Source organism: Bombus vancouverensis, chromosome 9, assembly GCF_051014615.1.
Source record: "Bombus vancouverensis nearcticus chromosome 9, iyBomVanc1_principal, whole genome shotgun sequence".
NCBI classification, from domain to species: Eukaryota; Metazoa; Arthropoda; class Insecta; order Hymenoptera; family Apidae; genus Bombus; species Bombus vancouverensis.
Genome location: NC_134919.1, coordinates 16,167,879 through 16,709,834, shown reverse-complemented (window position 1 = coordinate 16,709,834; position 541,956 = coordinate 16,167,879). Strand labels below are relative to the sequence as shown.

Here is a 541,956-nt window from a genome sequence, read left to right as displayed (position 1 = left end):
TGGACGAGCTTAATGCATCTCAGAATTTTTATAAATAGAATTCATGTAATTAGATGCTTCTATTTAAGCGTTTATCTCTTTTCCTAGAGAGACGAGTTTTCAAAGAAACGATCTGCAAGTACATATATTTTAATAATAAATTACAAGCTCCGTTAATAACACCCTGTTTATCATGTTAAGACGTAGGCCATTAATGTATCTTGCACTCTAATGGTCATAGCTCGAAATAAAGTTTCACGTTTAACGGGGAACGGTACCAGGTGCAAACTAGCGACTTTAACGAGTCTCTGCACTACGATAAAGCTCGAAAAGTTGCTTTCTTCTCTTTATGGCTTAATTTACAATTGCTTTATTATACCGGGTGGTACGCATTGGATGAAAGCCATTAATTTTCCCAGTAATTCTTGTATAAGTAGTTCCTTAATAAAGAAAAGAGTTTAAAAACAATGTATGCATAACAATCGTACTGCAATATTAGAGACTCTTCAGTTAATAAATACAATCCATGATTTGATCGATTTGAAATTAACAATAGCATAATATTATAATATTAATATTAGTATAATAATAATATATACGCAATTAACAGTGGTATAAAATATGAATTAAAATTGGATAAATCAGGTATTGTCTTTTAAATTTGAAGAAAACAATGACAGTGCAATAGACCCTCGTTCAAGTCCGTTTTGTCAGCGTTCGTCGTTTTTTTTTTACGGTTCTCGGTATCCTGAAATCGTACTATAATTTTGCACGCAGTGTCGCATCATCTGATAATTAAATGATTGGTGGCATCAGAGTCCATTCGTTACACACGCGATGCATTAAGACAGTAATCAGAAATAGAAGGAGCTAGATATTGCTCGATGCGGAAGCGAATAAGTATAGTAGAGCAGTAATAACAAGAAATTTGATAATGTTCTATCATTAAACAAACAGCTCGTGATAATTACAAGATTATATCCATTGATCGTTGGTTTGTGGATATTTGTATATTTACACAAAATAGTGCAAAGGTATGTAAAATATACACTATCCGTATATAAAAGATATACATTTTTTCTAAATTTTGAAACGTGACACTCGTTATAACATTTAGTGAGTGAAACGAATTTCTGCCTAGATTTTTTCAAGCGTATTTATAAAAATATTTATATAATTTATTTTTATTTATATAAGTTATAATAAATAACACTCAACGGCTCATGAGAAAGGTTCTATTAAAAATATCGTAGGATTTCATTTCATATTTATCATCTGGTTAATATTAGACCGTTGCATAAACTTCTAATTTCCATTGATAAAACAAATACCTGTTTGCAGACTTTAACTATGCAGCAGGAGTTGTTTTCGTGTTTCTGCAATTTTGAATATAGTATGAATCTCATTTACATTTTTACGAATAAAAGTGTTTGTTCGAATTCCATGACTATTTCGTTTTAAGGAGTCATCCTATAAATATCTTATTTTTCAAAACAGAGGTGAAAATTTGTACATTTATTTTTTTTTTTTTTTAACAAAAATGTATTACTTCGTTTCGCAAACAACTCGACACTTTGGCTTATAAGCGATACAATATATCTCTTACACCATGCTTATCGACTCATTACCAATATAATTGCAGTGTTCTATAAAAAGTCGAAAGCGATCTAATTCTACCGTAATAATCGTATTTAGTCCTTGCAAAACCAAAAATACTAAAATCTTCCTCCGCAACTTCTCCGCCATTCACCCTCCGTAGACTTTCTAATCGAATCATTCGTTCATCTTTCTATAATATTTTACCAAATGTCCTACTGGACAAATTGTAAAATGTAAATAAATAAAAAAAAAAATTCGTTCATCTTCATGGTCCAACATCCCAGATCTACTGTCATCAAAATCGGCATGTACCCGTATAATTCGTCATCGTGGTTCGAGAAGTATATCGCAGCAAAGCAAAAGTGCTAGAAGGTAAACAAGCGTAGAAATTATTCCGATAGCGGTTCTGAGAATGCCTATGCAGACCATCGATCGCGAAAGCCAGCCGGCACGCCAGAGATGCCGATGTAGTGACAGAAAAGTCGAAGCTAGATCAGCCTCCTCCGATAGAACAACGTTACCTGTGTAGCTGGTGTTCAACAAAAGAAGAGCGGATTTACGCGTTCTCCGGAATTCGCGACACCGATCGTTACTTCGTTGCACTTGTGTGTATCATAGGCCAGGCGTAGCGCGCTGCTTCTCGCCTCTCACGTGTTGGCGCGTTTTAATGACATGCAATTTTGCAACGTAGCTCTCTGCCTGGAGTCCTTGGCGCTGGAAACTATATAAACGGACCGCTTATAATTGGCTAGGCTAGCTGGGAGATTTTTAACCAAAGTACGCCATGTCGTTCCACACCGTTCGTGCAGTTGTCATCGCGTTATGCGCTATCGCTATCGTCGCTGGGGATTATCAGCTCCGTAAGTTCACGTTTAGGATCGTTCTATTAATCTTCTGATCATATTCAGAATTCTCACTCACTTCTGGTTCATTGTTTATTTTCGTATTCGGTTGTTTGCGTATTATGGTTGTTTGAGGTAGTCAGGATTTCTGCGGAAGCGCGAGTGAAAGACACCGAAGTAAGTTGGGCTTCAAGACGCTTTATTTTCTCTGTTAGCTCTTTTTCCGTTGGGGTGGTAAGTTAGAGTTTCGAGCTTCCTCTTCGGAAGATTGATGACGGCCCTAGTAAAAGCGCGAGAGTGGTAATGATGGGTTGTAGGGGTAAGTTTTCCTTCTCCGAAAGCTTTTATTCTATTTGATTATACCGTATTCCTTGATTATACCGTAAAGTTTCCTTGCTAGTTAAATCGTATTCGCAATTATTACTATAGTTCTTTCTAACGCTAATTAAGAGCTAATTAAAATAAACTTCATTCGAGTGGACAAAACTTCCCAGTCCAAAATTTACGTAGGAAGAAATTATCATAGGAAAATTGTTATAATTTTGGGATTGGACGGTGTAATATCTCGGTGTAATGTATCATTGCAATATAAATTTACATAAATTGGATGTAAAATCGTAATTATTCGCGATAATCGACGCGCGAAATAGGTTTGTTTTTACCTCGAATTACAAGTAAAAGTTTCCTTTGTTTGTTCCGTAGAACTAGTGAGTTAGAAAGTTAACGTGGGTCGTTTCAGCGTGTTAGTTAGTTGAATTTTAGCGATATCTGAAAACTGCCGTTCACTGTGTTTATTCGTTTTCCCTTATGAATCGCGGAATAACACGAATGGTTTTTCGTTTAACGAGTACTAATGTCATATTAATTAGGCAACTATGGTTACAAATGACCATGATACGTAAGTTTAACTCACGAAATAAAATTTTATTATAGAGCATTGTACTAAGGAGGAGATGCTTTAAATATTTGCTTATAATCGTTGAAATTTTCTCTCTCAAGATATCCCTAGTGTAAATGTTATTTTTCCAGAAAGACGATTGCAAAATAATTTTATCTTTTTGCTTAAACACTTGGAATAATAAATTAGTAATAAAAATTTGACAAATGGTCGAACGTTTTACGTCTCATTAAAAGAATGTTTCGATAGTTACAAAAATCTCTGGCATAATATTTAACAAATTAAACACGAGCGATTCTTTTTTATTTTAAAGTTAATTTGAAATATATTACGTATCTCAATTATTTGGAAATTACATATGTCGAAAATTGTTTCTCATTATTGCGTTTAATTTATTTTCAAGTCTTTTCTATCGATGAGTAATTTGTATTTATTTTATTCCTCAGCTGCAACCGTGAAAACCTGCAAAAGAGATTCCGATGACTTTTCATCTTGTTTGAGGCTAGCCATACAAGAAGCATGGCCCACGTTCGTTTCAGGTAATATAATTATCTCTAGCTTACATCTCTGTCATTTTCACGAAGGTAGATCAATTGATAAATTTATTCATCGAGTTGTTTTCATACGCGTCACAATCCAATAATTACGAGTACTTTTTTGCTTAAACTTATCTCGAATTCGTCCTTGCAACGATTGATTTTTCCATTTCTTTCTTGGATCGCATTAAAGCGAGAAGGATTACATAACGCTGCGTAATTTCAAAGACTACGTTAGGCTTTTTACCGAATATAATACCATTAAGATAATAGAGGTTGATTCGTTTAATTTTTTATTCACGAGTTACGATTAATTTTTGCAAACTTCGCAACAGGATTGCCAGAGTTCGACATACCCGTTTTGGATCCTTATTACACCGAGTCTCATTCCATGGAATTCGAAAATGGCCAGCAGGGTGGAAAAATGCTTGCCACGGACATTCGAACATACGGTCTTGCCAAAGCACGTTTCTTATCTGTGAAACCGGAGATGGTAGACGATCTCTTCCGCTTGGAAATCGACGTTGAGATACCAAAGATTTTAATCGATGGCAACTACAAAGCCGAAGGTTACCTGGCATCTTTTAGAGTGGGTGGAAAAGGTATACTAATTAATACAACAGACTTTAATATCTTCTTTGGATTTTACGATATAAAGGCAGAATTACGCTGTTTCACGCGACTATTTCGTTACTATTTCTTACAGCGTAACAAGACAATAGGATTTAAAATAATTCGTACCACGTTTCTCATATTTGCATCTAACAGGTTTCTTCAACATTAGCATGGAGGACCTCAGAGTCACATGGGACATCTCCGGTCACGTAGTAAACGATATATGGGTTGTGGAACACTTCAAACTATCGCCTACAGTTGGAGATATGAAGATCTGGTTCAGTGATCTCTTCAATGGAAACAACGAACTGAGTAAGTACATTAGACCATCGTTATTAATAATTATAGCGAATAAATTGATTTGTTACGTTAAATAAAAATACTGTGGAAAATAATGTGGATGACACGATCATTATACGATTGCGACAAAAAAGCACGATTACTAATAGAACTAAGTACCATGGTAGGTACAATTTGCTGTTTACTTAAGGTAACTGCCTTAAATCGACAGGAACTTTCATTAGTTGAACGACGTTGTCTCGACATTCCATCATTGCATAATGTTACGTTGCCATAAGTACATGTACACCGGGACTCGAGTTTCAAGAGAATCCTGTGCCGCTTAATTAGCATAGAATCGCTATATCTTGCTGTTATTTACTGCTTATCCTAGTACTTTTGCCTCTGCGGACTTCATTCGCTTTTTCTTACGATATCGTCGGGTTGTTACGTGACCGTCGACTTTGGATGAGCATCGAATGTACAGCTTTGTGTCTCGCTGTAGCGCACATATTTACGTTATTACATCGTTGTTTAATCTTTTATGTCGAGGTAGTAAGGGCGTGTTGGGTGTTATTAAAGTACTCCGGTGTTTAACTTCGACGATGTTTATTTCGATTTCGAATGCGCGTCATTTTAGATCGTAACATGACGCACATCGAGCTCGAGCGATGACCATACAGAATTTTTTTTTTTTATTTAGTTGTTTACATTCACAATTTGTCCGATTTGGACATTTGGTAGAATGATACAGAATTGACACAGACTTGATACAGAATCGATACAAACTCGGTACGAATTAGCTGTGACTATCTGTCCGATTGACTAACCGTACTGATTGACTACCAACGACTACCGTCAGCTACCGTCAACGACAATGAATGACTATGATGGATAGTCCCTAGCTTTCCCTCGTTTTCCCTTTTATAAGGTCTCCTCGGAAGAGAGAGTTTTTTCCGAGGTGGGAATGGAAAGCAATAAAACGATAAATTTTCTTTTCGAAGGCCCATGGGTTTTTTAGTAAATCCCAGGATTTATACTTTTACGACGTCCTGTCGTCGGACGTTGTTTCACGGGCCATGTGGCCAACACATGTACTTCAATTCTGGATCTTTCTCTACGGCCACGAGCCGCTACAGTGTATTGGATTACGATGTAATTGTTTAAATAATTTTGTATTTTCTCAAAACAATGAGATTCTTGTTTTGGTAGCGAATGGAATTTATGCGGCAGTTTAGTGCGATTTATTCATTCGATGATGATGTCACGTAAAGTTGGTACTTGGGTGGTAGTAAGAAGGCTGAGTCGTAACCCAACTACTTATTTTCCTTTATAAAACTTTATTATAAATGTTAACACTTACAAAATAACACCGAACCGGAGAATAGGGGATATTTGTAACTAGAAGAGGAACAAGAACTGCTCGAGCTGGGTGAAGTCTCGGTTTATATACGTTTTGGTTTTAGAATGTTGAGGGTCTGGGTGTAGGTTATGATGTGGAAAAGTGTTCGAAGGTCGGGGCTTATATCCTATCTCTGATGTGGACTAAGGTGCGTCATAGCCTTGGTGTATGCTATGATGATAAGGTGGTGATGTGTCCAAAAGTGTCCGAAGGTCGGAGGTCGATGTCTTATCACTGATGTAGATTGAGATGTGATTGATGTCACAATGGCATGTTAATGGCTGTGTCAAGTAACTACATTTATATTTAACGTTTGTCGTTTGACAATGACTGTTGATTAATTTTCTTCTTCAGAGAATAGCCTTTAGCCTCTTTGTCTATGTAATTGTTGTAGATTTATCAGCATGAAAGTTAGCTTCTAATTGCTTCTTATAAAATGATTATAATGTATAAATCGATACAATATTCTATTCTTCAAAAGAGTCATTTTTTTTTTATTTATTAAAATTTACAATCAATTCTCGCATTGAGAATTTTCAGTAATTTTTTCTGGCCTGGCGCAGTGACATGGCTAATTATTTATAATAAGTTAATACTTATTATAGATAAGTATAATTTATAAGTAAGTATTGTAAATAAGTAAATATTGCTTAATTTAGATAACTAATTGAATCTAGCGTTTAGGTCTAGCGGGTAGTGCCTCTTCAGCCAGCGGATCTGGTCCGACGTATCGAGTAGTCCGGTAATTAGGGGGTTTCGATGTTTGTTGACTCTTTTGCTATATCTGTCGCTATAGTTTGCTATTTCCTCTTTGACTGTTGGTATCTCGAGGTCGCGATGTATTAGTTCGTTGGTGACATACCAGGGTGCATTTATAATGGATCTTAGCGTTTTCGATTGGAAGCATTGAAGTATTTTAATGTTGGAATTACTTGCTGTTCCCCATAGTTGGATTCCGTAGGTCCAGACAGCTAAAAGAGTCATGACAAGATTTGACTATCTTCAGTTTCTATTTAAGCAATCGCTAAATAAAATAAGGCATTTAGAACAATTCCTATAAGAACTTTAACAAGGCTCCAATAATACGATTTTTATAAGTTCGACAAAGAAGATACATTACAAAGCATATCTTTCTGTGCACTTTTTTGATTCCGAATTTTTCTTAGTTATTATTTTGATTACGAATAACAAAATAAACAATTCTGTTTTCAGACCGAGCTGCTCTCGTCTTCATCAACGAATACTGGCCTCTAATATACCGAGCAATATTGCCAAAATTGACAGAATCTTGGGACACGTATCTGACCGAATTCACCAATCGTTTCTTCTCGAAGATACCTTTCTCAACTGTGTTTCCTTGAGTCACGTCAGAACTATAGCAATAAAATAATTGTAAAAAAAAGGAAAAGGCATAGATCTAAGAAGGAAGAAAGAAATTTGAAGAAAATTGAAGAATGGAACCTGGATAGATTTTTCGATGGAGTTAAACGTGGATTGAAATGGGAGAAAGGGACGCAGAACTGATTGAATTATATAAACGACGTAAGACGAATAATTTTATGGACATTTTGTAAGATTTATTTGATACACAAATTGTATGGGTTTCGAGGATCCTTTTTTAATTACCGAAGACACAGCTGCTAACAAAGCGGTGATTATACACATGGATTGTTAACTAGTGTTGTTATTGGATGAAGCATCATGTAAGATATAAATAAACGCGATGTCGAGTGTTAATCGAGGTAACTTTAATTCGACAATTCCTGATCATTTCGGTTTGATGAATTAATTTAATTCGACTAATTTAATCAATCAGGATAAGTAGGCAGATGCCTGGTAGAAAGTTATAAACAGATTACAGAGTGTCAAGGCTGATCGTACACGTTCGTAAAAAGTTAAGAGTAAATTAAAAAAATACACAAAAATATCTTTACAAAAGTTGTTTGCTATTCTGGAATTGTTACAATACTTCACAGACCTATGTTAAACAATTTTTATTTATTCAATTTGTCGAGCATGGCAAACCGTTAATTCTTTTGTTTTTTCGACATCTCTCGTATAATGAATTATTTAATCACTCATCGCTGGATTAAGCGATCAAAATTCAAATACAGGTGCAAGATACCGTAATCACAAAATTAATTAGAAAAAAAAAGCGAAGAGCATAGGTACGTTCGAGTCGATATATTTGCACAGATTCTTGTAAACATCCGTCTACGTATTTTTAAAATGCAAAGTACATGTAAATTATAGAGAAACGTATTCACAATGTTGTAAGCATAGAAATCTTGTAATACAAAACGATTGTACTTTGAAAAACGATTCTCCTCCTGTCATTTTTATTGCATGAGTGATCATTGCGTACAATATTATCGGGTCAAGGGTAAATAGTTGATAAAAAACAAACCTACGCTTTTATAAATATATACAATATACATATATTTTGTTGCCTTCTCTACAATAAATTCAACCTTATACTATCAGTTGCACTGAAACGAATTACACTAAACGTCGTAACAATACTGTTCCTTGTTTATCTTGTTCTACTCGAAGTTATTAACCCGAAGTTATTATTAAGTTACTCGTTACTGTATCGTAACCCTCGGTGAAACGCACTAATCTGGACTATTTGTCGTTTTCTTAGATTTTTTTTTTTTTTTTGTTTCTTAATCGTATCTTTCCTTTTTCCGAGAAAAAATGCGAAATTCAAGGCAGTAGGAAAACTTCGACTGGCACGTGACGTAACAATTGATTAACGATTCCAGCGAAGAGTACGGACAGCTTCCTTTTCAACTGCGGCTCCATCACTTTTAAAACTTCCTGTCCGTTTTCGCGGAGGAACAGGTTGGTTGCCTCGGCTGTAATCATAGTCAAATTTGTACAAATTATACTTTTAGTCATCGGTTGTTAGCGACATGACGTAGCATTCTGCTAGTAGTGTTCTAGGTAAAGTTTTACAATTGTTATCCGTCTAGGAGATGTTCTTAGAAATCGTTGTATCAAAATTTAATTCAAGTTACTTTAGAAACTCACGGAAATGGATATGATTAAGTAGTATGGAAGACTAAGAGCTAACGATATAAGAGGAACAAAAATATAAATATTATATTTATAAAACTATTCTATTTTCAACGAGACACTTACTAAGGATTCGATTGTTATTAAAAATCTTTCGGACCCTCATATTCACATTCTTCACTTCCAGAACAACGTCAAGGTTATCCACGTTAAGGTACGTTTTTCCATCCTTTTCTTTCGTCGAAACGGTGCCTTTGACCAGAGCTCTGACATCGTCAAACCGAGCGTGGAACGTTCCATTGCCACTGGCTGGTAAGATAATTAACACTCCTGAACTGACATATTAAACCAAAATAAATGACAATATCGCTGAAAGTTGAAAGTTAAAAGAAATTTTTTTGTTTGTTTCTATTTCGTTGAACATTTTAATGTAAATTGTTAATATTCCATTTCGTCTTTTCTTACGTACAATTGCCATACCATGTTTTATGTATGAACGTAAGAAGAAGTTAATAAAGTAAACGGTTAGAGAGCAGAATCTAAATAGAGCAGAAGCGTTTGCAGATCGTGAACCTGGAATAATGCGCGTCCAAAATGAGGGCTGGCATTCGTACAATGGCTTCGAAGGGTGAGCCGAGTTTGATGTCTTCCACGGTATAGTTGCTCGCTCCCTTTACGAACAGTTCACGCAGTTGAACCTTGTAACCGTTTGTACCACCTGTCAGGGAGAGAGTCAGCTCGTCCATCTGTCAGAATACGCGGAGTCGTAGCAGATACGTGGGATAACCAGTAGTAAACGGGTGAATATTAACATTTACTAAATTCCCTGTCATATTTTAATTTTCATTGCTGTAAGTCGAAAGCCATGACCATGAGAATTTATATCCCTTTGATCTCTGATTCCAGTTGTATTAGATTGGCATGAAAAGTCTGTAGATCAATTGTCCCTGGACATTTTTAACATCTTTTTTCCATACATTTCTAAGTATCTTAACGTAATTGATTAAAATGAGAAAATGTAAATATTAGGTTGCCCCAATAGTTTCTTTCGTTTCATAAGCGAAATAATAGATGTACAATATTTTTTATTTTATATCATTTTATGGATTTATGCACGATCCCTTTTGTGGCAATAGAATAAAATGGATCAAACATAATTCAATAAAATAACAAAAAACAAAAAATGTTGTGTATGGACTACCTCCTTAGAAACTTTTGGGGCAACCTAATATTTACATCAGACATGCAAATTTTCTCACTTTAATCAATCACGTTAAGATGTTTAGAAATGTATGGAAAAAGATTTGAAAATGTCCAGAGAGAATTAATCGATACGCAATTGATAACAAAATATCAAAATTTTCTAATATTAATCGTCAGACGGTGCTGCATAGTTCTCTTGCGTTAGGTTTCAATGTTTCCCAATGCATCGATAATATTAGTATAAAGATCGAAAATTCGTTATTTTTTACTATACTATTATAATCCCAAGCATACGAGAGATTTTTAATTAAATTGTTGAGTTTCTCAATTGTATTATACTTCTCGTTCGTAGGTTCTTTCAAACTGCAAAATTCACGATTTTAACCTGTTACTTGAATTGCAAACAGCGATCAAAATTACAAGTGGTATAATTTAACAAAAAACGACTATTCTAATGACACATTTGCATGGAAATTTGGCTGGACGTGACGTTGCTAATAAAATTTGAAATACTTATTGGAACCAAACGAAGGATCACTGTGCGCGATTCTGTTAACGAAACAGGAAACATTAACTTTTAATGTATCAGGAGACTATTGAAAGCGGTGAGAACTTACGCGAAATGGTTCGACGGAAGGCAGCTCAATTTCCGGTATTCCGACACTCAAATACGGTCTCAAATGGTGTAACGCATCGATCAAACATGTTTTCAGCTTTGGATCGCTTCTCGAACACTGTTTCACGTATTCGGCTGTAAATAAAGAGAAATTCATTAAACCATTAAATCGACGAGTTATAAGAAATATTTTATGTGCGAATAAATAGTTTTCTTGAAATTGCTGATAGAAAGTTTTAACGAGTTGTGGCAATTGAACGAACGCAAAAAGAAAGAGGATTAAAACGAAAAAATTAGAAAAACTCGTTGAATCGATAATTATAATCAGAGAATGAAAGGGAAATTAACAATTCGCGATCAAAGACGGTAACAAGCGGAAACGCCGTGTCTTTTACACGAAAAGATAGTTGCCAGGCAACTTGTTAGTTTCAACCGCACATTGTGAAATTCAAATGAAATTTCTGAGGGATATTCGCACGAGTGACCTCTTTACTTCGCGTAGTGCATTTATGTAACGTTTACTTCTATCGCTCTAGCCTCGGCAAAAATCTACAACCACCTACTCGTAGCTAGAAAAGTAGAAATTCCTATCTAAAACGGTAAGGCCACCGTCGTCACAGTTATCGATCATGCACGCATTTCTGTAACATTTAACTCCACTATTATGAATAAAACATCAGTATCCACCTACCTTTATGTAAAAAGAAATAAAAAATTAAAAAATAGGAATTTCTACGTAAAAAAGAAAAACAAGGGAAAAGGTCCATCCTCGTCGACAATTTAACTGCATTTATGCAACATATACATTACTTCCACCATTCTAGAACCAAACAAAAATCGACCTATTCGTTTTCTACCTTAAAGAAAGAACAGAGAATCAGCTCCATCCTCGTCGATATCCTAAATTAAAAAAACTAAAGTTCCTGAAAGTGATCAACCTGCCGTCGATTCGTCGCCGATACGATTAGCAAAACCGACCAAAATTGATCAAGAATGTAATTGAAAGAAATCTCCGATGCACCGTATCGCATCTACCTTATCGGACTTTCACTCGGTTTTCTACAAATTTGGCTCTAAACCTTCAGCTCGCTTGAATCGGCAAGCAAACCCATTGTCGTGCAAGAGGTCTAGCAGTCGAAAAACCTCAATTACTCACGATTCGAGTCGATGGAGAGAGTGGTGACACCAGTTACGACTAGTAGAAAACACAACGTCACGATGTTCATTGTGCTCATCCTGACAGCTTCTTTCAACGCGAGTTTCAAAGAGGAAAAAGGTTTTCAACGTCGTTAAAGAGCTTTCGTGGGCTCGGTCGTTCGGCAAAGAGGATTCACCAGGTATAGAAGCTGCTGACAGACACCGACACTTTCGACGAGCGAACTGAAAATCCCGGGTCCTGGTCAAACGGCACCGCTAGACTTCTACCGACTATGCAAGAGGGCATTGACAGATCGTAACTGCACTCGGATACTTTCACTGCTGTGCAACATGCACCTGCGCCTTCTTCGTCTGGGAAGAGAGACGAGTCTCTAGGCTAGGCCATGTTAGACCTAGTCGAAAGTATATACCCCAGATACTCTTCGATCTTTTCCAATCTTGCCGCGCTCTCAGCAGGACTGGAAAGTTGCTTCGCGAAATGCTCCAACTACGTCCTGTTCACGCGTCTCTATTTTTATACCAATGGCGCTTGATATTGATTTTTTCCCCTTTTTTTAAGCTTTCCCTCGTCTCAACTCGTTTACGTAGGAGGATACTCTGGGATTTCTTGCAATATTAAATTATTGTTTGACGATGTTTGTTGTTTGCAGAGTTTCGCGAAATTTTTATTTATTTTACAAATGTGAGAAGAACAAAACTCTTTAGGCGTCATTTTTATTATCGATTCGGACGTAGCTGATATTAAGGTTAAAACAGAAACATTCGATTATCGGCCAATTTACTTTTGTTTTATCCTCAATTTAGTTAGTTAGTTTAGTAGTTTAATTTAGTTTTGTCTCGCGTGCCTTTTCTACGGACGAGTACTTAATTTTCAAATTTAAAATCGATCGTGGTCGATCCTCGTATTATCAAAATTATTTCTTTGCATGATTTTACCATTGTATAAGCTTTTGTCTTAAGGTAACAAGAAAAGAGAAGCTAACATAACGAACTCACTTTACAATTAGTTATTAATGGAAATCGCGGATTTCTAAATGCAATGCAGGTATTTGATATAGAAGATGATACAACGGAATGAAAGATTGATTGTTATAATATGACGTTCCTGATAATGCTGGCAGACAATTTGCATTAATTTGTAATCATGCTTGTTGTATTTTGTAATCAGATTCTCGGTAGACTGAACGCTCGGTATGGATTCATATAAGAACGTATATTTACCTTCGATTTCGCTCCTGTTTTGATGTGCAATGAATGCGAAGAGATGTACATGTTGAACGAACGAAAAGTAACGTTTTAGCGAAAGCTAGAAATTGTTATTCAAATTATTTTTATCGCAAGTCCAAAGTCATATACTTTGTCTTATAAAGTTTGAACAATTTTTCACACGTACGACGTCGAATTATCCGTGAACGTTCGTGGTCAGGTTTTACTCGATTGTATGCATGGTGGTCTTCAGGAAGGTGCAAGGAAAATTCAAAATCGTTTAACATTAAATAATTCGATTAAAGGCGACTTTTTAAAAAGAAAACACTTCTTTAAATAAAAATGAACTATTTCATTTTCTGTAAAAGAATTCTCAAGTTCAAAACCGTCCATATCATTGCAGTATCTTCATATTCGCTCTTGAGACTGTTCCATCACGTCTAATAAAAGAAACTTTCTTTTTCTTTTTGAATTTACGAAATCCGAATTTGTATCAAACTGATACAAATAAAATTGAAAATTATAATGGATATCGCAAAGTAAGTTGCAACAAATGCTACAAATAATATACCTAACGCTGCGGTGCGTATATTCAGTCTTTAGAGTTATACTTCGAAGGCGATAGTCTCACATTTATTTAATTTCGAAAATAGGATCCTTTTTAAGTCGGTTATTTTCGAAATTTTGTTGCTACATCTCGTATAACGCGGATACATTATGTAAGGAACTTTCGCTTACTAAAGAGCTTACGTATTTTCTCACGTATGATACAAAAGGAGTCGCGATTAATTAAAAATCAAGTTAGTTTGCAATCTCTACATCATCCGTACATTCACGCGTTAGTAGACTCAATATTATTCGCGTCTATCCGTTCTTTCTATTTGATTCCGTTCTCACTATTTATCCGCCGTTTCTCGCACCTATTTCTTCGTTCTAATCTCTCATTAATACTTATTCGTTCTAATCTCTCGCTTTCTATTTATACATACCGAATATTTCACAATGCTAATACCGGTTACTTCGGTAATATCGTTTATCGTTTGTAGGAGTAACGGTATTTAACGTTATATTTTACATTTTATAACGTTACCTTAAATAAAATATTTTCTTAACGAAAATTGAAAATAACGTAAAGATCATTCGCGCGTTATTAACATCTATCGATAAAGGAAAGTGACTAGTTTCCCTGGAGTCGTGTTAGTAACGTTTTATTATGAATGCAAAACAGATTTGAAATCTTGGAGAACATTTTTACAATACTTAACGGGCAGTCCAGAAACGTTCAAACTTTATTTAGAAAATTTTCATTTCACGCAGATGTTTTGCCACAAATCGTTACTCTTGCGTGTCACACGTTAACAGCACTTAACATTTACCACGAGCTCCATTGAATCTTGTTTCGATCAAGTGTCCCTATATATATTTATCTATGTATACGTTCTTTTCACTTTCAAATCGAACTTCTTTCAAAATGAAGCATAGTTCGTGAAACGTTGTATAAATCGACGACTTCGCCACTAGAAGTTTAATAAGAAGACAATTTTAGTCTTAGATATCAAAGATGTCTTACGTTAGCTAGCAGCCTGTTTACAAAACAACTCCTTCTTCGTCGCTAGATCTAATTCTCTCCATTTACGCCATCGTTCAAGGATGTTGAAAATCCTTCAGAAAATTGTGATTGTACCAGTCATGTCACCATCCACGAACAAAAAAATACACGTTCGCTAGATTGCGAGAAAATAGAGCAGCAGAAAGTACAGTGTAAAATATTCCACCGTGGAAGATCGTTCAATTTTTTATTACTTGGTGTCGTTGATAAATGCGAACTGTGCCAGTTCTCGACGCTGGATTGTGTAGGATCGACCGAAAATCTTAGTACAAAAACCCAATACAGTTAACCTTTCTCTCAGATGTATGGTCGAGAGTGAAAGCGTAAGCATCGTTCGCGTTGCTCGGAATTACATTTTTCGTGCGTTTGGTCGCGAACGCGTTGCACCAGCAACACGTTATCGATCGTTGAGATGTCATCGCCGATCCAGATTTTCGTCATATTCATCTCCTTGTTTTGTGCATCATCGATAAGTGCAGACTTTGGTAAGCGAATGGCATTTCAAAGTTGAATTTCTTCCATCCAGACATTTTCGTTTTCTCGAAGCTGGAATCGAAACAGTGCTGTTATTGGTATTGGTATGATACGCGGATTCGATGGACCGAAGGATCGATTGGTGATTAGAATCGATCGTATCGCTAGGAATAATTGGAAGAATTAATTGCAGATTGGTTCGATAGTAGCAGTAGCTTTAATTTTTTTCGGTAGTTTATCGTCTTCCTTTTGGGATTACAAGAGTTTCGTTTCTTGCACGATGGTTCTTTATATATGGAATATTGTTGCTTATTTGGCTGAGTAGTATTTTGCTGGTTTTTCTCTTATGAGTAGAGAAAAGAAAAGGAAATGATATTCATGTTTCTGCCAGTGCGAGTAAAATTACGTTGGCCAAGATCGTACAGGCAAAGTGTAAAATCGTAAATGCAGTTTTCGCAATTCTTCATTGTTATTTGCTCGCGATGTTCGTTGTTTCTCTTTACGGGTTTTCACGTAACATCTTGACGAGTTACGCGAGAGAAGGTTTCGAAAAATGCCTCGTTAAAATATTACCACGATATTGAATAACACGACTTTCACCATGGGCCAACCTATTATTATCATCAATGCTTCCATTAAAGTAATAACAAGATTATAAAGTAAAGATAATAAGAACAAAATATTAATGTATTTAGCGAATCGATAAGAAAGTTTATTGCGATTAAACAATGAGTAATTGATTAAACTAATAACAGTGCGAGTTTTATGGACGAAAACTAAGGCGTCCTCAGGCGATCGATAATATCCTCGATATTTCAAGGTTCTCGATGAAAATGTGGTTTATCAATAAATATTGACAATACATATTGATCCTTTTAGCCGACAATCTCGAAATAATGACAATATACAGAGTGGTTGGTAAACATTTTTTTTTTAATTTATTTATCAAAATTACAATCAATTCTCGCGTTGAGAATTTTCAGTAATTTTTCTGGCGTGGCGCGGTGACATGGCTGATTATTTATAATAAGTTAATACTTATTATAGATAAGTATAATAACATTTTTTTTTAATTCTTTTTTCTAATTTTTCTATCGAGACAACGATCTACAGTGAGATCCGTTATAACGTACCGCGCGCGTACCGAACGAAAATTCAAAGTCGATTTTCTCGAAAACAAAGCCTCGAACGAAAAATTGTTATTCTATATTTTCGACTTCTTTTTTCGCGTAGAATCACCCCCTTTCCGCTTGTACCACCAGTTACCAACCACCCTGTATATTGATAGGGCCCTAAGGAATGCAATGAAGCGTAAGCGATGCGAGTGAAATTTTCTCAAATGATTCGGAACAATTGTAAGGAAATTGGGGTGAACGGATGGTCTGTTGCGAAAGAGGAAAACAGCATTTGATATATATTATAATTTCTTTGTGGTATTCGAAGAATAATAAAGCGTACGGAGTGTTTCGATCTATTTTCACGTTGTTTAGAAGAGAATTGCTATTTTTCAGAAGAAATAGAAAAGTATCGGAGAGTACAGCCGATTAATACCTATTTTACAATTATAATACTAATTATTTACATCTGTCACTAACATGTTTCTAAATGGTAATTTCGTATTCTCTCAACAGTAATGCCCCCTCCCCCCATCTTGTTGCGTTACTGTTTTTTATTGAAATAATAATTAGAATATTGCACGATATTGATACCACGATAACACTTTATATCTGCTTTTTTTTTCTTCTAATTTTCATAATTGCATGTTGCATCAAACACGTTCAAACACGTTGAAACTATTACGAACTAGATTACTGTATACTTAAAATGGTAACATAATTCTATGGTTTTCATGTTTCCAATTTATCTTCTCCTTTTTAGTTCAGGTAATCTAAAACGCCGTATCTAGCTTCATATTTCTTTTCTTTTTTTTTTTTTCTATTAAGAATTCGAAATCCTACGCGAGGTTTATTTCAGCTGTGCAAGTTTTAATGGATTTCTTCAATTACAGCGTCCTAACAGTACTTTCTTCTTTTAGAGGACTATTTCAAGAATTGTCATCCAAATGTGCCAGGATTCGATGGATGCATACGAGAAGCGTTAAATGCGGTTCGACCTTACTTCAAAACTGGCCTTCCCCAATACAATGTAGTCACCTTTGATCCACTTTTCGCCAAAGAAGTATCAGCGTCACGCGGAAATGACAAATTAGGCTTTACCTTAACGCTAAGGAACGTTACCGAGAGTGGATGGACTAACAGTAAAGTGACGAAATTCGTCAGTGACATACCGAATTACAAGGTAAGCAAAGATGCCTAAGCACTAAAGTCAAGTAGTAGAAAGCATAGTAGTTCCAACTTTCCCTTTTTCGAAATGTTTCCAACATAAGATCTTTATCTTTCTTATTGCAATGGTCTTTAAAGACTCGAAGGCAATCTATCAGCGCTGCTACAGCTGCGAACTAATAAAAATACACACTGGCCGTCTGTAAATCGTTGCAACGAAATTTCAAAGTTTCTGAAAATCGGTTCAAAGTGCGTCTCAACGCGATTCCTCTCTTACAGCGTCGAAACTGTCTATCTCTTTCGTAATACAAACGATAGATACTAACGTAACAATCGCAAAGAGAAAGACGAAGATTTACTGCGATACTAGTTACTAGTAACTATTAATTAAAAAATGATATTAATTTTTAGATAGTGTACACTCAGAGTTTCCCAGCAAAATTCCTGTCAGGTTGGTATGAGTTTAAAGGGACAGCACTAGGCTCCAGTATAAACAATAAGGGAAAATTCACGTTGGATCTTTGTAAGACAGAGTTTCGATATTACCTTTTTATCTGCGAACGATTTCAGAGTAATTTAACATGCACGAAAAATATAAAATTATCTCGTCTGTCTTGTTCTTAGATGATTACTTTCAAACGACCGTCGTTACCAGAAAACCAGGACAAAAGATTCGAGTCGATGTGGATGTACAACAGATCGGGGATTTGAAGCTTCATATCACAAATTTGCTATCCGGTCATAAAATACTCGAGAATATTCTCGATAAAATAATAAATGGCTCGTGGCAGCCAGGATTTGTGCTTACCAGACGTATAATCAACGAACTCGTTTCGAAAGGGTACACGGAGATTTTTGACGGCTCTTTTCGTAATTTTCCTTTCGACAAAATCATCAAACCGAGACCTACGAGATAACTCTGCGAGGGTTGTGTCACGATTCTTTGTTTAATTCTTTTGTAAAATGTAACTTTCGAGAGATAAAGACGGTTGTGATATCGAAGTTGTAACTTTTTAATTTTGGCTCGTTTAATACGAAGAATAGAAATTTATCTAAGTAGCTTCCAAATTATTTTCTTTCTGTTCTATATGTGCTCTATACTGTTCTATGTGTTGGTAAAAATAGTTCATTATGCAGTTTACGTTATCTATTTTTATTTCAAAACTACTTCGCGACTTATGACGCATTTGAACTTTAGATCGAAAAAATTATATTTTACACGAGACTTTTATAAAGAATCATACGTGTTTACAGATTTCGATATAATTTTATTGAAGAAGCTGGTGAATACTTTTGGGCATCACTTGGTACTTCGTATTTTTGGATATTTTGTATTTTTGGTCGACACTTTGGTATTTGCCAGAAATATTTCTTTATCGTTTGATTTTATTTTATACACGTTTTGTAAGAAATAGGAAAGGGGGAAATGATAAAACATAAGTGAAAAAGAAGGATACGAATCTCATGTGTGAGGCAAAAGAAAGATAATTACAAATCAGCTAGATTCTTTTTAATTCGGAGAATATCGATTACTTATACAAGTGAGATCGATAAGAAGAGATGTGTTTATTATGTAAAAAGCGAGATTCTAATTAGAAGACTGCAAATTCTCTGGACTAAACTAAACGTGGAGAGACATTTTTTCATTTTCTTGAAGAAAGTCTTCATACAAAATGAATCACGAATGACATACTTACACGTTCCGATAAAAAACCAGGATACGGAAATTATAGGTTTCCGTAAACGTTTGATACGTAGAAAATAGCGATTTTAAGAGAAGTAGAAAGGGCTGATTGAATTTTTAAAAGCAAACACAAATTTATAGTTATTTCCTGGTTGTCTCTTACGTATTTTTAGTTACTCCACCTGCTGATCTTTTGTCAGACAATTTTGCAACAGATAATGCAATTAATTCTAGTTATTCCTCTTTTTCAAGTGTTTTTATTTTCTTCGCGGTCTAATGCAAATATTCAGACCTGTTAGTTTCATACGAACGAGAAACTGAATTTTCATCTCTTTATTGGCTATTCATCGAATGAAAAATCCCATCGGTCGATACATCTATTCTACTCGTAACTTCTATTCTTCGATCGTATCTATCGACATGTCCATTGAGTAAGACCACACAATTGGCTTTTTACGATAGCAAATTACGATTCAAGGATTATTCAAGAGCTTCTCGGAAATCGCGAATCTTCTCTTCTTCCGTTCGTACTAACGAACGTAACGAAGCGAACACGAGACTTTCTTCCTCTGTCAGGATAGCTGTTCGCCTTGAGAGGCTGACGGTCTCTGACCTCGCATTCTCATGGTGCGTCGACTCTCATCGGACACTGTCGATAATTTGCGTTAAAAGGAAGACATTAGGTAACAGAGGTACCGACTTTGAAAATGCCCCTGCGAAACGTCGTTGTCTTTTTTTGTAACGAAAAATAAATGGACCATCTTGTGCGGTTTCTATCGAACGATCTTCGTGGATTAAAGTTGAATCGTTCTTTAATTCGACGATATGTTTGGAATTGGAAAAACTTGATTTTTTAAAAAACGAAACATTCGATGTAATTTTGTTATTCTTCGTTCTCCTCTTATTTCCAGCCATAGAAATCTCACTGGTTATCTATTTGTAGAATTAATTACGAGTAATTTTACTCTACTCTCAAATTTTCGATTCTTATAGGGGTAGAAGGTACGATAGTCAGGGAAACGCGATTAAACTTCGGAAAAATATCGCTGCTAAAGTATCGCTTCTAAAAGATATCGATGTTTCTAATACGATTTTATTACGAATCGTTAACCTTAAGATTTCAAATATTTTAGATTCGTGCGTTTGCGTATAATGTAACACCGTACGAAAGCATTACGGTTAATAACGCTCGATCATGATCGATTCCTATCGTGAGCACGAGTTACGGTGCTTATTAACGGTGCTTAACATTCTTCGCTAAACGCGCCAACTTCTCTGACGTCTACCATTCACATCCGCTTACTTTCATCGTACCTTGATCAAACTTTTATCGTTCGTTATAATAAATGTGTTCCGTATATATTAGTAATATATAAATGTGTTCGGTGTTTTAACGTATGTTAAACAAATATTGTTGGTTATATTGTATTTTAATAAAGTTATGTTATATTTTTCAAGTTGAAGCTATTTTTAAAACGAATTATTCCTTCGCAGACGATCAGAAACTTTACTATCATAGTTCTCGAAACGATAACAATCTTCCAGAGAATTAATTTCTGTAAATTAATTTCTTTCTGTAGAAAATTGCCATTTACTTCGAAGATCAGCAAGCTTCTCAAGGGAAGATTAGTTCATTGACAAACCGTGTTTCCAAGATACTTTGTTATCTATTTTGTTAAGCCATATACCTAGTTGTAACTAGAAATTCGTAAGAATCTCGACAATGTCGGTGATTAGCGCCACTTTTCGTATATCAGTTCGTCTCTATCGTTTTCCACGGGTAGAAGAAAGTCGCGACTATGGAAACTGTGAGAAAGTTAGCCACTAAAATAATTAACACGTATCGTGCTCTGTATCGATCGCGTCGATGCAATGCTTTCAGAGAAGAAAGAAGGAGGAAAGTACGAATTTATGAGAATTGTTTCTTCGGAGACCAGCTTGCGCTTTCTAACGCCATCACGAGAAACGCTGTAAACATCGACCTCTATACAACGTAACGATCCTGAACGAAATTAATCCTGAAGAAGACGAAATCTTTTTACCAGCTTTTATTTTCCATGTATCGATATACGACATTCGCGGCTATAATAATTTTGTAAAATAAGGATCGTTTGCAATTACAATTTTTCTTTTTAAATAACATCGAAATAAATTCGAACGGAATAAATATATTAATACGATACTAATTTATAATATACGCTTAATATTGTAATGCATTTGGATACTTTGCTTTGCAGAAGAAAACGCTATATCTATGCTAATTTAATTTCTCTAACGGATAATTTTTCGTATTACAATTAATTTCTAAATAACCGTAAATAGTTTAGAAAAAGCATTGTACAAATTAAAAAAATTGTAGGTTTAAAAATTCTAGTCCGCGATCTAATCGTCGAAGCCTAACGGTTGCATCTTTATACGCGCGTTGAAGTCACCAGCGGTGCTATCGTTTACCGGCGGCGCTGTTTTACCGACGTCGACTTTCGACTGTGTCATTTCTGAACTCTTTCAAAAACTTCTGTACCATTGCGTTAAGTCTGTTCGCTGTTTTACGCGCATTGAAAAATACATTATTGTATCGGTATCAATATCGGTATACAAATATCAATATAGTAAAATAAACGAACACCACGTTAAATACAAGAATATTCTGTTACATACTAATAGAAAATAACATGTTACGATATGCAATGCTAAAGCACTTGACCTATGCTTGTCCTAATATAATTTCGTCGATTTTCTTTACCTTTTGTTTCGTCGATTTTCTTTAGCTTTCGTTTCGTCGAGTTAATCGATTTGCTTATCTATAACTATGCTACTACGAAGCCCGTGTAACGCAATGTTTTCGGAACTTAATTCACAAACAACTCGTCAGTGCTTAATTTCGACATCGAAGAAAGTCCTTCAAAAGGGAGGTGCTCGATCCATCGTTGGATTCTGTTTTGTTCTTCGTGTACAAGCGTCGAAGGCAAAGCGGGGGCAATGTCAAGGTGCTATAAGGCTTGGCGCATCCCTGACCGTCGGTCATTCCACGCGGAGAAATTCGATCGACACGGAGAAGGTTCGGGGAACGTCGACATACAGGAGCCAACGATCTGAAACCGAAGACAACGATGAAGAGCATCTTGTTGGTGTGCGCGTGTTCGTTGCTGATCGGCGTACAGGCCATCGGTAGATACAGAGGATTAGAGTTTTTAGAACCTTGCTCCAGCAGGGACTACAATATCGAGAGTTGCCTCGCTAGGTCAGCCAATGCTCTCACCGAACACTTCCGGCATGGTAAGAAATTATTTGCGTTAAACTTTTTGGCCAAGTTTAGTGGAATAATTAATTTAACCTAGATTAACGTCTGATTTTTAATATTGTTAATATTTATCATCCGCGTGTATTTAGGTTTTTAACGGAATATATCGATTAAACGTTTGTTAGCAGAAATCTTAAAATAGATAGGAAAATTATACTTGTTGAGTATCCTTCGGATTGTAAATTTTTAGCGAAAGCAGGATTTTGAAAAAGTTACGCGTGTTTTACACTTTTTAGTGTTGCTACAGAGACTACCTCGGGAAGAGTGCCGGGATCAAAATCCTCTTCTAACGGTACCTATCTTGTAGAAACTCTCATGGGAATATCGATATTCTACTACGCATAATTACGTAATTGCGGAATTAACGTAACTCTAGAACTAAACTGTAAAGTTTAATCGTTAAACAAATGTTTAGTTTAATTATCTTCAGACATTTTACCTGTTATTTAGTAAGTCGATAATCGTCTACACGTTTTACGATTTATTTCGATTTATTCCGTTTTATTTATTGTTACTTAAACATACACTAACCTCGTATACGTCGAGTTCTTGCTTAATACGTATAAGACTTTAAAAGGTACAATGATCGCTTACGTAAAGGTATCTTACTTTTTCCAAATGTATCAAAATAATTTCTCCGATATTTATAAATATATTTGCAAATAAACAATTGTTCTCTCCTACCCTTAACAAACTCTTTTCTGAAAATATGAAAAAACACGTTCTCCGATAAAATTTTATTTCGATCGTTTCATTCAACTCTAAATTTCGTTCGTATCTGGAATCTGTGACTTTTCTCTCGATCATTCGCCGCAAGACACCTGATAGATCGCAGTGACCAAGTTGCATTACACACTTGCCCGAGATCCGTAGACCCATTTTCTAAAAGTAGGATTCGCGTGTCATGCGGTGAAAAATACGGAAGTCGAAAGTCGGGAATTACAGATTGCGGGAGCACGTGGTATCGTTGAGAACGAGTGAAAAAAAGAAACATCGAGCGCCAAAGAAGCAGGTTATAACGGTGTATTCGAATGGTCACCCAGTGTCCTACATTCCACTAGAACTACGCGTTGCAGTACGATGGAATAGGCTCGGTTTACTCGAGAACATTGAATAAAACATCGCAGGAATTTTTAACATCGAAGCGTTCATCTTTATCTGACATTTATAAGAATTTTTTTCTTGCTATTCTTGATAAATGATATAACAATAAACAAACGTAGACAGAGCTGCAATCGATCGATTAATCTTTTTCCTCCTTTCGCTGTTCCTTTTAATTATAAGCACAAAATTCACGTTCATTCACATCTGCAACACGTGAAATGGAAAAAAGATATCTTTTATATCTCTCTAAATATAAATCAAAACACATCAATTTTCTCGAGTATTTTCAACCATCCCAAAATTTTCTTTCGCATCGTTCGATATTTAAACGATATTTAAATTTCCTAATTTCGACGATAACCAAAGAAAACACGAAATTAACTTCAAACTGCCTGATACAGATCGAACGTGTTAATTTAGCGATTATCGAACCTCAGGTTTACCGCAATTGGGCTATCCAGAGGTGGAACCCATTATCCTTGACGAACTCCATATCGCACTTGGTGGGGGACCGGATGGCTACAGGGCTCAGTTTAAGAACATTACAGCAAGAGGAGTTTCTACGTTACGAGTGACTGGTTTGAGGGCCAGATTATCGGAAGACGAGGTGCAGCTGCAATTAGCCCTCAGCATTCCGAAAATCAGAGCTGCTGCCAAGTACAGGTCTAGCGGTACCTTGCTGTTGGTGAAAGCCAGCGGTGCTGGTGACTATTGGGGTGAATATGGTAAGGAACGATAGTTATTTTTAACGTAATTGTCAATGGAGAATGTAGTGGTAATCTGTGATATTTACTGATTATTAACGTGGTAATAAAGTGTACAGGATGGTTGGTAACTGGTGGTACAATCGAAAAGGGGGTGATTCTACGCGAAAAAAGAAGTCGAAAATGTAGAATACAAATTTTTCGTTCGAGGCTTCGTTTTCGAGAAAATCGACTTTGAATTTGCGCTCGGTACGCGTGCATTTTATCGCGTCTCGTTATAACGGATCTCACTGTAGATCGTTGTCTCGATGGAAAAATTAAAAAAAAAAGGAATTAAACAAAATTTTTTATTCTATATTTTCGACCTCTTTTTTCACGTAGAATCACCCCCTTTTCGTTTGTACCACCAGTTACCAACCACCCTGTATATTGATATAGCAAATATCAGTGTCAGGGCCGGCGTGCCCGTTTGCGGGGCCTGAATACACATTCAAATCCTACACTTAAATTTTACAACGAGCAATTACTTATTTACGAATGCTGTTACGTATTATATATTTTTTATAAGCAGTTTTTTAAACAAATCCGAATAATATTTTTTCGCATGCTTAATTCGCTTTCAAGGGACAAAAACTTCAATGTAAGTAGACAATTTGTAATCGTGTATGACTTTTGCAAAAAACCATTGATGTAGTTTAATTTCCCCAAAATAGTACATTTCTCTGAAAATGCCTGGATCTTTTTATCTAAAGTAGAATCCAGAATACGAGGACTTTATGGAGTTACACTAAACTGTCATGATTTTTGTCACTCCTTTAAACTGAATCGTCGCTACTAAAAAAATGTCTTGCATCTGTTAATGGTATCGTCATCCTGTAAAAAGTTAATCAAAATCGGTGTTTTTTAATTGCGCTGCCTCTCAAAACGCGGGGCCGGGTTCCGGCAAACGCGTTGAACCTGCCTTGCGCCGGCCCTGATCGCTGTAGTTAAGACGAATCGTAAAGATTGCCAACACTTTTGCTTTGCCGATAGTCGAATTATCGTAAAGAATTGCAATATCAGAAATTTGCAACCGTATAGATGGTAAATTTTCCTGTATTCTACGTAAGATTGAATTTCGATTGCTGGGTTAAATAACGTTAATCTAATTATCGAAATGTTAAATTTGCCTATCGTACCAACATTGGTAAACTATCGAACGTTACAATTGCAAGAGCCGTAGAATACTACGATGAACCGTAGAATAGATACTTCGAGTGAAATGATTCGAGTTCAAATGGGTTACTCATGAGATAAAGTATCAATTAGATGGCTGCGAGTAGAAGCGGGTTGTGACGGTGAGCAATTATAATTGAAGAGATAAATAAACAGCGATGGTGGAACATCGTGGGCTAAGTGAAAAGGTAAAAGTCACTAGCGTCCTCAACTTTCACCATCGACGTAATGGAAATTTGTTTTCAGCTGATTTTTATGTTCCGTACCGCAGGCAATACTGTGCCGAATTCGCAACAATGTCTATTTAATTATAGAAACGATAATTTTAACGATAACATTGTTCCATATTAACAGAAAAAATTTTTAGAAAAGATTTTCTTTTGCTAAAAATTATCTTCCAGTGCCGGAAGATTGAGTAGCAATGAAGTATCTGTAATGAATTGGAAAAGTACATAAACACTGATGTTAAAGATTCTTCATTTGCGTAATACAACACCCGTTTTTAGAAGAGAAAACAAAAGGCTGGTATTCTTTTACTCGGAAAAATTAATTCACATAAGAATTTAAAAATTCTTTCAAAAATTCGGCATACGTAAGATACAAATATGAATAATACAATAATCCTATAGTCGATTTATTTATTTATACAACAAAATTATTCAGAATTGTATACATACACAGAGTGGTTGGTAACTGATGGTACACGCGGAAAGGGGGTGATTCTACGCGAAAAAAGAAGTCGAAAATATAGAATACAAATTTTTCGTTCGAGGCTTTGTTTTCGAGAAAATCGACTTTGAATTTTCGGTCGGTACGCGTGCACTTTATCGCGTCTCGTTATAACGCATCTCACTGTAGATCGTTGTCTCGATTGACGTTATTTTTTTAATTTTTTAAATTTTTATTCTATATTTTCGACTTCTTTTTTCGCGTAGAATCACCCCCTCTCCGCTTGTACCACCAATTACCAACCACTCTGTGTATACATTTTTAATTTATCATACATTCGTTCATTTCAAAGTATTGAGAGATAGTTTTCAATGAAAATATGGTAATAAATTGTTGAAAAAGTGTGAAAAATATAAGTTCTTTTCGTTTAATGCGACACAAAATGTTTACCTAAAGAAACGTAAAAAGATATGGACAATGTGTGCATCGTGAGAGACACTGAGCTTATCTTCGCGCGAATGGTAACGTTGACCTCTAATTAATTCGCCTTGTAGAATGCAACCAGTTTGGTATAATTGCACTTTGCTGTTTGCAACGCAGAGCGCAAACCTCTTGGTCAATGTGCAGATCTTCAAACATAAATTTTTGCTATTGGTAGGGAAATAGTATAATTTTCGCAGGATTTATAAGCGTATAAATTCTGTGATTAATGGAAAAAAATTGCTTAGAATTCTACCTGTCAAGTATATAAAAAAAAAGATCTACTTAGATTTAAAAGCAAATCTTTTTATGATTACAGAAGGTGTAAAGGCAAAAGTATTCATCCGGGCGAAGCCATTCGCTGCTCAAGGTCGCAATTATTTAAGGTTGCAGCAACTTAAAATGGACTTTAGCGTGCAGAATATTAAGATGGGCGTCGAAAATGTTCGTGACAGCAACGCCATTATTCGTAAGTTTTTTTCTACAGAATTAATGGATTAAATCACGCAAATGTATGCACTAATCTTAACTAAGATTTAACTGTTCAAAATGTAATTTAATTCGGTAAAAACTACGTTTCAAATTTGATCGACCTTTGATCGAATAGATTATAGCGTTGCCAATTTTGTAAAAAGGGTGACGAATATATCGATAGAGATCTTTACAGTCAGTTTGCTAGAAGAACGACATACGCGTATTAAGCGTACATATCTATGTATATTTAAAAGATTCTTGATTTTCTCAAAAATTCATTCTAAGAGCGAACTCTTCCAACAACAGAGTCGTCTTACTTGATAGAATTATGATATTTAAAATAAGAAAAACGTTAGAAGTAAAACATTATTTTATTTCTTTGTTTAACTACTAAGCGAGACTGTTACGTAAACGGCAAAAGCGGAGAATCTTCTTCACCACCAAATGATATAATTATTAGTAATTTACTTTAAGTTTATCTTAGTCTTTCTAATGGTGTGTTCTTCTTCTACAAATCAACTGAATATCTATCTAAGCAATCAGTTTTTGATGGAAATCAACGAGTAAATTGCTGTATGTATAACATGCTGTATGTACATGTAAACATTCATGAAAATCGTGGTATTATGCGTATAAGCTTACATAAAATCTTGGTTCTATCGGATGTGAGCGTTAAAGTCGATCTCAAACAATCTTAATTACCGTGTTTAATCATGTTTAATAAGAGTTTTTCTTTCTCTATGTTATTTCAGTGGCAGCATTAAATCTCTTCATTAACACCAACAGCCAAGAATTGTTAAAAGAGATGAAACCTGATCTAAGGAGGAAATTAGTTCAGGTAATGACAAGCTTCGTTGAGAGGATCTTTGCTCAGGTACCGTACGATGCGTGGATCATCGATTGAATCGATTAAAATTGCATCATATCTGTCGATAGTCACTTAAGGAAAAAGGATCACCAAATATCTTGCGACGCATCGATTAAAAAATAAGAAGTTTATGCATACGAAAGATACAACGACGAAAATGTTATCTTTATGTTCTTTTCTTTTTTAGAAGATTTTTTTGTCCACTAGGAAACGGATGAAATGGGCAGCAAAATTGAGTTTTATAAATATTTATTAATTTGTATATAATTTGTATTTAAATTTGTATTTTGTTAAAATCGACGACTGAGAATCACAATGTTGAAAGCCAGTCTATTGCTAATTTTCATAAGATAGTGTCCTGCATTTATTATTATAAAGCAGCTGTATTGTGGTGTAAAACGTACCGTGGCTGAGATTAAAGTTATACAGTTAATTTTTACAGTTTTTTATTAAACATAAGATTAAATTAGTCGAGCTGCGATAATTTCGAATCTTGAAGTAATTCGAACTTAAGGTATTTCAACCTGATAAGCTTACTTTCGCATTATTTATGTCACTTATACGAATGTAAAATGTTGTAGACATTATGTAAGTGTATGTATGATAGTTCTAAGGAATGGATGATTTGCAATAACAATTTAAATGCCATCGAATTGGACTAATCACGTTATGTTATGTATTCGCGTGTTCATCGATTGCATTGTTACGATTTATGACTAACTGAAGAATGAGAATGACGGAAGCTGAATTATCGTTTAATATTCTTATCGTGCCAGTAAATTGGCATTCGTAACGATCGCAGCTTTCTCCGTTTTCATTTTTTAGTTTATAACGTGTGCTTCACACAATATATTTTTGTATACCTTGCTTCATGTTATACGTTTCGCGTTATCATTCGTTTTATATTCTCCCATGTGTTTTGACTATTTCGTTTCTACCGAATTCTATAATGAGCTTTCAAATCTATTTTAGACTGAAAAACAGATCGAACGACGTTATTAATACGAAGCTAGAAACAGTTTATTTTCTGGTATTTAAGAATTATGATGCAATGGTCGTTACATATGTATGTATGATTGCAAATAACACGTGTAAAATGAATCGAAATTGCAATCGCTAATTACATATTAAAATAGGAATTTCCACGAAGGAAAATCCTATGATTTATGAATTATTCACTATACGTGTACACGTTTCGTATTTAGAACGTATACAATCTTAAAATCCTCTCAGTACGTCGACGAATAGAATATTAGAGAGAAGAAGGCAGTTTGAAGAAATAATCGTTTGTAACATTACGGCAAACTTACACATTTAATACGAGAAGGCATCGTTCACTTTTGTCACACACGTTTGTTAACGAAATAAGCGAAAAGTCATCATTTTTCAAACTCAAACGGATGAATCCACAGCGTCTGCGAAAGGTATTTGCGCGTCGTTGTGTTTATTATGATATTTACGTACTAATTAATTATATCCAGGTATATGGAATTTCGTATTATTTGGTAAAACTTTCATACGGGTGCAAAAATGTAATATTACGAAAACGAAATGTAAAACCCGATGAAAAGTGCATCATTGAGAAGCAAAGGTGCGCGTAATTATTTTTCGTAGCTACTATACGTACAAAATTTAATAGCCTTAAATATAGAATCGGAAAATGTTTTCCAAGTTAACGTTTTAAATTCTAAAATTGTATATAGTCGATATTTAACTCGTGCTATTTCCATTTACATGATATTTCACGCATTTGTAATATTTACAATCCATTTAACTAAGCTAATTATATTGTATTAACAATTCATGATATTTGAATAGAAATTTAATGCAACACACGGTAAAAGATAAATGACAACTATTACGCTGCTTGCTTCACTAAATTTAATAATTTCTTCAATGAAACGTCTCGTTACAAGCGTGTCTATTTGTCATCTTGCAATTTATCAATTTCAATGAACGAGTGTCGTGACTTTTAATAGAGTTCGTGGAAACTATACAAAATAGAAGAAACGAGAAGAATAATTAATGATTTCGACGTTTGCGACGTTCCGAAGTTCCGGAGCCTTTCGTGAAGATGATTATGCACGCCCGTCATTGTTCCTCGGATGGCAGACGAGAAAAATTAATGAAATTACCAATATGATTGGTCACATGATCTAATTAATATCGAATCATGCGCACGAAATGACAAAATAAACTTACAATGCGATCGGTTGATCGTTAATTTCACTGTTTTTCCTTTCCATGTCTTCTCTTATAATATGAAATATAATATTTGTACGTTGTACAAGGATAGAAGATATTCTCTTCTTGTAATAAAAACCGTATCACTTTTGCAACGTATCACGTCTGCAAAGAACGGAGAAAGGTGAAAAATAATATTTGTTAATTTTTAATCGTAAATGACATTGTTCGTCGCTGAAACAACTCGTTACCTTCAGATCATTTTTTCGGTCTTGTCCAGAAGAAAAATTAAACTTCCGATTTTTTTAACTCGTTCCAATGTAGTAAACAGAGAAAGTACCAAACCAGATATGATTGTTAATTACACGACATAAAATATATATAAAATATACATAGGTATATATATCGCACGCAAGAATTATTCAGGTTATAACAGATAAGATGCAGGAAAATTTGTATTCTTAATCTAAGATGTTGTAGTATTCCTCGATTAATCATAAAATAATTATTTACATGCATAAAAGTACTATAGTTGTAAGAATATTTTCACGTGTAAATTAATACACACACAAATACATGTAAATAATATTTCTGCCAACGTTTATAAAAAAGGTAATCAATAATTCATGTTTTTAAAGAAGCAGATAAAGACACTGGTACTCCTTGAGTTTATGTTCTTATTGTGGTTTAACTCGAACAACACGATTCGAAGGTGGCAATTTTTATAACGCAATCCTACAATTAACGAGAAAGTATTCGTTTTCGGCATTTGCTTTTGGATATGATAATGGAAAGAAACACGAATGAAATTAAACAGTAGGGGACACGAAACTTTTTTTCTCTCAATATCGACCATTTATTTCTTATTTTTCAACAGTAATTTTCTTTATGATCATTTTGATATTTCCATGACATTTTGCTGAAATTTTTTCTGAAGGAATGCTCGATACATTGATTCATATTTATACGTAAGCTTGTTATTATTTATGTGTAATATTATATAAGAAGCGTTAAAACATATCCAGAGAAATAAGTTCGTTATTTTTAATAATCTAAATTATAATATAATTGAAATAAATTATCGTTACATAAAATACCGTTTTTGAGAGTTTTGTTCTTTGGAGTAAATAACGTTAGATTACAACTAATGGAGAATCGTTTATCTTTGCTGAAATTTTATAACTCGTTATAGTAAATAGTTAAAAATAGGCGTCCTTGCCAAAACTGTATTACATTTAATTATATTTCACAAACGTTTATAGAATTCGGCAAGAAATTTTAATGAAATTTGACAAACTCCATTTCGATTCTATTTTTCAAATTGTCAATTAATTCTTTCAACGTTAAACCGTTTACTCATAAATAGTCCAATTAGGATGTATTAGATTTATTTGTTTTCTTCTTTAACTCTTCTACACCACTAATGGCATGTTTAAAGCAATGGATTTATTTTTTTTTACAATCTCTTTTTCTTTTAAAAATCGCTATTCACTTCTGAGAGAAACCTGTTTTTGCTAATTATTCACAAATACGAATTCAAGCAAGCTGGCAACCTATCTTGTTATTCATATTTAATTTGGCGAAGAGTCTCAAGTGAAATTTTACTTCTAAATAGGTTTTCGGGATTAAATTTTAATTTGGTAAATGAAATGTTTTTTAAATGATTGCTTATCTATAGGGGACAGTATGTTTTTACGTTCAAGCAAAATTTCATTAAAAATTCCTAAATCAAGCAAATCTAAATACGAAGATATTCTCTTCTTATTTAAATCTCTGTCGGTCGTTTATATGCAGCGTGATGAAGAGATCCTAATAACGGAGCATTGTTTCCCTTTCGTCGCTCCATAGCGTTGATTTCATCGAACAGATACGCTCTCGAAGAATCAAAATGGACAAATCATCTCTATGACGCGTTTCAATGTGGCGGACGCGCTAAAAAGCACGACTACGCTACCTCGATCTACTAATATTCTAAATGCGTATTGTCTTTCCTCTAGCAACGACTGCTGGTCGTTGCCTGTTTTCCAAGAAAGGGACGCGGACAAACGAAAAACCGGCCAACCGGCTCGTGATACTCGACGACGTCGTCGAAGGACAGGGTCAAAATACTATTTCTACCTTGATACATCACGTGCATATGCTTCCCTGCGAACATTTGCTTCTTTTCGAGCACGTTCACTCCACGTGTACGCACGTTTTTCGTAAAAATCATTCCAATTATACGCGATACAGTAAATTTGCGAGGTTTCTTTCTTCCGTGGCGAAGGATGGCTATTTTTATCCTATCCTCTCTCTCTCTCTCTCTTTCTCTTTTTACTTTTCTTTACGAGGTCATTTCGTATTTCCGCATAATCAGAATTTTGTTCCTATGTAGAATAAAATGCACGAATATATAATTAAAAATTATTTACGAAAATATCAAATTATCTTGTAGGATAGATACGAGATATGAGTAAATATATAGTTTTGTATTGTAATCCTACATTTATGCAAGAATTGATAATGTTTATATCGTAAGTGGATTTTCTGATGTCGGCATAATGCACGGTGATCGGTAGATCGTGTATCTTTATGTATATTTATGGGAAATGTAATGCTACAACATTTATGGGCAATATATAGATATCTGATGTACAAAATAAATAAAAATGTAAAAAATATTCAAAACACAGTCGTCCTTGTAATATATTCAGTAGTTAAAAAAGAAATATATCTGCGGAAATATCCTTGTTCGTAAAAATATGCATTTGCATAAACGACCGCAGTCTAATGATCGGAAATGTAACTTTTATAAATGTAAAAAGACGTATGAATAAGCATGTGCAATTATTCGGTATACATCAGGCATTGTATACTTGAGCTAATAATAACGTTTTTCGCGTAGGAACACGAAAGCGTAATTGATCGTATTTTTATAGAAATTGATACATAATTTCATTCTCTTCTTCTCTTCGGTATCGTATCTTCGTAAACCTTTAATTTTGATAAACGGTTTTCTTAAATTTCCTTAATACAGTCGCACGTGGTGAAATCGTAAAAGGATACAACGTAACATAGCACCGTGATCAGAAAGTAAAATTATAAAAATATCGAATGAAACACACGAAATGGTAGTATGGTTTTAGTCTGTGATAGCAGCAATAGAAAGAAATAAAGCTAATAGACTTTTGTTGTAATTGTAAAAAAAATAAGGGAACCACCAAATTATTAGAGCCACAGCGTGATGATAAGAAAATAACGCGCATGTAAAAGATCATTTTTCTAACGATCTTGCCAAACGTATGTTTACAATCTGCAAAAACAACAAAAACTAGGCACGACTAGATTTTCATTTGAAAATTAGTGTGAAATCATCATTTAATGCAAGTGGCTTTAACAACAATATGATCATCCTACTGCATATGGATATTGGTATTAAGCAATTAAACAGTGCAAGATGACGATTAACCACCTACTTATTCAATGTTTTTATTGAAATAGTAGCGAATTGCGTCGCAGGCGAGATAGTTTATCAGTTTTTATGATGGAAATTGAAAAACATTGTAGGTGATGATGACAAGACAGAAAAAATCTTGGATAGGAGAAAAAGTTTTCCTTAGGTGTCGTTGCATTTTTCAGGAATGAGTCAACACGAGCCAACAGTTTTGTTTCTTTTTGTATTGCATAATGATGGAAATTAATCGAAAAAATATGAAGATGTATGGTTAACTCGTTGTAAGGAAGATCTATGGAAACATCATTATACGAATGAAAATGTGAATTGAAAATCTTATGAATAAAACAGAAATTTTAAATGTTCGTTGGCGAACACGAAGGTGAACAACTATAGATGAAATTAACAACGAGATGGAAGCAAAGTAAAGTATTATCATTATTATGCTCAGATTTTGAAAGGTTGTAGATTTTTTTTATAATCGTTTAAACCATATTCTGCATTAATTTCAACGACTGATCCATTCGATTAAATGTTTCTTGTAATTTGTACGATACTCGAAATAAAATTCTTGTACTCGACACGCCAAAGTAAAATGAAAAAGTCAAATTTAAAAACGTATGTATTAGAAATTCAAGCATTAGAGCACTCTAGGATCCATTAGATCTTGGAATTTCCTCTTAGACACTGCTTGTACATCTCGAACGAATCTTCTAATACATCAGTGTAATAGAATTCCATTTACTTAAAAGTCAACGAAGGACAAATAATTTATGTAACTAAGGTTCACTGACTTCCCCCGCAATCTATCGTTTCTCGCTGAAATAATACAATTTCATGTTCGGATAAGCGAATTCGCTCAACAGGAAGTTCATTATCGATCACGTAGTGGCGTAGTAGCTACAAGACATAATAACGTGGAAACGCAACATCATTGGGAAACGGAAATGAAATAATTTACAAACTATAAAAACAGAATAGATTTCCGTGATTAAAAAAATAAAGCTAGTCTGTCATACTTGCATAATGTAGGGTAAATGTTTCGTAATTCGTAAATCTCCGATAAACATTGAAATAGTTTGGTCGAGAACGAATTATAATTGGAAATTTCAAGAATTTTATGAATTTTTTCTTTCGTCGTTATTATATAATATTATTATAGTTATATCACGTGTATATTATTACAATACGCGTGTGTTATTTCATATGTAATAAATAACGTAGATAAACTAACAAAAATTGCAAATAAATCGCGTTAATACGACACTGACCTTTAACGGATTAAAGTTCGTCCGAGTAATTAATGGAAAGATAAATTGAGTTGTAGAATGTATAGCTCGCATGAATATGCACATTTTAACGTGTATAAGATAAAAAATATCGCAACACACGCCTTGTCAAGATCACATGTTGAGAATTCGTAATGTCCTCCAGCACGTTGATCTGGATGCTCTAGAGCAAGTATCATCGACGAATAACAGCAGAGAGGGGAGAAAGGTAGAACTATAAGGACTTGAGGCTGACCTCCGCGTTATTCACTTGTAGACCGACGATCTGATCATTCGTGGGTGACTAAACAGCCCTGCTCTTTCATTCGCGATCGTTCTCATTCGAGATTCTCCGTTACAACGATCGAGATATACTTTTATATTTATTTTAACTCTTTAACAAAATTTTCTTCGACCCAAGAAATTAATCTTTAAGAAGAAGAAATGAAGACAATCGTGCTAGCCGGATTGATCGTGGCGATTTTTGGCGTTACTTTCGCGCACGAACTACGTAAGTGACACTTTGCAATTTTTATTCTTTCGATCAATCTCTTTTAATTTTATCGCTTAGGTTTTCATTTATAGTTCGGCTACTGGTCCAATTTTACGTGCAACGTAGCACGAATTTTGGTGATTTATAGTCGAAGGTTTATGATCTTCGATGATTTATCGATTTACGATATTTTTGGAATACACCGTGGATTTTGGAATATTTTCATACGTGATATTTTAACGTGCGATCGATAAGTTTTTAAAACGAGTCTGAAATTTTATTCTACAAGAAAATTCGTTTACGTGACTATTGTAGTTTTGTAGGAAACTGTTAAACGAAAATGTGTCGTATCGTCTGGAGCAACGAATTGAAACACGCGCGTAATTTTGACGTTTAATTTGATTTGCCAAATTATAGATATGTGTGCACGATAATTTTATCGTTTGCGAGAATTTTATAAAACGACAAAGCTGTCATTTAAAAATTAACGTGGTGGTATTATCAAATCTCATTTCCTATTTAAGAAGTTACCTTACTTTTAGATTCAGTGTAGTTTTCAAATTATAAGTCAGATAGGGAAGATTATTTTAAATCGTAATTAGTCATTGGGTGCACGTAGTCGATGAATCACATAATTAATTTTAATGTATGTATGTACACCTACTACGTACGCATTTCAATGGACATTCTAATCTTAATAATTTAGCCGAGTATGTGAGCAATATAATACAAGAAATAGCTGCATTTTTCTCGAAAGTGAGATGCATAGGAACCGTATTTACAAAAAAAATTGTATTATTGATTTTCAAGTCTTTTTAATTGTATATTTTCATATTTGAAAACATATTTGTTTTTTATCTATTCTATATTTTCTACAATTTTTAATACATGCAACACGTTAAATCACATAAGTTACTTATGATCAATCAGTTTTCTTCTTTTTTTTTTTTTATTTATTTATTTATTAAAATTACAATCAATTCTCGCGTTGAGAATAATCAGTTTTCTAAAACGAAAAGTTTCTATTAATCTTTGTCACAGGTAATTTACATTGATTGTGTTTAGTCATTAATTTGTTACAAAGTACCACAAGGTAAACCTGACAAGAATTCATACATTTGTAAGTTGTAATTAGCATCGTCATGTTGCTTTTTGAAAATTTCAGAAGATAAATAATAACTTATCTCGAGTTTGTATTTGCATTACAGAAAGAGCAACTGGACGTATGATTTAATTCTATGAAAACGATATAAATATTGAATATTAATTAACTTTCTAGTAATTGAATCCAAAGAAATTGTATTCCAGCAATTTTTATCGATTTAGAAGAATATTAAAGACATTTTTGAAATTTTTCGTAAAATTGCTTTTTCTCCGATTTATCGTTCACAATTGTAAATTAAACGTAAAATAAAAATTATTTATTGCTAGCTATGTTTTCGGGATTACTGAGATTTTAAATGATTATATTTCTTCGTAGTCTTCTTTTTTATCTTTTCGTTTTATTCTTTCAGCTGACATTTGTTTGTTAACATATTCTACTTACTGTCGCATTTCACGCTCCATGTTCGATGTAATTTACATATTTATGGAAAAACGTTACTATTGAATTTATCTTCGATTAAATAAAAATCATTTAAATTTTAATTTCCATTCTACCATTTTGTAGCAAGAAGAAGAAGAAGAAACATTTTAAAATGAAAAATTACAGTCGACATTTAGATTTAATCATCGATTTAGATGTTTCGTCATTGATATTGATTTCGTGATTAAATAATAATTAATACTTGTTTGTTAAATTGCATGCAGCCGATTTCATTCACGTTTGCAAGAAGAACGATCCGAACTTGGCCGATTGCATAAAAGCAAGTGTGAATAGCCTTAAACCCAAATTGAAGACTGGAGTACCAGAATATAAAATACCATCTTTGGAACCATTGGAATTGGACGAATTGGTAGGCACGTCAGGAGGGAACATCAAATTGATGCTGAAGAATGTCACCGTTCATGGCGCCAGTAACTTCACGTTATTGAAGATGAAGTAAGTAGCAAAATCAATAAGAAAAGAAACTTTTCATAATTTGTAATATCTGAAAGATTCAAAGTGGAAGAAAATTGAAAAATTACGATTTATTCCTCTTAATCCAACCAGTTACATATTTGAAGTTAGAATTATTTCGACGAGATTAAATAGTGAAGTTCTTCGTGTTGTTTGCAGTTCGCGTGGTATGAATGTTCACGCGATAACTTTTCTGGAAATTCAAGATTATATTATATCGTTCAAAGATCTATCAATTGCCATAATTACAACATTTCCCATCTTGATAATATCTTTGTTGCTTTATTCTCGATCTCACTGAATCCCGCAATTACAAGATGTTTCGATAAACCGAAGCGGCTGAGAATATATCCGATCGTAAACTATTTATGTTTCTAGTCAATATACAATGGTCATTAGATTCTAAATTGTTGTAAGAATACGATGATACGTCCTAACAAGTCTGATATTTCACGCTTAAAGAGAGATACATTATATTTTGCTGTGATATTTTTAAATACTTTTAACAACTAGATCGTATGATATGCATTTAAATACGCAAATATACAGGGTGGTTGGTAACTGGTGGTACAAGCGGAAAGGGGGTGATTTTACGCGAAAAAAGAAGTCGAAAATATAGAATAACAATTTTTCGTTCGAGGCTTTGTTTTCGAGAAAATCGACTTTGAATTTTCGCTCGGTACGCGTGCACTTTATCGCTTCTCGTTATAACGGATCTCACTGTAGATCGTTGTCTCGATGGAAAAATTTTTATTCTATATTTTCGACTTCTTTTTTCGCGTAGAATCACCCTCTTTCCGCTTCTACCACCAATTACCAACCACCCTGTATAAGTTTTGTACGAGAAGAATTTCTATTTAAGCTTCGGTTCTTTCCCTGTGTTTGTAAAAATATAAAAATATTCACAGTATAGGCATTGTTGATACACGTATTTTAAAAAAATTAGAATTAAAGAAAATTCCATAAGTAAAGATATTACTAGCGAATTTTTATCGACGAATTTTCCACTTTTACAGTTGTAACGCGTTACGTCGTTTATTATAAAATTTAATGCGCTACGAATTATGTAAATGCGACTGATTTATGATATGATTATGTTTGCGTAATAGAAAGTCGATAGGATCAGGGAAAATGTCAGATTCGAGCATCATTGTTGTGTCTGAGTTGTAATCTTGATTACGAACGATGTGTCTATATAACAGTGAAAGAATCGTTGTGTCTAGACGCCATAACGTGTCGTTGATTCATCAATCATCAGTTTTTATCATAGCATGGCATTCATGTTCGAGAAGTGACAAGATCACGATTATTTAAAATTTTAAATAATTAAAATAATTCACTTTAGCTTTTGTACCTCTGCGTCGTAAAGATGAAGTTATTAATATTTCAAGTATTCAGTAAATTTCACAAGTATCAAGTATCGTATATAATAGAATTTTGACTGTGAATTAAAATTGCTAGAAACTTGCTATGTTTCCCTTTACTATAGACTGTACAAAGTTTGTTTATTACGAAAATAATGATGTTGTTGCAAAATTCGATTTACCTACTGTCAGTACTGTAAGTTAATTATTCGAGACGAATTTCAGTGAATATGAAGGAAGATTGCGTAGCAGGTTTCATAAAACAAACTTGGCTTCCGTCATTATGTCAAATTAACCGGGTAATGACACATGTTATGAACTCGGCGATGAACGACCTGCCTTGAAATGACATTCGGAAATGACGACGTCGTATAGCGTAGCAGTTAAGTATGTTCGCGAAGACGAACTTGGACTCGAGGAGAAACGAATTAATTTCAAATGTTCCAGAGAATTCGGATAATCGGAAACTTAAAAAATTCCATTCTTTGGTATCGGGATTATCTAATTTATCGTAATTTTTTAAAAATATAGAAGAATGAATTATAATGAATTATACGCAGTAAAAATTCGAAAAACGCGTGGCAAATTGTACAAACCGAGGAAACTGGTTAATTGGGATTCGATGAACAGATTGCAGGGCCCTTTTACACTTTGACAAGTACCAGTAATTTTCACTGGTAAACTCATTATATTATTCTTTTAGTTATCTTCGCGAAAGTCATTATATCATTGCGGAAAAAAGATATAACATAAAGTAGGAATTTTCAAATAAAACTGTAAAACCAGCCAATTTGACTGGTGTGGTATTTTTAGTGTTAGCATCTAGCGATCGATCCGGAATTTTCCCGATAACCGATATCATCATATCGAATGATAGGCGGTAAAAATTTGAAAAACGCGTGGCAAGTTGTTGAAAACGAGGAAACTGATTAAATGAGGTTCGATAAACACATTGTAGGAACCTTTTACACTTTGACAAGTACCAGTAATTTTCACTGGTATTTGTATAAGTAGTCTTGATACAAAATTAGTTTCAGTTTGAATACATAAAAAACAAAATAAAATTCATTATATTATTCTTTTAGTTATCGTTGCGAAAGTCGTTACATCATTGCGGAAAAAAGATATAACATAAAGTAGGAATTTTCAAATAAAATTGTAAAACCGATCAATTTGACTGGTATGGTAGTTCTAGTATTAATCATCTTTCACATTTTTTATATTTCCCCTTTTTCTGGTTTATATCTTTTTCGACGTTTCGTCTCATACTTCGTTATTTATCGTCCTTAAGTCTTGAAAATCAGATGCAATTCATTGGTGATGATTGATTCCCGACGGGGTGACTCATAAACGAATAAATAAAACAACAGTAAGAGATCCTCTCTTTGTATTCCGCATATGCGCGAGTGACCGTGACACGAACTGCTGTGACTCTAGTTGGAAATAATTTATATGGCGAACGTGACAGGTGAATTGCAAAAAGGGATGGAAACCGTATGTTTGGAAACGATGAATGTCAGTGACGTGTAATTTATTAATCAAACGATTCTCCTTGTTTCTATCAATCAGAATCGTTTCTATTTTAACTAAAAGTTCTTTACGAGCATAGGAAATTATATAAAATTATAAAAGGAAATATTCTTCGATCGCCACGAGATTTTCATACATTTTATCCTGAGAATATCGGAATAGATCGAGATATACTGCACCGTAACGTATATTTTCGCATAATATACAGGGTGTTTAGTAACTGGTGGTACAAGCGGAAAAAGGGGGGGGGGGGATTCTACGCGAAAAAAGAAGTCGAAAATATAGAATAAAAATTAAAAATTTAAAAAAATAACGTCAATCGAGACAACGATCTACAGTGAGATCCGTTATAACGAGACGCGATAAAGTGCACGCGTACCGACCGAAAATTCAAAGTTGATTTTCTCGAAAACAAAGCCTCGAACGAAAAATTGTTATTCTATATTTTCGACTTCTTTTTTCGCGTAGAATCGCCCCCTTTCCGCTTGTACCATCAGTTACCAACCACCCTGTATATACCGTATCCGCGTATCTTTTTCAATCTGGCTCATCGGAGTCCACGTTGACGTTCAACGCTTTAAAATTTTAAGAAATTCTTGTATTCTTTCAATCCTTCATACACTCAATTTTCCGCAGAGCCAATTTGGACACCCTAAACTTCGTAGTCGAGCTAGACCTTCCAAATCTTTCTATCGAAGGAAATTACGACGTGGATGGACGAGTAATCCTTCTTCAGATTCGAGGAAGCGGACCGATGACTGGCGATTTTACAAATTGCAAGGCGCTGGTGAAACTGCAGATGCAGGTGTCAAAAAGAAGCGACGGTGAAAATTATCTGAAACTGACCGAACTTAAGACCAGAATCTCGGTAGGAGGTGGTAAACTGAATCTGCGAAATCTGTTCGGCGGTGATCCAGTTCTTGGCGAAGCTGTTAACACCGCCATCAACAGCAACTTCGACTCCTTTATGAAAGAGATAAAGCCATCTATCGAGAGCGCTATTTCCAACACGTTCACAGGGATTACAAACGGTATCCTGGAAGAGTTTACTTACGAGATGCTTTTCCCAGAATCGTAAAAACGTACCAAAAAATATCGTAAATCAATGATCGAGCACTGACCACAGTGAGATGATCTATGTCATTTTTAAAGAAATTCATTGAAGTATGTTAGTAAACGACAAAGAAGATTTCTTAGTATTCTTAAATCTGGAATTATGATTTTGCTTTCGAATTATGTTGGCGAGATTGCAGGAGATTATTGTACTTATTCGTTTGAAAGATGAAAAAATGCGAGTGTCGGGTACATTACGGATTTTTGTGCATTTTATGGGAAATTGAAAAATGTAAAAATATGCATAGAATACATGTAATACGGCAAATATATGAAATATCCAAATAGTATATGTACATAAGTAGTTTATAACGTGTGGATGGAACAAATTTCTGCATAAATTCTATTTTTTTTTGTTTTTTTTTTTAGTGTAAATGCATCAATACTCGCAGTCTGGTGACGAAATATATAAGACGAACTTATACTTTTTCGCTACCGTTCGTAATAATCGCGTTAATATGTTAGTTTCTTTCATTGAGTTTTCTATCTTCCGTTTGCAATTATTATTGCGGTATCGTTTGTATTTTCTTTCTTAATTAATTTAAAAATACATTTGTAATATTGTAATTCTTCAGTTGCCATCTTCGATGTTTTGTGATTATTGCAATACTTTGCGATGAATTTTGAAAAAAAAAATAGTTATCTGTATAATGCTTAAGGGGGCAATGCGTGAGTCAAATAAAGAAATTAATTTTACATCACGTTTACAGTTACATCTGTTTTTGGTTAATTACATAGAACGATATTAATACAAGAAATTGGTAAGATAATAAACAAAAGTATAAAATGATTTTATGCAATTTATTATCACAATAAACAATTGTATCAAATATCTTCAGAAATGCGTATTTTTTACTAATAAGCGTGTAGGGTACATTTTTTACAGAATATCGTAGAACGTTTAACAAGGAGATAATTTCAATAAAATACATAAAAAGAAAATTAATTACAAGCATAACGAAGATGTGATTTAAATCACTCACATAGTTGACAATTTTTTAATGCGCGAAATTTATGTTATTTCAGTCGCTCTAAAGATGTTGACAAATTTGTCATCGATAAACGCCGTGACTAATATATGGTTAAAAAAATATTCGAATAACGAACGGTTTATTTCATGGGAAACGTAACTCAACCGCTTATTTCGTTCCAACAGCTATTTCCTTTTATTTCACAGGGATTTTCGCAGCGATCTCTTAACGATCTCGTTTACTCCCGATCGGGGAAAAGTTCGTCGTAAGAGAAATGCTTGCAGATCTTGTTAGATATTTCTAGGCATCTCTGGGAAATGGCTTTCTCCAAATGAGGTCTGGTCATTTCCAATATTTCCCGATTATTGTGGCCAACCGCCTGTTTGAACGCATCTTGCAGAGTTTTGTCGAAATTTTCCGGCTCGTATTTGATGGTATAATCCTTGACGTTCAAGTGCGTGGTCATCGACGAGAAGTAGACATACTGTTTTCCAGCGTGTTCGACCAGGTTGTACAACAATTTTATCTTTACGTTTACGTCATCTGTAAAGCGAGTTTGTAATTATCGTTACGGAAAAATGTTTCAGTTGCGGTTTTGACGGTGAACGTGAGGCGAGGGGAATGGCTAGAGCGGATCGATAACAGTCGATTTCTTCCGATCTTTTCTCGAAAGAATCGTATCTAAGCAATTATAAACCGACTTTGTAAAAATGGGCGAGCGTTGCGAAATTCGAAGGTTCGTATTTCTTAAACAAATTCGAAATCAATAAAATATCGATTCAAACTCTGGCTAATTTCACATGGACTGTAGCATATTTCATCTCTAAGTGGCCCGTTTGGCATGGAGCAACCCTCTTGAAATTTATATAGCGCATACAATATGCGTACAGAATTTTTCTATGACAAGTATCCAAATATGTAGTTTCTCGAGCCAATGTACCCGTATCCATAATTTTATAAGTTCAACTTCACTTTGGCTTACACCAAATTTGTAGCTGTTTCTTACAACACGTTACAAGTTTTTACGAATAGAATCCAGAAATACTTCTTTTAACGCGCGGATATTGTTATTTTGAAAATGACGTATATACAAAGTTCGTACGTATTCTACAGTTTACTTGAATTATACTCGTATAATAATATGCCTTATGACTCGTGCGCATCGCCAGGAGTCAAGGACCGAACGAATTAATATTTTCTAAATATAAAAAAATTACATAACGATACGATGAAACGTACGTATAATTCTTTAACTTACTTGTGGTAAAGGTGAGAGGTCCTCTTCCATTTATAGGGATCAAGATCTTAGCGCTAATATTGTAATTGCCATCTATTTTAGCTTCATCCAAATTCAGATCGATGTCTACTTGGCGCTTCTCGAGATCTAAGTGCAGACTATTTATATGATACGTCAATAAGCCAGTGAGTGTTACGTCGGATCCAATGGCCTTAAAGTTTTCGACGTCAATAAGTGTCATGTCCCCGATTGCCATTGGGTCTGTTCGTGGAACATCCAACTCTGGTATACCAGCGGCCAGTTTCTTGGCTATACCAGCCACGCTCTTGATGACGCAGTCATCGAGATTCGGATTTTTAATGCCGCAAATATGTATGTAAGGAGCTGCAAAGATGGTTATCAGATTTATCAATATTTATCTTTCAATCTTATTCTTCGAAACATCAGTTACGATTATATTCTAGTGTTTTTGTGATATCGGGCCCTGAATCTTCTTATTTCGATCTTTGCAAGATTTTATATTCTTTTATACTGTTAAACAGAGAAAAAAGAAGAAACGAAAAATGAGAAGTGACAAAAGGAAAAGGAAATAATCAGAGTCACCGTTGGCACGTGATATTAGAGCGTAAGAGGAAATGGAAATCCTGGGAACACTCGATGTCCGTAGAACCTGAGCGATTGGAAGCAAGATAGTTGGCCAGGTAAATATTGGGCTGGTAACTAAGTGATTGCGGATTTTGTCATTAGGTGGTATTGATAAAATCCGCAATTACTTAGTTGCCAACTCAATAATAAGAAAATAAGTTAGTTGATAAGGTAACTTAAGGATACTGTAAGGCATTTTGTAAAGGACACGGAAATCCCTCAAATCCGTTAAGGGGAAAGAGCAGTAAAAGAAAATTATTATTCTTAATCCTTTTCTTGTAAGGTATATTTTCCGTAGAATTATATATTTATTTCTGTGAAGAAAGTGGTTGGGTCGATAATTAAAAATTTATCATCCTGCTACTTGAAATTTCTTATTACGTATTTTTATTCTTCTGAAGTTTAAAGTATACGAGTTCGTTCGCAATTTTTTGGCAATTTGATATTTTTTATTTCTAATCTTCTTTGTTTTCTCCTAATTCATTTTCCCTAATATTTTATCATAAAGACGAATAGAAAAATCAAAATACTTTATGCAGGACAGGAAGGAGGAGAAACATAGATTTCCAGGAACACACGCGTTTACTTTTTTTTTTTTGCAAGGAAATTAATTTTAAATGTTGTACAAATGCAGAATGATTAGCAATTCCAAGTCGATTACGTAAAGTACTCTGATAATTAGTCTATTTGGATAGATATTCCTCATTCTTTACTTTTTCTTAAGAATATTTTTCAATAGACTACCGTTCTTCTTAAAAATTCAACACATCATATATAAAATTGTTATTCGTTTATAGGTGTTACTGACCGATTAAATAACGATCCCTCTAGGGTATGTTTCTGCTGGCACGAACGATTATTTTATTTCCTGTTTTTCAGATTTTTAGTTTTTATTTTCACATTTACGACTAAGACGATAGCTACGTATAATAGCTTATTTATGTTATATATTCAATTCAATAAGGAAAATTTTATTCTTCGTAAAGAGATGAAAGGAGATAAAAGAGATGTAGATATTTCAAATTCTAGACCGATACGTTTGATGCATTCCTTTTTCTTTATATTTATATCTTATATTTAAGTTATTACATCTACTTACATATGTCGGTGTTCTATTTTCATGCAATGAATTTAATTGTGAAATACATCATTTAATATACAGTGTATAATGTAATGTACAAATTGCGTAAAATATTCTCACTTTAATGCTACTTTTCAGTCGACTAGATCATCTTAGATAAGTTAAGTTAACATACAATTTCGTGAAATGTTTTCACCTACGCAAATAAATATTCAACACTCAACGTTTAACATATTTTACCAATCTGTTGTAAACTGTAATTCTTTAAATTCTATGCGCAATCGGATTTGCGAGCTTCCTGGTTTTCGACAGCATTGATAGTAATTGTATGGCATGCAAAGTTTTCTTCTGTGTTACGATGCACAGCCTTCATGTCGTCCATGATATTTATTCATTTATGGATATCCTCGACATATCCGTGTATTAATCATCTATAACCGCTTAATTAAAATATCAGTATGAAAAAGCCTTTTCCTCATTTTTTTATTTATCTTTATTTTATGTCCTGTTACATGATTCTGATTCATTAGCTCTATCGATACGATGCGTTTAAGTCACGATAAAATGATATCTTCTAAATCGTATCTATCCGTATTATGCACTTGAAATTGTATTTTGATAAACGTTGCTTGTATTTTCGTTGGATTCATGGTTGTATTTGTTACAGTGGAATTATATTTGTTTTACCGTTGAATTGACTAAAATAATTCACAGTAAAGAATATTAAATTTGGAGGAAGTTACAACGTGTTTGTCTATTATTTTAGCAACGCTTCAAAGTGTCTGTTTCGCGTTGCAGTGCGAGTTTTCAGTGTCAATATTTAACGTAAAATTATACTTAGTGTACGTATATATATTTCTATATATTGTGACATTTGATACTTTATTCTGCATTACGTCTTATTACACATTTATCGAATATTCGATAAACACTAATGCAGGATTATAGATTTTATCAAAGATTAATCACAATATCAAAGAGTAAATTAAATATTAAAGGCTTTCTCAAGTTTTACTATTTTTTCTACTAATTGGTTTACCGGAAAATGAAGGACGAGAAGAGATCTGAAACAACTCCCAAACTAACTAACTCTAAAATAACAAATAAGCGAATTTTTCACCGATATTAATTGGTAAACTGTAGTTTAATTAACTGCTATGATTTTTACAATAATATTTATACAATCTATATTTGTCTGTTTATTTAAATTAACGTTTGCCTTCTCGGAATACATGAATTCTGCTTGATCTATACGAATATTCTATACAATTAATATTTAGTAATATAATAATATAATACACAATATAATTTATATATGTAAATTAATTAACACACCACATATGTAAGTAACTGACGTTTTATTTTCAACTTTCAGCTATCCTATTCTTTTCCCTTCTTTCAACTTTCTGATCACCATAATTTTCTAAATCTTATGTCTAAAAATCTAGAATCTTATTTATAAGTATAAATTTTTATTTTAAAGAAATCTAAAATATTATTTAACAAGCTTTCAAGTGTATAAGAAGTTTAAGTGAGATATATTGTTTTATTAAAAAAAAAAAAACGAAAAAATCATATCGAACTTGAAATTTACTTACGAACTTCAGCTGCCACAAATCCAACAACAATCGTCAGAAAGAGAAGCGACCTGGACAACATTCTTTCGTTCTGTCAGATTCAATATTAAGAGCGGAAATAATCACAGATCTCCGTTTTTCTGCAGAAATCGGAACTGATCTTCGGCCGTCTGCCAACCTCTTATATATACTCTCAGGGTATGCTGAATCGACAACGGTTCTGAATCATCAAAGTCCACGACAGTCGTGATTACAAAAAAACATAGGAAGAGTCTTCCCCCACTGAGTTTGTTTTATCAATTAGTCCGTTTCAATTTAGAATTTTAATGAGTATAATAAATATTTATGTAATTGATATTTCACGCTATTCCTCTTTTTTCCATCTTGTTTTTCTTCTTTGTTCCATGTGTTTACGCGTAAGTACTATTTAATATAATATTTATATAATTGATATTTCGACTCACGTTATTCCTTTCTTTTTTCCATCTTGTTTCTCTTCTTTGTTCCATCTGTTCGCGTGTAAGTGCTAGATTTATTTTGTTGTTATCGTAATATTACAATATTTTTGTTCCGAGACGACGGAATAGGAAATATTTGACAGATTTTTAGGTATATCATTTTTACAAAGAAGAACAAGGAATTAAATTATCATTGTTATTGAACTTATCTTTCATTGAACTATGATATGGTTATGGTTATTATAAGAGGGGAGGAAATATAAAAGAACGTGGGAAAGCGTATGGTTTGTAGCCAGAAGTACTTCTCGATTCACAGACCAAGAATTATGACTTGTTTTTTTAATCGTACACTAGTACAGAAAGCATAATTATTTTTTAAGTACTTTAAGTACTGTATTTAGTACTCTTTCTTTCCTACTTTTTTTGTAAGAAAAGTTTCTTATCGTTATTCTCGCGATAAAAAAGTGAAAAACTACAAGCGAGTAGGGTGAAATGGATTGGTAGTTGTCAGACGATCCTCGGATCTTTTGCAACATAATATTTTATTTTAAGAAATAACGTCTCTTGATTTAATCATTATCCTAATTTTACACCTTCAGTTTCATATTCATTTTCTAAATTTATTTCTTTGAAACTTATTATTAATATGTTTTATTCATGCTGAACAAACATGTTTATTTTCAGACATTTCGCAAGATACGGGAGATACGATATTTTATGAAATGTATGATATTTATCATACATTCGCGTATAAGCAAAGAAACAACATTTTCTTTTCCATTGATCCACGAGACAATTTCCCAATTATTCTTTTACTATAATTCTACTTTAATACGTTAATCACTTCTTTGTATTATTTATACAGTGGAGAGGGAAGGAAGAGGAACGGAAGGAACTTTTTGAAACCATGAAAATAGCCGCGAAGCTGGGCATAATCGTCGCAGACGATACGATAAGGAACAAAGAGATCGCTTGAAAATCTACGTAGTATTTGGTTGGCAACCAAATGATCGCGGATTTTGTTTTGTAAATTGTGTTGTAATTGTAAATAAGATACTATATCTGGTACTAGTTAAATTCACGCACATACAAATTATATTCAAACTGAGTAAACTATGCGCATAACTAATTCCCGTCATAAATCGATGATTTGTTGTAATCTCTTAATAAATCTCAAGAGTTGATTCTTCCTCTAGTAAAAACACGAAAACATCGCGAAGAGGATACTCGATGAGAAACTCAAACTTGTTTCTTAAATTCATCAACTTAAGAACAAAAAGAAAAGGGAAAGAAGGGAGGAAAACGAGAAAGGTAGAGAAACAGCTAATAAAATCCCTGATCGGGTTGCAACATTATTCCACGAACGTGGTACGATGATTAAGATCACGCTTCGAGGTAAGTGACCGGGTTTACTCGCATATTTTGTCACGGATCGCGGAATTTAGGGCCAGTACCGCGGCGATCGCTTTTGCAACTTTCGCCGTCGCTTAACGATCCTCGTAAAAACCGCAGAAATCGCCAGGACCGACTGTTCCTCCCTTCTTTCATCCCCTTCCTTCGCCGCTGCACGAATACACTAATTTGCAATGGTGGAAGAACATCGAACTCACACGATCTCAGTGGATCGTTCTCTTGGAACAATCGTTTTTTTACGTGACCACTTTGTCGTTTCGATCGATTAGCATAGCTATTAACGATTGGTTGGTAGTAAAACTGAATATTTACTTGGTTGGTGGTACTGAATACTTACTTGGAATCGCGATTAGTATTCAAACGTCGACAACTCGAAGATAATTGCATGTGTACGTCATTGATGGAAACGTGTCTGGTTCGATTAAAGCTGATCGTTGGTTCTGACAATAAAAAAAAAAAATGTATTAAAAATTATGAGAATCCTTCGATTTTTTGTTCGGGAAACTAGGCTTACGGGTTTTGCTGAAGTTAAATGTGTACGTCATTGATGGAAACGTTCGATTAAAGCTGATCGTTGGTTCTGACAATAAAAAAAGAAGAAATGTATTAAAAATTATGAGAATCGTTCGATTTTTTGTTCGGGAAACTAGGCTTACGGGTTTTGCTGAAGTTAAATTGAATTTTTTTTTGGTTTCGGGATTTTTGATAAATCAGAAGCTAAAATTAGATGAAATCGAACGGCGAATTCCTTTTAAGAGGAGAAAAAGAGCTAAAATACTACGAACTAACTACCCGCATAACTCTTATTGTCCTACACGCAAAAATTGTTATTAACCGAGCGATATGTGGCAAAATATATCCTAAATCAATGGCAATATCTGTGGACGACAACGGTAGGGCTTTCTGGTTCACGTAACAATTTTGGACATTGTTCGATTTGTTATGCAAAAAGTAACAGGCTGTTGTAACGATTGTTAATTGTTATGCCCTTGGTACTATGTATTACTGTTATTGCAACCCCGTGCAATTTAAAAAACGTGATATCAATTTAAATAATCTGATAATACGCACAAGAAATTCATTTAATATAATAATTAATAATATACAATAATTGGAAATTTGCAATTGTGTTTCTTCCAATGACACAGAAGACAAGTTAATCCCTCCCTCTTAAGGGATTTTTGATAGTTAATGGCATGGTAATGGTGTTAATAAATAAAGATTGTTTTTATTTTATGAAAAGCGTAAAATGAGTCATTTTTTCAGAATACTTTTATTAATATGGTATTTCCTCTTCTGCCAAAGACTAAAAAATTAATGTACGTGGTACTAATAGTTCGAGTATTATCTACAATTCAACATGTGACGAGTTAATCCTCACGCGTTTTGCAATTACAATTATCTTCAAGTATCTTTATGTTTATTATAAATTTTCTATCTCTAACGTGGGCCATAGAATTATTCAAATCTCGCGTCCCCGTAAATCATGCCCGTTCCTCCTTTCACCCGTTTACTCTTCCATTTCTTTATTAATTTATTAGATCCCTGGATGTAGCAAGGAGCTACAAAAAACTACATAATCAAGTAACCTAAATGAAAGCGTGACGTAACGTTTACCGTGATTTACAACTGTTTACAAGTTTTTACTCGGTTCGTCAATTTCTCTCGCACAACATTCCTAGTTCTTGCAATAAATGCGTATACACTTGCAACTGTACATTCTTCACGTTATAATTCTCGTGTCTGTTATTACACAATGAATTCTTAAGGTAAAGTTAAACGTTTCATACGTCTCTCTGCGTTCAGAATCATTTGTATCGCAAATTTGTTATTCTTATTTTGATAGTATTTCTTCCCCATTCAGTAATAACTTCTTCTTTGATTAACGTACCCCATATGGAATATAATTTTTTTTATTTACACGTGTTTTTAGTACCATTTTCGATTACAAGCATCAACAACCCTTTCCAAACAAACTACGATCACAGAACCTTAAGAATTCCGTAAATTCTCTCAATTTCAACTTCTCCTTCTACGAAGGTTTCGAGCTGCTAATTTCTACGTTTCTTAATTTAATATCTTTCCTCGATGTTCTTTTACTTCAAATCTCCCAAAACGTTTCAATTTTTTCGTCTCTCAAACGCTCCAAACTATCTACACTTAAAAACTCCATTCTCCTGAATGGAGAATGGAGAATGGAAAACTCTTCATTCTCTTGAAATTATCTATGCCTAGCCATCCTTCAAAAATTCCAAATCCGCCTTTGGCTATTAAAACCCGAAAATCATCCCAACCGCACGAACCGTAAACCGTTGAAACACTTGAAACGTGCCTGCCCTAAAAGTCTCCCATTTTCACTCTGCCCTAATTTCCCTCGAGAATTCTAAATCTTCTTTGATTATTAAAATACCAAGTAACAAATAAAATACGAATTATTAAATTACGAAAATCTGGCGAAACAATGTTTCGTCAAGAGAATCGTCTTGTCCGAACGATCCACCGCCCCTTGACTCTCCACCCTTCTACCGTAACCACCACCTACCTAACTCTTTGAACTTTTAATCTTCCTCTAAACTGCTCCAACGTGTTCACTGCGGCGCGGTTTTCAAATTCGAAGGAAGCAAAATTAGGAAACGCGGATAAACAACTAGTGGCAACCCGTTCGTCGCGATAGTTGCCGCGTTCCGTCAAACAGGAAAGTCGAGTGCGCAGCCCGCTTGTTCGGTAGCGGCGAACGAGAAAGTTCTGGAAAGCCGCGACAGCGAACGCGTTAAAGAGATAGAACTCGAGCATCGAGCGAGTCGTGAAAATCGCGAAGAAAGACGGATGGATGGAGGCAACAGGCGATTCGACGGTGTGCAACACCGTTCTCCAGAAGTTAGCATCGGTGTGGCGCGAGCCACGGGGCTGGACCAATGACCGACAAGTGGCACGAGGTAATCAGCATGCTTAATGCGATAAGGCAATCCCTGCAGTCCTGTCCGGGGATCGTGGCTTTACATATCATCCCCGTCTTTCGATCGGTTAGACGCCAGAGAACCTGCTGACCGGCCGTGATGTACGCTCTTCTTGTGCGCCTTTGGTACGACCAATTTGTCTTCTTTCTCCTTCTTAGTTTCTTTCGGTTACGGATTCAAAATTAACTTAAGCCACTAAGGATCGATCTTTAACTGTAATCGCGTTTAACCGGTTAAAGGGAATTTTGGCTGCTTGTGTTACGTCGCAATTGTTACGGTTGTATTATCGTATTACACGATCGAGGGTCGATGGGCGCGTTATTTTTTCTCTATTTTCTTGATTTTAATTTTTTTAATTTTATTAGCCGATCGTGAGTAAAAGTTTCCAGTGAAATATGTGTTCAGTGAGAGTTTGCGAATGTGCGGTTAGGGGAGATAAGTGCGTACTGTTAACGGGGTGTCTTTGAAAGCTTGAAGATTATATTATTGTATCGTACTATAGTTATCGAAGAATATGAGGATCTTGTTGATAGATTCGAACGTTGAGATATCAAAGTGGAAACATTTATAAAGGAATATTCGAAATCTACCATGATATTCTTTATTTTATAAATATATATTATATAAATATTTTATTTGTTTAAAAAGGGAAATATCCGCATCGATGTACTGGAAAATTTTATGAACGAGGCGACACTTTGCGAGCACTTGGGGAAATAGACGACTTATATAAGTAGAATTTCAAACCCACAAGGCAAAATTTTATTGAAATTAATGTAGATTCGTAATTATATATTGAACTTGATCCGGACGATAATCATAGCGCGAAAAAAGTGGTCGTCATTCATCAAATACTCGTGCAGACTGATTTTATTCTCGATTTTATTTTACAAGCAGCTAAGGATATTTCTTAACATTTCGAGGTGTTACGTTTTCTTCGTGCGAGTTAGATGGATGTGATATTTTTCATCAAATCAAACAAATAATTATTTATTCGTGTCTTCTAGCTTTGATCTTCTGAATTTATCGATGTCGTGAAACGATAGAAACATGTACATTACGCGTGATAAAGTGCATGAGAAACCGTGGAAAGTTTAAAAGTAAAAAGTTGTGGACATAAGAAATGTTTCTTTAATGACTAACTCTCGACGAAAATTTGCAAGATCGTAAAACGCGGAAGACATAAAGTTACACAAACCGCGGGTCGAGTATGTTGTGGTTTGGAAATGCTACACAGTGATGCAATACTAGTCTCGGTTCAAGCCAAGCAGCAGCTATTCCCTTTCTGTTTCAATCGATCATTTAATGATGTACTACACGCTTTCCAGTTGATGGATTATCTTTCAAATAAATGTTTGTAACTGACGTGTTTTCAGACGATTACTTACGAAAATATCTGATACATTACTATAGCAAATTATTTTGAATTGTATAGTTGAAATACAATGTTTCGTTAATCATAGTAATTACAGATGTGTTTAAGGCGTCTTTGTGCAAGGTATATAAGACAACCTTGGCATCGTTCGTTTAAAGAATCTTACCAGCATACAGTTTCTTCATGAAGCGTACACTTACGATTTACGAGCTAATCTCTGATTCGATAGAGTCCTTTATTCAAGTTCGATGTAAATAAATGTGACAAGTTAATTCAGTAGTTCGTAGTTCGTAGTTTATTTATGAAGAAGTCTTAAATAAAAAATATATAAAGATGGTTTTATTTAAGGTTAGGTTAGTTAAGGCTAGTTATTTAAGGTTAGTTTTATTTTAGGTTAGGTTATATTTATAAATAAAACCATATATATATATAGCTATATTCGTTTAAAAGTCAAACAATTTGTATAATATAAAATAATCACCTTTTACGCTACTTTTTCTTCTCTTTCGATATCTTTGCCCTAAATAAAGCACCATTCGTACTTCTCGCTTAAACGAAGAAAATTAGATCGATAAAGGTAAAGTACCGAGATTCTATAGTCTTTTGTTACAAAAACATGGAATGAAACTAGAGATGTACTTTACGATGCAATAAAATAGCAATTAATATTTTTCTATTTTTTTCAGCTTAACAGCGACTCTGTTCTCCGCAGTCCTTGCTGTTTTGCGTGAGTATTTCCATAACAAAAGCATATAAAATCAGAAACGAAGGATTGCAAAATTGAAAATAGAAAAATCTTAAAAATTAAAATTAAAAGGAAAATTCCGAAACGATCTCTACTAAGAAATTCTATCCACTTCGAATCACTGTTCCAAGTAAAAGGAAATTTCGCACAAATCGCGCATCGAACGATCGGTCATCCGCGAGTTTCAAAGGAATTAATCTCCTTTCACCAGTCCTTATCCTAATTTTTGTGTCTTGCTTAATGCCAACGAGATCTTCTCGAGAATGTGTTGATAGGTATTAAGGATCGATTGCAAAATTTCAGTAGTGGCTCTCCATGAAAGACAGAAGTGAGTACACATGTAGCGTGCATTTTAAACGCGTTTCGACATCTATCGTGCCGCTTTCGGTTTTTTAAAACAGGACTGCATCTACGACATTGAACTCGATTAACAACAAGAAACAAGATCGCCGATTTGGTTCGTTTCGACGATCTCTCTCTTGAAATCTCTGGTCGATTAAGAATTCATCCCCTTGAACCTTTAACAAAAAACGATATTTCTGTAGTAAATTGGGTGAAATAGAAGATAGAATTTCGTAGTAGAAGATACGCCGAAGACAATAACGAAAATAATAGTTAAAGGTGATATTGAACAAGCGACGGAACGAAGATCTTCTTGCGTTGTATAGTGGATTTCGTAATTAAGTAGATACAAATAGATATTGTGGAATAAAACCTTACACTTTTTATTTAAAAACGTTAGCTATATGAATTGGCAATCCTTGTTATAAGTGTAGTAACTTTTTTATCATTTGTACGTATTGGACTTTGAAATTGTTAAAGAGATCGAAGATAATAAATATTTCCTTGTATTATTCCTTTTCATAGAACAAGTAACGTGAAATTGATCTGAATAATAAAATTAGAATTTAGAACGATACAGTTGATATAACGTGATAAATAAGTGGAATCGTATTGACGAGGCAATCTTATATTTTCTATTTCCATCAATGATGAATCAAACAAATCACAATGCAGGTTCTATTTTTCTTTGTATCCCTAAGAATTTAAATTTGCTTAAACGCGCATGATCTAATTGTTAATAATCACGCTAGCAAAATAGCAAATATTATGCAGATTCCAATCTCGTGCACAAAGTAACACAATTTTCGCTAAAACGACATTGTCAATTCCTGTTCCAAGTGATCCATAATGATTCCCTCTTCATTTCTGATTTTTAATTCCAGATCTCCAATTCTTAATCTTTGATTCTTGATTTCTAATTGCCTAACTTAGTCAACCTTTCAACTTCTTCGACCAAAATACGCATTTGTACAAAATTGCGCGATGCATTTCTCCGTATTACTTTGACCGTTCGAATCGCACGAGACGATTTCAACGCGTCAACAATTAATCCAGCTTGAGCAATCGTTCAATTTCAGCGTCTTACATAAAGCCGTGCAAGAAGAGCGATCCAGATATCAACAAATGCATCACCAGGTCCATCGATCAGCTTCGTGATAAATTATCAGTTGGGATACCAGAACTCGGTGCACCAGCCATCGAACCCCTAAACCTCAAACAAATTCATCTGTCTCGAGGACCAGTCGGAGCGAGGCTCGACGTCAATCTCACGGATTTGCGGGTAAATTTGTAGAACGGAACGCGATCATTTGCATAGATCGATGTTACTTGCTTGATCCTCTCTTTTCTTTTCTTTGTTATAATTTGTTCTTTTTTTTTACATTGATAATCGAAAATTAGGTGTTTGGTCCATCTTCGTTCAATATCCGGGACCTTAAAGCTGACGTAGAGAACGTAGTCTTCACCTTCAAGGTGAATTTCGATAAGTTGAGCTTTCAAGGGAAGTACCAGATCGACGCAAGGCTGCTTTTGCTGAAATTGACAGGGCAGGGTGATATCACTGGATCTTTCAGTAATTAAATTTCTTTATTTCATTTCTAAATTCTATCTACCGTTGATTTGATTGATTTCTATTCCAAAGCCAATTACGATTCGGACGTCGTCCTACGAGCACGCAAAGTGCACAGAGATAACGACGTCTATCTTAATTTTGAGAAGATGAAGATGAAGATCAAAATCGGCAAGGCACATTTAAATCTCAGTAATTTGTTTGGCGGCGATACTGTTCTTGGTAAGCCAATTGTTAGCTTAACTATATATTCCCATCAGTAAACTACATTGGTAATTTTTCTTAATTGCTTTTGTAGTATCCTAATTATTTCTCAGATCCTCGTAACGGTGAATAATTATTATTCGATCGTGAATTATGAATTGCATTAATACGTTTTCGAGGTGTTAATCGCATTTTTCGTTCGATCAGCCGCTACCACCCACGAGTTGTTAAACAACAACAACGCTCTATTTCTGGACGAAATCACACCGGTGCTGGAAACATCGCTGGCAACACTTTTCACGGACGTGACCAATAAAATCACAAAGACTTTCACCTACAAAGAACTATTTCCGGACGATTAAACTGTTTAAATCGTTAAGATTCGGTTTCGATAATCTTGTAAAAATTTGTACAGCTACTTTTGTTATCTTTTATTGTCAATGTATATTCATACGGGCATACATTTGCATACGTCGTATATTTTATAAACGAATAAAAGAACACATTTCGACAGTATTATCTTGTTAAAGAATTATCAACGAATAATTGGAAAATAAAATAAATATATAACATTTGGAAAAGCATTTAGGCGTGCTTTTAAAATTTATTATTAAATGTTACTGTAAAATCAAGGTAAGGTATATTCAGCTTAGGATTTATTATAACACTTATTAGGCTTATTACAAAAGTTTTCGATCAACGAACGACAAACAAGAAACCAGACAGAAAATGCGTCAACATGATACGTAGTTGCAACAAATGATTTTACAACGAAGTTATGAAATTGTGTAATTACGTTCTAACATGTCAAACGATTTGTAGAAAAGTAGGCGAATAATTTCAAATGTACAAAGGAATGTCCAATTGTAACGAAACATTTTGCCCCATGAATAATAAAATTTTATCAAAAGATCGCAAAATAATTTGCTTTAACAATTACACCTGAAAATTAATAACAAGCGTATAATATTCGATATCTATATGAAAGTACACATTTATAGTATATACAAACAGATTCTATGTTGTTTCATTGTAATCGTATTTTATAACAAATAACGACGAATTAATTAAGATTTTACAATAACAAAAATAACGTATATTCAGTTATTTAAAGTATAATGTTCAAAATTAAAAATATCTTTCTCCTTTTTGGTTGTTTAAAAATGCTATTTTCGATCTAGGCTATGACGACAACAAACTACCATTCGTTACTTGCTATAGTTAATCACATCAAGCTATATCTAATATGCAGTATAAAAACGATCTAAGTACGTACTTACAATTTAAAAAATTCTCTGTTTTTCACGTTTCCTGTCGGACCTGATTTTCCATATCGAAATCGACAATTTTGTTCGTGATATTCCAGAACGTTGCAAAAATGTTCATTAAACCAGAAAGAAACGTTTATAGGACTTAAGAAATTATGCAGTATATGCGTGCTAATATTTATAATATCGGAAAGATTATTATTAGAAAAAAGAAACTCTAGTATTTAAGTTACATCTAGACAAATAACTTTGCTCAGTGAATATGCTTTCAAATATTTATAAGATTATTAACAAAGAAAATGTGCAAATGCGTTCAAGTATAAAATTACAATACCTTGCAAAATACAAATGCTTGCTACTTGACATAATCTGACACCAAGCATTTGACATTTTACAACACCTTTCGCGTGTATTAAATACAATTGATAATTTAATTTGCCAAACGTGTATCATTTGAAATTGATAATTTCGAGTTGAATAATATTCATATTTCGATGAATATGAATTATTGGATTGTTCATAGTCGACGAGACAGGAGACGCGTTAAACGCACTCTACCATTACTTATGGGATCGCCTAACGTAGCGAACGTGGACTAGGGAAGTAATTCCTCTTTTGTGAGAGCCCCTAATGCTCTGGCGGCCAATGCTCTGCTAACAGTCGCGGCTGTGTCCTCGATAATCGGGCTGGCGATATCCAGGACTAAGCGTGGATTCGAGTTGAAAAAGGTGGCCGCTGCGTCAGCTGAAAAGACGAAATTGCAGCGAAAGGTGAGAAAAAGAAGGGAATGAGGGAAGATCGAAGAACGAAGGGGAAGTTGAACAAAAGCCTCGCAGATTGTGGTTGCCGGAGCAGATTTAAAGTTATCGAGCCAAAGAAAAGGAAGTATTTCATACTATTGAATTTCGATTGTTAGGAAGAATGTTATTATGTCTGTTTAACGGGAAATTTATGCAGAATTCACAATTGGCTTTTGTATTTGTATTTTCGTTTAAGCGATCATTCAAATTATCTTTAAGAAATATGGACAGATTTGGTATTACAGCGGTAGACGATTTTTTAAAAGAATGAAATTGCCTAGCGAATTAATCTCTTTTAACGAATTAAGCTCACCTTCCCTTCGTTTTTCGATTCGAGACGAAAGTTAAGTTACAGATTAAGCAGATAGTTACCAGCTACAGTGTGACTAGGGGGTGCTTTTAGTCTGATGTTTCCGTCTCCTACGCGAATCTTTGTCACCAGCTTATCGATCTCGATCCTTTGTATTCCGTTCTTATCGGTGACTTCTTTGCCTTGAGCGGTTACTTGCGCTTCCGTGCTAGCTGTAGCAATAAATCAATTCGATAGTACGAGAGGCGGAAATATTTAGATACTTAGATTCAGATACTCACTGAAGTTTCCTTTGAAACTACCAGCTCCATTCAATGGAAGTAACAGCAATCTTCCTTGTACATCGTAATCTCCGTTCACATGGACATGGGGCAGCTGAACTTTGAGACGAACCGACAGATCATTCGGATTGGCCTTCAAATCGCTAATAACGAAATTCGTTGCGCCGTACACGCGAATCTGGCTCATGTTCGCCTTGATCTTCAGCGAATCCAGGTTTCTATCCACCGTTAACGATGGTAGGAATAGAGGATCTAAGGCTGGCAACTTCAAAGACGGGATTCCCTTGGCCAGGTACGGCGTTATAGCGTTCAATTGCTGCACCACGCATCTGTCGTATTGCGGCAGGTCGAGCGCTCGTGGACAAGACTGCACACCAGGTGCTGCAAAGCAGATGTAATAGTGTAATTTTGGCCACGACGAAAAGTGAAACGTTTCTTCGCAATAGATGATATCGATGGAAGGTTTCTGAACGAAAGAATCTGGATTTTTTAAATATGGACGCTGTTACAGGGCATCCAAGTCTTTTCGTAGACGATAATTTGGCAGTTGATAATAATAGCAAATTGACAAGTTATAAATTATGTGCTTCTCCTTAACGATTTTATCATTTTTCGTTGAATAGGACAATCAGATAATTTTTGAAATGTGTAGGAAATTTGTTTACAAAAATATGTCATTTGTTTCGTTATGAAAAATATTCGAATTGCGTAAGGGAATCTGCTAAAGATCTCTTCTTTCTTGGAAATTAAATATTTGTGAACATGGATAGCGAAGTAAGAAAATGTTTGTTTTATATCATTACTTAGGAATTCAAATGATGTGCGTTTATCATATAAAACGTTTAATTAACAATTTCTTTAGATGCAATATGAAAACGTTTGCAGAAGAATGCGTCTAACCGGCGTGACATAGCAAAACTTCCTTTTACGTTGCGAAAGGGGTCCTGACATTCCAATCGGTGAAAAGCAACGACTCGCGTGTTTGTAGAACCTATAATTATTTTAGCTGGACGCAGCTTAAGCAATTTAAATGACCTACTTTCCTACCAGCTAACCAACGCAAACGCTTATTTTAATATCCAAGACGAATTCGATTGACCTCACTCATTGAACGATTAATCGAAAACACTGCGAACATTGTTATAAGTAACACGTTAAAAAAGCAAACGAAATTCTGCTTAACGTGCACCTATGTAAACGAAAATCGCATTAGACTCTAAGCCTCGCTACAATAAATAATATACATACATTATTAAACAGTTCAGTATCTATGTAATTATTTTTCATCTATTATTTCAGTTTCCGTGATATTTCCCATAAACTTTTTACCATACCGATAATAGTCGTCTATTATTAAACGTAACAAACAAAAAGAGAGAGATTAGAAATAATTGCTCCTACCAGATATAAATCGGTTTTGAAAAATGATCGCGTCTTTTTATAATTTTTATTCTACAAATTTTCTTTTGTCCACCACCAGATATAAATCGATTTTGCAGAATGATCGCGTCTTTTTATATTTCTTATTCTACAAATTTCCTTTTGTCCACCACCAGATATAAATCGGCGTTGCAAAATGATCGCGTCTTTTTATAATTTTTATTCTACAAATTTCCTTTCGTCTACCACCAGATATAAATTGGCGTTGCAAAATGATCGCGTCTTTTTATATTTTTTATTCTACAAATTTCCTTTCGTCCACCACCAGATATAAATCGATTTTGCAGAATGATCGCGTCTTTTTATAATTTTTATTCTACAAATTTTCTTTTGTCCACCAGCAGACATAAATCGGCGTTGCAAAATGATCGCGTCTTTTTATATTTTTTATTCTACAAATTTCCTTTCGTCTACCACCAGATATAAATTGATTGTGCAAAATGATCGCGTCTTTTTATATTTTTTATTCTACAAATTTCCTTTCGTCAACCACCAGATATAAATCGATTTTGCAAAATGATCGTGTCTTTTTATATTTCTCATTCTACAAATTTCCTTTTGTCCACCACCAGATATAAATCGATTTTGCAAAATGATCGCGTCTTTTTATATTTCTCATTCTACAAATTTTCTTTTGTCTACCACCAGATATAAATCGACTTTGCAAAATGATCGCGTCTTTTTATACTTTTTTTTTTCTATAAATTTCCTTTTGTCCATCACCAGATATAAATCGATTTTGCAAAATGATCGCGTCTTTTTATACTTTTTATTCTATAAATTTCCTTTTGTCCACCACTGTACGAACAATATATGCAACGTACTGCGTGAAGAGTTTACGAACAACGTGCAAACCTTGGGCGACTGAACGATCAACGATGGTTGATGACCAAAGAGTCACGGTGAGCGTCTTTTTGCCAGTTGCTGCAGGCCAGGCTTAAAATCGAAAGTAAATAGACGTTCTGTAGAAAGTGAAATTACGTTGGCGAGCGTCCATGCTCTTTCTACGACCGTAAAGGCGAATTCTCAATGCTGAAGAGTCCGAAGGCAGGAGAGAAGAAAACACACGCGTTCGAGAAAGGATCGATCGATACAGGGGATCAACGGGATAGGCGCGGCGCCGCGTTGTTACTGATTGATAGATCGCCCATAGCTAGAAAGAGCGGACCGTTGTGGACGATTGATCGTTCTTCGAGAATGTCCTTACAACCTGCAGCCGGTCCGTTCGACCCGAATTTCTAAACGACCGATAAAAAGAGTTCCATCGTAAAACTCGAAGCATGAAGTTGAGAGTGAAACGAGGTGACAATAACGTTGATTGGGGCTAAGGGTTGGTTTAACAGTAGAATTATCGTTCCTTCATGCGTATCCCACCCTATTGCGCGTGATTACAACTCGAGAGATTCGTACAACAAAATTTGAGAAATATGTACAGTGACTTGCGAAAGTATTTTAATGCTTGGTAGAAAAAGTATTTTATGAAAATATTATATTTTGCCTTTTGTTTCTATTTTCTTATATTTTAACATTTAGCTCCCTTCTTATCTTTTTATTTTTATTTTCTATAAAACGTCGAATAAGGATCGTCTGAGATTTCGTATGTAAAATAATTTAATATTTTGGAATATTTTGATGACATTATTTTCAACCTTCCCCCTGTAGGAAATTTTTCGCGTTTCGTTTGGATATCCGCTACGTTGCTTCCTTGTTTCGCCAACGTTTTCTATTTTTATCGAGCAACAAAATGCATATACGCTCGAAAGTAAAAGACATTCGAAGAACAAAGTTTGATTTTGTTCTTTGAGCAATTTCCTTCGTCATGGTCGATTACATTCACGTCGAAAACCAGAACCGTCCAACACGTTCGTTACGTCACGCAACGTCATTTTACACGACGCACCTTTAACAGATGTTTACAGGTGTCAAGTTATAGCTACACAACATCGAAAGTTCTTCGAACGATAAATTTTTTAAATATCGCATCTCGCTCGTTCCATCTTTTTTCCCAAACGTCGTACGTATCTTATTGTTTTTTTTTCTTCATTTTATCGAAGCAATAAGAATTTAGCTACGTTACATCGTAAATAAAAAGGATTTAGTGGGGTAACTTTTTCAGGAACGTTTTAACACTGTTGGTAGAAGAAATTTTGTCTTATAAGTTTTACACTTTAGATCCGTAGTAATTAAACTAAAGACAGATTTACCAAAAGGCTTTGTAAAATATGTACTTACGTTTATAACATTTAAACTGACAATATACTTGTAAAATAAAAGTGGTACAAAAATACTTGAAGTACTTTAACCATACTACTTGACTACTTTATTAAACTACGTATTTCGTGTTGCGACATAAACTACTCTAAGCAGGATATTCTCCTAAAGACGAACAATCTTAAATTATTTTATTTCTCAAAATGCTTGATATTCTTGTAAGATTCCCAGAAAATCCTCAAACTATGAAAAGTTAATTTTATTATGTACGTAAATACCTATCAATAACGAAGTCGAACCATGACAATAGTTACCATATTAGGAATCAATTTTCATTATTATCGTCCTTGAAACGTTTCTATACACGAGTCGTGGATAATCGTGTGCCCGTATCAACGTTTCAACACTGAGAAAGATCAGATCAACGTAGTAAAGGTATCATTGACGTTTCAGTTTACTCAGCCAGGACATGGCAAACGTTCTTCTTGGATGCAAGTTGTGTTAAACATCTTTCAAGTAACAGCTACGAAGTATCGCGACGTTTGGAATCAAGTAGCGTCTATTACGTTGCATTAGTAATTACCAAACCGCGGTTTTTTATCCATCTGTGCGAAATTCGAAGATGCGAAACTGTATAGAACGTTCATAATATGCACGAAATGCTCCTTAGAACATCCAGTGGATGAAACATGTCATCGTTTCCCAAGATACAACGACGTTTGAACAAAACCAGATGCAAATGTTACTTCAAGTCCGTAACAGGATTCAGAGGCGCGAAGATGAAAATGGTACTCACGTAGTTCGGAAAAGGCAGCTCCGGTCCAGCTGGCAATCAGGAACAATCCGATCAACAACGTCATCCTGTCGCTGGCCGGTGTCAGGAGGACGTGATTTATCTCCACCGATTGAAATTAGCGAGAGCGATATTGAAAATGCGTGCGATGGCCCGCGTTGCCTGGGTATATATCAACTAACGCCACTTTCTCCGACTGTATGCCGCCCCACTCGCCGTAATGGTGAATTTATCACGGTAGAATGCCTTCTTTTAACTCAGTCAGGGCCGTAGCCATGCACACCGTATTCCATTTGATAGAATTCGCGGTGCTTCTACGCGGAATCGCGCGAAGGTAGGTCAGGATTAGACGCAGAAGGTAACGACGAGGTAACGTGGGATTTTTCATTGTTTTCGCTCGATACCCTGTATATTTTCTTCTTCTTCGGCGAGAAAAATTAATAAGATGTTTCTCTATTTTTACTCGATAAAGTATATTCAGTGTTAATCTAGGTCTTGTTTTGTTTATTCTTTCAGCGGTGAATTTTTTAGTATTTTCTTTCCACTTCTGTTCGTCAGAATAGTAGATATGAATGTTTACTATATCCGTTTAATAAAATATTTTGAATATCTTTATCTTTCCTTCAGATTGTATACTACCATTTATTATCATTAATTAATTTTATTTATTATTATTAATTGTTCTGGCAGAGTTTTTGGTATTTAGGCATTCCTGTTCCTTTTTATTTACTTGGTCCCTTTCCTATGTTTCTATTACCGTAATATCGTAATTTGCGAGACCGTAATGGCAAGCTTTTAGTTTTTAATCCCGTGCTAAAAACATGGCGAGTGTTATCTTCTACTTCTCTCTAATCTTTCTTAGAAGAGTAAATTTCGTACAATATCTCTGATAAATAAAATCAATCGTTAACGATATAACCCTAATATTGAATTCAATTTTGTCAATTCAATTTTATCTTTATGTAAATAAAAAGCAACTTCCGTTCTCAAGTTTATCGTATCGCATTGTATGTTAAAAAAATAATATGGATTCAAGCTAATTGGATAATCTGCGCTTTGTCCATGTTATTTTCCTTCGTTGCATGCATTTGCATTTGTAATTGGCTATTATGTCAGATACGTGCAAAGAAAATAAAAGTCGGGCCATTGAAATTCGTGCAGTCGGACTTTGGTGAGGGTGTTCGAAGGATGTTCTCGCGAGCAGAGTGCTCGAGCGAATTTTTAACGTATTATACCGAATCGATTGATCGATTGATCTTATCAAGGTTCCTTATAATCAAAAAATTGCAAATAATTTTTGCAAATAGCATAATGAACACAATTGCCGAGTAACTCCGTAAATCAAATATTTATATATCGAATTGAATGTGTAACTAAAAGGATTTTGTTTGTGATTTGAATTAATCAGGGTTAATCGTTTAATGATAGATTTTAATTTCGATCTACCATTGTTGAAAGATTCAATAGCGAATGAAAAAATTAATTGGTACGTCGAGAATGAATTATATGATTAACGCACGTTGCACAATTGTCACAAGCTTCCCTGTGGTCAACTTTTGGAAAGTAAAACTCATTAATTATTTAAAGGACTTGTCATGTTTAGGCTATAAATTCCAAAGTAATCGATTTTACATTTATATAATATCATGCTTACGATAATACAGTCGAATCGAATGTAGAAAGTAGTAATGTCTCGCGCTAAAAATCGTCGAATTACTCTCGGTTAATAATTTACCTGTGTAAAACATGCTAAGTATATAGTAAGTAATATATAGTAAGCAGGCGATATACGTTTATAATATATTCGTAGAGAGAAGAAACATACCGACTTGACAGATATTTTTAATTGATATTCATAGCACAAAGGAGTGTTTACTGTAAGCCAGTTTGTGTAAATTTTGTTAAAATAAGTGGGACATAGTTGAAAAAATTGAAAATATAAGAAACTTAATCCTTTTCTGTAAGGGAAATTTAAGAAATTATATTCTGTTTATAAAAATACTGATTTGTCTAGTTATAAAGAACGTATTCTGTATGTTTAAAAATTAATTTCTGCTATCTATAAACAAACACGTTTGTCCATAAATAAATGTAGGTAATCATAAAGTGATTGGAAAGAAAAATTCTCTGATAACAATCCTCTGATAGAATAAAATGGATAAAATAATAGCAAGTAAAATTCTCACTAAATTATAATCCATCAAACACCGGAATTCTAATTTGAATGTTTTTTGCATCAAGTAATTTCTTCCGTCAATTACGGTTTCCTTTAGCGGCATCCTCCCATCGCAATAATTTCTCTCGCAACTGGCCAAGAGTCGCGATAATAATTCTCCTTGCAATGATTCGTCGTTAATCTAACAATCGTTGCGTCCTTGTCGCAAATTCCGCCTAATATTTCGTGTAATAATTCGTAATTTCGAAAGAGTAGGATAAAAGATAATAGTTCGAGCAAACGATTGTTCGAGAAAGATGTTATCGTTGGGTGTGAAACGATGGAAAAATTTCGAGTGCTTTCCTAAGCTTTTGCAATAGTTGGCACGCAAACCCTTGCCACATTTAGGTCAGAAATATCGTGAATCACTTTATGCGATGTTTTGCAGAAAGTTCCAGACGTAAAACTATTAATTATCTTTTTCTGTTAATGCTAATCGTGAAGTGACGCAAACCTTCTGTGTTTCGGATTGTTGAAACAGAATTTCCTTCTTTTTCAGACGCGATGGAATACTTCGGCGTTGAAAGTTTCCTAACTATTTTTTTCATCCGTTCTATCGAAAATATATCGTATAAATTTGACATTATTTTAACGATGTGTTTATTCCCTTTGTAATAAATTTCCTTCGCCAATATGTAACGTTGTTCGAAGGAGAAATTATTATTTTAAAAAATATAGTTTCATGTCTGGCATAAAATAAAATCAACAGACTGACAGATAGAAATAGATTGTAACGAACAATTTACAGGCTGTGAAAAACATATTAAACTTATTGCCTAGATAAATCTTTTTATTTCACATCTTAAATCTCCAATACGTTAGAAGATTCTTACATATCAATATGTGTATACATATATACTATAATATTAGTACATTTATGTATTCTTATGCATGAATTATTTCTACAATTATTATATGCATTTTGTTAAGAGTATATATTTCTATTTCGTGATATAAATTCTACATTTCCTTTACTTTATCATTATTATCGTTATTATACATAACGGTGTAACCATTTTCCATAATTCAGTTCTAACTTTATAGCATATTCTCCATATAAATATTATCTATATTAATGGTATTAACCCTTCCATCCTGGAAAATAGCTCTTAGATGTATATTGCACAATCTAAGTTAAATCGTTGTGCGATCAATAAATGCAGGGGCCACTGTCTTGGTACGCGTTACATTTAATTCATTCTTTTTTACATCGTTCGTGTTCCATTGTTCAAATACCTAACGATCTAACGATCTACATCTCCGTATAACGCATAATTGCTATGGTCGACCAATGGTCGACACGGTTTTGACCAGCGATCAAAAAGAGAAGAAAAGTTTGAAAAAATTTAACACGTATAACGCGTGCCACGTTCTAATGCAATTACTTCTCTCTCGAAAGGAAACCATTTCCAAGTCCTTGAATATTATATTTCCATTTTAACGCTAAAACTACGAAACTAAGGAGAAACGACTAATTCGTGATCTTCAGAAATTTTATAAATTTGCTACGGTGCGTCTTTTGAAGATTCCAACGATAATTTAATTTTTTATATACTACTGGTATTTTACTCTTTATATTATCAAGCGTCACGCTAGTGTTTCTTGCGTTAAAAGGTCGAAAAACGTAGCCATCTTTTCTTTCGATTTACAGCATTGCAAAAATCAATAGCTAATCGATATTACTTCGCGTTATTCAACTATGCGTCATAATGAAAGCGTCGAAACATTATTTACCACCTACCATACCCTAATTACGTGTAATAATTCTCAGCAACGACATTCTAATGTTCTGCTAAAAATGATATTGATATTCTAAAGCTAACAGCATAACACTAAAACCGATGTTTCCATCGATATCTAATTCTAAGGAAAATTACGAAATGCAGAGCAACGATAAGATTGCACGATCGATTAAAAAACGAAAAGCGTAAAGAAAAATCGCTGCAGCCTCCAGATTTTATGAAATTTCTACACGTTTCACAACTACTTTCCCCGAGTCGATGAACGTTATTGCAACTCGCTGAATTTCCCAAATGCGATTATGTAAAATCCGACGGATCCCAACTGGTTTGGCGATGGTGCCGCGTATGGTGTAAACGGCACGTAACGTTCGGGAACCCGTTTGCAAATCGCGCCACTGCAATCATACGGTGACACAACTCGGGGAACGTGATCGGCTACGCAGAGGAGTTTCCGGTTTCTGCGGCTAAAGGTCGTGAGATAACGCGTGTACCGGATCGTTTCCATATTGAACGAGCTGACAGTTTTATTTTTTAGCAACGAAGGGACAAATGATTTAGCAGTCTAAGTACAAATTCTACAAACTAAGCTAGATTGACTTGTGGTATATAAATTGTAAGGTATTTCTAATACGTATGTAATGTAAAACATGTGTGTAATAAATATATGTATAAACTTGAATATAACGTTAAAACACGAGCTACGTTGTAGAAGATAAAATAGAATATAACGTTACCAATAAATTAATCGGTTCTGTAACTATGAACAGAAACAAATAAATAAGTAAATAAATAGAAGCATGCATTTTACTGATTAATATTTCAAACGATTATTTAAGAAACCTAACGTTGAAGGAAATGAAAATATTTGCCTAAGCGAAGTCTAAAAATCTTTCGGTAATTCAATGTTAAAAATTCATAGGAAATTCCTTAAACCTGTGCTATCTTTTTGAACCTGTGTGTGCTTTTTCTATTTTCTTTTTTTTTTTTTTTTTGTTTTTGATGCAATCATCTTGAAACAATTGTTTTGAGCATTATGCGTCAACGTACTTTATACGATATAAACCTGTGAGAATTGCAAAAGTCCAATCGAACGGTAGAATGTCCTCGACGCCACTTTAATTGACCGGAAGGTTTTTGTACATCCTATAAATCATCGCGTCCGCCGTTTTGTCGTTGAGGGCCTTGGTAGCCAGGTCATCGGCAAGCATGGCGGCTACCGCTTCTGCAGCCATCAAACCTATGGTCGAAAGTCAATCGTGAATCTATGATTAAGCGAGTTAATACGTTGGATGTCGCGCATGGATGGTCATGGGGTGCATTAAGACGTCCACTGAAAGTGGACACACTTTTACTTCGCTCGATCGATGTCAATACACCCAACTACTTTTACTTTCTTCCATTGTTTCCTAGTAACGTGCGCGAACGTGCATTTCTTTCGATAGCGAGCGAAATAATGCATCGCGACAACGGAATTAGTGAAATCGATTAGTTTTCGTGGAATAATTGATCCATAATAATTATGAAAATGTTTGTCGAATATTTATACAAGCTATTTTTTATGCATTTATGGGAGATTTAATGATATAGCCCATAGAAAGCACATGATATGGGAAACTATATAAAATATCTAAATTAAAGTGTTGATCGTAATATCTAAAGTGTGCAACAAATTCGTCTTTAGGTTTCTTACGTATATGTCGATCTGTTTTCTCTAAGACTACTAATTTGCATAATTGTCCACAGGCTACGTACGAAAGATTATGAGGATATTTTTAATAATTAGACGCGAAGATGTTTGTGAATTTGTGAATTTATGGAAATTTAAAGATTTGTTAATTGTTAAAAAGAATCCAATGAACGTATTTTCGCGTTGATTCTTTTCAAAGGAAACGTTTTTCTTTCGATGATTCTCATATTTTATGTAATTACACGCATGCCTGCCACGTTCCACGATTTTAACATGCAGCATACATCATCGATCGTCGATATTCAACCGCAACTTTTTAAATCCATTCACGTCGCTTTTCTCTATAAAATTCCACATTTTCCGGCGTTTTTCACGTCGCCTGCTAATTAAGGAAGAATACCGGTTCTATGACGTAACGAGGACAAATGAAAAGCTTTTACATAATGTCCCGTAATTGCTTTGTTCCCACCGTTTGCCACTTACAGACGAAATAAATATTTCCTCAAGTACGTAATATGTCATTGTTGTTAACTCCATCTTTGATCTAATAATCATTTTTAATCAATAATTTGTGGCAATAATTTTTTAACGACCAATTTTATTTCTACTTTTGCATTATACAGGGTGGTTGGTAACTGGTGGTACAAGCGGAAAGGGGGTGATTCTACGCGAAAAAAGAAGTCGAAAATGTAGAATAAAGATTTTTTTTTAATTTTCTTTAATTTTTTTAAAAATCTACAGTGAGATTCGTTATAACGAGACGTGCACGCGTACCGAGCGAAAATTCAAAGTCGATTTTTTCGAAAACAAAGCCTCGAACGAAAAATTTTTATTCTATATTTTCGACTTCTTTTTTCGCGTAGAATCACCCCCTTTCCGCTTGTACCAGTTACCAACCACCCTGTATATTCACTTCGAGTTGAAATTTTATTTGTAACGCGTTATGTTTTCGTGGCTGTTTTAGACATAGCTTTTTACCGCTTTGAAAGATTAAAATCTCCTTTCAAAGAAATACTATATTTAGTATGACATGTTAATATATATATTGTGTGAGTCAGATTTAATTAGAAGAGTCAATGATTAGAGAATATATATAAATAACACAAAAAACTCACTGTGACTTAGAATGGACTTTACCGGTCCCTCTTCGTTCATTCCTTGAAGAGAGACATTTTGCTTCCTGGAATTCAATTTGCTTCTTGCTGCACGAACAATTAACGCATCCTGTCCACTGGCTTTTTTCAATTCGATCGTGAAGTCGCCAACAACATCGGCTGCATTCGTTCAAATCAACAAATATTATTTTAAAAATATCGACTAACTTTTATAATTATTCTTCTCTGTTTAGAATAGTTCTTTTAATTCTTTCTCGATCTTTAACCTTATTGTCATTCTCTTTGTAACAATAAATTTCCTATCATAAAACTTTTCTTTTCGCGACAAAATTTCCATCATAAGTAAAAATATTACGCACTAGGAGAAAGTAACAATCAAGAACCAACACTTTTTTCCCGCAGCCAATAAACTTGACACAAAGAACACACTCACTGAAGTTGCCATTCAGCTGTCCGTTTCCTCTCACTAGTTCCTGGCCAACTTTACCCATCAGATGATAATCGGATTTCACGCGAAGCAGGGGAATTCTGATTTTCATAATGACGTGCATAACATCATCCTTGGAAATCGGTAGAAAAGAAATTGAAAGATAATTAGAAACCTTACCGAGAATAATAATAAATAGAATAATAAATAGAATAACAGAATTCGGTAGAATAATAATACAGATTAATTATTTAAAATAAGAAAGGAGAAAAGTGACCATGTCGATTTGAAAATCCGTGAGAAATTCTTCTCAAGTTCTAACGAACGACAAAAAAAAAAAAAAAATAAAAAAAGAAAAAAGGAAAATAACTCCATAACTAAAACAAGTAGAGATACCAATTGCACACTAAGAAGAACATAGTGCGTACTTACATCGGTATCATTGCCTCTATGAGCGCGCTTGTATCTAGCCCCTTGAGCAAGTTTCTCTTCCCCAGGATTCTTTCGATCCATTCCACCATAATGATAGACCAATTGCATCCCTTCTTCGAAGTATCCTTGCTTCTCCTGATAGTTTTTCGCGTATCTAGACAAACCATCCAATCTCTTCGCCTCTATGGCCGCCTTAACCGCGTCGTTCCTCTTCGTCAAGGATTCTCCCTCGGTACAGTTGCGACTAATAACCCGTTTATTCTCGAGGATATCCTGTTTACATCGGTTAACTACTTTACCGCAGCTTAGCAACAAGATGAAGGTATATATATACAGCAATATCTATTTATAATAGTAAATTGCTATTATGGTGTTTACGAATAACGAGGTTGACGTTAAATTGTTGGTTCGAGTACCTGCTAATTTTCTGATGATTAAATGCTGACTCTGACAAAGGTACGCATTATTGCCTCTTTCTAAAGTTTTTTCGATCAGCTTCCCGGAAAGAAAATTTTAGGATTTCACGGAGTTTAAAAGTTTGTCTGGCGGTTTATTTCAGAAATTTTGTTGTTCTTAACATTTTAAGAATTTGTAGGATTTTTCAAAATGCTCTGCAAATTACATTCGAGAGTTTCTCGATACCGTTTCTAAGATTTCCCGCGCAACTTTTAAAAATTTCCATACAATGTTTCTAAAAAAATTATTATACGTTTTCATAGATTTCTGGCTGGATTTTTAACGTATTAAAAAAATTCGTTTCATCGTGATGGTAATTTTACTTATTTACAAGATGTTGGTCCTAACATAATCGCAAGAAAAATAATTCTACAATTCTATCTACTATCTCAAATTAACGTATCTGCGACAGTAGGTTCACACGTATCTTCGAACGCTGCTATTTAATGTAGAATTGTTATACTATCTCTCTGCCTAATCGCATTAGTATAGCGGCGTACTATTTATTAAACACCAGGAAGTTATAGAAAAATGAATGTTATCCCTTTTTATTTTACTTTCTAGCGGAAACTCGCAACATCAAAAGCAGGAAGAGGAGTCGATTAACTTACAGGAAACACGTAGGAAAATTGTTATCATCGACTTTTCTACGAAATTAGCAAATCAAACATCTCCTCTTCGAAAGAACATTACAAAAATCTTCGTTCCCTCAACGGGTAAAATCATTTTGTTACCTTTGAAGCATCCTTCGTACCAAACACTCTTGCATCCCCCTTAGATTGCATTCTGTCGTTCCCAAAACGTCTCACGCCGCCATTACGGTTCTCATCTGCGTAAACTATATCGATATAACCTGGTTGTTCCTCTAGACGTTTCGATTCTCTGCCATACGCCTGTTCTCTGCTAATCTGTCCAGGAACAAACCTCTGACCAGTCACCGTACTCTCCACGTTCTCCGATGCCGAAGTCTCAACATCCTCGTGACGTTCCTCGGTTCTTCCCCTGGCAAAATTCTCTCTTCTATAACTCTGTCTGCCGTGTTCTTTGTTCCGACCATCGTAAGCACCCGATCTGGATCTATCGTAATCCTGTTTCTGCTCAGAATTCTTCGAGTTGAAACCAGAATTGATTGCGCTCATCGCGTAAATCATTTGAACGTCCGAAGGATACCTCAAGTTCTCTATAATTCGACTGGTGTCCGATTTTGAGAGAACCTTTGCGTCTTCCATGCTGTAAGTCCCAAATCCAGATTCTCGATGCAGTTTGTGATTATTCTGAGGGCGATCAGTCGCTGGTTCCTTCATCTTCTCCGCTTGAATCTTCATCAAGAAGGGATCGTATTGTCTGAGTCTTTCGAAACGACTCTCTTGCTCCCTGGCACTAGCCACGAACTTGTTCTCTTGATTAGTGGCAGAGACAATAGCCTCGAAGCTTTCGTTTTGTTCCTTAGGTTCCTTGATCAATGTATGGAATCTGTATCTGATGGAGTCCAGATCTCTCAGGTCGCTGTAGCTCACGTAGCCAGCTTCTAGCTCGCTGAGGTTCGATTTCAATCGGCCTCGAGCTATGTGGATGCTGTCCAGTGTGGATTCGTTTAGTCCAGTGATCTCCACGTTCCGAAGAATTATTCTATAGCTGGTATTTCCTTCGGATTGATCCACTTTGATTACCGGCACCTTTAGTGGATCTAGCTTGCCAGCTTTAGAGAATCCTCCTGATAAAAGCTTCGTCCACAGTTGTTGAGACATCTCTAGCAAGGACCCCTGACAGTTCGCCAGGGTCAGCAGACCCAGAGCAAGGAATATGACAGCTACAACCTTCGTCATCGCGTGTATTTATTTCTTGAACCCTTGCTCGCTACCGTAGATTCAGTTCTTTAGCGCTCGAGTACTTCTAAGTATCTTTAAATACTATTTTTGAAATATCTCGATCGAATATTTCGAAATAGCTGTTCAGAAGTAAAGAATCTTCAAAGGAAGTGCACCAAAGTATCATAGGTGTTTTATATTATAACATTTCTAAGTGTTACGATTGAACGTTTAGAATCTCATTGCTGAAGAATCAGAAGTCTTCGGACAAGTTTCTATTCCACGCTTTTCATCTCCCAGACGTAGATAGGCTTAAACACCAAGAGAACAACGATGGCAACCACGATGAAGACCAGAAGGAAGCAGAAGAGGGCGGCGCACATCAACACTTTGGCACCTGGACCGATGATTCGTTCTTCTTCCAGGCTGTTCTCGATTAATCCAAGACTAATGTCGAGTCGACAAGATCCTTCACGATCATTACTATCACTGGTTAGTGTCGTTCGACGTTTGTCCCTAAGGCGTGTGCTCGTGCAAAAGCGGCGATCGCGAGTGGATGATGCGTTTTATACAGCATCGTGGAAGGGCATCGGATCTGGGCCATGGACCACTCTGATTCTTCTGATACTCGTTAACTAGGCGTTCTTTCTAGTTGTCTATACAACTTCTTTTCTTTCTTCCTCTAGCGACTTGAACATCGCGTTTCGCCCTCGATGCGACGTAATAGGGGGCAAGGTCCTTCCCCGACCTTAAGTGGAAGACATTATGGCCGCAAATAGCGCACCACCGGAGTTGTTCGCTGTTGCGTAATAGCTTGTTCTTAAATGTACATCGCAGTATGTGGTAGCTGCGACATGACGCTTAATGGGGAGCGTAGTTGTGCTTTGTTCGATGATTCGGTGGGAAGGTTGGGAAAAATGTGGGGGGAAAATGGGGAGGTGCGACGAACTTGGTTTTTGGGTGAAGGTGAGGCTAAGTTTTATTATAAAAATATCGTTGAAGGTTTCCTTCGGATTTTTTATTTAGATTCGAACATGCTGATCCATTTTCATGTGTTTTGTTACGCCTCGATGAAAATTTGTTAGATTTAGGTATTTTTACGTGCCCGATGTAACAATCGTATTATTATCACAAAGAAATAATGGTCAAATAAAAATGTATCTTATTATTTCAAGTCGGTGTAAAAGCTTGGTATTTTGATGGAAAATTCATATCCGATTAAAAACACTCTCAAGGGAACGTTCGTTAGGAAGATTCGAAACAATATCTTTCAGTTTCTCGAGTCAATGAATTAATTTGCGAGGAAATTCCTTCACGAAGGAATGACAAGTGCGATAAAATTGACGCAAGACAAATATCGGAACATTAAATTGCGTAACCCGTAAAAGGAACTGCAGGTGTAATAGAAATGACGATGTCAGCGGATTGGCAATCAATAACACGTTGGCAATTTTCGATGGCACAAAATTATTTCGCGATCGAACACCGTCGTGACAACAACAATGCGGTTCTACGGATTTTTCTTAATACTTTTGGTGACAAGTCGCTCGTCGATTTCTTTACTTGTTCCAGAAATCCGTGAGTACCCTATTTTTCTCGTAAATGTCGCTACACGATTTCTACTGTATCTTCTTTTTTTTCATTCTATCTAAACGCAATATTTGAAATAATATTTACATTATTTGACTGAAACTACATATTGTCTAAGATTAATCCAGTGTAATTTTATTCGACGAAGCAATTTATAGGAATATTTTAAATGAAAATGAAATATTTGCTTGTTAAATATTTCGCTGCTATATGACACAACGACATATTGTCAGGATAGATTCTTAAAACACCCGGTATGCAGACGTTATCATTGCAAACTGGAACACTAGCATTTAATTCACGATGAATCGTATAGAAAATCATGCGATCTAATTGTACAAAGAATTCAGGTCTAACTTGAATTCTGGACGAGATCGAAGGCTAATAAACAGCGAACATAATACTTGGATTTTTCTTCTAACGAAGTGAAAACACCTACTTTATTTATAATCGATGAAAATGAAATGTTTCATGCGAATTTTTATATAAAGTATAATTCGTATCGTTTCTTTTTCGGACATTTTATACGAGTAACGGATAAGAACGAAGTATTTAACGAATAAGACATCGAATTTTATTTTTCATTTTGAATCAACGAAATAAAACAATGTGCTTCCTTTTTAGCATCGTTCTTGAAGATATGTCATCAAAGTGATCCATTCCTCGACGATTGTATAATGCAAAGTGTCGTTTCCTTGAAACCGTATTTAAAAAATGGAATAACAGCTCTTGGGATTCCAACGTGTGAACCGCTTCGCTTAGAAGAAATCCAAATTGACCAAAGTTCCGGGCCAATCTATATTCACGCGAGGTATAACAACGTGTCCATTTATGGTGGCACTAACTTCGTACCTAAGAGTATCAGGTATGTCCTTGAATTTCAATCAATATCTCTATGTATTTTTCTTCCTTTCTATAACTCACACGTCGCTCGAAATACGTACAATATATTGGGTTGGCATCTAAGTGATTTTGTCAATTTCACCTATTGATAAAATCCGCAATCGCTTAATTGCCAATACAATGGTTTGCAATTCCTTGTATATCGATTTGTCGGGCTTTGATCATTCGTCGGTGAACTTTGTATATTCCGAACTATTTAATCGTAATAATTTTCGTCGTATCTTTCGTCTGTACTGTATCATACCTGGATTAATGAAAAACTAACGAACCATGCGTCGCTAATCCTCTAGGAAATTAAAAGAACAAAAAATAATAATAAATATATATATGTAATGATAATAAAAATAAACCATTTTCTTAAAAAATGATCTTAGGTATTTAGATTAACTCTACGAATAATATCTTTTTACCAGCTTCGACTTAGACAAAAATGTAGTACACCTGGAACTCTACATTCCACGACTGGAAATGGTAGCGAATTACATCATGGATGGTAGAATTATAATGCTACCAATCACAGGAAATGGTATCGGATACGGAAACTTCACAGACATCGATGCCATTGTCGCTCTACAGTTGGAACGTTATCGTAACGAGAGAACAGGGTTGATTCATCAGAAGGTGGAGGACATTTATGTCGATTTTGAGATCGGCCATGCCACTGTACGCTTAGATAATTTGTTCAACGGCGACGAAACGCTTTCAGCCGCCATGAATCTTTTCTTGAACGAGAACTGGAGCACGGTGATAACGGAGATAAGGCCGAAATTGGAGGAGACCGTTGCCATGTTGGTCACGAATTTCACGAATACGATTTTCTCGGTGTTTCCGGAGGATGTATTATTGCCACCTTGAAGTAAAATATTATATATTTTTTTTCTCTCCTGTAAACGCGTTAACGCGATGTATCGATTGATTTTGTAAGTTTTTCTAAATTTTTATATCTTGTTTTTAAATACTGTTTTCGAAGTTGTTATAAAATTACAAATTGCAGTTATTTCTATTTTCTCTTAAAAATTTCTAAACATTTTTTCAAGATGGTTTCCAGATTTCTTTCAACGCTTCTCTAATTATTTGAAAATACGTAATTAGTATTCGATAATTAATTTTACAGTTTCCTACAACTCACGAGCCTAAACGAAGATAACCGCACGACGAGTGTGTAAATCGTAGAACAGCATTGTAGGCGCTAATAAAAGTCCTCGCTCAGTTTTATACCGAAAGTAAATCGTTATATCATATTCCTTGTATTCTTATTAGAACTCTATAATAAATAGGAAATAAAACTATCTAGTTTCCAGATTATAAATTTTCTTACTTCGAAACTTCAGTTTTTTAAAATATATTAACAGTAGATTCTCAAATGGTGTCAAAAAATAAAAGCAATCACACGTGTACAATATTATTTTAGTACACGATAAATAAGACTTGGATGTTGATATTTTTGATTAATTTACGATTGAATTTTATAACAATATAAGTTCAGTTAACTTATATTTGTTATTTCAGGAATTTAAATAGATTCATATGCATGGTTTTATAAATATGAACAAGGCTCTTTGTTTAAATAATGTTTTACCCGCAGCAGATTCGAATTACGAATCAAGGGTCGTAAGGTTCTTGCTGCTCAACTATTGTCGTGAAGTAATGATACTATTGCGAAAGACGCTACGAAGAAATTAAAGACTGAGAAATCAACGGGTCTGTTGATGTAATTTTAGGTCAGCTAATCGGTTGCTTTTAAAAATTATTAATTTACGAGACATTTATATTATCCTGTTTCCTTTCAGCGTCAATCATTGCCATTGGTATTACCGAAAAGATCCTAACTGCGCGAATGATTATGTGCGTGAAAACTGTTTTTGTTGCTGCAATGTTCCAATGCATTTGCTTCGTTTTCTTTGCTTGAAATAAGAAATTATTTAAAAGATTCAGAGATCAGAAAATTAAGAAAAACAATGTTTTATAAAACTTTTATTTTATTTAATAAAGTTTACAAAATATTGATTTTTCCAAGCAGTCCACAAGAATGAGTAATTTCCTTTGCAATTATGTACCGGTGTCGCAAGAAAATAGCCTTTAAAAGCCTTTCGTTCATCTTCGCGAAAGTATGTATAGTCACGTTCAAGCCAATGTACCTCAGCCGACTACAACGTAACGCATTCGTAAATGATTCCCGGTGGGAGTTTGCATATATTCCGAAACACCTTCGCAATTCTTATAATACGTTTGACATTTTCAATAATCGATGTGCGATGGTACTGCGAAACAATGGTCGAAACAATTTCATGAATATCACAGGATATAGTGTACTCGTTATCGCAATTGTACAGTTGAATAATTGTTACGAGATCTGTTTGCATTTAATTTAATTATTGGTGATAGATAATTGATACTCCTGTCTTCTTGTCTATGATAATTTTCTGTCGAATTTGAAATTTGTAATTTTTCTTCTATTTTATAATTTGTAATTTCTGTTGAAATTTGTAATTTTTTATTATTACCATTGCTCGTTTTGTTACAAGTTTTAATCTGTCGCTTATATCACATACACTTAGAAACTTTAGAAAAATTATTATGAAGATTTTCCATATCCTTCTCAATGTTCCTTATTTCCAATTGCGGAACTGCTCTTTCATTTCTAAAGTATTTATGTACATTTATAAGAATCTCGTATTACAAAGCATTGATGTCGACATTTGGTTTCTTACGAGTTACAAATTGGGCAACAGCGACAAGTTCTTTCGGAATTTCTTCAAACACCGTGAAACATCCGAAAGTTTCAAGGTGCCTAAGCGACTAGTTGGATCATTAAAACCAGAATAGGTTCGTGAAATATTTACTCATATAACGCCTATGTCTTCCTTTGTTAAAAGTAGAGAATTCAAGGAACTAAATCATCGTTATTTTGTTTCTGATATTGAAAAGAAAAAATATTATTTTCTTAATATTTTTATACCAAAGATATTTGCTTGAAAATGTATCTAAATAATTTAAATTATCTAAACTAACGAAAATCGATAATTAATTTAATGAATTAAATAAAAGACCGTGTTCACTAGTGGGGTATTTAGAAATATAATAACTAAATTCTTCCAATTTTTCAAGCAAAATCTTACATTTTCTAGCGGTAAGTATATGCATTTAAGGCAGATTCGTAAAGTAAAAAATTAAGTTATTTCTTTGTAACATCTCTATCTACGCGATTTAATTAAATTTAATTAAAGATCATACGTGAAATATGAATTTCTGATCGTGAACTTTTGAAAATAAATTGCAGACTTGGGTATATATTTATTCTATCAGATTGAAAGAAGTCTTGCAAAATGTAGCTTTCTTCGTTGCTTATTTCCGAGTAATTTGTCAAGCATGCAGTGCACGATCTCTATCAAGGACCAATTCGAAAAGACAATGCCGCATTATACATTCATGGCCAGCTATGCAACGAACATCGTGACTTACTATTATCAGCCATTAATACTTCTCGCCAGAGGCTTAAAATAAACTAGCAATTTTTACATAATACTTTCAACCATTAAATTCCTGTTTCTTCTCTAATTTTGTCCCAATCGATTTACTCTTATTACATATAATTCATATTCAAGCACTTTCTGTTCAATCACTCCGGGAGTAAAATTAGTTCGACGGATTAAAATTTAGTTAAATTTAATCTTATCGCATTCTGCCTAATTTAATCGATGCTAAGCGAGGAAATAAAGACGATTTTATTAAATTTTATTAAAAAGAATTACGCGTCGAAGATATTGTGATTTATGGAAATAATATTTATCGATATGAATGAAAAGAAAATTTGTAAATAACCGGTTTAAGAATAACAACGGTTGAGAAGCACCTCATAGAGAATTCCAATGTTCGTCGTCCTTGCGATCTCGAAAAAAACAGACGATGATGAATGTTTCCCAATAAAATTTCGCTTGCCACAACCTCGATCCCTCTCCTATAAAAGCCAACCTAAACGTTTCATTTATTACACAATATTTCACGCACCGAACAATTATTCGCACGAACATCTATTTTTCCTTTAATTTCGACGATTCTCCAAAACTGACTTTCGTCATTTATGAAAATACAGAAGACAATGGCGCGGAACAAAATGAGCGAAATTACAAAGAAGAGCACGAGCAAGCGAAACAAGGTGGTTTCGCAATGAGCATTCTCCATCTGCTTGAATTAATATCATTAAAATACTCGTAATAGGTCGTCCGGATGATGTAGAGCTCTCGCAATGATCCAACGAAGCGCGATTGCGCAAATTATACCGTTCGTTTGGCAGTGCATAGGTATACGCTTTTTTGGGTCCGACTGTTATGTTTCCTCGACACCATATTGCGTAACGTTAGACTCCTAAAATTAAATGTCGTCTATAACAGGTAAATTCGATGAGAAAATTGCACGGTCTCGATAATTCTAATATAACGAGGGTTCTAGATCTACCTACGGTTTATCGAACCACATAAGCGTGTAATAATAGACTTGTGACAGAAATGCGTGACAGTGAATTGCAGACACGTTTCTTTATTATTCACGGTATGGCAATAGCGTTGTTAGTTGTATGACAGACGAATATTATGACTTTTTAAATAACGTGACAGGATAATTAATTTAAATTGAAAATATGTTATAGACATGGTATTCGTTGATATTCAGTCGGCGTTAATTGTTATTTTAACCTATGAAACAATGCTGTAATTAATTCTATTTCATTAACGATATTTCAATTACCAACCAGGTAAAGGTAAAATATTGTTTTACTTCGGCTAACATATGAAATGGAAATAAAAGGAATGCGAAAACACGGAAGCATCCGATGAATTATTTTTCAATTTTCGTCAGAAACTTATTTTTCCAGCTGCGAGATAAAAAGTATGGATTACACCTGTGAGAAACAAAAAGCAGAGTCGAATACGATGGCGTTTACAGCCGAACAGAAGTCAGAGTAGGGGAACCCTCGCATATAAGACAGAATACGAAGAGAACGCGTGTTTAGTTTACGAGAATCGATCCATTCAGCTACCACCCTGATCCCTCGCTTCCATTCACCATTTTTCTTTATACATCTCGTGTTGCTTTCGAAAGAAGATTAAAAGATCCCCGAATTATCGAAAATTAAAAGAAAGAAACAAATTGATTAAAAGAACAGTGAATCGGTGTACCGGAACGGTTGATAAAACTTACAAAGTGTATTCGTCGACAAATTAAAAAGGGACCATCGACTGTTGGATACTTAAAATAGAATTTCTAAGTTGCACCTTAACGTTCGAAGTTGGTGGAAAAATTTAGAAATATTTCAAAACACGTACAACGTCCAGGACCGATTAAAAATCTACCAAGGGACCTCGATCGAGGTCGAAGTTCTCCGGAATGTTACAACAGCGAGGGATACTCTGTGTGGTGATATTTGCACTGTTCTCTGGAGAACTCGTGTCCTCTGACAAGGAGCAAAACAATCCTGTGCCGAATGAGCCGAACTTCGAGATACGTAAGCCTCTTTAGTGCCTCTTTTACGCTACGGTGGAACTTTGTTTATGCAAACTCCATTTACCGAGGATGTACGCGAATTTAACGAAATCTTCGTTGAATCTGCTCGTTTGAATGTGCGTTCCTACGATATAAACGAAAAGTCACAAGTGCCTGGAGGATCAGTGAATTTCCATTATATAAACTGCAATTCGAATAAATAGAATTCTAGCGCAATTTTGTGAGACGCACGTGTCTCGATCATTTTCTTATCAAGTCCGTAAAGTAATCTGCCAACGAAATTCATTTTTTGACATAATTTAACGGTGACAATCGGTCGATAAAATAATTAATTGGCAACTAAAAGTCAACGACTGACGTTCGAGAGTTAATGAAACAAATGTCGTTATGCAACCACTTTCCACGATATTACGATGACTCAAGAGTCGACTCTTATTCAGACGAACGTTGGATAATAATTAGAGGGTGTTGGAAATTCCGGGATTCTATGGAAGGTGACAAGCGTCGTTCTCGATTAGCTGGCAGTTTCGTTTAACAAGAGCGTACGTAACTGGCGTAGAATGAAGTTAAATCACGTTACGAACGAGTAATTATTACTCGTATTTTCCTTTTACGACCATTGAGCGTATCTACCTTTCTCTTTCCACGCGGACGGCAATTGTGGGAAACGATTATATCGCGAAAGCGTATTGCATCGCACGCGTTTCCCTTTGTTATCAAATCCTTTCGTTTTCTCGAGGAATCGAGGCTTCTGTGCGACGCTTTGACCGTGTCGGTTGTCCGATTATTTTCATTTCCTCTTGGATGTTTATTGGAGACAGCTTAAATTAGAGAATTTCGTTGTGAGGATTTAAAGCGAGATTGAAGAAACGCGTAGGTAGTATAGGTGTACGTGTGTGAAAATTACTACGTAAGTTTGACTGACAATGAGTTGATTGTTCGATTATTTAACGTTTCGTTAGTTCGAGAATAAAATTGCAGATTTTGACGAGATTTTTAACGAAACTGAACAATTCTGACTAACTTTGCCATGCGATTATTTATTTTCTCTATAGAAAATTCTGCTTAAAACTGTAATCGAGGAACTGTAATTTTCACGTAGAATTTTGGACGAGTCCATCGTTTATTGCTCGTTGAGGAAATTTCTTTTGAAAATCAAATCGAAGAATTGCGAGATCTGTTGTAGAATTCTAATCGATTGGGATTAGGTTTGTGTTCGATTATTTTCGTTTCTTTTCGAAGACTTGTCTTCACTCTGGTATTAGAGATTCTTATCGCGATAAGAAACATAAGACGAACGAATACCTACAAATTGAATCGGACATTTTTCTTGACATATTCCTGGCATGATACTTTCTCTTTCTACGTAGGTAGAGCACAAGGAAATTGCACATTAGTTGTGGAATGCTAGCGAATTTTCTAGTTGCGTCGTTACATCGAACGAAGGTCGAGCTTTCAAACTCGTTTCGAAAACCACGGACGCTTCATCATCGATGAATTTACGACGCCAATTCACAGTACGTTGTTCAATGTATTCGTTTGAAGAACTGCTGGACTATTGCGGTGTTTCGTTTGATTCTTTCGAGCAAACAAAAACGCATGTTCATTAAATCAACGAAAAATCAATTCCGTTAACCATTTGATCCCACGAAATCACTCGGCGATATTAAAATTTTTGTGGCAACTGTCACGCAACGACCCAAAACCGTCAATCGCCGAAAATTCATAATGGCAAAAATTCCAAAAGCTCCTCTTCGTCCTGAACCGAACTCTGTGAAAAATTCGATCGCACGAAACTGAGGAAAAGCCTCGGTCTCTACCCTCCAACCCCTCTCACGGTCCTCAAGAATGACCTGTTGTCGTTAAACGCAACATCGTCGTTCTACTTCGATAAGAATTACAATTTAAAATTCCTGGATCGTACAGAGGCCAGTTGGACCGGCCAAGCGAACGTTCAAAAACGTCAAAGGTATCGTTGGTCAGCGCGTCCGACGTAATGGTAGCGAGCATGGCGTAACGGCTCTCGATGGCGTGGCGAAGGTTATGTCAGAGATTGCGTAACGGGTCCGTGGATCGACGGTAATCGGCCGGAGAAAGTGGCAACGCGGTCGACGCTTACGTAGAGTCGGTCTTACGATGGCGTATCCTCGATCAACCGCTTACACGCTCGTCTTCGCGCGAGTCCGACCCTTGCTGCGATTCCTCGAGAGTGAAAGCCTATACACGCAACCGGGACGGTGCATCGAACGGTCCAGATCGTTTCTTTGGTCGTGGACCTTGTATGGCACGTTGTTGATGAGCGTGGTTTTGAATATGGTTGGCGGTTTTGTCGATTTTCGCTGTTCGCCAAAAAGGTGACGTTTGATCGTCTAGTTTTGCAGAGTTTCGTATGGTCGACATATACGTACGTATAGATATTTTGGATAGAGTATGAATTTAGATCCGAGTGTTCTTAGTCGACGTAGCAAACAATTGTTGAAATATTAGCTTTCCTATGTTCGTGATAAAATTCACAGGTGCGATGCTAAGGTAACGTAATAATTTATGGGAAGTTTTAGTATAAATTAATCTTGGTATTTATCGGTTGTATTACTCGAAGGTAATTAATATATGCACGTTGTACCACAGTATCGATGATACCCTACTATTGCATTCACGACGCTGTATATTATTAGGTCGTCCGATAAGTTTCTTTCGTTTCACAGACTTGCTTTCACGTTTGTGCGAAGGTGCACTGTTGTAAAAAACACGTTTGCGAAAGAAAGACACTTTTCGAACAACCTAATATTTCAGCGTATTTCCAGGCAACTTCGTTTGAACTATTAACACATTCAATGTTATACCAGCGCGCATGGATTTTAGCTCAAACATGTTGATACATTCGCAAATACCGAAACTGACTTATCTCCATTTACATTTAATTCCACTGTTTAAAATTGGTTAAAACTTCAGGATGGACGATGGACGAACAACGTTGCGTCGAAAGTGACATAAAGAACGTAACAGGATTAAAGTATTCCATAAAATTCCAAATGTTACAACATCGGGCCATTGCGCGTTATTCTCGACCATTACAGCAATACGTCAAGCGAATTTAACGCAAGAACCGATGCGTTTGTATTTAATGGCATAAATTTCTAGCCAGTATGAAGCATTTTATGATTTAACGATTATTCAACGAGTAAACGAATTGTTCTCGAGCCAAATGAGAATAAAAGTAAGAAAACTAGTAAATTTCAGTATAAACGTTAAGCTTGTCAGCTCTTTGTATCCTTTTGTAACGTATAGCGTAAAAAAAAAATAGAGAAAACCAAGCGTCGTAAATTTTCTCCACTGACGTAACGTACAATCATTGTGATTGGTTCTCATTCGATGCTTTTAAGAATTTGTTGGCATAAACGCAGTTCCTACGTTAGAGGAAAATAAATAGTGCTATATATTCAAGCAAATTGTTCGATGACGAAACGAGGGAAAATTCCAATATAAAAAGACGTTTTTAAACGAAGTTATTATTATTTAACTCCTTATAATGCTACGTATTAGGTTGCGCGACAAGTTTCTTTCGTTTTATGAGGAAATAATAGACGCACAACGTTTTTTCTCTTATATCATTTTGTTCTGTTGAGATAAACACCGCGACGTTTCACAGACTTACTTTCACGTTTGTATGAAGGTGCATTGTTGTAAAATACACGTTTGCGAAAGAAAGACACTTTCCGGACAACCTAATAATTTCAAAGTTATACATATTCAAGTACCTATACCTTATAAATTTTATCTCTTTGGTTGATATTGTAACGTCGTACTCTACCATTGCGTCATTGCTTCAATATTAGTGCGTAGAAATTAATATTCTACAAGTTCTCCATTACGCATAGAAAATTTGCATTTATTTATCGATAAAAATCAATTTTGGGAACCTTTAAGGAATTCTCTGAGCGTCGAATTGAATTGTATGTCAAGATCGATCGACCATTGGTGCTTTGCATTTCTATCAGGAAAAAGCACATGGTTAGCGTCATTTGTAAACTAAATAACGAAAAAGATAAGAAAATGTCTACGAATTTTCAGGATAGACGCAAAATTGAAACGATGAAAAGTTTGAAATATTTAATTTAATTCGCGTACACTTCGTCGATTATCTTTTCCATCAACATGAATTTCGAAAACAAACAGAAAGTCCTTCGAGCGTTAAACAAAGAGCTTCGTAATTAAATTAAAAGCCTCGAAACGCAAAAGCCAAGCTAAACTCTTTAAAAAGCATAGATAATCGTTAAATAATTATAAAATGCCTGATAATCGCTCGGCGAATAATTAACTAGCAAATTGGCTCGCTAGAAAAATTAGGTTCGTTTACCGGGAAGATCGGAAGTGAGAGTGGTTGCATAAAGGTACCGGAAGTAGGAAGACACGCGATAACTTAACAACCGAAGTTAGGATCGCGTGACTGAAAATTTCACGGGTCTGCCGTCGTGTAAAAATAATTGTTCAATTTTCTGAATCTATTCTTCCAAAATTTGTCCTTTTCCACAGCCGAGTACATATTACCGTGCAGTAGGTCAGATCCGAAGATAGACGTATGCTTTCAGAAAACTTTGAACCATCTGCAGCCGTATTTACTTAAGGGTAAGTTGAAGATTTAGTTTCGAGACTGAATTTTTTGTGTTGAATCGGAGCGAGTATTACCATTGCACATCGAAGTGAATCGACTCTTTCAGAAATTAAAAGTACGCTATCGAATTGCATTAGAGCGAAGGTGTGTTGTGTAATAGATTTCTGAACATCGGTTTAATCGCTACGTATAATATTTTAGTATTTATATAACCTGTGATTAATAAGCGCATGTAATTTGAAATTCTTATATAAACTAGCGGCCTTTCCATCACTTTGAAAGCTTGCCTTATTCGCGTCCTTATTCCCAAATATCACTTCGTCTACCGCTCGTACTAAAACGCTAATCGAATAGAAGCTCCGTTATACCTTTTTACAGACAAACGGAATTGCGAATATAATATATGCATAAAGAGAGAGAAAGAGAGAGAGAGAGAGAGAATTAATTATTTTCATTACACAGAATTCCACTTTCTTAGGTATTCCTGATCTGGATTTACCTCCGATCGAACCACTGATCATCCCGGAATTAGGAATGGAGAACGGCCAAGGAGCCGTTCGTATTAAAGCGCTGTTCTCTAACATCACTGTCATAGGAGCGGGAAATTATACAATTTCGAAAACACGAATCGACATACAGACATATAGGCTTGATCTTCATTTGGCATTCCCAAAGATCGAACTCGAAGGCCGCTACGAAGTGGTAGGAAACGTGCTGCTCTTCCCAATTCAAAGTCATGGGGAATTTTGGGCACTTTTTGGTGAGTCGGTTACATTTCTAAAACTCTGTTCGAAAGTTTTCGAAAATTCTCTACGTAAGTTCTATTAAACACACACACACACACATATTTATATCCCCGTAAAATATCCGCAAAATATTTTTTTCTCCCGTATATCCTTGGAGGACAAAGTTTGAAAAATCTGGTTCTCGGATAATCCTACAAAAATCCAGGGAAATGTGTTTTCCAGGCGACGTTCAAGCCATCGCTCGTGTCCAAGGAGCAGAGGTGATCCGCGATGGGATTCGTTACTTGGAAGTGGCACGAATGCTGATCGATTTCAGCCTGGGTCGAGCACGATTCCGCGTGGTCGATCAGTTAAACGGTGACAACGTGATCGGTCAGGCGATGAATCAGTTCCTGAACCAGAACGCGAAGGAAATCATCGAAGAAATGAGACCAGCCGCCAGTGCCAGCATCGCCAAACACTTTAAGAATTTCCTTGGCAAAGCCTTGACCAAGATCCCGTTGAAAGTTTGGCTTCGTGACACGTAGTTTCTTCAGATCGTTCCTTTCTATGAACGTTATCGAAGAAAGTCGCGCTTTTTCCTTATTTTCAAGCGCGATTTGAACGTGGAACAGACGAACCGTGTTGCACGTGAAACAGAAGAATGATTGAAAATCGAAGATGGATTTCGCTGGACTAAATTCGTATGTATCGTGCATTTCTGTGCATTTTATCGTCGATGGTAGGTAAAGAAGATTAATAGAGAGAAATTTTTTGTAGGAATTATCGAGTTGTGAATACTGTTGTTGTTCGGTTAGTGTTAGGGTGGAACTTTGATTGCTTGAACCGTAGTTGAAGGATAATTTATTCCAAATGCATCGTAGTGTATAGAATACAGAAGAAATTTACAAGTCATCGTCGTAATTTTGATTCGTTTATTTTGATCAGTTTAATATTCTCATTACCGTTTACTTTCCTTTATTTTTCTTTTTTTTTCGAAGTTTTAAGTATTTTTTCAGGTACTTTCAACCTTTTATCGCTTTTTCGTGAAATTTTTTAATTTTCTGTTCAAACAATCTTTGTCACACCGTATTACTTTCTGCTGCTTTTAACAAGGAAGTAAACTTATAGCGTAATATACTTATCGTTAATTTCAATATGCAATGATCTCTCGCTTAACTTTTGCGTTGTCTTATTTCCTGCTTTATATAGAGAAAGGAAAATAAATGAACTTTATCAGCGTGTTTGGATCAATAATTTATCACGCGACTGACTAAGACATTGTAGATAAGTTGTCAAAGACGAGTCACGAGATTTCAAGATAGTTCAATTTTCTGTGTACATTGTATAATAATAGCTGCCGGTTTTCTGACAGTTTCTTGTTTACAAAGCTATATTATGAAAATAAGTTGACTGTATTCGTCGCGTCTTAGTTATATGGAAATATTTGTAAATCGTATATTTTCATCGTGACTGTCGCGTTTACGTTTATGGAATATATTATACTTGGTTTATATACACGTTAATACATCCTACGAACGAAACTTCTTCTAGAGTTTCAATACACTAGCTAACCAGAATTTCCTTTCCGTACGTTCCACAAATCGATCGAGAGGGTAATTTTTGATCGAACGACCAATCAAATGTTCATAATAATAATCATCTCCAAACTTCTTCTATAGGTTCGTACACCAACCAATCATATTCATTTTCTAAAAGTTTCTTAAATTAATAAGACAACAAGTTTCTCCGCGTATCGCACTTACATAGAAATCAAGACAAAAATCGTCAAAGGCTTCGCTAATTCCATTTCCTCTATCCGTACGTTTAACTAGTATTTTGTTACAAAAAATAATGAATCATCGTTGTCGTCGCTGTATCACATAAATCATATTCCCTTAGAATTCTCGCAAATCTTCGATAAAAAAAAGAAAAGCTAAAAAACTCCCTTATTGCGTCCAGGAATGATCGCCTAAGAAAAAAGGAAGAAAATTCCTTCGTACGTCGACCAACGATCTATTAGCACGATCATGAAGCAATTGAAACAAGAAACGAAACGTAGAGGTTGTTTAATATTGGCTGATAATGGAAATTAGAATCGTGGTAGGCTGGTAGAATGCGTATCGTTCGACCTCTGACCCTGCTTCGTTCTCCCTCTTTGTCTCTTCTGTTGCTTGCCAAAGATTGTCTTGTTGAAAAGTAGCTGGTTCCTTGGATAGTCGAGTCACAAGCGTTTCGAGATCAAACCGGGAACGAACTGTTACACGTTCGCGTACGCTCGTCGTTTGCAACGACAAATCGGTGATAAGGGTGGGCCGAACGATCAACGGTCAGTCGAAGACCGATCGATTCCGACGTTGGTGGTTGCTGATGCAACGCGACGAACACGATTTGTAACGCGCGAATCGTCGAGGCGGAGGATCGTGAAAGCCGTTGGTGTTGTCTTTCGAAGGAAGTTGTTGGGAAAGGAAGGCCAAGATGATGGCTCAATTCACCAAGAGGCAATGGCTCACACTGATCGTCATCAGCATCGCCGATTTCGCGAACGCGATCTGTGTATCGCTACAGGCGCCGTTCTATCCGCAGGAGGTGAGTAAAAAGACAGTAGGAAATCGAGGGAATTTCTACTTTCGTTCGAGTGGAACACGCGTGAACACAGATGTTGACCATTGTAGTTTAGTATTGTTTGTAAACAATTTGTTTGGACGCCATTTTTAAGTAAATCAAACGCATTCGTGAGTCAAAGTCAACCTTGTCGACCTTATTATCAGCGAACGAATTGAAAATAATTGTTCTTTCGAGTTAGCAATTAGTTTCTTCTTACAAAATGTTATTGCTAACCTTTTTTCAATTTGTATCGTTATTGTCAATTGATAGAACAAATAATGAAACATTGTAGCGTACAGTTATTGAAATTATATTGCGCTTACGAGGTTACTCGAGTTTGTGCAAGATATTAAATTACGATCAATGAGTCCTGGCGAAACGATAACACCACGATCACGTTCGATGCTATTCGTGGAAGGAAGAATGCTGTGATAAATGAAAATTATCATTACAACGATGGAATGTAAATTCGTTCAACTTGTTGAGGAGCAACCTAAAACTCCCTAAAATGTTTCGCAGCTATCGAATCTGTTTTATCAAACTGTGTCGACAGAGGCGTATCGGATAGTGGAGAAACACATTTGAAAATATGCGTCAAGAAAACGCTGTAAAGATGCGAACAAGGAAAAGAAATTTTGCATACGTTGATAAGTTGTTTTGTGATCGAAAGAACGTTTTCCATAATAATCACCGCTTATCGATCCGTCTGGCTAAGGGTTAAATATCGTTGCTCGAGTACGAGTTATCAATTTACGTGGTTCATTAAGAAACATAATCGCTATCCACGCGACGCTTGCTGAAAAATCTGCAATAATTCTGCACACAAGAATCACGTTGTCGCGAAACATTCAGAGACATAGTGCAAAAAAAAAAATGAAAAATATCGTCGTTTCTTACCGAGATTTTTTACCTATGTATTTCGTTGTTTATGCAGAATTGTCTTAATTAATCGCATAAAAATAGAGAAATACGAACTACGAGGATAGTCCTTCAGAATTCTCGATCGTTTATCCGACGGTACAAAACTTCAGTGAAGAAATTATCCTGATAATACGCGAAGTTTGCTCGATCCGATTCAAGCGTTTGAGGGAAATTAATCTCATCGTCAGTGACAGGCTAACATAAATCGGGACGCAATTACCAATTAACGCAGCATGCATGATCTGTCGAGTCATTAATTTACTCAGTTGCGTTTGAAAAATGCGAAGAAATAATTCCAGTTTTTGACATCGATGTTTATTCGATGAATTTTTATTATGATAATATTGTCTGAGCGTTTAATCATCGTTTAACAAAATTGCAATGTCCATTGAAATAATTTTGCGCGTACGATTCATGGAGACCGTACAAATTGTGTAACGTAGACGTAAAAATGTCTCGTTGTGGCGTCGTTTACGTCAGTCAGATTTGAAAGTTTATCTATACTACAATTTTTTTCTTAATATTTATAAATAAATCTGTAACCCTGCTGGAAAACAAGTAATCTTTCTTTCATAAAGAGGAACGATGGTTTAACTCTCGTAAATTATACTACATTCTTCGTATGCTTGATAAAAAAGATTGTAAGGGAAATATGCAAAATAACAAATTGGCTGGAATATAGCGGACGTGGAAGTTTCTCTTTTGCTACACGGAAATTGTAATGTTATCTAAATTATTGAAATTGTTTTTTGAGGCCATTGGTCTATTAAAATTGTATCGTCGACAATTAAAATGTTGCAAAAAAAAAAAATACTGTATTTTGATACACCATATAATCCCGTAACTATTAACTTTAAATGGCTACGATTCTATTCGAAAATAATATTAATTAAGAAAGATTGAAATATCACGAATTATTCAATTTTACAAACTTAAATACAAGAGCTTCCTTTGGTGTCCAAATATTAATTTCAAGTACTCTTTAATCTGAGGTTTACGCTCCAAACTCAACTTGACTTAACAAAATGAGACTCTTCGATATCAAAAATAAACAAAATATTAAGAAAATCCTGACGAAACTGGCCACGATCATTGCTGATGCTTACGTGATGTTACTTTTCCTAAATTCCTCCACGTATCTCGTCATTTTTTGTTTATATGTTGTAAAATTAAAGAAAATACAAATTTTAGATGTGAAAGTTCAAGAGATATGACGCGAATTAAAATGTTGCCTTTGATAATCACCGATAACATAAAATCCACGATTTATCTCTTAACTTGGTTGCTTCTTGGTTGAATATTATTCCAAGTATAGAATTAAATCATACAGATACAGTAATTCAACGGTTATAAAAAGGAATTTATTTTTGTTCTCTGTTTTCAATGATTCAAACTGAATAGCGGCAAATGTAATTTTTGAAAAGGTAGAACAGCAACTTCCCAGTATGTAAATTGAAATGTATCATCCGATAAACGAATTGTGCGATGCACAAGTGTATCGCGCTATAATCTCAGAAATACAAAACGTAGATGCCTCGTCGGATAAACGTTTCAATCTCTTTAACTAGAGATGTTAATGACATTTTCTGATAATAAACTAATGTACGAAATTTTGTATTGCTCTTGATTTTCTGCTTAGAAATTTCCATTTTACGCAAGTCGAACAAAGCTATCGTCTATTCTCATTTTCTTCTTTGAAATCAATGAATCACCTTTATACGTTTATATAACGCTAATTAGAGGAAATAATTTCGAACCGGCTTAAGAAATTTCGAAGATTAAAACGTTGAATCTGATATTAAGAAATTTCACAAGATTAAGACGTAGAAATTGTTTAAATTAAAATCTTCGTAGGTGATGTAAGATAGTTTGAAGTAACAAGAAGTAACTGTAAAAAGGATTTTCGCGATGAAACATGCGAAGCTTACGTGTAAATGATAATTCTGGAACGATAATCGGTCGTGCCACAAATAAATTAACCATGAGTTAGACGCTGCTAATTATGGAATACTGAAATAACAGTTTCGATTATTTTTTCGATGATTCACATCTCAGACAGGGCGAGAGTTATCGATGACGCATACTCGTGTACTAAGCGTTTTATGTACGATTCTAGATTGAAATTATCGCAAAGATCGAAATGTTACGCACCAAAGAATAGAACAGAATGTTGCGTTTCCTACGAAACTATCCTAATTTATTTTCTAATTGTATTTGTAGAAAAAAAAAATTTTTTTAACGAACTTTCTTTTCCATCTTTCGCATCTTAGGAACTGATTAAGTCGTAAAAATTTGTTTATCGAGTAAAATCCTACTTTCGTTTTATTACTTTGGTAAACATACTTGCTTATATGAAGATACATCGTAAACTTCGGCGTATTACAATGATGTGACTTTTGCATAGTTAACGTAAATATTTACTTGTCCGTTTTTCCAGATTTCTAGTCTTGTATCGATCTCTCAACTACTTTTCCAGTCCTTTTTTAAACGACATTTACCTACTGAAAAATGATCTTAGATCGAATATTCCGATACCATAAAAGGTAGAAAAAGTAATTTATAAATATTAAAAGGAAAATTGTAACTCTTTTTTAATTAAATAATTTGTAGGCTAAAAAGTTACACTATTATATGTAATATATATAACGTATATCTTCCTGCCACGTATCTTTGTAATTATGCTATCCTCTATAAGTAAGAATTACTTCTCTTTGTTATCTCTTGTTATTGTTAGAGTTCTATTTTAGAATACACTGTACTCATAATGAAGGGAGATAATTCATGTTTTGATCTCTATTCCAGATTTTCAGGAAGTCTTCATTATAGTATTACCACATATGTGCGCATAATCCCACTGTACGTGTACTAAACACTTTGATTAGAATACAATCGTATGTACACAGCACAGCACGTGCAGATTCTAATTATCTCTTGCGAAGATATTAGAGAAATATGAATGGTAATTTAGATACAAGGAAGTAATTAACAACGAGCTTCGTTTTAATGACGATTAAAACATAGATACAAATGAATACAAGTTAATTCTGTCTCTAACGCTGAAGATGTTTCGCGCGTTTATAGGAATTTTATTAAAGGAGAAAATAAAATAACATTTTGCAAGTGCGCCGTTGCCTTAAGGATAAAGTTAAGGAATTGGGAAAAGTAAATTTATGAAATGGGTAAATAACATTGAAATAGAAAAATATTTATTTATAAACGTAATTTTCAACTTACAAAAGCAATATCCTTTACACAATTTCCTGTCTACGTTTCTAAATCAAACCAAGGATCTGACGCATCCTAATCACGTTATTTACTCCTGTAACGCGAAATACACGATTCTTGTCGATCAACGAGTTTTTTTTCATTGTCAGAACCTCCTATCACAACGATTAACACTCTGCGAACGAAGATTTCACGAATGAAAGAGCAACAGGGCAACGTACACGCGTTTAAAAATTAACTTTGATCAGTTTCATCGACTGATCCACCGTTTTTGCGACTTAGTAGGTATAATTTGTCTGTGGTAGACAAGACACCGTGTAATATGATTACATGCGTATAACAGACGATTATTCGTCGAAATGGAGCACAAACATTCGACTAAAAGTCAAACGGATCAATCCAAGCATGAAGTTTCATCAGCTTTCGTAGCCATAGCGAAATTCTCCTCGTAAGTTTCATTGAATACTGTTCCTTATCTCATTCCGATTAATTTAATAGCTACATCATCTAGAGTACAAATTTATTTAGGCTAATCATCCAAATGTACTTAAATATACTCTAAATTTGTTAATCTTAACTTCGAAGCATAAAGATTATATGTTTTTTCTGAATATTTTATCAAGCTATATTTAGGTAAAGATGATTTTGATTTGAGAAGATGTCGAAAAAGTGTAACACAAAATCGTACACGTTATATATAACTTTGAAATGTTATACACATATAATACTTTGAGATTTATTCGAATAATTTAGACTTTATTATTTTTCGAGAAACTTGGAAGCTTTTCCTGGCATTCGACCATCTCAAAATTTCCAAGTCTTCGTACGATTCGTAATTTTCATTTTCTATCTTCGTGAAAAATATAGAATTTCTTGTAAAAGTTATCATTTCGAATCAAACATCAGCGACAACGAGCCTACTGTTAAAAATCCAATGACAGAAGATTTCCTTGCTTTCTGAAATCGTTTCCTATCCACGTTCGTGATTCTCTGCTGTTGTGAAGTGTCTAAAGTTTATCGGCATTTATCATGGCCAGCGTTAATTGCAGTCGAACGCGTGATAATGCGACGAAATGCGTAGCAATAACACGGAATCGTCTAACATTTCGTATTCCTTCGCGTAAAATCGAAAATTTGTATGAAAAATTGCACGCGTTTATTATACTTTGATCGATCGTAATTCATCATTTTCTTATCTGTTCATTTGCAGGCTGAGAAAAAAGGAGCATCCCCGTCAGAATATGGATTGGTCTTTGGAATTTTCGAGTTCATCGTCTTTATCATCAGCCCCGTTTATGGACAATACGTGAGTAAAATAATTATTACACCATAATTTTGTATTGATCCTTGGATAATATTTATAACAGTTAATTATTATACACCAACATATATAACAAATCTTCATTCTATTATATTTACAATTTTAGAATTTACTCTTCAAATATACTACTTTCTTTATGATGAAATCTTCTTCTTTTATTAGTTGGTGACAGAAAGTTTAGTCGAATTTTTGCGAATTTTTTAGAAATTTTACACTGATTTCATTTTTGCTATGTCAAAGAGAAAGAAACTAGATATATATATAGATTATACTTATAGTTGAAAAAGCATATTCAAAATGTATATGTGTATAAGAGAGACGTTGGTTCAAAAAATTGACAAGGACTGAAAAAAGAACAATTGAGCGAGCAATTCTGTTTCCTTCAAATCCTAAAGTTTTAAAGATGTAGGAAGATACGAGACCCTAAACGACGACAGCTTCGTATACTTAGATGTCGGAGATTGCCTACTTTTAGGCGGTCACTTTTATCAGCGTTGTTTTTCCCCTTACTCTGACGAAATACCCGGACGATCACGTTCATGGGTCTAAATAAAGCTATTAAATTGAAATAAACGAAGGAAAGAAACCGTCTAAAATTAATCAATCGTTTAATATATATGGTACACACAGCAAATGTCCTTCCTCCTTATCGTATTTACGGAGAAAAAGTCCCTTTTTCAATAAAAGGATATCTTTATCGGTAAGAAAGAAAAGAATAACGCGATCAAAAGGTCTGAACGATAAAATATCGCCCGTCGGCTACCAAAACGCTTGCACCATAGCTATTCGTATTTCTACTCGTAACAAATCTATTTTTCGCTTTGAACTATGCTTAGTTCAATGTTGAAACCAGAGAAACGCGTAACTACTCATTTATGATTTGTTTTGACGAACAAGAAAACCAAGTTTTAGAATTCTAAATGTAGAGATATAATTTTAGACTTTTGTTATTCATCGGGTTTTCTATTTTTACGATTTAAAAGGAAGTTAGAGAAAATGGATTTTACTTACATTACCTACACACTAGAATATTCGTCCAACTTTTTGTCTACTTTTATCTACTTTTCCTCAAGTACTTCAACGTTGATTGCATTCACTGCCATTCACGTGCTTAGTTACATCGAATCGGACCAAAACTATTGTTCAACGGCGGCATCCTGACGACAGGAACCTGCGCCATCTTCTTCGGTCTACTGGACAAGGTGAACGGCCATTATCCCTTTATAGTCCTTTCGTTCGTGATTAGAATCGTCGAGGCTATAGGAAATGCGGCGTTTCTCACCGCCAGCTTCGCCATTATCGCCAAGGAATTCCCGGATAGCGTCGCTACCACCTTTGCCAGCTTGGAGACATTTTTTGGCCTGGGTCTCATTGTCGGGCCAACTGTTGGCGGTGCCCTTTATCAGGTAGACCAATGCGCTTCCAAATATTTTTGTATCGATCTACTGTTTTTCTTGAAATCCATTAAGGGTAGTACGTTGTGAATTATTCGAAGATGTTTGATCCTTTTTCCTCGGCATGATCGAGGTTAATGGCCTTAAGTAACATCTAGCGGTTCTAATTTAAAATAATGAACCTTTTACGATTTACTCGGAGAAAAAAGTGGAGCATACAGAACTTGTTTGTATGTTAGGATGTTAGACACTCTCTGTTTCGATATTTTGTTTTGTTTAAAGAATGAGTACCATTGTAACGACTAACTGAATATCAGAATTTTCTCTTAATCGAAAAATTTAATAAATTTAATAGAATACACATGAATTATTAAATTGGATAATTAAAAATCGATATATGAATAAAGGGTATGTAATCTTTTTGTCAATATTTTCAATACAGGTCGGTGGATATACGACGCCATTTGTTGTCTTAGGATCAGCCCTCTTTACGACTGCAGTTATGACCATTTTTATTCTACCGGTTCACCCTAACAGCAGCGAAGCAACTCAAAGTACAGTGGGTAAGGTTTTAACAATAAATTATTATACAAGAAAAAATATCAGAGATGCAGATAAATATTGTGAATTTAAAATATTTTTACAGGCGTGACGAAGGCGTTGAGAATTCCAGGCGTACTGATCGCCACATCATCCATAATCGCGACGAGCATGAGCATAGGATTTTTGCAAGCTACCCTTGAGCCACATTTAAGGCAATTTAACCTAAGCCCTATCGTGCTGGGCTTAATGTTTGTCATCAACGGTGGCACTTATGCCATTACCGCTCCTGCGTGGGGTTGGCTCTGCGATAAGCATTCACATCCAAAAGTAACTATCGAAATGTTGCACTAATTATTCATTAACCACCCTACTAATACTACTAGATCTTCACTAATTTAAATTCCTCGTATTTCACGATTTTCTACGTCAACTTATCTCATTCGTAGTTTTCAATCCTATGTGATTTAATTTCAATTTGAATTAAATTTCCAGGTGGCCACCGTAGCTGGATGCATTCTCGTGGTCGTAGGATTTTGTTTAGTAGGTCCAGCACCTTTCATACCGTGTTCGACTACGCTTTGGATGACAATTTGTGGTCTGGTAGTTCACGGCTTAGGCATGGCTGCACAGCTGGTTGCCAGTTTCACGGATGCATTGAGGACATCGATGTACGTTAACATAACAAATTATTAATTCTCTATCTAGTCTGCTTGCGTTTAGATATATTTATAGCTATTTTTAATAATGGACATTAACCCTACATAGCTGAACTCTTTCTTATGCGTAAAGAACCACGATTAAAGTTCTGCGTTTAGAATGAATTTTAGAATACGCAAGTTTAAAAATGTAAACTCAAGTGCTTGCAGCCTTGAAATTGAAAAGGGAGTTGCGAAAAATAAATTGAGATTAGTAAAAAGTGTTAGAATCGACAAATTAGTGATGAGTTACGTGTATTAAGATTTGTAGTTCAAGTTTTTAGCACTGAACAGAAATTATAACTACTTCATTGTGGCTTGACTACTGAAAATAATGTTTGTAATGTTTAGACAATACGGATTTTCAAATAATCTGGAGACCTACGGCCTAATCAGTGGACTATGGACCAGCACGTTTGCTCTTGGAGCATTTATTGGTCCGAGCGTAGCAGGAATTTTATTGGACAATATTGGATTTCGAAATGCTACTATGTTCATCGTGTTTCTTCACATGCTTGTGGTAAGATATCGTTTCTCTAATGGCAACGATTAAATTTAAACCCTTCCTCTCTAGTAATAAAGATTAAATTTAAAACTCCCCCTAGCGACAAAAATTAATTTTGCAGTTTCTTAATCATTCGATAACGATCTCTCAAAGCTGAATTTTAATATCAATATTTGAGATCCTTGTGAAAAAAAAGTTCCAAATTCATCAAAATAATCGCACCAATCAAATTCCCATCAAATTCAACACTTAACGACACGTTCCAAGAAATTCTAAAGACACCCGATTGTTATACAGTCGGACCTTCATTACGATGTTGCGAACACAGAGCAGATTTCTGAGAAATAGGTGCCAGATGAAAAAGATAAAAATTGCGCGGCCTTGCCGGCCGGATTTACACTCTAAAAGGAAGAATGTGAACGAAAGTCGTAGAAAACGATTTCACTAGGTAGAATGATTTAGAATGACGCATCATTCGAAAGAGTGTGCGTCTTTTCCCAAAGCGAACACATCTTAAAGATTTAAAGGCCAATTCCATTCTCTTGAAAATCAAAATATAGTATCTTAATACATCATGCATATCTTAATTAGCAATCGTAATCCTTACAGATTAAATATACAATTATATTCTGGAATATTTTTAACGTGTTCTCACTGTCTTATTCGATACGTTCCTTCCTTAAATTCGAAGGCAGAGATCACAGGTTTTATTTACCTATTATAAAAGATGGTCGCGATTCAAGAAAGGATAGAAAACATTGCCTTACAACGATCTTCAGATCGATTCTAAATAAAAATTCTCGGATTATCTTTCAGGGCGTGATGGCGGCGGTGTTCTTAAGCGTCTGCACACAAAGCCATAAACAATACACAGAGATCAGCGCGACGGAACACTTAAGGATACCGTTGACGGACAGCGAACGCTCGCGGAGCGGAAGTCATCGTCATGTTCGCGGTCAGGGAGTGCCGATCGATAGGCCCAGCGGCATGAACTCCCTGATCGTGTGCAACAGTTATTCGAACAGAGCCGGTGCTTGGTCCCGAGCATCGTACAGCGGCCGTTATTCCCATAGTTATGGTTCGATCGAGACGAAAAGGTATCTAGAGTTGACCACGTGATGGCTGCAGCCATTCAATGTGACACACGGATAGGAAAATCTCGGATAGGGTCGTGCCCGGCAGTATTGTCAAGCTTCGTGAGCCTAACTTTGGGAAAACCTCTTCGGTCGTATTTACGAGGGTAGAAAGATTTATAGCGGGGTACGTTTTGATTCTTTCGTTGCGTAGCAGATAGTAACTAACGAGTAAAAATGGTAAAAAAGAAACGCAAGGTTATCGATGCCGAGGAAGAAAATTATTGAAAAATGTTTGAATTGAAATAATTTTATACATTACCGGTCGAAACTTTGAAACTGATATGAGTTTTGCTATTTTAGAATACTTTTTGATAAAAATTGTACGCGGTAGAAATGGGTTCACGGTGTGAAATATAATTCTTATTTATTTAACTTGTGTTTATATGATAAATACATCGAATAGGATTAATTTGCTTAGTAAAAACTTTTTACTATTCTTATGCGAGTGAAACTGTCTTACGAATCTATCTAACTCGATTATTAAGTAATCTAAAAGAATTTATCGTCACAACGAAAGAGTCAAAAACATTTTTATCGAAGGATCGAATTTAGGATATGTCGTTTCTTCATGGGAAAGTAAAGAAAAAGAAAAAATAAACGCGCTTCTGCCTTCCGTCACTCGTCTCCAATTGAAGAAATGGCAGATTTGAAGGGATACGAGGGTTACTAAAGGCTCAGATTTAGCCTCAAATGTCTCAAACAGTATTCTCAGGATGCAGATGCAGAACACATTTCTACGCTTTAAGTGTCAAGTGTAATCGATCGAGAACAGCTATTTTTAACGAATGAAACATTTTGAAAGGAAGTGAAATCACTTATATTTCACTGATAAATAAATCAATAGATTAGAAAATAATTATTTTCCTAACAAAGAATTTAATTTTTATCATCGTTAATGGACTTTTACTTGCAGTTAATAAGAGGCACGACCCTAAAACGGAAATCTCATGTACAAACAAAATCTTTTTGATAAAGAACAGCTTAATATCGACGAAAGTTTGTTGCTATCGAATTTTCGTCGCATCAAAATCATCAAAGACAAATTACGAAAGGATTGTACTTACATGCACTAGCGCATAATTTTAATTGTTATCGCTATCAATGTACTTCGTCGATGATATCTTTTCGGTTATGTTAGATATCATAGAATAATTATATTTCAACGTATCTTTAATAAAAACAACATTTTTATTTAATATTCTCTGGTATCGCTGTAATTGATGAATCCTCTACTTAACATAAAACGTTGAGTTTCATAAAAAGTAGCCGTTCACGCAACTCGAGTCGTGACTTACATCCAACATAGATTTTCACTCTCGATCGCGAGTAACGTGTCGCGTTTTCTACATACCCTTAAAATTCCAAGGCATTTGCGCATTCGCGACACACCCACGCACGTATGTGAATTCTTTTGGAACAATAGCGATCCTGGTCTGACGCCGCTTGCGCGACGCTGCGTGCACGTGCATGTGCAACGACACCCATGGAAATCGATAGTTTCTCTGTCGATGATTCACCTCACCGGCACTGGTCATCCAGAGTTCCAAGTAAAACTAGTTCCCTGTTCTCGTCTTATTTTACTTTTACAACTAAATTGAAAACTTATTACAAGATATAGATAATGCTTTACAAAACGATATTGTTACGTAATCAGTTACATTAAACAGCGTTTCCTTGCTATCGAATATATTTATAGAAGTCAAACTATTTTGTGTTTCATTCTATTGAATAATATACTCTCGGTACAGTGATACATTTCCAAATATAACTTCATAGACAGACATTTCTTTTAGCCAGGTTTTAAGCCACTTCTACATTTTTAAACCACTTACATAATGATGTTACCTTGCTCGATGACTACCAACCTTTGATGTATATCTACATGATGTTACATATCTGTGGTATACAGATTTTTTTTTATTTGGTAGAATTTTACAATCAATTCTCATTGAGAATTATAAGTAAATTATTCTGGCGTGTTACTACAACTTGGATAATAAGTGTTTATCGTATGTTTGATTCTAGTTGAATCTAATGCTTAAATCTAAAGGGTAATGTCCTTTTAGTCTGCGGATCTGATCCGTCGTGTCAAGTAATTGGCTCACTAATGGGTTTTGGTGGATGTTAACTCTTATGTTATATCTGTTACTGAATTTGGATATTTCTTCTTTAACTGTAGGTATCTTAATTATATACAGATGATTACAATTAAATCGACACGGCGAAAAAGAAAGTAATGTTTCTACCTAATAATAGAAATCGATATTAATTTTCTCAAAAACGACCAAAACTAATTTTCTTCTTCTAATCTAACTTTGACAGGTTTGATAGCTTTGTTTCAAGTATCGACAGGATACATACGATTCTTGATCGACAGTAATTTTATCCAATGTTCAAAGTCTACTGTACTGGATCCACTCTGCTATTATCGAAGCGTGTGCACCGGTAGTTTCTGATTTAAGACGACAGCGAACGCGTCGCGTCCCGCTACTTCCGGTTCGACGTCCGATAACTCGATCGTAAATTTCGCCAGCGAGTCACCCCCGCGCGAATTCGCAGCTCGTAAAGCAACACGTACGCGTGTTATAATCGTGACTGTATTGCCTGCTATGTATTCCACTCGGTTCTGTTTTGTTCTCTTCCATTTGCCGGTGTGCATCGACTTGCCCGGAAATTACTCTGTTCTCCGCGTGACGCGGCATTTCTCCCGAGGCACGTGCGAATTTATTCCGCCATTAAATATTGCAGACGCTCGTTGAATCGTGTGTCACGATTCTGTCACCGATCTGTCACCAAGTTCTATCCAAGTTTAGTCTGGTAAACTGCTCTACCACGTTAGGAGATAAACGTGGAAGTAATAAATGTGGAGGTGATAAGCGATGAACGCTGAGAGATTGATAAGACGAGAAAGGAATGTCAAAGAAAACGGTAGATACAAATTAGAAAAGACGAATTAACAGACGCGAACAGAAGGAGGGTTTGAAGACGATGGACGCTACACGAGGCGATCGTAATTATTTTTTCAACACACAAACGAGCACGAAAGCGAACCGAAGGTACGAAAGGAAGAGGAGTGAATTATTAACGTACGGTGAGGTCAACGATGTGCATCCAACTGTCCGTTGATGCAGCTTAGTCCCTTTTCCTCTCGGTTTCTTCTCCTTTCCCCTCGCCTTTTTCAACGAACAAATGCGAAATTCTTCCAGATAGAACGTATCGTCTAGGAATCGAGGAAGAAGCAGCACGGTCGAGGGCACAGCTACTGAGATAATCATCTGATCGATGATTCTTTTTTCTCTTTCCTTTGTTTGCACATTTGTAACCACACGGTTTCCTCGACTTTGATATTTATTATATCATTGGCGTTAAGAATGTCAGAATTTCCTCCAATCGATACTACTCTCGTGTAAATGCTCTTCTAATACACCTCTTTATAACTTCGAAACCTTTTTCACATCTTACAAACAATTGCTAAAATATAATCTATTTTACTATTATACTTTTATTTTAATTGCCTATTTATGTAGTTTATATTTCTATCATTCGCGTATTAGCATAATGAATTCGTTAGCCAAGCACGATTAAAGTTAATGGTAGCGACTTTATGTAATCAGACGTTACACGCTGTCCAACAGTGAAATAATTACGTAAGCATCGACAAAATGTTTCGAAAATTTATAACGACGATCATGAGCTCGCGTATGCGGGGAAAGCTAGCGACAAAAGTACGAATTTATTGTTCCATTATGTCCAATATATATCTTCCAATTATGTCTGAAAATATATTACTATTACGCTTAACCACGTAATTACCGGGCGGACGCAAACGAAACGTAATGGGCCGTACGATTAACTTGCGTAATGCGAAGAAAAATTTGCAAAAAAGTGAATGATTTACGCAAACTATGTAACAGTTCTGAGTTTTTCTTGGAACAACGATCGTAGAACATTTCCATGTTACCGTTTAATTCCTTATTCATCGACTTTTTATTTAGAATGAAAAACAAAAGTGGCGCCGCATAAGAGAAAATTGCTGGCAGAATTCAACACCGAGGAGTATGTTTGTCTCTGCTCAGTGAATTGGAACTTTTATGAGAACTGTTCAAAAGATTTATTATAGTGGAGATTACACCGAGTATTGGGTGTTTTAATCGCATTAAAAACCGCTTTATGATTTATATTATTTTACTGAAATTAAGGAATAATCTTGACGATAACTTCTCATACGATGATCGTATCGATTCTTCGTAGCAACATTTTCATTAAAATATCGAAGAATCAAGTTCTTCAAGACCCGAGAAACTAGAAATCATAAACAAGCGGAAGAGATCATTCATACGCCAATGCGGCGCCAGGATTAGGCGAACGAGAATACCCACAGGTGAATAGTGTTCAAGATGAAAAGGAACAGGTTCACGAAGGGGGTTGGCCGGTAATCCTGTACGTCTTCGATAATAATTTTGAGTGCTCCGGAGATTATTATACACTGTACACTGTACTAGTTTCAAGGGACACTTCCAAATTACACCTCGAGATAATAAATTATGAAAGGAAAACGTAATAAAATCGCTGCCAGGATGTCTCGATGTCGTGATGTATAGAATATCGTATAAAAAAAGAGCGGAAATAATTACATAAGACATTGCAAGGATAGTAATTGAACTTCAAAATTACATAGTAATTTCGAGTAAACATATTTCAATATACTTCATTATGTAAACAATATATTTGTTTTTACGTTAAGTCGCATCTGATTCATAATAGATAATTTGTTAGAAGATTGTGCAATAGATAATATTCATATATTCAGCTTAATTGCACTTTATATATGTAAACTGCCACTTTAGAAACAAATTGTAGCATATGGAAGTTGAATTGAATCTCTATCGACGCTCTAACCTTTTGAAAGATACGAACACATATGAGAAAACCTAATACATATTCCTTCGATTCAAGCGCTATTTCAAAAAATACAAAACTGTAATATACGAGCATTACACTTTTCAGAGATTTCAAAATATGTTCCAAGTATTCTCTATCCCGTTTAATATCTGCAACTATACTCTAGATAAAAACGACCGAGAGATAAGAAACTCCTTTTAGCTTTGATGAATTCGTTCCTAAAAGAATTAAACCCTCGGAACAATAGAAATAAATGAAATAAAATAAATAAAGAACCACGAATAAAATTAGACCAAAGGAACATGAATCGTGAAATCCACCTTCTGCAATTTCCCAAAAAATTCAAATAAATTCCACAGCTTGCACCATCGCAATTCGCTGAATTCAACGTAGAAACCCTGCTTATTGAAAAAAAAATCCCTTCTTACGCCACTGTAATAAACACCGGCTGAATCGGGTGTCAGATGAGGTGCTGCCACCTGAGCAGGAAAATCCGCAGGTGGACGAATCGGGTGTGCATGGGACGTCGTGAAAACAAGCAGGTCCACGTAAGAGGGTTGCCGGTTGGTTCCCCCACCATGAGACCCAATTCACCATGGTGGGGGTTTCTCGACGCATGCGCACGGTGTCCTGGGTCCTGTGACCGAGAGCAGCGGCCAGTTCGGGGGCCCAAAGTCTGTTTCCATCGCGAGGGAAGGCCTCGGATCGCGCTCGTCTCGTCAGCGTCCGGTCAGTCCGTGTTTTCCCGCGTTTCTTTCGTCACGTCGCGATTTTTCACCCCGAAATTGGTCGTCGTAAACTGCTCGCGCGAGTGTACACGTGATCCAAAGGATATCAGAGAGAGACACTCACGGTGAAACTTGTTCAATACGTTTCAAAGGATCCAGAAACGATCGTTGTGTTTACCAGTGTGCCAAGTGTCATGGGGATCTAGGAACGCCGGCGAGGGTGAGTCTGTTCGCGCTACTGGAAATTTTGCGTTCTACGATAAATTCTCGGATACTCTGCAATTGAGATTGAGAATGTTTAACGAGTGATCGATATTGGTGATCGTTGATTTTATTGGAACAGGAAGACGTGTGTTTTTCTGTCATGTTGAAGGTAGATCCTTTGAGAAAAATCAGTCGTGGTACAAGTTGGTCGATGTATGTACATATATGCATTAATTATAGGGATGTTCGTATCAGATAGTAGGCTGAGAGTAGGTGTTGCCGTTATGCTCGTAACAGCAGGCACCCTACGGAAACGAGTTAAGGTCTAGGAATTAATTTCATTGAGTTCCCTGCTGCAAATGAGTTGCGCTGTAACAAAGAAAGTGGCTGGCAGGAGCACTGACCGGTTATTCGAATGCACGATACGGTGATAAAGTCGACGATCTTTCGCTTCTAAACGCCCTTTGTTCAGTCTGTGTTGCATAAAAATGCAAAGTGCGTTAGATCGAACAGACTATATAGAGACGTAGAAGTCTCTTTACACGGAATGATTATAGCGTGGCTAAAAATAGACAGTCTCGTGTCATGGAAAATCTTAATTAGGGTCGTAATGTCAAACCAAACGATGCGAGTTACTGTTGCGATTAGTATTTATAAGAAAATCGGAAAGCTGTTGGAGACAATTTTCTCTCTCGCGATAGTTTTAATGGTACTTCAAATCTAATAATTATCTGCATAATTACACTACGTGGTCTGATAATCGTAAGTTCCATTTAATTAGTTGTTATAGTAGGATTTTAAAAAGATCCTAACCATAAAAATTAATATCACGAAGCTCGTAAACTTAAATAATTAAAGAACATTTTTTTAAAGCAATACATAGGAATGTAACAAAAATAGGAGATGTTCTTAAACGTTACTATTTCCCCAGTAATTTAATTTAAGACGAAGGTCTATAAAATTTACTTTCAAGCTTACCGGGCGTCATCATCTGGCCTTAAATAACTGCTTATAAACCTCTCCAATGATCAACGATCCAAGACGACTCTTACTACTTCCTTAAGATTCTCAAGGACACTTGAAGTAGAATTTCAAGATATAGAACAGATGCCGAAGATCATTTCAATTACATTTCAAGATTGTTTCATTGATCTTTCCAACGTTAATGAACAAGTTCAATGACTAGTCTTTTTAAATTGATCAATGAAATTGTCCGTATTGTTCGATAAACAGCTATGACGAAGTTACGGCTTTGCATGGGTTAGGCAGACGATCGGAGGATCGGTTAGGACATTTGAAATTGTGATTCCAGGCGTGTCCGGGAAGGGGAGGTTAGGCCGAACGGACGGACGTGCTCCTTTCTACGTGCGCGTCTGTACAGATGGAGTCATGCTAGGCTAATACGCCGAACGAATGCGTCGCGGCTAGATGGTGGAATCTTAAGTGTCTTCTAAGTGTTCTGAGATCTCTTTCGTAGGATAAAGAACCCAACAGTGCATAGACTTTAGAGAAATTATCGTATGTGTGCCATGGCTAGGGGAAGCAATTACCGGAATCGGATGCTTATATCTTCTTATACTTTCTTCGATTCGCTTCATTTGTTCGAATGGGTAGAATTTTTGGACGGCGGAAACATTTACGTAATTTTCTCGTTTTGAACTGGAGAGCGTGTATATGAAATTTTTAGAGATATTTGCGAAAGTTGTATAATACTTGAACCTGTTGAATTCTTTGAGCTATTTCCGATTCAATCGCATGTTTCTATGGCTAAAATGTTTCTTTAAATTTGAAGATAAAACAGAGGAATCGTTATTGATACGTGTAATCTCACGTAATCTCTGCATAGAACGTTCTCAAAACGTTAATAGTTTTTATCTGCCGAAACAGGAGTGAGATCGAGGCTTAAAAAATTCGAGAAATACAACGCGGTTAATGACGTTGCCAATTTCCTTAGAGAAGTTTCAGTGGATTTTAGGCTAATTTAGAAAAAGCTTTTCTTGGCTATTGACAGTTATACCCATTAAGTAGAGTCTACATCGATGGCAATTAGCGGGAAATCAAGATTTTCTTAAATATTGGTAATTATCTGCTTGTAAATGAATCCCAGGTACGGCGTAATTCGTTGAAAATTAAGATTTTCTTGGCTATGGTAATTATCTGTCAGAGTGAGTTGTAAGTTGTTGCTCAGTTTCTACATTATCTTTATATATCCCTATGTACAGATCTACGTGTATAGTAGATACGCGCAGTAAATTTAACTTGAATATCTTATCAGAAGGAAAGGATAATTTTCACATGGAATTGGTCGACGAGATGAATTTAAATATTCCACTTCTATAAAAGATAGGAAATATATCTTATCGTATTTGGTATCTGTGATCTTCGTAATACAGGAATCAATCAAAAATTGATCCATCTTGTCTCACTGCATGTTCCAACCACCCACTGAATATCCGTCGCACTATATCACGAGGCGATCCTGCAGAAACAAAAATTTCCTCGCCATTCACGCCGACACCATTATTCATCAATCGTGTTCCTGGCGAAATTTCGCCAGGCTTTGGACTCGAGGCCGGTCCGTGGCTCGCTCAATCGTTTCCATGTGTTTTGCATATGAGATCGAAAGTGTATACGTGGTGCACACGGAACGTGGGGAAACGCTTTGTCGTATTGGTGGCGTGCACGTGTGTGTAGAGTAGCCATGAAATGCAGTCGAACCGGCTGTAGAAGACGCGTGCACCAGGCAGAGCTGTGAGCTTCGTGGGTCCAGTGTTCACGGGACACGCTGGTTGCGGATTTTTTAAAGATCTTCCTTGTTACGGATCGGAAACGGGGGTTCGAACGTAAATAAAAGATCCGCGGTTCGCCTTGATGTCTGAAATTCCATCGACCTCCACGTTAACTCGCGCGCGCGAGTTTCACATGGTGAAAAGGCTTTCGTCGAATTCATTAGGAAAAGGAAATACCCTGACGAATCTGTGGTTTGCTCACGATGTTTGCGCTTCTCCTTCTTTTCCGTTTATTCCAAGCCTTTTTAATTATTCTTCTTGGTTCCTTGAAAATGATTTTGACTCTTAAAGAAATGTCATTGAAGCAGCTTCTCGTCTTAAAAATAACCACTGTTTCCAACAAAATCTCTCGTTCGACCGATTTCTCAACTTTTCAACGAATTCTACCTCTAACGAAACACTACCGAACCAATTCTTCGAATAAAAGCTAAAAGTTTCGAACGATTCGCTTTACACACATACGTAAGACGGCTGTCTTTATGCGTTGTTTTGTAGTACGGTCGAAACGCCACGAAGCAGCAAAGAAAACGAGAAGAGAAGAGAGTGAAAAGAAAGAAAGAAAGAAAGAAGAGAACGAACCGACTAAGAAAGGCGACGTAGAAAAGTCGTTGCACTGCGAACAGCTCAAGATCCATGATGCTGCGCCACGCGGCGAACAATGGACTCTGACGTCACTTCGAGGCTACACCTGCGGCGCTACACTTGTATGTGCAACGAGCCACCGACAAACCACCCCGCGGTGCGTGCTCCGATTCACAGCGGCCTGTTCGATTTCAAAACGGCCACCGGATCGAAAATAGCTGGCTACGTGCGTATGTGCCTTGCCACGGTTATGCTTCGCTGTTTATCGAACACCGCGAGTAATACGAGCTCCGTTCTTGCCTCGAAGGAGAAAACGAGACTCGATCTCACAATCCTAGAACGTTACGATCGGTCTCTCGAGATGTTAGAAACGAAGATTTTAATTGTACGTAGATTTTTTAACGGTGTAAGCGGAGAATTCAATTTTAGGTCTTTTTGATATGAGAAGTTGAAATTCTAATTACCTAAAAAGGTACTCGAACGTTAATTTTCACAAATACAATACGAATAATTCTTCAACGGGAACTGTAAATGGAAAATGTACGAAGAAACCCTTCGTATTTGCTTGTTTTCTTTCCTCGAAAATAAGCATCCATTATATCGATCCAGAACGATTTACGGTACACTTTTGCAAGTGAAGCAATCAAACTTCATTTCGTCCGTTACGTTGGCTAAAAGAGTGAACCGACTTTCGTCCGTACGCTAACGAGGAAAATCATTTCTGTGGGGACTTTCATAACGATGAAACGATTTCAACGAATATAATGATCGGTCACAATCGTGGCTCGTACCGTTCGATTATGTAAAAGTTCGTATAAAGACCGTGTCGAATTGTGATCTGTGCGCCACGAAACGTGTTCCATACGCAATACTATTTACGTAAGCACGCACATACGACGATCAATCGCAAAAGGAACATTTATTAACATCGATGCATCTGTAAATGGAAAGCGCCATCATCCAAACGCGTTGCACGTAATGTTTTATAATAAACGTTATCACGTTTGTTATGTCATGAGATAGTCGGTTGACGTGAATTATTTGTAACTACGATAAACGTTTATTTTTCGTTAGAGATATTTCTAGTTACAAATGATTACGGATAAATTGTAATTTAAAATAAACGATTTTCATTTATTTTATGTAATATATGCACATATATATGCATTTATAATTTCGACAATTATGTTGAGGGTATTCGATGTATAAACAGAGAAAACACGTGGATAAATTGTAAGGCAGAAAATATATTTAAATAGAAGTGTAATTATAAGTAAGAATACAATTTGAGCTGGTCCAGATCCGCACGCTAGCTATGTTACCCAATAACTGAAAATCCCGAAGTCAACGTCGCCTGTCTACCGTTTACGGTTTGTCTTCGTCGCAGTCTTTTGTCTACACGCTGTCGATGACTTCAGTGCTTGAGAAAACTAAAAAGACCAGATGTAGAGTTTTCTTAGAAGTGATGACCACTTCAACAGATTCGATAAACATCTCATTTTTTCTTTCATTTTTCACTCGAAAGACGTACATTTTTTAGTAATTTCAATCTCCTGTTCTTACAAATACTTTTTAGAAGTAGAACAGAGAATATTTTTCAGCTATTTTAATTTAAAAAGTTTAGTCTAATTTAATCTTGAAATTGTTTAAACGACCGCAATTTCTGAATCGCGCGATATTATATTTTCAACCAGGACAGGTATCTGATCTTTCGAGCTTCTTGGATACGTTCAATCCGCATTCTTCATCCTGTTCGGTATGCTGTTCGTATCCTGTTCGACAATACGCAAGTAATCAAACCGATAAACGTTTAGTCATTTATAACGCGTTACTTTATCTCGCAATTATGGCTGATTCGCATGATTTTCCTTTGAAAAAGGCAGTAAAAAGGCCCGAGCGAATAACGAAGGGCTTTCAAGTAAGACACGAATCGATTCATTGTAGTTCTAAAATATTCATCAACGATCATATGTTTTCACGTGTGTGGAGAAATATCCAACGATCGAGTAAGAAGACTTTCATTTAATCTCCGATCTCGAATTCTGAAATTTTTCATTATTAATTTTGTATTGATTATTTTTAATCGATAATTTGATAGATTCATTCAAATATCGATAATATCATAATTATCTAAATACATAATTTGATACATTCAAAGTTGAGATATTCTCTATCGTTAAAAAATGTTATCCAGAACATCTTCGACCCGACAAACACGAAATGTTTTTCTGCTATTTCACAGGGAGATCCACTCAATCGGTTTCATTTTACACGTAAACCGTTGAACTCGAAAGATCGTCCTCCTTTTCTGAAAAGAGATCTTATCCGACTCGAGTTTAAGACGTCCTCTTTTTATCAAATTCTACGCAAACAACTTTTTAAAGTCAAAACGATTCCTACGTAGAAAGAAACGTCGATCCAAACGATAGATGAGCGAAGACGGTCCGAAACGTACGATCACATTTTTCGCGTATCGTTGTAGGACACGACGTTTTTCGTACGTATCGATCGAGTAAGGGGAGACTTTCACCATTTAAAATTCGTCCGGCTGGCAGAGGCGAGTCATCGTTCAGCCAGTTCCACCGACCGGATCGAGAAGGAGGCCTCGCTAAATACCTTATTACTTTTGAATTAACATATCGGTACCAAGGTAACAGGACTTCTTCGAGAGCTCGGTCGCGGATTCTTCGGCGATCGTTGGACCGGCAGGAGCCGCTATTTTTTGGGTCACCAGAGAGATTCCCCTTGTTTGACGTTTACACTTTCAACACGTTGATCGCCACGTGAATTTTAGGTACATGTACATTTTGCCCTGCGAGCAAATCCAATAAATCGAAATATGCTGCAGCGTAACATTTAACTTGTGCACTCTTTTTCACGCAAAGTTACCTAAACTATTATCGAACCATCGTTGAAAATTTTTTACACGCAACAATTTCACTGTTTGAGAATATCTTCACGCGTCGTTTCATTCTGTCGTTTAACGAAATAAACGACGCGTTTGAAATGAAGTCGAAATGAAATCCACTTGAAATCGCACGAGTAAGACAAGCGATCGCTGTCAAGTCAGTGACGGAGAAAAGGTACGCGGCTGAAAAGAAATCCGCGGAAATCGGGACGAGTCGAATTGAGAACACGCGTTCCAAGAATACTCGGACACCTTCGGTATCATTAGAACAAACTGTTGTCTTCGTAGATTTAACTCGTCTCTATTGATCAGTTACCTTACTACGGTGGGAAATTATACCTGTTGTTAATATTTCAAACTTTTGCATAAATTTCAGTGTGAAATCGTAAACGATATCCAAAGAATGGAAATTCGAAGCGATTAGATCGTGCGATATTTTCGCTAAATATTTTCAGAAAATAAAGATATTAGGGAAGATGTAAAAACCTGATGCTAGGGTTAAACTTTAATTCTGAAATATTAGATATTCTCTCGATTACAGAAAAATAACAGCGGCCTGTCGAACTCACTTTCATCGAAGACACGCTAAATGGACTGAAAGAAAAATCTTGTTCCATTCCATTGTCTCATCGAGACAATGAAAAAAAAACCGGCTCGTCGAAACGAGACAAGGATAGAACGATACGCAGAAACGAATATCCATCGCGCATCACGAAACGAAACGGCAATTACCATAGTCGGATAGGGGAGACACTAAGCTGAAAAACGGCGAGTCGTACTCGAAAGTAACCAGCTGCGTTGATAGAAACTCAAATGAAAGCTGCTAAGTGAGTAATCAAGCAACAGGAGGATTTCTTCTGTCCATCCATGGGGCGCAACAGGTTTTTCTCCCGCCTAGAAATCCCCCAGTCACGAGGTCTATTCGTGATCGATCCTTTTAGTCGTGATATTCGAGAAGACAAGGGAAACGTTCGTTTAGTTATATTGTCTATTATGAATAATTTTAAATTTTACACAGATGCCGCGTATGGAGGCTTTGCAACATATATGACAATTTACGCTCGAGAACGTTCGTTCTTTCGAAGAAGAAACGTTCGAGGATTCAGTATGATTATATTCGATGAGTTTTATCGCTTTAATTTATTTGGCAATATCGTTGAAATTGTTTAGCGTAACGAATAATCGTTTCGTTCGTATAACTTTCAATTAAATTCATTCGTAGAATTTTTCCCAAATATTTCAACTCGTACTCAAACGGTTCGACCACGTAAAGCCACAAGAACAGGTTGTGAAAGGCCGAAGGATCTCATTCCACAACCGCGACCTCCGATAACTATACAGTATAAGCAACTAGACCAGCGGACAATCGTTGTCCTCGAACGGTTCAATTAGACGAAGAGACAGTTAGGTTGCGTTGTCGGTTGATTACGATTGCATCAACATCTTCCTGTCTGTACGCGTTGTGGTGCTCTCGTTTCCATCTGGTTCCGTGACGTTCCAGTTTCCGTGGAAACGGTAATCGTTGTTCGACGCGAGGGGTGTCAGGAAGAAGACGAGAAGAAAGAAGAAAAACAAAGGGAAACGTCCTTGACGATACCGTTAGGGCAAAAAAAGGTTGATCAAGTCGCGTTCACACTTGCCACGAGTCGAAATCGGAATGTTAATGGCGGCGTTTCAGCTTCCTGTTGAGTTAGCGCTTCTAAGGAATCGTGTTTTCCGCATTCAAATCGAACGATGTAAACATAAATGGAAAAACAAACGAATAATTATATAAAACATCGGCGGTAATAAAATTTTGCCATTAAATTGATTATCGCCAATTGATCTGTACGATTCGAACATCTAATAATCACGTTTTACGTTAATATTAATCTCTTTGACGAGATAATTACCATACAATTGTCAACATTTTCAAGAGTTAACGAAACCATCAATAAGAAGCACGACACAAAAGCACGATCCCTGAGATAACATAGAACATAATTACGTGGTTTAAGTAACGAAATTATCATTAAGAGTAATTGAACAATGAAAGATACTTAGCAAGTAATGAACGTTTAATCGCCAAGGAAAAGTGATCACTGAATTTCGCTGCAAATTACTTCTGATTAATTAGAATCTGATAAGTATACCGCCAACTACGACTCTCGTCTCTAATTATACTAATCATTGAGTGACTTCCAACTCTCTCATTTCCTTCCTCTCTTAATTTTACCTGTTTGCTTGTCTAACGATCAAGAATGTCGTTGATTGTCCGATTAATCGTATCTAACCGGATCGTACGAATCGTTTGATCGAACAACACGAAGAAATTGACCTCGATGATGTCATGGAAACTACGTAGAGAAAGATGTTCAGCTTTCCTCGCGATAATACGCGACTGTTTCTGATTAATCGACGATTTCTTGTTCTCGTATCCTTCTTCTGGCATCAATGTCGCCGTACATGATCGAACGTTTCATACGAGAAAAAGCTAATGAAATACGAGGAAAGTATAAAAATTTAGTCGTGAAATATCTACCTTATCTATTTGAAATATCTACTCTGTGAAAAATTTACCTATGTTCTACCAAACGAAAGAGAATAAAGCTGATCGAATGAATTAAATTAACCTTTCCATAGTGGAATTGTCGCGGTTACATCGATGTAGCCGTCCTTGATGATGCAGCCGAGATTCCATTAAAGGTTGAGCCGAGCTTTCTCCGAGCATAAGTCATTCCGAATTCCTGGCAATCGCGAACGAGCACGGTAACCACAACTCGAAAGTGCATTCGAATTCCTGCTTTTCCCCTTGCACGCGAAAATTATCGAGAATTTTCCTTTTACCACATAAACTGTTTCTGTTTCTTTTTCTAACGAAGAAAGTTTCGCTTTTACGTATACAGTTCCCAGGATGATTAAAATCGATCGAACTTCGTAGTTGCTTTCATGCAGAGTTACTTTCGATTATTTATTTCCTGTATTATTCATAAAAGAGAATAAAGATATCGGATAGGATACGTAAAATAATACGTTTTACGAAGCATCGATAGGTATAAGAAATTTACCATTGCGGATAATTGGCGTGAAATTTAATGGTGTAGTATTTTTAGTTGCTTTATTATCTACCCGGTGACTCTGTGTTTTTATGTGTAAATCATTTTTCTGTGGGTGAACGCCGATGGTAGGAAATAATACAACTCATTATTGTTGCAAAAGAAGTTTATTAAGAAATGATTAATAAGCTAGTTAACGCCAAATTTATGAAGCGTCAAACAGCAGGCGTTGCAGAGTTATAAACGGGTCACTTTGGTTTTGTCTAACACGCGATATTATCATTTTTCCCTGGCTTCATTTTTTAATTCCATTCCACCTCTTTAACGTTATATCGCGATATGTATATTTTCCATATTTTATTTTATTTATTTATCACGATGTCGCTACGCGATTCTGAAACTAGTACCGCAGAAAGCAATCTATTTAACTTTCAATTTTCAAATTAATGCAAAATACTGCGACTGTTGGAGGATTAACTTAAGAAAACGAAATTTATATCTGTTGTTGGTATAATAATTGACTTATATAAATAATTGGTCAATTTATGGGCAAAATGATAGTTATTTATTATCGTTCATTTACGTAACGGTTACGATGTTATAATTTATATATATTTTTCTTGTCACTTATTATACGGACAATCCATCACGGCTGTCTTCCTACTTTCAAAATATCTTTCTATTTTTAATTCGCGTAACTGTAATTGCCCGCATGTTCTTATTCCCCTAACAGGTCAACCGTTGATGACGGAAGTTCAACAAACGTGCACGACGCACCTAGTTATTTCGATTGTATAACCTACTCTCGTCTTTCGCGACCACCTCTCGTGCAGGCATTCAAGATCGTTCCACATATTCCCACAGGAATTCCCTCGAAATGCCATTCTTTCCTTTACAATACGTTATCACAGAAGAGACCTCGATTATAGTACCAAACCAGCCTATTCTACCCTCTTGAGGAACGCCGGATAACCAAACTGCTTTCCCAGCGATAAAACCAACGTTCCATTGCTTTCAACTCTTTACAACAGCCGACCGATATTCATCCTGGCGGGATTACCCGGATTGCTAATCTCCTTCGACGTTGGTAGATAAAATTTTATATATAGAATCCGCGTAAGAAACAGCGAACATCCTAAACGTATCGAGTACAAGGATTCGCCACTTCCAAAGAAGCTGACGCGCAAAGTCCATAGACCGCCGTACCTTCCAGGCGGATCCAATTCATAGAAATCATGGTCGAAGGTGATCTTTCGCGTCTGGAACTTTTTAGTCTCTCGAATCTTGGCGCGATCTCTCCTCTTTCTCTCGACCAACGGCTCGAGCAACGTGGACAAGAGGTCCATTGTCGGATCGGCTGAGATCGTATTGTCAGTCGTGGGGAACTGAATTCTCTGGCCAGTGGAACGAAACTGTAACGCCAGCTCGGTTGTTGGACCGCATGCCTACAGCCGATCGGACATTGGCAGCATGCAAGTGAAAGTGTCGCCCGGGTCCCATTCTCTGTACGCTGAAACGCGCACGGTTCGCGTGTACACACGCCTGCCTGTTGCTAGAAATCCGCCATGCCTGTCTCTGTTGCCATAGCGAACTAGTCGAGCACTATGATACCATCCTGTATTCCTGTTCCTGTTCTCGCGTTCCGCCCGGTATCGCGTGTCCATATGCAACCATGGTGAGAAAAGTGGACCCGGCTCGACGAAAAGGTGTTGATCTTCTCCCATAAAAGCGGTCGGGTTCGATGCACCGATGGTGTACGTGTGCTGCTTTAACCCCGTAACGTACATGCAATTTTCTCCAGCCAACCAGTTGAAAATGCACAATTTTATTCTTAACGAAATTATTTTTTGGTTAAATAATACATCAATAATAAAGAATAATGCAATACCGTAGCTTGCGTTTTCAATAGAATGGAACGCAAGCTATGAAGTGAAAGAAAGCAAGTGTTTCTATAAATACGGAAACGCTATCGTTTGTTACTACAAAGAATGGTTCGCTGCTCCTATGCGCACGTTAAAAGATTAGGTAGCTTGTTGCAGGGATATTAGAGGTAGTGTATGATTTTCGAGAATGCGATAGAAAGGATAAGAAGGTTTTGTAGGATCATAGGGCTTCTTGGGCGAGGTTTTGTTTCTTCGTTTTAGGGAGCGATTTTGGTTAGATGGAATTATTGGGCGGTAGTGTAATTTTAGATCCATACTTCAGGTACGGTTCATACTTAATTTCATGGCTATTGAATATCGCGAAGGAATCCGGAGAACAGTAAAGAACAAAATTACTAGTATTCGGAATTTCGTATCGTCCCCTGCGTTAGGATGATCGATTCGTTGAAATGATCGTGTTCAAACTCGGACAATATGTTACACTAATCTATAGCAATTTCACCTCCAACTCCGTTTCACAATCTCTCCTTTCGCAATATCCATCGTATGACCACACGGTCGTACGAACCAGTTCCAGATCAACGTTTGCTTGTTCCGTCGAATACGAAAGTATTAGGATAGCTGAACGATAACGGAAGTAAAATTACTCGTACTGAAGAAGGCGCAAAATTAATTCTCTCGATCAGCGTTATACCCTACAAAGTTTGTGGAAGTAAGAGGAGAAGGGCGGCGATTCGAAAGCCTGTTCGACATCGAGTCATAAATTCTGAACGATCGCTTTCCATAATAGTAGCGCAGTTTTGCTGATCTTAGATGAATATGGCGGTAATGATAAATGATCCAATCCGAATTGCATTAAATTACTTTCTATCGAGGAAAAAATATTTTTCTTCTTATATTTGGATTTGTAGTAATTGGCAAACTACGGATGTTCGTGCATCTACGAGAAATTGGAAAATACAGAAAATGCGCGTGATACGACGTAAAAATATATAAAATATCCAAGCTACGATGTTCTTTTGTAATATTCGCTAGAGGCGGTAATTTTCTATCCAGATAATTTCCATTTTTTTTTTTAACGATTCGTACAAATACGAATTTGCATAATTATCTACGGTCTAGTAATTAGAAATGAAAGATATGCCGTATAAATAGCGTGGTTATCTTGCTAAATAAATGGAAATTTCTTTCACCGAAGGTTTCTTCGTCGAATTCTAACGTAGAAACTGGTTCAAAAAAAAAAAAAAGAAAGAAAAAAAAAAATAAAGAACAAACGTTAAGGAAGTCGGAAATCAGTGATTCGAGTGGCAGATTTAATTCCAGACGCGACCGATGCAACTCGAATCGAATTCCAAGTGTAATCCACTTAAGAAACACCCTGCGAGACGACGTTCTCCGAGCGATTTACAGAATATGCAAGCGGCATAACGCCTACAACCGTGCTGGATTGCACGCTCACGGACGGCCTTGAAAATTGCGAAACCGCTCGAAGCGGAAACCGAAAGCGCAACCTCGAGGCTCCATAGAACGGTTTCTAAACTCTCGGCGTCGTGAGCGACTCCCTGTCTCCTACGAACGTGTTGCACTCGTCTGTTTCGTTAGGAACTATTTTATTACGACAAAAGGACGTGCAAAACGGTTAACGATCTTCGATCTGGAAGAAATAATTGGATGAGCCGGTATTATTAACGTGCAAACGTAATACTCGTGAGAGCTATTGTTTTATGTTGAGACCGGATCCCGATGGCTATTTCAGATTCTTATAATAGACTACATACGAGGTTACTGCATCGATTGATGCGGTTGCGTACAGGGCCGTATGCATTTTAGATCTTTTTCAAATTAAATTGGGAATAAAGTATCGGATTGTCCGCAATATTTGTAACGTGAGTAGCAGCAACGAAGGAAAAAAAGGAAAAATGATTAGTTCAACGATAAAAATAGTAATAGGCATGTGGAGAAGAAGTAACAAACTATGAAGACTATGAAAATGTGAAAGCACAAAAAATAAATAAATACACGACCAGCAGATTACAAAGCTATTCTCGAATGTGAACGTCCTTCGAATTCCTAGGATAATCTCAGGAAAATTGAACCAGATCACAAAGATTAGATAATGTTACTGTTATGTACGAGAATAATTATTGTAAATCAAGGCAGTGCACTCCGATGGAACGGTGCCAAGAATCTCGACACGCAGTTATAATGGAAAATTCATTGGTCGAGAGAGGAAAAGAACGAAGCTGGATCTCAGATGCGAATAGCCGATAGGAAGACAAATTGTTTCCACGTGAATCAGCCATGAATCCAATGTGGACATATGGAATCCAGTCGTGTGTAGTGCGTGTGTAAACTCTGGCACACCATTTGCAATATTCCAATACGTTTCGTTCGTAGCGTAAAATAATATATAATAATATTATCTCAATCGTGCGAAAGGTTCCAGTTTTGATTTATCTATAAAGTTGCTGGAAACTTGGTCGCAGCCAGCGTCAAGTATAGTTTCGTATTGGCGAGCAAAAGTTAGCTATCGAACTCGAGGAAGCCTTCGTTATTCATGAAGCTAGGTCGCCTTGTGCGGGCACGACGATTAATTAACACCGGTGATTACTAATTAGAGAGCACACTGTGTGCGAGATGGCGTTTAATATTAACAATGCTAACGATTCCCAACGACTCGTACACATTTAAATACAAAATCCTCTTCTGTTCGTTAAACACAAACGAATCGAACGTGAAAAACAAATTTATGCGGTACACTGGAACATTCGCCTATTATTCTCGATGGTTGAAATTCTATGGAAAAACCATGCTCGATTCATTGAGCTTATGGTCGCTACCATTCGTAATCGAGATGGTCATGAATATTGAGTAGATAACAGGGAATTGTTTCTCGCGTGCACGCGCGTTTTAATTTCGTTTCATTTATTTATGAGCTAACTGTGTTTCGTAATAGTTTATTAGCTGAATTCGTGTATTTTGTGTTTTATATTGCCCCCGTATTTGGTAGAAATTAATTATTCTGTATAGAAATTGTTTGAGATAATATCGCGAAAATATTAATTGGGAAATTTAGATAGTAGCGCTACAAATGACGAAATTTTCTGACGATTATAGTTACGACGATATCAATTACGATTACATTTATATCAGTTACGATTTGATTTTCTCTACCAGAAACAATTTTCTTTGTCAAATCGATAAACTTTCTTCTAATAAGACTTTTTTTTATTATTATTATTTAATTTGTACTTTAGAATTTGTCCAGCTGGACATTCGGTAAATTTTTCCAACTTAATTGCTAAATAACACGTGGATGGCTACTCCCAGCGGGATACCATCTTCGAGTTTGACTATTTTATTTCTTTAGTGAGGTCAGCGGAATGTTTTCTTTTTAGTCTTCTTTCTATGAGAGTAATAAGACTTGGACAGCGTAATTACAAAGAATTTACGTACAAGTACAGGTTTAAAGAAAATTCCATTACTTAGAAACGGATTTCATTACATAGAAACAGATTTCATTAGTGAATGAAGGCGTAGCGGCGATTTCAAGGCCGCTTTCACCTTCCTCAACGAAATACCATATTTTTCTACCCTCTGGTTAATGAAGAGTCGATTCAAGGTCATTAAGTAAAAGGCACTTAACAGTTCACGGTTCTTACCAACTGCACGAGGAAAATGTGACGAAGTACTGTTACACATGAATCAAACATGTTAATGGAATAGCTTCGACCGAGCCTACGGAGAATATCTGATAAATTATAAAATGGGAAGATAATTACCTAGAAGATAAATAATACTGCAATGGCAATGAACGTTTCACTCATTCGCAAACCGATTGTAAGTTTGTTTAATCGAACGTGTAACGCGATCTTTCTTTCGGACGACATTTGTGGAAGCTCGTTAATTGATACAACAAAACCACGATACACTCAACAAGGAATCTCGTAGAAAGATAGTTGAAATCTCTAGAACATTTTGTCTTAGGACACTAGAATGTCCAACAGTTAATAAACGATAAATTACGAGAGAAAGATAGCTCGACAGCTGCAATTTTTTAATTTCTACAACCGATAAATCATTAACTAAATAATTTCTCTTTATTATACCCACTTCCTTGTGAACGTACAATTGCCAAATGTATGTCACGTTTATTGATCAACGAACCTTAACCGCGTACCTATCGACATTCTGTAAGTACAAAATTAGATAGTTCAGACAGTTTTAATCCATCGTAAACTGAAATTCGCTTGACATTTTGTAGCTGTTCCGTTTTATTGTCCGCGTGTTGGCCAAGCCATTGAATTAGTCACGTTCGTTTTTAAAATACCCCTCTGTGTTCATCGGTGGTCGACTTTGGTCTAGCAGAGAGAAAGGTCAGTTCCAAGAACCGTAAATTCTATACCTAATACCAGAATCCCGAAATATATCGGTTACATAGTTTGGGAATCGCCCTAACACGTACCCTACTTCTCGTTATTGCCATGTGCTCGCCACCACAGTCTGCTTACGGTGTCACGTGTTTCTTCTACCGTGACGACGTCTTAATTTCTGGCAGGACCCTACTTTGGAGTTAGTTGGAGAAATTAAATGTTGACAGACGAAACGAGCGCTTTTTTCTTAAACGACTGTAGAAAGATACAGTTTATTTATTAGAAGTTTCCTTTGGATATATCGAAAGATGATAAGTATCGACCAACGCCGCCAGATAGAAACGCAGATTGTGATCCATCGGTGAGTCACGCGCCGGTTTAAACGAGTTAAATATCAATGCCTGTTTGTTATGAAAAGGCCGCTAGAAATGGTTAATATTTAATCGATACTGTCAAAAAAGAAAGCTTATTAAAGAACCCTATCCTTTAGCTTTTTACTCAAAATCCAGCCTGACATGTTTAACTTCTAAATAAGATCAGAATAATCTCTATGTTTCTCCTATCGCTTTCCCTATAATTATCCCTTTCAAAGTACTAAGTATCCCTGGCATCGAGGTCTTTGTTAAGTTTCACGCTAATCTTCTACGGTATTGGCATGGTAACTGTCCGTATTATCACAGAACTACCGCGATTGTATGTGGTACGCCGGTTACATAACCCTGGCATTCGTGCGATGAAAACGAAGGAAACGATGAACCGCGGCGCGGGAGAAGAAGTTAATTGAAAATGGCAAAGTACGTTCGTTCGGATTGATCGCGAGGCAGCAGGTTACGAGCCGTTTCTCATACGTCAACGAACTTCCATCGTTCATAACTTAACGGTAAATTATTAGTCCTTCGTTTCTAAAGAAGAACGAAGCGAACTGCTTGCTCTGCCGGAACAGAAGCGTGGCTAACAATAAGAAAGGTGCAGGATATTTCACGCGTCGTCATGCTACACAAAGAGCTGGAAAGATGATTAGATAAAGGAATGCGGACTATTTCTGGATTGATTGTTTCTGATGGATCGAACGCAAAACAGTATTATGCGTAATAGAAGCATGATCGTCGAGAAATTTATTACAAACGAATATTATAAATAAAAAGAAAAATCAACTTAACCACGACATTTACTTCCATTCTTCTCTAACAAATAACGTTTATTCCTTTAGATAGAATATGCTTTTTTCAACCGACTCTCTCTTTCTCACGCATGAACGACCTTTCAGTGGCATTTCCACGACATTTTTCCGTGCATATTTCGCGCGTGCACTATCCAACGACGCAAGAATGTTGCATCGACGGCTATGAACGAACGCGGAAGCGTTTTCTGGAAAGTACGTCGAATCGTGTAGCGGTGTGACGAACGGTGCTCGCGTTCAATCATCGCCGGGGCAACAGGCCGCAAGAAAGATAATTCCTCGATTAGGAATCGACCGTTTGTCTCGTGTTACCTCGACCGTGAAATGGCAATTTTCAAGGCTACCATGGGTGTTCCAGTCCCGATGATACGTTCCTGGGCAAAAAGAACCCTCATGTAAATTATGTGTCGTTCGCTTGCGGTATACCTCGAGGAACGTTGATCTCTTAATATCGACGTTGATGCACCAACAGATACAGATTTATGATGGAAAAACATGGTGGAAACGTCGTTGTTCAAATTGGTTTTTCGAACCGATGGTATACGAGAGATTCTGGAAAATTTTATAACGCGACAACTCGAAAGAAGAAGGCAACGCACATGTTTTCTTTCGGTGCCTGTGTATATATTAGAGCGTGTATATGCGCTCGAATATAGTAGATTTACGACGAGATCGCAGAGAATATACAATGGAAACGTTATTATTAAAAGCGATCTTTTTTTAACACGACGCATACGTAAAAGGTTCCAGAGAGAGTTGTACAAAGTGTCAACTTGAAAGCGTCGCGACGAAGATGATGTAAAAAATGTTTCTAACGCGCTTGAAGCGTGTAAATTCGTAAAAAAACGCCGGTATGAAAATTGTTCCTTTTTTAAACGTAATGGTATCAAGCAGCTCAAAAGAGTTTCGTTACGTTTTAATTTTTAAAACCGTCACGTCGGAGACGACGTAAAAACCGTTTTCTTTTTCTTTTTTAAACGATCGGAGCGTGTAACGTGGGAACGAAAGAGTAGAAACGCGAAAGAGTCTTTACGAGTCGCTGGCTCTTCTCATTTTGCGAGAGATGAGAATAAGACGAGAACTGAATAAAGAGAGATTCTCTGTTGCGCTTAAAATATGGACTTCTCGGCGTAATTGAAGATTGTCTTTTGCATAAAACAAGCGAGAAAACGTTAGAATTAACAGTTATAACGTGTATCGTTCGTTTCAATGGATTTACCGCTTGGATCGCAACGACGATCACTTTCAAAACATTTTTCTTATTTCTTTTCGATGTTTCTTCTCGTTTTGACATTTTTATGGAATCTAAATGCGAAATGAAATTCGAAATTTTTGACGGGTTCGCATATAGAATAACGAAATGACGATTTTAAATGGCAGACGTAGTTTAAGGAGGCTTAACGAGTCGGCAGAATTTCAACGAAGCGTAATTGAACAGGAAGACTACGTTTAATTATGCCGAATATTTATCAGCTTGACGTCACAGTCGACGATATCTCTTCGCGAGTTTAGAATTATCTAAAATTAAAAATTATAAGTTGAAAAATTTGTTGTATGTTCCCGCGTAGCTATTCTCATTATTCAAACACATTTGCAATCGATAGAACGTTTAGAGCTATGCTTAACAGCTCCTATGCATTTTAAATAAGAAATCTAATGCTTTCACTATTCGAATTCCTATAGGCAAGTACCTAATGCGATTCTGAATTTCCAATTACCAGTTACGTTTCATAGAACATCGGTAAAATACAAATATATAGCCGAATGTTGAGAAACAACGGTGATATTTTTGTAATTCTTAAAAAGAATAAAATTTTTAGGACGATATAAACGTATTATTATTAAGTTTTACAATTAGTTGCAACAAATTTTTGTCACATCATTGGGTCGTAGCCTGACGCGAATATAAAATTCTGACTAACAGCTGTTCCGATATTTATGAATATTGATAAACCTTTCTCGTGAGAATTTTTTCGAAACTTCAGTAATGTGATAGGACTCTGTTCGATTAATAAGCGAAGGCGGCATTACACCTTCATCCTGAATGAAATCGAAAACGATCGTCAAGAGCCCCGCCTATCTAGCATTCGCGCGCTAGACTCGTCCAACATGTAGCAAGGTCGTTTTGTCTTTTCCTCTCTCTCTCTGCTTTAGTCAGTGTGCACTTTCATTTCGAGGCAAACCGTCGGTGTCTTTCGCGACCGTTTATGGCTATTAAATTAAATTCCACGTCCGTCAGCCAGTTGGAGTCGTAGCCGGTCGAACTGCAGAATGCAGAATGCACGTACGAAAGCGTATGCGCGCCTGGCCATTAGTCAAGTTTTATCGGAATCGCGGCTAAACTACTGTCCAGACCTCGGAAGAGAAATTCTCGGCTGTTTCGCGCGACCAGCGCGCGTTCACTTTACGTTCAGAAGCTTTATTAGGTTGTCCAAAAAGTTTCTTTCGTTTCATAAGGTGATAATAGATGAACAACAATTTCTGTTTTATACTGTTTTATTGGATTAGGTACGATCCACTTCGTTCTATTTCTATTATTACGTTCGTGCGTAATTCAATAAACTAATATAAAAGAAAAAACATTGTGCGTGTATTATTTCCTTATAAAACGAAAGAAACTTTTCAGACAACCTAATATTTTGGCTCGATAATAATTCGAACGATGGCAATCCTCTGGGATTCTGAACCGGTATCATCGGGCGATGAAATATTACAAGTTATCGATGCTAATAAATTTTCTTACACGAAAGTAGGAAGTTCGGGAATAAAGCGAGATAAAATTTCACGAGATTCGCAGATTACGAGTTACAAGTCGAACGATCGTTCTATTTAACTTAAAATTGTAAAATTGTAGAAGCTGTTTGCACGACGGAAGTTTGTAATCTACAACTTATCGTCGGTGAATTATTATTGCTAATATTAGTTAGTATAGTCTGTAATTTGTGACTGACCAATTATTACGGAGAAAGAAAGGATAGAAAATATGGGACATAAATCGGAAGAATTTATGACTTCTTTGAACAGGTTTTGGTGGCCTGTTTGAATGGAGTAGCCATGGTCGAGCATTTGGACTTTCACAAGTCGAATAATTTCATACTCGTTGCGTGATCGATTTCGCCAATATTATCTCCGAACTTTCAATAGAATGTTTTTCGTTGTCCAAACTATTCATATACAGCTTCTAAGAAACTTCAAACTTTTCCAGCTTTTTACCATCGAACGTAATATACCGCTTTCGACTGCTATTTTACGCGTTTTAATAATATTCCTGTATTATATTAAAGATGAACAAAAGTGTCCTCGTATTTATAAGCGGCAATGTAAGTATATTTCCAGAAGAGAAGGGAATCGAACTTGGAATTGCATAGCTTATCGCAATGTTGTGACGTACAGTTGTGATTTCTCGTTGAATTATTTATTACGAAAGTTTATAGCCGCGTGTAGCGAATCTAAGGACCCAAAGTCGATTGCGCTGCATAGTTTTTTATGCAATATGCTCGCGTATTTGATATCGATCTAATTATTATTCCCATACACGCGGAAAACGCAGTATTTCTTTCGATCAACGGTGAAAGTCGTATTGTTACGAAATTTGGTCGATACGTTTGCGCAAATGAGTTTGATATTCGGAAACTGACAGGCGATAGATGGACGAAAGACTATAGAAAGGTGAGGTCGAATCCTTCGCTAGGTTAGCAATATTCGTGTTCACTCTCATTGATTCGTATCGGTTAAGTTGTTTTCTAGTTGAGCTATCAATCAAATTTCAATAAGAAAATGGATACGTTTAAACTGACATAAATGTTACGCACGAAAGAAACAACCATTTTCCGTAATTCTTATTAAATAATAATTCTACAAATAATAATTTTTGTTATCATAGACCACGGATAATGTGGTCTTCAAATCTGCAATTTGATTAACAATAAATTTTGATGTATCTTTTTATAACAACGAGAAAGGTTTACATTTATCTATCTTATATGTATGCGGTGCATCTAATGTTTTAGTATCGAATAGGTTACAAAATTCTAGACTTTAAATGTATTTCTAGAGGAACTATAGCAAGTGGTAGTTTCATCACTGCATAGTGCATATAGTGTATGATTCGGTGACAAATAGAGCTTAAATTCTAGCCGCAGTATGTTCCATCTACACTCAAACACACGCAGGACATATTTACATATCCGCTGTATCATACTGTCCGACGACGAATGGTTCTTAGATTCCAGATACGGTATACCTCTTGGGACACTCCGATGTACAATTTCTGTACATCCCTGATGCATATTGTGGAATCTAAAGATCTATGTACTTCTAAAAGTATTACACAAAGGAAAAGTATAAAAGAAATGTAAAAGGAGAACGAATAGAAATGTAAAGCGGTCGAAACCTACACGCATTAATAACAAGACAAACTTCCAATCAACTAGTACATTTATATGACATTGTATAAAATTAAATCTACCTTCAAAACTGTTTAAAGGAGAACGATCGCCCTAGAAATATCTCTATCTCTACCTATTTATCAAACAGCCCAAAGACATCTCGAGAGAAACGTACACATCTTAATGACAAAAAGATCGGAAGCAAGTGGTATTATATGTTTGAAAAACCACACCTGGTACATGACGCTTGCATATTTACTCCGCATATTACGCACCGCCATGTTATGGACGAACACGAACGCATACAAACGGGTACCCACGCGTGTTCCTGAAGCATGCAAGGGAGATCTTTGACGTGTGTGGGTTGGCAAGGCCCCTGGAGGCTGTACAACGAGCTACCGGCACTGCGAGTCTACCTGTCCCACTTTCTAATCAAACTGATCCAGCCTGGTCCAGCTTGCTCGGTTTCTGTCTACAGATCGGATGTTCTTTCGAATATCTCCCTTGGCTAAAGACTACCGAACCGCTCCAATTCTATCAGCGAATCGTATTTCCAGCTGTTTACGCTTTCCGTGTGAGAATATTCGATAAAGCGTATATTCTTGAAAGAAAGAAACGATCGGTTAAAGCGAACGCGAATCAAGTTGGAAATGTACTTGAGGTGGGACTTTGATAACTTCGTGTCGATATCAATCTGCTCGGTAATTTGCTACTTTAAAGGCATCCTTTGAACGAAGATTCTCCGGATATATAAATTTCCGGGTGATTACGAAGAATCAGACTCACCAAGATAGATATTAGTCATTGGGATTCCTTCATGAAACAACAATTCTTATTCCTTCCGTCATGCAAGTACATACGACTGGCAGAATCATAGCAAAAGGAAACTAGCTGACTAGATTGGAATTCCCAATAAAAAGGATGGATTGTATCCTGATAATTAATTGGTGCGTAACCAACGGTTTCAAGAAACGAACGAATTACATACAAATTGCATTAGAAAATAAAAAATTTCTTGAAATAGACGCAACGTGTTTTTCTCGAATCGTTGAACAGGATATCTCTGATCGATGTAACTAATTGCCCATTTAAGTATAACTTCTTCGCATGCTGCTTCTTTATTGCAGCGGCAAACTGGGAAAATATGTTTAACAGCAAACGCAAAACATCCTCTGTGAAAAAGATCGTCCGTTATGAATTTTGTTTAAGCACGAGCGAAACGTAGGTAGCCACTTGGAATCGTCGGAACGGTGATTTACTTGCAGACAGGGAAAGAATTATTTTACAATTAATCTTTATTCTCGATTCGACTGATGATTTTCAGGAATGTTAAAAACGGTTCCTTATTCTTTATTTGCGATTAGAAGGTAAGTTTTTATGCACTTTAATGAATTAATTTAGAATTAACGACGGTGTATCTTATAACGAATTCCAGTATGAAATTTCCTATTGTGTAAGTATTTGTAATTTTGTCGCAGAAATTTAGAACACGGAAATTAACAAACGCAAGCATTTAAACATTTAGACATTCGAGAATCGAGGAATTTCAAAATTTAAAGATTCGATAAGTCAATAATTTGGAGGTTCAGAAGTATTACACAAATTCAAGCGTTTAAAAATTTAGGAACTGGAGAAATAAACATTTTGGAACTAAGAAAATAAGGACAGTTAAAAGTTAAAACTCCATAAACTAAAAATCTGCAAACTTTTACTAAACATTGACAATATGGTCAAAGTACGGTCGATATGCATGCGTTCCGACACGCCACAGCTCATAATTCTTTCCAAGGAGAAAGGAATTGGTTAACTAAACTCGCTTTCCATGTACAATGCTGACGATTTAATTAAAATTATAAACTATCGCAACTCGTTGACTTCCTGTGTACTTTACGAACACCTTTCGCGAGTTGTTAATTTTTAACTAAAAACCCATTACAACGAATCCTTGAAATAATCTACTACACCAGTTAAAAACAGATGGAGGCTGATAAGTGAGCAGTTTGAAAATAATTTCGCTTATAGACCACTATTTCCTACTAAACAGTAATTTATCTCTCAAGCACAATTAATCGAGATATTCTTGAAGATCTTTTATGACTTTAAATTAATCGTTTCACTTCGTTATGATTAATACGAAGATAACGGATATTAAATGGACAAAATGTTCTTTGAAAATTTAAATTGAAGACATTACATTTATCGGAAGAATCTTTCCCACTGCTAATACATTCAAGATAATTAAGATATGTATTTTTTAATTTGCTCGCGGTATTACAAATTATGCACGGCTACTGAAATATCTTAAGCCGTTCGTGCCTATTTTTATCGCTCCGTGTTTCCTCGTCGATTGGCATTTCTGATTAGCGAAGAAGAATGTTTATCTTTGTACATGTGTCTCGATAGTTTTCGCTCTTCGTTTCGAAAGGTTTGAATGTTTAAAATATTGACAGGATGGATCTACGAATGCCACTTCCATCAGCGAAAAGATTATCTGCCCGGAGAGGAAAAGAATTTTGCTAAAAACAAAATAAGAACTCGTTTAAAAGAAAAATCGGAGATAGGGTTCGAGTACCGAGCCCAAAACGATCGAAGAACTTTAATGGCGAAAAATTGGCCGCAAATTAGCGTCATTTTGATATCGTGACATCGGTGTGCGTGTGCAACGAACCTAACAGAACCTAACGAAATAATGAGTATGCGCATAATTATTGATTTCAGTGAAGCAGCGAGGCTGATTCCATCAAAGAATTCAACCTTCATTACACTTAGCCACGCACATCGCTTCGAAAGTAACGCGAACAGTGTTGCAATTAGAAACGTAATTTGAAAGGGAAACTGCTATTTTGAAAACTAAAACGACACTACGAATGAGATCCCTTCGCCTCTGCATACCACTCTATGTTAAATTCGAACATTTCTATTCGCTCGAGATCGCGATACTAACATAACGGCCAAGGTAAGGGAAAATAAAGCTGTGATTCAACTTTTGACGAAGATACGAAGTTTACAAATTTCTATATTTTACAGAAAAAGTTTGATTTGGCATAATAGTTTCGTTTATCGTTGCGTAATCAATAGACCGAGGTAATTCGTCCCTAGAATTACGAACACTAATAACGATGATATTATTAATAATATATTTGGAAACGTCCATTTGTATATTAAATGTCGATTCGATAGCTGGTGTCTTTAATTGAGAAACGACCGGTTGCTACGGTAAATAACCAGGTTCGGTGATTTACTTCAGCGTTGATTCGCTATTTCCAGGATTCTAGATGAACAGAGTTACATAATTGTCCCGGCAAAGATATTTAACAACTTGGCCATTTGCGATAGCCGACAATAATAAAGAACAAGTTCTGTTACCAAGCGCCATATCGGCGCAGGTTGTTCGGAACTTTTCCCTTGGCAAATATAGTTCTACTCTAGACGCGTGTGCATAACCGGCCGGAATGCGAATACCTTTTTTCTTTTTTCATTCTTTTTTATTCCATCGCAAAACGACCAACATGCCGGTGTTTTATTTATACGCTCGAAAGGCTACGCACGTCCATGCTTATGAGCAGCGTATATTGTTCATGCGTGACATGTAGGTAGACACCGACGTAGATATGTAAAAATTCAGGGCGATCATGCGTAACAATGATTCAATGTGATTTCTACCACCGTACGGATGTAAATAACGAAGATGCAGGAAATTCTATTCTCGTCCATTCCATTTCAATATATAAAATTACCCTTCTCATTAAAATTAGAGCGTAACACTCGAGAAAAAGTTGATCGTTTTAACGTGCAATTAAACGAAGGAATTTTAACGTATAATTTCATAAACTACCAGAGTATTTTAGAGTAGGCGTATGAAACGGTGCCTCGATCACTTCCTACCGCGATAACGTAACGTATCATTGTTCTTTGTCGGATCCATGGTATTCGCGCGTCAACGTTCTTCGGAGACTTCAACGCGTGGTAGACGAGTAACCAGTGATTTCAATGACGAGTTCATTACAGACCGCGACAATAGATTTTCAACGTTGTTTAACACGACGAGGAAGCTCCCATTTTTCACAACTCCAAGACATATTTATTCTCTTATTTTTGATAAAATTTGTTTCACTTCTCATATTTATTTTTTAATGAGCGTTGCAAACACAAGTATGTACAATATTTGTATAGACAAAGAACATATAATCAGAGTACTTTTCACATACATTTTGTTTGTTTTACTCTATCCCCCGAACAATCGAGTGAGCGGAAGTTGCTTAATCCGATCTGAACGAACAATCGGAAATATTGTATCATACTTTATGATCAACTAACATCGCGTAAATTTTGACATTGTTTATAAGGAAATTTCATTTCTGCTTTTACTAACCAAGTTATCCACGCTGCAGTTCATTAACGCTTCGTTGTAAATTTATCCTGCAATTTAAAAGAAATTTCACCTGGACATCGCCTGCCATTGAATGCTGCGTTCAGTGTGCCATCGGTGACCCACGATACTTTCCACAAGCAAAACTTTCATCGTATGAACTCAATTTGAATTCTCCTATCCAACAGCGGAATGTAATAAAGTAAACAAAATATAACGATATAAATCATACATTATAACACAACTTCCCTAATTCTGAAGTCTTAGTCATTTTCTAGAAATATCTTACAATAACGATATTCTCATCAATAGTATTTTATAAATTCTAATGATAAATATTTTATATAATGTTCAATAACGTCTATTCAGAAGTTATAATTTTAATTTCACGCTTATCTATCTATTTATAACATGTCGATACAAAGACGTTTTCATCGCTATATACGTGGATCATTAGACGTTTCCAGAAACATTCGAAAACTATCGAGGATTTAACGCAGCTGCTAATCGAAGACAAGATTTGAACCGACTGACGAGTAAAGGCGATAGACTCGACTAGAGAGAAAAGAATGTCGCTCGATGTAAATTAATCGTTCATCCATGAAGTTTACCTTGTTGATGCTGGTTTATAGATACGTAATTACGAGCAAAAGTGACCTCGTAAATTCGGATTATTTCTAGTTCGATGTTGTCGTATGCTAATTCGAAGGAGAGATTGCAATTCTGTTAGTAGACTCGATTGAATGTCATGATAGTTCGAGCTACTTTTACTCTTTGTTTGCCATTAAATTTGTCGAACGTGTATCGAGTTAGTTAAACAGGTTGCTTTTGCGTTTTATTAAATTATTTATTTAAACTTATATATCAACAATACGTCATAGAGTGATCCTATATGTTAATGTATAGAAATTTTCTGTTTTAGAATATACGAAAAATTAAGTAGCTATCGAAGCTGATGCAAATTTGATATTTGTCGCAATATCGGATAAGGGTTATTGAAATTTATTGTTGCAAAATTATTGTTGAAAATGACAACGTGAGTTCGTGCTCGCCACCCATATGCAGATGCGTTAGTTATAAGAAATAGTAACTAGAGGATGATCTTAGTTACAATCGATGGATTTAATCGATAGGCTTAAGATGCCTTTTTGTTTTTATCCCTAGTTTTTGTAAGCGCGTGCAATAAAGGTTTTTTTGGCTCAGAACGGTATGATGGATTTATCCATTCAATAAAATAATAACTATTCTGATCTTACCTCTGAGTATAGAAATAACAACAATTATCATTTGCCATTTACTACGCATAGATATTTTTAACAGCCTTTGTGTGAATGATTTATAATCTCGGTACTCGTAGAAATCGAAGCTAAGATAATGGAATAGATAAATATTTCTTAATTTCGATTCATCACACATCGATCACTCTGAGACTCACCTCTATTCGTGTCACTCACTTTCAGTCAGCCACGATTCCCGCTTGCAGCACACGCACGGGATTTTCTCAACTTCTAAAACGAAGCAATCGTTCTTTTTAAAATTTCTTTCATTCATAAAAGAATATTTTTTAGTAAGTAATTTTTATTAAGATACATAAAATAACGATGTATAATACTGTAGTAATGTAGAGGTTTTAAAAAATGATATTATTTAAAATTATTGATACAAAACGAAATTGGTTTTTTTGTTTATGCTATATCATATTAATGATCTACGTTTTAATGATAAAATATTCAAGGCTGAAATCAAGTTTATCGCTATCGATAGTTCAACGTTGTTAACTCGACTCATAAAACCGGAACTTCGAGTCCTTGCATCTATCTGTTGACTGTTAGACTTGACCATGCTACGATATGTGTCATTTTATAAGAATATACATATACAAATATACATATATATACAAATATATATATATACTCGGAATATTAAAGTTCAATAGCATGTTACTTTGCTGTAAAAATAATGTAGATTAATTATAGATTGGAGTAAATTATTGCTTGAATAACCTGATTTAATATGTTTTGCGAAGGAGAAGAACTTATTTTATTCTCATTCTATAATTAACAGCCTGTACTACTCTATAGTAATTTATAATTTAAAATGAAAATATACGATATTATAATATTGTTGCCTCGGGAAAATTTGCCGCGAGACCTGTTTTTATTTACACGGTGTTACTTTAACAGCGTATAACACAAGTAAGTAGATAATACAATGCGCATCCACACTCGTCGGTGGTTGGACAGCGCCTCTCTTTTTAAATATTCGCGGACGTTGATAAAATGCATGATAACTTCATATCGTCGTAACAATATGTTGGAAAATTTTCTATTTTTCTACAATATGTCGCTGCTGTTCGTTTATAGGCACGATTTGATTACGTCATTGAGGCGAAACTTTATACTGATCCGTCCTCTTGCAAACCAGATGATACAGATTATTCGAGTATTATTACATCGGACGTATCCAACTGCGTTTTACGAAAAACATATTTGTATTGAAAGAACGAAAAATAATTGCATCGGAGTACTTAGTTGGAGCTTCAATTCTGTGCTTTTCTTCGTTTTCTATAATTTCATACGTGCCAGATTCTAGGCATCGATTAAAACCAAAATATCTACTTGAAATTTTAATCAAAATTAGGTCCTATTTTCTACGATGACAGCCCCAAGCAACAATAATGCTGCTTCGATCACGAGCACGATATTAATTCTGAAATTGCTAAACGGTACCAAACATCTGGTAGATTAAAGTTCCCCAGAAAATGAACCGCGATCTCGGTCAGAGAGCAATTCCATTGCACAGAGACAGGTACACGAGCACGTTGCGTGGGTGTACGTATTGTCTCGCGAGGAATGTAGAAAGTAAAGTATCTTGGGTAACACAAGACCCCTTCCTTCTTTGTAGAAGCAAGAGTATAGGTTGTCGAGTGGCGAGGATGCGCCTTGCAGAGTCCAACACTATCATCATCATCATCATCATCATCATCCAGGCTGTCGACCGGCTTCGTGCGGTAGAAAGGTCATTCGGAACGGCTGACTGCGAGCACAGCCGGTGCATTCATTAGAAAACAACATTTACTTAGGCTAATTCCAAATTTTCTTACGTTTATTATGAAAATTTTGAGAAATGTTGTATTTTTTTGTGAGAGAGTCACGTGTATGCGTGAGAGAGAGAGAGAGAGAGAGAGAGAGAGAAGTGGTTTTTGATGTAGGAAGTGGAAGAAATGTCAGAGGGCAAAATCGAATAATTTTATGATCGCTGTTCTTTGTAGATTAATGTTACGAAAGTGTCTGTATATCAGATACGGATACTTTCGTTTAACAATCCATTGTAAAAATTAGTCTGAAACCTGAGCGTGTCTAGAAATTAAATTTCGACATTTTTCTAACAATTCCAGTTTGCCAGTTAAAAATAAAACTAGAGCCAAAGGATAATCATTGGCTAACATTGAAGACGATCCAACAGTAGACGACTTGTTTTATTTAAAGACTTCAACATACATGCTTTAACAAAAATAAAATCAAAATGGCGAAACGTAATTTGCAAGTCTATAATTAACTGGAATTCACGGAGAAAACAGATTCAACTGAAAATTAAATTTCAACAATGTAGTATCAGTGTCTTGGACATAAATATACCTATAGTTCGAAGGAACTTATTATTTAAAATTAGAAACGACCCAACAGTGGATATCGTAAAATATTTGAAGAAAATCAAAGATTTAATTTCACTTTAATACAAATAATTTGGAGACGACATATATATCCAAATTGCAAAATGTAATACTCTCGTTGAATTAATAATATACCACAGAATGTACTATAGACGAAATAAATTTCAAGTAGAAAATATAAAATTAGTCGGTGATTTTGAGGAAGATCGGATCGATGCGCTGTAAAGTAAACCTCTGACATTTAGGAAATCCTAGAGAGCACCGTTGCACAATACATGCATCGACAAGCGCATAGAATGTTACTCTGTCTTTTGTGGCACGTGTAATTTATGCGTGCGCAGACTAGTTTTTAACACGTTCTTTCTTTTTCCAAAGTTTCACTCGTAGCCAAACTTCCATGGCACTGTGCATCGAATCTATTAGAATGACTGTTATTTACAAGCTTTCACCGCTTTTACTTTCCTCCTATGCATCGAAATCGTCGATTAAAAATCGATATTCTTACCATCGTGAAATTATATTCAACCATCAATCGAATATGCTAAAACTTTTTTACTACGTTATATTACATTAGAATTCTGCGCTTCATCAGGCTGTCAATCTTTTCCCAAAATTTATATGAAAAATGTAGCCTCTCTCTTTCTCTGTCTCTCTGTCTCTCTCAAATAATTATCTCGACAGCCAATTTGAAACCGGTAGAACACCTTTTAGAGACCTTGGCTATCCCCGAATCTTTTATTTCGATTTTATTCCTAGACTGCGTATATTTATGCAAATATATATTTGTATGAACACAACTAAAGAAATAGAATCTATGGAGAGATTCGCTTCATCCATTAAATATCATGGTAAGTATTATACTTTGGATATTCGATCAAAGATCGAAAATAATAAATTTTTGAGGAAATAAAATTCGGAAATTTGTCAAATTTGACCAATCGTAATTTTTTTATTCCTCGTTTTCTCCTTTTAAGCTCTGGAGTCTCTCTGGCTTCGCTTATTAGGCTGTATGTTTTTACACGTTTAAATTTCTGATAATTACATAAAAGTCCGCATCCATTGTCGAATAATACGATATCGCAACAACGAATAATAAATAAATAGTTACAAATATAAAGAAAAGTAGGGAAAGAGTGGGCAATTATAAACGTTCGTTGTTTAAACGGTGGAAAATTGCATTTAAAAGTTAATTACCGGTTGGTCTAGGCAGCTCGTTAAGCAATGATTACCGTGCAGTCGCGTGTAATTAAAAAGCACGACTGTTGGCACACTTTTGACGCACACCTCGAAAAATAGCCAGTTTTTCATTGTTATCCTCGTTCGAGGGTAACGTACAATAGGGTGGTTATGTTATCGGGAACCATGAAATTGAACGGTTACGACGGTTGTAATTAAGCATACAATAGTTTGTAACCGGTCGTTCGTTTGCCTTTCAGACACTATGAAATTTTGCGCTTGAACAATGCCAGTAATTATGGATTCCTAGGGATTTTCTTCCTGCGTTTATCCGTCTGAGATCGGTTAAACTGACGAACAGCTTTGATATTATCTTTCGAGAGGATATCGTGGTTTATAATTTTAGGATCGAACGATTATTTTTGATAAATATATTTTCACTGATTGGTTACCAGGTATTTTATCAACGGAGAAATTGTCGAACGATGATATTATTTTATAGAAATTTCTACAAAGATAAATTTAATATTCACAAACGCCTAATAATATAACTTTTTATTTTGTCACTTCGCTTTCACTCTCTATGTAGCGGTGATATTTACCATGCAAAATTAAATACGTTCGAATCTACCGATCGCTGTTGACCCAGTCACCGTACTTCACAGTCCGTATTCCAAGGATAAAAAAATCGCTACGATCGTATCAAAATGGCGCGAGTGACGGGGAGCACCGGTTCCGGCTGTTTTCTCACTGTCCAGATTCCTTCGAAATCAGTAGAACGTTGCAGGCGCCTGAAACAACCGTCTAAAACAAAATCTTCTTGGAATCGTTTCCAATCTCCGAGGAACGTTTTGCACGCGGCTTGTACCAAAAGACGGATCGTGTAATTGCGTGTGAAACGATCGTAGGAACTCGCATGGAAGTAAAGGAACTTGGAACGGTGGGCGTGCGGCCAGGAAAAGGGTGGATAGTTACAGTCGCGTTTCAACGTTTCTCTAATGGTCATTCTCTACGGTACTGGCTTTGTCTAATAATACCGACGCTGGTGTATAGATTCACGTAAGATAATATCCTCTTCTCGAATGACGAGAATTCCACCCGAGGAAAACTCGTCGAGATCACGGAATCCGCTGTAATGAAACGTTCGCTTCGCCAAGCCGGAATCGCGCTCGCTTTCCTCTCACTTTGCTTCCTATTCTTTTTTCTCTTTCGTTTACATACAGTGACCGACACGAATATTTCGACGATTACTATATAAAATCTTTCGTGCGTACTCTGCCGATCATAATCTTCAAATTCTCCATTCGCGATCTTCATCCTCCGGTTACTTCTGACTGTTCGTGAAAAAAAAGTCAGCTGACAGACAGTAATTATGTCAAAACTAATATTGTACTTTTAACGTGTTTACTTCGGTAATATTTCTGAAATTTCGAAAAACTTGTTACCAAACGTCGGAAAATTCTGCCATTGCCGTAATAACAAGCCATCGTTATTTTAACAATTATCGCTATTAAATTTCCAGACAAAAGGCTGGTTTCACGAAAATATCTCGTTTTAGTAGTTTCACTCATCTGCATGCCAGTTTCTTTCGTTTCACTTGCGATGAAGTCCAGGCTCGTACATAGATCGTTCGCATTCGAGTAATTATTAGCAGTCGATCGACTCGCGATCTTTCAGGTACGTCGAGATCTCAGTTTCTCTCTTTGCCTCGGGCGTACTCGCACGCGAGACAATACGGCCCAGCATTTTTGCACGCGCGTGCTTGTGCGACGCTCGAACGCCTTCGCGCTTTCTTTCGTCGCGCTCCTCGTTACGTCATTGCTCGTCGCTTAACATCGCTAGGATTCCTCTTCTATGAGGCGTGTCTCCTATTCACTCGCCATTTACAACGTCGACCGTAAAAAAAAAAAGAAGGAAAAGTAGGATGAATATTTTAAGAATTCGCTAGGAGAATGCGAAGGTTTCAAAGGAATTATTAGATATTAAAAACTTATTGATATAATCAAGATAAGAAATTTAAGTAACCTACGATCTAAAAAAAAAAAAAAAAAAAGAGATAAAAAAAGCTAATATGAAAGAGTTCCTGAAATACGTTCGATATTCGTAATTATTCGATAATAACTACGAAACAAAAGATTGTGCGAATGTATAACAATTAGAATTACCAAAAGAAACGATCATAATGGAAACGAACTGGTTTCTAAAGGAAACCATTATCCTCGACTAACGATTTCCAAGTTCCAGAAACGGTTTCGAGATTCGTCGTTAAAGGACATTCTCCGAGTGGACATTGATTACAATTTACGAGGTTCGCCTGCTGATAATGTTTCGCTCTGGCGAGTCCGAAGACTTTCACCTTGATCGTAATCGACAGGAAACCTTGCGCAACATTTCTGCATTATCTATGCATACCAACCGTCCGATCAAAAACGAAATTCAACCACGCTCTATTAGCACACCCTCTCTGTCTGCTGTACGATAGAGTTCGGTATTTTTCACGCGTCGATCGTTCGCGGAAATTCGGCGCGTTTCGACAGGCGATCGCTCGTGCGTGCAGCGAATTCACGAATAGTTACGTCGATTCGTTTTCTTCTTATTTCATTCGTGTTTTGTAGTTTGCCAGATTCGAATACAACGTACACACACACATATCTATATATCTATATATACAACAGTATCGAGAGATTCGAAAGAATCACATTCTCCATCAACGACATAACCTACCTAACCGACCGAAATAACAAACCAAGATTTCGATTTCTCTTTTCACAAGCTTCTTCCATCAGAAACTCACAAAACATATCCAGCTGTGGGACTTGGCCGGACCTCTAACCCGTGGAATCGTGATCCGCGATTACGTTACCAATTACGATGAGCCGGCAGTTAAATGGAAAACGGCGACCAAACCAGTGGGATTATGTCACTTGAGAAGAGCGGAGCTTTGGCGAAGTCGACCTGGGTGGACGCTGAACGCGAGCTCTCCGAGGAGAGGACTCCACTCTGGCCCCGGGGTGAATCAGTCCTTTGTGCTTGCCTCTCTCAGGGTCAACCGCTTTCGGTGCAGTATATGCCTGCAACGTTTACACGTACACGCGCGAACACGACCGTCCGTCTGACCGTAGTATATAGGGTGTCCCGTAAGTTCTAATCAAAATTTCTACCCCTCAGAGGTGAAGAAATTTCAATTTAAATTCTTGCCACTGGAAGATTTAATTCATCGAAATGCCTATCTACGAGACATAACAGAGTTGCGATTTTACTCGAGTAATCGGTGAATTTTAAATTTCGCCGTGTATATGGTACTTCGTGCTCGGTAACGTTGATCCTACGCTTTCTTCTGTGTCTCGCCACTTTCGATATCGTTTTTTAAGTTCCGAGGCGGAACTCGAACCTTTCGTCGGAGGATGAAAAAGATATATATATTATATTCCGAAGAACCTTTATGTATCTTCCAGCTAAAGATACTATCACCTGAGATTGAGTGAGTAATTTAACGAAAATAAAATAGCAATGTAACTTTTTAGGCTTGTGCTGTGTACTGGGTTGTCCGAAAAGTATCTTTCTATCGCAAACGTGGTTTCTACAACAGCGCACCTTCGTACAAACGTGAAAGCAAGTCTGTGAAATGTCGCGGAGTTTATCTCAACAGAACAAAATAGATCGAACGTAATTCGACAAAATAATATAAAACAAAAAACGTTGTGCGTCTATTGTTTCCTCATAAAACGAAAGAAACTTCTCGGACAACCTAATACATCCTAGTGGCAAGGATTTTTCATCCTTCCCTTATCGCCGGAAGAAGTACCAGCGTCGTAGCACTTTTTTCGCTCAACACAAAGGGCTTCTGCGTTGTTGGATTAAATTTGATCCAGACTACACGAAATAGCTAACAGCAAACCATTATACTGTAGAATTTTCAGCTGCAGTTATATAGCTTCTCTTTAAAGATGGCAGGGTAATATGTACTTTTTTGTAAGTGTAGCTTAAATCAATTGTATGAGTTTCTTTCTTAGATTGGTTTGTATCAAATTATGAGGTTTAATTCTTGGTGATTTTCAAATTGTCATAATGAAAGGGTTCCCGACAGAGACAAAGATCGTGCCGCTCGAGAGCGGCTTTTTAGGAGCCGTAACTTATTCTGCTCCCTTTTTTGTCTCGAGCCTTTTCGTTGGCGCGACGTTTCAGCAAAATCGAGGGAAAAAAAAGACCAGAGGAGACCGTGACTCTCGCTAAAGGGCGCTGGGAGGTTCGCAGGAAACGAAACAGTGGCGAAGGAGGAATACCGAGAGCTTAGACGAGGGACCGATACGGTGTATTCTTAAAAATATCGCAAATTTTCAAATTACAATTTTTAGTTCGGGCTACAAGGAATTCCAAATTTTCTGCTTGAAAATTTTTATTTCAAATTGTTTTGTTTCAAATCTTCCATTCAAAATTGAAAGTCGTTTAATATTCCCGAATGAAACGTAAAAAGCGAAAGACATATTTGATACGGGAAGAAAAAAATGTAATTCGACCTTGAAACAAGATTTTACTTTTACCACAAAAAGTCTCTCGGTCTTCTTGCAACGAAAAGACGAGATTATACAAATTATAAGAAATCGTGGAAAGATAAATCCTATTGAAAAACGAAGTCGTCTAGAAGATAAGGATATGTAGAGTGTAAGACGCAAGAAACGTGTGGACAGGATGTCTCACGGTTCTCACGTCCGTCTCGTTCATCTTGCGCGAAGTTTTGAAAATTGCTTCACCACTGACGTCATCACACCGGACTGACGTTAGCGTCTGCAAGCATTTGGCGTGTTTCTTGCGCGGATGCAATTTGATGCACTTTAACCCTTTGCGACCAGAATTTTCTTTGATTATGGGAAAAAGGAATCACAATTCGAAAAGAAATCAGAAAACAGTTGCTCTCGTAAGGAACGAACTATTGAAATCAAAACTCGCGATCGTTTTAACTGGTTAGGATTGTAAGTATACTTAATAGTTTTCTTAATTTTATATTATGAAATATATATTTGATATATATATATATATATGAAATTCACAATGTGTTACACTCTGATTATTTACAATATTTTAATCTCAGGTAAAAGTGTATCCTAATTATTCGTTCGTCTAAGATCTATTTCTGTTACATAATTCTAAAGTCATCAATTAAGACAATTACACGTGCACTGATTACCATATTGCAATTACTACCAAACATCTAGAATATTTTTGCATAATATCGTTATAATTATGCGAATACAAAGAACTTGAACATAATTCCCGAAGCAAACCTAACCTCAAGTGGTCTTATCCCTTAACGATTCCCTCTTCTAACGCGATGGCTGATAAACAAGCGCCTGTCCGTAGTTAGAAAGTCCTATCCGCCGCGATCGCAATATATATATAGAGAAGAAAAGAATTATAGGATTTAATTAAACAGCAGTACAGACACCGTGACCATTATATGACGGTGTAATTGGTATCACGTCCAGGTTGATAGGAGCAGCAGTTGCGAGCCTGCGATAATAATAAACGCGATTCTACGATCCGCCTAAGGCCACCTAGCGATAACTCGAAAACACGTTGATCGATGTTGTATATATAAAATTAAAAATTAAACAAAAAGAGAGAAACAATTGAATATTAATGGAACGATAAAAAGTGTTTCTCTCAACCATGTAACCGTAGGCCGCGTCGATAAAATAGGAAGTTAACAAGTAAACAGAACGGCGGATGATATTACAGAATGTTTCTCTTTTAATTGAAAAGTTTAATCGTAAGATCGATGCATCGAGTAACTGAAACGCTTGTGAATCTGAAAAATTTCGGTCACTGTAGTTCGTTGTTTATTGAATTTAGTGAATTTTCAAGTAACAACTTAAATAGACGACCGCATTAATGAATGGCGTATAAAGTGGAAAATAGACGAGCGAACAATCGGAGAATGATGAATAATGCTGGAGAATATATTGTTTTTAATTGAAAGTTGAAAGGAATTTATTGTAAGATTTAACATTTTCAATCGCATTGAGCAATCGAAACGCAACGAACGTGGAAAATTCGGTCTCTTTCTTTCATCGACTGTACATTGAATTTCGTCAGCAAAAAAGATCGGATCGACTTACGCCCAGTTTCTCCGACGATAAATTACACACCACAATCCGAAATCGGTCATCGAGAAGCTGCTTACTCAACGAAGAGACGGAAACTACGAAATGCGTTTCCGATATCGATTACAATGCTCGTTGAAAGGCAGCGATTTTTCTGCGTGAAGTGACATGGCAGATTATTTTTTAAGAGAATTTAACAGCGAACAAAAAAGATTTCGCTATTAAAATATTTAAATTAAAAAAATTGTATAGCATATTATCTATTTGATATTATGCAAATTGCAGAATATTATTTGGTATATTATAATATAAATAATCGTATATCATAAATTTTAAGATACTTGATTAATATTAATAGCTATGCTTTAGCGAACACGTGAGTCAACAGTTTTTAATGATACTAGTTAAAAGATTGTATCACCTTGACATAAAAAGAGAAATTAATTGAAATCAAAACAGAAATCTCATTACAACTCGAAAATAAAATAAATAATTTACCACTGGCTCTGTACGTTTTCCAGCAACTGCACTTCATTCTCCATCTTTCAAAACGGAACACTCTACATCACTGCCATTCCCTAATGGATTTCCTTATGTAACTCGATTTCTTTCTATGCATCATCAGCAGATCCGAAAAAAATCAACTCAATCAGATGAAACAGACATTTTTCACATATAACGCAGCATCAATCTTCTTCTTCGACCGTACCTTAACTAAAACAGTCTGACAATGCTACAATAAAATCTCCAAACTCTTTTAGATACAAAGGTCAAGAAACGTTTTAACTACTATACACGATGGAGCAGTGATCATAATAATAACCGGGCAGAAGGTGATTCCACGTGAAGAAATAAATAAAAAAAAGTGGAATAAAATTCTTCCGTTCAAGGTCTCATTTTCAAGAAAACAAAGTTTAAACCTGTCTAACTACGAACTGGTTTGGTACATACCTCCATGCGCATGATACATTTTCGAATTTATTTTTCTCGAAAATAGGACCATCTTACGAAAACGTAGTATATTAAATTTTTTACTTATTTTCATATTGATAATTTTTTACTCTTGTTCATCGGTCCGGAATTTGCCAAATTGAAGTTTGCTCGTCAAATCTGCAAGGTCGAGCTTTCAGAATACGGAACCTCGGATGAAACAAACGTTACATCGAACCTTTTTCTTATATTTTCACGTGGAATCACCCTCTGCCCGATTGTTCCACGATTACGATCCCATCCTGTATAAGCAAAAAAACTTGTTCTTCAAGTCTTTTGTTTTACGCGTTTGACAATTAAGAAGTAAAAACAAATTTGCTATCATTTTGCAGAGTACTTATATTTACGATATAACGTTGACAATGCAGATTCTCGTCAAGTATGAAATATAAATGGTCCAAAATTTGCTGTACTCGACTATTCTCGTCTTTCAACGGCATTCTTATTTCTTGAAATTTTTCTATTTTACAGAATCGAGACGCATGAGAGTCGATACCGGGTGATCGTGATCACCTGAGGGCCCAGCAGTTTTCGGCGAGGCATATCACGAGATGGCGGACGATGGTATAGATAATCCGGCGTTCGCCAACGAGGATGATTGCGCGACCGATTTGAAACAGGACAATGACCAACATCAAGTGACCTTGGACCAGGATCACAAGACGGAGGACGGTCCTGTGGAGAATGGGCATCATCGGACGCAATTTGTGTCGCAGCAATACGTGGAGGCCGGAAGGACCAGCCCTGATTCACATTACAGAACCGAGACAAAGATCGAGCTGCCCGACAGCAACGACAAGACCGTCGTCGAGCCGAAGATGAACGGCGTTCATGGGAATGGAAATAACAATGACGCTAGTTTCTTGAATAACAGCGCGACCAGCGTGCAGATCAATGGTAAGTTTCTTATTAATAATTGTTAATTGTTCCCAGATTTCCTTACATGTTAATTTACTAATAATATTAGCGAACAGATTTTTATATTTGTACAATTGCATCGTTGAGTATATCTTAAAACTTCGATTGGATCGAGGTTCGGTATGAAACGTTTTAATGTGAAATGTTAGAATTTCATTATTATCTGAAACCTACTGAAAAACAAACTCGATACTTCATCCAATTCACACGGAAAAACTAATCGACGATGAAAAGCCTGCTAAACGATCGTTGCCACGGTTCGTTCAATTCCATTTTCTTTTTTTATCCACTTCTGCAACATGTTTCAAGAGAGATCGTTTAAGAAGCAACAAAACGAGAGAAGGGAAAAGAACGAAAAAGGTGCGGACTTTACGTAAGCGGAGACCGCAGGCTCTACGTCCAACACGGAGAAAATTCTTCGCGACAAAAAGCGAACACGTGGCGACCTGCGTTGCATTTTTCCTCTCGTTTTGCACGCAGAAAGAGCCGCGTGCAATCCCCGTGACGCAAAGCGTAACCGCGATCGACCGCTTTTCTACGACCAAGTTCTGTCCACGATTAGGAAAACGATCGTTCGAGAATCACATAAATTTCATTTACATGCGTTCGATGAATAAAACATTAGCTGGAAGTGAACGATGAGACATAGATAACAATTGTTAGACTGCAACTTAGTCGCTTCGATTGAACCAGAATTATTTATTCTAAGCACGAAATTTTACATTTTAAGACTAGAATTATTTAATACGATTGCAGTAAGTTGATTAATTGAATTTCTTTACGAAAGTTTGAACGTATCGTCTCTGCAATTTATTACGTTTAAGTTATTCTAAGTCTATTGAACGAATTAAGAAATTTGGATTTTATTCCTCAAGTAAAATTCAACGTTAAAATGATACATATAATGATCAGTATGATATGAATGGAATATTAGGCCGAGCAAAAAGTTCTCTGACTGTCTTTGAGAAAATTTGTAATCTCACGTGTAAGTATAAAAAATACTTTATTGTATAATAAATGGAATATTCTTTAGTAATTTCTATTTGAAGGACGTATAATTCATATAAAAATAAATCAGTTGTTGGGAATTTTGTAATATCTGTAGAAAATGATAAAATTTTTCTTTATCAGATCGAATAGCAATATCTATTTCAAGTTTCAAACATGCATGAAACTTGAAAGCAAAGAAGAACGTTATAGAAATGGTGGTCGCTGTTACTGAAATTTGCGTTGATCGCTCGATTTTACCAGATATGATCAGGACGAGCCGAACTTTCGATCGTTAATTACTACCACCACCACCACCACCACCAACAATACGGACAGTTCTCGAAGAAAAAGTTGTTCGAGGTCGGTGAAACGCAGAAAGTATATGAAAGGTCTCCTACATAATTGCTAAAGCTTGTAAAATACGTAAAATAATTGTAAAAAATGTACATTTACGTTTGAGACAATGGGTCCCTAAATCGTTTGTTAAAAATGGCTCGATAAAGTAGCATGGCAAACAAAGGAATTGTTATCTGTGATGAAAATCTTCCAAACATTGTCATAGATTTAGAACCTTCTCGAATTAACTTTCACTCGATAAATGAATTATTGTATTCTATGTAATATTTGTCTTGAAACGTGAAACAAGCCGCTAAAACCAACTTTTCCATTATATAATTGTTAGCATAAAAAGTTAAAGGATATGTCAACTATTCCCAGGATATGTCAATTATTTTCCGCCCATGCAACATACTTTCTTTGCTACGCAAAGTTATGATCGAAGGACGTTACTCAATAAAAGTATATTGACTTTTGAACTACGTCCGAGTAAACATGTAATTAACCAACTTCTTTCTCTATAAACAACGACTTTGCAGCACGCGAGGTTCCGCCCCATAAATAAATACTTTAATACCACGTGTAATTTCCACACCTGTAAATTACATAACCCCGAAGGCATTATAACGCATGCATGTGATTGAGTATAAGTTTGAGATCACTATACTCTCAGTTGTACTAAAAAAAAAAAAAAAAAAAGAAGAAATCTATTTGAAAAATGACTGATAGCCATGAATGTGTAATATATTATTACTTATTAATTACATAAAATAATGTCTAGTTAGGTTACATAAATGATACTTCATGCCTTGGAACTGTGACTTAACGATCATTTTATAACACCATTAAATAATGGTTAATAGCTCTTAAATACTAAAGTTCCACAAATCTAATAATGAAACGGGGTTTTCCGGTCTTTTTCACCGATTTTTCCCTGATATATGAGGAAGAGTAGAATATTTACATGGATAAAGGCTCGCTTTTTTTGTTGCATTAGAATATATTTCTTCACTTTGAATTCTTTGGTACACCTGAACACCTTGAAATTTGACAAGTCACCGATTGAAATTTCTTTCAATGAAAATTCGACGCTGATCTCAATTTCTACAATCGACATTTTAATAATTTCCTATTATCGATAGACACTGGAAAAAAGGAGCAAATCGAAGCCGTAAACTTGGAACTGGTCTCGATGAGGCCTTACGCGGGCAACAATCTACAGACAAAGGGTCAAGAGGCTTGCGAGGTGCCAGCTGATCCCTACGAAGAGTACTTCGTTCCAGTAAACGAGCATCGAAAGTACATCAGGTAACGAACGGCTGAAAAATATTCTTCTACTCTCTGTGTTCTCTTCCTGGCTACTGTTTAACATTCGATCGTGTTCACCAGTCCGGGGCGTTGCGAGATCGCTCGATTTTTTTAACGAAGAAATATGATAAACGAATATCAAGAAGATTGAGCAGAATAGAATAACCAAGCGGATGCATTAATTTTTTTTGAAAATAATCCTCTAGTTCGCATAAACATGAAACCTGATTTCGTTGGCATTTTAATATTCATCTCGTGTCTTTTACGCGTCCTCCATTTCTCCGTCTGCCACACACGTTAATGTATTACTAGATTTTACGCGTTTACAGTGGAATCTAAATTAAGCAAGCCCGAATTTAAAGCGTTTCGGAAACAAGCTCCTCAAATAAGAATTTACAAAGCTCGTTAATGTTTCAACAATCGAGAAGTAGCACCATTAATTTTCCGTATTGATAAATACCAATAGAATTAAACAATTAGTATTCTCGTAATTAGTAAAATACACGATAGAACAAACCATAAACAGAAATCGATAATTATTTTAATATTGCACAATTCATTCCAAATAAAAAAATGATTCAAATAATTGCGAATATATAGTAATAAAGAAAATGCAAATTAAAATGAAACAAAAATATTGCGGATACTGGCGGAGCGAACAAAGGTCCTCGGATGTTGCGGATTACATTCACCGATGAAGGAGTTTGCGAAACGAACGTGTCACAATGTTTCATAGCAGAACGCAGGAGTGACCGTCTTTCGTCAGAAATAGAACTATGCATTGACCACGAATTATTTTATACTCCATTATGAATAATTTTTATTCCGATTACCTTAGTGATAACAACAATGATAATAATTTTTGGCGATGTTCCCATGGCGGCAACAAAAATAAAAAGATTTACGTTATAAGAAGGCAACCACAAAACTATTCACAGTATAACGAAACATCAAATATTTCCGTCTCTGTGTCTGACACCAAGACCATTTTGCGCGATTAAAGTAACGTTATTAATGAAATATTGCAAGTTATCGATATTGGTACATTTTCTTGTATATGCAACAAATTTTGATAATGAAAGAAATAAAATTTTACAAATTCCGGGTTGTATAATTATCCTATACGACGTAAAATTGTAAAATTATGAGAAAGAATGTGAAATACAAGAAATTTTTACGCCAAAGATATAAATGTTTCTTAAATTGTTCATTCTGAATTCTTCGTCATTTTATTACACAATTTTTTAAACAATATTTTGGTCTGCAAGAACTGAGTAGTGTTGCGTAGTTGTTCCTTTCTTTCTTTGTTTTTTATTGCTTGCTTCTCGTTTGAGATTAGCGTCGAGATGATTTAAAAAGCATATGCATTTCAAAGATCTTTTTAGAAAAAGTTACAACAAGTTGATTTATGCTGTTTGCCCGTTTAGCACGGTCATATGAAATACCTTCGCGAGGCTACAAGTTATATGCGAATGTTATCAACTTGCTAGAAGAGCAAGTAGTGTGTTCGTAAGAGAGAAGTGCACGGAGAAATAGTTGGAACATTATTTTTCGTACGGAGCATATACGAACAATGTTTATTAATTGTGATTTTCATAAATAACTTTTCACTTTTGATAGTCTTTCTATCATCTTCCTTTCTCATAATGCATTGCATCATTAGAGATGAATGAACCAGAATCAATATAAAAATGATACAAATCCGAGATAAAAGCATTATGTAGGATATCTAATTTATCTTGAGGAAAAATAGTACAAATACTTTTGTTTATAATAGCGATAACATCTAATGTTATAGTAATAACATCTAATACAAATTTTTGTCACTTATATCACTCCCCCTGTGACGTTCTCAAATATGAATATCAAATCTCACAGTATCACTTATGCAAAATCGCAGCTCACAAAACCCGATAAAAGGACAAAAACCAAAGATGGAATTTCTCTTACAACAATACCTTCGCCCATTAATGCACATCAAAATTAATCAAAATTTCTGTCAATAAATCAGGGTTAACGATAAAAGATGATGAAAGATATAGAGAAACAAAGTCTTCGAACCTGCATCTGATCGCACAAACCATGAAACAGAGTACATGCTCCATGCGAGATCGTTCGCCTAGCGGCCTAGCGTAACGTTAGAGCCACAGCATTCAGCTTCACCGCCGCTGACCGCGAGGTTACAGCTCACACGAAACAAACACATACATATATACACAGATACAGGCACACAGAGACATACGTACATATACGTATAACATAGAGGCCAGCAGCAAGCTGAGTAGAGAGTTAGAGACGGTGTTTTCTGTTGTCACGATACCTAGCAGGGGTCCCGAGGCCGAGGTTGAAACAACCGTGGCTGGAGTACGTTTTGATTTGGGCCCCGGCGTCGGCCGTGAGGGACTCAGCCTGAGAGACCCTGCCGCCGGACTGGTCGACTATTCCCACTGGCTGACAGCCCTCAGGTACATTGAAGGATGCTTACGAGGATGAGGAACGGGGCAGAGAGAAGCTGCTGATCGATGAACGAAATGGTGGATGCGCACGATTCGCGAACTAACCCGCTTACACCCCTGCTACTCGCCCTATTTTTCTTGTATTTTTCCCTTTTTTTAATCAACGATAGCAATGGCTGAGCCTGACGATACATGTATATGTATAAGCGACAGAATGCCACAAGCAATTCACAAATTTCCACCTTGCAAAATGCACCGGGATGATATACTAGAAAACAGCTACGATGGATAGGCTGAAGAATGTCAGTCTGTTATACTTTTCTTTCTTTTCTTTTTTTTTTTGTATGCCTGTGACAGGTGCTTCAGGATTCACGAATCTTGTAATTGCTACACATAGCATCATCATCATCATCATCATCATCATCATCATCATCATCATCATCATCAAAGAGTCGATACACTCTAATAGACATTTATTCGCAAAGAAACGATTACAACACTACCTCAGAAGCAGACTCCCCACGCGTGGACACTGACCGCTAATATTCGATCGTCGCGATAAAACGGACTTCGATTGATTCGAAAACCGAAAATGATTTTTGAATCAAAGTTTAAGAGTCGAGAGGGTTGAAAGAACACGATGGATTATGGGTATGGAAGAACTTTAGTTCCGGAATAAAGATTAGATGATCGCGATGAGTCATTTAGAATATGGTGTCTGTTCGTCTAGGGAAGCTTCTAATACCATGGTCGCTGAAGAAGGTCTCGGAACACTGACAAGCACAGTGCTGTATAAAATACGCTTCTTTTGGGTCTAGGATGGGGGTGAATTGATAAAGTTCGTAACTATTGTTGTTAACTATGGGTGAAACTGTGTTACAGAGGCGAGAAACTTTATGTAACGAAGGACAAGAGATCAAGGAGTTCGTACTGGAGAAGGATGGCTTGCTGGGGATGTGGACTGATGGTTCTACTGGTAGCGGTCATCATTGCCATTTTGGCCGCAAGTAAGAGTCTTTTGAAGCATATAGTTTCTCTAAACTCTTTTAAATTATTCATTTTTGAAGATGCGAAATGTAATATATAGTTAGAAAAATTTTTTTAAGTTTTGAAATCCTACATAACTAAATAAAGGATTGATTCTGCCCTAGCTGGAGTGATCCTAACGCAAGAAGCATCAGAACCCTTGGAAAATCTCCAGCAAACCAATTCCCGGCAATTTGGTGACGTACGAACCGCAGGAAGTCAAGAGTACGTGAAAGATCCGCCATCGAGTCCGCCACCTGCGACTTCAAGCTTCCCACCCTGGCCAACTACCGATGAAACCATTTACAACACCGTTCCAAGTGCCTTAGACGGTATATTAAAACTAGACGACTTCCATTGGGACAATGATTTCAGCAATCCAAAGTCGAGAGTGTACAGACAAGTCAGTTCAGAGATAGAAGAAAATTTGAGGAATATGTTACAACAGCCCCCAAACAATACAACAGTCATCAAGGTATACGACATAAACAGGGATGGTGAAGTGAGGTTTAGGATAAGCTATCCGTCACGTTCAATGCCCGAAGAAATGCAACAGCTGATCGAGCAAACGCTACAGAAGAGTGGCAACATAATTGGACAATATCATTTGAATAGTTTAAGAGTGAATAAATTGGTTGATCAGTGTCAGAGTGGAAATCTCCAGTGTTCAGAAAGGTGCGAATACGATTACTCTAAAGGTCTGTTTGTTTGCTCCTGTGGAGTTGGAAAGGTATTGGACAGTGATGAAAAGAACTGCATTGATGAAAATGATTTGAGTAATGTAGAAATGGATGATGAGATACCGGAATCTAATACGGAAGTGGTGCACGATTATGTTCAGGGAAGGAGTAGAGGCCCTGGTACTGTATTTGAACCTAGAAGGCCTGATAATTGGGATCATTTGGACTTCACTACCGAGTCAACGCATAATAGACATGCCTCACCGCAAGGTAATGAACATGAGTTTCATGTACAACCACATGATTCTTCGCCGGGACCAGAGCCTACACAGATGACTACGACAGAACAGAATCGTGAGTTTAATGGGGAATCTGATCCAATAAACTGGATGCATGATCATTCATCACATGGTCACTCGACTCCTGACCATTCAACACATGATCAATCAAATCATGATCATTCAGCACATGAGCATTCGGAATACGATTATTCTACTCATGATCATTCAGCACATGACCACTCGATACATGACCAATCAGAAGATGACCATTCGATGCGCGAATATTCGAGTGAGTACCCTACCGAACCAAAAATTGAACCAGAATCTAGTTCTAAACCGGAACCATCTGTAGAACCAGAACCTTCTGCGGAACCAGAACCTTCTGCGGAACCAGAACCTTCTGCGGAACCAGAACCATCTGCGGAACCTGAACCTTCTGCGGAACCTGAACCTTCTGCGGAACCAGAACCTTCTGCGGAACCAGAACCTTCTGCGGAACCAGAACCTTCTGCGGAACCAGAACCTTCTGCGGAACCAGAACCTTCTGCGGAACCAGAACCATCTGCGGAACCAGAACCTTCTGCGGAACCTGAACCTTCTGCGGAACCAGAACCTTCTGCGGAACCAGAACCTTCTGCGGAACCAGAACCTTCTGCGGAACCAGAACCTTCTGCGGAACCAGAACCTTCTGCGGAACCAGAACCTTCTGCGGAACCAGAACCTTCTGCGGAACCAGAACCTTCTGCGGAACCAGAACCTTCTGCGGAACCAGAACCTTCTGCGGAACCAGAACCTTCTGCGGAACCAGAACCTTCTGCGGAACCAGAACCTTCTGCGGAACCTGAACCTTCTACGGAACCTGAACCTTCTGCGGAACCTGAACCATCTGCTGAGCCTGAACCTTCTGCTGAGCTAAAGCCAAATGTTGAACCCGAATTTCCTGTTGAGCCAGAGCCTTCTACAGAGCCAGAACCATCTGCAGAGCCAGAGCCTTCTGTACAGCCAGAATCTACCTCCCAACCAGAATCTCCTGCAGAAGCAGAGCCTTCTTCTCAATCAGGGTCTCCTGCAGAACCAAAGTTTTCTTCTGAATCAGAGTCTTCTACGGAACCAATGCCTTCTTCTCAATCAGAGTCTCCTGCAGAAGCAGAACTTCCTTCTCAATCAGAGCCTCCTACAAAGCCAGAGCCTGCTGCAGAGCCAGAGTCCTCTTCCCAACCAGAGCCTGCTGCAGAGTCAGAGCCCTCTTCTCAACCAGAACCTTCTGCAGAACCAGAGCCCTCTTCTCAACCAGAACTTTCTGCAGAACCAGTTCTTTCTTCTGAACCAGAGTCTCCTGCGGTGACAGAATCTACTTCTCAAACAGAACCTCCCACTAAACCAAAGTCTACAACTAAATTAGAAGTAAACAATATGGAATCTCCTAACACAGAAACTATGGCCAATATTGAACCAGAGTCTTCTGCTGAATCCAAACCTTCAATTGAAGTGGAATCTTCCCTTAAACATCAGTCATCAGCTGAAGCAGAATCTTCAACTGAAGTAACACCAATTGCTGAACCAAACCCTACTAATGACTCAGAATCGTCAACAAAATCTGCAGTAACTGAACATCCTGTATTATCTTCTCAGCCAGATTTTACTGCCAGACCTGAAAAACTTGGAACTGAGACTGCTATAGAACATGAATCACCAATTTCATCATCCACAGAACCCGAATTTCCCGTCGATGAAAAGTCTCATCAAAATGTACCTATTATAGAACATTCTACCGAAATACAAAACACAATGAGGCCAATAGAGTCCGCAGAAGAAACTCCTGGTAAAACAGAATCCTCTACTGAATCTGCGACTATGAATAAAATGTCTGTTGAAACAATTACCGAATCAACTTACACTGAATTACCTAGTATGACGAAGGAAGCAGAATCTCCAGTTGAATTTTCGACTACAATATCTATGATCGAGAAAGAAATGGTAAATACTTTTACACCTAACGCTCCTATAAATATAGGGTCAGAAACTACAATATCAATGATGCCTGAAGTGACCACATTGCCAAGTAATGAGAAATCTGTCGATGAAATAGCAAGTAATGATACACCCTTACCAGTGATACCTTTGATGCCTGATACCGAAGAGGCTGTAATGTCAAATCATTCCGAGGATCACTTCGAATCAACTGTTACGACAATGGATACGACAATGGTGAAGGATGATAATAAAGATAAAATAACAACAATGACCTCTATTAAGATGGATATAGAAGAAACAGCGAAGGTTGAACACGGCACTGAGACTAACATGTCACAGGATGAAGCAACTGAAGCTACTACAATGAATATAAGTAAGGAGGAGTCTGAAATTATGAACTCTTCGTCCGAATCTAATTCCGTCTCCCTGTCTAGCACACAGTCCTCAGTTTCTGAGGAATTCACTCTAAAACCTGAAACGACTCCTCTTGTAGTAGATAACAAATTAGAAAACGTTACTGAAATAAATACCATCGTAGAGAACAGTACTACAGAAGCAAGTAACGAAGTACCTAAATCAATATTATCTGGCGAATCTTCAGTTGTGCCAGAATCACTTATGCATGAAACCAACGAAACTAACATCATTGAGCACATGCCAACGACTGTCTTTCCTAAATTACCAAAAAATTTTGGTCACAATGTAGAACCTTTGTTAGAACCTCTTAAAAACAATACAGGAGAGGAACACATTATGTTAATTCCAAAAACTGAATATACAGCAGAAATACATGATCCTCATGCGATAATTCCTCAACTAATTCCTGAACAAAGCGTCCAATCTTCTAATACATCCTCAAGCGGTGTTCCTGAAGGTTCAATTGTAGAAAATAAAATTCAATCTTCTACAGAAGCTATTCAAACAGTTCTACACCGTTCCACGATTCATCCTGAACAGAATGTAGTTTCTTCAGGCGATCCCCTTCGTTATGAAGACAATTTAGATCATTCAACCAATCATCCTCTGCATCCAGCAATGTTCCCTGAAAATGCAATCGAACAAACTACAGAGAAATTTGATCCAGCTTATGATAAACACGTAGATGATATGTCTCCCTTCTTGCCAGATATTCAAAAGGAAAAAGAAGTGAAGAAAGCCCCCAGATTGGATAAAGATGAGCAGGATGTACCCAATCCTTTCGAAGGACACGTCGAAGATGTTGTTACTTACAAATCCACAGAACAAAGTATGAATGACACTAACGTGAAGGATTCTCTGAATGATGTTCACGTAGAAACACATGATGTCAAAATACCTGAAGAACAGGAAAAGGAAAAGAATAGTGTGAAAAATGTGATGACTGGAAATGAAGTGGGTCGTGGTTTCAAGAGTGATGGTTTGGACGTTGTTGAAATTAATAACACGGAGTCTGGAATTCAAAATGGACTACATAATTATGATATTAATAAGCCAACTGAGGATGAAGAGTATGCTATAAATGAGAAGGAGAGTAGAGAAGGTTCCGAGGAAGATGAAGAGGCGTTAAGAGTAATACCATTGGAGGAACAGTTCAAGGAAACTGAAACCGCTGTGAATAATGCAGATAAGAATAAATCAGGAACCACAACAGAATCTAACGTAGTTACCACTATTCCAACGGAAGAAAACGAAAAACAATCAAAAGATTCTATGAATAATGTTACTGCTTCTGAGAAACCTGAAGAAAACGCAGTAGAAGATCAATATAACGATATAAACGATGATACTTTGTCTAAAGGGTATCAACAGGATGACTCGGATATACGAGGGAAAGTTAAGGATGAATCTGATAGATTAGTAACAAATGATGACGAGAAATCGTCCAAGATGACAGATATACCTTACACAAACGATAACATGAACGTTACAACGAATGATACCGAAAGTGTCCCAGATAACCATACAGAGGATGCTAAATTAACCACGCAAATACCAGTGTTACCATTGGAGATACAGCAAGAAATGTCTACAACTGAAAAAATCGAAAGCACAACTGTAACTGAAGAGAATCCTCGAAAAGACAATAATACAGAACATGAGAATAGCGTTCAGGTTAGTATGGAGGATACCACGACAGTTCAGGTACCGACAACTCACATGATGCCATTAGAAACCAAAACCACTGCTCAGGTACCAATATTGCCAGAAGAACTGCAAACTACTGAAAGTGACGTATTGTTAACCACCTCCACAATGAAGCCAGACGCTGAAGTGAAAACTAGTGATTTAGAAAATGTACGTTCTAATAATATGGAAGTTGAACAGACGGACTCTTCAAAACCCAATACTGATGAGATGAATAATAATTCGGCTGAAGATTTGGTAACTAGTGGTGATGAAAAAGTGAATGTTCAGAATGGCACTGCAGTCGATCTGATGACCAGTGCAGTGGAACATGTAAACAACACAAGTATTAATAACACATTGTTAGAACCAAATATTTCAGTACTAGATAATACAAGTGAGGAAAATGTGACTACAATGAACGTAGAGAAAAATATGCAGAAGAATTTAACAGAAGATTCAACGGAAGTACATAAACAGACGTCTGAGAGTTCCAGTACGACAGAGGATATTAGACCAGTTACCGAGATATTGGAAGATGACACCGAACCTATAGGATTCGATTATAAAATACATTTTATCACCACTACACCTAAGACTATGTTACCCAACTTGGATGCGGACGAATTGTCGGAAGAAAGCTTAAGAGTGATTCCATTGGAGAAGAGTTTGGAAGTGAAGAAGAAGTCAGTGGACAAGAAAGTTATTGATAAATACAAACACAAGAAAGAGAAGGAATTAAACTTGGAAGAGGACGAGGGTGAAAATATATCAACAGAGATTCCAGAATCGGCTACGGTATTCTCTACTGAAATACCACAAATATTTGCTGAAAAGGAAAAAGCTCAAGAAGAGAACCATACTGCGACTAATACAGACATCCACGTAGAAGAAAATTCTGCACCTGTTCCACAATTGAAGATCATCGAAACGACCAGCGGATCAAACCAAATAAATGTACAAACGTCCGAAACCTCTTCTAATGAAAAAGAGAGTCTGAATGACAAAACAAGCATAACAGTCCCAGACAGTTCAAAGAAGTATCCTAGCTTCATACCGGTTTCGGAGAAGATAGAAGAGCCAGAACCGGTTACAGAGCCATTCGTAGTTCTCCGAAACTTCAATTTCCATCGATCAGGCGTAGATTTTACAACAGAAAATCCAGTCATCAATGGACCATCTAACGAAGGCCATACAGCTATAGAACCAGGACAAGTGATTGAAATAAATGGAGAACCGAACCAGACAGGTTCACAGTCTTCAGTATTTCCTTCGAATCAATCGTCAATAGTGTCGACTGCACAGGAAGCAAATCACGTTGCGAAAGAGAGCATCGACACGACAGTTCCACCGTCCACGCAAACTAAATTACCGGATGCAGTTGTGGAAAGTACTAGCCATATCGATGTTTCTTTCCTCAATATCCCTCCAAGTACTGTTTTCTCGAAATGTACAACTGGCCAGTTCCAATGTGTCAATGGAACATCCAGGGATGGCGCATACTGCGTGAAACTATCAGCGAAATGCGACTCTGAGAATGATTGTTCCGATGGTTCGGATGAATTAAATTGTAAGGAGGAAGGTTGTCCAGGAAACTTTCAGTGCGCAAGCGGTCAATGTCTAAAGCGAGACCTGGTGTGCAATAAAATTGTCGACTGTGATGATGGAAGTGATGAAAAGAATTGCGAAGAATGGAAGTGTCAATTCGATGAATTTAGATGTCCCAGTGGTAAGTTTTTGGAATGTATACTATCAGTCATAAATACACTGTGTGTACTCGAATGAAGTACTGAAACGCTACGACTTCATAACTAGAAAATAAAAGTAATGGAAAACACACAATTTATGCTAAATATCAATAACTATCTTAATACTTGTGGACCGTGATATTTTTATATGAAGGATCATTAAATGCAAATTAGAAGGACAATTATCGGTGGAAAAAAGTGAAAGGAAAAACTTGGTATAATATACGATCGACTTAATGGCTTCTCGTTTAATATTCAATACAGGTTTTGTAATAATTTGAACGAAGAATGTTCTAATATCGGACGAGATGTTTCTTTCCTAGCACGGGTTATCGGTGTCACTAGTTATCATTCGAGCAAATTGCTTCATCTTTTAGAGTATTTGGAACTACCGGATGCTTCTCGAAATTGTAAAAATAGATTGAAAGAAGCTCTGTCTGTTCTGTAATAAATTGTGGCTATTTGTTTTATCTACTCGACTGACAACCCATTTAATTTGTTTCGCAAGTATCGTGTTTACTCTGAGATATATTTTTAAATCTACGGTAGACTAATCTAGGACAAAAGTTGTTCTTATTTAATGTAGGATCAAATTCATCGTCAATTTCACCTTCAAAATTAATTTGTCATTTTTATTCCTGAATTATATAGAACTTGACATTAAGTTGAATCATCAAAAAATAACAAATAAATAATAATACAATAATAATAATACAACAGAACACGAATTTTTTACAACTTATGTAGTATCGTAAATATAATAATTAGTTTATTAATAACAAATGGATTAAACAGAAAACAATGGTTATTCAACATGAACTAATCGTAACAATGTATTATAATTAATTAACAACTCTCGTCAACACAGATTCAACTCTCTTTCGACAACGCTAACAACACTATCTCGACAATGCAATCCGCACTCTCTGGCTTCTCAACTCATACTGCCGTTAATTCGTTTATATCCCTTAGCAACCCTTTGTCTTTTGTCTTAGCCTCGTATCTTTTGTTTAAACCCCATCATGCACATGCTCGGCAACCGCTTGTTTATAATTCGCACGACACCCCCCCCCCAGGCCCCTCGTCCACGATACTACACTTATATTATAATTATTTCTAATTTTAGGAAGATGCATCCCAGGCATCTGGCAATGCGATGGTCGACCAGACTGCGAGGATCACCGAGATGAATACAATTGTGCCGAAAGTTGTGGAAACGACGAGTATCTTTGCCCAACAGAAAAATGGTGCATACCATTAACGTGGCACTGCAACGGGATTAGAGAATGTGCTAATGGAGAGGACGAAAAATTATGCGATTGCGCTCTTGATCAGTTCAAGTGTCAAACAGGCGGATGTGTGCCTGAAAATCAAGTCTGTGATGGGATAGAACATTGTCCTGATCATTCTGACGAATGGAACTGTTTAATGACAAATATGACTATGGAGAAAAAGTCATCAGATGGACAAGGAGAAGATAACATCGAGAATAGTGGTGTTCAGGAATTTGGTGGAAGTTCTTTATTAAAAATAAGGTAAAAAAAATGTTGAAATTGAAATTACAAATCTTGGATTAAAAATCGAATAATCAAAAAAAAAAAAAATCCGAAGAATTTTTAATTGAGACTGGAATTCATTACTTTCTTGTTGAGAAAGTATAGAAATGGCATAGTGATCTTTTTAATATTCTAACGTATTTTATTCCGTTTCAATATTAGAAGTAATCTGTTGTAGCCGAACAAGACCAGATCAGCTCCTCTCTTCACGTTTCAAACCATTCCATTCATAAAGTATATCTAGCCTTATCAAATATCAGTGTTTAACTAACTCCAAGGGCAGTCTGTGAATTTTTAATCTACCGCTATCGACAAGTAAAACATTTAGCTTAATGAAATCTCATTTCACAATTCTATTCCAAGGCTTAATTCAATAATTTTAAATTTAATTAGATTTCTAATCATCTGATTAAACAAATAATATTTATCCATCTGTATCAGTTAAACTTAAAAAGCTATTATTGTTAATTAAATTAAGAAAATTTCTAATCATCTGATTAAACAAATAATATTTATCCATCTGTATCAGTTGAACTTAAGAAGCTATTATTGTTAATTAAATTAAGAAAATAACAAATCAAGTAGGACGTTGTATTTTTCCAGACAATACAACGATGAGTATCGTCTTGTGTGCTCCGACGGATGGAGCGAAGAATTTAGCAACTCTTACTGCCGATCTCTAGGATTTGCTGGTTCTGAGAGCACAGAGCTCCAGACATGGGATAAAATCCAGAAGATACTCAGACTAAAGTTGAATCCTAACCATCGTGCGCCATTAGTCACAAATTTGGAACAAGTGGAATTCTGCATCTCCGACAAGGTCGTGCAGATATCTTGCCAAGAATTTTCTTGCGGTTCTGACTATGGCGAAGGACCAACTGCCAGATTGGTTGGCGGAACACCAGCCAGCGAAGGACAATGGTCCAGCGTGGCCTTGCTAAAGGAACCTAAACACGGTGCTGCTTGCACGGCAAGCATATTGGGACCTATGCATGTGCTTGCCAGTTATTCCTGTATTCACAGGTAAATCATTCGATTAAGAAATTCATAATCTAAAAAAAAAAAGAAAACAAAAATTCAAGGAAATCATTTCTTTTTTATTGTCAACTCTAGCAATAATAATAATAAGTCTTTTCGAATAATTTGATATAACAGATTTTTCAATTTTTAAAAGTATAAATTGAAGATTTGGAAAATTTACAGTTAATTCCATTAACTGTTATTTCGAAGATTTCTTGCTTCAATGGTTTAACAGAAAGTGGATTAAATACAGAATTTTTCTCCGAAGATGGACTAGATTATCGATCCGAATTCGAATGTCGAACGGAATTTAATTACAAAGATATATTTTTTATTTTGTTTAGATATAAGCAAAGTAGTGGGTGGCAACTTTTCACCGGTGAAAACCTATTAAAAGCACATCCCGTGAGGAACATCATTCCCTACCCGCAAGTGAAATACAATCAATTTTTATACAACAATGATATCGCGTTAGTTGAGCTCGAGAAGCCTCTAACTTTCTCAAGGAACGTTAGCGCCGTTTGTCTTCCGAAACATCCTATTCAAGTTCGTATTACGAATATTTGGTATCAAGAATATATTTGAAAATATAGATAAAGTGTTTAAAATATATGTGCATTTTTTATTAATTTTAGCCGAGACAGATATGCGTCATGGCAGGATGGGGATTCTCTGCGAATGGCGAAGTGGATTTACAAAAATATTTGAACTTCCTACCATTGCCAACGTTAGACTCTGAGAAGTGCAATGCAACTAGCCATTATGCAGGGTTCATCACAAAGGACAATATATGTGCTGGATTTACTGATACGAATAAAGGACCTTGCTACGTAAGATTTCTAACTTTCTCATATTAAAAAGAGTGTAACGAAAATAACAATATCTATCAGCCTATGAAGTTTCTTTTAAATTATTAACCCAAGTGTCTTGTACTTTCCTAATTTGCATTTTCTAACTCTATCTTTCAACAAACTGAATAATTCATTTATATTGATATCTATATTCTTATTTTGTTTTTCTCTCAGAACGACGAAGGAGCACCTCTAATGTGTGAAACTGGCGGAGGATCGGTCAGATGGGAAATTCAAGGGCTACTGAGTCACCATAGCAGATGTTCGAGAGGTCATCCGGCAATTTACTCTAGCGTGGAACCAGCATTATCTTGGTTACGAAACTCCGTACCCGCTTTGCAAACGCAAAGTTAAAGTGCTATAAACGTGATTACGTTCTTTTCACGAGGATGCGCGAGCATTAGATGAATTTTAATTTGATTTAAAACGAATCGACGACAACGATACACTGGAACGAACGAACAGTAGAAACGAAATAAAGAAATTCATTGGAAGGGGAACTATCCGGTAGAATGTCGAAGTTCCTGTTAAAATTCACGAGACATAAAAACTATGTACTTAATTTGTATCCGTCTGTATTTTCCAAACGGTATGTTCCTATTTAAATGCAAAGAACGCGTTCAACAGATAATAATACAATCGCGGCCATAATTGATTCTACATGAGAAAAAAGTGTTCTGAATCGTGATCTTTTTTCCTGTCTCTATAATACCGATTAATAGGTAGTGCAATATTCCGTGGCGAGTTTTTGCGCTATATATAAGAAATAAAATTTATGACGGAGGTACATATAATTGGCGATACATGATATTTACAATTAAGACGTTTGTAAATACTGTATAAAGTGACTGTTTAATATGCTTAACATTGTAAGAGATTTTTTTACAAGTTAGCGAAATAGGTCTCCTAAGAATGCTGTTCTATACATATGAAAAGATGTGGAACGTTTAATACACTCGTTTACTCTGCTGAATAATCAACAGGTTTCATGTAACAACTATTTCTAATGGATTCTTGCTGACATACACTTTGCAGTTTATTATGTCAGAGAGATATTAACAAAGGTCTAGTGTTACTAATTAGTGTAATGTCCATCCTCTTATTAGATTCAAAAGAGTAACAGCAATATTTATTGGAAACGAGAGACCATCAGATAAATACACCCAGTTATTCAATCAACAGTTTGTCTCAGAGATCCTAAAGAAGGATTCCTGAAATGAACGACGGTATAGGTTAAGAAATAGATAGGGTTATATAAATGTATATAATATATAAGTGTTTTAATAAAATACATTGTTATGAAGAGATACAATAATAAAATATGTTTATGTATGCATAGTCATTGATGAATGCGTAAGTATTTTTACATGCTAAGATAAAAATAAATGTATTTTAAATGAATACAAAGCTGTTTTATTTTAAATATAAATAATTTTATTCGTGAAATAATAAATAACAATTTTTCTTATGAATTATTTATGCAATCCTTTCTTAATCTAATTGTTTTTTGGGTATTTTTGCTATTTCAGCTGCTGTCACAATAGCATCTATAGTAATCAATGATTTTGAAATACTAGTTATCACTTCATTGTACTTGGAAAAAACTTCATTTATATGATTATTTAATCCTTGAGTATCTTCATATAATTTAAGATATGATAGATTCAAATCGTTGAGTTTATTTGTCAATTCTGGAACATTTTTTAAACGATCAGTTTCTAACACGGGCACTAGTTCTTGCACCTGTTTCAACATTTCATAATTTTGCTTGATTTCTGGTGCCATTGCTAGTAACAATTGAACTTTAGCCTCTATTGGTATTTCAGAACTTTCAATTATCGGATCTAGATAATTATTTAATTCTGGTAATCGTTTTATCATTAGATTTGCTTTTTCTCGTCCCGACATTGCAGATGAGATCAGCGTATTCACATGTAAAATATTATCGACTACGGGATTCTCCAATGAAATATCATTAGTTTCATTTTTCTTTGCAAGTCCATATATCTGTTTTTCTAATTCCATAACCCTATCCTCGAGCAACTCGATGGTTGTCATTCTAAATGTCAAACAAAAAATCATTATGAATTGCTTATGCATATATTTCCATTAATGATCTATGAATTAATAAATAAATACAAGGTTAACATAATGGACTATAAATTTCTAAAAAATACTTATCTGTATGTGTCTTGTCAGAAAAATAGAAAGAATAAAATAGAATCAAGAGTGAAACTTTGTACTCATAACTATTTTCATTGTATTTTTAGCTATAATAATTAATATATAAGCAACAATTAAATCGAATATTGCTTCAGATATTTATTAACACGTCACCAACGTACAACTTCCTAATTAATTTAAAAAAGTTTGCAATAAATATTATAAATTTATATAACAAAATACTTACTTGTAAAAATTTAAGAGTTCCAAAAATATAACCAATTTACACAACAAACTTGTATGATGTGACAGTAACTCAAGATAGAAATTTTGACAGATGAAATTAGGTTATAACAGATTATAGGCTAAGTATGTAAGTATATACTCGACTACAATCTGAAGTGATGCAATATGTAGTCGCTTCCATTTGTATTGCAACTTACTTCACAGTGATCGAAAAAAGGCGCTAAGCTGATGTATTGATAATTTTGAATTTTTATGTAATTAAACCCTATTAACCTCATTACCGTCTAATATTATTTAAACATAATAAACGATCAAATGTATATTATAGCTTTCATATAAATAATATATACAACGCCCAAATTTCTTTAAAATCAAACATCGATATGATCATCTCACCGCGCAGATACCAACAATTTCTTACAAATAAATTCGGATAAAAACTATCATACATTCAATATGTAAAGAATAAAACGTACATATATCTTAATTTTCCCTATAGAAAGGAGATATTCATAAAAAAAACAATCATAATCATTAACGTTTCCGAAAATGACCATTCATAGCACGCAGCTGTGAAACTTACCCGAAACCCTCGATGCAAAAAGACAAAAGATATTGCTTTAAATAGATGCACGGTGGTAGAGTGCATAAGTATGCGTATATAGGTGGCTGCAGCCGTGTACACTCGGTAAGTTCGCACTTTTAAATAAACTCACGATCTCCCCTCTTCACTTAGAGAAACTGTTACAGACGAATACCAGACAATGTCCATAAGAGAATCGCGGCGGGGCGACGCGACGATTGTATGACGAAGGCGCGTGGTAGGGATACGGAGTATCTGTCATGGCCGACGTTCTCTGGGAGAGTAGTTTTGGTCAGGCCGCATCGGCGAGCGGTACGCGGTGTGTTTAGTGGTGAAAAAAAACATGGGGCGCGATAATGGGCAGACGGTCAAGCGAAGAAGGCGTTAGCGTACTCTCGGTCCTGGTAAAGGACGATTTATGCGAGAGGTCCGCGACGATGGAGTCACGAGCACGGAGGACTCGGTTACGTAGCGTTGTAGGGATATGTTTGTTTCTCGCGCTCACGGGCATCATTTATCTCGGCTACTTCTGCCCCGATCACGTCTGTGCTCTCACGAGCCGCGAGATCAAGGAGTCCGTGAGATTGTCCGAGGGTCTGTCCGCTGGTCCCGGCTCCGGTTTGTCTTCCGTTTCCGTCGAATTCGACAAAAATGGCCTGCTCTCGGTACATCCTGCCTTTAGATTGCAGAGTATTCAAGGGAGCCTTGGTTACGACGATGTGTTTACCAATGATACCTTTCAGTTTGACATCAACGGTCACGATGTCATCGTTTTCTTGCACATTCAGAAAACTGGTAAGTTGGGTTTGCATTGTTGTTTAATTCATCTCTTTTTTTTGTCTTAGCTGTCCATGTGTGTCAGTCCTCCCCATTTTATTTTTGTTGAATGCAGTTTATGAAAAAAGTGTAATTAATATTTTTATGACAATAAAATTTTGTTATATGTAAAAATATTTATTTCTGTCAAGATATAAATTTCTTTTTCCATGACTGTTATGTTTATTTATATGTTTAACAAAGTTTGATTATCTGCAAATTTGCTGATAACAGAAAAATTGGATACAATTACATAGACCAGCTACTGCAGAGATTATAGACTGCATAAACATATTTTTGATTGATTTTTCACTTTTCTTCGGACTAATCCTATGGTAACCAATCCTATGGCTTAATAAAAACAATGCAACATCCCTTCTGACCATTGTACAACTGAATCTTTGCATTATTCATTAGACACTGTGAAACCTTCAAGCTGTATCTTAGAAGGAGAAAGAACAATTCAGGGATGTTGCCCTGTTTAATATGCTATGCATGCATATCTGTGTTTCCTTTTTGTTTTCCATGTGCATACCTCCCATAAGCTTCTCTTTATCAACATACAGAATAATAGAATATGCATGTCATGAACGTTTGTTTAAATTATTAATATATATATATATATATATATAAAGTAATAAGAGTACTAAGAAAGTTAAAATATTTGAAAATTATATTTGTTAATTTTTTAATGTTTCTTTATGTTACAGGAGGTACATTGTTTGGAAAACATTTAGTTAGAGATTTAGATCTGCAAAGACCATGTTCTTGTCAAAGAAGACGCAAGCGTTGTTTTTGTTTCCGTCCAAATCGCAATGAAAATTGGCTTTTTTCACGATATTCTACCGGTTGGAAGTGTGGTCTACATGCTGACTGGACAGAATTGACTAGCTGTGTTGATACAGAATTAAATAAAATTGAAGGGGATGGCATAAAACGTAGATACTTTTATATAACTATAATAAGGGATCCTGTTGCACGGTATCTGTCTGAGTTTAGACACGTACAAAGGGGTGCAACATGGAGAGGAGCTCGTCATTGGTGTGGAGGAACTCAAGCAAATATACCACAGTGTTATCCTGGATCTAGTTGGCAAGGGGTATCTTTGGAACAGGTAATATTATATTTATTGATTTTATTGATATTTGGTAATCTGTAAGCATTTTATATATTAGTATTCTTATGAATTCATCATAGTGATCTCTTTCATAAGTAAAACATTAAGTATGTTATCTGAAAGGCTTTCACATTTAGAAACACATTAAGATAAAGTATTTCTCCTTATCTTTATTTTTCTTTCTCTAAATAGATACAATTTTTCCTTCTTGTATAGATATGTTCTCTGCTATAAAAGCAGTAATTATTTCATTGATATAATATTGTAAAACATAAGAATTTATTTACATTGGTTCTGGATAATAAATATCATAAACATAAAAAAGCTATATAATGATAATAGGACAAAATTTTATTTAAAATTTAAACCTTTTTGACAACATTTATGTAGTTTATGGCGTGTCCATATAATTTGGCAAGTAACCGTCAAACAAGAATGTTGGCTGATCTATCAATTGTTGGTTGTTACAATTCTACGCTCAGCAGCTTGGAGAGAGATCGTCTCATGTTGGCTAGTGCTAAGCACAATTTGCAATTCATGCCTTTCTTCATGTTGACTGAATACCAGAAAGTAAGAACTAATTTTTTTGTTAATAATTAAATGCATGTTCATATATGTTGTACTGCCTGTATGTTTATATATTCTAGCATTGCCATTTTGTTAGTACTGTAATAATCTTTATAAATATCGCTAAGAAATTATTTTTAATTTTAGTTGTCATTTTGCAATATAAGAAAATTTAAACCAATCTATTGATTAAAATTTTTTTAATATTTTATTGTATCATATTAACACTTATTTTATTGTTTTTAATTTATTCGTAAATTTTTGTTTGTCAACTATTTAAATTTTGGAAGTTATTATTTTGGCTACTAAGTTGCTTGGACCGCCTGTATTAATAAGACATTTTCTGTTTTACCTAACAATTATCTCTTGGAAAGTAGCTCTTAATGTAAATATTTATCTTACCTACCCGTACATGGACGATAAATATGCTTGTAAATATTCCACGCTTTTAACGTTCCGGTCTTAAAAAGATCTTTCCTCATTTAAAATGCATGTTGACGAAAATTATATTTTTACATCATTGTTATTTAATGCATCTAACATATTCATAATATTTGATAAAAAAAAGTAATAGAAAGTATAAAAAGTAAAAAAAAAAAAAGAAAAAGTATAGAAAGATTCTGAAAATCGACTTAATACGAAAAATACGAAACGAAGCGATTATGTAAGTTCTGCTTTATGTAAGTTAATACGTTTTTACCACTGTTTGTACTATCAAACTCTGATCTTCTAATACGTCGTAGTTCATAAATTGTCACGCTATTGATAACTTAATGCTAACTAATATGTATGCATTTTATTAAAACGCATTTAAATTGCATTAGATTATTACGCTACTACTTAATAGGAGAAAATTGTATGTCACAGATTTTTGCTTATCATACAAAAAGAATAATGTTTTATTAAAAAAAAAAACATTTAAAAATGTTTTATTTGTATATGCTTCCTTTAACAAAAAAATTAAAAATTAGTACAACTGCTAAACTACGCGAAAATCTTTAAAATCCTCTTTAATTTTTTAAACTTAGTTATTCCAATGTATATATATTTCTAGAAATGACTTTTGAAAAAGTTAAAAAATTTAAAAGAAATTATTATCGATTTGCTTTTATACGAGTTGAAATTTTCAATTTCCTCGCGAAATTTGCGCGCTATATAAAAAATTCATTTAGTCGATTTGCATTTTATACGTTTATCTACGTGCGTACATGTTATAAAATTAACTTAAAACTGAATAGGTGGGACAGTATTCCTTTGAAGAAACATTCGGAATGAGATTTGCCGTTGCGTTTGAACAACATAACGCGACGTTAAGCGCTGCCACAATGGCTACCCTAAGCACGGAGCAGTTAGATGCTGTGCGTAGATTAAACAGACTGGATCTAGAACTGTATGATTTCGCAAAAAATCTTGCGTTCCAAAGGTTCAAACGACTTAGAGATCGCGATCCATACTTCGTACAACGATTTCAACACCTTGGAGAATTACCTTCTAGGCAAAGTGCAACGGAATTCAATTGGGATTCTGTCATAGAAGATACTACAGATGTTGAATGATATGTAAGTATGTTACTGATAGATAATATCGATGCTTTGCATTCATGGCCGAGCGAGAAAAATGTTGCTCTGAATCTGAGTATCTCAGGGAATCATCCTTGAAAGAAAAAAGAAATTTTACATAGAATTATTATATGCGGCGGTGATCTGCATAGAACTTACCAAAAGTGTTTATAGAAAATAATGTGGATAAGACCAAAGAGAGCCCAGAGAGGATCTTGGAATAAATCCTTGGAATCCTCTTTCGGTAGCTATATATGAAATGAAATATATAATCACACAAATTTTATGATTTATATAATGTTCATAATTTTTTTTAAAGAGTTCTTCCATTTAATGCAATTTTTGCTTAAAATATATCACATTTAAACTTTGACTTTGTTAATGTTTTTACTTCGTATAAGATAAAAGCTTGCAAACAGATTTTTTTAATGTGTATTACGAAGTCAATTCTAGGGAAAAGATACTATAATTATTTCTTGAATGCATACTTACTACTTACATGAAAAAATCTAATAGGATTAGGAAAAAATGTTAACTTTAATATGTTTTGCAAAAATATAAATGTCTAGTATTTCATATGATACTCAATATTTTATATGTATCTGTTTTAATATTCTTCAAAAGTGATAAAAATTAGTTCTATAATTTAGTAATAAAAATTGAAGCCGTGAATTCCAAAATAGCACCAGTCTATCAATCAATATTTCGAGAAAATCAATCTTCTTTTGTTTATTTTTCTTAATTCATTATCGATTTTGTTGATTTTTTGTTGCAAGTATCAATTGTACGTACATTTTCATTATATATATGTATATATATATATATATCTCTTTTTTAATCGTTATTAAATAATCATGTTCTTTGTAAGAAGTTTCGTAAAACCGTAAACTTGTGCTGTTTTGGAAATTATCGAGTAATTTATTATTGTACTTTCAGCCAACTTATTAAAAAAATGGTATTTAACAAAAAAACATGTTTATTCACCGACCCAAATTTTACAGCATGAGTCATCATTCTAGATTTCTCAGTGAATCTATATTTCTGTAATAAGTTTTCGAAGCATGTGCGATGATTTGAGTTCACCGGCTGGCACTCTGCAAGTTTTAATGACATCTTATCTTTATAAGCATTCTGCGCGCTAAAAGTTGAAACTGGTGTTTTCTTTAAATTAGAATAACTGCGTGATTAGTTGCTCATCGATATGTCGTCGTTGAAAATTGTCGTGCAGGATGGCATATTTTCATTGTTTAAAAATGTTATTAGACAGATTTGAGTAAACTAAAAACAATTATGTCAATGACTCATATAATGTCAAACAGTGGACTTATGCTGCTTTGGAATTCATGGCTTCAATTACTAATATGAATTGATACATAATCTTCTTGCTTTATTTTTTCGTTTCTACGATTAAATTTACTTTCAACACATACCGTATATGATGTAAATTCTACAATAGTGGTATCTTTAATCGTTATTCTATAGCAAATTAAAAGTATCATTTAAGAAATGTAATTATGCCTGCTTCTGTTTAAAAAGAATTAAAAAAAAATGAAATATTTCTTGCTTTAAAATTACATCTGAGGTTATAAATTAGATTACGATCGATATTCCTAATTAACACGTGAAAGAGATAATAAAAGTGACATAATATACAGCATGTATAAAAATCTCTATTTATAGCGGTTTTCAATGGAAGGATAAATATTACAAATTAATTTTGTAAATATATCTAAAAGTCTATATTTTTTAATAGAATCATTTGCAGTGTTATTTGAATAAAGTGGTAATAGGATTAATAAAAGCGATTTATATAGCTTAAGTGATAAACTGTTCGTGTGAATGTTGGAATGAATGATCATTGGATAAACGTGTTTAATATTAGATGCTGATTATTTGTCAGTGTAACTGTTCACAAAGATCATGTTGTTTTAGCACACATTCCTTTCAGTTAAATTGTTTTAATTTGTTACTTACATGCAAACATTGAAAGAGTCGTATTTACAGCTTAATCAATCTTTCGTTCAAAGGTAATAATTATTGCATTACAAAATTAAGTAAATCGCGTTAAGTTGAAAAGATCATGTACTTGTTTAATGTGTTAGAATCACACGTGCAATAAGACTCAATGGGTTACCATTATAAATATTTCATCCAGTCATCAAATAAATGTAATATATTCTATGTACATTAGATATATTTAGATAACTAGCATTAAATCATTACGAAGCAAGATGCAAAAGCTCTCTTTAGCAGCGTATTCGTCGATTACGTAAGTGATCCACGAACGTTTCCAAACTTCTTCAGCGATTAATAGAAATGCGTGGCACACGTAAACTTTCACAAATGTTCAGAAACGTTCGTGAGCGTTGCTGATGTCGTCGTATAATTACATTTCAAATGAAATTCGTTATCATTTGTGTCTAGTGCAAAAAAAGAGAACATCATCGACGAAAAATGTTCACGGATGTTGTTGTTGTTCGTTAGCATTTATGTGGACCAGTGTTCATCATAAATGCTATGTAATATAATGCTTATGTAATATCTCCAAATGCTCACAAACATTTATGAACATTGTATGCGTCCGGTGAATACGTGGGTTTTAACGTGTACCATTAGTCTTCTGTATGATTACCACGTTTATATTGTAAGTTGAATCATAAAATGAGTGCCATGAGTGATATAAAACAAATGGATCTGTTCTTTTAGCTTTGCTATTAGAAATGATTTATATTAACTGGAAAAGTATATCGTCTTTTCTAACGTTCTTAAATTTCAGGCTTTCTATGGCCTATGTTAAATGTGTTTCTTTTTTGTTGACTTGTGGTTGATAGTAGTATCAATTTAATTTTTGACAAAACGAAGTATAATGTTTTTGGAGTATTATTTAAAAGTGTAGACAAGAATTAATTTGGTACTATTATCATTCAGACGTAAACAACTTATGGGCAATCTATTTATAAATATATATATAATATTAAGTATGTAATATGATTAACGATAATGATCATTTAAAAGTAACGTTAAGGACCAAAGATTTAATAAGTTTTTACAAAAATGCAGAGAGCTTGTTAAAAGCAATTGTAAAAAGGAAACTTTTATATGTTCTTAAACAGAGTGATCATTATAATTGCAATAAGTGAAAAGATGTATTTCAAGATCTTTCCACTTGATATATAGGTACAATAATATAATTAGAAGGTATCTACTTGGATGAAAACACAAATGATTGTTTAAGCAACTGATGCACAGGAACAGATTTTTAGCAATATATCGCTATTTTCGCATACTTGCCTTCGCTATACGCTAACATCTTTGAAATAATTTAGAAATGATCGAACTTAAATTACACAGGGTGTGCAGTATTTTAAAATTAACATCACACATTTAGGAACGTCGTGTATATTATTTTATCGAATCTTTTAAGTTTCACTAATTACATGTATCTCTGTCATTTTTTCATCGTGTTAGTATGTTTATCTCATTACGTGTGCAACAGGATGCTTGTGACTATAACATTTATGGGGTTGATAGTTACTTGCATTATCAGCATTGTAAAAATGAACTCATACTCGTCAGATTAGCGTGAATGAAAGGCTAGCTTTAATATGTAATATGAAATTTTTAGCATGAATTTAAGTTGTAATAAAAAAAAAAGAATAATGAGGACAAAAATCCATGACAGTAGCCTAATAAAGCAAAATATAGGCCTAAGCCAATGGTACCTTATGTAAGCCAGCCAGTGTACATACCATACCATTAAATCATTAAGGAACAATAAATTGTTGTGTACACAATATTATATACAATCTTATACAGACATATATATATATATATATATTATATAAAAATATTATATGTAAGTTGTACACATATTTAAAATTATGTTATTTGATTATTAAACAATTATACAAAAACTATATATATGTAGTTATATTAAAATATACCAAATTCAAATTAGCCTAAGTTACATTTGTTAATATTATCATTATAGTATTATAAGCATTAATTCTTATAGATATTATTCTATAGGAATAATAAAAAAGAAAGATAAAGGCAAGATATAAATTAAAATGTTTATTTTGCAATTGTTAATTAAATATATTTGTACATTATTAAGAGAAATATTTCTTATTCATAATGCTATATTTTAAGGATTTCTGTCTAGATAAGAATAATTTTTGATTCCATATTTTAATGTTAGACAGATATAGGATGGACATATAATGCTTTGAGTGCCAAGGTATAAAGAGATTGACACTTATAATAGGTAGGAATGTCTTTGCTAGAGTAATGATTGCTCTAGCATAATTTTTTCAAAACCTGTGGGTGGGGGATGAGTAAAGTTATCCAAAATTAAGTCTAAAATGGCCCCATCGTCCACTATAAAGGAAGATTATTTTTTTTTAAACTTGTTAAAACATTACTATATTCTTTTAGTTTGAAAATAATTACCATAGAGTACTGGATACACGGTTCCCTTTATACCCATTACTGGAGCACCTATCGGTTTTCCATTTAAGTAGAAATTAAGTTCTATGTGGTCATAAGACACACCCTGATGAACAAAAGGTTATTAATTTATGAACTGATATATCCTCCAGTAATTTATACTTACGATAATATCTCCTTCTTGGACTGGACTTTGAATCTTATGTATTTCTTGCTGATTATGCCTTACAATAGAATCAAAATTGAGAGCCCAACTTTCTTTATCATTTCCTCCAGTTGTAACGTTCAGATCTGTAGATCTAGTGGCTAATCCAATGGCCCATATACCACCTTGTTGTATTTTAATTTCAAAATAACTTTTACTTTGGACAAGAGGAGCATTTGTTAAGGCACCACCACGACCACACACTCTTAGACCATTTTTTACTATCACAACTTCATGTCCTACACCAATTGGGTAATATTTTGCTTAAGCACTGCTATTTCTCGTAAAATTTCTTATCGTTAATATAGATTACGTAAAAACAGAACTCTCGTTATGACCGGAATACATAAATATCATCAGTGACACTAAGTGCATATCCTTATCTTGCGGAACGGTTAAAAACGTAAATTTTATGCAAATACAATGATATGAATACTATTAACATTCTCAAACACTATTATTAACGTTATTTCAGTAATAGAAGGTAAAAATTACCCATGTAGGATGTATCTAAAGATATAGGATTTGGTCCTCTCTTCTGTGTTTGAGTTGCGGCGAAGCCAAGGCCGTCAAAACAGTTTCTCAAACAGCAAAACATCATCTTTGTCTCCTTTCCTTTTTGGTTTGTTTAGATGAACGCACAAAACATTGTGACACTGTTAGGAGAAAAACCCCTTTTTTCTCCCGTATAATGAAACGAACGGATCGCGTTATTTACTTCGATTACGCCGAAAATATTACACACCATACAGCGCGTAGATATGATAGTCAGTTAGTGCTGTGTGTATTTCAACGTAGAGATTGCACTTTAAGCTTCAGTGTGTAGGTAGATGCGTAGATGACAGAAAATGGCTTCCTCCCAAATTTATGCAATCAATATTAATTTTTTATTTACGTTTTACAGGTATGTTTCATTTTTTATTTAATATAATATCAGGAACTGCTTTTAATTTTAAATATTATTGTCGCATTAACTAAAATATACTACATATATTACATGTATGAAATTTAAGGTTATATTTAACCATCTTATAATTTACAACTCTGTTGGAATCAAATTCAAGCGTTAAGTTTTTAGATTAAAGCGTAATTACAATTGAAACTTGATTTAATATTAAAATTGAATAGGTTTAACATTTATGAAATATCTTAGACAGTAATAAAAAATAAACGAGAAAACAAGAAAAGAGAGAAAAACATTACATTTAGTACCAAACGGTTATTTATTTACTTATTTTATACAACAGAAAAATGTATTTATATCCGACTGGGGTACAGCATCTGTAATAAAATAACAATATTAGCAAATTCATACTTATATATTACTTAACTAGGTGAATCATTAAACAATTTACAATTCTGATACGGTGGCCCATAGCTTTAGCTGGCAGATTCTTCTTAAACTTAGCACGTACTGAACCACTGGTTCCATGTGGCCGGGTTACTTTACCCCAAATAGCCCTAACTTTTGTTTTCCTGCTTTTCTTGCCAGGAACAGGTGTCTTATTTTTTGCCTATGAACGATTAACATATCACGATTACAACATTGCTCGACTTATATCCATGACTATATATCAATTCATATTCTCACGTACCACAGTATGAAATTGAAACAAAAGAATTAATGGAAACGTAATAGAAGTTACCTTATATACATAAACACATCGTTTTCCTACATAAAAATCTGAATCCCCTTTAGTCCTAGCTCCTTCAACTTTAAGTAACGCTGTGTGTTCATGTTGATTACGAAGCCCTCGTTTATATCCTGTGAAAATGGCCTTTGCATAAAGACGTCCGTGTCTTTTGAAAGGTCTCTTTTTCAAAGGAGGAGGCTCTACTGGCTTCTCCTTTGGTTTCTTGACTGCTTTTGTTTTCGCCTTTGATTCAGCAGGTGTATCTGCCATTTCTAACAGAAGAAATCACATTTGTAAAATTCGGAATTATATTGCAATAATAAATTTTATTGCGCAAAAAATCCATCTTTGATTAAAATAATCACACGGTATGACATAATTACTAAATAAGATCTAAAATTAATGCACTGTTGTAGGTTATGTTAAAGTAATATTTAAATTCTAGACAAGAAACAAAACAAAATTTCACTTTAGTATTAAAACAAAATGTTTGTAACACGAACTTTTTATAGAATTCAAAAAAAAAGAAAAATTCAGAAAAAGTATCTAGCGTTAAAATATTGGAATTTCACAGCTTTTGTTGTTATACGGCTAGAAAAACCATGCAGAGATAGAGTCTTAATCCATTGAGATCAATACGAAATAAGTCGAATATGACACTGAGAATAATTATACGGCGTTACGAAACAATTAACAACAATTTGTAACTATTATTAATCTGTCAATTTCATTAATTGTATATATTTTAAATAATAAATACGAGAGTCTGACATTACGAAACGTACCGTACGTATATCGTGAACTAAAAGAAACAGGAAACTGTAGCCCTCTTACGACAAGAATATAAAATACTCTGCTCGATTATATAGCATGTGATATTATCAATCGAGTACTAGTTTTGTGCAAAAACAGCAGATACCGTTGAGTGTTTCATAACGTGGCAAACGGTGTAAATTAATAAAGATTTAAATCGGATTTAATCATGATTTAATACTCGATTATTGTTTGAAATTATATAGTAATTATAACAGACGAGAATGGGATTGTTCATCAATTAAGAATCAGCCACGATGTAGGTAAACATTCAAGTTTGTGTGAAATTAAGAACGTAGAAAATCTTCATATATTATTATTTTAGTAAGTAATAACCTATAAATTTTGAAATTTTATTACAAGCTATACATTTAGGGACTTTTTGAATATTTTTCTCTTAACTTGTTTCGCAGTTCAACAATTTATTATTTGTTGAATTATAGTTGATTATACGTACGTATATGATACATTATATACAATATATTATATCATGAATGGAACGAATACGTACATAAAATTTTACAAGACACCAGATTTGTACTACATGTACGTCGTTGGTACGATTACTATACGAGTTTAATAATTTAAGTTTTATTTCTGAATATTAACGATTTATGTTAAGAATGATGATTTATATTACATATCTAACAAGCTCTAGTCATACTCGGTATTTTATGAAAATAATAAGCATTTCAATGCATATATATATAATCATATATAAAAAGATCGATCATCCATTGTTTGAACTCGTCTTTATTTAAATCGGCATGCTTACGCGATATTTCTTATATTTTTTCTAAATCATGCTAATATTTTTTAGAATAGAAGATATTTCAATTCTTCACATCTACCTAGAATTTCCGATTCGATCAAGAAATTAAAATTCAGGTTTCACTTGGAAGTAAGTGTTTTGGAATTAATGGTTAATATCTTGCAACGTGCATAGAGTATGTCTAAAATATACGAATAGAATTTAGACGTTTGCTTTACAATATATCCAAGGTATGTTAAAACGATGCAGAAGATCACAGATGAAGTTCTTCACCGCGGCAATGCGAATATTATTCCTTCCATAACCATTTGAAAATTCCTCTTTTGTAGTTTCCATGTTTTTCGTTGAATTCTCGCGTCGCTTCGCCAAGCACAAAGCGCAAATGAGATATCGCACGACGCTCTTTGCGCGCATTTTTCTACGTGATTAAAGTCAAGAATATTGTGTACACTCCAAATAACGGACGCTTTGTTCCGCGAAATTAGCACGTACTGGCGAGCCAATTCAGCGACATGGACACGTCCCGCGGAAACCGGGGAGAGAATGGTATGAAAGCAACGATTCATCGATTTTATAGTACAACCCTTTTTGCCCTCGCTGAGATCGAATATATCGCAGCGCAAGTAACTGGTTTGTTATTTCGTAATACGTAGTACGCAGTCCCGAGCGATACCAAAATCACAATGAGAAACGAGGGAGGCTAAATTTCGTGAAAATCCGCAGTTCGTTGTAAAAATCGTTGCAAGGCTACAAATCTCTAATTAACCACTGAGAAGAGAAGCTCTCGAACTTTATCCCATCTTACAGGAATCATTAAACTAAAGCAAACTACTCGACACTTTCCAAACATTCGCACAAACCTCGCTCCGAAACAACGAAAAATTCCACTTTGCCTTCGCCAGCCGATGGAAAAAAGCGCGAAGAACAAGAACAACATGAAAACGGAGAATATTTCGTTTCCAATGAGAGTCCGCTCTTTACGATCCGCATTGTTCGCAGACGTGCTCGAGCGTTTTACGCCGATGGAGCGTACTTAAAACCACCGATATAAAAGCGTACGTTTATTTTTTGCGTTAAATCTGGCAGCTGAGCCCTTCGACAGTCCTGCGAGCCCGCCCAATTCAATTCACGCTCCTTCCTTTCGATTCCTTTCGTTACGTCTTTTCGATCTTAGGGTGGGATCTCTCGTAAGCGCGAGCGTCTAGACGCTTACATTCGCTGCTTTCGATTCGACGCAGCGTTCTTGGCAGAAGAGAATTTTTTAACGTAAACATCCAAAGATCGATTAATGCATATGCGCGTAACAATTTGTATATTCGATTACTTCGACGTGTTCGTATTCGGAACGACAGTTCATCGGAACACGTATACACTGTAACGGTAACGCATAGACAAACGCGTCTGACGTTTATGAGAAATCCTAGCTTTATTTCTTCGCGACGACAGTTTCTTCGCGTCGCGACAGCCTAACCCCCTCAGATATAATATTTTAGGATAAAAGCCGGCCAGGGAAGAAGTAAAATCGCAGAACAACGCCAGGCCGGTGGATTTATGTCGTTCGTGCGCGGGTCAAGAACAAGATTTACGATCGAAGGGCCGCCCATTGCGGCGATCTCGAGGATGGCATTCAGAATCGCGAGAATCATCGGGGAATGTTCATCATGCTCACCGTTTCTCTAAATTTCTTTGATACATAAGACAGCATTCTATGAACTTCGTGGTTCACCGAGGAGGAGAAATAGTTTTGGCGAAGTAAGTTTGGAACTCGGATTTTTGTCGAGCATCTTGCGATCTCTGAATTACTTCCGGTTGGTTACGTCGTTGCATTGTGGTTAAAAGCGGGTTGCACGTGTTCGAAATGGTGGAAGTAGCTTAAGAAGATACATACGTTGAAGGCACGTATGTGTAAGTAATGGTGCTGGTAATGGGAATTTGTTGTGTAATATAGTTGCGTGGGTGTATGGAAGAATGGAAGCGTAGAACGTGATAGTTTGGGTGAAAGACGAAGGTTGATGTATTAAGGCCTACTTTGTTACTACTGTGAGATCCAAACTTGGTTTACATGGAAATAATTTTCAGTTACGATATATCTTATCTTAAATGGGTTATTCGTTTATTACATATTGTTATAAATTATATATTAACAATTATATCATCGTCGTGATATAATCTGCTATTATTAAAATATTACGAGCTATAAATTATCTTTGGTCCGTCGTTTGAGAAATTGTTCATTTATTTTTGTCACCGATACATATAATTTTCATCTGTACGTGTAACATCAACTCTTTCTTTTAATTTATATATCTTTAATTCGTTTTACGATAATTTACCATCTATTCGTAAATTAAAAAACGATCGTTTCGCAATCTACATACGCGTGGCGTGCCAAAAATCTTCTAAAACACACATCTCACAAACCGAAAACCCAGGAGAATCGTTTAAAAACATCTCTCAAAATAAAAGAATCGGCAATAACGAAAAAAATCCAGATATTTCTATTATTTATATTTACAGTCAACACCAATATTCCATTCTATTTCGCGAACAATTTTAAACTGTAATCACTACCATAGACACCCTGTGAATTACATTCATAAGTTATTCAGTTCAATGTCCAATACTGTCAATATTCCCGATTCATCGCGAAACCTGTACACTAAACAGAAAGCCAGCTAGCTCAAACGACCTGATACAATAGCGCTTCTATTACGATTAAACAATATAAGCGCATCTTTCTCTGCTCCAAGACTCCGCTGCGATGGCAGCCTTCAATTTCACGCGTCGAACGTGTCAACGTTTGGATCGATCAATACAATCGCTGGCGATCTCGTTCCATCGGCAGGCATATCGAAGTCTCGCGTGAACGTCGCGGGAGCGGCGAACTGTTTGCTGAAGTTCTCGTTTCTCGTCAGGCTGAATCAAAGAGTGAGAAATATATACAGGGTGTCGCATATTCGTGGCTCTTCGGCTTTCCAAGGGACAGGTGAAAAAGCGAACTGAAGCGTTTACGAAAGGTCGGAACAAGATGCTACTGACAATACGATTGAAATTCGAAGAATCGCAAACATATAAACGTTGATTACAGACAAAAGTGTTCTGCGCCTATTTTGCGACAACCTGTAGAGAGAGAAAGAGAGAGAGAGAGAGAGAGAGAGAGAGAGAAGAGCATCAAGACGCGGATACACACGTATCAGATTCGGCGCTCGTTTTATGCGTTACACAGTGGCGAATAATCGGAGCGGAAATTCAGCAGGCATTGTTTCTGCTGGCGCAGTTCACTCGACGCCGCAGACTCTGTCATTCGAGCCGGTCGTTCCTGCTCGTCATCGTCATTATCATTGTTATCAACCCCCTCCGCTCGACATCGTCGTCGTCTGCGCCCGCTAGATACGCGACAAATGACGATTTCACCGGCTGAAACAGAGAGAACCTATTTTATTTTTCTTCTGGCGGTTGTTCTCTTCTTCTTTCGGTTTCTATCTCCCTGCGGTGATCGTTTTCTCCTCGATATCTCGTCTTCCCGTCGATCGTCTTTATCTCGCTCGCCGCAAGAGAACTTTTTGCGGTTGCTCTTGGATCACACGTCGTTAGGTTAAGGTTTAAGCACGATCCTCGCTGATTTTCGGCTGATTTTCAAAGTCGATTTTCGGTTGATTCGAAAGCCATTTCTGATTGCCAGAGGAACGAGTTCGTAGGTACAGTTGTATCTCGTGTTTCGAGGGATCGCGCGGTAATTCGGCGAAAGAAGGAGCAGAATGATCGTGAATCGTAGGAATTTTTATTCCGCTTTTCTCGGTGAAAGTTAAGGACAGGATTATCGCGCGATCCCGACACTAAAAATGTAAAATTTGTAAAAGTAGACCTTAGTACGAGGCAATGTAATTCTACACGATCCTATTCAACTATAGGAAACTAATCTAGTTACTGTTATGTAACAATTACCGTGCACTCGCATCTTCCATTTAATTAGCGAACACACGCTCTTACGTTGTCTCCGAACATTTGACCTAAAATTATCATTAAATTATTACGTCCCATAGCCATCGTAAATGTTTCAAATCTAAAAGGTACAACGCCTTTCAAAGTATGCAACCATTTCGATCTTCGAATTCACGTTCTAAATTCTCCTTGCTTCTAACACCATCGGCACCCTCGTTCTCCCACAATCGTAGTTCAGCCCTGTTCGATTCATTGAACCTGTCTTCGTCGCTCTTCGATCGTCCCGTCTCCGTTGGGATGCTTTTGTGCGTCTCCGTCCCACCCTCTCGAGGGACGCAGGAAACAATGTCATCTATCTTCCGCTGTGATCCACGTCCGGTGCATCGTGGCGAAATTACCGGTACTAATACACAGTACCGTGGTGTCGCCGGGCCACGTGCATTCACGGCATTCACACACGTAGCCGGCCCAACTGGTCCAGATGTACCTACTTATCTGCGTGTATCCTCCCCCGGCGCCGCTTTTCCGGAACCACGAGGTGACGCCAGCAGGACGCCATGTTGTCGCGAGACACCTGATAGTGTTGCATTTCCGCGGAGACGTACCTGTGGTTCTGGATCGCGTCTCTTTTTCTCTTTTTCGTCGATGCGACGTTGTGGTCGCGCGATTGTTTGCGATCCCAGAGTGATTTATGGTGGTTGATAGAGGAGGGAGGAGAGGTGAAAGGAACGTCATGAGATAGGGACAGAAGTTTGGTTACAGGATATTGGGTTTGTCCGTACATCGAGTTGAAGTATTTTAGTTGGAATTCGTAGTTGAAGTTTGAAATTAAATGCACGCGCTGTACACAATAATATGCGATACACGTGTTTCGTTTATTTCAGTCGAATGAAAATTTATAGCCAATAAATTCGATGATTCTTCGATATAGTCGATCAATTTCGACCATACGATTCGTTGATGATTCTTCGATGTTTCGGTGTGATTTATCACGTTCAATGAGAGGATGAGAGGAATTTGCAAGGAAAAAGAGATGGATCGAATATCGGTAAACGATTTGAAAATCTGAGCAAATTGCAGTCCGCTGTATATCGTATTGAAATATTTCGTATACACGAGTTCGCATGATATTAGCATCCACGCAACTTTTAAATAACTTGTCTCACGCAAAGTTTCGAGAATGTAGTTTTTCGAGCAGAAGCGCCCTAAAAGTAACTAACTGCGCGCTCTAAAAGGAACTAACCTAATTTCTGCTTTGAAGAGGCAGGAGTAGAATTCTTTAGGCACTCCTGTTGAATTTATCGTCGAATGTAATGTCCTGGCATTATATATACGGCACGGAAGGGCTTCGTACGTTCACAATTTTATCTATCCATCTTTATGGGCACTTCTCCTTGTCTTAAAAGCACCTGAGAGAAGTTCGTAAAGGCCGTGCACGTAAAGTTTCCACTAAGATAATGGCCATGATACGACTTTATCATGAAGTAGTTGTGTTACTTAAAAATTCTCATATTGCGGACAAGTGTTTCCTTGCTGTTGTCATGGCCTAACGTCTCCTGATTGCGGCTATTTCGACAAGAATTCGCGAAAGAATATTATCGTCTATATAGTTCACGCAGGAGAAATAGAATTTCCTTAAATTTGACTAAACTTGAGGAATTTTACTAAACAGTCTTAGTAGTAAACTTAGAATAAAAATCGAAAGAAGACGAAACGATAGTATTTTATAATCAATCGTTAAGCAGCGACAGTCTTCTGAAAGTTCTCTTTTAGTAGCTCGAAGTATAGAGTCGAGAATAATAATTGTTAATGGGTTGTTTTATGCAGGTGCTTAATTTCCTGTAGCAACTTTCTCGACTAACTTTGCTGTCGTTATAATTTTTAATTTAATTAATCAGAAACTTCTTGCACGAAACGCGGGTAATGCTCTTTTGATTTTTCGAAGAACCGTAACCTGAAATTAGAGATGCCAAGAAACAGTCATAGTTATCATTAACGCGAACCTCGAAACTTAATATTTATCGAAAAAGAGAAATAGTCATCTTATCCATATGATTTGACCAAATACCCTGCTTTACTAATACAGCGTATAATCGACTGTTCAAACTTTGTAAGCTTCCAGTACAGTCAAAAGAAAATAAATCTACGTCTCTTTAGCTGCAGTCACGTTTCAGGGATGAAATTACAGTGTCAAAGGATCAAACATCGATAACGAACGTTCGTACGATAAATATCCTACCAAAACCATAGCCATTTCGCGTTCAATTCTACAAACGGCATCCAGAAACGAGTCGCATCCCGATAAAACGTATATACTTAAAAGCAAAGGGAAAGGGATAAAGATATAAATCGGTCGGCAGTATGTACAACCGACGATGCCAGCCAAGATAGATTCAAGGGACGAATCCCTCTAACCTTGCATTTCCGCTCGCCTGCTCCTTGTGGACAGTTCGAACCGGGATCCATCAGCCAGATCACAGCCAGGATCGATAATACCATCGGCGGATACATGGACGAGCTGTCATAAACTTAAAAAGAGTATGTCGGGCACGTATGACGAGAACCATCGGGATCCATATGCGGCTATACTTCTTCGTACGTGCCACGAGGTAGATGGTAGCGTGTAGGGCGGAAGTGGAAGGCACCGCAGGCCTCGAGAAAGCTCGAAAAAGAAAATGCGAGTTACATTTCTTTTCTGTGCCCCCGAGAGATTCAATATTTCACCCCTTAGCGTCGGTAAAAGATCCTTACGCTCCAACTTTCTACGAGAAATTCACCCTTTCCCACCTCAGTTTCTTCGTGTCCGCCCTTCCGGTTCTCGCGTACATGCACACGTACGTTCGCACATGTGTGCACGTTTGTAGCGATCGGAAGTTCGAACAGAAGTCTCGTTCGCGCTAGTAACTTCCGTTTGATTCGTTTCGTGACCCAGATAGGCGCGAGACGATGATTTAATTTCTACGTTCGAACGGTACTCGCGTGCTTTTCGAAGAATTTGGGAATTACGACGGTGGTCTTAGGAGATTGGTCAGGCGTTTCTTCATCTTACGTAGCGTTTAAACGGTTCCTTTTCCCGTAGGTTGATAAAAAAGTTCGGTAATTCTACTTGTATGTAATTCAACGAAGGGTAAAAATTCACGCACACGTTCTTACTACGCTGCAAACACGAAAGAACGAAGGAAACTTCGCCAAACGTTTCCACCGTCTGAACAACGATTCATGAATACTCCCACTTACTCGTTCAACCCCAACAAAACAACACGCGAAGCAACATTTCACTCCCATAAACTGAAACTTCTTCCCGGTATATACCGTGTATCTATATCGCTTTGCAGCACCATTTTGCTCACCGTAATCGTTACAGGTTGATTTATCGACACGTGGCTTCAAATGCGATTATATCGCCGTTCAACTCTTCCGGTTGTAAGAAACGTTCTACAGCGGTACGAGGAAACGGATGAACCTAGTGCCACGTATTCCGGTCTCGTGCAACCGTTTAACGTTCTTACCACACTAGGTGCAGGCTACAGCTGTAGTTTGCTTATTCGGCTAGGAATTATAGGAATTTCGGCGCACCCTTTCGCCCTGTGTTCCCTGCCATTCATTCGCAGTCAGTCCATTGGCGAATAAGTACGAGTTTCCAACAACCAGCTCTCACGGTTCAACGTCGAAATTAATAGTGGACCGTTGTTAAAAGTAGAGGGGCGAGCATGCGATCAATTCTAGAGTTCCACTGATAAGAATAACGTTCACGAGCATCTGTAATCGCGTTATACGGCCGATCCTCTGATTTTTCAGGATTTTGAGGATATCGCGTGTACAGGCTTATCGTGTTGCAATTTGTCGTTGTTCGTTAGGGGAGTTTCGTTGAAAGAGATTTTTATACAGCGTGAGTATTGGTCGAGAGATTCGCATCTACGAACGAAATAATGTTTTCTAAGTTACAAATAATAAATAATAATACTTACCTTAAATCCTGATTATCTGTTATTCTTTCATGTATTTCTATGGACGTTCTGTAAAAATTGATACCGCGACCATAGATAAAAGTTACTGTATTCCCTGGATATACCGTGATCTATGGCGAACTTTTTGCAACTACGACCTCCGCAACGCGAGGTTAAAGCATATTGTTGTAGGGTAATGTTTCTTTTTAAGAGAAGGGAAGTAGTTCTTGGCAAACGGAGACATCGCGAGGCAAAAGCAAGTGTCTGGCTCGGATCGAGTTAAGAGGAGGATAGACTCGTTGGTCGCTCCAGGCATGACATTATAAAGGAACGATAAAACGTCGCTGAAATAGGTAGATATGTTTCCAGCCGACTCGTATGCTTTATTAAACGAAAGGACGATCTTTTTTGCTTCTTACTGTTCGAGTATAGGACACCTCTTAAGATTATCCTCTCTGAATTTGCTCGAAAGAATCGAAAATAGCATGTTACAAGCATTTCACGATCTCATTCACGATCATTTCAACTTCATCAACTTAATTTTTTAACGCTCGAACTGCGTCAAGGTCTGCTTTATTTCTTTTCTGTTGTTCAAACGATCGAAATGTAAGTAGTTCGCTAGTTCGCTGTGTTTCAACTTCCACTCTTTACACGTTTCATAGTGATTTCAATCGATCAGACAGCGTTGTCCAAGTCGTCGTCCAAGTACTGGTTCGCTTCCTGGAAGCTCAAAGAGCCGTTCGAATAACACGATACTCCGATTCCGCCGCGGGAAATGGAACATATTGTCGTTGCAGGCATAATATTTGGCGTGGTAGCCATAATAAGATCAGAACACGCTACCCCGAGGACATCGAGGGCAACTTGCGCCTTCCGTTGCTACCTTACATAATAGCGAACCTCTACGTTCTGACGTAATTAGCGCAGTAACAGTGGCAATTGAAACGGGCTCGTTTAAAACGGAATATTCTAAAGATTATGAGACGAACGAAGATATTCGATATGTTCGAAGGATTAAACGAAAAGAATTTGGACTTTCGTGGATCTTTGATGAGAATTTTCGCGCGGTACTGTCGAACTCTGAACTCTGAACGTCGATCGACGATTCATTAATTTCTCCCGTTCGTTCTTTTCTCCTGATAAATCGAATGTCTTTCTTTTTAACAGTTACACTTACCTTTGAGCTCGTCTTTTTTTATTTTTTTCTCTATGCTCGTTCTCTCAACTCGTTCATATCCTCGTTGCTAGACAGTGTGTTCCTTTCTCCGTAAATCCTTTTCTTCTTTTTTCTTCTTACGGTTCTATCGTTTGTTCTCGTCTTTTTTCTTTTTTTTTTAATTCGAAAGCATAGCGGAGGTTGGCCACGGAATAAAAAAAGATGGCTGGTAATTTACGACGGTTCTGCCGTGACACTTTACGCGCGTAGCATTGCTCGTCCGTTCTATTTATAAAGCGAATATCATACATCACGATTTCTTCAATTACCGAGCGGATTTTATGGCTGCCGCGCTGCTTTGTGGCGATTCGAACCACCGGATGTTCGTGCAGCTTTCATGGCCACGCGATGTTCCACGACACCGCCCGAAAAATCTTTGAAATCCTTCGAAGGGTTACAGTGCGCTGTACGTCATACTTTCGAAAGATTGATGATTTCCTGCAAACTATCTAGTTTATCCGGTTTCCGGACGATGTTACAATTAGTTACGATACTAAGATCGCGTGTATCGGGAAAAATCGACGCCTTGAGAAATTATTCTCCCTCCGTTGTTTTATCTTCGGAACTTGGATTCTCAAAAATCTGTAAAACCTACAAAGAATTTTCCTTTTTAAAATTCTCCGTCCCCTCGGAAGACGATAGACGTAAAACGAAGTACGAAAGAAAAGAATTGTTTTGTCGGGCATTCTACCTTTCTTTTGTTTCTTGAAATCTTTTGTCGGGTGTCTGGCCTTTTTCTAAAACACCTTGATCTTATCTATATTCCTGCAACTTCGAACTGTCCTCTCCCCAAATGCAGGATTTCAGCCTCGAGTTTCCGAGATCGTAACTTACGAGCTGCGACAGTAGTCAGGGATCGCGTCAACGCTAGTTACAAGCATAAAAGCAACTTCCTCGCTAGTAACGCGAACAGGTTGTCGCGTGGCGAAATCTGAGGAACGAGCGTGCCGGTTCTGCGTCCAAACTCTCAACGAAAATGCCATAACGGACGAAGAAACGGGTATGCTCGATGCACATTGTTTCGACGGCGTGTGAAACGCGTCGAGGTATGTTTTCGACGTGGGGGGGAAACTCGGTTCAGGGACCGGTAACATTGATAAAATTCTGCCCTGTGATCATCGTTGTTCGTGGCGACGACGGCTGGCTATTTTGCATATGCAGCTCGCTCGCGTTTTACGACTCGGCCCGAATTACGTCTGACAATGTGTCTCCTGGAGTGGAACGATGTCGTCGTGACGTTGTTCGTGTAATTTGCAGATGTGTTGCCGCGTTACACCAACAATGGAGAACGGCTGGTTATGGTGGCAAGTAGTTTCGAAGAAGAACGAACCGGTTGCTCGTGTGCATTCCATTTTCCTTCGAAATTACTATTGTTAGTCCCTTGGCTTACAAATATTTTTCTCCGTATTCAACGTACCGAATTGTTATGTTTTATCGATTGACATAATCTAACATCTGTTCAGTGACGGTGTATCTTTGATGGCCGTCGAAGGTTTTCAAGTTTCTTTTTTAATTTTTGCAAAGAAGGAAGCAAGAAGACTAAATAAATTCATAGATATTTACGATCTTTTTCCTTTCAAGACATAACTCGTGGTTTCAGAAAGCTCTATCCCAAAAGGTCAAGCTTTTAAGCTTTTGTACAATTTATGAGTCTTGTTAGCTTGAGCGTGACCAGAGAGAATGCTTGTAAGGACCAGATACCAGAATCGCTTGTATCGTAGCTTTAGAGGATGAAATTGGTCTTTTCCGAGGAATTCGTCCAGATTCTTTTCGTGGGATTTTGTTTGATCTTGTATGGAGACAATGTTTCATTGATTTTTAACATAAGACGTGTAAGTTCGTTCTGTCACCACCGTCGTACCATTTACAAAATAACGTTTTGTATCGATCGAAGATCAAGCTTCTCCTCGATTTTTATAAATTTTTCTCTTGTCAAAAGGTTACCGTATGAAAATCGTCTCTTCTTTGAATTTAAAAAATCAAGCCCTTGAATTTTCATCGACTTTGTCATACTTTTTATTTCACTACATTTTTCTCTTAACGCGAAAGTTCCGCTGCAGGATCTTTTTCTGCTTTAAATTAAAAAATATGAAATCCTTGAATTCTCGCTATAACTCAAAGTAATCGCGTGAAATGGTATTTCAAGCTTCGAGCCGTCAAACAAACAATCCAGATCGCGGTGAACAAAAATCACTGGAGGGTAAAGGAAACAGGTTGAAGTGTGACGCGCCTCGACCAAGCATGCTAAACCATTTTTCCCGTTGAGTTATCGTTGCATCGCGTCGAGTGACGGTCATGATTGTTGTTCGGGGGGACAATATGTTACCGCGTGTCCATTTGTAACGATATTTTCCAGGTCTCGGCCGCGTGACATTTCTCTCAACGCGTCCACGCGAGCATTTTTAGCATAGAGAACCAGTAGGCTATCCGTCGTTCCTCCGAGACTCCTCTCGAAAATTTAATTTTTTGTTAGAATCTTTCTGTTGGAGACTTAGGTAACTATATATATAAGAAGAAATATTTATTCGTTTATACGATTAAAATTCTCCATTTGACGAACGTTCATCGATTCAAAGACGTAGAATCATCCTATGACAGTCGTGACACGTCATTTTTATACGCATAGGACATTTATATTAGGTTGTCCGAAAAGCATCTTTCTTTTACAGACACGTCTTTTACAACGATGCATCTGTGTACAAACATGAAACCTAATCTGTGGAACGTTGTGATCTTTATTCCGATAGAACAAAATGGATCGCACGTAATTCGATAAAATAATATAAAACGAAAAATGTTGTGCATCTATTATTTCCTTATAAAACGAAAGAAACTTTTCGGACGACCTAATAGTAACGTTCGAGAACATTTACTTTGATCGACGAATATTACAATTTGAAGTAAATTTAATTGGAGAATATTTTGTAGCGCGGTATTATATTGCATCGATAATGCTAAATCGATATCAGTAAATAAATCAGACAAATCAATAGTAAGGAGGATTTTTTGATTTCTAATTTATTGACTTTTTGCGAATTTACAAGTTTGCAATGTTTCGTGACTGTTGATTCATTTTGATTGACAAATATTATAATTTCACGTAGAACTGTTTGGAGAATATTCTGCGATATAATATTATATTTCAATATTATTTGAAGTGTTCTTTGATTTTCAATGTGTTGATAAGCTATGCAACTGATTTCAATTTGATCGAGGAATATTGTAATTCGACATGAAATTATTTGGACAATATTCTGTACAATATTATATTGCAGTAATTATTCGAAGTTTTCTTTGCATTTTTGATTGATCGATATTTTCAGGGCTTATTGATTTAGGATGTTTCACGATTTAGAAATATTAATATTCAGTTAAATAAGCAACTAGGGAGGAATTTATGTTTTAAAATTTATCTTTAATCGCGCGGAGAAAAAAATTGGCATTGAACAATTTTTCTGTTACTTTTGTTCCAGTTTGCCAGAATTTTACGCAGAAGCTCGTTACAAGAAGATTTAATACCGCGATTACCTCAAGAACTTATCTGGAACGGTGTTATCTTCTTTACTGCAACTGGTAAGAGCAATAATAAAATGATCCTCCTTTTTCCTTATATATCTACTCTACTAACAAAGAATTTGGAATCACCTTCTCTATCCAAATGCAATTAACCGAAATTACTGGTATTAACGATATTAATTAATCATTCAAAGTTGATACTACAGATATGGAAATACTAATTTCTCTTGGAAAATGATATTAACGTTATCACTCGTTAATTCGAAATTAAAGCAGATATTAATAGCAATTCCCTGAAATTGGCTAAATTCGTGGTTGCTTGTTCTTAAAAACTCGTTTCTCAAATAGATCTTGTCGAAGTAATTACTTCAAGAAAAACTCTACATTTTTATTTTTAGCTAGAAAAGTTCATCGAACGTCCAGCTGGACAAATTGTAAAGTACAAATTAAATAATAAAAAAAAAATCTTTATTTTTGTATATCCGTCACCTGGAGACCGATGTTACAAAAAGAATAGAATTTAGTGAAATACTTCAAAATAAACAGATGCGCATATTATGGTTGCCCTTGAATATAAATTTTGTTTTGGGTTACAAGGTCTACAAACAAAAGAGCTATAAGTAGATTTCTATTGCTGTTTCTTATAGCCTTTAGCTAGAGCTATACACCAAGGTTAACTTTTTGGTAATGTCCTTTGCTGTAAATATATGAACGTGCTCCCTATCATACTTCTATTGTATTGTAACACTGAAAGAGTGAGGATCTGGATCAGCGTATACTATACCTATACTTATACTTATCCTATACTTGTTTCAATATATTTTTCTATTATTCGTTTCTCTATCAGTCAACTTCGACAGATCTAAAGGTTTTCTAACCGCAATTATTTATATATTTATATATAAAAGATACGCATTGAAAACCGATTGTTCTATCGTTGATGAAAAATGCTGCATCGTTAAAATATTAGTGTGTCTCGCTATTCTGCTGTCGATTTTTTAAAATTCTCTGGTTACGAAATAATTCGATAGCTCGTTATCGACGTAACGAAGAATCTGCATTAATAAATAAACGCACACAGTCGCAAAATTGCACGAAATCGCCAGGAACGAAGGGGCATCAATTAGGATTCAATGAAACTAATTGTCCAGCTTCAGTTTCGTCCTTGATTTTTCGCGTTTTCCATCGGCTATCGACTTTCTCGAGAGCGGTCGCTCATTCCTAACCGATCACGATGTGGATTAACAAGACGAACGTGATGAATGGAGAGCTTTATTCGTTACGGGCAGCGAAACTTTTTTTCCCCCTTTGCCGCCTGCGAATCGATTTGTCGACCGGCACAGACATCGTCACCACGAAACTAGATTTATTGCAGCTTCCTGTCGGTTGCGTTTGTTTCTCGTCTTCTTCCTCATTCTGGTTTTTTAATACTCTTTCTTTGTCACCAATCGATGGTGGAAATGGTTCGGGGACAACGGCTATAATGTCGCTACTGATTTACAAGTTTTTTGAAATTACGCCTTACAGATCGCTCGAATGCGAAATTGCGATTAATGGGATATCGTGCAACGTGTAAATACTAATTTCTGTTTGTGTGAATATTTCGGACACTAAGGCCGGGCGGCGGTAACGTGTATAGAGAAAAATTGCGCGGAATGATAATATATTTCATAATGTTAGGTTGTCTGAAAAGTTTCTTTCGTTTCATAAGGTGATAGTAGATAAACAACAATTTTTGTTTTATACTATTTTATTGAATTAGGTTCGTGCATAATTCAATAAAGTAATATAAAACAGAAAACATTGTGCGTCTACTATTTTCTTATAAAAGGAAAGAAACTTTTCGGACAACCTAATATATTTGAAGGTCGTGAAAATGGGCGAGGTGTAACCCGATGTAAATAATCAGCATAAAATACACTAATAACATTAATGATTGAATCTGTAACTCGTAAAATTCTAAAGACTGTTAACGCAACTAAAATTTTACAACTTACAACTTGCTACTGGTCGCTTTGCTACTGTTATTTTGTCGTTAAATTATGGCGTAGTAGAGTACAGCTAATAGAGAAAATTAAATATACCAACAAGATAACACGTTTGAAGTATATTGTAGAAAACAAAGGAATAAGAAATTCCGGTAGTCTTTGTTTTCTTGAAATAATGGAACATCCTGTTGCATTTATTTGGTAAATTGTTGCAGTTTCGTATTTTTCATCCGCGCATCTCGACGTCTCCGTTTTATTGTACACGCGAAGAAAAAAAAATCTGTATCTTCTTGAATAGAGGAACCGTCCTCCGGCGCGATACACAGTTTTTACGAGTCCTGAACGGAATAAAAATAAAATTTAACGAAGAAGCGACGTAGGTTATTAATTGAACAGCATTTTTCCCTTGTTCTCTGGTAGTGAGCAATATTTCCTGAACCGAATAACCAGTACAATAAAAAAAATTGGTTTAATAAAAAATGGCAGGAAGAGCAAATCGAGAAAGAATTATTCGTTGTCTCTGTTGGTAATAAAGGCGAAATTTAATATCGTATGCAACAAACATACAACAGGCAAGGCAAACATAGTTATTAATTGAAATATTTCATTTCGTTTTGTAAATCGACTATTGTATTTTCGGCGTAACAAACTTCGAACACCCTTGTCATTCGTAACATTAGGTCAAGAGCGAAAAGTGGCACGAGTTCCTTAAACGATTTAAATAAAAACTTGTAAATTGTAAAAAACGTTGCCTTGTAAATATTTCTTCGGTCTATCAGCGGAAATAATTGAGATCGTTTATCCCTTCGAGAGAAAAATTTCCAAATGGAGTTTCACCTTTGAGTATCTTCGAACGAAGCATTTAATTTTTATCGAAACAACTTTGATACACCGGAAATAAAGAAAAAGAATTTTTCGAAAGCTTGAGACGATAAGAAATTCGCCCTTGGAACGGGTGATTCAGTTTGCCTGCGAAAAGTTGCGATAAAGAAGGACTAGCAGTGGAAATATCTGCGACATGTCTTTCGCAAGATGTACATTTTACCTATAAGCTTTTTATCCGCGATCTTGAATCCATAAAGACGACAGGATAAAATAAGCTGTTAAGGTAAACTTTCGTAGCTTGATATGGCAGCTTGAAGATGGCTAATATAATCTATCAAATGTGACAAAGATCTACAGCTACAAGAAAGGATAGTCGAGGAGGTAAAGGAGAAAAATAAATTGACGAAACGTAGTTGAAATTTTAACCGCGAGATGAAAGTGTGCTTGAAATTGAAAATTGTTGACCTGTCTTGCAACGCGCGTGCTTATTCTGTTTCCCTTTTCGACCTTTTTCACGCGGAACGTGCACCCTGGACAGCTCGAAAAGCCATCGTCGTCGTATCTTCGACGTTACGCTCGTTGGAAACTCGTTTGACGAGAGGTAGGTCGAAACAAAAATGAAGCGTTGTTCCAGGATAGAAGATTTTCAGACGCTTTGTTCCTCGATAGTAGGACTTTTCACAGAAGCGCTGCGAACACTTTTTTCCCATGGTATACATCGACTCGTTCGTTGTTAAAAATTCGAGACAGATAGCGGCGAATAACCGAGAAAATATTTCTAACGCGAAGATAGACATCTGCATCGAGCTATTTTCTTTTATTCATCTCACGTACCTTGATTCCATTAATCGCGACTGTCTCGTAAATCCAATCAACCAACGAAGAAACAATTTTACCGCGACAAAATTTATCAAAGCACGGATATCTCTACGTATAACGATACCCCAAAACAATTAATTCGGAATGCGAACCAAAACCGTACAGTGGCAAGAGCAACAAGAACCTAACCCTTTACCTTAAACATGGAATCCCAACTTTCTTCTTGAAGCGTAAAACACGATGGCGCAGCTTCGATGTAGTCGCGTTTGCAGCCGCGACAGAGATGAATATCGTCGTCTTATCGGTGCAGCGGGACACGTGTATCATCCCTGAGCAAGCTCGGAGTGGTCGCGATGCCTGCAGATGGCCCGGCATGATAAGTGACCCTAGTGTCGCGGGACCTGGGCTACTTATTTTCCCCGGAGGGGATGACATTACAACGACTACGGCTACGACGAAACGAACGAGGCCGCGGCCAGAGGGGCTTGCAACCTGCCGAGAAACAGAGAGAGAGAGAGAGAGAGGGTGTCGGTGGAAAAAGCGTGGGAAGAAAAAGGGGAAGTTGAAAAGAGGAAGGGAAAAAGAGGCGCGCCGATGTTTCCGTACGAATGGAAACGGGCACGCGATAGAAAAGGCCGGGTCTCTCCAATTTGCTGAGAGCTCTCCATCTCCCCGTGGCTCGTTCTCTGTTTCACTCTTCACTCTGGATTCTCCTCGAGTTTCTCTTTCTCTCTCGCGTTTGTTCGTTCGTTCGTTCGTTCGTTCTTTCTTTCGCCTACTTCGGCCCACGTTCACCTTTCTTTCGTTCGTGTGCGTTCACACTTCATCTCCTCGGCTATCTTATTACGCCTGTACCACCACCTTGCCTCCTCCAGGATTTCTCTTCGGTTTTTCGTTTTCTTGCGCACCGTTCGACCGAGTTGGCAAACTAAATACTCCGACCGGTTCACTGGCGCCTGCTGACACGTTTGCGAGATACTTCGTTCGAACTATTTCGTCGAGCATAACCCGTGATTACGACGTGTTTCGAAGATCCGCGGACGAGCAGTATGGGATACTTTTCGTAAATACGACAGATAGTACTCAGCATTGCTCGAATATCGCAGTTAGTATTGCGGATACTTTGTAACGTTGGTGCCACCCGTGCGCAGGATTGCAGGATTTCTGTGGCGAATGGCAGAGTGGTTGTTAGGATACTGCGGATATTTATACAAATTGCTATTTTTATAAAAGTAATTGAAAGAATCAAAATGAAATTGAGATTCGTTCGTTTCACCTACTAAATATCGTAACACGTGATTTACGATAGATATTTCGTATATCTTTCGATGAATATTGCGCGTGTCCTACAAATTTTTCTATCTTCGCCATAAATGCATAAATATCGGCAGTGTGATTATCAGCAAAAATTAGATCTCGATTTATTTTTGGAAAATTTGTAGATTTAAGAAATCTCAACTGTGTTAACCGACCGAGGAAAGATCTCAAATAAGACGCAGTCTTAACGAAACGTTGTTTTTTAATGGGATAAAAGAAACTATTTTTTATTAAATTTTCACGATCTTCCAGGTCGTAGTGTTTCGTTGAATCTCCTCTAACGCGGTTGAAGCTTTAATTCACGGAGAGCTTCTACTAACAAGCAAAACATGCTTGATGACGCCAGGCAATAAAATTTAACGTCGTCCAGGTGTCGACGCGAATAGTAGCTCGAATTACTTAAATTGCTAAATTACGTCCGAAGATAGGAACAATAAAGATCTACAACAATAAGAATCTAATTCCGTTTTAACGGCTCGAATTATGCAATTTGTGTTCGACTAACTATGTTGAAGCGTTCGTGCAAGATTACGTCGACGATACAAGGTGTCTTCTATCCATTTTGTCGCTTCTATCGCGTGTTAGATGTTACAACGGATAGGAAGGGATCGCCAATAAGGTTTATCGGAGTTTGATTCGGCCTTTTTCGTCCGGCCTGATATCCAAGCGCTCGTCTATATCACAAAACACGAGGTGGAGAGACCATGAGCGAAGCAAATCCCATTTCTGACGACTAGGCCGAGAGGAGAATAGATCGTGAGGTTTATTGAACCAAGATTCGAAGGTTTGTCCGTCGTTTGTTCGACGACTCCATTTTTAGATCGGTTGATAGAGTTGTTTAGACAGTTGGATATCTTTTTTCTTCTTATTTCGGTATATGAGTGGTTGATTTCTTGAACACGTTGACTGCCACGCGTGTTTTCAAAGAAATCTCCGTCAGGTCGCGCGTACAGCAGTACCAAGCGTTCTCTGCTAGGTGCTCCCATCGATATTTTAGTAACGCGAATCGCTCAGGTGGTGGTCTCGAGAATGATCTTTCGTTTCGTTTGTTCGCAACGTTAAAACCACTAGCTGTTGTCGAATATAACGAAGGAAAGCGTGGTATAGATTATTCCGACCAAATGGTTTCTTATGCCACCACAATTAGAAAAGGAATCAAATGGTACAGAAAACTTGGCGTTCGATTCTTTCTGGGAATTTCCGTTGTAAACGCTTTGACGGTTTACGAAATTGCAACAAGAAAAAATATAAATATTAGAATATTTAGACGATTATTAGTTGCAAAATTATTAGGGTTGTCTGAAAATACAAAAAGTCCTTGTCTTCGACGGAGTCGGCGTAATATCGCCGTTCGGAAAAACGATTCCGGAAGAAGCATTAGACGCGCGTGCAAACTATGTTATGCAAATAAAAGACGTCGAATGGACCGAACAAAGGCACAAAAGAATTTGAAGAAAACAACGACTTATTGTCCAAATTGTCCCGACCAACCTCAACTATGTATAGAATGCTTTAAAGTTTTATATTCTAAATAATTGTTTTAATAAACCATTTTCGTATTTTTATTTTATAACAATTCAACTATTACTACAATTAATTATTAATTAACAATTTATTATTATGGAATATCTTTTCAAATACCTACGACGATCCTTCGCAAGTAATCAAATAAGCGACGCCCGAATATGGGTTACGTGGTCTGACCAGAAACTTTGCTGACACCCGAATACGGGTGTCGTGGCGGTCAACGTGTTAATATCGTCGACTCTATGGTCTGTAGGTGTTTTTGTGCCCTTCATAGCGTTCGGAATTTTGAGTGGGCGTTCGTTTATGGCTCGGATCCCTTCTTTAGGAAATTCCGAATTACATGTCCTCCTCGAGTTGTAAATCTAATGACTCCGAGGTCAGATAAAAACCCCCGGGAACAGCCCAGCCGGAAAGACACGATGGACAGACGAAACCCAACGGCTGGTAGGGAGAATCAGCAACGTAGGAGGACAGTTCATCAACAGACATCGTACCGTGCGGATGAAATATTTCACTCTCAACAAGATCTTACCACCGCCGTGTTCAGAACATCACACTTTACTTTTATACAACAAGTGCAAATACAGTGCTAGATTACTCTAACATTCGATCTATTAAACCTCCTCCAGCTCGAGCGTTAATTCATTCGAGGTACGCGATATCGACCGATCGGTTTGGCCTGACCGGTTGCTCTTTAGTCTAGAATTCGCAACACATAGAATATTTTGAAGCTCTCTATCTTAAAACTTTTTTTTTTATGAAGAAATACCTCGATATCGCGGATAATTTGAATAGCCATTGGTACAGTTGAAATGTGTTACGAATGTGAATTTAAATGGAATTAAAATTTGATCGTATACGTTGAATTTTCGTAACGCGGCGTTAAATTTGTAGAAAAATGCAAGGTTTTAGATTCTCAGAAGCAGATAGGCGGTCGTTTTATCGGATATTGCTTAGAGACGTGGTCCGTGGGTAGCATGAGCGAGATAACAATAGCGTTGGTTTTAAGCGCGTTCCTTAGAATCTCGCGAGGACGAGGAAAGAAGCCGGGGTTCGGCAGAAATTTCTGTAAAAGCCACTCAAGCCGCCGGAAGTGAAGCACGTTAAGCGATGTTTCCTCACGATTCTTCAATTTTCCCCTTGTTTTTCATCGAGTGCTCTCGAAAAGGCACGGAACGTGGATGGAAAATTAAGTTGCGATTTTACAATCGATAAAACGATTCGGTGGGACGCGTGACTGAAAGATTTTCCAATTTTCCTCTCCTTTCAATTTTTTCCTTTATCTTGTTGCTTTTATCAGTTTGATTTACCGATAAATAAATCCAGTTTGGATTTAATATTAACGTAATTATCGTTTTTCTCACAATGGAGTTTGAATGGAAGGCTCGAGTTACATCGAAAATTGAAATCGAAAGAAGAAAGATCTTAAAGGAAGACCAGAGCGGAAAAGTCACGTTTGCGCTTTTAACGCGAGAACAACTTTCAAATTCTGAATATCTAAATAAGATCGGGAAAACGTCAAAGAATCGTTGCAACCATCGCCATCCTAATCCCTGTGGCGTTGCTTCGTGCCACTTGCCTTATTTAAAAGCTCTCTTCTCCCGGTGAAACCAGTTCACGAAAGCTACCCTTATTCCATTCCTTTTCTCGATTCAAGCTGTTCCTCCCGGGAGACGAACAGTTAATTTGTAAATCTCCGCTAAGTGCACGATCGAATGGCTCCGTTCGTCTGGCGAGACTCGAGACGATCGTCTCTCCCTTTTGAGGGCGAACGGAAGCCTCTCTTTGCCGTGATTTCACCGTATCAATAGGCAGTAACTACGAAGTTCGTCCTTTGACCATCAGTTTCGTCTCGTTACGGGCGAAATTCGAGCTGGTCAAGCGACTTGTTTTGAGAAATCCTCGAGGAAAACGAAGCAGTTGCCTTGCCCCAGCCAACTAGAGTCATCGAATTTTCAATTACGTGGCTGGTTTGCGTAGTTGCAAACGATTAGCGATACGCGTCAGTGAAGCTTCGTATAACAAAACTTTGTTAAACAGAATTTTGTAAAGGGAGAATCAAGAATTTAATCCGCTGCTGTACGAAACTATTTCAGACTTACGAGTACGATGGTAATATCTTTTTTAATGTTGGATAAATTCAAGCTTGTTTCGGCGAGACACTGTTCGTCGTATGATTTACAATTAAATTTGATGGAAATAAACAATCAGAAGCGAACAGAGTTTTATTTGAACGAAACGGTTACACAACTCGTTGGGAATTCAAAGGGCACGTTTCCTGTTTTTCTCGCTCATTCATTGGTTTGGCTTCAAAGTGAAAAGGTAGCTCTTGCGACGACAAAGTATTTCAGAAAATTTCAATGAAATTTACAATGCGAACTTTGAAGCACCGTTGTCAAGAAATATCGCGAATAAAGCGAAATCTTAATAAAAAATATTTTCTACGTCATCGAATAACGACGTGACTGTACTGTAACAAAAGAGGAAGAAACTGAACGATCTTTACCATAGTTCACTCGCTCTATTATCCTGAAAATTGTTCTTCCTTCCTTTTAATATTATTAAATATCATTATTAAGTATAATGAGAAATTTTTAATTTAAAAAAAGTCTACTACACCTACCTGTAAATCGAAAACGAAATTATCTCGATTCACCGAAATTGACCTGAAAATATCCTATATTTCTTTATCCTGAAACGTTGCACCAAAATTATAATTAAATAACAATCAGCCGAGCAAGGATTAGATTCAGCCAGAAGAGCGACCGACTTAATTGATTAATTCCGTACCGCATCCATCCATTCTAAAGATTCTAGTTTCGCCCATAACGTTCTCTTGTTCGAGTGGAAACTTCTCGACGTTGTGTAAGAAGTCGTTCATCATCCTGACACATAATTGACCTTTCACCTAAAGAATTATAGCTCGATGTCGGCTATAGTTACAATCGAGATTGGTCGCGGTTACATCGAACCTCCATTTTTACGATCTAATCTAGCGATTCCAATCCAGAGTTTCCGCCTAATCCAGAGTTTCCGCCTATTTTTATCATACGTTCGCTAATTTTTAATTTTTGGTTAAGAGACGACCCTTGAAGATTTAACCACTCGTTTAATCCAGAAAATAATAACGAAACAATAAAGTCCAAAGCAAAAATTCCTTTCTACGCCTCGTTTACGGTCGCGAAACGTTGCACCGTATAATCACAGAGGACGTCCGCGAGCTTCTGATTTCCAGCGAACCAACGTTCGAAGGGAGAAAGAAACTGCGAGTTAAAAGGAGAAGGTGACCTCGTAAAGAGAAACTGTTATCATAGTCATGGAGATGCTGCATCACAACCTTTTCCAACATCTTTTGCACCTGTAACGAATGCAATCGCTGCGCTTTCTATGCGTTGATACGGGCTGGCGTAAGACAAACACACGGCCGGGATCCGGAGGTAAGAAAATTGAGAACGACGCGACGTCCTCGAGGAAAGAAGCTCGTCTCGCCAACGTCTGCATACGCTTACGGATGGTTACGCTGTGTTTACTCGAGACCGTGTCCCCCGGGAATACAGGATATGAGGAGTCGCGGTTCAGCCTGCCAACGATTTCTATATCGATTCCGCCCTCCTCTTCCAGCCGACGTATACCTGTTTCGCAGCTGAAAGAGAGAAGTTTGCATGGAGATGGCGAAGAGGCAAAGGTGGATCGCGCGGAGCGGAAACTTCGCTGTTCTGCCCTTCGAATGGAATATCTTTTGAGGGGTTGTGGGCTGGCGCGCACCATGTTCAAGTAGCTGATCGATGGAAGTTGGAATTTTATGGGTATACTGACTGATTGATAGGTATCGGTTAGCAAAAGAAAAAAAAAAAAAGAAAAACGCGCGAAAAACATGCGTTGGACAAAAGTTCGTTAGTTTTGAACGGGGAAGCAATTAGTGTAATCGAGGGTTTGATAACTACAGTATACGCATAATCTTCCTTTACGAGGTGGTATCGTTCTGTATCTTTTAAATAGTGTCACGGGTATTCCTCTGTCGGTACTCTCGTAACGTGTAACGATTCATTGGTTGCGTCATTCTCATTAAGATTTCGATAAAGAAGATCGTTTTATCAGCAACGGTAACAAGAAAAATAGAAGTAACAGGAAAACCAAAAGAGTCCGTGACACTCTCTGTGACTATCTCTAGGCGCCGTCGGGCGGAAGGAATTAAATTGAAAAATCACGGCCGCGGGGTTGGCTCGCTTTGTCAGGTCAGATTACGCGGCTGTCTGGTCGAGATTATTCCCTCGATACGAGAGAGAAAGAGAGGAGACGGAGCGTTGCCTCGTTCACGAGGAATAAACCAAGCTCGATTAAGAAGATCGGAACGGAATTGCACTCTTCCGATGCAACGTCCTGGAGAAGGTCGTCGAGTTGACGCGGTGAAGTGGCTTTCCTAGGGGGGGAAACAGGAAGGTCAGGTTTTATCTTCGCTTGGAATTCCATCGTCTCGCCGCCCTTATCCATTCCGTAGCCACCCTTTCGTTCGAATTCTCGTTCTTCGGAGTACGTAGGCGAACGGTTTTTCCCTTCGAAATTCGGTCGGCGCTCCGCAATCTCGAATTTGCATCTCGTTCCAGCGACGCGGTCGGATCTGAGAATCGGCCGGGGGAATACGACGAGCTCTTTTCCGCGGATCGACGCACAGAGGGGGTGGTTAGAGGGGCGAAAGTTGACGGAAAGAAGGAGATTAGAATTGGAGCGGGCCAACGGGGCTCGATCGAACTGTATAAGAAATAGAGTTTTATTATCAGTTTTACTAAAAGGTAAGGAGATTTGGTGGCGCGGAAATTTTCAAAAAGTGTAGCTTAACCGAAAGTGACGTAGCTTATCGACGATTAAAAAATACCAGTCTATGATAGAAAAGACGTTTAAGAAATTAGGATAAACGATAGTTGCAATAGGCTACTTTATCTTTTTAGATTTTTACCAGCTTTTTTATTCGTATATCATCTTTCATCGTTTAGTTATTGCATTAAGTATTAACGTTGTATCGTGTAAACTCAGCAAATGAGTTTTTTTTTATCGTTCTCTCCTTTTTCTAATTTTTCACAAATACATAGTGCACGCACAATTTCTGCGCGGTTAAATAGCGTATAAGTAACGATGATTTTCTTGCGAGGAAGTTGATAGAAATTTTTATCGCGCACCGTCTTAAAAGAGCTGAGCTAAGAGTCTTAAATGTATGTAGTCTTTAAGACTGAATAATATAGTGAGTTAAATTTGCACTTTGTCATCTACTTCTGAGGCTTATTACGATGCCAGGTGATAAAACGCAGCTTTTCTTGATTAATTAGAAGATTTGCAGTTATTAAATGTGCAGATCCACGAACAGATCCACGAGTTCTTAAGTATGAAGTATTTCTGCTGTAGAAGTAATTGCATTAAAGTTTATTCCGCGATTTTTCTTCGATATCTTACACAGGAGAAACGTATACTTGAATATATTCTAAATTGTAAATATACTTCAATTATTACTCAGCCAATAAATCGTCTGAATCATTATCGAACGTAAAACGAAACGCTCGAGGATCTTGCTTTTAATCGTTACTCATCACGATTAGTTTCTTCCAATAATTTTACAAACTATAAATATTTGCAATTATATTAATTAATAATTTTTTTACGAATAAATAAATATATTTTATAAATAATCGTAAACGATCGCGACTTTGACTAGTATTTTGTTAAATAATATTTCAATTTTCATAACTCTTCATACCAACATCTCATCGATCAAAATTTCATTTAACTGTATCCTTTCGTTTCGTCCCGGAAACGGAAGACCGTGGTTCTTAGTTCGATGCACGTCATGAAATTCACAACGGAACGCGGAGTGGCACACCGGCATGAAAATATTTCAAACTATGCGAAACATTTCTCAATAACAGGCCGCCTTTGCCAGCACGCGAGTCGAGTGTTCTCGTGTCCAGGCTGGTTTCGCCTGTATGATAATCGTACGACGTGGAACACGAAGGAAACATAGCGCTTGTTTCGTGTGTCGTTCTTCAGGTACTTTTCTTACGGGTGCATACACGTCTTTGTGACGATATTACGTTAGGGACGACGTGGATGTAATGAAAAATTTTGGTAATTTATGATAATAGAAATATCTAAAGTGTCATTGGTTAAAAGCTTCCATTTATTTAGTAACAAGTTCTTGACAGGTATGTGCATGTAAGTAAATAAATAAGCAATTAAAGTATTTTTGACACCAACTACGGCGTAGACTGACTTTTTATCGAAGTTAATGTACGTATTATATTTTAAATTATGTATAAAAAGATATTTAACACTCTGAAACACAAAACTAAATCTACCTTTTGTTTTATAAATAAGATATTGTACTCTGATGCAGTACAATTTTATTTAAAATCAATATTGATCTGAACCTGATAAATATTTTGAGAGTTTATAACAAATATGAAATTAAGAAATAGAGTTATTTCGTAGGTTTGAGAAAATACTATTTTTAGAATTCTAGTTAATCTAATTGTGACGTAGATTGATCTTGAGATAGGACGAAGAGGTAACGAGGTTCAATTTACCACCGATCAAGATTCAGCTAGGATCTAATTTGGAATTAACTTGATTCTTGTGTAGATTTAAGCAAGGACCAATTCCGATGATAGTAGAATAGCCGAATCGTCATAATCGAAATTCTGCGACTCCTGAATCAACATAATTACGATCCCACTCAAACGTAACGAAATTCTAATCTAAACAGAGATCCAACCCAGGTCTAATTCGTGTTTAATACTTCGATCGAAATCTTGATCGTAACTTCGCGAAGTTGAGTTTAGACCAAGTCTGAGCGTGCCTGGGAATTTAATCCAATTTTCACGTTTCACTAATTCGAATCTGCTTTAAATTCATTAAACACAGAGTGAACTCCATAATATGACATATCGGTAGATCTTCTGTTTCCATAAGTATGATTAATTAATAATAATAATAATAATATTATCGTTATTAATATTAGTTCATGATCGCTGATATTTTCATTGAAATATCCTTTAAAATTAAACATTTCAAGCAAGACTATCAATTAATAAATATATTTCGCGCGATATAAAAGAATTATTTGGCAATTAGGTAGATTCACTGTAATTTGAAGAGTCTGTTTCAATGAGTAAATATGAACATGAATTTGTTGTTTCCATATTATTTAATGTCTTTATCCGGCATAACAGCATTTTCTCATGACATCGTCGCGAGTGCTTTCGATATACGGCTTATCCGTGAAATGTTTGCCTTTCATCTTGGCCTTGCCGCAACAAGCCTGGATCTTTTAACACGAAATTAATCCACGTTAGCATATCGATCGGTAATTTTCACGATGTCAATATTTTAATATTATTACACGTTATAAATTTTGTTGAAATAGATCGTTCGAGTGATCGAAAATTTCTCGACGAGATAAATTTTATTTGCTAACATTTTACTTTATTTTACGCTGTACAGCATCTCGATTTTTGAAAATGCCTATAATTTATCCGGAACTCGTCTTCACTCGGACTAATTAGCAGAATTACCAGGTTACGCGGCTGTGTAATTAAATTAAATTAATCGCCAGTGAATATTATAACCTCGTTGAACGTACCAGTAGATTTGAAAACCTGTTTGCCAACTTATCGCTTATCTGCTATCAAATCGTTTAATGCCGTTTCGGTAAATGACGGACACTGATCCAGAAGGATACGTTTATGCACACAGTTGTTTGATTAGGAAACGAGATTTTTTTTTCAAAGTCTGTACTCTCACGATTTTATCTGTATTTTATTCTATCGCGTGAATTTTCTCTTCTATTTCCAACAACTGTGATTTTGCACAAAATCCGTCGTTATATATAAGATTTAATTAATTTTTACTATTAAACAGCTTTTCGAATGATCTCTCTTGCGTCATAAAGTTTTATATAAGGAATGACTCTTTTTGTCCTTGTCCTATTTCTGCTGTACGCTGTAATAATAATGTATACGTTATAAAAACATAATTATTTTCAAATTACTCGTGTTGTACAAGCTGGATGATTATTAAAAAGTGGCGTTTCTAGTCTGTGACGTTTAATCGGTGCAGCAAAGTAGCCCTGGAACCTTGTCTCTGCGAAATATATTGCATAACGTATTTCGTAGGTTGCATATTTTGCATAATTTGCGTTTTGCATATTCCACTTAGATGCTGTATGCACGAATGATATCGCATATTTCGGACGATGTTAAGCATATGCATCTCGCGGAATCAGTTTTGTCGTTCATCTCCAACGCGATAACACGCGTCCACCATTAACCGCGTAACGGGTGTTCCGCAACTATCGATTCAGGAATATCCTGAAAAGTAGTAGAGGAATTGATGAAAATTTCACAGAAATCAAATTATTTTGATTCTCTCTTTGGTCTTCCTCTGTATCCTTCAAACATAATATTTTTCGATGAGAATAGTACCTGCGCCGTTTTTAATTAATTTTTAGTAGCTTTTCAACTATTTGCAATTTAATCGTGAACAGGAGAACGTTCTATTTGCTATATGTTAGTCATGTAAATTAATTTGGTGTTTCCAGACTAATTTTACATAATTTTTCACATAAGTCAGTGGTTGCGTTTAATTTAAACATTTCCTCGTCCTATGACAGTTTTGCCATAATTCGGCTTACAGTAATAGAAATGATTGATATTATTAACTTTTAGTTGTTATTTCTATTTTTCACTTAATATTCCGTGATCTATAAAACTTGAATTTCCTTTTATATATTTAATAAGAAACAGTAGATCGTTTGAAATTGTTACAGGCAATCCAAAAGCATATTAAATTTAATATTTCACATTTACGTGTGACATATAACTGAGTATTACATTTGCTTCTTTCTTTTTTTAATAAATTGATAACTAAGTTACGAAAATACTGGAAATATTCAGTTAGAAGAAATTGTTACAATTTTTGGGACAAATCTATGCGACATACGATGAAACAACACCCGAAACCAAAGAAAGGCACAGGCTTCATTGCGTAGTCAGTTTTGGCCTATCACAGATGTGGAGTTCGACAATTAGTCCCTGTTATTCGCATTCGCGTCGAATGATCGTTTTAACGGGCATTTCGATAAAATCGCCAGGGCGATCCTTTTGATTAGAGAGACGCCATTCAATGCGACATAACCGTCGAATTTCCTGGCTCTGTCTACAATTTTAGCGCGGTCAGGGAATTACAGAGGCCGCGGACGCGTGTTAAATTAACAAAGGCCGCGTCATAACGAAGTGACAGTGCCGCCATGCAGGAAACAATCGGCAAATTGTGTGGTTCAAAATGTTTCATCGGACCCAGGAAAACATTCTGAGGGCAGCAAGATGAATATCCCGTAGCACCAAGTCACGACAATGTATAATAATTTTGGTAAGCTTCGTCGTGCAGCGGATAACTCGGATGAAAGGGATGCTTCCATATTTGTTACGATATTTACATAGCAAGTCAAACAAATTTCTCTCTATCTATTCATTTTTTCATTTTCATTCTATTTCGTAATAACACGAATATGCGTAAATGTATCCGCGATATAACCTTCTAACAATAATCACGTTCTAATAACAATATCGTCCCTTCGAATTTCTTCAAAACAACCTTCAAATCGTTCCAAATTAATCGAATAATAAGTCAAACCGATAGGAAATCGGCAATTGATCGATCGACAAGTCATGTCACATTATTGGCCCGTATCCAGCGAAAGTCACGCGTGCAAGGCCGACACACGCACGAAAGGGGTGGGAGGTGGGGTTAACGGGATCGATATCGAACTTTCCGCAACGTGACGGCAACGCGTAACGAGGCCCGACGTAACACGACTACGACGACCAACGACGACGGGACGACGACGGCAAAGTGGATTGTCCGTGATTCATGCATTGATGATTGGCGCAATTGTCATGTCAACGAGCAGCCCCGTGGCCGCTTTGATTCACTCATCGCGACCGTTCCACGTGAAACTACGGAATTCCATTAACGACGTCGCTTGTCACCATTTCGTCATGGCCAGTCTGACCCACTCCAAGCGGCCTGGCCTGTCCACTTGTTTTACGTCGTTGTAAAACAATTTCCTCGCAGTTTCTATCTTTTATTATTCTTCGAACGAACGAGTTTCTTTACTTTTCGCTTCCTTTTTATTCAATTCCGTTGTATCGTTCTATCTACATCCAGGTCATTAACGACGAGCTTGACTCGGTTTTCTTTAGTCAGACTTTGCCTGTAGCTTGTACGACGTTGAGTACTCGTACGCTATGAGCTACAGATTTTTTTAAGCTGAAGAGAAACCGCACGCTGAATAAATTTGAATATTTTTGGTATCGAACGCATATATGCGTCCGTAGTTGAAATCGAATGATTTTGTGAAACTACATATACGCGAAAATTCTCTTCGATCAATTTATGCGAAACTTGGATATTATATGATATTTACATTTACGATTCTATTTACCTAAATCCAAGGAACCTGAATTCTCCGCGATCCCTTTGAGACTGTAGCAATATTTCGTTCGGTATATTTGTCCACTGCAGCTAGAATAACCAATATTTTAATAAAGCGATATTCCTCGGAACGTACTTACCATGGAAAGGTAAAGAACTGCTGAATCTGATACGAGTCTATCGTTATCGTTGATATTAACAAAAATTCTTGATTTCACTTCCAAGGTCAGGGAAAAGGAATTTAACCTTATCATTGTCTGTCTGTAATTATAGAATTAATATAAAATGGTGAGCATATAAATAGGGAACAGGTAAGTGAACTTATTTAGCAACTATCGTGCGAAATAAATAATCGAAAGCGAATATAAAGCGAACGCAAAAGATATATTCTTAAATTCTTTATTGTACAAAATCATGAAAACACGAAACTGGCTTACGGAGGGTAGATCGTTGAAAGTTCAGAAGTTCAACAAGTTCTACGAGCAACATGTTCACAGATAACAAGTTAAAAGCAACAAGATTTGCATATAGGATATGCAGAAAAATTGAGAAATTGCCTATGCCTTGCAGCTTGTCTAAACTTTTCTGAAAATTTGTAACGACGTTCCTGTCAAGAGTGAATTATTAAAATGTTTAAAGCGATTAAAATTAAGATTTCCTTAAGAGATCGAATCTTACAAATAGTATCATCTATGTGGAAATTCAGTGTTTTACACAAGCTTAATATCAGACGGTAATCCATTATATTCTTTTTATTCAAATTATTCGTTATTCAAAATACGTTTGAAGTAAAAATAAAATGTTTTCAAAGAGACATTTTATAACGGACTCGTGTCTTTTAAAAGTGCCAATATCTTTAACATTTTAAAGCAATCTCTGTATCGTTTAATGGAAATATATATAAGTAAATTTTCCTATAGTCTATTCGATAGAACGATGACTATCTGGCAATTGTAAAAAGAATTTCCCTCGAAGCGTGAGACAACACATTCCTAAATAACAACTAGTTGGGATCTAACTCTGACAATGAAGTAATTCTATCGAAACATGGCAATGATCAGCCTGTAATATGTTCACTTGTGAAATGTTTAAATTTACTACAATAAATTTTGTCTCTGTTGAAAATGACAACGTGAGTTCGTGCTTGCCATCTATATGCAGATGCGTTAGTTATAAGAAATAGCAACTAGAAGATAGTCCTAGTTACAAACGATAGGTTTAATCGATAGGCTTAAAAGATGCCTTTTTGTTTGTATCCCTTTTTTTTTGCAAGAGCGTGCAATAAAGGTTTTTTTAGCTCAGAACGGTGTGATAGATTTATCCATTCGATAAAATAATTACTATTGTGATCCTACCTCTGAGTATAGAAATAACGACAGTTTCAAACACTCTTTGAAATGACAAATATTCAGGAATTCATTCTGATAAGGAAATAATTTTGTACTCGCGTTTTTACGTCACGAATTACTCCACAATACAGGCTGAACCACGCAACCGAGCCGGGTTAGTAGTTGCGATTTCGTCGAAGATAAAAAAAGATCAGAGAAAATTGAAATATCTTTCAAACCAAGCATTTCTCGACCAAGTACCTTAATACCTTTTTGCAGAGAATTTTGTAGAAAGAGAAAAATGCATTGTTAGTGCGTGGTTAATAAAAAATGATAAAGTTCCGTTTAAAAAAGAAGTGGAATTACATCTTTTCGATGCATCGATGTACACTAAAGAAAAATAAAAAGAGTACCTGCGAACATAGACTTTATCGCGCCATTCAATTTTTCTTTCCACGATTTTTCTCTATCTTCGACGAAATCGAAGCTACAGCCGAGCCCAGTTGTTCGGTTCACCCTATATATTCAACGAATTCTTTAACTTCATAATCCTTCCGATCTCAAATTTACTTAAACGCGACTTTATCGAAAAGATCGATAAAAATTCTCGAGTCCTGGATTACCAATTTTCTCCTTCTGTCAAAGAGAGAACTACGCTCGTCTATATCTCTGCTTCACAAATTTTTAATCTCAGATTTTTCTGAAAATTTTTCTTCGCCCTCTCCCACCACCTGTTCACATAGAAATCAAGCTGCATTCCGAAATCCATAGCTTTTTACCCATACACTTGTCGCGCGGCTCAGAATCCAACATCCAAATCGCATCCGCATCGTTCTTAAGCGACCATCGCGCTCCATTATACTCGCGATGCCCGACGAAGATTGCTTCAAGCGGTCTCGTCATCGGTCCCGGAGCTCTTCTAATAGCTTCTCCCTCTGCTGAATCTCGTTCGGGGGATTACTCGAGTCGTTGGTGCCGGAAGATTCGACGGTTTCTCGAACGCCGTATTTCCGGCCTTGGCTCGATTTCTTCGATCCTGCAATCATCGGGAAAACAGCGCGCGATCGACTTTGTTAAGGACCCGTATACACGTGTATAACACGTGTCTAGAGACGTTTTGTGCAGTCGATCCTCTAGATTTTTGTAGTTGATAAAAAGATCAAAGGATTATTTAATGTAATGATTTATCGTTGTTTATAAATTCTTTGGGCATGAATTTATCAAAGTTGGAAAATGGTAACTTTTTCTTTTATCGTATTTTTTTACACATATATTGTACATATACGAATAAACGCGACAAATAAGACAAATTTACCACTTTTCGGTTAAGATGTCGAATCTAGTAAAGCTGAAGCGTCGATTTGTCGAAGTGTCCATTGCGGAAGTAATTTCGAAGCGACGATTTGTAATAAACATAAGACAAAGAAACTCAGAGTAATAGTTTCGGTATATTGCCACGATGGATACTGGTATCACAGTGTTGCGATACTATAGCATTGTAGTATTGTGCCATTAGATTGTAACAGTATTGTAGCATTATGGCGTTATGGCATTGTACCATTGTGGCGTTATACCATGTAGAAGGCCACGTCCATAATCCTTGTACTACCATGTTTAGATCATAATATTGAAGGCTTTAGATATATGCTATGAATATAATCGCATGAACCACAATTTCGGTAAATTGTAGCAAAATATCTCTCTAAATAGAGATATAATATCCATTAAAATCAAACGTGGTACGTCTTATCTAGCAATATTCTGTATTCTTAAAGATAAAATGGAAATTCAGGTGAAATTTATCAAGTCGCTATAATGTAGTCATCGACGAACGAATACGAGAAACATTCTTTCTGTGTTTTCAAAATTGAATAAAAGAATCGAACAAATAATTAAAATTAAAAATGTACTTCGATATTCTCCATCTTTCAAACTTAACTCTCCATCCGCATATTCGGTTGCTTCTCATCGGTAACTTTAAGTAATTTTTCATTTTTTCCATATTCTTTTTAAATGTCGCTTTGCTCCAAAAAATTAAGGCAACGTGTAGCATAGAAAAACGATTGGATGATATTCTAGAAACTCGAAAGAGTATTTAAGAATTTTGGAGGAATTTTCTAAAACGCAAATATCTAAAACAGAACTGCATGAATTTAAACGACTCGGTGTACGGACGACGTCGCGAAAAAATAAGGTTGCAGACGGTGGATTAAAAAGGAAATGAATAAAATTTGACACGTTACAATATTTTAATCATAAATATCCATCCTACTTACTAAAAATACTATTCATATAGTGTAATTTGATTATTTGCCAGTAGTATGTCTGAATGATACAAAAAATAATGTTGTCCATCGTGTATAATACTGTCGTACGAATAAATACATACAGACGGCATGCGGCATTCGAGCATCGTTATTCCTCTGTGCTGCAAAACCGACGCGACGTGTTCCATTTGTTTTCGTGCACGTGAGTTACCTACAAACTTTCGATATTATCGGATATATTGTTTATGCCAGAATTGATCGGTAGAAGTTGCGTTTAAATCGTCGGTTAAAAGATTCCGAGTTCCCTCCATATACGAGGAATCTTTTTCATAACTCTTCATATATGAAAACTTACTACTGCACTTTGTAATATCGCAAAATTTGAGATTCACCAGTTGCACGGTATTTTTAATATCTGATATTCATCGTTGAAAATTTTTAGTAACTTTTTATTTGTCACTTATGTATTTTATAATATGGCAAAATTAACAATTTACAATTTTCATGTTATTAACGCTTTTTAACATGTGGATTTTACTGTGCAAAATGTTTAATAAGTCTTTGTTTTTTCTTTATTATGTCACAATGTTGCGACATTTAATTTACAACTTCCACATTATTTTTATGAATTACATGTATTGCAATTGTTGAACATTTTTATTCACTCTTTATTTATCTAAGCCTGTGTTATGTTACGATGATATAAAATATGAAATCCACGATGTTTCGTATTATCGTTACTGTGTGAATTTTTGATTTTGAACGCTCTATTATGTTTTACGAAATTTCTTTGATTTTGGAAATTTTGTGAACGTTATAGTATCGAATAAAATGGAAGAACTATCTAAAGTATAAACGGGTTTAGAGAGGATTTAATGCCTTGCAATCGCTGTTAATTACTCTTATCGAATTGACAGAATAATTTACAGTAATCTAAGTCTAGTCCCAATTCCCCTGACGCATGGCTGCGTATCTGTTATCACGCTAAGATATCGGCAAAACCAAAATCCTTTTGTGATTTGTGATCCATGATCTTGTCGTTCGATAAGTAGTTTGCAACCGTTGATAATTATTATGAAAAATTATTTAGTCAAACCCCTTGTTCCTGTGTAGTTGCTGTTCCGATGTTTTACAATTCGATGAATTTATTTCCTACAGTCGAGAAAATACCTCCAGGTCGAATTGCATTTCTTTGTTGCTATAATGTCCATCTAACGTTATTATACATTCTCGTTTCTTTAGAATTGGTAAAGAAATGATATTTCTCTGTGTCGTAATCGATATTCGATATTGTCCAATATTCTGAAAAATTCTTCCGAAAAAAATGAGCGAGATGTGTAACAGGTGTTTTCATATTATGATAAATATTCGATATTTTTAAAAATCTCTTCTGTTTCTAATAATAGCGAAAGAATCATTATTTTTCTTCTTTAAAAAAAAAAAAGAAAAAAAGAAAGAAGGTAAAGCAATAGAAAAAATTAAGACAGTAAATATTTTAATAAATACAATATTGTTGAATATTTTTCTATTTAAAAAGTGAGTAATTAAAAATCTTACGACAACAAGACATCTTCGGTTTATGGGTTTCTCAACGAATAAAAAAAATGTCTTAATTTTGGCGAGGAACCAAACGAGGAGCCTGGATAGAGGTGTCTGTTCCAGCTTGAATCCTGCATTTCCTAACTTTTAAAACGCTCCGTCCTGTGTGCGCTATCTCGATGAATCCATTGTCTAACGCTTTCAAGCTTCCCGTGTAAACAATCGTTGTTTACTTCCGGAACTTTGGAAACTAGAATCCCGGGCTGGTTGGCATTTAAACTTCGCAAAGACAGATTGAAAGTTGCTGTCGATCTATGAGCTTACGTGCACTTCGATCTACATACTCGATACGAGAGCCATCTAATGCACAGCCTGTTAAAGATCAGATTTAATATAATCGTTATTTTAAAAGTTTATTATAATCGCGAAAAATTATAAAAAAGAGTTCAATATATTTTTTATCTTTTTGATTTCAATTTTTTAATTCAATGTTACGTCGACTGGTGTTCTCTTTTTTTTTTTTTTGCTAAAGTGGATAATGTGAAAGTTTTATTTTCATTAATACAAAATAGAGAAAGAAATATGATTATCGACGATAAAAGAAGTTTTGTTCATCGAAACATGACGCGTAACAATCTCCTATTTCGGTAGATTATATGGGATTTGCTTCCTAATTTTAATATCGATTATTACGTGGACTAATGTGTGCAGAAAAAGACTTGTCAGAAATTGTATGGAAAACAGGGAGGATACGAAAGTCTTTTGCTTAAAATGCTGAAACAGGTACTCGATAAAGCAGGATCGAAAGCAGTCAAGCGAAATTTATATCTAGTCTCCTGAATCGATTCAATCGAGTCATGAATGTCAATTTCTCTGTAAAATTCCAGCGTAAGGGCTGCTTAAGCGATATAGCTACTTCTATTTTTCGTGTCTCGTATCAGGGTATACTATCCATTCTCCGATATTACAGCGTGTATTAATCAAAGAACCATCTTTTTCCGAATAAAGTCGCAGAATCGTTATTTTCCAATGGTTCGCACGTTTCTTCGTTTCGATATTCTTTCGCTCGTCGCTCTAAAACGTCCTAAATCTCAGTACAGGGATTTTCGAACGTGTTTTTTTTTTTTTGTTATTAAACATTTGAAACGAGGAAGTCGTGCGAGGTTCGCGTTATTTCTTATTCCAATACTTCCCACGACATACGCTATTATTTAAAAATCTAATTGGAATTTGCATTCTGTCACTGTATTATATCGCAATTTTTCTCTTTTTTCTATTGCCAAAAGTCCTCTTACGGTACTCTTGCGATATTTTCTAGATTGTTGCAACTCCATTTTGTAATAGCCTTGCATTCTGTACTTTTATCGTGTTTTGTGATAAAAAAAGACAGCTAATCTTTAAATCTGATACTGTTGCTTCACGTTTTCATTCAGATGCTCGCTATAAAAATCACTTTCGACCACAGACCTCCTCAGTTGACAGTGCATACTATATGTGTACTATACGCTGGAAAGCTGGGATGAAATGTCACGAAACTTTTGCATAATAATATCTAGCGGAACTTTTATCGTTTCGTTTCACGAAATATCGATACATCGTCACGGAGAGACGCTCTTCGAGTTTCGTTGAGCGTACCGCGCGATAATCGAGCATCGACCAGATTCAGTCGATCCATTGACTGGTTCGATCGGCCTTCGCGAATCGACAGGATCATGATAATTTATAGCAGTGGGCCGCGTTTAATCCTGCCGACACGTATCCGGCTCCTGGATTCGCACGCGGCTACGTTCTCGAGGGGCTGGGCCCTCGTGTCACTTACAAATTACGAGCTGCTTTTACACGGCCGCTGCTAGAAACTTCCTAGCGGATTAACGCGAACGTGTAAACCGTCCGGCCACGTTCGACAGATTAACGGATTAAGCCGAATTCCGCTACAATGACGAGCAATTACTGGCCATGTAACTCTCTTTCTCATTCTAGCCGCTCCTACGTTGGTACTTGGCTCTGTGTCTGTCATCGCGTTTGCGTTTTCTCCATTCTTCATCGGCAATTTCTGCTTGCTCGGATCTCTTACCCCTTTAAATTTCCTAAACACATATCTCGTCATACATGTAACAATAAATTAGGTAATAAAATTCATAGAATAACTAACGAATTAATAGAACAAATAAAATTCAATCTAGAGATATTCGCTTTATAAAAGGAACAATTTAGAATATTCTAATGAATCTCGTAAATAGTTGGAAATAAACGATCAATGGAAGATCAAACGACTGCAGTCATTAAATCTAGAGATTGTGAAAGATTAATTCACACCGTTTCCTATCTTGCCTTTGTGATAATTTATACACGGATTAGTGGATTTTGAAGGAAACACGTGACCAAGGGCAGAAGCACGTGGCGGAAGAGCTTCGTTCGAACGTTATTGGATCTGGCCGTAATCTGGTCGGTGGATTTCGCGCGGCTTCCGGTTTGGCGCGGTTCCCGCGACTTCCTCATAGAAGCTGTTAGTCGAATTATCCGGCTATACCATCGTCGAACTTTCGCCATGAAACTCTTGGCTACGTACAGTAACAAGACACGAGGAAAGATCGAACGATCGAATATCCTCCACGCGATATTCTTTCTCTTTTCTTTTCTTTCTTGTAAACGTTTTGCAAATTGCTGACGGCGCTTTCTAAAGACTTGGAAAATTCCGCGAAACCTTCTCGACTATCGAGGATCGACTTAACCTAATTGGGAACAGCGCGAAAGGATGGAATAACGGAAGAGATTGCAGAGTATAAGAGGATTTCTAAACGATTTCTCGTTACTTGCAAGAAGGGAACTTTGTAAAATGACTTAAGCTACTGTGGATATTGATTTTTTCCAACGTCGCAACTACCGGCGATTTCCTTATACGCATCTTTCGTATTTGCAGAAAAGATTTGTCGCGCACAGTCCCGTTGATAAAATCGTCGATCGTTTCACTTTATTAATAATTCAAACAGATTTAGAATTTTATTTCGAGAGAATGGATTACAATTTACAAATATCCTAAACGATAACCTGAACCAACCGGTTGTGAACTCGCTATTTTTCTATCGAGAAGTGGAAGAATAGCCCTACTAATTCCCCCCAAACTAAACAAAGCCAACGACGAGTTAAAAGAGGCAGCGAGCAAATAGACAAAAATCATCGGACAAAATCCACAGGAATCACATGGAAGCTATCGAAAGCAGCCCGGAATCTCCGTAAAGTCAGTCCCTCTATCCCAACGCAAACATCTTCGTTCCATGGTACTCGATCTCTTGCACCCCTAAAGCGACGTCTTCCGGTTCGATTCTTTAGCTACACTTCTACCATTCCCCGACCGCTTCCGGTTCGACACGTGTACACGAAAGGCTGCAAGAGGGTGGACGACGAAGTTGACCATCGACGACAGAGTTAAACGGGAAGTTCGGAAAGTTTACGAGACGGTGGCGTATTTGTCGAGGGATTCGGGGGCTCGACGATGCAAGACAGGTTAAACCGAGAGAGGCCAGAATCCAACCTCCGCCGTATCTCTGGCGGAAGTTATCCGGCTCCCCGGGGGAGGCGAACGGTAACTACCGCGAAATTGCATCGTCTCGATGATCGGTGAACGGAAACTCGACCCCGTGTACACTTCGGTTTAGGGCAAACTATCTTCGATGCTTGGCTATCGTTGACGTACTCTCTGTACCGCGAACGTATGGCCGACATTGTCGTCGAAATCGTGACCGTTTGGGTGTCGTAGGAGGTTTGTCAGTGGTACGGTGTGGACACCGGTGGTTGAGTTATGGTCGTTTTGTCCCATGCCTGATGAATTTATAGAGGTATGCGGCGCGCTGGTATTTGCAGGATGGAAATTTGTCCGGGTAAGGTGTATCGTTGAAGTGTTTGGTTACTGTTAGTACCGTGACTTATCGTTGGAAACTGATGAGCTTGAAGATTGTACGAAATTCGTATCTCCAGTGAGTGTGTGTAGTGTGTGCGAGAAAATATTGAATTTCATAGGTGGAATTATAATTGAATCGCAGGGAACGTTGCTGAACATCAGGGTGTTTGTATCGCGACCTAATGGTTGATGGATTTCGAGATCGTCAAAATTCGTTTCTTCGAGATATATATGGGCGGGAGAGAAACAATTGGCAGGAGAAATTAGAATTGAATTGTAATATAGTGGCAGATTGGTCAGACAACTTGATTATAGGGTATCTGTGCGCGTCTTGATTATGTGTGAGAAATAATTGCATACGAGAGAAATTAGATATGTGTTCGGTAGAAAGGCGACAGATTTTTTAATTAAACAAATAAGAACGAATATAGAAGTTGTAACGTATGTTTGCTTCGAATTAGCACGAGAAAATTAAATTTCAATTGTCAGTTTAGATCCGTTTAAAATGTTTCAACGATTTTGTTGTTAACGCAGCACTGTTAATTTCTTTATACAGACAAAAATTGAGTAGCGCGAAAGGTCGATTATCTAATTAACGACTTGGAGTAAAATTTGCTTTTTTAAATTATTATACGAATACGATGTGTAAGAAACGATGATTTATACATATAAGGAGTCGTGTTTTATTATTTTATCCGGTTATTGCAAATGGAAATTGCTGGTATACCGATCTATTTCCCACCGATTAATCATTGTCAACCGCGATTCGTTTCCTGTCTCCGCCCAGCTCACTAAATTCGAACCAGACACTGTCAATGAAAAGCAAATTGACGACCACGGTATAACTTTGACTCTCGGCGACCTGCTCGCGATTAATGGGTCACTGGCTTCATTTTCAGATTTGCCGAATAAACTATCCGTTTGTGTACAGAGCTTACGATCTTTATTTTCTCCATAAATTCGTCGAATCTATGCGGTTGGACAATCTTATTTTCCAACCCATTTTTCAGACTAGATACATACTTTAATCTTATCTAATTTACTTTGACTTTTAAACATTCAATTAATTTAAGTTCTCGTTGAAATTTTAATCGGATTTCTTAACCAGAAGCTTTTACGACAGAGAATTAAAAATGAATAAAAATAATGTAATATTTGCCTTCTCTGAAAACCGGTTAATAGTTACGGTAATAATAATTTTACATTATTCTTTTCTGTTTCTTCTCTCTTTACCTTTCCCATTTTGAAGAGAGAGAGAGAGAGAGAGAGAGAGCAAATTCTAGGTTAAATATTTTCGTTTTTCCGGAAACTTTGCTGGTTCAAGGAATTAGGTATATGCTAATTTTAAGAGAGTAGAACAGCGTTTTATGTAAGCAGCGGTTACTTAAATATTCTGGATCTTTTAAAACTTTAAGCTAACTGATTTGTGGCTCTTGTTATAGACGTTATATGCAGAAGTTGCAATTTTTTGTTTATGCTATTGCCAACTTCGTTAATATTCTTCTGGAAATTTCTAGGAAATTCAAATATGCGAATACACACAGAATACTATTTTCCACATACTGTACGAAAATATATAAAATACCTTAAGTATACACGAGTATAGAATATCCAGTGGACAACACGAATCTTTATTTCAGTTCCATTTTTTTTTTTTTTGTAGTTGCATTCGTACAAATACGAATTTGCATAAGATAACGCAAATTACATATCGCAAATGTTCTATCCGTGGCAACTTCGATATGCATCGAAAATAAGAGTCGGCTCGTATTTGCATGAAAATTTCAAAATTAGAAAATTTTCTAGAAAAGATATAAGCTAAGCGTGAAAGAACGTTAGTTCTGAATTTAAAAAAATGTAAAAATTCATATACAGAGAGAATGAAAAGAATATTGCTCGGTGCAATTTTCTCTTGAAAAGTTCTGGATATATTACGTGAAAGTAAAAAATTCCTATGCCATGATTACCAGCGCTTTAATGAACGACACAGGGTTGGATGGAAGGGAAATCAGCTGACAGTCGGTTAACAAAACGTGGATGCAAATGAAATCGACCCGCGAGTCAATATCGAACCACAGCGAATCCACCAAGTCTTCTGCGAACTTTTTACAAATTGCATTGCATTGCATTGCTACGAATTCCACTCTATGAAAAGTTTTCTCTTTTTTCTAGTAAATTTCAGTGGAATTGGATTGTAGCTATATTTGGTTAATTGCCCCGTTTTCGTGGAAAAATTACAAAAGGAACGAGGGCCGCGTGGAAAAAATATATTAAATCTATTTTTGTGTTTGACTTACAATTAAACAATGGCTATGAGGAGAAGCTAATTTTGATACAGAATTGGTCGGCAACGTACTAAATTTTAAGATTGCTCCGCTATAAAAGACGAGAATTATCATGTTTTTCACGTGTGATTTTCAAACGAGGAAGATTATTTTGCTAGTAAAGGAATGCACGTTTTTTGATTTTTTTCTTTCCAAACGGACGAATTCGTGAAAAACAAAACAGAATTTGCCGATGTTTCGTGCAGTTGCATGCGTAGATAGCAATCCGGAGTAGCGTATGGAAAACATTGGAATTACCGCAGGTCTTTGAAGTTTGAAAATTTTCGGAAATACCAATTTTCAAGCGACGCACTTTGATCAAATTGTAAAATTTTATACACCATCGTTCCGAAATATCGAAGCTTGATAGCATTAAAACAGATTACAGTGATTTTTGACGTCTCAATTAAGTGAAATATGTAATCCTGACTAGACAAGATAATGGTAAAATAGTAATTTTTTTTTTCTTCTTCCTTTTTAATCTTGTTCTACTATATCAAAAATATATTTGTCGTGATTTTCTTCGCATTTCTCGTTACAATCTCTTAATAAACAATTTATTTAAATTTACGCAACATTCTCGTCTCGGAGAACCGTTACCCGTAGAACCGTTGCCAAAGCTCTTATAGAAATCTATGAGATATCTTATAGAAAAGTATTACATCTCAGACACGCTATAAAAAGTCAATCTCCAAAACACCTAAAAAAAAAAAAAAAAATCCATCTCACATTTTGCTATAAAATCTCGTCAAGGCATCAAAAAGTCTTCCATCACGCAACGACATCGATTTTAACGAAAACAATTTACTTCGTGCCACTGTTACAAGATTCGCCAGTTTACAAGACACGTTATTTATAGTCTATGGAGCCGTGTACGCGAGTTCGAACGAACTTTCGTAAGAATTAGACGGCCGATGGGAGAGCAGGGAAAGCTGTCGATGTCACGCGCTCAACTTCTTGGCAAATAAGTTTCGCGACGCGTTAAACGGCGAGTTTAGGACAGGCTGCCGGCCCCGTCTCAACTCAATTTCACCGATCGTTAGGAAGTTTCGTAAGAATTCCCGTCCGGCTTAACCGCGTCAACGAATCAAGGGAAATCGCGTTAGTTAAAAGTTGCTGCCCCTTCCTTCTTGTCTTCTTTCTCGATACACAGTTCCGTGGTCAATGTTGAGGGGCACGGGTTTTCTATGAAGGAAGTTCAATTTAGATAAATCTTCCGGTTTCTTCGATGAGTTTCCTCAGCGCTGCGATACTCTTTCGTTACTTACTATTTTCTTTAGAAAAATTTTACGTTAGCGGTTCGATGCTCGCTTCTTTTTCTTTGACTTCTCTTGGGAAAACGGAACTTCTTTCAGAGATCCTATCGTTGTGATAAAAATGCTGGCAATATTTGGGAAAGAGAGCAGAGGAAATAGAGTAGACGAAGAGAAAAAAAATATAGAACGAGAAAAACTATGTTGGAATTCTTTTTTTTTTTTTTGACGAAGGATCGTGTAGATAGAATCTTTTTAGGGTAGAATATCTCGCCTCTTCCAGTTCCCTTACACCTTCCAATTCTTCGGCAGGAAATTTACAAGTACAGAAGAGAGAAAATTTAAATAATTGATCGTCAATTTGCATTCTAGGGTAGTTCAATGAAACGCAATGCAGCAAAAGTAAATAGAATTTTCAAAGTATCGTTATGCAGCAGTTTCGAGATATGCGCATTGTGCCAATAATAAAAATACATTCCTGCATTGTGGACCATTGCCTTTTATTTTTGCGACGAACGCTACTACGGACCAATAACGGGATCGATCGTATCCTTGTTTTTACCAATCGGAATTTTGAAAATCACGCTGCTGGAAATCGTTTAAAGAACAGCATTTCCCAACGATGCAATTAAAATTCCCCAGTCGACACCCAATGCCACGTTAACTTTTTACTATCGCGATTGATAAACCACGTTTCAACATCTCGACCGAGTCAACTCGCGGTTGCTTGAATAATAATCCGCTGGAAATAATCGAACACGCATCTGGTAGGTATAGAGAGATATTTTGCAAATTCGTTGCAAATGCAAGTCGGTTGTTCGATGTTGCAAGATTAGATAGAATTTTGATTTCAGATTTTAATCAATTTGGGATGTGGGCGACGATCACGCGGATCTCGATTTTGTACAAATGTGACGCTGAACGTCAAGTTGTTGAATTAATAACAGAGTTTTTATTTTATTACTATTCATCGTTAATATAGTTAATGGAAAATTCAATTTAATAGAAAAGTTCTTGTGTTTCCGAACATTGAATCCGATTCCATCGCTGACCGTTACAATGGTCGATCGATAAATCGCGTATCGGGTGTTCTGTTCCGGTGAACGTGCGGTAATTCGCATGAAGTAATTAAACATACATCGATGTAAATAATATTTTGCGCTGAACAAGAGTCGCCGATGAGCGTAAATAAACATTACGTTCCGCGTAATTTCAAGTAATTTCATCGTTTAGTTATTCGCTAGTCGTGTTGCGAGCGCGTGCATATACATACAGACAGAGAGAGAATTTAACGATAAATCCCGCGATAAATTACAGTCAGCCAGCTTGCAAAACAACGCAGTTTATGTATATAAATTCATTGAGGAACGCGACGACGTAATGACCGCTGGGAAAACTAGAACGTATCGGTGTAACGCGATAATCGACCCATCGAACTTACGAAAATTCGATCGCGCCAGTTCGATGCTTCGATAAGTTAATACGCGGGGATTGTTTGTAAATCCGATGGTTATGAATCGGTTCGATGGAATATCGAACGTGTTTCGTTGAATTTACCTTCCGATTCCAGCTGTGCCGATACTTTCTATCCATTTCTAGATTTTTATTCCATGTATATACGTTTGCCAGATTGGGCTCGAAACAGAGTTCGCACTATTTTTGTTTTCAGCCGCTTTCATTCCGTGTCTATTGTTACAAGATTGCGTTTCATATAGAGTTTCGCATTATTTTCGTTCTCACTGCTTTTTATTTGACATTTATGGCTATTATTTCTGCGCTATATTTTTTCGCCTTCTGTGCCTTGCCTTGTTTTCCAGCTACCTTAACTTTCGCTAACTTAGGCAATATCAAATTTTCTTACTGAACGTCGTTGGTATATTCGTTTTATTAAATTTTCTTTCAGCGATTTCAGCCTTGAAAACGAAGAACCGAGTGGATTGCAAAAGCGACAGAAAAGTTAAAGGAACGATTGCCAATAATAGCGTTGAGAATCCTGCATCTTAATCGCCGAAATAAATGTAGAGGAACACTTAGTTTACGCTTAGAATTGATATGAAAATAGTTTCAGATTTATTTGATATGTGATTTACAAGATATTCGTCGATACATATTTGCGCGCGTCTCAGCACTCTCTTTGTCTCACCATCTTCTTTGCCACACTACCAACGGAACAGTTGCATTCATCTGTTTTATGAGATGTTGTGCGCGCACATTCTCCCACCACACACTCATACTCATATATGCGTGTCACTACTACGCGGCTAATCTAGCGTAGCACACAAAATTACACGTATTTCAATAAATAGTTTCACATATTATATCTGAATAGCAAAAATATAGGAATTTCAACGACATCGTAGTATTTGCAGGAATAAATTGTAGCGACGAATTGAAAGCGTATTTGTTTCAAGCGAAAAGATTGGAAAGATAGCCATTTAATATTCTCTTTTCTTAATAGTAGGAATGTAAATCTGTCTTTAAAGATGGGAAAATTTCTATGAGACGAGTACACGTTTGATATTACAATGCGTGTAGCTTGTCTTGGAGAATAATCGGCAACCGGTCAGCTCGGCTTGGATTAGCCGTAACTTAACGTAGTAAAATCGAGTTAACGAAGGCCGTTAACATTATCCGATGGCCATCGGATGAACGAGCGCAGCTCTAGAGCGCGGCCTAACACACTTAAACCTGCTAATTACTTAACACACCTGTTCTGCACATCGCGCAACCCTTTATCGCGTAGCTTATCCAGAATCGATCGATTATTCTGCCTCTCGGTACGGATCCTTTGGGAGTGAAATTTTCTTTCGTCGCTGAAAACTGCCCCGTTTGAACTGTGCACTCCGATAACTTCGTGAACTATAATTACGAACTTCAACCGCGAGAAATTTTTACCATCCAGGCCGAATGGAATCGATGATTTTTGTAGATTCTTCTATTTACAAACTGGATAGATATTTGTGCATTTATGGAAAATTTGAAAGTCTAAAAACGTACAGAAATTATACGATATTTATTCCAAGCGTACGTTTCACAGCGATTCGGTGAATATTTGAACGATCAGTTACGATATTTAATCATCTTTAGTACTAATTATTATACGTTTAATGCAGCTACTCGTCTTTGAGCGGTTTCACGTTTTATCCATATTTAGAAATATTTTATTATTTGTTAGAAATATTTTCTATGGTAAGTGTGGGAATATCTTTGTGAACCAGCGTATCGTTCGAACTATTTCGAACGAAAGATCGCACGTGAACGCAAAATTGGCCTGACATCGGAACACGATAATGATCCGAGGGACATAATCCTTGTCGACAAGTTCTCGGTGGTTTTAAACATCAAACAATGCAGCCAGCGACGAGCGTTGGCCGACTGTAACCATTTAGTGTTACCTGGTCAACCGTTTAATTGATTAACCGGTTACACTATTAACGGCGACACCATCGATTGTCCCCTCTAGTGGCATCATCGCAATCTATCCCGATGAAACGGTTCATTGATGCTTAGCTGCGATACTACTCGTTATATTCCGTGAAATCGATCCCATTTCACGTCATGATGTGTTCCATAATTGCCACTGCGATCAGTATTTGCACTTGCGACTAAGTATGCAAGTTATAGAAGTATAGAAACAAGAGAGTTTTTTCTCTGTTTCTTTCTTATCAATGGCGTAATTTACGTATATATTTGTAAAAAATATTTTGATTCGGTAGGCACATCGTTTAAAGGAGAAATATTGTGAAAAAATGCGTTGAAATATTTGACTTTTGGTTATCTTGAGTAACCAAACGTTTCATGAATTAATGATTTTGTTAAAAATCCTTAAATATGTTTAGTAATTACGAAGACCAGAAATCTGATATCGATCGTTTTCGCCGATTTCGTAGCTAAAAAGCTAAAAAAAAAAAAAAAAAGGTGAGGTTTTCGTGAATTGCAATATTCTTTTTGTTAATTAATAAAACTTTAACTTTTAAAAATTTCCATTCCAATAATCAATTTTTACAGATATCTAAATTTGCAATTTTTAACATATGATATTCTCGTAGCGAAATGTATAAACAAAAAACGTAAAAATATAAACCGCTCTCCAATGATTACTGTTTTATTTTATTCGAAGCGAATATTGGACGATCTGCGCGTTTATATCGACTCGAAAGGAGCATCGAGAACCGTGGAAGCTCGTTCCAATTTCCATTACCCGAAGATCTCTCTGGAGCTTGACCTAATACATATCCTCGATATACCGGATGTACCTTTAGATGTAAACACGTAGTTGATTTGGTAGGCTGCGCAAATTAAACTTTGATTAGATCGAATATAATCGAGCTTCTGCCGGATTCTCTGCGTCTCTGCTGTCCGTTGACAATGCTGTTTGTCTCTCGTTTATGCGAAATATAATCCATGCGATATATAACGAATATGTTTTGAACGAGAAAAACGACCTATTAGCGTTATCGATGAGAAAATATTGTGTCTTAAAATTTTGATTTATATTAATACGAAGAAACGACCAACACTTGGTCTAGAAGATTAGTACTATCATTAGTATTATTATATAAAATTAGTACTATTAATATAAAAATTCTTTTTATATTAACAAAATATCCACTCAAACATTTAACGTTAAGAAACATTCGCTTCAAACTTCAATCCGTTCGATCTATTTAAGAAAATTTTATCTTCCCTATCCTTTTCTATCTCTAAATCACTTTCAATCATCTCGTCGACCAATTTACATTTACATTCGATACATACAAATTATATCCATCACAATTGCCTCCGACCCAAGTTGAATTTCAGATACTCAGAAGTAATCGAAAAGCCAATTTGTCTATGTATCTTCTCGTTTAATAACACGAACGTTTCAAACATAGCGTTTCAAACCCATCAAAATTCCCCTATCTCCATTTCTTTCCCTAAATCACTTATAAACTCGACGATCAATCCAATCACGATCACTTTCCCATTTACCACTCACTCATTGGTTCCAATAAAATTTCATGGAGATTCGCCATGTGAAGGAGGCCTCCACAACGATCGTTCCCTTGACCAGCTAGGAACTCGAGGCTCGTTCCAGCCTATCAAGCGGATACGCGATCGTACGCGCGTAACACGTCCAGCATACGTCTAGCGAACGGTGTTGGTGCAACGTCGAGAGGATTATGTCCTGTTCGAGAAACGATCGGCCAGTGCACACACTAGGCCCCTTCATCCTCTTCGCGTTTTGCTTCTCTGTGTTTCATGCAAATGCTGCCTGATGCCGTTTAATGCCTTCGACAACCGGCAAAATAGTTTTCCAATATGATCAACCCTTTTTGCGGTTGCACTTCGTCGTTTCACTGTTTTATTCTCTAAAATGTGTATGAGTGGCGAACGTCGAACGAGGCTTCGGCGTTGAATTCGCAAAGAAGCCGGCTGAACTGGATGCAGAATATCCGATACGAAGCTGGCAAGCTGCAGTGCATAGCCGATATTTGATATCAGATAATATCGTGATACTGATACGTGCTAGATATTCTATGGTCTAGTGATATTGATTAATTTTGAAACGAAGTTTCGACGATCGGCGAAGAAGGTTTGCGTTGAAACAAACGTGTTGGTTCGAAGTTTGGTAGCCACATTCTTTCAGAGTCTGTATTTGTTGCATTCATTTATTCCAATAAGCTGCGTTAATCATAGAAAAATAGAGGAATCCTTTCCAAATCAATTTCGAATAACGAAATTGGACGATGCGGTGAGAATATTTCGTGCTCGCGTTAAACAACGAATTACGCATTAGGTTCGTCGAATCCATTTTTGTTCTCAATGCGTCGAACATGATTCTGACTCAATGTTATTCTTCTCTTACCTTCTCTCTACTTTTTCATCCTGTAAATTCCATGATCTCTCGCTTAATCATTTTCTCAGTTACGCTCGATACATATGCTTTGTTATTTCCATAATTTCGCTAGATCATCGCAGTTACAGACAAATTATCCCCGAGAATACCAACTGTCAGCCCTATTTTCGAGTTAGCTACAACGCTCGTTGAAAGCAATTAGAAAATTCGAAAGAGACAAGAGAGTAGCAAACGTTTTACGCCGTAGTAAGCGTGCCTTTCGTATTTTGTAAGTATGCAATCATAAGTCTTTGGTATTACGCGTCATGCACTCGCTCTCTGCTATTCATGTATGCGCAAAGACGATCACGTAAACGAGTTGGTAGTTTGCGCACGGTGAAGTTCAGTTAGGCAACTAGCTCGTAAATCTCCGTTCGCTCAGAACTCGGGATTACCTTCGAGGACTCATTAGAGCCGGAATTGCCTCCTTATTTGGGATCATCTTTCTTCGCGTGAAACTGCCAACGCGCGACTTTCTCATCGAGATATAATGAAACTTTAACTAATGAGCGAACATCGGAATAGAGTCGTCGATTCTGTTAGTCACTCGGTTAGTCGTAATTCTTAAGTTACCTAACGTTTCTTGCTTTCCTGATTTTCTCATATTGATACCTTAGAGGCGTCATTGAAAATTGTATGGAAACAAATAGCAGCTGAGATTTACCGAAAGCAAACTGTCTTTATCGCGGTATTCCAGTTTTCTGATAGATTTCAGGCAGGTAAGGGAAAGGTTATTTGCTTGAAAAATTATCTGCGTGGAATATAATTGTAATTGATTTAACGAGGCAGGAAAGAAGTAGGAGTTTCGAAGAAAAAGGAAAAAACCGTGGTAATGGGAATACTTGAGGAAAATTGATTTTATTCGCCAAGCTGATCTTTGTTTGATGGCTTTAAATGGGGGCTTTTTATTTGGAAATTAATGGCGAGATGGTGAACGGAAGTTTAAGCAGAGAGAAAGAGAGAATTATTGATATCAGAGTTGAATTATAAGAAGTAGACGCGAAGTTTCAGCAAAGTATTGGTTCATGATCGGAGGAAAGTGAGAGTATAAAGTTCGTTAAATGCGAATACACACGCTATTCGAAAGAACTTAACTGTAATAAAGACGTAGAAGAGAATGCATCAAATGGAATGAAAACTTGGCGTAACCTAAAGGTAATTAACCTCTGTAACCTGAGTGTAACACATATACCGCATACTATGCGTCTTATCGTGTTTTAGGTAGATTAGCATAAATAAATTGTCATCCTGTTTTTGGGGACATAATCGACTTGTTTTAACTTACAATTAGATTTATTCGTATTTAATTTATCTTACCCTAAGATCTAATTTACCCTATTCCTATTTCAGTACATACCTAGCTAGATTTAACAAAGATTAATTGAAATTTAACTCGTGTTCGTCTAATTTAAAGTTAATTTAGATTTACAGGAGAACATACTTCATTGTTGCCAAGCTGTTTAATTACTTCCCTTAACGTTTCCGCTGCTACTGACGCGCAAGTTTCTTTACGTAAAATTTTAATAACAATAATATTTCAATAAGGACAGGTACTCCTTTTTGGAAATATTTTACAAAAGTCATTTGCAATAAAAATGAAAATAACGGCAGAATATTTAATACTTGTTAAATGTTTTATCGGTTTTGTAAGAGAGAAAGAGAGAAACAGAGAAAGAAATTGGAGTTCTGGAATGGCTGAAAAGAATAGAAAAAGCAATAAGGAATGGAACGGAAAGATAATACAGTACTAGAAAGGAAAGAAAAAAAAAGGGAAAAAATATTTTACTATCCTTACGTAATATCGAACCACAATTTTAATAAAATTCTTAATTATAACTTTTTCCTTCGTTAATAGCATTTCAAAGTTACGTATTCACGTGTTTGTCAATTCTCGCGTTACATCATGCAGACAACCAAGCAAATAAACCCATCAAACTTCTCACAAACCGGAGTAGATCATCTGCAAGGCTCACAACTTGCCTCCATCCTCTCAGAACTCAGAAATTGGTTCAGTTGGCAGGAATTGCCAACTTCCGACAGACCAGGTTATTCTCCGGATAAACCGAGATTTTTGATTTTCCACCGCATTGAGACTCCCTTGTTCATCTACCTTTTCCAATTCTCTTCCTCCTCTTTCTTGCCTTGTTAACTCGTAAACAGCAATAAGTTTTAAGCGCAAAGACCAAAGTTTTAAACACATATTGGAAACAGTTTCCATCTGTCTTCCATCTGCAAACAGATAATACATCCAATTGTTATTTAACTTTTTCTCGTTAGAAATTTCAGAGAATAGGAAATTATTTAAATTCGCATGCAGTTACATGTACCACGCAAAAGCGATTCTTATTCCTTTTTATGTTTATTTATTCTTTGATTGAAAGATCTCTATATTACGATGGATCTTCGCAGAAACTCGGTTACCGATATTCAATCATCTTCTTCTAAGATCTCCAATAATTTTCCTTCAGATTTCTCCTGAAAGTTACAGTTTATTACAACTTCGTATCGTTTTCATATTTTTAGAAAATCTCCATCGAGAAAGTAACTGTTGACGTCGTGGTACTAGAACGTTCTTCTTAAAGGAACCTCTTCCTCGACGTTGATTTGCTACGTTTACGATTCTGTCACGATATCACGTAAACAGGAAGATACCAACAGACGTTCACGAGATGGTTCCCTCTATGGAAAGGTTTGGTAAATTTGGATCGAGAATCGAGAGCAACATACGTGATGTCACTGTGTTGAAAACACGATGATGTACGTGTAATAACGTCGTCTGTCTCGATTCTTCGTCTTTCTTTCTTGTTATCGGGTATGTTTGACGGGATTTCTCGATTCCATGACATGGACATCGATAGCGAAAAATATTATGGGATTGATCGACTTCCTTCGAGAAATTTAAGGATTCCTTTTGGAAGAAAAATTGTGGGTTTATCGAGTCGTGTTACGTGCTATTAACGCAGGACGAATTAATATTATATAAATTACGAAGAATGTAAACGTATTATATTTTGCAAGAAGAATTTACAAAGTTTCAATTTATAATAATTTTTATCGTCATCGAGGAACAGGACAGATTCTTTTGTTATTTTGTCATGAATTTATCATTTGCTCGTGTTTTCGTCGTTTAATTCATTATTAGAAGAAAAAACAGAAACGATAAGATGTAAAACAGCCGACAAATTTCTTCGTACAACGTATTTTGCCAACAGCATTTCTTACGATAATCTCGAAAGTTAAAAATCAGTACGTCGCGTCGTCGTGCGCCATCGAAACAACTTTCAACGTAAGTTTAATCATTTTAACGTGGAGGGGAACGTGTAATAAGGACGCACAATTACGCAACGGCGGCGTCCTGTTCTCAAGCTGCTTCCCATCGTGTTCTCCACGATTCCACGAAGTTTTAATTGTTTCTAATCTTAACGCGGATCACGGCTTTTGTGGTGAACTTAATTTTCTGGCCGCGTTACAAACGAGAACGGGAGAATTCGAGGATCCTCCGGGCAAATTCTTCGGAATTTCTCACGAAACAACCGTTCTTTAATCACGTCCGCGATTATTTTCATCGTTAGACCGCGAAATTCGCCGAGTTACCTCTGGAACGCTCTTCAGACTCGCCTCGAATTTTCAATTATTTTCCATTTAAGATCTTCGACTCGAGATTGTAAAGGGCAAAAATCACACGAGATCTTCCAAAAATAATCGGGCTGTTTACGAAATTGTCAAACGTAGAAAAGATTCAAACGAATTGAAAAATTAAATTCTGACATATGTTTCATATACATCGTCTTTTTTATTCTTCTCTTCGGTTGTTCTCTTCTTCCATTTACGATACGTTTTACGTCTTCTCAAGGATGGAGCCTACGAATCGAACCTTCGAAGTTCAATTATACATTTTTTGATATTTTTGAGTTTGCTCTTTTTTACTTTTATCACGGCGGAAATGGTTTTTGAAATTGCAGTTTCAAACTTTTTTATTTGTTTCGATATTGGAGTTCATATCGCGAGGATTGAAGCGTTTAATGAAATTTTTTTTAATCCTGCAGGCTATTTTTTCGTGTACCGAAGTTTTAGGAATTTTTTAAACATTCGAAACATTTTGAACATTTGAAAATGCGAGCTCCGGGAATTGTGCATGTACAACGAAAACGAAGATGACTTTCTAAAGCGTTTTGACCCTAAGTTTCGGCCAACGAATCTTGAAATAACTATACAGTTATCGGAAAACAGTTGTAGAAAATTCTTTCCAACATAAAATAGGAGGACATTCCACGAAAATTACTTTTGGAAAAGTCAGAATCATCGAGTAATTCTCAATTTGCTATTTTGAAAGTTTGATCAAAATTATTTCTTTCGCTTTGGAATTCAATGGACCGTACCAATCGTCGAAGAAGTACGGTCACTCGAGTTTTTAGAAAATTTTGCAAATGTAATAAAATATAACAGCGTGTTAGTACTTTTCGTAGCCGCTGTAATTTCGTCTTACTCCGGAAGACTATGACAACTAACCTGTTCCGTTGTTCTATATCGTCGGCCGGAGAATCGTGGCGAAGAAAACGTTCGGTGACGCGTTTACGTTGCACGCCCGACGTTTCGTCGTTGAATCTCTCAAGCCTGGCTCGACAAAGGCGGAGACATCAAGCGGTGCAAGCTTTGCAGCTGGGCGTATAAAAGCAAGAAACAGCCGGCAGAAGAAAAAGTCTGTGACAAAACGAAAGAAACGAAGAAAAAGGGAAGAAGGCGGCGAAGGGATAAAGGAGGATGGAGGGCGAGCAGGCTCACCTATCTCTTCTTTCAATAAGATTCCGCGTGAACGGTAGCTCATGCCAGACGCGGAGTCATGCCGGCATATTGAGTATTCGAGCTGCCTCCTTTTCCCCGATTTTTTCTCTTATTTTCTTTTCTCTTTTCCTTCGATCTCCTCCCGCCTTCTGTTACTTTTCTATTCTTCGGTATACTTGGCGAGAGGAGGATCGCCACGGTGATCCTCGTCGATTTGCCAAAACGGCACATCTGGCCTACTATTTTCGCAAGTTAGCGGCCTCGAGCGTATAGCGCATCTTGCTTTCGAGAAAACGATTTCTCCTTTTGCTTGATTTATCGCGTTGTCGTGGAATTTTCCGCTATTGTATCGCTATTGAAATTTCCCTCTCCTGTTCGATGTTCGGAAGTACAGTTACTTCAAAATTCTTTGTTCGAAAGCCAACATATTTCAGATATAAATCGTTCGATTCGGTTGGTGGTAATTTCAAAGTGGTTCACGATATCGAATAAATATTTCTAACGTAGGTAGAATATACGAGTTTGGCGCAATGATTTTTTTTTTTAATTACAAATCTTGGAAATGTTACTAGAAATTCAGCGGTAACTTTATCAGCAACAACTTTTTTAAAGGATCGATAGAGTTGGAGCGTGAGATTTGGAGTTGCTGAGATGCAGTTCGATGCTCGAGAGGATTCTTTCCTTTGATTTTGGATGTAGTTCTTTCGGGAGGTTTGGTTTTGAGGATTTCGTAGCTCTTTCGATTCTAAAGGTAGCTTCTGTGGCTGCGCTTCCGCGATTCTATAGTAACGATCGAACTTGAGATTCTATACATCAAAGTAATGAATTAGAAATAGAAAAGTGTTCGTCGTAAGGCACAATAGAACATTTTTGCGATATATTTAACATTTCGAAGAATAAATAAATGAAATTGTGGGATAAGAAAAGAAGAGATTCCCAAAGGATTTAATAGGAAGCTTAGACATCAAATTAATTTTAGATACACGAACACTCTAGCGATTTTTGTTAAAATCCAGTTAACTGTATTTCCTATAAAACGTATTTTTCATCGACTAACAGAAATTCATCTCTCAAATTAATAGCCCGTTGCACTTGGAAACTTGAAATCAATTTTTCTCGCGTCCCAACCTTCTTCCCTTTTCTACACACAGTTTCGTCTATCTTTGATTAACGGCATCGCATCTGTGGCTTTTATTTCAATCTTACTTACCGGTGTACAGGTTATTACTTCCTATCGAATACCCAACATCGATCTTTGATTAAATCTCTAATTAATTTCGCGTGCTTTCTTAAAAACAAAGCATTAGGTTGTCCGAGAAGTTTCTTTCCTTTTATGAAGAAATAATAGACGCACAATGTTTTTCGTTTTATATTATTTTGTTATAGCAACAGATATAGCAAAAGAGTCAACAAACACCGAAACCCCCTAATCACTGGACTACTTGATACGACGGACCAGATCCGCAGGCTGAAGAGACACTACCCGCTAGACCTAAACGCTAGATTCAATTAGTTATCTAAATTAAGTAATATTTACTTATTTATAATACTTAATTATAAATTATACTTATCTATAATACGTATTAACTTATTATAAATAATCAGCTATGTCACTGCGCCACGCCAGAAAAATTACTGAAAATTCTCAACGCGAGAATTGATTGTAATTTTAATAAATAAAATAAAAAAAAATATTATTTTGTCGAATTACGTACGATCCGTTTTGTTCTGTTGAGATAAACGCCACGGCATTTCACAGACTTGCTTTCACGTTTGTACGAAGGTACGCTGTTGTAAAAAACACGTTTGCGAAAGAAAAACACTTTTCGGACAACCTAACGTATATGTTTCCTCTGCTTTCTTTCTCAAACAAGTAATTCAAAGTATTATCGTAAGTATAAAGTTGTACAGAAAGACAACAAATACGCCCTTTATTTTCCTAAATATATAAATTTAGATAAGAAGGCAAAGATATGTCTCAATCGTACAACTCTATTCAGATCGGTCAGAATCTTTCAAATAATTCTCCCAACGCCATTTACATTCTTATCTCTTTGAATTTCAAACGAATCAGCAAACGACACCAAAGATACATTATCTACAAACTCCAAAGCCTTCTCTGCCCTTTTGATCCATCTGAACGTTCCACTCGCAATCCCAATCAGTTCCATGTCATATATCTTCGTCGATAATCTCTCTTCGCCGATTGTAAGAGCACAGTACGAAATCTTATCAAACCACGTTATCGTAGACACGGAGGATCAATGATAGCACAAGGATCGGTTCACGAGAAGTATCGTAAATGATACGTTGCGGGGTTGTCTTACGGGTCGTTCCACGCCAAATCGATCACTTCGTATTCGATGTCTGGGATTTTATCGTAATCCGTACGAAAATAGGGTGGGTTCGAGTCATCAAAATAAAGACATCGAAATAAATTCTCCGTATCAATAGAGATAGAAATCTCCAATCCGTGGTGTTTTTTCTTCTTTTTTCTTTTTTTCCTTTTCATAATAGAAAGTACCTTCGCAAGAGAATTTGTTAGCTTGTGAATGCGTTTTGCTGGTGATAAGGGTGGCATTATTCGTTCGACGATGAATGATTGGCCGGCGGAGATCGAAAGACTGTTACAAATTCGTCGCTAAACACGCGTCACCGTTAGACATTTTTCGAGAAAATTCAATATGTTCAAGCATGTTCAATCCATCAACCGACGCGGCTGTCGCCCCCTCGTGTTCTGCGTGAAATATTTCTGGCCGCGACGTTATCAGGTGCTTTTTCTCGTTATTAAGGATTGTCACGTCAGGAAGGAAGGACGGGAAGAGGTATTGATTTGGGTAGAGAGTTGTCACGGGTGTTTTTGGCGAGGGAAGAAAGATGGAACGATTATTTGCATTATTTCGTTAGATACTTCTCTTCCAAACGAGTTCGATCTTCAGATTCCTAAAAATCTAATAAATCAGTTATACATCTTCCACTTATTTCTATCATCGTTCTCTTCTGCCCTAGACTCTTTTCTCGTCTGTATTCTCCCAGTTTAATAGATTTTATCTTTACGTCATTTTCTTCTTCTACAAATTCCCAATAATCGTCTCTGTAACTTTCTAACCGTCTTTCCTTAACATTGTCAGCTGTGTATTACTTTATCTTATTAGAAATTTGACACGTAAATGTAACAATACATCGGAACTTTATTACGTAATAATTTCGTGAAATTAAATTACATAAAATTATTTGAAATTACTTAATCAGAATAATTATTTAAAATAATTAAAGAAAGTGCAATTTAGCATTCGGAATTTGGGCAGAGGTTAACGTTGGGCTGATAAACTTTATGAGCAGGTTAATGTCGGAGGAAGTAAACTGTGCATTATATCGCCTCGTGTACAAACGAGGTTGCGGGGTGGTCAAGTTTGAGAGGAGAGGTAAACGTTGGCAAGCAACATTTTGCGAACCGTCAGAATCGTCGTGTCCACGATCATCGTCCATGGTAAGCGTGCTGCGAACAGATAATGTCGAGGAAATTAGCTATCGGTACACCTGACCGATCCTCTATGTCGCGCCTGGATCACCGTAATTCTGCTGAATCCCGTTACAACGTATCGATCTACGATCTCACGGTGAACGAGCTAGTCGTGAGCTGGAAGTTAGATAAGAGCGTGAACGATCACCGAATAATGTCCGGAACCATATATTTTACGACGTTGCCACTGCTCATGGACAGAGGGTGAGACAAACCCTATAGAAAAGCTGGCCTGTGAGATCGCATCGAGTACGTTCTGTAGTGTGTAATTCTTGGTGCATCGAATTCAAAGGAGCTTCGCGCATTGTTCTATGTTACATTTCTTACAATTTTAGTCGTGAACATTTGCCTGACAAGGGAGTAGAAAATGGTAGATGCGTACGTATCTTATTTAGCAGCGATAACTCAAGTTTGAGGATTGAAATCGCCGTGAAAAGTACGGTCTCTTAGGAGCTAACTGGAAATGGTTAACGGTTAATATTTATTCGAATCTAGAAATATTCTGTAGCAAATGTAAATTAATTGATGGGGAAGGTATTGCTCGGAGACAGAATTCGTTTATTGTATAATTTATAATTTCACTCTGGGGGTGAACCGGAAACTTTCAGGTCCCGTAGCAACGTTTACGCGCGGCAGACGATAAAAATTCGAGGGAAACTTTTAATTTACAACTTCCGAAAGGGACAACACGGGTTTGCCCGAAACTTTTCAACTCGAACTTGCTAACTTTCTCTTTTTCTCTTTCTTCGCTGCTTTTTTCTTTTTTTTTTTTTTTGCCCCCTCGCCGTCCCTGGTGTGTAAAAGTATTTTCGAACTACACTCGTGAAATTGTCCTTCGACGCAGTTACGAGGATTTTTCGAAACCGAGACTTGCAAGGTGAAACAAAATTTTAAGCGACAACTTTAAATGGAATTCCCTTGTTATCGCCTGCTCGGGGTAAGTTTTCCTTCGAACCATCGTTTCATCGATTTAGTAGATCGTTTAGTTTTTTGTTTCCCACTAATTCGCAGTCTAAATTTGACGAAACTTCTCCATGGAGACTGGCTCGATTGTACGTGAAATCTCGAGGAACTCGCGCAGAAAATGTATCTTCGCGGTGATGTTGGTCTTAAGGCATGCTTCATTAGCGTCTGTCTGACAGACAAACGTGATTTCAAGCTCTTTGCTTCAATATTGTTTTGCAGCGTATGATGATAGCAATTTTGAAAAGGTCGATCTAAAACGCGAATCGAATCGGAAAATTTAGAATCAACGAAAAACGTGAAACAAGCGACCAGATATTCATAAAAATGTAATCGAACGACGAAATTCTGAATCGATTAAAAACACGAATCACAGAAAAATATTTTGAGTCACGTAATTGCGAATTAATTGAAAATTAATAAATTTAGAATTCAACAAAACTGTAAGTCGGATGATAAAATTTCGAATGAATTACGGATATGAATCAAATCGGGAAATATCGAATAGGTCAAAAATGGGAATCGTTCTTTGAGGAACCTTTGGCGATCGTGTCGAATTGAATTTGTACATTTATTTGCTTCGCGATCAATAGTATCCTTGAATTTTTAATTTTTCAAAGATTTAACTAGACTTCACAGTTCTTTTGCTTCGTCTATTTCAAAGTCAGTAGTATATCGGACTACGTTTTGAAACTGTATCTTTTTTTTAGGCAGGGGCGTTTGTTTCGTCGATCTGCATTCCTTTTTTACCCGTGGTTTTTTCCGTTATAGACCAATCTTTGGGGATTTTCTATTTTTTCTCCTTTCAAGTTTGCTTTTATTTTCGAGGTTGAATTTTTCCGTCGTCTGGGGACTGTTTTCTCTTTTATTTGTGCTACTTTTTGAGAGAGTATCGTTTAAATTCATCGGTAAACTTAATTCGCATGCCTTGTCACCTGCATAACCTGACAAATTATATCGCATAAAATACGAAGAAACCACACAAAGGCAACAACAGCGTTTACTATACTAATGTCGTGTCCATCCCTGTTTTGCACCGTGCACGGAACCATAAAGGATTCACGAAACGCAGTTAACTGCTTGGAAACGGCCGTTGCGCCGACTCGTTAAGAGGCTTTGCTCGACAAAGCAGCTTTCTATTTTGCGACCATCCCTGGAAAATGTATTGTTTTCCACCGGACGAGATTCTCTTTTCCAACCCCCACTGGAAATCCGTCTAATGGGTTCCTGGACGAGCGTTCCGCACGGAAGAAATCAGTCAGGTTGATCGAAGTCCTTTGGCGTTCAGTGAAATTCTTTGAACGAATCGTGGATCGTTGATCGCTACGGTTAATGAAAAACATGGAATCGAGGCTACGGATATGGTAGAGAAATCGAGAAGCTGAAATGACAAGAAATGGAAATGTTAAAAGCGAAGAATTTTAATTGTCTTAAGAAGATAATTCATCGCATAAGTGGTACAAATTTTCGCAATTTATCGTCTTCGTAGATTTAGAGGAAATAAATAAGTAAATTGTTGAGGTCATTCGATGTGTAAACAAAGAAACTCGTGGATAAATTGTAAGGTAGAAAATATATTTAAATAGAAGTGTAATTATAAGTAAGAATACAATTTGAGCTGGTCCAGATCCACACGCTAGCTGTGTTACCCAATAACTGAAAACCTCGAAGCCAACGTCGCCTGTCTACCGTTTATGGTCTGTTTTCGTCGCAGTCTTTTGTCTACACGCTGTCGATGGCCTCAGTTTTTTTTTTTTTTTTTTTATTTAGTTGTTTACATTCACAATTCGTCCGATTTGGACATTTGGTAGAATGTTTTGGCTGTTTGATTATCATAGCTTCAGTGCTTGAGGAAACTAAAAAGACCAGATGTAGAGTTTTCTTAGAAGTGGTGACCACTTCAACATAAATAATAATAAAATAGTAACGTGTCAATTTTCACGCATTACGTAAACAACGTACATAATTATTACGTTGAATTTAAGTTACGCGATGCATCGCAGAATTTAAATTCGATTATTTTTGTTATTAACACGATAGTTCCATGTTCTTCAGTTATCATAATTTTGTCATAATTTTGTCAGTAGACAAATATTTCGTATGGATTATTAAAATTGTTACGAGTGAAGTTATTACACGATTCGGTAGAAAAAGATCGAATTGTTCGTTGTTCATTTTTATATGCATAATCCGATTTTATATGCGCACACTTTTATTCCCTTGAAATTACGGTTTATACATGAAATTATCATGCGACCGAATGAGAGAAGATTTTACTATATTGCAAGCATACATCGTTAATTGACATTTACATAATACGATTTGGGGATATGTGGGAATTTTTATCTCTCTGAAATCATGATTTATGGATGGGCTTGCTGAACAGCTAAATTACTCATGCTATGCTACAATATTTACAATATTTTTTATATTACACTATTAAACACTTAAAACACCGTACTGGATACATCTTTGTCCTCTGTTCCTACATATTCATACATAGTTTTCTCTTTCGCTTCTATCAATTAATATCCTGAACTTTTTTCCAATTTTGGACACAGTCACATATGGTAGTACTTTATGGTATTCCGTTGGGAGTAGCCATCCACGTGTTATTTAGCAATTAAGTTAGAAAAATTTACCAAATGTCCAGCTGGACAAATTGTAAAGTACAAATTAAATAATAACAAAAAAAAAATAGTACTTATGAACCAACGATCGTATGAGTTAATCCCAGACATCTAATAATTCCCGTAACGATTAAACCATTAACCCTTTGCACTCTGAATTTTATTTCAATTTCGTTACCAGCAGCTCCCAACGCTTTTAAGCGTTTTATTTGAAATTTACTTTAACTAGAAAATAAGACAATTTAAATAAATAAAGAAAGAAACGAATTCACTTAAATACCAGTTTCATTCACACTATCGTTGTATTTTGTAATTTTTAAATGTATGATATATCTTGAAACAATTTCCGGGATACAATCCTGGGTTTCTTTCGTACGTTTCACAAAAAAAAGGAGCTCCTGAGATAAAAACTGATGTCGAGTCACACTCGACGTACGAGTGCAAAGGGTTAACATTCATCTTGATCGTAGTCATTTCGATATCTCTTCGTACGTATACCTCGAAAACGCACAGAATTGACGAAATATACTCAGGTAGACGATAACGTACACGTTAGCTACGTAATTCTCAACGACTCATCTTTATATTGTATAATTGTGTCTCGATTATCGTCGCTATGAAAGACAACGAGAAAGATGAACAGGAAGGTTGCAACATGGAAAACGGAGCATCCACTGTACCGTAAACTGATCTCGTAGTAGCAATTCCTTTCAGGCGAGTTCTTACGCAGAAGCAACGTTTGAATACTCGTTAATTCTAAACGGCCAGCTACCGACCTGATTACATATATTCCGATATTCGCATCGAATGGCACAAGTATCGGCCGTTTTGGCCTCTGTGCTGACTAATAGCGGCGTTTACAAGCCGTTTGGAATATTATCAATCGACGCGACGTCCTCCGTAATTCGTGGCGAACACGGCTTCCGAGTTAATCGAACGCAGCCGCTCCTGGTAATTGATTGGGCAGCAAATGTGGTTCCCAGAAAATATAGTTTCATGTTTGTAGATTTTAGCGATTCGGGCGAATTCGTTGCACTTGTTCGAAGTTTCAATCGAATTCGAATCTTTGGTGAATCGAGTTGCATCCCATGTTCGTTTCTATTAAATTGTATAATATGTGGGGATATTTATGAGTTTTTGGCAAACTTGAGATTTCGAAAATCCAGAAAATGCATATAACATAGTGTGAGAATATGTAAAATGTACAAAGGGCAGTTATCGTAATATTTAGCGGATGAAACGAATTTCTATTTGGAATTTATTTCTTCAGTCGTGTTTGTAAAAATGTGATATTGTAAAGCAATTTGTAAGAAGGATTTACAACAGAGAGGAAACCGCGATATCGACGAGGCCGTGGCGCGTGAAAATTCCTTCATAATGAGACGTTTGCATGGATCAGCCGCTCGAAATTAATATCAACTCCTTTAACACGGGATTTAATGAAGTGTATTTAAACAGAGATTGAATTTTAAATTAAACCGGCGAGCCTTTCATTCAACGGCTGGCATTTTTGTTCGATGAAAGCGCGTTTAACGAGAATTTCGAGGCGTGAGCCCTAGCGAAACTTTGAGTTCAGTACGAACGGCCATCGAGTAATCGATTCTGAGAAGTTCAACGGCGATAATAATTGAAGGAGAATATAGTGATTCATTGGCGCGATTGAAGTAATTCTCAATCGTATTGTCTGTTGTTTCGCTTTATTAATTTAATTATTGGAAAATTAATCGTTTAATTGTTATTTAAATTGACTACCTGCTTCCTTTTCAAAAAGTATTTTCCAATTAATTGTCTGGGTTAGGTAAACGATTGAAGTTGGAAATATGTCTTTCTTTATCCGATTATTTGACTTTCTGTGCGTAAATACAGCTTTAACGAATTTTATATCGAGCGACATAAATCAATAGGAAGTAAAAACTGGTGGACTATCATAGAATACCGAAATAGATTCAAGCTGAATTACTTAACTAATCTATCAACTGTCTCAATTGCAAACTGTTAATTGAATTGCCAAAATCAGAGTGGACTATCAGTCGGATGGAACTGGCAGGTCTAATGAAATTGTCCAAAATTATTGCCTCGGTTCATCGAACTCAACAAAAATATTAGCGTTTTATCAAACGATCGTTTCCCTTCCTTCTCCAAAAAAAAAAAAAGAAAAAAAAACTGAAAATAGGAAACGATTATTTCTTGTGTTCGTAAAACTGTCGCAATTGTACAAGATTTTACACAATTGCTAGAATGTTACATCGTCGTTAATTCACGTATCACGAAGCACCAATATAAAAACAAAATTTGAAGTAAAGAAATCGAAATGGAAAGTATATGAAGAAATACGTAACACAAAGAGAAATATAAACTTTTGCGTATATGTAGATTTAAATTTCCAAATATTACATCGTCGTAAATCTATAAAATTCCTCAGAAAAATCACGATTTCGATTATTTCCACCATTCTCGAATCTCTAATGTTAATTGAGATGAAATTTTACGAGATAAATTAATTTACGCTTTTCTTAACTACGGTTTTTCGCGTCCACAGGACTATTAATAAAATATAAATCATTATCTCACCGGTGATCGACTAATTTCACAGTAATTTTTCATCGGCCATGTTTCCGCGATGCCAAGATATCATCGTCACGTTATTCTCCATTGAATAATATCTATCCTCTGGCTGGGCGAGCCCGAGGAAGATGTATCGATACAATAATCGATCAGAACGTCCCACTGAGTTTATAAATATCGTGCTTGAAACGTATCGCGATTTTTATCGTCCTAGTCCATCGAAAGAATAATTTTTTAGGAATATAGGGTGGTTCATTATCGAGAAGGTTGTTAGTTGTTTTAATTGAGTATTGATAAAAAATAAATATCCCTTAAAAGACGCATGCTGTTGTAGGTTCTAAAATAAACTGATCAATAAAACATTGACCAATAAATAATTAAATTAAATCGATAAAATTCATTATTTCGGATTTATGAAAATTACGAGTTGTAGAATTTAAAGGTTCTTGGAATCGAGCTTCCTTTAAAAGTACTTTACATATTAAAAGATGTCTAGATAGAACGGCGGGACAGGTAGCTACGCTCGTTAAGGCCCAGAACTGAAGACGAAGTGTCGCGAGTTCGAATCCTCGGTATACAAAATTATTACAAAAGGAACGGAAAACCAAAATTCTCTCTTAAAAGAGAAGAGTAATATACTACAGGCAAGCGGCACGCCCCTCCCTTGCGTCTGTTATCGGTGTACTTTTCTGGAAGTGCTCGGTTATAAAAGTGGGCTTGGGTTAAGCACACAGGGGGCCCGACGACCAACTCTCGCGCACTGTGTAGCAACAACCGGTCCCGTCCGTGGAGGTTTTAGCCGGTAAGAATCCGGCACTACCTACCGGCCCGTCTACCAAGGGTGATGTGTAGGTGTCTATGAAGATTTCCTCCACGTAAAAAAAAAAAAAAAAAAAATTTTTTAATTTTCTAAAATATTACGTATGTTAAATTTGTATTTCCAACAATTTTTATAGCATTGTATTTTTAAATAATAAAGCTTACATTTTTCGTAATATTAGTAGTGGGATATTGATATGGTATAGATGGTTCACGTTCTCATAAATTCATTTTAATTAAAATTTCGATGAGTATAAGTCATTTGCACTCTCTTGATGAAATAAGCTACGAAAATTTCGAGAATCTGGCGTCTTACAAATGAAACAAACATTGTAACAACAATTTAGAATTTCACAAACTTTTCTCCCGTGTATTGTCTTTTGTCTTATTCTTTATTTCTTTTCATGTATGTACAATAAATTTCTGTTTTCATTCTCTCTCTGTATTAACTTTGACAGGGTACACTGTGCTTTTAAAGATTTCTGATACATTTATCCGAATGCTTTGAGATTATCATCTGCGCTATCCAGAAAAAGAAGCAAAATTTCAATAATTAGCGATAAACGTTTCGCATGATCTAAAGCCAACAGTAAACCGAAACCGTTACTCCGTTACGCAATTAACAGTAAATTCAAATTAGCGCGCATTATTGTGCGATTAATATGGACATTGACAGATGTCCATGCATGACAAATAGGACGCCTTTCAATTAAATCTGCAACATCACTTATTACAGATCCTAAATTGGCATTAGAAGCGCAATTTTAGAATTCTCAGTTATTCGTTATTTGATATTCGAGTTTTATAATTGAATAGTTAGAAAAATTCTGCTCCTGTAGAAGTAGTTCACGAAAATACTTTTTGGAAGAACTTCTTTACTGATATCTGGCTCGAAAGAAAAAGAAGAAGATTAGAAAAAGTTCGTAGAGTATAATATGTTGATTAAAATTGCTAGTGGATTATTAAAACTAATCTTCTATAGAAATTTTGCGAAGAATGAAAGAAGAATTTAGGTTGTATCAAAAATTTGGGAAAAATTACGTCTATTACTTTTTATTGTTTATTATTCGTAATCCTCTTGTCTTGCTGCACGTGCTTTTATTTTTAAATTAGTTATTTGAGCAAATTATTTGAATAAATAAAATGCAAGTGAACAATGATATTTGCGTTTGTAATATTTGGATAGTATTGTTGTTGTCCATTGGACAATAGAGCGTAAAAATCCATTGTTTAATCACGATCCCGTTAATTTAATACATGCAAACCGTTTGCAATAAATTTCGCGTTCTCGAAATTAACATTTCCTATCTCTGGTACAGTTGAAATACCATAGATAAAACGTGTTTTATCGTACACGATATAATATCTGTAACAAATAACAGCAAGTTTATTCTGCTTTTGAAATGAACAAAAAGCACTTACTTTTTATTTCAGAAGACCTTATTTGCACAACAGTGATGATTTATAATAGTACTTGACAATTAATTATCTTTATTTTGAAAAAGAAGGATATTTTAGGTTTACGTATCTTTTTTTTTCGCTTTTTGCTTATCCTCCGTAGCTTTCCCATCATTTTTCACGAAAATGTCACTCCTATGCCGCCCTCGTCTTAATTGATCGATAAAAACCGGATGTCGAGGCACACGATACTTCAAAACGTTTCGGTGCTAGGGTTCTAAGACTTTAAGAACTGAAGGTCCTCAAATGTAATATATATTATATATATAATATACATAATAAAAAGATATATAATATATAAATATGAATAATAAATATGTATATATTTATATTTATTTATAACGAATAATTTCATTTTCTGTTTATTCGTACGCATTCGAGCTGACGTTCTTTGTGCTGTTTTTGGAATTTTCATAAGCTCCAAGTACATTTTGTATCGTTATTGAAGTTTTCATTTTATTCTATCCGAGCTTATAATTATCTTTTTGCTAATATATTTGCCACAATTCGAAATCGAGCAACAATAGAGCCATCGAGAAACGTTTTCACGTAACAACAACTCGATACACGATGCGATTTGTAATTAATGTCGCAATCTCGTGTCGACGAGGTAACTACGTCGAGTTGAGCGAGATTCCGTTTGAAATTACTCTTGTTTCAAGAACGGAACAAAGCAATAGTTGCCGCGATTCCGCGATGTCCGCTTCGATGCATCCCTCTTGCTCTGATTCGTCGTGGTTTTACATTTTTAATAATGTTTCCGGTGCCCGTGATATTAAATTGCGAACATTAACTCTTATAACGCCGTCCTGTTTCTGCTCACCATCCTCATTTCGTCGGTTGTTTCATAATTTGCCGGTTATTCCCTTTGAAATCGCCACAATTTGCTTTGTCCCGCGGATATTGACTTTTAGATTTCGCCGAGCGAAAAAATACGAAACTGTCGCACGTGATTCTTGAATATTGCGAAGAGAATGTCACGATCACGCGTTTATTTTTCTTTCGCGATCGAGAAAGTAGTTTGTAATTCGTTTAGTTGTAGTTAGGATCGATCGGTGATCATTTTTGACTGGTCACCTTCGTTTCATCGTCAAATCAACTTTGACGATATTATAATTATAAGATAGTTACATCGTGTAATTTAATTATTAATTTACTAACATATAATTATTTTTGTCATAAACTGGCATTTAATATAGATTAATACAGATCTAAGTCTGAAACTAATACCGCAGAAACGTAGATTTAATTTTAGCTTGTAAAAATGATAAAAGTTAGAAAATCTACTACTACAATTAATTGTTAAAATCCTCAGTTGATAATAAAAATGTACAAATTATTGTATTTGATCTTATTGTAATAAAAAAATCACGATAATTTTCAGTGCGTCTGCATAGATCGTCATCTTTCGGTCAACCTCGTCAAGAGTATGTTTATTTAGGTATATGTACGTCTGTTTTTCATATCTATCTTTAGTTTAGATTTATGTTTAAGTAGGTTTTAGATCTAAGATCTAGATTAACTTAATTTGGAGTCTCACCTTCGGACACAGGAACTCGTTCTTTGCTTCGAGCTTCAGTTTTAAACCTTAATCTCGTGGCTTAATTTTAAGTCTTATGTTACTTTCAAGCTTTACCTTCGAGTCTCAATTTTTAGTCACATTGTTAGATCTAAATCTTAGTTTTGGTACGCTTGTGGAGATATTGGGTTGGCAACTAAGTACCACCTAATGAGAAAACCCGCAATCACTTAGTTGCCAAGCCAATAGATGTACTCGATCGATATGTTTGTCCACAGAAACAACATTTTGCTAATTTTTACTGTTCTTTTCGTTGGTCTGTATAAATTTGAATTCTTTGAAATGAATTCTTTGAAATTTGTTAGGAGCAAAAGCTATTAGCGTTGCTACTCAATTTAAACAGGAGAAAAAATGAAATCTTTCTTACAAATTCGAAGGACTCCGATCAAATCCTAATAAAATAGACGAAAGTTTCTTACGTTTCTCGGAGGCGTTTCAAAAAAAAAAAGGTCAAACCATTCTCATCGAGCACGCGTTCGAGCAAAGGAGATTAATTGGACGAATTATTGGCAAACTCTGGCCGAGTTGGAATCGTTAATATCTCGAACCTCGCAACTAGGCACGTTTTCATGTGATTAAAGCGTCTGGTTGGCGTGTACTGGCGTAGAAACGAGTGTGATTAGAAACGCGATAATGACGCGTGGTGCGGACCGCGCGACGTGTTCGCCACTGGCAGGGGCTGATTGTGAACCGGCGATAGACAAACACGATGACGAATAACTAAAATTACATGATTGTCGTCACGCTGTTCGTTACATTAACGATTTACGGTCGCACACGTTCCATGACGACTATTTATAACGATGCCGGCCACACCGCAATGGATGGATCATTGTTGCCCGCGTGAATACATTATGATAATCACCGGGACCGCTTGGTATATGCTAAACAACTGCTCGAACCGATAAACGTGCCTTCGCGCCAAAATGGCATCTATAATCCGGTTTATTTGACTCGACTGATAATCGCGATCGAGATTGTTAAGTTGCGATTCGATTCGAGGAAGTTGTACGATGCCGCTGTGCGATAGTTTCCGTATTGATTATTGATTGTCGTAGTTGCTGCACAGTCGGTATAGTTTAACGTTACCGGTGTGGATGCTTGGTAGCAGGAAATCGTTGATTTTCGACTGATAGGCTACGAGTGAAATCGCTGGCAGATATTGTTCATAGCGATGGACTTAACCCTTTACGCAGAAGTACACCGTGGACTGCGTATTTTTTACGAAAGTGCGCAAATTGAACAGACTGAATTTTCATTGGAAAATATATTGATCGTGTTTCGATCGTTCGCGGAGAGACGCGATCGCGAGATAGCACGTCAACGAGAATTGTAAGTTCCCGTTACGATTAAATAATCGACGCCACGAACCGATCGATTCCCTTATTTCGATTAGGATAATAAGGGTAGTTCAATGAATTCCACAGAATTAACACAAATAAATTAACGTTTATTTTAACAAATTATCAACTAGGAAGACATAAAGAGAACAACAAAAAGAAATGTAACTGCGTTTTGCTTGATAAGTAATGCGCGATATATGAGATGTGTTGACGGTTCGGCTTCTCGAAAAGTTCTGCACGCCTTTCGATTTTTTCCGTTTTTTCTGGAAGGCGACCCCCACTACGTTCGGATCACGCCATATTCTTTTACGCGAGGTAAAATAACGGCCACGAGTCGACGTTTCTGGAGGTCGCCCTGCTTAATGAACCATGCGCTTGCCACTACAATGTTTGTTTACCGGGCAGCCGCGACGATCCGTCTGCGACATTATAGTGCCGCGATCGACAGTTAAGAATATGATCTATGGTAAGCCGCATGGCGTAACAAATTGTAACTAAAATAAATTATGTAGTGACCTGAAAAGTCTTAACAGCCATCTATTTCATTAAGTAATAATAAGATGAACGATATAAAAGTTTTAAATTATATCTTTTAAATTGAAAATTTAATAATTTTGTATTGTATGGTAAATTTGAAAGCAGGGCTCGATACAGTCAGTCCTCTGATTATGTTTAGTGCAAACGGCGCATCATCGCCGTGAACAATGTTTATTATTTTCTTTAGTTATGCAGGATGTAGGGAAATGCCTCTCCGTTAACCGAAATGGAAGCTCGTCCGAATGAACTCTTCCTCCTTTAGTCTCTATTCTGCGTGCTGGGTATTTTTGCAAAATATCTTTTATGAGAAGCAGATGAAAATTTTCAAATGTTCCAGTTTTATTATTAGCAATTTTTGTAAAGAATATATCCATTATGTGGTAACTTATATGGATCTTAGAGTAAGGACAAGTAATGATGTTTTATTTAGAGTTTAGTGTAGTTTAATAAGCGATACTCAATACAAAGGACAGATTACAATCTCGTCGTACGTCTTATTATCATACTCTCCGGCTCCTCCACTTACACTCTCTGACTTCTCGATTCACACTCCGCGACTTCTCAACTCACACTGCCCATTCCCAACTCGCATTCTGGCCGTTCTAGCATCCCTTTTTTTTCTAGGCCCGCCACACACGTGTTCCGCAAACGCTCGTTGCCAGGGTCACGTGGCCTTTCATACAAAACTATACAATTGAAAAAACCGACGATACATTGATGGACCCGACGGCGTCTCGGCCCTCGCGACATTGTTCATGGTTAACTTGATGTTTCCTAGGCCCTTTCCCCGATACTACAATTATATATAGCGAGGTCTAAGAGGTGGAAAGAATGTTTCTATACCTAAATCGATGCTTCCTACTAGCAACTTTCTATCGAGGGCGGCTAAGACCCTTCCTAGTCCACCAACGTTCGTTTATCCAATCAGAAGCAATGTATACTGCCCTCACTTTCCTGACCAAAAATGTCATGAACAAATTCGATAAAATAATATAAAACGAAAAATATTATGCATCCATTATTTCCTTATAAAACGAAAGAAACTTTTCGGACGACCTAATAATAACTCCGGTCGATACAAATAAATAGACGAACGTGCTCTCTAGGTCAGTGATTATAACGAGTTATTATAGCGAGTCATACAGTCGAATAGCGAGCGTAGAGTTGAACAGTAACATAGAGCAACGATTACGACTGACATAGTATCTCTGTACTTGTACTTACAGTGATTTTAATATACACTGATTATTACAATTTTATCACTCGTCTCTTAATTAGCCAACCAACGCGTTTAATATCCAGCTGAGAATAAATTGGAAAAATGAATCTTTTAATAGAAAACAACAATTGTAGTAAAATCTAACGAAGCGTCTAACGAATTACGAACGAAACAGGAAATGTATATATATTTTGTTTAGAGGAATCGATTAAAGGTGTTGGTAATTATTTCTTGAATACGAAACGGAGTAGGAATAGTTAAATAAATCAGAAGCTTCATATAGGATTCTAGATGAAGAGGTGTCGCACCGTTTGTGGTCACTCTGGCTGCGGTTCCAGAGATATTGGTTCCATTTGCATTTCAGTAGACGATGCGGGGACCTGCTAATGCTATTTGCGGTTGTTTTAGCTGGTGGTTGCTGGTTAAAAATTTATTGTAAATGTAAAAGCGTAATTGATAAATCTTCTTTTGATAAAAAAACTTTCTTATTAATCCAATATTTAACATACCAGTACATTATATGTAGAATATACTATTGTAGTATCGTGGACAGATTGTCTAAGAAATATCGGATGAACCATAAACAATGTTGCGAGAAAGCCTAAGTGCCGATAGGTCAAAAGGATTTGGAAACTTGAATGAGCCGAGCGGCCCATCAATGTGTTGTCGGTCTTTCAGTCGATTAAGGGAGAAAGACGAATTAACAGGCAGTCGTGAGTCGAGAAGTTAGTGTTGTCAGCGTTGTCAAGGAGGGTGGTCAGCGTGAAAAGGAGCGTTGGAACCGTTGTAACGAGAGGAGTGAGTGACAAATGGTGACTGCGTGCATACAGACTGACGGAGCATCGTACTTGATTTTGTGTTGGCGTGAACGATATTGAAACAAATCATACCGTTACCAAACCCACTAGCACTGTACTTTCTCACACTATGTAACGTAAAGTATATACAGTCTATGCACTCTACGTGCGCTTTTCGTTATCTCTGGTTCATGTAGTCGTTCGCGCGCCTTTTGTCAAGCGCATTATTCGCGACTCGCGAAGAATACAGAGAAGCAAATACGCGTCGATTGTTTATCCGTGAACTCGCTGGAGTGAAAAGCTTGCATCCGGAGATACAAGAGCGCCCGGTATTCTTCGACAAACAATGAACTTTCTCTCCGCTTTTACTTATTCTCTTTCTCTGTTCGTCGATCGCCGTCGAAATCGAGTCGAAGTAAATTTGGACGATGTCGGGTCGGACGTAATTGGCGCAACATTGTTGTGCAAATAACAGAAGCTACAAAACGCCTCGACTACAAATCGCATTAGCGGGCCTTCTCTGGCCTCCGTCGATCGAGTCAGTCGAGTCGACCGATCGAATCAATATTCAAATTCGTTCCTGTTGACAAACGGATTTACATACAAACCTCGTCTGGTCGCGGCCTCCAATCGATTAGCGTACGTCCATCGTTGGTTCGCTATTGTCAGCGTTCCTGTTTTCGTTTCAGAACGTTAGGATCTTTAAACGATTAAAAGAAATTTTTAGCCAGATTGCGCAAGGAAAATGAACGACGAGATACGTTTTTATCCACGTTCTCAAATTTGTTAACGTCGAGGGAGAGACACGCAAATCTACGTTTTTTATTTGGTTTGATTTGACGTGTCTTCAAAAAATATGCGGAAACCGAGGTAAAATATATTTCACAATGCGTCGCCAACAATGTGCTAACATGATTGTTCACGAGATCGACTAAGTCCAAAAAAGTTGAAAAATACAGGAATGTAGTGACGTCAAGAACAGTGTTTTTTTTTTAAGTGTATCTTGATTTATGTCACCTTTTTGCGACGAATAAACTTACAGAAGTGTTATTTATTCTTTGAGAATTGTATATTAACTCGCGTACTCATTGATCAAGTTATCAAGTGAGTAAAGAATGTCAGTTTGGTTTCCAAGAAGTTTATATTGCGAACCAAATACTTTGTTGCTGATCAATAGTATTCAGCAACGTATTATTCAGCGTACAGGTAAAAATAAAAGAAATTTTAAGAAACGATAATGACTCTATAACGAAATTTATTGTTTATTGTTAAATTTGATTATTATACAAAAGCAATTAGGCAAGAAGTGATCATTTACACATGTGGTCATGGAAATTTAATAGTCCAGTGAAATTCAGCGAGTTGAAACGAGAATCGGGTGAAATCACGCGTCTGCCTTTGAAGGACCGCAAATTAATCATAGTACGGTTTCAAACAACGCAACGAGCACAAATTAATATTAATTTAATGGGCGTGTATATATATATATATACATTATATCTACCTGTTCCATTTACTTTTATTAATGCTAAATTAACAAATTATTTTTTCCACTCGATTGCAAGAGATTAAGTATATTTTTTTTACAAAAAAGGAAATATTTTCATTTAATTTTATCGTTTGCATTGCGTAATTGATTTGTTGAATTACTCTGCTTTTAAGTTCATAGAACATGATTCGGTTCGTAGAACATTTTTTGAAAATGAATGCTCGCGAAGCTTGGAAATTCGATCGATTCCGCGGAACAATATAAATTCATTTGCATCTCCGCGTTTAATTTAATCTGTATTCTAGCGAAGATAAATCAGTCTTCACTGTGGTCTCGCCAGGAATTTCTGTAATGAACAACCGGATAAAATTCGAACGATTTGCATCGAGAACGCTCGAAACGAATGCTACCACAAACTTCCCAGATTTTAATTTATTTCGTTGCTCATTGGTTTCGTTTTGTTCCTTCTGTTTCTGTTTCTGAGAGCTGCGCGTCGAATCGCGTTGTTTGATTAATTTCAAAAGTTCTTGTTTGATGCTTATAATTGCGTGTAATATCCAGTATGTTTAATTTTAACTCTTACGCCATTAACGGAATATACGTGGCTCGTGTACCTTTCAGAAATCACTAAATTGGCAATAATTCGTGACGCGGACATTTAAACAAAATTTATTTTTTTAAACGAACGAATCGGTCGAGTGGCTCTAAAGCTTCAGTTTTTGCTGGTGAAGTGTTATGTTTGCATTGGATTTATGTCACAGTTGAAGTAGCTAAAAGATTTGGAAAAATCTATCAGTTGAACAAAAATTCCTAATAAAAATCTAAGTGTTGAGTTTTAATTTGACATTTACTTTATTGCTTCATATTTTCTTGTTTTATCTTTATCTCAATCTCCTATAGCCTTTTTACTTAGAGTTACGTACTTCTACGTATATATTCTCTATAAAAAAAATTACAGTTTTTAGCGTCATTATATTTTTTATAATTTTATTTAATCTATATTTAATTGTATATTTTTCGATTATACTTTTGAATTTGTTTCGTAGCTTGGAAGAAATAGTTGACACGAAGCAGATATTATAAACGTGCAATATGCGTAACCTATTCTTGTTATTTTTTAGCTAACGTTATATTTCAATATTTTAGTATTCTACAAAATATGGGTTTTAAAAAATAAACCCGAAGAAATAACTCTTTGGCGAAAGGACGTAGAACATTTTTACGAGGTTATATGCTTATCCATGCATTTTTATCAAAGGCTACCAACAACTATACACAAATTATTAGGAGGTGCATGTGTGCACGTGTGCTAATTAAAATGCATATTATGCATTCTATCGCATGCTATCGTTGAAACCTCAAATAAGTGCATAAAATTAATGGGATTTATGTTCTTACTATAAGGTAACATGCATACCGTAGCTTGGATCTTTGGTCCTGGTGCGCATAAATCTTTCATGTATAATTAATCAAAATTAGGCACAAAATATTTAACTGCTGTCGTTTCATCTAATTTAAGAAAAATCATGAAAACCCGAAGTCGATATCCGCAGATGTCCCATAGAAAGAAGTTTGTAAAACTTTCTCCAGCAGCTCTAAACGTTTTAATCACGCGACCTGATCGTATCTCGTAACAATGCACGAGATCTTCACGCTCGAATTTCATCGGCCGTGTATTCGGTTTAGAAGCATCGCGAGGAATCGTCGCAGGGGTTAATCTCGCTAGGAAAGCGGATAATCCACGCGCTACGCATAAATTTCAGCTGCTTACGTGCCGGAAACGCAACGATGGGGCCGCCGTAAATCTCCAGGCATCGCACCTTAATGGACTGTTTAACAAAGTCGGTGGTACGCGCGAGGAAAGAGCGTGCGAGCTGAAAAAGCTCGTTTCGAAAGGCTCGTTCGAGTTGGTTCGACGTGCACACTTACACGCACATACATCGAAATTACGTATAGATGGTATAACACACAAGTGTATGTTGGAAAGTAACTTTGCCGGAACTCGTGTCGTGTGTATCGACGTTGGACGCGATCGAGTTAAGGAAAGTTCGGTCGACGCGATATTTAAGGTGAACGCAAGGTTAACGAGCCGGAAAGATGGATCTGTCTTCGAAGATAACGGATGCTCCGCTTCCGGGCTGAAGTGGATTTCGAAAGTGTGCTCCAATGAACGCCACTTTCTTGAGAAGTCGATGGTTAATTGAGTGAGAATGGATGGAACACGAAATGTTTACACGCAAGGAAGATCTTTTTCGTTTCGAACGAGAAAAGTATTCTTTCGATGTAAATAGTCTTGCAGAAATAAAAGAAGAGATTATACCGCTGCTGTTGGTTGATGTTTGCTTATTTTGGAGCCTGAATTCTTATTAGCTTAAGGGTTAACGTTGTCATTATACTTAAGGACCAATGGTTAAACCTAATCGTTAAGTAGTTTCGAGCTGAAATTAGAGTAGTTAGCTATAAGTGGTAGAGAGCAGTGCACGTGCCTGACTCGTGACTGATTGGTACTACTTAAAAAGCAGAAATCTAGATTCTTTGTTCGTTTATAATCTTTATTTACATTTTATTTAATCTTTGTTTAATTAGATTTATTTGTCTTCTTACGCTTACATCGTACACTATTGACGCGTTGTTTTATGCTAGCATAAACATTCATAATGATCCAATAATAATAATAAAAATCCAATTTAAGTTTACTCCCGTTTCACTTAATCTATCCAAGCTAATTATTACAAAGAGAACAACGCAAGATATAGCAAAATATTAAAATTCGAGTCGAACCGTTTTTCACCATTTCGCTCGTCTTATTTCCGACCAATGTTCCCGTTTCGAAACTTTTCATTCGAAAGCTGTTTCATCAAAAGACCTTAACCACCCCGAAACACCGTCCGCATTCAACTCCGATTTACCAAACAAATTATCAGCTTAACGACGCCACTCAACAGTATCAGACCGGCAAGTTCTTAGTGTCCAGTCGTTGGACGATCCCAAGAGATAAGTTTCGCGGTAAGTTTCGTTAAGCTGTTCGCTCGCAGGTGGACCGTAAGGGCGGTCCGAGTTATTGGGTTACGCTAACTTCCGGTAACTTGGTTCGGTCGGGACGGGTCACGTTCTGACCAGGGTTCAGACATGATTGAGCCAATCACGGTCTCGGACTGAAGCAGCTTGATTTTTCGCCTGGACAGATCCGTTGAAATGCTTTCGCTGGCAGATCGGTCGTGTTCAGTGACACGAATCTGCCCCAGGCGAGAGTTGCCCCATGGAAAATCGCCTACCGAACGATTCGGTGACCGTAAGACTTTGTAGGCATTATTCCGATCCTTTCGCTTGTTCAACTTGTTCAAAGAATATTTCGATGTTTCGAGAGAAGATTTTCCTGCACAGTTGTATCGTATAAAGGCTTCTCGGAGATCGAAGGACGACGATTTGTAAGTGAATATCGTGGGTTCTTTTGTGAGTACATAAATATAATAGTATTTTAGACGATTGACGAAGTAAGGTGGTAATACGAACGCCTCTCTTTTTCATCTATTTCGAGGAATTGGAATTTTTCCAATTATTAGAAAAGATACAGGGACAGAGTGTGGTATAACGCTTAACTTTGCGTTGCGATGACAAAAACTTAGGAGACGAAAGAAGCACAGCGCTTCGTTAGGAGTTTTAACTAGAGGTCAGACTATAAAGAAACGAAACGCTTTGTTAGGAAGAGTATTTGCATGCGAAGGAAAATTAGATTTACCGGAAGTATCGAAGTATCCGTTTCGCTCGAGTGGTGGAGTATACAGATAAGAAAGCATAGAAGATATGACGAAAAGTGGGGAAAAAGTAGAAATTCTCAGCTTGAATTCCATGCATTCCATTCATTTTATCCAACTTTCCTCTGATACGAAATAAACGTGGATTTTTACAAAAATAAATAAAATAAAATTATTTCCATTAAATAATTATCTTATTCCGTATAATTTAAACTAACACTTTGATCGAAACGCGTACCTCGAACGTTATAATCTTCCGTACAAAATCGATTCTCCGTGAAACCAGTATGGTAGCTCGTTAAAATTGTATTCTACAATTTAACAATTACAAAGAATAACAATTACAATGAATAGTTTAACAATTGCAAAGAGAGTCCTGTCTGTCTTCGAATTTTCACGTTATATGAACCAGTATAGTTAACAATTATTCCAACATGTATATGTAGTATCATGGACGAAAGGCCTAAGAGATATCAGGCGAACTATAAACGATATCGCGAGAAAGCAGAAGTGTCAACAGGCTCAACAATGTATCGTCGGTCCTTCGATCGAATAGTTTCGCGGAAAAGGTCTGACCCTGGCCATGAGCGGTTGCGGAACACGTGCGTGGTGGGGCTAAGACGAAAGACAAAGGGATGCTAAGGGACAAAGACGAATTAACTAGTCAGCGTTAGTCGAGAAGTCAAAGAGTGTTAGTTGAGAAGTCAGAAAGCGTGAGTCGAGAAGCCAGAGAGTGTGAATCGAGAAGTCAAGGAGATAATGTTGCTAGTGTCACAGATGAAATCCGACTAAACAAAGCGATAAAATAGCGAAATTGCAAGCGCCTTAGCACGAGTGACCATCGGGATAACATCCGGTCACTCTATCCGTTCTCGGAAATATATGATCGAAGCCTTTTCCCACTTCCACGAATAAAAGAATTTAAATACTCCTCGTAAAATCATGCAAGTCAGTCTTGAACAGTCACGCCTAGAGCTCGGAAGTGTATTGTAAACCAGAAAAAAAATAAAGTTCCTTTTTTTTCTTAAATTTCTTTTTATTTTACGTGACACTAATGTTGTCGAGAGAGTGTGGTCCCCGTGATAGAGAGCGTTGGACGACAGTTGCAAATGAACTATCTAGTTGTCTTAATTATAATACGTTATCGTGATTAGTTCACGTTAAACAACCATCGTTTCCTGTTTAACCAACGTCTGTTTGATCCATTTATTGAAAATAAACTAATTGTAGTAAAGATCCTACATATATTTATTTATATGTTCGTTGTATCTTTCGTCTTATAATCCATTGCTTGGTATCTGGTCAGAAACAGCCGGTATAAAAATCTCTGCAATACGTTGTCTACGTATAAAACTAATAATATCGCAAACACTATCGGTGGTAAAAAACTTGAAGCACCGAGGGGAAAAGTTCAGTAGTGGCCGTACTTTCTGTACTTTCTCTTTTCTCGTTTCGTACAAATAACGAGGTCACTGTTATTCGTGGTACTTTACGTCGGTGGCGAAGGAGGAAGAGGCTGAAACTTTCCGTCCGCAAATAACTGTCCGGGCAATCTTACTTCCTCCCCTTGTGCCCTATGGTGGATGGGCGGCGGTATTATCGCGAAGTTTTCGCAGCGAAATAACTCGGTGTGGACGCGTCGCGGGACAAAAGTGTCAACGAAATAATAAAGAGCGGTGGGCAGACGGGTTGAAGTGGCCGACAGTCGACGAATGGAGGTCAAAAGCTTGCCTTAATAAAAATAGACGCGTCCGAGATTGAAACAGCTACCGCGAACGAGCACAAGGAACATGGGAAACAGCGAGTTTATAATTGAAACTCTGCCATGTCGCTTTTTGGCGCGGATGGCTTTCGTGGTATGTCCATTCTATTTTTCTTAGTTAATTATTTCAGCGTTGAAATGTATGATGTCGCCCGTTTATTACACGTTATCCTCTTATTAGGACGAATCATAACCTGGACCAAATAGTTTCTCACTTTTTGTACAAATGTGTATGTATATATCTATTTCTTATGATATTTTAAGACATTTCGCGTTATCACTTATGGTTGAATTCATAAACCACGCATTTTTTCTGTCCGTTTGTTAAAACTAAAATTTTTAGAAACCTATAAAGTGCGTTTTAAATCAAGTATCCATATCGATTATCGATGTATGTATCAGGTTGCACGAAAAGTGTTTTTCTTTTACAGACCCGTCTTTTGCAACGATGCATCTTTATACAAACATGAAACCTAATCTGTCGAACGTTGTGATCTTTATTTTGATAGAGCAAAATGGATCATAGGTAATTCGATAAAATAATATAAAACGGAAAATGTGGTGCATCCATTATTTACTTATAAAACGAAAGAAACTTCTCGGACGACCTAATATTAAATATTTTTTATTTTTACAAGCGTCGGAAAGAACTACATTTAATCCTTCTAGAAGAGCGAAAGAATTGTAAAAATTTTATTCGGTTTCAGACGAAGCAATTGTCAAAATCTATTCGAGTAGCATAAAGTAACACGGTTCGTTTCCACGCTGCTTTCTACTCGCTTATTAATTAATGTGGCTGACTCGGCGTTTAAGAAGAAAGCGGTAGTTGTAATTTACGGGCAACGAAAGATTGCAAAAAGCAGAAAAAATGTAGAATAGAAACCGAGAAAAATCAATATTTCATCAGTTTTATCATTTTAATCTATCGTTTATGGATCAAAGGTTTAAATCGATTTAGGCGTATTCGATCGATCGTTTAACGACTGGAAGAAATAATTTCGAACTTGAAAGGAAGTTATTATACGTAGTATTGAATTTTTCTTTTTTAAAGAATGTTTTTCATGAAAATATCGAATAAAACTTCAGGTATACTTTACATTGCAATAATCCAGGAAATGATATTCGTTCGTTTTTTCGAAATAACTTGCGCGAGTGCAAACATTCATTGAAAACGCGTTTCAAATAAAAATATTTCAAAACAAGGTATGAGATATTGCGCAAATATTTCAACCCATTTTTTTTTTTTAAAGGTTTTTCGTAACTATATTAAATCACGTTAAACGAAGGGTTTGATTCGTAACCAGAGAAGTATACGTGTTATACAAACGTGTGAAACAATCGAGGGATTTTAAGTAAACGGTTTTACGCTATTTCGACTTTGCTTCTTTGCCAACATTTTTTAATTAATTGCAAGAATCGCGTGATGTAATGAAGATTCTTAAAGCACTTGTTGATTCAAGAATGCTATTTTCTAACTAAGAAAGCATCTAAAAATTCTTTATTTACCTCCTTAAATTTTTAAATTTACTACCCTATGTTAAAACGAAACTAAACACATTTCAAACAAGAAAAATAAAAAAATGAATTACCACTAAAAAGTTTGGACGCCTTCGTTTCCTGTAATTTTTTGTCCTACTGCGATATATAACGTAAACATATTATTTGAAACAATAAAAAGAACAATCAAAATGTTTGTTATATCATAGAATATTCGGTTACCACATCAACACGTTGGTTAATTAGAATTGCATTTCTGGTGCATGAGATGCAACTTGCATGAAGCGCAACTTGCATGAAGCGCAAACAAACGATCATTTATTGTGTGGCAACTTTGGGCGCAGTTTATGGTGGTGGATGTCTAATGATTACCAGTTACGTAATTACGTTCCGTGAAGCTGGAAAACATGCCTCAATTATTGCTGCTAATATCATCGCTATTATCGTTAATATTACACATGGCAACATTTTATTGTTAGAGATTTTATTTATCGATAATAAATAATTATGTTACTCTTTATTAAATACGATAGTACGAAACCATATTAATAGGAAATTCGATGAATGACAGCCTCGGAAATAGTCCCCTTAAATAATTTAAACATCGTTGTCGATTATTGATTATTTTGTTGGATTAAATTCGACGTATATACGTATGGCTTGAATTAACATTGGGTACTATACAAAAATATGGTACTGTATAGCGTAAATTAATTTATCAGAATAATATATATCGGAGATGAAAGGACACCGGAGCCTTCCCTCTGGAACTTCGGGAAAATCCGTAAAATCGTAATTAAAGTTTGCAGCTGTAATTAAACAATTTGCCGTCATTCTACCCAGTTGTACTTATTTGCGATTTGTGATAATAAACATGGGCTCCAGGCGACCATCAGTCGCCGAACGTAGCCGCGGTCAACGGGACGGGCGCGTCGTCTAGCAAAGGTGTGGAGTGGTAGTATGGCCCTCGTTAAAAGAAATACCCATAGAGGTATTTGACAGTAAAACATTCCAACGGTTCCTTCGGACAAAATGAGTGCCAGATGTTGATGCACTTACACAGCACAAGTTCAGCTAGCCTGAGGACCCGCTATAAAACCTAGGTTTTTGTTAATTAAGGTTCTTCAAACGGACAGGCAGTCTGTCCCAAATTGACCAATTGACAGCAACGTCAATTTCCCTTACTTTCTGAACGAGGGCTATACTCGACGAATCCGATGATCTCGTGTCCTTAGACACACCCCATCATAGTTTTCCTCTGTGACATCATTGGGACGAAAAGTCAGTCTTTCTTGCGATCTCGTCGACGAAGAGAGTGACGCCTTACGATCTGTGAGTATTACACGTTTGAGTTAGATTTTGTGAGCAAGTATATCTATCATTCCGTTGACCGTGGATTCGTTATCGAGCCTATGACCGACGTCACTAGTGTCGCGAGTGCCCAATCACCGCGGTTGATTGTCAAGTCTGTAGTATCCATACTCGTGTTAGCAAACCGTACCTTTGTTATACCATAACGATGGCCAATTTCGATGAAAATTTATCAAACGCCTACAACCCTATTCCTGACGCTTCTCCGACATATACAACAAAAAATTATTATGCTATTTTGCTCAATGTATTTCTATCGAACAATATAAAATAAAACTAAGGTATCTTTACGTTTCACCCTCAATTTTTAGACGCCCATTGTTCCCTCCAGCTGTTCTATTAGATTATACACAGCTTCGCTCGAAGAAGCCACTTCGTGAAGAAGCTCGATTAACATCGAAAAATCCACGCGAATTGAGCGAGTGGAGTTTCGTTACGCGAACTTCTCGAAGCGATTTAATAATCTTGCTAATAGCCACGAGATAATAGCCGTTTCTTCTCCGACAACTTATTTTAACAAAGCGAAGTTTCTTCTTTCATCGCGCGTATAGGTGGCGTCGAGAATAACGCCGGCGGCACAACGAAATAATTTAGTATAATACGATAAGTTGCAGGGAAGAAAATTTTTCGCGAAAGTTTATTGCTTTAAAAATGTCTGACAAATATTTTTTTGTAGCTTATTCCTCTGTAACGATAATTGGATTATCAGAATGCCAACAGTTTCAATTTTTGCAGATTTTTTAAATTAAGGGATTCGAAGTTTCCCGGCACCTTCCTCGCTCAGGAGTTTTTCAAAGGAAACTTTTCTTCCAACTGTTTCCTATGTACCAATTGGATTATTGCAGTATGAAAATTTCCAACTTTCGTGATTCTTTTAAATTACAAAATTTGCATTCTCTAAAATTCACTTTCCTTCAGAAATAACTCAATGTCATTCCTTGCAATTACGTTATTTTAAGGTGTAACAGTTAAACGATCGTCGTATCCAAAATTGCAGACTTTTTCTTGCAATTGAAATTTCTCTTAATTAGAAATTATCTATTTTATTACTGCGTCTAATAATTGTACGATATGCTATATGTATTGTATGCTAAAAAATGTAAGACTTCATCGATATCTTTGTTAATTAACGAATGTGTGTTCCTATACACAAAACTTCTTTTTTTTTTTTTTACAAAATTATCAAAAACTGCTTATTCGTTTAAAATATTGTCCATTTCATAGAATACACGACAGCAATATAAAAAAATCAGAGCAAACGAATCAAATAGATTATTTTTAAATACCGATGAAAAATATTGCGATGTATTATGAATATTATAAACTCCAATCTAACTAAGCTTTCTACTGAAAATCATAAACTTCTTTGATAAAGCCAAACTTCTTTGCCAAATATTCAAAACGTTAACCAATTTTTCGCTCCCTGTGCATGCTTAGTTCTTATGTCCCGGTGAAGATAATAGGGCGAGGATAAGAAAGGAAAATCACGATAGACAGGAACAGCTTTAGCGAATGGAGACGATTTAACGTGGATAGAAAGAAAGTAGAAGGTGGAGAGTATGGATACAGGTGGATAAATAAATGTCTTTATTGGACGTAGATGAGGTAGTAATATGTTTCGCTCGTAGATTTTCCAGATGAGAAAAGTATTTCTCGGTATATATCGTGATCCGGAAACTGCTTGCTTGGAAACATCGTTATATATAGAAAAATTTATCTCGTAAGCGTTTCAGAACTACGATACGGAGACACCGTTCGATCGAACTTATTTCAATTTTTAAAATAAATCACGATGCAGGTAATTTAATTTGTTTTATCACCCGTTTAATATTTCTGTAATATCGTGATGTAATATGTTTACAAAACGTGGACAATAGAGTTGTTAATCAGACAGATAAGACGATTGTGGCTTAACTTGAACTATTCATACCAAACGTACAGAACACAGCGCAATCCACACTCTCTCGGCAACGCCACTCGCAACCTCCGTCTCCGCTCAACTCGCACTCGGCTTCTCCGCTCGCACTCTGCTTCTTAACTCGCACACTGTTTCTCGACTCGCACTCTGCTTTTCGACTCACTGTTGTCGCATTCCATTGCCCTTTTCCTAGGCCCACCGCACACGTGTTCTGCAGACGCTCGTGGCCAGGGTCACGTAGGTCTTTTCCACGAAACTATGCACTTGAAAAGACCGATGACACATTGATGGGCCCGACGGCGCCCCGGCTCTCGCGACACTGTTCATAGTTCGTCCGATATTTCCCAGGCCTTTCGTCCACGATACTACATTCGGCCATCCTGCAATAACATCTGCCCTCAGATGTTGCCTTCTATCTCGCTGTCATCAGATGCGTCACTTTCGGCATTTAGGACCCAAGGTTTCATAAAATCGAGGTGTGTGCGGGTCCTTCCTTCGGTACTGCTTCGCACGCTTTCTTCTTTTCTTGTAATTTCGCAGGCTCCCTTCTAGCTTACCTATGTTTCGCTCGGTTAGGCTACAGTCAAGGCAGCTGGATACCACGTGTTCAACCTTTTCGCGTAACCCCTTGAACCAGAAGTCCTTCTTGACCATAGCTTCTGTTTTGGTAACCTCGAAATGCCCACGCTCGTGCGCTTGCCTGACTACCTGAGCCCGCATCGCCTTCGATACTACTATTAGCACATCGTCCTCACACTCCTTATACAAAATATTGTTTCTTACTACCTGCCCATCGGCCTGACTGCACGTTGCGGCGTCCAAAATCCTACGGACTTCAGTGTCCTTGTTCTGTGCCCTTCTCAACCGTGCAATCAGCCCGTCTTCACTCTCCGTTACATACATAGTGCTCGGCAGGGGGTTCCTACTCGGAGCATCTACATGCTGCGTACTTTTCCCCGGCCGATGACACACCTGATACTTAATCTCGCCTAGTAACAAGGCCCATCTAGCCACACGCACACACAAATCTTTCTTTCTAACTACACCTATCGGACTCGCATACTCCGAGTCTGACGATTTGATGACACCCTCGTTTGTCCACGCTTCCATCAAATCATCTTCTTCCTTTCTTTCCGACGGCGCCAGTCTTCGCGGTCTTCGCGCTACCGGCTTGTCGCTTTCCAAAACTACTTTTTCGGTTATTCCGACGTCTCGCTTCTTCTCCGGCCTATACCCCCTAACGATATCGCGAATCGCTTCACGATAATGCGGTTCCCGTACGTGTGTCAGGTCTGTTTCGTCGGTCTGTTCTACCGCGTTTACCCTCAGTACATCCGGCGCGTCCTCGTGACCGTCGGTCTGATCGTCGAGTCGTAAAAATGTCACCTCGCCCCGTTTGACTCGCAACTCTACCTGGTCTAAAAAGTCGGTACCTAAGAGTAGACTGTGTCTTGTCATTACCTTATTCGAGACAACATGCAGGGTGACAGTAAAGTCGTACCCGTCGACCGTCATTACCCTTGTAAACTCGCCCCAGGTACTATTGCCAACAGAACCAAAACCATCGAACCTAAGTTTGCAGTTTCCCAGAGGTGGTGATCCTAACCTCGCATACTCATCCGCTCGTATGAACGTAAGGTCACTACCTGTATCCACTAACGAGACAAACCTGCAGCCATCTATCGACACGTCCTTCAAGTACTTTCCCTTTTCGGATCTTGACACTACGCAAGTCTCTTTCGGTCGTGCCGTACACCTTGCTGCAATATGTCCAAATCCGCTGCACTTGAAACACCTAACACCTTCTCCCCTCTCCGGACACTTAACACTTAGATGATCCTCACTACCGCAAATGAAGCATCTTCTTTTCTTCATTGCATCTACAGATTGACTGGGCTTCCCGTTCTTCTGGGTTTTAGCCGGCTTCACAATCGACTTTGCTCTGCGACTCTTCTGCTCTTCGTACATCACTAACCTCTTCCTCAGCTCTTTGATTGACGTAGCGCCGTACAATACAGCCTTATTGTTCTCGTCGTCTATTATTCCATCCACTATGTATTCCACCTTTGCTTCCTCCTCCATGTCCACATGGCTGGCTATCTCGAGCATACGGTACATGTACGCCAAACATGCTTCATCACTCTCCTTTTTTGTTTCTTCAAGTTTCTGATGAACTTGCCTACTGTTGACTTTCCTCGAAAATTCTTTCACTAGCCCCCTCTTCAACTCATGCCAAGTCCTGGCATGACACTCGAAGCTCGCAAATATTTTCGCTGATCCCTTCAGCAGCTTCCTTGCGTAGACTGCCTTCTGCCCATCCGACCACATGCACGTATCAGCGACTTCCTCGAACGACTCGAACCATCGTTCGACATTTTCACCTCTGTTGCCACTAAACGACTCTAATGCATCTTCGACGTCTCTAAAACTCAGCGTCGAACCAACACATGCCCTTCGACAACATTCGTCACGGTCCTGATGCACCCTTCGCGTATCTCTCTTGTATCCTCTTGCGTTTTTCTTGTCATCTTCATCCTCACTTTCGTCGTCGCTTTCTTCTTCCGACGATATGTCGTTACCATCCATGGCCGCTCGTAGCCGTGCGCGTAATTCTACTTTTCTTCCCGTCGTTTTTAAACCCAAACTAGCGAGGCGCTCCTTCAACTCCTTCGCATTCATTTTCTCAACATCCTCATCTTCGTTGCAATCACGCTTAGCTCTCTGTACATTTTCTAAATCTCGTTGACCGGTTAGCTCTTCACCGCCCGTCGATCCCTTACGATACGATTGTCCAGCCCTACACGCCCGATTCAGCCTTGCAATCAGCACTGACCTCGCACCCGATATAGGGAGGTTCATTCGCGCGAGCTTATTCCTCAGCTCCTCCAGCGTCGAACCCTCTTCACCCGACAATCGTTCGTCCTCGACGTTTGCCATTTTTCACACTGCACAAACTTAAACAGTCAACGATATCGTCTTTTACCGCACCGCGTACCGGTAAATTCACAACTAGCTCGAATAGCTCTGTTAAACCGTTTCGTTTTCTGTCTTGTCCAATCCCGGACGAGCCCCCAAAAATATGTAATATCGTGATGTAATATGTTTACAAAACGTGGACAATAGAGTTGTTAATCAGACAGATAAGACGATTGTGGCTTAACTTGAACTATTCATACCAAACGTACAGAACACAGCGCAATCCACACTCTCTCGGCAACGCCACTCGCAACCTCCGTCTCCGCTCAACTCGCACTCGGCTTCTCCGCTCGCACTCTGCTTCTTAACTCGCACACTGTTTCTCGACTCGCACTCTGCTTTTCGACTCACTGTTGTCGCATTCCATTGCCCTTTTCCTAGGCCCACCGCACACGTGTTCTGCAGACGCTCGTGGCCAGGGTCACGTAGGTCTTTTCCACGAAACTATGCACTTGAAAAGACCGATGACACATTGATGGGCCCGACGGCGCCCCGGCTCTCGCGACACTGTTCATAGTTCGTCCGATATTTCCCAGGCCTTTCGTCCACGATACTACATTTCATTTACCGCGACTTAAATTTGATTCGTATAAATTTATAATTATGGAAAACGAAATCGTTTTTCCAACGAGTCGAAACAACCGCTCTGAATACGATTATAACCGTACGAAATTAGATATCGTGAATTAATTCTGGTCATTTGTAAGATGATACTTAATAACGTAACTCTGGCGTGAGAATAAATAAGGGGAAAGAAGGTAGAGATGATTGAAGCAAACGAAATTCTAGGAACGAAACGTTGATGGGAAGCGAATAAACGCGAAACGATCGACTCGCTTCCCATTACGGTTTATTTATCCACGTAAATTTTATTTCGCCAGGGGCATCTTCGTCATTCCCGTATTTTTCCGTCATCGTGTTCCACGACTCTTCCTTCCATCCCTCCATCCAACTCTTTTTTTTCATTCATTTTTCTCCTCCTGTCCTGTCGTTTTCCTCCATCGTTACATTTTTATCGCTCGCGTAGGATTTACGGTCGATGAAATTTTTTGCGTCCGGCCATTACTAAGAGATTTGTTCCAGAAGGGCAATTAGAAGCGGAAAACACCGTTCTCTCCTGACTATTAAACGTTTCCACGTCCAAACACGGATGGTTTTAATTAAGCGGCTAAGATATACGCGATCCTGTACGAATTTACGCGCACTTGTCCGTTTGGCGTTCCTCTTCCGGTTCGTTTTTCGTTCCCGCAGCTCGTGCAGCATGAGGTAATCCATGGAAATTTACAGAGGTCTTTAAGTCATGGCTTCGCTTAGTCTGCGTTTCTTTAGAAGATACGGGGCTTTGTATCGATCGAAGCTGAACAAATCAATTACATTTATATTCGTTCGAGGACTAAAAAGTACGTAACGTCAGCTCGATTTGTAATTTATTAACTTTTAATTTCACGATGATTACTAGATTTCAGATATTTATGCATCTATGACGAATGGAAATATGCGAATCCTGAAAATCGTGTCTCTTCACAGTGTTAATGAAATTTCAAAATATTTTCTGAAATACTTGACACGTATAATCTTATGCACAAAGAATATTAATCGAACCATTATATACAGAATATAAAGTATAAAAAGTCAAAAAGGAAACAGTAAACGACGCAAATAATCGCGAATAAAAATCGTGAAAATGAAATTCGTCGATTTGTTTGTTCGTTTTTCCTCCCCTTGTTTTTCCATTTTGACTAGGAAATAGGGAATTTTCGCGATACGAGCGAACGGTTAGGAAATAAAAAAAAAAAAAAAGAAAGAGAAAGGAGAAAAAAAACGAAGGATCATCGGTAGCGCGCGGTTATCGCGAAGAAAACTGTCTGGAAAGTAATTTCCGCGGAGGACGCGACGTAATGTAATCCCGAAGTTCCATCGCTGGTTTTATCGCCGTTCGTACAGCGCTGTCATAAATAACGTCGGGAACGGACATTTTAAAACAGGCTTGTCGGAGACCGCCGCTAGAGAAATTGAAACGAAACGGGTGAGAGGATCGAGTAACGCACGTGTTTTTATTATTATAATAAATCATTTGAACGAGCCTCGTGTTCCGCGATTAATCGTTCCAAGCTTCCTCAATTTCGAATCTTCGCAATTAAATATCTTACTACTTTTTCACACGAAACCTTTTATATACCGATTGACCGAATAAAATACTAACTATATGAGTTGAATCTGAAAATGATTAATTTAAAAAAACTATTTTAAGTTTAAAAATTAATACGATAATAGATGCTTCGCTTTCGATCATTTCGAAATCTCACGCGCCAAAGCTACACATTTTTCGCGTTTTATCGTCTTTCAAATTCGAAAGTCGTCAAAATTTACCGTCCCCGAAAGAGAGAAATTTCCACGAAACGGTGTCGTATTCTGTTTCCTAGATCTTCGTACGATGCAACGCCGCACCGTGGAAAACGGAAGTGGGCGGTTGGTCGTTCCCAGGCGTTACGGAATCGCTGTTTTCCTCTTTGCGCGTGCAATTTCGGGGATTCTAAAGGTTTGTGAAAACAACGCGTACCCGTTAGACCGAGGAAGACATAAATTAGCGTGGCCAGCAACGCGCTCGACTAACGTTGTTATGCGACCACTGGCAGGAACGCGGACCTGACAACTTTCGCCATTAATCGCCGCCCGGAACGCTCGTCGTCCACTGCTCTCGACTAATTAATAATTACTGAATCATATCGTCGCCATGCTTCACGCGGTCCAAGCGACGACAAATCGCCCTGGCTTCCTTCTGTTTTTCGTTATTTCGTTGAAATAGAATATTTGGATCAATTCGAAGATCATCCATTGGAGTTTTCATCGTCGAAGGGGAAAAAAGGCTTCTTAAAGATTCTTATTTATATTCGTTTGTTTATTTCGTCAGGACTCGTAAAAAGATATTGGTATACATTTTTCGAACGTTCTAAATTCGAGATATTATTAGTATAGCAAAATACTGACATTCGCGGATGACACAGCTGTACTAGTCAGGTACACTAACCCTGCAACAGCAGTTACATTACTACAAGAACACGTCACAAAAATAGAAAAGTGGCTTCAAATTAAACAAATTAAAGCAAACCCCGATAAATGCAAACACATTACATTCACACTGCGAAAACAGATACCACCAAACATTATACTAAACGACACACACATAATACAAACAAGACAAGTCAAATACCTAGGACTCCACTTAGATACACGATTCACATGGAAACAGCATATTAAATCAATAATAAACAAAATACAGATAGCAAGGAGACAAATGTATTGGCTAACAAGTCGAAAATCCAAACTAAGTATAGAAAATAAACTAAAAATATATAAAATGATCATAAAACCAATCTGGACATACGGAATACCACTATGGGGAACAACAGCAATGAGCCATAGCCATCCACATGTTATTTAGCAATCAAGTTAGAAAAATTTACCAAATGTCCAGCTGGACAAATTGTAAAGTATAAATTAAATGATAATAAAAAAAATATTATTAGTAGATATTTAACCGATATTTTCCCCGAATCACTTTCGAACAAGTAAAATATAATCGTTGGAAAGTTGCTATTCCATATAACTTCAACATTTCCTAGTATCGTAAAGTATATTAATAATCACGAGGATCTATAATCACGAAAGTTTATTCAAAATATCCTTGTCGAAATTTCCTCTTGCGCGTTATTCGCTTATAGCTCGATCTATTCCGTTTAAATCCATCGCGTGTAATTCCCTATAAACGCTGAAGGATCGTTAACAAACACCATGAAACGGAACGAGAGGTCGACGGATGAAAAGGGAAGAGGGAGATTCAAGTAGCGAATCCATCGCGACGCGTATTACCTAAATCCTTCGTTCATTCAAAATTTCGACCTGATTTAATGGTCCAATTAGCATGGATAGTCATGCATCGATATCTTTGTAAATACGCACTTCACTCATTAACGATGCAAAATCCCTTCGGTGGCCGCGATATTACGAACGAAAATCAGCGATTCGCCCTCCCCGCTGACCCAAGCCGCCACTTGATTCGGATTTAACCGAAAGTGGAACGACGTAATTTTCATAATAAAGCGCGTGATTCCGCCCTACACTATCGAGAGATCGCGTTACACTCGGTTACATCGAGCAATTAGTTTAACGAATTCGTTGTCTTTTCGATGCACGAGAGGCAGAGTTTCGATTGCGGTTGTTGTGTAACGCGAATGAATTACAGTTCTCGTATCTCGATCGGGCAATTCAGTTCGTTTTTCCTTTACTTTTAACGCTCAGACGTATTTATAAATGTTGATAATTACGGCGGTGGAGAAGCAGTGGAAAGAAGATTTGTTACGATTAAAATTATTCGTTAGAAATAGAACGACGAAAATAGGTATTAGGACACGGTATTATTCGTTACATTTATCGAAAAGAGATTTCGTGTATTTTTAAGCCTAATTTTTTATTAATTAAACTTTAATTTTTGCTAGCTGTATTATAAGTTCAACAGATTTACCGAATTTGAGGAAAGCGTGAAAGAATTCTTGCTGATATGATTTCTCGCCTTAAAAGTGTTATTTATCATAGTGTTGTTAAGGATGTTATTTATAGAAACAAGAGTGGGATCGCAAATAACAAATTCGAAGATCACAGCAGAATCATATTCAGATATTTTTATCGTTAGACTCGGCAGCCTCGATTGAACATGAATTTCGCACATCTTTTTTCCAATTGTTTTTGTCACATTCGTCTTCGAAACTCGTGACATTGATGAAATTAGAGCAATAGTAATGATAATAATACTGTTGAACTACAGAGGTGTTTCCATTCCAAGGGTTATTATTACTCAACAGAATGTTATTATGCAAATTTGTATGCTATTAATTACAGCTCTATGCTGTGGTCACAGGTTGTTCCGTAATTGATTCGATTAAACATAAATCTATTAGCGGTTTGCGGCGGGAGCTTGTAATTGATTTATGTATAATAAGAAAAACACAATACATTGTGCGACATGTATTTCGCAGTCAATTGCTTTATCATAGCAGTTCTGATATAAATATATATTTTATATTCAATAATATTTTATATTCGATATATTCAATCGAACAGGGATAGCTATTCACGTTGTATATTAATTTTTTACTGGATATATGTCGGCAATAAATATTCTGTAATTTCTATATACATTTTCAGATTGGTTTGAAATTTTACCAGTATAATCATGACGATCATTTTTCGCTGCAATGCTAACGAAAATTTAAAATGTTCTACACAACGCGATACGATATGGACAGAAAAGTTTTTTATAACGTGAAAAGCAAAGAGGCGTCGAAATACCTTTTGATCAGCCAGCGTAGAAAAAGGAGTTTTGTAATTTCAACCGTCATCGTTTTAATTATCTACGAATGGCATTATATTTCACGGTCATTTTTCAAATTATTCGTAGTACGAACGGACAGAGTTCATTTTTCAAGGTAGCACAGTGGAAGAGCACAATGGAACCGATACAATCAAGGATTTTACGCTTTCATTGCGTGGATTTATCAAATTTTCATTCCCAATCCGCCGTAGCCGGACTTAATGTCACCGTACCGCTATAAAACGGCTCGAACTATTATTTTTCACCGATGCGTTTCACGAACAGACCGCTCGTCGACGTGAAATGCCTCTCTATTCGAGTGGAACATCGAATCTCGTCTTTCCGGATTATGATAGAATCGCCGTGCCGTGGCGATTATATTTGTCGTTTAATCTCTTAAAAAATGGCTAAAGCGCCATCTAATGGTGATTAATCGCAGTATCATGCAAATATAAATCCTGCAGCTCGTTCTTTTAACGTTGTAGCTGTACGGTATTTCCTGATGCAAGAGTGGACAACTATATAGAATTAGGATTTTTTGAACGAGGATTACAATCTCACGGAATCAATAATATGAGAAGATTTTGAGATTTATTTTGAATTTCACGAAGGGCAACATCTTCTAAGAAAATTAGCGGACAGTGGTTCGCTTTTTACAAGATGTCATTTTTTTTTTACTTAGTTGTTTACATTCACAATTTGTCAGATTTGGACATTTGGTAGAATTTTTTGACTGTTTGATGATCATGTGGGTGGCTACCCCCAGCGGGGTACCATCTTCGTGTTTGTTAGGTTATATCCTGGATGTCATTTAATTATAAAATTCGAGATAATTATTGTAGTATATTTTCAAGAGCCATTAAGTAATATAGAAGCTGCTGCTCGTACTTTTATAGAATCGCTTAAACATTTCAAAGTTCCTTGTCCTTAAGTTACTTAATTATCGAGTTATATGGCAAATAAGAAAGCTTCTTAGAAACTTTTAATATATAATTGGACGACCAAACGAACTTATCTGTAAGCGATTTTCGATCGTAATTACACGAACAGCCTCGTTCGAAGAGATTACGATCTTCGCGCCTTTCCCATAATATCTCCCAATCTGTGTAAAATTTTAGGAATTTTAACGCGCTTCGAAATTATGAAGTCGAAGCTTTTACTTTTTTTCGTCTGTTGCATCTACAATAGAACGTTACGACGTCTGACAAGACGAAAAGGATACAACACCTGTCATCTTCAGAACGAGGCGAATAAAATATAATTATCATAGATGTACGTAATTGAGCTAGCGGATATGTGAGTCGAGGTATTTAACGCGTGATTTATATACGATCTAAATTTAACGTATAATTTAGATTAATGAATTTAAATTAATAATATGTGCGATTAATCCAAACAGATATCGCATCTAGTCGTTAATTCATTATTGATATACATCCAAGTATAGTATTCGTTATTGTAATACAATTACTATCAATTTGTTCAAGTGTTTGAACAACCTACGCAATTCTCGCTTCACCTTCGTTGCTCCGCAGGCTGAAGAGACACTACCCGCTAGACCTAAACGATGGATTCAACTAGTTATTAAAATTAAGTAATATTTACTTATTTATAATACTTACGTACAAATTATACTTATCTATAATAAGTAATAACTTATTATAAATAATCAGCCATATTACTGCGCCACGCCAGAAAAACTACTGAAAATTTTCAACGCGAGAATTGATTGTAATTTTAATAAATATTATAAAAAAAAAACCTTCGTTGCTGACAATAATATTTGTCGGAGATGAAAGAACATCGGGATTTCCCGTCCGGAATGTTGGGAAACCCCCCAATACCATAGTCCAGACTTTTACTATAGCTGCACTTAAGTAACAAAAATGAAAAATAGTTTTAATATTCCAATCTGACTTTATGACGATGGGTTCGAGCTCGAAGTGACGTAGCGGGTCACTAGACGTAGCCACGGTCACGGGAGGGACGTGTACCTGACAGAAGTATGAAACGATTATATGGCTCTCCTTAAAAACAAAGATTGATCCGAGAAGTGGGGACAGGAGTATATAAGGGCAGTTTCTTTTGGATTAGAGCAGAGTCAGTTTGTTAGTTAGTCGTTGGACGAATTGCTGATTGAGTTATCGAGAAGTTACCCGAATCGAGTATTACGTTGATACTTGTCCTCCCGTGGACCGTGGATTCGTTATCGAACCTGAATTCGTAGTCACCCTCATCTCGACCATCCTATCGCCGCTATTACTCATAGCCTCTTGTAGTATGCACATCTGTGCCGATAAACATTAGCTACTTCCGCGACGGTAAAGTAAGTAAAGGTTCATCGAATACCCCAAATGCCAACTTGACTCTGACATATTTTTAGAATTAAAATCCATTGCAATGCAATGTTGTTTTGTTTGGTAGAAAATCGTGAAGCAGTTTCCACCATCATCTAGACATCATCGAATACACAGCTGGTAAATTCATATATCATCTCCGACCATATCTCTTCTTTGCTGTCATTTACTCTATCGCATCGTGTACCTGCGCGAAAAGAGAATTTCGTAGAAATTACAGGGCGAAACAAGCAGAAATTCGCCGCCTGGCTGATATTTCGTTTTCCTTCGATATTAAACGCAACTCGTTGCAACCCTCATCCGTCTTCGTTATTCGAATTTTCTGGCGCGTTACGTCGGTACATTTTTCGTTCGTCCACGTCCACCTCTTTGTTCGTGACACGCACCGGACATTCGGCTAAATGGAACGCAACGACGGGACCGGGGCGGTTAGACCGAAGAAATTGCATTCTTCCATGGACTTTCTTCCCAGGGAAAAGTTGGCCCTTTGGATCCGTGGTCGTCCCAGCTGCGGTTTCGTAAATTGCTTCGACAATAACTCACCGAGTTTCGCCGTTAGAGCACCGAGGAAATTCCATCCCTTCGTCGGTGTTCCGCACGATTGTAATTTATGCCGGGTCGTCCGACGTCTCTCTGATCCGTACGGTATTTTAACGACGCGATTACATTCGCGTTCCTTGCCGCCCACTTGCCCTGTCGCTTTATGACTCGTCTTCCAGCAGCTCTAGAAGCTTGTTAAAATGTTTTCGAAATGGTGGCTTCTTGCTTCGGCAGCTGGACGATATAATCTGATAAATTTCTACCAATATCGAGCCATAGTAGTCTGTCTACTCTTAGGCGAAGCAAAGACGGCTATAATTTATTTGCGGAATTATTGAATCGACGAAATTGATTCTCTCGCTAATAATCTATCGTCGTAATAATTATAAGTCTCAACGATTTATAGTTTTCGATGTGTTCGTACGACATACGAGCTGCACGGTGAAAGAGCCAATTTATATATTTAAACACAGGTAGATTTTCACAAATGCGAATAAAATGACAAAGTCGAATATAATATGAAATGGAGACGTCGATAAACGATTGCCGCATCTCAAACTCAATTAAAATTTTGATACGGTTGATCGATTCGACAGCGGTGTTTCATAAAATTTTCGTTTTGGCATCTATCGACAGCAATCGTATTTAAAGCGTTCAATTAATTCACTATAAAATACAAAACATTAAAAGTTGATTCTAAAAAGCAACCTCGTGGATTGTTTCTCGTTTGTTTTATAAATGTCTACTTGCCTATTTTTTTCAGGGCAAGTCGGCAGGGCATTAAATTTCAAGTTGGATCCATAGCATTAGCTCTTGAGATTGCGCTGGAAAGACGGGCTAACGAAAGGTGATTAAAAAGAATTTAATCTGCTCCCGTGGATGAGGGATTTAGCGCTCCGCTGTTGGTGGAACTTGTTAGCCGGATATCGTTGAGATAGATAGGCGAGAAGATTGGTTATTTCGTAAAGCTTGAGACTCGAAGATCGTTCGTATCGATGTTTTTAAATGTAGATATCGTGGCTCCTTTTACACGTGTTTCGCTGATTATCAAGCTACCAAGATTATCAAGAACGTACGAGGACCTCGGGCAAATAATGCTTCGACGTAAAATTTTTAGTTAGATAAAACAACGAATAACTTTATAACTCTAATGCTAATAAATGTTTTCAAAATCCAAAACGCATTACGAACGATTCGAGAAATTTGCAACAAGCTCTTCTAAATAAAAGCGGATCTTGCGCGTCGTTTTCTCCGTTTTTCGCATCTTAAAAAACAACGCAGCTGTATCACTTTCTTAGTTTATTTCGTGTAGATTTTTATGTCTTCTATTTACATTGTTCCATTGTTTGCTCTTTGATTAATCGCTAAAACATTTGTTTAGTAACCGTCGATAAAAACGATTAAAAGGAAGAGAAGGAAAACAGAAAACGAACCCTTATAATTCGGTGATACTACGGTGCGCTGTTAAATCTAAATTAAGAATCGCAAAATAAGAAAAAAATTCTTGCCGGTGGGAGTGGCGGTCAGAATGGAATTGGTGGTATGTATAGAGGGGTTGCTGTAGAACAAGGGTTTGTCACTCGAATCGGTGCGGACGAATAACTCTGCTCGTAAGGGCTCACCCTTCCAAGAGAAGATTAAGAGGGATGATAGGTGGAAAGGGGGTGCTTCTGTAAGCACGTTTCGTGTGCTTCCCTTTGGGTTACTTCACGATGAAAATGGGAGTGTTTTCATGGAAGAATAGGTTAAGTTTCGATGGTCACGTTAATGCGAATGACTTTTTCTGAGGGTATTTTTAGGGGATGTTTTTTGGTACGGATGACGAGGGTTCGTTGGAGATTGGATTTTACGTTTATGATTCTATAAAGATCATTATACAGTTTTATACAGAGCGATGTTTGTACGTGTTTTGAACTACGATTAAAATGATAAACGCGAGTTTGGAAGAACACAGAGGGATTTGTGACGATAAAATTTGCAACCTTCCAGTCTGTTTAATATAATTTTCAATTTTATCCACTTTTTCTAATTGATTCTATTTTTCTGTGGTTTCCAATCTGAGAGATAAAGCTCGTATGGAAAAGATCGGAGCAAAAATTGCATGGAAAAAGGTCTTAACAAATTCTAAATCTCCATCTTTTAACCAAAGCAACCACTCGGAACGTAATATGAAATAAAATAAATTTGATAATTAAGATCGACGACGAATGAATGTGAAGATCGATATTGCTACTTTATGATAATTAATTTGAAACCACGACTACTCGAACCAGAGACCCGACAGCCATTAATTAATCGTCATTCGTAATTGATCGTCGTCTAATTGAAGTGGACTAATCGTCATACATCGTTCTGAGATATATCCATTTGGCCGACGAATTTCAAAATCCGTCACTGTGGCAGAATCGAATTTCGATTTCACGCTCAACTGGCAGCTTCTTGCGCGGTTGCCTTAGCGAACATTTGCAAAGGCCGTTTCCAATGCGTGCAGCTATATCGCGGATGCATCCGTCGCAGACACGTAAAGGCGATACAAGAGGATCTCGGCTAACGGAGTTTCAGTTTCCGGATTTTCGATTATCCGGCCGTCTATTATCCGCGCTCTTCAATTATCCCCTATGTGCTCACCCACAAGTATATAATATCCTTTCCAGTCGATATTTGGCCCACTTTTCGCGCCCTCTTCCTAATATATTACGTTTATACAGTGGTGTCTAAAGATCTTAGACTATTTGCTGTATAAGTATGTTTTGTTTGAACGATTGAACGTTGTTGAAGTGATTACTTCAAGAAAAACACTACATCTTTATTTTTGAAACAAGGCAAGTGAAATACCTAGGACTCCACTTGGAAACACAACTCACATGGAAACAGCATACTAAATCAATAACAGACAAAGTACAGACAACAAGGAGACAAATGCATTGGCTGACAAGTCGAAAATCCAAATTAAGCATAGAAAATAAATTAAAAATAGACAAAACGGTCATAAAACCAATCTGGACGTACGGGATACCAATATGGGGGACAGTAGCAATGAGCCATATAAACAAAATAGAGACAATACGAGCTAAAATTCTTAGAACGATAGTAAACACCTCATGGTACGTTAAAAACGAGGACATACGGAAGGACCTGGGAATACCAACGGTCAAAGAGGAAATTAGCAGATACGCCGAAAAATACAAAGAAAGAATAGGAACACACCCAAACCGACTAGCTGCGGAAACGATCAACACCTCAAACATGGATAGAAGACTGAAAAGGAAACACCCAGCAGACCTCGCAAAGGACACAACCTGACAAACACGAAGATGATATCCCGCTGGGGGTAGCCAGCCACATGATAATCGAACAGTTAAAAAATTCTACCAAATGTCCAAATTGGACAAATTGTGAATGAAAAGAATTAAATAAATAAAAAAAATCTTTATTTTTATATATCCGTGACCTGGAGACAGCTGTTACGCAGAAAATAGAATGTAGTGAAACAAAAAAAAAAAAAAACACATTCTAAGTAAGGAGAGGTGCATATTATTGTGCCCTTGAATATAAATTGTGTTTTAGATTACAAAGTCTAGGAACAAAGGAGCTAATAAATAGATTTCTATTTATGTTTCTTGTAGCCTTTAGTTAGAGCTACAAGATTAACTTTTTTGGTAATGTCCTTTGTTATAAATATAAGGACGTGCTCCCTTCTATTGTACTGTATTGTAACACTATGAGAGTGAGGATCTGGATCAGCATAAACTTATACATTTATTTATTTATTTATTTCAATGTATTTTTCTCTTACAAATTTATCCACTCGTTCTTCTATCGGCCAACCTCGACGAACGTAAAAACGCGTGCCTGTGAAATTTTACTTAAAAATTACAAGAATACGCGTTTGTGAGATTTTACACCGATTGACCGAACTGATTAAATCCAGTTTTTGCGCAACTGTCAATTCCGCATCATCCAAATTAACATTGTAATTAACATTGTTTTATTCATAGACGTTGGAGAATTTTATTTTAGCCGTTGGTCTTTTTCTCGAAAAGTTCTTTCGAACGTAAACGATCGATTCACGAGGCAGCCGGGTGAAAGTTACGAGACCGGAATCAAGCTCGTCATCCGGAAGTCGATGGGTGCAGCGTTTCCCGAGGGAAAAGCTCGTCGCGATACGACCGAGCGTCGCGTCGATTAAACCGGCTAATCGAGACTCGACTAAACCGATTAAATCTAAGTCCATCGTCTAAACGAAGCTTAAACATCGCGCAGCGTAGAAATCTCGCGCTATCCACGTTACCGATCTTATAATAGCGTCTAAACATATACGATACTTTCACAAAACACTTACACGCGTTGCAACTTTATCGATATTGAGATACGTATAATTTTCTGTGTTACGCTAGATTAGCCGCGTAGTAGTGACACGCGTATGTGAGTATGAGTGTATGGAAGTATGTGCGTGCACAGCGTCTCGAAAAACAGACGAATGCAACTGTTCCGTTGATAGTGTGACAAAGAAGATGATGAGACAGAGAGAGTGCCGAGACGCGTGCAAATATATATCGACGAAGATCTTGGAAATCTTTTATTAAATAAATCTGAGACTATTTTAATATAAATTCTAAATGTAACTAATTCTAAGTGGATTAAGATCCACAATTGTCAACAATCGATTGTACGTGTGTTACATGAACTTCTAGATAGCCGTTCTTGTCTGTTCATAGAGAAACGTGTGCTCGTTTATGGTTCTTCCAGGTTGGCAAATTTTTTGAAATTACTACCATCGCATGAGGTCGTTTGGGTGAAACTGGCAGAGAAAAGGAACTCGAAAATGTAGATTAGTTTTGCCTAATGTGGAAAAGAGAATGAGAGAAAGTACCGAATGAGTTTCTTAAAAAATTATTCGACGATGTGGACGATGATGGTGTTGAAAAAAATGTTATGTAAAATGTAAATGATTTTAAATAATTAGTAGGAACGTTTTCAGATTCGGACAGATTTTATTTCACCGTGACAATGAAGTAAAATACATTCTTTGAATTCCATTCAAATTAGGAAGGTACGATAGACCTAGACTCTTAAACGTACAGTTTTCTACGGATCCCCCGTGCCAAAAATTCAAAATAATAATTTTAATGTTAATTGTAAGAATACCCTAATAATGTTAATGAAAGTAAAAAAGAAACAAATATACACGAGAGGAACTAGAAAAATATTGTTTCGTCGATGAAAAATTGCATTAAGTACAAATAAAATAACTTTTCTTCTATGCATATAAATTCTGAAATGAACATTAAACGAATTTTTCTCGATAACATACAAATTCTAAAATATTGGTAAAATTTCCAAAAAGTTCGCCAGACAGAGCGAAACAAGCGTAGAAATGTCTCGAATCGTAATTTCTTTCGAAGTTAACACCTCGATAAACGCGAGCGTTGGGTTTTGGGACAAAAGTTTCGTTCGTGGTCACATTTTCGCGGGGCATAACATGTTCGTCTCTGTTCGACGATTCTCCAGTTCGCGCCCAACTTTTCGCGTATTTCCGCCACGTGTTCTCCTACATTTCACTTTCTCTCTCCCTTTCTCTGACACAGCGTCTATACAGCTCGTATTCTTTCATCTAAAAGAGAAAAGTATTTACGAAAGCTACCTGCCGCACGACGAAGGCAGAACTTCGTCGAAAAACAAAAATTGTCTAACGGCGCGGAATTTATGCGCGATTTATACGCGAATCAACTAGAAAAAACAACGTGGTTCTTTTCTCGATTAAAAGACGGAATCTGAAGCGCGAGATTCTTCGATTTTATTATTATAAGATATTATTACATTTTTGACAAGGAATTCATATTATACGAGGTGTGATCTTTCAGGACTAATCGATTTAGGGGCTATTCTTTTGTATTTAGCATTTTTGTTGTTATTATATTCTAGAATTTCTATTAAATTTTCTCAATTAGGATATCCTTTTTTTTAAAAAAAAATTAATATTAACCTATTTGTTTCGAGCATTCGTAGTTTTAAAGCTTTAAAATTAGCGTTGCTTTTTAGAATTTTTTAGCGAAGCGAGAAATATACAAATATTGCGATTGGTTGGTTAACTATGAAAAAGAAATGACTACATTATTAACAAACAAAAAAAGGTAGGCTTTAAAAACGTTATAAAAATGTAACTAAACAGCCCATGTTCCCTAATACCCACGAAGAGGAGAAAACACCTAAAACGGTTCTCGTACTTCAAGAAAAAATACACGTTTACGTATGTATATATCTACGTGTATGTTTAAAAATGCATAAAACTACAACAAACGCACTCCACTCACAAGTGAACGAGCATTAACAGCGAAACCAGCTCGATCAGCCACCTTCCACTATCAAATTCGTCCCTAACGAAACGTTGAGCGCACTGCATTCAGTTAACAGCCGCCATTGGATGGCAAATATTTATCATTGCGAAAAGTTAATTGCTGCTCGGGATAAATAGTCACGTTCCACTGATAATGATCGATTCCCGATGATCGATGGTCGACGAATAATCGCGTGCACGAATAAACACTATATCATCGTTCACCGTCAATGCCGCACCTTTTGCACGTGTCGCAACCTCGACGCGTGTTTTACGAGCAAGATGAAACCGATAACGCGGAGGAGCTTTTTCCGCTTGGCGCTTTGCCCGCGACACAGCGTTAATCTTTCCAGAGAAAAAGTTAACAATGATTTAAACGGTGCATGGAACGAAACGACGAGGAGAAATGGGGTTGCAACGGGGTGGATGATGATAGGGGACGCTCAGGTGCGAACGACGAAGAGGAAACGAGCCACGAAGAGAGTTTTTATTCCACGTCGATTTTATTACGCTTGCTTGTTGCTGGTCTTGCTGGTTTTACTGGTTTCATGATGGAAGCAAGCTTGTGCCAGACTATTTTAAATTATTCGTGCGGGTGGAGCAGGTAATTCGTGTTCCGCGGTGGTTTATGCAGATTTCGAAGACTTTGGAGATTTTTCTTGGTTACGTCTTTTTTCCCCAAGTTTTCTTTTCTATCGGAGCAATTTTAATCTCTACCGAGGTTATTTTGTATTACATTATGGAATTTCTTGGTAACCTTCCAAAGATCTTTTCTTTTTTCTTTTTCTTTTTTTTGCTACAGCTCTTTGAATCTCCGTTAAGATTGTTCGTAATATTTTGTATTTTATTATAGAACATGCATCGCGGCATGAACTATAAATTACAAATCGATGTGTTCACGTTTTCAATCGATAGGAACGACTTTGATATTTTTCTACTCAACTCTTCCATCGAACATAATTTCCTCCAAAGGAAATTAGAAGATGTTGGGCCAGTTACCATCGATTCTATAACGTGAGCCCTTTAATCGAGTAATATGTTTCGAGGGGAAGCACCGCAAGCGAATCTTGGGTGATACAGAAGCAAAGTTTTGTGACAAAGGTTGCTGGTATCTTGAACGGAACCTCTGCTGGATGTAAGAGATTCGGAAAAGGAGAAGAACGGCAATAACCAGCGTTATCTCCTTACACTCGTGCGAACATGGCGATATCTTTCCAAGCTTTTATCGTTCGACGTAAGAATCGAAATTTCTCTGGAGTCGCGGTAGGAATTTAAATTAAAATGGGCCCGTGGTAATGGCAGTGGCATATTCGAGCAGCGTAATCTCTCGCTGAGACGTTATTCGAACACGGAAGAAGCTTTCCTGGTATCTCGGAAATTTCTTGATAAGACGAAGCTAGGGATGAAAATCTTTCGCCAGTAAAACTCAAGGTCCATGTGGTTTCTTGTCACAATTCCTTGACAATACGTTCCAAAATATGAGAGATTCGAAAGCGAAGAGATTAAAAAATATCACCATATTCCTTGAAGCTATGGAACAAGTTCAGCCTTAAAATGGAATTTTTTAAACTAACGTCGCCATTTATTATTTATAAGCTGCGATGTATTTCCATTTTTATATCGGAGGATCGAAGAAACGAGACGAAATATCTGCAGAATAACAGATAGCAACTTCTTTTCGCCCGATTGCTCAGCCGCTTTTCCTCATTAGAGAAGCTTGCTGGCGGGTGCTATCATCTTCGTAATACTCTTCGATATCATGAAAATAAGCTCCTATAAGGCGTTCCGTTTCTTCCTTTTTTCAATCCGAATGGTTTTAATAATCCCATTAAAATTCAATGACGATTCGTCGCGAAAGCCGCGATTTCCCTTGCAGCGTCTTGAAATTCTTACTTCTTACTGGCACACGGTACGTTGCATTTCAAATAAAAAAAATATAATAATCGTAATATAATAAGAAAAAAATGTTTTTCTTATCCAAATCATCTGCATCTTCTTATCGAAAATTCTTCGCAAAACCCACTAAAATCCTCCAATTCTCCTATAAAATTCCGGAACCTCATTTCAAACCACCTCGGTAATAAAAAGTCGAGGGCAACCCCTCCGTATCCATCGAAACTTCTTTCTATCCGAGGAGCACAACAAAAGCATCATGCGAACACATTATCCGCCATCTGGTTCATCCTTCCTGAGCCAATCGAAACCTCCTCTCGGAGATCTCGCGGTCGTAGCTCAGCAACGGGAATCGCGCGAACCTAATTTCGCGGGTATTGAGGCTCAATCGACGGGAAGATTCTCGGCAGCGTTTCGAGTCGGACGAAAATAAAGAACGTGCCGAAGCCAGGCCAGCGTTGGATAAGCGTGGACGGTTGTTTTTGTTGCGTCCGTTGACGTCGTCGGCCGTCGTTCCACTCGCGATTGTGTTTCCACCAGAAGCCACACCAGGGTTAACGACAGTTTGCACGGGACAAAGGCGTCCTATGCACCGTATTTTCATGTACAGCCATCTTCCTTTATCATGGAACCTGTTATAAAGTGTAGTCGCGACGCCTTTGCCGCTGTCTCGACGAGCAACGATCGTTTGTTCGTCGTTTGCTCGTCGCGAGTGTTATCGAAGGATTTATGATTCTTCCGTATAATGGAGAATTCGTGGAAAATGCGTGAGCTTCCATTCCTTTTTTCCCTACATTCTTTACCTTTAATACGATCTCGTATTGTGTTGCCGGAGAATCCGTGCTTGTGAATGGAATTGTATGGAACTTAAGGGTAGGCGAAAGGGTCGTTTGCAGGGTTCTGTTCGGTCGATAAAATCGTAGATTAGTACTAGGTAAATGTATTATCGTAATGGGTTCTTGTTAAAGAAATGTAAAAAATGTTAAAAAAAGCGAGATGAAAAATGTTGAAAAAAAGAGATCGAAGGAAGTTTTAATATGGGATTGACGATATAAAGGATTAAAGGTAATTGTTAATGTCGAAGTAATTAGTTCAAGAAAAACTCTACACATTTTCTTTTGTATACCCATGACCTGGAAACCACTGTTACGAAGAGAATAGAATTTAGTGAAACAAAAAAATCCAAAACAAGGATAGGTGCATATTATCGTGCCCTTGACGTTACAAGATCTAGAAACAAAAGAGCTATAAGTAGATTTCTATTGCTGTTTCTTGTAGCCTCCAGCTAGAGCTACACACCAAGGTTAACTTTTTGGTAAGGTCCTTTGTTATAAATATATGAACGTGCACCCTATCATACTTCTATTGTATTGTAACACTGAAAGAGTGAGGGTCTGAATCAACATACACTATACCTGTACTTATTTCAATATATTTTTCTATTACAAATTCATCCACTCGTTCCTCGATCAATCAACCTCGACGGTTAATTTAAAAAATTATTAATCGACAGGCTGGAGGATTGAAAAAATGTCGGAGTTGAAAGCGAGTTAAATCTTTGTTTAAATCCTTTCGAAGTCTTAGATATACGGAAACTTGTTCCCGTAGTATTAGTAAGATGTGAAAGTTTATTAAGAACTTTGTTATAAGTATCTAAGTGTCTGATATATCGTAACATATTATACATAAATTATACGTATACAGTATTATAATTATTATAGCTACAAATATTTTAATTATAATATATTTAAATATATTAAATTGAAATATATGTATTTTAAAATTACGAAACTGTCCTTTCGTTATGACTTTATTCGCAATCGAACTGACATGTTATTAAATTCTTATCGTTGAAATTCCAATTATCCTTCCGAATGGAATTCAATATATCGATCATTGTCATTTTTCTCTTTCTCCGTCCGAGTAAATTATAATGTTCGTTATTTCTGTTTATTCACAACGTTCCCCTCTCCTTGGAAGCTTTATTATCTGCCCACTGAAAGATGCGGTCCTTCATTTTGACTGATATTTACGAACACCGGCTTATCATCGGCTCAGCCTGTGAAATTCTATCGTGCTAGTAGAATCGGACGTTAAAAGTCAGACGGGTTGAGTTACGGAATTTAATAAGCATTCGGGCACGTAATACGCGTTTATTTGACTGAACGACGATCGTCGTAAATAAGAAAAAAGGAAACTGTAACTTTAGTGCATGGTATGCATTTAAGAACAAGAATTTATGGTCTTGAACGGAGAAATTTTATTTCCATTGGAAATTCTTATGCCAGAATTGTATCGTAACCGGTATATCTTACGAATTCTTCTGAGATTCTTATGATAACAAATTGTTTAAAATAATAATATCCTCTAGTCATATTCGTTATCCAAAAATACAGAACTTCTCTGTTCATATTCTCGCTTAAATTGTACTCACCAAATTGTATACTATTACCACCACTTTTATAGTTGAAATAATTTTTCAGATATTGGATATTACTAAAATATATTTTAATATTCTTAAGTTATTATAAATCTAGGAGAGTATTTGTCTCTCCATTTTGCCACTCTCCCCAAACAGCGTAGTAAACATCCCTACAATTCACTTTCACTTCTTACTTTTTTTTTTTTTTACCAAATTAAATATTTATGAAACAATTATAACGTCTTATCATAAAGTAGAATATGTCAAATTTGTCAATCTTCAATGTGAATGTAACCTTCGTCATCGCTTCAATATTTCTTCCCATATTCTTTAGGATTTCCTTCAAGAAATATGCCAGTAAATATAATAATTTCTTGATATTAATTTCGAACAAACAACTTGATCGATGACGTTTTCCGTATTCCAGCAACCGTAAATATGCAAACAGATCCGCGCTCAGATTATGCAAATCGTTTAGCCGACCGGGTTACACTCGTAAAGCCCATTATAAGAAAAATCAAATTGCTCTCGCGTACTCTCCGGCGGTTTCCTCTCCTCCACTCGTCTCTTTCACGCCATGCATCGTGGATATTAAACATTCATATTCTCCCGGGTGTGAACTTTAAAAATTCTCTCATGAATGTCAAACTTTCTACTAACGCCACGCGAGAGAAACTCCTTTTTTCGTTTTCTTTTTCTCTCTCTCTCTCTCTCTCTCTCTCTCTTTCCACCTATTTGATTTAAGTATCATAAAACCCGGTCCAGATACGTTCGAATCGAGAAACGTCGTTCTTTTTCCAACGCGAAATAACGCTATTTATACGAGATGTCGATAATTTATGGAGCATTAAAATCTTCTAATTAGCTGCAATCACCTTTAAATGCAAATTTGCTGTTGTACGATTTTTCATTCGGAGATTTGCAAAGAAGCGTCGTAAATTGATAATCACCAACCATGGCGAAGCTTTGGTGTCCGATAGTTTTTGAAAAAAAAAGTTCAGCATGTATTTCCTATTAACAAATTGCTGGCAATTTTTTCCGTATAAAATTGTTATTTTCCATGTTGCTTTAGACAATATTGATTTTAGGATACAAAATATTTACACATTTATTTACCGCTGAAACACTGTTCTTTTACTACTGAAATGTAGCACAGGAAAACTACGAACACGGTTCCATAAAAAGAAGTATTTTTAAAAACATGTATTAAAAGTGCAACGAACGAAAAAGAAAAATAAAGAGATATACATGTAAAGAAATCCATTTTATTAACACACAAAAAAAGAGAAGATAAAGCGATACGAATTTTTCACAAACGCTTGTACAAAGAAATACATATGAAACATAAAACACATTTTTCTTAATACTAAAACTGTCTAAAGATGCATTAATTTTGTCCTGCCACCTATGTGTTTCTATCACTTGGAAATTCCCTCGTTTCCCAAATTTAATCGTCAGATTTTTCACTGAAAAAAATTCGAGATTTGTAACGCTAACAAACTAAATATAATCCTAACGTTCGATCGTTCATTGCTTAAGAAATATCTGAAACTTGCAATCAAAAGATTCATCTGCATCATCTCGTGCAATAGAAATAGAACTTTTCACTCAAGTTTCCCAAACAGTTTGTAAAAAATAGATGGAAAGTAACGTTCCTGAAGCTTCTCGTACCGAGCTGTCGCATTAAAGTTAAAATTGCCTCGGTCCCTTTCCTCTTGCAAAGTGAACAATTCCACGACAAGGAATATAATGGAAGAATCGTTAATTTACAACTAAACGAGGATATCGATCGTTTCGTGATCGAAAGAATGATGGGTCAAGAGGATATGCCGCGACGAACATGACGCTTGCATCTCACACAGCTATTAAATTGTTGGAATTTGAGGCCCGATCATATTTGCGAGTATCGTTGAAAATAATTAATCGGTTACGTCTGGCTGCGAAGGAGGTTCGATCGAATCGACGAATCCGCGGAAGGCGATCCAAACCAGAGAATAGATTTATTCGGCGTGAAATTAATCGACGGAACAGCTGGGGAAAAACTGGGATTTATTTAGCGTTCGCTTGATCCGTTCTAAGGCTCTTACGTGCCTGCGAATCGAGTAACGACGAGAAAAGGGACGGAGGAAACAAGAAGATTGTTTTAGGTATTGAATTATTATTCCTCCTGAGAAATGTAGTTACACAATCTATGTACGTGTAATGAATTGGCTCTTCCTTATTTCTTGTTTTTACTGAGATTATTTGAAATAACGAACGGTTATGTATATGAAGAATGAATTAAAAGTCAAATAAAAATGTAGCGAGAACGACAACGGTAATTGGCACTCGAGGAAATAAGACAGCAGAGACTTAGAAACTAGAAGAAACAGAAACTTTATGGATCGTATTGTTCGTAATATTGTTAGTCACCGTGATATAATAATTGTCACGGTATTGTGGTTTTTGTTTTAAAAATATTTTTGTTTCGGTATAATTCAGATTTTGCTAAAAAGCTACGTGTAAGTGTTTCACAGGTAACAGGTGTAGAATACTAGCTTTTTTAATAAAAAGAACTATTGTTTCTTTGAGTAAAATTATTGGTTCGTGCTAGGAACAGGAATAAAGACGCGACAGACATAAGGTGACAACGTAAATATTAAGGTGGCAATTAGTTTCTTGTTTTCGAAGGGCTAGCGTAGAAATTCGTTAATTTTCTATCCTTGGTCGGTCTAGCGAAAAGAGCAACCGTGTTCAATCGGACTGCTACTAACTGCTACTTAATTACTGGCAACGGTAATTTGCGAGGCAACTTAATTAGATCCATCCACCGCTTCGAGTTTCATCAGATCTGTCCTCCTATAAGGTTAATTTCCACAAATTAATCAGTCTCGAAATCCTTATCTTATTTCATAAAACTAACTTCACCATTACGGATCGAATTTTCAACGTTTTACATAAAATTAATAACATTCTATAAAATTATCCCATAGTAATATTGTCTGATAAATATTTTAAACAAGAAGAATAGGTCTTTCTAATACCTAAAAAAAAAAAAAAAAAAAAAAAAAAAGAAAAAGAGGAAAATCAAATTAAGATTCGCCTGAAGCCACGATTATTGTTTCAAAAATTACACAACACTGCGATTCAAACGGAAGATTTAAAATTGTTCTTTCAAAAATCGGATCTTCGAAGATTAATACAAAGGGAAGACAAAACTGAAGAAATGTAAGCAAAACTCTGATTTGTACTTTGTGTAGATACAATTTTCGTATTAACGATAAACATACATACGTAAAAATAATAAAATTATATTCAAGATTAGAAAATAAGATTCAACTTTATTGAAAATTTTACAATGTTTCTGCTACTCGGTTTAACGATAGAGGAAGAATTTTTATCTGAAGCGCAAAGACGATAAAGTAACGTGAAATAGTTCAATCCTCGAAGCAGTTGAAGCTGGAAAAATTTTTTTAGTACGCACGATTCCACGTGTTCGTTCAACAAGCAATGATGAGATTTAACTTCACTTTTGAAGGGGAATGGAAAAAGAACTCTTACGGACAGGAACATAATTTCCTACGTGTTATCACGATAACGAGAACCCAGAAGAAAAGTAACGAGGACAGAATTGAGAATCAGTCAATGTTGAACCCGTTCGACTTAAAATAAGATTAAGTTCTTTAAGAGGACTTATCTTAATGCGTTCCATTGCTGTTCGAACCGGTTGCAAATGATTAAGAAAATCCTATTAGAAGAATGGGAAAACTTGTCGAAGCTAATTCACGTAATTATAAAACGAACTTTTTCAAAGGAAAAATTTTAATTTCCTATTAGTTACGTGACTTGGGAACATCTCTTAAATATATGTTGAAATCCACGTAGTATTATTATACTAAGAAAGAATTTATTAACTTATTATTACATTATGATATTTCTTGCCCGTGAAAAATTCAAAATTGGTCGAAAATGCAAGAAATCCTGACAAAATATTAATAATTTTTTTTATATATCTTTTTCCATATTCCTTCAGAGAAATTGTATTACATTGTAAAAGCATTCGACAATACAAAGAACACTTTTGCCAGAACAAAGAAGATAACACGTTGTTCTGGCGATTGCTGTGCAATAAATGCACGGATAAACGATACAACTAGAGTTAAGCCGCTCGGGGAATTTCGCGGATTACTTTTCATTCAAGTTAATGGCCGAAGGATCTAGCAGAAAATGAGAACTATGTAACATCGTTCATAAGATTAATCAGATTCGCGTATCGACCAATAGTTAACGAGCCACGGAGTAAGTAATATCCTAAACGCTAAACAAGTGAAACCTAATTTCGTTCTTCATTCGCTATCTTTCTTTGCGAATGGATCGGATAGGATAACGTTTATATTGTGCTGGTGTATCGAAACATTCGTATAAAAGGAAGCACAGAGAAAAGATATTAAGCGACAACGATTCGTCGATTACATTCTTTAAACTTTCGATCGAATTATTATTAAAAATATCGAATTCGTCCAATTGTGGAATCCAAAATGAATTATCAGAAATTAATTTTGTTCAGATCTTGTTAACTTCGGGTTAATCAGAACGGATTAATTTTGTGTAAAATTTTGATCAATTCGAACGAAAAATTAATTATCACGAATTAATTTTAATTAAGTGATTTCAATTCTAATGAATATAAATTTAATATTAAACATTTCGAATGTACAAATATAACGATGAAATTAAAATCAGGAATCGATGTTTCAACGAATTCATATGTTTAAGCTATTGATTATATTAATGACGCAGTTAATTCGCATTTCCCAGTGAACTGATTGTAGAAATTTCAAGGAGATTAGTATCGCGAACGAGTGGAAGATTTTGTGAGAATGGAATTTTAGGCAAACAAGGTACCCAAACACGAAGGAAATCTTCTAATTGTAAGAGGAAACATTTTACGTAAGAGAAAGATTTTATCTAGAGAGAAATTTCAAGTGTTTCATCGTATTTTGACGAGGGTTCCCGTTGCCTTTTTTATCTGTTCCCCTTATGTTTAAAAAAGCACTAAGTCTTACCGTATTACTATGTTATATTATAACATATTTGAGTTTTGATTTGTCACGATTTATTATCCATCTTATTATACTACGTTATGACATATTTCTTTATCACAGCCTACTTTATGCTCCCTTACATCTATTGTTATACACTGTCCCTGTATCACCATATCCCAACGTAATTCTATTGGTTAGCGGTTACTTTGGTATTTGGTTTCTTCGGGGATCTTGTTATTGCTCGTGGGTCTACTCTCCTAGGTATAGCGACCTTATTTTCATGCTTCCCTTTTACGAAATTTTTTAGTTCCCATACTTGCTCCTCCGTGTTTGTTCTTTGTGTTTCTGTCCATTTTCTGTTTTTCCAGCATCTTTGGCTCGACTTTTTTGTACACGAGACATTTGATTAATATATGGGTCGTATTTTCCAGTTCTCCTGTGTTACACATCCGGCACGGCAAGTTTTCTTCCATTCTGTGCCTTAACCCGGTTTCTGGTGTTGTCGTCCACCTTAATTTTCCTAACACTCTTAGTTGCGTCGTTCTATGCTTAGCCAATAGAGAAGCGTTCGTCGTTACGTACTCGTTCCTTTCGAATATTTCCATATCTTCGATACTTTTGTATGTTTCGATATACGTGGATCCTAGTATTCTATTCTTATCCTTCTCGATTAGTTTTTCTACGCTTTCTTCCAGTATTTCCTGTTGAATTTCTTCTTGCACCATTGTTTCTGGAGTGTTATTGAGTTCGCAGCCGTAGCGTTGTAGTTTGTTTCTTACTTGTGTGACCTAGTTTCCGTTTTTTGTCCGCTGATTTTCTGTCCAGTTCTTTTAGTATTTCCCCACATCTTTTGGGGAATATTTTCCCCGAGGAATTTTTGAAACTTACATTTTAAAGGAAAAGATTTATGTAAATGAAAATTTTACGAGGAACAAATCCTACACGAATAGAAAATTCAGGAAAGGAAAAAGGATTTCTATGTGTCGACTGACGGTAGATCTTACGGTAAAGTTAAGGATCTTTTAAAGGAGTAAACAATCGGGAAATGTTTCGTATAAAATTTCGACAATTTGCTTTCCATAGAAACAAAAGTATAGAATGTTGATGAACTTCAAAAGCTGCAACTGATTTATACTTTACTTCTCTCGTTGCATTCTGGATAATTTTACCCGGAGTCTCTGTAATTTATGAAAAGGACGAACTTCGCTTCGTAGAAGGTAAAAAAGCTCCGTTGATTGAAAAATTAATCAGCTTCGGCTACATCGAACTGAAAGTAGCTGTTTTTCTTCGTGGCCAACGACCATTAGTTATTAACAGTGGTACCTTGTGGTTGAAACTTGGCCGTAGAACTTTTTCCTGTATATCTGTTTTTACTGTTTGTCTTCTTCATATTATCGACTTCGTCGGTCCAATTTACTTTCTTATTAAACTCGTACTTGGTTGGCGAACCAGGTGAGGAGTCGTTTAATCGGATAATCAAATTACGTTTTGGGAACTATGATTCAAGATTTATCCACGATCGAAATAACAGGGAATTCGTTGATTAAAAATTTTCCTTTATACGTATCCCAAGAGAAAATCCTATCCCTCTAGGAAATCTCAAATTCGATCAAACTTCCTTTCAAATATCAGAACGAACCTTATCCAGCCAATGAAACTAAACTCAAAACCAATAAAAGCAACTCTCGCGCTATCTTTACGATATCTCATTTTTAAATAAAATTCCTGCCTTGTGAAACGAAGAGAATAAAATCGACAGGATATCTGAGAGATATCAGGAGGTGTGCTTTTGACAACGCACTTTGTTTCGTGTCGATCGGTTGATTGGTTCCGGAGGTAGCTCCGTTAGAATCACAGCGTGTCCGAGCGCGAGGTAGGTCGAATGACAGCGGAATTCCAGGAAGACGCCGTGACCTACATTTTTTCCGCGAATCGCGTACGACGCTCCGGTGGTAGGGGAAAAGCGTAGACTCAGCGTCTGTCGCTGACCAGCGTACACGTGGCGAGCGTTAAGGTTAGGAAAGAGCAGAGAGCGAAAGGCTCGAGCGAGCAACGAGGGTGGCGATAGAGAGACGCTTGAAATTGTATCTCGCTAGCGAAGAGAATATCTCCGGAATTGAAAGTCATATTGAAACGAGGTAAACGGCATTTTAAAGAGGAGGATATGCTCTTGCTAGAAACGTAAAAAAGATTGTGATTACATCGTGGCAAGTTAAAGTATTATTGGGGTAAAGAGAATGAAAGAATAATTCGATTTTTTCGATATTTGGTGTTAGCGAATTGGCACGTGTCGGAATTCTATTTACGATATAACTGAAGTTTGATTAGGTGGATTGTTTGGTTCGATTAGAAATGTCTGGAGTGTTTCGAGAGGAGAAAACGCAGGAGGTTAAACACACGATTAAACGTTCAGAGTTGATAAAATGAAGATAAGTAGATTTATGTGTATATTATGTTTAAAAAGCGAATGGAAATATCGTAAATTGAGAAATTTTCATATTAAACACGGCTGTATACCATACTCCGATACGAGTAGAATTGCAGTGGATGGAACCACTCGTGATTTCAGCAGAACTAATTCGAAATCTTCCTCTGAAACGTAAAAGGAAGAATGCGTTTCGTCAAAATCTGGAAAGCTCGTAAAGCCCAGACTACGCTGTCTACCTTCGCAGAATTTCCTAATGCTTCGTTACACAGCTCCAGGAGACACGAGTATTCCAACTGTCATGCGTGTCTGAGGAATCATCGTTCTTGCGTAAGAGGATTTCTCCTGTTTCGTTTCACATCCGACTGCTTTCCCCGTTTTGCCCACGTGTTCATGGAAAATTGCGTTAGAAATGGAAAATGGTAAGAAACGCTGTGGATGGATTACACGGGGGTTTTCCGCGCAAAGCATGGATAGTATAGAGAAAATGGATTTGCCGCGGGCCATGCGAGTGCTTATTCTTCCAACATGGGGCGTGGCCGTGTAATCGTTGGGATTTTTACCGGAAGGCAGCATGTCGTAAGGCTATGTATGTTCAAAAAATATTGACCGTTCGCACCGTTCTTTTCGTCCGTCGTTCCAAGGGGCAACGTAAAAGCCAAGTCTCGCACGATATCGAAGAAAATTGTCAACTGTTTCTATCGTTGCAGCCGTCCGTATTTTGCTGCCCTTTTCCAATGAATTGCGTTTAGCTTCGTGTAACGTTTGAACCTTACGAAAATCTGAGATATATCGGTGGCGGTGAAATATGGTTGCAGTTCATCGTTAACGTATTTGGATCGATGGAAACGTCGTTTCTGTGTTTCTTTTTTTACGTGCTTAGCCACGTGTGTATAGAGTCGCGTGCAATATAAAGAAACAATTTGGGAAAATTGAACATTTTTGAATTTAGACGAAATAAAGAAGAAAGATTTGGAAAGATATGTAACGTTGGTGTCCACCGGTTAGCTAAATATCAATTAACGCATTCGGCAACATAATTGGGACGCGCATGCGACTGGCTTTTGTCCCGTCACCTTGAAAGCCCCTGTTCCTCTGCGACAATCCCGTCTCTTTCTCTTTGCTCACCACCCGTTATACGATGCACCGGGTATCGTTATCAGAATCGCGGAATATGCATTCGCGGACATTCTGTTTCCGCGCGTCTACCCGTATATTCGCATGTATCCGAGAGACAATGGGGTTCGCGAAGTGGCGACTGAATGAGAATCGCGAACACCATAGTCTCGCTTTTCAATTTTCCTGCCGCTGCTTGCCTCGAAACACGTGGTCACGTGTTTTTAATATTCCCCATGCTTCATTTTCTTCTCATTTCCATCGATGAGTTTCCAAAAGTTGTGTAAAACATGCACGTGAGAGATATTTTGAATATTCTAATTAACTATCGATTTTTATCCACATAATAGCTAATCGTCTATTCGAATACTTTTGCAATTTTTGCAAAGTACATACTGCCAATAAATATCTTGTAAATTTTATATACGTATGCGTATTTCTTCTTTCCTTTTTTCCGTTTCAAACTTTAACGATATAATTATGATAATTACATCTCATTGCGACACTAGTGAAATTTCAAAACGTTTCGCATAACGCTTATACTTGGCGTATAATGATACTTTAGCGAGCCACTGTAGACACAAAAGAGATTTCAAACGTTTTCATTAACATATTTCGAATATTTTCTTCTCTCGTCGTTTTCCACCTGTTCATCTCGTTCTACTTATTTCTTTTTCGTTGTTTGTCCTGGCGATTGATGGAAAGAAGGACTCTGGAAATTTATAAAGAAAAGTCGGGTATCGGCCTTACGCCGCGAGGCGTCGAGAGTCTTTTCGACGAAATATTCGACGAGATGGCTTTCCATCGGATCAAGTTCAATATGTACTCTCGAATCTGAATTGATTCCAACCCATCCTTGTGCCAACGTAGCCGTTGTTTCGACGGAATCGAGTGATACTCGTGAACGCGGGGCATCTCGTTTGATGCACCCACGGAGAGAAGTTTGCTTGATGCGGCGTCGAAGTTTCCATCGATCACCTCTAGCGTCTGAAAATGATAAAATGGAGAGAAAGTTTCGACTTTACGAAAGGGAAAAGTTGCAGGTTTCTTATTCCTTTTTCTAATGAGAAGGATAGGTTCGTAATTGTTTATGCGAATAATTCTATCCATGATATTAATAATATAATTGATAATTAATAACAGAATAGAAAGAGAAATCTGTCAGCATGATAAAACGTTAACGTAGTAAAAGAGATTTTTTGTCGCGAATCTCTAAATCTTTTATGAGTATGTACATGTGCATACAGCAATCTATTTTGTAACGTTGTATTTTAAAATAAAAGTTAAAAGATTTCGTATCTGCAGGTTGTAAGTAATATACGTTATTAAGGTTTAATTTAAACCACAGTTTTATCAAATCAAAAATTTTGTTATTTGCATTATTTTTCCTTTGAATTTTCGTTTCACATTCTCCCCAATCGTAATATTATTAAGGTTCAGTGAAATTTTATTAAATGACATTGTAAAATAATCTCGCATAAAATAGCCAAAATTACGCGAATTATATTTTAGCTCAACTTTGATCATAAAAGTATAAAATACAATACCAATCGAAACTACTACATAAGATAAATCTTCTAAGTAAAACAAACAAATATTTGCATAAAACGGATGGATCAATTTCCTCTGCAAGATCCTTTCTTAGTCTTCGATAACTGTACTAATATTTCTCTTTTCCTCTCATCGATATGCATCACATCGTGTTTCTTATTTCGTGCTTCGCACTTTCTTCCTACTTTTCAAACTTTCTCTTCATCTATTTTTCTCTCGTTCCTAAGTCGTTGCTTCTTTCCCGTAATGCTTTCATAGTTCACCGTTTCCCTTATTTTCGTCACGATCTCGGTACTTTTGTTCGAACTACCTTCTTTCCTCTTACCTACTCAGCTTAACTCTTGATTCTTATCTTCTCAATTCTTTCTACATGTACCCTGTACTTTGTTTTATTCGCAGATCGCGTGTTACCGCGTCCATTTACCGATATAACTCACTTTTTTCTCTCTAGGCTTGGAAACATCGCTAGCTCGATTGTTTCGCTTGAATTCACTTAAATTGTCGTGTTTCAAGTTTAAAAAGTCAATTTTTCTAGCTTCCAGCCGAATATGAAAGTTTGCTTCAACTTCGAGTTTAATAGCCAACAGTTTGATAGAATTAAAATTATTTTCCACGAGAGTCGGTGAATTATTTTTGGATTAATATTCAACGCCGCGCTTCATTACGAATGTCGTTGTTTTTAGCTGCGAAACGAACAAAATCCTACGCTTAAACTTGAAGTTTCGCAGGATTAAAATAATATTCTGTATTTTATTCAGTGTTCTGAGCTGTGTATCATAAACTACCAGAATTCGATTCTTTAGTTTTGACAAGCAACAAAACCAGCCCTTTTCAGAGTTTCCACATTTACATAACATTTACGTAACACACACATAATGAGATAGCATTCCAAATGTTTCACAAAATATGTTTTGGTAGCTACAACTTTGCCGGTTGTTCTCATCCCTTCGAAATACGCGTGAAATATTTTTCCACAAAGAACATTGTACGTATGTGTGGTCAAAACTTGCGTTTCAAACTTGCAGACGTTCCCTTGTCGGTATAAAAACGCCTTTCAAAGGATTAATAACGATGGTGCCACAGTACCAAGCGCGAACACGATCAACCATCCTCGACTCTTCCTGCGCCATTGGAAAAACATTGCGAGTAAAAAAACCACCCCTTAATTCTTGTTAAATCTCCGTGCACGACTAGCATGTTACTAGTAGGAACTTAAAACGAACAGACAAACAAACGAAAAAAGAATAGAAACTCGACCATGCACCGATGACACGCGTTCGCAGATTACACGAACTCGCTGCGGAGTTGGCGCGACAAATTCGTTGGAAATTCGTGCACCCAACCCTCGCACCCACGGCTCGTCTCTCTGGTGAAACGTCCGTCTGAAACGCACGAAGAGGTCGCGGAGAGCATGTAAAACGTCAGAAGCCATCAATATGCATAACCTGCAGAACGACCAAACATACACGAGGATATCGAAGCGCGAGTTTCTCTCGTGCGATAGCGAAGGGTTGAAAAGGGGCGAAAGCCGTTCGTTCGGTGTCGAGGTAACGCGTTTTGCATTTCCTTTGACCCTTAAATTTGGCACCGGCAAACTCGACGACGTGGCCGTCGAAAGTGTTTCCTCGTCGTAGCCTTTCTCGGGCATTCCCCGCTCGTTTTTCTCGTTTCAACCGTCGAGTTGGCTGCTTCCTTTGCAACCCTACTTTTCGCCGATCACGCTCCAAGGTAAGTGGAATTACCAGGCTTCTGATCATCTTGGATAACCACGGACGTTTCTTCCGTGGGTCTTTTCTTCTATGCTAGATTCGTGAAATTCGAGTTTGTGGGTTGGAATGGATGGCACGGGGTTGGGGAAATTGGCCTTTGTTGGAGAATTTGTTCCGACTCCGGTTTTATTCGCTTTCGTCGAAGCGATGGATGGTTAAGTTGTGTTACGTTGATTTCTCTTGATGCGCAAATACGTTTTCTGTTATTGTTAAATATCGTATTGCCAAGTATGTCGGTTTGATAGAAGCGACATTTTTAAAAAGATTGTTACTTTCGACGTGTTCGTGTAACCGTGCAAGAAGTCATCCTAAAAGTGAGCTTTTTACTTGCACAAGAGTGTTATAATTATTTAGTGAAATTGTACTATTTAGTCTTCTTTCCTGGTAGGAAGCAACACACGAGCCTGTCATAAGCCACCAGCCATTAATCGAGTGAATCGGTCGAAAGATAGAAAATTTGATGATAGCGCAAACGCTTATTTTTTAATTTACCTTGAAATTTCCTACCATTTATGTCATTTTCTTCGAATAAATGAAGTCATGAAAGTAATTCATTTATGAGATCAGATAAGTCGTTAATGAAATTGAAAAGTTGACCAAAAGCGAAGTTGATCCTTGGGAGAATTGGGAGAAAGATGAAGTTGAAGTTCGGCAAGAGATGCACGTTTTGGCAAAAGGCACACGTACAAGTAGGTAATATCTAATTTAATAATTTAATAATTAATAATTTTCAATTTCAAGCTTATTATTAAATAAGTATAGTTGAACAGGAGAGGAAAGGAAACATCCAGCAATGTAATTTGTAATTAATTTGACTCTATTTGTTCTGTTTTTCTTTTTCCAAAGCTAATGGGAAATAACAAGGAGTGATATTGATCGGGCAGTGAATGTTCCTTGGAGAAAAAGCAAAGTTTTGTGCATTTATAGCGATTGGAACTGGAAAAGGTTCTTTCGTTATTCAATTAAGAGATTGGAAAGTTTCGACTGGTTTCTTAAGGCAAAGAGAGAGCCGTTACTTTCTTTCTCTTGATTATTTGTTAAACAGTTAACTTCGATGCATTGTCAGATTATTATTTAGTCCATTAGGTTAATTCGATGAAACGGATACCGAGGAAACTAGTTTCTAACGTTCTGTTACAAGGAAACGATTTTTTTACAGCCAGTGCAATCTTCGAATGTTTTATTCGCAATAAAATTTCAATTCGTCGGTGAAATGAAAATTGTAAAAATTAAAACGTGACTGTTCCGACCATAGAAAAATTCCAAAGTTCACGAAAGCCAAGCCAACCATCAAAAGCTCCTCTGTATTCACGGAATTAAATTACTGTGCAACTCGCAAACTCACTATTTCGAATTCCACAACAAATTCTTTCGACAGAAAGAACAATAAATGAAAAACTGTTTTTTTTTTTTTAATATTCACTTATTACATTTGAGTAAAATTTACAACTATTTGCACAGTTAATCTCCATATTAGTGGGTGCAATTTTTTAAACTTCTACATAATAATATTCTCTTGAAAAATAGCTGACACTGAAACGTAAATGAGACGTATTCGTGGAAATACTGAGTGGAATTGTAGCGTGTAAACGCTAGCAACGTAAATTGTACATAAATTACAGGATTCTCAGGACAACGATATCTCTGGAATACATTTATTCGCAGATGACAGCTCCACGTAATTGCATCGACGCCCTTACGTGGATTTTAGCCGCGCTTTCCTTAAGGGTGCTTTTCATTAATCACGCTGCACCGTTCCCTTATCTTCGTTGCCGGTTGCACGTTAAAAGCGTTCGCCCGATAATTTCATTCCATCGCAATTACGTATCTACGTATAATGTGTGGCCGTGTTCGAAAACGAAAAACGTTGACGTCGCTTTCGGCTAAACCGCGGTTTTCGTCTCTAGAACAGGTTGCTCCTTTTTGCCTCGTCGTTCGAACGTCGAACAATTTCGTATTTCCACGGAACGAACTATGTGCTCGATAAACCGAGAATTGTTTCTGAATTTTAATGCTAATGAGCGGACAGACGTGCGGTATTGATATTAAAACAGGAATAAAACAGGTATAAAACAGGAATTCGATAGTAATTTCAGGTACGTATACTTTTGGTCGCATCGCGCTTTACGCTTTGATAGAATTTGTGAAAGTGTTTGGATTCTTTTTGTACTGGAACGTGAAATTTCGAATGTTTCGGTGTTGGAATTTTTGAAATTTAAAACATTTCAAACGTTCGAATGTATTTGCGTTCCTCGACTTTTAAATATTTGTATTTTTCTATCATTCTGTGGACATCGGAATGTTTGAATTTTTGAAATGTTGGTTCCAAACTTTTAGAATTTTAAATGTATCTTTCATCGAACCTGTAAATATTTGACATTTTTTTACCTTTATCCTTTATCTTCGATGTTCGAATTTTTACGATATTTCTTTAGAATTTCCGTAAAATTGGAAACTTTGGAATATCTTAACATCTATTATCTTTATCTTTTAAGTGTTTCAACTTTTTCTCAACTTTAAACACACGAATTTTTGAAACGGTGCTTTCCGGACGTTTTAATTTTCGAGCCATCGACTACTTCGCTTTGAAATGTCGATTGTTACGTTCGAGTTTCTTCTAATATTTGAATTATATTGTCTTCCGTAAATGTAGTTTGCTTCAATTAAAAAAATTACTTCGATACAGATGGGAAGATGTGCCCCGAAGTACTCTGTGAGCTTTCTTCGTGCTTCTTTTACGACAAATTGAGGTCGACTGATTCGAATAAGTTAACTTCTTTACTCGAAGGTATTAAGTGGAAAGCTCTTCCCTTTCTTGAGTAGAAAAAATTCAATAAAGTGGTTGAAAACGCCTCGTTTCACTGAGAAACTCTGTTCTATTCTTGATTAATAGAGAACATATACAGCTTATCATGTTAGGTAATATCGTAAATTAATCGTCAATTTACAAACCGAGAATCGACGTACAAAATTCTGCTCCCTACACAGGTTGAAATTGTAGAAGCGTTGTAAATCGAAGGTTTCTTTCTTTTTTAAAGAATAAATACAAGCAACGTGGAGAATTCAAGAACAATCTGCAATAATGGAAGAAATTTCGTTAATTCTGTTTGAATCATGGATTTAATTTTAATGACTTAATTTTAAGTTTTAATCAAATCTCGACTAATTTATCGCAAATTCAATCATATTTGAATTTCGCTACTCGAAGTTTTAATCAATTTTCACTGACTCTACACCGAATTTTAATCAAATTTTCGATTTAATTGAAATTTTAATCAAGCTTTAATAACGGTGTCCCAAATTTTAACCCTGTTTTAATAATTCCATTGCAAATTCCGATGATTGTACTCTGAGTGAGTGTCAGTAGAGATTAAAAATTAAAATTACACATCACCGTCGTCTAATCTACGTATCAACAGATTTAATAATTCTGCTTTAAACTCTCATCCATGTTTAACAACTCCACCACAAATTTCAACTCACATTTTAATCCAAACAAACAGATTTTTAACTAAAGTGAAAAATTTACTTTGGATTTCGGGCTTTAACAATTCCATTTTACATTCTAATTCGTTTCCAGCAATTCTATTTCATATCCTAACAATCGGCAACGTTAAAGCGATGATTAAACACGGCCAATGCTTGTCCTAAGCTCTTAATTTCAGTTTATTCTAACGATTCTATTCCAAACGTCGATAATCCACTTCCAAGCATTAACCAGAATTTAAAATAACAATTAAACACTGTCGATATTTCTAGATAAAAAAAAATTCTACTCTATCAGAAAAAAATATCCCTTGACTTTTTAATTTCACCATCTACCACGAGCGTCCTCCAAGCAAATTGTCGGAACAGGGAGACTGAAAAAATCCCTTTAAGTCTATTTTATCCGCGTCTCTTTCTTCGGATGATCGAAAGATCGAGGAGCCAGCGTGGAGCCGGCAGCCGGACGAGCTCAATGGCCCGCGATAGGAAAATGGCGCTACGGCAAGTAACGATCTCTCGAATCCATTCTCGTTACAGCGTGAAACGAGGCTGACGTGACGTCGACCAGGGCTAGTTTCGTCCGGAAGAAGCGCTCCTTAGGGACCAGCTATTTCGACGGAGCCAATCGGCCTGTCTCCTTGCGTGAAGCTTGACGATCCATAACGCAATTTTTCCAGCAACCGGTGACTTTCTCTATCTACAGAAACGTGTTGTTCTTTATATAGAAAAATGTCTTCTTGCTTTCTATATTTTTATCGAAATTCAAGTTTAATATCAAAGATAGTTTCGATACGACAATCGATCGACGACGTATTGAATTTGAAGATTACTCTTCTACGAAAGGCGAGAAACGTAGCTTGCGACAATTTTTTAGCTGCGATCTTCGATCGTGTATCTGGATAAGGAAATTTGACGAATTTATAAACATGGAATTGATCGATTCGACTCGCGAGAGGCTCGTGCGATAATATCTTCGCGTAAAAAATTCTTCTTCTCGTTTGAGTAGTTGGAAGATAAACGAAAATAGAAAATTGTGGAAAATGGGAATGCGACGAGTTCTATGGTGGTCGTGAAAATGTGAACGGGTGATGAGAAACGTCAAGGTGATATGCTAGCATTTTATGACAGGTGTAAACGCATTCCTTCGTGCCTTTGCTACATCTACGACGTAGTTTGAAACGGGGACAGAGATCTGTGCGGGAAACTGCTCGTTCGATGGTTTACGGGCGTGCCGTGGTCGCGGTTCTGCGGATGGCTATGGGAGATTAAATGGACGACAGCTGCAGGTGGAAGAGGTTCGCGGTTGAATTTACGCGAGGGCAGCGCTCACTGCTTTTTAGGGTAAAAGGAATTCCGAGTTTCAGTATTTTGGATATTTGCGTTACGAGGATCCGTAGAAGATAGATAAGAATTACGAGACAATGTCGATCTCGTCGTGAGGTCTGTGAATACAATGTGGAATTCTCTGAATTGTCTAAAGAAATTTCAGTATCTTTGTTGTACCTTTACTTAATCCAATATGAATTTCTCTCCTCCAAAGGCAAACCGACCAATTTCAGTTTTCGCAAGTATTTCAATTTTATTATCTTGATACGCTTATTTCAATTATTTTGATTCGTAAAGTCATTTCATATGATATGTTACAAATAGACTGTGGATATTCGTGCAAAGTCATATTTTTATAAACATAATTTAAAAATTGAAAGGCAGACGATTCTTTCATTTACTAATTATCATGACAAGAATTATATACTTTACACATTGTGCGCGTCCTGTGGTGTATTTTTTGCACCTTCAAATTTCTCAAAAATGTATAAAAGTCCACAGTATACTCATAAATGATATTAACTTCCAAGATATTAGGTTGTCCGAAAAGTGTCTTTCTTTTACAGACACGTCTTTTACAACGATGCATCTTTGTACAAACACGAAACCTAATCTGTCGAACGTTGTGATCTTTATCTTGATAGAACAAAATGGATCACACGTAATTCGATAAAATAATATAAATCCATTATTTCGTTATAAAACGAAAGGAACTTGTTGAGAATCGTGGACCTTAATTGGCGAAATAAAAGTAAAGCAACACTGAGGTTACACTCAGAATTCATATCAAAATATTTTTACACTTCGTCGATACACATTTCCACGCGTCTCGGCACTCTCTTTGTCTCGCCATCTTCTAAACCACACCGCCAACGGAACAGTTACATTCATCTGTTTTTCATCTGTAGTGACACACTCGATTCTCATAAGTGTGTCACTACTACGCGGACAATCTAGTCTAGCACACAAAATTATACATATCCGAATAAAGCTTTTAATAAATTGAAAAGAAACGATATCTGTAACATCACTAACTACGTCCCTATTTTCCAATTTAAGCGCTTAATCAATGTGTTTTCTCAGCTGTTCGCAATAAGCCTGATCACCATCGATGAAAGCAAAACGCGTCTTAATATATTCATATAAGCTAGTAGACGATCATAGTCCTGGATAATGGTCGTTCTTCGTGGCAGACGATTTTGTAATTCAAGTAATTAGTCGCGGAACAACGGCTACCGACGAGAGCCGAGTCGACTCGTTGGAGATGGAACTCGAGAGAGGTAGGAGAACGCAGGACATCCGGTCTTAGCTAGGAAGGGTGGGAATGTACGAAAGAAGAGGATGAAGAAACAGCGAGTTTAAGAGCAACGGGAGAAGTTAAGTCGAAGTATCATTAGGTAACCTGGTGGAGGTTGTTTCGGTTAATGAGGTACACCTGGTGCAGCCAAACGAACGTGTAAGCTGCTTCTTATTGTTTCATCTTGTCGTTTTTCCTTTCTTTCCTTTTCTTTTCTTTTTTTTTTTGTGTGTTTAACGTTACGCCAATGTACAAGAACTACATATGTACGCTGCTGGGTAGATTGAATTTTTCTTCCGGTTTACCGTGCAAGTTCTTGTTTCATCGACGTTGTTTGCTGTTCGTCGGAAGATCGAAGATTAAATCCAGTCAAAAATCGTCTTATAATAAGGGATGAAAATGTATCGACAAGGAGGGGTGGAATGTTTATATTTAGATTGCTTAGTTACGTTTATAAAAATATGAAACCGCGTAAATATTCTCGGCCTACTAAGAAATTTCTAGAGTGTACAGTTATTGCGAATCGACCAAAGTGTCCGGATACTTACGAAACGGTGGTAACGTAGCAAACGCGTTAACCCCTGCTGGGAAGCTTACTTTTGCTCTAGTAGAGCTATATACATAATTTTCTTGCCTAGCTGGCTGTATACGATACACACGTGCCACTAGAACGAAATCGAGACGATACCGGGCGGCTGTGAGCGTGTACGCGAGTTACTGGAGATTGCATTTACCAATTACCGGGGAAACTGTATCGGATTATTATTCATTGGTTGGCTAGCCAGCGTTAAATAATAAAATTCACTCGAATCGGCGATGTTTTCGCGGCGAGACCCCAGCGTTTAGGCTTCCATTTTTCGGCCTCGAATTTTTCCAATCGCCGGCTAACTCGATTAACATGAAATACAAATAATTCAGCGACCATGAAACGCTATACTGGCCGGTTTAAAACGATTTTCAATGGCTTTTGAAACTGTTTTACCAGCGAAACGAAGAACGACGTTGAAATATTTCAGAGGATCTCACTATTATTTGGCTTTTATTCGTAAGTGAATTGGAACGACTTTACAAATTATATCGAGCAATACAGATTCGTCCAGTCGTACTTTCTTTTCATCCTTTGCGTCATTGTTTCCTCCTTTATTTTATCGCTTTTTTCATAGCCGATGTTCGTTCTTGGAAAATTCATTGTTCGTTAATCTTTATTCGTTAACGTTTTGAAATAATTTCTTCACCTTTGGTGAATTTCATTCACGAAACTTGTCGGTAAAATTGACGATTTAATTAATGCATCGCGATTTTTCGAGAATCTTTAGTTCAGCGATTATTGTAAGCGAATCGCGTTTTTCTTTTTTGCACTTATAGGAAATTTGAAGGTGCAAACCTGCATGGAATACTCTGCGTAATATGAAAAAGCATATAAAATGTCCTAAGCGTACCTTTTGTTTACCTTCTTTTTTGATTTTGTTTACCTTTTGTAATATTTGGTGGGTAAAACAATTTTTTATTCCGAGGTTCTACTTTTTTTTAATTATATTCTCAAAAATATAAATGTGCATAAAAATCCGTCTCTTAGTTACAGTCCATCAATTACAACGAATAGACGACTAATAATACGTTCGAAGAGAATAACGAAAGTTAGACTAAAAGACTGACGATTCGGAAAGATTTAAGCGAGGTAACCAGCAGGTCAACCAAGGTTCCTCGTTCGTTTTGGCGCAACAAGTGCCTTTTTCGCAGCGTCTCGTAAAATCGTCGTGCGAGCCCGATCGTTATCCAGAAAATTAATCAACCACGTCTGGCGTGGCGGAAGGGCTCGCGGTAACCCTAGAAGCTAACGAAGTGAAACTTCGTTAGCCTTAAAGCGCAAACCTCGAGATTCCTGGTATCACGAGCCTCGTGCCTCTTCTACGTTGTAATAACGATACCGCCTCGTTAACTGGCAACAGTCAAAGAAACGCCACCTCTTTGGATTTCCATAAATTCGATCGTCCGAGGGAAGGAAAAAGAAGACAATGGCGATAATCGACTTAGACGTAGAAAATTTGTCCACATCCTGAATTTATAATATTTTAACTTGTCCGAAATTTTTCGTGATTGACGTTTACGTGCTACGTTTTTCGTTACTTTTCCGTGAAGTTTAAAACGAAATTGCACATCATCGAAAGCTACGAACGCTTGCCAATTTGACTTCGGCGCAGAACGCCAGACTCGCTTGCTATTTTCTGACAGCAGTCGGGGAAACGAGCAGCTCAGTGACGAGTTAACGAGAGTACTTTGCAGCAATTGGATCTTCGTAATCGATTCTACAGCGACTAGTTTAATCGATCGTGAGCCGCGTAACTCACGATTGCGTAGCCTAATGGATCGAAACTTCCTTAACCCTGTAGCATCGAGACCCGTTTCTGATGATTTCTAATTCCGTGCAGATGTCTGCGAAAGTTGGTATTCGGTTTATCGTCGATCTTGTTGAGAATTGTGCATCTTAATCGCCGAAATAAATGTATACGAACACTTACACTACTCTTAGAATTGATATGAAAATAGTTTCAGATTTATTTGACATGTGACTTACAAGATATTCGTCGATACTTACCTGCACGCGTCTCGGCACTCTCTTTGTCTCGCCATCTTCTTTGCCACACTACCAACGGAACAGTTGCATTCTTCTGTTTTACGAGACACTGTGCACGCACATACTCCCACACACTCATACTCATATATGCGTGTCACTACTACGCGGCTAATCTAGCGTAACGCACAAAATTACACATATCTCAATAGATCTGTTTGAATATCTCTGAATATCTTTGGAATTTTAACAATTCTCGAAAAAATTCGTCCGTATAAAAAATTCCCCCTAAGTGCGTCAACATCGGCCAATGTAGTTATTAATTTATTATATATCAACACAATCTTTCGAGCGAACAGGTCTGCGAGCACTATGCGTTGTTGGGTAGACACTTGATAGAGGCATCGGGGTGGATCCACTGATCCAGCAGAATGTCGATCAGAGTCTGTAGATATTTTGATGAGATTCCTTTTGAAGCGACGTATCCTTCACCCATGCCGCTTTCGAGGCCTATCAAAGCGGAATGTAATAATTTGCGTGCACGGAACAGCTGCATACATACGCGTCTAGTTACACCCGCCACGATATGCATGATATACTACAGACTCTCGTATGTATAGATGTCATTGATATCACACAGGTCACCTATAATATGCACGTCAACCCCTAAACACGTGATTAACCCCTTTACCCCATCGAGCATAGTAGCTAGCGACAAAAGATAAATCCACAAACCGCTGTACTTATTTTCGCTTTCGTGCTAATCAACTACGTATGACGCGTTTAGACAGACGTTGAGGGCCGATAGTTTTGGCGCTAACGAAGTCTGAATATTTCAATAAATTCTAAAGTAAACAATCTAGTCTTCTGACACAAACCTACATTCATCAAATTCCTAAACTGCAAACGTAACTTTCGTCTGGAACGTAAATTCGCACGTAGTATCCTCAACTTTCATCCGATTGTTACGTTAGTACATAGTACAAGCGTTCTTGATTTGCGCGTACTGATAAAGAAAGCAGGAACAAAGGGATGGAAAAAGCGCGGAGTACGCTTGTTCAAGTGTAAAACTACTATGCCCCACCTACGGAGGATGTAAATACAGTCTCGTATAATTCAGCCGACGAAGAAGCGTCCAACGGTTTATGTGCACTTCTGCGAGGTTGGCAACAAATCGCGAGCAGACTCGCGTATTTTCCATGTAACGTGAAATTACTCTGCCAGCAAGTTGCACACTCCGGCCTCGATAGCGCTCGCTGGCCGCGTCCGACGATATTGCGAAACGCGAGTTACGCACGGAGCTTCTGTAAATCTCGACGTACAGGCCGATTAAAACGTAACAACGGGGCTCCTTGCGTTTGTGTGAGGAGACGCGTGACTCTAGCAAGTAAATGTCGAGATTTGTAGCTCATTCGTTTGCCAAAGGGAAACGAACATAGAGGTCTCAGAGTTTACACCCTTAATTGAAGTTTCGCCTGTTTGTAATGAGAAACAGAATCGTTATAATCGGTTATACATTTTTGGCATAACGAGAGTAAATAACCTGATAGCTTATAATTATAAATTATAGCGATACGCATGTACTTGGTCACGAGAGTATTTCAATATTCACCGTAGAAAACTTTTATGTATATGTCGTTAGGTGTTAGGTGAAACATTTGAAAATTTCATTAGCGTTGTTACGAGACAAGACTGTCGCGACTATAAATATTTTAAACATTTATGATCAAGTTTAAACACTTTCGTCATCTGTCGGAAATACGTACTTGCGCCAAATATCTTATAATTTTTATAGAAATGGCTGTCTCGTTATAGTGCTATTGATAAGCCATTGTATAGTAGATGAAAGTGTGTCAATGACGAAGGATCGTCACAGAAGTAATGCAAATTCGTGGCACATGAGTGTTAGTCGAGATCCTATGAAACGTACGTAGTTAATATGCACGTGCCAAAGTGTGAACGTGCGACAGTCATTCACGGGAAACACCGTGTGTTGTGCATCGCGTACAACTTGTTTATAGGATGGTACGTGTACGTTACAGACTGTACTCAAGAACCTACTGCAAAGTTAGAATTACAAATTTTACAATTTTCTAAAATATTTTTATAATAATTCATGCGAAGCATATGTAAAATTTTGTTCTACAATTCCAGATCTTTGGCCGGTAGTGCGTTAAAATCGTGTCTTTGACGCGACACCCTATATTTTATACAGTCATGGGAAATTTAAAAGTGTAAAAATATCAAGAATATATGTAATATATGCAAAAATGCATAAGATTCTACTTCTCTTCGATCGTACTGAAAAAAAGCATGAATTTGCATAAAGCATTCACAGTTTATCGATAACGTAACTATATGTATACATATATAATTCACCTACACGAGAGTTAATGTAGATTTATTTTACACCAAGGATGATTTATTTTCACTCTGAACTACATTAGCCAACCCAGCAGTTACTCAATTTACTGGACACTTCGCCAACTCGTTAAATCTATTTTTTCTTCTTCTTTTGTCTGATAACGATCGAATAACGTGTTAGTACAATTCCGTAACAAAAGAAGGACGAAATAGTAGATCAGCAATTTGAAATAAATACGAAGAGGATCATTTTCTTGCGGCCCAGCCAAGCTGACAAGTAAGGACGACAGCCAGCAGCTCATAAACTGTCAGGTTCCTCACTTCTTTGCTTTACACCATAGTCATTAACTTACAATATTACAGTTTTTATATTAGCGTTCTCTGTCTTATAATTATGTCATGTAATAAAGTCTTATCATTATTACTATTACCATGTACAGCTCATAAACTGTGCAATACCTTATAAAGTGTGCTTTTAAATATATCATTCGCGACATGTTCGCCGTTACATTTTTTACGACACACTAATGAGCGGCGTCCAGATTCCAATTCTTTTTATAACTCGGGTCAGTATAATGAAAGCAGGGTCAACGAGTTCCAAATGAGGACTTTAAACTATTTTAGAAATTGTAAAAAAAGAAAATAGTGGAAGGAAATATACAATAAAAAAATATATATATAGTAATATAAAAATAGATGAATAGTTCTCAGTACAGCAAAAAGAATTATGCAAGGAGCAAACCATTAAAGACCAACACCACGTTCGTGTAATATTTCATTTGCAAATGTTTTTTGGTCGATTTACTCGAATGAATTCAGCCTTCTAGTATTATGGTTTAGAAAAGGAATAGTAAGAATTTTACTACATTTTTATCAGCACTCCCTCCCTCTTTCATCAAGGCAAATCAACCTGAGTTAAGCAATTTCTACTTATGCACTAGCAACGAAGTAACTCTTTGAAAACGGAATTATCGGTTCCAAAAAAGACAGCAAAGCAGACAGGAAACTTTCAAAGAGACAATAACATGGTTACCCCCTCTCACGAAGCAATCACTTGACAGCAGAGAAGAACTATTCAGCCACTTTGACTTTCGTTCTTGGCTTTCTCCATTCACTTCACGCTTTTCAATTCACAATTTCGCTAGGTTGAAACGGTAGAGTCGAAGTGCACTCGAGTTCCAGCTGGTTAACGCGGCAAGCGGCTGACGAAAGACGCGACGACATGCCGATGCGTGCGGCGGAATCGCGAGCGCTGCACCGGAAACGTCGAATGGAACACAGGTCGCGTCGTTTGGACATGGGGAACGAAGCGGAAGTTCTTCTTACGGCACGACAGTCTGTTAGACGCGTGCACGCCACTTTTCAGAAAAGAGTAAACACGTGTACGCGTGGCTGGCGACAGCATCGAATTAGGGAGAGACAGTTCGACGATTGTTGCAGTTACCGTTTTACTCAGAATTCAGATTGACAGTGTCCCTTTTCAATGCTTAAACGACATCTTTTCGGTGAAGAAGCTTTATGTTGTGTACGCCGGTGATTCGTCGTCAACGGTCGTGTACATGTGAACAAACTTTGATTTTGTAGAGCATTAGAAACTCACTTCAAGTTACTTTACTTTAATTTAAGAAATGTAATAACTCATACATATACAAGATAATAGAAGCACATGAACTTCCTTGGAATTATTCTACTATGTTTGAAGAAGCTCCATTGTACAACTTCCTTGCTCATTAAACGTAGGAACTTTCTTCGTACTACTTAATAGACACGGTTTAGTTTCCTCCTAGAATTCTAAGGTGTCCCGTTTGAAAAGTTTCGTTCCAAAGCTTCCAAATTTTGATTTAATTCGAAGGATTGCACCGTGCCATCTCGAAAATCGAAAGATTCCGGGATATTCGGAAAATAACTCAAGAATATAATGATGACAATCGTCGTATTAAACGTTAAGCATTTATGAGAAATTAAAAAATACAAAAATGTGTAAAACGCGCATAATGTGCAAAAGTATATAGAATATAAAGTTATAATATTTGCCAGGTGAAAAAATCTCTACCTAAATCTTATTCTTTTAGTAGTGTTTGTAAAGATGCAGGCTTGCGCGAATATCTACGGTCTAGTATTACAATAGTAACTAAAATGATTTAATAAAAAATGAAACTCTACGTGCGAAGTCGAAGAATATCGCTGAGTTACAAGAATGAACAGGCGAAACAACGATAAAGCATTTACACGTAGTCCAGAGAATTTCATAATGGAGCATAACATGGAGTGTCGAGGGAAGTATGTGCATGAAAAATACCTGTGAAATCAGATTCTTTGTAGAAAGAGATAGGCACGCGAGACGTGCTCTGTTCGCAATATACGACGCACAAAGTATACTAGTGCACATCCTCTTTGAAACAGTATCATCGGTTGCTTCCTCATCTTCTGATATCAGAACGTTGTTCTTTTTATCTGGAGAAGTTATTTACTCCAATTCTTTTTTATTATAAATATATTGATAAGCATACGAAATATTTTTTTGGTTTATTACTAACTAAAGCTACAACTATTTCACACACACACATACATATATATATATATCATATTTTCAAGGGATAAAAATATTCTATGTATTTATATATGTATAGGTTATTATTTAAAAAACGAAAAGTTTGATAAGATTTGTTTCTATCACGAGTCTTTCAATTTTAATGCATAATTTTATGAACTTCGCACCAAGATGAAAGCGTGGAGATTATGTGGCGATGTAGATAGTAAAATTTTCAAGAATATCGTCCAGCTTGGAAGTACCGTGCTTTGTGAGCGTCGATCCGGGGTGTAATTTTGGTTATCATAAACGGATGACGATCATAAAGCATCGACTGGTATCTGTGTCATCTTTAGATCCTTGATCAACCTGGCTGCTGCGATAGTATACTATTCTGTTAAAGGAAGATCGTTTGTTGAAGGATAATATTACTATATGTTTATCCTTTAATACTGAATATGCAAAATATAATTATTCGTTGTTTGTACAGCGTTCATTTTAAGTAATATGGTATGAAAGAATGATACATATATAAAATTAAATATCTTTCATGAAATAATCTTGTGTTCTATGAAAACCACACTTTTCTCGCACCACACTTTTAGTACAACTCTGTTACATTGAAACATTTTGGACGTCGCGTGTAGACACTCATTAGTGTTGAGAAAAGTATAAGGTAGGTCGCGTAACTGAAAATCTTATGAGATATTTTAATTATCCCATTCTAGTTTTCCAGAATTCCAAAATTTCAATCTCGGAAACAAAGAATAACGGCGCCTAAAATATTCCTTCATTTATTTCCTCTAAAATTTCAATTCGATCTTCGAATCTTCTTATCGTAGAGAGCGATCTTCCAATTCTAATTCAATACTTCAATAAAAAAAAATCACTTTCTTTCCAATTTCTTGTTCGATTGAATCTACCTTGAAAATTCGTTGAATTATGTAAAAAATATTGCTTGGCGAAGTCGAAAATCACGTTTCGTTGCGAGAACATGGAAATTCAAATTAACATATGACCAAAGGAGTCACGTACTGTGCTCTAAATCCGAGTCGAGTCCAAGCAAGAACTCGCGAACAACCTCGTACCTCACGCGTGCCACTTTAAGTCCCTACACGCCTGCAGAATTCACGACGTGGCTGTACGATTGCGTGACATGCACATATACGCAGGGGGTAAACGCGCGTGGCTGCGCTAATCCGATGGTTTCTTCCCGCTAAGTTCGAATCCTGCTGCGAACTCGTAATCTTAGCCCTACACGAGTTCCCAATACGTTTCCCGATGCAGTTTCCTTCTCAGCGCTCCAAGTATCACGCTGTTTTCGCTTCTTTTCTTATTCGCACTTCGTTTTATCGCAGTCTTAATTTTACCTAAACTGCGATTCTTTAGAAACTCCGTGTTGTAATGGAAGATAACGTGAAATACAGCTTATATCGTATTTAGTATAACTTTGTATCTTTTTCTTGGATGGTGAGGAGAGGACGAACGAGTTTTACCTGTTACAGAAACTCTGTCTATTATTAATGAAATATTTCGGATTATTCGCGACGCGATAAATGTTTTGATTCGAGATTGGTTTGCATTCAAGAGATTTTTGGTAGAAAGGTGAAGTAGAACGTAGCTTACATTGGATTTCATATAACTTCGTATCTTCTTTTTTAGTAGAATAAGTTGCCGGATGTCAGGATACCACGAAGGAAATTCTCGGAGTTTACAGAGTACAGCTAGTAAAATATTTGTTATTATTTATGGCAGATGCATTTCGAAAGTGGTTGGTGGTTTTGACGTGCATCCAGAAGTATTTTGGTAGAAAGATAAGGTGAAATGTAGCTGATATCGTATTTTATGTAACTCTGTACCCTTTTCTTTTACGATAACAGTAGGCTATGCAGATGCGTGAACACTGTGAGCACATCGCGACGAATTTTTTGATGTTATTTGTAAAATACTTTTAATTGTGAACGATACCGGGCACCGTGAACATTTTTGAGAAGTAATTAGTGGTTTTGATGTTAATCTACACGTAGTTAGACGTAGCACGTATACTCCGTAGATATTGATGATAATAGTTGAAGTACCTACTAAGCTGAATCAGTGGCAGAACTGTAGATGCTGGTGCAACTGGAGAAGTACATGCATAATTTCGAAGTTGTTGCATTTGTGTATACAATATACATACACATATACGTTAGACGTGCACAGTGGATATGAAATTTAGACTAGACTTTAGGATCCACTTCATTCGAGAACAATTTGGTATTGTACTAATATTCTTAAAAAGCAACTATTAATAGTGGTACAAAAACATGGTCTTTAGATATTTTTATAAAACATTAAAAACTTCCCAGTCTAAAAAGTTTTATCGCAACTTTATCAGTTCGACCAAACAGCAAACACCTCGTCACAGTAATCATCCAATAGCCTGTCATCTAATTTATGTATGATAATATCATCACGATCGAGCTAATAAATCAGGCAATTTTAGTTTTCTCTACAATTCAGCTGCAGAGTCAAGTAATAATCTTTAACTAAAATCCTGAACCTATCTGTTTCTTAATTAAACTTAGAAATCACAGATACCATCTTACCAGTATTTACCAATACATTATCTAAGCACCGTTGCAATGATTAAATATTCCATTCTTTCCTTCTCGATGATTTAAAGAAGAAATCGACCGATCAACTAATCTCATTCACCTGAATCTGCTCATCAATCAACTCGCCCATCACCGCGCCTGACACTTATCAATACCCCATACAAATTCATCATCAACAACCAAACATCGCACCCCCTGTCCCTTCAGCCTGTCCAAAGAAATCGACCCATCGTAGCGATCACGCTGCAATAGAATGTTTATGTCTATAAATCTCGCCATCGGCCTGTATGACACTCGGTAACACGGCATATACAAATCTACCACCAATAACCAAACAACCACCCCACACCTGTCTCTCTCTTTCATCAATTGAACCAAGTCCGTTTCTACATCCTCTCGACGAACCTCATCCCCTTCCGACTTCTATACGCTTCTGTATCGGCGCGAGTTAACCCGATGGATTCCGGCACGGTCGCACGGCGTGGCGCGTACGCGCGAGCATAAGCCGCGTTGTCGGCGAGGCGTACGGACGGACGTACGGACGGACGTCGGATCGATCCGGTGGCAGAGGGGTTGTGGAGGCGGAGGGGCAGTTGGCGCGTTCAAGGGGTGGGCTAGCACACACAGTAAGAGGAATGGAGGGAGTGGTGGTCTGGTGAAGAAGGACGGAGATCCTTGGAAGCGGTGCGCCGTCGCAACGGCAGGACCGTCGTCGTCGGGACCAGGCGAGAGCTTCGCCTGGTGGGGGCGAGACGAATGTTCCGTCTCGTTCCCACGAGCGTTTCCCCTCTGCAACCTAGCAGGCTGTGTTCTCGTGTCGCGTTGCACAGTCAGTTCATTCTTTCCTGTGTTTTCGCCCCTCTACTTTCAGCTGTTCAACCAAGTGTCTCTCTTTAGCTTAGATCTTAGGCTCGTCTCTCTTCCTCGTTGACCACCACCACCACGTCCATTTCCCCTACGTGCGATCCTCTTTGTCCCTCTTGCAGGTCGACCATCTCTTCGTATCCCTGTTCCTCGCCGATCTTCATCCCCGTCGCGCTCACCAACCGTCGATCTCGGTTCGTTTCACGTGTCCCTGCTCCTCTCGCCACAGACAGACTCTTCCTATCTCTCTCGTCCACCCCCACTGACGAGGTCTCGCTCGCGCGCCGCTGGCAGCCCTGCAAAAACAAGCATACGGCAATCCCCAGTAGCACCCTGGTACACAGACCAGGCCAGAACGTCACACCGGGTGGCACTGGCAGCAGGTGTAACGTGGCCGTTATCCTCCGCGTCTCCACGTCACACACGGCCACGCCGTGTCACGTGCTAGCCAACCGTCACGCGACTCGTCGAATACACTTTCACCTGGACCACTCGATTTATCCCGAAATCGGCCACGATCGCTGTTGTCCGTTCTCCATTCAGGATTCTTTGGATAGTCTAGCTCGGTTTTGCTTGGCTTGGCCTGGCCTGGCTTCGCTTAAACTAAGATCGAATTGCCCGAGGCCTTGAGATACGTTCAAGATGTTTCTGTCTCTAAAATCCGTGGTTCCTTTTCAACCTTTGTGACACGATTGTGAAACGTGAACGAACGTGAAAGAACGATGGTCTTATAGATCGTTTGGCCGGTTGATACGCGAGTCTCGTGTATGAGAAACTCGTGACTGGTTGGTGGGACGTCCGAGCATTGTGCTTCCGAGTGATAGCAGTTGGTTTACGACGTGAGTTGCAGACGTGTTTGGTGGGACGATATGTGAGGGATGTTTGATGATCCTCGAGGGTCTGACTCGGGACTCCGTTTCGAGAAGTTGGCGAGGAACTGTAGGGAACATTCGACGTCTATTGGGAACCATAGTATGTTATCAAAGACAAGAATATTTAATATTTATTGGATTATTCTCTGGTACCATGAGTAGCAGTACTATATACTGTGAATGACTGATATACTGTGAATGACTGATTTCTCCAGTGATTCCAGTCGACGAAACTATGTTTTCCAAGAAATAACAACTATCAAACGCTGTATATAAAAGGTAAGAAGACTCTCGTAAAAGAGACAATTATACATATAGAAAAACAGAAGAGGCACTCAAGTTGCTATTGAATTTCGGCAACCATATCCATCGAAAATATTTGACAAGAGAACGTTGCAAGTGCAAAATAATAACTAACTAACTAACGAAAGTAGTTAAGAGAGGAATTGGTCAGACCTGAATACAAGCTTAAACGGTTTTCATCTTCCTTGAAAAAAAATCTCATCCCCTGCGAGGTTAATCCCCCATAAAGTGTACACGTGTTTGAGGGAAATTGACGCATGTGGATAGAGCGGCGATACATGGAGTAGTTTTCGAGTGATCGAGCCGATTGGATGGTATTTTCGCGAGGTACGCAGGTCAGGGGAAATTAAGTGGCGGACGAACGTGCGGCGAGGTGTTGGTTTCAGTTGGTCGGCGGACGTCGCAAGCCACGGTTCTCGAAGAAAAAAAGGAACGAGAGATGTAGTGTGTGTAGGTGCGTGGTGGTGCGATTTGTTTACCCGGGGGCGAGTGTTGACGGGAAGTGGCGGTGTTTGTCACGTTTCCGGATGTGAATGGAAACGGGACCCTGTCTCGTTTTGGACAACAGATTATCGCGTGCACGAGGAACGGATACGTTCGACTAAGACGATCTGTTTGTGATACTCGATCGGTAAGATTCCTCTTTTCAGAGTTCATTTCGAATTTCATTGATGTTTTCGTGGTTAATTTGTCGTTACAGGTAATTGGAAAATTTTGCGTTTTATAATAATTTTGACTGCTGGTTCAAATATCGAATGTGAATCTTTCAACGGGTAGAGAATTTATTAGAAATGTTGGAATTGTTGCAAAATGAGATGTAGATTGAATATTAAAATGATAATTTACTATTTCAGACTGATGTTTCGCTGATTAATCTGTCACTGAAGATATTTGAATAATTTTGTGTTTCGTGATATTAATTTACGTTTGAAGAGAGTTGCACATTTAAATGAAGAGAGAGAGAATGCTTAGGTTCAGATTGAACCTTTAAATGATTTTCGTTCCTTGAATAGTGTGATTGGTTTAAATATCAGAAGTGGATCTATCAATGAAACAGGGGTTTGTTGGAAATGTATTAAACTGAATCTTTAAAAAAGCAATTTTAAATCATTTTATATAAATTAAGAGATAAATTAAAAACGAATTTGATATGATTCGAATTTCATAATTTTATAATATTTAACTTACACATCTAGTATCATCTATACACGTGTATATATTCATAAATAAGTTTGTAATTTTAAAATTTCTTTAATTTTAATATATCTCGGCTCTTGAAACAATCTTCTGTATCAATTATGCTATTACTATTCACGAGTATTTGATTTCTTAACAGAAATATTTCACAGTAGAGATAGAAACCTTTCTTGAAATTCCATATCGCAAATTACATTTTCCCTTATCGAATTATTTAACTAACCCTCCATCCAGCAATACGAATGTCCAAAATTTTAATTATCCTTCGAGAATTGTAATTCAATCTAGTAATTTCCATCGTTGCTAACGATCGTGTTTCAATTTTGGAAATATCAAAATCTAACCTTCTCCTCTGGTGTAAATAACTAAAACAATTTTAATTAATTTTAAACGATCTACTGCAAATAATTCACGGTAATTCTACGATGTATTAGCAATCGTAATTAATATGATTAAAACGTTGGTCCTTTCCCACCCAGTGAAAATTAATCATTTACAAAGTGCTGGCGCGACACGATTTGCTTGATTCGCTTCATTTATTTAAAATTAGTCGCATCAAAACTCCACCATATTACAAACAACTCTATGTCATTTCCAATTGCACCGATATTCATCAACGTGGATTCGCCGAAACACTCCAAGTTCCTGCGAATTTTACGGTTTTGCAGATATGTCGATAGATCCACGATTATTTAAATACTAAAATCTGGTAAATCGACGTCCATTCCAATTTCAGTTTAGAACGATCGGAATAAAATATAAAATGCATATACCCAACTGTGGAATAATCAAACAGTGAATTTTATATAAAACAGTAATTGGCCATTCTGTGTAGTTGTTTGAGTTTATTTTTCGTATTTTCAAATAGCAATCGTTTTTGTTCTGTGCTGAATAAATCGTACGAAGGGTTGACTTTTTGCGATTAGAATTTCGTTGAACTATGGGCAAAAGAATTGCAATCGGTAACAGCTTTTTAACTTGGTTGGCAAATATAGGAAATACAAATTGTCATAGACAAATTTGTTGCTTGATTGATAAATTCAGTTTAATTGGAATGTCAATGAAAATAATACGATCTATAGAGAATTTAGAGGTTTATTTATACTGGCTTTTTCCAAATTGTTTGGAATATTAAAATTTATGAATGACACCTGTATAATGCATAGAACAAAAATAATAATTTATATTTTCTTCAAAAAATCAGAAATAATTTCAGACAGGTAAGAGATTCAAGATAATAGCCGGTAATAACTATTACGTCGAAACCTTTTCATATCTCCACGTAATTATATTTAAATTAATGGAAATTAATTTATCTTTATCCTTTGACGGATAAAGATGAAAGAATTATATTTTAATGAAAATGCATTGCTACGAAATTTTTCTACAAACGAGTTTCACGTATGTATATCTGAAATTAAATATGAATAAAAATAGCATGCATTCATACGTATGTACAGAAATGTGCTCTTACAAATGTAACGAACTTTTCCTAGAAATTGCAAGTCAGCTACTTTTATTGTTTCATTCTTTTCCTAACAACGAAACCTTTTTAAATTGAGATTCGTTTACATCTGAACATGATCATTAAAGGAAACATCGTTTATTCGAACTCTGATATCGTTGCATTCTCATAAATTCGCGGAATTTTTACAGGAAATTATACGTTGATCCTTTACGTTGCTTCGTTGGCTTCCCAATGGCGAAATTATTAATTGTGTAATATGAACAAGAAAATGAAAAAACATTGTCCGTTCATACGCTCACAGAGATACATTTTTATAAAATTACAAAACCCTCCATTTCACTGTCTTATTAATATCCACAGTACGTTATGCTCTTTGTGGACACGAAAATGGAAATGACAAATTTTGATACGTTTACAACCACATGCATTTGGAAACAAAAATGTAGGGGTAGTTTTATTTACCACTCGAGTCGCTCTGAAAATCGGTGAATACTTTTCCACTCTCCTAATGTTCTCTTCAATTTCTATTTGCCTTGTAACGAAGTTTCTTGAACAGGATTGACTCTGTTCACGACTGATCAGCAGTGGGATGCTTCTTACCGCGGCAACGATAAAGAAAACACATATTTCCCTATTATTCTTTCAACGTGAAGGAGTAACAGGTAGAAGTTGGGAAACTACATCGATTCTAATCGCAGTCGAGTTTGTATAGCATGGTTTACGGACATGGACAACGGGGATGGCAGAAATTCGTAGTTGTTTCTTGACGAAAATTGAATTTATAGACAAGGAAGAGATGTGTCGTAAAGAGATAGTGCCATTTTTATTATTGTTGTTATTTCTGTATTTAGAGGTAGGATCGCAATAGCTATTATTTTAGTCTTTGGATAAATCTATCGCACCGTTTTGAGCCGAAAAACCTTTATTACACCTTCTTACACGGACTAAGGATAAAAAATAAAAGAATATCTTAAACCTATCGATCAAATCCCTCGATTATATCTAGAACTATCTTCTAGTTACTATTTATCGTAACATATCTGCATATGCATGGCGAGCGCCAACTCACGTTGTCATTTTCAACAATTATCTTTCATTCTTTTCTGTTTTTATCTTGCAATACTACACTTACATACTGGTGGACCGTCGTTGAATCGATCCGATCGATCGATCGGAAAAACTGGCCGGCTGGCTAAGTTCGTTCGCCTCTGAATACAAAATCCAGCAATTCAATTTCCGTGACTGCTTATCGATTGCATGTATCCGCCGTTTCGCTTTTATTCCGTTTAACGCTTGAACAGTGGCGTTCCTCGTCGCGCACGCTCTTTGAAATTATCGTGGCTTAGAGCAAGATTGGTCTTAATGAAACTGGTTGAGAATGTTTGTGATCTCGTGTGTGCGTGTCTCGCTAATCGAGAGAAATCGAGCCGTGCTTCCAGCTAGTATCGGTTTGATTTTCGTGAGATAATATCGGAACTCGGTACAGCGAGTGATTCGTTTACTATCAGAGAGCGACACTTCGTTTAATTCTTCGAGAACAAGGGATATTTTTCAGACGTACCGATACAACTTACGGCAGCAAGTCGTTTGTTTTCGAAACTACGACCACGTAACCCGCGTCGATATAAATGTAAAAAATTGAAAAATGAACAAACAGAAAATTCAACGAGCTTTCACCGCACCTAGATCCAGCTAAGAGCTTCAGCCGTACATTTTTAATCGACACAGATCTACCGATGTGCTGGCTATACTGACTGACTGTTTTTACATGCTTGGAATGTCAACATTCAGTTGTTTTGCTAATCATTTGTCACAAGAATGCGCAAAGCTTCGTTACCCTGGTAACATAACAAAAACATTTGTCTCTGGTTGCTTAAGTCACCGATTCAATCGAAAAACATGAAAACGAGATATCTCGCGACCCGTACGTAACGTGTTAATACGCAAATAAAATTTCTCCAATCGTCTAAAAGCGTGTTATCAACGTGAAAAATTGATCGTGTCTGGATCTCTCGTTTTCGGCAAAAGATCCGAGGAAAAGTTCGGTTCTGCTTGTCTCGAAACAAGATTTCGAGAGCCGACAGACCGAGGCAGCGGTGGCTGGCAGGTGTCATCGATCGACAAAGGGAAAGTTCAACGAGCTGCAGCGTGAAGTTCGCGGCCAATTTCCCGGCGATCCCGGGCTCACGAGCGAGCTGCGATCTTGCCGTGGCTCGAACACGAAGCTGATATCGCTGCCACCAGTCAGCTTTTCATTATCGTCGCACAGACGTCAACTGCTTCGCTGTGGGATCGAGTGTTCCCTAATTAAGCCGATCGGATACCGCGCTCTTCTTCGTTCCATGTCAACCGCGAGCTTGCCACGTGGCTGCTCGCTCGTTGAACAAACGTCGTCGTTTAACCTCGCGGGAAACCGGCCTTTTCGTCGCCGAAGAATCCTATTTTCTTTATGCAAACATCGCTGTCATGTGTCTTCAGAGTCACGTTGCGTCTTACACGTCAGATTATTCGATATTTCCTTGGGTTTTTAGCGAAGGATACAGGCAATCGTCTTACTAGATCGCGGATTTTTCTGCAAATTCATATTTCTGAGGAAAGGTCGGATCCAGGCTGTGATTAGTTTCGTCCTATCAAATATTATAGCACTCGTTGTATTTTGAATATTTTATATATTTCTGTGTATTGCATTCTGCGTATTCTACGAATTTTTTGTCGTTAAAATATGCGTAAAAATGATTACGGACTTTCTTAAACAATAATTTGGTAACTGATGGTATTAGAGTATTGATAAATGATAAATTGTGAGTCGCAAACACAAACACTTTTCGGAACTTTATGATTTTGTAATTCGTAGTTGAAAATCGGTGAAACGTACAAAGTAGAACATTGTAAACTAATAATATTACATCGATACAGACATCGAATTAAATTCTACACGTTCGGTTGATAAATTTCTGAACAAAGTTTGAAGTTTAATTCGACACGGGTGAAACAGACTATCGTGCACTTACTCGTGCGCAATTGTACATCGATTTATATATATTCACGCGCTTGATCCGTGCATACGTTATACCGATTAAACGGAGAATAATAAACCGTGGATACGTGATCTAATTACCATAATTGTCGATTTGATTATGCCGAATAAAGATTTATTGTGTACGAATTAGTTCCTATGTACGAGACAGTATAAATTAGTGAATTAATTATGTAGATAACCCTGAATCGTTGTTGTTTTTCATTAAAACACATTAATTTCGTTTTAACTCCATCTACGTTCGCCTGGCGTCCACGAAAATTATCCGTTTGTTCATTCCGAGAATTGAAAAAGCTATTAAAATAATAACAAACCAGAATTTATTTATTCCCTGTAACTCGAGTAATGTAATTAAAGGGTTGGCTTTCGTAGGATTAAATATTTTAATTGAATTAGTCTTCGTTCGAGATACAAGTTTTAAACTGATGTTTTATTTAATTCTTTTGAAAGAAGATTTTTCTGTAAAGAGCGCCTACAATGTCACTCATAATTAAGTAATATAACATTTATAATTAAAATACTTGGGTAAATCGTAAAAGTTTTAAGATAAGATTGCCAGATTTAAATCTATGATTTGAATAAACTCCAAACTGTCTAATATACGTAAATTATAAAATTATCTAAAAATTTGTGTAATTTTATATTTCATTGAAATAATGCGGAAATTAAAATATGTTTTCCAGCGACACTCCGTCTCGATATTATACAAAAAATACGCATAAGTCGATAAAGAATCCGACCAATTCCACGTTACGTAAAATTTCCAAGCGTCCCAATTTATTCGTACGTCTCACTTTCGCCCACCTCTGTCTTCAAAATTCCACAAATCCCCAAGCCTACAGTCAAACGTTCCCCAAAAAGACCAAAGAACGTCCCATTTACTCGACGGAATCACAGAACTCGTTTACCTCGGTGTATCCACCAAACGTCTCCGCGAAATGCAGCAGGTGTCGCCGAGAGGCGGAAAAACGAGTCCATCTCTTGTATCCCGGTCTGTTCTCCGCGTGATCAAAATGGATATGTACGTGGAAAAACGGCGTCGAGACGCTTGGACCATTCCTACCGGGAAACATCAGGTGCGGAGTTTATGCAAGATAATTTCCACGAGACGAACATTCGTCAGTGTCGCACAACGGAAGAAGAAGCTTTATAATAGGTTTTCGATTCGAGAAATTCGACGAATTTCAACGACCAGGATATCGTTGAAATATGAGCAGAATTAGAAATTGAACGATGTGTGAGGGTTGCGTAAAATATCACGCTAAAAGCGTTCCCTTCTGGCATTTTTTAATTTCTTTTTTATTACATTTCTTCACTTATCGTCTTAATTCTTTGTTTCTTTCGATACTTTATTCGCTGTTCCTGTTGGAATTCGATGTTCTTTCTTGAAGTTTTTAGATGGTTAAATTCTTGTTAGAAATATGGGACGAAAGAAGAATGATCGTGGAAAGTCTCAAGAATTTCTTGATTCGTGTCTCATCTCAAATATACATACAGCGAAGAAGATACTGTCCTCTGTTGTTCCACAAAAATTTGTATAGCATGCATAAGCAGTTAGAAATTACGTAGACTCTAATTAGGAGTACTACTTTCCGATCGTAAAATTTCTTTTATTTTCTAGATATTAAATTACAAATAATAATTTTTGCATTAAAATTTTTAAGAGCAACTTAGGTGCAACTAGCAAAAATTGTAATTAATTTCATCAAAATTGACTCGCTTGATTTTAAAATCGACAGATTTCGACCAAAAATCCCACCCTCGACCCTCGATCACGCGTCTAATCTACTTTTCACCCCTGTCATATTCTAAAATACCCCGACCATTTAATTTCCACGCCATTAAAACTTCATTATTATTAAAACGTTGAAAACACAGGACTCTATCGTTCAGCATATTCAAACCTGTTCTCAAACCTTTTTTCCCCTATGCGTAGCACGCTGCTTTGGTCAACGTTCGACAAAGGGGGAGAAAAATGGGGATTACAAATTGCAGCGATCTCTGACTATAGGTTCGCCGCGTTCCCAGAAATGGAAGGGAAATTGATTTTTTATCGCTGACTGAATAACTGCGTTTCCACGGAATCCTGGTGTTGTCGGTTTCACGAAATAGAGAATAGGTATTGTTGCCTTTTACCAGGGGGTGTGAACCGCTGGGGTACTGGGGTGTGTCGGGGGAAATTGCGTTAGGGAATATTTTAAAGCCACCAAGGCTATTACACCAAGACCTATCGCGATGAAATATTTACGATTTTCTATACCGACTTAATTTCAAAACGTTCGGTCACTTTTCTCCGTAGATTGTCTTTTATTCGTACATAGATTACACTCGATTTATCATTCTATTTCATTTATTCTCACAGATTAATCGCAGGTGATTAGTCATTATTCTTATATTACAGTTTTGTTTTAATTTTTCATCTCGTTCATCGTCATTCTACTCCTATTCGTTGTAAAGATAAATTATTAATTAAAGCTTGAATAATTAATGAAAAAATCAAATCTGTTAATTTCTTTTAGGGCAGAAACGTCGTCGAACAAACGATATCGACGAAAGAAGGGTAATTCTATGAAACAACAGACCAGAGAATATGAAACTTGCTGGAAGAAAATGTTTCGGAATAAACGAACAAAACGACGAAATAATTAGAAATATCTCCGCTCCAACACGGTCGATCAGCAAAATCCTTCTCTTAAAATACAAAATCGAGGGAAATGAAATTTCTCGTCCCCGCGAACATTGGCACGCGTCAATACGGCAGAGTGTAGACGATGGACAGAAAATCCTTTCAAGATTCAAATTTAATCCAGAATTCTCCGTAATCGCGAAAAATGAATTAAAAGGTATTTTTCGAGTGCGCTCTAATCCCCGAAGAAAATCCTGTCGTGCAATAAATATCGTCGGGACAGTTGGAAATCGACGTCTCGACAGGCGGCCCTTGACCGCTCGTTAAACGAATTTTTTGCGCCTTTTTCGTAGTCTCAATTAAGGGAGGCAGTTCCACACGATAGCCACGCTTTATCTCGCGTTCCTTCAACCAGAGGAAACCACGAGCAAAAGCTCGGAAAGACGCGTTTAACCGCGCAGACTTTAGCTGTGAGTAGGATTTTGCTGGCTTAACAACGTGACTCGGTTAGTTGCTTCGCTGCACCCTGTCCAGCTAGTTAAGCGAGCTACACCTTTGTCTTAACGCAAAGATCTATTTATTTAGACGTACGAGTGAAATTAGTCGATTTCCTCCGTTTTTCTCTTTTGAATTTCTAGAGTTTTCTTTAATTTGTTTCTTTAGAATCATTTTTTTTTTTTTTAATTGGGATGGAGAAAAATTGTGATGGGTTTTGATTTTTTAATACGGTCTGAGGTGTGGCAAGAATAATTTTATTAATATCATAATTTAATGCCTAGAGACTTTATTTATTGTAATGGAAACTGTATTCGTAGAATTTGGATACAAGGTGATTTTTTTTTTTTTTTTTAGATATGAAGAAGTATTTTGTAATTCGTAAAATTACATTTCGTAACACTACGCTCTTTGCCTTTGAATCTCGTAAATCTCGTTTCTGTAACTGCATACTCTGCAGCTGTAACATCTATAACTTTGAACTCGAAGGCTTTAAATTTCATAACCTGAACCTTATAATTCTGGCCCTGCGAGTATAACTCTATAACTTTTAACCCTATAACCCTAAACTCCGTAACTGTAAACCCTATAACCCTAAACGCTGTAACTTGTAACCCTATAATCCTAACTCTGTAACTCGGAATCCTGTAACCTATGAACTTTCAAATTCCAGGTCGTGAATTTACAATCAGCAACTTTCGAACCCAATAAATACAACATACAATACCCTTCGTACCATTTAAAAAATTCATGAAATAGTTTTGAAGATAATATCAATTTTCTTATCATCGATGAAAATAGTTTCCTCAAGAAGAAAGAAGAAAAAAGAAACGGAAAAGAAGATGAATTATGGGTAAAGTTTTATCTTTGGTCTTGCTGGACGATAACTCGAAAAAGTCAATGCACGAACCTGATTTATATGCTGACAAAAGTCGCGTTTATTCGGTAACGTCCACTTTCAGCAAACAAAAAAGTTGTTTCATTCCGGCAAGCGATGGATCACGAAGTTCCGAAAGTATTTTATAATGACAACTTAAGGGTTGCGTGTTGCAATATTCAAGCCGCAATTTCTGTAAGAGCTCCGGCACACGATATCGTGTTACTTGGTGGTTGCGATCGCGTTGGCACAGCCTGCCTGATGGTGTTTCATTATCGAGTTTCAGATAGAGTGATATTTCAAGGATATTATGACCATAAATTAAGACTTGTTCTCTTCATACTTCGAAATTTTCCCGTTACTTTCCATCGCAGCCTCGTCGGGGGAGAATCGTGTGTAAATCAGGAGATTGAACATTATTTTCTTCGTGGTTTCTTTTGGAAAATTATGAACCTACGAGTAACGTACAGTGGCTACGGTATGAAAGACATTAAGGTACAAATCGCTGCTAATAAAAGTCTGAGGAAGAAATAAAGCGTTCCTTTTAAAAGAATTTCATCGACAGAAAAAGAGTTTGTGTGCGAATAATTTAGTATTATATGCATAGTCATAAACAGGGAGTGGCGACAAAATAGAAGCATTTTTGTTTAAAAGTTTACTTCGAAATTTACCCGAGTATACACGATGTATACTTTTAACTTGGTGAAATTTTATTCTTCACCACGATTTATGCTTTCATTCATCTGTGACAGATTTATAAATGGATATATATCCTGAGATTAGTTTGATATTTTGATATTGGAAACAATTTCGTGTATCAAGCGACAGTTCTATAACATATTTTTATAAGAAATAACTTTTGCTCGGTATCGATCATTTAATTGTAAGAAAAAATTCTGTTTTAACGTAATATCGGTTTTATTTTGCTAAAGATTTTTCTGAATTATTTATATTACACCCCATAGACTTTTAAAAACGTGGAAAATTGTATAAAATACGAGAAAATACCTGTGAAAGATATTAAACATAAAATGTATGACTGAAAACAAAAGCCTAATATCACGTTCGGGAAAGCTTTCGAAAAATTTCCTGGCTTTTAATTTTCATGGCTAATTTTCATGGCTGAGAGAGGCTTATCCGTGGCGCTGGCAAATATATTTATGCATCCACGTAACCATAACTCATCACGGTCATCGAGAAACCTGAAAATTTTCAGGTATTAAAACTTGCGCTTTAATTTACCGTTTTGTTCGATGCTTTCGAGTAGCGGAGGCGTAATAGCAACGATGTTTTCGAGCGTAGCAGTTTCTTCTTTGGTAATTATGGTTGATTGCGAGTTGAATGAATTGTGATAATATTCCAACGGCTAGGAATCGACGTTTATACTATTTTAGAGAGATACGCTTGAGTCGTGTACAGGTATCTCTTCGTGTTATACTTTCGAGCATTTGTGTTTATCTTAAACTTTTACTTTATTTTCTAAAATTTATATGACCTTTCTCACACTCTAATTCTTATTTCTTTTCTAACATTTTCACATTTATCATACGTTTAAATAACGAAAGCTACAATGTTATACAGAGGACGAAGTTGGCGGTACAGCGATAAAATTACTCGCAAGAAACGCTACATAAAGAGAAAGTCTCTAGGATCAGTGTCGTCAATTCTATAAAAAAACATCTAGGAAACAGTTTGTTTAATTTGCTGTAAATTGTTCTAGTTCATACGACGGATCCATGCGTCATTAACCACATCACTACTGAATCGAATAAAACGAATAAATGTAGAGGTTTATGTGTAGAGGGCGGTTGGTCGGTGAGGTTTAATGGGCGAGATTGCTCGTTGTTGAAACCGTCGAATATATTTCAAATGATAAATTAGTATACAGATAATGCTCGCAAAGACGCTCGTACTAACCGATTCGCTAAGACAGTGTATCGATTTGAATCAAGCTTTGCGTGAAAAACGACCAGAATATCAAAAAAGGCAACACAAAGTAATTTTGCTTCGTGATAATGCACCATCACATACAGCAAAACCGGTCAAGGAAACGATCGAAGCGTTCAGTTGGGGAAATACTTTCGCATGCGGCTTACTCACCAGACTTGGCTCCGTCCGATTACTATTTATTTGCATCGATGGGACACGCACTTTCTCACCAGCACTTCGCTTCTTACGAAAATGTACGAAAATGGCTCGATGACTGGTTTGCGTCAAAAGAGCGACAGTTTTTTTGGCGTGGCATCCACCAATTGCCAGACAGATGGGAAAAATGTACAGCTAGCGATGGGCAATACTTCGAATAAAATATTTTTAATCATTTTCATACAATAAACGTGTATTCTCTATACAAAAATTCCGATTTCATACTTACAGGCCTGATATAAAATAGGATCGCTAATGACTCGTTAATTAGATCGCTGATAATTCGTTGATAACTGATTGAAAACTGATCGACAACCGACTGTAACTCGTTTCCTCGCGATCGCCTCCGTTTATTTATACTGGTCGGGAGAGGGTCGGAAAATTCAAATTCGTCTTTGTTCGATGGTTGCACGTAGCGGTGACATTGTTTTGCCTGGAGTTTATTTATTCTTACATTACGCGTATCCTAAAGATCTTGGTACTCCGAGGCAAAACAATAACATGATTTGAATTGTTCTCTAACTCATGTGCCGCTACATAAATTTGTATAAAAACAGGTAGGTTATCATACGCAACAGTGTCGAAATTAATACAATGCATAAGAAACGGAAGAATCGTAAACTTTGGAAAAAAGAATAAAAACATAAAATACTTGCACATACTACAATAAACTAATGAAAATTAATTCATACGTACGTGTACATATAACGCTCGATATTCCCGTCAAACGCTATTAATTTCCAACAAATATCGTAAAGCACAAAGATAAAGAAGAAATCTCACGGGACGCTAATCCTCCCTAACAAGTATCCGTAAGCCCGTAGAAACCGCGCAAGGTGTCCCCGGGAAAGTTGAAGACACCTTGCGGGGCGTGTAAAATCCTTGGCAGCGAGTTACGAAGATAGCATCGGCGCGGAGAATATAATTGAACGTGGAGTGTAAAGGGGTTCCGCGTGCGCAAAGGCACGATGATGGAAAAAGAAGAAAATATAGCGTAAAAGAGACAGCGACAGAGACAGCGGAGGACAGGAGAGGAGAGAAGAGGAGATGAGGGACTCGCCTTTTAAAAGGGGCACGAAAACGATGTCTCGTTGCTCTCGAAAAAGCCGAGTGAGTGGCAACCTCGACGACGACGATAATGATTTATTAATAAGGCCGGGATGGCCGGGGACAAGTATAAGATCTCAAAGGGGGAAAAAAAGCCTGTCTCCTTCCCCTTCGTCTTTCTTTCTCTCTCTCCTCGAGGGGCAAAGTTGTCTTTGTGCCCGGTCGCTGGCACGTTTCCTTCCTTTTTGCCGCGGCGACACGGCGCACTAGGTCGATGGAACAGGACGGCGAAGAGGAGATAAAAGAGGACGAGGAACGCCCCGAGCTTTCTGATTCCCTGCTGCACACTCGACAGACGTCTTACACGCCCCCCGTCAACGGTTAACTTCATATTTGTTGACGGCACGGACGAATAATGCGAATAGTCTGGCCGCGGCTCAACGCTCACCCCAGCCGGGACTACTCGCCCAGATGAGCGTAGTTTTTAGCCAATCTTGATTGTGTCGTTGAGACACGCTTCGCTGATTCCAGACTTGTCGACTTGACGCTTTTAAACGCTTCAAATTTTTAGATAATTTATCGTTCGAACGCCGGATAGGTTGTATCGTTGTATGTAAATTCTTGTTTCGTTCGTGGTGACCACTCGATCCTGGATTAAGAACGGTGTTCGCCGATTTGCATTTGAATTTTTGTTAATGCTTCGAGCTCTGGGATGATTTATCGTTTACACGGACAAATGAAATATGTAGATTGCGTGAGATTTGTAATTCGTTGACGAAGATGTTTGATCGTAGTTGAAAAACATGGTCGATTAAGTCGATTAGATTCGTTGAGTGGTTGGATCTTTCGTAGGTAATTTCTCGTTTAAGTACGAAGTGAATATTTCAATATTTTAATAATCTGTTGAAAGATGATACTTTGAAATACGTAGACTACCAGGCTAAATATTGGACTCTTTGGAGTTTAAAAATTAAACTCCTTGGAATTTATAGCGACTGAATTTTGTTTCTTAAAAGTAGGATGAGTAGACTAAGGACACTTGCTGCGTACGAGAGACTAATTATTAACCAGTTCGGTACAGCTTTTAGCGACCCTCGACACGAACAGCGCAGTTTTTTTAGAAATTCTTGACTCACTTTCCGAGACCAAGCGACTCGGTTATTGTTGCAGAACAAGTGGCATCTTAAGATGTTATTGATCCATACAAATTGAACGCTCTTCTCATCGAGATATCTGAATTTAGCTCGTATAAATACTTTAATATTCTGATGTAAGTAGAGTTTCTCGAATCTCGAAACACCATTTGTTATACTTTTACTTAGAAAAAGACGCTACACGCGAAATTGCTCTCTCGACAGAAATTAGAGGCTCCGTGTTATCTGTCTCGGGTACGATCGATCACTGAAAGCCGCATTTTCTGCTTCGTGGCGTATTTAAATTTAGCTTTTTAAGCTCGAACGACGAACACAGGAGACCACATTATCCCAGAGTAATTATTTTACACAACACCTAAACATAAAATCAATCTTTAAATATTCTTGTTTGTTAATAGAACTCGCAGCTATAAACCGAATGGACGTTTCCAAAAATTGTTCACCGCGAGAGATGCGAAAATTCGATAAAAATTTCCAATGTAATATATACAAGCATATATATACAATTAATCAACAAACCAGTGTTAATACCAAAAGATAAAAACTCTCATCTAAATGATGGATGTTATTCTCGCAGCAGAGTCCTAATCACTTCATCGCGCGCTAAAATATTAAACGGAGTTTTCAACAGAGCAGCGTGGAATTTTCACCGGTTTTGAAATATACATTGAAATTGAAAGGCAGTCGGCTAGTTTGCGTGCAGTTCCGCTTCGGCACCACAAAGACTTTTAATAAAGAGGCACACGTTAGAAGCGGGCCTGCGTTCTCTCTTGCCGCGAGAGCTTCGTTTTTCACAACTAATTGACTCGCGCCACTTCGCTTTTAATTATCTCGACTCAATCTCCCTTTTTCGTCGTAAACAGCGTGCGTGCGAGCACGCGGCCATTTCCCCTCGAATTAAATATGAATGCGTCAAAGCACAGGACTGAACACGAGAGCAACTATAATCGCGAAGAGTACGCGGTTAAGAATTACTTAATTTTCTATAATATTTTCCATGGATACCGAGACAATGTATTTTACATACGACATCTTGAACCGACTGTCAGCTTCACGAGTCTTTGATGTTACGAATGTTTGTGAAATTCGTGAAAGTTGTCGCTCGTGAGATGGCACCAAAGGGATATTGTTCTTCGAGAGTGGAGAAGTGCTCGACGAGTTCGCCTTATTCTCCTTCCATCTCGTCCAACTTACATGTAGAGTGGCGGTAAATCTTACGACCTCGTTGATCGATTTCATCTGAAATTCGTCTGCAGATACGAGACAAGGATCCGGGCATTTGTCGAAATTCGATGATTTTGAAAAATTGAGAGAACAATTTGCAGGTGAATATATACGATCAGTTTACGGTGTACGAGGATTGTTCGAGGACGAAAGTAATCCACAGGAATCAAAGACGAAGAAGAGGTATCGATGCAAAATTATTAAAAGGAAAAAATTTGTAATATATGGAAGTAAAAAGTTGGGAATTAAAAACTGCAAAAGTTGGATATTGAAAGTTAGAAACATGGCGAATTGGAAATTACAGTAAGCGAGAAATGGGAGATAAGAATTGGGAATTGGGAATTGGGAATTAAGAATTCCAAGTTGGGAATTACAGAAATTCTGAATTGAAAATGCTAAAAATTATGAATCGAAAATTATAAAAATTGTAAAATACAGCGATGATTATATCATCGAAGCTTCATAACTGTTACAAATTTTTTTACGATCTTTTATTACCGATAATTTCCTCTCCGAAAAATTTAAAATACCACAATTTTTCCGAATGAAAATTCATGTTCCATAAACGTCGAACAAAGATACATAATTAACAAGCTGATACAACATTTTCGATACTTTTCGCTTATAAAACCAGAATAAAAGAAGCAAAAGGAAAAAAGTGGGAGAGAAAGAAAAAATTGCACGGTCAGGATAAAGAAGGGCATTTTAATATACGGCTACGAAAATATGCAAAGTGTGGAGATACAGTGAATAAAAGTGCGGTGTTTCCTGAACAAACGGAAATTAATTAGCAAAAATACACGAAGGGAATTCGCGTTGTGGATAGGAATATCGCATGAACGGAGCTGCGGGGCGACGATAACGTCGATCCGGTTCACGTGCAATTAAATCATATGCGTGAAAATAAATTTAACGATTCGTATTATGGCCGATGCCTGATTAAACGCATCATCGGTGAGAAAAAGATAAATTCTGGTGTCGCGTGCGAACGCCGGATGAATTTATCGAGAAGGAATTACGCGCTCCCTGGAGAAATACTCGAATAAAATATATTCATTTGGTTGGCGTTATTTATCGTACTTTAATTGCATTATTATTCTGTTTATACGAGTGAAATTAATCATTCAGGTTCCTTTGTTAGCTGTTGAGAATTGTTGGAAGTTGTAATAGTTGGATTGCGACCGACACAATGGTAGATTACTTGTAATAGCGTAGCAGTTGATCAAGTAATAATAGCAAGGTAGTTGACGAAAGTTCAAACAGAACAGCGATTATGTTCATTTGTGGTAAGAACAGTTTGAATTGTCTTTAAATAGAACAATTAAAATTCTACCAATATGTAGGAAGAGAGATTGACTTTAGACATTTTTGCAGAAATGCTTGATATACAACTGCCATAGAAATTTATATCGAAAGGCTAAGAAACGTAGAATACGATTTTATGAGAATTTATATTCTTGATTTTGTTGGATCACAGAGTTACACGAGCGTTGAATAAGTGAGATTAATTTATGGCTCGGATCGCGAGATCAAGCGGCGGAAATATCGACACGCGTTACCAGTGAAAAGCACGCGAGGCTATATCATGCAAGACAAGACCCTCTATTATACGTCTATGATAGCTCTGTGTGACACCCGGTAATTTGAGTGTCCATTCTCTGTGAAACTCGAACCGCATTGTTTAGGACATCAAGCGGAAATGAGATTCTAATACCGACTGATCACTTTTTCCGCCTCTGGCGATATCTCGTTTCGGTGTTTAAACGTAACTACTTGATCATAAACAACAGTCAAACGCAATTACGTCGGGTCGTATGCGTTCGCAGGAAACGCCCGTATAAACGTCGATTAGAATTTTTATCGCGGAGCCTGCTATTTTCTAAGAAAGTCAATTTCGTTCTTTTTATTTTCGTTCTCCGAATTTAGCCTGGAAATTTCGGAAAAATTAACTTCCATATTTCTCTGTATACGTTTCGCGATCTTGAAATTTGGCTTTTCTTCAAACTAGGATTTGTCCTTTTTACAGTTTGTAGGATTTTCGTTTTACAACTTGAAACTTTCAAAAATTGCTTTCGATGTTTTCGTACAATCTTTATGATTTCTAGTTTGACATTTGATAATCCATGGAACTTGATATTTTGCATTTTCCATGCAGCTCGGGGAAAATTCGTTTTAGCACTTGTAATCAACAATATATAGGATGTCCGGGGTGAAAAAGCGACGGAAGAGTCCGATAGAAGTAGAACAATCGATTCGTTGCTGCTGATACCGCAAATTGAGTTCATCTGCCATCGCTTCTACATGGTTTTCCACCAAGGGAACGCTCGAATTACAATGTTCTCGCGATCCATGGTCGCAGCAATAACTTCCGCGAAACGAGAAAGTTGCGTTTCACTCGATTTCTACTGGCGTTGTTAGGATGTTTGTCCTGCGATAGTCGTCCAACTATCTTCGATGCTCTCGACGAACGTGAATTGACTTTTTCCTCGTGAAACTTATGCGAAGTCATCGAAACGATTCAGATAGATATCCATAGGAAAAGAAACAACTCGAATACTTGGAAAGGAATTTGTAGTATACGAATAATTTATACGAATAATTATAATAAATAATAGTAAAAGAAGCGAGTTTCGAGATACTTCAATCACACTGTCGCGTCATCTGCATTCGACAGAATCTTTAACGCACGTCACAGAAATGAAAGTACACCGAAACCTGACAAGACAACCGCGATGACAGCGCGAAGAGATACCGAGAATGGAAAAAATGAGTTTGAAACCAGTCAGGAAAGCCAGCTGATTTTTTCTGAGAGAGAAACCACTCGGTGAGGACAATTAGCATAATAAACGAAGTCGCGAATAAAAGAGGGCCGTGACCAACGACGTAGTCGGTCTCGTGATTAGGACAACAAAGAGTGGCGGGTATGGCTTATCTGGTGGGCGAAATGTCAATTAACGCCGAGTCAGTGGTAGCTTGCGAAGCGTCGGTCGACGATAGAGAAGCTGGTTTTCGTGCCAGGAAGCTTCGAACTCGCGCCACGTCTCGTTTTTTTACAGTCGTTCGTTAGCTACTGGCTGCCTCGACTCGCGACTTCGCCAGAGTCAAAACGTATCTCTTTCCTATTTCCTTTTCCTCTTTCCTATTTTCTTCGTTTTTCTATTTCTCGAATCTACTCGAAATTAGCTTAATTTCGTTTGCTCCGCCTGATTTTGACGGATGGTTAAGTTTATTCCAGGCGAGAACTGGGTTGCGTATCGCGAGCTTGCGGATGTCGCGAGAGGAAGTGCTTAGAAGATTTCGAGGGGCGTGTTGAAGGAGCTCTTGCACTCTGAGAATCGTATGTTAGAAACAGGGTAGACATTGAATTTGGATGGTAGGGAAACGTGATGGGAAGGTTTGTAGGGATTGCAGGAATTATAGTGAAAGTGGTCGTTGCGATTAAAATGGCTGCTTGCAGGTTGGTTGTGTTATGCAGGTGTCGAAAATAGTTCGATGACGAGATTTACAAGCGATAAAATTCTGAGGTTGAATTGCAAAATCACTTCGCAGCAAACTTTTTACGAAATTTCAAATCGTTTGACGAAACAGGAGCGTTCTTTTATTGTTTAATTATAATTAAAAACTGTATTTCATTTTCTGATCTAAATATAGCAAAGTATAGCTAAGTATAGCAAAGTTTAAGTTATGTGTTACAAGGAAGCATCGAAAGGACGATGTTCTTTCAAACGAAAGATTTATTTGATCTACTTCATCAATTAAAGTACTCATTTACGTGGGTATTGGTGAACTATACCTTTCAGTCCATTGACGCTTCTCCTTGATGTGGTCGCGGCCCTAGCAGTCGCCACCAAAGGATTTCCCTTTGAAATTCCTGTTAAGTTAGCTTCAGACTGGTAATCGATTCCTTCACTTACAGAGTGTCTTATTGTACTCGGTGAATAATCGAATAGAAAGTCCTTTACGGAACGCGATTATAAAAAAAGTCTACCTTCTAATTTCGCTTGACATTCATTTTTCAAATTAATCAACATTTTCATTAATAACTTAATAGAAAAAACTAAAAATGTTATATAGAAAAAAATATATATAAATAAATGTTAATATAGTCTCGTAAATAATCGAAATTTTGTTCATTTTATTCTCCAACTACTTCGCTCCGCCATTTCGTTCGCCTCGTATGTTTCAACCTCCATCATTCCCTTCCTACATGACTTAGAGCATTATTTCTTGCATTTTTATTTATTCCCCGAGTGAACCATCTACCATGCCAAGATTCAGAAGGAATCCTCTACGATAAGAGAATTCGAATTAATTTTCTCAGCGGTCAGTGACAACGGGGTCAGCGCCGCTTGGCTCCCATGTATCGTTCCCTATGCAATAAAATAATTTCAATTGCAAATACACGACGCGGTCGCGTCGTATGAAATTTAAATAGGACAATTAGCCCGCGCGTTACGCTTTTCTTTTTCTTCACGGTACGGGTAACGCTTCTTCTCGCCCTGGAGGACGCGCATCCCCGAACGAACACACCGCATTAATTATTCATATCAGTTGCACGCCTGAGAATAACGCTCTCCTGGACCGTGCCTTTTCCTTTTTCTCTCTTTTTCTGCCTCCAGTTTCGTCGTTTCTCTTTGCCGCCGTATAACGTATTTCTCAGCGGAGGTCGTTTCGTGAACGGACGCTTAATAAGGATGATCTTTCGAGAATTTCGTTCATGGATGCATAAATTGACGGCATAATTAGTGTATTAATAGTAAAGAGCGCTCGAGCATAGTTGAAAAGACTAGAGTTCCTACGGAGAAATTTTTCCTTCCTTTCTGAGAAAAATCCTAGAATAGCTGTAAGAGGGTTTTAATATATCATGAAATCACAAATAGAGAGATTAAGAATATAGTATATTCAAACCGGGCACGTAATTGGACAGAAAGGAACTTCGTTATTCAATTTGAAAAATTCATCATTTGTAGTATTATATTCGAGAAAAGTTGGGGGATATTAAATTCGCGAAAGATCCGCGAAACGGGTATACGGATCGACCACTTGACGGCAAAATATATGAGATAAGTTAAAGATGAATCCAGGAAGTACATGAATGTCTGCCTTCTCCTAATTGCACGGTTCAAAGGGTCTGCTTCTAATGTCGAGCTACTTACGTCCGTGAAACGCTCTATATGGAAGTAATAAGGAGCTTACGGATCAGTGAGTCTTCGGTTACAAAAGCCATATCGATCAAACGGACGGGAAAAGTCGAATGGTTCTTCGTTGGATTCGGATCGTGGAATCGTCGGATTCTTGGATGTGATTCAATCCCAAAGTAGCCAGATATTTTTCACTGGAGGGAGAATATGGAAACTTCAAAGCAAAATATGAACGGACACAAGGAATATTGATGAATGGCCATGGAACGCGTTTGATACAGAACGGGTGTTAGAGAAACAAAAAGAATTTTTGATAGAAAGGATCGATGGAATATTTCGAAAGCTTTTGGACGAGTCGAATATTGAAAATTTTATTTGACTTATCGATTTTTAAGATGTAATTGACAGTTCATATCTTACTTTAAACGGTTAATTTCATTATAAAGCTACGGAAACTGTACGAACTCAAGACATGTTAGTATACAAAATTCGTTCTTACAAGAAATTCAAATACATGTTCTTCAACTACTCTGGAATTAAAAACATCTTTAAGCAGCATCTCTAAGCTACTGTATTTCTTAACCTTACTTTCACATTTAAACTCATTATTCCTTTAAAAGCAACCGTAAAAGGCAGAGATCGTTGAAAGTAGCTATGAAAGGCAGAGAAACCCATCGCAACTTAATTAAACGTCCTCGCGATGGAACAACTTGCAGCCACCGATATCTATAAATCGACAAAGTAAAATTTGACGTTTTTCTTCAGTGAGATGTCTAAAGGTTTTGCAGGATCTCCAATCCGCGATATCAAAAGCCACGGACGGTAAACAAGAAACAAGAACAGACAGAATCCATCTATCCAGCGAACCGAGTGTCTCTTTGAATTCCGGGTCAAAAGTTGACCCTTCAAACCCAAAAAGGCGCAAAGGGCGGCTTTGATCGCAAGAACTACTCCTGTTTCTTATCGTTTTTGCGTTTACCAGCGGCTGAAACTGCTGTCGAGCATCGTTTCTCAGCCGCTTCGACTGGCTCCTGTAAACCGACCAACGAGACGTTTTCTCCGCGACGGAAAAAGATGCTCTTGCAAGAAAATTTTATTTGATTTTAAAGCTAGACAATAGTTTTTGACAAATTGATTAAAGCGCATAAATCGAAATCTTTCTCTTAAAACGATTGCATGATTTTTAGAAATAAAAATATTTACCTTCGTCGTAATGACCTTATTCGTAATTACCTTCCTTCGAGTTTCTCGATTAAAATAAATTTCTCTAATCGTCGCCGCAAATCTATCAAAGTATCCGAATACTTACGCAACGACAATAGAAAACAAGTTAATCCCTTCTACAATCCACACTTTTTCTCGCTGATTCAACTTCTCGTACAATATATTTATTACGTCGTAAACATTTGTCTTATGTATTATACATACAATCCTGATCCTGTGCATTATCTTCAAGCAATTACGTAAATGTCTCTTGTACCATATTTTTCGTCTTATTCCAGGATCTTGTAAATAATGTCACTCTGAACTACATGCTTTCTTCATGAAGCTTCCCTCTGTTGTTTTCTTGGTCCAGAATCATTTTTCTCTTTCTCTTTAAACGAACCGCCCTAAAAGCGGGCGTCGCCCTCGGCTGTTTTTCGCGGGCCACCCTCTAATTGACCCAGTTCGCGGGATAAGTATCTTTACCATATATAGTTGACGTGGAAAGTTGACTTTCCGCAGTCTTCTTGTTTCCTTCGTACTTGTCAGAGTTTTAGGCAGATAGAATTTTTGGAGGTTAAAAGATGAAATTGTTTCTGCAAGATACGCTGCTTTGTATACAGCTGCTACGAAAGGTATTGGTACATCCCTTATTTTTCAATACAGCATTTTTCCTCGATATTACCAAATGATAGAAAATTTAATATGTCTCTTCCTGTTTTCTTGGTATTCGCTAAAATTGTAATTTTATTCGTTTCAGTCCTGAAAGAGATTTGATGATTCTAGTTCTTTACAATACTTTCTTCTATCACGTGGTTCGGAACGTAAAGTATCGATTTTAATTAAAAATTTCTTTGCGAACGTAAACGAATTTCTATCGATGGAATATTTTATTCATTTTTGTTGAAACTCTACTATCTCGTAGAAGGCAGGTCGAGAATCTCGTACTCTCAAAATTCACTTAAAGAGCACCTAACTAAACAGAAATAAACGAACTGATCAACACACTGGTCGACCTGTGCAAAGTGTACCGAAAGACAATCTGAGGTAGTCGGTTTAACTTCAACTATAGTTGCATCTAAGTCAACCGTAGTTCAAATTACCTGTAATTGGTTTCGCTCACTCTTCATTCGACCGTCGACAGTTTATTAAACGAATAATTGTCGAAATTTAGCAACATCGTATTAAAATTCAAAATATTAGATTGTCCGAAAAGTGTCTCTCTTTCGCAAACGTGTTTTTTACAACAGCGCACCTTCGTACAAAGGTGAAAGCAAGTCTATGAAATGTCGCGGTGTTTATTTCAACAGAACAAAATCGATCGTACGTAAATCAACAAAATAATATAAAACAAAAAACCTTGCGCTTCTATTATTTCCTCATAAAACGAAAGAAATTTTCCGGACAACCTAATAGATAACAACGTTTTTATAAGTATTATTAACAGAGTAGAGGAATTTAAAGTTTTCCAACAGGAAATATTTGTATCTTCTTGTAAATCATTCTACGTATCGTTTTAAAACGAAGAATTTCCTCTTTCGTATACGATCTCTGTTCCGGATTTGTTGTCGATATTTAAAAATCATGTAACATATCTATAGGAAATTCGATTCCAATTATAATTTTGCCAAAACTTTTAGGAAATAAAAAAAAAGCTCGTTCTATTATTCTATATACGTTGGAACATTCGTCTCGGAATAACGATGTTCCCCGCAACTGTCCATATAATCCCAGACGAAGAATAACGAGACAAGACAGAAGCATGGACCGTTACGCGCGATAATTAACGCCGAATTCGTACATATGTAGAGAATTGTGTGCGCGAGCCGAATGCCGGCTCGAATAAAACAACGAAGAGAAAGGTAGGAGGAAAAGAGAATAATTCGTTTGCTTTTGAAACCGACGTGGCTTTTCCCCGTGGGCCGATGGTAACGGAGGGTTAAGTAAAGTAATAACCGAGTAACCGTTTAACTCGCAGTGTGTATAAGTATAGCAGAGAGAATGGAAAAGAGGAAGAGAAGGCGACGTCTCAGTTTCTATTTTATCCGTGAACGAAACACGAGTCTAAAGAGATGAAACGCGTCCCGCGAATTAGAATGCAAATTAACGACGACGTGTAACTGGGAATTTAAATCATTTTTTGTTGGACATCTTTTATGGAATTCCTGCCGCTATTTTATATAATAATATTGCCATTGCGAATGATAATTCCATGAGAGTAGCCGGTGCGTGAAAATTAACAACGTATTCGAATAGGAGGGAGAAACTGGCAAGTGAATGAAACGAAATTTTTATAATGTAAAATGATGAAATGTAAAAGTGGTACAAAGGACGTATAATTGAGAAACGTGAGAATATAGAGGGATAATACTTTTTGGATTTATTCTAGATAATTATGGCAAAATGAAGGGATTGGACGTAATGTGAAACGTGGTACGAAAGGTGTTGTTAATATGGTATTTCGAACGAGTGTATAATATGGAACAGACGTCGTTTAGGATAAAATAATGTAGCTCTAAGAATTCGTCTATGAGGTTATAACGATTCAAGTATCTCTTATTATCCAGAAAGATTAAAAAAACAATTCTTCGATAAAAATCCTTTTATAAAGTTCGATCTAAATGAAACACAAAATCAATCATTCGCTTAGAAAAATTTCTCATCCACTCTACGTATAAATATTCAATGTTCTCGAGAGAAAAAAAAACATCCCTAAAATCCTGCTGTTACCCAAACGATCGATTCTCGTAAGAGAAAAGACAAACTCGCAGGTCGTCTTTAAGCTCGTTCACACCGGATTCTCTGCTGCTTTTTTTCCCCCGTTGGAGACAAAAAGGAGCGAAGGAAGAAGAGTCCTGCCCATATCGATCGACAAGGTTCCTCGACGATGGAAATTCTAAGCTGACCCTGATCGATACCCAGCCGTCTACGAGCCGCACGGTGTTCATTCCATCGCAGATTTATTCGTCGCTGCTGGCCGCTTTATTCTCTTCTCCGCAATGCAACCGATTATTTCTTCGCCTAGCGACAAAGCAGCCACCATTTCCCAAGGATTACGCGTTCTTTTCGGATTAAACGGTGGATTTATCGACATGTTTTTTCGTTAGTCGAAAACAGGCTTAGTAAGTTCAAGTTGGATTGAATTGGCTATCTTTGGTTTAGGTTGATCGACGATGGATTCTGTGTGAAATCACCGCACATGTCCAGTTGATATTCTCAAGTATTTCGAAGGTCTTGTGGAAATTGTGGCGGTTTTGTGACTGAGAGTCGAGTTAAGTAGAGTTTTGACAGAGTGATAGAATGATTCTTTTTTCAAGTTTCAAAGAGAAGTGTGTTTTAAGTCGCGGAAGAAGAAAGCGTTTCTAAGCTGCAGTTTAAAATAGACGTATTTCGATAGTTCTTAGAATATTTGTACGACGAAATTTTTTCAATATATTCTGTTGAGAATTGTGGGTCTTTGAAGCCGAAATAATGTTACAGGAACGCTAAATTTACACCGAGGATTCATATTAGAATAGTAATATATTTATTTCATGGACGATTTCTTATATATTCATCGATACACACTTGCACGCGTCTCAGCACTTTCTTCCATACGCGACTGTTAACCGACTGACTAGTTTACAGTCATCTGTTTTCGAGACGCCGCTCACACACACACCTCCACACGCCGACACTCACATACAAGCATCTCTACTACGCATTTAACCCAGTCCAGCACAGAAAATTATACATATCTCAACATATTCATTAGTACGTTTAATAATATTTCACTACAATATATTTACATGACGATATTTTCTTATACTATTTTTGTATTACTTCTTGAAGCCATTCTCAAGCTATTTCTTTAAGCCATTTATTGGAACATTTACCTGCTGTATTTTTAGATTTCTATCTAAACAGATTACCTTTTAAGCCATTGACTCGGCCCATTCTGAAGCTACCTATGGACTGAAAATATCGATAATTTATTTTTACACGCGATCAAACACGCTCTAAATAATCTACTACAACATCGCCGCTTTAAGCTTCCAAAAGGAATATTTTTAATCTTTGTCAGGCGCCAGAGAACCTTTCCGATCTTCCTGCAATATTTTCTTAACGATTTTCTATCGCCGCTTGATCCTGTGTCGAACGATTTTTCCTCGAGTAGAAAAATTCAATTATAAAATGGGAAATTCCATGGCAGTTAATACGAAAACAAAATATATCGCTGCCGGTTTTCTAATTTAAAGAAATTAATAGGTGGGAGGTTATCTAAACGAGGGCCAGGACAAAAGCTCGTGAAAGCTGGTAGCCGAGGTGAATTCCAGCTACCACAATTCAGCTTCTTGGCTCAATAAAAGAAACGCTGGCAGGTACGTTCTTTATGTGCTCGTCAGATAAGTCGTGCTCGATGGAGAGTTAACAAAACAAAGCGTGGGAGGGAACCCGAGCTCAGTCAACTTGTTTAGGAAATAGAAGAAGTTGGCCGTGACATCGGGACACCCGATATATCTGTCGATTTTTCACCCGCAGCCGTGACGTCGAACGAATGACGACAAGCTTCTTTCAAATCGCACGAATCCAGATTTTACCATTGTCTTTCTTTCTTCCTTTTTGTCAGCAGTTACGCGATAAAAATAAAATAACGATTAATGGAAGAATATACGTTAGAATTGTAGTACAGTGTAGTTGTCAGTTTGAAAAAAAATTCAATTGTAGTGAAACGTGCTGCAAACAACTTATTTTATCAATAAAATCGCCATCCTTTTTCAATATGTACACGGGCAAAGTTTATTCAAAATTTAAATCGAAGAAACATCGTTTATTCTTTCCAAATTTACGCGTGCATTGTATGAAAATCAAATCGATGCATCGAATAGATCGATCGATCCAATTGTAACGATTTAAATATGAATATTAAAGAAGAAAGAAAAATAGGAATTTTTTTAATTAAATAATTTTTTAATTTTACATCTTTCTACCTTTTCCGTGATATATTTTTATGCTGGAAATACTTGTGCTGGAAGCAAGGAGATTAAAAAGATACACGGGAAATTATAAACGCCAGTGTAAATTTAACTTTTTCGATTATTTCAATGGAGCTGTTTAAGTTTGATAGGTTCTCTACAGTTAGTTTTAGTTATATATTTGTTGCAAGCTCGCCGGTGCTTGAGAAAAAAACTTCAAACTTGAGGGAGATAGGATTTTTATATTTTAAATGTTTCCTTTGAGAAGCTTTATAAGCTAATCGGTTTAGAAGAATTTTTTTCCCACTTGTTAACCTCTTCTGATAACTTTGCAATTTGCAAGGGAAACCGTTAACTCGAATCAGCCTTTGGATTAATTATAAAAGTCGAAATGAATCCGAGGGATTCTGTGGGATGTACAGATGTTCTGTGATAATAAATTGGTGAATTTGTCGTAACGTCGTTACATTTATTACATTTGTGTAACATTTGCGTTGCTTGACATATTTATTTTCCCTTATGAATGGATTTATATTTTACGTGCATTTTACATTTTCAATTTCATACCATTATTTCCCTTTATTGTTTCATTTTACTCTTCTTTAAGCCATATCCATAATTTGAAAAAAAGGTCAATCTTTTTTTACTTAAAAAGATAATCAGATTGTCCGTCGTGTCAATCGAAAAACGTAATAAATTTTCTATAAATGTATAAATAAATAAATAAAGGTGAACATCGATCGAAGAACACGTTAAACGTTCTACAACATATTCTATAATACTTCATGCAATAAAAACTAAAACCAAGTGAAAAAACTATATTTTTTAACATATGTATCTATAGCTATTTAAAAAATTCTCCAAATATCTTATGTTTTTTAACCAATTTTTACCAATCACCGCTACCTCTGTCAAAATAAAAGAGCCTTAAAAACGATTTACTTTTCCGTAATAAGAGAAAAGTGGGAAAAGGGCAGATGATTAGTAAAACATCTCCGATACTTCGTAGAGAATAAGGCGAGCTCTGAAACTATCGATTATCTCGTTCGAGCGGAGCCGATCCTTCAATTACATCGACCGAACGTAATTTCCTCTCTCCTTACATTTAACGAGTGAAAGTTACAGGCACCACCCACTCCCTTGATCAGACACAATTTCCTTCCCCTGTCTTCTCCACCCGTTGTTCCAGTTCGCGACATCCCTTCGATTGTCCATTACTATCCACGTCATTCACGGTGTTCATACAATTAGATCGAAATTCCCGGTTATACATCGGGCGAGGTCGACACGGTTTGGAGAATCAGTAACCAATCGATGACCAAAGTTGCTGCTCAGCGTTCTGCAACACTCTGCAAATTGCTCGACTGGGACGGGGAACATCAACAAAGAGCTAATCTCGTGTGATACGTGGTACTGACGATTAGAATTTCATTGTGGAACAGGGGATATCGATCTGCGTTATTTTGTCGATTGGGAAGGCTGGAGAAAATTTGGCACAAAGAGAAGGACGATCCAGAAAGAAGCAAACAGTTTCTGCGCTTTTTTATATTTTCAGATTCAGAGATACCGATTTTTCTATATTTACGTAAAACTTGTTGGCTGCTGGAATTCGTTCACAGTATTCGCACAATGTTCGTTCCCAGCTTCTGAAGAATCAAATAAAATTAAAACCTCGAACATCCTCAACAGAGAGGAAAACAAAAACATTTCTGAAATAACGCCATACATAAAGCGACATCCGAGAAAGACCAACAAAACCACCGCCAAAGCGAAACCGCAGAAAAGTTGAAGCGAATCAAACGCGTCGAAGAAAAAGAGGATCTCTGACCGTGAACAAGATGAAGTAAAAAGTAAAAAAATCAAACAAGAAGAATGGGAGGGTGGACAGTTGCGGCGGTGTTGGCGAACGATCGATCGAATATTCCTCTCTCGTCAGGCGAAATACCTGAATTAATGTTCGAACTCGTCCCTTGGCGCATGGTCCTTCCGTTTCATAGCTGGTCGGCGAGCTCTCACGTGTCGAGGTGACAAAGGCTCGTGGTGCGCCGTTCTTCTCTTGCAGTCGAGCTTTCAATTACCCGGCAATTCCCGACGACGTCCGTTTAATTTCTCCTCTCTCGCGCACGCAGTTTCCCCGCAGTTTGCCGTCTTCGTTCCGTTCCAACCGTCTCTCCCCTGTTTTCGTTCTACTACCTCTCGGCTCTGTCTCCGCCTCGTGGCACAATGTTGAACGATAAATTTTCAAACATCAGACTCAAGCCTGTTTTAACCCTTCCCGTTATGCAATTTTCGTGTGTCCTTTTTGGCTCGAGATTCGACGCACGTCTCTCCGCGCTGTTTTTACCAGTTCCTGCGCTTAGGTGAATTTCATGGCGTAGGGTTTGATTTTAAATGTTAGTTGGAACGGATTAATCGTAGACGAGTTAAAGAGACATTTTTCATGGATTTAGAGTCGAAGAAGCTTCGTTTCGGCGGAATGGAATGACGAAAGTTTGTAGATAGATGGAAAAGCAAACGTTTGTGTAAGTTATGATAGCTGAATTACCTTCGTAAATTCGTTCAGATTAAATAATTTTCTTCATTCTACTCTGAAAATAACGACGCGCGATAGTTCTAGTATAAAAATGTCAGTCAACATTGTTGTCGATCAGATTACTCTGCTAAAGATTGGAACGAGACTCTAGTAATAGTAGTAATAGTGTAGAAGAAGAATCGAGAGCTCACAGGATAACTAGCGCAAATGATAAAATCTTTAATTTGGGTAAATTGTGGGTATGATAAACCCTTCGATTTATGATATCGAATCACACTTGTGTCTTTGTTCGAGGATCAAGTATAACGAAGGCGGACGATATTTTTGTGCCAAAATTTCATTTTATTTCCAAATTACAAACTATAGAATTACGAATTGTCGAATACAGATTATGTATAATATTTCGATGTTTTGCGTCAGATATAGCGATAAACCGATGGCTGACATGGGCAAACATTCGAAGAGAAAAAAGTTACATAGATAAATATTTTTAATGAATACAAATTCTATATTTCCGTAGTTATACCTGCTCTTATCTAATTTTTAAAACGAGCATTTCGACGAATAGAGATTGTTAATATTATTCCAGAATTCTCGTACGTTTGTCACTCCCGTTTTACTTACATGTCATCCTTTTAAATATTTTTATAAGTTGCATTGCGATTACAAATTTCTGTGTGTCTAACTTACAGACGTTTCTACTGCTTAAACATCAACTTTTTCAATACTTCTGTATAATTTGCAGTAACATTTAACGAAAACGCACAAGGTACACGGTAACTACAAACGTCTGAGACTCGTCGATTCTTCGAAAGTTGCATTTGCTTTTACGCGTCTCGGTTATACTACTCTTGTACTACTTAAACGTAAACTTTTATATTTCTTTATAACGTGCGACGAAATTTCATGAAAATGCATAGAGCACGCGACGTTGGACATATCTGTGATTTATTTGTTTACCGGAACACGAAAATACGATTGTCAACGAAACGCTGGCAGCGGTGCAGTAGTAACGAGCCGCGTATAGTCAGACATGGAATTTTGGAAGGGCCTTGGCTACATTGATTATGCATGAAACACACGTTGAACCTATAACGTCTGGCAGCGAAATATCAATCTAAAGTTTGCCAATAAACGTCGGTTTACATCCTGGCCGTTGTTTGAAATTTGTTGCAAAATAAATTTATCGGGAATGTGCGGCGCGAATTTATGCTTCGCGTTTGTCGCGCCTGATGGTGTGTGACTGCTCGAGGTAAACTGCCATCCAGTCGAATATCAATAGCTTTTTATATTTACATGCTAATGCGAAAATATAATCGAGAAACTCGATGTTTACCAATAAAATGTGATGCAACATTCGTTACGAGGTATTAATCGTTCGTAAAATAGGTACGTTTTATCGGAACACGATCGTGAGCAAGTATCGGAAGATTAATATATTCTAATAGAACTTAACGGAGGACTTCACGAGTTAATACCAAGCCTTCAATAAACTGAAGTTCACGAAATATCAAGTTCTCAGCCTCTAATCTTAAGCTTGTGCTCGAGTAACAAACACACCGGAAGCAATCAAACTACAGTCACTTAGCCAACACTGCGAAATCACATAAGCTCCTACTAGACTCTCTAATCAGTGCAACGTAGCAGTTTCTACCGAAAACTATCGAGGCTTCTTCATCGCTTATCCTTTTACAATCCAGCAAATTTTCGTTAGGTAATTTCAATTAGATATCATCTAATCTACTATCATTCTCGTCGATCCTTAGACTACCTTTAGCACAAATTACACGTGTATTATCATTGTACGTTTAACAGCACTGTTCGTCGTCTGTACTAACGTTTTACTAAACGTATATTTGCAATAATAGTCTCGGAGTTTCTCTATACATTTTTGGATTAATTTCAAATATGATTAATATAATCGCAACGATGGTGTGCTGTTACAGTACTAGCGAAATTTTAGAAGCTTTCGCATAATATACGGTGTACTATATCGCTATGTAATATTCGAATACTTTCGTGTACCTGATTCGTCAACAACGATTTCTCTAGAGTCGTCAAAGAATATGACTTTTCCTTCCAATCTCAATTACGTCGAGCTTCGATTCGTCGAATTGTACCAAACCCTACAGCGAGCGAGCGAGAGAGAGAGAGAGAGAGAGGAAATCGTAATGGTAGGTTCTCAAAAACAGAGAACCAGCCTCGTATCGTAAACTTGGTCCACTTTGGCGTGCTCCCGACAAAAACATCGTCTGCGAGGGCGCGACGTCGCGCAATAAAACAACCCGTCTACGAACTGGTTCGTGTACCCAAAACAATTCAGAGATACCAGACGTTGCTGGACCGAGAGAGAAAATAAAGGGGAAATAGAGGGGAAATAGAGAGGAAATAGCGAGGGAAGGTGATACATTCGTAAATAATAGTAGTCGCAGAGGTTTAGCCGTGCGTTCATAAATATTTCCTACTGCGTGGGCATATCTAAATCCATAACGACTCCCGTGCAAGTGGAATGGTCCTCGTATCTCCGCGTCACGATCCTTTTTGCCGCTCAGTATCACGAGATAATTTTATTTACCGTTGTTTCGAAGTCTGTTTTTTGGAAACATTTGCAAACTGATAACTGTAACGTTATGTAAACTTGGTGAATCAGCGTAATCGAGCGGATAAATGAGGTAGGAGACGAATCCTGATTCAGCTTTAGAAGATCGACGAAGAATCGAAGAATTAAAAGAATTTTGATCAAATTCATTTTCGTATCTTTTACTAGCTTTTTCCCTCGTAATATTAAAACGCATTCTTAAGGTTTGCAACATTGTATCGACAATACATTAATCGGCTAGAAGGTCTCTTACGTACGATAACGTTGAGAACCTGAAATATCGAGAATAATATCGGTCGGCTGAACGCTCCTTAATGTGAAACGTGGAGCAAACACAACGAAAGCAGCTTGTATTTCTATCAAAGCTCCGTTTTGCTTTTAGATGACTTCATCTTCAAATTGCACGACATTCTAGTAATTGCTACGATCTTTAAAGGCTAAGTGTACTTCAAATTTTTCCAATTACCTATTTCAGAGAGAATTTTTCAGCACAAAGTTAGCAGCGTGCTAAATGAGAAACACGAGTGAATTGCTCATAACAGTCACGCAGCTACTTCTCATTTCCATTAGCTCAACGCTGTATCTAACGCAAAATATTTATTCCAGTGTTTAAAACTACGTATCTCGCTACATTTTCATGTTTTTATCGGAATTCAACTTCGTTCCGTTCGTTTCTTCATTTATATTTCGAAATTAAGATCGTAACAAAATTATAAGGTGGATTTCGCAAGGTCTGTTGCTTTTCCATCGTTAATTTTCAATGAATCACTTTTACTTTTACCACCTTTACACTCAAAACTTACAAATGTTCTTGATTAATATTTAATTTTATCCATTTGTTTAATTAGCATTTAATTTGAACTAGATGAAAGTTTCAAGAAAATTGACAGGGTGAAGAAATGTCGACTGGAAGCTTAAGCTGCGAACATTTACGACACATGACATGCTTTATGTATTTTTTTAAACAGAAAATAAAGCAACAATGGTAACAGAAAGTATTTACTTCGGTTTATCTGCAAGATCTAATGCAAAGATCTCCACCAAATTTTAAATCACAGAAATTGTATGAGTCAGGAATAAACAAATTTAATTTCTAAATAGGGAAGATAGTATAGAAAACAAGAGAGAATACGTTGATATATTTCTGTGATAACATATCGATTTTTTGAAAAAAAAAAGAAAACGAAACAAGTTGTAAAACGACCTAATAAATCCACTCATTTGTTTTTTTAAATTTCCTGCTGCGCCATTCAACCAACCAAGACGTTATACACTCACGCAGCCGTATCGCGAAAAATTAACTCATTTCGCTTTTTTCCACCGTCCAGAACGTTCCGGCAAACGCACAACCGAAACGAAAAACGCTGAACAGAGCGAAAAAGCAAAAACAAAGTGACGATCAGTGGCGCGTGTGAAAGGCTCGTCAAAAGCGAAAAGAACGTACCACCGCACCAACGGCGTTGTTCGCGATATCGTGCGCGTGGAATCGAGCGTCGATCGCCGGGAGAAAAAAACAACAAAGAGAAAAGGAAACTGTCATCGACTGCTCGACTCTTTCCGAAGGCTTTCCGACAGCTGTCGTCGCCGTCATCGTTTGACGTCCGTCCGATCTTCGGATCAGAACTCGCCGGATTTCAGACAAGGCACACGCGAAGGCACGGAGAAAGGGAACATGAGAACGAAGAAGGAAATAAAGGAGGGTCGGAATCGGTGTGTCGATCGAACGAACGAAACAGAGACTCGCCTTTGGCACAGTTTTAGCGATCCTCGACGAGATAAACGGAACGGCGAAGTGAGAGCAAAAGTGTAGGGGAGAGCGCGACGAGTCGAGGGATCGATAGGATGATGCGTGTGGAGGGTCGAGCAGTCGTAAAAGCGAATTTATTTTGTGTGTCTGTGTCTCGTTCACTATCTCTCTCTCTCTCTCTCTCTCTCTCTCTCTCTCTCTCTCTCACTCTCACTCTTTCTTTCTCTGACTGTTGTTATAGTTTGCTGTTTTCACATACAGTGGCTCGAGAAAGTATTTAAACACTTACCATAGAAAACTTTTATGTATACAGGGTGGCTTGCCTGATATTACCACCTTTATTTTTGTCGTTATTGTTGAAGTAACTATTTGAAGAAAAACTCTATATCTTTATTTATGTATATCCGTGACCTGGAGACTGTTATTACGCAGAAATATTCTAAATAAGGAGAGGTGTATATTATTGTACCCTTGAGTATACATTATGTTTTGGGTTGCAAGGTTTAGGAACAAAGGTACTAATAAACAGATGTCTATTTATGTTCCTCGTAGCCTCTAGCTAAAGCTATAAGCTTAACTTTTTTGGTGATGTCCTTTTGCTGTAAATATGTGAACGTGCTCTCTATTTTTCCATTGTATTGTAACACTAAGAGAGTAAAGATCTGAATTAGCATAAACTTATACTTATACCTTTAATTATTTCAATATACTTTTCTATTGCAAATTCATCCACTCGTTCTTCAATCAGTCAACCTCAATCTCAACAATTATTATTATTCTCAACAAGATACGTTTAGATGGATGTTGAATGGTTTCGAGAGATGCATATTCTGATGTTATTAGTTTCTTCGTGGATGGACGCGTTATCGACTTACGAAGGTCAGCTTTGACTTTTTAAATAGAGTCGTATATTTGTTAATACGCCAATCGATGCAGTTCGTCCTTCCCTACACAAAAGTATTGATCTGTTTATACCGAAAAATCATTGGTTTAAGAGTTTCCCTAACTTTAATTTGTTAAATTTATATTGTACGAAAGGTAAGAAAAAATGCGAAACGTAGTGCCGTGTATACGTCGTCTTTGAAACCATCCAGTTTCCATCCAAACGTTTCTCACCGTGAAGAAAAATTAATGAGCAAGCAAGATGGTAATTTCAGGCGAGACATTCCGTACATCGTGGGTGTTGTGTAAAACACATTGAAATTTTACTGGCATTGTGACAAAGCAGTGACTACGTATCACAATTACATTGGTAAAGTTGGAATCAAATCTGGAAAAATATGCATAGAAATTCGAAGATATTTAGTATAAGTAAAAATCGCAAAAGTACGTGAACAGTCAATTTCTAGAAGCGTTCTTTTCATACCACCTACAGCCGAATACATTCTACGACTCAACTATCATTCTCATAGCTATCATTTCACTTAATCCTGGCATTGCTGTCGATTTCATTCGTTTAACATGTTTCCAGTTATAGTTCCTAACGACGTTATTCTAAAATTCACAGGTAGCGTAGTAGAAATTTCTAAAATAAAATTTTCAATTTGAAGAAATCAAATCTTTAGGACAATTCTAATAGCTCGACCGTCGTAATAACTCAATTTAATCTCAGCCTCACTATCAATTTTATTTATATAACAAGTTTCAACTGTCCCATAATCAAACGGTTACGTCGACTGGTGTGATTTATATAAAACTCTGTCTAGAAGCTTTCATTGTCAAGCGATCCTTGCAGTAGGTCCTCTCATCGTCGATTCATCGAACAATCGAAACGTTGTTTACTATGCGGAAACGGCGGCCGCGAATTTCTTTGAATAACGCGGCCGTTCCCTAGTCCTTTCGCCATTGTCACACATGTGCCCATTGTTTCCGGTTATGGAAATGTCGATCGCATTGCCGCGGTCATAAAATCGCTCGAGAATAACCTTTGTTTGCCATGGGGCTGTTATATTTTTTTTTTCCAACGTTTGTTTCGTACAGCCCTCGCGTGAATTGCAAACTAAAGCACCGCGCCGATGCCAGTACCTGGAACGTTTCGTTTTCCCGCTAGTGGATTTCGAAAGCTAACTTCGGGAGAAAGTAACTTTAAGGGGAAACTGTCGGAAATGCAAGGGAAATATTTATTGGTGTCTCGAAATTAAAGGAAAAAGAGATAAAATGAAACGAAATAGAGATCCGAACGAGTGAATTTGAAATAGGCTAGTTGAAAATGATACTTTGATCTTAGAGAAACAAGAAGCTCGTGGTAAGCTTGTGAGTATGAGTACTCGGAAAGTATAGAAACTGTTGAGAATTGTGGATCGTAATCACCGAAATAAATATGTAGGAACATTTTGATTACATGTAGAGATGATAATAAAATAGTTTTGTATTTATTTAATATGTGATTTGCAAGATGTTCATGGATACCCATTACACGTTTTCCAACGCTCTTCTAGTCTCACTTTTTACCGTGCGTACGGAACAGTGACATTCTTTTGTTCTACGAGACGCTGCGCACGCACATGCTCACTCATATACTCAAACACATATATGAGTATTACTACTACGCGGCTGATCCAGTGTAGCAGTGTATATTTCAATAGAAAGCATTGAAATGCAGAAATGAAAAAATGCCACGAGAGAGAAAATATTAGGTTGTCCGAAAAGTATCTTTCGTTTTATAAGGAAATAATAGACGGATCCATTTTCTTCTATTATTACAAAATGGATCACGCATAATTCGATAAAATAATATAAATAAAAAAATGTTCTCCATCTATCATTTCCTTATAAAACGAAAGAAACTTTCAGGACAACCTAATACTATACGTCGATGCCATATTTGTACTTTAGAAAATCTTTAAAAAATGTTATAATCGTCTCGCTAATTCCTTCCGTAAATACTTCGTCCTCTAAATACTCTCTATATTACGTAAACCAGTGAAATCTATTAGGAATTTAAAGAAATATACCTAATTGAAGAAAGAACTACCACTTGTATATAGAATCCTTCCAGTTAGCTCTACGTGCGAATTTACCCTACACGTTTATGAAACTATTCACCAAAACCGCTTTGTAACACGTAACGAGTGCCACCCCAACAAAAGTAAAACTCGGAACGGGAGAATTTCAGTGGAATCGGCGGTCGAATGAAGGTTTCGCCGTCCCTGGCCACTCTTCGAACCATTTAAAGGTTAATTACGCTGCATCAAGATCTAATTGGGAGCAGTTCTGTCGAGACCAGGTTGAATCTCGCTGCCATGGAAATAGACAATGACGTGAATGCGTTTGCGGTCGTGGCACGTGTTGCACGCAGCGTAGCTCCGTTTCAGGAACCTTTTTCACGATCAAAGCGGCTGATTCCTTGCATTTCGTGATATCGTTAGATCCTCTCGTTCGTTTGGCGATCTACCAACGGTTACCAAATTTTGGTTATTAATTGGCAAAAGCTAACAACCATTTATCCTTTCAGGAATTAATTTGCTCTTTGATATTAGCGCAAAGCGAGGTTAATTTACGCGTGAACGAAGATAAAGAGACGTCGATTCTAATGGTTGTTCATGGCGGGATTGCGAAGGAATTTTGAGAATCGTTCCATTGGCAATCTCCGATTTTATTCTATACGCGATAGTTTTCGAGATTTTCTAAAAATACGTAAAGAAAGTTCGAGTCGAATGTTCGAATTAGTTGAATCTGAGGACCACGAGTAAAATACGCGACAAGCACGTCCCTGTTTATTTTCTGACTTGACGTGATACAAAAGGAAGGATAGCTAACAAAGCTTGTTAATTAATAAGAATCTACGTAATCGTAATTTGAATATTTAGTAAGATTCGAATATTGGAATCCGACGTTGCTAATTTAAAAAGTCCATCGTATCGCAAGCGTCGAAAATATTTCTACGGAAACAACCTACATACACATAAAGTGCAAATTAAATTGGATAGTTCCATTTTCAGATGAATCCAACTTTTTCCACCCCATTTACCAAACGATAAAGATACGAAATGAGCGAGCGTAAACGTAATCAAATAAATCGACAAGCCGTGGCTATATTCGTATAAAATAACCTCATAAATAAATAAAATGAGTAATAAATGAATTACCAGTCTCTGTTTCGCTTGACTGAGAATCCATTCTACTTTCTTCCAGTTTCAAGGCAAACAACCTAGATATTTCATCTTCGGTTGCATCTTCTTTTTCTCTCCTATTTTTCATTTCGTGTCGTCGTTCTTTTTATTTTCTATGAAAACCGAATGTTCGGTAAATAACGTATAGCTCGGAAATGTGTTCTCTCATATATGATAATATATCGTTGAGTAAAGTCAAAGTTGTCAACGCAGGGAGACAACCGATTGAATTATTTCCCGTTTCCCGATGACGTTCTTCGCATTCGCAGCGAATTAAATTCAATCAAATGTAAAATAGGTCGTAAATCAACGGGACGCGTGGTTCGGGTTAACTTCGTTATATCGATATGTTTAAAAAAGGTCATACGATAGATAAAAGTGGAAACAAAGGGAAAAAGACCAAGCAATCTCTCCGCACGGCCGTATTGATTGCTATTCCAGTCTCGATTATGCTCTATTGAAATACAATTGCGAAATAAAGGATTTACCGAGCGTGTATTACGATTCTTGTTTTCCTTTTGTATGTTCCACGCGAACACACGATTATAATTATTATTCTAACTAATGACAATTTCGTAATCCATTGTAATCCGTAATCGACACGTGGTATAATACATTAAATATAAACGAACCGCTAATTTCAAGCTTTATGAAATCTACGATAACAGGATTGTTAAAATAATATTTCACATGCGTTTTTCTCCCGCAATTCTTCTACGTGTAATGTAGTAAAAAAAAAAAAAAAGAAAAAATACACTTATTTTCGTTGTTTTTATGATATTCGTCTGTTTCAAAAATTCCCAATTTCGTTCTCTTCCAGATCATTTAACTTCGAATCACGCGATTTTCTCTCTTTTTCGAACGATTTATTTCGAAAAACCGCGGAACGGAATCGCAAATACTGCGATCAACACGTTCCTAAATTTCTAACGAAATCAGCGGAAATTCATCGTCGTCCGAAAGTCGACGCCATTTCCGGCCATCCAGTTTTCTCCCTGTGGCGCAAAAAAGAATACGAGATTGTCGTTCGACATCGATACGCAAATCGGAGAAATTATTCGCGACCTACATTTCTTTACGTCCACGTTTATTCGCCGCGTTTCAGATATCGATTATCGCGTGAGCAAATATTCAGGCCGGATCCACCACTTGCCAAAGCGTAATCTTTCCTTTTGATTCGTTGTCGAGTGTCTCATCCCATTCACCTCTCCTTTGAATCTACCAGACTTGAATATTATTTCGATAAAATGTTTGGACATGATTATTTACATAAATGATGTATTATCTTGTTTTTGTTCGGTGCTATTCCGAAATAATTTGCATAAATAAACGAGCTTTCTTCGAGTTATTTGATTATTTAATTATCGAATAAAATAATTGTTTGTTTTACAGTGGAGTCTCGAATATCAGAATAACAATTATTATACGATTATTAAAATCGTATCAAGATCACAGGGGAGAAATACGACAGGCACATTTTATTTCTTATATGTTTAACTTTATAATTAAGATATTAATTTTATTTTGAAAGTCTACGAGGAAAAAGGAGTATTTTAGTATAGGATACGTAGAAGTTGTTAAATACAAAGATATAATTAACAGAGTTATTTATGAGACGAAGGTATAACTGTGTTTTAATATCTCTCACGTTCTATTATCTTCCAAAATTTTAATACTACGACAAGCGATATCGTAAAAATTACGAAGTGGGTGGAAAAATACGTGTTTAGTCCTCCTCCCCAGTTTTTGCTACGTGCGATTAATGAACAACATACCGGATTGAAAAATTGCTCCTCTATAAAAGATAGAAAATATGATTTATAGTATTTTCGTCCCATAGTTTTCGTATATGAGCAAGAAAATGACCAATTGTAAAACGTTATATGAAACAATCTGTACAAATAAAAGTGTTTATTGAAAAATGAAAAGATTTAGAAAATTGATAAAACGAAATCCGACGTTTCATATCTCTGATATAATAAAGCCTCGATTATCAAAATACCGATCAACGGAGTTATCGATTAGTTGAACGTTCATTAATGGAAAATTTGAAGATGAGCGTTTGTAGAAAAAGAGTATAAAAAGCTTGGGTATAATAGTAGAAACGTTTAATTGTATTAAAATCTCGAAGGAATTAAAAACTTCAGGTTATATCATACTTTACGTAACAGAATCGATTAAAGTACAAGGTAATTCGAGAACGATTTATTTGATTTTATCGTAAGGTTATTTCTATAGTAAAAATAATAAAATATTTGAAATGATTTTATTTCTATCTGAAATAAAATTTACCCAAGCATATCATTAACGCCATCCCTTATTTATATCTGTGTCTCGTTAACCTGCAATTTCATTTTATTTCGTTTGCCAATCTTGTTTCTTTTCTTCGTTATTATTCAGGCGATCGTCGATTTCTTTCCTGGCTTTTTACCTATTGTTCGTGTGTTGCACGTAGAAATAATTTTGATAATGCTAAATAAGATGAAAAAAATCGTAAAAATATTTGCACAAGGATGAACGTAATATAACGAAGAGGGAAGAATATCTTTATTCAAAGAGTGAATGTACGAAAAGCGTAATTCTGATCGATTTATCAGAAATCCAAATGAGGAGAAAGGAATGATAAAAGAGGGCTGACGATTGAATTCGGGATATGTTAGTAAATTTGTTATTAACTTTATATTAAAGCAATTGATAGTATACGGTGAATGTTATATTATTGTTTATAAAGTCGGTCGATTCTTGGTTGAACAAAGAAACCGAGCGAAGATGGAAGAACAATAGAAGCAAATTAATTAAGAGTAGAGAGTAAACTATAGTACTGAAGTGTAGTAAAGCTCATATTATGATTCACACCTGAACAAAGCTTTTGTTGACGGAGCCAAATGAATTACACGAATGGATCGTATTATTCCGAATGAGGAAGATGAAGAAACAATAAGAAGAAATAAACATTTTTAATGCTCGTAGCTGAACTATAACGAACAAGAAAACAATGATTACGGAACGAGTAAGAGAAGACAAATATTATAACGAAACAAAAATGCTACGCGGACGAAAACATAAAACGACGCAAAAGGGTTGACTTCGAAAAAAAATAAATAAATAAATACAAAATACAAATGAATACCTTTCACGAATTTCGAACGAACCAAACCGTAAATAAATGAGATTAAATAATGAAAATGTATGAACATTCGCAGTGCAAAAATAGCCTGCGTATCCAAAGCGTTCCTTTATACCTTTTTAAGATTATTTACAATTAGTTAGATACTAATTAATATAAAATATATGATGCAACGCAACGCAAGGACCAAAGGATAATTATTCCGATTCAAAACGAGGAAAACAAACGTCCAATAAATTTTCCTTCCGCGAGTGTACCCTCTGACTATATTTTACCTTAATGATTGAAGCTTATCACGGAATCGTATAATTAATGAATCGTGTTACACAACACGCAGCCGTTATGACGGGTTTGTTAATCACTGAAAATACGTACGCTTAATCACGATCGATAACGCCATAGGAAACAAGATTGTTTTTCACATTCGACGCTGAAGGGATGCAAAATAAATACCTCCATCGATTACCAAAGATGGGGAGGGGGGGAGGGGTTAAGAGTGATTTAAAAAAGAAAAGAAAAAAAACAGAAGCAAACGATAAATAACGTTTACTTTATCAGTGTGCTATTTGTACGAAATATATGTGTCGATAATACATTAGACGTGATATGAAAAAGATATATTTTGCCAAACCGTGTCTATGGAACGAAAAAATTTGATAGGACTGCTTAAAAAAAACCGTAGCAAATCGTTTTCTCGCGATTGTTATATCGTTGATATAATCCGACAAGATTCACTGGGTATTTTTTGAAAGATTTTTTGCATCCGTTGAATATAAATCAATGTCGGATACGTGACAAGCTTTTCGTCAGATTTGTAAAGATTTTAAGCAGTTGGAAAATTTATTTTTCTGATTTAGTCTTGATTAAGGTAATCTATTATTATTTGTCCGAATAATATTAGCGATAGTAAATTTAATTTAATTTTGATTTATTCAGTTATTTTAATTAATCGTTGTTACTGATATTCTAAAAGAAATAAATTTTGAAAATATTATGGAAATCGAGTTTTTTCGTTCGATATTCACAATTCTGTGCCTTTCCCATTCTCTCGATGCTTTTTTCATTTTTATACGCAGGTAATGTATACTACCATCGAAAAACGAAATATTCATTTCAAGGCTTTAAAAAATTTCTGGTAAAGTGCCTTTGAAATTCCATGGGAATGAAAAAAAATTTTCATAAAAAATACTATTATATCTTTTCTAATAAAAAGGATCTTGCATCGCTTCAAAAAGTATTATAAAGGAGACACTTCTGAAAGGCTTAAGTGTTTCGCGTTTGCCAACGAAAATCAGAACGAAAAGTCTAAAAAAATTACTGACAAACACAATTTCGTTTTAAAGATATTCATCTTATTTTTTTGTAAATCTATCGAATTCTTATCAACGATTCGATCTCACGTTTGACCTCTTCAGCTTTGAGATATTTTTGGCCGAATCGTACATTTCTATGGTCCGGCAATTTTTGAAATTTGAAAAAAATATGAAAGAATCATTGTTGATATGCGCCACTGTCCGTTTCAATTACCAGAGGTTTTTTAAAAAATATGAAAAGTTCTTTTATCGACTGAAAGGAAAGCGAGATTGAAACAATCGAAGGATCGTAGTAACATTAACACATTGTTGACAATGTGCGGCGAAATAAATTTTTCCCCAGTTGCCGCATATTTTTGAAAAATACGTTAACGTTTATAAAATGAGAAACGTTTATTCGCGTCTCACGTTCTCCACGTTTGACAAACGTTAACGACAAAACGTCGATTCATGTTTTCCGTTAACAACGCTGAACGATCACGTATAAATTCAAATACATATATATATATATAAAAAAAAAAAGAAAAAAGAAAAACTTCTCCTTCTGCCACTTTTGAATCTCGAGTTCATCGCTGAAGAGGCGTATACATTTCAGAGCACATTCTGCATAAAATAAGAAGCCTGATCGTGGCACATCACTTGCTTGGCGTTACTTCTACTTATCTATGGCAAGATCTACGTACAGTCTGCGAGTAACGACCTGGCGAGAAGACTAGTGTATCGCTCTAGCTGCTCGAGGAAGACTTTTAGAGGTTCGCGAGACGTTCATGATGGAGAAGTCTGCTTAATGAATTCGTCGTTCCTTTGTGCGTTCAACTGACGCAACGAAAAGGACTTGACCAACGAAATTTGTGGTTTGGCTTGAGATTCATCTTCTCGTTGCCGCACACCAAAGTCCAATGTTGTACAAGAGTGATTGAAGAGGAAATTTGTTTCTATTTAAGGTAAATATTAAAGTAGTATCGTTGGCAGATTGTTGGGAAAATTGAAACGGACGAGATCGGTGAAAGTTTGCGAACGTTTCCTAGAGAAGCTATCGTTTAGAATTTGAAAATTAGTGGAGTAAAGGATCGCCGAAACTGGAATTAATAGATTCAAAGGAAAATATACTTTATTTTGCGACTATAACGAGTAATTCACTCGTCCATTGCAAGAAAGATAAACGAAACTGCCTCCTAACAATTTCCAAATGCAGCTTATTACGATGTAAATTGTATTTCGTATTTATAAACGTTGAGGTTGACTGATAGAGAAACGAGTGGATGAATTTGTAACAGAAAAATATATTGAAATAAGTACAGGTATAGTGTACGCTGATCCAGATCCTCACTCTTTCAGTGTTACAATACAATAGAAGTATGATAGGGAGCACGTTCATATATTTATAGCAAAGGACATTACCAGAAAGTTAACCTTGGTGTGTAGCTCTAGCTAAAGGCTATAAGAAACAGCAATAGAAATCTACTTATAGCTCTTTTGTTTCTAGACCTTGTAACCCAAAACAAAATTTGTATTCAAGGGCAACCATAATATGCACCTCTGTTTATTTTGAAATATTTCACTAAATTCTATTCTCTTCGTAGCATCGGTCTCCAGGTCGCGGATGTACAAAAGAAAAGGTGTAGATTTTTTCAACTATATTTACAGCAAAGGACAATACCAAAAAGTTAACCTTGGTGTGTAGCTCTAGCTAAAGGCTACAAGAAACAGCAATAGAAATCTACTTATAGCTCTTTTGTTTCTAGACCTTGTAACCCAAAACAAAATTTGTATTCAAGGGCAACAATAATATGCACCTCTGTTTATTTTGAAATATTTCACTAAATTCTATTCTCTTCGTAGCATCGGTCTCCAGGTCACGGATATACAAAAGAAAAGGTGTAGAATTTTTCTTGAAGTAATTACTTCAACGATAAAAATTTATTTTTGCAGCGTGAAGGGTCGATAATCCCAGGCCTGATAAAACTTTAATCCGCCCTTAATTTGAGCTCATCGCTACTCACGATCAACACGCTCTATCCCATTATCCTATAGCCTTGTAACGCAAAGATAATTATTGGTCTTGATGCGAAGACTGGTATTAGGTTCGATTCCATCGGCGGAACGATGTTTACAAAGGTGTCGGTTGATGACTGCAAGGTCCCGAGTGATTTTATCCGCGTCACGAACGACGTCGATGGAGAAGAAAGTATCGCTGTTCCCAAACTTGCACGCGATCTCGCCGAAATTAGCGTCGTTTGGAAGTCAGGCGTCGCAAACGACCCAGAAATCGGTAGAACTTGGAAAATTGTCGTTTAAGTTTAAAGAGTGTTTGTTGCTATAGCTTGGGTCTGATGGTGTAATTGTACGTACTTTTAATGGAAAGAATTGCGTCGAATCACTGAGTTGCGGAATTAATGGAACGTGTCGTAGATTTGTAAATTAGCGAATTTGAAACCGGGTGATGGAGTAGATATGCAGACGAGAAAATTGGTTAATGGAATATGATGTATGTAGGATTTTATTAGTGGAGTAAATGAAATATATATATAAGTAATTGATACAATTTGAATGGGTTTGGAGAGTTAGAAGGATCGATTAGGAATTAAGGAAATGAACGTAACTGAAGAACAAAATTACACGGGCACAAAGAATGAAGCGATAAAGCAATAGAGGAATAAACTAGCAGGAAAGAAATTACACGAACAATGATTAAAACGTGTTTGCTTTGTCACAGAAATTTCGTGTTTATTTTCATCGACTACGTAAATTACGAGTATGTTCGTTCCTGGCGCTTATTATTTCATTAATCCAATAATCGATCCTAGAACACCTGCCGGGCACGAATGTAACAAAGCTGCGAAACACTCGGAAAATCAATTCTACCTCGAATTTATCAGAGCGCTAACGTGAATGTTCGTCGATCCTTTTCGGCCGTTCCCTTCGTTTCGCAAAATGAGCGAACACAGTCGAACGAAGAACGATTCGTGCGATTATTCCCGAGAACGTTTAATAATTCATAATTATGACAGTCATAACAATCAACGGCGGGAATTACTTATTTTAATGCGTGACAAACAATCGGTAATTCGTGTACGTAACAACCACGTACAGTTAGTGAAATACCGAATATTATCATCAGGCTGAAAATTTGCTACGATGATATATTGCAAATGATTAAATTCCGGGTAGTAACAGGGCTAACGCTAGCGTTGATGTTTGATATTATAATGTAAAAGAAAAGTACATATTCGTGTAAAATTTCGCTCAGATTAATTAAGTTATTTAGAACACGTTCAATTTTTCGCATATTTTTCCCACCTATTTATAAACAGCCGTGTCCGTTTCGTGTCCAAACAGTGTCCGATTTCGTTAATATCTACATATTATTGCTGGCTATCGGAGATATAATCGAGGTAAACGTGCCAGTCAGTTTGAAGTCAGACGAGATGTAGATTCGTATAACAAAATATCGTTTTCGATCGAGGACTGAACTGTAATAACTTTTGAACGAAGAGGAGGAAGTTGAAGTAAAGCAACAAAGGGAGAAAAGACGATTTAGTGTGCATCCGTTGTGGCAAATCTGCAAAAAGGAGGAAAATTTCGTATTTTACAAAAATTGATATTACGCAGTGAAATGTTGTAAGAATATTGCGTGATTCTGAAACGTTCATAAAGCTCCTGTTTATATTATTAATTGGTTATATTGGGTTGGCAACTAAGTGATTGCGGATTTTGTCATTAGGTGGTTCCGCAAAACCTGCAATCATTTAGTTGCCAACCCAATACAACCAATTAATACTATAAACAGGAACTTTATGAATATTTCAGAATGACACAATATTCTTATAACATTTCACTGCGTAATATCAATTCTGTAACGTCACACACAAACGAGATACGTTCAGATACTTTTATGTAAGTTTGTGCTGTGGTCGCAGCCTTCCGTGAACAGATTAGCAAACGGAAAAAATATCGGAGACTATCAAATGCGATCGACACACGTCTGGCGCGCTGTTACGTATAAAACTATGGTAACCGAATCGAATCTGGCGCACGGCACCACGACACGGAACGGATACGGCACAGTTGTATATAAATGGATCTTTATATGCGCGATGATAAGTCGTCATATGATCATGTGAGATTTATTCTTCTGACGTGTGACCCACCGGTGATGTACGCTGCCTGATGGAAGAATGAAGAAATGACCTACCGGTGGATCACGCTGCACCGGGTCGAACATGTTAACTTTAAGTGACTTGACTTTAGAATAAAATAAAATTGCAATAAAAAATATAAGATTGGTGGAAATAATTACATACAGCGAGGAAATATACTCGTATGTTATACGTACGTCCTTATGTAGACTCAACACTTAAGACAGAAAATTTGTATACAGGGTGGTTGGTAACTGGTGGTACAAGCGGAAAGGGGGTGATTCTACGCGAAAAAAGATGTCGAAAACATAGAATAAAAATTTTTCGTTCGAGGCTTTGTTTTCGAGAAAATCGACTTTGAATTTTCGCTCGGTACGCGTGCACTTTATCGCGTCTCGTTAGAACGAATTTCACTGTAGATCGTTGTCTCGATGGAAAAATTTTTATTCGATATTTTCGACTTCTTTTTTCGCGTAGAATCACCCCCTTTCCGCTTGTACCACCAATTACCAACCACCCTGTATATTAGGTTGTCCCAAAAGTTCCTTTCGTTTTATAAGGAAGTAGTGGATGCACAACATTTTTTATTTTATGTTATTGTATCGAATTATGTTTGATCCATTTTATTCTATTACTACAAAATGGATCATATATAAATCCATAAAATAATATAAAATAAAAAATGTTGTGCATCTATTATTTCACTTATGAAACGAAAGAAACTATTGGGACAACCTAATATATGTACGTTACATAAAGCATTTTGACATTTCACCTGTCTGTCTATAAATTTCGTACTACATTGTACTGCATCTAGAATTATTTTCAACGTTATTCAGAATTTCATTTAATTTTAATACTTGGAACGATATAATATTCTAAACCATAATCTTATTCGGTGTTGAAACTGTTTTGTGCCTCCAGCTCTTCACCCTTCCGGAGATAGCGCAAGAAAAATCCCTGCATTATCCATGCGATATCCGCATTCTACGAGAGTTATCGTAAAATTCTGGTGGAGGATCGATGATTTTATGGAACGTATGTCGCTTTAAAAAATCGTCGTCACGATAACTTAAGGAAGCTGTCGTCTGCGTTCGATAACCGGGTTAGATATCGACACGCGTGATATATACCGCGAGAAATCGTTGCGCACAGAGTCCCACTTAAATTCAATCGAACGAACCATATCCCCGAGGAGCTGGCAAAGAATAATACTTCCGTGGGGAAGTGCATTTGTATTCCAACCTAGCAACCAGTACTTCTAAAAGGTTCGAAGAAGAGGCGGTCAACCCTTGTCGAATGATCGTATAAATTGTACTTTTCAAACGAGTTTCCGAATGATAATAACGTAGTTGAATAACGAAAATCACGGAAAATCGAATATAATCGATAGATATTTATGCATTTATGGTGATGCTCAAGGTGTTCAAATATATAGAACGCACACAATGTACAAAAGTATACGCAATCGGTTAAAAAGGTCTATATGCTTTCCGTAAATTTGACGTGTCGTAATGAACACGTAGCAAACATTTTTGGCAACGAATTTGATATTAATTGAACCTAAATATACGTTTAAAAACGTATCACAATTCATTACGCGTATTTAGAAAGGTAGCGATTATACACTGAGCAGCTACGTATTTTAATATTAGGTCCTTGCTTCAGAAAGCTTCTCAATTATCGATAAGGACAAGAGAAATAAATTAATAGTTTATTTAACAATTTGTCGATCCTTGTCCCGGTTCTTCGTTCTAATTTCCATTGTTTTAATTATGTACTTTGATTGAATTCGACTAAGCGACTGAGTATATGGGTATATTGTAGTTGTAATTTGTGGAATTGATTTCATTGATCCCTCGAGGCTATTCTTGGCTATAGATGTTCGATTTTCTCTAGAGCTCTTGTTTAACTAGGTTTGGATCTTCCTGGCTTTCCCTTCCTCTTTTTCGTTTTTGGTTTTCTTCGACGTTTTCTAATTGTTCCTAGTACTTCCTGATTATTTTGAAATGTCGTTTATCATTTGCTACATTGCTTTCTTTTTCTTTGCCCTGGCCTTTCTTTCGATCTTCCCTGGTTTTTTCCTGATTTTTATCGATTTTCTTCAACTTTTAACTACTTTTATAATTTTAACCATTATGATACGACCTCTTTTAGATCTCTACCTCCACCTAAATCTCCCTCGTCATTTCTCAGCTCTTTCCAATCCCTCTAAGCTTCATTTCCTAGCTCTTCCTATCGTTCTCATTCTCTCTTATAGCTCTATCCAAACTCTACTTTCTTCTCGCATCCTCTCCTCTTTTCACTTAAATACAGCTTCTCCGGCTATTCCTGGATTTTATTTCCTTCTTTCCTCGATTCAAAAAATTTTCCGGAAGGAATTGTTGAAAAATTCAAGATAGATAACGGATAAGCGAAAGATAACAATCGCCAGTTTTTTTGACTGCGACTTTTTATGAATTGACGTGAAATTTCAGGATGCAAAATTACGAATAACCGTTCTAAATGACAACAATTTTATGGATTACCGGTAATCATTATCAATGACAAAATCTACTTGGAAACTTGGCGTCTTGAAAGGGTTAAGAGCTAAGAATATAATTCGGGCATGTATCGCGTTTGAGTATCATTTTGACGATGAAACAAGGATCGACGACGATTCCAATGGAAACAGTAAACTAGTTACTGGATCAGTTCGGCGAGAGAAGATTAATTAAACGAACCACTTAGTCGGAATTAGAGATCGCAATTCTGGAAGTTTTGCAATGCAAATAGATACAGGAATCGGACGAGGTGTGACGTTGAATCAACGGTTAACACTCTCACGGGATAAAAGCAGAAACTGTTATCCCTACATCTCTGTGATCTTCCGAAGCGACGATTTACTCGCGCTGCTGCTTAAATCAAATGATCTGTATTAATTAGTTATCGATCAGAGCGAGTGATATGCGACGTGATACATTCGGTGTACTATGTTGGTGCATTCCCTGCCCGAGAGAGAGAGAGAGAGAGAGAGAGTCAATAATTTGGGCAAATTGATAATTTGCGAATGTTGCTAATTTTTGTATTGCACATTTTTTTATCTCGTCAACGACAGCTGTTGACTGTATTGAACGGTACATACTATGGACTATATAGGGTGTATAGGATATATATTTATTTTGTTACACCACTTTTCTCCTTTACCACCTAAACTTTCCTTTGTCCGCGTCTGCAATTGTACGTAGTGAACGTGTTAGATTCTCGTTCGAGGTTCTCATTCGATTAAACAAAAACACGATACAAATCCATGGGGGTGGAGTATTAAGAAAACAAGGGAATTACCGCAGGAATGGGATACAGACCAGAATGCGGCGAAAGATTCGAAAATGGGACAACGCTGGGGGCTTGTCGTCCGGGCGAATTCCTGTGGCTAGCGCTCGCTGTGGCGCTGGTAAAAGACGAGGCGAGAAACGACGAGGAGGAATGTCTGCGGTGCCAGCTGCGGAAACGTAATTTCTCGGTACGTTGCCATCGGCGAAGCTTCTTCGTGGCAGCGCGCCGCTCTCTGCCACACCGAACTAGCTCTTTCAACGCGAACCGAAAGTGTCAAGCGGAGGGAATCGTTGGAACACGTCGACTACCTTCCCTTTTCCATTCCTCGTTTTTCCTCCCTACCGCCTCTAACCCCTCGTCCTCCGACCCCTACCCACCTCTTTCTTTCCACGCTTCTATGAATTCTTCCTTTTTTATTTCTCTGCCCTTCCTTCTTCCTTCCTTCGTTTTCTGTTTTTGGTTCGTTTGCTTGCTTCATTTTCCGCACGTTTTGCTCGTTTTCTGCACCGTTTTCTTGCGTTTCTTCGATTTCCCTCTTGACTTTTACAGTCTCTGGTTTCCTTACCGTCCCTTTTTCTCTTTGCGAGCAAGTTCTCGTTGCGGTTCTTCTGCGTTGTTTGCGAGGCTGTTTATTCCAATTTGCTCGCGTTGCTTCTTTTAAATTCTCGCGGTGTCTGATGTTGGTGCTTGAAATTGGCTTTATCTTTCATGTTGATTACCAATAATAGCTTGCGCATTTGCGAGTATCAAATACTCGTTGCCTATGTATATCGTGAAATTTCAAAAGCGTTTTAACGTAAAAAACCTGATTTTAAGTATATCTGTGGTGAGTATCACGACGCGCTATCTCTACACCTCAGAATTAAAGTAGCATACAGTTAAATGGAAATTTAATTTAACGTTTGTTTCTACTTCTATCTGATTATTTGTGTATATATTGTACATATTTATAAATTAATATTATAAATATTTATATTTATTTATATTATTTACATGTAGGAAAACGTTGATTGCTCAAGGATCGATTACTCAAGTTCCGATTATTTGAACTCTCGATTAAGCAGGAATTGATTTTCCCATTGTCGATTATCCGAATGTATACCTAGCTACTTACAATTACAAATAAGACACACAACGTTTGCGTTAGAATCATGACGATACCATTAGAGTTGACAGCATCTAAAATAAATCTGAAAGTTTTCGTATATCTTTATCTATTAATATTTCCATTAAAACAATATTATGTATAAATTATTGAAACGGTTTAAGAAAATTCCACTTGGCTTATTACAACGTTGCAACCTCTGAGATGCACGAAGAACATATGATTTTTTGAACGAACACTTCGTAGGTGGCACACGAAGAACGTTGAAAAATTCAGACCCATGTCTCATGGAGACGTCAGGTCATCGTAAAGCGAATGTCGTCAGCGAATGCAAAGTCGGCGAAAGAAACGCGTCTTCTTCGAGTGTCGTAAATAGCAGACGTTCCCAGAACATTTTGCGTTTTCTTTTCTTCGCCGATGAAATATATCTCGAATGTAAACCTTTGTATTTCAGATATATAAATATCGTTATTCGAAACGATTACAAAAAAGTATTCGAACAAACAAAGGTAAACCCAAGAGTAAAATGCATTTCAATTTTTATTTCGCCTTGTATTTCGTTCAAATAGGTTTTTGTCTGATAGCGAGGCACGTACTCGTTACATCGAGGAGAAAGATGAACAACTTGGAAATAAGTCGTCCGCCCATAGATTCAACGAATACGCGCGATCCAAACAGTGAAGAGCATCGACGAATTTTGCGCTTACGAAAGGCTTTTCAACGATTGATAGATACCTGTGGTAGATGGTGGTTGCAGGTGCGAGGTAATGGATATATCGGTTTGTCAGCGTGGTACGATTAATCGGCAGAATCGTGACAAGGCAGCGCAACATTTCTAGCCTGCTTAGAAAAATTGCCCGCTGTAAATTGTGTCGTTTCGTTGTTTCGCGAATTTTTATGCAAACCAGTAATATCTCCTCGATTATCGAATATCCATGAAGTTGCTTGATTTCGAGTAAAATACATCTTGTTACTTATCTTCTTCTCTTCTTTTTCATTTTCTAGTTTGTTTATATTTATTCGAAGAATAAAATTATATTAATAAATATCGAGTTTGTAATGATTTCGTAGCTTCGTAATACTAACGACAGGTATTATGTGCCTAGGAAAATATTCAGAAATTTTCATGATTTAGAAGAAGGTAGTTTATCATAATGCCGTAGTTATTTCGATTTCTTCAAATTTTGTAAAAATGCAGAATCTACGTAAGAGAAGAAACAACGGAGGAAAAATAACTTAATTTGATCATGTAAAATGACTGAAAAGAAATTGCGAATGAAATATTGTGTCAACTTAACGTTAGTCCTGAACGTGTGAAGAATAGATCTAACAAAGATCGACTCGATTCTATTAACTTTCGATTGCACGATCATAAAATTTTCTGGTTAAGTTTAATACTAAATCGTCCGTAGATACAATTTAATCCATAAAATTTAATACTTAATTTTCCAGGAGTCGAGAGAAGTAAACTTAAAAGATAAACAGCAGTTATTAATTAGAAGTGGTAGCATAATATTAGGGTGAACGCTATATCGACTGTACTGGATGGTCTACCAATTAATACTAATTAATAGAATACCGATAGTCTGGACATGCAACCAAAGGGTCAACTCAAACAGGTTGTTAATAACCACACGAACCAAGCACGCAGTTATAACACTTTGTATAATACAATTTCCAAGTTTCATATTCTCTGTTCTATTCTTTGACAACGAATTATCAATAAATGCAGAACCAGGTGTACCGAATAACGTTGCTCGTTAAACCTGCATTTTTGAACTTCAAAGTTACTCCATTAAATTCGTCAAATATCTATATAATATTTTATTTCATCTTATCTTACTCTTTTTTAACATAGTTTAACGACAATTTTGTCCTAACGATATATTTTCCATATACTCAGCGTCTACTTGCATTTCGATATTTATATATTTAGATTTCATTCGTTCTTATCTTATTTATTTATCAGATAATTAGTCGATCCCATTTAAACAAATTTACCCTGTATATCTACGTTTACTCATTACGCAACCGATACACCTAATTGCAGTATTCACGCTGAAAAAATAATAACGTTGCTACCAAGACTACCGTAATGGATCAACGTTTTCAGCTCGTAGTTGGCCTCTTATTCATCGCAGACGTATTGTACGCACACAGAGGAAATTATCCGGTAAAATAATCAGACCGCCATCCTGTGAATCACAACGTAGGAACGTAGGATATACGCCGCATTAAAACTTAATTAAAGTCCAGTACAGGCGGCTGAGTGGGATTTTTAATGGTCGTAATCAACGGCCACCTAATTTCCTTCGCGGCGAACGAGGCTCGGTAATCGATAGCGGAAGCTGGCGGGCGAATTCGTCTCGTTCGCTGAGAAATATCGCGATGCAATTTGGAAAGCGCCGCGCGAAATGCCCGGAGACAAATCGTCGTGGTGGCCATTTTTCTATGGCGAGAGACGCGCCATGGCCCCCACGGAGGCAGTTTCGAGAAACATTGATTAATTCGAACCGAGTGGCTGCTTTTTCTCCACGAGATACTGGTGTATACATTAAACCAGGGATACGGTTTCCTGTCCCTTGAAATTGTACGTATCGATATTATGGAAATTGAAATTATGGCGATTAAAATAGGGCTGATAGTGAATTTTTAATGTGAAAAGAATTTTTGTCGATTAAACTAATGGACTGATTACGGTTTCAATCATTTTTCTGGAAAATTTATTAATTTCGAGAATTTTTTGCGTTTTACCTTGTAGGTACTTCGATGGTTTTTATATTACAAAATGGCTAATTAATAAATAATCAATTCCATTAGCTTCGCTACATTACCTAGAAGCATCTAAAAGCTTCCTGCATTATACTCGGAGAACATTCTGCACGCATGTGCGAGCAAACCAATAAACGAAGGAAAACTTCGATCTGTTTAATGTGTGTAAAGATGTCGTATCACAAATACACGCAATTTTTTTTTTATTTATTAAAATTTAGAATCAATTCTCGCATTGAGAATTTTCAGTAATTTTTTCTGGCGTGGCGCAGTGACATGGCTAATTATTTATAATAAGTTAATGCTTATTATAGATAAGTATAATTTATAAGTAAGTATTATAAATAAGTAAATATTACTTAATTTAGATAACTAATTGAATCTAGCGTTTAGGTCTAGCGGGTAGTGTCTCTTCAGCCTGCGAATCTGGTCCGACGTATCGAATAGTCCAGTAATTAGGGGGTTTCGATGTTTGTCGACTCTTTTGCTATATCTGTAGCTATGTTTTACTATTTCCTCTTTGACTGTTGGTATCTTGAGGTCGCGATGTATTAGTTCGTTGGTGACATACCAGGGTGCATTTATAATGGATCTTAGCGTTTTCGATTGGAAGCGTTGAAGCATTTCAATGTTGGAATTACTTGCTGTTCCCCATAGTTGGATTCCGTAAGTCCAGACAGGTTTTATTACGGTCTTATAGAGGGTAATTTTATTCTGTGTGTTTAGTTTGGATCGTCGGCCAGTGAGCCAATAGAATTTTTTGAGTTTGTCCTTTGGTTGCTTCGTTTTGTCTCTGATGATACACGCAAATTACTACGTAAAACTTAGAATGAATCAACAATCCGATACCAAAGCATGCTAACAAAAAGTTCTTATTAAGTTTGAGCTCCGAGGGCAAAAAGAATTGAAAAACGAAGCAAGAGGACTTTGAGACGCGGAGAAGGAAATCACCGAGAAACGAGCGCACCTCTTTATTACGCGTTGTCGAAGAGCACGGTAAACGTCTATGGCATGTGTTCAAATATTTTGCCACGGAGCTGCTTGCAGGCACCGCAAGCCCGAAGCAGGGCCTAGTTACTGGCCACATAACGCGGCCACGTGTATTTCTAGCTTGAAACGAGTGGCTCTACCGTTCTTGTAATCCCGTATACTGACGGAAAAATTTGCATCGTGACACACGGTTCAGCTGCCCGCTTACTTTCGCTGCAGGGAACGAGACTGCCACGAGGGGGAAAAGGGAAAGGGAGAACTGGGTCGACGATTGGGTTTTTCCGACCTCGGGCAAGGATTGGGAACGTGCGATTTTAGAACAAGATGGCTGGATTTGCTCGTGCAACGAAAATACAGACATCGTTTGTACAATGTTATATTAAAAAATTTTTTTCTTTCTCATAACATTCGTATATCGTGCTGTTTCTTTCTTTCGGCTGGGAATGATTTTATGAAATATAGTATTGTTTTAGATTATTTAATAAAAGGATATAAGCTTCTGGTTATGCGATATTACGCAAAGTGAAGCGGATATTTAAAGAGAAAGAATTTATGAAAGAATCGAGAACGCGTAGGCATAGATACGGGATATGTTATTTGAAAGTAAATCAGACAATATTGGATCAATTGGACATATTCATCCCTGTTATTTAATTTCATACATTTATTTAATGCATCTTTTTAACGATCTGTTATAGTCATTCACGATTTTATGGTTAAAAGTTTAGAACTTCTCGCGCAATTCTGTAATAAAGAATTGTCAAATTATTTATAAAAAGAGAGTCGCAATTTTTAGCTTCTACTCTCATGGTCGAGGATCGATAGAAACCATCGCTTCGGTCAAATAGATGGGAACTTCTATATCGGATGCTATTACCACCTGACGATCACGGTATAAACGTTCTTATAATTGGAAGCTGATCAGCCGTAAAATTGCGTCTTACGTACGGTTTCAAAAACGACCTATACTATTGCATGCCTGAAATTTATCCGCAAAAACGGGATGTTCATTATGAAAATTACTGGTGTTAGTTTTATCTACAGTTTCCATTTTTATCGCGCCACTAATTACGAGCTGCTAGAACGATGGAACAGAAAGCAAAAGCCGAGGTGGAGTTGGCGCGAAAGAGGTGTTCGTTTTCCTAGAAAAGAATTACCACGTAACAGAAATCCTCTTCAACGATACGGATGTCCTCGCAAGTTTTTTTCCACTCGCTCAGATCCACGCAGACGAAAGTATGTCGAGAGGATGTCGCGGTTGAAAACAACGCAACAATTATTTTCACTTTTATTTGACCAGCGTATCTCGTTTCGGTCGTTGCGAACAATTCCTTTAAACATTATTCGAAGAAAGAAATCTACGCGATAATAAATGAATTTTCAGAATTTATTCGAAGCAATTCCACTTGAGTATTAACGCATCTTCGACATATTCCAAACTTACGAAGTCTCGTACGAAAACAAAGTCTACGTAATCTCTCGGTAAACAGAAAATAAAGACAAATAAACAAATAAGACAATAAACAGAAAGACGAACAACGCGATGTTTACGATCGAGATTATATTAAAAAGCATCGTCTGCTCCTTGCCCTACGTCCCGTAGTTAAGATATTTCAGCTGAAAGATCGCTAGAGAAATATTTTGGTTGCTTTGCGTTAAAAACAGCCAACGCGGCCTCACTTACTGTACATAATGCATCTACACGTGGAAATCGTACAAACACATAGAACTACGGACAGAGAAGAGAACTCAAAACGAGTATTGCGACTCTTCTTGTAATCTCCGGCGTGATGGGGACGGGGATGCTGGCGGGGTGGTGGAGAAATTTGCATCGCGAGACAATAGCGATGCTAGAAGTTCCCGTGTACTTTCCGTTTGCGTACACGGCCAAAAAGTAGGCCGTCCGGCAAAAATGAATGACCTCTTTGTCATTTAAATACGATCGTTTCCAGTTCCTTTTTCGGGGTTGCAAGCACACGCGTTCATTCGCCTACTTGCTGCAAAGAAATCATATCGTTGATCGTCGCTAAGTACAGTTTCGAGTACTGTGATTTTTTTATTTTGGTTATTTAACATAGGATACGCCACAACGATTTCTCATCTGCCTGATCGATTCATCATCTTTGAATATTTTGTCAGAGTCATGATTCTGCGTAACATTTTCCTATGCATATGGTTGTAATTTGCTTTTCGTTTTAAAATATGAAATAATTTATCTTGTATGTTACATACGTTCGATAGTATGTACATTTGAAAGATTTAAATTAAGTTTGGGTTTTTCAATGTCAGTAACTATACGTATTTATCCCATTTCTCACCAACCGAAGGGAAGATTAACGCATAAGATTGCATATATCGATCGATTCATCGAAACAATGATACAGTATTTGTTGATATTTGATGGAGAATAAATGATTTGATAAAGGAAATAACGCCTTTTTAGATACTGCCGTTGAATATTTCGGTTCTTGCATTATACGTATTGATTAATTCAAGCTATACATGCGATGCAATTTAAAAGCAGAAAATTCTGAAAAAGAATAATCTGAATTATTTCCGAGTTTTAATCAAAATGCACTATACACTACACAATGTACATGCACGAATAAACGAGAACACGTGAAATATTTTAAAACATTTTAAGCGTGTAGAACGTAAATATTTTAAACACGTAAAACATTTCAGAACACGTAAAACACGACTTTACCAGAAAATTAGTTAATTTTACCTTCATAATGTTCTAGTTTAGATATACAGATTAATTCAAAGTACAGAGAACATACCACGAATAGGAAATTAATGTGAAAAATATTTATCTTTTAACAGGCTTAATTACAAAACTCGAAATTATACATTTAATTCTTATATTTGTACCAATTTATCTTATATTCTACCTATCACGATCTTTTTAACAAAACATGGTATAATCAAAGAGAAACATGTGGTTTAAAATTCTTTCGCATCAGACTTTACATAAGAGAAGATCAATTTAGGTGGTGCATGGAACATTCCAGATATTAATTCACAACGACTCACCCTGTATGTTAGATAAATATAATTATTCGTGTTCAGTGAACTGTTTCGTTCAGTGAGGTAACCAATTCATTCGAGTCAGTCGCTCATGAAATTTATGCATTCGCGTTTGCGCGAGTGTTAGAACCACCGGTCCTGGGTTATTCTCTTATTCCCTGAAAATTCTTCCCTTTATTCATTCCTTCTTCCCTGGGGGATGATTAAATTTACTCGCAAACACCGGCAAATGAAAAGCTCCATAATTAACGATACTTCGAACAAAGCTCCTATATTTCCATTAACAAAATATTACGAAATTACCAAACGACATAACCGCAAAGTTTTACATATTTTTGTACAAGGTTTTGTATTTAACATTTCAGTGTCACAGATGTAGATGTTTCTTCTTTCAAAGATTTAATCTTCCCACAAACGATTATTTTTATTGTACTATTATTTTATATTTTCATATGTACTTTATTTTGTTGTTTAATCGAATGCCTGAATATTAAAAAGAATCTCAAAATATCCAATCATTGCTTGTCATAGAAACCACGTAGAAGCCAAGAATTTGATAAAGTCAACTTACAATTAGAAATAAAATAAAGATCTGAGAAATACTTTCGAGACGAATTAGGTTGTCCAGAAAGTGTCTTTCTTTCGCAAACGTGTTTTTTACAACAACGCACCTTCGTACAGACGTGAAACCGAGTCTGTGTTTATCTCGACAGAACAAAATGGATCGTACGTAATTCGACAAAATAATATAAAACAAAAAAACGTTGTGCGTTTATTATTTTCTCATAAAACGAAAGAAACGTTTCCGACAATCATTTTCCAATTAACGACACGGTTAGCAGAGATTTTAGTATCGTCGTAATTAAAAAACGAACGAATCTAAACTTTTGAGCAACAATTTAAGAATACTTGATAGACCTAACTGATTCAACGATAAGCGTGACGAAAGCATTTTTCTTAATATCCACGTCTGACCAACGATACCTCGTGATTACCTTCCCCGTTAGAAAAGATTCAGTGCATCTATGGGGGTGAATTTACGCGTTGGCCAGGACAGGGGAAATTAAATGTCGATAGAAATGCTGATTTAGTCGGTGGAACGTTTGCACGGTCGCGTATGAAACCGTGTCTGGACTGTGGTAGATAACTAAAATTCAACGTTTATTCAGGCGTCAATTTGAAAGGGTTCGACGTGCTCCTCGATCACTCGTCTCCGAGGAGCTAGCTGCCAGAAATCATCTTCACGAGATCGAACATACGTCAAAATTCACATAATTTCCTTCGCGAAATGACGGCTGAAGATATTTGAGTTTTCATGAAAAATTGCTTCAGGTATTTCTATTAACTCGGTAATTTAATTTTTAATTTCTTATCGGTTCATTGACGACTGCAAGTAAAGAATATCAACAAGATTGTTCAAATTTGTTTGTTATGCATTTTCGACTTTCGTAAACAAAAAATGCATCATTACTTATTATCGAGTATTATAACGCGATTTACGGAGGATTGCGTTAAGTCTTCCAGCACTCAGACGGTATCCGAGTAATTTGCGGATTTGCAACGCCATGTATTTTTTTTTCATAAACCTTGGAGTTTCCAAACTGTCATGCGACCAACCTAACTTTAGATTTCTGCGACGTAACCGGGATCCTCTCGAATATTCCACAGGGTTGTACGTTCCACTACCTCGACGTATCGAGTCTCGGATCCTCGTCCAACTGCACAACGTGCAATGGAAGGATGGCTGCGAGGTATTAAAAACGTTGAAAGAGCGCATTTTCAGCAGAATATCAATCCTAACTCGGTAGAATCTCGATCGTAGCGCAGAAAAGTCAAGTTAAATCGCTGTCTCTCTGCAAATCCCTTAAACGTCGCGAAATCGTTTAAGTATGGCGGTACCATCGCCATCGCTTCAAACATACGTGTATCCCTAACTACCACAAACATAATTCTAAATTATGAAACTGGCCATGAAGCTCGGTTTCTCCGTCAAAATTCTAATGTCCTATTGGACAAATTGTAAAATTCAAATAAATAAATAAATAAAAAAAAAATTCTAATTCTCATAAATATCACGACCGCTCGGTTTTAAACCCCGATGAGCTGGATAGCTAGATCGGATGATCTCAACAAATAGCAAACGTATCGCAACAAATGTCGAAAGATCGTGTACCTGTTTTGCGACGTTTTGTACATCAAATCCTAAGAAGATAAAAACAAACGAGAAGTTATCTTAGAAAACAACGACCGAGTCTTGGCTGAAACTGTACATTACGATCCGTACTTCGACGGTAAATCGTTTGTTTCAAAAATATAAAATTCTCTATTCGAGCTTTAGCCTCAATAAAAACAGACGTAGAAAAATATTTTTTTTATATAATCTACAACGTATGCAGTTCATCGATGTGTATTTTAAATATACCATGCATACATGCATCGATCGTTCGTTGCACAAGTCATTTAACGCGTTCCATTTGCAGTAGAAATCATGAAAAAAGAATCGAAAGAATGATCGAATTAGAAGGAACGTCCGATTCGGCCGATCCATTAAGAAAAATTAGCATACGCTCGGCGTGAGTCGCGCGCCATCGCGAGCAATGGTACGGAAGCGGGAATTATTTTCTCTAATCCAATTAGCGGCACGATAAAAGCTTACGCCCTAGTTACTGTCCGGCAATCGGTCTTCATTAGCCAGACCAACTTTTCCTCGAGCTTAGCTGAAATTAAGCTCGCGTGCTGCGCGCTAATCGCGCGATAACGAATCGCTTTGGAAACGGGATCTGGCCCGTTCGAACGACCAATCGGAAATCGTTTTTGTTGCTTTCCAGCTGTTCTCGTTAATCCTCGAACGATGGGAACGAAGTTTGAACTTGGTGCACCGGATTTTCGAAGTGACGCGTTTCGAACTGGTCAGATTGATGCACTGTTGGGAGATCAAGCCCGTAGTTTGGTCGAAAAGGTGGTTTAAGGTATGAATAAATGTAGTTTGCCAGGTGTGTTGAAAGCCGTGGCAAAGTCTGAAGATCTGTTTGCTTCAGGATAATAACGAGGAATTTTATTCTTAATTGTTTCACTGCACGATGAAGTAATAGAACGATTCCTTTTAATTCTCCTCCTTTCTTATAGTTACTAGGAAGATGTTGGTACTTTTGGCAAAATTAATGTTAACTTTTATTCTATCGAATATATTATTTTATATCGTTGAACTCCAATTTTACATATAATACGTTCAAGAACACACCGACGCGTTTAAGAATACACATACAGGTGTCAGCACATTTTTTAGATGATTGAGAAACGAAACTTCGATGACTTTCGTATAGTACAATGCTTTATAACAGTAATGAGTACTTGCTGCTATTTTTAAATTTGCCTACTACATAGACACGCGAAATGAAATCAAATCACTAAATTCAATCGTTCATAAAGTTTCGAAGTTCATATAAATGGAAGATGAATTTATTTGCACGTTGAAATGAGAAATCATTTTGTGTGGATATATGAAGATAGATAGACAGACGTGTAGATGTGTAAATATCGTATCCACGCAGAATTCATTGTTCGATATTAAATAGCAAACGGGAGATATAAACGTAAAACATTGACGACTGATACAGATTAATCACATCCAATTACGTACATACATGCCAGTTCAATGGACACCAGCCTGCATATTCGAGGAATCTAAATTTCAATTTGAATTGTATCCTTTATTAGATTAGCTGGAAATTACACGCAGTTGAACTACAAATAAATTTTCAATTCGGTAATATTAAGTCGAATAACCTTCCTCTAGTCGTGTATAACGAAGCATAAATTTTAGAAAACTTTTTAATTTATTCCCTTACGTATAAATAAATGCAAGACAGGACTGTGGGATGCTAACGACAGTAATAGAACAATCGGGTATTTCAACGATATACCAAAAATAGTTACCAGATCTACTATATATTAAAAAACGATTACGCGAATTTTTCTACTGCTTTTCTTCTTTCGTTTATTTTCCCATTTTTCATCTACATATATGTATGGACTTTTATTTTCTATGTACACATATATTGGTTTTATATCCGTTCTATGAACAATGCTAATAACAATAATAATAGTAATAAATTTTCGCTTTTATACTCTTCTAAATGTGAGAATTTTGAAAAATATTAAATATCCCTGAATTTGTTGTAAAATATTTTGTTGCACGAAGTTTTCATAGAATATTTTATACTTTTGTATAATATGATACAATTTTTATAAAATTCAATAGAAAAAGGTCCCTAAACGTTCCTTACATCGTAGGACCAATTTTATTAAATATTTTTTAATAACTTTTTAACGACATAAAAATGACAAGAGACGCTTTCTACATTTAAAAATAATATCTTGGTAAATTCGAGGATCGTAAAATTAAGCGAGCAACGCGATCGTAGATGAATATTGAAAAATTCTTCCTTCTTGCTGTATACCATCCTAACCATTCTTTAGCCAATCCCCATAAATTATCTGCCGAGACGTACTTCACGTTCAATTAAATCCTTGGAAGTTTATGACCAACATATTCGTTCTGAATAAGTTCTCGAAATACGATCATTGATGATATAATAAATCGTAAGGATATGATAGTGTTCAAGGTGGAATAGTAGAGACATAAGTTATTATTACCATTATATTATCGTCATAAATGAAATACTGAGAAAGTCTTAAACATTTTATATTCGAGAAATTACCGATTTTAATAGCAGCAGGAAAAATATATTTCAAATAGAAGAGCTTTATGATATCTACTGTTGTTGTCGTCTTGAAACATTTATAATATGCTAGCTGCGTGTAACCTTTTGAATCTTTTGAATCTTGAAGTTAGGGGATTGGATCCTTTTCTAACGGACTAGATCTCTACAAAATTATTTTTTTTTTCAATATTCATATTTTAATTTGTTCGAAGCCCTCGCTTATTCAAATTTCACTTCCGAATCGTTCTAGTTCTGCTATACAAATCAAGTTACAAGTACACTCGCATGTATAATAATTACCAAACAATTACTATTCAAGACGATGAGTTTCAAAGTGTAAATGATTTATAGATTAACGAGATATTTAAAAGTTTATAAAACATTTCAGCTTTGAAGGGTAAACAGAATTTGATGTAACGACTTGATAACCAAGATTCTACGAAATTATCAGGAAACCGAAACTTCGCCTTAAAGTTAACCGAAGAATCCGTTAATAAAGCAATATCTCCTCCCTACTTTGAAACATCTCATGGTAACAACTATGTATTCGGATAGTTTCCACGGGAAATTTATTCACGCTTCGTCAAGCTAAACAATGCAGATGCAATTAAGTCGCGACACTCTTTACGTTGTTTACCGCGCGCTTAACGATCTCACTAAACGCCCGGATCTTTTTATTACGCTCAATAAAAGTTGCTTCAGCCGTGAGAACTTCGGCTAGCGTTTCAGCACTTAATTTACAAAGGTGCCATGAATTCTTATGGTTCTACGCGATCCACCCGTAAAATTCAAACTATTAACGGCCGTGGACGAGGTCATAAATGCCACTCCAGCAGCAATGTTTCGATAACCCGCGTTAATTGAACGAAAGTTTTAATGCCATTGCAAAACGGTTGCTATGAATTACGAGAATATAGCAGGATATTTTATACGTGGAACCGTAGGGACTCCAAGTTATTGGCCAGCGATTTATATAGATCGTATTAAAGACAGCGGTCACAGATTATTTTTTCCTGTAAAAAATGTTACCGCCTATTTAAAGTTTCATCTTCCATTTCCTTCTTTTTTTCCCCTTTTTTCATTACCGACGAAACGAGTTATATCTCGACAGTCTGCTCAGCAGGAAATATCCAAAGAAATTTCGATTTCGAAAATCCTACAGAAGTCAAAGCACAAGGCGTCGATGCAATTTCTCACAAACACGCACAATGCGAAGGGTGAGAAGGAGGAAAAAGGATCCTTGTCTGCATTTTAAACGTGGATTTCAATTACGTCGGCTGGTTCGTGACATAATCTTCGCGGGCAGGACACGACAGGGTTCAAGGAAAAAAGCTCGCCATCGCTTACTGTCGTGCTCCCACGACGATTCCGTATCCTGAATACTTAAAAGGAGTCGCGAACCCACTTTGAATTGTAAAACAAACCAAAGCGATACCGCCGAACTGCTTTCCCCCCTCTTCTTCTCCTACTTTCCCGATGCTTTCTTCTTCCTCGTTGTACGAGGTATCGTAACGGAAAACAAAATCTCCGCTTGGATTTTAATGGTCCTCTCGACGACGACGACGACGACGACGACGACGAGAATGATCTTCGAGAGTGATCTCGTCGGAACTCTGGATCGGAGAATATTTTGTTGCTACTGAATGGAATGTTCAGCGAGGAGGTCAGTGGGGATTGTACCTCGAGTTCGAGATGTTCGTTCGTACGTTCTTGCACCGGATCGAGCGGCAGGGTGAAGTAAGAGAGTTTGTTAGGAGATTCGACTTTTTCTGCGTGTGGGTGAAAAGGTTTGGGGTGTTAAATTTGCAAGTTTCAAGTATGTATACTTGTTAAATAGATGCTACATTTATACTGTACGTGTGAAAGTGTATGTGAGCGTTGAAGCGTCTACGTCCAGGTCTCAGTTGAGACAAAAGCGATTAAAAACGGTTGGAAGTTATTAAAAGCCGTTAGAAGTGATTAGAAGAGATCAGAAGAGAACGAACATGCAAGCGAGTAGGTTATCGAGTACCTCAGAGAGTAACGTACATGTAGAGCTGAATAATTTGTAAATAAATTTTAGACTATTTGTTTTCCTAAATCCTCTCTATACCTTAACGATAATTTACGAGGGTAATTCAGGAACAATTGGTATGAAAAAAGGGTGATATGAATTGTTTTCGAAACGAGAACATTTTTGGAACGTTTCTTTCACGTTCTCAGGAACCTTTGTATCTTGAAGACTTTCTAGAAAACTCGTGTTTGTTATTTGGAACATGATAGTTTATGATTATTGAGATATGTATAATTTTATGTGCTAGACGAGATTAGATTAGATAATATCGATACATGTATGTGAATACGAGTGTATGGAAGTATGTGTGGCGCCTCGAAAACAAAGGAATGTAAACTGTTCGGTTAACAGTCTGATATGGAAGAAAGTGCTGAGACGCGTGCAAGTGTGTATCGATGAATATCTTTGAAATCGTTTATCAAATAAATATATAACTGTTCTAATATAAATTCTAAGTGTAAATTTACTGTTCCTATACCATTATTTCGGCTATTAAGATCCAAAATTCTCAACAATAATAATTCGATTTTTAAATAAGATATATTCGTAGAAGACTCTTTATATCGCGAGTAACAGACTATTTTCATTCGACTTATAGGTGGAATTTGTGTGCGGGACAAATTTGTTATGATCGAACAAACGCGTCACATTTCGATGCGCGGCAAACGATGCGGGTGTACAGAAATCCCGCGGCAATCTCTGTGTAGCTATCCGGCTATGTAGTTGCACGGTTTTTCGCAGTTGACGAGCTTCGCCGACAAATGACTCTCAGGTTCGTCTTTATTATACGGTTGCACCGTGACGATGAGAACGCCGTGGATGGTCGATTTGCTTTCCGAGGGAAAAGGAGGATCGATTGAGCGCAGACCAGAGGTCCGCCGCATGCGTGTCGCGATCGCCGAAACTTCATAAACTATGCGAAGTCTCGTCACGTTTGAGGAACATGGGATCGATCCAAGGAGTTGCAGACTAGCGATAACCGCAACGTGGCCACGAAACAGTTTCAAATGTATCAAGTTTCCTGTATATCTGAATTCCGGCCCGCTTTTTGCGGGTCGCCGCGAGTTATGCGGTATTCCGCCTGACTTTCCGCTTTTTACACGAATTCTTTTATCAGTTTCTGTCGTCTGTTCGTGCGGAAGGACACTAGGGCACGATCTTGTTTGCTGTTCATTGGAGTATAGTTACAAAAATCAGTTTTCTTATTTTTATAAACAATATCAAGATTTTGTTTTTAACAATCTTCGCTTGTTCAATTGATCGTTAATTTACTTTTGTAATGTCTGCGAGATATACAGGATGGTTGGTAACTGGTGGTACAAGCGGAAAGGGGATGATTCTACGCGAAAAAAGAAGTCGAAAATATAGAATAAAAATTTTTCGTTCGAGGCTTTGTTTTCGAGAAAATCGACTTTGAATTTTCGTTCGGTACGCGTGCAGTACGGTTGTATATAAAAATCGCAAGATATTTTTAGTACAAGTATATCGGGTGGTTGGTAACTGGTGGTACAAGCGGAAAGGGGGCGATTCTACGCGAAAAAAGAAGTCGAAAATATCGAATAAAAATTTTTCCATCGAAACAACGATCTACAGTGAGATCCGTTATAAAGAGACGTGATAGAGTGCACGCGTACCGAGCGAAAATTCAAAGTCGATTTTCTCGAAAACAAAGCCTCGAACGAAAAATTTTTATTCTATATTTTCGACTTCTTTTTTCGCGTAGAATCACCCCCTTTCCGCTTGTACCACCAGTTACCAACCACCTTGTATATTTTCCGATTCGTTTCAAACGAATAAAATCTCGATAGTGGAATCTCATAACAGTGACGATGAAATTTCAAAACGTTTCATATAACACATACAGTATAGTTGCAAAAAGTATCTAGAACTGTCGCAATACTATCGCGAGCCCGTATACGAAATAAATTTAACGAAATTCGAGGAGAAGTCTTCCCAAAAGGCCAGTACCAGCTTTCGCGTCTCTGTTCTCGGGTTACATCAATCCCTGTGTCTGATTGTATTCCGGTTGAACGTGGTTTTCCATTGACGGAAACGAAGAAAACCAACGTTTGGAAAGGGGTGTGGCGAAGTTAAAAAGATGAACGAAAACGAGGCGAAGAGAACGAAGAGAACATTAATCATTGGAACAATATGTTATGCTTCAAAGTCAAATGCAATATTTCCTGTCGTACAGATAGAAGCAGAGTCGTGTGTCTCTTGTCTCGTGTAAAATAAACTATCCGACTGTTTTTCCGCCAAGCCGAACCTGCCCATCCACGCTACCTGATAGCAAATATTCGCGTTTCAACGCTTTGCATAAAATGCGATTTATAAGTTCTATTTATTACGAGCTCGCTAAAAGTTCTACGTACGAATTGCAAATTAGAATCCTTGATATCATTCAACATGGCGAATTTTGCTTCTTACGATCGGTAAAAAGAGTCTTTAAGAGTCGCAGTGATCGATCAGTGTCAAGAAAGTTTATTGGTTACTTTCGGATCAATTGCAAGGTGTAAATTTGAATTGTAAAATAGGAAATAAAATCGAATAATAAATATTATAAGCAATTGTTAATCAATTTATAATTTCACTAATTTTGTACGATCTTGTTATAATTTTAGGCTTCTAAGAAATCTTTTTAATTTTCAAAAAATTACTTTTCCAATTCTCTCGATTCTTAGTACCCTACGATAAACATCTTTTCCTTTCAAGGACATTTCTTAATTTTCAGATTTTTTTTATCTTTAGTAAAATCGCGAATGTTCTACATGTTGCACGATGCAACTCCCTAATTAATGAAACTTGTCGTTGGTATACAACCTGGAGAATCCATCTTAACGCCACACAACACTCGCGTCGCTTCAAATAGAATACAACGTAACCACACAAGACGATCTCTACGCTCCAAGTCATACTGCAAAAGATTCACAATTAGCTCTAATTAATTTTCAACTCGATCGTACGCGAAGGGGACTGAAAATTAAAAGGGAGACACTCTGACATACCGTAAGCAAGCTGCGGTCAGACACTTGCCAGAATTGCAATTACTCACGCGTTTCATTTACGTAAAACAAAGTTGTCACACCCTTCGTATCGTGTCGCTACTTTACCACAATATTACTGTTTCAACCATCATTGTATATATTACTGACTATACCGGTATACATTTACGCTATACAGTTAGTGTGGTACAAAGATGGAAGCAAGATATTCATAAGTTTTGCATAAGCCTTTGAAATTATCGTTATCTGAACCATTAGGAAGATTTCGCGTGGACAAGTTTGAATATATGTGTTTTTCAAGAAGTTCGACGCTGCTTATGTAAAACAGGCCGGTTTTCACCAAGCAGGTAAAAACAAGAAGAATCCAATTTTAATAAGAAAAAAAAAATTGCGTTCTCGGAAGTTCATATACAAAAATGTGATTCACGATCTTACTAGTATTTTCATGCCATTTATTTTCAGTAATATAATCTCACTATCCTATGTATCCTGTGTACTAGTAGTGTCGTATATGGATAATAGATGAACTACAATTTCTGTTTTATATTATTCTACTGAATTAGGTGTGATCAATTTCGTTATATTTCTATTATTATGTTCGTGCATAATTCAATAAGCCAATAGTATTATAGTATGGACTCTTCGGTAAGGCTCTCACCTAACAGACCTATACCTTAGACACAATGAGAGAAGAGAGAAAGTGAGTGTTTCGTCCAAGATCTGCTAGCAATAAGCTAATATAAAACAAATAACATTGCGCGTCTATTATTTGCTTATAAAACGAAAGAAACATTTCGGACAACCTAATACGTCTATTAGCGACACTATTATATTCACACTGCACACTGTACGCAACTACTTGTGTCAAATACAGCCTTCTTCCTTATTTGTTAATTATCCGTCGTTACTGCACGGATTCTCAGAGAACGACTTGCATTCACGGAAATTCCAATTTAATACGCGACCCTTGGTCGCGGTTACTGAAGTAATTTCAATTTAACTTTTTAATTATAAGTCGACGCTCGGAGATAGGTCGTCGCAAGGCTTGTACATTTTGTTGCCTACGGCCGACAACGTCCTGTAATTTACCGCGAACCAAATTTAATACCGAAAAGCCATCTGTTCGTGATTTCAGCGTCCCTTGGCTACGAAGAATGCGAACCGAGGGTGAGTTTCGTTCTAGTTTCTCGCCACGTACCACGGGAAATTTGAAAAATTTTAATCTTTCAAAGCTGTCCTTCTTACCGCGATCTGTAAGGAAGAAGCTTAGGGTTCTGTTTCAACGTCGTCAATTTTTCTCTTACAGCCAAGTATAAAATGTAACAGCGTAAATTTGTTAAGTATCGTCGCTAAATAACTTGAAAGCAAACAGATTTGTCACGCGTTTGTCGGAGAGAAGCTAAAACATCGTCCCTTATCGACTTACCAAACGATATTTTTATTAGGCTGAGTAGACGTTGAGAAACTGTATAGCTACGCGTGTAGAACGGAGCTGTTTAATTAATAAAGTTAGTGTTTGCTCAGTGGGTGTGATAACTAGCATTCTGTTGGTTTTGTGTCAATACGGCGTTTAGGCTGATCGTTGATTTATGGTAGCGATATATTCCTTAGTTGAGTTTCTGTTTCCAAACTGTAACAAGTTTGCAGGAAGAATAATTTGCCTTGTTCGTTCACTCGACTCCAGACTTATTAAGTTACTTCGAACGTACGTTTCGAAAATTGTATCCCTGTGGCAAGCCAGAGTTTCGCTTTAACGTTCGCCAAATTAAGTTTACTTTTAATCGAAATGCGAAATACAGCCGCTCTATGTACCAAGACCACTTCGTACCAAGATATCAAAAATCTTACTGTTTTAATCTTTCTCAAACTAAAGGAAAGGTCGAAAAATTGACGTTGAGAAACGTAGAATTTCGTAGTTGAAAATAGTAGCGACCGATGTTTGGCTCGCGCGAAGATTTCTTTCTACGTATCGAGATGCAAATTGCAGCTAATACGAATTCACCAGAGTAGAAACCAAGCAATGTCAGGGAAAATTTGTTTTGCCGCTTTAATGCGTCGTTTCGTGGCTGAGGGAAAAGAGTTCAAGGTGGTTGGTCGCGGAAAAAAGGATGCACTTTTGCAAAGGAAACATAGTGTAACGATGTTAAAAAGGGCAATACTTTTTCGTGGTCAAGCAACGTGGACCGTCGCGGTGTGTAACATTATTCCAAGGACGTTGTTTTGTGCGTGTCTCTGTGTTGTTTCAAAAGTGTCGCAATTATGAAATCGTAACCTCTTTCGTGCGTGTCCACAACACTTTTCTTTTTCGTAATACCAACTTTCTTTCTACTTCAATCAGGAAATAAAATATTTCCACGATTGAATGCATGGACAAAGGAAATGCAAACGTATACGTTTCGGCGAAATTTACTTTTGAATAAAACGTTTCTGGTAGTTTACTGCACAGTAACATTAGACGATTTTTAAAGGATTGGACGTGAAAGAGAAAATTCGAGATATTTTAGTATACAGACTGGCGCACAAAAATATTTGGACACTTATCGTAGGAAAATTTTGTGAATATATTATGCGTATGTGTTATACATTTTTTTTGAAATTTTATTGGTAGGATCATCAGGATCGTATTGGTAAAACTTGAAACTAATCTGAAAATGTATTTGATCGAAATGTATCACATTAAAATATCTTGTAGATTTTGTGTATATTTTTAATTTTGTTTTAAACTTTGATCTAGTAAAATCTGTCCATTTTAATTCGCTTAATCTTCGATAATCTAAATGATGCAAATTGTGTTTTATTATAGTACTAACAAATTTCGAAATGTTTCGTATATCACGTACAATATTATTCGCTAAACAATTCTCTTTTTTTTTTATTGTTCAGTGAACAGTACTTCCGTGAACCATGTGTTGCGTTATTTCGCTTCTTTCCTTTTATCATACATACTGGAGTGATAAATATTCATGATGCTAGTATGTCTGTGTCATTCGGTGGAAAACAAGACATCGATGTGCATAAACGAGGATATATGTATAGGCGAATTTCAAAAATTACTGAACCGAAAAAAAACAGAAACGTGAAAAAAGTGTTATCGTTGAAATGATACACCGATCGGGCGTCGAACAATGATAAAAAAAAAAAAAAGAGAGAGGAAAAAATTTGGAAAGGAAGGAGGACTCAATTGTCCATGACGAACGTGAAAAAGCGTGAAACGTAATGGCGTCGATACAGCCGAAATAACGTTTCGAGATCGTAACTGAAAATTGTTAGCCGGGATGAGCGGCGTTTCATAAAGTTTCCCTACTCTGACGGGGTTGCTAGTTTTCAGAAAGCTTTACATAAAAGTTGAAAAAATGAAGAGCAAAAATAATTTCGTAAAAGATTTCACAATTTTACTATATCGATTATTACGCTCGAGTTTTTCTTCTAATTGTAACGATACATTTGCATAGAATATCGGTAAAACAGTTAGAAAAATTCATTCTGTCTTCTTCTCTTTATCTGTTTTCATTAAACAATTTTACTTTGACACATTTCTTTTCTCGGTGAAAACTAAAGCGAGATTGAGACATCAAAAATTCAAGCACCGCAGCACCGTTAAAACAGACATCACGATAAATCTTCACGTCCAATCGACAAATCCACCATTCACGTTTTAACCTCGCAAACTTGAGGCTATCAGATCTGAAATCGCGATAAGACGTGGTGACAATCGATAGTTCGCTCAGGATTCACTCAACGGCCAATGTTTCAATATTTGACGCGGTTCGCAGCTGTTGAATAAATAGCGGCTCTTCGTAGCGGCTAAGTGCGCTCGTGTTTTATCTACATCTTGCATCGAGTTGGCTAAACGGTTTTCGTATTCGAAACAGAGTAACATCGTGGTACAGCGAAGATGTATTGTCACCTGTGTGTGCAGGTGTTCGCACGGTGAATGGTTCGCGATCGGAATCAAGTTTCAGGGAGTAACGTGTCGTAACACTCCACTGTTGACAGGGTTAATTGCGTAGGTTGCGCGTAAATGTTTATACGTGGACGTGAAGACATCGACTGGTTTGACAGCGTGAATCGTTTAAATACCTCGCTCTGCTATCTCTCATAAGCTACGTAAAATAGAAAATCGGACGTTTCAGGAGACGCGTCGAGCAGATCTTTTACCTTCCTAAAGTTTTGTGGTTCGGTACAATGAAACATTGTACAGTAGAATACAGTAGATTGGGAAACATTCTGCGTAGGATCGAAGTTAGAAGAGCGAGGTCATTGACACAGAAGTAGAGGGAAGATTCGACGTTGTTGGCTGATATAAAACATTTTACGGAAGATAGTAGAAAAAGACGCATTATAAGATGAAGCAGTGGGATTGTTAAGATCGCGTCATAAACACTGGATGTAAGTATTGGGTTGGCAACTAAGTGATTGCGGATTTTGTCAATACTACCTAGTGATAAAATCCGCATTCACTTAGTTGCTAATCCAATGCATATGTGGCGGCATTCGACGACGGAACTTTCCAACGGCTTCGCGACACAAAGTGCTATACCACCAAAGCGTAAGGCCGACATGCCCAAATATCATCGATATCCCTACGATCCTTCCGCCGAATATTCGGAAGAATGCATACGCGGCAACGGTCGCGGATGTCTAACAAACGAACAACAAAGAAAAGAATCCGTTTGGTTTTGAACGAAAGATTCATTCCGTTTCGAACAGCGAAGTGGCAAGGGTCTAGCGTAACAGCAAAGCAAACACATTCGAGAAGCGTGATTGTTGATTGTTGACTGCTAATTGTTAAGTAAAGTATATCGTCGAACATCGAGAGTATTTCTTGATCACTTACATCTAAAACCACCTCACATATATAAAATATCGTCGAACTTAAACTTGCATAAAGTTCCAGTTAACGCGGAAAATGGAATATTCTATGCACCTTTATATTCGTTTATAATTTGTCATATATAATATTTATATTTATATTACGTTAGATTATTTATTATATATAACGGTATGACGGTAGAATTGTGCTCAGTGTGAATTTGACTATAGTTGGCCAATCGACAGGTGACAGTAACGAAAGGAATCAATAAATGAAACGGTCGGGTTTAACGTCACCTTTGCGATGGTATAAACGTCGAAAATTTTGAACGTCGACGGGTGTGATTTCCAACGACCACGGACCATTTGCCGTGAAGTGGCTGAAATAAAAACGGAATTGCACGGCATCGAAAGCGTGTCCCGGAAATTTTATAACCGATAGCGCGCCGGTTTCTTTATGCCGGCCGTAAAATCCTCCATTGGAGGTGGGATGAACGCGTCGACGGAATGTTAAGAGCTACGATGCCCGAGGAATTGTTTAATTAAACTAAACGCGGCCCGTTACTGGGTAAAAGTACGGGCCTCGTTAATTTCAACCGCCGCCGCGCGGCAACTTGAAATTCTACGTTGTCTACTTTATCGCCGGGACATTCTGGGAATTATTAGAGGGGAATTTAGCGCGATCTTGATGAAAGTTTAATTGTCCGGATTGCACAAGCGAGTGCAAGAAGGATTTCATCGTTGATGTAATCGTGGAAACAAGCTTGCGAGTGATTTGCTTCGAAGGGCGAATTTTGTGCGAAGCCCGCGAAGCGAAGTTTCGGCTTTTGCGAACGGAACGTTAGAGCTTTGGGAATCGTTATCAAAATTCCGCGAATAGGATACTAAATATAGTTCATTTGGATTTCGAAGAACATGGCTTGCGGCATTACCTGTGCTTTCAAAAAGGAACTGCAGGGGAAGAGAATTTCGATTCGATAACTACATCGTCCTTCGTTCGTTTGTAACTTAAAATTAAAAAACTGAAAAACTATTAACTAAAAAACTATTAACGGAAATTAACCAAAATTTAGATTATAAAACAAAAATATAACGACTGAAGGATTTAAATAGAACTTCAAATCTGAAACAAAGCGCATCGAATAACGACAAAATCATCTCTAGCACTAGCAAACTGTCCCTGAAACAGTTCCGTTCGAATCTAACCACAATGTGGCAGTGTCCTCCAATCAAGACCAGTAGTCGACCAAAAAGTCCCGCCATTATCAACCACTCATTCGTCAGCCATAAAGGGTAACCAACCCTCGGTAGAGGAATTAACGAACTCCGACAAACTCTGCTGAGAGGATCCAACGTGTTCCACTTCCTCTATCCTACTGCTCTGCTCTTGATGCACGTCTAAAGGATCGTGACCAGCTTCGAAACGCAAAAATCAAACTAGGAGAAGATCAAATAGGACAGCTACGTTCTCCGATGTAAAGACCAGATAGATGTCCAGCTACAAACGTACATCAAACACGCAAAATCCAATGTGAGTTGGCACGTGACATGTGTATGAACGTGTAGTTGGAACTGCAGCTTCGTGCTCCGTGCTGTCTTTGACGCGTAAGAAGTCTCAATATCGAGAGTATAGTGGAAATCATGCAGTCCAGCTATATATTGAATGTTTCGTTTCTTTTATAAGAAGATTTTTTTTTTTTGTTAAGAGCTTGGAAAATTTATCGAATAACCGTTTAAAATGTTTTGGATAAAACCAATAAGTATTTCAGATGGTAATTAAGTAAGTTAATAGAAAACAGTATGATAAATACAATATCGTTGCACTCACACGAAATCGAATATAATATCGCGTTTCGCGTATTCGTTTCTCACTAATTCTACGACACAACAACACAAGGAACTTCACACGATCACGATAAATTCAACTCTGACAGCATTTTCCATGCTCATTTTTCCCTTAACGTACCTTGGTAACGCTCACAACACTCCTTGACAACATTAACATATCTTGACAACGTTTATAAACAATTACCTTTCACGCCACGTCCGTCCCTGACGTCACATCATCCCACATGTATGTGACTTTCCAAAAAATTAAAGTAGTCGAACAAACAACCGGTAAAATATACCTGAAAACGTTTCAGGAATTTCAAAGAGTGAATTTGCATTCCAATTAATTTCGTCGTTGCTCGGGTGTAATATTTTAACGCTGGTAAAAACCTGCATTACGCGAACTTGCCCCGGCGCTATAATCGATATCAGGAATCAACCTATTAGATCGTTGAAATGGCCGAAGTTTCTGCTTCTATCGGTAATTTCAGAACGGCGAAAACTTTCGAGAGCTACGATCCAATTTGAATCTTGTGTTTTTGAACGTAACTATAACCATCAGAACGTATATACCAGTAGCAGAAAAAACAACTCCTAGATTTGTTATAGAAAGAAGAAAAGAGAGGACTTTATACTTAAATTTCCAATTTTTCTCCATTTTCTTTCTCTCTCTCTCTATATATATGTATATAGATATATATATCTTTTTCTCTCTCGCTCTTTTTTATTCACGACAATAACAGTGGCGGAACAGGAATTTCATAGACGTCGAAAAACCGAGCGCTGGAAAACGAACTATTCACCATCGTTCGTACGTTCGGTTTGATCCATTTCATTCTATTGTTCCATACGCGAGGCATAAGATATTAAAGGGAAAAAGGAAAGGGAAAAATTAGTCCGTTTCTACGTTTCCTCTGTTTAAAAAAAAAAAAAAATTACCAGTAGATTTTCGAGTTTCATTGGGCCATTAAACTGTTAAATATCAATATCTAGGTATTCTCGATCGTATATGCTACCTTAGCGAGGTATTCAGAGATTAAACCCGAAATTCTACCATTGTATCGTACTTTATCGTGTTCTATAGACTCGGAGCTTTACATTGTAAAAACATTTTCTTGAATAAATCCTTGCTTGAAATTTGAACCAACGGTAAAGAACTCTGTAAAGCTCGAATATATATCGTTATGAGACTTCTCCTAATGAAAATCAATCGTTTCAAACTTATTAAATACATTATAGTAGTTCGATTATTTTTAAATACTAGGAAAAGTTCACGTACAGAGGATTCAGAGTTAAAATCGAACTTCTACTATCCTATTTTATTGCATTCTATAAACTCGTGAATCCATATCGTAAAAAAATTCCCGCGAATAAATTCCCAACTAAAATCCAATTCAACGGCGAATAGAATTTCTAAAACGCGACACACGGATGCGAAAACCCATTCAAATTCTCTCCGGCATTTGCTCTTTAAAACTAAATCGCCTAAAGACCACCGTATAGCGGTGGCTGTATCATTGCCGTTTAAAGCTGTGTGTAGAAAAAAAAAAAAAAAAAAAAAGGAAAAGACACTTCGATAACCAGCTGCAGTTCGAAATATAAAAAATATTTCCACTTCCCGTGGGAGGATGACCCACGGTCGTGGGTGATAGAAAACGAACTGGAGGACGAAATGAACGCAGCGGCCGTAGTTTCTCCTTTGAATTCGCTCGATTGCGCGCGGATTAACGTTGGCCGGGGCGAAAAAGAAACGCGTCGCCGCGGGAAAATGTCAATATGAACGGTGGTGGCGAGAGAGGATGGCGAACGTAAAGGTAGAAAAAAAGAAGGGAGGAGAAATGAAAAGAAAAGAAGGAAGGAAAAGGAAGGGGGAGAAAAACGACGAGGGAAAACGAGACGCGGAGCGAGAGTGAATAATTCTCGCGTTTCACGGCGCGGCGTGGCGTGTCTCGACGAACACCGCATTTTCTCCACGCTGGTTCGCTCGCGAGTTCGCTGCTCCTTCAGAACGGAGGCGTTTAAGCGGCTTAATTCCCAATAAGCTGCAAAGCTGATCTCCGCTGAATTCGCCATCCTCGCGTCACCATGCCGGTCACCTCGGCCTCTCGTTGTCCCACGTGATTTTCAACGATTTAATTCTGGCGAGCGCGAAATAAACTAATTTGAAAATTATATCACTTTTTCTTTATTCTTGTTGCTGTTGCCATTCAAGTAAAGGTGTCTTTGTATTTAGAGGAAATTTGGAAGTGCGAAATACACGAGCTGCGTGTTTAAAGTTGATATGCTACGAATGTCAGGAACTTTTGTCTTAACATCGTTTACCATAGTGGCAATATTTCTTATATTTCTTATTAAATGCGTCAGATGTATGGAATTAAAGATCGATATAAAATTCGAAAGACGTCTAGCGAGCTTAAGTTTCGCTACTACCATTCGGAATATTGATACGTTGAAACCTGAAAGTAGAGACAACTTCGGTAGACGCGACCGGTGCTGGAACATTATCTGGAGCAGGCGCGTTTGCGAGGAAACTTGGCCAAGAACAACACACGGAAAAGATATCCCCCGAACCAGCCTGATCTCCGTCCGAAGCATTCCGAACATTCTCCTGGTTGCTTTGTCTTCGATTCGTAGCTACGAACCTCGTATAACGACGAAAAAACATTGTACCGAGGAAAACGAAAGAAGAAGAACCACGAAAGACAACAAAAGTTGCCTCTCGTTCGAATTCAGCCTACCCGCAATATTTTGAGACTAATAAACGAGCGAATCAGCAGTCCGGCTCCTACTTCGAACCTGCGCTATTTTTCCATTCAACGTGGAGAACTGAATATTTGAAATCGTCTGGTTAATAACGTTCCTGCTCGATAACGTAGCGTGTGATATGTCTTCTTCGATTTAAAAGTTGTTCTACGTATTATTATGAAATTATTCGGAAACTCGTAACGATAAGCGAGTGTGGATATTTATGCAAATTCATGTTTCTGTGAATATAATTTAAAAAATGGAACCTAAATAGAGAATTGTCATGGCCATTAAAAATTGTAGCGAGTATTATAACGATATTTTCTATATTTTTTGATATTATATGTATTTTGCGCTGTCAAATTTCCCATAAATACAAATACAAATCCGCGCTTTATTTATGACAGAATATACGAAACGAAACAATTTCTATGTATAATATGTAGAATTATTAATTATTGGCGTTTGTAATAATTGTGGAATTTTATCTTAACTACTGCCCTTTTAATTCATTTCTTTATTATTCTCGCAATTATCCTTCAATTATCTTTTAATTTCGATATCTGAACTTCTCCCTTTTACTTCGCGAGATCGGAATGAATCAATTTACGTATAATTATTATTTATTGATACGTATTATCCGGACGTTGCGATATTCTTTCAGTTATTTACGCTTTCATTTCTCATTCTAATATACTTTTCCCGGTCTTTGCGATTTTCGCGGATATTAATTGAATATACGTATAAAATATTATCCGAATTCGACGTGATATAAAATTATTCTTATTGCTGTACAAATAATTATACGAAATCAACAAAACGTATATTCTCTTTAAATGACATTTTTTCCATAAATATCGTCTCGACCTTGATCTTTTAATAGCGTCAAACCGAAAGAGTAGAAGTTGAGATCTCGTTTATCACAAATCACACAGTGAAAAATGATAGCGAGAAACATAGGAAAAATAAAACCACGACAGATACACGAAACATATTGCTTCTGAAAGTAAGAAATGGGTTAACTTGTGGCTACCAGAGAAACTAGTAGTCTGCCGCGTTTTTCAGCCGGACCTCGAGGGTAATTGACTTGCGGAGAACTCAAAATCTTGTCGGGAACTTTCCACTGGCTTCTTTTTGGTCGTGTGAGCGAGGATTCTTAAACAGTTGAAAGTATTATGACTCTGTTCGGGATAAGAGTTATGAAGTTTCCCGTACATCCAACCGGTCGGTATTCGCCGAACTTCTGTACAGCGTTCTCGCGAACCAAGAAGAGAGAACGTAAAATCACGAAGAGTGAATGGAACGTTAGTGTTAGCTTCTAGGGAAGAGAAAGTGAGAAACGCGTGGTACGCTGGGTTACCGAACACGACGTAATCGTGGAAAGTTGCTGGGAACACGGATAAGTCGATTAACGTAACGAAGCTTTTGGATTATTCCGATAGCGCAGCTACGGTCCGTTTAACCGAATGATCGTGTTCTTCGAGAACAGTATTGTGAATCTTAGCTTTGCGAAAGAAAACCTTGTCTTATTCAGCTACAGATGTTTACATTTGCTTACAGTTTCTAGCGAAATTTCTCTAGAAACTTTCGAAACCTAGACATTTTCTGCGTTAAATTAATCGCCTTTCTCTGGGTGGGAATTTAACGCGTTAAATTAAAGAACAAAGTAAATCGAGGAACCATTCGACGTATAAGCCAGCGTTAGTCGAACTATTCGATGGAAAACTCGGAGGAAAATCCGTTGGAAGTGTCGCGTATAGCGAACATCGATTGCACCGGTGTTCGGCGAAGATAACGACGGGCCAGCGAAAAATAATATTAATCCATTGAGTATGCATTATTCATAAGACGGCACACGCTGTGTGCAGATAGAATGTCGGTTTATCTGAAACACGTGCACACGTAGGCACACGCGAGCCGACCAGCTAGCGAAACGAACGTTAGCGAAGGAAAAAGGAAGAGGCAGAAACAGAGGTAGGAACGACGGAAAAGACTGTTCCTCGTCACGTAACAGAGTTTCGAGAGTTTTAACTCGATCATGCCCGCTGCTGATGGATCGGATAAGTTGGCAGGGTCCGCGATTTATTTTCCTCCGCGGGAAAAGAAGGCGAATTAGGTATTCGACGAAGGTGACTCGTGGAACGAGCTAGCTATTCATTCTTTTCCTCGAACCCCGTGCACGAAAAACTCTACCATCCTCGCGAGTTACGTTTCCACGCGGCGAGATTTATTATACGAGGAAACTTCGTCCAAAATCGTGGATTTTATTTCGTTGTTACCTCACGCAGCAAAGACCTATGTGTGTAAGAGCTATGTATATGTATAGGTGTGCACAAGCGTGGAAGAAAACGAATTGTTAAAGTTTGTTAAGTCCAATTTACAGCGTGAAACGATCGATGTTTGTGATTTAACGCGATTTAAAAGCTACGACGTAAGCTTCGGCTTTTCTACATTTCGTTGGAATATTTAGAACGAAACGAACGTTACGGATGTTCGATGATTAGTCATCGTTCGTTTCATCGTATCGCGTTAGCGGAGAAAAGAAAATTTCTCGATGAACCTAGGAAACGTAGTCTAGTCTGTGGAACAGTGTAGACCGGGTGGTTCGTATTAATCGACGTTGTAATTAAACCATGCACCAGCCGCCCTTTAATATCCAGCCTTTGAGTACTCGATCGAGAGACTGGTTCTTGGTTTTGTCCGTAAGGGTTGATTAAGCCTGCAGATTGAGTTGAATATTTCAAAGAGTGAATTTGGAAATTCAAAAAGGGCCACGTGAACGTGTAATCTGGGAGGAAATATTAGATTTCGCGAGTCCGACGATGTACAAATTAAAAATTTGAAAACTTCTAGATTCGAAGTTTGTAAAATTCAAAAGATCATTTAGTACACTTTTCACGTCTTTTACCATTTGTACCAGCCAACCAAATTTACGCATACGAATTATATACATGTTATTAAAATATACTATATATATATTTATTTACACGCATAAAATCTTGTAATACAACATATATAACATATATTTGTTGAAACAAATTTCTGTTTCTATTAATTTCTACTTATGCCATGTCCTCGGTTATGTCCATGAACATACGAGTTTGCATACGATTCTTTGTATTTACTTAAAAAATTAATACTTTCGAGTTATATCACGTTCGAACCAAGGATTCGCAACTACTTTGAAAACTCGTAAAATGGAAATACAGTGCGTAAAAGGACAGAGGTCCGCATGCTACGAGAAGCCTTCCTTTTTCATCCAAATAATAAAATTTCAACTTTTTTTTTTCGAAAATTCATCACTGGACATCCCCTTCTTCGAGCCGAACGAGAGAAAATTTTCCCCACCATAATCGATTTCACCAAAAAGCGCGGAATATACAGGCTGACTGACACGAGACGACGCGGTTGGCAAATTCGATAAGAGAAACTTCGGCTCGGACGTGGCTGGAATAATTTCCCGAAACACCATGAAACCACCCCTAACAAGATCTCCCCCAACGAGAGAAAAAAAAAATACGTCAAGCAAGAGAACGAGTGTTTAGGAAGATCTCGTTGACATAATCGAACGTATTCTCTGGAGATGTGTAACCTCGGAAGATCTGTCAGGTAAACAGGATGTCGGTACACACGTTTGTTATGCATGCACCGGATATGCATACGATGGTTGAAGGATGCATATGTAATCTCGCGTGAATATGCAGCGTGACGCGATTACTGGTGGCAGTCAGAGCTCGAATTTGCCGCGACAGTGCATTTTTGCGATTGTTCCGTCATGATATGCGCGAAAGAATATCGTACAATGTCCGTTAGTAAAGTTTGTTGTGTGTGTGTGTGTCCATGGTTGACAGAAGGTTGACAGAAAGTTGACGCAAGATGCTCGTTATATAGACAATGACCACATGCTACCTTATCTTCGTGCGAGATATTTCAGTGATCGAAGGAAACAATGTTTTCAAGGATAATGATATGCTCTATGAATACACGTAGATACAAGTACACGTAGATAATTTTATCACGTGGATAAAAACTGCTGAGAAATGTATAAAGAGCGATGCTGTGAACTATTGACACACATTGACATAGTCTTTAAATTACCTATGCATACGTCTGCGTTAACAGTGCGACACCTCGCGATACATTCCAAGTATCGTGGAATAATATGCACGTGTATTTTCCAAATTGTCATATACGTAGAAATTCCTAGAATTTTATCGAATCCGCCTCTCCATTTATGGGTTGATAACGCTGACTATTTATTTGATATTAGGTTGTCCGAAAAGTGTCTTTCTTTTACAGACACGTCTTTTACAACGATGCATCTTTATACAAACATGAAACCTAATCCGTCGAACGTTGTGATCTTTATTTTGATAGAACAAAATGGACCGTGCGTAATTCGATAAAATAATATAAAACGGAAAACGTTGTGCATCCATTATTTCCTTATAAAACGAAAGAATCTTTCCGGGCGACCTAATATTTGTTCCTGAGGGTAGTACCGTATGAAACGTCTGATCCTGAAATTGCCCCTCTTTTCCCAAGCTACCCTTCTCGAAATACAAATCAGTCGTACCAAAGTTTGCTGTTTCACGGAATCTGTACTCTAGCTCTTCGATATTTTTGTCGCGCTCGGAACAAACGATAGAACGCGACGCACGTGACGAGTTCTCCTAATTAAACTATATCGTTGTTGAATAATTTTCCGATCGTATTCAATATTCAAATTCAAAAATTTCAAAAAGAAAAAAATTTCAAAAGAAAAAAATTCAAATTCCGGTCGTTTCACGATGAAAAATTAGCAGGGACAAACAATGACAATCACGACCAAGGCGATCCTTATATTAAATTTTCCTCGAAGCAATTTTGAAGAGGAGAGAAGATTCTACGTAAATTTCGAAGGAGAACGAATTTCGCCGAAGAAATTTTTCAGCTGCCTCTCTACATCTCTTTCGCTACCATGTCGAGTTGAAGCAGACGTACCGTTTGATGAATGGTTCTGATGGATAGTAGGATTACGATCATCCTTCATCGAAATTGTTCGTTACTCTGAAACTGCACCAGCTTCTTGACTGGATCGTGTTACTAATTCCTTGGTGATTCCAGGATTTTTCACCTCGACGGTTTTTATTGATTCGAATGGTGAGTAATCGAGAGGATTCTCGATTTATCGGGTTAGTTCGTTTCGTGTTTGATGAAGTTCTTCGTTCCATCGAAGATTTTTCCTTGATAGATTTTTCCAAAGTCCGTCGTCCGGCCATAGATTTTTCTATTCTAATGGATTATTATCTGATGCACGATTATATAAATTAAACCAAGGATTAAAAAACTGAAGAATATCATCACGTATATGAAATATAATACGAGTATGATAAAGATAGAAACTAAGTAAACGTATGTATCACTTTTAAATTCCAATAGAATACCATCTAATAAAACAAGTAATAAAACTAAAAATCTTCCTTCTACTCCGCTTAAAATTTACGTGGAAGCTCTTTGCAAGAGTAGAGGAGATTTAATATTGCGATCGCGCAGCTGGCTCATCGCAGCAGTGCATTATCGTTGATGCAATTCGTGAGAGTGATAATAAAACAAACACCCCTTTCGTTATTATACGCCGTTTTCTTATACACCTCTGATAAGAAATTCTGCCATGAACGTTGTAAAAAGTAATTTTTTACTCGATCGGTTCTCGATGCCCGTAAACACAAAAATCATAATGAAATATAACCATGAGATATTTATTTAATAATAAAAACGAGTCAATCGAGTGTTATTTTATTTCGTTATTGTCATTCTATAATATTGAATATACTTCTTATCATTTTATTTAATATTTCACCATTTAATAATTCGCACGAAAGTCCATCTGCGATCGAATATCCCCGTAAAATGATAAAAATGATGGCATTCGAGCGTTTTAGCGTTAACCACTGAAAAGTTTTCATCGATGAATCGGCCCGTTCAATTTCCTATTAACTCTCTGCATCGTTACAAACGTTTCGTCCTCTCCTTCGCATCCTTCGCGAAAAGCTTGCTCGTGTTTTTGCAAAAAAGAACCTATTTTGTTCAATATCGCGTTTCATTTGCCGCGTATAAAGCACAGCTCTACAGAGATATAGAGACAAAAGGGATCTCGGCAAGTGGCGAAATTTCACCGAATTCCAAATCGACGATTGATTAATCGTTAAATAATCGTGCTAGACTGCCTGCAATTTTAACGCGTTCAGGAAGCTTTAAAGCGGAGGATGTGGGCCGAGAATTTTCCGGAATTTACGACTCCCTTTCACGACCCCATTCTTGAGCAGCCGCGCTCTCTTCATGCATCCTGCAGCTGCATCCTAACCAGAACCTTTTCTCTGCCTGTGAAAATGCATCAAAGGGACGTCTGGTCTCTCCGCGGCCCACTCTGCCGAAGATTCACCGAGAATCTTCCTTAGCTATTCGCTAAATCTCACGATCGTCCCGCGATTCTTCCGTTTGCTCTTTCGCGCCCTCGTCTTCCTTTGCTTTGTTACAACTCTCTTCTCTTCCTTATTTTCGTCCGATATCCGTTACGTAAATTATTAACTTGTTCACAAGCCAATTCTTTGCTCGAGGAATTTATAAATCGCACTGTGTTCTGTAAATTTCCAAACTTCGCGCGCAACGAACTTAAATCAACTTACCAATCGTATTTTCTGCTTAAAAAATTCCTCGCCGTGGAAAAGCTGGCGTATTCGGACGAATATTAAAAAAATTCAAGGCATTGTAACGAAAACGATAAATCCTCTGTCCAATTAACGACCTGAAAATTCCGGCGTCTCTGCAGTCGGTTCATTAAAAATTACAACAAAAACCACGAAATTTTTCCTTTTTTTTCCACCTTCTTTCTTTCTGCAATCATTAACTGGCTCGAATCTACACGGTCTGCCGTATAGTTATACGAGGAACCTCCGCGTTCGAGTCACGCGAACACGCAATATTCACGCTGCGATACTCATTCTGTTTCTATTTCTCTCTCATCAAGAATGATTGATGCGAAACAATATTAAACGTAATAACGTTGCACGCAAAAATTATTTATTAGAATCAAAGGAACGGTCGAGTCTCGCGTTCCTTCGTATGCGCCCGGTAAAACCAAGAATCAGATATCGAATTTGTCTGTGTCGTTTCTCCGTGTTGAACAAATCGTTCGATTAAAAGAAGACAATTTTTTTAACGCTACTATGTTTCTACGTATCAGTACTGTTGCGAATATTTTACATATATTTACGTATATCGCGTGTGAACGTATGTACGCTATTATCCTTTTAGACGAAATCCAGTTGTGGGCCACTTGTTCGTTAGAGTAACTTACAGCTCGCGTGCTACGGAATGCAAATGGTCGCGTTATCGTCCGGTATTTCCAGCGCGCTAACAAGCCGCTGGCCTGATAGTACGACCGTTTGATAACGCGTTTGTATCGGCTAATTGAACGATAACAGAGAGGTCCAAGCGTATTACAACATTTTAGCGACGTGCTCCGGACTGCTAATCGCCGGCTTTGTGAAATGTAACCGGCTATTTTGCCGGAAATCGCAGTATCGAGTTAAACGTAACGATTAAAGGTGCGAGAGATCGAGGTTTGTCTTTCGTTTCGATGCTGCACTATCTGTTTCTTAAGGTAAATTATTTCGTTAGATAAGGGGACTGTGCATTAAAGACTTCCGAATAGTTACAGGAAGATAAGATCTCGAAATTAGGAAAAGCAATGTGAAGTCGTAAAGTAAGTCAATGTAAGAGTCGCTTAAATTTTCACGTATCTGCTCATTTTACATATTACTAATTATATATACAGGGTGGTTGGTAACTGGTGGTACAAGCGGAAAGGGGGTGATTTTACGCGAAAAAAGAAGTCGAAAATATAGAATAAAAATTTTTTTTTAATTCTTTTTTTAATTTTTCCATCGAGACAACGATCCACAGTGAGATCCGTTATAACGTACCGCACGCGTACCGAGCGAAAATTCAAAGTCGATTTTCTCGAAAACAAAGCCTCGAACGAAAAATTTTTATTCTATATTTTCGACTTCTTTTTTCGCGTAGAATCACCCCCTTTCCGCTTCTACCATTAGTTACCAACCACCCTGTATATCACCTGATTGAGAAAATTACTTTCTCTTCTTTTCAGTATTTCTTTAAATAGAAACCATCTTCTTTTAATTTGTTCTTTTAATTTGTTCTTTTAATTCGTTGTCAATTTCATTTTTTACTTTTTAATCTTGATACACTGAGCCCAATTATGGGGAAGAAAGTAGACAATCATTTCCAATAAAAAAATTATCAACTTTTTGAAATTATATCGTACCGTTGTCGGGAATGAGCGTATGTTGGAAATTTCAGTTTTCTAACTGGACGGGAAGTGGGTGAAATTCCGCTTACAAAATTCCATCCAAAGAGACAGACAAACAACGAGATAAACTAAACGAAACTCGTTAATAAAAATGACGCTATATTAAGGTATACTTCGAAAACACATAATTTTAGGTAACAGGCCGTTAAACAATTTTTGGAAGAGCACGAGAATTTTCCAGACCAACTTGTCAATATGCTCTGTTCTTACTAAGCAAAGTCGACAAACATATTAAGACTATAACTCGCGGATTTTTTTCGATCCGTAAAATCGTCGAAACGATTACGAACGACGCTGTACCGGTGACACGGAACGATATTAAATTTACAGAATGTTCGACGTCGTCGTTATAACAGGCTAGATTTACGTCGTTGCAGCGCGCCACATTTACGTCGAAATAAAATGTCAGCCGGAAAACGTAACTCGTCCGACGCGACACCGTAACGTACAAGCGTTTTTTCTTTCCTTTTGTTCAGTCTGCTCTTTTATTTCCGTTACTCTTTTACTTCCTTTTTTCTATCCTTTTCTTTATGTTTCTTTTTTTCTTTTCATTTATTACTGCAGAACTTTTAATAGTCAGTCGGACGAACGATAATTTATCTCGATGCGTAAAATACGCGATACAACCGCGATAACTAATTATGAGTTATTAACCGCCAAGTAATATCGTTAGCAGAATCGTGAACCTAGAAAAGTTGCCCAGCTATTGTTCGTGAAATATAATTGACTCAGAAACTGCATTACTCCGCAATATTTAATTCCTTCCTGTGTATATTGTATTTCGTTACGTCGATATAATTCGGGTCACTGATTCCTTTCAACCTTCCTGTTATTTTTACCTCTTCTTTTCTCCTTTCTTGATTGTCTATTTCGTAAAGAGGTAGAAATAGTTTTTGGAATATGTGTATTGTAATATCGAGAATAAAATATTATTGTTGATAATGATTTATTTACAATAAGTGGATTGTACAGACGTTGATTAAACAGAAGAACCCTCCCTCTCTCTCTCTCTCTCTCTCTTTCTCTCTCTCTCTCTCTCTCTCTCTCTCACGCGGACCACACTCTCACGACAACGCTAGCAACACTCTATCTCGACAACGCAACTCGCACTCTCTGACCTCTCGATTCACATTCTCTGGCTTCTCCACTGACACTGACTGTTCTAGCATCCTTTGTCTTTTCTTAGGCCCACCACGCACGTGTTCCGCAAACACTGGTGGCCAGGCTCACGTACGCCTTTTCTACGGAACTATTCGATCGAAGGACTCAGGCCTTTTTGTCCACGATACTACAGTATGTATGTCGAATTTTATATTTAAATAAAAAAAAAGTAAGAGAATTTGTCCAACGTCGACAGGCAGAGTCTTTCTCGATCAAAGTCCGAGCAGTGAAATAACATGTATCGAGAATTTACGTAAAGCGAACATTATCAAAGGGACATAGACAAAGTGAGCCACAAGTCGAGGAAAAAGAAGTTCTATAATTTGAAAAGAGGATAGTTGATCGTTCGGTCTCTTCAAACTTTACAAAATCGTAAGATTCAGATGGAAGAACAGCAACGAAAGTTGAGCAAGAAGAAATGATTAGGTTGTCCGAAAAGTTTCTTTCGTTTTATAAGGAAACAATAGACGCACAATGTTTTTTCTTTTATATTAGTTTATTGAATTATGCACGAACGTAACAATAGAAATATAACGAAATGGATCATACGTAATTCAATAAAATAATATAAAGCAGAAATTCTTGTTCATCTATCATCACCTTATGAAACGAAAGAAACTTTTCCGACAATCTAATACACATTAGGTATACGCTGCGTTCATGCGATGTTGAAACAACTTTCGAAAATTTCTCATTCGAAATATCCCTAACGAAATTACTCGCGCTATTACTCAGGATGGCGATCGTATTTAACAAAGAAAACGATGAACTTTTCTAACTCGAAACGCGAGATGTCGCGCCTTCAAACTCAAGTCGCCGGAAACTGTTACAAGTCGGTGACTTTCTCGTTAAACAAACTGTAGCCAAGATCGCCTGTAACCGTATCTCAAAAACCAATCTTAGTTGCGAAGCTGGATCTTCGCTTTCAAATCTCAACATCGAGAAAAACATATTCTCTCGTCGTTCAACTTACACACAAGCTTATTTACATTGCGAACGTTTCCGTAATTAATTTTCTGTGCCGTGAGTCGCGTATTACCAGTCATAAACTCGCGACCTATCCAAACTATCTAGCCCACGTTTCCGAGGAAAACGCTTTTCCCACCCTTTCTCGACGCCAGATTCGTTAATCATCCCCTTGGCTCTCTCGGTGAATCCACCGTAAGGAAGCTGAGTATATCGAGGACTAATCGATAATTCGCAGCGGTTGGGGCGTTCCGTGACGATCCTTCAAAAGTTTCGTGCACGAAATTGAGAAATTAAACCGACAGGATGGTGAGAACGGAGGGATGGGGTTTATAAGCGGGCCATGGGGATTGGATGTTCCGGCGAAGAAGCCACGACATCTCCGGATGCGAAGTCGCTAATTTATTTCGTATCGCGGCATCTGAATCGCAAATTGTCCGGGCTTATGTGGCCCTCGTTAATTCCATTAAACAAATTAAATTTTGTATCATATAATGTCAAAGTAGTGATTGAGTTAATCGAAAACCAGAGTGATTCTGCTCCATTTTCTGGAAATTTTTTGATGCCAGTGATAGAAGAGATAATTTTTATGTTTGATTTTTCAAAGATCAAAGAATTAATTCTTCGATAGAATTGAACAAATATCTTCAACAAGTTTGATAAACTCGACGAGTTTTTACAAATAACAAGGCACTCTCTAATGGATAAAAGAGAGTTTATTAACAAATTTGGAATCTACTTGACAAAAATGAGGAATTGCAGAATATTTCTTGCTCTTCCGGAGAACGACAAAAATTGGCAGAGATCGTCTTTTATACGAAATCTTCGATTATTATATAAAATATTTTTTAATATAGCGGGAATGAATTTTAAACGACTTAGCTTATGAATTTCAGAATAATAATTAGAATAAATTTCATATCGAATATGGAATTAATTTAATTAATGAATTTGACGTAGAATCGTGTCGTTAATTCGAAAAGACGGTATTGTTCTCCAATGAATTATATCTCACGATGATAAAGTTGAACGTATAGAAATTTTTATTCATCTAATTATTCGATTATCAGTTTCTAATAAATGAAATTAATTTATATGCCCAGGAATCAAATTCAGTATTATTAAATTGCGTATATAATCGATATCATTGATTTCAACTTTATCGAAGAGAATAATTGATAACTTCAGCAACAAGATTTGTATAGAATTTTTAATGAAGGAAAACAAAAACAAAATAGTAAACAATAGACGGAGTGCGTGATCGAGAGATCAAACGGTAAGTGGTATTTAATAGAAAAATCGGCTTTGTGTTGAATTTTAATAATGTTGGAATAATTGAGAAGGGTTAATTAGCATGAAGTGAATTTTCGACCTTTGATTAAACTTTGCATCGTACTTCGCTTCCTTTGACGTAATCTGTGTGGTCTTTTGTTGGTACTTTTTGAAGTTACAATAGCGCGAGGTAATAAGGAGGAGCGTATTGTGAAACCAATGTGACTATAATATAAGACGAATTTAAAAGTTTTAATTATGGCTTAAGGCACTTATTAATCTTATCAAAAAATTGTATGCAAATTTACTCGAGGATTATGGGAGAGATTTTGAGTTCTTAATTACGGCTTGAATCGCTATACGCTACTTCACGAAGCGAATAGTATGACGTTTAATTAAAAAGTAGACGCGACCAAGAAGTAAATAGACCGAGTTTTCATTTTTCATTAAACCACGAAGCTCGCGCAAAATAGACAAAACTTAATAATCCTTCCACGACGATTGACATATTGTAAAATCTTAAAGGAAGAATATTCGTTTTTATTCGATCTCGTAGCTTCTAAAAATAAAACATACCGTTGTTACGTTACACGCGTTAATGACAAACTAGCAATTGTTCAGTTGTTGATTCAAAAAATTATTTACGTGGCAGCTGGCCAATTAACTCGAAGTTTAACGTTGCGAAAATAAATGCGAATCGGCGAAAATTTATCGTTACTGTTTTATACAGCCGTGTAATCACCGCGATAATTACATTATAATTGCACGGAAAGTCGGTCGCGTATTTCGTTAAAAAATAAACCGTGCAATTTCCACTCCATGAACTAATTTTCGGTTATTTCGAGCACGACCGTGATGAAATTTTGTTTATAGGCTATCGTTCTATTCTTTCGTAAACGTTATTCGAAAATCCACTCTCGCAATAACAAGCAACGTATTATATCGCGATTCGCTATGTTACAGCAATATGCTACACGTGCTGGTTGCTTATTGAAAAGATGTGTACTTTAAAGTTTGGCAGTTATGTAGATACTACGGTTATTACGTCTAGGAAGAGGATTATGAGATATTCGGAACTTGAAAAGACACTTATCCCTTCAGCATCCTCAGTTATGACTCTTGTTATATCGTTACTTACAATTAGCTCCAACTCACTGTACAATGAAAAATTATTGTCGTTCCTAAACATTTACGGTACGATGGTTATCAGAAAATGGAGAAAGTATTTTTTCTCGTATAGGGAATAATTACGATACTTTGGAAACATCGTAAAATTCCAAAGGCGAAGGATTAAAATTCCTAACCGAGGTATTACGAAACAAAATTGAATTCATAACCAAAGAAAACATCGCGTAGTTAATTTTGAACAAATTTCAATCTGGAAGAAAATTAAATTTTCTCGCTTGCAGATTAAATCCAAGTGTAAAGCGAAACTTCATTTATCATTCGCGAAATATATAATCAATTTGTAAAATCACTGCAAAACCTTGTGTTAAATATACAAAAAAACGTCGTTTCGATTTATTTCCTTCGAAAAAATGTCGGTAAAATGATTAGCAAATCGATGCATGAGCGAAATCGAACGAAACATATTTGTAATACGGCCAGAAACGAAACACGAGCTTTCGTAAACCGCGTTCTTGAAATATTTACCGAAACGTCGCCGCAATTGCGCTAGTTCCAACAGCAAGTTCCATTGTGGTTCCAGTGCAAATTTACTTTTAACGGGGGGTTACAGCTGCCGGATGGACAGACAACTTTTAACGACATGGTTATCGCCATTATTGGTTACATATTGGCCGTTAAACCCGATCAGTTATAAAGCAGATTGAACTGGTGGCAGTATTTTGACGCTTGCTAATCCCTCCGCCGCGTTTCGAATAATTTAAGCGCTTAAGAGACGCGAGTTCGTTGTATCGCGCCGTTTCAACGCCATTTCGACCGTCGACCCGCCCTTTCAACTCGAACCGGAATTACGTGATGCGTGTACACTCGCGGGAAACTCTGGTCCCTTTTCCGGTCCCTGGCAATTCAACGCCAGGCGCCATTCAATCTCGAAACGTTTGCGTTTCGCACTTCGGGGTGCGACGTTTCGTTAAATGTCTCAACGTCTTTCTGTATGCTCGCAGCTTTTTCTATTTCCTTTTGGCAAAGTACGGGAAAAGGGAATAAAACGTTGAGAAAGTTCGCGTTAATGAGAAATAATTGGAAAAATGTTGTTCCGCGATGTTTTCCTTCCAAGAAATTTAATTAAAATACGTTGCCCGAGAATCGTAATTCGTGAATTTTTAAGTAATATCCATTTGACTTGGGCAATTTATTTCGCAAATGTTTCCAGAATATAGAATATTTCGCAAATATTATGGCGTTTCGTATTTCTCGACAAATTACATTCCCATTTAGAGTTTTCTCAATTTCCCGGGTTTTATAGCGGACAGTTGATAGTTAAATACAAGTAAAAATCAACTGTATCTAACGATTTATGCGAATAACGAACGTTTTGTTTGACACGAAAATAGTAAGAAGTACGAGACGAAGATTAAACGGCGAAGTATCGAGAGGAAAATACGCGAACGATCGTATTTGACTGGGAAATCCGTCAAAATCAACCGATGCAACGAAGCAGAAGGGAAATTCGATTTGAATTTGGCCAAGTTTAGATTCGCTTGGCCTAACCTGCGATAACGAGGTCGTCGAATCTGAAAGGCACGTGAAACGATCTATACTTTCGATGGAAAATCGATATGCTTGTGAAACAGCCGGCCCAAGAGAACTCTCGAGTTTATAATACAGGCTGTTTCAGCCGTTACAAGTGCCGGTTAACGAGTTCTCCGTTAAGAAACGTTTTGCTCCTTCCTTTGTTGCAAAGAAACCGTACAGCCTTCGTTTCTTTCAAGGACGTGATAAAAATATTCGATTTTAACGTGCTTTACTTTTACCGCGGTTCAAATTCTGTAATATACGAAAGATATATACGTGCAACGCGATATCAGAAGTAGACTGCGAATATTTATGCATTTATAGGTTTGGACGTGCAAAAATGTAGAAAATGCGTGTAATACGCGAAAATATGCAAAATATTCAAAATTTAGTACGCCATTTAGTGGATAAAACGAACATTAGCGGGCCGAATTTTTACAATTTATACTGCTAGAGTTTCATTTATTTTGTAATCTTTTTTTATCCTTTCCTCGGTTATTTCATTTATTTTATCATTTGTTTTTAAGCACTCGCCGTTCTCGTTTACCCGTAAGAAGTCCACACTCGTTTCACACATAGCGGAGTAATACACGTGCTTTGTCGCTGAAAATACGATAAACCGAGGTTAACTGGTCGATTCGATGTTCGAGCGGAAATTTCGCCAAACCACGTCCGGTTACATTAACTTCGATAAAGGGTTGCGCGTAATTTTTACAGAAAATTTTTATGAAAATTTCCAAGTTGCCTGAAAGTTAAACACCAGCCTCTTGATTTTTTTCATTACAACTTGGGGCCAAGTCTTGCCTGAAACTAAACCACTCGACCGTACCGACAAGTTACCAACGGCAGTTCAACATTTTTCGAACTTTCTTCCCTGACCGTACTTGCATCGTTTTATCATATTATCTGCTTAACGCTTGTTCTTATACATTACACGATAAACACTTCATCTTTGTTTCGTTTATCGTCCGCGAGGCCTAAGGTTCTGCACAACAGGCAATTGTATATACATAAGTGTTATAAATTATTTATTTATTTATTTATTTATAAATTTACGGGAAATTTCAAGGTGCAAAAATATAAAAGTCCTCGTTCCGATATATTTATACCTTTTAGCAATTTTAATATTTATAATGTTTACGTCACTATACTTCTCTGTTCACCCAACAACGAAAATGCTAATTTCGGCGATACTTTAAGTCGCCGAACCCCTCTTTTTCATTCTAACATGACTTTCAGCGAGGTAACCGAGCAACGCCTATAATGTCTGGCCTAAACGAGAGCGAGGAATTCGCGTTCCTTTTCAAAAGGACTCTTTCTTCTGGATTATGGCGTCACTCCTTAAAGAAAGAAAGAGGGGAAGTGAGCAAAAGGAAGGAAGAGTCGGCTCTAAGAACGGCGTGGTCGCTCTATAGTTGAACGAGATCCGCAAAAGGAACCGCATTCATCAAGATTCTTTTCTCCGTTGGTTATGTGGGAACGGCTGAACAAAAGCCTGGAAAATATTAATTTAATGCCAGGACGAAAATTATGCGTCGTAGTAAATCAACCTCTTCCCTGTTCTTTTGTCCAAAAAGTACCGCTCCTGGATGCGTGGTCTTCTTCTGTTACCGGTCGACCGGACCGACGTGACCGTCGATAGAATTTCTGTTCGACTTTCGCACAAGTAACGAACGAACCGCGAAATCGAATGCTAACAGACTATTGTCCACGTTCAGGAGGAAGAAATATTTTTAGAGACATCAAAGAGTTTGAGAGCGTTAAACGAAATGTAGATTCAGAAATGTTTACGAGTGAGAAACGATTATTCCGAAATAAATGTGGTTTCTTTGAGCGTCGAATAATTTCTTCGAATTCCGCTTAAAAATTCCGACAGAAGCATCGAAATTGGATCAAAGTGGAGTTTATGACTTGCAGACTCGTTCGATGAAGCCAACGAACCTCGTTCCTCGATACATTTAATTTGCGTAGGAGAATCGTCGAGCGATATTTGCTGGTAAATAAATGAAAAAGAAGTGAAAAGGAAATCTCGTCGTTGTCTCGTGCCAGGTCTCGTCTGCTCTCGTTAAATGGCACAAAAGATAGCATTCCGTTTCTGATTTATAATACTTGCACGGCATAATTTCAATTCGTTTGCAATAAAACACGGCCGAACTTTTTAACCCTGGCATTCAACTGCTGAAACGCGGCGTTCAATTCAAAACGGAACAAAAGAGAAACGTGTTTATAAATTTTCCAACGAGACGCGTTAGCGCGTACAATATGCCTGTTCCTCTTGCTTTCGGATCGACACTTTTGTTTCCCCTGATTTAAACCAGTTCGAACAGACCTTGTAAAACCTCCCTTTAAAATTCATTATACGCTTTTATTCAAGCGTTTCTTTATACCAGTCTTGAGTACTGGTTGAGATTGAAAATTACAGAACCAACGTGTTCTCTGCATTCGTGCGACTTATGCCTGTAAAATATTCTGATCGCGTAAATCAACGAAGTTTTCATTTTCCAATTAAAGTTGGACGACTCACCATATGGAAGACTTACATCCTATTCGCGCGAGAATATGAAAATTGTCGACGAAAGTTCTGCCATTTCTACATTTGCAGCTTCTTAAGGATACCTTGCAGAAGTCAAATTTTCGCATCGAGATCAAAAGGAGCCGGGAAGTTCGCAGTTATCGTTAGAAGCGCGACATCCAGGTGAAACTGTGTACGTGCCAAGCATACTTACGAACTTCTGGCAAAGTCGAATCGGCAAAATTAACTCGTTACCAAACCATGACATAATAAAATCTATTCCGAACAGTCATCTCTCTGTTTTCATATATAACACCTTGGTTACAATCAAAATTGATACCAAGGAATAAAGGGAACGAACAAATATTCCATTTCCTAGTCATACTTGTTGAGAATTGTGGATCTTAATTGCCGAAATAAAAGTAAAGGAACATTAAGGTTGCACTTAGAATTCGTATTAAAATAGTTTTGGATTTATTTAATAAAAGATTTCCAGGATCTTCGTCGATATACATTTGCACGCGTCTCGGTACTCTCTTTGTCTCACCATCTTCCATACCACACTGCCAACGGAACAGTTATGATTTAAATTTAACCAAAGGTATATTTTTCGATTGCAAACACTTATCACACACCCATTCGGCATAAACTTCTGCCGTTAATAATTGATAGGCAATTTCCTGATAGATAAGCAGTTAAGGTGACCGGTAACATTATGCAGGAAGAGAAGTGAAACAATTGTAAATGAGAAGAACTTTCGAGATAAAGATGTTTTCGAAGATACTTGAGGAATGTAAAGTAGGTGATTAGGATATAGGATTTTGTGTATCCGCTAATAAAGTTAAAATTTCAAAGAAACTTAACGAGAAAATTGCTTGAAATTATATTTTCAGTAATGTTACAGCCCGAGAGAATGCGAAGATTGTAAAGATAAAACGTGTTTCAAACGTTACTCTATAATTTACAAACTTAATTATGAAATAAAGGGAAGAAGACGAAATACGATAAAAATTTGAATAAATTTTCTATAAGTAGAAAATAGTGAAACCAAGAGATGTTTTAGATATCCTGAATATGGAAACAGTGGAGTTAGGAGGCAGCGAAAGGAAGTCTGCGTAAAACCAATGTTTAAATACATCCAGTTGCGCGATAAAGAAATTATATACCGAATGATATGAAAATTTAAATTAATGTTGCTACTGTTAATATTAATATTAAATCTAATTTAAAAATATTTAAAATACTAAATCGCTATTGCTATTAATATCAGATTACTATTAACATATTAGTATTAAATAACTAATAATTTTGAATTGGAATCAATTAATAATTTTCAAATGATGGAATCTCTATGGTATTCCATAAGTCTCTGTGAATAAAACAGTCACACGAAACATTTCTTGGTAAAAAAAAAGAAAGATTACGCTTGTAGAACTCGCCAACGAACGAAAATTCTAATTAAGTCTCTGGAACTGGGTTAAGGTGCTAAGGTTTTTCTTTGCCATTTTATGCAACTATAACACAAACTTCGCAATTTCTCGTATCTTCTAACTTTAATTACAAAATAGATCTTGGCAACCGGCTGCCGCCGGTCCCTGCAAACTTATAAACTCGCCTAACTCGATAATTACATAAGTTTCAACATTCATTACGCAACTTTTAACGTGTACCTTTGTGTTTCATAATGTTATCAAATTTGTCGGTAATTTAATTACGCGATATCTGCTACAATTTTGTGGCGCGTTAGCGTGCGTCAACGTTGTTGTTTAACAATGTCTCGTCCACATCCAAAAACATATACATCCACGACGAGATGGAACTAGAAAACGTTAAATATTCGTGCTACGCTCGAGTGCAAAGATAACTTGCGCCAGCGGTACAACTTTTTACTATTGTTTTTAACTTTTACACCGTAAATATCACGTTACTTTCATAATTATAATTCAACTTGAAAAAATTCTTCTGTTTTTCCTTCGTTGGTTCGATACGACGCGATACTCGCGGCAAACTATTCGCAATCAAATTGTTAATTGCTTTCACTCGCTATGAATTAATTATGAAATGCAGTGTACGTGCTGCAATACTCGTTAACGAGCTATTTCGTACGCTAATAACGAACTACAAGCCGTGGAAGTGGTCGCGAGTTAAATTCGAAAACGGGTTAAGGAATTACGATACGAACTAATTCCGATGGAGATGTTCTCCGAGACAAACTTCCAACAACACCGATCGAAATACCAAATATGTTAGCACTTGACGTGGTATTCGACAAATATTAGGCTGTCGGATGTTACCGTATGTTGAAAGTATCGCATATGGCGCGAGTCACATTTCCATAATGGGAATGGCGACAGAGGTTGTGGCAGAAGAACGAACGATTAATCATATCACGCAGCTGGAAAATGTCGGATAACTTTGATCCCCTTTGAATACGCTTGATTTACCGCCGGCGATGATACGTGTCGATACATTTCGCCCGCGTTATCACTTGCTGCAATTTATAGCGAGATGCGTGGCAAAAAGATGAGAAAGTGGAACGTACGATTCTAAACAATTACTTGATTAATTTTATAAAATATTTTGCTTGAGATTTGCTTTGAGATCAAGAAGCGAAATTATGTAATAGAATTGTACGATTCAATTCTATTAAAGTATGTACGTAATATAATTTATATATTGTTTCGACAAGATATACAGAATATATTATTAGAATATTAGAATACTACAGTAGTATATTACAAAGCTATTACGTGTATTAGAAATCTACAATATTACGATAATCAAAGATTAAACAAAATTTCTATAATTTAAGAAAGTGGATTTTTTATTATAACATAAGAAATAATAAAGAATGTCAGATATGTATAGGTATAGCGATTCTTAGCTATTCTACAACGATTTCAGATATAATTTGTTAATTTAACCATACACCGTCCAATTCTACATGCTCAATCGCGTAATTCCTCTATGCCACTTGCCAGACTACATATCATTCTCGTTCTTCTCATTTGACTGCGGACGTATCCTGTTCTACTATGCTGACGAGATATACCAGCATTATTCTACTCGTTTGACTATATAAGATTATGATGCTATTTATCTAACTAAACACGATCCTCTCTCTGCTTGGCCCGCCACGTAACGTCTTCGTACTACTTGCCTGGCTGCGTATATCCATGCCATCGTCTGATCAAATACCGCGCATAATCTACTTGTCTGACCACATACTAGCTGTAACACGCTAGTTTGGTTACACACTGTATATAATCTAGTTGTTTGGTCGTACGCCGAAATATGGTACTTGTTTCAAAGTTTCGTGCACCTCTGGTTGCTTGTTCGACCGTGCACACACCTGTTCTATTCGATTCTAAAGTTCTCTGTCGCGCCATAAACGTTTCTGTTCTACACGTCTTGCCACACACAATTCTGTAACGCTTACCTGACCGCGTACGCTCCTGTAAATGACTTACCAAATATTAGTTTTAAGTAAACTTTTTATTAAATCTGATCGGTATTACGTTCTAATATTCTCTGTTTCGTGCATTTTTTTTTAAATTATCGTTAAAAATTAGCTGATAGTTTTACACAAATTTTATAAAATTCGGAATAAACATATTTCGAATGAAAATCTTGTACCTCGATAGAAAGAAAAAGAAGAAGAATAATAATAAGAAGAAGGATATTTATTTTCGACCGTAGCAGAGTATTTAACACTAGATAAGGTTTCAGAAATAGCACGTAATTCAGCTTTCTTTTCTTAATCTAAATAAAAACTGATAAGTGCCGACTTCGTTTCACTGCAACATTACTTTATCATTATCCTAAATACACTGCATGTTCCATTCGTTCGTACTTGCCTACCCATACATCGTTCAACTGTATCTCGCGATAACTCAGGCTCGTACGTCAAGCGGCTGACAAGATATCGCCTCGTACTACTTGCCTGACAAAACGTAATTCATTACTATTTTACAAGGATAAAATCTAACATTATCGTTACCTTCAAATAGAATTTTAAACATAGTATACACTCGTATTGCGCGTCGCAACTTCTTTTACTTTTAATTTTTAATCGCACACGCGCCTCTCGTAATACGCGAAGCGTAAAACGCAAAACGTAAGAAAGTTTGGATAAATACGAAATAGTCGGTGGAGCTTGGTTGCGTGGACATACACGCGGCATGCAATGGCGAGGCTGACGTGCTTCTGAAAATTATAAATTCCAGCTCATATTTTATTGTGCGAAGGATGAAAAGTCGTGCAGACGCATCTGGCGTGAACGGTCGGGTCGGCAGTGGCAAAAGGCATAATTTGTCGGACGACATGGGCGGTGCGCGTCGGGTCGGTGAAATTTTTAATTCCTTGCGAGGAAACGCGGAGAAAAGCCGGGGCTCGTTTGTTGCCAGGCAATTACTCCTGTGCAATACGGCATAATGGATGCGTGGAGACGTAGAAAAACGACTAGACAGAAAGACCAGTTACGCTACCGCTCCACAATATCTGGACATTTGCTTGTTTCTCGTAAGACGTACTTTAATTACCAGATTACGGACGAATCAAACTACGATGCTTTCGTCGTTTACGACCACCACATCTACGGTGGCTGACGAAAGTATTCGAATACCTTCCGCAGGAGACTTTTATGCATATGTTTGTTCATAAGTATTAAGAACAGTTACCGATTGGTCGTTAATTTGTACACTTTGATAAAATTCGCGCATTATTGCTGTGAATCGTTCAAGTGTCCGAATACTTAAGGGTGCTGTCTTTTCGCATAGGAAACTTAAATATTTTTCTCGCATCAAAAGAGGGAACACGATGATATTTTTCCACGATTTTCGTGAAAGAGGGTTAACAAATCTGATTTAACGAAATTAAGCCAGAGCACCGTACGGAGCTTAGAGTTTAAGGAAGAAATGAACTTATGGAACAGGATTTTACGCTGCAAAGCGGTGCAAGTGGCTGGGAGTTAAAAAATTAATTTTTTCCCTGGTAGGATTAAAGCAAATGTCTACGCCTTCCGTTGGATAAAATCTTGGTCTTTTTTTCCTTTCCATGCAAAAGTTCTTTTTTAATATTTACGTTGTTCGCGTTGTTTCAGCGAGTCTTTACCCGTTTCTCGTTCCCGACACGGGTTTCCGTAATTATTTCGACCAATACATTTTCATTTGACGGGACGCTAGCCGTAAATTGAGCAGCTGATTCGTCACGGCAGCTTTAATGAAAACATATTTCGCATATTTCAAATTTTCTATGTAAATATTTTTCGGCTATCGATCGAAGACCACACGGGCAATGTATGACAAGTTCTCGTTGATTTTCTGACTTTCGTGTCGCTTGTTAATTAAAAGGAACTACTTTAATTCGTATAAAATAATCGACACTGAATGAACATTAACATAGATATATACGTAACAGATAATGTTAGTAATATTTTTTAAACGTTCGATTTAAATATAAACGATAACGACGCGTATTTGATCTGGAAATCAAACCGAAAGATATTTTGTACGTGGAATTCAAACGCAAATGAAATATTTGTTAATAAAACGTGGTAGTGAATATTTTTTAAAGACATCTTTGTGGATTTATTGCAGAAATAGCGAGTAAAATTCGAGGAGAAGCGAAGATAGCAAAAGAAAAGGGGGATTTATCGTGCGTTTCCAACCTGGTAAGTTTCAATGGCAGCCATATATCATTCTACAATAGCAAAATAACATTTTTCGACACAATACGTTAACACTGCTAACAAAATGAAGAATTCTAAACATTATCTGCATCTACTTTTTTCCTTTCTGTCTGCTTAAAACTTCTCTGTAACGTTTCAAAGTATTACACAGAACTCGAAAGAAGTTATGAAAAAATTGTCGCGCTCGTACATCACCCTATTCTATCTATTGTTTCGCTAACAAAAGTTTTCCTACGTTGACACGTGGGATTCCATTACATTTCCCTCGAAACGTATCCAACGTGAGAAAGGAACAATCCTGCATGATGTACGACGAGAATATTCCGATTTCGAGCGTTACATACGCGACCAAGGAAAACTCGTGTCTCGTTTCACATCTGCGGCCCTCGAATTTCACCGAAATTCTCACACCGATGTCTCCGAGCCTCGAAACAACCTTCTATCGTCCGTTGTTCGCCGACGACTCGATTACGACGCGATAAAAGTGGACTAGCCGAGGAAAATTTACGCCATCGCGTCGCTATTAAGAAGCTGTCGAAGTTAATAGCGGCAATTCGTTTTTGGCTACAGTCGACTCGCAACTTTCTCGTTCACTTCCTCCTACCCTTCGCTTCCCTTTGACTTTAACTCCGCCAGAAACCAGCCAGTTACCGTAACAGCTTCTCTCGAGAAGTCGGACGACACACTTGCCTTTTCCACTTGCCGCCGCTGTGACTGCTTCAACTACTGAAATACTCTCGTCGTAGTTCCTCGGGTGCAGGACAAATACGACTGAATGATATTGTTTACGTTTGAGCGTAGTTAATTTTTTTCCGATTACAGAAGCATAGAATTCTGGAGAATATTCGAGTGTGTAAAAAGTGATTTTTTCAATAATTCTTGCAGAATCAATACGAATAACGAATACATAATCTTGTTAACGAACGAGTATATTTGATTTTTTAGCGATTAAAGAAAGAGTGAAATTCTGGAGAAGGAATTGGAAGATCCGATGTATGAGATATCGAATAAAGCAATGTCAATTATACTTCACGACTATAGAACTAGGCTAAGAACTAAAACTAGAGTTACATTTAAAGTCTTATCCAAGCTATGGTTGACTTTAATTGTAAATTCTCTCTGTCAAGCTCTCTCTAAAATTCCACTTCCCAAATATGTTACAACTTCTTACTCTTTGACATCAACAATTATTTATTCTTGCTTTATCCCTTACACTCGACCAAGACTATTCTTACACCACGTTATCGTAGTATTAACATGTTGTTTGTTTCAATAGTCACACCTGCAGTTTATTCGACTAACTTTGAAAAACTGACATTTTCGAACCTAACAGATTGTTTCCATTTTCAATTTGCTTGTATCGAGATCCGCCTTATTTATATTCAACGACGCAATTGATAAATAAAATTTGTCACCCTATAGACCACGATCAAATAATTTAATAAAAGGTTCGAAAGTGATTCGAGTCGCATAAAATTTTATACCGCTGGAAGGATCCAACTCACATAAACTGCGAACAATTTCATCGTGATCTCGATTAATTCGGTCGTTTCTAGATTTCCGGGATTCTCAAGGATGAAGAGACGGGAGGGGCTTGTAATTGAACAGAGTCCAATGCATGTCGGATAGCCAGAATTTTCAGGCGGCCACCTAATTCAACGCGAATCGATGTCTCGAGTTGAAACCGATGCCAGGAGGCCGGCACAATCCAGGAAACGGGTTTCCCTGCATTTCAGACACTCCTACGTGCTTCCCGCTAACAGATTGCCTGTGTTCTCCGAATCGACGCGTTTAGCTTAGGATTATTTAGCTTTGGGATTGAATGCCGATTTGGCGCAATGGTATCGGTGAGCAGTTTCGTTCGAACGAACGTTTCGTCGATGACGCTATATCGTATGTGGTCTCGTTTTACGATGAAAGATAAATCGTTTGGACTTGAAATTTAAAGCGACAGGGCACAGATTCTATGGAAATTTTATAGAATAATATACACTGTAAAGATACCATTATCATTGCCAATGTGTTGGTCACCGTGTTTCTTCGTTTTTCATTGAAACAATTATTTACGTAAACTGGAACGATATATTGGAATGCAATAATCCATCGACACGCAGTAATATCGCAACGAATGGGAGCGATATACAATTCGTAAAAAAACGAAATTTTAATTTCTTTATCCGTAGATAACGATCGTTCTATAGAAAATTGGAAAGCAACATCGGGGTTATCCAATTTTTGGAAGTTTAAACGTTTCCAATGGCAAGAGTGATCTCCTTTAATAGCACCAGAGGGAAATTGCACGTGCTCGTCCCCGTTGAAAATTTCGAGCGCAGCAAAGTGTAATACAATGCGCGTGTTAAAATGAACGCTCACGTTCCGTATAAATCCGGCCAATTTTTCCCAGGATCGCGCACGCAATAAACATTGATCAGGCTCGTTCTTTAGCCCGTGACGCTATAAAATACCGTGAAAACGAATACGAAAGTCGGTCGTTCAATCGATCGTCGTTTTGCATTCTCCTTTCGAAAGTCTATGCTTTAAGACGCGCACGTGTCGTGGAAACACTTACGTCTTTTGGCAGATTTTCCACTTTCAAGAATTCAATATTTGGTAGATATAACAGCAGGAAGGACATTGTTCGAATAAAATCCAATGGTGCAAATATCCAGTGTCGTGTTAACGTACGATGTCATTGTATTTTCCTGTGCAGAGCCCCGAAAAACCTTCTTCATTTCTTCAAACAGACGAAACTTGAAGATGAAACGTTAGGACCCGAAAAATACCGAAAAAGAACACTCGTTAAACGGATGAAAGAGTGGCGCGAAACAAAAGCAATCGTAAAGTCGTCAACGTGAAATAGGAAATGCTCTTTCTCCATCGATCTGCATAAAATGGAATTTCAGTTGCGTGTTATTGAAACGAACGAACAACTGTGATCGGCGCAGGTTATTCAGAAGTTTATACGTCTCGATGGCATTGTATCTGGCATCTATTATTTCGAACCAGCACCGATAGGCCATGCCAAAGTGGCCTGGCAGCATTGAAAGATCAACACACGTTATTATGTATCATGTACACGTATTATGTATGTAGTCCTTACGGCTAACTCGCACAGGGTCGTACTACTAGCTGACTACGAGGTAACTTCGGTTTTCTCCAGTTGGCGATCAGCTCCGGCCACTGTACCAGGACTCTTACAATTCCCAGTTAGAACAACACAATGCATACAGAGAAGGGAAACTACTTTATGCGGAACTCGAGGTACGCGGGGAAATTGCATTTATAGCGGAGCACCGAGGAACTGCACGTATGTCTGTTGTGGACAGTTGTTGTAATTGTTTGATTTATATGAAAATTGGAAACACAGCATGAGCTGACCTCTCCGGTGACTGACGTAATAAGTCTGGGTTTGTTGTATGCTGATTCTACTTAAGGGGATCTCGATGGCTGTCCGATTTAGTTGAATTTATTTCTGTGTTATTATCGATTTTCCTGAAAAGAATTGCGAATGACCGTGTTGCGAAATTTTATTCGCGAAGTACGATCATCTTAGAAATCGTTTAAAGAAAAATGAAAGAAGGAAAGATTCGTTCATTCAATTACGAATATCTCATTCCTGTCTTTGATTTGCCACGTCTGTACGTTTTATTCGAACTGTATTTCATTAGTATCGCGAAATAAGATTTTAAACACGGAGAAAATACAAAAAAGGAGGCTACAGAAACTTGCATAGAATTTTTACATAAAGGTTACTAGAATAGAATTTTTTTGTTGTATAGAATTTTCCTAAAAATGTTCTATCCACGCAACGAATATAAAGCGAGATACCATAGAAACTTCGATAAAATTTCCATATAAAGGGATTTTTTTTATATTTCATATTCTCTTCGTGGTTGTTTTCCCGTTGAAACTATTTTATCTGGAATTAGTATTGGAAATAGTATTATCGAAATCAATAACGTCAATGTCAATATGACGTTAGAATGGCGAACGTTGAGAAACACGAGCGATACAACTACTCGGCTTACGGCCGACGAAAACGCGGGATTTCGACCATGCGCGGTTTTCAAGCCAGCAAATCATTGCGGGGAAACGTAGGACAGTGTGCAATTACATCAAGCTTTAGTGAACTAACCCATGGTTGCCCGGACGATTGGAAATCCCCGGGTCAGGTACGTGGCGTTGACCACCTACGTACTATTAGGTGCTCACCTAGCTGGATCGTGCACACGCGATTTAGCCGGACGTTGTAGATAAATTTCTGCAGACGCCTGCCCGTTCCCCCCGACGCCCGTAATCCTCCGATTACACGATCAAATCGGCAGCAACATAAAAAGTAAGAGCCTCTTGTTCGCTTTTAATGAGTTAGCCCGAAAGAACGATCGCTTTCCGATTTTCCCGAGATTTCCTTGCAAACACACCATTGCGAACAAAATATAACTCCGTTTTATTCATACGGTTTTGTTTCACTGACGGCAACGTTGTTCGTTTAATAAATTGATTCATTGCGTATCACGGGAGGGGCACGCGCAGGTTGTCAGACATAGTAACGTCAATTTCAAGCCTTAAACGTTATCACACAGAACGTGATTTGAAACATTTGTCTTGTATAAAAAGATTTGGAGATTGAGCCGGAAGGTATATCGTTATACCGTTAAATCGAGCTACTTGTCGCGTTAAGTTCATGGTACGCGTATTGATTAATTTATATCGTCTAGAGACATGCTGCTTTAGACTAAGAACTTCTAATCTCAATGGAAGCCTATAACACAGCTGAAGATAATTCCTATAATTAATCTTCTTACGTGGGATTTGCTTCAAGACGCAACAAATAATTTATAAATGATATTCGGAATTCCTATAGAGGGAAAGTCAAAAATACTCGTATTGTTTCGTGTATGTAAACGCAGACTTTTAATGTCGTTTAAAAAATGTACAATATATATATGTATATATAATAGACATTATAATATAATAGACATACAGACAGGGGATTGTCTCTCAAACGAAAGAAGAATTTTTTAAAAGCTTCGTCCATACGACCCGAACCAAAGCTGCCCCCTGTGACAGGAAAAAAAAAGAAAATATCTTCCTCTAGCATATACGATAAGCACCAGAGATGTATGTGTACCGAATAAACACAAAGACAAGCCAACTCCGATTTTTTTCAAGCGTGATATCAACTCGCCGGACAATCATACCATACGAAGCAGCGTTTCCAGACGGCGGACGTCGACAATAAGCACACGCGCGCAACGGTATAAAAACGCGATTAACCCCGGGTCGAGCCGTAATCGCGAGTCATAAATAAAATCGCATCACGCGTAATATCTGCTCGTACGAATCGCTGGCCGTGACTAATGTCCTGCCTCGTTAGATGCAAAGCCGGCTCGTTTGCGGATTACTGGCGTCTTTTGTGTTGGCACGAATCGGCCAGCGCCGTAACCAAAGGGAGAACTAAAAAAAAAAAAAAAAAAAAGAAAAGAAAAAAGAAAATGGGGCGAAACGAGGGAAGGAAGAGAACACTCCGTTAACCTAAGTCTACATCCTTCAGCGTGGCAATAAAGACGGCTAAGCGAATAACGGAACAGAAGCCACGAGAACATTTCGCAGGGAGCCTTAGCCAACGTTTGCCGGATGCTAGAATGCCAAAGGACCTTGGAATGCGTACAAACTGCTTGGATAAGGAGAGCACACGTTGGTGCTGGTGTCATAGAAGCTTCTCTTTGAGCTGCCGATGCGTTACTGAGTTCCGTATTGTGAAAGTATAACGGAAAAGAACAATAGAAAAGCTTCTCGAAAATAGAAGAAATAGAGAAGCATACGGGTAGCGAAGGCGCTTCCAATTGAAAACTGGGAGAAATGTATCGTGTTTGGTGAATATCTCTGAAATGAAACATCAAACACGTTGAACGAAACTATCGGTATATGCTGAATCGCGTATTGTATTTTTATTTGTATCGACTATATTTTGCTGTCGAGTATGCACGCTTAAAATAGATATGTATGTCGGGTTGACGTTAGACTTTGGGGCGTGTGACGTATCTTCGTTAGGACAAGCCATCGTTGTTGTTCAATGGAGATTATATTTACAATTATATGTACAAATGTCGATTTAACAGAGTCTGGCAATTAACCGTGGTGATTAGACACTCTAGATGCTTAATATCTGCATATCGTATATTCGTCGCACTTTGTCTCTGTGTCGCGATTAATTCTTTTATCAAATAAATTCAATCTCGAGACTAACTATATATAGCGGTGTTATTACTTATCCCAAATCGATGAGCAAGGACGCCTGTGTCTGTTCCAAATGAGTTAATCGCTCCCAATATCCCTGCAAATCTCCTAAACCAGTTCCTGCGAACACGAAAATATCCGAAAACGATGGAAAGTCGCAGCTTGCCGAACTAAATCGAAGCCGACGAACAATGTGTCAAAACATCAAACACTCGCCTGGACCGGAACGATAACAATTAACCGTCGTTAATTCCCGCTAACGAGGGACAATATTGGCGAACAGGCGGTTAGAAGTTCGCCGGAGAGTCAATCCAATTAGCGAACGCTGCGATCTCGTCTTGGAGGTCGCGTAGCGACGCAATGCCATCCAACATCCGTCGTATAAATTCGAGCTTCCCACTCGAACGTCGCTCGAGGCCGTGGTAGTTCACCATCGCGTCGTTTTCGCTTGCATCCGGTGCGATTCGCCTCGAGGCAGCGAAGAGTCTCGGAACTTGCATTGTAAACCAAAGGGGAATTGGCCAGGAAGCTCCGAATTTCTGTCTTTAGTCACGTAGTCGAAGGACGATCCGTAGCTTTGTTAAGCAGCCTGTCCTTGGCTCCTGCGAAATCTTCCTCCGAAGCGGATACAAACAATACCTTGTGGGGATTTGTCTCGATTGCCCCCGTAATAGTTCGCTACTACCCTCTGTGATCGTTTATGCGAACCGTTTGGCTTAAATTTGATAGTTTATTCGGTAGTTTATTAGACTGGCTGTTGGCATAGAGTGTTTGGTTTCGGATTATAGGATAGTTGGCGTTGTATCGCATTATTATGGAATAATGTAAATTATTATTTATCAAAAGGCACAATATATGTGCTTAGTATAGATTCTCACGTTATAAATTATCCTAAACCAATAATATCATGAGTTTCCAATGATCTCCAAAAGCTGTATTGTATATTTACTGCCTATCGTTTGTGGAGTTTCGTGCAATAATTAATAGAACAGAATACTGTGAACCAACGATACTACAAATTCCTAGCGTGTTTCGAAATTTAGCGAGACGCACGATATTCGTTCTTAATAGATTCTCGCGTTAGAAGTTTTACTATAACTGTCATCCTAATATCATTAGCAAGAGATTCGGTACATCTCCGAAACGACGTTTAGGAAAGTCTGATCACAAACGAACGATTCTCAAGCTTTCGGCTATTGACGAACGAGATTCCACGGGATATTTAAATTCGGTTCTTTGAGTACGTAATTGAAATTTAGCGAATTCACAGACTCAATGAGACCATGACTGAACCAAATTCGTTGGCGCATAGTATGACAGTGCGTAAATGATATTAAGTAAAGGAAGTTCCTCCACGAATTTGTACTTTAACTGCGCGATATTAGATAAGAGCAAGTGGAATCTTCATAACTGACGTTTAGTTCGAAGCACTGAATATCTCAGAATGGATATTGAATTTCAGTTCGTTTCAGGCACGTCGGAAACCGTGGAAATCTGATTAGAAGAATTACAGAAACATCCACTCTGTATGCATCTTGAAATAGTAATCGAGGGAACGTGGAAAAGCGGCTTGAGCAATTATTAATACATGTGATATGCGCATACGTGTAATACAGCCGAATAAAATCTAGTAGATGAAGACCAGAAAAATACAGATAAATCGAGAAATAAAAACCTTTGTCCCTCGAAATAGCAAATAAGGCGAATTAATTTAAAGAGGAAGTTTAGAAGATTATTTATTCTTATTTCACGCACGATCGTCATTTATTCCATAATGTACATCTTTTAATGGAGGAAAAAATTGTGAAGCTAGATAAAAACGAAAAAAAGAATGAAAATCGCTATTCGCTATAACAGCAGGTAGCAAAACGCGTTCGTCGAAGGTATTCGTCATATTCTCGATGGAACTGTTGATTGACGAGGAAAGTCACTTCTGATGGTGAATTTTCTGGGATGCATTTCAATCTATCTGCCTTTTCCGGCTGTCTATTATTCCGAATAGAAGGAATCCTTCAGCGGTAAATGGATGGTATACATAAGTCTCGGTCGAAAGGAAATTCCACGGATGAGAGCGGTTACGTCACTAAAAACTGGCTGTCCGTATGCACGGTATCGAGAAAAAGTTTCCGATAATTTTCCCTATTCCTTGTAGAAGTTACCTTTACAAGCTATTTTCACGACGCGTCTTCCTCTTTATCAAAATCGAGGCCCATCTCGACGATACGTAATTTTTAAGTTGGGACTCTTCAGATACGTTTGAATTATTTTATCTGTTAACTAATTTTAATTAGAACAGTATTAGACTCTTTTACCTCGCAACTAGCGTAAATTAGTTAATAAATGTAAAATTACTTTCCACGTTGATCTTTTCTAAAACAAGAAAGTAGACTAACGAAAAAATGTTATATCGATCAGACGTTAAGTTTATAAGACACGCTCGATTTTACATGTACTTTAACGAGTGATTAACCAACTAAACGATAAATGTATTTATTTTTTATAAATATTTTTATAGGAAAAACCTGACCTACAACTTTAGCGGAACGAGTTCAAACGAATATTTCGATATAGGAATAATCTCGCTTGATTTATACGCGATTTTCTCTGTATGAACAAACAGGAAGATTGAACGTCACTAAGGGTATTCACAGCAAAAGTGGATGCACCTAAGCGAACAGCGTATAGTACGTGCAGAATTAACTGCTAGCTACCGATAACTTCATGCTCGTGCGCATGACTAACGTCATTACACCGTGGATGAGCAACGAAGACGCGATCAAAAGAGATAACGCCCGTAGACCTCGATCCCGGTGGAAGATTTTGTCGTTACGATAAACGCAACCGATGCACAGTCAGCTGGTGCATGAAGCTAATGCTGCATACACGATGTCCCATTTTAGTCCGTAAATAGACGTATACCGTCGTTAGAAGCCATTCTAAGAGTATCAAGCGATTGAAATAAAAGCAAGAATTTTTTAAGGCACACGGAAATACGAAAAGCAACTTGGATAATTTAAGATCGCGAAATTATTTAAACTTCCTTGGTAGAGAAAAAGGAACAAGCATGTGTAGTTGCGACAAAGTGTAGATCTTGCTCCATTCTCTTAATGTCTAGAATCAAACTTTGTAAATGCCTTTCTAAGGTCTTGTTTGAGCGATGCACAAGGATAAAAATATTTATTCACGTTGATGATTGTGGATCTTAATTACCGAAATAAAAGTAAAGGAGCACTAAGGGTACACTTAGAATTCTGTTGGAATACAACGATATTAATCGCATACAGATGAGGTGATCGATCGAACGGATTCTTCCCTTCGTTGCCCAACGATATCCCCACTAGCGTACGTTCGTTAGATGTACCGCGGCGGCTGGCGCGTGCATGCTTTTCCGAGAATTCGACGGAAGAAGCGTAAGGATATGGATGGAACATCGGGCACGTCGGTGTCGCGCCTTGACGGCGTAGCGCTTTGTATCGAGAAGCTGCTAGAAGGTTCCGTGGCACGTGACGCCACACGTCATCTACTCGGGTCACATTCTTTACTGCATAGAGAGTGGAGGTTCAAAATCTTTTCAAGAGTCATGGGTCACTAAGTCAGTCAGTCTGAGAATAACTAGCCAACTGTCAACATTCCACAACACTCACTTATATTTCCTGTAATTTTTGTTTAATAAATATCACATAATATTATTTCAACACAAACATTGTGTCTTCCACAGATTATTAATCTTAATTTCGAGATTAAATTCTAACAAATTCATATTAAAATAGCTTTAGATTTATGTGATAAAAGATTTCCAGGATCTTCGTTGATATACATTTGCTCGCGTCTCAGCACTCGCTTTGTCTCACCATCTTCTAAACCAGACTGCCAACGGAACAGTTACATTCTTCTGTTTTACGAGACGCTGTGCACGCGCATATTTCCACACACTCGTATTCACATACGCGTGTCACTACTACGCGGCCAATCTAGTCTAGCACACAAAATTATACATATCTGAATACAATTCAATAATAAAATATCGACACATCGAAATCGTACAATCATACCGTAAAATAGTCTTTCTGTTAAATGTGAAATTCGCAATGTAAGACTATCGATCACCCACATAATCATAGAGCGTCCTATATACAACGAAGAAAGATAAAGGTATAACGTGGACGATAATCTTAAGGATATCCTCGCATCGATCCCGTTCCAACAAAAGACCATCGAATTTCGTAAAATTACGATATTGAAGAGAATATAGTAATCCATCGAGTATGAAAATAAACGCCAATCGCGATAAATAGACGATGCCACTTCAAATAGAATAAATAACAGTAACAGAAATCATTCGCTATATTCTATATACATGTCGGAGATGCAGGGACATCGGGCCTTTCTTTTGGAATTTTTGGAAGATCCCCGATACTTTGGTCTAAACTATTTATTATAGCTGTACTTAAATAATAGAACTTAGAAGTAGTTGTTGTGATACGATCTGATTATGTCTGCCCGAGGTTTGTGACAGTGGGCTTGGGGTCCAGGTGACACAGCTGGTCGCCGAACGTAGCCACGGTCACGGGATGAACGTTTTACTTAACAGTAGAAGTACCAATATCGAGTGACACGCGCTGTATTAACGAACAAGCCCCGGGCAGGAGCAATGTCGGCTCTACGCGGGTTTGCCTAGTAACGGCGCCTGGAATTTTGTCGATATCCCCGGTCAATATGCAATTGACAAATGCGATCGTATCAGTCTTTTATTCCTGTGATCACCTCGGAGAGTTTACTCACATCGTCTTGTCAGTCAGTCAGAAAGATACCGAGCGTCACGGCTAACGTCGCTTTGTGTTTCAAAATATATTCTATTGTACAAAGAGTTTTCCCCGTTGACCGTGGATTCGTAATTGAACCCAAGAACATTGTCTTTAACATCTAGAGCGTCTAATCACCACGTGTAATTGTCAAACTCCGTTAAATCGACATTTGTACATATAACTGTAAATATAATCTCCATTGAACAACAACGATGGCTTGTCCTAACGAAGATACGTTACACGCCCCAAAGTCTAACGCCAACCCGTCATACATATATAATAATCCAATGTAATTAATAATTTCTGAAAAATTCTACCAAGTATATACGATATCGCTATGATAAATATCAATAAGTATGCAGAATAGAAGACAAATATCCAGCCCATCCATTAACAAAATTCCACGCGAAATCGACGCATAATGCTCTGCAGGTTCCCCTGGAGTCCTATTCAAGCACTCAGCGAGAGGCGTTCATTCAAAACTCTAACAAGTCTCACAGGCCGAGCACGTAGCGCGTAATTCACTATACTTTTCTCGTGGTAGTTTCCACGAAGCTCGTCCCGACTCGCGGCCAGTTGCCCCATTGTCTTCTACCATCGTCGATGATCTCCTCCCACCGTTTCCTTTATCTTTTAACCGTGGAGGGAAAACTTCTTGGCGCGTTTATCAGCGCAACAATGACGGCGAATATCGGCGAGTGGATGCGTTTTCATAAGTTGCTCGGCGCTGATATTAAGAGCAGAGGCTTCCGGTAAATTTATAGGTAACCGGTTAACGACCGCGTGAAACACATCGGATCGCTGACGGAACGTTCCTTCGCGCTTGCGGAACGTTAACGTTTATTATCGTCGTGGACGTCGCGTTTGAACGTTTCCTCGAAATGGACGATCATTAGCGATAAGGCACGATGAGAGAAGCTTTCGAGAAAATGAACTAAGCCTCGTGCTGGCATTGCTTTTTTCTTCGAAGGTGTTTTTCTCTGTGGTTAATGGAAGTGCTTTGGATACTGCTGGCTTATGGTTTCGGCTATTGTATAGAGTGTTTGAGAAGCGGAGGTGTATTAAGAGACATGCGATAACAAGGCGATCTTGCGAATTGAAACACCAAGAACTATATATCGTAGATGTTTTATAATACTACGATTTTACGTGAAAATATCTTTCATTTGATAAACGCAGAATGGCAGATGATAAAAGAGCCGGAAGTAGAATTTTTTTAACGAGGAAAATAAAATAATGGTGTGATAAAGGTAGGTAGCGAGCCCATGAATCGTTATTGGAGTTACATGTTCCACTGTTGCGTTATAAATGTACATGGCGCGGATGTAAACGAGCTATTAAAAATCCGCCCGATGCATTCGACGAACCGTTTGAGATCGCGATTCTGCTAGTAATCGAATATCGCTGTAATTTAACGACAATCCGATCGTTCCGAAAGGGAGCTTCAACCGTGGGAAAAAATGCAGAATATTCAAGGAGCTGAAGATTGTTACGAAATCGACCTTTCTTCAACTGCTTACTGTTCGCTTGAAAATGTTGCCATTTTTCATTTCAATTTCTCGCAGGGACTCAACGATGTATTTCTAGACGGATCCAATTTCCAACGCGAAATCTGCATTAAAAAATGCACATTTTCTGCCTCTTCGCTGTTGCCATGCAGTAAAATAAATCTTTCTGTTTACATATAAATTTGTAATAATTATTACTTCGTCTCGTTTTATCAAAATTCCATAGAAAAGAGAGAAAACGAGGAAAATTCTCGATGAAAGTTCGCGTGTCGACCAAAGCAAAACCTTTTTTCCAGCAAAATTACAAGGGACTGAAATCGAAGCTCTGCACGAAACGACGTTCCACGAGAAAAGAAAGAAAAAGTGTAGAAAAATATTGTGAAACACTGGTAGCAGAATGCTGGATTTGCAAACGTCGCGTAATTACAAAACAGTGTGATGCAGCGGCTATTATTAGAGGCAAAGTAGAGACACGGTTATTCGTTTTGCTTCAATTATCACCGTTTTCGATAGAAGGAACGTGAGAACCGACGAAACTCGTTGAAGATCGTACGAGTTGGCACGCTTTCGTAAATTGCTTCCTCTTACGGGTATTAGACGAGAGCTTCCGGCGAATTTCAGGGAATCCCGATGAACTGAATCTTGATTACGCTCACAATTTCGATCATTCCGTCGCCGTCCGAGCCGCGGAATATTTCGCCGAGCGAATGAGCTCGTTACTCGCGAGTCACGATACCGAGCGACAATCGTGTACAATCGTGCAATGGATACAGAATTGGTCGCAGAATATTTGTACAAAGAGAGAATCGTTTGTTCAGGAACCCGCCGTCTCGTTTTCCCAATGTTTCTTCCAGAGAAAAGCAAATAACGTTCGAAAGGAAACGTGAATTTTAGTTTTTATTGTCGGTACTCCGACGCTTCGAATCAACTGTGGTTGAATCGTGTTTTTCTGTCGTTAACAATTTTGTTAAGTTTCAGAGGAATATTGAAAAATCGTTATCGATGTGCGTTATTTCTCGTTTCAACGTTATACCGAAGATTTTCATGAGGCGAGATCGAGGCATAAATTTTCGAGGACGCGAGAGTTAAAAATTATGAAAAATAATTTTATATCGTAAGAGAGAATCATTTTCTTCGATCTATGTTTCGAGTCTTTGAAGTTTCTGTAGGAATTGGATGAGTGGTTTTTAGAAACTCGATGCAACAGAAAGTTCATCGACTTTATCCTTTTTATTACAGCGTATCAAGAGCACGGAGAAGAGGCACGATAAGAGAATTTTTGTCAGCTGTTTTATTATAAAGACATCCACCGTCATTACCTTGATGTAACGTCGTTGAAGAGAAAAATAACCTGAGGCCAGAGAAACACGCCTTTTAACGGTAGCTCATAAGTTCATGCAGTTTTGCAAAATGCCAAAGATGCGTTTAATATCACCACGATCGATATCTTTCAACGAAATGATAAATTACAGATTTAATCCTCGAAACGAACAGTTGAAAATCAAAGTTGTACTATTTCACGTGTAGAGCGTATTTGATAAATTTGATGCAACAAGGAACGATATATTAAAACGAACGTTACCAACGTAAATCCGTTAATCAGACAAGTCTAAAAGAGTCGACTAAGCGACACGAGACTGCAGAAGCTTCGTTTCATCGAAACATTTTCCACGACGTTGATCATGAAAATTGTTTACTTTTCAAGCTTGCGATTTCCATGAAAATCGTCAGATTAATTTTACCAGACGCCTGGAGGGTTGCAGCCAGAGGGTGGAAACGAATAGAGGGAGAAACGAGAGGAAATTTCACGATTGCCACCGTGAAATTCTCTCGCCGGTTCGTGTTGCGCGAAAGGAACGTGTCTCCTTATTTCCAGGTTCTAGCGGAGTAATGGTGTTTTCCGTGTAGTTGGCCTGAAATTTTCGCTAGTCAAAAATTTCACGCTACGACGAGATAACAACCGCGAATAAAAGCTCGACGATGCTTTGACAAACCATCCTCTGCCTGTCTCGATCGATATCGAGGTCGAAAACTGGCTTCAATAATTGGCCGTCTACCCTGAAACCCTTTAATTGACACCGAAAAAATGGAATCTGATACTTGGAATTTGGTTTCTCGCCATTTGTTACTGGACTCCGAACGGTTTGGGGCTGAACGTACACAAATGTACGAAACGCGCATGATGTCTGGAAATATATATAAAATATTCAAAATAGAGAATTCGTTGTTACGTTTATTGTGTAAAAATTAAAAAAATTATCTGAACGCTTATTATTTCCATGAGATTGGAAATAATCGAAACTTAACCAACTAATTAAGAATGCTTTTTAAGGGATATAATTTGTAAGTAATCTCTCCGATTCTGAAAATGCAAAAATCTTCTTTTCATCTAATTCCTTGAATATTCCAACCTTTACGAATGAAATCCTATTATTTTTTACACAGATCACCTAAATATTTCGCTTCGTTTCATTTGAGAGTAACATCAATACACGTCACATCCATGAGAGCAAATCCATAAGAGCAAATTAAAACAGAATGCCTGCAATGTTAAAAATAACCGAGCTGCAAAAGCATGTCAAAACAATTCCATGAATCCTCAGTAAAATATCACCATGCGCCATTCTACCTTCCAACGTTGTATTCGTCATCAATTTCCTGCATAACATTGTTCAAAATTTGTTTTTATCCAGAAAGTAGAACGACAAAAGAACGAAGGAAACACCAAAAAATTTCACAAGTAAATATACACTACCCGTCGTATAGTTCATCGGTGAGAAAATTGAATTCGTTAAATTTATCGAACGATCGCCGAAAAAATTGTTAGATAAAATGTAAAGTGGTGGACATTTCGGTAGAACTGGGTTCTCTCCGGCGATATTAACCGGAAACTTTGCTTTTCGATTTATACTGGCATGTTTAACATGATTGTTGCATCACGCTGCAATAACAAAGGCGCGACTGCATCAGAAAGTTGCGATAAACATTTACGATATTTCGCATAATACGCAGAGAGAGAGAGAGAGGTTCACCTTGTTTTATTGCAAAACAACGTGACGTTTGCGCGGCTACGCTTCGTTTTCGAGAAAACACGTCAAATCTGCTACCTTCTGTCACCTTTCGTAGTGAAAACTTAATAAATATTAATAACACAGGTATCAAAGGGAAGCTTGGTGTTAGTAAAGAGCGAAAAGTAAGGTTCGAGGACTGAATAACTATAAAGATTACTCGTAAAGCGTAAAAAATATGCATAGTAAATCTATATGTTACTTTTGTTGTGAAAATCGACAAATGCGAAGCTGAGTGGATTTTGATGGATTTATTGTTCCTAAAGGGATGCAAATGGACTTCCTTTCGAATAGGAATCTGAATGTTTTTATGCATTAACTGGTACTGTTTTTTGTTGTCGATGAAACAGAATAAATAATATGAAATGTGAAAATGTAATATGAATTCGACAGATATTACATTTTCCCGATGTACGTGATGCCTGTTTTATGGAACTGGAATATTTTCACAAGAATAGTTTTAAATAATGGATTACTATTCTTTCTTCGTTTTACAGCGACAGGCTGTATGACAAATCTGTGTCTTCGCGAAAGATCAAAATTTGCCTTGTTACAAGTCGTAATTGTTTCTCGTTAATGTATATTAATCGTACTTGTTAAAAATATATAAAAGTTATTATGCAAACAAAAATCCCTCGATTTAATAGAAATACTTCGCTTAACAATTTTTTCAGTTAATTTTCTAATTTTACTATTTCGAAAAATATGTGTTTGCATAAACGTGCGCAGTCTGATAATAGCATTCCACTGGTTTCTTTACGCGACTTCTCGTACTTTACACATCGTCTGAACGACAAAGTGAACAGAGAGAATACTCGACGTTCGCGTACGAGAACGACTCATACTTGAGAATTGGATGCACTTTGAACCTTCGAAAACGTCTTGTCGACGATCCCGGGCAGCGTGAAATTCGGCCGCGTCTCAAAGAAGCACAACGAACGTCGAAGAATTTAATACGACAGCTGGACCATCGAGATAGAGAGAGGAGAGACTACCGTCTCCTGAGTTTCTTCGATCTTTCTCGGCGGATTTTCGATACCGTGGCGAGTGCACTTCAGTTTCCGGGGAAACGGCGATTTTCCTTTCGATTTCCTGGCCAGCCCATAATGTCAGCGTAGATCGCAGTTAGAAGTGGCGGCACGATTGGAAATTGAACCCGGTGAAAGGGTGGAAGCGGTACGCGAGGTCACCGTGCGTATAATATGGGAAGCGAGAATCCAACAATTCGACTTGTTAAACAACGAATTTATTCGTGATAATAATTTTAGAGTTCGAACGTCTAGAAATTAGATTACGACAGATACGTTTCATTTATAACGGTATAACGTTTTACCTTCTACACGAGGGTGCTGATATTTAAAAATGTTCACGTAGAACTAAATATTCGCAGTGTTATTTTATTGGTTAAAAATACAAGTTGGTTCGTGTGAAATTACGAGAGAAGGAAGAAAAAAGGGATTTTTATAGGCTCAACAGGTTCTTCGAAATTCACGAAAGAATGGGCAAAATGGTTGGCAGAGATGGGAAATAAAACAGGCATTGAAAAATTCATGCACGAGTCGAGCGAACGTTTAAAAATAACGTTGCGAACTGGTTCTACCGGAACGACAAGCTGATTTTTCGGCGAATGGATGGAAGACAGAATTATTAACCGGCCGCGGAATATTGATGCGGCCATGTGTTACTTCGTTTCACGAACTACGATTTGCGTTTCGAAAAACTAATTTCGCCTCGTGCACGGCAGGCGTGATGAACAGCGAGGACTTCATTCCGGCTAGTAAATTTACGAGGAACACGGCGCGTGTGACGTGCTGATCTTCCACTTCCGGCTATCGTTCTCCAAACCTTCCGCGAATAATCCAGCAAAATGGATGTTGCAAGAAAATTCATCGTACTATAAATTTTCTTTAAATTTCCCTTCAAAATGTAAAACTTCATCCAGTTGAATGTACCACCGATAAAAGTATAAAATAATATTCAACAAGTTCGGAATGTTAAAAGTTATTTTATTATTCGGAATTCTTTTTTTTTTTTTTCTTTTAATTTTGAAGGAAAATATATATTCGGAGGAAATAGGGTATCGTTGAAATTTGATGTAAATCCTTCAACGTCCTCATTTTCTATACCTTCGTTTACCTTGATAATGTATCGCGAGGACATGAATCATAATTAGTCAAAACAATAGGCCCGAGGACATAATAACGTATAAATTATCGTCGTTATGAGAAGCCCTAGGGGTTCCAGGGCAATCTGTTAACCAGCAGGGACTTAATTTAATGGACTCCCAGTATCGTCATAGTTTGCACGCTTGATATTTCCTAACGAGCTGACACAGAGTCTCGGTCTCGAGCTAATACCCAGAGTCGAAAACGTCTGAGCCGCTATAGCTAATGTCGCGAACTATTCACGGTGTCTGAAAGTATGTCTGCGTTCATGGGATAAAATTCCACTCACGGTATGTACCATAGTATCGGGTAACCCTTACCATGTATGCAACGTTAATACCTTTGTAATTCTCATGGAAAACCGTGCGATAGATACGAGTAAGAGAAAATCGAATTTTCGAGGAATGAGGTATCGTTTTAAACAAATTTGACTGCTTAATGCAGCAGTTAATATTCGAGAATAGCGCTTTTGATTGGAAATACGACTATCTGGTACGAAATTGTACAATTATAACGAAATAAAATTTCTTCTGCGGTAGTATTATTCTATTAATCAGAATTTTCATTGGCGAAAAGTACAACGTAGCCAATTCATTGATGTAATAACAAGAATATAATGAAAATAAAATTAATTTAGCGGCGCTCCTCTAACATTCTGTTAATTATAATTTTCAGAAATTAGTAGAAAATTATGGAGTAGGAAAATTTGATGTAGTAATCAGAAGATGATGAATATTAAATAACACGATGAAATAGAATTCTCAGTGCAATGATGATATTTCATTAATAATAATTTCATCTATTTAGAGAAAATTATGATGTAGAAATGTTTCACGAAATAACGATAATTCGATGAATAGTAATAAGAAATATTAATAATTAACATAAATATTAATAAACGTTATTAGCTGATATGTACATGCCAACTGGTGAAGAACATGGCTTCCAGCGTAAAATACCAAACCCAAGGTGAACGTAACAAAGGAGGATAGGAAGTTTACACAAGTTCGTGAACTAGTCCCCATTTACAGATCCATCTTCCGGTCGTAGTTTGTTCCCAGAGCAAATGTTCGTTTAAACTGGCAACCAGTCCTGCTAGTTTTCCTACATTTCGATGTCAGTTTAAATGAGCACCAACCCTGGAACACTGTTAAACGCGCGGTACATAATTTATCTTCTCGCTGCCTTATGCGTTCCTTTCCAAATGTACCTATATTCCTGTGTCCCTCAAATTGCACGCTGAATTTTTTTTTTACCGAAACGTCAAGCCAACGTAACGTACTGCAACGAAAAAAATGCCGCACTTTTCATGAAATTTAACTCCTATTAGCTACGGGCGAATAAAAATTTATACCGAGAAAATTAAAATATAAAATATATGAAAACATATATGTAGAGCGCAAGGCATATTTTACACAAAGTCTGAAATTCCTATAAACGCAGCATCGTAAATCTATACAATTCTTAGGAAAAATTACAAATTAAAGTTTGATTACTTTTGTGCGAAATTTCTCTGAAAAAACTACGAATCTATCATTTCGTCCAATTTTGAAGCAAAGCGTATGACTTTCCATTTATATTTTCATTCGTATCTTCGTTCGTTTCTATTTCCTTCAAAGAAAATGATCGGCCTGTTTGAAAATTCTGTTTGATCCCGTTTGGAGAAAATCTTAGAGTGGGTGAAAGTTAAGTAGATCCGGAGAGTTCTAATCGGAAAAGATTTTCACGATCTCATAAACAACTTGGTCCTCGGCTCGCTGGAGCACGAGTTAAAATTAATGGTCACCGGCAAAAACTCGAATCCTCTAATCTCCGTGACTCTACATTATTCATCGGCTTTTCGTGGCGTCCTTTATTTTCTATTAAAAGCCATGCCACTGGTCGGCTTTATTCGGTCGCATAGACTTAGGTATAATCGTTCAGATGTCATCCTACGTAGATAGATCGATACGTTGAAAAATTGTCACGCGGCGAATTTAAAGATAACGCTTTAGACTTTCATCGTGTAGCGATGTTAAACTGAAAGATTATTGAATGAAAAATGGACGGATTTTGTTCGCATTATCTCATCTCGCAACACGTAGCATTACATCTTTCATACTGTAATACCATTTTCATATATGGAAGTATAGTAGTAATAAGTTTTACCGCGATTTATGAGTAAAAGGCAAAGGAATTAGATCGTAAAAATATGCAAAAATGTAGGAACATTAATTTATATTAGTACGGAAAAATATTTATACAATATCCTGTTTGAACATCGTGTTTTTCTATGTTAGAAAAAACGAGATAAAGTCCTATCTACAATAAATTCTCCTAAAAGCAACTCGTTAACCTTAAACTACTTTATCGATCTTATTGTCACGTAATTTTTGGGTTGGTTGGTGAAAATAAAATATAGTTGAGTCGTAACACAACTATTTACTTGGTTTTAATCAACCTTTATTATGAATTCAGCAATCACAATGTAACACGCACTGAATTAACATAAATCACAATTCACTCCAACCACGTTAGGTAAGACTTAGTTACAACAATACATTAAGTACGCGACTTATAAGAGTAGAGACCGACCTAGATATGTTGACTATTCTAAGGATACAGAATAAGTGAAGTTTTACTGACGATACTGTGTCTGAGGAAACCTAGGGGTGGGTGTGTCTAAGGACACGGGACTATCGGATTTGTTGATGACAATTTTGGTTAAGGAAGTGAGGGCAGTAGACACCATCTCCGATTGGATAATAGGACGGTTGGTGGACCAGGAAGGGTTTTAGCCGCCCTCGCGAGAAAGTTGCCAACGGAACATACCAGATGTGGAGAAAACCAACTTTCTAAACTAACACGTGGTAGACAATAAACGTAAAGGGAAATTTAAGACAGGAAATGCTCGCTTGGTCCGAAGGACCTTAACTATAAAAATGCCAAGGCCCCTGGTGGGCACTTAAGACTATTGAGGGTGCGCGCCAAGGATATGCAGACATCTGGGTGCCATCCTGTCCGTGGTGTGTGGCCTGGTCTCTGGTATGAATTGACGTTACATTATCAACGTCGTTTGTAATTCACAAATTTTCATAATCTAACGTCTATGTCCGCTGTTTCGTATATTCGCAATAAACAACGCCGAAATCTTCTTCGAAAAGAAATACTCGGTAAGACTATCTATTTCGACCATTCGCGGGGAGACGCGATCGCGAGAAAGCACGTCAACGGGAGTCGTAAATTCCCGTTACGATTGGATAATCGACGCCACCAAATGATCGATCCCCTGATTTCTGTTGCGATAATAGGGGTGGTTGAATTCACTTTACACTGAATTAACGGATATAATTAATGTTTATTCCAACAACTTCTTGACTAGAAATATATAATTAAATTCGATCGATAGCTAGATTAACAAGGTGTTGTACGCGACGCACGCTTAGATGTTGAAGGTTCAAGAAACGTATAAAGACTGACTTTCTGTAACGATGATGCAGCGGAGGACACTTGCGATGGGTGGGTCTAACGATGCGAGAAAAGCTGATTTGTTAAGACCAAGTTCTTGTTGGGAGAGTGAGAGAAGGACTTCTCTGGTAATTGGTTAATTTTCTGGATTGGTGTGGAAGGGTGGAGGAAGGGTGTTAACCGCCCCCGAGAGAAAGTTGCTAGTGTGAAACATCGTACATGAGAAAACTTCTCCTATCTTTCCGTAATAAACAATAACCTTTAGACAGTGACTTAGTGCAGATGTTTGGTTCGGTCTGAAGGACCTTAGAAATTCCTAAGATTTATGATCGGCTCTTAAGACTATCGAAGGTACGCAGTGAAGGCGTGCGGACATCTGGTTGCCATCCTGTCAGCGGTGTGTGGCCTGGTCTAGGTAGAATGTCGCCCGACGTAACACTATCTGTATCATAGTATTAATCCAATTATAACTAAATTCTGCCAAAACCAATGCGCAAATCTTAAACTGCCCTTAACCAAACTGAATCACTCGCGAGCTCACGAATTTTCTTCAAGCCTTTGGACAAACAGCAACGCTGCTAATAAATTTCCCCCAATCGTCGGTAAACCTGAACTTAGTGACCAATAATCCAATTCACAGACATTTTCGCTTATTTAAAGAACAATAAGAAGGATTTATCCGGCGTGATTTCGAACCGATTCACTGAAAAACAGGTTGAACTTACGGTGCGAACGATGGAAAGGAAGAAAAAAAAAAAAGGGTGGTACAGATGGTAAATAGAACAAAAGAGCCTTCGGGCTGGTTCCGAGAGCTTCGTAAACCGCTTTCCCGCGAACGATATTAACGACTGGCCGGCGTGCCGCAGAATTTATAGCGCTAAAGCAGCCTGCAGGCCTCCAAGAACCGCTAATACTAAAGATAAACTCGTGCACACGAGCTGGTGCTCTCTCGTTACCTGGAAAACGCGACCAGTTCTTCCATCCAGGGGTTAACTTGGTTTTGATATTTGCACCCATCCAAGCCAGAGTACGTGAAAGTTGCATTGAAATTTATCGGGCAGATCCAGTCGTTACACTGGAGACTATGGAATCGCGTTTAAGATATACTGACATTGTTTGATAGAACAAGCGATTTGCTTAAAGCAGGGATAGTTTGCGTTTTATGGGTTTATACGAGGAGTATGTGACTATAACTCGATATAAAAGTGGTTTTAATGACTGTGAGTATTATTTGTTCTCCCTGTTCCTTTAATTCTCTTTTTAAATATACTTTCATGCACTATGAAAGTGTCTTTTTCACTGTGTTTTTTACAACAATGTACCTTCATAGAAACGTGAAACCAAGTGTGTGAAATATCGCGGTGTTTATCTCAAGAGAACAAAATCGATCGTACGTAATTCGACAAAATAATATAAAACGAGAAACATTGTGCGTCTATTATTTCCTCATAAAACGAAAGAAACTTTTCGGACAACCTGAACGCATACTGATATTTATAAAAAGACTCTAAAGACGTAGCAGCACAGCGGAACGCCCGTAAATACTAAAAACTAGATCCTTTTAATATTTTAATAACATAATCCGCTTTGCAATCCTTCACGAGCAAATTCGTTCTTCGCGCAACAAAATTGCATTCTTTTTTTCGCTGGTATCGCGGTGCAACTCGATGAACTGGAAGTCACACATTTTAATTTTAAAATGGACCACGCTTCGCGTCGAACTTCCGGCGGTGAAAAGTTGAGAGGTTTCGGCAGTAATCCCCGTTAGTCGTGTTCGGGTTTAATGTCACGGGGGTAGGAAAGGGTAACCGACGTGTTCTATTCGATCTTTCGAACTGAATTCACCGTGATCGAAATGGCCGCGATCGTTCGTTATTTCGTCGATGAATATGCAAGCAGTAGCTCGAAGGATTAAATTCCCAACGAACGAAGGGTGCCCCGAGGACTCGTACAACAGAAACAGTTTCGACAAACGTTGTCGACGATCAGCGATGAAGGTTGATTGACGATTGGAGGGGGAGGTATTATGAAAAATGTTCAACCACAGACACATTCGATTCGTTCGCGTCGATGATTTACTGTTTTACCAGACATGATTATTTCGTATATCAAAATCTGCACTTTTTGACAAATAGAATAGTAGAAATGGCCGAGTCAGACTTTTGGGTGGTCGAATGAAAAATTATTTGGTTGTCGAATTTCATAGTAATATTTAAGTAAACTCTTCGATGTGATATGATACGTGTATGCTGAAAAATATTAAAATTAACGACGAGTCCACGAATAGGAATGTATCATATTCTTCAAATTAAATTGTTTATGCAATGATCTATTTACAACTTCTATTCTATCTATTCTGTCTATTTGCAAATTAAATTTACAGTTTGTGTAACTACATTTTATTATTTACATTTACTAATAAATTATTATTATAGAACGCTAGATGGGGATAAAAAAAAATATTTCAATTTGCCCCATCGATAACCCAGTTGCCAGTTACACGAGTTACGCGAGTCACATCAGTCACATTTCAACTAATAAATAAATTCTGAGGGATGGCAGATCGAATGGGAGAACCGTACGACATCGAGAACTGATTCGCTCATCGATATCGTCGAAGAACCAGGTCCATTCGATCGTTTATTTTAAGCTTTCCCTTATCTCTTTTCCCCTTAAAACTTATCATCTAACCCTCTCGTTTCATCTCCACTACTTCATTTTGACGCAACGAACATTGCACGACCGATGTTTTATTATTTACCGGGAAACCGGCGTACGTACTCTATGCAAAAGTCACTTTTAAACATGCAATTCGACGACCTAAATGCATCTATTATGCGAGGTAATCACGAGCAGTTCACCCGCTCCAAGGATTTACTTTCAATCGTGTTGAATATTTGAAAACTTCGTACCGATAGACCGACAGCAATCGCATCCAGCTAATTAATGATTCGTTAAACGATCATTGAGTCCGAATCGAAAGCGCAGGAGCTGATATTTCTCTTTCGAAAATAAATTTCGATGTTTGCTATTGTCTATCGCTGTTTCAATCACAGGTGCGGCTGTGGAAAAGTTGGAACGAACCAGCTCGATCGAAGAGTCCTTCTCCGTAATTTTTCTATAGCCTGAAGTTTCTGTCTGACTTGTTAGTTGGATAATAAGTAGGATAGCTATTTTTCTGCCGACTTTACATTGTTGCGAGTTGTTAGATAATTTTACAAACTCGAGAGAAGTTTAAATTTTACAATAATCTTCGTTGCGCTTCATTGCACGAAATTAATTTACTTAACGATATTTGAGAAGCGTTAATTTCAATAAAAAAAAAAACATTTCTTTGAAAAATTTGGGAGAAGTATATATAACATCTTCGAATGTTTTTGATAAATAGTTTCTTCGAAAATATTATACAGTAAATAGTATAGCGAAAATAGAGTAGAAATTTATAAAATATTGCACGAAAGACTCGCCTCTTGATCTGTCATTTATTATTTTCCTTAATCGCACAATTAAAATGTGAGAAATAATCGAGACACGAATAAACTGTTTTTCCCTTCATATTTGCCCACAAGATTCTATATAAATTCAACGAATCATACTCGAAATAATCCTCTAAATATTTCCAATTATTTTATAAACTGCTCTAACAATAAGTTCCTATTTCTATTGAAAATTATAAGACTTGCCTTAAGACTTTATTCATTCTCAGACAAAAGCCGATGCCTGGTATAAGTCCTAATTCCTGAACTAAAGATGGCTCGCTCGCAATTTAATCCCTGAAACAATCATTATTTGATCGTTAACGTGGAAGAGAGGCGTAGTATCAGGAAACAATCCTAAACGAGCAACACCATCTGCCTGGATTCTCATCATCGATCGCCATTTTGCCAGCATATTCGTTCTCACACAGCTGGAAGAAGTTACGAGGAACACTTGTAACTTCTGTTTCGATCCAACTTGCTCAACAGCCAGATATTGCCACTACCCTCCGACCAAGAACATTACTAAGGAAAACAAATTCCTCAAATCCTGAAGTTGACACGTTATTTACAGTATACGGTAGAATTTTTTCGAACAAACTTTTCCATTTCGAATTTTACTTACTCCTGCCCTCCTTTTTCGATTTATCATCCAGTTTTAAATAACGATATATACTTGCGTGTAGTACAGGACGTTTTTTTTTTTCAACTACTTGTACGTCGTATCGAAATATCCTCTTTTTAGTCATTGAGTGGCATAAAAGCCAGAAAATCAACAAATATGGACGTATCGTGTTTTTTTTCTCTGCGTGGCCTTCATATAGAGAGTTCCGTTTATCGAAACCGAATGAACGTACGTGAAATATGAATAAACTATAACGAGTAATTGAATTAAATTGTGAAAGGTGGCAGCGAGCAACGAAAAATATGGGAAGCCGGAAGATTCGAAAAATCAGATTGAGATTAAATGAAAACTGACAAACACCGTTATATTTACTCGGTTCGACAGGCATCGGCGCTTTTAATCGCGAAATCGACGTTTATCGAAGGAACCAGCCGGGTAATATGTCCACGGCAATTTGCTCGAAAATCGGATATTTTAATCCCCATTAGTCCCTATGACACGAGGTATCGATGATTTATCGGAGCGTACATTTTTCACGATACCCTTAATTAGCCCCGTTCCAATCGATACGTCCGCGTTTTAACATATTCGGCTGGATCTCGCGATCCGGCTGGCTAGCTCGCCAGCCAATGCTCTCTCGAACTAATTACGCGTGCACACGCGCGATCGTTTCGCTCCGATGATACTCGCGGCCAGATAAATTTGTCAACGAAACGACCGATTGTGCGCCGCCCCGGCCAAGATTTTATAAGCGTCGCCTCGTTGCTGCCCGATTATCGCACGCGCTCCGACAATGACAAATGTTTCCACGCTTTTCCACCGAGCTTTGTCGGCTGCTGTGCATATCCTGGAAGCGTTACAGCTACCTGAATTCCAATTGACTTAAATTTAAATCGTACGAAACTACTTTACTCCTTCGGACGCGGATTGATCGAATCGGCAGATCGAGCGAACGTTACAAGCTCAAAAATTATACTTTCGAGTGTTTCGTAAAATAATTAGTAATTTCTAGCTTTAATCACTTCTGGACACGCGTGAAAATTATCGAGCGATTCTCTAGCTTCTCTTGGAGAAAACTTAAGTTCTCTAAGATTCAAACACAGCAAGTAAATCTGCGAGTAAATTTCTTCAAATTTAAAAAGCTCACGACTCTCTGATCTTCCATTCGTTCATCCAGAATTTATTCTATATACACATAGTGACTCGTGAAGGTATTTGAACACTGATAAAAACATTTTACGTACTGTACGAAATATTTTGGAACTTCGTTAGATGGAAATTAGCTAATTGAATTAACCGTAACGAGATTCCACTATCACTATCAAAGTTTAAAACAAACCTGTAAAACGTACGTAGACGCTACAAGATATCTGCTGCGAGCATGTATTTCGCAGAGATCGGGAAAATACTTAACCGATCGTCCATTATATTAACGATACGCGATACGTCAATTACTTTGAATGAAACAGACACGGAAAAGAAAATACAGAAGAAGGATTAAAAGCTTTTGAAGGAGAAGACGTCCACTTACGTGGATAGATTAACAATGTTCTGTCGAATCTCACGGTATTTGATCTTGAATGGTTCGCCACAGAGATAACCAGACTAGCCGTAATTGCAGTCTTACGAGGGGATCCGCCATAAGATGTGCTAGGGGATAGCTGGCACTCGTCATCTCTCGACATTCTCCGCGTCACGAATCATTAATAATTCCCCCTGCCATTAGCTGACACTTTAAGCTGTTTAATCGCGCAGCACAGCCGGCTTTCCACGACGTTTCTCAACGTGAATTAATTAAGACACCGACCGACTGTGTAATAATTAAAATTTCCATGCGAAAATCAAGTGACATCAGAAAGTGTGGAAAGAGGCGAGGATGACGAGGCAGCACGAGCTGTCGAGTCGAGAGACAGCCGTTATGCGAAGATTGTGAGAAGAAAAAGAAACAAGGCATCGCCGAAGGTTGATACCGACAGGTCGAACAGGAGCCTACGGACATTATTCACCCTCCATTGCATAAAAATAATAGGTCGCGTGAAATCTCAGGCGATGATGAAGGAGAACTTACGTTGGGTGGTTTTCAAACGATGACTTGCACGATTATTGTGAAAGTGTTTGGATTCTAATAATATTCGAAGAGAGTTACGCGTTTCTTTTCAAATATTTTTCGGATTAAATTATAATAGGATGAAATTAACCCTTCAGTGATATTATTGTTATTGGGCCGCAACTGGCACATTACCAAGTTCGCTTTCGGATTGAATCGAGTTATTTCATTTTGTGGTGACTAACCTTCGTTTGGATTCTAATCTTTTAACCGTAAATACCATTGGTTGACTTTAATATTATGTAGAGAATCTAATCTCAAGCTCAAACGACTAATTATATTGAAGTACCAGTTAATAGTTGATAATTAATCTGACAAGAAATATATTTGTAAGGTCAGTGATCTTGGATCAGAGATATTTGATCAGCTAAAAAATGTCATTCCTACGCAGCAAATTTTTGCACGAAAACAATTTGATATAGATCTACCTTATGAATTACGTCCAACGATTCTTCGTTTATCACGTAGCTCGGTCATTCGAGTGTTTATTTTTCCTTTTTCTTAGCAATGGTCACGTGTCGTTGTCCATTATACCCCGTGAAAGCGAAGGTAGATTCCGTGTATTTCACATGGGAAAATACGACGTACGTGAAAAAGGGACCATAAAGAAAGGGAAGAAGCTTTCAGGATTTTAGACGATCCAACGTCTTTTAGAGGATCCACATGATTAATTATCCACGAGATTTGATTAACCTCCAGGATAGAGTGTTGATTACGGCGTTCTCCGCCGAGTCAGTCCTCCGCCATAAAATTCTTTACTGGAAAAAGTTTCAGCATTAATTAGTCATATAAAAGTTCATCGTCCCATTATATCCTTTGACTCTAACAAGAATACGATATATTTCGCTGATAACTTTATCGTTTTCATTGCGAGTAAAAATTTGTGTCAACGTTTTCTGGGTTTCGCTTGTTAGAAGAAACGAATGTATAAACAGTACAACCTATCGGAATAAATAAATGCTCTTATTTTAATATTCGAGTCATGGTAATTGATCGAGCAAGATGAAATATTTCTACCTGATAAATTAGCAATTTATTAAATACGATGATCAAATAAAAGACGAATAAATCCACAATATTTAAATAGATCGGCGTGTTTCCTGGAATTCAAAGTCGTTCAGACAATGCTTAATCACGATTTTATGTTCATTTGATTTCTATGTTCAATCTATACCACTGAACGATGATTATGGAACACACGAAAAGGAATCTTTGATCTATAAGCCTGAAATAACGATCTTTCTTAAATTAAAACGATTAACTAAAAACGATTGAACTAAAATTTAAATAACCAATTCATCATTAGGTAACGTGCTTTATCTTTCGCAATGTAGATAGACAGATTATTTGGAAACACTATTGATTAGCAATCGTCATATTTGCAACTCTTACTGTGGATCTCCATTCAGGTAAATGATTATCATAAATTACGATCTCATCGAGTATCAATTAATCTCTCGTTCAAAGGCTGTATTTTCGATGATCAACAAACATCAGATTATTGGGAAATAGCCAGTGATTGGTTAAAAACAAACAGTTTGAAATTAATCCTTCTCGTTTAATTGCGTTTGTATAAGCTTGAAGGGTTATTAGAAATTCCAGGAAATAATTATAGAATCAAACTAATCGTGTTATTTAAGGTTTAATATTCGTTAAAATATTTATTAAAAACAACAAGTATTTGTCTGGAACATTTTCATCTCATCGTACCGAATATAATACTTAAAAAATGACATACATAGCCACGCTGAAGTGAACAATCTGTATGCTTTAATAACAATAAAAACATAATATCATTGATAACAACGAGCTACTGAGAGCTGCGTTAGCAATAAACCCTTGCAGTCATTGCAAACAGACAGTCCTTTTCCCGGTAAATAAATGCGGACGACCGATTCGAACGCATGGACGCGTGCACGGCACGCAGATTGCGCGAACACAAGATTTTAATTGCGTTCCCGACCCAATCGGCGTGGATCTAATTACGACAATTATCGCGTGTACAGGCATACAGAAAGTGGAGAGAGAGAGAGAAAGAGAGAGAGAGAGAGATGAGGAGAGGTCACTTGGATCGCTTTGTTGGCGTCGCGTTCGATCGCAAAAATACCATGTTATTTAAATTATACACGGCCATTGGCTTGATTTCTCTCTTCCTCTTTCTCACTACGATCGATCGATAAGCGATTTCACCATCGTCACCAAACTATTGGCCGTTTAGACGAGCACTTTATTGCAATCGTGACAAAAATGACGGCCATGGTAGGCCGCTAATTAATCCGACTGTACGCTTGTCTATGTCTACGTACAGATGCTTATGAAAATAATCGAATATTAATTGTATATTGTACGAAACATTCTGAAATTTCATAGCGCAGTGACTCGATTATCGTGATTACAACTTGGTAAGATTTTCAACGAATCTGAAAATACGTGTAAAAATTGTGAGAAACTCGGTACGAGCACGTACGTACATACAATCGGTTAGGAAAAGTGGAATACAACGCCCAACTTTGGTCCCTTGTTTCTGGAACATCCTGTATACCATATCTGTAAGCGTACGTGTTTGAAAAGATGCGTGTTCATGCGAGGTCACGATTGGTCATATTATAGAAAACAGATTAAACCATCGCCTCGATGTCACGCGGATCGTTCTTTAACGTTCCCTCTGGTGTTTCGTATTTTTTTCCTTTTTCTCTTCGTTTTGTTCCTTTCTTTTTTCGTTTTTACTTTTTTGTAACAAGCGAACGCGAACGCCTGCAGTGTTTATGGAACGGATTATGCGTACGGGTAATATGGATTGCTCCAGGGTGTGGAAGTTTTTGTACGGGACAGAAATTCGGTTGATACTTCCTCTCCTACTAGTGTATCCAATATTTTTTTCACAAAGTATCGCAGAACCGTTTTTTGTCCTCGGAATTATCGCAGACAGCGTCGATGGTTTTTGATATTTTTGGACACAATGGGATTGAACGGCACTGGTGTCGATCAAATACCGTTGCACCTACGTGTTTTTTTTTTTTTTTTAGGGAGAGGGGATGGAATTGCGTATGAATTTACGCATGAACTTCTGTGCAGCTTTTTCTATGTAGTGGAAGGAAGTTCTCGCGCGATTTTTCCACGTAGACCGTTTTGAAATATTTCTATTTTTGTAATTACCTTGAACACGCAAACGCTTAAAAAACGTTTGTAAAGTACGCTTTGGTTAACCATGCATGTGCTGACGGTATTTTGTACTCTGTGCCTCGAATAAAACTGGCGATAGAAAATCAGTATAACACAATTCAGAACCGAAACGATTAAAACGCAATGACAAAATGACGCAACAGTAAAATAAACCAAACGATCGAATTATTCGCTATCGGACGTTGGATTTCCTTGTTGAAAAAGCTTCGTTCCAATCTTCGTTAGTATACGTAGGTTGAAACTCGGTTGCTTAACGAATGCGCATATTTCGCAGGATTTAGGATTCGCGCGACAAGAAGCACCGAGAGAAAAACTCGTTAGATCGCCCGGCAACAACAGTTTCTCGAGTGCAATCGGTTTTGGGCTGGAGGATTTCGACCCGGACCGGTTGATTAAATTTTTCCACGACTAAATAAAATATCAGGCCGGTCTTCTTGGCCGACTGACTGGACAGGAAATGCAGATTAAGCCAACGGTCGATCCCAGATTGTTCGCTATTGGAAATTGAACGACCGATACCTCCTCCGAGGTGGATTCGTTTATCCGGTAAAACCGTTGCACAGTCAACAAAAAGGAAGTATTTCTCTCTCCCTCTCCCCCTATATATATATAGTTCGTTTATTCTACAAATACTTTATCGGGTCGTATATAAGGATATTGACTCGTTTGCCATCGATTAATCAGAGTTTCGTGGTTATATCGTTGATCGAAAATGTTTCATCTTAAAAAGGTGGAAAATTTGGTGCAAGTTTGGAGAATAGTTGCTCTCTTTAAAGTTCGTCAATGAAGGTAGACAGAATGTGTTGTTATTTCTATACTCAGAGGTAAGATCAGAATAGTTATTATTTTATCGAATGGATAAATCTGTCATACCGTTCTGAGCCAAAAAAACTTTTATTGCAAGCGCTTACAAAAAAACTAGGGATAAAAACAAAAGGCATCTTAAGCCTATCGATTAAATCTATCGATTGTAACTAGGATCATCCTCTAGTTACTATTTCTAACGCGTAGTAACTATTACTAACGCATCTGCATATGGATGGCGAGCACGAACTTACGTTGACATTTTCAACAGAATGTTTTGCATCGAAACTACTTTCTAAGAAATTACTTTTTTAATACCAAATAAAAATAGCAAATTTATAAAAGTGACGAGTTCCAAGCTTTCTTCTCGCGATTAATAAAAAAAATGCTAATGTTTCTGAAAAGAATAACGTTGATTTTTATTGAAACTGAATCAGAATTAGAAGTAGACTTCTGCTACTACTTTTCAGCTGAAAATAACTTTTAATTCTAATCTTGGCATCACTCCGAGGTACATTCGATCGCTTGTCGAGGACGAACGAACGACGTTGAGAAATAAGATGTGACACTGAAAATCTTCGTTCCTCTCGTAACACGAAATTATCTTTGAAACGTTTGAAAAACCTTCCAAAGAAAGGAACGTTTTCCAACGAAACGAATAGATACCATAAAATAAAGCCGAAAATCGACGGAATAAGCTTCCTTGACCCTACTCCAAGGTAAATTTGCTCGATTATCGAAGAACGAACGACACTCGAAAATGAGGCACGACCCTGAAAATCGGCGGTCTTTTCGGCATCGCTTCCGGTTGCATTACCGCAACCAAGCGCATCCCCTCGGGATTACAGGAACTGCCGGCAGTGGCAGATTGCTCGGCAAATAGGATTGTGCAGCCAAACAACTAGCAGCAGTTACGAGAGAGATTGGTATCGCGAAACGATGCCGGAGTGTATGTATACGAGTGTGGATGGTGAGAGGGGTTGGGGATAGTTAAATCGACTGGAGTTTTTCCGTATTTGCATTCGCCTCGAAACCAACGAAAAGACATTCGTGGAACACGAGGCCACGAACTGTCGGAAGCGCGAATAACTTTCGCCCGGAGGGCAACCCTCGCGGAATTGTTTCCCCTTCCGGTTAACCTTACGCGATACGGTGGTCCAATTCTCGTTCGTTTACGACGAGCACGTGCTTCCCATGGAGTACCTCGGAACGACTACAAATGCCACCCCTTTATGCGAATACGAGCATTATTCTTCCCCAACGTTTTTCTTTTTTTGTTTTTTTTTTGACAATAATCCCGAGCACGCGTTGTTACGATTTTTTAAAAGTGTAGCGAAATGGTTAAGAACGGAGAAATGTAAAAACAGAGAGGTGCTTCCGAATTTAATTAAAAGGAACAATTCAAAAATGTTCGAATTTAATAAATATTGTTAATGAATTTTCGTGGAAAATTGATACAATCGCTGAAATGGAAGCACCAATCGTGCAGATGTGAATAATGAAAAGGGGAAAAGAGAGAATAATCATCGAGATATTCTGTTGCAGTTCCCATGGCAAATGTTTTTATGCAGACTAATTTGCAGGGAAATAAAGTTTTAATGCGTATAACGATAATCGACTGCGTACAAAATGTACAACGACAAGCTACTTTTATCTTCTCCTTTATTATTGCTCTTCTTATTTGATGCAGTCGATCTTTCCTCCCTGGAGAAATAGCAGCTGTCTTGGTGAAAAGTGCTCGTTAAAAGCATCACGCGCTTGATATATTTTTTAAAATTACAAATATATCTCGCGAAGTAGCATGAACGTCACGGGACTGACGTGATACATCTGCCGTTCCCTGCGCGATTCTTTTTAATTATAATTTTTTTCTAGACAGAAGAAGATTTAGCATCCACTTCCTCGGAGAAACAAAACGAAATGGGACGCAATAATTTAGAACGGCATTTGTTGATATAAACAAGGAAAAGGAAAAACAGAAACGAGATATGCCATCGGCCTTTAGAATCGATTTTATATATTATATAATAAATACGAGCGTGAAATTTGTGTTTCATATTTGCTTCGCGAAAATTTCATCGCTTCGTCGCCATTCACATTTGGAAAACCGGTGAAAAAGTTACGGATTATAAATTCAAAACATAAAATATAATACATGTTGATGAAGTCTATTGAAAGAATATGATGACACTGATAAATTTTACAGATTCTGCATGCACAGATTGTTACAGTATCGCAATACTAAATTCATAAAGCTAAAATATCACAGTTACGTTGCAACAGCGATGCAACTGCTGCAAACTGCCAAACAAATGCTATACTGTAAATGCTACTCTCGTAAGTTTCGTAATTTTAGATGACAGTGACGTTGTTCACTATCCGCTTCGATGAGTGTTGGTTGCGTCGCGGACATGCTTAAATCTAACTAGAAAAATAAACAACGTTGTATAACCTAAGATAAAATAGATAAAAGCACAATATGTAGCCCTGTGTATCTTGCAACTATTGTCGAAAACATTTTTCATATCATTCGTACTTTTCCAAATATTTGAACGTAATATTTCCAGTTAAACAGGATGTGCTGTATGTATTTTGAAACGTTCAAACTAACAAACAAAATTCTAAAAGCTAAAATCTAACGAAACTTTAAATTGATCCCGCCAAAATAAAGACGACACATCGTTCAATTATTACGGCAGCTCGATTCATCATCGTGTCAAGGTGTTCGCCGCACAGTCGCCTAACAAACCTCGAAGACGGTCCCATTCTCGTCTATATTCCTCCCTCACGGCGAACCGCCCCATAACGTCTAAGAACGTTAATCTTCGTGCCAGAATACCGTAACCGGTGATCAGATAGCGTCGTTGCACAAAGGGGCACGAACGAGGATGGCGGTGATCGTGAGGAGGTGTAGCTTATGTCCATCGGCTGGCCTACCTCGTTTCTACGATCCGGTCAAGTCGCCTAGCCTCGAGGATGCCCATAATGCATGAGATTGTCAGCGTACAGAGACATCGCGTCGCGTCGGTGTCGGACGAGCCAGCCAGTCGCGTGTAGCCGAATGTTGGCGGGCTGACCGTGCCAAGCCAGGAAGGAAATATCGATCGATTGTGCCCACTTACTTCCGTTGTCCTGGACGATGCTTCCGAACGGGGCTGGACGCGAATGCACAGTGTGAAATGCGGCCTCCGTCAGGACCGGACGTTTGGATTTCACGGGGTCGGAAACGTACTGTCGCTTCGGCAAATGCTTCCCATATTCATCAAGATAACGATCCTTTCGTTTGCACGGTTCTTCTTTTACGTAGGTTCGATGCATTGTCTTTGGTGAGTTTACAAGGGAAATGTGTAGACCATTTTGGGATATCATCGATATTGTCTGTTGTCATCGAGTTCTTCTTTTTGGTAACTTAAACGTTCGTTATTTACTATTCTGATACTGTCTTCGGGTTCTTTTTAATATCGTACATCGAGCATTAGATGGGCTAATTAGATAGAATAGCATTAAACAGAATATTACCTTTATTATCAAGATATCATCATTTAGTTTTTCTTCTTTAATTTTCGATACTGAAATACGTGAAAATATTCGTGGAACATTTATATAAAAAGAAACGAATATAACTCGCAATCTTGCGCGCGTATTATCGTATAAACTCGTTTATTTCGAAATTTATCATACTTGCAAAGAATATGACACTGCGTAGTATATTTTTACTTTCACGCATTTCATGCAAGTCATACAAAATTTAAGATAATCGTTATTTTATTGTTTAAGGCTGCTAACTCGCCTCGTGCACGCTTAAATTTAAAAATGTAATTGTACGTTGGCTACTAAAGATGCGCTGTGGTCAGCGTATATTATATTAAGAAAGTAAAAGTTAGTCTTAGCGTTGGTATCCTGAGTATGGAATTTAATAGACGGTAGTAGCTCTGATAACTCTCTCAGCACACTTCGTAACAACGTTGAAATTTTTAGAAATTTTTTATCGACGAATATTACGCTGTAAAGTTCGAAAGTTTATATATTATATATAATAATATTAACTGGAAAGTTTGGAACCTTCGAAACTTCCATGAAACAAAACTTTGATCCTTGGTTGCTATCTATAATATAATAGAATTTATTTCCACGTTGCTTTATTCTGGTACATACACTTCGTTCTTTACTTATGTCTGACCAAACCTGTCCTGCATTCCCTTTAATCTTCCAAGGGAAGCAATCAATTTCCCCCCGTATAAAATCACTCTCGAATCACGTCAACTTCCTAAGTGTTTACTCTGGAACTGAATTAAGACAGAGGAGAATAAGATCGCTTGATCGCGCACAACTTGGATGAAAGTATTGTTATACGGTAAAAAGGATATAATTTGCTGAAAACGAAAAGTAAATTACGAAAGTCATGAAAAATTCATGCAAGAGATGAAAACAATTTTTCCTTGACAAATTTATTAAACGAGTTCAAATTCCAACAGCTTCATGAACAAGCAAGAAATTTCCTATATAACGGACGGCATTCGCGTGTTCGGGTTACTGCGGATTGCAGTTAGTGTCTTTATTCGATATTGACGCATCGGAAGCACCAAGAAATTGTGGGAACAATTTTGACGCCATTACGCTGTCCCGTAGTCCATCTTAATTTCCTTCGAGGCCCTTCGAGGTGATTCCGAGTGGACTACGAGCCACTCGTAACTTCTCGAAGTGTCTCCCTTTACGACGCATCGTAACGTTTCCTCGCAATTCTCCTCCGCATCGACCATTTTCTTAGTCCTCCGAGTGGATTCAGCTGTATTCAAGACAGTTACTTCTCGTTTCAGTGATTAATTGTTGCGGGCTGTAATTGGATGTATTCGACGGCGGTCCATGCGAGTATCTTATACCAGTTCGGCACAAAGTGAGTCATGAAAACATTCACAGTGTTCATTTGCTAATTTCCGTGATAATTGAAAACGGTAATTTGTACGTTTGCAATTCGTTCTCGTCACGAGACAGTTATAGAGTAAGAAAAGATTCAATAGAATTAGACGAGTAGTATAGATAACCCGTTTGGCGGATAAGTAGTATAAAATCATGGTATATGGTCAGAAGTACTTAGGGTTGAATCATAATTTCGTTCGCGATTTTTTAATAGAAATGTCATGTGTTCTTACTTTGATATATCATAGAATCCATGCGATGAATACGATGTATATAACGTTACAGCTTCTTCTATTATTTTTTATGAACATATCAAGTAAACATATCTCGCTGTACGAAAGATTGACAATGTATTTGATCATTTTTGTGTGATTCATTTACATAACATGAAGTTACATTCCATGAAACGCGTACATTACTTAAGGATACACGAACTCGTTACACAACCTAATAATCTGAGAGTTATAACTAATTAGTTCATTGGTATGCGAACCAGCCCTATGCCACAAGTAATACAGGAACCACGCCTAGTTAGACAAACAATATAGGAACCATATCAAGACAGACAATTAATATAGGGCCTGTGCCTTGTCACATAAACACTGTCACACGGCATACCTTGTCAGACAAGTAGCGAGTAGTAATCATATCCTGTCACGCAAGTACCGTACTGGCCATACGTGGTCAGATAAACAATATATACGTATGTATCAGGACGGATAATTAGTATAGAAATCATAGTCCATCGCGTAAATGATACAATCTCCATCTGTTTATAAAAGTGCAAATATTAAAAGTATAGATGCCTAAATATTTTTTATAAAAGATGTTGAAGTAATTACTTAAAAAAACTCTACATCTTTTCTTTCGTATATCTGTGACCTGGAGACCATTGTTACGAAGAGAACAGAATTAAGTGAAAAGATTCAAAATAACGAGAGGTGCATATTATTGTGCCCTTGAATATAAATTTTGTTTTGGGTTACAAGGTCTAGAAACAAACGAGCTATAAGTAGATTTCTATTGCTGTTTCTTGTAGCCTTTAGCTAGAGCTACGCACCAAGGTTAGCTTTTTGGTAATGTCCTTTGCTATAAATATGTCGGAGATGTAGGGACAACGGGCCTTTCTTTTGGAATTTTGGCAAGATCCCCGATACTTTGGTCTAAACTATTTATTATAGCTGTACTTAAATAATAGAACTTAGAAGTAGTTGTTGTGATACGATCTGATTATGTCTGCCCGAGGTTTGTGACAGTGGGCTTGGGGTCCAGGTGACACAGCTGGTCGCCGAACGTAGCCACGGTCACGGGATGAACGTTTTACTTAACAGTAGAAGTACCAATATCGAGGGACACATGCTGTATTAACGAACAAGCCCCGGGGCAGGAGCAATGACGGCTCTACGTGGGCCTGCCTAGTGACGGCGCCTGGAATTTTGTCGATAACCCCGGTCAATACGCAACTGACAAACCTGATCGTGTCGGTCTTTTATTCTTACGATCTCCTTGGAGAGTTTATTCACAACGTCTGGTCAGTCAGTCTGAAAGATACCATGCGTCACAGCTAACGTCACTTTGAGTTTCAAAACATATTCGATTGTACAAAGAGTTATCCCGTTGACCGTGGATTCGTTCGAACCTAAGAACATTGTCTTTACTTTAAGAGTGTCTAATAAACACGTTAAATCGTTAAACCCTGTCAAATCAACACTTGTACACATAATTGTAAATATAAACCTCACTGAACAACTACGATGGCTTGTCCTAATAAAGATACGCAACGCGCCCCTAAAACTAGCGCCAACCCGACAATTATATGAATGTGCTCCCCATTATGCTTTATTGTATTGCAACGCTGTAAAAGTGAGGATCTGGATCAGCATGAACTATACCTATGCTTATACTTATACCAATACTTATTTCAATATATTTTTGTATTACAAATTCATCCACTCGTACCTCTATCAGTCAACTTCAACAAAAGACCGTAATTCAAAATTAAACAACTCCGATCTTCTATGACCTAGCGATACCTGTATCGCATTCGAAGATTAAAATAGCTTCGATTGTACAAAGGCAAGACGCGAAAATTTCCAGTATCACGACAGGAGTTTCCACTTTACTATTTTTTCTTCCACGAACGAGATTTCGTAATTTCTCTTACGTATCCTGATGGCGCGTCGAAAGAAAGGCTTTTCGTGTAATTCACGGTGCAATACCGGGGACTGTTTCGCGCGAATTACGCCAGTGAATTCGAGACGCGTGCAATTTTAACGCGTTCACGAAGCGTAGTCGGCTGGCATAACAAACTACCAAGCCGCCGTTACTCTTACACCGTCGTCCTGACGACGCGACGAAAAGCTCCGACCGAAAGTTCGCTCGACGACAAAGGAGCCAGCCACTCGCTAGAATCGGAACGCGCTTATAATGGGAATTCGGAAACAATGCCACCCGCTATCGAACCGGTCGCATTCATGCAACGGGTGCTCGAAAACTTCCGGCCGAATTTAATATTCCGTCAACACGCTCAACGTCCGAGTTTAGTACTTGAAAATGATCGTTGAATACTTTATCGTGGCAGAAATATCGTTCATAATTCGAAAACATCAGAAACCTCTCGCATGATAAGTTGTCAACTGATAGTATCGATGAATTGATAAATTTAATTAGATCGTAGATTATAGACTTCTTTTTTACAATTCTTTTAATTTCTCGTTAGTTAATTGTAAGATAATAAAGTGACATTTAATTTGTAAAATCTATTTCAAAATTTCGTTCCATTAGAAATACGCGTTACTCTCGTGATTTTATTATTTTAATTGTAATTTATAATAATTGTAATTTGTAAAATTTACTTATCATTGGCAATATTAGTTCAATTGTATCAAATGCCTAAAAAGCTGTCCAAAAATTTAAGACGACTAAAAAGTTGTTTAAAAACTTTCAGAAATCTTTCCCATTGGACTGTTCGTTAATTGTCATTGAAATGAAAGAAAATAATTAGGAATAGAATAGCAATAGAATGGAAACGGCGACTCAAAATTATCCAATAATCAAATTAGAAATTGTACAAAATTTACACGATTCTGTATAGATCGAAGCTTTCTAGCTTCCTGGGTGAATCATTTTCAATATATAGGGTGTCTCAAGTTTAATCAAACTTCACCAGTGTATTATATGAATAGAAATCAGAGAATAAAATGTAACATAAACGTAGGTTCACAAACGTTTTATTATCACGCTTTATTCTACAGAAACAATGCTGGTTTATGTTTAAATTTCAAAATACCATGCCCCGTTTCGAATGCAAGCTTGACATCGTAAAGAGATTGAGTTTATCACTCTCCGAATTTCATGTTTATCTTGCTTCGGTTCAGTGAATTCATCGTTAATCCTTTCTATCAGTTCTTGTCACGAATTGACTCTTGTGCGATACACAATCGTTTTCACTGTTCCCTACAAATAAAAGTGAGGTATAAAATCTGGCGATCTCGCGAGCCAAACAATGTATCTTCCCAGACCAATCCATCTTCCATGATAATGTTTGTCTAGTCTTTCGTACGTCTCGTCTCTCGAATAATTTTTGGTTTCGTACTTTTGTTATAACCTTTTTATTAAGTGTTTGCAGGCCTGTGTTTATATAACGTTTTCTACTTACTCTTACTCATAGAACATATTGGCGACGTTTGATCGTTTAAATCTAGGACACCCTGTGTATAGGAAAGCATCGTCATATAACCATCGTAAAATATATAAAGATCATATAACCATCGTCCATGTGTATGTATAACATTTATCATCAATATGCTGCAATGAAAATATATTTACTAATGGATACAAAATCGAATATGAAAACATTCCCCATTTTCATTCATTCAAAATACACACGAACCTGATACCTATCAAACCATACGCTATTTATTTATCCGCCCAACGAAGCGCCGAAGCACAGTTATTACTCGTAAACGTGCACATTTGCTATAGATAGAGCTTTTAACGTATCGTGTACGCAAAACAACTCGGTCCAAATTTCCACCAATAAATCCAATTCCTTGTCATTCAAAAATTAGAGAAAAATCTTGCCAGGAAACATTCGACTTGCGGCAACTTTCTCGCGTATTAGGACGCGATATTAAATCGCACATAGAGCAATCGTAAATATAATGAATACCATTAGTCGCAAATTAATCTGATTAATATGTTGTTAAATCGCAAAATTAAAGAGATCACAGATATACGTATATCGTGAATTCTTTCACAAGTAGACTGGGAATCTTTATGCAAACTTATATTTTTGAGAATATAATTTAATAAAACCAATCAAATTGCGTATTCTAGTATCTTCAAATTTTCCATAAATGCATAGAAATTAGAAGCTCATTCGCATTGGGTAATAATTTCAACAGCCTGTGACGATATTCTTTATTTTAATGATTGATTTTAATAAAATTGATGACATAAGTGTCGCAGTCGTGGAAGAGAAATTAGAGAGATTGAACAGTTCCGGCTCCTCCTGGAATTGAAATAAATTTCCTTGTTGAAAGTTTCGATACGGGGTCGAAACAATTTGGAAAGCCGGTTGTCGGCATCCGATAATCCAGAATCTCGTTCCGGGGAACGTTCTATCGACGACACAGAACTCTCGGGCGGAAGTTCGCGCGCCAATAATCCGTGCGTTACGCGAACTCGGCCGCGCAGATACGTACACGGTTCACGGTTTTCGTGCACGCCATAAAGGAAGCTTATGCGGCACGAAACTTTCCGACGACGGCCGATATCAATTTGCTTAACGATAGCCAAGTTTTCGTTCGCCCGAGATACGCTTCTGGAACGGCGATGGTCGGCGATACTGCAGGAGAATCGGCCATCGTGTGCGGACGTGCCTAACTTTTGTGCAGTCCGCGTGAGCATAACTTTCACGGAGAGGGGAGAATTTTGCAATGGGATGCCATTGCTAGCCTTTTCGCGATCACTCGACTAGTTGCGGAATTGCGAGCTCTTTTCGGAATACACGAGCAATGGAGCAAGAAATGGAAGGGATTGTGGAAAATGATCGACAAAGGGACGCTCGAGAAACGTTATGACAAAATTGATACGTATGAAATGGCATCTTTTTTTTTAAATAAAATCTTAACGCGTAGAGAGTACAGAGTAGTGCGGGAAATATTTATAGTGCGAATATTTTTGGACATTTATTGTTTTTCATGTGCATGTTTTATACGTTTTTTCATCCCCTACGAAGTTTTCTAAATATTACTGGTCTTGACTTTGGCTTAACTTTGGCTTCCAGAAAACTTTAACAATATGCTATCACGTCACATTAGAGTTGTTCGTGTTTCGTTAGAAAGTCACGCTGCAATGAGGAAATATTATTCTCCTGTGATCTTCGTGTGTTCTTCGAAACATCATTATTAAAAGAATAATGTAAATAAGAAAAGGTAATTATAGATTTCAAGAAAATTATAATTAATTATGGAAGTAATTATAGAAGTAATTATAAAGGTAATTATAGAATAAATAGATCTCAAGTAGAAGATTATTAATTGATCTCTATCATCTTGGCAATAAAAAAGATATCCTTGTTATAATTTAATGGATAATCCTGGGGTTCTAAATGTCTGAATGTACGAGATCGTATAATATTAAAACAGAAAAAAGCAAACTGTTGTTAGCAAATGTCGAGAAGAATAGCGAGAAATTTTCAAATCATTCAACTGTGTTATTAAAATGTCCACTTTTCTCTCTGTTTCACTAAAAAGCTAACAATCGATAGTTAACAATATAAACACGAATAATTTCTGAATCAATTTTCATACATTTTAACGACTTTAAAAATTTGTACAACTTTCCCTAAGTACTTTTTATAATTTAAAAGTAGCTGAATTTTGTGTTGGATAACTATAACTAACCGATAAAAATACATCTCCATTATTATACTGTTTAATATACAAAACATCTGTCTATCACTGCTATGCTATAGAATGTATAAACAACATGTTTAATATTAGGTTGACCCTAAAGTTTCTCTCGTCTTAATGAAAATAATAGATGCACAACATTTCCTGTTTTATATTATTTTATTGAATTGTATGACGCATTTTGTTCTATTACATTGTGCCATTTACATTTGACAGATTAGATTTCATGTTCGTATAAACATTGCCGGATAAAGCAGCTACGTGCAGATAGCGAAAGACACTTTTGGGGCAACCTAATACGTGTGTACATAATCACGCAATAATCATACTATAGTCTGCATCATAGACACTATAAAAGTGGAGTTTTTATAGATTATGATCTTAAACAGAAAGTTAGTTTGCCGAATCGTCGAAGAGATTACTGCGATTCACGGGCTTGAAAAATTCGGCAGTCGCTTTTATCACGACTGCGAACGAAGGACGCGAGAGTTTATGCTCCACTCGAACTCGATATTTTATTATTTTCGTTTTATTCGGAAAGTTACGCGCGAGAAAAATCTGCTGCGCGACGTTGTTCGACGTACGCGCGTCGAGCTGCACAATAAAATTTTACGGTGTACCAACCGTGCAATGCGACTGACAGCAGTTACATCTACTATTTGATTTAAGACAGCGAAATAGGTCATCAGAGATCATTCGATTTATTATTTAGTGCGTATAATTCAATGTATACTGTGTTATCTATTATCTATAGTAAATTTATTCATTTATAATCGTAAAATATACTATCTAGAACTGACAGTTTTTAGTCATTGGTTGCTAATTTACAGTTACTAATTTTTAATTTTTAGAGGTAGAATAAGAAAGGTAGTGCAATAGAATAGAGTGGAAAAGAGGGGAGGTAGACATAAGAGATGTAAAACCGAAAGTTCGTCCAAAGCCGAAAGGCACGGACTAAGCAATAATAAATAAATAAATAAATAATACTATCTAGAACTGCTTACCATTAATTTAGCAATAATTTCCATTCGTTAGAAACATTTACAGAAACAGAAATTTCAGTATACACGCTCAAATAAAATATGCAATAAAAATTTAAGATCACTTTTATATCGATAACTCGATGAGTAACTGTAATTTCAGAAAATCTATAATAATTTTCGTAATACTTTTCGCTTAAAAATATCTTCGGAGATGAAAGTTTTCACGATAAGCGCTTCGAAAGCAAAATATAAAGTAAAATAATTTTCGTATCGATAATTGAACGACTCTGAAGGTTAATTAAGACTTGAGAGAATCCACCGATAAAGTTGATCCGAGAAAACACACGAATACTCGAAAGTGCAACTGCTTTTTCGATCGCGATATCTATTTAATTCTACATACTCTGCGTTTATACGTATGCGTAGTATGTAAAAGACAGTATGTACGCAATTTGGTATGTGCGCGCGAACGTAACCAAATATATAGAGAGCAAACGTATGCATCTACTTATACTTGTGCGTGCAAACACGCGCAGCAGCTACGATATAGCTACGAACACTTGGATATGCGTTACCAATATTTGTATGCACAAACAGGCTGCATTGTTACGGAAGCAATTCTAGCAAATGAAGAATTTTACTTCAAAGAGATTGAAACGATCTACCATGCGAACGCGGAAATCAAATTTTTCTTTCAACTGAAACCTGTTTCCGTTGATGGAAATATGAAAGAAATATAGCTACAAAGGATACGAATAATCTTTCTGTCTCTCGATCTTTCAAATGCATTCGTACAAGTGAATGAAATTCGTAACGAAAGTTCTGTTATCAGTTTAGAAGCACCCTGTATACGGATGCAGTTCCACACGGATACTAACTACATTTTCGTGAACGACATACACATTCATACGCATAACCGCAGGTGTAATTCATGCATGTGCGCATTCACATGGACGTGTTGTAACCGCATGATTTATCGTCTTACGTGCCCGGACGAACTCTCGGTCCACTTCTATCATCGGTTTCCCCCGATCGCTGCCTCCAACCGCTTTCGTTCTCCTCCCCAGTGGCGTGGCCGGAAAAGATGACTGATTCACACTACTATTCCTCGTGGGGAACAGGTAACACGAAGTATGAGATAAAAAGACAACGAAAATGATTAACTTGTGGCGATTCTGGAACATGAGCTGATTCGACGATGAATTCAATCGAACTTACAGTAACATTCGAACGTGTCTTTTCTCGTGTTTAACACGTTGACTGCCACGACACCCGTATTCGGGTGCCAGCAAAGTTTCTAGTCAGGCCACGTAACCCATATTCGGATGTCGCTTATTTGACTACTTGCGAAGGATCGTTGTAGGTATTTGAAAAGATATTCCGTAATAACAAATTGTTGATTAATAATTAGTTGTAATAATAGTTGAATTGTTATAAAATAAAAATACGAAAATGGTTTATTAAAAAAATTATTTAGAATGTAAAACTTTAAAGCATTCTATACATAGCTGAGGTTGGTCGGGACAATTTGGACAATAAGTCGTTGTTTTCTTCAAATTCTTTTGTGCCTTTGTTCGGTCCATTCGACGTCTTTTATTTGCATAACATAGTTTGCACGCGCGTCTAATGCTTCTTCCGGAATCGTTTTTCCAAACGGCGATATTACGCTGATTCCGTCGAAGACAAGGACTTTTTGTATTTTCAGACAACCCTAATAATTTTGCAACTAATAATCGTCTAAATATTCTAATATTTATATTTTTTCTTGTTGCAATTTCGTAAACCGTCAAAGCGTTTACAACGGAAATTCCCAGAAAGAATCGAATGCCAAGTTTTCTGTACCATTTGATTCCTTTCCTAGCTGTGGTGGCATAAGAAACCATTTGGTCGGAATAATCTGTACCGCGCTTTCCTTCGTTATATTCGACAACAGCTAGTGGTTTTAATGTTGCGAACAAACGAAACGAAAGATCATTCTCGAGACCACCACTTGAGCGATTCGCGTTACTAAAATATCGATGGGAGCACCTAGCAGAGAACGCTTGGTACTGCTGTACGCGTGGCCTGACGGAGATTTCTTTGAAAACACGCGTGGCAGTCAACGTGTTAACAACGTGTATTCTAATTACGAAATAAAGGCAAAACGTACTCGTTTCAGTCGAAGGGAACCGATATGATATCACGTAATGATATCATATCACCTAATATCAAACAAATACGAAACAAACGAAACACTCGACGGTCGATCGTCGATTAATACCTAAACCCAAGGATCCATTCATCTTCGATAGCTATCGTCACGGCGTCGATCTCAAACGTCCTTATCTACCCATGATACTACGTTAATGACCAACCACAACCACCAAGTGACCTTAAGTATCAGAGACGTGACTTCGATCACCTACGTGATCCGACCGAATGACAAGATGATCATTGTACGATTCTCGAGCGACCTCGAGTGTGAAGAATACGACTTTCACGACCTCAATCGAGCTTCGAAGCTTCGTTTGCTAGACTTAAAGTACACGATATTTTCTCATTTTTTCGTTATTATATTAAATACAGATGGCGTCTCATAATATACAACAAGTTTGATTATTCTGTCCAAAATTCAAGAAAGAATTCGAAGACATCGAACCTTAGATAACTGAGATAGCTCTTCGCGTCACCAGGCAAACATATTTTTGACCAAGTACCTTGAGTTTTCACCTTCGTTCGGATGAAGCGTTATGTAAAAGTGGAAGTTGTCCCGAGCATTCTCGAATATCTTTCCTTTCGCGTAAGCCTTGACACGAAGGAAGACTCCGTTGAATCTACCGTGAAAGATTCTGGCCACGTTTTACAGCTTCAGTTTTACGCCATTCTTTCCCCCATGCCATTTCTCCCTTTTCCTTTTATTCTCTCCCTCTCTTTCTCTCTATCGTTGCGACCTGAAATTCCGAAGTCTTGCTCGAGATGCCTTTTCATTTAGAATTTAATGTTTCAAATGTCCCCCCTTGCCCTGGCCTCGGTTTCAGTCACGGGTTCTACGAACCCTTCGAGAAAACGAGGTCGTGGTATAAAAGATATTGTAGTAGAACAAAGGGGAGAGGGAAAGATGTGAAGTAGAAGGTAGGACTGGAGAGAGTCGTTGAGAAAGTTTTTATCGGGCAAACGAATGGACGTTCTCTTGATCGATTTTCCCGATCGATGAAGTGCCGCCCCACCTCCTCCGTACTATCCCTGTCACTTCCGTGTCCTTTTAACGGCTGTGGGCTTATCTGATATTTTACTTTACTGTTTGAGCGTTCACTGAATTTATATATCCTCTTTCACTTTACCTCTTTTTCTTGTTATTCTTTTCGAAAAATCACGTAACTCCGTAAAAATACCACTGTACAACACTCTACGATTTGTGAAACAGTTGCGACTCTATCGTGTGAGATAACAGATTTCTATCATCGAAACATCGAAATTTATATGGAAAATTGAAAATACTACGAACATGATCTGTAAGTGCGATTCTGCGAACTTGTTGATTTCATCATTTCGTAATTGATAAGATACCAATAAAAAATAATAAATTCTAAATATGCACTTTGAGACACGAAAATTTATATAAATAATTCAAAATTCCAGGCAACAACATCCCAAACTTCCTGATTTCGTAACTAATTAATCCTCGCCTGTAATATCTAATTCCCATCTCCCCTACTTAGCTAATCGTATAATCTATAACTAATCATAATACTCGAGCGACTCTATAATTTAGTACATACAGTCTCGTAGACGGTCTTGCCTCGAAACTAACATCGGAATGCATATTGGCGATACTTGAGTCGTTAATCAGTTGATCCAGGACGAGGTAGACACGAGAATTGTATAATTATATCGATTACTCGGCGATTATACACACTGCAAGGAAATAGGCGTTCGAATGTAATCAGATTCGAAATCGATATGATAATTGGTTGGCGAACGTGTAATAGAATTGTCAGTGTGTCGCGATGTGCATAGAAATCTAGATTGCCGAGCCATAACGGCTGATACACACTCAAGAAGTATTTTCGTATACACTTTCTAGCCACGGTAAATGAATCGCGACAACGACTACTTTCACGACAAAGATATACCAATAATCGTACCTTTTATTTAGCCGAAATGGCTCGTCCATGGTGAACACACTGGTCTCATGTTGGAAAATGATTCTCCGATACTGTTACGAGCAGATTTCACACATACACCCCCGCGTTTGTTCTGTCTGGTGCGAATTTTAAAATAATACCGCCACCCTGCTTCAAATTCTTGCTAATAAACGAACTGTACTTTGATGATACTCGCTGTGGACTCGCTATGTAGGAAATACTTGTACCGAGAAATATACTTGTACCGAATAATATAAAAATTTTTGATCAGCCGTGGATTCTACGTAAGAGGCGAATGAAATTTCTTTAATTTTTACGTTTAAGAGAGAAGGTGCAATTGCTCCCCAACAGCATATAACTGTAATTTATTCATATTAGGTTGTGCGAAATGTTTCTTTCGTTTTATAAGGAAATAATGGACGCACAATGTTTTTTGTTTTATATTAGTTTATTGAATTATGTAGGAACATAATAATAGAGATATAACGAAATGGATCATACCTAATTCAATAAAATAATATAAAACAGAAATTGTTATTCATCTATTATCACCTTATGGAACGAAAGAAACTTTTCCGACAATCTAATATATAAACGGAATCTGAACGCATATACAGGGTGGTTGGTAACTGGTGGTACAAGCGGAAAGGGGGTGATTCTACGCGAAAAAAGAAGTCGAAAATATAGAATAAAAATTTTTCGTTCGAGGCTTTGTTTTCGAGAAAATCGACTTTGAATTTTCGCTCGGTACGCGTGCACTTTATCGCGTCTCGTTATAACGGATCTCACTGTAGATCGTTGTCTCGATGGATATTATCGCAGTTTAAGTTTGTTTTTGCCGTAACGGAAAATTAGGAATACATAATGAAATAATATGAAGTAATCATAAAGTTTATTATTACAAAAATTGCTGAAAATATTGCAGTGAGATCCGTTATAACGAGACGTGATAAAGTGCACGCGTACCGAGCGAAAATTCAAAGTCGATTTTCTCGAAAACAAAGCCTCGAACGAAAAATTTTTATTCTATATTTTCGACTTCTTTTTTCGAGTAGAATCGCCCTCTTTCCGCTTGTACCACCAGTTACCAACCACCCTGTATATCTACATATTTATTATACAATCTCGAGTAGCAAAAATCTTTGAAAAGAGGAAATTAGGAAGATAACGTTAAATTTTCTGAATTGCATGAAATTTCTTACAAACGCAGAAGAAATAACGAATTTTATATGATTAAAAAGAAGCTGAAAAGAAATATTGAAAGTCGAGTAAGAATAATTCTCTGAAATGCCTTCGTCTGGAGATTGAGGAGAGTATCGTTGATCACTGGCTTCGTTTGCCCCTGCGTCGTCAACGTTACTTCGATGCTTTTATTCGATGTCGTAAAGCAAGCTTAACATGTCACTTGGCCCGATACAGGGCCGGGTAGGAATGCGCCGAATGAATTGTGGCTTGATCCAACATCAATATTGATTAAGTACACAACGAAGGAGAAGTGTAACTTTTCTCTCGAGGCAACACTCTTACGATGCCTGACACATAATACTCGGATTAAATCTGCAGTGTCTTTAGGTGTAACTGATGAGACTGGCTCGAGGAATCGCGCGAAACATTACTTCTCAGACTGAAAGAAGCTCCTAATACTCTTCGATCAAAGTCTAGATTAAAAGAACAAGCTCTACTAGCTACAGAAAATACGAGGGAACAAGAAATATTGACAAGTCGTAGTATTCTCTTACATCTTAAATTCACGTTAAACCGAAATACCACTTATTTCCAAATATTAAACTTTAAAATGTGATAACTTTTTTTTATTAAAATTCACTACAAGACTCGCGAAGTTTCTCATTCTTTTACAATTGCAAATGAGATTTTTCATGAGAGACTTTCGTTCATAGAAAGCTTTAAAAGAGATATTTTACGTGTATGTCTAATTTTCATAACATAAATTCATCCTGTTCATATATGTATATATGTGTTATATATACATCATGACATACATAAAAACTCATTTCGTGAAATATTTCATGAACTATATTTTCCCTTGAATCTATGAATATATTTGTGTTTTTCAGTATGAATATTCTTTCGTGTAAAAATATTAAAAAAAATTGTGTGTTTCAAGATACAGAATGTCTTCCGTTTAGCGTGCCCGTAGATGACATGTCTCACGAACAGATTTTTATCTGAATTTATGACTGAGATATCTCGCACCTTAATGAAAAGACACGCGAGATGTCTCGTCCATAACTCCACATGAACAACGCTACGTAGCAAGATATCTCATCCAACACATCGCATGAACGACATTGCGCCACGAAATATCTGCTCCATAGATGCAAAACAGCTTAATTTATTGCCACGTCATCTCTCCAAAGAAATGCTCGCGAATATAGCTTTTAATTAAATAGAAAAATAAAATTTTAGTCTCTAAATTTCTTCGACATTTCGTTTGATCTCCGAAACTGTTGTTGTAAGTTCAAGTAAGTAGGAATATTCCTTTTTAAAGACGAAAGTTTCAGTTGTAAAATTTTTGCATATTTTAAATAATACATTCTATACATCTTTTGCAATAGCTTGCAAAAAGTATTTACACACGACTGCATTTATTATTGAACATTATAGGAGATGATTGAACGCAACATAGATAAACAAAAATATAGCAATTTCCTTAGAAATAATTTATGTTTCTAAATATGTTACTATTATTTATCCCATTGTTACTATTTATTATAATTTATGTTGCTAAATTCGTAACGATCTCTCTCACGATCAAATCGTAGTCGGTCCTCTTTTGCTGAACGCAAATGGTTGCGCAACGATTCGGCCAATCCCCATGCCGGTTTGCCAAGAATAACGGGCCCGTTTCATTTTGTTGCAGCGTCGACATGCTTCACGTCGAGAGCCGTGTCGAGTAGATAGTGAAAGGACATTTAATTCCACGTCGTGGCACGTAGCAGAGTCGGTGCAGGACACTGTCGGTAGCGAAAGGAAATCCACGGATCTCGTGCCTAGCATGTCTAGGGGATGGACACTTAGAGAGCTTTATGAATCGTACGCGACGCCGGTAAGTGAAGCGTTTATTTCTGCCTTAATCGCTGCGTTTGTCTCTGGTGATAAACAACCGAAGCCTTGTCTTTTCCCGCAAGCTTACATCGTACCCAGACAAGTGTCCATTTATTCCGAGAGAGCGAAATGAGTCGAGCAGTAAATTTCTCTCGGTCCCCCTCGTTGCCTCTCAATCTGTCCTGCCTCACGATTTTACTTGGTTTCGCCGAACCCTAGCCTTCGACCACCGTGGAAAATTGCGTCCCCGATCCTTCAGACACAACTACGATGGATCGTTTCTCAAGCATTCTGTCCACCGTTTAAGAAAGAATATACGTTGGATTTAAGATTATTCTCTCGTTTTCAAGATGCTTGTTTCACGTGATTGACGATAAAGTGGCTGACTCAAGTATTTCACTACTTACCACAGAATAGTTTTAAGCATATTGTAGCATCTTTACTACAATTAGTTTATTTACAATAAATGGATTAAACATAAATTACAATTAAACTTAAATGGTGGAACTAATCACAGTAACGTATTATAATTAAGACAACTAGATAGTTAATTTGCAACTCTCGTTACCACGGATTCAACGCTCTCTCTTACGCGGACCACGCTCTCACGACAACGCTGGCAACACTCTCTTGACAACGCAGTTCGCACTCTCTGACTTCTCGATTTACACTCTTTGACTTCTCAACCAACACTGACTGTTAATTCGTCTTTCTCCCTTAGCATCTCTTTGTTCTTTGTGTTAGCCCCACCACGCACGTGTTCCGCAGCCGCTCGTGGCCAGGGTCACGCAGGCCTTTTCCGCGAAACTATTCGATCGAAGGACGATACATTGTTGGACCTGTCGACATCGGCTTTCTCGCGACATTGTTTATAATTCGCCAGATATGTCTCAGGCCTTTCGTCCACGATACTACAATATATTACGAGAGTTGATGGATTAATCTAAAGATACGACTAAATTATGTGGAACCACGTTCACATAGAATGGAAGAAAAGAAAAATTCGATATTTACTGGTGTCTACAATTACCAAAACAGCATCGTTAAAGATAAAATACAGATATCCGTCACAAGTAGTAAAGCTAATGGTTGAAGTAGTTTGTACCGCTTCAAGGCGACTGCATGTGTCTGACTTATGCTATACATTTCTACTGTACAGTTATCTATTGTCACCGGCTACGTGGAAACACATTTAGCCCGTTCTCTATTATCTCTGCACAGCACCAAGTTTCCATTATTTATGCGTTTTACTACCGGCAAAGTTTACAGTCGATGCAGTTAACAGTTGTTGTAGTTTGCGCCCGCGGCTGACTTATCCCGTACCATTCTACCGGCGCCTTCTCTGATTATATCTATGATCGCGAAGGCGAAAATGTATCAGAAACTATTTGTTTCGTCCTCGTAGAAATTCTTACGCAAAACAATCTCGATGAGTGCCGATTCAGTTCGTGCCATTTAATTACAATAGACGCTTTATCAAAATTCGTATTAAACGAGAGATCGATCGATCGAAGGGAAAGCAAGCTGATTTTCGTATTATCCGATTTCTAAAGTTTCTACAGTTTTACTGCTCGATGCCTAATAATAAATCGAAGTACTTTATACTTAAGCTAAACTGCAACGGCGTAGCTACCGTTTTCATTTCGTTCGGGGCGTGAAACAAACCGCGTATGATCTACGCGAGCAACAGGTTACCATAGAATTTTTCCAGAAAGTCTAAAATCTCTACAAATCTCTCTACTCTGACAATGTTGATTTCGAGTTTCTCGGCAAATAACAAGGATTAAAAATCCCCGCATCTTTTCATATCATATCGCGCGTTTCGACCTATCTCGTTTTTCGCTTTCAGCGTCGTCGATAACGATAATCAGAAAGAGAATACGAAAAAACCACGTAATCGGATTACCGATAACGAATACAGGCTTCACAATAGGGATACGATAAGGAAAGTTCCGAAAGAAGGTTTAACGTTACTTCATAAAGCGGTGAGTGTTTCTCCACTATTCAGTTAAAGGCATAAAAGCCAAGAGAAAAGGGGCGTGGCTGAATACCTCCGTAAATGAAGGATTATTCTTCCTGCTTGATAAACCAGCGAGGGCCCCGCAATGAAACTCGGTCGCGTTTATTAAAACAAAGTTAAGTCCCGTAAGCATAGACCGGCTAAGAGAATCGAAAACAAGCGGACAGTAAATTTGCGTTATCTCCTCATCTCCTTGAAAATCCCCTTTCCCATCCCGGGGACGGATTTCCCGTTAGTTTGCCGAGGAGAACGCGGATAGGAAATTACGTCTGTAATATTACCTGTTACAGACTATTGGCTCTTATTCCGGTCTGAACGATAACTTTGTACGGCCTCAAATGCCATTCGCCGCAAGAAATATGGAAGGTCTTTCGGGAATAAAGCACCTTCAGCATTTTCGGTCTCCACTGACGCAACAGTGGCTCTCAAACTATTCTCAAACTTTCATTTGTAAATACTCCAAGAAATATTGTATAAAAAATGTCTCGAAGAGAAAATTGTTTGAAATGAAATTATTAAGGATAAGATACTTTATTTTATCTTTCCTTAGTTTGTGGTTTGTTAACCCCTTCTTTGACAAATTGAAATCGTTGACGACCCTCGAATTTCTTTAAAAAGAATTTTACGCCATTAAGTCAATGAAGAATTGTATAACATGATAAAGGCTTTGGAAAGTATTTCAGAATTTTTTCAAACTTTTTTGAAGTCTAAGACAATTGAATACTTAAGCTTGGGTCGTAAACGAATCAGTTTATCTACGGATTATGTAAATGTATATCTATTTGCCTACGGAGTTAATGAAGAATATCGTAGCGGAATTTCTTAAATCTCTTTATACTGATACATTTTCAATTTCAAAATATAAGATACTTCTATCTATACAATTTTTCTATTTTCGGTCATTTCTGAGATACTTAAATGAAATAAGACTACTCACAATCTCGAATACAGTTTACATTCTTCCAATTTGGATGATAACCGATAAAAAGGTTCGTACGTAAGAGATGTGCTAGCAAATACATTTTACCAAAATTCTTGCTATAATTCTTTATTGATCTTTTCCTCTTCGAAATTGTCGTTCAAGAGAAAATTACAAGCACGTTGAATTACTTGTTACAGCAGCTTTATTAGTTATCGAAGCTCGAAGTAAATGAAGTAAACCGAGGGAAAAAAGAAAACGGAAAGAGCCGTTGGTGTAATCTAATTTGCTGATGCGACAAGAAGAAGAGTCTAAATTGGTGGGAATGGGGTAAAAAGCGGCATCGATCGATCCACGCGGGAAAATTGGAAATACCTTGGTCCAATCTCGAATCAAACTGTTCTGCGGTGAATCAAGATAAGGAGGATCTCTCCTTACTCCACTCGGAAATGTCGACGTTTAAGATCGTTCGAAAGGATCTCTTAAAATTTCTCAGAGTGTCACCGCAAATTCATCGATTGTACTGCACAGTGAAGACACGGATCATCCACGTTCCCTTTTTCAATCTGCTACATTTTTACGAGTTCTTTTACGGATAAATAAGCTTTCGGAGATATTCGATAGAAAATCTTAAATTAATTTAGGAAACTTACGAATACTTGCGAGATAAGAGAAAGAAGATTTGGAGTTTTGCGCTTCTTAATTCGACCATTACGAAATGGATAAAATTCCATAGTTTTTTTTTTCTTTTTTTCTACACCTCCAAAGCAAACCTTCTTTTGACGAGGAGAAAAGAAAAAACGGATTCCAACCAAGGATTCGTATTTCAGTATTTCACAATGGTAAGGAAAAAACCGAGACGAAAGTACTGAGGGAAAATACGAGGATATGTTGGAGGATTTTCTTTATGCTTGTACGTCTGATAGAAGGATACAAGGCAGCGTGTGGATCGAAAAGATCCAAGATATATATAGCGTATGGTATATTAATATTTAATAATCGGAAAGGAGAAAAGCTCAGCGGGATACATATCGCACCGCATGCATATTGAACGTATAAAGACGCGAACTATAGAAGAGGAGAAGAGATGTACAAATGGCAGAAATGTGATAGCAAAGTTGAAAATATGAACCTTTTACTTTCGTGGCATAGCTAGATCGAAATATACGTGCTTGAATAACTCACACGTTCTGTCTCCGAGAAGAATACAATTTTGTACTTGTACACATACCACAATGAAAAATCTTGCTTGTTAAATAAAAATGGTAACGAAAAGAATATTTGCATATACAGTACCTCGGAAAAGTTAGGTAAAGAAAAACTTAAAGAAAAAAGCACAGACAATTATTAATAGAAATTGGTATACAATATAAACGTATAATTAGTAATCACACTACAATACATATTCGTATCGTGGCTTTTTAATATAACGAATAATTGACTGTGAATAATTGACAAAATACTTTGACGATATTTACCAAGTTTATGTTTGCAACGAGTATCTCGCAAATTCCCTATACATTTTCAAACTCATTTCAAATTGTATCAATACAATCATGATATTCGTATACAGAACTAATGAAATTTCAAAAGGTTTTATACAACGCATAATGATATATTCGTCACAAGTTTCTACAAGTTTCAAATGTAAAAGGATACAAGTCATAATATTTTTCTCAACTTTGTCGTGATCGCTAATTGATTCATTGAAAATATAATTATTTAAACCAATGGGATCGAAAAGGTTCAGAATTCAAAATTATCTTTCCATTAACATTTTTCACCCTTTTCCTTCTGTCGATGCAATTAATTACTACATTTTATATTTATGAAATTATCAACGATATCCATTGCCCGTCAATTGTCAAGTTGTCATTGAGTACGATAACAATTAAGATAATTAATTGCCGTTCCGTTATTCATGCAATTTTCCAGTTCCTTTCCTCCGCTGTTTCCACTTTGTTCAATCAATGTACGAGAACTCTCAGAGGGAATCGATATATTCATCCTGTTTCAGTTCTTCAATGCGAAAAATGAATTAACTCGTTATTTGAATCTTGTCGATTCGTATCGGCATATTAAACAAAATCGTCCTTTATTTTCTTCTTAACTAATACCCGGGAACTTGTTTATTTTCGACAAGATCTATTTTAATAAATCAGAATGCAATGATTTTACTCTTCAAAAGCATTACAATTATGCATAATAGCATAATAATAGCTATATATGTAGTATCATGGACGAAAGGCCTGGGAAATATCGGGCGAACTATGAACAGTGTCGCGAGAGCCGAGGCGCCGTCGGGCCCATCAATGTGTCATCGGTCTTTTCAAGTGCATAGTTTCGTGGAAAAGACCTATGTGACCCTGGCTACGAGCGTCTGCAGAACACGTGTGCGGTGGGCCTAGGAAAAAGGCAATAGAATGGGACAACGGCCAGAGAGGGTCAGTCGAGAAACAGAGTGTCAGTCGAGAAACAGAGTGCGAGTCGAGAAACAGAGTGCGAGTCGAGCGGAGACGGAGTTTGCGAGTGGCGTTGCCGAGAGAGAGTGTGGATTGCGCTGTGTTCTGTACGTTTGGTATGAATAGTTCAAGTTAATCAACAACCGTCTTTTTCTGTCTGATTAACATCTCTATTGTCCACTTTTTGTAAACATATTACATCACGATATTACATATATAGATAAAAGAAAATTTTCGAAATTCCTACGAAGGCATATCGTTCCAGTTCTTACCTCGCAGCAACACTCACATTTTCTGTCGGATCATTGGATTTTCATTAAAATCCAACTCGAATCGTAGCTATGCATTACGACGCAGAGACGACTATACTCATCATTCTCGAAGAAATTCCTTGAGTTACACGTTACAATCCGGCTCGAAAGTGGCACTGTAAAATGGTAAACATTCTGAACAATTCACCAGGCGTTGTTCCAGAATTGGAAACCAGAAATCCTCTGTTTACGCTCCGAGATTCTCGGGTCTGTGAATTTCCCGCCGTGTAGCCCCACCCCGATCGCCCTACTATCGTCCCTTTCGGATAAGAATTCTAATATCGCGCCGCCCGCCCGGGACTTCTCGCTCAGTCTTGTTTTTGCGTTCGACTTTGGTGCCTCGTCGTATAATTCTTCCATGTCTTTTTTTAAATATTTCATTCAGTGAATTTATTTCGTTTTATTAATTAAAACGCAATATGGTATAATTAGTGTATCATTAATATATTAGTGTACCAGTGTATATGTTACGTCTTCGTACAATCAACGACACGGTAAGTTTTACTTTATATTTTTTGTAAATATCTGTTTCACGAGAAAATATTGTCTTGTATATTAAACGAATTTCAAGTTTAAAGAGACATTCGTTTAAATAAATTAAAACATATTTCTCTATTGATTAATATGTAAAAATAATATTGAACATTGCGATCGATTAGGTATATTTCTTATACAGAATTAAGTAACTTAATAAGACGGCATGTGAGAATTTTGCAATTGGAAATACGCGGAAGATCGTGAGCCTTTTTGCAATTCCGGCAACTAATAAAATATACTACTACTATTAATATTCTTAGTAAAATTATTAATAGCATGAATATTGTTTTGTACCATAAATAAGTTCCAAATTTCATAGGAAATTTATTCAAGTGATCAATGATTAATACATACGTAAAATGAAAATTAAAAATTTCTTCGTATTCCAAATTGATCGTATCTTATCCTAATATTAAATTACTAATATTTTTTGCGATTATTGACAGTTTAACGTAATAACAGAATTCTTGATATAGAAATATACAATGTCAAGTATCGCTATACAAATTTATAACATCGGATATTACTTGTTGCGTTCGAACGTTACACACGCGACCTAAACACGTTCTCGCGTGATTCACTCCTGACCGAATCTCTGTTTATCTATCGAACGAGACCCCAACGACATTGCACGCACGCGAACAATACAAAACAGAAAACAAATTCAATCAGTAGATGACATAAGGAAAGCGAACAGGCTGGACATAAACGTTATCGTAAATTCATCAAACCTCGAACAGCAACGAGAAGAAAAGCCGGAGAAAGCGAGGCTAGTCTGCGTCTGGCAGTCTCACAATCAATCTCCAACCCCTGTCTCACCCTCTGCAATCCTTTTTCCTGATCCCAAAAGCTCGAGGAGTTCGCGAGTGGACAATGAATACACTGCTTTCGTCCAGAACACGAGTGGGTTTGGAAAAAAAAGAGAGGGAGGGAGTGTATAAAAAGGGGAGAGGGGTTGGTTGAAAATAAAAGGAAAATCGAAGTGGCTGGGTTTCGTGTTGCCATTCTTTGACACGAAATCATTGACAGGTCTCGCGCCGAATCGACACAACTTTTCCATCGGTCAAACAAGCCAATGTTTACCGGGAACAACAAAGGAAAGGCCGATATACGGAGGGTTGTATGTAAGTAGTTTCGAGACGTCTAGCTACATTTACACTGGGAACACAGTGTCTCCTTAACTACCATCGCCTCGTATAATCGACGTTCAACCCCTCTTCCTTCATCTTGTTCAACCTGCTCTCGTAGAAAGCTTGGCAACCTAAATGAGATGCCGCCCGATCCCGGTTTCACTCGGAGCACTTTCACCATCCTCCTGGCTTGTGCCAACGAATAGATTCTCGTATGCATTCTCAGAAGGATACGTCGAGGCATTGGAACGAGAGGCAGGCGGAGATAATGAGTACAGGGTAATTTATATGAGCATTGATTTCAAATGGAGCGCGTGGAGAGAACTGAACGGTATTGTAGAAGACAGTGATATTTAGGCTACTGAATTGGGTGAATGTTGTTTCTGATATCGAATGAATTCGATTTTTTAATGTAATACTGCTAATACTGATCTGATTTCGACTAGGACCAAAGATGAAAGGTAAAAAATTATTTGTTTTCGTCATTCTCTATTTTCGTTGATTGTAAACTAACGGAATTTGTTTCCTATAAAAGAAAACTTGTAGAATTGATATTTGTGTGAAGTATTACATTTCGTGCAATTTTTCCTAGAATATTTTATGATAATTAGATTTTTGAAAGATACATAGAAATATAATAATTATAATAGTAGCAAGTTATTAGATCTTATCCTGTGGATACTCCGTATCTTTAAAACATATTTTGCGCAGTGAATAAAACGTCAGAAAGTAAATCTATCCGATTAAAATTCGAATTCGAGTTGAAGAATGAAACTGCGATAAAACATACGAATTATTCTTCCCAACTTTCATTTGTCAAGTCTTGGACGAAATATTGTAAACACGCGCTTATAACTGTATCAGAGATGGATGGAGTATATGAAGCTTTTCTCTTACGGACGAAGTTCATTAACGATACTTTCGAGTTGCCAGTCTTTTCTTCTTGTTCCGAGTTAAAGGAGTGAAACTCGTACTGCGATTTTAATGAGATTTACCCCATCTTACCAGCGTCGAAACTAAAATCTTTAACCTTCTACATCTTTCCTTCTCTGTTAGTCAAGAAAAAGCAAAAGAGGGCTGCCAGCTAATTCGTTTAACACAGAAATTTTTGTACTTTTAATTTCCATGAAACTTACCCAATCTGACGTATAAAAAGATTATGATATTCTCAGACGTAACTTACAAAAACAGAAGTAATTATACAGTCATTTCAAAGTCTTGGAAATTACTGACACAAACCGTAGATTTTTCATAAAATGTTCATAACTTCACTGTCAAATGTGATACTGTAGCTATATGGGTACCTACAAAGATATACATGTACATGTATAGGTAATCACGTAATCCAAAGAAAAACTAGAATCGATAATAATAACATCTCTAAAGCATCAAGAGAAACGCTTCTTACTAATGACTTGAAAAGATATGAAAGTTTCAGATTAGAAACAGGCATACAGATAAAACAGGCTATAGTTATTACTGTAAAGATAAAAGCAACGGATACGCTTTCGTTATCACGAATCTTCTGTGGCATTAAAACGGATTAACGTCGAAGTATGCAAAGCTGAATCTGTCTTTTACGTCAAAGGGCATCGTTTTTCCAGACGGAAAATTCTGTTCATTTACCATGGACAAGAAAAGAAAGTTACTACTTGTATAAATCGTCTTAATATAATTTAAACCTTAAAGGATTATGAAAATATTTAATATCATGAGGATTTAAATGGTATTACGTAAAAATTATTTTCAAACGAATTATAACAAATTGTATCACGCTTAATGATTATGATGAGTAAAAGAAACATAAATCCTTGGGGAATTACTAAGACAAAATCTCTTTGAAAATATTCGAAGAAGTAAGACGATGATCTCTCGCAACATTTTGCAACATCTTTCTGTTGAAGAATTAATTTTTCCTACAAAGTTTTTTCTATCCAACTCTCTCGTTATTAATACGTGTCTTGTTCCAGATAGACCAGAGACATTTATCGTAGAATTTATAATTCCAAGAAATCAATATTCTGTATTAATTTCTAGCAATATCCCATGGAAATCAGTGATTTAACTAAAAGCCTTGCTGCGATAATGAAGTCTTTCGTAATATTAAAAATTTCCATGTGTTTTCCTCTTATACATAGATACGCGGTATTAAAAATTGTTCAAAGCGAAAATCATTGAATACAGTGAACGGTAGATCTCGATTCTTCGCCGTTTCCATTCTCGGAAACTGGTTATTTAAAAAATCGAACGACAGATATTGGCGACGTGACATCTCGAATCCTTTTCTTTGAACGAAGTGAAACGTTATTAATGTCGTACTGAATTCGAGGCCACCTCGAAAGCATTTGCATAGACTGGAAATGGGGAACTCTCGTTTACGAGTACGGTCGCATCATACGCCGATATTAAAAAGTACCATCTCTTCAAAATTATTTCTAAATTATTGAAAATAACCGAGATACGAGCATATACGGCGACTCACGAAAGTAACTTGAACATTTATTATAGGAAATTTTTATAAATGTATTATGTGTGTCATAAAAAACTTTTTGAAATTTACTTAGCGATACAATATAATGGTAGAGTAATTGACTATTTAATAATTTTATGACTTTTTTTAAATGTACGTTTACAATAAGTATCTTTAACTTTTATGTATATTTTCGAATTTATTTCAAACCTTCTCAATGTGAGTGACCATGATGGTTATATCATGTGCAAAATATTTTATATAATATACATATTCAGAAAAAGTTTCTACAAGTGTTCAAATATTTTTGTGGGCCGCCGTATATGTATAATCCTGATCAAATATATGAAATTACGAGTTCTAGATTAAAAATAAATTTTATTCTATATCTAGAAATAGGGAGAATCGAACGACTGAACTCGCGGAGCGTATTTAATATTTGAGTTATTGAAATTACACGGAATAGAGATCGCTTTGGGCTCGTTCTCTCGTATCTATTTCGCTGCAAAAGCAGGATTACGAGCAATGGGGAATATTATTTTCTCTATAATAATTATCAATCTATTCTGCACTGGCGCACTTTGTCGAGTCTATTAAAGGATATACAGGGTGCTTATCGCATTGTTATTCAATACTTTTTAACACAAATGTCATGACCAATAAAAAAAACTTTGAATGTAATCGAATATTCAAAATCTCCAGGCTTTCCATATTTTCAGTTCTTGGTTTATTAAATTCCCAAATTTCTAGATATTCATATTAAATTTTAAATATTATGCTATTTCTTAAAAATTGAAATCTAGAATCTACAAAAGAACTACATTTCTTCATTCTCATAACTCTCAACTATGGTAAATTTAAAAATGAGGTACTTGTATATTCCATTTTTTACAATTCACCCTGTATATGTAGTTTACAGCATCGAGTTCCGATAAAAACTCGAGAATTAAAGCCACGCGTTTTTCCTCGTTTGCTTGTAATGAAGAACGGTGATATTTTTCTTGTTCCTATTTTTTCCCCTCTCCTGTTTGTTCGTTTTCTTTATCGTTCGCGTTTAATTAGAATCAAGGATCGAAAAAAATGCAGAGAATGTGAATTCTTACCGTGAAATATATATCGCCTGATATTTTAAACCCCGTTGCTCCCTCGAATGTCTCGAAATTGCAGCGAAGATGGTGATTCAAGTTGACGTCTTAATAACACAATTTTCCCCTAGCTTGAAAATAAGCGGCGTAAAATCGTTCTCCGTCAACACGAGTGGCAGCCATTAAAATGTTTCTGCTGAAAGGATAGCGAATTAATAAAAGCAAAACATCGACAGTAAAATATAAAAACCGTCTTTCTTCTTCCTTACTCTTTTTCAAAGGAGGAAGTGTGAGCCAATCTACTCTAAAAGGTAACCTCTATCATGTTTGCAAAATAAATAAAGCTAAGTTGTAAGATTAGATTGTGACAAAAATTAACCTCTTACAGTTTTATTTTTTACAAACACTTTTATATTATTTCTATGGATTCTGTAAAACGTTAAGTAATGTTAATTAATTAATAATTAATAGAATTAATTAACAGAATTAATAGAATTAATTAATAATACTTGTCAAAAATGAAACAGAAATGTCTGATAAACGGATGAAAAACAGTATATTTGTAACAAATTGAGATAACCTTAGTTTTATATTTAAGAATCTATCTTCAAACTATTTTTAACACGTCAGTGTATCAACACTGATATGCATGATTTATCAACTTTAATTAAAGCAAATCTTCGATATACATACCTAACCGTATACGTTTTTGGTGACAGTTTCTCGAACGACATACTATGGTCATCACATATATGCTTCATACTTGTATTTACACTGTATTTACACGTACCATACTATATCCTTCCTATCACATTTCGATTAAATTATTACTTTCTCCCAAATTTTTATGAAAAGTAACATTTAATCTAAGGAGAATTTGATCAAATTATGGAAAGCAAACCGTGCTTGCCTTGCAATCCGACGTAACTTTCCCGCGCTTTTAGCGTCACTTTAGCAAATTTAAGTCGGCTTTGTTCCTTTCGGGTATCTTCGGAAACTTTCGATTTCCGTAAGACGCTGCGGTAGCCATGTAATATCCAATCCGCGTAGTTCGTTCTGTCGATTGCAAAACTTGTGGTATTTTTCGGAAATACGCATTAATTATGATTGAATTCTCTTAATTGATAAAGAATCAAAGTGTTTTACTGCATATACTAACTCCTTTTACTGTGTTTAAACGCGTATAAACCGTGGTTTAATATATAAAATAATATGTAATAGCAAATGTTGTGTTTCGTGTGTTATCACAAGAAGCATCTCTCGCTCCTACAATATTTCAACAAAATGACGATAACATAGCCAGTGGATCTTCACAATCTTCAGCTCCTAGTTTCTTCCAGGTACATACATTCATTTTCCTCACTTAATTAGTTCCATTATACATACGTATATATGCGCATGTACTCTCCGAAAGAGGTTAGTTTGATAACCAAATTTTAAAAGACAAATATCTTCGAGCAATACGAGCATTTTTGTGACATTCCATTTACGTTATTTTGTCTCAAATTTATAAAGATCAGTTTGAAAAATTCTAACTGCTGACATTTAATGACTGCGACATTATTTTAGCATCCAGCTTTTAGCTGCTTTAGGATATATTAATCTTTTTCGCTTCATCATTTCGATCAAACGTATGTGCCGCACATACATATAATTATCATATAGAAGAGGTTAGTTTGATGATCTAACTTCAAAAAAGTAGGTATCTTTAATAAAGAAAAGCATAAACAAAACAGATATTTCTATTACGTATTGTGTCATTCACATTATTTTCTTTCAAATTTATAGAGCCCATCCTCGAAAATACAAACAAACATCCATTAAAAAGTTCTTTTATACAAACATTCGCGTTCATCCATATTATCTAAAAAAAAAACTAACTCCTTTCTAACTTTCCCAACCATCCAGGAGCAAGAAAGGATAATCCCAACGCTCTTTACTATGCATTACATTTAGTCTTCCACGCAAGTTTCATAATCCCTTGGTTTTTCCGTGGCGAATCAGAGGTCCGTAAATCAAAATTTTACGGGTGCGAGAATAAAGTGGTTGACTTTAAAAGGGAGGCCAGACTTTGTTGAACGTGACAGTATATACGTGTTCCCAAGTTTTGTCGAAAGCGACAAAGATCTCTGGAAGAGGGTGGTCTAGGACATGCGCGTGCTCGCGCCCTCTCGCCCCCGCAATGATTCGTAACTAAATGCAAATGCGTGTGGGCACTGCAGTAAATGCAAATGCAATGAGACGTAGTCGTCGCCATCTCGACTTTAAGCTGAGCTAATGCATTCAAGTGCAACGAAAGCAACGCGGTTCGTCGACCCCTCGGTCTTGGTAAGCTGCAACCTTCGTGCAAAGTCCCAACTACGTCACTCTATTTAATTACCACTGCTTCCGAGTGCCTCTGATAACGCGTTTAAGGGGCGTATTTTCTCCCGTGAAACTTTAGCAGAGATCACGGATACCTGTTACGATACGTCGATCGAAGGAGGATCTCCTTTTTTCTCCTTACTTCGAGCGGAAGAACTTTTACACGTGACCCATCGTTCCAGAAATTTCCAAGAGGAAACACGGCAACGTGATTACTCCTTGATAAATGGAATTAAGGAAGCAAAGGATTATTTAGTATGTTATTTTGGCAAACTTATTATATGAAATTTTCGAACATCATGTTGAATTTCATTAGTCGTACGAATCCGTTAATTGCAGAAAACTTCGTGTGACAAAGAAAATATACGTTTATTTATGAAAGTTCGAGAGTATGATCGTGTTTTTGATAAATAAGGTCGAAAAAGGAAGGTATTGCGCAAAATTGTAGGTGAAGAGAATCACAACTTTTTGTATTCTTTAATAGCCTCGCTGGAAAAATTTCGGAAATCATCGGTCAGAAAAAGCTTAATTTAGGTCATAAAAACTTTTGCCTGTTAATAAGTTAATTAAATTCCTGAATACATGACTAATCAGAGCGAGTTAGAGATATCCATCGTTTGGGATAGAAAATATGGTCATAACTTAGTGTTTCAATCTGCATCGACCTAAACCACTTCAACTTATGCCGTCTCTGATAATCTCCACTTTAAGTTTGTAACTTTATAATCTACCTCCCTAAAATGATTATTGTAAGTCCATAAATTCCTCTTTAAAACAACATATTATATTATACTTTATTTAGAACTTTATATATTTCGTTTATATCGACGAAATCAAAATTCCATAAGAAAGGATTCCATAGGAAAAATCAAAATCTCTCGCTTTTTGGTTGGTTTATTTCAAATTCTCTCGGTTAATCGCTCGTCGGACGAATCAGTTCGAAAACTAACAGTCAACAATTTTCGACGTTGGTCAGAGGCGTACTATTTTGTACCTCTTTTTTCACCATTCTCTGCCATCCTATCGACGAGAGAGAAAAAAACCAAAGCGTGAACCAATAAATCGAAGTGTCCATAGAATACTGATGGTTATTAGCAAATTTAGTGCAAGCTAGATCCCGCCGCAATTCCCATGTTTAACGTGGACCGACACATTATTCGAGCGTAGGTAATTTGTCGACGTTTACACGCATGCAAATATACGCGGTACGTCCGTACGTACATAGCAGGCCGCCGCAGCATTTATCTGAAGTTCGATTATCTGACAGCGTTCCTGTAATAACTAACCTGGCTTGGATGGAATTTCCACTAATCGACCGTGACGGTAATGGAAATAAATGAATCCCCCCAACATTGCAACCTTTATTAGATTCGGGACGCGAGACTTTGCAACATGAACAGGATCCATAGTTTACATATTTTTCTTTTATATTATTCAGTTTGGTAGCTCGAACAACCTATTTTTAACTTTTCGCCTCAATATTGATTTTTATCAACCACTTAATGAATTGTTCTTAGTTTAGCCGATTATTTTAGTCGTTGACTTTTATTATTATGATAGCTAACTTAGCTATCTTTTATTAGTATGATAGATATCTTATGTACATATTAAAATATCTAAATATTTTATACAAAATATATGGTACATCCATTCGCAGTATAAGATTTTTTATTATAAAAATATTGATCATTTTCACGAATATACCGAGGAGAAATATATGCATTGAAGGATTGAGAGGTTGGACTGAATCGATGAATGTATATTACACTTCTTAAACTCTTATGCATATTAAAAATTTGAGATTTTTCAGTTGAACGTCTATACTGAATCTCTTGTTACTTTTGTTAGCAATTTCAAATTAATTGTACAGAGATACGAGTAATAATCTTCTTTACTTGCGCAGACTCGTGAAAGAGTTTTAAAATTCATAGAGTATTCTTGGAAAATATTCAAAATTCCGATAAACTTGGTAAGGAAACAGGTTTATGTTTCTTCGGCACTTTAATTATACCCGAAAGCATTGTCGATTCATCGTCGCGCAGCCGGAAATTATTATCGGCCCATCTAATTCGTAATATCATCGTATCCGGCTGGCGTCGCGTTTATTTCCATAACGCGCGTCGCGACGTCGACAATCGACGCCGCGCCTCTACGTTGCCCGTGTGCTGTGCTGCTGCGGCCTCTTTGCCGCGTATTTGCATACGCCGCGATACTCGAATGCATTAACTCTCGAGTTTAACGTCGAAGAGCCTCCGACGTCTCCAAACTGCTCTCTATTTGCATTTCCCAATGTCCGTGGTCGCGTTGCAACGACAAAACGAGCTGACGTAATGAGCATCCCTTCTTCCTTTCACGGTTATCACGAACGAACAAAATCGTCTGCCTTTCTTGGAAATTTCAACATTTTTTTATTTTGCGAATTAATGAAAATTTTCGTATGTATTTAATTTCTTCATTTCTCTTAAATTATATATATAAACGCGGACTTTAATATGGAAATATTCGTTGAAATTCTACTGTTCTGCTGACTTTCCTTTAATATTTTCGAGATTTAAAGATTGCCCGATTTAAACTTCTTAGGTGATCCATTAGTGGTTTAAAAGTTGCAGGATAACGAAAGACTAAAGGCTAAGATAGATTAATAAAGGAAATAAATAGATCGACGTTTTTACGTTAAAGGAACTGCAAGATTTTATGAATGTTTCAATGTGGTTTAGTTAGTGGCAAATTGAGTCTGGCTCGCAGACACTTGATATTTTGTGAAAGTTAGGATAAGTTCGTTAAGTTGGAGAGTTGATCTAGTTGAAGCTCAGGTGCTTGAAACCCTGAAGTGCTTTGTCGAGTATGGTATTAACTATCAAAGTACGGCAATTTAATGAAATTTTCGCGGTGCGATAAGGGGAAGTGAGAGATTTGAAAGATTCAATACGCTCTGAATCCAAACGCACTTCGTATTTCGGTATACACCCGCCCCTCGATTTACGCGGAGTTCCGTTCGAAACGTGGATTCGTTTTACGCGAATAAAAATCGCGTAAATAAAGTCTGTCAGTACCGGAGAAAAATATGTACACATACGATGACTAGCGAAACGTAATGTACCTTTATTCTTATCTCATACAACACTGACGCAACTGACCACGTAAATTAAGATCGCGCGTAAAAACTACCTCGTAAATTGCGTTATAATCTACCGCGTAACACAAGTGCCGCGCAGATTGAGGGATCAGTGTAATTACACGTTGATAAATAAATAACAACGTCGAGTGTCGTATTATCGAGAAATAATTACGCATAGCTATGAGAGTAAAAAACGTCACGCGATCTTATTCGATGGACAATGATTATTTTATTTATTCTAACTCTGTAATAAATCATTTTCTTCTGTATAATCTGCGGAATACGCTGTACCAATTTGGCGTCGTTTTATTCAGCCGTCCTGTACAATAAAAGTCATTCATTCGCGTTTGATATTCCAGAATTTTAATAACTCTGAATGGAGAACGACTTTAAGCATCGTTGTAACAGTCGAATGAAAGGTTGGCGATGTTACAGAGAACGAAAAGGGATGACGAATAATGCGAAAGATGGTCGTATTAAGAGTGGAAAGGGTGGAAATGGAGTTCGTGGTACCGTTGCAACGTCACAAAGCGTCATTGTGCAACGTTTTCTTTCCCTTCGCCGAATGTAAATGCCACGGAACGGTATCTATAAATATTTGCTGGCGTTTCTCTTACTAATGAGAACCGCCGTGAAAGCTATCTGATTCAGAAGGTTTCCAAGGGAAATGAAGAATAGACGGGGGTGGTGAGGTACCGACAGATTTTTATCGCCACCATAACGCCCACGGAGAGAAGAACACGCCGTCCTCGCGATCATAATGTCATTTGCATGGCAAAATTGAAATGTTAAAATGCAAATGGACGCGCGCAAATCACCGACCGAAATGCAACACATTTTTCGACTCCGAGGTACCATGCAGATCTCGCGAAACATTTTCGAGCCGTCGGTTATCCCCCGAGAGAGAATTAGAAGAAACTAAATATATTATGATTGCATTTCTAAGTAAGATGGAATTTTCTTACGGACAAAGACGGTAGTACGTTTCTTAATTAAGAAAGAAGCTTCTTTCTTACGCAGAAAATCTTCTAAATTTTTATGCGATTTGTCAGTCGTGTTCTCAATCATCGTGATTCTTATAAACAGAAACAACTGTGTCGTTCTACTGCTTCCTTTTAATTTGGCAAAGAGGATTGCGGTAAATATTTGCCAGCCAAATACCTATAACGTTATACTTATACAGCGGTATTATTCGCCTGCATAATGCACCGCCAACAATACATAAACTTACAAACAGTACATAAACTTGTAAAACACCCCCTATACAAACATATTTGAAATTGCTGCCTGTTCTTGCTACCCTATCGCGCGATCTCTGTCTTTAATCCCCCGACTTCTCTTTATTCTCCATTGTAATCTCCAATTGTCACTAAATTATACCAACAATTACCAAAGCGCTTTACACGAACCAACCATAGTTTCAATTCACCAACTCTCGTTAACAGTCTCCCTCCCAACGTTCAAAACCCGAGCGTAACTTCTCGCGCGATTGCTCTGCGAGTCACAAATGACTGCACGATAGCTAAAAACAGCGCAGACAGGCAAAGTCTAGGAAATCTCTGGCAGACTTCGCAGGAATCCCCGAATTAAGCGATCCCAACGTGACGGATACGTTGGAGATTATTTCACGAGGTCCAGGGGCTTACGAAGAAAAACGAAGCGCCTTCGAGAGGCATCGATCCGGTATGGCGGAACAGCGGAAACAACTCGTAACCCCGAGAACGTAATTTGCAATCAGATGTCGAAGCTCCAAGCACGGGGGGCGAAAACAAGGAAGCTCGATTGGCTGGGAGCCAGTGACGGATCCCGCGGTCTTCCCGAAGGGGTGGCGTTTTGTCACTCTTGTCAGTCCGTGGAACAGACACGAGCTCGTCTATCGTGGATGCTTAACACCCATCCGCCTGAAATTCTCTTCTTCTTCTTCTTCTTTCTCTTTTCCCCTTTTTTCTCTTTCTCTTCCCCTTTCGGCTTTTTTCGCTTTTTCCTCCGAAAGAACGTTGGAGGATAAATCACAGCGGGGCACGCGATTTGCGGCCTCGCCTTTTCCCAAATGACTCGAGTAAATGCCGGTTTTTCCGAGAAATCCGGGTAATTCGGGAATCTCGTTTCGAAGCTAGGCCACCGACTCGCTTTTCTTCGGTTTTACGTAGCCACCACGGTGCACTGCCTCTTGCCGAGTCCTATCGATCGATAACGAGCTAGAGAATCTCTTCGTGTCGTTCGCATACATTTTTACCCAGCCAGTCCTCTCTCTGGGGAGGATTGCAACGGTAAAGGGTAAATTGCGAGTGATTCTATCCCCTTCCTTTTCCCATCCTACGAAATTGCCTGGCCATTTTTGGCAAAAAGCTTGTATCTAAATCGTATTTTGTCAGGGACTATCGTCGCGCAGTATACTAACGCGTTTATAAGCTCGCTATCTCGAAACGTTCCATAACGTGTCACGCGCGAAAATATAGACGGAATTTTATCCTCGAGAATTGCTGAAAAAGAACGTCTACTTTCTCGAAAGGAGTAGATTAAAATTTTCAAACTGCAGCTTGACTCAGCCTTTAGCTAAGCTTAACAACCCTTTGACAGCTTAACGTGTAAAAATCTACCTTTCGCCAATAGAACGTACAAGTTGTCAGCCGAAAAACAGGTCCGAAGCAGAAACGCAACACGCGAGATATAACACAGAAATTGCGATAAAGCGTAGTTGCGGTATAGTTGAAACGAGATACATTCGCGAGGTTAATTAGACGCGGGAAACGGCGTAGGGTAGTACAGGGATTCGACAAAAACTACAACTTCCGCCGGATCTCGGCTGTAATCGAGTGGCAGAAAATTAGGGAGTTCGTTTCTTTGGACCGGTTTGCCAGAGGATAGAAGGGAAAAGGGTAGCGTTTTTTCGAGCATTTTTAAGGCGGTTGTCCCGATTCTCTCCACAGTCACGAACCACCGCGGCCAACAGGGAAGGGAATTTTTTTCGGCCGGATCCCCGTAATTCAAGGTAGTATCTCCGCAGTGAGGGAAACCGCGGCCCGTTCCTCTACGATTTTACACGCCCAAGCACGCATATATAAACTCCTTTCATGGCGCGACGGGCAACGGCAACAAGCCAGAGCCTCGTTTTCAACGCCAACATTTGAGACTTAAACGTACATATACTTTTATTTATCACGGGGCCGTGGCAAGCGTGTCCCTCGAGAACCGCGAAATGAACGTCACTTAATTTACGCGCTGTCTGACGTTTTCATACATGCTCAACCACCGCTCAACTGTCCCAGTTCGTCGAGCTTCCTCTGAAAGCGGCTTAGCTTCGCGTTTAAAACACCACCCTTCTGCTCGCCTAGTCTTTCCCGAGCCTTTGAACAGGTTTTCGATAGAACGGTGAATTCCTTGTGAAATTCGTGTTTTTTGAATTTGATGGAAAAGCGAAAGAGAGGTAGAGAGACCGTGAGAGAGAGAGGAAGAGTGGTACGAGCGAACTCACAGGTTTTGAAAACCGGAGGTGCATTGAAGTCTGACGCATCGCCATTAATCACCGGTTGTTTTGCCGAGGCCGTCTTAACGCGCTATCAGGAACTCTAAAATGGCGTGGCGTTATGACGTCGAATTTTGTGCAAAGCACCGGGAAAGCAGGATATTAAGGCGCTTAACTGCGCGAGAGAAAAGGCGCGGAGGTTGGCTTCGTGTTATTAAGAGAAAAAGTTTACACGCTGGTGAAATATTGTTTGCGTTTGGGAAACGAAAAGAAACGTGTAGGCGTAATGGGAAAAATTTCGATAACCGAATCCGTGGAATCTTTAGGTGTCTTGGACATTTGTTTCTCTTTCAAGATCCTTCGCTGTCCGACTACTTTATACTTAAGTTACTTTCAAACGCTGCCTGATTAGTTTCCATTTGTAACATCGTAAGAGACGTTTAGTAGGAAAGTTTCAGAGGGTGATTTTCTATTCAATTTCATCGGGATTTTGGTAAATCTGAATTATCTTGAATTTTTTACCCCGTAATCCAGGAGAGCAGCGTTTCTACCTACCTTCGTCAAATCTCGCTCGTAACCCAAGGATACAGAAATGAATAAACAAGCAATGTCTGGCAAAGTTTTGACACTCTTAGATTCGCGAGACGCTGCCACGTGTCACTTACCACCGGGACCAGGCAGCGTGCATCCACTTCCGCCATGGAAACGGATGACTTTCGGGATTCAAAAGCGGAGTATTTCTAGCGCTGTAACTTCGCGCCAACACTTTGTACACAAGGTACATAAACTCGGCTTGAATTACGAATGGCAAACTCCTCTGGAACGTATTTCTGTGAATGTACACCAAACAGCTCGGAAGTTATCCACGGGTTTTGCGATTCATATTCCTGTAATTCAATGGATCCCCCGGAATTTAAGCGACATCGCGAGATGCCGTTCCCCAGGAACCGCTGAAATTAAGTCCAAATTGCAGTGCTAATTCGTTTTACGACAAAACAATTTTCGTTCTACGTTACTCGTGCATATAGAAATGTATAAATTCGATTTGACGTTCTACTTTTCATACAGAGAAGCGCTTACAGCAAAGACTTTAAGATCAAAAAGTCGGTCGCTCGACGAACCTGGCCGAGCGAAGAATTCAACAGATTTCCAACGAATTTAATTTCATTTTTACTCTTGTTTCTGTAACAATGGGCTATTAACAAAATTTAAAAAGAACTTTCTTCCAATCCATTATCCGATATACTTTTTCCAAAATCACGTACACCCTAAACAGCGCCGTAAGTCCTCTCGAGTCAACCATCGCGACGTAAAATATTTCCATTTACTGACATAAAACATCTCTCGTATCGTTACACGATCAAGTCCTCGGAGTAGCAGCATCCTCAATCCCAACAACGACACCGTCTAAATCTCCGTTTCCGGCGAGTTTTGCAGTCGTGGCCGCAAGTCCCTCGAGAAAAACGCAACTTTGGCCGTCCTTCTTTTTTTTTTCCTTATTCTCCAGCCTGTACTATAAGTCGCATTTTTATTCGTCCCCCGACGTATCCAGTCGACCTGACAACCGCTATATATTTCCCCGCGAAGTTTTAATATCCTGCGGCGGAGACGACCAGACGTCTGCCATGGATCTCGCGACAGGATCTCGAATGCAACTTTTAAATCGGCCTCGCTAGAATTGCCGTAGAAACCCAGGGCAATTCCGGGGCCGATCGAGAGGCCGATGCTCCACGAGACGTGTGCAACCGATCCCCTAAGGGGTTGCTTGCACGCGTACCTCGTACCTCGTTCACCGCCACTTTCCAGTCTGATTTCCTCGGTGAATTTGCTTTTTCTATTAAAGGAACGTTAAGGGTGAAAGGGGAACCATGAAATTGAGCCTCAACCTCTATCTCCTCTGTAAGATCGATCAAGCGACGAGTGGCACGCGTCACTGCTCAAAGGGGGATTACAGATTCTTAATTCGAATCGATCTCTTTCGTTTTCACGCTGTTAATGATATGGCCTAAGTGTTTGATCGTGGCTTATGTGAGATTGCTTGCTTGTACTTGACGATTACACTCGTACATTTCGGATTTGTTTGATGCTCCTTGTTCTTATCGGCCAAATCTCTGAATAAATAATAGATGGCCTTTGGTGCTGTTGATGTGATTTTAATTGAGAGACGCGATGGAGATACGGTATTTACGTAATTTTTAGTAAACATAAATGTAGAGAATAATGTAGGATAAATTATAAGATATAGCGTTAGTTAGTTTGGTAACGGTATGATTTATTTCAATATCGTTGACGCCAACGCAAAATCAAGTACGATGCTCCGTCAGTCTATATGCACGCAGTCATCATTCGTCGCTAACTCGTCTCGTCACAATGACTCTCTTCCACGCCGACTACGCTCCTTGACAACGCTGACGACACTCCTCGACAACGCTGGCAACACACTAAAAGCCCGACAACTCCGGCAACGCTAAAGTTCGCTGGCAACACTAAAGCTCCTCAACTCACTAACGGCTACCTTTTATACCCTGGTTCTGATATATCTGGCCTGCACATGTCCCATGGTCAAGTAGACCCTCTTAATTACTCATGGTTTTCCCCCGATACTACAATAATATATATAATATCTGTATTCGTTTAATGAATTTTATTTGGAGAATATTATGATGATTAATTTTGTATTTCTAATACTTTATGAATATATACGTATAATAATTTGTCTTAATATCTACACGGTACATTTGATTATATACAGATATATTACAAGTCTAGTAGCTCTAACGATAAAGGAAATAATAATCCTCCAATTGAAAAACAATTTCACGAAATAACTTCGCGAGGCCACGCTTCCATTTAAGAAGCAAAAAAGAAACGAAAAAAGGTTAAGGGAAAGAAACGAAAGAATCATTTCGCTGCAATAATTTGCAATCCTTAATGGGTTTCGGATGGCTCGCCGGCTTTGCATGCTTTCTCTCGGCTTTTTTCAAGATACACAATATGAACAACGTGTACGAAGCAGGTAATATCATCTTCCAAATGAAAATATCGACACGTTTTATCCCCTTTCGTTAAAACCTGCTATTTACTATTTTTTCGTTGGTCAAGATATGTTAGAATATTTATAGTTTCCCATGTTCTTTGCCTTTTAACCAAAGAAAAAGAATAAACTCTTTTTCTTCGGACAGCTAAAAGCGCCTTTGAAGTTTTCTTCAATTTGACAATCGCAGATAAGATATTTTAATCAAGGAGAGTAGGAGATTCCTTAAGACTCGTTCAGAATAGTCAAATTACTTAAATCCAAGCTGTTTGAGTTCGAGCGACTTGATTTCAAGAAGATACTTAATATACATTTTTTAAAGAGTAATTAATTATAATATTAATAAAACGTCTAATAGAAGCGTTATACGTTACGAAACGTGACTGAATATAAAATTTCAAAATGCTCGAGTTGCGACAAACTCGTTGTAATTCGCAGCTTGTGACTTGTAAAATTTCGCTAATAACTCGTTAATTGGTAATAATTGTGCAAGATGGTCCACCTATCCATCCGTATCACGAACGCCGCGATAACGGATCTCAACTATAAATTACCCTCCTTTGTGGTATAATAAAGAATTTATATATAGATTTCTCTTTCGAGGCATCACCGTGCGAACCGATAAGCTGAAAATTGCAGTTGCCCATGGAAAACTCGTGGAGTATACATTAACCTTTATTGATCACATCTCCGGCTGAAGACTGCGATATAATACAGGTGCATGCTCGTACTATTATAGATATGTATGTATGTGTGAGTACATAAACGCGCATACCATAGGAGGAAATTTCGAATAAACGTGTTGTCGTAAATATCCTTCGATGTGCTAGCCGATGTTGCGAATTGATACACAAATTGCAGATGCAGAGCGATGAAAAAGGAGAAAAGAGAAATAACTGACGTACCCCAAGAATATTTATTGCGTTGTCTAGTGAGAATTATGTTTAGGACGTTAAACCATAGGCGGTAAATAACGTTAAGATACGTAAAATAATTAGATTAATCGAGAAATTTTGATGCTTTCGTTCTTTGGAAAAGAAAATATCATTTGAAGATTACAGAAGAGGAACATCATTAGCAAGTACGTTTCTGTTAATTTTCTGTTTTTAATACCATGTTACAAATTAAAGAATGGTATTTTAATGTTTAATACTTTGCGTTAATAGCGTTGTTGACAAAAAGTGAACTTCACATTCAAGTTTTTGGTGAAAAACCAGTCTATAAGAATTCTCATGTACACAAAGAGCTACGTAATACACGGTAAAATTATTCAAAAATACTTTATCCCGCGATAACGGAGAGTCGTTATCAGTTCCTCGCACGTATCTAATACATAACACAAACCACGTAACGAAACCATTGTAGAACTTGTTCAACATTCTAGTCACGATAGCCAAGCTAAGAGAAGAATTCTTAAAAATTGCCAAATAAATATAAAGAATCCCTTTAAGATGTAGAACGGGTCGGTCTGGTTGTTCACGATGACCTTTTTTTTTTTATTTTCTTTATCTTCTTCCGATACGTTTGTGCACGTATTACTCTGGCGAGATGCGTTTCGAAATTCCTTGCAGAATCAGCAATTTCCATAAAATTATTACACAGCGTGCACACCGCCGAAATTTGCATAGCGTGACCGTGTCGCGGCCGCGCGAATAAAAAAGACTCGCTGCGTTTCGCTCTAATCGGGTTTCCGTGTCCTACCGTCTGTTCGCGCGATTCAACGTAGTCCACAGTAGAATATTTACAGATTTTCCAAGGGAAACCACATCAAGCGTAATGTTTTCGCGATTTTTCTATACTACCGTCTTTGATTCCCTTCGAAGCTATCAAACGAATTCGCGATATAGCCTTTTTACGAATAGAAGTCTCATAGGTAGACAGCCTTTTAACTTCAAACGATTTCCGCTCAACTCGATAGTCAGGTTTATTCGAGACCTTGCGAATGTAGATTTTATCGAAGTTGAATTAAGCGAGTAAATAGGAGGATCTATTTATTAGAATGTTTCTTTTAGAACGTGATGTGTTCTTTTTTTTCGGGATTATGAGAAAGTAAAATTGATGAGCGAGTCAGGTCAGTTTTAAAGGAAATATCGAATATGTACTTGATAATAAATAATGGAAAAAACTTTTGAACTGAAATTTTGCTTCTCATAAAACTGTTTATTTTTAAAACAATAAAAGATGGATTTTTCGAGATAATAAAAAGAGCGTAGATAGATTTTGTTAAAAATTTAATAAATCTTCTGTGTATCTTAAATTATTATTACAATAAAAACAATATTATTATTCGTTGTCATACTGACATACAATAATAAGTCTATAATACTATTACAGATTATTACTGGGAAACGCCTATTAATTCGTTAACAATTCCATGAAAACACTCAAATACTATAACTTTCTATATATTTACAATTTTTCTGTTTCTTTTTTACATTGGATAATTTCGTTGGAATACATATTTATAACATAGGATCAAAACGTATTACAACTAGTAAATTAAGTACGTACTTTGCATTTCCATAGTTTATAGTACTATGAGAGGAAATTACTGCAAGTGTTCCTAAAGAATTATATACAGAACATGAAGAACACGGAAAAAATGTTAAAGTGTCAAAACTGCAAAAGGAATTAAAATTATACTAATATATAATTATACTGTGTCGAATAAAGATCAATGACGATAATTAGTTAATATTGCAAACACTAGTTTTACATTCTCTACAAAATCTCAGTTTTTATACGGATCACGATCGTTTCCGAAACTTGCCATAAATTTAATTGTAAATGTGTTCGGAAGCGTACCAAGCGTAGCAAACCGACTAGTTTTCACTTTTATATCTACGATTAACATTGGCGTAACGTGTTAAAAATGTCTTTTCCCTTCACAAATTTCTTACGTTTAATTCGTCCTCAGCTGGTAATCTCCATTTTGCGTGATATACCGCACCCATGGTAATGCCTGATATCCGCTCTTTTCTATAATTTTCAGATAGCGCACTTGAATTCCAGAAGTAGTGAAATACGGAATTTCAAATTTTACTTGAATTGGTGGCTTTCCTTCCACGTCTTCCCCAATGACAGATGGTAGACCAAAGTGTGCCCTCATCAGATATTCTTTACCACCAGGAAATGACTTAATGAACCAAGTTATTGCACTCTGCTCTGGTGAATATTTAACACTACCGACGGTAGTCCTAAATTTGGGAGAGTCTGCATCGTTGGGTACTGGGATTACTATTTCTACATTGTTGGCCGTAGAACGTCTCTTAAATTGCGATCTCGCTTTTATCATGTATTCTACCCTGCTGTGGGCATGCCTCTCAATGACAGATTCGATCCATATCAGAGGTTTCACGTGTGTATTCAGTCTGTAAGACATTAATTCAAACTCTCCATCGGGAGGAATGAATGAAATTGTTCTGTCGTTCTCGAATCTAGACAATCTGACACACTGATGGAATTTCACATCTTCCAATTCCACAGATTTGGACTTCCCACGGCCTGTAGATTCGAATAATACTTTGTCGTTAAGACCGAGTCTTAATTCTGGCATTCCAGACAAATAAACTCTCATCCTTATAGCACCCACAATTTCAGAACTTAAAACATTTCCATTAGCATTTGCAAGAAGATTCACAGACTCTATCACGTCTAGAAACACTTCATTTTTACGGTATTTTATACCTTCTGATCTCCAGGATACAGCATTAGTCACAGCCATGGGAATGCGCGGTTGAATTTCAAGTTTATGACCTTCCTGCGTAATGTACTCTTGTAATATCTTACTATCAGTAGTTTGCGGATACCCAAAGTCTATTAATTCATCTAGAAGTTCATAAATGACTACAAAATTATCTCGTATGCTTTCTTCTTCCAATTCCTTGAAATATTCTTGCATCACTTGCACCAGTTTATGCAAGAATACAAATACTAAGGAAATGTTTGCATTCTTCTTTGTAGTGGATACGATATACAAATTATTGTACTTTATATATGCATATGTGCATTCTGTGGTTTGTATAATCGGAGTAAGATTGCCCTCCTCCTCGCGTTCCATTACGAAAGGCATGAACTTTTCTATAACACCCGTTTCTATGTCTCCACGATAATTTCGTGAGATCAGAACCTTCCCCTTCACGTCTAAAATATATATCGCAGACGTCGACATCTTGAAAATTTGTTATACTGCAACTAAAAAAAACCTAACCGTTATCCTAATATGCCAATCTTTACTAAAAATGTAAAATTGCGAAGAGGAAGAAAAAGGAATGACAAATGCGAACGTTCGATAAACCGAGTATGGAAAATACGTGATTGAGGTTATGTTATCAAACAAAACTACATTAATTAAAGGAAAAGTTCAATGCAAAATTTACAATACGATGCACAAAATTAATACCAAAATCGTAATGTAAAGAACTACTAGAAGAACGGATGAGAAATGTATCCATGGAAAGTTTTAATTTGACATCTATGGTACGTCAAAAACACTGGATATGAATTTCAGGGAAAAATTTGTCACATATATAAGTACTTACTACGTGTCCTTGCAATTCCTGAAGAAATGTTAACCTTTAGATCATTTACATCGAAGATAATTTTTCTTATAAATGAATAACAGAAAAGATGTTATTGACAAAAAAGAGATAGCCCCTCCCAGGTGCTTGAGTGCCACTGTGGCACTACCTGAAGTTGCTCGCTACGAATGTACGAGGTGCGAGCCGTAATCGAGGCGCATGCGTTGCTAACTTCTACTTCTATTACTGCTATCTTTACTCTCTTCCCTTGCTTTCATTTAAAAATTGTCCGATCGCTATCTTTCCAACTTTATTGGTTTTATTAATTAAAAAAGTTAATTTGTAATACTCTCAGAAAGAAAGCGTTGATGATTACTGCTAAATTGACGAATTAAAAAATTCATGTCGACCTTAAATCAAATTATTGATGCTTCCGCTCAGTTGCACATTACATTTCATGGTTTAACATTTTTGCATAAAATTACAATAGAATTTTTCTAAGATAATGCCCGTTGGTTCATTATCATAGTTATTATAATTTTATTCTAAACATTTTATCTTATATTCGACTAAAAATATGTTGTCGTAAACCTCATCATTCCTCATAGCCTATTTAGTAATTTTTATCTAAAAAGTTCTTCACAAATATGAAAACGGTATACCGCGATCATAAATTAATAGTTATAACTACGAGTTTCGTAAGAACGCTTTAAATCTTGGATTATAAAAGTTACTAGTAAATTGATATTTTGTTTATGTATAACATTTCATTAAAATCATATTAATCCAATTATATGTACCTATTATTCTACAGAAAGAACAATTGGAAAATAGTTTTGTTGTACATACTGCGCAGCATATACTTATCAATATTTTCTGGAAACTAAATAAATAGCAATATAAAAATTTAAATACTATTATATCTCATAACAATACGAACATTTAATTATTAGACTCAAATAAACAAAAAAATGACATCATTTTTGTTCCATTTAAACAAAAATCACATTTGACAATAATATTTTTCACAAAACCTTACAAATTAACTTTTATTTTTGGTCCCTGATAACTGTAATCTTCTAATTCTTCAAATTTCATTAATTTTTTAAATTCAAGACGTAATTTACGAACATACAGCAAAGTAAAGGAGGTATAAGCTTGGCGCGATGTTTCAAGAAAAAATCTACCAGGTTCGCGAATTCCAACGTTACATAGGAGCACAATGGCCGTCGGTGTTACGTAATAAAAGTGTAGTGCACCGAAGTAGGCAATTGTTCGGCACAAAAGCGCATCGATGACCCCACGGTGCGGTGCGCTCTCTATAAAATATAAAAGGACGAGGGAGAGGTAACTGAACCTCGTTTGACTACGTGAGCTTTGAAAGGAGAACGGAAAGTAGAAGATGGCGCGGGAACCGACCGGTCGCTGTTACCCCTTCCTCTCCGTGAAACTGCGTACAACGATCGAAGCCTTTCAATTTTAATTAAAATGTAATTTACGATGTCGTTCTACCGATAAAGTATAAAACCGTGACTTAAACCGTAAAGAGGGCTTCCGAGAAAATGGTTCTATCGATCGAATCCTCTTCGTCTTTCCTTTCATTGCATTTGATTGAAATTTGATATTTAACGTTATGAAAATCTGACGATGTAGTCACTAGTATATCGCACATGTACTTTTCACGATTAAAAATCTACGCTACAAAGTCATTCTAAGGTCTTGAATTTTTATACAAGTACAAGGTGCAAGATACAACGCGACAAAGTCTGACCAGAAGTACGCAAAATCGAACAGTTAAAATTTCAAACCATGACTAACCAAACGATAGCTTATAAAGGCTATTTTTGTAAGTATATTTTATTATATTTTGAATTTCATTTTTATATAATAAAACGATAACACAAATTTTACGTTATTTCGTCTAGAAAATTTTCCACTCTAAAAGCTGAATAAAAAAAGAAAAAATAATGCTTGGCTTGTGGAACAATGCAGTATAAAGATACTAAATAGAGGATTCCAGCAATGAAAGAAATAACAAGAATAATAAAAAAAAGTATATTTTTCATATATCAATAATAGGAACAAACCAGCGATACCATAAACGAGAATATACCTGAAATCAAACACTGACGATGTCGTAAATAATAAAAATAATAAAAGAAATATATCACATATATGTAATATTCGCAATAAAAGTAAAACAGTAGCATCACAGACAAAAATATTATATAACAGAAGTTCAACAATGACTTCAACGAATTAATAAAAGTGATACAGAAATATATAAACCATGACACTAAAATTACTCGTACAGGAAATCTCATACAGAACGAGTAATATCGTTAGTTTGATTTTCCTATTTAAAAAAAAAACACTGCTCGAAACAAGCGAGTAAATAGATTAAATCGAAAAACAATGTGTTTACATTTAAAAATCCGTGCAGCCAGCTTGTTTCCACGATAACACAATTACGCTGCATCAAGTGTTTTCGCACGTTAACCAATCTCTTTCGCTATTTTATCCGAGAGGGAAAAATAGAGGAAGCAGCCAACGTATGGAGAACCGGGAAACTGCTGACCGAGTCTCATCAACGAAATCAGAAATTTCGCCGCAAGAGAGAACGTAACCGATCGTAGCAAACGGCACAAATGTATTTGCCGTATAGATGGACAAATATTGTTTCCTCCTTCCGTAATAATCGTTAACTTGGAGATGGTTTATTTGATTGACTCTAGATCGTCTGCATCCCGCCCGAATCCAACTACGAGAAAGAGATATTTACTAGGGCGATCGATTCGTCCTGAATCCCAGCACTGTTTGCACGAAATTCCGCGAGAAATTCCATCGTAATTGAACGAGACCGTCTCGATTATAAAGTCAAATCATCAATGAAGTAGAGGATAGCAACTCTTCCACCGCTAGGGAATGCATTTTCTTTCCTCCTTCTTGTCCCTCCATTCTAATTTTCTCTCTGTTCCTCTACAAATCTTCTACAGTTTTCTTCAGACGTGATTTCCTTCAGTTGAGTAAATAGTCGGTCGTGGACAGGAGATGGTAAATAAACGGTCTATATGTTAAGGTACGAAATGAAAGAGTAAAATGTGCACAGAAGGTCCATCGAATTAAATCTAAGAAAAATTTGAAATGATTTAGCAGATAAAAAGATTTCGAACTTACAAATCTTTAATAAAATCATATTTAGTTTCATGATGAACTTTGATTAATTTGGATATTGTATCTAAAACTTAATGAAAAATTGGGATTTATTATAAGAAAATTGGGGATAATAAGAAAAAACATAGATAGTTTTTATTAAAAATTTAATACATCTCAATGTCTTAAATTACTAATACATTGTTTACAATAATAACAACATTATTATCTCTTGTCATACTGATATACAATAATAAACTTGTAATACTATTAGAACTTACACATATATTAATACCGGAAAATGCCTATAATTCGTTAACAATTCCATGAAGACATTCAAATACCATGGTTTCCTACATATTTACAATTCTTCTCTTTTTTTATATTGGGTAATTTAATGTATACTACAGTTGCCCCTGTATGTGGAAAATACTATTTGTAGTACACATTTGCAATATGGAATGGGAAAAAACATACAGTCAATAAATTAAGTACATCGCCTTTGCACGCGATTTATGGTAGTATGAGAGGAGAATATTGAAAATGTTCCTAAGAAATTATATACAAAACATGAAGAAAATGTACAAAATATGAGCGAGTATTAAAACTGTAAAAAAAATTAACATTACACTAAATCCGACAAATAAAGATCAATGACGATAAATTATTGGTCAATATCACAAACTCTAGTTTTACATTCTACAAGATCTTAATTTCTATACAGATCACGATCGTTTCCGAAAATTATCATAAAATTAATTGTAAACATTCGGAAGCGTAGCAAACCGACTAGTTTTCACCTTTGCATTTCTGATTAACATTAACGTAATGTGTCAAACATTCTGCCTTTTTCCTCCATAAATTTCTTACGTTTAAGTCGTCCTCAGCTGGTAATCTCCATTTTGCGTGATATACCGCACCCATGGTAGTGCCTGATACCCGCTCTTTTCTATAATTTTCAAATAGCGCACTTGGATTCCAGAAGTAGTGAAATACGGAATCTCAAATTTTACTTGAATTGGTGGCTTCCCTTCCACGTCTTCCCCAATGACAGATGGTAGACCAAAGTGTGCCCTCATCAGATATTCTTTACCACCAGGAAACGACTTAATGAACCAAGTTATTGCACTCTGCTCTGGTGAATATTTAACACTACCGATGGTAGTCTTAAATTTGGGAGAGTCTGCATCGTTGGGTACTGGGATTACTATTTCCACATTGTTGGCCGTAGAACGTCTCTTAAATTGCGATCTGGCTTTTACCATGTATTCTACCCTGCTGTGGGCATGCCTCTCAATGACAGATTCGATCCATATCAGAGGTTTTACGTGTGTATTCAGTCTGTAAGACATTAATTCAAACTCTCCATCGGGAGGAATGAATGAAATTGTTCTGTCGTTCTCGAATCTAGACAATCTGACACACTGATGAAATTTCACATCTTCCAATTCCACAGATTTGGACTTCCCACGGCCTGTAGATTCGAATAATACTTTGTCGTTAAGACCGAGTCTTAATTCTGGCATTCCAGACAAATAAACTCTCATCTTTATTGCACCCACAATTTCAGAACTTAAAACATTTCCATTAGCATTTGCAAGAAGATTCACAGACTCTATCACGTCTAGAAACACTTCATTTTTACGGTATTTTATACCTTCTGATCTCCAGGATACAGCATTAGTCACAGCCATGGGAATGCGCGGTTGAATTTCAAGTTTATGACCTTCCTGCGTAATGTACTCTTGTAATATCTTACTATCAGTAGTTTGCGGATACCCAAAGTCTATTAATTCATCTAGAAGCTCATAAATGACTACAAAATTATCTCGTATGCTTTCTTCTTCCAATTCCTTGAAATATTCTTGCATCACTTGCACCAGTTTATGCAAGAATACAAATACTAAGGAAATGTTTGCATTCTTCTTTGTAGTGGATACGATATACAAATTATTGTACTTTATATATGCATATGTGCATTCTGTGGTTTGTATAATCGGAGTAAGATTGCCCTCCTCCTCGCGTTCCATTACGAGAGGCATGAACTTTTCTATAACACCCGTTTCTATGTCTCCACGATAATTTCGTGAGATCAAAACCTTCCCCTTCACGTCTAAAATATATATCGCAGACGTCGACATCTTGAAAATTTGTTATACTGTAACTAGGAAAAACCTAACCGTTATCCTAATATGCCAATATTTACTAAAAATGTGAAATTGCGAAGAGAAAGAAAAAGAAATGACAAATGCGAACGTTCGATAAACCGAGTAAGGAAAATACGTGATAGAGGTTATGCTATCAAACAAAAGTACATAAATTAAAGGAAGAGTTCAGTGCAAAATTTAAAATACGATGCACAAAATTTATAGCAAAATCATAATGTAAAGAACTACTAGAAGAACGGATGAGAAATGTATCCATGGAAAGTTTTAATTTGACATCTATGGTACGTCAAAAACACTGGATATGAATTTCAGGGAAAAATTTGTCACATATATAAGTACTTACATGTGCCGGCAATTCGTTCAGGAATGTTAACGTTTCAATTATTTACATAAAAAAGAATTTCTCTTATAGAAGAATCACAGAAGAGGTTTTATTGACAGAAAAACCCTCCCCTCCCAATAGCTTCAGCAGCACTGTGGAGTACCAGTGCCCTGAAGTTGCTCGATACGAAACATAATCGAAGCGCATGCGTTGCCAACTTCGTGCTAAATATCGACCCGCTCTTCTGCCGAATCATTCAAACACTTTATAGACTGCAATATTTAGTGGGAAGTATTTTGTTCGGATTGTAAAACGCGCTATCGTTTCAACTTTACTGCCACAGTAAAAAAGATAATTTAATAGTCTCGCTAAAGAGAAAAGTATCAGTGAGACTGCTGAATTGACGAATTGTAAAATTTATGCCGACCTTAAATCAAATTACTAATACTTCCACTTTATTGGTGGTATTGGTCACGTTGCACACGTTTTAACGTTTTTGCGTAAAATTGCAATAGAATTTTTCCAGGATGTTACACGTTGTCTCATTCTCATAATCATTATCAATCTTAAAATAATAATTACATCAGCTTTCCTTAATTACCTTCAGCTAAAAATATATCTTGTTATAAACCTTATCTTTCAATAAATTGAAACTTTATTTTTCGAAATTCTTACATTACGATAAGGATAACCTCATTTAGTCATTTTTCAAATTTTATCATTAAAATTTCCAAATATTTCCTATAACGCACATAATATATTCTTTATAAATAAATTTTTTGTAGTAAAAGTTCAAATACTATTTTAAGTCAGTGTACATAAACAACGGTAGTTAATCATAAACATGAAATTCGTTTTCTACGAAGACGTCAGCCAAGAATCTTGTCACAAGTATTCTTCCTCAGCCATATCCCATCACTCTTTCCTTCGAGTCAGCTTCAAATTTCCCCGCAGAACAACAATCTTCCCGCTCCCATTCGCCTTGCTTCCGCTGTTTCCCCGGGTTTTGCACCATTTTGTTGCTGTTTCTTTCGCCTTTATTCCCCGGCGAGCATGCGGCCGCAAAGCAATCCCGTCGGTTCTCGGGCTGTCGATTTCCGTGGATGAAACGTCAATCCCAAGATAAAGTGGCGGAATACAGGGGCAGGATCTCGCGGCTGTATTACGCGCGCTCGAACCAACCCCCTCTATCTGGGGATGCAGAGGCTTGAAAGTTAGAGCCGCTCAGGGAATCTGACGCGACCGATAATTGAGACTCGGAATTAAATTAGCGGAACTTCGATTCCTCGACCGGCGGGTTCGTCCCCTCGGTGACTTGGCCGGAAATGCGTTCAGCTGCCTCAATCCTGTTTCCCTCGATCAAATCGTTAGGCGAACTGCTTTCCCTTTCTGATAGCCCGTCAACGCGCCAATGGGAGTGCAATTGAATTAAAAGGGCGCGATGGAAAGCTGGACGAAGATCGTTTATTAACCCATTCGAAACCAACGACACATCATGCGCGTTCTACGTTATTTCATTAATACAACCGATAATGCGTTATATACGCTGGTTCATGAAAGTATTTAAACACTTGTAATAGAAAATATTTAGGTCCATGTTGTATATGCTATACGAAACATTTTGCAATTTCTCTAAACAAATTTCGTTTCACTCAATTCATACAGTAGACTGGCTTTTTTTATCAAGTAGGTACATATATGTTTGTAATGGGCACCTTGTAATCTCTACATAAATTTTGAGATCGGTTTTAAAGTTAAATAATATCACGACGACAATCGATTCGAAATATTTTAAAGAAATTAATATTATCGTTAACATTTACATATTCGCATTCTATGTAAGAATTTGCAAATTAACGCACCAGTCTGATGGGAAATTCTATTTTGTACGTATTAACTTCCGGAAAACAGGTGTTCTCCATGAAGATTCGCTTTGAAGAGCTGAGAACCTCGCTTACCAGTGCAATATCCCGCCGTACTTATGTACAACTTTTCAGTATGAATTCCCTTAAATCCTGAAACACCATCAAAGCTTTGAGAGTCGTGTCCGTTTTATACGCGCTTTTCCACATATTTTTCAAGAAAACCAGAATCATTAGCCCGATTTCACCGGAAAAGAGATTGTTTTGTCGAGCATCAAAGAGATTTTTCCATTCTGCGGCTAGCTGAGTACGGTGCTGGTCCTTTAGAAGAAAATCCATTAGGATTCTCAAAGAGTCTTCTTTCGTTAACGCGAAACACTCCGGGTATTTGCATGCGTTCCAGCTTAATTTTTCATGGTACAAATGAAAAAAGTTCGAGTTCGATTAATAATAAATTTCTGTCAGAATGGTATCGTGTTCGAAGGGACCATAGAGAATGTTAATCTACGCGAAGGAGACACGCGACGTTTCTTTTTATCACTGGACGAAGCCTGAAAGGTCTATGAAACTCGCAAGGAGTTGCATTAACGATAAAGTTGACAAATCGTTTTGTTAGCGGCATGAATAACGGTTCCAAATCGTGTTCTCGCGGGCTCACTCATTCTTTACACTCGAATGCACCCTTAACTACGTAGGTACGCCCTTATCTGGAATTTTCGATGAACACGCGAATACCACGTAATCGAGGATCAGTGAATTTCGGAAGAATTTTCTTAGAATTAAAAAAGAAAATCTCTCACGACGAATAAATAAGAATAAATGTTTTATCAACTAATCTGGAATGTATTTAAAACACAACAATGCTAAATGTAAGTAATAAGTATGTAATAAAATAATACAAGGAATAATACGTATCAAAAGTTTTATTCTCGTGAAAAATTACAAGCGAGGATAAAGGGAAGAAATTACTTCCTGAATGTAAAAAGACCTATCGACGCCCGTGGGAGAGTTAATTATTTAATTAGAAGAAAATAATGAAAAGAAGTCAAGGTACCTGATTGCTACATCCTTTTTTTTAATTCTTTGACTCTTTATTTGGATCGCATTGCATTAATTTAATTATATAATGACAGGCTTGCAAAGGTAACAAGAGAAAGCTCGAACGAAAGCTTTTACGGAATCGCCTGTAAATCTATCTGGCTCGAAGCATTCTAATAATTGAAATTACGATACAATTAAAATTTGTCTCTTGTTCAAACACTGACGTTTAAAACAATTAACAATTGTTGTACTGTGAAACGTAGAATTCAGTTCTCATTTACCGATACGCGACTAATGAATACGTACGGATATTATTTATTACGTACACTCACTTCTCGTTTGTCCACTTTATAATTCCTACTTTCCTCTCGTCTGCCAAAGGAAAATATTACAGAGGTTTAAAAACATCCAATTTAAATTTTCCAAATTACCATAAAATAATGAAGTTTATTTATTCATACGTACGAAATTCAAATTTACAAAGAAACAATCACGAATGAAAATAAGCACATTCTAATACGTACACGAGATTCTACGCAGTTATCATTAGACTACGGAGTTTTGTGCATTTATGGAAAAGTTAAAGGTGCAAGACTGCACTAAATGTACGTGATATAAAATACGAACGTATATAAAATACATAAAATGTGATATTCGTTCCAAGTAGAAGTATTTAGTAGGTGTAAATGTTTCAATTATATTTATCAAGATTTGCACAAACATTCTCGGTCTATTTGTCGCGAATGTTGTTTTCGCGAAACATTTGAAATCGCTACTTATGAGAAGACGAAGCATCCGGTACGGGCTAATCTTGCTCTTTTCGCTCGAACCTCGTCCAATCTTCCACCACGATCCGGCGCAGCTTGTCAGCTTTAAAGATTTATCTCGCAGCGCGAAAGATTGCTCGTCGCAAGCCTACGTACAATCGATAGAACCGATATAGCGAAAATGTAAATTTGAGCGTTTAGTAACGACATCCATCGATGTAATCGCGCCTAACATCTGTAGTTACCAGAAGCTTCGACTTTCATTGAAAATTCGAACGGACGTTGTCTCGAATCTCAAATTATCGAGATTTATTTAAAAAGAAATAGAGAAACGCAGCTTGGAGAAGGGAAAGTAACATAGTGCAGATATGTACAGCTAGTTGAGAATGAGAATGGCGATCCAATGGAAAATACAAGCATGGAGTGGCACTGATTGCTTCGAGAAAACTTGCTTTCCCCCGGGGCATCCCTCTGATCAAGCTTCTCACCTCCCTCCCCCCTAACATCCTTTCTTCTACATGGAACCGGACTCACGTTCGCCTTCTCTTAATTTCAGATCGTCCCTCGGTCGCTAGCGATTTAGAAACAGCCACGTCGATTTCGGAAAGAACCACGACCAGGATCGTGCAGCCAGGAGAATTCTCATGGAAACGAGAAAAAAGTATTCAGGCTGGGCCATGTTCTTCCCTCCTGTGTTCGAGGGATGTTTTGAGTGCAATTTAACTTGCACAGCCGAAAGAGAGGGTTAGGAGAGGAAGGTAGGAACAGGCGAAAAAGAAGCAGAAGTGGCTGGCTGGATCTCAGCCGCGGGCCACGCGAGCTGCAACTACTCAAAGACGTTTTGCATAACGAAGTTACGAAGCGATTCGTTGGCGAAGAACGTTGTATGGCCTACAAAATAACTCGAGACTCGTCCCGCTGATTGAAAGTACCTCTAGAACATTGTATCGCTTCCGGTGACGGCTGAGGTAAGTCTCTCGATGCAATCTTGACGGAGTTATAAGACGCGTGTAGAAGATTGCCGCGGGTTATTTTTTCAAATAAATCGAGCATCTCATGGAACGAAGATGATCTTGGTTAATTGTTGACGTAAATGTAGTTGGAAGTATATTTATGGAGAAAATTGATGAAAAAGTAGCCCTTTCGTTTTACTAATAGTGCTTCTATTGGAAACATTATTACGTTAGGCTTTATGGTATACTATATGGAACAATTTTATATTGTACATTAGATCATTATTACTAATTCTAATAATTAGTTTACTTGTGTCATGACGCGAAGAAGGTTGAATGTCGTTGGTACAGAATTACAATTATACTGTAGCCTGTGCGAGTAAAAAAGAATTAATACGATAACCGATAGGTAATAAAATATTTGTTGAAAAGCGAAATTATTTCGAATGTTTAGAATCAAGCGGAGGTGATCTCGGCGAGCGGTCGGCAGACCTTCGAGGCCGTGGCTGAAGTCGTGTTCGACGGTTATGCTGCTGGCGTCGCTTCGAGTGGCCGCCAGCAAATGCTGTCATGCTCTTGCCATGCCAGCCGGCGGCCAGGAAGAGGCCGCTGGTCACGAGGTCCTTGAGCAGATCGAAAAGCTGCCTCGTGTTGATTATTATCCTCGTGTTGATCGGTCGCGAGGTATCGCGAGCTGCCACGCAGATCCGCTACGCTTCGCGCATCGTCGAGACCAAGAGCGGACAGATACGTGGGATTCTTCAGGTATGTATCGATTTTCTTCTCTTCGAAAGTCATTCGTCCGAACAAACGAGCCTGTGGCTCAGCCGAATATCGATTTCAAGGGTTGCCAAACGGATGGGCAATGTTTTAAGCAATATAATCCTATTATACGATAATCCATCGTTTAATTATTTTTTGGAGTTATCGAATATTCGTATCGTTATTAAGTTTAACCGTATATTATCGAGAGTGTATCTTTGTAAAATTTGAGAGGGTTGCTTGAATTTGTTAAAGTACGGTAAAAAGAAGGCTTTGAAATTAATGATGAAATCACGTTTCGTCGCAATTTAAGGCCAATTAAAAACACAAGCAACTATGTTTTGAAACATCTATTAATATTCTTGTTACCAAAGGTTTTGGCACTGAATATTCTTCACTATTGTACTTATTGTTATTATTAAAGTTGTTATTATATAGTTTTTGTGATCTCGGAACATGGAGTTGCTTTTGTAAGATAATAATAGATCGATAAATATACAAATATTCTACTATTACATATTTTTTAAAGACCAGTCGTTTTGACTGGCTTTGGTAGAGATAGCTACGTCTCAAATGCCGGTAGTTCTAGTGTCAAAACGTGCAAAAGATATACCATGACATATTTGCTTCGGTACTGACAGCTTGGCTTTAAAACCAGGTTTATTCTCAAAATTCGAGTTGTTTCAGAGATAAAAATCTTTCCTCTGCGCTATTCTTTGACTCCATCTTTTTCCACAAATCCAAGTATCCAAACAACTGTAACATTACCCGCTCGATGCTATCAAGTAGCAGATAAAAAGCGACGTATTCGAAGTTTTCTCAACTCGTACGCCCAAAGAATGGAAATAAAACAGAAAGGGAGGAAGGATCGATCATACTATCAGATGGTTTACATATTGAATACATAACCCTTGTGCACGTAGGGAGCCTGAAAGGGTCCGTTGTAACGCAGATTGCGTCACGAAAACTGGATCAGTCGACGGATAAAATTCCCGTTAAAGCGTTAAAAATCCTTGTGAAGGTGGTGGATTGTCGATGAAGAGAGGAGATTCGCTGTGTCCTGGTCGTAAAGCATGCGATCGTATAAATAATTTCCCAACGCGATAACTATGTATCGCATCGCGTTTAAGCTCAGAAATCTTTGCCGCGGTATTCATGGAATATTTGAGTACATCGATTTCTGCCATTTTAGCGGCGCGGCGAAGCACACTGGCCCCAAAGGGTGGGAGAGACTATCGAACGAAATGGTTACCTGGCCTAGGAATAGAGTTTGAATATCCGATGCAGTGGAAATATGAATCCGAGACCGCGAATATGGATACTCGAAAAATTCTCTCCACCGCCAAACGTCTTACTTTCTTGCAGCGAGTTTTTAGTCGTTTTTGTTCGTTCTCGAAGCTCTGATTCTGTGGAACGAATCGTGATGGAAATTACGATTGAAGTTCCGAGCCTGAAAATGATTTTTTGGAATCTTCGAAGACGATACGGATGCTCGGTTTATCGTAGGATATCGTGTGTAATTATCAATCCGTAGAATGAAACGTGCAGCATAGCTACGAGTCTTCTATATCCCCTGTATATATATAGTACTGATTAGTATAGGAAACCGTATAAAATCGTATAGTTAAGATTCTAGATCTATAACTTCTTTATTTATGAAACAAATTAATTTGTCAAATACCTTAGCAACGAACATAAAATTTCCGCGCCGTTTTTCTAATTAAGAAATATACGCGTAGATTAAATAGTTTTCCCTATATCAGTCTTTTACATCGATTTTATGATTTTGACGTGATAAACGTATTTGAAATGTTCTTTTACTAAAATACTTTGAGAATTTTCCCTACATTTCCCCCTTTTCGAGATCTTGTCCAACCGCTATTTCGAATTACAATAAAAATTCCACGTGACATAATTCCATTACGTAACAAATTTATTCTCGTACAAAATGTCTATCGATTTCAGCCAAATATTTATCACAGTTCGCCAATTGGATTGCAATGACACGCGATAACTATGTTCGCTAGCACGATAGGACGTCAGTAACTTCTAATTGCATTTGTAGAGTTTTCAAAATTTTTCATATAGAAAACATAAAACGTAAATAACATACCGAATACAGGTGTCATACATATCCATACACAGCAGCGCTGCAATAAATATTTTCCATAATTTAGTTCACCAATATTACTTCCATCATTCAGACAAACTCGCCGGTTCATTTCAATTATCCTCCATTCAATTCCTTTCTTTCTTTTTTTCACTCGAACGACACTTCATCGCTCTGCGTGTATACAAAATAAAAGGTGTGCTTTTCAGAGAATTGTTTTTTTTAAACATCGGTGTCGTCGCGTCTATCATTTGAAAAGGAAATATTCGTGTCGGATTTTTACGACGTCAATCAACCGGCAAAAACGACGCCAACTTGACGTTTACTGCGACAATCGCCACGTCGCGTCGCGCTGCGAGACGTGAATTGCGTTTAATAGATATTCATATCGACAAGGGAAAGGATCGATGGACGTCGAATGATTTTATAGGCAATCCAGTACTGTGACGAAAGCGGACAGCCAATTTCGCGAGCGTGAAAAGTATCCGCCGATTGTCGAGCACCTTTTATTCAATCTTTTATCCGACCCTCTTTCCGCGAGTTTAAGCAATTCAGGCGATAGCAAGCATCGTCGTTTTTGAATTTTAAATCTTTCTCTTTTATGTCGGGTAACGTAGAGCACTCGAACGCTTGCTCGATAATACTTGAGATCGTTGATAGAAAATCAGTATATCGGTCGTTGAAGTTTCAAGCTATTCGATATTTTCAGATCAACCGATTTACGAACTCGAGATTATAAACCGAATGTGAATTTTACATATATCATCGAGCAAAAGTTTGTAGTCGCTACGCGTCCCATAAAATCAAACAATTTTTAATCATGCAACGCTCTTCCGCTTATTCTCCATCCAATTATATTTTTTCTGGCAATAAAAAATATCTTCGGTTACGACTAAATAAAAAGATTATTACCGATATGTATATTCTCGCTTCAATTTTACGTTAAACATGTTCCTGAAACATAAAAATTCAAGGATCGTAGCAGAGTCACGAGCCAATTCGGAATTTCGCTAGCTCGGAAAACTCGTTTGAAATTAGAATTCTGACGAACAAACGTATCGCTCTACTACCTTTCCTTTTTCAACCGCGAAAGAATGACGATCGTGGAATGAATAACGAATAACGGGTCAAGCTCGTTCTCGCAAATCTTCCCTTAGAAACGATCGTATTTACAGATCGGTAGGGCAACGCGCTACGCCGACGTAGCGAAACGATTGACATTGCGACGTTTCCCTCTTGTAGCACTCAATCGCGCGAAATGGAGCGAGCCAGGCGAACGAGAAACGAGCGAGTTGCAGCGCGTAATGTAAAGACCAGCAGGCGTCCCGGGCGAAAAACTTTTCTCGTTATCCATCCATCCAACGGGACTGGCCAGGCTAAAAACGCTCGGTAAATTACGGGTCCGCAGTTCAGCCGGAACGACCGCGCGCTCCCTCGTTTCCGTTCCGCGCGGAATCGCGCAAGATTTGACACCGTTCTCGTTGATTCTTTTTGCTCGAAACCGCCCTAACCTTCTGACGGCTATCGTTGGTTTTGCACAGTGAATTTCAGATATGAAGAACAAGAATTTTCTACGTGTCTTCGACAAATAGCTTGGTAAGCTTTTTTTTCTTTTTAGATGTAAACCAAAGAATATGAGCGTAAGGAATGCGAATAATACGTGACAGTTTAGAATAGAAAGCTCTGGATTTTCGTATCATGCCAAACAGTGTTTTCGTATTATGATGTTGTTTTACGATAAATACGATGGATTTTCTTTGAAAATTTAGTATTATTGATCATGGTAGTTAAAAATTCTGTTTATCAATTCCTTTCAGAAGCTTTTTAAAAGCACTCGTATTAAGTATTAATATTGAACATCCCGTAGACATTTATAGTGTGAAATATTGGAATATCAAAAATTTATACACCGGAAAGATCCTACTAAAATGTTGAAATTTTCCTTTTAAACCCATTTTTGAATCGATTATTAAATTTTTACGTATATATCGCCCAAAATAGTAAACAATTCTCTTTGATATCTCAACCGTGTACATAATTTTTTCGGTTGAAAAATTAAACGCCCAAGCGCAAACACAAGGAACGAACGTTTCACTTGTCTAAAGTAGTTGAAAGCAGGATGAAGGACATGCGTGCTAAAACTGACCGTACATTCAAGTTAAATAACACGTTCTGCTATTTAACAAGTCCCTCTTCATACTCTGAAGACTCTATTATAGCTCGTTGACTATTTTTCTTTCCTCGTCAGTTAACCCTCTTTTAAATACGCTCTTCTCTTTTACCCGATCTATTACGGGACGAAGCAATTTTTTTGCCAGTCAGTCCTGGCCAGCAGGAATTGTTCGAATTCCACTTGGCGGGGTTGAAACTTTTCCATGCGCCACCGCGATAATGAGAATTACGATCACGTCTGCACGCGGATGGTTTCGAGGCAAAATTGCCGCCTGCAAAAAGGAATTATAATGATTCGCCGATTAAGCAGTCGCCTCACGTATACACCGGATTGCGTATCTCTCTTTCCTACGACGCTCGAGAGGACGAAGAGTGTAATAAGTGTGTTGTCTGGATCTTGATTCGGCTACACTATACAAACTTAAGATACATACCGTTGTCCTAAATTCGATGTGTAGCGGACAAGTAAATTCTGTAGGTCGAAACGAAAATCAAGAACAACAAAATTACTTTGCAGATAGCACTTTCGACAAAATCAAGTTTAAAAACTTGTCACGTATAGATGAATTTGCATAATCGCAACTAGAGAGGACAGATAATCGATAGGAGATTATTCTAATACGACCCCACTGAATATCCAGGTTTATTAACTTAATGGATAATTAACTGTTGAAGTACTTTTTTGATCTCTGCCAAGTACGTACTTGCATCTATAATACTATATAGCTTGTAGTTTCAATATGCCGTTATAGTCTCATAACAATGCCAATGAAATTTCAAAATATTTCGTATAACGCGATATATTCGTAAAAGGTATTTTCAAGTACGTAGTCGAATTTTTCGGTGAACCTTTGTATACGTACCTGTGTATATTCACAAAATATAATACTTAAAATTATTGGGTTGACAACTAAGCGATTGTGGATGTTGTCATTATCACCTAACATTTCATAACAGTCTAAAGTAGCTGAAAGAAGGGCTAAGGACATGCGTACTAAAACTGACCGTATATTCAAGCTAAATAGCACGTTCTACTATTGGATTGCGGATTTTGTCATTACCATCTAATGGCAAAATCCGCAATCACTTAGTTGCCAACCCAATATATCATATATATATATATATTAGAGAATAAGCTTGGTACATATACCAACCACTCCGGCTCTCTCGAAATACACAATTCATAAATAAAAACGAACTCTTATCAACCGTTCAATAAATTCACACTTTCTTATACGTTTTATAATACCATGCTTCGTAATTCAGGATAAAAATTGTTCATAATTTCATGGCGAAGTACGCTTTTCGTTACTATCGATCGTATTACGTTAATCACGGGGTAATTACGGAGTTACGTTAGCCCGTCGCTCAAACAGTCTAATATGTGCACGGTGCATATGCCGCAGTCTGACAATAATAATGGTCGGCCGGTAATACCAACATAATTACGGAACGATGACATTACGTTAGCTACCCGGAACGATGGACATCGTATACACGTTGAACGTTGCTTGCCAGTAACTATGACCTACTAATAAAATATTTAACAGTTTACATGTCAATTGCCGATGACACGCGGTACAGTCGGGGCAGCTGTCGCATCGCTGAGATTTTATGGATGATAAACTAACTTGCAAGTGGAAATGAAAATGTCTCGTCGAATTTTCCGTAGCGACGCGTTCGCAACTCGTGGCCACTTCGCGTGGACTTTTATGGTTCAGTGGAAAATTTGCATCGTACCGAGAATGACGATGCTATCGTGGATGAGTTAGGAAAGGATTTACGTCTTTTAAGAAATTTAAGAGCGAAGTTATCGATGATCATTAATAAAGGAAAGGACAATTAAGAGGTACGAAGGATCGCTACCAATAGATTGTTAGAAGAGTTTTTAAAGTTTAGGAATCGTAAATTGAACGTTAAGACGAGAGTAAAAGAAGAAAAACAGGGTAGATTTTTTAAAGGATTTTGTTTTAAATTAGGGAATTAAAATGTTTGGAAATGATGATATTGAAAGATCGTTGAAATAAGAACGAATTTTTAGAGTTGGAAGATTATAAGCTTAATTAAAATAATAAAAAGTTGGGAGAACGGTCAGAAAGAAAGAAAAGTAAATTTTTAAGGGATCTCACGTTAAGGTCACCTAACGCTACTTACCGTTTCCTTAACGCAAAATCATTCTGCTCCTCCCAAGCTATTCGAGCTTTTTTTCTAACCGTCTCCAATTTCCATTAGACTCACGAAGTTCGACTTTCCCTCCCCAACGAATTAAATTTACGAGAATTCGAGGGTAATACGGCCGGAACCATATCTCGAGGAACAGTGTAATTTCACAGGATACGGGCCGTGTGTACGAGATCTTTCTTTCTTTCATGAGGGCATTAGCGGAAAATTGCTCGGCTCGAAGCAGGGCAGCATAAGTACAACTTCTCCATAAACTAAGAAAGCACCGTCTCGGATTTTCTAGTCGATCTATTTATCGCCGTGGCCCAGATCTGCTCTTTAATTCTTAAGCACGACCGTTCGACGCGTTTGTGCGTCTATGAACGCATTACGCAGTCCAAGTTGCACTAAGCGAGCGCTATTTTTTTTTTTTTTTTTTTACTCTCGCGCTTTAATACGAGCTTTCAGCGTTATTCTTCTCTTGCTTTTCCCTCTTTTTTTTCTTTTTTACCATTTTTTTCCCTCTCGAGGACAATGAAATATTTTTGTCCGGAGCACAACAGCGCGTAAATATTTGTGGTTTTCTGCGGACTCGCGAGATATTGGCGCGAAAATATATTTCGAAAATTATTTTAATGTCGTTGGGACTCGAGTGCGACGACACCTCTTTTCACTGGGAAATTGCCGTGGAAATATGCATTTTTTCAAATTGACGTAATAAAGAGGCTGTCCATTGCGATTGTTTGGACGTTTTAGAAAGATAGTTCACGCGTTGTTGTATGGTCGTTTCGAGGGGATTTTTCACGGGTCTCTCTCGTCTCGTGACCACAAAATGGAATTTTTTCATTCAACACCGCGTGAGTTGGCGTCAATTTTTGCTCGCAACGGTTTTCAAAAATTATACTCGGGTTAAAAAGTACAGAAGGAAGCGCTTTTATATCACATGTAAGGGCTATCCGAATGAAAGCAAACTCGTATCACTAACAGTGTTTCAGCTTTTCGTGCCACCGCGAGCGTATAATTTATTTTACCCTATATACATACAAGTCCCTTTAATTTTCTGATCTTTATGAAATTTTAGTATAAAACGTATTCGAAATTTTAATTACGCGCCGAATTTATAAAAGTTTCCAGTAATTATATTTAACATTACTGCTCGCTCGTTCGTTTTTCTATTTAATTTTCAATTTCGTTTGACAATGAGTGCGTTTTAATAAACGTTTCTATAAAATTACAATAATTTATTTTTATAATAGATTGTAGAAAACATAAGAATAATAAACAAATAACAAGAGAACGAAATAAATTGAAATGCGTTAAACGAGAAAATAGTGCAACAATATTGTAACAGTGATATAGGTCCATCTACGATCAGACGTATCACTAGTAGAGTAAGTGATACAAATATCGTTCGAAAGCGTCTTATTTTTCGCGCGTTCGTCGAATATTTTAATCGACCATTTCTACGACACATTCTTCCGCGTTTCATACGTTTCAAGTGTCGCAGCGATGGTAAACCAGAACACGAAGCACACATCGACATCCGACTCGTTACAAACTTCAAAATCAACGCATCGAGCGCTCGATTTTCCTGGAATCAAAGTCCCGCAGCAAACCGAAATGAAAGCGAAAAAAGGACCAGAAAGAACACAGGCAGAGCCAAGATAAAAGAATAAACAGAGAGGGATGATAATTGCGTGGGTGTACCAACAGAAATCAATCGCGCGACGACGAGGGAAATCAATGACCCCGCGGGAATAAATAACGCATCAACAACGTTGCTTCATAGACGTTTTCACCAACATGAACGCTGATTGTCGACGCTGCAACGCCAGGTGAAGGTCGTTAATTTTTTACGGACTCGAAAACACAAGCGCGAACGAGGTCGAATCGAATCGTCAGGGCGCTTCTTTTTTTTTTCATTTAAATATTTTCTCCACCCTCGTCGATTTTTCCCCGCGATCGAACATTCGCTCCCATTACAATTATCTTTTTCTCTCTTCTTTGCGCGTTTTCTTTTCTTCGTTTTTTTAAATAAAATCCCGAACCGAACTCAATCGGAGCCCGTGGTTTCAAAATTAACGCAAAGTCGTCAGTTTCTGAGCATTGGTATGCGTGGTATATTTTTGGTCATCCAGCTCTCGTTGTTTCCGAGCGTCATGGAGAAGCGTTATTTTTTGATGGACCTGTTTGATTACCGGGCTTACGGAATTTCCGCACACGAATATTTCCACAATCGGAAAAACCAGAGGGAATAATGGCGAGGAAAGAACAGAGGCAGTGGATGAATAGAAGCGGAAGATAAAAGAGAAACGACAAAGGATAAAAGTGGAATAAAGAAACAAGGAAAGAAAGGGAGAAAATTAAGACGATAAAGAAAGAAAGCATTTGATTCGTTTGAACTTAATTCATTTTTGCACGTCAAATTGACAATGGTGAAAAATCCAAGCATTGAAATGTCCTACTTACGTAGAAAATGGAAAGTGGGCAGGGATGGTGTAAAAATAATTTTAATCGAATTTATCTTATTCTTTCATTTTTCATTTTTTCGTATTATAATATATTAGATTCTTATCAATATCAGTTCCATGGCACTGATATTATAAATCCTCGATAAAAACTTATCTTCCATTATAAAATTCCTTTCGACAGCGTTCAAGATAGAAAATGCCATAATTATAGAGAGCTGGAGGGTAGAAACAAGGCCGAGGGGCAAGAATTTTTTTCACGTCTTTCCAACATTGTCAGCTTGCTCTCTTTATCATTCTCCGGGTAACATCGCGAATCCTCCAGTTAATGGGAATTCGTGATTTTGAACTCGATGCGGCTCCATCGTCCTTCTCAATAGGGGTGGAAAAGAAGAGGCGAAAGTTCACCTCTCACGGCCACCAACCGGAGGTGCAATTAACGTCGACGCGCACCAAACGAGATTTATTAGCCCTTCTGGTATAATTGCTTCCAAGAATGTCAATGTTTTCTCCATCCATTTTCTCTTCTTCTTTTTTCTTTCTCTTCCATTCTCCTTCCGTCTGTCTGTCTCTCTCTCTCCCTCTCTCTCTCTCTCTCTCTCTCTCTCTGCGCAATTATATCTAGCGAAAGCAATTATCGAGTTTCGTTAACGGCCACACGCAAACGTCTCGCGAATTTATACCGTTCTCTGAAGCGATTGATTGGAAATAAAAATGTTTGTACCTCAACGTTGTATCCATAGTTTCATGTATCCACGATAAATATACATGGGCGTTTAGAAACATGTGCAGAGTGTGGAAAAAGCGGTGGAAATAGCATTGAATATGCACATACGTATGCGAGTACAATGGCTCGCAAAAGTACTCGAACACTCGCCGTAGAAAATTTTTATGAATTGCATGTGTCATTTTAATTTCAACTTCGATACGGCATTGTAATTATATCGGTCGAAGCGAAGCAAAAGTCACGGTACATAGCGCGGAGAAAAGCTTAGTAGTCTAATGGTAAAATAGAGCGTCAAAGTTTAAAAACTTATTCAATAATTAACGAATCTTTAAATTACTATTAATTACTGAATTAACAAATCTTTTCTACGATAATTCTTGTCTTTTTTTCGTCAAATTTCTGTCTTCCTAAAAGAAACTTTCGGTTGTTCGAAAGGAGAGACAGAAGTCGATCGTTCGATGAGAGAAACTGCGATGCTCGTGGATTGCCGGGAATCCAGCAGATCTTCTCGTCAAGCAGAGATAATCGAAACGCAGGGGGTAATTAGGTAATTAGTTTTCGGAACAGGAACATCCGAGCCACGTTTATGTACATAAAATAGAGGATTTACATCTAACTGTGTGTTCCCGGGCAGAGATATTACCGCCAGAGATCTCGCTATCTGGTCTGCGCACACCGAATTCAAGTAACGAGGTACTTTTGTGGTTATTAGAGTCTGTCGAAATTCATATAGCTAATCGAAAATCCCATCTATCGGCGAATGTGATTTCAGGATCGTATCTATGAATTATTGGAAACTTATATATACAGTGGCGAATAAAAGACAGTTTAAAATTATCGCTACTTTTCTCTACGAGCTTTACTAACTTTTCTACTAGACATTTTTTTACTATTTTCATAAGATATCTACAAAAATCTATTTTCAAATACTTTTTTCGATTACAGTCGTTTCGTGTGTGAAGTTGATAAAATCATCCAAGCTTTCATTCCTTTGATATATATTTTTTTGGCAATACATAGTATCTCGTGTATCTGTCGCAGGATTTGAACAGCAGGCACTTAGATCCCGTAGAAGTGTTCCGGGGTATACCGTACGCGGCACCTCCCGTAGGAGATTTACGTTTTCGACCACCGATATCGCCGATCCCCTGGGACGGCATCAAACTGGCGGATTCCTTCGGCGCGGTTTGCCCCCAGCACTTTCCGGACATCAGCAATGACACAGCTGCTTTGTTGCAAATGCCTCTAGGCAGATACCAACAGCTGAAACGTTTGTACATGTTCCTGACCAACCAGAGCGAGGACTGCCTGTTTTTGAACCTGTACATACCCGGCAGTGGTAAGTAGAAGAAAACTCTGTGTTACGTTTCTCCTTTCCTTTCTTCTTGTCTTTACTTGTGTAACAAGCCTGCTTTAATCATTTTTATATTTTATTGCTTTCTAGATGTTGAGAATAAAATGTCAACATCTAGAATATACAGCGGAGACAGTGCTTTTGCAACTAATCGTGAAACGCATTGTTTGAATAACCGAATAACTTTACTTTTATATGGAAAAAGGACAATTCACGTTTTTATCACTGTTGAAAATAAATCACAGGAAAGCGGTTTATTACATTGGAACACAAAAATTGTCTCTTTTTCATAAGTAACACTCTGGAACTCCTCTTTTCATTTTTCCTCTCCTTTCTCTCTGTTTCTCCCTTTTTTTTTTTTTTTTTTTTTTTTTTGGTTCATTGCGTAATTAACAAACTTATATTCAACATTCGCGGAAAAACGCCAGGCAAACGTCACGAGTTGCTGACATAACGTTAATGAGGGAGAATAAAAGGAAAGACGAGGGAATATGTGTCGCGCATTAAGTATCTAATTAAACGCGCGAATCTCGCCTTTATATTCGCAAGATTCAAGGTGTAATGCTCGCAATTAATTAGCACGCGTTAATAACACACGGCCAGGAAATTTCAAGCCTGCCACCTATCGTCTGTTTATGGAATAATACGATATTACGAAACAAGTTACTTCCTCGAGTAATTAGTTCCCAAGTAATTACGACCTTTATGCCTGGTATTGTCGCGAAAGTAAAAGCCGCCTCGTATATCATTCGATGAACGTCGTAGTCGAATTTACGAGGGCAAATTCACGTCGGTCGAATTTACGTCAACGTTGAAAATTCATTGCAATCTATTAGTTTTTTAATAAATTTCTATCGACAAGTACTTGGATATATGGCGAAAAATTATTTCCATATGGTCAGCAAATATTTTTTAATTAATTATTGCGTACGGTTTTTATACAAGCTTCTCCTAATCTCCAAAGAGTTTGCACTTGCTTATGTTTAGACGTATTTCTGAACGAATGACTACTCCTCTTGTTCTGCATCTATAAATTACTCGATGGGAAGAAAAAAAGAGAAATAACGTGTGAACACGGAGGACGAAATTGCACGATGAAAAGTTGAGATTGGAATTAAAAGTTTGCCCTTCGTGGTCTTCCCCGGGAATTTGATGGCAGGGAAATACGCATTTGTTATGTAATAACGTGTTTCAACATGGGATAAAGTAGATTGCAAATGAAGTAATGACAAACAAGAGAAAGGTATAAAGAAGAGAAAATAAGAATTAGTAACAAGATACAATGGAAATATTCGAAATTACACGAACACTTTTTTTTTTACATGAAATGCAATTTCTATGCAAACACGCGTATAACGTATGACCCTCGTTGGAATTACACGCCGTAAATAGATATAGAGTAACGGTATATCTTAGTCGTGGCCAATTCTGGTCTTGATCAACCACACATTACCACGCCAGGTCTTCTCTCCATTTGGAAAAAAATCCGGTTCACGATAACGAGCGAAATACTCGTTTTATTTTCCCTCTGTTTCACCACACAAACCGTGTATCATCCCAATCAACGATTTAGCCGAATTTTTTCCACCGGTGTCTCTCCCTTGTACACGATGAAACACAAGCTGGGGCGGAAAGGGGGATGGTTGTTACGTAATCGAGGAAATCGCGAGGGAGCTTCACCGTTGTTGTTTCGCCGTTTTCGATCAGGCGAGCCGCTGCCAATTAAATCGGTCGAGCGGATTGTAACGCGATAGAGAAATTGAATTTTCGACGAAACCAATAAAACCGTCGTCGCCCGCTAATCGCTTCGCGTCCGTTTCCGCTATAGCAACCGGTTAAAGAGCGATTTGGCCGTGATTGGAGCGCGATTAACGATACCTGGCCAACGTGATATTACGGTGACAAGTAAACGGATAACAGGCGGAATTAATCGCGCAGAAAATCGATTTCGATCGACCATTGAATCTCTTCTAGTGTTCTAAAAATTCCTGAAAGAAAGAAATGGGAATACAGTTGATTTATATTTTTCGCGCGAAACAGAGTGGAATTTTCGTATTGGATTTCATTTTTTTTTTTTTTTTAATGGCGTGATAATGATTTTTGAGTTTGAAAGTATATACGATGCTTTAGCTTAGTTTGCCTGGAAGTTTTATTTTACATACTCGTCAGAGTTTATTTTATGATGTACTTGATGGTAGTTTTTATGATACGGTTTGCGGTTATGGGAGGAATTTATTATGTGCATAAACTTCGTACAGGTTCCTGTAAGCGTGAACAAATCGATATACCTATGTACACGGGGATAATGTAATATTTGAATTTGTCATAAATTCCTCTTTATTTATTATGACAAAACAAATTTTGATTATTGGGTATCGAAAATTATCGTAGTACTCTAAATCAAATGGACGAAATAATTCTTGGCATAAAGTAAAAATGTTTGGTTGTTTCGAGGAAGAAAACTATTCTTTCCTGTGGTACTTTGATTTCTTTGCAAAAAGAGAATGAGGTGAAACTCGAATAAAAGCGTATAATCTAGAATAGGCGAATATGAATAATATTTCTTAATACTGAAAATGTGTTAAAGGATACATGCAAAATGTAACGTAATAAAATTATATTTTCCAAGTTAATAAACACAAGCTCTACGCGTGGAGAAATGCAGAAGTTATTGCAACGTAACTCACCATTACTAGGGGTAACAAGCCGTGCACTTGGAGCAAACTGACACCACGCTGTTCCGGACGTAAAACCACCCCTTGCGTCTAATGAATTTAAATCCGGCCAATTCAACCTGCTCGTCGTTCTTCCCCGGTCTGAGAGTTTCCCTTATGAAATCGCCCAACGATCTCTTATCATTTAATTACGCGTTGTTTCACGGTAGAAGGACACTTTTGGAGGTGGCGTTAATGATGAACGACGTGTTTTCGAAATATATGGGCTACGTGAATGCAGGCTGGATTATTACCATGGTAATAAATCATTGTAAGATCGATTGATCTCGATAACGAGGTAATGGCTTGAGTTGTCAAGGTAAATCGAATGTTACGTTACGTATTAAAGATCTGACTCGCGCATCTCTTCGACGAATCAGCTTGTAATTCGTTAATTAAATTGATATCGTTAAATGGAAATATTATACCGCTTCGTTAAAAATATTTCTTCAAAATATATTAATATAGGCAGGGAGATATCGAGATTCTATGAAATACTATTAGAACAGATTACAATATTTGAATAATAATCCACATATAATCGCGATATTAATAATAGTAGATTTCAGAACTGAAATTATGAAATTCCGTAGGGTCACGAGGACTAGAAGCACCATACGCTGTGATGGTGTACGTTCACGGTGAAAGTTTCGAATGGGGAACGGGAAACATCTACGATGGGTCCGTTTTGGCAAGCGCTGGACACGTCATAGTAATCACCCTTAATTATCGTCTTGGAATCTTAGGTACGTATCATTTTTATACATACAACGAGAATTATAATTTTTAACCAACGAATAAATCGCTTCTTTCCACAGTGATATTATTATAACGATGATAAATAGCCAAGACAATATTTTTCAGATTCACATACGTGTACACGTAATATCAAAATTACGCAACGACAACATATAGACGCATTCAAGTTGCAGGCTTTGCCATTATTTTCCTTAATCGATCGCACATAAAATCCGAAGAAAAAAGCACGTGTATTCACGTAACGCCATTTTTATTCGCGAAAACTGAAAACGTAAAACGAAAGTAAAAAACTGTAAGTTCTCATGAATAATGCAGGGTAAATAAGAAAACACAAATAAAGCAGGAACACCGAATAAATAATTCATCCAACTCGGATGAATTCTTATTCCCCAAAAGCTTGCTCATTATTCATTTGCCGCGTTAAACTCTGTCCAAACGAAACGTACACACGTGCACGGCTCTATGGCAGAAACACAAACGACACGGTCGCATTATTTAACGTTATAATTGCGCGCGTCCAACGGTCGTATAAATCCATCCGATAGCGGATTAATATTTTACGGTTCCTTTAGTATATTCAATTACGGTATCCGTGAATGTAGAAACAAACTGTTCCCTATGGTATCCGTTTTCCTGTAATCGAACGGCACTCAGATATCCGGCATAACTTTTTCGTGGAATTAAGCACGATGGAAAAAAGATAGATCTCATTTGCGATATAAATGGTATTTTAATTGTATATCATTTTATAACATGAAACCGAATAACGATAAATTGAGATAACGATAGAAACAGTAAATAAGAAAAGATTTATTTTTAATATATGAAATTGACCAGATTGTTATTATAATATCGAATATAGATTCTTTATCGTCTAACGTTTCAAATTAGTCGATAAGTTTCTAATGATTCTTCGGATACACATAAATTTCGTAAATGTATTGATATCTATGAATAAATAATAAGAGAATCGAAGAATATTCGAAGATAGAAATGAGAGTAAATTTTCATTCAAATGGAAAAGAAAATTAACATAATATTGTACATATTTCTTTGATAAATAAATAAGGTAGAGTCAAGTATGGTTGGAAATGCTCCAGGTTTCTTGAGGACTCGTCCGTATCCAGACAGAACGCCAGGATCTGGTGGAAATCTGGCCTTGAAGGATATCGCTATGGGACTACGCTGGGTACGTGAAAATATCGCTGCCTTTGGAGGCGATCCGACAAAAATCACGTTGATTGGACACGATACTGGAGCTGCGCTGGTGAACCTTCTTCTACTTGCTCCTTATGGCAAGGGTGAGCGAATTGAATTTTATTCTGTGCAATACTGTGCAGCAAGATAAAATGACGCACGAACGCGTTATTTCGAAAGAAACGCCTCGTCTTTCTTCTCCTCTGTCCTACACGTTATAAAACACGCGAACGCGACGTCAAAAATTAAACTTTCTGCCTCGCATTAGAGAGAAACTGCAACAGTTGAGAGTCAGACTTAATCTTTGATATATTCCTGAACATCTTTCATATAATATTTCTTCATAATTCTTGATAAAATAGGACCTTTGTCTCGCTCGTTTAACCCTCCTACGATCCTCCAACTTTTCTATTTCAATCTTGCTCTCATTCTGGCAAACAAACAAGATTTGCAATGTTTCAGGGAAATGTCTAACATGTACAATTGAAACAAGAAATCACGCGTATCGGTAAGAGTTTTTAAGAACTTGAGATACTTATTAACACGAGAAAACTTTGCAATTGGACTGAAAATGAAAGAACGCGGAAAGATTTAAAAAAGTACACAATTTTCCCTAATTCGTTTTTTCAGAGGAAGACTTTCTCTCCCATAAAATATTCATTTTCCTTCTGCTTTGTGTTACACATTACAGAATACACCAACACATTGATATAATCTGGAATTCCGATGAGCATTAAACGCTTGTTTTCCAAAAACTAAACACATTCGGCCGTGTCGAAGACAAATTGCGAGAGTCGGTGGGCCGACCACGATGACGAAGGACCGTACAATAACAAGCGGCATGGATGAAAATCGATTCGAAATAGAGCAGAAATATCGCGTGTCGGTCGCGATTAGGCGAGATCCTGGCTACCCGACACTCGATAGATTAATCGGCAAGAGATTAGTCTGGCAAACCCGACCGGATCGACGATCGAGATAGTACGACATCTCACGTGGGGTGGGAGCAGGGGACAAAGGGAAGAGGGATGAAAAAAATCGTGCGTATTGATCTCGCGTGGATAGTGACAAATTACGTGGCTTCGTTTTATTCCTCGAGAACCGAAAATGTATTTTTTATTGGACTCTCTCTGTAGTACAGATTGGACGTTCCACTTTTTGGCTTTAACTACTGGAATTTGGTTTTTCATAGTTGGCGGGATTTACCCGATGGGGTCGTGATATTCCTGGTATTTTTTCATTCACTTTGCTTTGTGCGATTAGTGTACAGTTAAGAAGAGAAAATGGGTTTCAATGAAGAGAGATATTTCGTTTGACATTTTTGGAAAATGGTAAAACTGGTTCTGTCAGTCGATGAAATAGTTTGTTAATTGTTGGTTAAGTTATAGTAAAGAGTTAGACTACGTTCCTGAAGCTAATTCAATTTGTCTGCAGACTGATTTAATTTGGATTTCGATTATCGATGAAAGGTTTATCAAACTTTTACAATTTCTATGTTAAATATTATTTAGATGGAACAGTTGGTACTTATTATAATTAATTCATTGAGAATTGTCCGACGTTAAAGGATTTGAACAAAATGAGAACAGATAACCACAGAAACGTCGACGTGCTTCTAAGACAAATATACATGCACAGCTGAAGTGCAGCGTAAATATTCGTAAAGTATAATATTGCTATAGAAACTCGAGCAACGCGTAGGAACATTAATTATACTTTGAAACTGCGCTGACCCACGAAATAAAGCACGCTTATTTATCAATGAATAATTAAGAGCATAGCACATGTGCTCCTGTTATTATTTTATTTTCTGTCTGGCAAGAACATTGACACTTCCTCTCGAAGTTCTCGTTGATATTAAGACGCACTAGAGATCGATTATTCCCCTTGTTCTATGTCGATGGAAAATAATCTATCATCCCACCCGTTTCTCTTTAATGATAGTTTGCGAAAATATTCTCTAACATAATGAAATACTAGAATGTGAATAACTGAAAACAGAATTTCAGTAACAATAATAAACCCAAAGAAAAGAAATACCAAAAAGAAAAGGATTCCAGAAATAAAATATAATAGCCAAAGGAATTCTGACAAAGAAGAAATACCGAAAACGCTGAAGCAGAAATACCGATAAAATAAAAGACCTCCGAGCAATAGTCACAGCACTAAGAAAAATACCAACGATAAAAGGATCGTGCGAAACTAATAAAAGATACCATTTTCGCAATTAATAACACGACGAGTTACGTTTAAAGACTTCTTAGGGAAAGAAGGATATTCAAAGCTCGAAGATTTCCTAAGAGACCGAGATATATGCGAGAGAAATCCGTGAAGAGCAGCATTAGCGTATTCAATAGCAGGTAAACCATCAGGCACTCGATACCGCATTAGTTTCAACTACAAGATCCACCCGAAAGGAACGACGAAATTTAAAACCGAAATGCACTCGGTGAATACCGTGGAGCTGTAGCACCGTAACAGGACTAAACCGTACGTACCACTACCGTGGCACTCGAGGATGCATTTTGTTACAAGTCGATATCCGAATCGGTTTTCGAGATACGAGGCACGAAAATCGGAGCACGTCGAGTGCACGGAGAGCGTTGAATGGTGGGCGAAATTTCGTGACCCACTTCTTTCCTTTGGAAATGCGTACGCGTCGCCCTTATAATAGTAGGGAAAAAAGCGCTGACTCGGCGGCTGTCACCGACCACTGCATACGTGCCAGGCTTGGGACAGGTCAGTAAGCGCGAGGGAGGACAGCCGTAAAGGAACAGCAAAAATGATGTTTCCTTCGACAATATCTTCGGGACAAGAAATCGTATCAATATGAAACGGAAAGCATTTTAAAAGATACGGTTTGAAGTCTGCAGAAGGGGTTGCGAGAATAAAATATCTTTGCATCTTTGTTCGAAGGAGAATGCAGCAGTGGTTTTAATGGCTTCGATGGCTTCAAAAAATATCGTTAGGATTAGAGCGAAGAAATTTTTCTCCACAAAAGATTTTCATAGCTCGGTGTATTTTTCTAGGTTACTCGAAGTATATCTATTTTCCTCTCAAATTCCAAGTCGAAAAGTGTTCAAGCGAAACTCTCGGTAATTATAAATAAATATTTAAAAGTATTCGCATTCGTTGAGGGTTCGACGCTCCATAATTATGTACATCGCGGCTGGTTATGTAAATTACTATTTCTAAGGGGTACTGCTTAATATTATAACGAGTACTATACGAGTACCTTTGCGTATTACGTGCACTTTTACACCATTAAATTTTCCATATAAGCATAATGATCCAAAGTAATAACTCTAACAACCACATATGCTCGATACGACGATAACACTTCTCGGCAAGAACGAAATACAGAAGAATGGTAAATTCTCTTCGTTTTTGTTCGATATAAAGAAAGCCCTTGAAATCACGTATACAAAATACACGAAAAACGTCCGTAAGAAACGAATGTTTCGTAGCCTCGGCAACAGGCCGTAATTTCCTGCAACTTCCTCGAAATTCGCCAGTTGGAAATGGCGTGAACGGGAGCGAGGCAGAAGCATAAAAGTCGAGGCGCGCATCAGCTTGATTCCTCGATTTCCAGCATCACCATCGGCCGAGTGGATTTTTACCCGCGTTTCCACGACGCGTCGGAAGAGCCTCGTTGCCTCGTTTTATTCACAGGAAGTCGCTCGTTGCTGGCGTATCGAGGTCGAAAAAGCGAGCAAAGAAAGAAAGAGAAATAGGAACGGTGGTTGAAGAGTTGCCGTGTTGCAACCTTGGGCAACGAAGGAAAAGCTGTTTTCCTCCTTTTCCTGCCAGCTTCTGGAACGGAGACAGCGCGTTCCCGGAGCTGTAAAGGCCAGGCCGAAGATGTAAACTGTTTGGTAACATTTCCGGCGCAACCGGAACCCGGCTGGAAATGGCCGAGAAGCGGCATGGATCCTGTTCAGACAGCCGCAAGCATTCGAAGCAACTCTCTCTCGCGTCTGTCCTGTCTGTTTGTTTTATCCCGTTCCGACCGCCGTGGCGTCTGGTTCTCTGAACACGAGAACGCTTCATACAGTGCTAGGACTTGAAGCATCTCTCGCTTTGTTGCTCGGTATATAATGGCCGTTTGTATTGACGAAGGAATGCGCTTTTCAGCGGTTTCAAAGTATACGTGCAATTTGCATAACACGATCCTTTCGCAGCTTTTCTAACGCTAATACTATCAACACAATGGTGGTTAGAACGGTTGATTCGTAATTAAGAATTCGTCATAGCAATTTTATACATTCGCAACGGTTTATTTTGGAGAATTCAAACGATGTTTCACTTTAGAAGCTTATATCGTGTCGCATTCAAGTTGTACAATTTTAACGCCATTGCGATATCAAATATAACGATAATTTTTAAATAATCGCATTTGCACAATCGCGTAAACGCTTCATTCTCTATATTCCTTCGATTATCGTTGATCTCGCAAAATACAGCATCGTAAACACTCCTGCAAGAAAATTTCTATTAGAGTTACATTCAAACGGAATTACTGGTCTAGAAACTTGAACCGCTGTACATGATATAACATGCTAAAATACCAATATCGTTTCTTTGAACAAAAATCAACCAGCAAAAACTCTTTTAAGATAAAAATACGTGTTAGTAAAATTCTCTTAGACTTACAACTTTTTTTAAATAGATACAATATTCTTCAAAGGTCTTACAAAAGTAACCAACCAATCCAAGTGGATTTCAGTCTCTTCTGGTCTCACTTTTCCACCATGCAAAGTCGTTTAAATCGTACGTCCACCTAATATTTCGCTGGTTTGTCACGAATTTCTTTAGTTGATCGCGTACTGTGTAGTCAGGTCGATTCGAAAGCAGAAGAACTGATGCAACTGGCGCGTATTGAGTCAGCCAATTGCCAGGAATCACGGTCCACTGCTCCCGTCATTACTCGCGAAACCAATCGTTCGTGCACGCGAAGTATAGGCGAGAAACAGCGCTGGAATAGCGACGGACTAATCGATAAAAAAGAAAAACGAACGAAGGACTCGTGAGTAACTCTTAGCAGAGGCGATAGCCTTCCTTTAAAAACCAATCGATTTGGTAAAAAGAGAATCTCATATACTGCTTATCAAAGCTTTAAAACTGGCTAACAATAAGAACTTTTTACTCTCGTACACTACCGTCTATAAGTATTTGAACGTTTCAGTGAATCTGTATATGTAATATTACGCGAATTTTAGCAAAGTGTCGGTAAAACGTTTTATCAAACTAAAAGTGAATCAATAATGAGAGTCAACGCTGGCTATCTTTTTATAGAATCGCCAGAGTATAAATCTAAATTATCTACCGAGAAGACAAAAGTATTTGGACCAGTGACCATAAAAAGTATCACGTTCCCGTTGTCTTGTCGAATTGCAAACATAAATGTTTAATTAAACGATCCAAGTCAATAGCTAAGTGAATAGCTAAGATATCCATCGTCATCAGTTTCAATCTGCGTCCTCTGCTCTCGTCCCAATTAACTTGATACGCTTGCGAACGCTCTACTCTCTCAAGATCTGCAATCGTATGCTTCACATCGCTCCGCTATCGTCGAGATTAATAAATCCCTTGTAAAATTCATCGGTATTGTTCAAATCCGCCACTTCCATCCCATTTAATCGACAAAATTGCAAATCGTTTTATACAACACATACAATATGCATATGAAAGTTTTCTACGACAGGACTTGGAATACTTTCGCCAACTTAGCGAAATGATATAATATAGCGGAACAAAATTTCATAAATTTTATCCCAATAGCTTCTATTAAAGTAGATCGTATTAAAATCCGCGGTTATCCAACCAACTTCAAATTACTCCATCGCAGTTTACGAAACCTCGTGTCTCCGCTGACGTACCAATCAGAAACGTTTTAACTCGAGGCTTAAATTACCCTATTTCGTATCTCGAGGGTAAAATCAGTTCTCCATCGGGAAAGGTTTAACGCATCTTTTAATCCACTTGAAAAACTAGCAGCGCCAACTCATAATGAACCCTTCTCGGTCCAATTAACAGCACGACACGAAGAGCTCGGCAATTTCGCCGGCAGGATCGAAAGTAAATCAAAGTTTGAGCACGATAGCAACGCAGTATCAGATGGGTTTAATTTATCGCGGTTATTCGCGCTATATAATATTATACGCGGTTTTCCGAATCGGAAATTCCATCGTCGTCGGCATCTCTGCCTCGATTCTATTCGCGACAGCTTCGTTTCTTATCGTTTTCGTCCTCGACCTTATGAAACGGTGCATCTTGCATACAAATCGGCTGATTCGTGAAGATTTCAGAGTCTCCGGTGTTCGACACCTCGTACAGATTATTTCGACCGTTTTCTTCGGCCCGAAGATCGCGTACGATTTACGAACTTTGCGACTCGCTCGAGATGCGAGTCATAAACGCGCGTTACAACTGCATTTTGCGATTATGTGTTCAGAAAATTTTTAGAGTTTCCGATCTTCAACTTTGGTAATTTCAGGATTATTTTGCGACAATTAATTGGTTACGTTTTATAAAATCGAAGTATGAAACGATGATATCGATCGTGAATGTCGGTTATCGGTTAATTAAACGTACAAAGTATTCGATTGCTCAAAAAATCTTGATGATAGAGTAAAAGAGCCTTAAAAACATCTATTTCCTTCTTTTTTTCCTCCTATAAATCGATGATCGGTCGCAGAGAGAAAAGGGTAGTAGCGATATTCCGATAGGTTATCAAAGATTATTAATTAATTGAGGAACAGCAGCAGCCGATAATGGGGCAAGGTGTTCTTCGTTCGAGTTCCAACACTCTGAAATTAACGATTCGGTTTATTGTAATTCATGAACCGCCTTCCGCGTGCACCAATTGTAAAGTAAGAAGTTCCGATATTTAGGGGTGGAGCGTGATTGAAATAATCGCTGTGATCCGGTGTCTCCGAGTTGGCTATGCGCCACGGAATATCGAGGAAGTTTCGAATGCTCGGTATTTGAGAAGATTTTTGGAATAACACGCCGAAGAAAGTTTCGAGGAAGTTGGAATATTCGATAACCGAACGAGATTTCCAACAGCTTATGTACCGTAAGACGAATGGCAATGGAGACGAGTTAAATTGTTCGGCGAATATCGTCGAATACAATGCTAATTTGGTATTTATTCGCGTATTTAGATCAACTTCCTTTAGATCGCGATTATACCGATTTGAAAACGCTAAATACATCGATAAACATTGAATGTAAATGTCCTATGCTTTGACTCTTTATACTTCGAAATATCATTAATCGTCTTCGTAAAATTACAAATTTATCTAAACATCCGCAGTGTATACTTCTTTTTTCCATCTTCCAGTTTCCATCTTCTTCGAGGTACCATCTTCAAGTTTGACTATTTTATTTCTTTAGTGAGGTCAGTGGGGTGTTCTTTTTAGTCTTCTTTCTATGAGAGTTTTGCTCGCTTCAACAGCCAGCTGGTTTGGATGTGTTGCCCTTTTTTCCTTGTATTTTTCTGCGTACCTGCCGATTTCTTCTTTGACCGTTGGTATTTTTAAGTCCCTGCGTATATCCTCGTTTCTGACATATCATAGGGCGTTGACTATTGTTCTCAGTATCTTCGATCGTAGCGACTCTAGTTTATTTACGTGGCTCGTTGCTGCTGTCCCCTATAGCGGTATTCCGTACGACCAAATTGGTTTTATTATCGTTTTGTAGATTTTTAATTTATTTTCTATGCCGAGTTTAGAGTTGCGACTAGTTAGCCAGTACATCTGTCTTCTTTTTATCCGTATTTTGTCCGTAATTGATTTAGTATGTTGTTTCCATGTAAGTTGTGTGTCTAAATGGAGTCCTAGATATTTAACTTGCCTTGTTTGTGTTATGTGCGTGCCATTCAATTGGACATTTCGTGATTTCTGTTTTCTTAGTGTAAATGTAATATGGTTTCATTTACCGGGTTTGCTTTTATTTGTTTATCTTGTAGCAATTTTTCTATTTTTGTGCTTTTGTAGTAACGTGACTGCTGTTTCTGGATTAGTGTGCCTCACTAGTACAGCCATGTCGTCTGCGAATGTCAATAGTTTGCTGTTGGTAGTTGTTGGTACGTCGACCGTGTGCAGTGTGTATAATATTGGTCCTAAGACGCTTCCTTGCGGTACTCCTGCCTTGATGTCTTTTACTTCACAATATACATCCTTTACTTTAGTGTATACGTGCAACTATAAAATAAAACACCAGTTATATGAAATCGTAGATCTACTTTGAAGATTCTCTCGGATTTCGCTCCAACGAACATCGTGAAGCTTTCGTCATGAATCAGATACAGACGGAATCGCAAGTTATAGGAAAACGCAGTTGTCTCGTGCATGTATCGTCTGCTCGAAAATTATAGCGATAGTTGCGCAGCATTAGACAGAGAGCGAGCGGGATACAAAATTGTAAAAGGCAAATATTTGCGTTCGACGAGGCGGAGGATATTTACATTGGACACGTATTGCATCGTATTTCCCTTCGGCATAGCACCGGGATTAATCCGAATACGCTTCTCTCTGCAACATTTCCGCGTGAAGTACTCGATGCTTTAAAGGACGTTTGTTTGGATATTCCTCCGGCTTACGATCTTTACGAGGCGACCTCGTGAAGCCACACTAAAACGTAGCGTAACGATGCCGGACTGAAGCGAGCGAGGTTTTTTCAGCTGAATCTCCTTTTCTTCGTCCTATTTCCCTTTATTTCTTTTCCCTTTCTTCGTTTAATTCTTTATCGAGAATTCGTTCGTATTCCTCTCCCCCCGCGAAGAGAATTTTCAGTCGGATAAATTTAGTATAAAAGGTAGGAAAGAAAATGACGAACTAATAAACCGAAGGAAAACTACGGAGGAAGAAGAGCTGCTTGAAAATTCAGTATCGTGTTGCCGAAATTGTCTTTTCATTTCTTTCTTTACTTGAGCCATTTCTTCGTCCTTTTCAAAATTTTCGAAATATTGCAGACACATCGCTTGACTCGTCGATAATTGCGTTAAATGTTCAGAATTTTCCGGCGAGAAACGTTTGATAATATTCGCTCGATCGTTGTTATCGCGTTAGTTCGACGTTAGACACACTTTTCTATGTCGTATTTGTTGTTTCGCGTAATCAAAAACATATCTGTAATTTTTAATATTTTACAGTAAGTCGATACAAATTTGCTCTATCGTATTGAATCTGGGAGTTGTTTAAATGTCACATGGTTTACGATGTCTCGTATTGGATTATTAAAACGGATATAGAAACGTGAGGAACGGATACGAATATAGGTCGAACGAGTAGGTTCCAATTGCAATTAATTGTAACCTAAATAATGGGGACAATGGATATCTGTAAATTAAAATCGATACGTGTATTTGCGAATGGAGAACAGATAATTGTAGGCACGAAATTTGTTTTCGTATAGCAAAAGCAATAACTGTATTGTACTGTAAATAAAAATAACTAAAATATTTTCTCGTTATACATATATACAGGGTGTGCCAGGGTTTAACAGCCAAGTTTCGTCGGTATATGTCAGGCTTTTTCAGCTTCCATCATCGTTCTACTAAAATAACAAATGATTTAAAAATGGTCTTCAAGATTTTTTTCTTCTTTTTCTATTATTAGATTCAGAAACAGTCCATCGCTGATTTAACCGAACTTATGTAAAGAGGTCGTTTGGCCAGATCCTCTCAGCCTCGAATGTTCTTACGGCGCGTTGGTTTGACAGGTCGCTGACGAGATTATTTTGGCGGTTCAAGTTGCGATCTCTATATCTCGTCGAATGATAGTCGATCACGTCCTTGACCAGACGTACTCGTAGATCGTTGCGTAGAGTCCGATCGAAGACATACCAGAGCCAGATCACCCAGCATATTTTGCGACCAAATAATATCTGTACTTACCGTTAGACTTACATCGCTGTGGTCCAAGCTTAAATCGTAATTGGCCTCAATTTGTGCGTGGATGTGGGATACGTCTCCGGTGAAGGAAAACTAAGAAGTCGGAAAGTTTATTCGGGTCAGTTGGCCAGTAAGTTAGCTGACCTGTAGATATAAAATCTAAGTTTCTAGATTGAATTGCTTGTAGCAGACTGCGTTCTTCCGATGCGATGATCCTAGATCCCCAGACATCGCATTTCTCGAATAGTCCTCGGCTACGACGAATGCTGATCCAATTTTCAATCAAAGTATTCTACACATTCCTCAGCGACGATAGTATGTCGCGGTGGAGACTAGACGAAGGCTATTGTCAAGGCCTGTGGTAATGTTTGAATTTTTATCAATTTTTATTTTGGAGAGATTCCATGTCTCCTCCTTTTTTTCTTTTCAACACGTTGCCGATGGTTTGTATTTACACGAGGCTCTTGGCTATTTGGCATTATTACATCGTCTGGAGTTTCTCTGATATACCTTGTATCGAGGTTCTCGTTTGTGTAAGTAGGAGTTATAGGCAATGAGGGATATGGGTTGGAGAGTGACAGAAATATAGATTGTTATGTCTCTGCTGGGGAAGCATTATGGTTACTCGTCATCAGATCCGGTTCAGATGAATTCCGATGTCGGAACATCAGGAGCGATTGCCGAGCTATCATTACTCGATGATCTTGTGCATTTCTCGAGTGTATCGATGAATCGTCTAACATCTGATGCGCAAGTTCACTCGGCTGTTGGTTTACCGTTTCGTGTAAATCACGTTAACCGAGCCGATTTCCTGCCGGTAACATTTTTATTTTACTGCCACGTAGCCATATCCGACAGAAGGATAACGCTTATTACGCGTTATTAAGTCTGTTTACGATATCTCAACGATCGTCGTACGTATGAACGAACGATGATAACACGCGCGCACTGTCGACGTCAACGATCATCCCGAGAATCGACGAACAGTCTTCGAGATGCATGTAAAATATATCGTTTTTCACAAGATAAATATCAAGGGGAATCAGTTTTTAAATCTAATATTCGTTAAAGCAAAGCAAACTACTTCATGGAAAATATTTGCCTCGTAAAAGGCGCGATAAATTGGCGTTCTATTCGCTGCAGGTAGACGACGGCTTTACCTATGCACGTGGCAGCCGATCACAATTCGTCGCCGCTGTCGTTTCGTTCTTCCCTCTGAATATCTTTTATTATCGCGTAAATCTCTTTGAGATATCGTGAATCGTGAATAACGACTTTACCGTGTTGATGTAATAACTTCGATATATCCGGTGGCCCTTTTCGCCTGGACTTTGTGGCGGATCGGTATCAACAGGACGCCGACAGGTCGAGGCATCAACGCGGCGCAACACCTCCCGGGCGATCCGCGGGTACCAACCGCCAACACTAGAGGGCTACGACGACAACGAGTCTGTCTGTCTAACTCGCTAGCGGTCGAATATACGAGCGATTGATATAAATACCGCACCTAGCGAGACTCCCTCTACGTCTAAGGCAGGGACTACCGGGCATAGCCTTACTGACGAGTCCACCGGTAGTCCCGGGACGAAACGCACTCTCTCACTCTCCTTCCATCAGCCTCAACTTTAACGCGTCTCTTCTTCAGAGCAGTATTACTACCGTGACGCTTGAGACGATGGCGAAGAAGGCGCTTCGTTTCCTGTCTTCAATGTAATTTATCGCGATGTCCTTACGATCCATTTTACCTTTCATTTTCCGCGAAATAATAGAGAATGGAAATGAAAATTGTCGTCGCGTGCTAACAGTAGGTTTTAACCAGACGTAGCTCGAAGATACAAGCGGAAACATTTGAAAACACAGGATTCGCCTTGTTTATCGATTTCTCGGTGCTGCTGAGAGATCGTCAAGTTCGTTAACAAAATGTGTCGATCAATGTTTGCAGGCCTTTTTCATCGAGTCGTGTTATCGAGTGGCTCAGCGTTAAGCCCATGGGCGTCTGTTCACGATCCGAACGACTTACGATCGAAAGTAGCAAAGCAAATAGGATGTTCCACCGAGGACGACGAAGATATTGCCAACTGTCTACGCGGCATTCCTCTGCGTGAGCTCATGGCCGTCGAACTGCCGGAAATCCGGTAAGATAGTAACTCTTTACGATCTGGATTCGAGGCTGATGCAAGATCCGTGAATAGCTGCCCGTAAATTCCATGTAAAAATTCCTCGTGCGTTACCTGCGCGAAATAAAAAGCTCCGAGTCGCCGATATTATTGTTCTCCGCACGAAAGAATCCAATAAAGTTCCCGTGATCTTGAACGAAACGTATCTTTTAAAATCTGACTGTACTTTATCTGTATTTTATTACGTTTACCGGCATAAAAAGATCGCGGCCCGTCCATAACGCGAATCAAGTTATCGATCATCTACGATTTACAATATCAAATGTCAACTTAAAAGAGATGTTATACATCTATACGTGTAAAGTACTCGATCTAAAAAAAAAAAGAAAAGAAACGTTAATGGCAGGAAAAATCATAAACATATATTTGTATAGTGATTCGTATAGTTGAAATAATCAAATCTTGAACAATCATGCGCAATTAATTTCATTATCCATTTATAGAAAACTTAATGAGAGCAACGAACTTTAGCTTGAAAAATTAATTATACGATCATTCTTAACGCAAACATACGTTAACCACGGTAAAACATCCTGAAAAGTCTACTACGAAATTGTACGATTAAGCCAATGTGCAATTACACCAACGCGACTATGAAAACTACGCGCAAGCTCTCATCGTAGTATCTCGTAATTATAACCCTAAAATCCCATGCTATATCGAACGCTATAGCGCCCAAGCCAAAATCATAGTACCGTTTATTCCAGATCAAAGCATAAGTGTAGTCGCTAATCGGCTAGCGCAAGTTTTCGCGAGTCGGATCACGCTATTGTTGGCACCCGATTTACTTGGTCGCCTTATCGATCGACACGGGGAACACCGTACCAATTCGGTATCCTGACGAGCAATGAATCGCGCTAATTCGTCTCGTCTTCCGCTTCAGATTCGTGCCACGGATCGGACCAGGCTTGCCAGTGGACCAAAACAATCCCGATCCAGGGCTGGATATGGAACGAGCCAGCGACACGTTCATCAAAGTACCTCTTATCCTTGGCGTGTCTACTACGGAGTCGAATTTAGATTTTAACGCGAACGATATTCAGTACGGATTCGAAGAGGATCATCGAAATCGAATTTTACGAACGTTCATTAGGAACGCTTATGTATATCATTTGAACGAGATTTTCTCCGCGGTGAGGAACGAGTATACGGACTGGGACAAGCCTATCCTTCATCCTATCATTATAAGGGATTCGACGATGGAGGCGTTGAGCGATGGTCATACCGTAGCTCCACTCATGAGGATTGCCTTTTATCACGCCAGAAGGGGAGCCAAAACGTTCTTCTACCACTTCAGCCATCAAACCAAAGACAACAGCCTTTTGCAGGTTTGTGGAAAAGATTGCACGTTTTACAGGGAATCGAGCGTGCGTTTTATGTATCCGATGACGAAGAAAACGATCGATGCGTTGAATTAGAATTTTTAACGGTGGGATTATTCTTGAAATTTATTTGGCTGATTTTCTTATACGGTAAAGTCAGTTTTGAAACTTGTTTGTATTTTTCAAGTTTGCTGCTAAATTAGTTTTAGTTGTGTGTAGATAAACTTACAAAATGTACAGTTCCAACGTAATGTTATTATTCTTGATTTTCGTCGGAACTTCCATTTACTTTACTCGTACCACGAATTTTGGAACACAGTGTATACACGTAGGAAATAATTTATAGTCTTTTATACAAATCACTCGCGACCTACAGTACTCGATCCCTTTTCCATTCGTAAATACAAGAACGCGACAGATGTTGGAAGTAATTTAAAAGGAACCGGGTCTTTTAACGATTGAAACGCCCGCATGAAGTGTCGACAGTAAACCGTGGCTCTTTGAACCACTTCAGTCGTAAACTTATTTCTCGACGAAAGCTGTTTCTTTTTTTTTTTTTCTTTCTTCCTTTGGTCGTCGTCGTCGACGCCATTTTATTCGCAACTTCTTTGATTCTTCGCGAAATTTTTTAAGTACACACACTACCAATGCCCTTCCTCTCGTTCTCGCCAAACACAGCGAAATATTAAAGATGGTATGGTAGTTTTTCATACAGCTCTTGACTCGACTAAAAGTGGAAAGTGGAACGCGCGAGCCAGAGAACCGGCTTAACTTCGAGTTAATTTTACATAAAATTATACATGTAGGATGAACGAGACCCTCGAGTGTCTTCGTTATTTTTGTTAAAGAAGCATACAGAAGTTGATCACAATTACATTGTGGTAAGAGATGGAAAAAAGCTAAGTGGAAGAATTTCTACTGCGAGAGCTACCTTGCATGGTTGCGCCGATGTTATTAACGAAATTGTATGTTACGCTGGTTAATTCATATCGAGGGTTAATAAATTATAGAGCTTCTCTACCGCTTCAACCTCTGTGTTACTCGTCTGGCCAATGAAACGTATATTCTACTTGCTCGCTTATACGTCGACCGTCGCTACTGGTAAGGAGAATACGTCAGTATGAGGTCAGACTAGTTGTACGCGTAAATTAATACATAACTAGTTAAATGGTACAGATTAATACGTAATTCTACAAGTGGAATATCGATAGAAATAGAAAGATAATTTCAATAAACTGTACTATCCATTGACTTTTAAGAAACAACGAATTTTCCAGTTGACGAATCATTACCGTTTGAAAACTCATACATCACATGGCTCAATTAACCAACTACCCGATAGATTAATAGACTTAATAACGCAAACTTCCAAGAGTCTAACGTCGAGGCAAAGTTCCAACATAGAGTCACGCTTAATTTACATCGTCGTAGTCTTCTGGGGTAACGCAAACGTCCTTCCACTGGTCCCATGAGACGTTTGATTAGGTCACAGTAGCTTCATCGTGAAATCATGGGCAGCGGTTAGTCGGAAGACAAGCACGAGCATAAAGCTGCGAGAAGTCCAAGATCGGAATGGATTCCAGGAAAACGGAAGATTAAAGAGGCAATCCGAACGAGCTGTGAGCTCGAATGCTGTTCTTGGTCTTTCGCTCTGTCTGTTTCTTACTTTAAAATGGAAGGAAATATTTTCGGTGTTTTTACAGATCGAACGGTAATACATTGCTCCTTTTCGTGTCTTTTATCCATTTTGAATTATCGCACTTTCAAGATGTAATTGTGTTGCTTATGTAAATGTAAAATTGTTGTCCTACGCATTTGATCGGCAAATTTGATTTAAAGCAATTTGTCGTCGTTCTTCGAAATTTATGCACGTCAGCAATCTGATGATTTTAACTAGTTCATTGTGTAATCGCGATGCGCTCATAAGACCGGTAGTTGTCCATACGTCAAGAGGGAGAGAGGCAGGAACTTCAAGTTAACGAGTTTCGTTCTCGGGTCACGGTTAATAGCGATTTAGTGCGTTTAGCTGCCACGCTATGGCCAACTGTGGACGTACAAAGCGAAATTTTAATTAAACGGAAGTCGAGTCGCGTGCACGCCCGTGAAAGGCCATCTCGCTTAATAAGTTTCAGTGTCGTGACTGAAACTCGAAACGCGAGCCTAATCAATGCGTCGTCCGTGCATTTAGAAACGTTAGGAAAAAAATATCGTTGGCTAATTCGAATAGAAATTCGGCATAGAAGAGGCAAAAGAGAGGAAACTGTAAATTTCTAGTAAAAAGTCGAAATGTAACGAATTCAAATCTGACAACTCGACAATTTGCAAACTGACAAAATGAAAATTGAATATCGTGTAATTGTAAATATGATTTATAAAGATGATATAATGAAATATTAAGTATAATTTAATATGTTTGACGTGATAGGAAAACTTTTGGGCCAAAAAGGAATTCTTTTTATCGAAGAAGTCGCATACTTTTCTCAATAAACTGTACGGACTGCATTTCTTGTTATAATTTTTGTTATTGTCTGTTATTTAGTAAACTGCAGTACAATCCGTTCTATGAAATTCATTAAATAATCGAACAGTTAAATTTCTACGATTATAATAATACATAGTAGCAGTTACCAATCTTATCTATTTATCTGACCATATACTGCGTATACTCTGGCTGACTATACACTGACCTACACCACTTGTTAACTGAGATTAAGTTAACCCCTTAACCTCTTGGCATATTATGTCAATAAAATTAGTACATGATAAATAATAATAAAGTAATAATAATAATAATAATAATAATAAATACACTAAATATTTGACAAGGAACAAATGTTTCTCTCTATGTTGGTACTTTGAAAGTATCATCAATAATAACGTTGATTCGCACACGCGTTCTCAGGTCACTTCTTTGCAAATAGAACCCCTAAAAAAATCTAAAAACGGGAATTAAGATAACAACGCACGCTGGAACTACCACGTCGAAGAACAAGCCGAGAGTCATTGACCCGAGCGTTACTTTAAACTCGAAAATTAAGCTTCTTTGCCGGTAAATTGAGTATCTTGAAGAAGCCACGCTTAGGTAAACCACATTAACGAAATTCACTTGGGACTCATTCAACAAGCTACAACGTATTTAACGGAACAAAGCTAAACGGTTCATCCGTTAAACGATCCGACTGTATGGGTGCCAGGAGACGAGACGGTAGATCCTCCAGCAATATGCTAATTCGCTGTTCGTTTCTTCGGCGTGTCTTCCAAATGTATGCACATGCATATACCGATCTGCAGCCCATCCACGAGCTTCTAGTAGATCCAGGCGACATTTAAGTCGGCAGGCAGCTGTAAATCCCATTTGCTTGCGCTCTGAATTAACAGGATTTGCATCGCGACCCAGACATTCTGTCGAACGCACAAATAGAATTGGCTGTGTCTCCGCGTGATTCACGCTGCTTTCCAATTAAAATTATCGAATCGGATTAAAATAATTAATCGTCGAACAGCTGGGCCGACAGGAATTTTTGTTTCGTTGTCATCGAGTCGTCCTCGAAAGGAAAACGTGATAATGAACGACGCGGTCGTTAATCTGCGTAATTTTTGAGCGGAAACTTTCTTTCGGACAAACTTTATATATTATATATTAAATGAAAGAACCGCTGTTTCTAAGAATTATCTGGATAGCGTGGTAATTATTCAAGGGGTAAGATAGTTTGAAAAGATAGTATGAGACGTTCGTTCGAATCTTTAAGCGTTTAGATCTTGAAATTTCTAAATCTCTTAGTCTTCGAGTTTGCGCGTATTTGATTCTCTTATCGTGGAATTTCCACGTTTATTTCTTTCTCCTAATTGATTGTGAGTAATATTAATAAAAAGTCATAGTGGGCGAAAGTGGGCAAAAAAGAATTCCCTCGTCAAAAAAAAAGAGTTCTCTCGTCGATAATGGTTATCCGTAGCTGAAAATAATTTCCGGCGTCGATATCGAATACCGTTTTGAGCAGCATTTGCCGCAGGTTTCGAACGTTACACGTACATGCCACCAACGAACGAAATAATTTTGTTTCAGCGTCTGGGCAGCATTCGTGGCGAGGATATACCGTATATCTTCGGGTTGCCACTGGTGGCTGGAGGAGCTTTCTTTCCCCGGAATTATTCCCGACAGGATCAGGGCGTCGCCGAGGCAGTTCTCACGTTTTTCACGAATTTCGCGAAAACCGGCAATCCGAACGAGCCACACAAAATCGAATCGGTGGATTATGGGACACCGAAGGAGAAAACGCGATACCGTGGTCTCACATGGGAACAATACGAAACGGGTACTCAACAGTATCTCACAATTGGTGAGTTTATTCCTGCTACGTATCTTTTCTTTTCCTCCTATCCGCTTCTTTTTTCATTTATTTAAATACTTGTGCCGCGTATACACTATATGTCGTATGTAATTAGAGAATAATATCGGTGATTAATCGTTTCAGCGATGAAACCGAAAATGAAGAGCCACTACCGTGGCCATAAAATGGCGGTTTGGCTAAATCTGATACCACAACTGCATCGACCCGGAGACGACGATGTCTCAATGCGGCATCATCATTTTCGAGAAAGAGGTGACCACTTTTATGCAGGTAAGAAACTAAAAACTTCTTCAAATAATTTAAATTAAAAAAAAAAATACATTTTGTTTTCGATTCGCGTGAAATATATACTATCTACCAGCTAAGTTAATATTATTAACTAGTACTTTGTATAAAAAGATTAGGAACGAAAAACTTCAATTATACTGGCACGAATACCTGTATCTATCTTACGCTTGCCATATTACATTTTGTACTGAAATTATATCTATGTATTATAAAAAAAATTCAATTATGTGATCATTACAATTAAAAGAAACCTGTCCCTATCATACACGATGTAAGTAACGTTTAATTCACCCAACGAATAGAGTAATTAGAATGCAAGTGTTGAATCTTTCAGGACCAGTTCGAGACGAGTGGTACACTCCTCTGCCGCTTGTAGCGACAACCAAGATGAGCGCCTCGTCGACAACAGCGTGCAGCACATCTACAGGTGACGACAGTATTACCGAAGACATTACTCCTATTCTGGACGATTCGGAAGACGACGCTGAACTTTTACAAAGATTAGCTTCTCGTCATTACTACAGTACCACTACAGCCCTAGCAATCACCGTAGGAATCGGTTGCATGTTATTGGTGCTCAACATGCTGATATTCGCCGGCATTTACTATCAGAGGGATCGTGACAAAAAGAGAGCCACGATGGACTGCACGCCAAACGGGCAAGAATCACTACCGATGACTACCAGGTCGTCTATGAAAGCTCCAGAAAGTCCTAGGCCAGCGCAAGAACCTCCACCATCGTATACTACCCTTGCAAGAAGCCCTTCGATCCAGGAACATCAACAGATTGCTCAGAGTCAATCGACAGATGTCGATGAACAGCCTAAAAGTGAACAGAAACTTAGCCACGGGACCAGCAACGCCATCCACAAGGATCCCATTCCTCCGAAACCTCCCACGAGAACGACCAGCTCCTTGAGTACTACTAGTGGCACCAATACTATTAAAAAACGTGTGCAAATACAAGAGATATCCGTATAGCATTAGGGGTTGCCCCAAGAGGGCAACATGAAAACCAAGAAGGTGACTTTCATAGATTTTGCGGCGACTGGCGAGTCTAAGTTTTGAAAAAGTTTACAGGGATATGGATTAACAAGTGTCTGGTTATGACACGTAGCACAGGTTGACAAAGAAAATTATCTGTTTGAGTTGCAGTGAGATATCGATGAAGAGTGAAGACTATTGGTGTTACTTTCAACAATTGTTGGAGGAAACTCTAAAGAACAATGAGTTCTAAAGCGACATTCAATTGTATGTTAAGTACTCTCTAATTATTCTGATGTATAAACAGCGATAACTGCCATATGTCACTGAAAAGACAAAGTGCTTTAAAGGAAGACTTAGCAGACTACGAGTGTTCCTCTATCATGCACGTAAGACTTTATGAGCATTTTGAGTGTATTTCTTTGCAGGATACGACGTGTTTCTTCTATGGAATGCTATCAAAGTTGTATTACAAAGCGATTCGAAATGAGTTCATCAAATTTCAACTAATTAATTTCTTGTCAAGAAATACTTAACTTGACTACAAGAACAGTATTGTTAACTAAGAATGAAACATTTACGAAATCAAGTGTCTAGGAAGCCGGTTTCGATTTTCTACAAATATACTGTCGAATAATTAAAATCTAACAGATATATCTTTTCTTTTTATTTGTTCTTTATTTTACACTTAAAAAGCAAAGTAAATTCTAAACTATGATATTTATCTCGCATATTGAAATAGACAAAAGTTGGAAAAAGGTCGTATCTCTAAAATTGTTTAATCTGACAGTATATTTGACGAAGAATGGAATCGATGATAAAAATCCATAAGTCAACACTGTAACTGTCACAATCAGTGTTCTTTCAAGTGTTCTTCTCGTAGCTGACATAATGATCATGTAATTAGAGTAACTCGTGGTATAACTGACGCTGGGCTCATGAAAAATTTCTATTTGCGTTTGTCTATACAACTTAAAAGTGGTTTCGTGTCTTTCCTACTCCAGGTATTGGAAACCGTGCACAAAATCGCACAGAGATAATAAATTAAATAACGTCTGTGTAACACGATCCGTAGAAAATTGTATGAGAGAATGGTCGTCTGAAATGATTTCTAAAATTTAAATGATGATAATTGTACTTCGTAGTGTCACTGTGATCAATATCAATATTTTTTAAAAATCAAAAACAAAATTTATAGATAAAAATCATTATGTTAGTTTCATTTGTCGTTGAAAATTATTCGTCTTTGTTTATTAAAGGACAGGAATTATTATTTATTCTGTTTTTTATTTGTACTATGAATATACATATTCCACTTTATTATGTGGCATATAAATAGTATAAAGCGGAAGTTGAAGAACTCTGTCAATTTTGCGTTGCCTCCTCGTTATCTTGATATCATCCCTCGTTATTTAAAATAATTTAAAGAGAAAAAGAGAAACAAAACCTAAAAAAATGTATATTTAAGCACTCGATACTGAAAGAGATCAGTTCTCGTATTCGCATTAGAATCTCATGCGAATGTTGTGTGAAAGTTCTGGGTTAAAGTAAACAAAAGGAAATTACATGTTTAATGGTTCAATTTGAGTGGAACTCGCACTGCACTTGCGGAATTATCGATGGTTCTCTGGTGACAACATGTGCTCAAAACGTAATCATAAAGTGGAACACAATTTCCTTTAAATTAAATATTATCTACACCTCTTCGACCAAGTAATCTAAGGCGAGATTACGCCCACGTTTATGCAAATATCATTCGTCTTTATAGGATTTTTTAAGCTGAATCTGATGTCTGTGTTATACATACATTAAGAATTAACGAAGAAATTGGACTTATAAAGCTCGGTGTAAATTATAATGTTATAAAGGGATTTATCTTTTTTTCAGATACTTTGTCTCTATACTATTTGCATAATTTTAATTACTTTATTTTCGTACAAACGGATACTCATGGTCATGATTCTTCCATTAGTTGATAAAATTAAATGTTACCGATACTATATATGTACATACATTTCATTTTAAAGATACTATTAATTTTTTATAAATTTGTTCCCTGACATACTTCGTAATCCAGACTGATTATCAAAAACATATTACATAATACAATCATTCTACTAAGAGACAAGTTTTTCTCCGGAAGAAGAAAAGCATCACGAATAACAGCAAACGACATTTCAATCGTCATGTAAAAAGATAAAAACACCTGTTTAATATAGTCGAATTTATCTAATCGATTGTACGCATTTTCTGAGGCACATGAAGTAATGAAAGCGTATTGGTATGATTAAGGACATAACGTTGTACTTTAGATAGCAATCATACTATGCACGGTGTCGCGTAATTGTACTATCGATTTCGATTATTTTCAATACACCGTTTCACAAAGAAAAGATTAGAAAAGGAATACTCATCAAGTATTGTTTGCGAATGGTATGAATCATCAGCACATTATGACTATTCGTTAAGCTGTGTGAACGGGATTATTGAACAAATAACAGTGAAATTTAAGTAGCAGAATAGACGAAACATCTTTGTAAATTTCACTGTAAAACAATAAAATGCTGATTTCTAAATACATTTCCATCTCCAATTAATATAATTACTCATATCCTTATAAGCTAACAGTGTATTAAATTACACGTGGGACTATGAAATAATGTACAATTTACAAATATAAACGGTGTTGTACTTTTATCTTTTTAAATAATACACACTGCTCGAAGCATAACAAAAGAATATGCGCTTAAAGTAGTTTTATCTACCTTGAATATATAGTAGTGTAACATCTATCTTTTCTTATTTTATACAATAAGTATCTGTATAATAAAACTATGATTAATATACATGTTTAGTTGAATAATTATACAAGTTTTGGTTTCTCCAAGATAAATAATATTTCTGAATTATTCAACTGAATTATTCCCTCTTTTAGCAGGAACCACATCACTGCTCTCACTCATTCGTCTTTTACTTGCTACTCGTGTGTTACGGCCTGCAACATAATTTTCACAAATTTTACATATGCTTCATTTTGATGACATGTAAATTTTGTAATCATGAAATGTTCAGTGACATTTGTAAGTTTAACTCATTGAAATCCAAAAAACTGATCTCTCAGTATTAGCATGGCAAAGCATCATTACGGAGCAAGAATAGTACTATTTAAAAAAAAGCTATTTATATACACCATTCTACTGACCTTTTTTGCCTCTCTTTCCTTTAAAATTCCTTTGCCTAGAATTTGCCATTTGTTGTCTCACTTTCATAAAATATTTTTCTTCTTCTTCACTCTCAAGGACAGAACAGGTTACATCTTTACCGCGTATAGATATCTTATAAAATAAATGAAAAAAATTTTCACGAAATAAAATATAATATTACGAACTTAAAAATAACAAAAAATAATTTGAAATACTCACTTTACTTTCATGCATTTTGTCAATTACTGTTTTTGCGTCATTTTCTCCCTGCAATCGAGCATATCCCGCTGCATCACCTTTATTAAAGTCAACAAATGCAACATTCGCACCTAATTCACCTAGACATTCCTTAATATCTTCTCTTATACATTCATCAGGTACATTAGTAAAATAAATCACACAACCCTTTGGAAATAGATTTACCTTGTCGCCTTCTTTCTCTTTATCATTATATTCTGTTGTCTCCTAAAAAATTGAACATTTTGTTATTATGTTTAATTATGAAAATAAATGTATAAAATAAATTGTATACTAACAAATTCCATATCAACAGATTCACTTTTCTTTGCTTTTACTTCTGATCTTTTTTGTCTCCTACCTTCCCTTTCCTGTGTTTTAGATTGATAATAGTCAGATCTAAAATCTCAAAGTATTAAATTAAGTATAAAATATTACTAAAACTTTTATAGCAGAGATATATAATCCGATTAACTTACGACCACATCTTAATTAATTCAGTGTCTCCATATTTTACAGATTCCCTAACCATAAAGGCTTTTGCATCCTCTAGAGTTTTGAACTGCACGAAAATGGAACCTTTAAATTGAAGCTTCTTTTCTTTATCCATATACTTCCTCATCTATTAAACAAGAAAATGGTCTGAAGATCTAAGCATTATTTGCAAATTTTTTCCACTCTGATCTGAAAATAATACATCTATTGCACAAGAGTCAGATACTTACAACGATATTATCAACTGGTTCATAAGCACTGAAAAACGTTTTAAGCTTCTCAATAGTGGTGTCCTGTAAAGGAAATCCTTTTACGTAAACTGTCTTGGCCTCCTGTGCCTTCCTATATTCTTCGTTATATATTGGCAAAGGATGCTTTGGAGAACGACGAATCTTTTTTCTATCTTCAGATATTTCCATAAGTTCACTTGATTTTATGGCTTCTAATATAACATTGATATCTTGACTCATAGAGGCCAACAATTTGAAATTTAACATAATAGTCATAGGAACCCAGCCTTCGTCCAATTTTGTTTGCTCAATGAGAAATTTATCTCTTTGCATATTCACATCTCCAAAGTAAAACTAGAAATATCGAAATTTTTATTAATTAAATTGTATTATTGCCATTTATGTTATAAGAAAGCTATGAAAATTAAACTTTTTAATTACGTTGAAGAATATCTACATATATCTATACCTATACATATATTGAATCATGAGATATAAATGAATGGATATCTTATTTCCATAATAATTGGTTAATTAATAAAATATTACCTCGACTTGATTTTTTATTCTTTCTAACAGTTCGCTAGATGGTTCCTCAGATTTTACTTTTGGGGAAAGTTCCTCAGAAACCGGCTTCTCGTCTTTAACCTCGACATTGGCATCATTTATTTTAGTCTCGTCTACAACCTTTGTTTTAATTTCTGTTTGAGTCTCTGTTTGAGGAATTGCCTCTCCTTGCCCGTTCTCCATATTTGTTGTTACTATGAGATACGAACTTTCAAAATTTATTGAGACCTGAACAAGAAATCAATTTCGTACAGATGCACTTAAGTCGATGGTCAAACGTGGTCTGTTTTCTCGGAAACAGGAAGTAACCGTTAGGAAGGAAAACGGTATTTGCATCAATATGAAATTTGAAAATGGCTGCTTGTTATAATTTTACAGTTTATTGCAACATAAAATTCTCCTCTTTTTATTATTCTTATCTCCGAGTAAAGTAATAAATTGGGTATATTTGATAATTATATAAGTTATATGACAAATAGGAGAAATAATTACAATGTTAACTATTAAAATAAATTTTTTTAATTGCAATATATCATTTTTTGAAATAAAGTAATAAATTAAAAATAAATGTAAAAATAATTTTTCTAAAATATCCAATAATTTATAAACTGGAACCAAAAATAAAAATTTTATCGGAATTAGCGCGATGTTAGCCGCGGTCATATAAACAGGCCTGAACACTCGCTAGGGAAAACCATCTATCCTTTGAGTTGAAAAAATCAAGATACAGGACAAGAAAAGATCCCCTTCTACGAGATAGACAGAGATAAGTAGAGTGTCTCTGATTCTGTCCGAACAATGTAACATACATTATTGTATTTTTATATTAGCATTAAAATGTGCCTAAATATTTCTTCACACTATTAACAGAGGTAGCAAAGCAAAACGAAACAAAATTATGCAAAACACTTACAATTTCTAATGAAGCCTTACTTGAAAATTAATGTTCCTTGCGATTTTTTGAATCCTTACAATTTCTTTTAATTTAGTTTATAACTGATATTCATGCATTTTATTTATATATACTAAACAAATAACGTATAAATTAACTAATATTTAGTTATTAATTATAAATTGTTATTAAATTACATTAATAGTATATTTTAAAAATTGAAAGCATAAAAAATATAAATCAAAGATTTATTTTCGAAAGATTAAAATGATAATTAAAATGATTTTTAATGCGTCTACTTTTAATTACAATAAAATAAAAATATAATCTGTATAATTGACAAAATACTTCTTTTGCATATATAAAATAACCGGATATGCCTTGTTCCGGAAATGTATAATGATTTTAGATCTTTATGTTGGCAAACAGGTAAAAGATAAAAGAATGCAATGAAGTTGGCTGCAATCTTTCAGTACTGCGCTCCCTTCCGGTTCGTTCTTTCGGGGAGAGTGAGTCTTGTTTAGTTTAGCTGTAATTAAATCTTTCTCCATCTTCCAACATGAAGATTTACAAGGATATTTTTACTGGTACGTAAATTTAGAATATCATTAAATAACACGTGTAATGAATATTTTTTCAAACTTTTTCATATACTAAGAAATAAAATATTACGCTTGATTGCAAACGGACTAGCAGTGACGTTTCTATCACGAGGACCAAAATTTTAAGAGTAATAACTATAAAATGTTTCTTGACTACGGTTTTAATTGTGTAAATGTGAAAATATATAGTTAAACATGTTTTTAATGGTTTCTCATATTATAGAAACATCATACTGCTTGAATATTTAATATTCTAATTTATAACCTCTCCATATGTTTGAAATGACTCATTTCATTAGGAAAATGATACATTTGACACTAATTACATATTTTAAGGAAGAGTAGAGATTATTATTTTAAATTAACTCTTTTTTTAAACTAACTCTGCTGCAATAAAATGATTATTTTGAAGGTTTGATAATTACTTTATACAAAATTTATAAAGTTAAATTTTACGAAATAATATAAGTTTTATATAATTAATTAATTTTACTATATTAAAGGTCATATTTTTATTTTAAAATTTATATTTCAGGCGATGAAATGTTTTCTGACACCTACAAAATAAAGTTGATTGATAATGTTGTATATGAAGTATATGGCAAGGTACCTATCTTTTTACTCTTATTTTTAAATTGTATTTGGATAACGTGTATTAAACTTATATAGTTGTCTGAATACTTATTTATATTGTATTCGTTGTATTAATATCTTTACTTAAATTTTTTATAACTAGGTAGTCACTCGTAAATCAGGTGACATTGATATTGCTGGATTCAACCCATCTGCTGAAGAAGCTGATGAAGGAACGGAAGAAACGGTGGAATCCGGTGTAGATGTAGTTATGAATCATCGGCTGCAAGAAACTTTTGCATTTACAGACAAAAAATCCTATACCTTGTACTTGAAGGATTATATGAAGAAGTAATTATTTTTCCTATAGTAGTGTAAACTATTACTTTAGTAATATTAAAGCAATATTAATAACGCAATTTTCATTAGATTGGTAGCAAAATTGGAAGAGGAAGCTCCTGATCAAGTGGAAGTTTTCAAAACAAACACAAATAAAGTAATGAAAGACATATTAAGTCGTTTCAAAGACCTACAATTTTTCACTGGCGAATCTATGGATATTGATGGTATTGTAGCATTAATGGAATATCGCGAGATCGACGGTGAATCTGTGCCTGTACTCATGTTATTCAAGCATGGTCTTGAGGAACAAAAGTTCTAAACAATTTTAGGTATTGAAGAAATTGTGGGAAAAAATATTGTGAGTTTTACATTTACTACTTGTATTTCGTTAATATCGTAATCACTTAATGTACGTGTAACTGTGTTAATAATATTCAAAAATAGACTTAAATATATAAACATGTTAATTCATGCCTATACTTAAGTTATTTGTATTTGGCATTGCACAAACATGTAAAAGAAAGATGGTGATCAGATTCCCGCTGTGGTGCGTTTCCTCGACGTAGCGTCTATTATAGCCATACACTAAAAAACAAAGTTTCGTTACTAAACGCATTAAATACATAGCAAAAGTAAAATTAATTTTCGTACATTTTTCCAGATAAACTCAAAGAAGACTGTACACACGCTGAAAAGCTTGTGAAATTTAGTTAAAAGGAAAACACGATTTTACTTCCAATCTCATTTTATAATGCAGTTAACTTATTCGTTTCAACAACAATCAATGACTCGAAGTCTCACAGGAGTTAATAATTGTACATATGACTTTACTGGAGGGAAGATATACAAGACATCCTTTCGATTGTATTATCTGAGTCTGATTTCCCTGTAGACTTGTAATATTTTCTACCTTTTTTATTGGTCACTTATTAGAGAATTTAATTTATGATTCAAAAATGGAAGATGGGGAAAGAAGTTTGCAGCAATGAAAATATCAAAACATACGTCTAATTATTGTTAACACAAAAAGAAATGTCCTTGGATAACAATTAAATCTGAAACATACTCTGTATAATGTCCATCAAATAAAAAGGTGTTTTCATAAGTACTGCTTACGAGCCGTGTTCTTATTTTGATTATCTAATTGTTTAAATTAACTTTCCGTAATAATACAGGTACATAGTAAAACAAACAATTATTAATTTGCTTCATAAAAATATTATATTTAGACAAGTCAGAATAGACGATTTATCTCTTGGCGCAAGACCATACATTATATTTTTTTACTCAAGGACTGTTATTAGCCATACTGTTTTACAAGTATATTCATAATATGACTTCTTCGCGTTTCTTCCATTAACAACCTCGCTCTCACTATCGCATTCTCTCTTACACTCTTTGTTTTCTATATTTATATAATTTGTGTACCCATCGTTATCGTCATCATATTTATTACGCATATTCTTTTATGAATATATTACTCTCGTTCATTATAAAACAGTTACCGATCCAATATAGAACTCTTCACATTCCAAATACGTTTTCATGTGCCATTACCTGAAAAAGTGTTATGTTAACACATAGAAAAGCGTATTTTAATAATGTAATAATAATTCATATGTATGTACGTATGTACACAGCCGTAAATGTATACATATACATACACGTACGTTTAGTAAATGAACGTTCAATAAGTATATACGAATTAATTATCGCTTCAGAATAAGTCGAAAACTGACATTTACAGCTTAAAGATAGTAAAATTGAACTCCAAAAAATATACGTACATACAATTACATATTTATGTATGTACGCATTCGTCGTTCATAAATATGCACATATAGACATTGCTTTAATTATCGAGCACAACCATAGTGTCATTAGTTACTAAGCACTAAGATGAATTAGTATCTCAATTTCAAACAATGTATTGAAAATGATGCGATACAATTTAACATACCTGATCTCGTTATAATAAATTGTGTTAGCCATGTAGAAATAAAAATTGTTATTCACAAGTACCTTTAAGCTGTTAATACAATAATGATTTCTCAAGTGGAATATTATGTTAGAGAGCTATTCCATACATTTATGATTATTATATTTTCGAACATAAATGATAAATGTTTTGTTCATTAACCTTCTTAACATTACAAATCTTGCGCATAATTCAATGATGTACAATCAAATTATAAAAATCTACTTAATAAAATGGTACAACAATTTCATAAGAATCGTTCCTTTTTTTTCTCATTGTTTCAATTCGAAGGAAGAAAGATGAAACATGGAATATCGGACCATGCTAATGTTCCAAAAAATAGTTAATCACAATGGCAGTTGTGTAAGTTAATTTGTTATTAATGTATAGCATTCATATTGATACATGAAAGTTTCTGACATTTATACACACAGAAGGATTTGTTTTTAGTACTCTGGCTTTTTAGTTTAGTTCGTCAAAGGTACAGTATTTAGTAGGACACCTGCTACTTTTTTAAGTGGGATGTACCTTACGATTCAGTAAGGTCGAACAATTATTTTATTCGTTATTACTATTAGTATTAAACTTATTTGTACTGGTCTATGCAGAATGGGTGCGTGTGGAACCTCTTTGATACTACCATAATATACCATGATTTGATATTCTAAAATTCTAATTTTTAATAATAACATTCATCTTCATTTTAGTATAAGAAAAATATAAAAATATAAAATACAGAGCATGGACGTATATCGTTAACCATCTAAACAATTAGGTACATAGAAAGTATTCCTAAGTACCAAATGACGACGAAAAATATACATACTTAATTTAACGTAAGGATTTATTCTCCAATTATTTTAATATTCATAATGGTACAGAAGGTTTGCAACGCACCGCATTCATTCGTTCTAGGACACTGTTACTAAGTAAAACATCACTACATACAATTTGAGCATCGTACGATTTCTATAATAGTTCAAAGAAGTATGGCAAAAGCATCGAGTTTACATTGATTACAATCATGTACACGATTTGTGTATAGCACTTCATTAGAGAAGCATGCTATTATTTGATAGATTTTTTGCTCCAATACATTCCAAGATTCACCATGTTGAATCTCTTACCTTTAATACATCTAATCGTAGGACATTAAAAATTCTGCCATTATCTTTGTTATTCTACTGACCGCTACTGAGGTTCTCAATTATTATTTGTGAAAGAGTTCTGTTTATATGTTCATATATTATTATACGTATGTATAGATATCATCATTTTAACATTTATATATTTATATGAAACTTCATTCACAGGTAGCTTCATTCACGCCCGCCAATCCTAATGGTCTTTCACTTGCTTATCTTCTTTTATTATTACTATTTATTATTACTATTATTACACGTATCGAGGAATTAGATGAGGTGATCGCAAAACGCGTTTCATTCAGAGGTAATTTTGGTCGAGATGTATATTTCCAGTATGGATGTAAAGAAACAGAAGATTACATCCTGGATTATAAAACACCAAGAAAATTGACATTACAGAGGTCGTAATACGATTTTCTTACTATCTTATACGAAACATATAAATATAAGTGATTTGGTTTGAATTTATTCTTGGAAATTATTTGAAATCGTCGAAATTGGATCGAGTAACTA

At 37.1% G+C, this 541,956-nt stretch overlaps 21 protein-coding genes, 3 long non-coding RNA genes, 1 other non-coding gene and 1 pseudogene across 39 annotated transcripts; 14 read left to right on the top strand and 12 right to left on the bottom strand.

The window, feature by feature from the left end:
- The first annotated feature begins 2,280 nt into the window (after positions 1 to 2,280).
- Positions 2,281 to 7,887, top strand: LOC117158828 (protein takeout). The gene is made up of 5 exons (XM_033338161.2): positions 2,281 to 2,438; positions 3,765 to 3,857; positions 4,190 to 4,456; positions 4,623 to 4,781; positions 7,363 to 7,887. Exons 1-5 carry the CDS (start codon positions 2,363 to 2,365, stop codon positions 7,509 to 7,511), a joined length of 744 nt encoding a protein of 247 aa, XP_033194052.1. The 5' UTR covers positions 2,281 to 2,362; the 3' UTR covers positions 7,512 to 7,887.
- Positions 7,888 to 8,177: 290 nt separating this feature from the next.
- LOC117158827 (Juvenile hormone binding protein 1) lies at positions 8,178 to 12,617 on the bottom strand. Its single transcript, XM_033338160.2, has 5 exons — positions 12,144 to 12,617; positions 10,989 to 11,122; positions 9,742 to 9,914; positions 9,295 to 9,503; positions 8,178 to 9,008 (listed from the first exon to the last, which is right to left on the bottom strand). Exons 1-5 carry the CDS (start codon positions 12,220 to 12,222, stop codon positions 8,857 to 8,859), a joined length of 747 nt encoding a protein of 248 aa, XP_033194051.1. The 5' UTR covers positions 12,223 to 12,617; the 3' UTR covers positions 8,178 to 8,856.
- A 2,450-nt stretch (positions 12,618 to 15,067) lies between these two features.
- Jhbp16 (Juvenile hormone binding protein 16) lies at positions 15,068 to 20,857 on the top strand. Its single transcript, XM_033338162.2, has 4 exons — positions 15,068 to 15,445; positions 17,470 to 17,732; positions 18,128 to 18,239; positions 18,341 to 20,857. Exons 1-4 carry the CDS (start codon positions 15,373 to 15,375, stop codon positions 18,631 to 18,633), a joined length of 741 nt encoding a protein of 246 aa, XP_033194053.1. The 5' UTR covers positions 15,068 to 15,372; the 3' UTR covers positions 18,634 to 20,857.
- A 132-nt stretch (positions 20,858 to 20,989) lies between these two features.
- Jhbp2 (Juvenile hormone binding protein 2) lies at positions 20,990 to 30,022 on the top strand. The gene is made up of 4 exons (XM_033338258.2): positions 20,990 to 22,676; positions 24,243 to 24,530; positions 27,193 to 27,342; positions 28,100 to 30,022. Exons 1-4 carry the CDS (start codon positions 22,511 to 22,513, stop codon positions 28,249 to 28,251), a joined length of 756 nt encoding a protein of 251 aa, XP_033194149.1. The 5' UTR covers positions 20,990 to 22,510; the 3' UTR covers positions 28,252 to 30,022.
- On the top strand, positions 29,576 to 31,360 carry LOC143303203 (uncharacterized). The gene is made up of 3 exons (XR_013059293.1): positions 29,576 to 29,639; positions 29,697 to 29,806; positions 30,034 to 31,360. It is a non-coding gene; the product is annotated as an uncharacterized LOC143303203 (long non-coding RNA).
- Positions 31,361 to 35,352: 3,992 nt separating this feature from the next.
- Positions 35,353 to 42,355, top strand: LOC117158899 (circadian clock-controlled protein daywake). Its single transcript, XM_033338284.2, has 3 exons — positions 35,353 to 35,611; positions 37,403 to 37,634; positions 41,183 to 42,355. The coding sequence occupies exons 1-3, from the start codon at positions 35,545 to 35,547 to the stop codon at positions 41,622 to 41,624; spliced, it is 741 nt and encodes a 246-aa protein (XP_033194175.1). The 5' UTR covers positions 35,353 to 35,544; the 3' UTR covers positions 41,625 to 42,355.
- Positions 42,356 to 42,446: 91 nt separating this feature from the next.
- Positions 42,447 to 47,331, bottom strand: LOC117158901 (protein takeout). Its single transcript, XM_033338285.2, has 3 exons — positions 47,192 to 47,331; positions 43,889 to 44,251; positions 42,447 to 43,173 (listed from the first exon to the last, which is right to left on the bottom strand). The coding sequence occupies exons 1-3, from the start codon at positions 47,250 to 47,252 to the stop codon at positions 42,869 to 42,871; spliced, it is 729 nt and encodes a 242-aa protein (XP_033194176.1). The 5' UTR covers positions 47,253 to 47,331; the 3' UTR covers positions 42,447 to 42,868.
- Positions 47,228 to 51,881, bottom strand: LOC143303135 (uncharacterized). The gene is made up of 4 exons (XR_013059147.1): positions 51,584 to 51,881; positions 49,556 to 49,621; positions 49,379 to 49,481; positions 47,228 to 47,679 (listed from the first exon to the last, which is right to left on the bottom strand). It is a non-coding gene; the product is annotated as an uncharacterized LOC143303135 (long non-coding RNA).
- A 136-nt stretch (positions 51,882 to 52,017) lies between these two features.
- Positions 52,018 to 57,157, top strand: LOC117158897 (circadian clock-controlled protein daywake). The gene is made up of 6 exons (XM_033338282.2): positions 52,018 to 52,123; positions 54,060 to 54,100; positions 55,540 to 55,742; positions 55,862 to 56,033; positions 56,103 to 56,252; positions 56,442 to 57,157. Exons 1-6 carry the CDS (start codon positions 52,098 to 52,100, stop codon positions 56,594 to 56,596), a joined length of 747 nt encoding a protein of 248 aa, XP_033194173.1. The 5' UTR covers positions 52,018 to 52,097; the 3' UTR covers positions 56,597 to 57,157.
- On the bottom strand, positions 56,869 to 63,543 carry LOC117158898 (circadian clock-controlled protein daywake). The gene is made up of 4 exons (XM_033338283.2): positions 63,341 to 63,543; positions 58,894 to 59,274; positions 58,675 to 58,824; positions 56,869 to 58,246 (listed from the first exon to the last, which is right to left on the bottom strand). The coding sequence occupies exons 1-4, from the start codon at positions 63,402 to 63,404 to the stop codon at positions 58,098 to 58,100; spliced, it is 744 nt and encodes a 247-aa protein (XP_033194174.1). The 5' UTR covers positions 63,405 to 63,543; the 3' UTR covers positions 56,869 to 58,097.
- A 2,769-nt stretch (positions 63,544 to 66,312) lies between these two features.
- LOC117158892 (uncharacterized) lies at positions 66,313 to 75,203 on the bottom strand. Of its 2 annotated transcripts, XM_033338275.2 has the most exons (5): positions 72,146 to 75,198; positions 70,956 to 71,228; positions 70,530 to 70,656; positions 70,097 to 70,255; positions 66,313 to 68,531 (listed from the first exon to the last, which is right to left on the bottom strand). In XM_033338275.2, the coding sequence occupies exons 1-5, from the start codon at positions 73,235 to 73,237 to the stop codon at positions 68,410 to 68,412; spliced, it is 1,773 nt and encodes a 590-aa protein (XP_033194166.2). In that variant the 5' UTR covers positions 73,238 to 75,198; the 3' UTR covers positions 66,313 to 68,409. The 2 variants fall into 2 exon arrangements, with proteins under 2 accessions (XP_033194166.2, XP_076477366.1); XM_076621251.1 differs by lacking the exon at positions 66,313 to 68,531 and having other exon boundaries at positions 70,114 to 70,255; positions 70,456 to 70,656; positions 72,146 to 75,203.
- On the top strand, positions 74,690 to 77,348 carry LOC117158896 (protein takeout). Its single transcript, XM_033338281.2, has 3 exons — positions 74,690 to 74,797; positions 75,434 to 75,674; positions 76,126 to 77,348. The coding sequence occupies exons 1-3, from the start codon at positions 74,722 to 74,724 to the stop codon at positions 76,565 to 76,567; spliced, it is 759 nt and encodes a 252-aa protein (XP_033194172.2). The 5' UTR covers positions 74,690 to 74,721; the 3' UTR covers positions 76,568 to 77,348.
- Positions 77,349 to 80,721: 3,373 nt separating this feature from the next.
- On the top strand, positions 80,722 to 87,792 carry LOC117158895 (protein takeout). The gene is made up of 4 exons (XM_033338280.2): positions 80,722 to 81,212; positions 85,745 to 85,837; positions 86,302 to 86,583; positions 86,792 to 87,792. The coding sequence occupies exons 1-4, from the start codon at positions 81,095 to 81,097 to the stop codon at positions 87,094 to 87,096; spliced, it is 798 nt and encodes a 265-aa protein (XP_033194171.1). The 5' UTR covers positions 80,722 to 81,094; the 3' UTR covers positions 87,097 to 87,792.
- Positions 87,793 to 87,928: 136 nt separating this feature from the next.
- On the top strand, positions 87,929 to 100,091 carry LOC117158893 (MFS-type transporter SLC18B1). 2 transcript variants are annotated; one of them, XM_033338276.2, is made up of 8 exons: positions 87,929 to 89,137; positions 94,512 to 94,607; positions 95,738 to 96,028; positions 96,459 to 96,579; positions 96,663 to 96,886; positions 97,052 to 97,227; positions 97,606 to 97,774; positions 98,576 to 100,091. In XM_033338276.2, the coding sequence occupies exons 1-8, from the start codon at positions 89,027 to 89,029 to the stop codon at positions 98,876 to 98,878; spliced, it is 1,491 nt and encodes a 496-aa protein (XP_033194167.1). In that variant the 5' UTR covers positions 87,929 to 89,026; the 3' UTR covers positions 98,879 to 100,091. The 2 variants fall into 2 exon arrangements, with proteins under 2 accessions (XP_033194167.1, XP_076477367.1); XM_076621252.1 differs by lacking the exon at positions 87,929 to 89,137 and adding an exon at positions 93,729 to 93,749.
- Positions 100,092 to 104,467: 4,376 nt separating this feature from the next.
- Positions 104,468 to 160,765, top strand: LOC117158891 (uncharacterized). 2 transcript variants are annotated; one of them, XM_033338273.2, is made up of 11 exons: positions 104,468 to 104,745; positions 142,648 to 143,073; positions 145,563 to 145,728; positions 148,053 to 148,193; positions 149,067 to 149,191; positions 149,336 to 155,977; positions 157,123 to 157,531; positions 158,156 to 158,575; positions 158,917 to 159,118; positions 159,208 to 159,402; positions 159,598 to 160,765. In XM_033338273.2, exons 2-11 carry the CDS (start codon positions 142,728 to 142,730, stop codon positions 159,775 to 159,777), a joined length of 8,826 nt encoding a protein of 2,941 aa, XP_033194164.2. In that variant the 5' UTR covers positions 104,468 to 104,745; positions 142,648 to 142,727; the 3' UTR covers positions 159,778 to 160,765. The 2 variants fall into 2 exon arrangements, with proteins under 2 accessions (XP_033194164.2, XP_033194165.2); XM_033338274.2 differs by lacking the exon at positions 148,053 to 148,193.
- A 69-nt stretch (positions 160,766 to 160,834) lies between these two features.
- Positions 160,835 to 162,580, bottom strand: LOC117158903 (dynactin subunit 3). 2 transcript variants are annotated; one of them, XM_033338288.2, is made up of 2 exons: positions 162,416 to 162,580; positions 160,835 to 161,482 (listed from the first exon to the last, which is right to left on the bottom strand). In XM_033338288.2, the coding sequence occupies exon 2, from the start codon at positions 161,479 to 161,481 to the stop codon at positions 160,915 to 160,917; it is 567 nt and encodes a 188-aa protein (XP_033194179.1). In that variant the 5' UTR covers position 161,482; positions 162,416 to 162,580; the 3' UTR covers positions 160,835 to 160,914. The 2 variants fall into 2 exon arrangements, with proteins under 2 accessions (XP_033194179.1, XP_033194178.1); XM_033338287.2 differs by lacking the exon at positions 162,416 to 162,580 and adding an exon at positions 161,834 to 162,409.
- An 83-nt stretch (positions 162,581 to 162,663) lies between these two features.
- Hs6st (heparan sulfate 6-O-sulfotransferase) lies at positions 162,664 to 170,391 on the top strand. 2 transcript variants are annotated; one of them, XM_033338278.2, is made up of 4 exons: positions 162,669 to 163,210; positions 163,942 to 164,345; positions 164,739 to 164,918; positions 166,154 to 170,391. In XM_033338278.2, exons 1-4 carry the CDS (start codon positions 162,772 to 162,774, stop codon positions 166,469 to 166,471), a joined length of 1,341 nt encoding a protein of 446 aa, XP_033194169.1. In that variant the 5' UTR covers positions 162,669 to 162,771; the 3' UTR covers positions 166,472 to 170,391. The 2 variants fall into 2 exon arrangements, with proteins under 2 accessions (XP_033194170.1, XP_033194169.1); XM_033338279.2 differs by lacking the exon at positions 164,739 to 164,918 and having other exon boundaries at positions 162,664 to 163,210.
- Positions 170,392 to 170,533: 142 nt separating this feature from the next.
- Positions 170,534 to 171,900, bottom strand: LOC117158902 (SPRY domain-containing protein 7). The gene is made up of 4 exons (XM_033338286.2): positions 171,624 to 171,900; positions 171,090 to 171,367; positions 170,927 to 171,029; positions 170,534 to 170,854 (listed from the first exon to the last, which is right to left on the bottom strand). The coding sequence occupies exons 1-4, from the start codon at positions 171,727 to 171,729 to the stop codon at positions 170,757 to 170,759; spliced, it is 585 nt and encodes a 194-aa protein (XP_033194177.1). The 5' UTR covers positions 171,730 to 171,900; the 3' UTR covers positions 170,534 to 170,756.
- Positions 171,901 to 171,954: 54 nt separating this feature from the next.
- On the top strand, positions 171,955 to 533,759 carry NLG-5 (neuroligin 5). Of its 6 annotated transcripts, none has more exons than XM_076621247.1 (15): positions 171,955 to 172,032; positions 186,926 to 187,025; positions 407,509 to 407,582; positions 443,846 to 443,922; positions 457,852 to 458,037; positions 495,342 to 495,753; positions 496,193 to 496,503; positions 507,179 to 507,476; positions 510,799 to 510,951; positions 512,065 to 512,265; positions 524,002 to 524,194; positions 525,120 to 525,564; positions 529,622 to 529,895; positions 530,031 to 530,177; positions 530,530 to 533,759. In XM_076621247.1, exons 7-15 carry the CDS (start codon positions 496,309 to 496,311, stop codon positions 531,174 to 531,176), a joined length of 2,553 nt encoding a protein of 850 aa, XP_076477362.1. In that variant the 5' UTR covers positions 171,955 to 172,032; positions 186,926 to 187,025; positions 407,509 to 407,582; positions 443,846 to 443,922; positions 457,852 to 458,037; positions 495,342 to 495,753; positions 496,193 to 496,308; the 3' UTR covers positions 531,177 to 533,759. The 6 variants fall into 6 exon arrangements, with proteins under 6 accessions (XP_076477362.1, XP_076477364.1, XP_076477361.1 ...); XM_076621246.1 differs by lacking the exons at positions 171,955 to 172,032; positions 186,926 to 187,025 and adding exons at positions 308,547 to 309,040; positions 394,487 to 394,593; XM_076621249.1 differs by lacking the exon at positions 443,846 to 443,922.
- On the bottom strand, positions 172,333 to 173,594 carry RpL35A (ribosomal protein L35A). 2 transcript variants are annotated; one of them, XM_033338290.2, is made up of 4 exons: positions 173,548 to 173,594; positions 172,775 to 173,034; positions 172,484 to 172,642; positions 172,333 to 172,409 (listed from the first exon to the last, which is right to left on the bottom strand). In XM_033338290.2, exons 2-4 carry the CDS (start codon positions 173,030 to 173,032, stop codon positions 172,386 to 172,388), a joined length of 441 nt encoding a protein of 146 aa, XP_033194181.1. In that variant the 5' UTR covers positions 173,033 to 173,034; positions 173,548 to 173,594; the 3' UTR covers positions 172,333 to 172,385. The 2 variants fall into 2 exon arrangements, with proteins under 2 accessions (XP_033194181.1, XP_076477368.1); XM_076621253.1 differs by lacking the exon at positions 173,548 to 173,594 and adding an exon at positions 173,523 to 173,537.
- LOC117158849 (AP-1 complex subunit mu-1 pseudogene) lies at positions 483,167 to 485,653 on the bottom strand (annotated as a pseudogene). Of its 2 annotated transcripts, none has more exons than XR_013059179.1 (2): positions 485,494 to 485,653; positions 483,167 to 485,146 (listed from the first exon to the last, which is right to left on the bottom strand). The product of XR_013059179.1 is annotated as an AP-1 complex subunit mu-1 pseudogene, transcript variant X1 (transcript). The 2 variants fall into 2 exon arrangements; XR_013059180.1 differs by having other exon boundaries at positions 483,167 to 485,157; positions 485,494 to 485,651.
- On the top strand, positions 486,713 to 488,901 carry LOC143303157 (uncharacterized). Its single transcript, XR_013059182.1, has 2 exons — positions 486,713 to 487,318; positions 487,398 to 488,901. It is a non-coding gene; the product is annotated as an uncharacterized LOC143303157 (long non-coding RNA).
- On the bottom strand, positions 488,775 to 491,274 carry AP-1mu (adaptor protein complex 1, mu subunit). Of its 2 annotated transcripts, XM_033338172.2 has the most exons (3): positions 491,137 to 491,274; positions 489,496 to 490,789; positions 488,775 to 489,041 (listed from the first exon to the last, which is right to left on the bottom strand). In XM_033338172.2, the coding sequence occupies exon 2, from the start codon at positions 490,764 to 490,766 to the stop codon at positions 489,498 to 489,500; it is 1,269 nt and encodes a 422-aa protein (XP_033194063.1). In that variant the 5' UTR covers positions 490,767 to 490,789; positions 491,137 to 491,274; the 3' UTR covers positions 488,775 to 489,041; positions 489,496 to 489,497. The 2 variants fall into 2 exon arrangements, with proteins under 2 accessions (XP_033194063.1, XP_076477532.1); XM_076621417.1 differs by having other exon boundaries at positions 488,775 to 490,789.
- An 87-nt stretch (positions 533,760 to 533,846) lies between the features above and the next one.
- On the bottom strand, positions 533,847 to 536,217 carry La (La autoantigen-like). Its single transcript, XM_033338135.2, has 7 exons — positions 535,894 to 536,217; positions 535,345 to 535,698; positions 535,099 to 535,241; positions 534,919 to 535,018; positions 534,602 to 534,847; positions 534,382 to 534,514; positions 533,847 to 534,174 (listed from the first exon to the last, which is right to left on the bottom strand). Exons 1-7 carry the CDS (start codon positions 536,092 to 536,094, stop codon positions 534,086 to 534,088), a joined length of 1,266 nt encoding a protein of 421 aa, XP_033194026.1. The 5' UTR covers positions 536,095 to 536,217; the 3' UTR covers positions 533,847 to 534,085.
- Positions 534,243 to 534,327, bottom strand: LOC117158953 (small nucleolar RNA U6-53/MBII-28). Its single transcript, XR_004464479.1, has one exon. It is a non-coding gene; the product is annotated as a small nucleolar RNA U6-53/MBII-28 (small nucleolar RNA).
- Positions 536,218 to 537,244: 1,027 nt separating the features above from the next.
- On the top strand, positions 537,245 to 539,435 carry Tctp (translationally controlled tumor protein). The gene is made up of 5 exons (XM_033338331.2): positions 537,245 to 537,390; positions 537,941 to 538,011; positions 538,142 to 538,329; positions 538,408 to 538,678; positions 538,982 to 539,435. The coding sequence occupies exons 1-4, from the start codon at positions 537,363 to 537,365 to the stop codon at positions 538,637 to 538,639; spliced, it is 519 nt and encodes a 172-aa protein (XP_033194222.1). The 5' UTR covers positions 537,245 to 537,362; the 3' UTR covers positions 538,640 to 538,678; positions 538,982 to 539,435.
- Positions 539,436 to 541,956: the final 2,521 nt, after the last annotated feature.

What these genes read in the sequence shown, in the direction of transcription:
- RpL35A (XM_076621253.1), bottom strand. An exon ending in GATGTGTTTATGTATATAAG is followed by an intron (nt 172,643 to 172,774) that starts GTAACTTCTATT and finishes AATCGTTCATAG; the next exon opens with GCAAAAAATAAGACACCTGT. An exon ending in TGGGCCACCGTATCAGAATT is followed by an intron (nt 172,410 to 172,483) that starts GTAAATTGTTTA and finishes ATTTTATTACAG; the next exon opens with ATGCTGTACCCCAGTCGGAT.
- LOC117158896 (XM_033338281.2), top strand. Translation starts at nt 74,722, where the DNA reads ATGCGGTTCTACGGATTTTTCTTAATACTTTTGGTGACAAGTCGCTCG. An exon ending in TTTACTTGTTCCAGAAATCC is followed by an intron (nt 74,798 to 75,433) that starts GTGAGTACCCTA and finishes CTTCCTTTTTAG; the next exon opens with CATCGTTCTTGAAGATATGT. An exon ending in TTCGTACCTAAGAGTATCAG is followed by an intron (nt 75,675 to 76,125) that starts GTATGTCCTTGA and finishes TCTTTTTACCAG; the next exon opens with CTTCGACTTAGACAAAAATG.
- LOC117158891 (XM_033338273.2), top strand. Translation starts at nt 142,728, where the DNA reads ATGGCGGACGATGGTATAGATAATCCGGCGTTCGCCAACGAGGATGAT. An exon ending in TTCCGAAACATCCTATTCAA is followed by an intron (nt 159,119 to 159,207) that starts GTTCGTATTACG and finishes TATTAATTTTAG; the next exon opens with CCGAGACAGATATGCGTCAT. An exon ending in CGAATAAAGGACCTTGCTAC is followed by an intron (nt 159,403 to 159,597) that starts GTAAGATTTCTA and finishes TTTTTCTCTCAG; the next exon opens with AACGACGAAGGAGCACCTCT.
- La (XM_033338135.2), bottom strand. Translation starts at nt 536,094, where the DNA reads ATGGAGAACGGGCAAGGAGAGGCAATTCCTCAAACAGAGACTCAAACA. An exon ending in AATCTGTTGATATGGAATTT is followed by an intron (nt 534,848 to 534,918) that starts GTTAGTATACAA and finishes TCAATTTTTTAG; the next exon opens with GAGACAACAGAATATAATGA. An exon ending in AGGAAAGAGAGGCAAAAAAG is followed by an intron (nt 534,175 to 534,381) that starts GTCAGTAGAATG and finishes ATTATGTTGCAG; the next exon opens with GCCGTAACACACGAGTAGCA.
- LOC117158892 (XM_033338275.2), bottom strand. Translation starts at nt 73,237, where the DNA reads ATGACGAAGGTTGTAGCTGTCATATTCCTTGCTCTGGGTCTGCTGACC. An exon ending in GTACGAAGGATGCTTCAAAG is followed by an intron (nt 71,229 to 72,145) that starts GTAACAAAATGA and finishes CGATGTAAACAG; the next exon opens with GATATCCTCGAGAATAAACG. An exon ending in ACAGCTGAATGGCAACTTCA is followed by an intron (nt 70,256 to 70,529) that starts GTGAGTGTGTTC and finishes GAACGAATGCAG; the next exon opens with CCGATGTTGTTGGCGACTTC.
- LOC117158895 (XM_033338280.2), top strand. Translation starts at nt 81,095, where the DNA reads ATGTTACAACAGCGAGGGATACTCTGTGTGGTGATATTTGCACTGTTC. An exon ending in GCAGCCGTATTTACTTAAGG is followed by an intron (nt 85,838 to 86,301) that starts GTAAGTTGAAGA and finishes CCACTTTCTTAG; the next exon opens with GTATTCCTGATCTGGATTTA. An exon ending in GGAATTTTGGGCACTTTTTG is followed by an intron (nt 86,584 to 86,791) that starts GTGAGTCGGTTA and finishes TGTGTTTTCCAG; the next exon opens with GCGACGTTCAAGCCATCGCT.
- LOC117158897 (XM_033338282.2), top strand. Translation starts at nt 52,098, where the DNA reads ATGTACGCTCTTCTTGTGCGCCTTTG. An exon ending in TCAATCTCACGGATTTGCGG is followed by an intron (nt 55,743 to 55,861) that starts GTAAATTTGTAG and finishes ATCGAAAATTAG; the next exon opens with GTGTTTGGTCCATCTTCGTT. An exon ending in TGGCGGCGATACTGTTCTTG is followed by an intron (nt 56,253 to 56,441) that starts GTAAGCCAATTG and finishes TCGTTCGATCAG; the next exon opens with CCGCTACCACCCACGAGTTG.
- LOC117158898 (XM_033338283.2), bottom strand. Translation starts at nt 63,404, where the DNA reads ATGACGTTGTTGATCGGATTGTTCCTGATTGCCAGCTGGACCGGAGCT. An exon ending in TAGTTTCAAAGGAAACTTCA is followed by an intron (nt 58,825 to 58,893) that starts GTGAGTATCTGA and finishes TTATTGCTACAG; the next exon opens with CTAGCACGGAAGCGCAAGTA. An exon ending in CCCTAGTCACACTGTAGCTG is followed by an intron (nt 58,247 to 58,674) that starts GTAACTATCTGC and finishes TCGTCTTTTCAG; the next exon opens with CTGACGCAGCGGCCACCTTT.
- Tctp (XM_033338331.2), top strand. Translation starts at nt 537,363, where the DNA reads ATGAAGATTTACAAGGATATTTTTACTG. An exon ending in TTACAAGGATATTTTTACTG is followed by an intron (nt 537,391 to 537,940) that starts GTACGTAAATTT and finishes TTTATATTTCAG; the next exon opens with GCGATGAAATGTTTTCTGAC. An exon ending in TTGAAGGATTATATGAAGAA is followed by an intron (nt 538,330 to 538,407) that starts GTAATTATTTTT and finishes AATTTTCATTAG; the next exon opens with ATTGGTAGCAAAATTGGAAG.
- Hs6st (XM_033338278.2), top strand. Translation starts at nt 162,772, where the DNA reads ATGGGCAGACGGTCAAGCGAAGAAGGCGTTAGCGTACTCTCGGTCCTG. An exon ending in AAGGGGTATCTTTGGAACAG is followed by an intron (nt 164,346 to 164,738) that starts GTAATATTATAT and finishes ACATTTATGTAG; the next exon opens with TTTATGGCGTGTCCATATAA. An exon ending in TGTTGACTGAATACCAGAAA is followed by an intron (nt 164,919 to 166,153) that starts GTAAGAACTAAT and finishes AAAACTGAATAG; the next exon opens with GTGGGACAGTATTCCTTTGA.
- LOC117158828 (XM_033338161.2), top strand. Translation starts at nt 2,363, where the DNA reads ATGTCGTTCCACACCGTTCGTGCAGTTGTCATCGCGTTATGCGCTATC. An exon ending in TTTTAGAGTGGGTGGAAAAG is followed by an intron (nt 4,457 to 4,622) that starts GTATACTAATTA and finishes TGCATCTAACAG; the next exon opens with GTTTCTTCAACATTAGCATG. An exon ending in CAATGGAAACAACGAACTGA is followed by an intron (nt 4,782 to 7,362) that starts GTAAGTACATTA and finishes TTCTGTTTTCAG; the next exon opens with ACCGAGCTGCTCTCGTCTTC.
- LOC117158902 (XM_033338286.2), bottom strand. Translation starts at nt 171,729, where the DNA reads ATGATGTTTTGCTGTTTGAGAAACTGTTTTGACGGCCTTGGCTTCGCC. An exon ending in TTTAGATACATCCTACATGG is followed by an intron (nt 171,368 to 171,623) that starts GTAATTTTTACC and finishes CAATTGGTGTAG; the next exon opens with GACATGAAGTTGTGATAGTA. An exon ending in TCCAAGAAGGAGATATTATC is followed by an intron (nt 171,030 to 171,089) that starts GTAAGTATAAAT and finishes TTTGTTCATCAG; the next exon opens with GGTGTGTCTTATGACCACAT.
- LOC117158899 (XM_033338284.2), top strand. Translation starts at nt 35,545, where the DNA reads ATGAAGACAATCGTGCTAGCCGGATTGATCGTGGCGATTTTTGGCGTT. An exon ending in TACTTTCGCGCACGAACTAC is followed by an intron (nt 35,612 to 37,402) that starts GTAAGTGACACT and finishes AATTGCATGCAG; the next exon opens with CCGATTTCATTCACGTTTGC. An exon ending in TTCACGTTATTGAAGATGAA is followed by an intron (nt 37,635 to 41,182) that starts GTAAGTAGCAAA and finishes AATTTTCCGCAG; the next exon opens with AGCCAATTTGGACACCCTAA.
- Jhbp2 (XM_033338258.2), top strand. Translation starts at nt 22,511, where the DNA reads ATGAAGAGCATCTTGTTGGTGTGCGCGTGTTCGTTGCTGATCGGCGTA. An exon ending in CACCGAACACTTCCGGCATG is followed by an intron (nt 22,677 to 24,242) that starts GTAAGAAATTAT and finishes ATCGAACCTCAG; the next exon opens with GTTTACCGCAATTGGGCTAT. An exon ending in TGACTATTGGGGTGAATATG is followed by an intron (nt 24,531 to 27,192) that starts GTAAGGAACGAT and finishes TTATGATTACAG; the next exon opens with AAGGTGTAAAGGCAAAAGTA.
- LOC117158827 (XM_033338160.2), bottom strand. Translation starts at nt 12,222, where the DNA reads ATGAGCACAATGAACATCGTGACGTTGTGTTTTCTACTAGTCGTAACT. An exon ending in CTTCCGTCGAACCATTTCGC is followed by an intron (nt 9,915 to 10,988) that starts GTAAGTTCTCAC and finishes GTATTCTGACAG; the next exon opens with ATGGACGAGCTGACTCTCTC. An exon ending in TTGGACGCGCATTATTCCAG is followed by an intron (nt 9,504 to 9,741) that starts GTTCACGATCTG and finishes TTAATATGTCAG; the next exon opens with TTCAGGAGTGTTAATTATCT.
- LOC117158901 (XM_033338285.2), bottom strand. Translation starts at nt 47,252, where the DNA reads ATGTTGTCCAGGTCGCTTCTCTTTCTGACGATTGTTGTTGGATTTGTG. An exon ending in ATTTGTGGCAGCTGAAGTTC is followed by an intron (nt 44,252 to 47,191) that starts GTAAGTAAATTT and finishes CCATCTTTGCAG; the next exon opens with CTCCTTACATACATATTTGC. An exon ending in ACCTCTCACCTTTACCACAA is followed by an intron (nt 43,174 to 43,888) that starts GTAAGTTAAAGA and finishes CTCGCTTTACAG; the next exon opens with ATGACGTAAACGTAAAGATA.
- NLG-5 (XM_076621249.1), top strand. Translation starts at nt 496,309, where the DNA reads ATGCTCTTGCCATGCCAGCCGGCGGCCAGGAAGAGGCCGCTGGTCACG. An exon ending in TTATCGTCTTGGAATCTTAG is followed by an intron (nt 510,952 to 512,064) that starts GTACGTATCATT and finishes GAAATGCTCCAG; the next exon opens with GTTTCTTGAGGACTCGTCCG. An exon ending in ACTTGCTCCTTATGGCAAGG is followed by an intron (nt 512,266 to 524,001) that starts GTGAGCGAATTG and finishes CAATGTTTGCAG; the next exon opens with GCCTTTTTCATCGAGTCGTG.
- LOC117158903 (XM_033338288.2), bottom strand. Translation starts at nt 161,481, where the DNA reads ATGACAACCATCGAGTTGCTCGAGGATAGGGTTATGGAATTAGAAAAA.
- LOC117158893 (XM_033338276.2), top strand. Translation starts at nt 89,027, where the DNA reads ATGATGGCTCAATTCACCAAGAGGCAATGGCTCACACTGATCGTCATC. An exon ending in TTGGCGGTGCCCTTTATCAG is followed by an intron (nt 96,029 to 96,458) that starts GTAGACCAATGC and finishes TTTTCAATACAG; the next exon opens with GTCGGTGGATATACGACGCC. An exon ending in GATGCATTGAGGACATCGAT is followed by an intron (nt 97,228 to 97,605) that starts GTACGTTAACAT and finishes TGTAATGTTTAG; the next exon opens with ACAATACGGATTTTCAAATA.
- AP-1mu (XM_076621417.1), bottom strand. Translation starts at nt 490,766, where the DNA reads ATGTCGACGTCTGCGATATATATTTTAGACGTGAAGGGGAAGGTTTTG.
- Jhbp16 (XM_033338162.2), top strand. Translation starts at nt 15,373, where the DNA reads ATGTCATCGCCGATCCAGATTTTCGTCATATTCATCTCCTTGTTTTGT. An exon ending in GTGACATACCGAATTACAAG is followed by an intron (nt 17,733 to 18,127) that starts GTAAGCAAAGAT and finishes ATTAATTTTTAG; the next exon opens with ATAGTGTACACTCAGAGTTT. An exon ending in AAAATTCACGTTGGATCTTT is followed by an intron (nt 18,240 to 18,340) that starts GTAAGACAGAGT and finishes TCTTGTTCTTAG; the next exon opens with ATGATTACTTTCAAACGACC.